This window comes from Macrosteles quadrilineatus, unplaced genomic scaffold (assembly GCF_028750875.1).
Source record: "Macrosteles quadrilineatus isolate MER2022 unplaced genomic scaffold, UCM_ALF_1.0 Scaffold_19__1_contigs__length_3004403, whole genome shotgun sequence".
Taxonomy (NCBI): domain Eukaryota; kingdom Metazoa; phylum Arthropoda; class Insecta; order Hemiptera; family Cicadellidae; genus Macrosteles; species Macrosteles quadrilineatus.
This window is the reverse complement of record NW_026542612.1, coordinates 1232929-1809644: the sequence shown is the minus strand read 5'-3', so window position 1 is coordinate 1809644 and position 576716 is coordinate 1232929. Positions and strand designations below refer to the sequence as shown.

The following is a 576716-nucleotide window of genomic DNA, read 5'->3' as shown; positions in this document are numbered from 1 at the left end:
CATATTGTGTTGACGTTGAAAGTCAACGGATCGCAGCGCTCTGTGCTTGTTTTGGTAATAGTTAGAACTACTGTTTGCACGGAAGCCCAAACGCTGTTGTATTAGATGCAGTTTATATGAGAGTTTGGACTCCTGCTGAGTCCTCGCGTACTACCTGTTGCAAAAACATGTTGTTTCCATTATCACCCATCCTAAAAGAATTGACCCTGATAGAGTTTATGTACATCACATTCAAATGTAGGTATAACGATCTTATTAATGTTTGTTTTTTTCTTCAAAATGAGATGACTCAGTTCCAGAGTCTTTATTTATGGACCAGCCGTCATGAGTAAATAGTATATTGATTACCTATAGAGATTGGAATATGCCGGTTTCTCAAAATCTAACTACTTAACAAATAGGATTCCAGCTATAAGAGCTATAAATACTGTGTGTAAGGTTTTATTCTCAAATATTTATTTAGTATGTTACAGTAAAAATATGTAGCTTTATAATGTATTTTACAGTCATAGTACAAATCAAATAAAGTATGTTTGTGAATTGTTATTTGATATTAATACATGGTGTTTTTTTTTTAACTTTGTTTCTTTATTTATTTAAAAACTGCAATAGATAGAAATATGTAGTTTGCGGGAATCGTCTATTGACGTAGGGGCCACAATTGTTGTGAATTTAATGTGAAGTTCCCATTCACCCCCTCTCTCCTACGTTACCTTACCTATATGGCCACTCAAACCTCAGTAGGTTTTTAGCCTCACAAACAACAAGTCACCACCTCTCTGTCTTCCATCCATTCTGTCTCTGCTCTTAGCTTCCCTTTGTCTCCTGGCATAGGACCTGGTCCTGCCATCTTAGCCGAGGTCGTCCTAGTGGTCGTCTTCCCTGAGGGAGATTTTCAGTCACCATTCTTAGCGTAGAATCTTCTCTTCTCTTCTCTTCACATGACCAGCCCATCTCAGTCTCCTGCTTTTTATTTGTGCTATTATGTCTGGGTCTGTATAGATTTCCCTACATTCTTTGTTTGTTCTGATCCTTCACACCCCGTTTTCATTGATCAGACTGTAGATAGTTCTTCTTAGTATTTTGTTTTCAAAAACAATTATTTTCTTTTCGTTGTTCTTTGTCAATATCCAGGTTTCAGATCCATAGAGTGCTATTGGCTGTATTATAGTTTTATAGAGCTTTTCTTTAGTTCTCCTTGACTAAAGTCTACTTTTTTTATCAGGGATTTAAGGGCCCAATAGCATTTATTCCCCAGTAATAATCTGACGTTTATCTCTAATTCTTCTTTATTTTCTTGGTCTATGGTCACTCCAAAGTACTTAAACTCTGCAGTCCTTTTGAAATGATAATATCCAACTTGCAAGGAGTGTTCCAGTGTTCCACATCAAAATCTTCTAAGTTTCGTCCAACTATTTGGGATTTTGTCTTTTCTTCGCTGATTTCCAAGCCTATTGTTCTAGTTTCTTTAATTAGAGTCTCTGTGAAGGTTTTTAGACCGTTTTCATCCTCTGCTAATAGAGTCACATCATCTGCAAAAGCTATAATATTTACCTTTTTTCCAACTTCTACACCAAGTTGTTGTTGTTTCACTCTTTTAAGAGCACTTTCTAAAGCTAGATTGAATAACAACAGAGTCTGTCTCCTTGTCGTACTCCGGTAACTACATTGAATTCAGTTGAATATTCGTTGTTTGTGTTAGTTTAACTAATTTGTTTGGGATTCCCATTTTCATGAGGTATTTCCACATTTGTTTTCTATGTATACTATTGTATGCCTTCTTAAAATCAATAAATAGTTAAAAATGTCTTGGATTTTTACGGTTTTTTGTTGAACAAGCATTTTTCAAAGGTGTGATTAACTGGCATGCTTGTTCAATAAAAAAGTTTTACAAATTTTAGAAGTAGGGCAATTTTTGAAGGTGAAGGAGTGCGATTTTTAAAGGTGAAGGAGTGAAATTTTCGGAAAACGCTTAAGAGTCTTAACGTGTTTTTTCTTAAAAAAAGGGGGTTAAACATTCAAATTTTGAACTGCCATAACTTTTGATAGGATTGACGTAGAGATCTCTAGTTTGTGCCATTCTCTTTCTTTTTTCATGCCCTCACATTTGGTATGTCAAAAGGGGTACCTTGAAATTTAAAAATTTTAACTTAAGGGTAGGGGGAGAAGGGGGTGAGTGAGAACTGCACATTAAATTCACAACAATTGTGGCCCTTACGTCAATAGACGATTCCCGCAAACTGCATATTTCTATCTATTGCAGTTTTTACATAAATAAAGAAGCAAGTAAAAAAAAAAAAACACACCCTGTAGAATGGGTAAATTCAGCAACGGCTCTAATTTGCTCTAATTGTTTTTGTTCTTTTCATACTAACCCCATAATGGAATAGTTATTTATGTAACTAGTGGGCGAAATGGCACTTTTCTGTATACGAGAGAAATGTTACGCATGAGCCGTCGGTGAGTGTGGAAAGTTTCTCAAGTGCAGCAAAGGCAATTTGCACTCGTTTTACACATAATATTTTTCCTACAGTTATTATGAAGCATAGAAATATTTTGTCTTTCAAACAATAAACAACACGTTTTAGGTTAGGTTAAATCCTAGCGTTGAACGAAATGGGAAACACTGAAACAGCTGATCGTAGTCGTTGTATCTTTAAGTGTTGCCAACCTATTTCCAAGCGTAAACGGATTATGTGCATACTAAAAGCACACTTATTCCGTTTTTTGTGTATTTGTTTGGTTGGAATACTGGTGTGTGGAAAAAAAAAGAGTGCACCAAATAAAAGCTTGCTGCAAAGTAAGTAAATGCAGCAATTAGCAGCTTTCTGTACTATAATCAGTGCAAGGAAGCCCGCTTTATCAGATGACTGTAGGAAAAATACCTTTTCTTGACCTATTATTTTTGTTACAACCTTTCTTGTAGTGTATTTCTGACACTTAAAATAAGTTAGATTAGTTTTTAACAAATTTCCCATGTAGGGAATACGCTATTACGGGCCGTAGGTCTCTTAGTAAGACCTGGACCAGAGACAAATTTACTTTTTTTGGTTTGATGTCCCCAGATGACAAAAACACCATCCGTTTAAATTCATATATGTATGTAAGTGTAAGTTAGCTCGATAACTTGAGTAAAAGTGATCCGATTTGGTACAAACATGTAAACCTATCTTTATTTGATCGAGTTTGCGAACCAGCATCATTGGACTGTGGAAACGAGGTTTTATATGGTGGAAAGTAATTTAGTACATATTTAAAAGTGTTTTTGTACTTTGTTATTGGATGCAGAGAAAATAAAAAAAATGTTAATCTTATGGGTTATGTAAACTATTGTAGTTTACTTGTTTATGGATATATTTTTATCACACTTTGAGAATGTACATATTTTTTACTAAGCTATTTAACTAAAACTACTAAGAAATTTAACTAACTCTTTTTACTACCCTCCTTTAGCAGCAAACCTAAGTATTCGTTAAACGTAAAGTTATTTAAATGGGGAATAAATTGGTATTATGTTAAAATCCAATCAGGAAAATGGAAATTTGCTCAGTCTATTGGATTGCTGCAGCGGGTTATTATCAAAATACTCTATACTTAAATTGAGTTTTGAAAAGGTTGTACAGTAGAATCTCTTTAATCCGAACCCCCGTAATCCGAACGTACACTAATCCGAATGCCGTACTCTATACACAGTACAGTAGTTCTTTATTGTATACTGTATTTATTGATATACGCACCGTAATTTTTCCTATTGTAATGTACAGTACTGTTTATTTGAGCCTACTATGATTCCTACTGTACTAAATAAACACTGTATTTAACTTTATGAAGCATTTTTCACTTTTCCCTTAATAATTACAATCCATTTTAGCCATTTTGTTATGTAAAACAACAATATGTTCTTTAATCTGAACTATTCAATAGTCCAAACTACCCCTGGTCCCAATTAGTTCTGATTAAAGAGGTTCTTCTGTATTACTGAAATTTATAAAATAGATGGCCAGGCGTATTAAAATAGTACTCATACTGTATATAGGCTTACTTTTACATATCTATACAGATATAAGTTCCGTTAGTAAGAAAAGGTGTTCACTACATTTTTGTTTTGGAGTTTTGCTTCCCTAAAATGATGTGACAAAAAAACCTCTATATTATGTAACTATAAACTCAATTAATTGTTATGTCTGCCATATTGAGATTTTTTCTGGAATTATGGAAGTCATATGATTATGATCTTATGTGTCTGGTGATCTTGTTTAGGTTGATTGGGTCCAGAAGTATAAAGATAATGCAGTTTTTTTATAAATTGTGTATAAATAAGTTTACCTAACCCGCCATGTTAAACTTCCCTATCCCAAGCGTGATGTATACAACTTCCTTACTTCTCGAGTGATGTAAAGTTGAAAAAAACTCACTCGGTGATGTAATGAAACCCATTTAAATAACATTGAGTGCTTAACTTAAAAAAATATACCTCTATGGAGGCATCGACGTTCAATGCTAGAAATCAGCTGTGCGCTTGAATGTTATTGTTATGCTTTAAAGTATTTTCCTAACCTAGCTTTTGTTTGTAAAAGAACGTTACTGTTAGACGATAAGTGAAATGGACAATGAAAAATATTGTATTTAAACCCATGTATATTGTCGGGTCAGGTAAAATATTGTACGTTACACGTTACGCAAGAGCGTGTTTACATCTCTTAGGTGAATTATGCAACTCGTTTCCGCTCGTTGCACAACATTCACCTGCGAGATGTAAAAACGCTCTTACTACACTTGTAATGTATAGCTATTACAGATATTTGTTCAGTTTGCCAATCATCATATAATTTTTTATATAAATTTTAAATTTCATCGCTTAACATTTGATTATAAATAAGTTGAGATGGGAAAACTCTTAAATTAATTGTATTGGACTTTTAAACAATTTTTTTAAAGCATTAATCTGGGATGTTGCCTCGATGAATTTTTTGCCTGTATAACTATTCTAAAATTTAATTTGGCTCACAATGACAGGGCAAAATATGTATTATTTCTGGGAGAAATGTAGATGCATTTCCAGAAAAAATAAAGATGGAAATTACATATATTGTTTCATATTTATTATTTATTACTCACAGTTTGTTAACCACGAACAATAGAAAAATACCCGTATGGATCACATAAACATAAACAAATGACCATAAATAGCATTAATTAACGTATGGGTTTGTTTACTTTCGGGCCAAAAACGTCATTTGTGTATGTTTATGGTCCATACCGGGTCTTTTATAGTATTCGAGGTATTAACTGTATTAATCATTTGAGGTTAAATCATTACTACACCCAACAACTTGAAATTGAGGCACTTGAGGTAAAGTCAAGTTTATTGTGATTATATAAAATTTTATTACTATCAAAGATATATCTGTGATACAAATTTATATCAAGTTAAAATTAATGTTACAAGAAAATTGAGATAAGAAATATTTTAATGGTAATATTAAATTTATTGACACAGCTGCACAGCTTTGTTCGAATTATAACTTAACCTTACTTGTAGAAATAAAAAAAATGTTACATCTCTGTGTTGTACCTTTATTACACTCCACATTCCCAAAAACTGTATTCATGTAAGTTCATTAATACCTTATTGTTAATTATAAAAGGTCTATTACATGAATGAACATTTATTTAAGTGTACTTAACATTTCAAAATGTGTCTTTTTGCTTGACCTTTTACAATTTTCAACATTTACAAACATTATTATTATACATTAATAATACTTTATTCTGAAATGGCAACCATAATAATGTAGGTATTTTATTAATGGAAGTATTCCTGTGGTTGAGTTTATGTTAATTGTGTAAGTATCAGAAACCTTCAGGTTTGTTTACTATACTGTGCTCACAAAATTTAGGTGGTTTTAGCAAGAGAAATCCATCCCCTCCACTTGATTCTATGTTTAAATATATAGCTCAACTGCTTACATTTTTCAGTCAGCTCCAGCAACAAATAAATTAAACAAAAGAAGTAGTGGGGGGACTTCCTCTCAACCCACCTAAATTTTGTGAACAGACTTATAGGTGGGAAGGTGGCTCTGACCAAGGCCCCACTAGAAAAACAGGCCATGCTGCAGTGCGGGCAGCGCAACACTACGTCACAGTGGTGGATACTTGAACTAAAATCTTACCGTTAAAATCTGACAAACAGCCAGCTTATTTACCTAAAACAAATGGGATATTGCAGTGAATCTACCAACAAATCTATCCACTTGTGTGACGTCATGGATCCTGCAGCATGGCCTGTTTTTCTAGTGGGGCCTTGCTCTGACACCGAGTTCAGATCAGTAACAACAGGTGTGTAGGTTTATCTAATATATAAAATTCTCGTGTCACAGTGTTTGTCTGCAAACTCCTCCGGAACGACTTCACCGATCGTTATGAAATTTGGTGTGTAAATTCTGTAGGTATGCGAATCGGACGTAAACTATTTCCCGTTTCAAAATTCTTAAAAGGGCTCCGCCCCAGTGGCTCTGGAGTTTCCCATGTTAACCTTATGAGAAATGGAATTAATGAATCTTAACAGCTGTTTCAATTAAACAAGTTGGTTCTGTTCTATGATGTTCAATAGCATTAAAGTTACAAGGATTACCAACAGGGTGCAGCACTATTATTTCTTTTACATTTATGACAACAGCTAATTTGCAACCAAAAGGTGAGTGAGCGTAGCGAACGAGCTCCAACCCAAAGGTGAGTGAGCGTAGCAAACGAACCTCAACCTGGAGGCGAGTTAGCGTAGCGAACGAGCTAACCTGAAGGCAAGTGAGCGCAGCGAACGAGCTCCAACCTAAAGGTGAGTGAGCGTAGCGAACGAGCTCCAACCCAAAGGTGAGTGAGCGTAGCGAACGAACTTCAACCAGGACGTGATTGAGCGATGCGAACGAGATCATCTTGAAAATTAAACGTAACGGTACTTTCTTTCCATCGGTCTGTCTTAGGGGAAACCTATAACTTAGGCGATACGAAGTTCGCCGGGTCAGCTAGTTTACTTGTATAAATATGGGTATTAAAATGTCTCTTGTACAACAGAAATGTGGAAACAATCCAAATATTACTTTTGTTAAAATATTAGGTTCTGGCTAATAAAAGAGTTCAGCTCAAACGTAGAAGCTCAAACACAGCATGGATTATGAACAAGCTGTACAATTACCTTCTTTTGCATAATTTTGGCATTAAAACCTAGCAAAAGTCTCAGACAAAAAAAATATTAACATTATTCTGACACTTTTGCTAGATATTAAGACCGGCAGACAGAGAGATAGATGGATTCATGAGAACAAACCCATGCTGGCAGACAGATTTTTTTTTTGTAACACACAGCCACAGGAGTCGGCAAGCAGGCGATCCCTTCCCTCCTTCACCTTGTGCTTTCACTACTTCGGTGCTGTGAAATGGTGTGTGACAACCTAGTGTTGTGAAGCCATGATTAAAAAAAATGATGCAATAACTTACCAAAGAAACTATACCACATGTGGGACAGGATGAGAATCCCTCACAAGTAAATTTAAACAAACCAGAGAGCACCTAGTGGCAGTGCGGAGAAGTAACGATTCCAAAAAAATCTGTCCACAAACTCTAGCAAGCTGACAGATTCCTGCGTGCGTTGCTACATTTGACAACATGGGGAGCAAATTTTAGTCTGTCCATCTGCATGAGTCCATCTGTCTCTGTGTGCGTCAGCCTTTAGTCATATATTTTGGTTTATTGCATCTTTAGAGAAAAGGAAAGTTATGTTTTTGGGAGGAGGAGAATGTGTGTGCAAGTAGGCCACAGGAACAGAAAAATATTTGCAAAGAAATACACACAAATACATTTTTCCCAATAGAGAAGAATCAACACCGATGCCTACACCAGACCCGGCGACACCAACAGTGGCGATGCCGGCGCCGACCAGCTTAGCTGCAGAGTCTATATCACCATCTGGCGTTGACATATGAAACTGTACACTGCCGACTGGCCACACTCCTCGAGATCTAGGAGGCAGTTTAATGCTCTTGATTGTAGAAGAGAGCAGCACTCTACCAACCGAGTTCATGTTTTCTGCAACACACTACTTTTTCATGTATTCAGGTTCCTTTTCATCTATTTATATAAAAGTTTGATGAAAAAATATACTATAGTTCGGCCGCTTAGAAAGCGACCTCCTCCAGCATTGGTTTAGCATTAGTACGCAGGTCGTTTTCTAAGCGGCCGAACTATAACTACCAAGTCTGAACATAAATCATACACTATACTACTCAGTAAACAGCTGGTTTCTGTACTCTTTTTAGACCGGAAAGTTGTTGTTTACTGAAAGGGACTGGTAAAGTGATTTGGAGTACGGTAAAGTTAGCTGGAGTACAAAATAAATAGTTTTGCAATAGGCTTTAAGCAAAGCTACCTTCCCCTCTCTCGCGCGTAATAGACTCACCCCTGCAACAGGTGCTAATATATTTTGTTAGTTTGTATTACTTCGATTGATGACCACCATTGTGAAAATATTCAAATCAATTTATTACAGAAGATGGATTACTATAGAGAATATTGGGAAATCCCACGTAAGATAAAAGTTAAGTCAAAAGTATTTGGGAGAGCGAGCTGGTCTAGTTGTTAGAGTGTGGGACTTTGGTCCCTGAGGTTCTGGGTTCAAATCGCGCCAAATCACAAGTGGATTTTATCTTGGTGATAATGTCACAAAGGCTTAACATACTCAGGGTCACATTTAGCCTGAAGTAATGTGAAAAAAATCCCGGGCTCTTGTCTAGCGTCCTAGGAAAAAAACATTCAAAAGTATTTAGCTCAAATCGGCTGCCTTTTATATCCAAAAACGGGTGAAAGTAGGTTACAGTATTCCATGTTTTCAAAAAGGCGAAATTATAGAAATATTAGTAAAGTTAAACAGTGTGTTTTGTTTGTATGGATGAGTTAAAATTTTATAATTTTTGTTGGTTGTGTGGCAAAACATATCTAACGTGAGTCTGCCGAGTAGGTATTAACAGTACTCACACATGAAATCCCGCGCTCGGCAAGCCTTGCACAGGATAAGTTCTGTATTCAAACGAGTTTGGAAATGAGCATGATCAGATTATGGAAACGGGTGTTCATGGTTAACGTCCGCACTAGTGAGTACTACGACTATCCGCAGTACTATACTGATAATTAGACCAATTCGTAAATTATAAGGAAAAAATGTGGTTCGGATTCCACTATAAACTGTAGGTCCCTTAGTTGCCATTAGCTGTATGGGCTATTAATTAACAGCTGTGTCAAAGGCAACATGTCGGCCTTAGTCACTAACAAGACTACAAGATCGTGCCACTCATCCTACACTCATCCTTCACTCATATTTGGGTTATTACTATACTATCAATTCTAGCAATTCTATACTATCAGTGCAAGGAAGCCCACCCACTCTTTGCCGGGTGACTGTAGGAAAAAAACTATTTAGTATATTGAAGAGTTATTATGTGCTTAAATGGTTAAAAATAAAAGTCTGAAAAAGCTGTAAATTTATAGTAGTTTATGCAACGGTTGCTTAAAGATAGTGTTAACGAAACAAGTAGAAAATTTAACGTACAAACCTTGGCAAGTGCCTTAAAAACTTCTAAGAGTGTCGTTAACGCTATTTACGTAAGCTGCGTACACTACTTTACCGACGACAGTGTTTTAATTACCAAAAATCACTACTCATAACTTCCAAGAGAAGTTGTTTTCGTTTAACCTCTCATTGCCACTGACAGGAACGCAACGAAACATTGTACCAAATACTAATTGCACCACCCAACAATTAAATATTGGTCTGAACGGCTGATTAGTTGAAGTTCGAATCATTACAATTTTACTTCTTCTCTCTCAATCCTTGAACCTCATTGGTCCGTTACCCGTGTTGTTATGAGTAAAACGATGCTGTTATGAAAGTAAACAATGCTGTTATGAGAAACTTTTCAATTCTAAGAACTGAACTGAAACAGCTACTTTAAAAAAACGGTCGTACGTAAAAACTTGAATGTTATTCTTATGGAAAATAAGTAAACTGTTGTAGTTTGCTTGTGTATGAATGAACATATTTTTAAAAAGCTAGGAACATTTATTTATTTTATACTGAACATCTGAACATTTTACTAAAGAAACACTTCAACCTTCCCTGTTGCAGCAAATCTATGTAAGTGTTCAACTAATTTTATTTAAATAGGGAATAAATCTAACATTTTTCAGGAGATACTGTATTTTAGTGAAATGGATAATAAGGCGAATGGAAATTTTGCTGAGTCTGCAGGTTTGCTATGGCGGGGTATTTCTCTATATTTTATACCACCATACAATACTACAAAAATTTTTAGAGGTCTATGTTAAAAGAAATATTATATTTTGTGCCATGATACAGCTGTTAAAATAACAAAATAGTTTGTTTTGTTTGTGAAGTTAAAATATTGAACAGTTTAAAATTAATATAATGGAAGTTTTTGATGACGTTGAAAAGTTATACGCATGGATAGATGCAATCCCTCTTTCTAGATGCAAAAGAAATTTAACAAGAGATTTTTCCGATGGAGGTATGAAAGTATATAGAGGAATTATCAAGGATAAGGTTAACTATTTATCATAGATATCTAGTAGAAGGTAAATCAAATCAAATCAAAATATCTTTATTCGTACAAGACAAGTACATGTTAGTACATCTGAATAGTGACAACTTAGCTATTTAAATTAACATTTGCTTAATTTATCATATACTCTTCTATGGAATATAATACTTTGCAAACCAAGTAAGTTTTTAGTTTTAGTTTAAATTTGGAACTGTTTATTTGACACTTTAATTCTTTTGGCAATTTTCTGAAATAACTTGCTCCTTTGTAAGACGGCTTCTTTGTGTAAAATTCAAGTCTATGGTGAGTGGGTATGATTTCATTCTTTTTCCGCGTGTTGTAATGGTGTGTTTCTTGTTCTAAAATTGTATCCTTCTTATTGTTTAAAAATATCATAATAGTGTCTAAAATAAACTGACCATAAACTGTTAATAGGCTATGTTTAGCATTTTAAAATGTTCCCTGCATGATGTACCTGGATGTAGGTTTTTTATTATTCTAATCACTTTCTTTTGTTCTTTAAGTATTCTTTAAGGTATTCTTTAAGTATTCTTTAAACATGATACTGTATGTTGTTCACTCATCTACGAGATCTGGGTATGGTAAAACCTGTAATGTGAGCTAAGGATTTCAAAATGATTTAATTTTTACCATTATAAAATAATCACATCAGTTACATGACTACTTTAAATCAAACATGATGATGTCAAAACACACTTAAACTTAAACTTTAAACTCACTGTCACAGTCAAAACTGTCAATTAAAATATTACATTGATAGTTAGTTTTTTAATTCAGTAAAAAAAAAAACTCACATAGGTCACATGTATAAAACTTTTTTGTGTCTGTAAATAGTAACAGTAGCCTAGGCTGTTTTTAGCTTGGACACATCGACACATCAGTTCCAGATCTTTGTCTGAGCCAATTAAATCCCAATTATCGGAAGTTAACAGAAAAATTTTAAATAAAGTGCAATTCAAAACGACACATTATGTGTTCTAAAGTAAGTTAAACTGTCTTAATACGGAACAAAACGATAACAGAATACATCAATCTATGCGTATTTAACAGGTCTAGAAAACATACAGGGTGATTGATATAAGTGTGCCAGCCGTTTTATTCGAAAACTATAAGAGATATCAAAAAAAGTTAAATGGTAAGTGCCTTGGATTTTTTATTTAAAAAATTGTAGTCAAGTCAAAAAAATTATTTTAGCCGCAATTTTTCCAATATGGCTGCCAACTTGGATTTTTCTTACGGAAAACCTTGTATTTTATGATGTATTCTGGTAGAAAAAGTAATTTTAGGACGATTTTATTCTTGTGATTTTTTTCATAAACCTAACCGTTTCAATGATAATAATGGTTAAAGTTTAGAAATTTCTGCATGAGAAAGAGTTTCGAGAAAGGCCTAAGCAAGCATGCCAGCTGTTTTGTTCGAAAACCATTCAAAACTTCACAACTTAAAACCATTATTATCTTTGAAACGGTTAGGTTTATGAAAAAAGTCACAAGAATAAAATCGTTTTAAAATTACTTTTTCTACCAGAATACATCATTAAATACAGGGTGTTCCATAAGAAAAATCAAAGTTGGCGGCCATATTGGAAAAATGGCGGCTAAAATAATTTTTTTGGCTTGACTATAATTTTTTAAATAAAAAATCCAAGGCACTTACCATTTAACTTTTTTTGATATATCTTATAGTTTTCGAATACAACGGCTGGCACACTTATATCAATCACCCTGTATAGTGACGTATTTACGTTCAAGTTATGATAGACAATATAAGGTGGCATGTGTTTGAGTCATAGGTACTCATTTGGAAATCTGGTAATCCAAAGTTGAAACCATAAGGATTTGAACAACATAAGTCTACTACTATATAACACCTTAATGTTAGGAATTTCTGTTTTTTTTTTATAGGTGCTTTATCATCATATATTCAGAAAAACACGTTGAATAGAAAGAAAATGTAGGCTAGTTCATTTATAAAAACACATTTTTTGTTATTATAATCTTTTCTCTAAACCCAAAGCTTTTTGAGTTAGTTGCAATTAAGTACCTAATATCTATTTTTTATTTAATATTCATCAAAAATAGGTAAAAACCGGTTACTTTCAAGGTTTACGACAGTTCATCCCACTCATTTAAAAAGAGTGAACAGTGTACTATCAAAATCTTAACCTTATTTAACCCTGCAGTGGTGACATGATTTTGTGTCTTCAACTGGTGACGGTCCTAGAGACCAACTTTTATAGGTATTTTTTAAATAGACTAAATATTGGAATTGTTTTGAACAAATTTGTGTAATAATACCAAAGTATTAAGAAGATTGTACATGGTAATACAAGTGAAAACACATTTTGAAGTGTAGGAAAAACATGTATTGCATTGCGTGTTGTTTTTTTGTTAATCTTAACTCAGAAAAGAATTTAGCAATTTTAACCTAAATATTAAAAAACTCAATTTCTAATAAAATTTTTTACGATAAAGGGTTAGTCAACTAAATCGTGAAAATAAAAAATCTATTAATTTTTTTTTAACGGGTTTAAAAAATTAGGGAAATGGTTATATTAGTTGTTAACATGCAAAATCCTTATTTTGGTGACATCGGTCTGTGGGCCGGTATATTATTAAATGTTCATAAAATTAGTTGTATAGTAATGTCAAGCAATGAAAAAAGGTTTTCTAAAACGTAATCAATGATATATATTGTAATTTGCCGTTCGTGGAACATACATTTGCCAGAACGCATGATGACGTCAGTGTACCAGACCGAAAATTTAAATATTCAAAACACCCATAGTGATGTCGGGTACCAGACCGCTCACACTTTCGGTGCAGGGGAGAGGGTAAAGGAATCGACCTTACACAGCTTGAGGGTAAACCTCTTTTTGAAGTAATATTGTTCGTGCATTCTGAAGAGAGAGATATTTTTGATCAAATAAAAAAAATTTTCTAGCAGCCTACCACTAATATAATTGAGATTGTGTTTATAAACAAAAATGGCTATCCACCGTCACGATTCAAATACTTATACTGTTATTTTAGTAGTTGTTTAGTAATTAAGTGTAGTTATTTCAGAAGTACAGAAGTTGGAACAAATTATTTTAGTACTCAATATAAACTCCGATCTAGAACCAGGATCAGGAATATTGTATGCATTGAGGTAACCGGTATTCAACCACATTTGTAACACGTATATTAGTCACATTTTCCCCCCTCACTTTTTTCACTTTAAAAAAGTAGTTACATATTAAGATTTTGATAGTATCACTTTATTTAACTGAATGGGATGGGTAAACCTGGAAAGTAACTGTCAATTCCGACAGGTTTCACCGACTTTTGATAAATAAATAAAAAATAACTAGGCCTATAGGCTACTTAATTGCAAATAACTCAAAAACTGCTGTGTTTAGAGAAACAATGGTAATAACCCAAAATGTGTATTTTTAAATGGGCGACATTTTCCATTTGAAAATTTTTTTCTGCATCTCTAATAATAAAGCAGCTATAACCAAAAATACAGAAATTAGCTGTCATTTTTTAAGATGGGGATTGTTACACAGCTTCAATTTTAGGGGACTTTTAATATTTTCAAAAGGAAGATACATCCAACATTACTGTACGAAATTCCTTGCTTGCTTGCTTGAATTTTTTTTAGGTTTATAAAATTGTTTACTTACTGTACGATAATACAAATATATTCAATTTCTTTAATAGCAGACCCACCACGCGTCTCCTTAAATATTTTCCTAATGAGGAAAACATAAAAACAAATTGTAAAATCAAACTGAGGATTTGCTGGTTAAGATCAGTTACAAAAACAAGTCAAAAGATAGATTTTCAACCCAACCATTCCCCAATGACGTATAAGGATAAAGTAGTCTAATCCTTTTAGCTTCTAGAAATGTAATGTCGGTAGCAGTAGGAATATCACAGAAGATATGATAACTTGTTGTTATTATAGTTTTAATGGCTGAACTCTGCAAATACCACTTCCCCAAAGTTGTTGATCTTCACAACTACCCTCCAGCAAACAGCCACGCAGCTAAAGTAATCAACTGGCAAACTCTCAACAGGAAGGTACTGTAATGTCTCTCTTGCATGTTCATTATATTATAGTAACTAGTGTTTTATTGGCATTGAAAACAGTACCATAGATGAAGTATTATATTACTTCATCTATGACAGTACTACTAATCAGACTTGTCAGTTTGAACAAAAATAAAAAAGTGTACACTATTCAAATTTTGCAAAACATGGATGATTCCAAGCGACAGAGTAGGTAATGTAAAATGTAGAGGAACAAGTTGATTGTATTCTGTACAAAAATATTTAACTTTAATATATAGATGAATTTTTAAATTGGCAAAGCAATAAATTAAAAATTAATTTATAATAAGTTCAAATGTAATTCAATATTATGGACTTTTTGTGTATCAGATGATCCAGAAAACTTGTTAAACATATTTGCTATGCAAACTTATAAAAATAAAATTATTACCACCTAAGATTACTTGATAATGCCTCATTAAACTCAGAGATACCGTATTTTAAAAATATACATTTTTAATCAGAAATTATATAGAAAAATTGGTAATTAATTATCTATATACATAAAATCCAATGTATGTTTGTTTGTATGTATGTTTGTTTGTTTGTCCTTTATGGACTCCGGAACCGCTCAACAGATTATGATGAAACTTTCAGGCATTCTTAAGCATTATTCAAAGATGGTTTGTTTGAAGTTTGGTGCAGATCCGCCAAAAGGGCTCCGCCCCAGTGGCTCTGGAGTTTCCCATGTTAACCTTATGAGTACTCATATTTATATGGAATTAAAGAATCATTATCATTAACAGCTGGTTCAACTAAACAATTTGATTCTGTGATGTTCAATAGCATTAAAAAGTTAATAGGTTTACCAACAGGGTGCAGCAATATTATTTTTTTTTAATTTATGACAATTGCTAATTTGTAACCAAAAGGTGAGTAAGCGTAGCGAGCGAACTTCAACCTGGAGGCGAGTTAGCGTAGCGAACGAGCTAACCTGAAGGCAAGTGAGCTCAGGGAACGAGCTGCAACCTAAAGGTGAGTGAGCGTAGCGAAGGAACTTTGACCAGGACGTGATTGAGCCATGCGAACCAGCTCATCTTGAAAATGAACGAGCATTTGACATAAAACCACACAGGACAGGACGACGTCTGTCGGGCCAGCTAGTTACTTATAAACTAAATCTATGTTATAAATTATTTGTTTTTCTTTTCCGAGTCGGTTCTTTTCTGCTTGATCGATTTGCACAATTTTGGTCTTAAATGAAAGGTAAGCACACTCAGATTTACCATCAAACATCATCATTCATTTATCTGATGTAGGCCTATATATCGAGTTATGCATAAAAGCAACTTCCTTGTACATTTCTTATGGGAGTTAAATTTGGTGTTTCTTTTCCGAGTTAGTTTGGGCTCTTCTACCCGAAAGATTTTCATTTTTGTCTTAAATTAAAGGTAAGCACGCATAGACTTGCCATCAAAGCATCATCATTCATTTTATCTACTGTATTACTCTACAAAAAACATACATTTGATTTTTTTTCAAATTCTTACTTAAGTTAAAGATGTATTTCGCCAGTTCTCATTACATTATCCATATGTTTTGGTATAAGAACGTTCAGTGAAATACCAGCTTTCATTTGAGCTATTGATTATTAAGATTGGACATACCTGAAGCACGCTGCTGAATCACGAATCAATAATAATTATAATTATTTTAGGACTTACACTGCAATCATTGAATAGTAACTCCAAACTCCATTTTATTTTAGCTATTTTATACGCCTCTTTTTTTAAATACTCCTAGAAATAAATGCTTTCATTTGAGATAGTTATTGTTTTAATCAGTTAAGTTCAAGAGTTGTCCTACTCAATAAAAAACACAAATTTTATTTTTCAGGATTTGGAATTTAACTTGAGAATACCTATTTACTCAATTATAATTACATTATCCATATGTTTTGATCTAAGAACCTTCAGTGAAAAACCAGCTTTCATTTGAGTATAATTGATTATTGAGCGGAGTGAGCGAAGCGAGCGTAGCTCTTTGGGATCAACTTCAATGCAACAAATAAAGCAACATCACTCAATAACGGCAGAACACATTTCAGCTAAACTTAACAAGATTACTTAGACTTAATAGTGAGATGGTTAATAAACAAACAAATTTCAATTAGATAATGCTAATGCAATTTAAAACGAACTTAAAATTTCCAAATTTTAACATTAGGGACTAAAAAGTTGCCATATGACAGTTTTTTGTCTACAAGAAAAATGTAAACAAGAGAATCATAAGGTATTTCTGAACTTTCTAGACTTTTCGTTTAAACGTTTTTAAACCATTCCTATGATTTTAATAAACAATAAAATGCCGTTAAAACATTTTTTAAGGGGTGGAATCCACTAAAAAACCGAGAAAATATACAGAACTACTTTCCCAATGCGCGGAGCATATACAAAGAGCGGAGGGATACGGACCAGTGACTACTTTCTTGGGAACCTATTTGTGTTGCCAGCTGATTAGAAACAGCAAATGTTAGAAATCAGGATTTAATAAGCGATATATCGAACCGCATCGAAATCGATATTTAATCCGATAATACATCACAGATTATATTATGTTGAATTACATCGACGGTACAGTAAGTTATTACACTTATTAATAAAACGCAGATTGAACACTGATCTAATTTAGGCATTTGGGAAAGGTAGGTCGGGGTTTATGAGTATTCGTGACTACATTAAGTGTTTTGAAGTAAGGTTAGATTAGGGAGGTAAAGTGTAGGTTATAGGCAGGTGATCGAGTTGTTTATTTGTGTTGCACCATATAATTTTTATCTTTGGGAATAGTTAATTAAACGGGGAAGCGATTTCAAAAATGTTTACATAATGGTCTTAACAAACCATCTACTGTATTCTAGCATTGACTTTATATAAAGTCCTTATTTCTAGCAAATTACTACATAAAAACCAAAAGAAAAGAACATTTGGATTTGGACCTTTGCCCATAGCAAAACTAACATATAATTTATGAAATGTGAAAAGTTGTATATCATTAAATACTATTTTGTAATATTAATAATTGTTCGGCAAATCCTCATTTTAATGGCTTGGCTGAAAATGGAATCTGCATTTTGTGAAACAGTAATTTGGTAATCAGTAATTTCAAATTTTTATAACAATAGCCTATCCTATATAAATACTGTAATTTTATTGCCAAGCCACGGACTATACACACGTCCAGTTACAACCGTAATAATAAGTAAATAATTAATTACCGGTACCTGGGCTTATAGAAGTACACTTTTAACCACGGTATGGATAATTGTCTAGACCTGTCCAGAAGTAGGCTACTAATTTCTAATTATATTATCTGCATTGTATATTTAAGGCATGTCTTCCCTTCTTATTATTATTCTGTTTTCACTTAAATCAGCTGAATGCGATTTTTACTTAAATTACTTATGTTTAGGCCTACATTTCAGCCATTTTATTTTATTTGAACAATAAAATAAAATAATAGTCATAAATTAGTCTTTTTGCAGTTTTTACGTTTTTACACATTGAAAAACATGATTGATAATTCAGTTCATTTTAGTCTTTTAAAGGTGTTTAACATTTGTGTCTTACATTAAAATAGCCCTGGAAGAGGTGTCTGAATAACAAGATGTAGTAAAAACAAATTTGAATTATTATAATTTTAATCAATAAAACAAGCATTAATACATCTATTGACTTTTTTGCATTTAGTTACTTATACAAATATGAAATCACGTTTGTTCCGCTCAACTGGCTTTCACCTCTCTGAAAGCAACCCTAGTTAAGATCGGACGTACCCCCTACCCAGGAACTGCTGCTGAATCAAAAACAATACAAAATGCTCCAGAAATGGAGTTTTCACTATCGATTGATAGTTGAATGATTTTGCTCGAAACATTAACAGTAACCTATTAAGACAGCATGACAGTATGACAAAATGAATATAGACTTCAAAATAGTATATAGTGGTAGTCAATTCTACATAGATGGATGAAAAACTAAAATAGAAATTGGTTGGCAAAGAATGTTGCTATGCTCAGTAAAATATATTGTCACCCAGTAAATGTGTTTACCCACCAGCCAATGTATGGTACGGTAACTTAATTGTGGTGAATTTCTCAATAGCAAATCAGTTGTTTGTTGGGTACTGTGTTAGGTAAGCTGACTTTCATCAGGTCCCTAATTAATGGGTCTGACTGGATAACGATGTGCTAATCTTGTGTTTACAATTTGATGATTACCAAAAAATGTAGTAAACAGGAAATCAAATTGTTGACGTCACACACTCGATGACACCTGATGTTTGGAATGATGTTAACTAATTTTGGAACAAGCTATTAATCAATAATTTTTCTCTCTTATTTTGGGGGGAATTTTTCAATTTGTGTTTTATTGTTTGATTATAATGTCAGATAATGAGCTATGATTGTGATAAGTAGTTATATTTGCTAGAAATAGTTTTAAATTAAGTTAAAAACAAGAAACAAATAATAAACAACAAAGTGACCTCAACAACAACAACAAACAAACAAACCTCAACATGAGCTGATAGAACTAACCTTGAAATTGTCTTCACTTCATGTAGCGTAATCAAAAGGTTATTGTAGAAATAATAAAGTGGACTGTATATGGGTTATTAATTTAATTTTGACAACAGAAAATATTGGACTTTTGGTATAATTTTTAATTCTGAACTATAGTTATGTTACCACTTCATGACGTTAAGGTCTTGAAAGAAGATCTGGTCGAATGTTGGCTCTAGTTGAGAAGATAATATGTTTCATTAATGTCCAAATGTTCTCACAGTAGGTACACAGAATTTAGAGTGAAATTAAAAAGGGTTTATTTAATGAACACAAAAGGAAAAGGTAAATGAAATAAGTCAAAATAAAAGGAGAGAGAAATGAATTATGTTACACAAAGAAACGATATTACAAGAGAGAAAAGTTGCACTTCTTGAACCAGAATGTTTTTCTTGGAATGTTTACATTTTTAAAATTTTATTATTATATTGTTGTTGACATGTGGGGATTATTTTAATATACTCATATGGTCAGCTGGCCTTTACTGAACACTTCACCTAATACATGTAAGGATGATCAATCTATAAGGAGAATGTTCAATCAGCTGGTTAAAGGCACGTATTATCCTTACATATAATACGTGAAGGCGATTTCTACAAAACACTACTCCTCCGTTAATAATGGACGGATTTTTACAAACCACGTTTCAAAATAAAGTATTTTTGAGTAGACGCCCCCTTTCACCAATTCCTGTAATCAAAATCCTTGGGCTTTGTCCCACAGGCCATCAAAGTTGGAGTTTCTCCCATAAGATTAACATGGGGGAATCTAAATTTTTAATTGGAAACTTTGTCCCCTCTAATTTGAGAGAACAGCTGGGCGTAGAAACTTGGTAGAGGTGTCCAAAGAAAGGTCTTGGTCTGTAGATGGGTTAGCAAAAGAAAAACTAATCAAAATCCCTTAGGACTCTGCCCCAGAAGCCTTTAAAGATCCCTCCACAGAGTCGTTTACATTTTGGCCATGTGAATAATACTTTTTAATGAAACAGCTGTTCATTTTTAAATTGTATTTCAAACAACACACATTTATTGGGAGTTACTGAATTCTACCAAATAAGTATTTGCAATGTTATTTTTTGATTTTAAAACTGATTTTCTTCTTTATCATGCCATGTTTTGCAATATAACGTTCCATTACGAAATCAGTGGAAAATCCTTTTATCACAGCAATTCTTAAATTATTTCTTATTGAACTATCTTATATCTATTGTACGGGTTGGTGTCTGCCTTTTTCACCACTTTTGCCTACATTTTATCATATTATTCTACACACATCAAATATTTATGTAGAAATATCTGCTCTTATCGTGTCTAATAAAATCCAAACAGAAACTTTGTCTAAAATGGTACCCATCTTGACAAATTATTTGCACCTACCTATATTATGGACTTTGGCGGTTTGGTAACGGTTTGGTAACATTATTGAAAATAACACGACATTTTGGCTGTAAAAGATGGTACAAAGAGAAAATACTATTTAAGCAGCTACAGTCATGACAGAAAGGTCATAATCCTTTTAAACTAGATCACATAATCCTTTATAAGATACGTTGATTAACAATATGTAAACGTCAATATATACGTAAAATCCAATTTACGGTATTTTTGCTTTTTGGAAATGTCCCATTGCTATATTATTTGTTGCCTATGAAGCCGCACTCTGTCCATATAAACGAGGAGGCCCCTAACAGTACAAGAATAAAAGCCAACTTCACTTCAAGTATTCCTCTACACCTAACATTCCGTCGAGAGATTATATTGACAACTTTATGTTATTATAGAAGGCTGTTTTGATAAGGCTGAAACAACTAACTGACATCCCCCATGTCAAGGAATTCCAGCTTTAACAGTAACCCCACAATCAATAATTTCTCAAAACTATGCTAGAGGGTTCATTCATTGGCACAGAAGTACGATATGAACTGACGCGACGTGATGAAGGAAAAAACAAACTTACGCTGTAACGGATATACCTCCCTTTGAAGTTAGAATATGTCTTCCCAAAAAAATATTTTCTTTTTAAATAAAATCATATTACACTGATGAAATCACGAAAGTGTTTAAGGCTGTGGTACACCCCTGCCACTCCGTGGAAATGCAGAGCTTTCGTTTTACACTGATTGCATACGCTGTATATAAGTTAAGAACAAACTTAAGGTCTCGTTTGAAAGCTTAACAGTTTATCTACCTTTCCCTGTTTTTAGAATTTCTTAAAATTACTAAGGGAAGTATAAAAGACGTATCAAATTGTATGGAAATTGGTACTTTTCAAAGTAGGATTAGAGGTGCAAAAAAAATTGTTGTTTAATTTTTAAAACTAGAGAAAGGTAGATTCAAGTGTGCCCTGCAATAATAAGTTTAGTTAATTTTAATAACCCAATAAATCAAAGCATTACGAGTGTAAAACCAACCGTCTGCAACCCAAAATTTTGCTGCCGTTTGGTGGTGCTCGTAGCGGCCAGACAGCGTAACTCTTGCGGCGCGCCCTACCCCTGCCTTTCCGTTTCCCCTCCACTGGTGAGGACACACGTGGTTGAATTTAAGCTTTGACATTTCGATACAGCTGTGTTTGTGAATTGTTGGAAAACATGTTTATGTTATAACTAGCAACAGAGCCCGTTGTGGTTAAATACAACGGTCTCTAGTAAAATAATGGTTGTGCAATCCATACACCACTTTACTCACTAATATTAATGGTACAGATTAAGCACATAACATTATAATCGCATACTTAACAAAAGGAACTCACTTTAAACACAAATGCAAATTGTTAACAACATTTAATCAAAGAAAAATCAATTGAATAATAATATAACAATAAGCTGTTAAATTATTAACATATGTTTTTTTCCGAGTCGGGTTAAAGGTCTTATACCCGACCGATTTTCATGATTTTGGCTTTAAACTAAAGTCATGGACGCACCACAGATTTAGTCCTACCTAAAGCACACTGCTGAATCATGAATCAACAATATTTATAATCGTTTTAGTACTTATCTGCAATCAATGATACTTAACTCAAATGTTATTTAAGTTATTTTATGTGTCTTGGACATAAAATACTTTAAAGGCTTTCACTTGAGATATTGATAGTTTTAATCAGTTAAGTTAAAGATATACTGTATCGCTCAATCAGAAAACATAAATTGAATTATATCTTGGATATGGAATTTAGTTTTAGATATATTTACTCAATTTTAATTACGTTATTCTATTTGTTTTGACCTAAGAACCTTCAGTGAAATACCAGCTTCCATTTGCATTATCGATTATTAAGATCGGATGTACCTAAAGCACACTGCTAAATCACGAACAACCCAAATTGTTTTAAAAATGGAGTTATTTATCATCGATTTATAGTTAAACGGTCTTGCTTGCAACCTCAACAGCAACTGTCATTAGACGGGTTTTACCTAGTACCCTAAATCTTTATAAAATCTAACTTTCATAATTATTTGCAAATCTACACGAATTAGGCTTTTCAATGACCTATTAATTAATAAAATCGGTTTAGTAGAACTGTATATTTAATTGTACAAAGTTGAACAACAAAATCTTTAGTTCAGTATTTTCTCACCATTATAAATTTGGAGGTTGCTTAACATTTTTTCAAATAACTTTGAAATGGTGAGGAAATCGACTAAAGTGGAAGGTGATATTCTGAAAGAGAATAAACTTTCCTTCAAATTGATACTATATACTTCTTGGAAACACTCAAGAAAGGCAACCAAAAGTCTCACTCAAATACAAAGTGTGAAAAACGCCGTTTTCAATGTATTTCTTATGTAAAACAAGTTTTTTTTAAATTTTTCACCATAAATCATAACAAAAACAAACTTTCATAATTATTTGCAAATCTACACGCATTAAGCTTTCCAACGACCCATTAATTAATAAAATCGGTCCAGCAGAACTCTAAATTTAGTTGTACAAAGATTTTTACAACTGAATTATTTAAAGAATAGATTTTTTTTTTGTAAGTTGTTACGATTCCACCAACATGCAAAAAGGAAGGACTCTCTTCAAAACGGAAGAATAATTACGGAAACGAACAATAAACACACAAACTTTCACATTTATAATATTTGTAAGATAATAATCGAGTTAAGAAAGTAGAAAAAGATCAACTATGAGCGTACCACTACACGTATAATGGTTCTAATTCGGTAACGATTCGCTCAAAACTGAAACCAAATTCAAATCAAATTTTCTTTGATGACTGACTAGGCCGAGGGCTTGCTACCTATGCACACTACCATCAGCTCCAGGACGATGGCTAGCGACAGTGACGGTACGGTAGTCCACTATGGAGCGGTGGAGCTGAATGATCAGCTGTTGCGAGACTGGGGTGGAACACCCCTCGCACCGTTGGACGCGCCCGCGAAGGCCGCACGATAGGGCTTTCTGCTGTACTAACATCCATCACCGGCACACGTGCTGTCGTACTCAGTCTCAGTCTCATTCTGTTATAATATCCTAGATTGATGTTTCACTCGTTTGTATTGTAGGTTCTATTATCTAGAAAATACACGTGCATTTAGGGGTTATTGTACATATAGGGTACATATAGGGGCTATTGACCCTACAAGCCACTAGTGAAGGTAATGTAATGTGTGATTTTTTCTAGCTGTCACCGGATATGTTTACATTAAATGTTGTTTACAAATACTGCAACCATTTTCGATCGCGGTTTTGTAAGAAAATCCAAATCCAAGTGGGACTAAAAATTGTGTGCCTCACATAAAGCGGCCTACACACTACATGTGCATTGCACGCCGTGCCATTTTTTTATTGGCACGCCGTGCTCGGCTCGGCACGTTATTGCCCACACACTTGATCTTCAGTGTAGCCTGAAACGTGCTAAATTGCATCGTCTTTTCGTACAAATTAAATGCAGAACACACTGACACGTGGCATGTTTTAAGGACATAATTAGTTGATAAAAAATAGAAACTAGACAGCACTAAGTTTGTTTGTGTTTGTAAATTGTGTAATGCCTGCCATTTTGGCTAGGGGTGAGATATCCACCTCGGGTTTGCTTCATTGTGTTTCTTTTGACAAATCCTTCAAAATGAAGGGTCACTCAATAGGGGTTGCTATTTGAGAAAAATGAGTCACCCCCTACCCTGTTAGAGGGGTTACAAAATATTTTTGATGTAAAAAATTGCGAAACCTTTGTTAACAATTATTACCACAAACAAAATATGTCTATCTATTTCTGTTTTAAAAATACAGATTTGTTTCGATACTTAATTTACACACTGTATAATAAATCGATACCGTAGTTAAGTTATACATATACAGGGTTAGTAAAAAAGTGTGGAGACCCCCTGTTATTTTTTTTACGGGCCATACTAGAAAAACGAAACTCGGCACACCTTTATGGCATGATATGAAGAATTTTTTGGGCATAACCGCCACATAGTGTACATCCCCAAAATGGGGGATTTTGAGGGAAACTCAAACATTTTAAATGATAAGCACCATCGAGTGACCCCTTATTTTGAAGGTCCTGGTAAAAGAAAACTAACAACGCAACCTAGAGGTTTCCATCTCAATCCAGTAATAAATGGAAGCTGATTGAAATCTTTAGAAATCAGAAATAACTTGCAATTTTATATTAAATTGGCTGCCATATTTTACCGTGTTAAGATAGATACCTCTAGTTTGCGTTGTTAGTTTTCTTTTATTATGACCTTAAAAATGAGGGGTCACTCGACGGGGGCTTATCTTTAAAATGTTTGAGTTCCCCCAAAATCCTCCATTTTGGGTTTGGGAACCAAGTAGCTATTATGCTTAAAAAGTACTTCATGACATGCTAAAAGGTGTGTAGAGTTTAGTTTTCCAAGTGTGAGCCGTTACAAAATTTACAGGGGGTCTCCAGACTTGGAAAGCTGTAAGTTAAATTTAAGTACTGAGAATTTCAATTGGCTACCATTTTTTACTGGATTGAGATAGAGACCTATAGTTTACATTGTTGATTTTCTTTTACCAGGAACTTCAAAATGAGGGGTCACTCGATGGGTCTTTCCATTTCAAATTTTTGAGCTTTCTACAAAATCCCCCATTTTGGGGATGTGCACCAAGTGGCGGTTATGCCCAAAAAGTACTTCATAACATGCCATAAAGGTGTGCCGAGTTTAGTTTTTCTAGTATGGGCCATTAAAAAATTACAGGGGGTCTCCACACGTTTTACTAACCCTGTACATTAAATCTTACTTGTACATCGACATTTATTTATCCATTAACTTTCAAGGGAGGGTAAATAAAATTTCTGGTAAAATCAGCAAGCTTAAAACTTAAATGGAAGATATTATGCTATAATATTTGAGTTTTCATAGGTGCTGTAAGCACAATTAATAGTCAGTGGTCAGTGTGAGTAGCCAGCGGTTGCAGTGGCAGAGTTGAGCGCAGTGATAAGCGAGCATTTGTTGTTGTGTACCGTGGCTGGCTCGAACCAGTACCAGTCCAACCCAACCACTAACTAATCCCCTCCACGGAGGCGGTGTCCCTTCCCCTCACGCGCCTGGCCGAGGAGCGCGCCAAGCGGCAGTCGGTCGAACTGTAATGCGATTTTGCCGCGAAGGTAGACCGGACCCTTAACTACAAAAGATCCATAAATACGATTTTAATACTATTTAAACGTTCTTCCAAAGGAAGATATACCATATAACATACTAATAATAATACCGATGACGTACGGTATGGGGAATATTTTATTCATTGAATGATGAACCAAATTTGGCAACTAAGCTATTAATATCATTATTGTTTTAACACTTATTACTCTTTAAACAATGCTAAATGTTCAAAATATGTATATTTCACCCAATTTATCGCAGTTAGGTGAATTAACGTAAGCCTTGAAAGTAACCGTCGATTTCGACGGGTTTCCCCTAGTCCTGTATATTAATAGGAAAGCATTTTTCTTTGAAACCTTTTTTCTCAGCTCGTGCGTATCGCAGGGAAATTTACTCATACTGTTAGAAAGATATTTTCCTGTAGATGTGCAGAATCAGAAGAATATATGTTATAACAGAAAAAATACATGTTATGCTCTCATATAGCATAGGCCATAGGTGTTCCATCTTTTATTAGTATGAAATAAAATATTATTCACTTTGTACAAAGAAATTTTGTTTATTCATCTTCGTTAGAGAGGATAAAATCCAAACAATAATTATAGATTTTCTCATTTCTATTCCAGATTAATTGTATCAAAAACATAGGTATAGGTATCAACAAATCACTTGTAAAATTATTACAAAAAACAACAGGTAGCCTATTGAAAACACCTTAGTTATATTTTGACATAGCAATAATATTTTAAGAGCAACTATTAATTTACTAAACTTATGAATCTATTGAAAGACAATATACACACCTGATCACTTTATACAGAGTAAAATTTAAAAATAACTTGGAATAATGTTGTAATAGCAAATATTCATTATAAGCAGATTGACACGGGGAAATCTTATTGATCTTGACTGGAAATGATGCAATATTTAACACATGAAAATCAGGGATTCCGCTATAGCCCTTGCCAACAGTGCAGAATAAATATTTTCAGAGAAAGTTGTAAAGGTCTGGACCCTGATTGTTGCTTTTTGCTTTAAAGGGTCTACCTATAATATGTTATAAATCATTATCTTTCTATCTCATAACATTAACAGAGTTTTACTTTTAGGCTATAGACAATAGACAATAGACAATAGACAATAGACAATAGACAATAGACAATAGACAAGTTTATTAGTCATTAATTAATTCACAAGAATTACAATAGACATCGTCAATCTAAACAATAGAAACATTATTTATAAACAACTATAAAATTTAAGTCTTTGTTTACAAATTGTATATTGAAGAAATCACTTAACTTGTACATAGGATTAGCTTTACACCAAGAGAGCAGTTTTTTGAAAATTCATTTAAGGGCAATGCACGAAAATCAACTGGAAACATGTTAAATATTTTGATCCCCAAGTGGGTATGATAGTTTTGAGATCTAGACAGTCTTACTCTACTTACATCAATAAAATTTCTATTTCTAGTTAAGTGGCTATGGACATTTCCTCTTAAAACATGTTTGTTTGAGTTCTTTTTCACAAAAATGGAGACTTCATAAATATACAGATTTACAACAGTTAATATACTAGATTCTATGAACAGAGATTTACAATGATCTAATCTTTTGGCACCAGTAACAATTCTAATGACTTTTTTCTGTATCAATAACACCTTACCAATACCTACTCCATTACCCCAAATCACAATACCAAATCTTATGATGCTCTCAAAAAATGCAAAATAGGCTAATTTCAAATAGCTATTAGTGACATGATTCCTTAAACTGCTTAATAAACATTTGACTCTGGATAACCTTGTACAGATAAAATCAATATGATGCTGCCAAGACAGCCTATTGTCAATATATATACCTAAAAGCTTAACAGAACTAAAATCACAGATGTCATGGGTTGAAACCAATAAATTGTCAGTTTTGTCAACATTTAAAAGCAAGCCATTTGCAGAGAACCACTCAGTCGATTCACCTAAGGCATTTTCTGATAGGCAGTGCAACTGCCCTAAGTCACTGTGGCTACAGAACAGTGTTGTGTCGTCTGCATAGATTGTGACATCACTACAAGAAACATTAACAGATAGATCATTCATAAGTATTAAAAATAAGATGGGGCCCAAAATTGAACCTTGCGGAACTCCAAAATTAACATGAGTGACTTGCGATGTAATACCATTGACCTCAACCATTTGCCTACGATTACTAAGATATGACACAAATAAATCTAATTCACAGCCTTGAAATCCATAATGAGCTAATTCGTCTACAAGAATGGGATGATTAACACAGTCAAACGCTTTACTCAGATCACATAAGGTGATCTGAGCAAAGCACCTATCCTCTAAAGCGTTTAAAAGATTATTTACAACATGATCCACCGCTAAAGTTGATGAAAGACCTAACCTATAAGCAAATTGACAGTTACTAAACAGATTACTATGTTCAAAAAAATTACATACTTGGTTTTTGACTATTTTTTCCATAACTTTAGCCATTGTAGAAATACATGAAATGGGTCGGTAACTGCTAGGCAAATTTTTGTCCCCTTTTTTGTACACCGGGACAACCCTTGACAATTTCATAAACGATGGAAAAACACCCTCTATGAGACAGCGATTTATACAATAAGTGAAAGGACTTAAAATAACAGAGCAAACATTTTTCAATAAATTACTCGTTAACCCATACGCATCTCTAGTATCAGAATTTTTTAACGACACAATCACATTTAAAACATCTAATTCTGATACCATTGTGAATTTAAAATCAGACACAGGTTGAGCACTTTTTGCCACCATTTGATGAGCAATGCTTTTTGACACATTCACTTTCTCACAGATTTCTTCCACCGCCGTGGAGAAATAGGAGCTGTAGTCATCAGGGGATAGCGCTGACATATTTTTCTGCGTGGACCTCCCAGCAGCTGAGTTAATTACCGACCAAGCAGTCTTGCACTTATTGGTAGACCTCTCGATGAGTTCTTCGTTTTTTCTCTTCTTTGCTTCTCGGATAGCAGTGCGATACTTGCTCTTTAGATTTTTGGATAAAAAAAGAATGTCCTCATTACCATACATTTTATACACATCTTGATAAAACAGTATTAATTTTTTCATTTTTTCCAGCTCTGGGGTGTACCAGTTAACTTTATTTTTGAGAGTTCTATTTTTAAACACCTTCTTCTTCACCAAAGGAAAACAATCATTAAAATTAGAGAAAAAGCAGTCCCAGAACAGATTGAAACTTTCTTCAGCAGATAAATTAGGGTCAAAAACCAAGTCCCAACTGACAGTGCTAAGGTTCATAATAAGGTTATCAACCATAACAGGCGTGAATCTTCTGGTCCATACTTCGCCGTCTTTCTGAAGTTGACGTTCCGCAGAAATTTGAGAATGTTCCAGTATTAACGCATCATGGTCCCCTAACAACGGGTTTACAACACTTATTTTATAGTCTGAAGAATTAACATTGGTTAGAACATTGTCAAGACACGCTGCGCCTCTAGTAGGTTTGTCATTTGCACAAAAAAGATTAAACTGTCTAAGTATATTCAAAAAGTTTGTAACACTAGGCTTTACAGTTGTGATGTCAAAGTCCGCATTGAAATCGCCACCAATCATGAGTTTACTTGTACTTCCCCTACTGACTAGGAAAGCTAGCATATCTTCCAAAGACCGCAAGAAAATGTCTACATTACCCATAGGCGATCTATATAATGACACAACAATTAGGTTAAAATGAGGTAGTTCAACCGCAGTGACTTCAAAGTCGAGTTCTAAACAAAATTGATTCAAATCAAATCAAGCTAATTGACAGGACCGAAACTGTATACAATCTGATAATCTGTATTGCCAAATACTACATAAATCCATGCCTATTTGAGATACCGGTATACAATACTTTGCAGAAAAAAGTTACAAATTTAATAAGAACCATTCAGTATGTATCAACACAATTCACAAACTAGTGTTGGGCTTTCTCGTTTTACCTAAGCAATAACCAGAACCTTTCTAGCAAAATATGTTCTGTTCAATAAACATTGTTGGTGTATTTTAGCGAATTTCCCATATTATAGGGAATAAGCTAATACCGTAGTACTCATGATAAGACGTGGAACCGGGACCGATTTACTTTTTTGTTTTGGGGTCCCTAGAGGTAAAACCACCATCCGCGTTCAAATGCATATATATGGGTCCGTTCACAATAACTCGAGCAAAAATGATCCAATTTTGATGAAATTTGGTATAAATGTGTAAACCTACATTTCAAATGAGTTATTTGTGAACCAGCATGATCTGACTATGGGAACTTTGACCCTAAAACATAACGTTTTGCAATTTCTTTTAAAACCATTTTGTTGAGCTTAAAATAAAAATAATTTAGTACATGTTGAAGTGTTATCATGCTACTAATGGTTACAAAAAAAAAAATTACAAAAATTTGAATTGTAAAAATTCCCATGTTATTTTTATGGAGAATAAACTTTTGTAGTTTGCCTCTTTATGAACATATATTTTGATCAAATTTGGATAATACATTTATTTAATACTTAACTATTAACATTTCACAAAAACACTTTATACTCTCCCTGTTGCAGCAAACCTAAGTACTTTTTAAACTAACGCTACGTAGATAGGGAATAAATGAGATATTTTATTGTAAATCCAATCAGGCAAATGGAAATTTGCTAATCTGCAGGATTGCTGCGGCTGGGGTATTTTAAATTTATTTTGTTATTTACTTTGTTATTTCAATAAACTTTACTGGTACATGCACCAGAGTACATGAAAATCATCTACTTTTAGCGAATTTCCCTGTATAGAGAAGTAGCTAATACCGTTAGGTGGCAAGGTAGGACCCGAGCCCTGGGCCGAGTTACTTTTTAATTTTGACGTCCCCGGAGACTAAAAACACTATCCATTTAAATTGTTACAAATGTATATATATATATATATATATATATATATATATATGTGTGTGTGAATGCGATAACTTGAGTAATTTTGGGCGAATTTTAATTAAATTCCGTTTAAAGGTGTAGGGCTGGATAAACTTGAATGAGTTCGCGAACTAGCAAGATCGGGTCATGGGAATGGGGTAGGGTTTTCTTATTTTTGACCCTCAAAATATAAAATTTCCCAAATTCTCTGCAAACCACTTTGAAGATCTTAAAAAAAATAAAAATAATTAGAATATTGAAGTGTTTTTGTACGGCTATTAGTTATACGGGAAATTAAAAAAATTTTAAATTAAAAATGTCCATCCATGTTTTTTTCAAGGAGAAAAGTAAACTGCTGTATTTTGCTTGTTTATGGATATATTTTGATCAAACTCAGCCAATTTATTTATTTTATGCAAGCTATTAACATATATTTTACTAAAAACACAATATATTACCTTCCTTAGTTCCTAATAGCAGCAAACCTAGTTACTTGTTAAACCTAATGTTATTTAAATAGATTTAAGTGAAAATGCAATCAGGCAAATGGAAATTCACTTAGTCTGCAGGTTTGCTGGGGCGGGGATATTTCATCATACATACAAAAGGGAAACTCATGTTAGATGGAGAAGGGATTGCGAAAAAGTCTCTATAACCCACAGCTTTACAATACTATTCATCTTAAGTTTATTCCTACAATGTTTTTTAACTTTGGCCTTTGCTTGGTTTGCTGTTACAGGTTTTCAGCAAGTTACAGATCAAAGTTACTACAGACCTGATCCACCAGATAGCAGCAGGATTACCCGGAGCTCTAGAGTCGGTACTGCTGGCAATCAAGAATAAAGTAGACTACCAGCAAAGGCAGAAGGGCGAAACTGATTCTGGACAGACTAAAACTGCCTGGGGTTAGTTGTTATTGTTGCTATATGGTTTAAAGATTGACACAATAACATGAACTTTATTTAACAATCCAATAAAACCAATTGGTTAGGGTTAAAAACAATAAAATATTTACACAACACGTTTGTTTAATGTAATTAAAACATTATCAACTTGAGAGAATTTATGGATTATATATTTTTACTTTCTCCCAATATATAATTTTAGTATATTATGGAGAAGTATTGTTTATGTCATCAACATTTCCAGATGCAAATTCACCAATCCTTTTAACGACCCAGGACAGGTATGAAAAAAGGGTCCACCAAATAATCATATCTATAGATTTTTGTATAGACCCAGCCCTTCATTATAAGGGCTGTTAACAAACTAATGGGAAAAAGTACAGTAGAACCTTGATAACAAGACCCTCATGGGGATTATTAAATAATACTTGTTTTCAAGTTTGTAATTTTCTCAAGGTTTGCAATAATAAGATGTGGTCATAGGTAAAATAAATTCTAGGGTTTTAGAAACTGACATACTTGTTATCAAGGGTCACTTTTTATCGAGGGTCTTGTTATCCAGGTTCTACTGTATGGTATGTGTCAGTTAGCTGATACAGTTTAGCATTTACTAGAGAACCCGTGCGGCTCAATGAGCCGCATAGTATGAAACATAACGCCGAGGAAAACGTTATGCTTAAATTCGAGTAATTCTAGTTACATCTTAGAGTTGTTTAAACACTTGTTAGAAACTAATTTTAAATATCTCTATTTGTGTCATAAAGGTTCACCTACATTATTTCTGATCTCAGTTTTAACTGATAACTTCTAATGAATGCTAATATGCTTCAATTCGAGCTAACATGTTGCAACAAAGTTTTTCCAGCATTGAGAATTTAAGAAAACTGTTGCCTAGACATCCCCCTAATCAAACAAATTTTCTCCGTAGAGAATCCTGAAAAGTGGAATGATATCAACCATTTAATGTGCTCCATTTTTTCCCCACAAACTCTGGGTTATCAACTGGAAAGCCATAATCTGCTTTGAATAGGCTAAAGCAGCAACACCATGAAATAGGTTGGATAACTCTCGTAGCTATAAGATTTGGATAGCAATTTTCATTTTCTCTTTTTGAACAGCGTATATTATTTGCCTCTCCTGAATCATAAAAATAAACTTGACTGTAACTAATCGATCGTTGAATACATAAACACTAATTCCTTCACTTATGTCTAATATTGCCACTAAAATTCAGTCAAAAAACTGTGTATACGTTTGTCAGAGGAACTGGCAACATGACCTAGAAGTAAACAATCCATTTGTGTTTTTCCTAAATTAAAGTAGAGCGAGTAGTACAAAAGTTTACAATAAAAAAAATAAGGTCCGCCAAGATTTGGTATAATCTTACTACTTGTACTTATCATAGTCAAGGTATTATTATTGTTTGTACTAAATTTTTTGAGATCTGTCAGTGTCAGGAGTAAACATTTCTCGCATCCATTCATTTGATCTGACATTAGGCAAGTTTATTTTACCATCGTGACAACACTATGTGCTTCGTATATATTTTCATTTACAAAGTAAGTAGCATAGCAGAACTGGCAAATATTATTCATCTCACCAAGTGAATGTGTATATGGATGTGTATCTGTTAGACCAGGCTTCTCTTTCTCTACTCTCCTTATACGCATAAGATACCTTATTATTAATTGTCTCCTCCTCCTGTTTTCAATATTTCTTCTTTGAACTTCAGGCATTTTCCGTTCTTCCAACAAAACTGATTAACTGTTTAACTTGGACTTAACCTACTGAATATTAAAACATCAATGTTTACTCCCCAAAAGCTAAAAGGTTTCTTTTTATAAACAGCTGTTTTTTGTTTTTAAATTTCTTCTATGTATTTCTTATGGGGAAAACCCGACCTTTGAGAGGGTCTCGCGCCCTTAAGAGTAGACATTTTAAAGTTCTAAAACCTTATTGCAAAACTACATATTGAGACGAATCTTTTGACACCTTAAACGTTGAAATTGGTCCACAAATAAGGGAGGAGTTGCGTTAACAAAATACGGCTTCACGTATTATATACAGGGTGTTTTTTTAAAAACTTGCATCTTTATTTATGTAAAAACCGCAATAGATAGAAATATGCAGTTTGCGGGAATCATCTATTGACGTAGGGGGGCCAATTGTTTTGAATTCAACGTTACATTCACATTCCCCCCTTTCCCCCCCTGCCCCCCAACTTATTTTTTTTAAATAGCAAGGTACCCCTTGTGACATATCAAATAAAAGAGCATAAAAAAAGAAAATGTTTGATGAAAAAAAATTGAAAATCGGTTCATAAATTTGTGAGATATTCCCCCCCTCACCCCCCCGGAACTTTTTTTTTTTAATAGCAAAGTACCCCTTGTGACATATCAAATGAAAGAGCATGAAAAAAGAAAATTTTTGGTGAAAAAAAATTTAAAATCGGCTTATGAATTTGTGAGATAATCACCCCCCTTTTCCCCTACCCATAACTTGTTTTTTTAATAGCAAGGTACCCGCCCTTGTGACATATCAAATGAAAAATAAATTTCACCAAAATTTTTCTTTTTTTATGCTCTTTCATTTGATATGTCACAAGGGGTACTTTGCTATTAAAAAAAAATTAAGTTCCGGGGGGGTAAGGTGGGGAATATCTCACAAATTTATGAACCGATTTTCAATTTTTTTTCATCAAACATTTTCTTTTTTCATGCTCTTTTATTTGATATGTCACAAGGGGTACCTTGCTATTTAAAAAAATTAAGTTGGGGGCAGGGGGGGAAAGGGGGGGAATGTGAATGTAACGTTGAATTCAAAACAATTGGTCCCCCTACGTCAATAGATGATTCCTGCAAACTGAATATTTCTATCTATTGCGGTTTTTACATAAATAAAGATGCAAGTTTTTAAAAAAAACACCCTGTATATAGATATATTAAAACGTGACAGGGTTTTTTTATTTCACGATTTTGAACCAACCACTTGACGGATTTTCATGATTTTTGTATTAAAAGAAAGATAATTTTGAGAACTAGGGAATGTCGAAGCCATAATTTTAGTTTAGGGTTTCAGTTTTATAGAAATTAAGTTTTAAATTTTAAAAAATCTAGCAGTCGACCTAACATTCTACTCTAGCTTTTGGTATAAAACCAATTGCTTAACAGCTGTAAACATTCAGTGTTTTCAACACAAATTCCAACATTTGGATGAAAATGAAATCACATGCGTAGAATTGACTTATTTATACTATGTGTAATGCTATAATCATTGATACGTTCATTTATTCGGTAAGATGATGAGATGATTGATAATTGATTGATAATTGATTATTTAAATATACCTACATAGTAAAATAATAGATGTTCTAATTTATTTTTTTGAGCAGTCATTAAAATATTTAGTTTGTTGAATTAAAAAATATTCTATAGAACTATGAGGTTAGTTTATTTACTCTGTGATTTTGTCATTGATTATAGGAAATAAGTAAGATTCTATAACCATTGCTATATATGAATCGAAGTTCACGAATATTTAAAACAAAGCTTATGAAAATTATTTTACTACTCTACTTTTTGAGGAAAGGTTGGGAAAATAATAATAATCACATGTTTTAATTAAGCTTGGCAGCTTTTTCTTTACTATAAATTTTGAACTGCTTAAACTTAGTAATAGACACACTATAAACACTATACAGTTTTAATGGACTACTCGATTCCCGTACGTAGGACGGGCCAACAGCTCGTTTTTGTTATTTCAAAAGAAGCTAATAATTTATGAATTTGTTACTGTAGGCTTGTCTATAAGAAGTTTCAATTAAAACACTAATGTTCATTGTATTAAAACTTCTTGTTCCGTCTGTTTGGTTCACCTTTAGACAGTTGGAGTCACTACACTAAGTTCTTGATCCACCTTTTACCTTTTAAGATGTTATAAAAAAGTATAAATATAATAAGTTACCTACATAATTTTGATTTATTATAAATACAATTTAATCAACCTATATTGTTTTGTGGTTGAAAATAATATCATAATATTGCTGTATCCCCAGGTGACTTTGGAGATGGTTCTGGACTAAATGATCATGAAGATATGTTTCTTGAGATTAAAAAACTAAAAAATGAAGTTCAATTGAAAAATGAAACAATATCTGTACTGAACCAAAAGGTGATTTAGTAAATTTCTAAATAGTTTTCTTTTGGATAGAGAGTATTTTTTTAAAGGTGTTAACAATTCTTTTGGTGAATTTCCTATGGAGTAAGTTATAACCGTAAGCGGCATACCTAGAAACCTAGACCTGGGACCAATTTACTTTTTCAGTTTGATGTCCCCAGACCATACACAATTTGTTCAAATTTTTATACAGTAATGTATTTTGAGGGTTACATGAATGTGTAGGGCTGGATAAACTTGAATAAGTTTGCGAACCAGCAAGGTCAGGTCATAATAATTTACAAATAAAAATACTTTTTAAAAATGCCACGTTTTTAAACGCACTAAAAAGTATAAAATAATTTATAAAATGTTTAGAGAATAAATACTTGTAAGATTTAAAACAAAAAACGTGGGGCGCATGCTGATTTACAATTAACTTCACCTATTAAACTATTATGATCTATTGCATGCGCCCCACGTTTTTCGTTTTAAATCTTATAAGTATTTATTCTCTCAACATTTTATAAATTATTTTATACTTTTCAGTGCGTTTAAAAACGTGGAATTTTTAAAAAGTATTTTTATTTGTAAATTATTTTCTAATTTTTAGTCTTTAATGTGTAAATATGTTAAACATATTTTATATGGCCTCTTAATACATAACCAAAACCCAAAACCTTATTATCTGTAATCAGATGTTTTATCTTTACTTTGAAATGATTGTTTTATATTTTTAGAATATCTCGGGAGCAGAACCTGTACCTCTTATCCTCTGCTCTTCTAACTGTCAAATTTAAATATTTACAGCTGACTTAAATTAATTTATATGTTTAAATTCTTTTAAAATGTAAACATGGAAAATTTGGAAGCCAAAGGGGCGTAGCCCAAGGGAAATATGAAAATTAAATGATATAATATTGCATTGTCATCCATTTATGAGCTATGTTTCAAATTTCAAGTCTCTAGCTCATCGGGAAGTATCAAAATTTGCAAGAATGCGATTTAATAAAAAAAAGCCCCATGGGGCGTAGCCCAAGGGAAATATAAAAATTAAATGACATAATATTGCATTGTCTTCCATTTGTGAGCTATGTTTCAAGTTTCAAGTCTCTAGCTCGTCGGGAAGTTAATATAAAATTGATATCAAAATTTGTACCGGAAAAGAAAGCGAGCTAATAAAAACGTTTTAAAAAAAAGGGATGATATGAGTTTTTGAAATTTTCAAAATATGTTTTTTTTCTAAATTTCCACCTTAATGTTTGAAAATGCCCAACTTTAATCTCACCCATAGTGTAGAGCTGAAAAAATAAATCACTTTGTACACTTTGTTTATGATTAAAGGTTACGAGAAAATTCCAAAAAACGGTCTATTTAAAATTCCTTTGTTATTCTTTTGTGGGATGATAAAAATGCTGTAGTTTACTTGTTTATGAATGTATTTAGGTGAAATTTATTTATTTCATACTATAGTACTAACATTTTCCTAAAAAAACCCCAAAATATTTTTTTTTAGTTTAAAAATCTGTATAAGTTTGTATAACTCCAAACAAACGTTCCCGATATATGAAATACGTTTATGTTTTTATAGAGGCGTCCTTCTAGTGTGTAAAAAACATTGGAATATAATGATATATCAATTTTTGAATTTTTTTATTATCCAAATCATGACTGTTATGGTCAGGGACAATGTTACGGTCGGGAAATAATTAATCGGTTGGCGATTAACAAGAATCATTATATTGTTTATTTAGATTTTCATCCCACTACTCTTATTCTTATAATATTCCACAAGACTTGATAAACCATAATTTATTTTTTAAACATTATAGTTATATATATAACTTTATTCAATATAAGCGTTACTTCATATAAGGTAATAAAAATACCTGTCAATGTAAACATAGTTCAATAGTTATTTGTGTAACTAGTGGTGAAAGTGGCACTTTGCTGCACACGAGAGCAATGTTTACGCACGAGCTGCGGGCTAGTGCGGAATGATCTCGAGTGCAGCAAAGGCCTTTTTCACTCGTGTTACACATTATATTTTTCCTACAGTCACTATAAAACATATAAATAATTATTAGTCTTTCAAACACTATACAACACGTTTTTAGGTTCAGCTGGCAAAACAAATGGTGCCCTAGAGAAAGTAGTACCCGCGGTCCGTATCCCTCCGCTATTTTTCCTCGGCAAGAAATGTGCTCCGCTTTTTAAGGACATAGTTCCGTATGTTTTTGTAATTTGAAGTAGTTTCCGCGCCTAAAAAAAATGCTTTAAAGGTATTTTCTTGTTAATTAAGATTGTAGGAATGTTTTAAAAAAATTTTAAAAGAAAAGTCCAGAAAGTTCAGAAATACCGAAACTATAAACACGAAATGACAGGTTAAATCGTAGTTATAATAGTCAATCAGCTGCTCATAGTATTATTATCTTTAAGTGTTGCCAACCTATTTCCAAGTGTACACGGATTACGTGCATAATAGAAACACGCTGTTTTGTGTTGTTTCGTTGGAATCCTGATGTGCGGCACAGTATAAACCGTGCGGCACAGTATAAACCGTACGACAAAGTATAAACCGTACGGCAAAGTATAAATATGCAGCAATTAGCTACTACTAACAGTCTGTACTATAAAAAGTACAAGGAAGCAAACTTTGTCGGGTGACTGTAGGAAAAATCTATTTTTTTACATCCTTCAATTAATTGTACTGTTATGAAAAATATTTGTCTTGCAATTAAACTAAACTGTGCAATTTACAATGATGTTTAAATTTATTTTCACGACCATAGCACAGTACAATCGATAAAGCTATTATGGTCGTGAAAAAACTTGTGATGGTCGAGATGCCCCGGTTGTGAAATCACGTATTATTTGGCTCTGTTCTGGTGCCAGCCCTACACGTCATGTTTGATGAGGCAAAGTGGATTTCTAGGTTAACTTACTCACTCACTCCCATGGCCATTTATGCCCAAGGTGGGATTTGGCCTCACCAACAACTATTCTCCATCTCTCTCGATCTTCTGCCTCTTCCACTGCTGCCCCCACTACTCCTCTGACGTCCTTGGAGACACTATCCCACCATCTCTTCTTGTGCCTTCCTAATGGTCGTTTCCCTTCTGGCTTTCCTATACTTGCTTCGTTTAATAGTGAACCCCGTTCTCTCCGTAGTGCGTGACCTGCCCACCTTACTCTTTGCTTTCCATTTTTTTCTTTTTTTTCTAGGTTAACTTAGCAATTAAAATATAATATCAAAATTAACACCATGTCTACTTCATAAATTACTATGTACAATCGTGGACACACCAAAATTACAAAAAGCACAAACTTACCTATTTGAATCTTTTACTTGATTTTTTTACTGCAAAACCACCGGTACAACAAAACTAACGCACATCCCGAACCAGTCTCTAAAACCAACTGACGCTATCGCTGCCAGGCTTGCCACTGTCGTGTTCCAAAGTTGCAAATTTTGCCATTATGGTCGGGACGTCAAATCAAGGGACAGACTTATTTTGTCATGGTAGTCTTTTCGCAATAAAAAAAATATTATATGCTCATTTTTAGTAAATTTAATAACTATTGATGACATAAAAATATGGCATTATATATTTCAGCATGAGTAAATAGTCTAAAAACAGCGTGAAAGTTGAAGAATGTACCTTAGGGACACGTGATGGTCGTGAATTTTGAGACTTTAAAAACAAAAAACCTAGAACCAATTCAAAACCAAATAAATGTTTTTAACATGTTGCCCCAAAAAATATTAAAACATAATAATATACTACAAATACAGTATCCACAAAATAAAAGGCCAGGGACATTAAAACGTACGTTTCAAAATGTTCACTCATAGGCAGGTTAAATTAAATTAAATTAGATATAACGTTTTAGGGAAAAGATTTGTTGTAGTCTGCCCACAACACTTTTCTAAGTTTTCAGCTTACTTTTACGGTTTCACAAACTAAGTGCTTGTTTTGGGAAACCCGCCACATAATTTTGACAAAGCTACGGTATTTACATTTTAGCTATTTAATTTTTTCTGATGACGAAGTCAAACTATATAGGTGTATTCAACTAAAAGGAAATACAGTTTTGACTTTAACAATTTTTAAATGTGTTTATAAAAAAAGTGACTTTTGATGAGATATAAAGTTTAGTTATATTTGATCTGAAGTACTGAACAAAAATAAAACTCAAATAAGGTCCATAAGTTCCCACTTATTATTCTTCCACTTTTGGGACTTGAGTAGTAGAGTAGTGTAGAAAGTAAAGTACAGCAGTATGGACAGAAAGTTGATGTAGGAAATCTGTTTAAATAACTTCACATTTTAAAATAGCTACCATATATAAAATAGTATTATTTAAATTCTGAATTATTGATAGGTTGTCCATCTTGAGGCATTGTTGGAAATAAAGGACAAACGGCTACGAGAGCTGACTGCCAATGTAGATCGGATGAAAGCCAGACAAGATGATTCAAAAGAGAGTTTTCATTCAATATCTGCTTAGTATCTGAAATATTCGGTATCATCAACATTTGAACAATAACTCTAAATACTCCTTGTGTTGCCAAACCTAATTATGTGATTCACTATTAGAATTACTTCAAAACACTTCAAAATTATATTGTTGTTAAATTGTTTTCTATTTTTCATTTTATTTTTTATTTATTTTAGTTTGTACATTATTCATAATGAGTGTTTAGAAGGGTATTTTTGTGCATAGTGGGGGAGCTAAAGTAAAAACCCCATAACAAAACTGCAAATTGTGATAAGAGTATGCACTTTGGTGGGAATGTAGTTTAAGGTTAGGCAATGCAAATAAGATGGGGAGGCACCACCAAAGTTGCTATAATCCAAAATGGCAGAGATTTTTCAAAATAGCTGCCCGTATTTTGGGTTTTATATATATTTTCTTTTGACATACATCATGCAAAATGGTGTTTCTTATCAGTTTTTAAGTTTTTAGGTATATGGTAAGTAAATAAGTTGAGTAATAATGTAATAAACGTAAATTTATTTACAGAAAATGTATATCCCCAAATCAAAAATACACTTTATATTTTAGAAGTTGCAGAATATTTCTACCAACACTATTTTTAGCGAATTTCCCTACAGGGAAGTAGCTATTACCGTAGGTCTCGTGGTAAGACCTAGGCCCGGGACCGATTTACTTTTTTATTTTGATGTCCCCAGAGGCCAAAAACACCATTCGTTCAAATTTGTATATATGTAGGATGTATATATTTGTGTGTGTGTCCATGAGCACGATAACTTGAGTAATTTTTATCCGAATTAGATGAAATTTGGTTTAAAGGTGTAAGGCGGGATAAACTTGAATGAGTTCACAAACCAACATTATCGGACCATGGGAACGGGGTTTTATAGGGTAAAATTTGGGTTTTCTAATTTTTGAGCCTAAAAACATAATATTTTCCAATTTCTATCCATACCTTATTAAAGAACTTAAAAATAGAAATAATTTAGTAGGCTATATCAACGTGTTTTTGTACGGTTATTGGTAAAAGAGAAAATTTAAAAAATTTTATATTTAAAATTCCCATATTATTCTTATGGAGAATATTGTAAAATGTTGTATAGTTTGGTTGTTTATGGATATATGTTGATAAAAAATGGCAAATTTTTTTTTTATTTTATACCAAGCTATTAATATTTTACTAAAAAACTAACTTTATTAGTTTCCTTGTAGCAGCAAACCTAGGTACTCGTTAAACCTAATGTTGTTTAAATAGATTTAATCAAAAATCAATTCAGACAAATGGAAATTCACTTAGTCTGCAGGTTTGCTGTGGCGGGAGTATTATTGTTCACATTCATTCTTGCATTTCCACAATAATGTGGAAGATAAACCAGCAGTTCTGCAGCTGCACTTGTGTTTTCAGAATTTGCAAACACATTTTATGAGTTCTTTGCAGGAATCAGAAATTTCTGATACTTCCGACCATTTCAACTGCCAAGATTCATTATGCAACCACCAACCCCAATCGTTTAGTAATGTTGCACACTACGCAATACTTGCTGTAGTAATGCACCTTTTATTGGTGGAAGACTTTCTATTGGGCGATTTTTGGTCATGAACAATTCTTGTCTTGCTTCATTAACACTGATGTTGTCACTAATCCAAAATTTCGTTAGGAACCGCATTTTGTGGTTGAGATATAAACGAAAATGCAGTAGTGGCTTCTTAAAGAGCATCCATGAATTCCAAGTTGATTTGTTTGACTTTCCTGTGAAATTAGGAACCTTTGCAGCCTGTGAAAGCTTGGGATCATGGTAAAGCAATAGCATTTCCCATATATAGCTTCAGCTATATAATATACTAGCTGTAACCCACGGGCTTTGCCCCGTTTAACTTCTTAATTTTCAAGATGATCTCGCAATCACGTCCTGATGGTTGGAGCTCGTTCGCTACGCTCACTCACCATTAGGTTGGAGCTCGTTCGCTGCGCTCACTTGCCTTCAGGTTAGCTCGTTCGCTACGCTAACTCGCCTCCAGGTTGAAGTTCGTTCGCTACGCTCACTCACCTTTTGGTTGCAAATTAGCTGTTGTCATAAATAAAAAAAAAAATAATAGTGCTGCACCCTGTTGGTAATCCTTGTAACTTTAATGCTATTGAACATCATAGAACAGAACCGACTTGTTTAATTGAAACAGCTGTTAAGATTCATTAATTCCATTTCTCATAAGGTTAACATGGGAAAATCCAGAGCCACTGGGGCGGAGAGCAGAGGTCGGAGGGTAAAATCCTTTCTTAGTGAGCGTCTACTACCCAAAAGGAAGATGCCTGCCAAGTTTCAGGTTCCTAGATCTTATGGTTTCTGAGATTTCGTGATGAGTGAGTGAGTGAGTGAGTGAGTGAATGAATGAGTCAGTGGTATTTGAGCTTTATATATATAGATGAACTAGAATAAATCTGTAATTTTTCCTGTTCTCAATAACTTAACACCATAGACTCTGCCGATTTAACTGTCACATTACCTTGTTTGCCTACAATTACCCTGCTATCAATGACATTAAGGGCATCATTATTTTTAGAAACATGAGATTCCTAGCTCTTTAAGGGGAGCTGAACCTAAAATTTTTAAATTTTTTTTAAAAATTTTTTTATTTAAGTTTTAGATTCTTTGTTTTATCCTGAAAAAGAAAAAATATATATATATATTAATAGGTATCACCTCCCAAAACTGGAAAAAACAAAAAAAAAAAAAACAAAGTAAAGCACCAAATTTTCTGAGCATAGTGAGTAGACCTAATAAGGCTGAACCGAAAATTTTTAAATTTAAAAATTTTTTTTTTTATTTTAGTTTTAGATTCTTTGTTTTATCCTGAAAAAGAAAATATATATATATTAATAGGTATCACCTCCCAAAACTACAAAAAAAAAGTAAAGCACCAAATTTTCTGAGCACAGTGAGTAGACCTAGTAAGGCTTTATGTCATCTTAGTTCGCGACTTTCCGAAAAACTTGTTTTTTTAATGATAAAGGTACATTTTTATCAAGAAGTAATAAAGATATCTTGATGAAATTTTTACCAAGTGTACCTTACATCACTACAAATATGTGGAACTAGAATTATCACCATAGGATCAATAGTAAAAATTACAAAAATTAAAAAAATATATTTTTTGTCTAAAAAAATTAGAATTTTTCAAAAATAAAAATAAAATGAAATTTGTTACCATAGAAACATAATTCTAGTTCAACACACTCTTAAAGCACATATATTAACTGTCTACAATTTCTAAAGCTGTAGGTTAAATAGTTTCTGAGAAAAATGTACCTAAACTTAGAGAATTTAACATGGGCTCTTATGGGTGGTTCAGCTCCCCAAATGTACTGTAAAGTGCTCGTACCTTAGCAACATATTTGACTTGAAATGATTGGTTTCTCCAGATTTCAGTTTGATGTCACTCTCAATTAAACTATTGTATTAATCGACTTATTTCTGATTTTAATTTTTCTGATTCATCATTCTGATTCATTCCATTCCATTTATATCAACATCGGCGGGAAAACCATTTATATCATCAAAGTTCTGAAAGTTTTTGAAAGCGTTACATATCCGGTGCTACGAGCGTTTACATTTTTATTATTTGCAGGGCAAAGCCAACTATCTTTATCTGTCTTTTGGCACAGTATAAAAATGGTCCAATCAACAGCTTTTGGTTTATATCCACCCAAGTCACTCGGAGGAACTGTGTAACCGCTATGCCATTTTTAGAATTTAATCTTCATTCTCTCGAATCAGAAAAAAAAATAAAACCCCCAGACCTGGCACCATGTTAGCCCCGGTGTGACGGCCAAATTTGTACATGTTTTCCTAATAAAACTACCTTCAGAACGTGAGCGACACAATAATAAACACAACAATGACCTGTAGTATCAGCTGTTTGGCAATATTTGTCTATTTAGCATTGCCAACCTGTTAGAGAAAAATAATTGAAAGTGACATAAGTTTGTTGACATTTTTATCCTCCTATATTTCATGGAAAAATATCTCAAGGAAGAAGAAGAAACTCTGTTTCCAGTTATTTTGCATTATTTTTATTTTCCTTGTGTCTCAATGGATGTAGGCAAAGGTGAAAAACACATTATAAAAAAACGTTGTAGGTGAAAAACTTAACTCTTAAAATAAACAGCTTTTTGGTGACCTTCAGAATTGGCTGAAAACTTGTACATTTTCAGCCTTAGATTATAGAGAAGATATAATTGTAATATATTACAAACTTGGTATTAAATTAAAGGCCGGAATCTCCAGATTGAGATGATACCAATATTTTATAGTGTGAATGCCATTTTCAAGCTTTTATCAGTAAATAAATAAGTTAACACAAAATACGGGCAGCCATTTTGAAAAATAGCCGCCATTTTGCATTATAACAACTTTAGGCAATGCCTCCCCATCTTATTTTAGTTGTCGGACCATAACGTTCATTCATACCAAAAGGGTTTTTCTTATCACAATTTGCAGTTTTGATATACACGTAGCTGTAGCTCCCCCACTAGCAGTCAACTAAGCAAGTATGGACATAAGTGTGGATCATGTTTTTTTTCCTACAGTTACCTAACAATGTGCATGTTCTCTCACTGATTTGAGAAAGCAAAGTGGCCAATTCGCTCATCGGTGAGACAATGTTAACATTGTCTCACTCTAATTAAAAAAAAACAATAAAAAATAACATAATTTGCAATAACTTTTGAACCGTAATTTTTACAGAAATGGGAGTTCTACCGTTTTGTTCAGAATTTAGAGGGCTACAACATTTTTGAGAAAATCCTATTTTTCCGTTATTTTATGGATTTTTATGGGAAAACTTACATTAAAAATCAAAATTTCAAAAAAATTTAAAAAACGCCTGGAGATACCATCGATTAGTACCTACATACCAAATTTCATCAAAATCGGACTACAGGTTTGGTATGTAGCTCTGTACATATCCAGACACACACACACACACACCAACACACACAGACATCACTTTGAAAACCACCAGGGGGATCCAAAACGGATATATCCACTCAAAACTCAAACTCGAAAAATTTCAAGTTCCTAGGAATCAATCCTTGGCCCATTTTTATTTTTTTAAATTTATATTAGGGCTATTGACCTTCCAATGACAATAAACACCTAAACTATTCTGTTACTATTCTGTAGATGATACAACTTTTTTAGCGAATTTCTCTAGCCTATAGGGAAGTAGCTATTACCGTAGGTTTCATGAGAAGACCTAGGCCCGGGACCGATTTACATTTTCATTTTGATGTCCCAGAGGCCAAAAACACTATTGGTTAAAATTTGTATATATACAGGGTTAGTAAAAAGTGTGGAGACTCCCTGTTATTTTTTTAACGGCCCATACTAGAAAAACTAAACTCGGCACACCTTTTAAACATGTTATGAAGTACTTTTTGGGCATAACCGTCACTTGGTGTACATCCCCAAAATGGGGGATTTTGGGGGAAACTCAAAAATTTCAAATACAAAGACCCATCGAGTGACCCCTCGTTTTGAAGGTCCTGGTAAAAGAAAACCAACAACGCAAATTAGAGGTCTTTATCTCAATCCAGTAAAAAATGGCAACCAATTGAAATTCTCAGAAGTTAAATTTAACTTACAGCTTTCCAAGTCTGGAGACCCGCTGTACATTTTGTAGCGGCTCACACTAGGATAACTAAACTCTACACACCTTTTTGGCATGTTATGAAGTACTTTTTAAGCCTAATAGCCACTTGCTTACCAAACCCAAAATGGGGAATTTTGGGGGAAACTCGAAAGTTTTAAATGATAAGCCACATCGAGTGACCCCTCATTTTGAAGATCCTGGTAAAATAAAACTAACAACGTAAACTAGAGGTTTCTATCTCAATCCAGTAAAAAATGGAAGCTGATTGAAGTCTTTAGAAATCGGAAATAACTTGCAATTTTATATTTAACTGCCATATTTTACTGTGTTAAGATAGAGACCTATAGTTTGCGTTGTTCGTTTTAGAATTTCCCATATAGGGAATAAACTATTACCGTAGTACTCATGGTAAGACCTGGACGCGGGACCGATTTTTTTTTTCGTTTTGAGGTCCCTAGAGGCCAAAAACACCATCCATTCAAATTCATATATATATATACAGGGTTTCCAAAAAATAATGGTGCGGTTTAGTTATGAAATAAAAAGATAACGAGAAGAGGTACAAAAAAACTATTTATTTTATTGGATTCCTTACATTAAAAAGATTTTATACATATCTAATAAAGCTCCACATGGCCACCATTCCTAGCCCCTTGCCTAGCCCCTAGTCCAAATGATAATCTACTTCAGCCCACACATTTTGCAACATTTCTTTTGTCACCGTTGAAACTGTATGAATGATTCTTTCCCTTAGGTGGTCCAAATTGCAAATTTTTCGAGCATATACTATGTTCTTTACATGACCCCAAAGAAAAAAATCGCATGGAGTCAGGTCCGGGCTCCTGGGGGGCCATGCTATAGGACCGCCTCTTCCAATCCACCTGTTCGGGAACTTAACATCTAAAGCATCTCGAACAATTGTTTTATAATGTGGAGGTGCTCCATCCTGCTGAAAATAAAGGCTTTTTGCATTTTCCATGTCGTCAAGTAGAGGAAAACAATAGTTTTCTAACATGTCCAAGTAAACATTTCCATTGATAGTTTTTTCAGCGAAGAAAAATGGCCCAATTACTTCTTCTCTGGACAGGCCGCACCAAATGTTTATTTTTGGTGAGTCTCTTTCCTTTTCAAAAGTTTCATGAGGATGCTGAGCTCCCCAAATTCTTACGTTGTGCCTAAACACAACCACTGATGTGAAATGTGGCTTCATCTGAAAAAACTACTTCATTCAAAAATGATTCATTTTCTGCCATTTGGTTCAACATAAATGTAGCGAATCCTGCTCTATTTTATCAAATCTGTTGTTTTTATTTTTTGGAAGATGGAGTCTTTTGTGTAAAACTTTGTGAAGAGTACTTACAGGTATTCCTAATTCAAGACTACGGCGAGGGAGGGATTTCTTTGGACTTCTAACACAAGATAGTCTGATGTCTTCAACTGTCTGGTTAGATACTGGTGGTCTACCAGGTCTACTTTGCTTTTTAACTGACCCAGTGTTTATGAATTGCTTACTCCAACGATTAATGTTGTTTTTATGAGGCGGAGCTTTATTGAATGTTCTTCGAAATGCCCGTTGCACTAAAGTCACTGACTTTAACTCACTTAATAACAATACACACTTAGCTTTTTCCTGATCTGAAAACATGTTGGTCGAAAAAACTCAACTTATTGATTAAGGAGTGTTTTGAATAGTACAACAATCAAAACAGCTGTTTTAACAAATGTGAACAAAACTGTTTGAGCTACTAGATACAGGGATACCAACAGAAGTCATTTAATTTGTCTTATAACAGTTTTACAGGATGTTAAAACCGCACCATTATTTTATGGAAACCCTGTATATATATTTATATATTTACATATATATATATATATATATATATATATATATATATATGTGTCCGTCAGCACGATAACTCGAGCAAAAATTATCCGATTTTGATGAAATTTGGTACAAACGTGTAAACGTACGTTTATTCGACCGAGTTTGCGATCCAGCATGATCGGACCATGGGAACGGGGGTTTACAGGGGGTTTTATGGGGTAAAAATAGGTTTTTCCCATTTTTGACCCAAAAAACATAAAATTTAGCAATTTCTTTCCAGTTTGATCAACATATTTTGATCAAATTTGGAAAATACATTAATTTCTTACAAAACCACAGTACCTTTTAACATTTTACATAAAAAAACTTTTTTACCCTTCCTGTTGCAGCAAACCTAGTACTCATTAAACTAATTCTGTTTAAATAGGGAATAAATGTGATATTTTTAAGGAGACATTTTAGTTTAAATCCAATCAGGCGAATGGAAATTCGCTAAGTCAGCAGGTTTGCTGCGGCGGGGGTATTATTTTATTATGACCTTCAAAATGAGGGATCACTCGATGGGGCTTATCATTTAAAATTTTTGAGTTTCCCCCAAAATCATCCATTTTGGGGTTGGGAACTTATGAGAATTGCAATTGGCTGCCATTTCGTACTGAACTGAGATAGAGACCTCTAATTTGCGTTGTTGGTTTTCTTTTACTAGGACCTTCAAAATAAGGGGTCACTCGATGGGTCTTTGTATTTGACATTTTTTAGTTTCCCCCAAATCCCCCCGTTTTGGGGATGAACACCAAGTGGTGGTCATGCCCAAAAAGTACTTCATAAGATGCCATAATGGTGTGCCGAGTTTAGTTTTTCTAGTATGGGCCGTTAAAAAAATAACAGGGGGTCTCCACACTTTTTACTAACCCTGTATATAAATGTGTGTGTGTGTGTCCGTGAAGATGATAACTTGAGTAATTTTTGTCTGATTTTGATAAAATTTGGTTTTAACCCTTAGAGTGCCAGGCGAGAAATAAAAGTAACGCTCAAAAAATGCCGATGATTTTTCCCGAAGGTCGCGCTAAAAATGCCGAGCGCGATCTGGCGATTTTTAGGTTAAAATTTCGTAAAAATCGAATTTTCGATATTTCGACCAACGAAAATCGATGTATCGCATCTAGTAACTTTCAACTCAATGTTAATATATGGGTTAAAAGAATCTGAGTATCCATTCGGTTGTTATGACAACTGTTCGATCATTACGAAACGTCCGGTCAGCCGGACGTTGGCACTTTTGGCATGTTCTAAAAACGTCCGGTCGGCCGGACGTCGGCACTTTTGGCTCGTTTTAAAAACGTCCGGTTCCCCGGACGTTGGCACTCAAAGGGTTAAGGTGTAAGGAGGGATAAACTTGAATGAGTTCGCGGACCAGCATGATCAGACCATGGGAACGGGGTTTAACGTGGGGTTTTATGGGGTAAAAATGGGGTTTCCTCATTTTTTACCCTTAAAACACAAAATTTATCAATTTTTCTCCAGACCTATTTAAAGAGCTTAACAAAAAAATCATTTAGTATATCAACGTTTTTTTGTACGCTTATTGGTTACGGAGTAAATTTAAAAAATTGTTCATTTAAAATTCCCATGTTATTCTTATGGAGAATATTGTAAAATGTTGTAGTTGGCTTGTAGATTTATTTATTCTATACTAAGCTATTATATTTTAATAAAAAACAAACTTTATTAGTTTCCCTGTAGCAGCAAACCTAGGTACTCATTAAACATAAATGTCAATTTAATGAACTTAATGTACTTGAAAATTTAGTCTATGTCACAAGACTATAACCACGTCCAATGGGTTTCTTGCCAATGAATCTTATATATATTAAAAAAATTTGGTTTTTCTTTTCCGAGTTCGTTTGGCTCTTCTACCCAATCAATTTTCATGATTGAGGTCTCAAATTGAAGGTATGCACGCACAGATTTGCCATCAAGCATCGTTATAAATGTATCTATAATCCCACTCGACATATACATAAACGAAATTTGCTCCCCATGTATTTCTTATGGGAGTTAAATTTGGTTTCTCTTTTCCGAGTTCGTTTGGCTTTTCTACCCTACCGATTTTCATGATCGAGGTCTCAAATTGAAGGTATATGCACCCACAGATTTGCCATCAAGCATCAGCATATATTTATCTTTATCCCACTCGGCTTATACGCCAAACCAAATCTGTGCTCCCTGTCAAGCTTCGGCATATATTTACTTACTGTAATACTCGACCAAATACCAATCAATGAAATACTGGCTTTCATTTATTAATTATTCAAATTGGACGAGTTTCAAGCAAACGCATGGTTAACAACCAACATAAAAATTATTTTTCATAAGGTTTTTCTATGATTAAAAATGAATAGCTCCAATATTGTTAATGTTTGTTTATATGTTTTATACTCAAAATAACCAATAAATTATAGGCTTTAATTTGAGCTATCGATCGTTTGAATCAGTTAAGTTCAAGATACTCTTATTACTCAATCAAAAATCATAAATTTGATTATATTTATTTTAACGATGTGAGCAGCATGGGTCCTCTATTAAATAACACTAAAACTCAAGAAATAAAATTTAATTTTAAATATAATTCTGTCTCAAATAATGAAAATAGTACAGTCACTAAAATATGGTTGGGTGTCTATATCGATAACTGACTCCTGGAATGAGCAAATAATTTACATATTTGTTTACTAGGCTATCTCAAGTAATTTTTCTTCTTGGTCGTCCAATGTAATTCCAAAGACCTAGTTGAGATCAGCTTATTTTGCATATTTTCAGGCTGTAATGAGATATGGGTTGATATTCTGGGGAGGGTGTAGAAGAATTGATAACAGTGCTTTTTCCAACAATCCATAATAACAAAATGTGAATTGTGAAATCAAAAGCCAACCAGTTATTGTTCCAATCGACTGCTATGGTTTAGAGGTGACATGGGTTGACCTACAGCTTTGACAAATCACTAATATATACACTCCTACAGTAATATTGATAATAAGCCCCTTGCTTCACTGGGGACAGTAAGAGTTAAACTGGCAAAGACTCTAGTATAGGTAGTAAAACCATTTTTTAAATACATTTTTATTGTACATTTTTTACGTTGATACTTTTTAGTACAGTTGAAATTGAACATATTTCACAGAAATTTGTGTATCATCATCCACTGTAAAATATATTTTCAATTCAAATCTTTTATGTTTTGTTTTAAGACATTTTAGTGTTTGTAAATTTTTCTGGTTGAAACGTGATGTTAAACACGTAAACTGTACGTGGCCACCATGTAACAAAACACTGACCTTCTTTTGATGAATTAATTTACATCAGTATTTGAATACAATACTAAGTACGCCAGATCCCTCTTTACAAACATCTTTTGTAGTTTCATTGCTCCAAGGTAGACTGATTCTCGTTGATGAATTTCCTAGTATTTAAGTTAAGTGAGCTTCATTTGTAGAATAATTTTTTTGGTAAGTTTTTTGTACAAAAGCAGTTGTGATGCATGTTTAAATAGTGTAATGAGTGTTGTTTAATTTGTTTCTACTAATGCCATAACATTAAATCTGGACATCCTAACAGTCATGCCATTACACATACTGGTCGCGTTTTGTCACCTACGAGTTTAACCAATTAATATTGTATTATTGTAAGAAACAATTTTATGTATATAAAAACGTTATACTTACACATCTGTTTATTCTTTGGTAAAAAAAAAAAATAAATAAAATCCCATTTAAAATAAATTCACTATAATAGCTAGTTATAGTTTTGCATGAAAACAACTTGTAGCCTTGTACTTACAATGTTCTGGACATTTTAGACTTTTCCATCTTTAATTTTTCAAAAATATTTATCGATTACCGGTACCAATTAAATTATTTATTGTATTCAAACCATAAATTCAGTACATTGGAAACCAGGAGTTAAGTTTATTCTTAATGTTCCCATCATTCAAAAATGGAGACCCTGATGATGTCAGATTCTATCTACACGCCTATATCATTAGTTCACGTATTATCAAAAATTCCAGAAAAAGTTTGTACAGTCAACTTTAAAATCGCCTTGAAATAATAAACTTTTGATAAAAAAACATGGAGATAACAATAAGTTTGAATTTAAAATGATTACAGAAAATGATGTTAAAGAGGCAATGAACTCAATAAAATCAAAAGCTCTAGGTGTTGATAGTGTATCGATACAAATGATAAAATCTGTTAGCCCATATGCAATTGGAGCAATAACACATTTGATAAACATGAGCCTGGCCTCTGGTGTTTTTCCTAAAAGTTGGAAGATTGCCCATGTGAAACCGTATTGCCTAAGGTTGCTGCGCCAAAAACCGTCCAGCATTTAAGACCTATCTCTGTGTTACCTGCCATGTCAAAAATAATGGAAAAGATAGTAACTAAACAAATTGCTTCATTTCTAGATAATTTTGATATATTGCCTAAGCTAAAGTAAGGGTTTAGAAAAAACCACAGTACTTGTACTGCACTGACTAATATGTTTGCGGATCTATTCGATGCCAAAGATAAGGACTCTACAGCACATTAGCTGTTCTAGATTATTCCCAAGCATTTGATTCTATTGATCATGAATTATTATTGACCAAAATGAAGTGCTATGGCTGCAGTGAAAAAGTTGTTTGTTGATTTCAGTCCTATTTGGAGTCCCGACTGCAGGTTACCAAAATTGGGAGTGAGACATCAGATCCGCTTTGCAAATTGTGTGGTGTTCCTCAATTTGTACACGTCTGACTTGTCCAGAAGTGTAGAATATTGTACAGCACACTTGTATGCTGATGACTGCCAACTACACTTGTCATACAAGCCAGACATGACATCAGAAGCAATCCGGCTCATCAATGCTGATTTGCACAGCATTTTTCAATGGTCTGTCATGAATGGCCTTGGATTTTGACAAGTGTGTAGTCATGCATACTGGACCAAACATTATGATGCAGGAATTGAGTAAATCTGCTATAGAAATCACCCTTGATGGCATGAGATTGTCTGTTTGCGACACTGTCAACACACTTCCTCTCTTTTTCTGACCATATCACATCTGCAGTTCAACGCGCAGTGGGTAGACTGAGAGGTCTTAGTAGATTTAAAACTCTACTTTCTTTTGGGTAAATTATTGTATTGGATAGAACACGAAAAAAAATCTAGGAAATCAGCCTCCACTGCAAATATGCTATGCAAATGTTGTTTGGAATCTTAGAAATTCCCAGTTAGTCCACCATTGAGGAGCAATTTCAAAAATGATTTTGGTTGATAACGCTGCTGTTTAATTTTTCACTACTAGGTAAGTTCATGTGGTATGGTAAAACAAATAACAATAACTACAAAAAATAATTTGTAGCAGGATTGTTGTGTGAAAATTCCAATTATTGTGCATATGGTTTGTTTTGCAGAAAGATGGGTCTGATATCGATGTACCTGAGTGTGGCCTTCTACAGCACTTGGCTGTGGGTGCTGTTGATGTTGGTGCTGGTCTACTGGTGGTACATGCGTATGTGGATTGGCTTTTATGACACCAGCACAATGAGAACTGATGACAAAACATTTGTGGTCACTGGAGCTGAAGCTGGTACGATTTTATTGTTTATAGTGAGCCTAATGTTATAAATTAAACTACTTAAATCACTTACTATTGATAAAACAATATCAACAAACAGTGTCTTTAGGTATCATAGGGTTGAGTGAAAACCCTTGCATTGTGCACCCACGGCGTATTAGTCAAATGATGTTCAACAGTAATAACTTTAATAAACTTACCATTGATTTATCGTATGAAGCATAGTGATTATTGTGCAAGTGAGCTCCTAGTATCTTGGAGTCTCAACAGATTAAATCCCTTGTAAATTATAAACATGTCCAAGGATTTGGATAGTTTTCTCATACAAGCTAAGTTTAGCTTTAAGGTTAGTTTCTAAAAAGAAATAATGAACATTCCTCAAAAAAGTTTTTATATAAGTAATCCTTTCATACTACATGCCACTGGCCAAAGTGTTATTTTCTTATGACTAAAACTAAGATGGTGATCAGTAGGCTACCAATTTGTATTTGGGTTTGTCCCTGCAACCTGGAGTTAAAGGTGCCGTTTCCTCCAACTTCAGTAATCGCGCTGCTTGCTACAGTTAAGCTAAAGAACGCAGCGCAGTAAGGAACAGATTGGTGTTAAAATAGTACACAGCGCAAAAGTGTTTTCCTACAAATCTGCCAACGCATTGCGTCACTAGCAAATTCACGGTTCCACAGTAACCTTTTCCTATGTATCGGAGAATGAATTGTCTTGCTTTTATGTCGATAGTTGAAGAGGAAGAAATGGACGAAGATTTAGTTTAGACATAGCCCTAGTTCTGCTGACCAAAAGTCAAAATACTGTAGCTATAAACTATAAACTGTTTAGTTAATATTCTTTTAGCGAATTTCCCATATAGGGAATAAGCTATTATCGTAGTACTCATGGTAAAACCTGGACGCGGGACCGATTTTTTTTTTCGTTTTGAGGTCCCTAGAGGCCAACAACACCATCCATTCAAATTCATATATATGTATATATATATATATATATATATATATATATACACGTGTCCGTTAGCATGATAACTCGAACAAAAATGATCCGATTTTGATGAAATTTGGTATAAACGTGTAAACCTACATTTATTCAAACGAGTTCGCGAACCAGCATGATCGGACTATGGGAACGGGGGTTTACGGGGGGTTTTATAGGGTAAAAATAGGTTTTTCCCATTGTTGACCCAAAAAAAACATAAAGTTTAGCAATTTATTTCCAAACCATGTTGTAGAGCGTAAAAAAAAATAATTTAGTATATTGAAGCGTTATTATGCGCCTAATGGTCACGGAAAAAATTCAAAAAAATTTTAAATTAAAAATTTCCATGTTATTCTTATGGAGAATAAGTAAACTGTTGGAGTTTGCTTGTTTATGAACATATTTTGATCAAATTTGGGAAATGTTTTATTTTTTACTAACTATTAACATAAAAAAAAAAAAACAGTTTTACCCTCCCTGATGCAGCAAACCTAAGTACTTGTTAAACTAATTCTATTTAAATAGGGAAGAAATGTTTTTTAAGTAGACATTTCAGTGTAAATCCAATCAGGCAAATGGAAATTCGCTTAGTCTGCAGGTTTGTTGTGGCGGGGGTATTTTACTAGTATTCTTTTTAATAGGCACCCGATAGACGATGAAGTAAAATTTAAGGAATACATGGTTACCGACTTGGTGCGTAGTGATACAACTTCGAAGCCAACAAAGAGAATGGAGCAGAACTTTAAACTCAGACACACTCAATTAATAAACTGCCCTCATCAACAGTTAACTTAGTAGCATCACTCAAACTAGGATTCTCAATATTTCTAATGTAAACAATAGACCAGTTCGGCAGCGGGGTTAACAACTGACAGCACTCGAGGCAGTGCTCCTAATTACGCTGCAGGCTTGGTGCTGCGCGGTTGGTAGTTAGTTAGCACACCGCGTTGCTAGAAAAATACTCTCATTGGTTTTAAAAGGATCGGTGGCTCCGGAAATTGCGAAGCACAAAGCACGCTGCTTAACTGGCTTAAACGCGTCACTAGGAAAACGACGCTTATGTATTTGCTTTGATTACATGCATCAACTGAATATTCAGAACTTATCTTTTCTTACATCTATTTCTAATGTACAACATGATCTAACAAAACAACTGTTACATTATTAGCATTTTGCTTTGGAAGAGATGATCTTGATATATTATATTAAACGTTTGTTGCAATTTGTTTGGATTGTTTTATAATTAGGTAGTTAAAATCAGTCCTCAATAAAAAAAAAATGAGGTGCCGGAACCTATTATGCCAATATTTTTGTCTCTCCAAAAGAGAGGTATTGGAACTCCTTTCCGCCGCGCTCCCTCGCAAATCGAGCAATAATTGATTTTTACTATTATCTAAATTACTATTATTATTACTGAATTGCAGGCGTAGGCAAGGCGTGTTGTGATCTACTAGCAGCCAGAGGTGGCAGGATCATCATGGCTTGTGCTGACACATCCTTGGGCCAAGCTGCCAGAGGTAAGTACCTCATAGAGAGAAACATTTATTACAATCAATTGACATCAGCAGCTGACTGTTTTGTTTGGGTAACTTTTAGGATTACTATATCCCTGACAATGTTAATACGTCCAATACTTATATAGTGCAGAAGTTCTACTAGATCAACAATATATATAGAGCAGAGACATAGGTTTTTGACAAAGGACAAAGGAGGGGAAAAAAGTTTGTTACTTGAACATAAAGTCTTGAAATTTTTTGCTAAAGATGACTGTAGGGCAAGGGTTTTTTCAGGATTTTTTTGTGACTAGTATTAACTTACTGGGGGCTTGCCTTACTGACAAAAGTTGATAAAAATGCACATATAAACACGTAGAATCTTCTGAGCCTTACCTTACCTACGTGGCGACTCAAGCCCCAAAAGGTTTTTTGGCCTCGCCAACAGCCACTCGCCATCCATCTCAGTCCTGCATGAGATCAGGTGTTATGTTGAGCCTCTGCATGTCCTGATGGCACCTGATCTTTCCATCACAGTCTTGGGTGCCCCAATGGTTGTCTGCCTTGTAGAAGATTTTCTGCTGCCATTTTCAGTGTGGAGTTCAGCTCTCTTCTATTTACATGGACAGCCCACCTCAATCTTCTAGTTTTGATTAAAGCTATTATGTCTGGATCTTGATACAAAGCTCTGAGTTCCATGTTGATCCTTATTCTTTACATTCCTTGATCAAAAATTGGTCCAAAAATTGATGAAAAATTTTGTTTTCAAAGACTATCAGATTCTTTCCTGATTTTTTGTTGACTGTCCAGACCTCAGATCCATATGTAACACAACAGGTAAAATCATACTCTTGTAGAGCCTTGGTTTGGTATTTTTAGATAGAATTTTACTCTTTAGTAGTTCCTAGAAGTAACTAAAGAAGGAGCTAGTAGTCCCAAAAATTCAATGTACATTTTCATCCAGCGCTCGATTCGCGGCATAATGGCAACCTGGTACCTCCCTTTCGGAAAGATAAAGTATATTGGTATTAGGAAACATAAAATAAAATGCGTCCCCATCTCAACGATTGATTGATTGATTGAAAACCTAGTGTTTTTTGTCAATGTTCACAAACAAGTTTGACTTCATTGAAATGTTTTTTTCCTAATACTTAAGACAGGGAATAGTGAAAATTTAAAAACGTACGTTTTCATGTCCCTGGCCTTTTACTTCGTATATACTGGATTTGTAGTTTATTATTATGTGTTTTAATATTTTTTGGGACGGGGGCAACATGTTACACACATTTATTTGGTTTTAAATAGGTCCTAAGTATTTTTTTCGTATTTTTAAAGTCTTGAAATTCACGACCATGACGTGTCCCTAGGGTACATTTTCCAACTTTCACGCTGTTTTTAGACTAATTATTCATGCCGAAATATATAAAGCCATTTTTTTATGTCATCAATGGTTATTAAACTTACAAAAAGGGAGCATATTATAATTTTATTGTCATTACAAACTGACTACCATGACAAAATAAGTCTGTCCCTCGATTTGGCGTCACGACCATTTGGGAAAAAATTTCAACTTTGGAGCACGACAGTGGCAAGCCTGGCGTCGATGGAGTCAGTTGGTTTTAGAGACTAGTTCGGGATGTACGTCAGGATTGTAGTGCCAGTTTTTTCGAGTTGAAAGGAGGAATTACAAGATTAATAAAGGAAAGATTGTGTTTTTTGTAATTTTGGTGTGTCCATGACCGTACGTAGTCATTCGATGAAGTAGACATGGTGTTAATTTTTGTTTATAAGATATTTCAATTGCTAGATTAACCTAGAAGTCCACTTTGTATCCTCGAACATGAGGCGCAGGGCTACCGCTAGAACAGAGCCAAATAACACGTAATTTCACGACCATCGCGGGTTTTTTCACGACCAATCCAGCCTTATGGATTATAGTGTGTTTGGTCGTGACAATAACTTTGATATAATTGTAAATTGAACAGTTTAGTTCAATTGAAACAAATATTTTTATTATAACTAACAGGATAATTGAAGGATTGTTTAGAAAGATTTAGATTATTCCAGACAATTCACGACCGTACCGCTTGTCCCTGACCATCACGTTTATGATTTCTATCATAAAAATTTCAAAAATTAAAATATCGTCATATTTCAATGTTTTATACACAAAAGAAGCACACCTCTATACAAACATAACGATTTTTCGGGTCTCAGGTAAGTTTTTTCGGAGTTATACAAACTTAAAAAGATTTTATTGGCTTTTTTTCAATTTTTTGAGTTTTTTTATTTTTTTCTAGAAAGACCAACACATTAACAACACCAACATTCTTACACACACTCAACACACAACACACACACACATTCTTACATCACACACCACACACATCCTTAACAATGTTAATTGAACAATGAACTTAAGAACTGAACACTTAAGATATTCACTTAACTTAAGAATGTTAAGTGAACATTCTTAGGTCACTGAGCTATTGTGCCAAAAGCTCAGTGACCTTTTTATTGTATAATGGTCATAAAAGTAAATTAGTTTATAGCAAAACATAGTTACAAAAATAATATTAACTATTTTTAATATTCATTTAAACGTCCGTTATGGTCGTGACAGGATTTTGTGTTTTTCCACTAAAGATGCTCTTTTAAAAAGAAACTACCAAAGATATTGCGTTACCATGGACATTTTATGAAACTTCAAATGTTAATGAAATAAAAAAAATAATAAAAATTTTGAAAAAGGGGGAAAAAAATTTGCAAAGTGCTTTTCCTGAAAACGTACGTTTTTAAATTTTCACTCGGAAACAATTTTTTGAGGGTGGATTGGAGGGGGGGGGGGTTCATAATTAATACCAGTAGGTTACAGCTCCGGCAATTTTAATCTATTTTTTTCAGTAAAGCAGTAAGGTAAGCCTGCTGTTAATCCTACAAAATCCTTAAAAAGTCTTATGGGAGTATTTGGGCCCAACAAGAGAACATGGACAATGGAGGATAAAACACAACAGACATGGTTTAAAAACTTTGTACAGACTGTTAAAATGAAAAAATGGATGATCTATACTCCGCGCCAAAGCTGGTGGCGGCTGAGGGATTAGGACCGCCAGGTAGGACTACATAGGCCGGACCTGCTCACCGACCTGGCCGTCCTAATCCCTCAGCCGCCACCAGCTTTGGCGCGGAGTATAGTATTGTTATAAAAATATATATTTTAAGAACTAAATATATTCCCAAAATTGTTTATTTTCCTTATACAGGATGTTTTTTTAACACAACCCAAATACAGTAGACTCCCTCTTATCCGGACCCCTTTTAACTGGACATCGGTTCAACTGGACTCCACTCGGCTGAAATGACATCTCTTTAACTGGATAAGTTTTATCAGCACATCGGTTTAACCAGACTAGATCGGCAGGAAGTGGGCGGTACTGAAACTATTGTTCTTGTGGCAAAGATTTGAGACCAGTGATCACATGTCTTAATACAATGCTCTCCTAAATTTATGTCAAATACTGTATAGGTACAGTATGCGTTTATTTGGGGACGTCGGTTTAACCGGAAAACCCGTTACCCGGACTGGCCTCGGTCTTGAGGAGTCTGGATAAGAGGGAGTCTACTGTAACAAGTTGTGAGACACTTTTTAACGAGAAAACAAGTTCATATTTTGGTATCCCTGTTTTCTTTACTTCAGTGTATTGTAGAAGAATATCTTATCTTACTAATATTATAAATGTGAAAGTTTGTGTGTTTGTTTGTTTGTTTTAAGTTAAATCACGCATTAACTACTGGACGGATTGGGCTGAAATTTGGCATGATGATAGCTCTTATTCCCGATTAACATATAGGCATATTCTTATCTCAAAAATCCTTTCGGGCTCTGCCCCAGTGGCTCTGCAGTTCCCCGTTTTAACCTTATGAGTATTCATATTTAACACATTCACTGCTAATGATATGTAATACTTTTATAAATGGCTAAGAAACATAAACATTAACATGATCATGTTAATTGAGTGACAATATATCTTTAATTAAATAAATTTTATACTATAAATTGTGGATTAAAATATATTATGTAATTATATACATCATGTATTATATATCTGCTAATATACTTATGACGCACAAGTGCGTCATTAGCAGTGAACGTGTTAAAGGGAATTTAGTCAGCTGTTTCAACTAAAAAGTTGGTTCTATGATATGTAAAAGCAGTAAAAAGTTATAATATTTACCAACAGGCTGCAGCACTATTATTTTTTTGCATTTATGAAAACAGCTAATTTGAACTAAGCACTAAAAAAAAAACTGTGATACGCAATGTGAACTGTCACAGTAGGATTGTTTACAGTTATGTTTTTGTTTTTAATTTCATGAATAATTTGTAATATTTTGATTATATTTAATAATTTATTTTTCTCTATTGTTTAGGAGAAGTGGTAGAACATTATGGCTATGGCAGATGTGTAATACTATAGTATACCGTAAATTTAAAGAAGCAAATTTTATCAAACTGCGTCCCCCATTGCAAAAGCTAGCTCGAGTATAACTGCAATAAGCATTTTATACTTATATGCCAACCCCAAACGAAGGACGGGTACTCTGCTAGTGTTAAATAAAAGTAAATCATTGGTTTTATAAATAAGAAGAGTTTTTAATTAATTTAATAGGTGCGATTCCAGTACCTAATAAATCAAATTTTATTGGAATGTACAATTTGTAGAACCCAGATCCGATGTAAACAAAAAAATATACCCCAACCGCAGCAAACCTGTAGATTAAGTGAATTTCCATTTTACTGATTTTATTTTCAATTAAATCTAATTCAATAACATTAGGTTTAACGAGTACCTATGTTTGCGGTTGGAGGGTAACAAAGGGTGTTTTTAGTAAAATCAATTATCAATTATCAATTATTTAAGATGGGGACGCCACTATGTGCGTATTTTAACCCAAATATGAGTGAAGGATGAGTGCAGGATGAGTGGCGCGATCTTGTAGTCTTGTTAGTGACTAAGGCCGACATGTTCCTTAGACACAGCTGTTAATTAGTAGCCCATACAGCTAATGGCAACTAAGGGACCTACAGTTTATAGTGGAATCCGAACCACATTTTTCCTTGTAATTTACGAATTGGTCTAATTATCAGGATAGTACTGCGGATAGTCGTAGTACTCACTAGTGCGGACGTTGATCCACACCAAGGAGTATCGCATCCACAGTGCATCCCTATAAATATCCTCCTAGTAGCTGGATTACAGGACGACGCCACCCGTCCCAGTCTACATTAATATAATAGTTAAATATAATAACTTAGTATAAAATAAATAAATTTGCCAAGTTTAATCAAAATATATCCATAAACAAGCAAATTACAACAGTTTACTTACTCTTTATTAGAATAACACAGGAATTAAAAAATTAAAATTTTATCTGTAACCAATAAATGTGCAGAAAAAAACTTACAATATACTTAATTATTTGTTTTTTAAGCTCTTCAAAATGGTTTAGGGAGCAGTTTCGCTAACTTTGTACGAATAAACGTAGGTTTACATGTTTGCAAATTGGCTAGAACTGTATTTTTATTCAACAAATTAAAGAACAATGTAAGTGAACAAATTATTCTAAATTGTTATTACCCATTTTCCATTCTCACCTACAATATGGTGTTCTCTTATGGGGTAACTCTGTAGGAGCCAAAACCGTTTTCAACTGGCAAAGGAAAGCAGTCAGGTGCATTAGAGGAACAATGCCAAGGGAAGATTGCAAAGCCGATTTTAAGGCCCTAAATATCCTAACCCTTCCATCTTTATACATTTTAAATTGCTTATTATACGTAAAAGAGAATATAGACCAGTATAGCATCCGATCTGACATACATGCACATTACACAAGAAATAGCCATCATCTCAACTTACCACTTACAAGACTTACACTTACACACAATAGCTACAAATATCTTAGTATACAATTTTTTAATAAATTGCCCCCTTCTGCAGTAACGATTCCAATAAAAAAATTCAAAACAGTCCTTGATTCATGGTTAAAATTAAAATGTTTTTACTCTGTAGATAAGTTCTTGTCCTTGGAGGTTTTAGATATAAGTTTTTAAATAATTTAAGATCAAGGTTCCTTTTATTTATTCTATGACTATGTTTAATGCTTTAATGATAAGATGCCATTTGACAATGTCAATTGCTTTTGTAGAGCTGAAAGACAATAAAAAGATTTGATTTGATTTGTACCAAATCAAAATCGGATCATTTTTGCTTGAGTTATTGTGCTAACGGACACATATATATTTAACGGATGGTGTTTTTGGCCTCTTGACATCAAAACAAAAAAGTAAATCGGTCCCGGGTCCAGGTCTTACGCCTTATACCTTCAAACCAAATTTCATCAAAATGGAATAAAAATACTTAAGTATATGTTCACGGAGACACAGACACACACATATATATATATATAAATTTGAACAAATAGTGTTTTTGGCCTCTGGGGACATCAAAATGAAAACGTAAATTGGTCCCAGGCTCAAGTCTTACCATGGAGACCTACGGTAATATAGCTACTTCCCTATAGGGAAATTCACTAAAAAACACACCTCGTTATCTTCTCTGTAGCAGCAAACCTAAAACTCATGTCATTAAAACTTCATGTTATTTAAAAAGGAAATAAATCTGACAACTTTAAGCGAATATTTTAGTATAAATCCAGCCAGGTAAATGAAAATTCGCCTAGTCTGCAGGTTTACTGCCGCAGAGTTATTTATTTATTTATCGGAATGGGTTAATGCATTTACCAAAATTAACATCCAATATGTGCTGAGACGTTTTATGTGGTCCACATTATATCTATAGACCTATAATTTGTATTTTATTAAATTTTCTTGTACCCTAATTGTCCTGACTTATTTATATAGGAATAGTACATACAGTAGGCCCCCTCTTACCGGACCCTAATGGGACTGGACTTATGTCGGATAACTCAAAAATTCGGTTAATGGGCAATCCCAAAATACTTAACAAAACATAGTGATGTTCATTTGGAACTATATAATCATAATTTTGAAGTCGTACTTGCATTATTTATAAAATAAGCTACACTTATCTCCTTTTTTCGTATTGATAGAAAAATCACAAATAAACACAAAACACGGATAAGCCAGTATAAATTCTTATTTTAATAACTTTAGTAGGTACCGTAATATTAATTGATGCTTTCCAAATCTATCGTAATACAGTACAAAGCTTTTTGTCTGCGTTGTTTGTTTACTGTAGCGATAAGATAATTTTAGATATATATTAAAAAATAGCGGCTGTTTTTAGAAATATAATTTTTGGGATGAATACAAAATTACTTATTCTTAGTCACATCCTGTGGAGATAGGCATAGGCCTATAGTTCTCATAGCCGAGATCAGAGGCGTCGCGTGAACCATAGATTTGGGGGGGCACATTGATATGACACCATCCGGGGGCCTGGGGGGTATGGAATAATCCAATTATCGGTTAATGCAAGGTCGGTTAAGGGGGTCTACTGTATTTATTCATATTATGCTATTAACATTGCTGGAAATATGCTTATTTTCCTCCTGACAATATGTGAAGGGGCTAAGGTAAATTTTTACTTGTAAACTTAATTAATGATTTGGGTTTTAACTTTAAACTTGGAGAAACTTCTAGAAAAAGGGAAAACTAAGTAGCACTTTGCAGGGCCAAGATGTTTTCAGTACGACTACTATGGCTAAAACTGTTATTTGAAATACATGGCTTATGGACTGCACAGAGCATAATGGATGTGTAATTGAGTAATGTATAGTATTCTGTATTAACACAATTGAAGTAATAAACTTATAGTCACATAGGGAGTACATATTTAAATGTAAAAATCAAGGAAAACGGTTTTCTTAAAGCATTGAATTTTTTTTCTTAAAACTGATTAGTCCAAGATAGAAAACATTCCTCATGGAGATAATTATTTGACAGATCAGATTGTGAAAAGGACGCTGAATGAGGAAGTGGAGGTGCACCATCTGGACATGAGCTCCCTGGCATCTGTCCGCAAGTTCTCCAAGAAGCTGCACCAGATCACTGACCATGTGGATGCTCTGATATTGTACACTGCACCAGACTGTACACCGTCCGCCACTACAACCTCTGATAATCTCAACACTATCATGCAGCTGCACCACTTCGGACCCTACCTGCTCAGCAACTTAGTGCTCGGTAGGTCGTATATAACTAGACATTCTATTTTCATGTTTAAGGTGATAGCCAGTTTTATAATAAAATAGAACGCACTTAAAATAACAGTGTGCTGATGTAATTTAATTATTTATATTGAATATGCCAACGATATAATCAAGTCAAGTCAATGATCTATTTTCACATAAATGTTTCCAACTGAACCAGAATAGCTGGGTTAACAGGTGAAATTATTGTCAAATTCAATTACCTGTAATACAGTCTAATAGGAAAAACAATTACATGACACAGCAAGTTATTGTTGTGTAACTATAGCACATATTTAATGTATATCAATTTTCAAAGTTTCGACAATTGAAAGAGAAAACAAAGTTTTGACAGTAGCACACTGCGAGTGTCTCATTCAACTACATTCTATTTTAATTAAACAATAATTTTCGACAGCTGGTCCCAATAAATGGGATGCCTACAATCAGTATCTAAAATCAATGGTCATACATACCGGTATCGACATTCAAGATTCCCTGTGTCAATTCAGTTTTGTATAGCGTTACCTGTTTTGAAAATTAGTTTAGTTCTTTGTAATTTGTTTTACCACTCAAACCAACGTTTTGTATTGAGGATACCGTCATTCGTTAATTTTCTTGGGAGGTCATCTTAAATAGAGTATGTTACCTTTAAACCTGGAGATCCAAGAATAAGTCTCTCCCCATTGTAAAGGTATGTAACCTTTACAATGTCACCTGTTCCTGTGCCATAGTTAACATTCCTGATAAAATGATTTTATAACATCTACAACTACTAATTTCGTTACAGATTTGCTGAAGAAGTCATCCTTAGGGAGAGTAGTGTTTGTTACTTCCATTGTCCATCACTTCAACAAGTTCAGTCTGGACAACTTGAACTGTGAGAAGGAGCCTCTGTCCAACTGCAGAGTGTACTGCAACGCTAGGCTGGCCAACATCCTCACCACCAAGTATCTGGCCAGGATACTGAAAGGGACAGGTAAGCAATACACCCACCTGCATGTACCTTTTTGGCTTTAACAGTGGCGGCAATTGCCTTAATAACTTCTACGAGTGTCCTAAAGACTATTAACGCGAGTTGCGTACACTACTTTACCTACGACCGTTTTTAAATTACTAACAATCTGGTTTTTAATTACTAACAATCAATACTTATAACTTCTTAGAGAGGTTATGTTTTCGTTTATTGTCATTGTCACTGAAAGTGATGCAACGACTTATTGTATAATCAGCTGATTTCATGTAATTACATGTTTGTTAAACTTTGTTAAATAATACGTTACTTTTTCAGAGAATATGTTCTGCTAGCAGCATTCTTACTACTAGGGTGGTCTGCCGTTACACTTTAGACGCATAAATGAGCGAAGCATTACTTAAAGATTGTCAATGGCTAAAGCAGCTAAAAACCTACAATATGTTCCCTTTCAACAGATTCACCGTTTGTTTGCCCGATATTATTTAAGTTCTAAAGAATGAAAAATTTATCTGATAGTTCATTTATTTAGTTAAGAATAAGAATAAGAATTGATAAAAGGTTATTAGACATGTGTATTTGACATTTTGTTTAAACGGTCAAGAGCTGGTGCGACGACCAATATTACGACGTGGCCTTTGAGGCATGCTCAAAACAAATATAGCAAAACTGTTACTTCCATTGATAAACTGTTACATTCCAACTTTAACCTAGGATGAAAGTAAACATTGAAAGGTAAACAAAACAGTTACAAACAATTAACATATGTTTATCTTATTTAAATGAAACGAGATAAACCCATATGTCGAAAACCCAATATAATTTTTCTTTCAACTTACATTAAAATAACAAGCAAAATTGCGTGACCCGTAAAATAAAATCCAGAAGGATATTTGGGAAAATATTTTTTACCATAAACATTGTGCTCAGTATTCTTTAGCTGTTGGCCAAATTTCATATCAATTGGTCAAGCCATTACATTCTGATGCTCTTACAAAGAAGTTACAAAGTGAGGGAAAGTGAGCTTCGCTCAATAAATACTGTATCAGGTACAATTAGGGAAATATTGCATATTTTTTTGACAACTGAATAATATAGAGAAACAGTAAATTTACAGTTAGATTTCAGCATCGAATATGTGGTCCACAACGAGATGGGTGAACAAGTGGTTAAGAGGTTTTCAAAATAAACCAGAAGCACATTTTCATTTATCAATTTAACCTTATTTTGTTTCGTCCATTTATTGAATTGCTGGTATGTAATTTCATACCTTTGTTTTGATTTTGGTGGCAAAAGATTAGCACAAACAGTTTGTGCTCTCATTTCCATCCCGTCAACTTCACTTTCACTAACTGACATTTTAAAATCAGTTTAATCTACCTTCCTTAACTTCGACCAACTTAGGTTGAGTATCAACAGGAACGAGTCGGATCAACAATTAAAATTGTCAACTGATCAACTGATGTTCGAAGCATTACAATTTTACTTCTTTTCTCTCAATCCTTGAACCTCATTGGTCCGTTACCCATGTTGTTATGAGTGAAACTATGCTGAGATGAATGTAAACAGCTGTTAAGTGAAACTTTTCAATTCTAAGAACTGAACTGCCTACTTTAAAAAACGGCCGTAGGTAAAATATATTTCAACACAGTTTTATATAAAGTGCTTCTTGGTTTCTGAAGACACTTGGAAAAACTAAAGATACATTCTCTGTGACCGGCAAAGCAATGCTTGACATAATTTATCTTGATGCCAAACTATAAGAGTGGGAAGCTCCACAAAAGCCTGATAGGTTTCCTAATGGCCAAATTTTTTATAAATATAAAATTTAGAATTTAAAATAGCTCTACACAAGATCTTTATCAAATTTTATAAATTTATCAAAAATAGTAACTATATTTTCATCTTATTAACATAACTATAATCTTATTATGCAATTCTATGTTTTGCAATTACCCTCATTGATCCGAAATATATGAATCTGCAAAAATCATTTGTTAAATATGGTATAACCTTTTGCAATACTTTTTTACTTTGTCAAATCAATAATTTTAATAAATTAATTCCAAACAATGATCATACCAATTTGTATCTTTTGACACATTGCATTTATTAGGTAGTTATATAAAGCACATGGTGAATTGCAGGAGTTACTGTGAACAGTGTTCACCCTGGCATGGTGAGACCCGACCCCACTACCAACCCTTCATGTGGGGGAATCATGGGGATGATTTGCAGTTTGTGGATCAACTTTTTTGGAAGGGTAATTTTATTCCCACCTTACTTTATTCCTACAAGTTTTTTTAATATTAATATGAGCTGCTATACCCTTGCTTCACTACGGCATGGATACGGAGATACACAAAAGAGAGAATACCGTTCTTAAGATCTGCTGTATGATATAGTTACACCTATTACTTACTTAAGAAACCAAACACTTATTAAGACGTTTTTATTAGCTCGCTTTCTTGTCTATTCGGTACAAATTTTGCAATTGATTTTAAACTAACTTCCCGATGAGCCAGAGACTTGAAACTTGAAACATAACTAACAAATGGATGACAATGCAATATTAAATAATTTTATTTTCATATTCTTCTTGGGCTACGCCCCATGGGCTTCCAAAGTTTCAATGTTTATACATTTTCGAAGAATTTAAATAGTCAAATAAATCAATTTAAGTCAGCTGTAAATACTTTAATTTGATAGTTTGTTCAAAGAGGAAGGTACCGGTTCTGCTTCCAAGATATTCTAAAAAGAAACATTTCAAAGTAAAAATAAAACATCTGACAACATCTGATTACAGATAAAACGGTGTTGGTTATAGGTTATGTATTAACAGGCCATATAAATTAAATAGATTTAACATATTTAAACATCAAAGACTAAAAGTAGAAAATAATTTATAAACAAAAAACCTTTTAAATTTACGGCGTTTTTAAACTCACAAAAAATGTATAAATATGTGGAGAGAATAAATACTTGTAAGATTTGAAACGAAAAACGTGGGGCGCATGCAATGGATAATTTTAAAGATGGGTTGCTAATGATAGGAAACAGACAAATTCACACAGTGGTTGTACATCCTGTTAGTATGATTTACATTTATATTTCCTAATTGAGATTAAAAATTGCTAATAATTCAATAGGTGAAGAAAATCGTAAATTAGCTATTGTATGCGCCCCACATTTTTAAAACCGTCTCCACAAATTTATAAATTATTTTCTACTTTTTAGTGCGTTTAAAAACCTGGTATATTTAAATACCCCCGCCGCAGCAAACCTGCAGACTAAGCGAATTTCCATTTGCCTGATTCGATTTACACCTAAAATGTCTCTTTAAAAATATCAAATTTATTCCCTATTTAAATAACATTAGTTTAACGAGTACTTAGGTTTGCTGCAACAGGGAGGGTAAAAAGGTGTTTTTTTTTTGTAAAATGTTAATAGCTTAGTATGAAATGAAAGCATTTTCAAAATTTGATCAAAATATGACCATAAACAAGCAAACTACAACAGTTTACTTATTCTCCATAAGAATAACATGGGAATTTTAAATTTACAGTTTTTTGGAATTTTCTCTGTAACCATTAGGCGCATAATAACGCTTCAATACACTAAATTATTTGTTTTTTTAATCTCTACAAAATGGTTTGGAAAGAAAATGCTAAATTTTTAGTTTTAGGGTAAAAAATGGGAAAAACCAATTTTTCCCCCATAAAACCCCCCATAAACACCTGTTCCCATAGTCCGATCATGCTGGTTCGCGAACTCGTTCGAATAAACGTAGGTTTACACGTTTGTGCCAAATTTCATCAAAATCGGATGATTTTTTCTCGAGTTATCTCGCTAACGGACACATATATAAATATATATATACATATATATGAATTTGAACGGATGGTGTTTTTGGTCTCTAGGGACCTCAAAACGAAAAAGTAAATTGGTCCCGGGTCCAGGTCTTACCATGAGTACTACGGTAATAGCTTATTCCCTATATGGGAAATTCGCTAAAAGATATATATTTATAAATTGTTTACCATTAATTCTTTTCTTTAAATTAATTCTCTAGGCACCCAAGTACAATACATAAGTGGCGCTGGAATGCAAAGTATACTTTGACTTTGACTCTTTGCTTCAATTTGAAAAGATTCACTTCAACTAAAAGTGAGATCTACTTACTTTGAAACCCCTACTTGCATTTGAAGTCAATAGATCCAAAAAATCTAACAACATATACTGTTCCAATAAAATCAATTACTTGATATCAATGATTACCCCTTTATTAAGTTATTTAACCTATTCTAATTTCTACATTTTTAGTCTAGCCTCTTTCAGAGGTTTATTATATAAATTACAAAGAAAACTAAGAGAAAATTTCAACAACACTTTGACTACCTTTTTTAACCAAACATAATATGGGCTATCCTGCAGTTAGACCATCATAGGGCAATCATTAACCTTGTGTACATAGACTCTAACTATCAAACCTATGTCAGTGATTGTGCCGGAGTGCCGTTTACTGACAAATATGTTAATCACATTCAGTGCTCTCAGGAATGGGCTTGCTTGTGACTCCAGAATATTTCTTAAAAAACACATCTACTACTTTTTAATCTGTATGCCAAAATCTAACAAATTTACTAATGAAATCACTCATAGAAAATTAATAGGTACCTAGTAAGTCAGCTATTGATGTTATGTGTATACCTTCAGGGTACTCAAAACCAGTGATTTATAAACTAAAGACAAAGTCTGAATCTACCTAGTTAGTCAGCTATTGATGTTGTGTATAGCTACTGATATATGTGTATAGCTTCAGGGTACTAAAAAACAGTGATTTATAAAGACTAAGTCTGAATCTGAATGCTGAGAATTTAAAGATAAGCATTAAAATACTTTCTGACCAATACTAGAATACATTGTGCAAACTTTCTAATCCTCACTTTCTACTAAACATTTTCAAATATAAAAATAATTTGAAAATATGTTTAATGGATGTTACAAAAGTGATTTTACTTACAAGATTTGTTTTATGACTTTAACTATATTTTTCAATAATTGTTGCAGATTATAAGGGAAGGTGCTATGACACCAACATATGTTGCTTCTGAACCCAAACTGGCCAATGTTACAGGAAAACATTTTGCTGAATGCAGGGTAAGATACATTTCTTATGACAAGATAAATCTTAGTCCCAATTTCATTAATGAATGTGCCTTTAATTTATTTGGTAATGATATGGCGAAATGCTATGTTAGTATCTGGTATGAGATATCCCAACTCCTTGTTTATTGTATTGGTAGGGACACCTTTTGTAGATTAGATTGCAAAGAGCAGTCATTTCATTTGTTTGTACTTTTGATTATAGCCATACGGTAGATAAAACCATAGACAAAAAGAATAAATATAGACTGTCAAAGGAAGGTTCCTGCGCCCACCGCTAGGAGTGCCATGTAGTTACGGCGCAAACTGCTGCAGGAGATGACCGCAGGAGCCGTATGCGACCAGCAGACCCTGCAGCGGTGTGCGCCGTAACTACACGGCAAACCTAGCGGTGGACGCCAGAACTTATGCTAACCGCAGCACAGCTGACGGTCTATATTTATTCTATTTCTCTATGATAAAACATAGTCCCTTAGTAGATTTCCCATCCTTATGTAACAGCTAAAGCCAATTTTATTGTTAGTTATGTCTGGTTTTCTGTAGATGTCGTGTTTTGTTTACGATTTGTTTCTTGTTATTTCAGTAATTTAAAACCTCGTTTAACCAAATAAAACTATCTAATCATAAACAATAACTCGTCCACTAGCTATATAACCAAACAGTGAGATAGAAATAATGAGAAATTAACCCTAAAATAATAGAAAAAAATTGTAAACAAAACACGAAATCTACAGAAAACCAGACAGAACTAACAATAAAATTGACTTCAGCTGTTCCATAAGGATGGGAAATCTACTAAGGGAAAATGTTTTATCCATGTTATAACTTCCACTTCATCACAACCACTTCCACATGTTTTATTTAAAAACAAAATTACCAACAAATTAATGTCCATTTCCCATGTTTTAATATGTTTCACCCATGCAAAATCCTTGATAAAAGTGGAAAATTGATTTTTGTTAGGCATAGTGGTAGCTTTTCTATTGGTATAGTATCATCAAATTTACTTATTTTTTTATTCCAGCCACTGTTGATTATCATTTGTTTGTGTTTACAGGTTTCCGGATGTGTTGCATCATTAGCTAATGACACCAAGTTACAAGACCAATTGTTTGAAAAAAGTGCACGGCTAGTGAATTTAAGGCCAGAGGAAAAACATTTTTAAATAAAACCGATTATTATTAAATAATTTAGTATTCTTTTGTTTGTGTATATTTTATTGTGGATTAAGTATACTTTATCTTTGATTTTATTACAGGTAATTTAGAATGTTATATTATCATTGCGTATTAGATACAAAAAATGGTGCCTGTAATTTATCTCATTAATCAATCAGTTAAATGAATAATATTTTGGGCGAACTCACACCAGCAGCATATGAAATTACATTGTGTAACAGAGTAGTTTCTTATGAAACTGTCCAAACTGCTGAGAATAAGTAACAGGTAGTCACACAGATACTGAGGCAGATATTCAAAAATGATCAGCAGGTAATTTTAACATATTTGTGACATCATCTATCTAGCCATTTGCACTGTTTTTATTTTCCTGACCATCAATTTTAATGGAGGGCAAAGATGCATAAGTGTTTAAATCTCATTAAATCATTATGAAAGAGTTCTTGCTAAATGGTGCAAGGTGAATACACAAAACTGCAGGGTGCGGCAAAAACCCAATCTATTTTCTGCAGCGACAGGTCGTCTGAGGGGGCTTGTTGGAAAGCCTACATGATGCCATTATCTTTAGTCATAGAGCAGTGGTCACCTAAACAACACGCATTTGTTACAGATTCGTTTAAAAAAAGTAATGATTCAGTCATTGCAACTCAGCGGCATTTCCATGCATTCTTTTAATTATGACGACATGGAGAGGTTCCGCCGCGATTAGGTTCCGTATGGATAATCAACAAAATTAAACAGATAAATACAAATTAATCTGTAGGGATAAGAAGATTGAATCTCAAAATTAGTGTAACCGAGCGGTGAGACATGTTCAAAGCAGATGCTTGTTTTCAGGCAGGCCTACGAGGACTGTTTTCCACAGCGCATGCACTCTATGGAATGTTAGTTGTCTGGTGTCCGATCTGCAGGTCATTGAAGTGGTTTCGATACTATTTAACTCAAAGATCTCAGTATGTTGAAATGAAGCAATTAAAAAATAACGTTTTTTCAACCTTCTGCTTAAAGTTATCTATTGTTCAACATGGGGTCCCACAGGGTTCGATTTTGGGACCTGTTTTATTTCTTTGTTACATCAAAGGAATGCCCGGGTCATTTCAAAACAATATATTTAATAAAATAAGTTTGTATGCAGACGATGCAAGTTTAAAAGTAATCAGTACATCTGTTTCCAGTTCGGAATTTAACTCTTTGAATTGCCTAAAAACAATAGATGCTTTCTTAAACTATCATAAATTACTTTTAAATTCCAGTAAAACCAACTTTATGGTATTTTCAACAGGTAAACAAAACAATCCAATTGATCCAGTGATTAATTTTAAAAATTCTAATCTTAATCAAGTTACTACAACTAAATTTTTAGGCTTAGTAGTTGATGAAAATCTTTCATGGAACTTCCATGTTGACCATGTTGTCAGCAAAATCTCATCTGGAATTTATGCAATTTATAGAATGTCTAAATTTTGTTCAGAAGATATTTTGAAAAAGCTTTATTTTGCTTTCATTGAATCCGCAATATCATTTGGCATAAGTGTTTATGGTGGAACATCAAAGAAAAATTTAGATAGAATTTTAATTTTGCAGAAAAGAAAGAGCAATAAGACTAATGTTAAATTTAAACTGGGATGTTTCCGTACGTGATCATTTCTTAGCCATGGGTATAATGACTGCGTACGGCATTTATGTTTTCCATACCGTTCTTTTAACTAAAAATCTTTTGTCTGAAAGTATGTTACCTAAACTAGGGGATAATCATGAATATGGCACCCGGCATAGAAACAAAATTGCTGTTGGTGCCCATAGATTGGAATTTTATAACAAAAACCGTCATAAGCTGGAAGAAAATTTTTTAAGGAAAATTGATGAAAGTAAAAAATTTAAAACCCAGCTTAAAATATACTTAACACAAAAAGTACTGTATAATTTTGATGAACTGTACAGCTGATATTATGTTGTAAGTTTAAGTAGTTTAAGAATTTTGACGCCATTCAATGTACATACTTGTATGATTTATGAATAAAGTTATTTTCAATTCAATTCAATGCTATCTAAAAGATCTCTATGAGATACAGAAGACTCCCTCTTATCCGGACAGGGGTTTAACCGGACTACACTTGGCAGAAATAACATCTCTCAACCGGACAATTTTTATCAGCACATCGGTTTAACCGGACTAGATCGGCAGGAAGTATGCGGTACTGAAACGACTGCTCTCGTGGGAAAGATTTGAGACCAGTGATCACATGTCTAAATACATGCTTTCCTTAATTTAAGTCAAATACTGTATACAGTATGCATTTAAAGAGTCTGTTTTAACGAGTTTTTGGGGACGTCGGTTTAACCCTAGCAGTGGTCAATGTTAGAAGTGGGGAATGGCCAACCCATTTTGGCGATTTTGCAGACCTTTTTTTGAAAATTCTTAAAAATTCAACCGTACAAGTAAACCTAGCCAACCTCATATTCATTTTGTTCAGAAAGAACAAGAGAATCTAGAAATAGTAATATAATAATGATTTAGATAGTGTATTTTTTCTGCAAAGTGAAAAAAATAAAAATTTTTTTTTGAAATTTCAAAAGCGGCCTCGGTATTTTTTTTTCTATGGATTTTTTATTGGAAATTCATTATATATATTTTGTAGACAATCTAATTCCCTACATAAAAAAATATAACATGTTAGGAAAATATTTTTTTTATAAATTTTTGGGGCGAAATATAATAACAAACGGAGAACCGAAAAAATTGAAAACTGTTCAGTGTTAGTTTGTGTTGTAAAAAGTTATATAATATATGTGTATACTAATAATGATATATACATGTTTGTAAAGTTAATGAAGTAAGGAATCAAAAAAAGTCATAAAGTTTATGGTAAAATATTTTTTATTTATAAATAAAATAATGTTTTTTGTATTTTAGCGATTTTGTGAAAAAAAAAATTCATAGTATTTAGTATAAAACTTTTGTACCAAATGTTTTTACTTCAAACCAACATAAACATCTTGTAGTGTATTCAATTACCTACATAAAAATGTATAACACGTTGGGTAACAATTTTTGATTTATGTGCTAGGGGCATAATAATATAAATAAACGGGAAACCGCAAAATACAACCGCAAGAAAAATACAACCTTTTATAAACACAATTTGACACTATTCATTAAATATTCATGCATAATAAAATACATGAAGGTTACTGGTATATACACATACACATTTTTTAAAAAATACGAAATAATAACGAATTTAGTAATCAATCGTGGATAAAACAAGAGCGAAAACTCACCGGCAACAACACGCAATGGCGCCGCAATGGTGAATACAAGACACTTTGTGTATAAGATCATGACAGTAGACAGTAGTGACACACTTTCGTCGTCTTAGTGAGTGAAAACGGAAATAATCCTGAGCGCAGGGCTGCCACTATCACAAGCTACATTTCTTCCTCTTCAAAATGACGTATTATATGACTAGTAATAATAAATTACACTGTATGTAATTTGTATTTTCCATACCGTCACCTGGTGATGGTTGGCCATTTGTTATAAATTTCAAAAATAGCTGTTTTCATAAAATTGTACCGGTTGTCCAATCAATATTTAGTTCTAAAATATCACTACTACAATGAAGATAAAATCAATGGCTATCCAGTGGTACCACCCGCAACATCCCAAGACGAAAATTACCCGAGCAGGGTACTGCCAAACAAGACGTGTTTTGCCAGTTCCCAAGGGTCGGCTGCTAAAGTCGTGCCGTGCCAAAAATTCATTTGATTTCTAATCGTCGTGACATTGTTATATACCTGCTAAAGGGTTTGTTTATGTAATAAAATGAAAGTTCAGAATGTGATCTTTCGAATGGTATATATATTATTCTCATCTGAGTTGATTATAAGTGTTTTTTTTGCCGTTAAAATAATTTCGGCCCATACCATCACCAGACGACGGTGGCCATTCTAAGCATCAACGTCAAACCATCACCAGACGACGGTTGGCCACTGCTAGGGTTAACCGAAAAAACCATCATCCTGACTGGCCTCGATCCCAAGGAGACAAGTACTGTATTTGTAAAAAAACTTGTTAACACACTCAAAACTCACCATTTTGCACATAAAATTGCAAAAAACTTCGGGGGGAGGACCCCGGTCCCCCCTTTTACTGTGGGGCGCGGCCCAGTACTATTCGCCAAGGGCGCCATATACTCTAGCTACGTCTCTGTTCTAAAGTTGGTAACCCACACCATGATTGTGCTACTTGACAAAATCCACGTCACCCTAATGAAAAGAATTAGGTCTGTTACTAGTTACTAGTGTACATGTTGCTCAAAATCGAGCAATTGCAAAGAAGTACAGAAGTTATTTATAAACAAATGACTTGTTTAAAAACTAATAACAGTCATAATTTCCGATGATAAAAGAGTCGACTAAAAGATTATTAACTACACAGTAATGGAAATACTCACAATTTACATAACAGTCCTATTCCAGTTTAAAGGGTTAATTTTTAACTATCAAACTGCCCATGGACGAGAAAAGGTAAGCTTACCATTTAAGTCAACGTAAAAAGGCTGTCACCTTTTATAATGTACCGTACCTAAGTTATTTAGCCAATTTGTAGACAATAAGGTGTAGGCTACTTTAAACTCTACAGAACAGTGTTAGGCAAACACTGGCAGAATTCTGAAATGGTGTTATTTATCATAGGCATACTCATATGCCAAATCCTTATAGTCCAGCAGCCAAATGAGGATTTTGTCCCTAACCTGGTTTTGTTCTATTAAGTTTTTTTAATTGTTGTTTTGAGTTATATAGGGTATGTAGACCATAAAACCACCGGGTACTTTTTTGGTACCCTTGGGCAATAGCCGCCATCTTGGAAAATGGCGGAAAACGTAATTTACAGTGTAAGCTTTTACTTAAAACTATGTTATGAAAATACCATGCTACCTACAACAGTGCAAACACTTTTAAAATACTCACAGTGAAATTCTATGCAGGAAAATATCATATTTTAACCATATATTGTGTATTTTAAAGCCAGTATCTCTTTTTAAAGTTAATTATTTAGATAAAAAATATGTTCTATCCCTACTTTTTCAACTTTGTGCTAAAATGTCTGATAAAAGGCCATGATACGTGTTACAAAAGTTGTAGATCTTAAAATTATGCATCCAATGTACCTATAGGGATCTTTGTTGGATCAATGATAACGTCACAACAATGTGTAAAAAATAATTTATTTATTTTTTCTATGACAAAGAGGGGTATCTAATAAATGAAAATAATTTATATAATTCTTCTTAAGAGTATTCTGTAGTTCTTTTCTACTGTTTTTTGGCATCAAAATGCTCAATAAACCAACGGCTTTCATTTACGCTAATTATAATTCAAATCATAGGATGTAGCTAGTTATGGACCCCCCCAAAAAGAATAATTTTAATTATAAAAAAAGTCTCATCAAAGCCCTTTAGTGATTATTATGTTATGTTTCATGTATTTATATGAAAACAGTCGGTAACGTACTTTCTTTCATGAAAATATTAATTATTGGGTTTCAAAAAATTTTAGGTATAGATCATCAATCAATAAACCAATAATTTTCCTTGAAATTTGTTGATTTGTAAATTGGGAATTGTCCGGCAACCAAACAGGGAATTTTCCTTGAACCCTGTTTTTTTCTATTACTTTTTTTTACTGATGATATTTTATTTTGGTAGTATATAGATGCAGAAAATAGCGGTTACTTACAAAGTACCTTTGGGCAACTTCTAGAATTTGAGATAATAATTGTCCATATTATTAAATAAATCGATTAATTTAAAACATGGTAATTAAGCTATACACTATGCTTTTTTAGTTCGAATATAGTGAAATTTAGTATGAAACATCGTTATAATGTTACTCATAAATTTACCAGATATTAGCCATATGAAAGCTGTTTCAAACTGGCGGCGGAAAACGTGGTTTTAATCTTTAAGAATTGCATTTTTTGCCTAATTAAAAAAAACTTGTTATACGACCTTGTTTTAGTGTAACCTATAAGCGAACAAAATATAAATTTTGCCAATTTAAACCTGAGCTTCTATAAGTTACTAGCAAGACACATTCTTTACATCATTATTATGGAATGTAATAATAATACTCGATTTTGAAGTTTACTTGAATTCCCGTAGCACTTGTGGCTATGCTTGTTAGTATTTGCGTTACATTGAAAAAAGACAATAAGTTAACAAAATTAATAAAATCGATTTCAACATAGTTGAGTTTTATTATTTTGTATTATAATATAAATATTTTATTCATGTAAAATTTTAACTTACATAATAGGCCTACATGTAGAAATAACTTTTAAATAACGTTTCAGTAACCTTAGTGACTATTAGCGATTTCTCTATAGGGAAGTAGCTATTACTGTAGGTCTCATGGTAAGACCTAGGCCCGGGACCGATTTACATCATTTTGCTGCCCCAGAGGCCAAAACACTCTTTCGCTCAAATATATATGTATATATATATAAAATTTAAAAAAATAGTTAATTTAAAATCCCATGTTATTCTTATAGAGAAAATTGTAAAATGTTTTAGTTGGCTTGTTTTTGGATATACTTATTTATTCTATACTAAGCTATTAATATTTTAATAAAAAATACACTTTATTAGTTTACCTTTAGCAGCAAACCTAGGTACTCGTTAAACATAAATGTGAATTTAATAGATTAATTGAAAATCAATCCAGGCAAATGGAAATTTGCTTATTCGTCAGGTTTCTGCAGCGGGGGTATTAACTCATTTTTCTACATTGTCGTAGTCTTCACTGACGTCTTGAGTTTATATTTTTCTATTTAAACAGGTATTATATCCACAATGACAAAATACTGTGCAAGGTAAGCCTGAGCTCACGCAACTACACATTTTTCAATTCTGTTCACTGGTGTATATCAAACGCAACAAAAAAAAAAACTTGATAGGAATAAACCAGGTTAGGTTCATATTTCAGTTTACCCACAGCTTACTCAGGTTTTCTTCACCAAAATGAATAACACAGCTTATTTAGATCTTGAGATATAGATCTTTAATAAAAGACAGTCCTTAAAAATTGAAAACCTAATGTTAGTTAGAGGTCTACAACTCATCTTAAGCTCTACATATTTAAATGAAAATTGTCTCAAATGAAAGTTCTAAGTTGACCTAGTGTTTTTAGACCAGAACGAATGACATAGTACACATAGCAGCTGAGAAATATGTCTTTAAATACAGAAGAAAGTTAAGAAAAAACAACTTTTATTCTACGTTTAAGCTTATAACTCGCCCCAAACCCGTCAGATTGCAATAAATAATAGCTGAAAAGAACCGCATCAACTCACTGAGTATTCCCATACCACAACATACAATATCACGTAAAAATAACTTGAGACACAATCATTAACTAAAGATAAATTGTAAAAAAAGAAACCAAATTTTTATTGTTTGGGGTCCCCAACTCATGTTCAACTCAGCCGATTTTAATAGTCAATGGCTTGGATTAAAGCCAGTAACTCACTGAGTATTCATAGTATATAACATTTCATATAACATAATTATAACCTGAGATAATATCTTTAATTAAAGACAAATCTTGGAAAAACTAAAATGTTATTTGGTTAAAGTACTATAAATCCCCTTAAACTCGATAGATTTAAATGACCAATGCCTCAAATGAAAGCCAGTAGTTTGCTGAGTATTTTATTATAGAAAAAAGATAACATCGCATAATCAGTACTCGAGGTAACAATCTTTTTTCAAAGAAAACTATACAACCATTAAAATCTTTGTTGGTTGAAGTCTTGTAATTCACCTCCGACTTGTTCGATTTCAGTGATCTACATGTCAAATGGATGCCAATTGTTTACTGAGTGTTTTTATTGCAATACATACAACATCTAATAATAATAATTCAATGGGTTGGTCAAAATTTAAACTTTTCTTTTTGAAAAAATATTGTTTCTTTGGAGTGAAGATGAATAGATCGGCCTTAAAGTCCTTAAATATAAACAGTTAATAGTTCAGATTAAATTTAGTAATTTTACAAACATTTCAATAGTAAAAAAAGCCAAAGAGAAGTGGCGGATGGCCTCAGGAAAGATGTTACAATTTTATTGAACGTATAAAATGTCCTTATTTTTCATTGAAAATCAATAAAAAAATTATTTTCTAACGCTTTGTTTTGGCGTTACCCTTGATCCAACAAAACATCCCATAGATGTATTCGATGCTAAATTTAAAGCTCTACAAACTTTATAATATATATTATAGTCATATTTTGAGTAATTAAGGAGCAAAATTGAAATAAAAATAAATATGTCATTACTTTTTTATAAATTATAAACTTTGAAAAGTAATACTGACCTTAAAACAAATTATATATATTTAATATATGGTATTTCTGAGTAGGGAATTTAACCATAAACAATTTAAAATAACATGCATTGTTCCATCTTAAATAGTTTTTTAATTACATTGGTTTAAGTAAAAGCTTACACTGTTATTTACGTTTCCCACCATTTTCCAAGATGGCGGCTGTTGCCCAAGGGTACCAAAAAAGTACCCGGTGGTTTTAGGGCCTACTTACCCTAGATATCACATATCAACAATAAAAAAAACTTAATAGGACAAAACCAGGTTCGGGTCAATTCTGCCGGACTATTAAAATAAAAATTCAATATAATAACTTATATCATTAAACACAAACAAACATCCAAAACTATACACATTTTTAATACAACATAAATAATTTACACATAATATTAAAACGAAACAGTGTTTTTTTATTTCACGATTCTGAATCAACCACTCGACGGATTTTCATGATTTTTGTGTTGAAAGAAAGATAATTTTGAGAACTAGGGAATATCGAAGCCACAATTTTAGTTTAGGGTCCCAGTTTTTTAGAAATTAAGTTTTAATTTTTAAAAAGTCCAGCAGCCGACGCTAAGATTCTAAACCAGCTTTTGGAATAAAATAATTTGCTTAACATAACAGCTGTAAACATTCAGCTTTTGTGTCACTAATTCAGCATTTGGATAAAAATGTAAAGACATACTTAGGGTTGACTTATTTATACTATGTGTAATGCTAATCATTGATACGTTCAATTCTTCTGTAAGAGGATGACAGATTAATTAAATATACATAGTAAAATACTAGGATGTTCAAATTATTTTTTAAAACAATCTTTGTAATCTTCGATTTGTTTTAGAGCAATATAATTTGTTTGAACTACAGCTGGTTAAATATAAACTATGGAACTGAGGTTATTTTATTTACTCTTATTTTGTCATTGATTATGGGAAATAAGTAAGATTAGTAGAGATAATTAGACCACAGTTTAAAATAGTTTAGACCAAAATTAATTAAACCACAGTACAAATCGAGGCTCTGTACACGAGTTTTAATAAAAAGGATAAATGCAAATTATTTTACTGCTCCACTTTTCAAGGAAAGGTTAGAAAAATAACAATGTTTACATGTTTTAATTCTTCATGGTAGGTTTTTGTTTACAATTAATGTTTAACTTCTTGATCAGCATTGTACGTGTTATTAAATTTACGGAAAGTAAATAAAAGTATAAGTATAAGCGTAAATATATGTTTTAAGTGTTATAAGACGTTTCTTTTATTTACTTTCCGTAATTAATGTTTGTCTGCTTTAACTTTGTTTGGATTAGGCCCGGAAATATTTATGTCATAAAAAGAAGATCAAGAATAATCAGGAATCACGATTTTAAATTACCACCACAACCTCAGCCGGGTTTTATACAAAGATAAATAGATGGATGACATAGATTGAACACAATGTCAACCTTGACCTAGGATACTGCAATTAGACGAACCATCCTTTTACGAAATCGTGTTCAGTTGTGGTTATTTATTTATTTCATACGGAAACACCATTATACAATAATATACATTGGCAGATTGCACTGTTTTGCACTGTTTGTGTTTGGGGGTGCCTAGCGCAATGGTAAATTTATTCAATGAGGGTGGGTAATTATCAAGGATGGAACTGATAACGGGATGGATAATAAACATTGACAATAACGCCATTAGCTTTACTAGCGTGTTTACTTTTTATATTCCTGCTACATTTGGCCAGTTCTTTTTTTCAAATGAATGTTATTTGAACCAAACAGCTGTTTCAAAACAAACTGTTATTGTCTTTACTTTTCTTTGTTTACACTTATTTATTTAACAATTAATGCAGTGAAATTGATATAAAGGATAGGTGTGATGATTAGTTTTGATGTTGGGACACCAAAGTTAAATTATGTGTACTGTGAATTTTATTGGATGTTTTCGTTTTATTTTAGGTCGTTTCTATTCAGACCTACTGGAAATTGTGTATAATAGTTGTATTGTGCTGATAATAATTATGGAAGAGGCAGGTATGCTATGGAAGGTGGTATCGTTGACTAGGTCTATATACACTTCTCAATTTTTTTTTTTTTTTTTTTTACGCCAGTGGCATTTCACGAGAGTTACGAGAGATAAATGTTCACTGGATGTGCCGGGGATTGAACCCGTCCCTCCCGCACCGAAGTCCGAGACGCTAACCACTAGGCTAGCAACACAACCCAATTGACTATTACTCTCTCTACTGTATGCTACTTATAATCAGTGTGCGTCTGTGCGAATTGGCTCCAAACCTCACTTCAACGCTTTTCACATCATAAAAATTGCAGAATTGCTGTTTTATTGTAAAATTATCAGATTTAAAATGCATATCGTACAGGCCTATGATGGAATAAAAACATATTTGGTCACACAACATTTGTTTACAAGATGATTTTTCACATTAAAACTGCAAGAAACTTTGTCTTTATATGTGTAAACTAGCTGATCTGAATTGAAACGGTTTCAACTGACTACTGAATTCCCGTAGGAGGGGCTAACACCTCGTAAAGTTTAAGATTAAATAAACCTAACAAATAGTTGTTTATATTTTTGGATCATCTGTCTGAAATTGTGAAATAGGCATTTGACAGTTCTGGTTGTTTACATTTAAATGTCAAAGCAAATGTAAACATTGTGAATTTTATCATGCTTCCATGGAGACCAATAGTTATTAATATTTAATTTCTGACAACAGCTGGAGTTTCAAAACAATATTTGTTTCCCATGTTAATCTTATGGAGAAATACGAAACTTTAAAGGGCCCCTCACACCTAAAAATAAAGTTTCCTGCACAACTTCACGTTACGCTCTTTCCAATGACACCAAAAACATGACAATCGGTTCAGTAGTTTCGGAGGAGTAATTGTCACAAAAATCCTGCTTGCCTATTAAATAAGTATAGATTTAGGGTTTTAATTTAAAACCTCCTTTTTAAATTTGACTCAATAACAAACGCACGTTACTCAGGTGACCACTGTTCTATGAGCGATAATGGCATCGTGTAGGCTTTCCAACGAACCTAACCCCACGACTCTCAGACGACCTGTCGCTGTTCAGCGTGATCAGTGCGCTGCATAAAATATATCAGTTTTTTGGCCTCACCCTGTATAATACAAAGTAACGGAAGTGATATTTTGTCTGCAATAATGAAACTGAAAGACAAACATAACAAGAAAAGCATGGGATGTCAGACCATACCAGCCATCTACAGAACTGTTAAACATCTACAGAAGTCAATTGCGTAATGAACTGTTACCGCAATACACAGAGTTATGAAACTACATTCCAGTCGGGAATTACCTTTTAGCAGTCAAATAAAAAGACAATATTTGATAGTAGAAATATACAGCCGTGCATACCAGTAGCTCAAGTGAACAGAATAATACAGCAGTGCATGTCAATGGTTCAAGTGAACAGAATAATACAGCAGTGCATATCAATGGTTCAAGTACACAGAATAATACAGCAGTGCATGTCAATGGTTCAAGTGAACAGAATAATACAGCAGTGCATGTCAATGGTTCAAGTACACAGAATAATACAGCAGTGCATGTCAACGGTTCAAGTGAACAGAATAATACAGCAGTGCATGTCAACGGTTCAAGTGAACAGAATAATACAGCAGTGCATGTCAACGGTTCAAGTGAACAGAATAATACAGCAGTGCATGTCAACGGTTCAACTGAACAGAATAATACAGCAGTGCATGTCAACGGTTCAAGTGAACAGAATAATACAGCAGTGCATGCCAGTAGCTCAACTGAACAGAATAATACAGTAGTGCATGTCAACGGTTCAACTGAACAGAATAATACAGCAGTGCATGCCAGTAGCTCAACTGAACAGAATAATACAGTAGTGCATGTCAACGGTTCAAGTGAACAGAATAATACAGCAGTGCATGCCAGTAGCTCAACTGAACAGAATAATACAGCAGTGCATGTCAATGGTTCAAGTGAACAGAATAATACAGCAGTGCATGTCAATGGTTCAAGTACACAGAATAATACAGCAGTGCATATCAATGGTTCAAGTACACAGAATAATACAGCAGTGCATGTCAACGGTTCAACTGAACAGAATAATACAGCAGTGCATGTCAACGGTTCAAGTGAACAGAATAATACAGCAGTGCATGTCAACGGTTCAAGTGAACAGAATAATACAGCAGTGCATGTCAACGGTTCAACTGAACAGAATAATACAGCAGTGCATGTCAACGGTTCAAGTACACAGAATAATACAGCAGTGCATGCCAGTAGCTCAACTGAACAGAATAATACAGTAGTGCATGTCAACGGTTCAACTGAACAGAATAATACAGCAGTGCATGTCAATGGTTCAAGTGAACAGAATAATACAGCAGTGCATGCCAGTAGCTCAAGTGATAGAATAATACAGCAGTGCATGTCAACGGTTCAACTGAACAGAATTCGAAATCCTAAAATTAGGAATAGCTAAATGTTAGAATGGAATGGAATATGGAACAAAATATTAGAGGATCAATTGCCTAATAATAGTATATGTGTGGTATAAGGAGCATGTGCATGAACAGAGAAATCAAGATAATGTTATACAAACATTTTTAATAATAACATTAACATCACAGGATATGAAAAAAATAATATACAATTTTTTTAAGGAGGTTAGCGGCCTCTTTAACCTTGCATTTGTCTGCCCACACAAACCTCAGGCCCGTGCATGGAACGATATCCAGCAAAACGTGATCATACGGTACAAATGTACTGATAAAAAGTAGTGGCAGGAACCAGGATCGAGCCCAAGCCATAGTTACCATTGGCTTTAAGTCCATAGTACTATCGATTAAGCTACCGACTCACAATACAAGTAGGTAGTTAAAATACCTTCTACTGCCGAGTAATTCATACTAGTCCTATCTAGCCTACCAGTTACGACTATCAGAAGGAGATTTCTTCGGGCCATAAGTGTAACTTTTCATTTACAACAGCACGTAAGTATAGTAGAACAAAGTAGGTATAAAGTAAAAGAGAGATGTGCAGAGACGTATATGGGACACCGAAATGGTCTTTTTACTTGGCGAAATATTTGTGATTACATGATTTGGCGGAGTTTGTGTATGTATTTTCGGGTGATACTGTTTGAAAAGTGACATTTTGTGGCCTGAAGAAGACTCCTTTTGATGGTCGTAATTGGTGGTCTAGAATCTATATAGAACTATAAGAATCACTCGTTAGTAAAATGTATACGTAAAAGGTATAAGGTATTTTTGTTACATTTACTATCAGTGATTCAGGGGCTAACAACATAAAAAAATATAAGTAACAGCACAACTTGATAAACTACTTACTACATCACAAGGTCTGCTTTTAAAAACTTAAAATAAAAATTACAGAAACTGGGGGATATATTATCTACTTACTAATTTTCTGGAACAATAATTTGATAACTGTTCAAAAATCAACCCTTTTTCATAAGTTATAAATAAATAAAGCAGCCTATACAGATATATTCACAATCACAAAAATGATAATAGGATATTTACTCAAATAAAATCACTATACAGTATGTACTTAGTAACAGAAGAAACAATTCACAGTACTTACAAAAACTAAACTCTTTATAAAAAAATCATTACACATGAAAAATAGTGTTACAACAATCCTATATCTGTACGAACATTATAAACTTATTATTCACATGTTTGGGTGAGAATTAAATATTGACTATATAGTCAACTCTAAATAATCTGACAGTTACAGCATTGGCTTTTAGATACTGAGGTAGATATTCATCTACAGTACATCAAGCACATGCAGAAGTTACAGATGCGTTTGGAAAACCTAAGCAAACATTTGATACGTACAGCAGTGTGATTTATTCCAATAAACATGATATTTGAACAAAAAGTTTTGAAATGCAATGAAGTGCAACTATTTTATCAAAAACAATGTTACATTGATGTTAAAAGAAAGTTTGTTGTGTACACAATAATTTTTGGTGTGATAATTAAATCGGCAACTTACAAATTAAGTGGTGATAACTCTAACCACTTAACTACTCAGCGTAATAACTATCAAAATTGTAAACATAATATCAGATTAAAGAAATCAAAGTGTTTTAGGTTTCTTTTACAAAAGACAGTGAGTTTTTTCCTTGACACTTTGACAACAATGTCAAACTATTGAGAGCTAACTGCTGTATCAACCAAGTATTGCAATAGTTGGAGTCTTCAACATTTATCACGGTTTTACAACTAGTGCAGGCATTATAAGTACTACAGTAAAAGACGAATGCCGATTTAGGGGTTTAACTTCTTCACTACCTTCTACTACCAGTACATCTAATTTGAAAAGTAAATTTGAAAAACTAAAGCTAACCTAAAGCTGCAAACTTGACAAAAAGAGCACACCAAGGAAAAGGATCTGTACACTCTTGAATTGGAAGACTGATAAAACAAAATATGGAAAATCATGGTGTGCAACTTTCTTTTGTTACAGCGAACGAATATTTAGAGTATTATTATCATATTTTAAGACACTTTCATTACACTGAACAACAGAGATTACAGTATTTTATGCTGGGGCATGGGTAAAAATATATGTGATGTGGAGAGAAAAAATTATATTGGAAGACTGATCAAACAAAATATGGAAAATCATGACCCACCCTCTTGTCGGGAATTTTTTGATTTTGAGTTATATACTTGAATTCCTTATTGAATTCCGAATCACTTGGTGCAAGTCCACTGCATCTAAGATTTTCTTTGTTAAAGTAAAGTTATAAAACTTTGAAATTTTGCTATGCAAAAAGGGTCATTAAAAAACCATTTAAAAATTTCAAATATGCATAAAAACAGTTTTTTTTAAGAAACAATTTTGGTAACAAAAGAAAGCTTACAATGTCCTCTTTGGAGGCAGTACCAATTTTTGTCTTAACTCACGGTAGTTTTAATTTAAATAATTGTTTTATCGAAGCATGTCGTAAAGATCATATTTCAGAAAAAGAGACCTCTTGTCGGTCCTAAGTTATTTCTCCATTACATAATAAAAGGTACCTCTTGTCGGGATTGCAAAAATTGTGAGATAATTTGTTTCCCTTAAACTGAACTTTGTTATAGCACACTAAATTTCCACTAGAATGCAGGACAATTCATTTTTTGGACTAAAGTCTGTTAATAAAGTGAACATTAGAAATGGGACCTCTTGTTGTTACGGCGAAATAACATTGAGCGACAAGAGGTACCTTTTCTCAGACCGTGCAGAGGCTGACAAAATGATTTATTCTTTTACATCTTCGATTCAATATTTTAACCGATAATGTCCTGTTCTGAGTTAAATGAGGTATAACAATCGATAAAAAACCCAATTTCGATATTTTCCACCTTAATTACTTATATCGGATGTACTGAAAATGTTGCATAGCCGACCAACAAGAGGTCCCTTTACGCTTTCCACATCACATATTTTAAAATTCTTTTAGGTTTGACATACTTATTGTCATTACAAAAAGTACAGGAGATTTATCTTTGTCAAGCTGTTCACAGTTATGAAAGCTTTGGAATTGTTAGCAAACAGTAATAGATTACAACTACAAGAAGCCACATGCAATATTATAAAGTGTCATAAAATGTCACAAAAGTATACTAAAAAAATCATCATCATTCAAAAGTTCATCATAAGTTGTTTATAATCAACATCAGCTCCAAACTTATTGTTGTTATCGTGGTCCCCTACATGAGTCTTATCTTTCAACGTACATTAAAAGTATTTTCATAGGCTACAAATTTAGCTAAACTATGAAGCCCAGAAACTCTTATAGTTCAACCCAATTATACAGGAAGGCCTAGTTTCATCTTAAAAAAGTAATTCATTAATAAAATTAAAATGTATTGTAATCTGTCTTACCTCCTAATGACTATTGGTATAACCGTATGTAGATGTATATTAATGAATATTTTTTCTAAAGTCTGATTTTTTTCACAGATACAACACACAGAGTATGAGTATATAAATGTTGAAATTAAAGTTGCTCTCAGGTAATTAACAAACATTTTTTGGCACAAATGCTTAGTTTACTTCAGTTAATTGCTCAGTACTGCCACTTAACAACAAGATAAAAACACATTTAACATAATTAAAATACCTGGTTACACAGGGCGTTTTCAACAAATCTAACACCTCTGGGTGTTTAGTGTTTCCCCTTGGATCATCTGGCTGGTTCTTTCTTTACAGTTTTCACCTTTGCTAGGTTGGCAGTGCTAGATTTTTTCTCCTCGCTACACAAGCACCATGGAGTCACGGTTCTGTTACACCGTAGGGCCACATTGACCACTGTGACTGCAGCATTGTCAATCATCAATGTGCGGCGTGCTTGTATGCTGAAACATTGGTATTGTTACGTAACATATTAATTAGCTTTATTAATTCGTAAATCAAAGGACTTTTTCAACTGAAAATAAATTATAGGAATTATATTATAAGCATAATTATGTTAAGGTCATGTGAGGTAAGTAAGTGGATGCCCCAAATCAGGAAATCACATAGTACAACTCAGGCCACAGATTAAATAAAGGTATCAGCAATCTGACACATACTTTCTCCCATTAGCTTGTCAACAACCTTTATCATTGGTAAGCGATGAGAGTAACTCACTATGATATTTAATAGGTAAAAGCACAAAAGTTGCATTAACTTTTGAACCGTAGTTTTTACAGGAATAGGGGGCTGCACTACATTGTTTAGAATTAAAAGGACCATAACAGACAAATTTCAATCAGAATAGTTTTTTTTAAATCATTTTTTTTGTTTTTTTCATGGGTTTTTATGGGAAAATAAAAATATAATAGGTTACAGAAGAGAATCGAAAATCCGAACGTCAAAATTCCGAGGGTTCTAAAATATTGAATTAGCACAGAGACAACAGATGTTTTACAATTTCGCGGGCCAAACAGTCAGCGCCTGGCAGGGAAATGAGTGAACGCGCCGAGCCAGTCTGTGTTTTGTTTGTTTCCAATGTATAAACTCTGTATGCCTAATTATGTGTCTATTAGGCATTTCTAGGCTATGTTTGAAAATCCGAACAAATCGTTAATCTGAACTACACCTATAATTGGTTTGGATTTTTGACTCTCTACTGTACAATAACTTTTGAACCTAAATTTTTACGGGAATGGGATTTGTACAGTTTTGTTCAGAATTTAAAGGACAATAACATACTAAGCTAATTTTCAACAAAAGCGGTTTTTTTTTTAATTCTGATTTTTTAATATTGTATGGTTTTTTTATGGGAAAAAAACATAATTTACAATAACTTTTGAGTCGTAACTTTTATGGAAATGGGATTAATACCATTTTGTTCAGAATTACTCTAAAATGTTGACGAAAACATTAACAATACTTTCTCCATATGGAGAAGGTAAAAATACTTGTAGGTGCTACAAAATATCAAATTTCCTGAGCTTATTCTTTGGAATGTTTGTATATGTGTTTTTTTATTTTTTTATATTAATTTTGTGTTTTTGAGAATTTTTTTAAAAATTATGTTTAGGTTGTACACTTCCCCTTGATCTGCCCCCCCCCTTAATGTAGCATTGCACTGTATATTTCTTAATGTTGGGGCAAGTGGATTGTAGAGGGAAAAATTAGCTTACTTTTGATTTTTATTTATCAACAAAATATCTCAAACGGTTCAGGAGTTGTGAACTTTTTTGTTAACTTCTACAAGGGAAAAGGGGAAAACCAGTTTTATTAGAAATTTTAGAGTAAAAAAAAAACCTTATGATTCCACTATTTCATTGAATTACCAATTACTAAGTCTCAAAGAGCAGAAAATGAGCTTAAGTTTTGTATTTTAATATAATTAAAATAGCAAACTATACGGTAACGACAGTTAGGAGTTTTTTTTAAACCTCCGCTCGGTGAAGTAACTTAAAACCACAATATTTTAAATTGTAATTGACGTAGGCCCTGAATGTTCCTATATTAACCCTAGAGTGGTGTCTTGATTTTTATCACAGGTTTGGTTTCTTTGATCTGTGAGACCGTTTTCAAATTTTTTTGATATTTTTTGTATATAGCTTTAACCAAATAAATTACAGTCTAACCTTGATATAACAAATTCCTTGATATAATGAATTTTTTTAAATCCACTAGAACTCTCCATGACACACAATGGATATTTTACATCTACATAACAAACAAACCATATCAACAACCTTGATTTAACAAATTTTTGACGATCCTGACATTCCAGTGTGAATCGTACATAATTTTGTATACAAAAATTCACAATCCAGTGGCCAACCATCATGAAATTTATCATTACATTGTCAGAACCTCTAAATAGTGAATTTAACCTCTACTTAACGAATTGTCTACATCTTTCCCTCGATATAACAACCCCCCCCCACATTATTGTTTTTTGAAAAATCACAGTTTCTTGATGAAAATGAAATGGAAAGGTGACGTCAACGCTTGCGCTAACATTCATCTGATCTTTTTTACACATCTGTCTGCTGTGCGCTATGTCCCAACCCAACAGATTTTTTGATTTCATTCACTGAGAACTGATTTCTTCGTAATGCTTAGTAAATTGGGATTGGGTGATAAGTAACTATGGCGACTTTTTGAATTTTTTGATGAAGAGAAACCTAAGAAAGAACAGAAGAGCAATGAGAAGGAATAGCAACATCGTTACCTTTATTCCTTTTACGAGTGTTTTTATTATCTTTTAATGATTATACACTTTTATGATGATGTTTTATTGTTTTCAATACAATTTGTTTCAACTAAGGCAACACCAATGTTATAGTTGATTATTATTATTGACATTTCTCTGTTGTGATGAAGTAGTACACTACTAGCCCTATGGCCTATCACGAGCAGTAGCTTACAAAACTCTCTACTGTTTTGTTTTGTTCTTTACGTGATTGTGATTTATTGCTATACAGTCATGATTGCGCAATATTAATGACTAGTGGCCTGTAGGTGCCATAGCCTCTAATTTAGACACAATTGTGCATATGAAGGCAACTCCCCATTTCACGGTAGTAAGTCAGAAATATATCTATGAATTTGTCCCGGAATTTCAAAACAGTAAGACCCATTTCCTGGAATCTCTTTTTGTGTAGTGAAAAGCGACGCAAAAGCCATTGCACTGTTGTATTGCCTTATGTTTTTTTATGAAGTTAGAATCATGTAAAAAATTTTTTTTAGTTTGTCATTTAATTGTGGTTGTGGCATGTTAATGAGTCCATTGTGGCAGTGGTGTAGATAGATTCTTGTCAATGGGGGATACCGGGGGTCCCCCCCCCGGAAAATTTGAAAAAAATAACTTCTCTAAACACTATTTTTAAGCGTTTAGGAAGTTAAATCTGGTGTTAATACTTAAAAAAATTGTATCCAATTTTGTACTTATGAAATTTAACTTTTTGCTTTAATTGCAGGTGGACTAGTTTTTTAGCAGTGTTCTGTGATCTGTCCAAGGCGTTCGATTGTGTGAACCATGATGTATTAAGTAATAAACTTAAATATTATAACTTCTCTGATCTGGCACTGTCTTGGATACAATCTTATTTAAAAAAAACAGGCAACAGAGAACTGTCATTAAGAAAAATGGCAAACATTTCATTTCAAAATGGCAAACCATCAATTGTGGTGTACCCCAAGGATCAATTTTAGGTCCCTTGTTATTTTTAATATTCATCAATGATGTTCCTAACAATGTATCATCAAACCTAATATTATATGCTGATGACACTACAGCAATAGTAAAAGCAAATGATGTACATACTCTTAGATTAGAGCTTGATCGTTCCATTGTAGACTTAACTAACTGGTTTGCGGCAAATGGTTTAAAACTTAATAATTCTAAAACACATATTATGCAATTCCAAACACTACAGAATAAGCAAAACATAATTTTTGAATTACCATATGAAAACGATATTTTAGCTTTTGTCGAACAAACAAAATTTTTAGGCTTAAATATTGATAAAAATTTGACATGGAAACATCACATTGAAATATTAGCTAAAAAATTACATTCAGCTTGTTTCCAGATGTATGTTTTAAGAAACATAATAGATTCTAAAACAAAGGTCATAGTTTATTATGCCATATTTTTTTCCATTATGCAATATGGTATTGAGTTATGGGGCTCAACATCATATCCTTACAACGTTTAAATTAAAATACTTTTGATTATTTTTGTTTGTCTTTGTTGCTGAAGTACAACTATGGAGTAAAGTGTGTGATAAACAGTAAATGTGGTCCATTCATAGATGCATTCAAAATTCAAAAGTGGTACGTGATATGCTTTTTTACCATGTATGGCAAAAACTCCAAGAACTAGGTTTTGGTCTTATTTTTAAATTGAAGACTTAAAAAAATTTTAAGAATAGGCCTTTAAATTTTATGGTAGCTGTAGAGGTGACTATAAATACGAGCAAATTTTATATCAAATTTAAATTGATTGATACCTTGGAATTAAATTTATAAATACAAAGATTTTAATTTATGGAAATTTAGCAATAATTATTTTAATCAAAATTATCAAAAACTTTTAATCATTTAAAACCACATTAGGCCCCTTTTATGAACCTGCGGCATGCAGCAAACATATATGCTAACTAATTGTTGCCGTGAGAGCACCCCATGGTCCTCGTTTTATTTCTGACTGGGGGCCTCAAATCAACATCTAGCCGAGGGCCTCCAATGGAGCCAGACCGGGCCTGCTTACCCATTATAGGTTCAAGGGGGGGGATATATCCAACTGATCCCCCCTCCCCCCCATATCAACACCACTGCATTGTGGCAACATGCGTTGAAATGGCCATTTGTGCCCTCGTCTGCAAAGTTAAATACGCCACAATACATGCAAGTGCTGTTAAGAGGACGTAGATTGTCAGAAACAACACTCAACTCATTTTCCAGCGTTCTTCTGAAGGCAGGTTGTAAACCAGCTTGTGGATTTCTTTCATAGTTAGGCCTTATGATGTTCTCTTTCAGCATTTCTTGTGTCAGTTGAATTCCTCGATACTCTTCCACGTCTTGCAGGTCTTCCCCTACCCTGTCTAGTTACTTCACTCATTATAAAAACGGAAAACAAAAAGTTTGCGCAACTGAAAATCTATGATGTCACCACAATCGTAATCATGATGTTGCAGCAATCTTGTCAAGGGATGATGACAATTTCACTTGATCACAAGAGATTTTCAAGGTTTTTTCAGCAATCGTGCAGGAGTTAATTGTGGTGTTACCAATTACCTTAAAAAAGTGAGAAAAATTAAACCTAGAGTGTGTCTTTACGACACATTCATTATACGCAAAAAATTGATTTGAAAAATGGTTAGCTGAAGTTTTTTCCTATAAGTTTGGCTAGACAACAAAATCTTATCTAGAGGATTCCACACCTCTAGTTTGTTCTACAAAAATAGCAATAAAAAACAAATTTCATAGTTCTTACTGTTAAATGAAAAATAAAAGAGGCAGAACTAAAAGTAAGGAACAACTTATGGATCCTAAAATATATGGAAGTTGTGCATACCTGTAGGATACGTCACGCAGCCCTGTCTGTCTGTCTCGCCGTCGGGTCACCTCACGCTGATTGAAACATTTGGTCATGTCACGCTTACGAACCACACGGTCATGCATGTGTCTGGAAACATACAAAACTACTCAATAACTGGTTAATTTGTTAATTCAATACCCTGAGGCGTGACCTATATTGGAAGCGGAGTTTATACTGATCAACCAACCTGACCAGACCAGACCCGACTCTTCAGACCAGAAGCCGGGTGGACGCTCCTACACTGCAGTCAGTCCACGGTATTTACTCACACACTCCATAGTCACAAGCACACAGCAAGCAGAGTTGATAGCCAAGCATTTTTGTTGTTATTAAACTTTTTTTTGTCATACTGCAGCAAAAACAGTAGTTTTAGCAAATTTCCCATTTAGGGAATAAGCTATTACCGTAGTACTCATGGTAAGACCTGGACCCGGGACCGATTTCATTTTTCATTTTGAGGTCCCTAGAGGCCAAAAAGACCATCCGTTCAAATTCATATATATATATATATATTGTGACGCAAAATTCTAGGGGAGGAATAAACTAGTATTCACCTAAGTCAGGCTAGGCCTACCCCTAGAACCGGCCACACTCAAATTTCTTCCCCGGAGTGCTCAGAAGGAGCCGAGAAAAATCCAGGGGTCGATACGAAGTTGTCACGGCTTTGACTGATCAATATATTAAAATTTAATTGAAGGCTCAGAGCTCTAGAAGCACTCAGGAAATCCTGCAGACGCTCAGTGGGAGCTATGTCATCCTCACCTTCGTGAACGTGTTTTGTTAAATTTTGCCTAACTTTTAGAATGACTCTGTAGGGCCGACGAGTATTCAATCTTAAGCCAATGTGATATAAATACTCACATTAAACTGTAAACTATCTGGCTATGGACGTTGGTAAATAATATAATATCGAATAAAAGGTAAAAACAATTCCTACAGAGTCGTCTGGGCCTAATTCATATAATTGGACAGAGAATTTATCGTGATATGATTGAAAACGATGTTAATATTAATATTCGTGGCTGATTGTTCAAACCAGCCTACTCCCAAGACTAGGTTCTCTCGCCCGCCACAGACGGGGTTTAGAACTCAGACGGGTGTTAAAACGGTGAATTAATTAGGATAAAAGTACGTAATAATCATTCGTAGAAATCGCAATTTTGAAACTAATTGATTTAAATCTAAACTGATGGTTTGGCTTGCTGACCACCCTTTTTACAGTTTAGATGAATTTTTTGCAGAATACAATTGTAATGGTAAAATTGTTATCTAGTTCTTACTTAGTCCCTAGTCAACTGTTACCTAGTCTTTCAAACACTTGTTTAAGTAGGTACCTCACTTTTGTTTCATATATATAGTTCTGTGTTTTTCAAATGATTTTAGCTTTATTTTCTTGTTGTCTTTGTTATATTTAAGTTTAGTGAAGATTCCATGTTATAGACCATGTTATACTATCTAGAATCTATGGCCCTTTTTTTTGTTAACGAGGTCTATTGTAACATATGTTATTTAATGACCAATAAAGATTTATGATTTATAACCAAACGAAAATCACCGCTAGTTACTGGCGGGTCAAGACTCAAGTCGGCGGAAAATAAGTTATTAAAATTTAGTTATTTAAAATCGAATTTTGGAACGAAAATAGTCGTAAAACGAAAATGCGCGTGGGAAACGAAAATAAAATAAAACGTAAAAAAGGCCTAACTAGTATATCTAACCTTCAGTAAACGAATTGTCGATTGTCGTGCAAGCGTAGATGTAACGACGAAGTTACTTTGAAGACGGCGTACGAACGAATAAACCTGTCCTGGAGTAAAATCCTTCGTTCCTGCCCGCTTGAGGCTTACGCGCTCAAGCGGCGAACTCAAGTACTACTAGACAACAGCTGATCGCAAATTCACTTGTTGAGCTCTTGAGCTAGTCTAGTTCTCGTCTGTCGTCTGTCAACAAATAAACACCAGTTTGGGGTTATGTCGTCGTCGGCATTAAATACCTGTAAAATCGACCGGTTTAACTTTATTATGTGAAACTAAGTGCTATTATGAATAAATATGTGGTTGTGGATGTGTTTGTGTACTTCACTGTGAATAAAAATAGGCCTACGTTCTTTGGCCCGTAGCCCAAGCTATGGCCAACACATAGACCTAGGAGTAGGCTATTGTGGTTAAACATCGGGTAAGTTCTGGTGTTCATTTATTCGTTGTACGTTTTTACCCCCCTTAAAATTTGGTATTATGTGTCCGTTAGCGCGATAACTCGAGCAAAAATGATCCGATTTTTATGAAATTTGGTATATACATGTAAACCTACGTTTATTCGAACGAGTTCGCGATCCAGCTTAATCGGACCATGGGAACGGGGGTTTATGGGGTTTTTATGGGGTAAAAATGGGTTTTTCCCATTCTTGACCCTAAAAACAAAAAATTTTGCAATTTCTTTCTAAACCGTTTTGTAGAGCTTAAAAAAATAAATAATTTAGTATATTGAAGCGCTGTTGTATGTCTAACGGTCACGGAGAAAATTTAAAGATAGTGTAATTTAAAATTCCCATGTTATTCTTATGGAGAAAATGAAAATTGTTGTAGTTTACTTGTTTATGGATATATATTGATAAAATGTAGCAAATTTATTTATTTCATTCTATACTATTGACGTATGGTCAAAAAACACTTTTTATTTACCTTCCCCATAGCAGCAAACCTAAGCACTCGTTAAATCTAATTTAATTTAAATAAGGGAATAAATATGTGTTATTTATGGAAATATTTTAGTAAAAATGTAATCAGACAAGTTGGAATTAGCTTAGTCTGCAGGTTTGCTGCAGCGGGGGTATTTAATGCATGCGTTGTGGGTCTAAAGTAGCATTTTTACTATCTAGGGAATAAATAAATCTGCTGTTGTATTCGTAATTATTTATCGATTGATTTATTAGGTAAGGTTTTAGCCTAGTGTTGTCGATCGCTTGACATATCGAGGGTATAATGTATTGTAACACAATCGTAATAGATGAAATGATTGAATCACTTACTAAACAGCTCCTTATTTGCATTAGCAGAATTGAAATCAAGCTGGAAGTAGTTTTGAGTGGTTATCTTTACATAACAATTATTTCGTTTTCTGGCTTAGTTTGTTAATTAATCATGCAATATGACAAAAAATATAGTTCACCACACGGGCAAAGAGTATCTTTTTTACCCTCGCTCATTTTCCGGACCTCAGGTCAAAAAGAGTCACTTTAGGCTCTAGCAATGAAATATACTATTGTTGATTATGTTTGTTTGTAATTTTGCATTTTTAGGCAACTTTAACCTAGTTTTTGTAAATGTTGTTTAGTTTTTTGTTATTGTTTTCGGTTTGAAAAATGGATGAGGAACTTTTTTATTTAATGTTATTGGACAGCAATTTAGGTTGTGGTAGTATTTGTCTTTCTGGTTTCACAAAGCCACTTTCTCACGCACTAATTCCATAAACTTTCCTTTGCCAACCATTTTAGCACAATCTCACAAACAGACAAAATAAATAACCTCAACTATGCACCAAACTCGGTCAAAGTTTTGAAATTTGAAGCGACTGGGTCTCTGGGTCTGGTCTGACCGGGTGAAAAAACAAACTATTTTGATTTGTTTCCGACAAGCTCAGACCCGTTCCTTCTTCCCGACACTACAATCAGTGCAAGTGTATGAGGGGAGACAGCGCTACATGTGTTTGTTTCCGGCAGACTCGGTCAGACCCCCCCAGACCGTAAAATTCCGCTTCCAATGTAGGTTGCGCATGAGACTCATTATCAGACGTTTAAACCCCCTGTTGTTGCAGGTGTCAAAAACAGAAAAATCCGAATTTTTCTTTTTCTAAAGGGTAAAAGATCTAAGGAGACAATTTAGTTTTTAAAATGTAGAAAAGCCAGGAGATTTACTAAGAGATATATAGGCCAGGAGTTGGTTGTTTGACATTTTATCTGACCTGTACTTACATACTTATGAAGTACTTATGATTGTAGCCTACAGTCTGATGACCTGCTTGTTGATTTTAAACCTAAAATTATTTTTGGCTCATAGTGATATTCTTACTTGAGATAAAACTAAGTTGAGATGTTAAAGTTATAATTTTAAAGTCAGTAAGTTTAACACTAACCTGAAGGTGTTTTCAATACCAGTGGTGATATTTACTGGACGAGATACATTTATGGCTGCTTCCTTCAGTCTCACATAGAACTCATCATCTTCCAAACCCCAACCCCAGTATTTGTTGCTCATCCCATTGACAGCTTCAAAGTCCTCTCTGAAACCACAAGATACTCTCCATAGACAGGGCCGGTTTAACCCATACGCGAACTACGCGGCCGCATATGGCGCCACGAAAAAGTGGCGCCGTGGCGCCAACGGAACAATTTTTTTTTTACGTGAACAACGTAATTTTGTTTATTTTTGCTCAGAGTTCAAGTATACCACAATAAAGGCATTTATTCTGTTTGTACCAACAGCACTTAAAAAATGTGTATATTTGTACAGCACTACAACTCAAGGACTCAATGAAATTTTCAGTTTCGACTTTGTAGTGAGCTGACACTCGGCAGCATACGGCGCGGCGCCTGTGGGTTTCATTTCACGATTCACTCATGCTCGAGATGAGATAAGCAAGCGCGCAGCGCCAATTGTCACAACAAGAAACTCCCCTCCCTTCTGATTCTTATCCTAGAGCAGAGCACTACGTTGTATTGCTCTCTTTTAGTGTATTAGCGTATTAGCGTGTATCGGTATCGTAATGGCGTTGTTTTGATGATTCAAGATTGTTGATAAGTGAATGATTACGAGTGTTTTAAGTTTAATTTATAATTAGCGCATTAAATAAGAAGAAAGTATAAACTGAATAAATGAGTAAAACATCTAGCGAGCCGATACTAAGAAAACAATGGCAGAAAAAAAGAAAACGTCTGGCACTTATTATAAAAAGGGTAAGGCGAATTTGGAAGAGGCTGATAAAAAACAAGCCAAATTAATGAGTAGATTTCTGTTTAAATCATCTGATGGCGAGTCCAGTCAGCCCAAAGAAGTCACGATTGAAGACGGCAATGACGTAGGTATTTATTTATTTATTTTCCAAGGAAAGATTAAAACAAGCAGCTGATCACAAACGGTAAACACTACGTCACTGCCGTCTTCTATCGTGACGTCATGCTTGACGATCATTACGGATTACGGCCTGTTTTTTTTTAGTGTGGCCTTGGTTTTGCTAAAGTTTATATGATGAGTAAAAGTGTAAAAATGTTAAATTTCTGCGAATAATGAACAGTTTTTTATTGCAAGTATTCTTCTAACCTAAACTTGTGTTTCCCAAAATTATTGGGAAAAAATTCACAAATACGGTTATGTTATGTTATTGGTTTGTGGGGGGGGGGGGGATTCCTAAGTGGCGCTTCGGGTGTTCGCTTAACTCTGAAAAATTCCTAGAACCGGCCCTGTCCATAGACAAAGATCATGAGATTGAGCTATCAGTATCTACCATGTATCTACGTCAGTTACTAGTCACAAATAGATCGGACTCATTTTAGTGATATAGACAATCGACAAGGCTATAAGGATGATAAGTGGAACTTAGGACTTAGATGTTTTTTTTTTTTTTTTTAGGACACAGAGAAACACTAAGGGCGGGTTTCCGAGCTCGGGAATACGTAATCCTGGAGTTACTTAATCAGTGAATAAAGTTAGTCATCAAATAAAAAATCGGGTTTCAGAGCTCGCGAACTAACTCCCTAGTCCGCGGACTAGTCTATTCGGAGACTAACTTTATTCGTCAACTTCTGGACTACTTATTCTAGGACTAAGGTAGAAATCACGGGGAATTTTAGTTTTTGAGTATTGGTAGTAGCAGCGGACAGACGAATTTGAGACTATTGTGTCTAAATTAAACAAACTTTTAAACATTTGAGAAATATATTTGAACATTGTAAAATGTACAAACACTGAAAACAAAACATTAAATTGTACAACTGACTCACAACAGAAAACAATAAATAATTAACCAGTCAGCTGGTATTAAAATATAGGAAAATAGAATATTATTAATTGACACTAGATTGAATATATATCAACTCTCCCCTCTTAATTCTGAGGGAGGATCTGGTCAGTGTGTCTGGTCCATATCAATCCATTGTCCATTTTTATTCTGTACATGACATTGCCCACTCGACTGATGATCTCTCCTAATCTCCACTTTTCTTTGGATGCATAGTTCCTTGCTTGCACCTTTTGTCCCACACTGAACTGTCTTCCCATCTTCCTTTGTTCAACTCTAAACCATTCTGTTTTATCTGACATGACGTTTAGTTTAGTTCTGATGTCTCTGCCAAACATCATCTTGTATGCAGACATTCCAGTTGTAGAGCTTGGTGCCTTCCTCAGCTGTGTGACTAATGCATCAATCTTTGTTTGTATGTCACCTCTCTCCCCCACCATTGAATTTAGCCCCTTCTTCACGGTTTGTACGAATCTTTCTGCTTGTCCATTGCTAGAAGGGTGAAATGGTGCGCATGTTCTGTGACAAATTCCATTTTCTTTCAAATAGTTTTGAAAAGCCGTGCTGGTGAATTGTGTCCCGTTGTCTGTAACAACTGTCACTGGAAGACCAAACGTTGTAAATAGATGTTGTAGCTTTTTGATACACCATTCTGCTGTAGTAGATTTTGTATGTAATATTTCTAGCCATTTAGTATGGGCATCAATGATGACTAGGAAGTAACTTCCATTCATGGGCCCAAGGAAATCTAAGTGTATTCTCTCCCATGGTCCAGATGGTTCTTCCCATGGGTGATTCCTGTCTTTTGGAGGTTCATTTCTCTTCTGGGAACATATCTTACAGTTTCTGACCAACTCTTCAATGTCTCTGTCGACATTCTTCCAGTACAAATAGCTTCTTGCCATTGCTTTCATTTTTGTCATCCCAAGGTGGCCCACGTGTAGTTCTTTGAGTACTTCTTTCTGAAGAGATGAAGGTATCACAACCCTTATACCTCGAAAAACACATCCTTTGTGTAATGTGTACTCGTTGTTGTTTAATCCCATTGTCTCAAGATCATCTCCATTTTCAAGGGCTATCTTGACTTTAGATAAAAAAGTATCCTTCTTCGTATGTTCTGCAATTGTCTCTTTGGTAAGTGGTAGCATAGATATTTGATTCATCTGAAATTTTGAATAGAGATCTTCACCTTCTTCTAACTTTTCTACTGGGAATCTTGAAAGAAAATCTGCATTGGAGTGGTCTGAAGTTTTTCTGTATTCTATTTTATAGTCAAAACCAGCAAGGAAAAGAGCGTAATTTAACAAACGTGTGGCTGACATTGCAGGTAGGGATTTTGAAGGATGAAAAATAGATACAAGAGGTTTGTGGTCTGTGACAAGAATGAATTTCCTACCATAGCAGTATGGAAAGAACTTTTTCACACCCCAATAAATGGCAGTCGCTTCTTTGTCAATTTGACTGTATTGATTCTCACTTTTACTCAGTGATCTAGATGCAAAGGCAATTGGCTTTTCTGTTCCATCATTTAGCCTGTGTGAAATTACAGCTCCTAAGCCAGTTGGTGATGCATCTGTTGACAGTATCAAAGGTAATGATGGATTGTAGTGGATTAGAGTTTTGTCTTTGGCAATGTCCATTTTAACAGATTCAAAACTTCTTTCACATTCATCGGTCCATTCGAATTTCTTGCCCTTCTGTAAGAGTTTGTTCAATGGGTTTAGTTTCTCTGCCAGTTTAGGTATGAACTTATTGTAGTAGTTTGCCAAACCTATAAAAGAACGTAATTGGTTGACATCACGAGGTCGCTTTGCTTCAACAATAGCTTTTACCTTTTCAGACCCTTTTTGAAGTCCATTTTCATCAATTGTATGACCTAAGTAAGCAATCCTTTTCTGAAAGAATTTACACTTTTCAAAATTCAATCTAAGGTCATGTTCCCTCATTTTATCTAGGACTAGCTTCAATCTTTGCACAGTTTCTTCATAATTTGATCCTTGTATGATAATGTCGTCAAAGAAGCATTTAACACCGCTAATTCCTTGTAGTATTCTGTCCATGAACCTTTGCCATACTGATGGTGCTACCTTAACCCCAAACATCATTCTGTTGACTTTGTAAAGACCTTTTTCAGTACTTATAGTTTGCATATTTGAACTTTCCTCGTCCATTTGCATGTGCAGGTAAGCATTGCTTATGTCCAAGGTACAAAATAGCTTGCCTCCATTCATTTCCGCGAAAATGTCCTCTATCCTAGGTATTGGATGTTTGTCGTCTTGTATCACTTTATTCAGTGTAGTTTTATAGTCTGCACATATTCTTACAGATCCATTGGGTTTAACCACTGGGACAATTGGCGTTCCCCACTGAGCATTGTTCACCTTAGTGATTATACCGGCATTCTCTAGTCGATTGAGTTCGTCCTCTACTTTTCCTTTAAGTGAGTATGGAACTTGTCTGGGTTTGATGAAAATGGGCTTGCAACCTTCTTGAAGGGATAAATGAACCTTCTCATTTGGAATACAACCAATTTCCTTTTTGAAAACATCAGAGAATTCTGTAAGGAGTTTAGAAAGATCACACGAGTTTTCTTGAATAGTTCGGATATCCCCAATTTTTAAGTTAATCTCCCTAAGCCACTCTCTTCCGAAAATAGGTTCAACATTTTGTCCAATAACATACAGCTTACCAAAGTATGCTTTGTCTTTGAAGTTAAACTCGACATACACTACCCCCTTTGGTTTGATGAGTTCGCCCGTGTAAGTTCTTAGTTGTACATGAGTTTGAAATAGCTTTTTACTCAAATTTAGTTGCTTATAATCCTTGTATGATATCGACGATAAAGCTGCTCCTGTGTCCAATTCCATTTGAATTGGCTTTCCTTCTAGTGTAACTTCAACCATGAACTTGTCAGAACCATTCATTTGTATCTTATATGTGTCGTACGTTGCGTGGTCAATATCATTTACATTTTCACTGTCCTCAATCTGGTTGATATGTCTAGCTTTGTTCTTTGCCATGCAGACCCTTGCTAAGTGACCAACCTTATTACAAGAATTGCAGAATTCATCCTTATACCTGCAACTGTCAGCTTTATGGAATTTATCCCCGCATCGATAGCACCGTCCACGTAGTTGGTCAAATGTAGAGCGAACTGTATGATATCTTTCGGTCTTCTTGGTTGGGCCTTTGCTTGCATATTGTTGTTGTTCCGGCATCTTTCTTTCAGTACTTCCTGTTAGCTTAAGAAAAGCAGCTGTTGTAGGATTTGATATAATGCTGCTCTCAAGTCTTGAGGATTCGAAGGAAATTGCAGCTTGCACTGATTCTTTGAAAGTACTTGTTTCTTTCTGTAGTAACTGCCCTCTTACATCATTATCTTTAAGTCCTCTAACAAACTGCATTCTTAGTAACATGTCTGATACCGATTTCCCACATTCACATTGAAAACGACAATCCTTTGCTAGTCTCTTCAGTTCCATTGAAAAATCCATCGTTGATTCGTCTTGCTGAACATGGCACAAAAATTTGTGTTGAAGAGATATAACACTAGGTAACGGTTCCAAATAATCCTTCAACACTGTTACCACATTTTTGTAATTCATCTTGTATGGATCATCTGGAGAAACAAGGTCTTGAAGCTGTTCATGTAGTTTTGGTGGAAGCACTGCAAGTAATGTGCAAAGTTTGGTTTTATCATCAGAAATTTCCTTCAAGGAAATAAAGTTTTCAAATCTTTTAACGAAGTTTGTAAATGATTCTCCTTCATCGAACGGAGCAAAAGCAATATTTGATGTAACAGAAGGGTGTAGACCTACTGAAGACTGATTCGTAACTGTGGTTGGGGATTGCAGTTTGTTTCTTAACACCACTTCGGTTGTAATGTACAGCTCTTCAATTTCACTTCTGCTAGTTGCTAATTGCTCAATATCTTCTTCATCAACTAAAGATTCGAGTTCAGATTGAGCATTTTCGAATCTGTTCCAATGTGTCCTTAATGAAGACAACCGCACTGTGACTTCATCACTACTCATGTCTTCTCTAACTGTTTTATTTTGTACAATTGCATTGTAAGCTTTCCTAATTTGAATTTTGACTGCAGTTAATACCTTTTTAAGCTTAAGTATTTCACTCATCCTCGTCGCCAATATTGTGTCTAAATTAAACAAACTTTAAACATTTGAGAAATATATTTGAACATTGTAAAATGTACAAACACTGAAAACAAAACATTAAATTGTACAACTGACTCACAACAGAAAACAATAAATAATTAACCAGTCAGCTGGTATTAAAATATAGGAAAATAGAATATTATTAATTGACACTAGATTGAATATATATCAGAGACGATACCTGCAAAGTTGTTCACGGACAGCGCTCATAGCGACACTAGCGTCTACTGTCTAGTCTGGTTCTAATCACTTATCAGTTGGGATAATGATTCCTTGAGTTTCACTGAAGAAGGTAACTAAAAGAAGAGATCGTGTTCAAAAACGAATGTCGAAATAAAAACCCTGTTATGGGAACCATCATAAAAAAATAAATATAAAAAAACTGAAGGTTTATTTATTGCTGTTAAGTTTGATAACAAAAAAAAAACCTTCCCGATTGAAGAATAAGGTGTCAAATGTATTAGTATATGCCTTTACTTTGTCCAAGTTATTTTTTATGAGAATCTAAAAACTGTAGGCATTTGAGATATTAGAGATTTGTTGTGACTTTTGTAATCCTAATGCAAACCCCAATAATTGTCTATTTAAGATCTTACAATTATTTTAAAATGAATACTGTAGGATGATAAAAAATAAAGGGAAATATTTTATTATTCTTTGTATGAAAATCAACCGTAAAAAATTATCATTATTACAACAATTTAAGAGTAGGCCTAGTTATAATTTATCTGCTTAGAATGTATTTGTGTTCTCTGATTGTTTTGTATTTTAACAATTCCTCTGGATTCTGGAAGTACAATGTGTAGTAGAGAATAAGTAGTATAGGTGTCCAAGCAACTTCAGTTAACTTCCAATCATCTGAGCTCCGGTTATCTGAGAATCCAGGTTGTCCGAGTTAGCTCACGGCTGAAATATTTTTTTTTTTAACCAAATTCCAAATTATTATACTAGGTATGAGTTTCAATTGAAAATAATACTAATACATAAGTCTTGTTTTGTTATGCATACTGTTAGTTTTGGTTAAAAGTATTCTTTAGTAAAATATTGTATTACAGTAGACTATCCGGACTCCTCTGGACCGAGGCCAGTCCGGATACTGTAACGGGTTTTTCGGTAAAACCGACGTCCCCAAAAACTCGTTAAATGGACCATTTAAATGCATGTAGCCCTATGTAACATTATGTACCAAGCGTATTAAATACGTATTTAGATTTTATAGGCCCTACATTAATTTTTTCATACAGTTAAGTTTTTTTTTCTTTCATCGTTATATTGTTATTTTAAATTCTACGTTTAGTACCTTATAATATTAATTTCAGGGACCGTTTGGCCTATTATAGTCTTAAGCATAAATTGTTGATAAACGGGGTTTTTGTTCAAAGATGGGTTTGCTTATACTTAAGAGAAAAATAAAATTTTATGAAAAAATATCAAGAGGTATGAAATTGCAAGTAAATTTTATGCCGATTAAGAATTTGGCATTTATATAGATACAACTTCACAAATTGAGTAATTGCACCAAAAGTTAAGTTAGTCCGCCCCTTAATCCTGCCCTTCGCCTGGACTAAATATTGCCCATATTTATTCCTCGAGTTAGTCTTTGTTGCCCAGTTGTGGATTAAATATTTGGCTCCGAAACCCGATCGAATAACATTTAATTCGAGGATTAAGTAACCTGTGACTCCGAAAACCACGAGAGTAAGTCAGGGACTAGTTAACTCTCGGAATAGACTTAGTCGTTGACTAGCGTAATCCTCGAGCTCTGAAACCCGATTTTTTAGTCCTAGAATAAAAACTGGTTTGAACTGGATTTTAGTCCAGGAATAGCGTTAGTCCCGAGCTCCGAAACCGGCCCTAAGTATAAAAGAAGTTCAATATCTTACCAAGACCTGAGGCACTCTATAATCCTCAGTTAGGTTAATCATTCAAGATTAAGTGCGAGCATCTCAAAAGTACGAGAGTTGGTAAACTGAATTACAAAACATTCATTAAATGTTAATTTAGAGTACAAGACGTATCATGTCTGCAATGAAATGTATGTAAAATTAACATCATTCCAGTGCTGATCGTCTACAAAGCTCAATTGGGCACTCGCGTTTACCGCAGTTCGTTGCTTTTGTGAATTCCAATACGGCTGTCAAAACTGTCAGATTATGCCAGATAGCCTGGTCGGCGCTGGGGAGACCGGTCGGTTTGGGAGACTCGGTGCTCGGGAGAAGGAATCGGCTCAAGTTAGGGTGGTGAGGACTATAGCACCATTTATCTTCTTTAGAGAGAACTAGGCGAAACCCGTCGAAATCAACGGTTACTTTCAAGGCTTACGCTAACCCATCTAACTGCAATAGAGTGAAATTTTGAATATTTAGCTTTGTTTTATGAGTAATGTAAAACAATAATAACTATTGCTTATGTTACAAAATATGGTTGATTATTCAATGAATAAAATGTTTCCAGTACGTCATCTGAGTTATTATAACTATGTTAATTGGTTTCATTTCCTTTTTGAAGAACCTTTAGTTAGTATTAAAATCATATCAGTGGATATTTTATGGTAAACACTTCTGCGATTTCATATGAGCGAGGAAGATTAAATATATGTTTATATTTGAGAAAAAATATCTGTTTTTTGAGAAGTCACGTTCTCACTTCAAAGGGAGATCTACCCGTTTGTTGATCTAGATCTTTCCTTCTTCACGTTGGTCATCATACCGTGCTTCTGTGCCAATAAATTAAATAATGAATAATGAATTTAAAAATAATGAAACAAATAATCAAATGAAAATGACATTGTAATGCTACATTTCTAAAAAACAAATATTGTAAATTGGCTGTTACATAAATGGCGACGATTATATGCATTGTTGTTAATAAAATCAAATCAAATCTTTTTATTGTCTTTCAGCTCTACAAAAGCAATTGACATTGTCAAATGGCATCTTATCATTAAAGCATTAAACATAGTCATAGAATAAATAACAGGAACCTTGATCTTAAATTATTTAAAAACTTATATAAACCTCTACAGAGTAAAAACATTTTAATTTTAACCATGAATCAAGGACTGTTTTGATTTTTTTTAATTGGAATCGTTACTGCAGAAGGGGGCAATTTATTAAAAAATTGTATACTAAGATATTTGTAGCTATTGTGTGTAAGTGTAAGTCTTGTAAGTGGTAAGTTGAGATGATGGCTATTTCTTGTGTAATGTGCATGTATATCAGATCGGATGCTATACTGGTCTATATTCTCTTTTACGTATAATAAGCAATTTAAAATGTATAAAGATGGAAGGGTTAGGATATTTAAGGCCTTAAAATCTGCTTTGCAATCTTCCCTGGGCATTGTTCCTCTAATGCACCTGACTGCTTTCCTTTGCCATTTGAAAACGGTTTTGGCTCCTACAGAGTTACCCCATAAGAGAACACCATATATTGTAGGTGAGAATGGAAAAATGCGTAATAACAATTTAGAATAATTTGTTCACTTACATTGTTCTTTAATTTGTTAAATAAAAATTCAGTTCCAGCCAATTTACTACATAAAAAGTTTGTATGCTCAATCCAATTCAGCTTCTGGTCAATATGGATTCCAAGCAATTTTACTGATTTATTGTCATTAGAATTTATTTTAAGGTTAAAATGAATTTCTTCTGTTTTTGAGTTGTTAATCCTTAATTCATTTCCCCGAAACCACTCTTCAGCTAACTTTAACACCCCATCCCGTTCTTCAAGTGCTTTGTTCAGATTTTGACCACTTGTGAGGAATGTAGTATCATCAGCATAAAGAGTGGTTTTACAGGGAACAAAACAAGGCAAATCATTAATAAAAAGTAGAGGCCCAAGGACTGATCCTTGAGGTATGCCAATTTTGATTTTTAACATATTAGATCTTGAATTATTTACCTGCACCAGCTGGAAACGGTTCACTAAATATGAGCTTAACAGATTTAATGATTTTTCAACTACTCCGTAAAAAGCCAATTTTTTAATAAGAATTTCATGAGAGACTAAGTCAAAAGCTTTAGCCAAATCAATTAATGTTGCAGACATATTAATTTTACCATCACAACCGTTAAAAATATCCGTGATTATGTTTTCCAAGGCCTTGATTGCAGACAAATTTGATCTAAAACCAAACTGACTATCACAGAACAAGTTATTTTTTTCAAAATATGAATAAATTTGTTGGTGTAGACAGTGTTCTAATATTTTAGAAAGAATTGGGATTAGAGATATCGGTCTGTAATTATTTGGATCAGTTTTTTCCCCTTTTTTGAAGATTGGTATTGTAACTGATATTTTAAGACATTCTGGAAAAAATTCTTGTTCAATCATCATATTATATAGAATGGTAAGTGGATATATCAGAAGAGGGCCTATCTTTTTGATTACATAATTGGAGAAGCCATAATAGTCTTCAGCCTTAGAACTACTTAGTCTATTAATGGACTCTATAATATTTAATTGGGAGATAGGTGACCATTGGAATTTTGTATCAACCTTTCTTGAAGCTGAGAGTAGAGCAATAGGGTCCCTTGCACTTTGTCTGTTAAGAACATATCTTATAAAGGATGATGAGATCTAGTTTAAAAGGAAAATGACCTACCCGTCATGACAGCAGCTCCTTAAATGGTAATAACTCTTTGTGCCAATTTTTTTTACAGTCGAAGTACAGTGTTATTTCCAAAAATCTAACTTAAAGCAAGTGGGCCACAGTCAAGATTCAAGATTCAAGATTCAAGATCTTTATTTGTCATTAAGCAATACAAGTATTACAATAGACATCGTCAAAGTTTTTTCTTTTCTTTTTTTCTAATAATACATACAGTTAATTTCCTGTTAGAGTAGGCCTAACAGCAAGAATGCACCAAGTGAGTAGCAATCACTCTTTAAAAAATAACAGTTAAACATAATTAACTCTAAAATAAATAAATTAACAATTTACATGTCAATGATCAAAAATAAAATCTGTAAATATAATAACAATAAAATCTTTAAATATAATAACAATTAAATATTTAAATATAATAATATTAACATTGATGTTCTAAAAACATAGGGAACTAATATCACAGGCCAGATAATCGTCTATGGAATAAAAAACATTTTCCTTAAGCCATTGTTTTATAATAGAAACAAATTGTTTAAAGGGTACAATCCATTCCTTTTTTGGCAATTTATTGAATAGTTGTATCTTCATACATATGTGGCTGCTCTTTGTTTTTTCCAATCTTACAAAAGCTAAATCTAATTGATAGTTGTTCCTAGTATAGTACTGATGAGTTTCGTTTCTAGTTGTAAAATTTTTCAAAGACTCCTTAACATCTATTAGACAACAGTAAATATATAGATTAGGCAAAGTCATTATTTGTAATTCCTTGAATATTGGTTTACAAGACTGTCTTTGTGGTATATTCTTGATTGCTCTCAGTGCCTTTTTTTGCCATCCAAGAGCAGTCTGTGCACTGCAAGAGTTGCCCCATAAGGTTATACCATATCGTAGATGGGAATGAAAAAAAGCATAGTATGCAGTAATCAGCATATCTGCAGTAACACAGTGTCTTAGTTTTCTGAGAAGACAAACCACTCTGGCCCGTTTCTTACACAATTGCTCTAAGTGACTATCCCAACTTAGTCTGCTGTCTAAATATATGCCTAGCAACTTCACAGATTTAATATCCTTATAAATAGAGTAGTTAAGAGTAAAAATTATATTTTCAGTTTTCTGGTTATTTACAATTAAATGATTGGATTGGAACCATTCTTGTGCAACTTATAAAGCCTGACTCTCAATTTTTTTAAGTTCCTTTAAATCTTTATGGCTGTTTAGGAGTGTTGTATCATCTGCATAAAGAACAGAGGTACAAGGAATATTGAAAGAGAAATCATTAACTGCAATGATAAATAGTAGTGGCCCAAGCACTGACCCCTGGGGTACGCCATTTTCAATTTTCTTAAAGCTAGATTTGTCTTTGCCCTGGATTACCATTTGCTCTCTGTCACTTAAATAAGAAGCTAACAAATTCAACTCTCGGTCCCTTATACCATAGCTGTAGGTACAGTTTCTTAATAAGAAGCTCATGTTGCATACAGTCAAAAGCTTTTGTTAAATCAATTAGTAATGCGGACGAAAGAAGTTTATTTTCAAAGTTCATTAAAAGTTTACTGACAATACTTTCTACTGCTTTGCATGTACTTCTACCTTGCATAAAACCAAACTGTTCATCACAAAATAGATCATTATTGATAAAATATGTATTGAGCTGTGCTTTAATGCAGGTTTCAAAGATCTTACTTAGTATGGGTACAAGAGAAATTGGCCGGTAACTGGATGGGTTTTGTTTCTCACCTTTTTTATAAATTGGCATTACCTTACAAAGTTTAAGTGTTTTAGGGTATATACCCTGATCCATCATTTTATTGAAGAGAAATGTTAATGGCTCTACTATTTCATTAATAATTTCTTTGATAACCCTATTAGAAAAACCATAATAATCTTCACTTCGTGAGGAACTTAAGCTAGTTACACACCTTATTACATCAACAGTATTGATTTTTCGCCACTTGAAAAACTCATTGCCTAAGTTTCTATTTGAGACAAAATTATTAACTAATTCTACTGCACGACTACTAGACATATCACTAACATTGCATTTATTTAATTCATTGACTACATTAACAAAATAAGAATTTAAAGTATTTGAGTCTAAAACTACATCTTGGTTATTTTTTCTGCAATTTGATTCAGCTTTTATCAAACTCCATGCTGCCTTACATTTGTTTGAAGAATTTTCAATATACCTATCATTTGCAATTTTCTTAAAATAACTAATTCTTTTTTTATACATTTTCTTTAATTTCAAATAATCTAGTTTATGGACTCCTTCGTTTGTTGTACCCATAGAACTTCTATACCTGTCATAAAAAGTTGTGACATATATCTTAAACCTCTGTAACTCTGGTGTATACCACTTCAACTTGGGCTTGCCATGATTGTTTATTTTAACTTCCTTAAACCTACAGCTTTCATTAAAAGAATTTGTCAATAATAAATTAAAATGATTAAACGCTTCATCTACATTGTTAAACTGTGTTAATTGCATCCAATTAATTTGTGACAGTTCATTCCTTAAGTTAGAGAGTGCTCTAGGAGTTGTATCCCTTATTGTTTTAGTTGTGATATTATTGGACTTTGTCCTGTTGACATTCATTTCAATAAATTTTGCAAACACTCCTGCATGATCTGATAAGTGTGGTTCAATTACAGAACAATTTACTTTCTTTCTATCAATGTTGGTTATTATATTATCTAAACACTTATCATCCCTAGTTGGATTTTCATTTATCCAGTAAATGTTATGGGATCGTAATACATTTTGGAAGAAATCTCTTTCTTTTGATTTGATTAATATATTAATGTTAAAATCTGCAGTTATAATATATCTTGAACCAACATATTTTGTATTTAAGTGTAATAAAAAAGTGTCTAGTATTTTATGAAACTGGTTGATATTTGAATCTGGAGTTCTGTACAAGGTGGATATAATGACATTAATTCCTGGCAAATTAATTGCAGTTACCTCAAAAATATTGTCCTGGTAAAACTGTGTTACATCTAACGCTTGAGCCTCAATGCCTCTCTTATAATATATAGCACTTCCACCACCTCTTGTATGAGAATTATTTCTACCACAAATACTACCTAAGTTATACCCGTAAGGAATGTAAAAAGCAAATTCTTCTTTGAACATCCAATGTTCATTAATAGTTAAAATATCACAGTTAAGATTTGTCAAAAAGGCATCAATTAAGTTTAACTTATTTCTAATAGATTGAACATTACAATGATAAATACTAAGACATTCATTAGATAGACCTAGGGTACGTTCCCTTGCGTTGGTGGAGAGACGTTTCCCGATTGAGACTCAGTGCCTGGTGGGGGAGGTTGTTCAACGTGTGTAGGCCTACTCACTGGACGGTCGTACTCCTTAGCAGCAACCGCCTCAGCTATCCTATCCGCAAGCCATTTCTTTCCCTTGTTGTTGAGATGGAGACCTTGGCGTGTATGCAAATGTCTTTCCGCTTTGCTAGCTTCCACAAAAAATACATTGTTGTGTTTTTGACAAAGTTCTTTGAGTCGTAGGTTGGTTTTTCGTAATTCATTATTCACGCATGACCAATTTGGCAAGTCATATCTCATTGGCAAATCCACAATACACACAGTTTGTTGTTTCCATTTGTCCAAGAAAGTCGATATACCCTCAACACATTCATCTGCTTCATTTCTAGCCACATCGTTTGTACCACAAATGATCACTAGAGCATCTTCTTTTCTAAGATTTTCACCCTCAATATTATTTGTATTTAAAATTTGATTTGTTCGACCACCTGGTCTAATAAATCCTAGTGTTTCATACAGCTTTTGGGATTTTTTTAAGTGCCATGCTAAATCTCTCCCATGGCTGTCAGAAAGAGTCTGAAGCCTATACCTATAGGAAAGAGTCTATACCAATTACAGAAGAGTCTGTAATTGGTCACAGCAAATTATCTGTCAAGAAACCATTTTAGGCAAGGTTTCTGTGTTCGGATGTTATTAGACACGATAAGAGAACAATGAACTTCTTTTGCAGATGAATAATCTGTTGGTTAAGAGAAATAAACAAAATTATGAATGTCCCAATCCAAGCGCATTCAAACGGCTCTGCCCTGAACTTTTTTGCAACTATCTGGGTAAGTTACATAGTATTTTTAGGCTGCTGATCCGTGCACTTTGAGAATTGTTTTTTAGAGATGAATTAAATGGTTTTTGTTGCTGAGTAGCGCTAGTAAACATGCACAACCCTTTTAGTTAGTCTAATAACATTCAAAGGGTTCTTTAAAAGTTTTAGGTATAATTTGTATATCCATATCATGTTTTCACTAAGCTGAATGAATACATCGAAGTAACATTTCTGAAAAGTCTGCAGTAAATTGCAATTTTCCTGCTTGATGACTTTCCAAATCATGCACACATTTCTACCCAAAATTAATAAAAATTCAATCCAGTAGCTGGAAACTAATATTAATTTACAGCAACGTGCCCTTCTGCACTTGTATTATTTTGCAAGCTATTTCACTGTCGAAAATTGTTCCAATGTTCAAAAACATGTATGACAATAATCTTATGAACTTATGATGATCTGCAGTGGTGGCGATAAGAACCCGCGGGCCCCCCCGCAAGTTTGTTTGCCGGGCCCCCCTCTCCCAATGATCTTTAAAAACATTTTTCCATGTATTACCGCATAAACTTGCAATTTTGCAATAAACTTGACAAGGCTTCTCCAGAGGCGTCATTATCGTCTTCCATGATCGCGGCAAAATCGTAAATACTTCCCGTAGTCATAAGTCATGGAAGAAACATTATCATAGTTTACCGTGATTGCAAATGCAACCAAACCTATGACATCATTAGATAGCAGCATCACCGTCTCCCGCTTTCACGGCCCAATCTAATATCACGGCCTAATATATCCCCGCGACCTGTCATCAAATCGTTTATCCGTAATCGCGGCTAAATCCTAGATATATCTCTCGCTAAAAAAGAAACGTCATTATCGTCTTCCGCAATCGCGATAAAATATTGAACATCTGCGGCCGCGGAGACATCGTCATCGTCACAGAAATGTTCTCGTCGATATCCGCGATCGCGGCAAAAGCGTAGGCCTAATCTTTCAATTTCGTGAGCGTGATCCTCACGGATATTAAAGCTTTTACTTTTAATTGTGCATTATTGTATTGAATACTGAGAAAATTGGCTCGAGATTGATTTTCTGACTTTTGCTTGATCTCTCAAGCTTGTAGTCCAGGCTCTGCTCGGCTCGAAAATCGACATTATAGGCCTATTATAAAAATCAACCGTTTCCAAAGCAACCCGATCTTGAACGCACTAAAAATGTTACTAAGGGCCTCAGGCCAAATCAGATCGGTTCAAAACCGGGTTGTTTTGGAAACGGTTGATTTTTATAATAGGCCTATAATGTCGATTTTCGAGCCGAGCAGAGCCTGGACTACAAGCTTGAGAGATCAAGCACAAAGTCAGAAAATCAAGCTCGAGCCGATTTTCTCAGTATTCAATACAATAATGCACAATTATTAAAAGTAAAAGCTTTTATATCCGTGAGGATCACGCTCACAAAATTGAAAGATTAGGCCTACGCTTTTGCTACGATCGTGGATATCGACGAGAACATTTCCCCGCGGGTGACGATGACAGAGGCCACATTGGTCTTTACGCAATTCAAAACTCTATGTGTTTCCCTTTAAAAGATTGTCCACGATCATTAAATGATATTTAAAAAAAGTGATGGATAAATTAATTTAAAACTTATTAAACCGGGACTTGAAAGGTGTGATATGTCGTCTGTTCCAATACTACTTCAATTCTGAAGCTAGATCCGTTAACCACCATTGGATCCAGTTGGACTATATACATCGATGGCTACATCCACTCATATCAGTGCAAAAGTGATAAAGCTACAAGTTTAATGGCTGCAAAAAAAGGTTCATACTATTTTTCCTGACGGTTGTTTAGACCAGGGGTCACCAACCTTTTTTACTCGAGGACCACATTGAAAATTTTTTGAGGAAAGGCAAAACGAAGGAAATAGTTTTTGATGATACAAGTTTAAATGACAAACTACAATAAAAAAATAAAATAAATAAAAAAATAAACTACAATGGAAAAAGTTATATCATCATTAAAAAATAAAAATTCCAGTGGCTATGATGAAGTGCCTGTTACACTTCTTAAGAGTATAAAATATGAGATAAGCCAAATTATAGCTCACTTAATTAACTCCTCTTTCGTTACAGGTATATTTCCAGATCAATTAAAGAAGGCAAAAGTCATTCCAGTACATAAAAAGGATGACACAAAAAATATTATTAATTATCGACCTGTTTCGTTGTTACCAGCCATTTCCAAAATTTATGAAAAAATAGTAAATAGTCAGCTTACATCATACCTTGAAAAATTTAATCTGATGGATAGTAATCAACATGGGTTCAGGTCTGGGAGATCGGTTGTTACTGCTGCTGTTTCATTTATAGAATCAGTAATTGACCGTGTTGATAAAGGTGAAAATACAATTGGCATATTCATGGACCTATCTAAAGCTTTTGATAGTGTCAAGCATTCTTTACTTTTGAAAAAATTACAAACTATTGGAGTATCAAATAATTCATTGCAATGGTTTCATTCATATCTAACAAATAGAACTCAATATGTAGAAATCACACATCAAAAAAACGATAAAATCATTAAGACAGCATCAGATTTAAAGACAATAAAATATGGCGTTCCGCAAGGGTCTATTCTTGGTCCATTGCTTTTCCTGTGCTATGTCAAGGACATGGACAAATCACTTTCATGTAAGCCTATCAGTGAACTATGCCTGTATGCTGATGATTCTAATTTACTCATTTCAACACCTAAAATAGAACAAACGGAAATGGCGGCTTTCATAGAACTTGGAAACCTTGGAGATTACTTAACGTATCAAAATTTAACATTAAATCATGATAAAACAAATTTTATTACATTTAAAACTCCACAAAGTAAAAGTCAAATAGAACCAATGATTGTGTCTGATTCCCACATAATTGATCCAAAGTCAAGTACAAATTTCCTTGGCCTGACTATCGATAAACACCTTAATTGGAATGAACACGTGAACAAGATCTTGACAAAAATGAACTCTGGCATTCACGCGCTTTCAAAAATGTCTTTTTATTGTAATGTAACAACATTGAAAAATATTTATTTTGCTTACATACATTCTCATATTTCTTTTGGTATTTGTTTATTTGGAGCAACAAAAAAAGCAAATTTGGATGGTATGTTAAGACTCCAAAAGAGGTCTATAAGAGTAATGCTGAAATTGAATCAAGATGATTCGGCCAGAGAACATTTCAAACAGTTAAAAATACTGACGGTTTATGGCCAATATGTTCTTGACGTCATTTTGTGTGCAAAGAACAAAATTCCTAATGATGTCCCTCACGAACCCACACATCATTATAACACTAGAAAAAAGAACTCTATAAGGCAAAATCAGCACAGACTGAAGCTCTATGGAAAAAAACCAACATACGTTGGTGAACAGTTTTTAAAATTAATCCCAGAAAATATTAATAAAGAAAAAAGTTCAATTAAATTTAAAAGACAACTGAAAGCTTATTTAATTAACGAGGTAATTTACTCGCTGGATGAATTTCTAAACCTCCCTCTTAAATAAATAAACTAAATATGAATGTATCAACAAAGCTTCCTTAGATGAGTTGTAGGAAATAATGTTAATTTAAGCATTGATAATTTTAAGAAACCTTTGATTATGCTTTTTCATACCTGTATTTTGACACTATTTATGTATGTTATATTAACAAAACAATCTGCATAGACCCACTGCAGATTGGCACACTACGATAATACAACTAAATGTCTTCAGTTTAAGATTTTAAAAACTTCAAGTGCTTTCCTTTAAAACACCAAAACCAGCTCTGTACCTTGATTCATAAAATTTGTATGAGTTTTCGAAGTGGTTATGTCCCTTTTGAAACACCCTGTACTTTCAATGCGTGTACTTTGGTGTCAAGGATGTTTGTAGGTAATGTTTTCCGAGTTCATATATTGAACACAGATCTTAAAAAGTGAAAACACACCTTATGTTAATTAAAATTATGTGCATGATATTTTTCAAAGTAACTTATATCGTCGTAGTGTGACCAAAGAAGAAAACAGTAAAAATTTCCGTTTCAAACCTCGGCATTTGTAAGAAGCTAGACAAAAATATTTTGTTTATTTACGTTTTCAAACAATTACAAAAAAATTGTTGAATGTGGACTGTTAATTAGTTTAGTTACAGTTGTATTATTACTCAAAAGGTTGTTAATTTGATCTACTTTGATTCTTTCACATTGTGTTTGTGCATTGTAACACATGGCATGCATGCAATACAGTGAATGTATTGCAAAAATGTAACAGTTAAGTTTATATAGCATATTTAAAGTCAACGGATGGACCATTTGAACCAAAATAACTTAATAAAGTGATCCATAGTAATACATATACAGTACAAGAAAATATTTGGTTTTAGCGCAATGTCTACAAGCAAAACTAATTTTAAAAGCGTTCTGGGTCATTAAATGATTGTTGCAATGCTACTCCAATGCTGAGGGCCCCTCCGTTGACCACCAGTGGTGCAAGAAGTCCACTGAGGGCCAGTTTGTTTTCAATGTCATATTCTCGTGACAGGGTACGATCCAGTTAGACTTTATATTTATAAGTTACATCAATGGATATAACTAGACCTACTGACTTTTTCCAGAATTGAACCGGCATCCTTCTCAGATAAGCATTAGATAACCACCACTTATTTTGAGTGTGACGAAGCTATTGTACTTATTGTATTTAAGGGTAAATAAAGACTTATGACTTATGATCAAAGGACCTTTAGCTTTGCTTACCAGAAAGAAAAACTTACTTTTTAACCAGCAAAATTCCCCCAACAAATGTAGGGTAATGGTAGCGGGGGTGTAGTTCTGGTGAAGCAATGTGGAACAGGCCGACACTAGGGTAGTTGTATGACAGGCTAGGGTTGAGTGGCAGAAGGTCTACATCATGCATGGCTATGTAGTCGCAACCTTCCGCTACTGCCACTAGAAACCCAACATTGATGAGGGAGGCCCTGTTAAACCTGTACTGGTCCACCTACAACAACGAATACGTTAGTTATTTGTGTAACTAGTGTATGAAGTGGCATTTTTCTGCACAGAGAAATGTTTACTCATGAACCGCAGGCGAGTGTGGAAAGTTTCTTGAGCGCAGCAAAGGCACTTTGCTCTTGCGTTACACATTATATTTTTCCTACAGTTACTATAAAGTATATAAATAATTAGTCTTTCAAACACTATACAACACGTTTTTAGGATAGGTTAAATCCAAGCGTTGAACAAAATGGGAGACGCTGCACCAACTGATCGAAGTCGTAGTATCTTTAAGTGTACGCGTAGGTATTACGTGCCTGACAAAAGCCCACTGTTTTGTGTTGTTTGGTTGAAGTACTGGAGTGCGGTAACAAAAATGAGTGCGGCAAAAGTAATTAAATGCAGCAATTAGCTACTTTGCGTACTATAATCAGTGCAAGGAAGCCGGCTTTGTCAGGTAACTGTAGGAAAAAAAAATATTGACTTACTAATATATTTGTAAAATATATGAGCCCGACGATTCCATAGGTACTTTAAAGAAAAATATAACATTTAAAGATATTGAAGTAATTGGTTTATTTATTGGATCAAGAGCAACTTTATAGCAACTTGCTTGTGATAGAGCAAGAAGAATGTAATTTATTTAATAAATTATCTTTATATAGCCTATAGACAGGCCTACTTAGTTAATTATCTCATTCAACAATCAACAGTATAGAACCGTAACCAGTTGGTCACTGGCCATGGCTTCCTGAAACTGCACCTGCATTGCTTGAGGAATGTGGGCATTCAGAGGAGACAGCAAATCACCTACTCTACGACTGTAAAGCTCTGAACGAGATAAGGAACAGTACTCTTGGAGCAATGACAAGGGGCAGACACCTTCCTCAGGAGGAGCTCATAGATAGGATGCTGAAGTTCATTAAGCAACTAAGGTTTGACAGACTACCATGTGGGGAGTACAAAAAGCCCATCAGTGGCTGACATGCAACAGGACAAGGTCCGCCCCAACAGAATCAATCAATCAATCAATGCTGTTAAGAATGTTAAGGACCATCACATACTAATTTCAACCAAAACCGTTTTTTTTCCAAAATAATATTTTCTCTTACTTTATGGGTTTTTAGATGGGAAAATTGCATAATTTACAACAACTTTTGAACCATAATTTTTACAGAAATGGGATTTGTACCATTTTGTCCAGAATTTAAAGGACTATAACATACAAAAATTGTATCAAAATCGTTCGGGCCATTTTCAAGAAAATCCAATATTCCTGTTATTTTATGGGTTTTATGTGAAAATTACCATTAAAAATAAAAATTTCAAAAAAATTAAAAATAAAACGCTCGGAGATAGGCCTACTATGGATTAGTACCTACATACCAAGTTTCATCAAAAGAAGACTACAGGTGCGGTCTGTAACTCTGTCAGATCCACACATACAGACACACACACACACAAACATCATTTCAAACACCAGTTTTTTTGGGTTCAGAGGGACCCAAAATGGACATATCGACTCAAAACTCAAACTCGGAAAATGTTGACGAAAACAATAGGCCTACTTTCTCCATATACTCTGTAAAGGGGGAGGAAGTAAAAATCTAGTAAAGTTAGTTGTTACAGATGTTTACTAAAAAGTATTAAAAATAAAAACAGATAAGTTAGACCTATAACTAAAGTATGCAAAACTTATAAATTGAGAGTGCATACTGCCTGAAACAGAAATGTAATTTAGATCCTAATTACAATCACAATTTTCTGGCCTAATAATCTCTAGTACTGTACTATATTTCCCAAAGTTTGTAACGGTACGTCACTGATATGAAGAAACGGCATTTGGCTTTTTAGTCGTAATAAAAAATCCTAGTGAAATTACCTGATTGATGATATAAATCTTGTGATTAATTCCTTGTTTAGATATAAAATCATGAATGTGAGGAGCAAATTCAAGCAGTTCTTCAAATCTTTCTCGGAAAGGCACAATGACTCCAAGTTTATGTTTAGGATTAAACTTTGATTTGCTCCCAGGAATATCTCGTTTGCAATTGCATTCTTCTGAAAAATCAAACATTTACAAAATTTATCAATTAGCACATGGATAACAAGCACACTAACAGACTTGAAAAAACACAAAAAGGTAATTTTTAAAGATGGTTAAATAGCCTACTTTTGTTCTTTTATATGGGATGGTCTTTGGGGAAAACCAACTCATATTTAACAGTTATCTGTTCACGGGCACATTTGCTTTGGTGCAGACGACCATCTCCAGAGCAGTAACGGAGCATTACAAGACCTAGTAAGCATTACTAAAGGGGCCCACTACCTAGGCGTAACATATTAAAGGAACATTTTTAAATAAGCTTTGTGCCCACTAGTCAAAAAAATTGTAGATTTTTAGTGACATTTGACTGTAAGAATTTCTTACAATATGTGCAGTTTGTCCATAAGTTAGTAAAAGAAGGGCATTCTTCAAATACACAGTTGACTGTGAAATTGGTCAGACAGTGGTTTAAACAGTCCAGTTGTAGTAATAAGGCTTAGTTAAATTATTGGGCCTTTCCACACTGCACAGCACTAGCAACACTATTTATTGTGGCACGGCCACATTTAACTCGAGGCTGCGGCCTGGTAGAATGGGCAACGTCGCAAGTTAGTGTTGTTCAGCGCCAGACGCCCCATAAGATAACATGGCAGACAGATGACGCCAGCTCATTAATACAGGTATTATTCATTTAAATTTAATGTAAATAAATGTGTATTAAAAAATTGAAAATAAAACATAGAGTACACTTCCATATCTGTTGGCACAAACAACCGAATGAGTAATAATGATTATTCGATTGTTTAATTCGATATATCGTTTGGTTAGTTAGGTTTAGTTAACCTTACCCAACTAACCAAACGATATATCGATCGATATTTTCATTCGGTTGTTAGTGCCAACAGATATGGAAGTGTACCCAAAACATACAAGTTAAGCAATAAATTAAAAACCAAAACAATATCATTTGATATTTTATATTTCTGTACATTTAAAATAGTCAATATTTTCATAGCCCAGTAACCAAGCTTTCGTATTCTTAAAAAATACACAAATCCCATTCGCTGCCTCCAAACAAAACAGCTGTAACAACACTCCTTGCGGCGTGCCACTTCGAAGGCCGCGGCCTACAGTTAAAGGTTAATGGTGGCCATGCCTGGGGCCTGTTCATAATTAAAAAAAACTACAAGTTACAAATTGTAATAATTACAATTAACTTATAGTAAGTTAACTTTTAATTTCCATTAGATCTGCATTGGGTGATTAGCTGATTTACTAATAATATTAGTTTGTAGTTTAGGCCTATTAGGCCTATGAAACAGGCCCCTGATCATGAGGACCCGTGTAGTATAGAAACAACTGTCGTCAGTGGTCATGCTTTTGTTGTGGTGCAGTCAAGTGTGAAACTCCCAAATGGTACAATTTTATTATTCCAGCAGATCAGGGGTTCATGCCCTCATCTACATACTTGGCTTAAATTACCTACTTTTGTATGGCCCCATTTCAAAGTTAAGAATTTAAGTATTAAAAGAATAAAATTAAGTATAAATTTACTTGTTCCCTAGGCCCTATCACTGCACCAGGCAACATAAATGTTTAGGCTCCAGGACAATATTATGTTAATTGCTAGGCCTACCAAAGGCCTATGTAAAACATAAGTTACACATAGCCCAAGTTAGGCCTGTCTTTGTTTACCTGAGGGCAAAGATGAAATCGCTATAAAACAGCCAATAAGAAATATAATTGTTATACAAAATAAAATAAACTTTACTTTGTACATTCCACTACTTCTATATCCGGATAATAGCATGACTCTTTATAACATATTTGTACTCAAACATATCTCATATTATTGAATAAGAGTAAAAATACTTCACGTCTAGTTTTTCGTTTTCAAACATAATCTCAAGTCATAAATTTTGAATCATAAATCTTAAAATTACGCTGTAATTTTAAATCTTATGCCCTAATGTTAATAACAGAACACGATGCACACTGCACAGAGCCCCACACCAGCACAAATCTGTGTCAAAACAAAACAAACCTGCTGCTGCTGTTGTTGTTATTTAGCAGAAGACAAAGCTTTTTTGACAGACCCAGTTTTTCTAGAAGCTATAGGCAGTCGTGATTTCATAGCATCAGGCGTAGCAATGATTTCGAAAGTAACTATTATCATAGATAAAACATACATTTGTTTCCCGTTATTACAGCCATTTAAAACCTCGTTTAACCAAATAATACGATCTAATCATAAACAATAACTTGTCCCCTAGTTATATAACCAAACAGTAAAGCACAAATCAAGAAATTAACCCTAAAATAATAGAAACAAAGTTTTGTCGACACTAGCGCCCATGTGTCACGTACATGAACTAGACACGAAAAACATGCTTCAAAATTTACAATGGGATGAGAAGTCTACTTGTGTTGGTTAGTCTATGCTATTATCATAGATCTATTATCAATGAGATCTACAAAATTAAATACAGTATTTAAGGAGGATTGAGTGAGTAATGTAAAGTATATCCAGTTTAATATATATTTTTTATTTGTTTACCTTACAATCTGTTCTATAATATGTCAAACAATAATTAAATGCCATGCAATACAACAAAGTAACTTTTGAGCACTAAAAATAGATGTTAAGCGGTTTCATTAATAAAGCAAACATTTAGATACGGTATATGAACTACTGCTATAGTATAGTTGTTAGTCTCTGGTACTGTCCATATTTTTATATTTTCACTCTCATGAAATAAAAAAATGATTATTTTATTTTGAATATCACACCTTGAAGAGGGGGATATTTAAATTAACATTGATTATAGAATATGAGTTTGACTACTGTAATTAGCTTTCCAAAAGTCTATTTGAACTAATGTATGTTTTATATTTGCTAATATTCACGCTTTTACCTCGGTGTTCACTTTCACAACTTTTCATGTTAAGCAGCGTAAGTGGTTAACCTTAAACTTAATGGTAGAGATTCGAAGTCATGATCGATGCTCCTAGCATGTGGACACCCTTTTATAAATTTTTTATATGACTCTTCGTATACTCTGAATTTTCTGTTTAGTGTTGACTTTTAACGAATTTTCCATATAGGGAATAAGCTATTACCGTAATACTCATGGTGAGACCTGGACGCGGGACCGATTTTTTTTTCGTTTTGAGGTCCCTAGAGGGTGTACCTTATCCAGCAGGTGTTCACCTTTGAGATTTAAGTTAAATTTAACAAGCTGGCCTTTCTCTCTATGAAAAATTAGAACTATGAGTTTTAAATAAGAAAGTGCAATGGTAAGATATGAGACCTGATTAATGGTTGTATTTCTATGGGAGCACGTTAAGGTGCCACCACGACACACAAGGATAAAAACGTCGATACATCGTCTATTTATGGTAATACAGAGAGCCAGAATACATATTATAATAATTATCGTATCCTACCTTAAAATATCTGTTTTTAAGTATGACTGACTGAAGCGAGCAGCTGATACCGTTCCCACAATGCAACATTCTCAATTATAAGCTATGCCCCAAAATCAGAATTATAAGGTATCACAAAAAATCAGGATTATAAGCTATAGAACAGAATCGGGACTATAAGCTGCGCCACTATTTGACCATTATAAGTTGTGAAACTTAAAACGTTTCATACCTTATAACGTATTAGAGGAAGTGTGGCATAGCTTATAATTTTTCGTGAATATGTGGCATAGCTTATTTTTAAAACTGATTATAAGCTATGCCTCATTTTCAACATTATAAGCTATGGAACAAATTCACGATTATAAGCTATGAAATTATAAAGTAAAGACCCCACGCCCCCTAGAGTCCAAAAACACCATCAGTTCAAATTCATTATATAATTCATTAAATAAATATATATATATGTTTAAATATATATATATATTATGTATATCATATATTATATATATATATGTGTCCGATAGCACGATAACTCGAGCAAAAATGATCCGATTTTGATTCAATTTAGTATAAATGTGTAAACCTACATTTTTTCGAACGAGTTTACGAACCAGCATGAACTATGGGAACTGGGGTTTACGGGGGTTTTATGCGGTTAAAATAGGGGTTTCCCATTTTTGAGCAAAAAAACATAAAATTTTGCAATTTCTTTCCAAACCATTTTGTAGAGCTTAAAAAAACAAATAATTTAGTATATCGAAGAGTTATTATGCGCCTAATGGTTACAGAGAGAATTCCAAAAAAAATTTAATTTATAATTCCCATGTTATTCTTATGGAGAATAAGAAAACTGTTGTACAACTTCCTTACTTCTCGAGTGATGTAAAGTTGAAAAAAAACTCACTCGATGAGGTAATGAAACCCATTTAAATAACATAGAGTAGAGTGCTTAAAATATACGTCTATGGAGCCAACGACGTTCAATGAATGTTATTGTTAGGGTCTGACAAGGGAGGTACACATGAGGCAACAATGACACCATAGTTTAGTTCAAAATTCCTCCGTTAACAGCGTTGTAGTAGAGAGCACAGCGCGTAATTTTTACTTCACTATTATTAGGCCTAGTCTTCTATATATATAAAATTCAATGTATGTTTGTATGTTTGTATATTTGTATGTTTGTATATTTGTATGTTTGTATATTTGTATGTTTGTCCTTTATGGACTCCGAAACCGCTCGACAGATTGTAATGAAACTTTCAGGCATTATTAAGCATTATTCAAGGATGGTTTGTGTGAAGTTTGGTGCAGATCCGTCAAAAGGGCTCCGCCCCAGTGGCTCTGGAGTTTCCCATGTTAACCTTATGAGTACTCATATTTAAATGTAATTAAAGAATCTTAACAGCTGGTTCAACTAAACTATCTGATTCTGTGATGTTCAATAGCATTAAAAGTTAATAGGTTTACCAACAGGGTGCAGCACTATATATATTTTTTTAATTTATGATAACAGCTAACTTGCAACCTGGAGGCGAGTTAGCGTAGCGAACGAGCTAACCTAAAGGCAAGTGAGCGCAGCGAACGAGCTCCAACCTAAAGGTGAGTGAGCGTAGCTAACGAACTTCAACAGCTAATTAGCAACCAAATGCTGAGTGAGCGTAGCGAAGGAACTTTAACCAGGACATGATTGAGCCATGCGAACGAACTCATCTAAATCCACACTAGGACAGGACGACGTCTGTCGGGCCAGCTAGTTAATTATAAAATTAAGAAAAATTATAAAATATAATCTTAAAATTTTTCAATTATTAAACAAAACTGTCATAACCTAATCAAACGTGCTGATAATGAAAATATCGAATGAAGGTTTACTAATATAAATATAGTTTTGTTTATAATATAAAATTATAAATGCCAAAAAATTCAACTTTATAATTTTTTAATTATAAAATTAAACTGTCATAACCTAACCAGACCTTCCAAACTTGCTGATATGAAAAAAGTTGTTAACTAAAAGTTAGTGCTGCCAGCGGGATTTGAACCCGGCACCTTCGGATTATTAGCCGGCACGCTATCCACTATACCACCGAGGCCGATGGCTAACCTCCGTATCGTTGCGGTAATGGTGTTCCCTCAAGAGGAGATCTGACAGCTGACGTCATCGAAGGCTCTTCTGTACCTCTCTTGAGTAAATACCGTGAAAGCATATTCCTTGTTGAAGGCATCGTGGGCATCTTCCGAGATCGTAATGGAATCAAGAACGTACGATCTACGCCCATGGTGAAATAATGAACATCCTGCACCATTGCAAATAAGACAACACCGTATTTTACGATAATCGTAAACATCTTTCGTGGTTGCGAGATCTGATTATTGTCATCCGCGATCGCTGGGAGTCGTGATTTTTGATCGCGCAATCTTTGCAGAGACTTTAGGTGATCGTGAAAATATAAGTTCGACCCACAAGTTGTACACCCTAATTCTAACAGAGTATTGGCGAGATTTATTTTCCAAGATAAAAAATATTCGTTTGTGATCCCAAGTGAGGCCCCTTCCCAGGCCGAGGTCCTTGGCAATCGCCGTGTTCGCCGTTAGAGGAATGCGGCACTGATTCCGTGATTCGGGGGCCTATGTTGGTGTGGGGTCTGGGGCGGACCACCCTCCCCCCTCCATCCAAAGGTACACGCTACTGCGATGTAATGGTGGAAGGAAAAAACAGGTGTTTTTCGTTATACCATGTTCCATGTTATTTCCATGTTGTTACCATACCATGTTTCCTTCCATACCATGTTGCAATGTAGTCTATTTTTTTACTGTATGATCAAGCCAGTCGGATTTTTAACTTTTTTAATATATGTCCTTTTATTGATACTAATAATGCTTAAAGTTAACATGTTATTAATACTTACATAATGGTATGTATACAAATACATGTTAAACAAGAAACGCTATAAAGATTTAATATTATTGTGTTGTTGGACAACCTGCTCCGGCAACCATTTCGGATTCGGATATCGTCAATCGTCATCCTCCGTTTGCCGTTCTTTCTGTGTGCAAGAAACCAAGCACGTGTGTTGATACTTTAGTGCATACCTTATTCATAAATGTGTTGTTTATTATATGTTATTCGTTCTTAGTTCTTACTTTCTGTAAAAGTAGAGTTTTCGTTTTTCCTTACCAAACCTAAACAAATCGCCATGAATCAAGAAAAGTTGAAGAAACTTCAGGCCCAAGTGAGGATCGGAGGGAAAGGTACACCGAGAAGAAAGAAGAAGGTTGTACATGCTACTGCTGCAACAGACGATAAGAAACTTCAGAGCTCTTTAAAGAAGCTTTCAGTAAATACTATTCCAGGTATTGAAGAGGTTAATATGATTAAAGAAGACGGAAGTGTTATTCACTTCAACAATCCCAAGGCCCAAGCCTCATTGGCCGCCAACACATTTGCCATTACAGGACATGGAGAAAACAAGCAAATCACAGAAATGTTACCAGGAATTCTTAGTCAGTTGGGTCCTGAAGGATTGACACAGCTAAAGCGATTGGCTACAAGTGTTGCAAGCAGTGGCGCTGGTGGTAAAACTGCCATCGAAGAGGATGACGAAGTTCCTGAGCTGGTTGAAAATTTTGATGAAGCCAGCAAAGAGGAAGTACCCGTCAATGTCGCTGCAGAAAAAGATGCAAATTCCGCTGAAGGAAAAGAAAACAAAGACCCGGTGAAAGCAGAATCGGAATCGAAGGACGATAAAGCTGCTTAAACTCCAAAATAAGAACTATCTTCTTTGCTTCTAAACCAACAGAGGTAAAGCCTACAGTAACATTAATAGAAGGCCTAGGGCCTTTAAGTTAAGGGTAAAAACGCAGAGCAGAGCTAGGCCTAGTTAATGAGTTAGCCTAGGCCTACTTAGCTGGTAGCTTATCTGGTCGTTTACTTCCTATGTTCTAGGCTAGAATTGAAGTCCTTAGAACCGCTGCTAGCTGCTAAGTTACATATACTCCGCTAAGTATACAACGTGCTACGACAGCAGTTATGTTAGGTTGGGTTGACATTTAAATGCCTATGTTTGTAGTAGAACTTACCTCATTTTGTTATTAATCAATTTTTTTTTTTTTTTTTTTTTAAAAAAAAAAGGTTGGCGGCCTCTTTTAACCTTGCATTTGCCCGTCCACATAGACTAAGCGCCCGTGCGTGGATCGTTAACAGCAAAGCAAGGAGTGAGCCGGTACAGTACAAAGGTGAACTGTACTGATAAAATGTTATCGGCAGTGACCAGGATCCGAACCCACGACATCGCTGCCTTGGGCCCGAAGTCCGCGACGCTACCGACTGAGCCACCGACTCACTATACTAAACCTGGTTCTCAACCTGGTTGTTGTGATGTTCATGTTCATGTTTCTTTCTGGTATTAATTATACCAGATGAGTAATCACTGAGGACACTGACCCAGGTACAGGCGTATAAGTGAGCCCTCTCCGTTCAACGACCTGACCTTGGCCTACTTGGAGGGAATTTGGTGGGCGAAAGTATGACTCAACTGGTATCGTTCGATTAAAAACGAAACGAGGAAAGTCCTACAAACATATTCATGATAACCCAATCTAACATAGCCTAGAAGTTAACTGCCGCAGCGTGCTGTCCATATTAGGTGGGCCTCCGTATAATACGAAAGTACTGTTTAAACATTAGGCTAATGGAGATTTAAAATAAAAACTATGTCTTATAAGTTTACACTTGAAACATACATTGACACTTAACTTAATAATACTTAAATATACTTTTTTAATAATTTTCAATGAAATGGCGACCATACAAAGTAGGTAGGCCTATTTTAAGTCAAGTATGGATGGAGATGAGTGTGTAGGATGAGTGGCGCGATCTTCTTGTTAGTGACTAAGGCCGACAAATCCTTAGAAACACCTGTTAGGCCTAATTAAGAGTGGGTCCCAGTAAAACAAAATCCCGAAATGGCCGAAATTGGCACACTAGCGCGCGTGGAGTGGAGCGGACATTTGTTGAACTACGTGCGTGGCAGTCTCCTCGACGTCACAGGCATGTATCGATCGATAAGTGACTCACGGCGCGGGCGCGGTGTTGCCGAACCCTCGCCAGGCGCTAAGCAATGTAAGGCAACGCCGTATTAGCACTGGCGATGAACGAACTGCGTCAGTGGACTCGACGGCGATTCCACCCTGCTCCTGCTCGGAGTGACGTAGTGCACTAAAGTCACTTCCATCGCTTATTTACTTAGAACACTCGATTTTGCTCACTGCTCTTCGTTGTTAGTGGGTTTATCTAGGGTGGTTATTTAGCCTGTTACAATTTTATATCATAGAGAATGCTATGGGAAAATAATCAGTTTTGAAACAAAAGTTTTGAAGTGGAACAAGGATCATACAAAATTTTCTAAAGCAATAATTGAAATTTCTTATTAAAACCCTATAGTTTATCATGTTTTCGGATAGAACATGCAATGTAAAAACTTTTTTATTCGTGATATTTATTCCATAAACCCACAAGTTTAGGAGATACGGCCTATGAAAAAATGACTTCCGGTCTACTTTTTGTATCATGCAGCTCCTAAACGAGAGAGTTTAGCGCAAAAATGCGAAGAGTAAAAAAGTGTTGTACGAAAGAAAAATAGTGGAGCAATGCTCATGAAAAATAAGCAAAAACAGGGTGAATAATATTTAATTAAATTGATCTGTTATATGTACATGGTGTAACATGATCAATTCTGAGATTACTCAAAAATGAAACAAGTTAAGTAATTACATTAATGAATGGTAAATCGGATCCAACACATGTTGGAAACATTAGTTGAAGATCAAGTTTTCTAAATAACTTACCAACGTAAATACTGTTCAACTTTACAATCATGGTGGATGGCATAGGCCTAACCAAAACAACACTTGACAAACATACAATTTGTGAAACATTTACACTAGGCTTGTAGAACATCACAAAATGAAGTTATTTGCAATCTGTTTAATGCATAAGTTACAGATTTTTGTGATAATTTACCGATTACGTTAATTGTGATAGCCTAGTTGTGATACTAGATACAGTTATGGAACATCTGCTTAGCATATAATAATAATGCAAATATTTTTTTGAACAATTTAAGGGGGGAAGATGAATTAATCTTAATAATTATAATAACATCAGCAATGTTAATTAATTCATCTACATTCAAATACCGGTATCCTCCTCAACTCCCAGAAAATCAATTCAACAACTTGAGGCCTAAACATAATCATAGTATCAAAAGTATTTATTGCAACCATTGCAACTGTCCGCTCCTCTTTGACCGATTGAAAACATAAATTATCAACAACCACAGATAGTTCAGTGCTAAGGTAAGGAATTCACAGTCTGGAGGTCCCGGGTTCAAGACTCGCTGGGGAAAATAATTTTGACTCTAGTTTTTTCTCAAAATTTGTTTTTATGAACTATTTAATCAAAATGCTCAACTGATATATATGCATTTCACACAAAATCTTTATCATTTCGTGTTTAGGATATGCCCATGGGATGGCTGGTCCTATGTGAAAACAATTTTCAACTTGTTGCAAAGTCAATTTTAAAATTGTTGTCAAAACAGTTTTTAAATTGTTGTAAAACTGTTGCAATATAGTTGTAAAACAATTTTTAAAATATTTTAAATTTTGCCGGTTGTCAACAACTATACTCATATGAATAACAGTTTTAATATAAGTTTAAAATTGATATTAAAACAATTTTTTTCTCGTTTTTCTGCTACTTGGGACATCAACATTTCTTATAATACTTAAAATTTCTTATAAAACTTATCTTCTATTTCATTTTAATTTCAACCCCCACACTCCATTGTCAGTCCTTTTATTATAACGTTAAGCCTTTTAAATTTCATTGCATCTTTGTTCATTTGTTTCAATAAAACACCTTTTGTAATTCGTATATATATTTTTTAACTTATTAACTTATTTTTATTTAACTTTGTTAACTTATTAACTTTAAACATTTATAGAATAGGCCTAGCCTAAATGAATATTGTGAGGTGAGTTTACAAGTTCGGGAAGTAAACATTTCATATAAAAGGTTTCAAGTTTTTCTTTCATGTTTACTTCATGTTTACTTCATGTTTACAGTCATCGTCCCGATCAATTTTTACAGTTTTTGGACCTTTTGGTGTCCAAATGGCAAGTTTCCTCCCAACCTTTCGAAATTAGTTCTTCATGTTTGTCATACGTTTTCCGGTTCATGGCACGAACATTCATTGCAGACAGCAGCCGTTCTAAGGCGACAAATCCTCCACCATTGGTAATAGAACCGGCTACTGCTGCACTGTTTATGTCCATTGTCATTGCATTTCCCCGAGGTTCAGGCTCACTCCATATTGTCTGTTTGATGTGGCACATGTTGCAATCAAACACAAACCCACTCCTAAGCCCTCTTTTTATTTCACTAACTAATTTCAGGTTTCTGAGGGAACAGCCGAATTGAGGCGCATGTTTAGTTGGACAAATTGATCAACTAAATAACAAAAATATCAACTATTCTACGACCGGTAGTATCACAGTTGCCCAAACAGTCAGTAGGATCAGATGATAGCGTGGAATTGTCTACAAAGCCCAGGCGCATATTGTATTGAGCTGTGTGGCACGATACTGGCAGTGCAGCACAGCACAGGGCGGAATTGGGCAAAAAGTCTGTGTTGCACAGTTGACATCGCAAATTGGGAAGCAGTGTCGTGCAGTTCTCGTATAGGAGTAATACCGTTTATTGTGTATTGTTGTATGTTGTTAAATATTAGGATTTGAGTTTTGAGTCAGATTCAGGTGCTGATCTAGATTTATTGTTACTTCTTCACAAGAGAACAAGAAAGAAAGGGCGGAAAAATGTGCAATGTTTAGTGTTTTTCGTATTTTCTCCCAGATTTCATTCTTGTAATTACTATTTATACACTTACTATGACTGGTAACGTAAAAACTGGATAAAAATGCACAATTTCTATTAATTATCCTCTAGATCCGTCACAAAACTCTAGTAAAGCGTACCCGGCGCAGGTGAGCAATGCAGCACAGACACTTGAGAGTCGACCACAAGTGCGCGCAGTCCACGTGCGGGACTGCACTGCCCTGCCCTGCGCTGCGCCATAATATGCGCGTTTCCTAGGGAAACATGTGGTTTACAAAACACTGCCCTGCGCGGCACTACGCTGCGCTGCTCCGACTGCGTCTCAATATGCGCCGGGCCTTTGGAGGTAACAAATTTCCATCCTCTTCCCCACAGCTCATCGCCTCATCAGCAATCAGCTCCTAACATCACTACTTAGTTTTCTTTTTCTACTTCCCACAACACCAAAATCTCTCAATACTCTCCACTCAGCCAACCTTTCACCACCTCTGTTTTTCGCCTTTCTTCGCAACGGTCGTTTTTTATTTCCTATAATACCACACCCGTAAATAAAAAGAAGCACACGAAATGACTTTCTACATTTGTAAGTAAGTAGCACTACGAATTATTACTAGGGAACTCTAAACGTCACTGGACTTGTGGACACAGCAGACCAAATAGGTTGCTAGCCTAGAACATAACCTCACAGTTCACAATAACGTCTGGGATGGAATTGGCACGTTTTTTCAACATTATCACGTGACTTGCGAAAATAAGAAATATAAGGTGTAGGGGTGGGGCGAGTGCAACGTGTCTCGTGGTTACAGCTGTGATCGACCTAGAGGTTTTGGAGATTTCCTTCCCTACTGATAACATCTTGTCTCGGTGGTGTAGTGGTTAGCGCACCGGAGAAACGGTCTAAAGGTTACCGGTTCGAAACCTCCGGAGGCACAAACTTTTTGATTCGATTTCCTCATTATCGTTATAGTTTATAGTTTGGATAGGTTATGACAGTTTGATTTTATAATTATAAATTATGTAATTGAATTTTAGGCATTTAAAATTTTATTTTATAAACAGAACAATTTTTTATACCAGCAGACTAATTTGTTCAAAAATACATCTGTAAATATTAGTTAAATTATGAAATTTGCCCGTTATCACATGAAACGAATATAATTTAATGCCTTAAATGTATGTATTAAAAGATTTTATATTTCTACTAAACTGTATCTAGTTTCCAATCATTGCGTGGGACAGGAAGGCTCTGGCATATCATTTATATTGATTGTACACATGTTGGTTTTGTACTTATATCAGTATAGAACTAAGAAATAGTATTTGATAAATTTACAACATATTTTATACTTGTATTCAAATTTAAAATGTATTCAAAACCACACCATTTCTTACTGTCCCCAGTTCATTTCCTTTCTTTCAATAACTATAACTATGACAACAATAATCATAACAATAATTTCGTAACAATATTTGTTCCACATTAAATAAAAAAGCTATAAAATTAGCAGCGCATGATGAATGTAGAACCATAATAACCTGATTTGAACTCCCGCCAAATGCGCGAGGGTGCTGCTATCTCACGGAGAACTGCCAGACTACTACGCCGAATTACCGCCGCGATGGGCAGCAAAAACATGCATTTTCTTAAACCATATCACGTGCACAGTTTACGTAGGATCTTCTTGAAACAAACTTTATTCGATAGATAATTAAATTTTGTAGGGGGTTTGCTTTTTCGAATTTCAAATATTCCTTTAGAAAATCCTCCACAAATTTGTAAACTTAAACAAGCGTATTTTTGCTATAATTATTTTAATATTTCTTTAATCAAAAAAATAAAAAGCAAACCCCCTGTAGAATTGTATTCTCTTTCCAATGACACATCAAACGTAGTTCTATGTTAAAAAATAACGGCGCTATATGGTTCAAAAGATTACATTGTTCTTATGGGGCATCAATCCAATATGGCCGACTGCTACTGCCCACTCTTAATAGCTCATACAGCTAATGGCAACTAAGGGACCTACAGTTTATAGTGGAATCCAAACCACATTTCTGCCTTGGTATAAGTTATATGAATTGGTCTAACTATCAGGATAGTACTGCGGATAGTCGTAGTACTCACTCGTGCGGACGTTAATCCACACCAGGGAGTATCACATCCACAGTGCATGCCTATAAATATCCACAATTCGCAATCTCTTAGTAGCTGGATTACAGGATGACGCCAAGTTGTAGTTATTTACAAAAAAATTGTAGAAATTAATGACTATACCTACTACAGCTTGTTAAACTAACCAATTCAGTTCAGATTTTAGAATTTAATAAAATTCACTTAACAGCATTGTTTACTAAGAGCATTGTTTACTAAGGCCTACTTATCAGCATGGTTGTTTTATTTTACAACACGAGTAACGGACCCAATGAGGTTCAAGGATTCAAAGTTATAGAAAGTAAAATTGTAATACTTTAAATGTTAACTTATCACCTGTTAAGATGAGACCAATTTAATTTATGAAACAATGAGTGAGTGGTTGGGACAATAACGTCTTTGCAACACAGTCAGTGGCTATGAGATGTTAAATGATTTTTATTAATATTAAGAAACGGTCTAAGGTAAATTAGTGTACAGTGTACCTACGCAATTCCTGTAATTTGCTTTAACGACACTCTAAGAAGTTTTAAAGGCACTCGCCATAGGCTCGTACCTTTTGGCTCTCATTTTAGGGCACCGCCCCCATGCCCTAGGTTTCACCAGGGACGTATTTAAGTATCTGCCGCCTCTACGCAACGAAGTGTAGGTCGAGTAGGTGAAGTGTGGTCGAAAACTCAACCAAAAATATGTATTGTGCAAACTTCTCTTCACACTACGCTGTAAATAAAGCATGTGATTGTTTTATTTTGATTTTCTGACTATATTCCGTTGTTATATCACCAGCATGCCAACCCATAAGGCCCGGATGTTAATTTCTTTTAATTTTAAATTGTTTTTTGTGTGGTTTTTTAGCCTTTTTTAATTTACAAAGGGAATGCACATCTACAGGCAAATATCTTTCCAACAGTATGCATAGATTTTACCTGCGATGCACACGAGCTGAGAAAAAAGTTTTCAAAAAACATTCTTGCCTCTTAATATATTAGGTTAGCCTACCTTAAATGAGTTAAAAATTGACCTTATTGATTATAAAGGGCTATTATGGATCAGTTGCTGAAGGTCTAGTTTCCCGGGAGGTCTAATTAGACATTCGACACACATTTTGCAGTTTGTACTTGTTGCTGAGGGTCTAATCTGGTAGTATGTCGAAGGTCTAAGTCCCGGAAGGTCTAAGAGTACAGTCATTGCAAAAAACTCATCCACTGATACTGTTTTAGACCTTGCGGGATTAGACCTTGGGCACACAATGTAACTTTTTTAAATAAATGTTTATAAAATGAGAGTTGCTGAAGGTCTAATTCCCGGAAGGTCTAAGATTCGAGTCCCGGAAGGTCTAAGATTCGATTCCCGGAAGGTCTAAGATTCGAGTCCCGGAAGGTCTAAAGATTCGATTCCCGGAAGGTCTAAGATTTGTGTCCCGGAAGGTCTAAGATTCGATTCCCGGAAGGTCTAAGATTCGAGTCCCGGAAGGTCTAAGATGCAGGCGGGCATTGCGTCGCCATAGATGAAATTTGAGGAGAGCCTGCAACTGTTTAGGGCCTCTGAGGGTTATGAGTATCACAATAACACATCATACAAGGTGAATAAGTAACTTAAATTTGTATATATCTTTTCAATAAAGTTATGGTGGAACTGATTGTACTATTAAAAAATAGGTTTAAACGTGTAAACCTAAGTTATGGGAAATAGAATTATAGCAACAAACATGATTTTAAGATATTTTTAGAGTGAGCAGTCCGAAGCTCTTGATGGTTAATTCTCCCTAACTTGAACTTCAGCACTTTAGTAATCGTCCGTCACACATTAATAACCAATTTTGTTGAATAAATATTAATATATTTAATACATCATTGGCCTGTGAGGACAGGGCTTAGGTTTCACTATAGTATCTACGGTAATAGCTTATCTAGAGTTATTATTTGCTTGAAATTAATTATTGCGATGAACAACTACAGTACACTAACGATAACCAGACAGTAGAATAAAATAACAAACAGTAATAGAGCTCAATAGTATATTTCTAACCTTTATATCACGGCGGATTCAGATTGGACTTACGAATTAGCTTGAGACGCATAAATAAAACAGGGAGCTAAAATTTTCCGTTCTTTCTGTGAGCTGCCACCCTGACAGCTGTCTACCTGGCTCGCAGACGTGGCTTACGTCCCCAGGATTAAAACCTTTTCGACCCTTTACTAATTGTTGTGGTTTTCGTCCCCCAGCTTTAGCCATAAACATTCGTGGCTTTCGGGACGCAGCCGAACTACCCCTTAACGAGTTGTCCGGCGTAGGTGCATCCGGCGGTAACTCGCGTTCGGCGAATTCGCAGTCAGTCAGGCCGCAGGCGCGCGATGGACATTGTGTGAAAAAACTTATATAAAAACTCCCATAGACCAACGTCGCATGACAGTGTGAAAGAGGTCTTAGATTTTTTATTCAAACAGTTATAGGAATAAAGTAAAAAAAAAAACAATTTATCAGCCATTTTTCCAATATGGCCCCCAACTTTGATTTATATTATGGAAGACCCTATATTTTATGCTGAGAGTAAATAGGTATTAAAATTGCTTCCACTTTCTAAAAATGCAAAAAACCTAGTTTTCTTATTTTAAAATGTTTTGCCATGGGATCATTATTTTTTATGTTTTTTAATTTAAGGTCTTTTTAGACTGTATATGAAATTTTCAGACTTTTTTACCCTTAGCATTTTATCTCTAAACTTACTCATTTAAGAGATACATGGCGTCGAATGTAGGCCCCTACACGGCACGTAATTCTTTCTTAGCTTTAACACACTGTAACTCCTAAAATACAAAGCCTTAGAGCTTGAATAGCTTTAGAGAAGGAATTCAAAGAATAAACACTTTTTCAATGGCCCCTAAATAAACCTAAATACACTTTTTTGGACTTTCTAAATAAATCATCAACTATAGAGTCTTATATTAGGATCTTATGAACCCTAACCAGTCGCAATAATAGTTAGTAATCAGAATTTGATTGGACATTTTCCTTATAGAATATGTAAAGTCAATTCCACCTTAGGAGGATTACCACCACATATATTTACACTAGGCTAATAGTAGTTTTTGTAATGTCGAACAGAATCAAATTTAGGGTTATGTTATGTCAGTGGGATGCCTTTACTTTACACTAATTTTGTCAAACCTTTACAAACTGAGCGTAGTCCTAAACATAGAAATAATAACTGTGTCGAGATGCTAATTTAGAGGTTTTCACAAAGAACTATAGTCCGTCCGTTTGGCTATGATACCCAGCGGATTAGGAACCTTTTCAGAACTCGACTCGCCCTTCAGACTCCCTTGCCAGGCTGGTCGTTGATAAAAAGTTTACCTACCTACTGTCCCAGTCCTACGATCAGAAAGTTTGACAAAGCTGGTGACGATACAGAGTACCTAATTGTAATGCTTTCCGATTATATATATTCAATTATCCACTTCGTGGTTGGGCTCATTATTTTTGGAATTTTTTGTAGAACTAAAATTTATAAAGAACAATTTATTTTAACTTCAAACAAAACAAGTTACAGATCTGTGCGACTGTGCCAGTGGGTGAGTCATTGTTTGTCTCCGGCCAGCCCGACTATCGGGTCGAGAGGGTGAGTTGAGTTCTGAAAAGGTTCCTAATCCGCTGGGTATCATGACCAAACGGACGGACTATAAGCTTATCTCAACAAACCTTTATTCACCTTTTCATATTTTGACGATAACAAGTTCCAATATTTCAATCAGGGAAGCCTTTTTATTATCATTATTTTTATCATAAAGAAAAAAAAACAATAAACTGTAAACAGATTATGTACTGAGATATCTGAATAAAATTTGATTCTGAGGTTATTTAAACAATACAATAATTTGTTTTACATTGGAGCTTTTTAGGGACTTATGTCCCTACAAGCCACTAGTGTTATTTAATACTGAAATTATTTTTTTATATTTTGTATCGGAATAATTTGCTTAAGTAACAATGGTATGAATAACACTGTTTATCTAATAAAAAACTCATGTTTACATGTTATGTTAATGTGTAGTACGTTCCAAAAATGCATAAACATTCATAGGCCCACGTGAGTACTAATAATTATGGTTATGAGGTAGGCCTATAATAGAACCAAGATACTTGTTCTTTAATTTTACTACTGTTATTCGCCTAGGAACAAACGAGCACAGCTTGGAAACAACGTTCTCGTGAGGTGTTGAATAGCAACTGTTCCCATTCCATTCGGACTGCCGACTGCCGTTAGTGATATGATATCTGAAATACGATGTCATCTTGGAGAGAGGTGGAGGTGGGAGTTAAAGGGGAGCCTCTGCTTCCAGTTGAAGGATGTATCAGAGGGTGTATCGTGTATACATTATATGTGAGGGAAACGGACACGGACATCAGTTCCCGCGGAGTATTTCATTTTATGTCACATGCCACATTGTGTACAAGTAAAAACTATCGCTACGTTCCTATCGGAAATTCCATGAAGAAGTTTTAAGCTTTCCATTAGGGTTCCAAGGTCTCGCTCAAAATCACTTAATATTGATATTAAAATTATTCTCTGGCATCGAACACGTTTTAGGTTGTATTTGGATCCGAGGTCCCGCACCAGGACCTCGAAACAAGCAGGGACCTCGGACCACAGAAAACAGTAATATGTTTTCTGTGCTCGGACCCACGGTGGAAAATCACATCGATCGCCTCGGAACCGGCCTTATACGTACGCACGCAAAAATTCACAAACTTTTAGATTTATAATATTAGTAAGATGAAACATTGACTATATATGTGGTATAAAGTCAATGGATGAAACTATTTATTGTCTAAGTTAAGCTGAAATAAACAAAACAGAATCCTGAACACCGAGGAAACTAACGATGTTATTTTAACACCAACATTAACTTATTTCTGCCGATTGCACAATGGTTTTTAATTACCAATGTAAACTGATGTAATGATTTATTCTGAGCTATAGCAACTGTTATGGCCCAGCAACTATGCCAGTAACAAAAATTAAAATATCCAATATTCAATGGTATAATATAAATAAGGATTTTTTATATCTCCATCGTACTTGTAATAACGATCTAGCAAAAAAAGACGTGAGAGTTATTAAAACTATCACTAAGATTATTACAACTCTAAAAGTTGTTGGGTTATTGCCTGCCTGTATAGCCTTCATCTCTGGCGACGCAATGCCCGCCCACATCTTAGACCTTCCGGGACTCGAATCTTAGACCTTCCGGGACTTGAATCGTAGACCTTCCGGGACTCGAATCTTAGACCTTCCAGGAATTAGATCTTCAGCAACTCTCATTTTATAATAATTTATTTACAAAATATACATTGTTTGCCCAAGGTCTAATCCCGCAAGGTCTAAAACAGTATCAGTGGATGAGTTTTTTGCATTGACTGTACTCTTAGACCTTCCGGGACTTAGACATTTGACATACTGCCAGATTAGACCCTCAGCAACAAGTACAAACTGCAAAACGTGTGTCGAAGGTCTAATTAGACCTTCCGGGACTTAGACCTTCAGCAACACTCCCGCTATTATGAGGGGGGGGGGGATTATGAAGGCCTGGCACCTAGATTATACACCTACTCAAAATTTAAAAGATATGACTTTTCATGGATCATAAAAAGATTTTTTTCTAGCACCGAACTACGATAACTTGAGTAGCCTAATATCTATAGGCTACAAAAGTTACAGATATAGGCTAACTTAGGCCTATACATCTAGGCCCACGCAAAAGTATTTGGTGGACGAATATATCCATCTGTCGCCCATAGCGATAGTTTATTTTCGTATTATCACTGAGTATACAAGGGGTCATGCTAATAGTTGATGCCGACTGATGCTAATAGTTGTTGGCGACATAGTTTGGGACGCTGACGCTTGTGTCACGGTAGTCAATCGTTAATGCAGTGCGCCTTTGAGCACCTTAATTTAGTATTTAAAAAAATATTATAAAACAACAAAACTTACTTATTGTGCCAGCAACATTTCCCACGCGTCAATTATGCCCAGTGTCAAAAGTGACATTCCCAAGGTGGTGTAGTTTGGGCCACTGAACCCTACTCTGCAATAGCGCTGTTCAGGTATAGTTGGCTCCAAACGTAGAGAGACACCCTCTCAGGTGCATTGTAGAATGGGCCATCTAATCCCCTGTTGACATACCCCGAGCCTTTATTAGTGACATCCACTCTGGACTGTCGGAATTCCACAAAAATTGGGGTCACAATATATAATTATTACCGGTAATCAATTGATACCTTAGAGCTAGTACATAAACGAATGACGGGTCATTTTTTTGTCTTACGGTACTTCAAAGACGATAAAAAATCAATTTTAATAACAGTTCTACAATGTACCGTTGCCAACATATCGCAGTTGTCGTTTAACCTACTATAAATATTGCCCAGTGCTACTGGAAAACCTGTAATCTATGAGTCATGTTGTTGGTATTGATAGCCTCTATTCAAGGTCAGTATCACATTTTGTTACCATCTGCTATTCATTTACCTAGTTAACACCTTTTCTGCTTTGTTTCAGAGAGCCTAGAGTGCTAGCCAACATCATCCAGCCATCCTGTTGGTCTCTTTAAATCTTCTTCATCCTGTTAAAACGTACGTGTACAGGCTACTGTAGCTCTACTCTGTAGTAAAATTGAATTGTTTTGTTTTTTATTAACAAATAAATCTGTTTAATTTCATATTCTGTGTTGGTCAGTACTCTATAAAAAATAAACATGTACTATATTACTGGAATGGTTTTTGTAAAAATTCCTTGTTGGTTTTTATCTTCCAAAATTCAATCATTCATCATAATTCATCAATCAATCACCAAAGTGGAAGATTTACTTTTTTAGTGTTCTAAAGGTATTAAAATTCTTCAAATAAAAGATGTAATCGTAAACATTTTGAATCTACCAGAATATACTTATGCTTTTATTCTTACATCATTGAAAATAGGGTGGTCTTACTTTTTCTATTAGAGTGATAGGTATCTATTTTAGTGCATAGGCACCTGTATACTCCTAGAAGTAGTTGATAGGACTGGACTTAAAAATTGCTCTGACTGAATTCATTGCAACATTTTGGGTTTTTGCTGGAATATAATCCAAAATTTTGGCAGTATAAAGTAATTGAGTTAAAAGTGGTAACACAACACATTTCTTAGGCTTTAGACATGTTGTTAACCCGGCAGAGGTCCCGGAATTGAAAACGTGAGGTGACGCACACGGTGTTTCGACCGGGTACGATTAAAAAACCATATTTCAGTAAGCATTAAACTTCAATTGTGCAAAATCATAAAAATGCTTTAATAGTATACTAGTGTACCTGTTGCTCGAATTCGAGCAATTGCGAAGCATTACAGGCGACTCACGAAGATTATGGAAATACGATCTACACAACAGTTAGATATAATCAAAATCTTTTGTAAATATCTTATCTTTTCTCAAAAAGCTGATCTTGTTTAGTGTTTCTACAATTTTTTCCCTCTCATAGCCGTATTAGGTTGTCTAAAATAACGATTATAAATGAAAAAAAAAAACATTATTTCTTTTCTTCTACTTGGTTGTGTTATATGACTTTTTCTATGTTTCCATTGTTTGCAAATCGGTTATTTCAATGATTGCTCAAGAAATGTAGCATATTGTTAATTGAGTTTTATTTTTAGCCAATATCAAATTGTTCAGGATTTCTAGCTTTTTTCCATTGTAATAATTTCACCAACCCAAGTTTTGTCTACAGATGCAATACGCCAAAGAATATCACCTACGTACAATCTCCAAGAAGTGGTAAAAAAGGCAGAAACCAAGCCATACAATAGATATAATTTAACTCCATAAGAAATAATTTTAAGAGTTACTGTGATATTAGGATTTTCCACTGATTTGTTAATAGAACATTATATTTCAAAACATGACACGATACAGAATAAAATTGATTTTAAAATCAGAAAAACCCATTGCAAATACTACTTCTTTTTGAAAAATTCAATAAATCACAATTTAAATATTAACAGCTGTTTCATTAAAAAGTAGTGTAGAATTATGCATATGGTAAACAAATTTGAAGAGGCAACTTTAAAGGCTTCTGGGGCAGAGCCCCAAGGGAATTTACCTCGTTCTCCTTTTGATGGCTCATCTATAGACCTTTCTTTAGAGACCCCTACCAAGTTTCTACGCCCAGCAGTTCTCTCAAATTAGCTGGGACAAACACCCAGTTTTTCCTCCATAAGAATAACACAAGAGGTTCTACCCGCGAACTCACAGGTGTACAGAAGCCACAATTGAATTAATTTAATCAACTTTGACTTTATATTTCATTTAAAGGGCCCAAGTTCGAGAAATTGTCATCTGAAAGGATGTTAAAAGCAGTGGAACCTTCATACCTTACGTCCTAAGGTGGGCTGAGGAGGGTATGGTTGTACCTGAACACGCCACTCTCTTTCACGACGTCTAATACTTTTCAATGAAATAGCGACCTGTCAAAGATCGGTGACAACCTCTTAGAACGAACAACATACATGGTTTGTTAGACTCATATTCATCGTGTTTCGAACACCTTTAATCACTCACTTGTATCAAACATCTTGAAATAGCTTCACTGTCCATTCACCGCACCTCTTTTAAGAAAATAAAAGTAAATAATAAAAGAAGTAAACAAAAATGTAAACAAACAATCTATAATATTGTCTATTGCATTGACCAGCTGTTGTTCACTAAAAAATCAAATAACGTTACCTTCCAAAAACATGCAAGGCGTAGCCCTTTGGAAATCAGCCTGAGGGGAAGAGCATCTTAGACAGTTCGTCCATACTCCATATCAATACTTTTCGGCAAATCTACACACTCTAAGCTTCATTTTGATATGCCATATGCCCATATTTTTATTTGGTAAATGGCCTTAACCCTTTCAGTGCTATGAAACGATATATCGTTGTTTTAAAAAATCTCTAAGGGATATAGAGAGGAGGGTTATTTTAACGAAAAATAGCAAAACGGCCATTGGTGACCTGCATGTTCATAGGATACACTATCAACCACTTAGCTAAAAGATTCGCCCAATCCGATGATTTCGAGGTGTATGTCTAAACCAAGGATTATGAACACCTCACTATGCCCCAGTGGTTGTAGTATATCGCTACAAACACACAGGTCACCAATTATTTGCCACACAGGACGGGATTCGAACCCGAGCAGACGAATGCCACTGGCCAAGTGACACACGCCCTAGCCTTCTCGGCTATCTGTGCTTGAAGACTGGGGAGTAAAACCCCGGTATTTAAGCTGTCGCCACCGATTGCGAACAGATGGCGCTGGAGATGGTTGTTCAATGCGTTACTAGGTAGCAGCACCAGTTAGTCACGGACTATTTAGATGCAATCTTTTAGTTTAAACACAACAGTGATCATAAATGTGTTCCTGAGACTTTGCTGCAAAACATTAGTTTCCCTAAAATGGCTATATTACGATAACCTCGTCCAACTAAATCAAGGTTAAATTCAATATTACATTGTAAACTATATGTCTTTTGATTTTATGAGATTTTGGTTTCAAAACAACATAAAAATTTATAGGAAAACCAGGAAAATTACAACAAAAACTAAGTTTTATTTAATGTTTACTACAAATAGTGGGATTTATCTTTCTTATATATTTTCTTATTGTGTTATTATTCAAAATTAGCCTAATTAATAAAATAGTGACAACATGACAATTAAAATTCAACAACAGGTAATGAAATTAAAAGGCAAACAAAAAAGTCTTACAAAATATGAATTATTGGCCTAGCACTGAAAGGGTTAACCGTTTACATAAAATTTGATTGTATCACTTTAATAATGTAATAGATGGGATCGGAAATCAAAGGCCACTGGGGCAGAGCCCCATGGGAATTTACCACGTTTCTCTTTTGATGGCTCATCTACAGACCAAGACCTTTCTTTAGACACCTCTACCGAGTTTCTACGCCCAGCCGTTCTCTCAATTTAGCTATGACAAAGAAAAACAGTTTCAAATTAATATATAGATTTTGTACCTAGGGCCGAAAATGGTGGTACGAACCAAGGCCACACTAAAAAAACAGGCCGTAATGCTCATCAAGCATGACGTCACGATAGAAGACGGCTATGACGTAACATAGCTCACAAAAGGAAGACAATGCAATATTATATCATTTAATTTTCATATTTCCCTTGGGCTACGCCCCATGGGCTTGTTTTTATTAACTCGCTTTCTTGCAAATTTTGATACTTCCCAATGAGCTAGAGACTTGAAACTTGAAACATGGCTCACAAATGGATGACAATGCAATATTATATAATTTAATTTTCATATTTCCCTTGGGCTACGCCCCATGGGCTTGTTTTTATTAGCTCGCTTTCCTACAAATTTCCCTTGGGCTACGCCCCATGGGCTTCCAGATTTTCCAAGTTTACATTTTGAAAGAATGTAAACATATCAAATAATGAAGAACTAGGAGTGGAGTCTATCTCGGCCTTTATTGAAAAAACCACCTCAAAATTTCTAAAATCTTTAAACAATGTTCCATGGTGCATTAACTTTTCATCTTGGTGAAGCAACTGAGAACAGGAGGCTACGTCGAAGGCTCCCTCAAGATCTATTGGATGGATGAAGCCTAAAGACGATTAAATTATTCCCTAAATTAATTATGTTACAGGGTGTCTCAGGTTTGGGCAAACCCACAATGTTATTATAGTTAATTTCTTATTAATTTTGTTAACACTTCTGTGTATAATGTCTACATTGAACCAGAAATAAATGCTGTAAAAAAAATAAATTTAAGTCAGCTGAAAATACTTAAATTTGACAGTTCGAAGAGCAGAGGTTAAGAGGTACAGGTTATTCTCACAAGAGATTCTTTACACAAACAAACATTTCAAAATAAAGATAAACAATCTGATTGCAGATATAAAGGTGTTTGTTAATAATGTCAATGGTTATTTATATAATATTCTATAAAGTATAAAGTTCTATAAAGTTCTATAAACAATAAATTAAATAGATTGATATATTTATAGTTAGTAGGTAGGCCATACATTCAATCTAATACATAATTATATGAAAATAAACTCAAATAAACCATAAACCTTAGATTTCCCACATGCCTCTGTCTTAATCTGATATGGATGCTTGAAATAGATTTAACATCCACACACATTAAACACTAAAAAGTAGAAAATAATTTATAATAAAAAAACTTTTTTTAAAACAAAACTTTTTAAACACACTAAAAAGTAGAAAATAGTTTATAAATATGTGGAGTATAAATACTTGTAAGATTTAAAACGAAAAACGTGGGGTGCATGCAATTTATAATAATACATTAGTTCAATAGGTGAAAGTAATTGTAAATTATCTATTGCATGCACCCGACGTTTTTCGTTTTAAATCTTACAAGTATTTATACTCTCCACATATTTATAAATTATTTTCTACTTTTTAGTGTGTTTAAAAACGTTTTGTTTTAAAAAAGTTTTTTACTTATAAATTATTTGTAATGATCCGGTCAGACAAATGGAAATTTATTTTTCGACATATAAATAATAGTTTTCCCTTATTAGTATTAAAGTTTAAAGCCCCCTCACTATCTTTTCACTAATATGTAACTACTTACATGGTAGGCCTACTTATTACTCCCGGTAGAATTATTTTGTTGGTGAATATTAAGAAATTCAACCTTAAAATCCGAACTAAATGCGGCTGAGGCACAGCCGGAATTTGTGGGGACTTTTGCCATTTTCATCAACTAGGCTTAAGTTACTGTGCTTAACTGTGCAAAATTTCAATTTAGTCCGGATTTAAAGGTTTAATTTCCTAATATTTACCAACAAAAATATTATACCGGGAGTAATAACGTACCATATAAGTTTTGAGTAGTTACATAGTAGTTAAAAAAAAGTCCCTCGATCTAAAACCCTCAAAAAATTAAATTAATTATTGTAACGGGAATATGCCAGGAATGTCCCAGGGATATTCCTATATCCCATGGGATATTGGAATATCCCAGGGATGTTCCTATATATCTCATGGGCTATTGGGACGTTTTGGGAACTCTGTGGGATATCCTGAGGATATTCTGTGCTAGTGGGGCGCAGCGCGTAGTGCCGTGGCGGCTCAGCACCGCGGCCGACCTACAACAATCAATCTGCTAACCACTGCCAAATTCACAGTCAAATATGTGAAATTCGTTGGTTGATGTGAAATTTTATACAACGATGCATTTTAATAAGAACGAAAATATTTGATCACAAGCACTAATACTTCTTAATACGATTAATGCTAAGTTAATTGGTTTTTGATAAGTAGGAAACAATAATTATTATTTTATGGTTTTTAAAAGACTCTTATTGTTAGTGATAGCAATTTTACCTTAAATCTTGGAATTTTACAGACATTTACCATTACTTATTCTTTACTAATCGGTTTTGGCAAATGTCTGCAAACATCCTACTATAATAATAAATTAAGGGTGATAAGATATTTTATATTAACCTGTAATTGTTGACATGATATATTTTTGACAAAGAATTGAGATTTTATTTACATATTGACAATTAAACAGGGCAATTTTGTTTTATCTTTTCATTGTTACACTGTGTCTTGCCTTAAAAATAATATGTGTCACTTTGAGTCCAATTAATTGTCCTAAAATCCTGCAATAATAACGGTACCAATCCATTAGGCTGAGGATAAACTGTTGCTTTACTTTCAAATTTTGTTGAATTTTGGATTAATAAAAAAATCAATTCAATAATGTAAATGTGAATTTATCATAAAATTACATGAGTTGTGTAAATATTAGTATATTCTATGTTAAATCTATTGACCTTTGATACAATACCTACTTACTTTATGACGAATAATGTGAATTTTATACAACAATGCGTTTAAAAAGAGTATATACCATAGATCATATTACCAGACAGAGACGCAGAACTGGCTGTGTATTTTAACCGGAATATGAATGAAAGATGAGTGTGGTATTGATGATGAGATATGTTATTGTTGTAATACATGTATTAATACGACAACTGCGTTGATTTGTAAGTTTTCAATTTATAGGATACTAGCTGTTACCCACGGCCCACCAACCAAAAATATATCATGTCAACAATTACAGGTTAATATAAGGTTAATATAAAGGTTAATATAAAATATCTTATTAGCCCTTAATTTACAGTATTAGGTATTATAGTAGGATGTTTGTAGACATTTGCCAAAACCGATTAGTAAAGACAAAGTTACCTAACTAAGTTAGTTTGTATATGTAAATTTCTGCAAAATTCCAAGATTTAAGGTAAAATTGCCATCACTAACAATTAAAGTCTTTTAAAAACCATAGAATAATAATTGTTATTGTTTCCTACTTATCAAAAACAAATAAACTTAGCATTACTCGTATTAAGAATTATTAGTGATTGTGATAAAATATTTCGTCCTTAGTCAAATATATTGTTGTATAAAATTACACATCAACATTGCAATATATTTAAACATATACTATTAAATACTAATGAATATGGTATGTTCATGAAGTACACTTTCTTTAGAGTAGTTTCAGCTTCATACGACTGTTATAAGTCAAATAAATTTTAAGTTATAGCATTTTCTGTAAAACCTTGCAGGTTTAATTTGTTTCGCCGCCATTTTCCAAGATGGAGGATTTTGCTGAAGCAAGATTTTTTGGGAATTCTCAGGAAATGTTAAGGAGTGTGTCCCAAACACATTCCAGAAGAGTTTACCTTTGAACTAATTTGTTCTAGGTTAATCACTATCTGTCCGGTACTATATATGCCAAATAGAAAATCAGCCCCTTGATGAGGGGGTTTTTCCTGATAAGCTTAATTTTGCTGAGATTAAACCCTTGTTCAATGTGGGCGATGTCAACGATCCCTCTAACTACCGCCCCCATCCCCCTTCTGCCTTGTTTTTCAAAGATTTTTGAAAAAAATGTAAAGATTCAACAAATAGAATATTTAGAAAGCAATAATTGAATAAATCCTTCACAGTTTGGTTTCCGTCCAGAACTTGGTACAGTACTGAAAAATCCATAACAAAAATGATTATCTGCATTGCGGAAGCCTTGGACGGATCGCAGAAGACTGTGGGTGTGCTATGTGACCTATCCAAGGCTTTTGACTGTGTAGATCATGAGATACCCATAGAAAAATTAAGAATGCATGGAAAAAAATACTGAATTAAAATGGTTTATATCATATTTAAAAACCCGAAAATAAAAACTTATTGTACAAAAAATGCAGAGAAATAAATCAGAGTGGAACATTAAACCACAGTGGAGTTCCTCAGGGCTCGCTTCTTGGCCCTTTGTTTATTTATTATTTATGTTAATGATCAATGCTACTAAGATGTCCACCTTTCAACAATATGCAGATGGTTAAATTTCTTACAAAATTTTATAGCATGTACTTTATAAAAGTTTGTGAACATCCTATAGGGATATTCGGAAAGGATTAATTTTACTCAAAATACAAAACTCTTCCTTGTGAACTCATTCCAGATCATTCTTTTTTAAATGACATAGTCTTAGACGATGTATTATTTAGGCGGTGGTGGATGTATGAAACGCACACATCACTGTGATTTCACACGCAATCATCCATGGAATCAAGTCTGAAGTTTTGCGGAGGCTAAAAAACCCTGAGGAAGCAGAACGTTTTTCGGGTCCTGCAAAATTACAGCTTAGATTCCAAGGACGATTGTGCTGATGTATGTGTTTTATGACGAGTCCTAGATATCACTAGTTAAAAATAAAGGTGAGTGAAGCCCACAAACAATTTTTCCAAATCCATACTGCAGTTGTAAATTATTAGCTGACTGATGATGTTTATTGATGTTTATTCCAATGAAGTAAGTACTGTTTAGTTGTGATTGTAGAGGTTGATTTTTAGTTCTCTTGAGAGGAGAAGAGAATGTTTTTTTGTGATTTTCAAAATATTAATAGCTAGGTTGTATTAAGGCACTGAAGGGTTATATTTTTTACACAGCCCTTGGACTCATTTTCAAAATGAAAAATAGGCAATCTTACCTTCACCTTCATTCCAAAAGGTGCTGTCTAGTTTTGTTGAAAGAGCAACATTGTCTAAGTGGGCCAAACATAAAAATATATTTAACAAAAATGTGTATCTATGCAGTATATATCTACACTACAGAGCATCTATTTTACATTATTTGATATGTTTGGGAAGTATGAAATATACAAAATGAATCAAGAAGAATAATCCTTAAGTCTGATTCAATCAACGTGAAGGGATGAATAAATAATAAAACAAAATGTAGACTTAAATTTAAATATTTATTAAAAATAAACTGTTTGAACCTAATACTACATCATATGTACAATACTGATGAATGATGAATGATCGGTGGTACCAGTAATTGATTTTCTTTTCTTTTCAATTGCAGTAAACTGATCGTTACTAACATAATAGCTTCTAATCGCCCATTACACCAAAATTAATTGATTTTGATTAAGGTTTTGTCTTGCATTGTTGCAATCCTTTCTATTAAGCCTTTTACTCCTCTTACATAAAGGTTTTGAGTGTGAAATTTAACTTGAACATAAAAAAAATTTTGTTTAAAAATTTTGAAGAATTACATTGTGATCTAGTACAAGGTTTGATGATCAAAGATGAATATCTGCGGGAGCCTTATCAAGCTGTCGCCGCATGCTCGGAGTTCTTCTCTTGCGCAGAGTTCCTAACACGTTGATCATCTCCTGGACAACCGGAGGCTGCTCATCAACTTTGGCTGGCTTTGGCTTTGGCTGATAAAAAAATAACATATAAATTTATGTTGCTTGATATTACCATGTGTATTAGGATTATTTTGTAGTAAAGAAACTCACTTGAAGCCATTAGTGTAAAGAACACTGGTAGAAGTCAAAAGGTCGCTGGTTTGATCCTAAGAAAAGTGATTAGCTTTTTGATGGTTCAAAACTGGACCCAGCTGTCCTTGATAGTTGGACTTTTAATGGTCCTGGCTAGTAGCAACCAGCAGGGGAGTAGTGTTGGTTAGAGGGTTTCTAGTTTTGTGTACAAAGCTATACTAGGCACCTCACTTCATTCGACAGTACCTCCTTCACTCATAATTGGGTTAAAATACAGAACTAGGTGGGGTATCCCTATCTAAATTGGTAATCTCAACAATGGTAATAATCACAGAGTAAGGATAAGCAAAGAGTACTTATTAGAAGAGGTGCAATAGCAGTTGTCAAGTATTTAACGTGATTAATTTTTAATGTTCAAGCATGTGTTTAATATTTTGAAGACTTCAATATGAGCGAAGCCTGCATTCTTGACAATTAGGGATCTGAAGAGTGACACAGTAACTGAATCAATATTGTCACCCACTCGTAGAGGAGGCTACAGAATCAACGTGAAATAACCTTAAAAGGATTCTAGACTACAGTACACAAAAATTAAGTTTGAAATATTACCATCCTTACCTCAGTTGATCTTAAACTGAAGCGCCCACCTTTAATCTGGTTGATTATGTCGTCGATGGCCCCTAAACATACATAATTTGAATGATTATGAAAGTAAATAAATCAGACCTCAATACTACTTCTATTCCAAGCATAGCTGAAGTCTGAGGGTGGAAAGTGATTCATATCAAGTCAAGGATTTTGTGATGGAAAAAGCTACACTCTTAACCTTGCAATCTCCAAACCGATATCAATTTTTCACAGCCATATATCACTACCACTGTAGTGAGCTTCCCGACAAACATATCCATTAGACTGAGTTTTCCCCCCTCATTCTTTACTGATTTGATGGATACATGAAAATTTTACATTTATACCCTTTCTAAGGGGTTGCTTGGCCTAAGACAGGCAACAATTAATTTGTAAAAAAATTTAATTTTTGGCATTGCAACACAGTATTTTGCTGATTTAACTTTTTTGGAAAACTAGAATTGCCATGAAGCAGGAGAGTTGTCTTCTCATCCTCGTACAGCAGTGTGAACCACATAAAGTTAAGTTACTACGTTAAGAAATTGCTGCTGTTCCAAATGACACCATAAAGAAATTAATTAACTTCGAAGAAAGATATTTTTATAATATACACAAAGAAGGACGTCATCTGTTGGAAACTATCTTTGAGTCCAACATTAAGTTTAATTCCTAACCTAGATAAATTACATATTATATTGATGTGAACTCATAAGTGAGACCAAAATAAAGCCAAAAGAACAGTTTGAAATGTGTGTGTGTTATTTTTTACGCCACATTTTTATAAGCTTCTGCAATAATCATTTTCAAAGGAAAGTAATATTTTAAACCTAAATATGAAAATGAAATGGTTTTATTATACAAGTTTAATTATCACAAATCCGTCATGGATGTTGTGTAGTTTCTTGACCTATGAAAATAAGTCTTTAAGTTGTCAATAATTATGTCTTTATTTGGTTTGATGGTTAAATATTTTAATCCCAGCATTGGAGTAAGTCATAGCTCAACATACTTTACATAGATTATAAAATGTAAGCTCATTATTAGAGATATCCTTGGTGATTACTCCCTTTGACCCATGAAGCTCTTCGAATGAGTTCCTTACTTACCAGGTACTGGAGGAGTGTTTGTGTTCTTCCTTGATATCCCCAGCAAATTGGCCATTTCCAGGACCGCACTGCTAGGGACGGGGGCCTCAGCTCCGTCACAGCTGGGACGTCGCCTCAAGGTCACAGTGGCTGGTGTCAGCAGTGGCATGGGCGGAGGTGGCGGTGGCAGTGGCGGAGGGGGAGGAGGTGGAGGGGCCTTGCTGGTCTTCTCTAGCTTCTCCTCCAGATTGGATACTTAGAAAAAAATAATCCTGGTAATACTACATTTCATAACAAGGAGTAGGAAGTGAGTAATTTCATATTTTATTTTTTTTCATGTTTGAAGTGCGAGATTTATGGAGCATTTTAAATGGTCGAGAATATGTATCAACCCACTCTTACTCGTGTTTTGATTGTTACTTTTCGCTACACTACAAAGAATAGTTATTTTCTTGAACATTACAAAACTCATGGCATTTTTCAGGTTATAACTTACAGTTCATATATACTTTGGTTGTACAGTTTTGGTTGTTGGAAATTAAAACATTTGACCAAACAATAACAAATCTTTGTTTGTTTACGTTGGCGAAAAAAAAAAAAAAAATAGTTAACGTTACTTCGCATAGTAAACATTCTTTTGCCATATATTCATATTCATATTCAAACATCTTTATTCATCATAAGTCATGTACATTGGTGGTACAGTGAATAGTGTCAGAATACTTAAAATAAAAATACTATATCTATGTATGGGAGGTGGAAAACTCCTCAAAAGAATATAATGCTAAATTTATTAAATAATCTTTTAGAATTTTCTTGAATTTAGATAGGTTTGTTTCTTTTTTTACCAATTCAGGGACAAATTTTAGAAACTCGTTACCAGCGTATGAGGGTTTTTTTTTTAAAAAATTTTAATTTGTGAGGCTGGACAAACTCTCTTCTTTTCCTGAAATTATAAGAATGTACTGAATTTATTACTTGCTCACATTCATTTTTTTTTTGCAATAAGAATTGTTTCATAAATATATTGCCCATAAACTGTAAACATTTGTAATTTCTTAAAATGTTCTTTTGCCGAATCATCTCGTTTAAGCTTAAGCATAATTCTGATAGCCTCTTTTTGCCGCTTCAGAATGCTATCCATATTAAATTTTTTTGTTGACCCATTTAATGCTAAACCGAATGAAAGATGAGAGTGGATGTGAGCAAAATATATACTTTTTAGGGTTTTCAAATTACAATAAAAGGACATATTTGACAATGCATAAATTCCGGTTCTGTGTGTGTTTATCCCAATTCAAATTTTCATCTATTGTTAAACCCAGAAAGTTGATCAGATTTTCCTTTTTAATGTTATTTGAGTTGTAAATTATTCTTGGCTCTTTTGTAATTTTGTTCTGAACTGTTCTGAAATTAATAAATTTTGTTTTTTGTGAATTTAATAATAAGTTATGATTGTAGAAATAGTTTCCAATATTCTCTAATTCTACATATGTAAACATTTCAGTTTCTTCTGGAGATTTAGATGATACAATCAAATTAGAATCATCAGCGTAAAGACATAATATAGAATTTTGCTTGTAGGTTAAATTATCTTCCATGCCCTTAAGGTAACACAAAAAAAAAGCAAAGGCCCCAAAATTGAACCTTGTGGGACCCCAAATTTAATTGGTTGATAAGTTGATGATGATTTAATAATTCTATTATGATTTGTCAAATGAGTAATTTCCACAAATTGAGATCTATTTGTCAAATAGGAAGAAAACCAGTTAAGAGCTCTTTTAGATATTCCAATTATTTTTAGTTTTTCTAGTAATTTACTATGTTTTACACTATCAAATGCTTTAGAAAGGTCCATAAATATGCCAATTGTATAATGTCCTTTGTCTACTGAATCAATGACTGATTCGATAAAAGAAACAGCTGCACTCACAACTGATCTTCCATTCCGGAATCCATGCTGATTATCATCCAAAATATTAAATTTCTCCAAAAACTCTGATAATTGTAAGTAGACTGCTTTTTCATACACTTTAGAAATTGAGGGAAGAACAGATACTGGGCGATAATTGGATATATTTTCAGGGTCATTTTTTTGTACAAAGGAATTATTTTTGCCTGCTTTAATTTGCTAGGAAAAATGCCTGATACAAACGAAGAATTGATCAGATGACATACAATTTTGGTGATATAGGTTTTTGCAGCCTTTATTATTGTTACAGGAATTTCATCATGCCCACTGGAATGTTTATTTTTTAAGGATTGAATGATTTTTTCCACCTCCCTTTCAGTGATAGGTTTAAGCTCAAATGTTGGTTTTACAAACAAGCCATCGATAAAATCAGCTTTCACATCAGCCGGCACATTCTGATTGTTGCGATTTAAATTTAAATCTGTAACCATGTTGCTAAAATAACCATTAAACATATTTGCAATTTTACTAGGGTCTAAAATTTTTTCTGAATTTTGTTTTAAAATTATATTTTTTAATGGTTTTTTGTCATTTTCCCCAACTTCAGAGTTGATTATATTCCAGACAGTTTTCTGAATGTTTTGGGAATTACCAATTTTTTTTCGAAATATCTGTGTTTAGCCTTATTTAATTCTCTTTTATAAGTAATCTTTTCCTGATGTAAACAATCTTTTAAACTAATACTTTTTTTACTACGATATTCCTTAGTCAGTTGAATAATATGCTGTTGTTTAATCTTTAATTCTTTAGTTATCCATGTACGTTTTTTATTTCTCTTTAAGATTCTCTTTAAGCCTGATCAAAATAAAAAGAAAAAATTTTATAAAAGACATCATACTTTGTTTCTATGCTGGAATTATAGACATCGAACCAAGATTCATTGGAAAGCAATTAATTGTGTAAAAAGATGTTTTCTGGTGAAAATTTTCTCAACTCTTGTTTAATTGGCAAATTTACAGTTTTCATAGAATTTTGGCATTTTAATTTTAATAGCTGTCCATCATGGTCAGACAAGAAAGTAACCAGACCTTCTACCTTTAAGTTAGATAATTTAATATTTTTTTATCAAAAAGTTATCTATTGCTGTCTCTGAATTATCTGTAACTCTTGTTAGGAAAACGACAAGGTACCTCATATTTTTTCTTTCTAACATCTGTTGTAACAATCTATGTCTGTTATCCGATAGTAGACACATAGTAAACAATGTGAATGTAATGATGAATTTTCACAGGTGATAATTAATATATAGTTGTTAGCACCATAATAAATCTTCTAAGCTTATAAATATTGCTATGTAATTTTCTGCAAATATCATTACAACCTTGTGCTAGTAAACTTTTTTCTGGCTGAAAATAATATTACCTTTTTCAGATTTGAAGAGAAGCATAGGCCTACTCAATAAAACAATTGAGATCCAGGGCCGTCCGAAGGGGGGGGGGGGGGCACCGGGGCAAGCTACCCTGGGCACCGTGGCTGAGGGGGCGCCGCGCAGCGGCTCTTTGTATTAACATAGTATTAAAATATGCGAATGTGACTATTATTAGTGGGGAGGGGCGCGCGCCACAACCACGTTTGCTCCGGGCGCTGCCAGCCTTAGGGACGGCCCTGTTGAGATCTTATTGATTCATTTCCACCAAACAATTACAAGTTTTCCATTATTCACCTTTGTCAGATAGCTGTTCAGTCATGTTTTCTGCTCTCTCTGCTCTCTGCAAGGCACACTGCAGTTCAGCTTCAGCTAGCTTAAGTTTTTCTTCTAAAAGTTCAAGCTGAGCTTCTCCATCCCTTTCATCTAATTTTTCCTAAAACAACATAATGCTTGGGTAGAGGAAACCCAACTATCATAGTTGTAATCTGCTATACTAGATAGATAATATGATCAATAAGTTTTGAAAATCCTTGGATATAACCCTAGGGGAAAAGTTGTGCTATGACAAAGGAGTTCTGGGTGTAACCAGTTCAACTGTGGTTGGTCTCTTGCATAGCCCTGGCTCTTATCAATATACAGGACCGCAGGTACCTATTTTTCTGGGGGGGGGGGGGGGCAAGTCCTAAATTTTCCGCCCTTTCGCCACGCAACTGTGGATTTTTTATTAGTACCAATGACATTTTACTTTCAGTACAATTTTTATAAAAACAAATGAAACAAATTCTTTAATATTTGGTTATTAAATTACCGTGAACATATATAAAGTTCCTCAATAGGCCTACGTTTGAAAAAATAATTAAATTAGATTTTTACTTGATTTTTAGCAGCAAACAACTTGATGATGTCAGAAAATGGAACTTTTTCCGATCTTACATGGTTAATTGAGATGATACTTGCTGAGTCTTTGATTGTCTTGTCTAATGATCAGTGGCGGATCCAGCCAAGAGTTGCAGGGGGAAAAGAAATGCAAAAGAATTGCTTGCGATTGCGGCAGAATTGTGAACACCTCCCGCTATTACGGGGAGATCGTTATTGCCACCTGTGATCGCGGCTGAATGGTGATTCGTGAACATCTCCCGCTATCATCTGGACATGATTAACGTCACTCGCAATTGCGGCAAAATCGCCAACTTCTTTCGCCATTACGGGGACATCATAAACAGAAAATAACGTTGACATCTCCCGCTCTCACGGGGACATCGTTATCATTACTCGCAAGAGTTACGAATCATTCATTTATGAAACTTTTTTTTGTTTAGAAAATGCGTTTTTTTATACAAAACGCTGCAGCCCTAGGCCAAAACTTGTTGAGGTCACCCGCGACCACGTCAAAATTATTGCTTGTTAACCAATAAACAAAAAGCAACATTTTTTACCAATCCTTAATCTCTTGGTTTATTTTTAAAACAGTAAACTGAACCCCAGCCTAAAAAATAGGGTTAATTTGAACCCTTCATTACTATTTTGTCAATATATATTGAATCGAGTAAAGAAAAATTGTAAGAGCGATGCGCCCCTTTCTCGACAAATTCTTGGATCCGCTTCTGCTATGATCGTTTAGAAACCACGACGATTTCAGATATAAATAAAAGCAATTTAAGAAAAATATATGTTAAAACAAAATATAGGTGCCAATAAGGAGCGGAGAGGGGATCAGGGGAAGAATGGCGCGGGTGGCGGCACTCCACTCTACACACGCCTGTAAATACAAGAAACAAATTTTAACCTTGAGCAGTCATGTCCGCCGTTTCCATCCCTGAACCTCACCACCGTGTTCATATAAATATTTCCTTAAAAGCCCTTTTCATTGTATTAGCTAGACCACTTTAGTATGCAAAATAAAAATTTTTGTATCGTAAGGCTTAAAACAAATTACACTGCAGCTTAAATTTTCCTGCCCAGGGCAAACGACCCCCCCCTGCCCCCCCCTCCTAGCTGCGGCCCTGTCAATATAGGTTTTAAGGATGTTTGTAAGATAGCAGGCTTACCAAATTGAGAAAGAGTTCACTCCAGCATTGCCCAAATCAAAACCGTCCTTTGTTGCAAATGCTGTCAGTGACAGTGAAATCTTATTTTTGCACATATTTTTAAGTTCTTTGTGTCTTGTGCCAGAGTAGACACTTTATTCAGATAAACCTGCTATTATAGACTTCGGATCAACTAATAGCAATGTTAAATAATATTTTGGAGTTAGATAAAGATATGTTGATTAATAACATTAATCCAAGGCATCTTAACATGTTGATTTCATATATTCATCATGCAAATTTGAATTACATTTTGTATCATGTAGCTCCAAAACGAGTAAGTTTAGAGTGAAAATGCTAAAAGTAAATAAGTCTTAAAATTGCATCTACGTTCAGACGTTCCAAAATGACTCATTTTGGAAAATGGTGGAAATTTTTGAAATAATGGAATCAATATTTTTGAAACTTACTCTTTTAGGAGCCACATGATGCAAAATGTTCACCGGATGTAATTTTTTCTAGGCTGCATTTCCTAAACAAATAGCTTCATAAAAAAAGTGTTTGGAATAAACAAGTTTTTATATTGCATGTTCTATCCGAAAACATGATAAAATATATAGGGTGTTCAATAAGAAATTTCAAAGTTGGCCGCCATGTTGGAAAATGGCAGCTGAATTAAAAAAAACTGAATTCAAATTTTTACTGCTACAAAAAAAGGAATGTCTCCCACTTAAAGTTTTCTCTAATTCTTACCGTTTCCGATACCCCAATGGTGGCCTCCTTGAGTTGATTACACTGTATATAGAATTCTGCATTTATAACTTTAACAATTTTCTGTCAAACAATTGTTCATATCCTTTTACAATTAAATGTTTCTAATTAGACTAAGAGTGTGTCATACTTGTAACGCTTGGATTTCCGCTGCATGTCTCTGCTGCTCCTCCTCTAGTGACCGTTTGAGGTTCTCCACCTCCAAGACGACCTGCATGAGACGCTGGTCAGCAGCCACGTCGCACATCAACAGCTGACTCTGGTGTGCTAACACATTGCGCTCCTTTTTGGCCTATCAAATACAGGTGTGTAATATCACTAGTCTAACTGTCTATTTAGGAAATTGCACAAACATTTTTTTTATTCCTGTGCATTTTTAACATTGACAACTGACAATATTTTTTATTTCTGATTTCTTGACGAAATACAAGGGTGTCCCGAGATTATAGGGAGTTCTTGCTTTACGGGAAAAAATAGTTAATACTGATTGAAAAAGTCTCCAGTAAACGGGTCATATTCTATCACATTATCAAATTTGTGTACCAGTATGTGAAGAGGTATAATATGAGATTTTTAAAACTTGCTGAGATGTACTTAGTTGTTTTACCATAACTGCAAACATTAAGGTATAAAATGCACTTATATAACTTTTTGTTTTTAATTTTAACTCAACCTATGCATTTGACCTTGAAATATGCAACTCACTTTGTCCGCATCCTGTCTCATTCTCTGTGCAGTCTCCTTCTCTCTTTCACACTGCTCCCTGAGAGATGTCACCTCCGCTGCCACTAGTCTGCTCACCTGTCCGAGGTTGTCCCGCATCGTTCGCAACTCCTACAACAACCTTGCTATCTCACTGTGTCCAACATTATGTGATTATGTAAATTTTTTCTTAAGAAATATTATGACTTCCCATTTGTAAGCCAGTAGTTTGAAAACCAGCCAATAAAAATGGGAAATAATTTAGATTATGGCATTTTCCTCAATCCAAGAGAGATCGATTCTGGATCTATATTCCATTTGCCATGGGGGTGCCGGTTAATGATGCTATCTAACAAAAGGATGATGTTAAATAGTATCAGTAACAAGGCCATAGTTTGGACTGTTTTCCCTTACAAAAACCTAAAAATGCAATGGGCTTAGATAAGCACAAAATAAACTCAATAGCAAATGCCGTAAAGTTAGATTTCATCGCTTGGTCTAAGGGACAATTTCCACCCTAGACTTGTGCCGTAGCATACCTTGAGCTCACCCTCCAGGTTTGATCTTGACCTTCGTTCCTCGTCCAACTGAGCCGTGAGATCCATGATAGTCTCTTGAGCCTCAAACTCCTGCAATCTTGCGGCATTCACCTCCGCCTGCAGTCTAGCTACATCTTGGTTCAGGTCTGCAAATTGTACAAGTTTTAAATGTTATACAGGGTGTCCCACGTAAGGTGTCTCAAATTGATTACAGAAAAACTCCTTGTACGGCTTAACGTACAAGGATAAAATAAAATTATTTCCCGCTAAATCGACCACAAGGAATAACATAAAAATATTATGTTGCCCTTTTTTCCGATACAGGGTGTGCCAAAATCTGAGGGTCACTAGATCGAATCTCGTAATTTCCAAGTGTAAACATAATGTCATGTTATACATGATTTTAAAGGTATTTATTAATCAAACTTTTTGGCGAAAACAGAAGTTAATTATCTTTATCCGTTTCAAAATGACGGCAGTTTTTATGGGAAAAATCAATATGTTTTTAATACTCTGTGTTTCCTATGCCAATGTACTTAGCCCTTCTCTGTTTGAATTTTCTTACTCGTTATGAAACTGTGATTGCTACAAGTAAAAGTTTTTTGAAAAAAAAAAATTTAAAAAAAATATTTTTAAGTTGTTAGGAATTAAAAAAAAAACTAAAAAAATATGTGCCATCTTGACATATGTTGCTATTTGAAAATTTTGTACAATTGGCATTTGCAATGTTCAAAAATTATTTTTTTTTAATTTTTATTATAAAAAAAAAACATTACTTGTAGCATATCACAGTAAAGCTAATTTCATAATGAGTAAGAAAATTCAACAGGAGTAGGACCAAGTGCATTGGTATAGGAAACACAGACTATTAATAACATATTGATTTTTTTCCAAATAAACTGCCGCCATTTTGAAACAGGAAAAGATAATTCATTTCTGTTTTCGCCAAAATGTTTGTCTATTAAATACCTTTAAAATTATGTATAACATGACATATGTTTACATTTGAAAATTCCAAGATTCGAACTAGTGACCCTCGGTTTTTGGCACAGCCTGTATCGGAAAATATATTATAAAAATATTTTTACATTATTATTATATTACTAGGAGAAACCCGTTGAAATCAACGGTTAGGGGCCTCTTCGTTTTTACTCTTTGTGCCATTTTTACAGCCAAAATGTCATGTTATTTTCAATAATGTTACCAACCTAGTGGGCCTTGGTCCGTATATAGGCCACTGCAAATAATTTGTCAAAGATAGGTACCGGCACCATTCTAGGCAAGGTTTCTCTGTTTGGATGTTATTAGACACGATAAGAGCTCAAATTAACTTCTTCTACAGATAATAAATCTGTTGGGGAAATATAAGCCGAATTATAAATGTGAGTTGGGGCATTTTGTAACTGTATAAGTAAGTTACATAGTAATTTTAGGCTGCTGCTCAGTTCAGTTAAGAATATATTTTTTATAGATAAATTAAATGGTTTTTGTTGCTGAGTAGCGATAGTTAACATGCAGAACCCTCTTCGTTAGTCTAATAACATTCAAATGCTCTCTAAAAGTTGAAATTCTTATTTGTATACATATATACCCTTATTATGTTTTTACTAAGCGGAATGAATACATCGAAGTAACCTCTCTAAAAAGTCTGCGGTAAATTGCAGTTTTCCAGTTTAATGACTTTTTAAATCATGCACATATTTCTACATAAATATTGTAAAATGTTTTATCCAGTTGCTGTATACTAATATTAATTTAACAAAATATGGACATGGCTCATATGGACACGTGCCCTTCTGCACTTGTATTATTTTGTATTGTATTACACAATCAAAGACTTTTCCAATGATTGAAAACATCTATGACAATAATCTCATGAACCTAAGATGATCTGTCTAGAATAATATAATAAAATATAGGCAAAAGTGGTAATAAAGGTAGACACCAACCCGTAAAATAGATATAAGATAGTTCAATAAGAAATAATTGTATAAATGAGGGAGGAGTTCTGTTCACAAAAATCGGCTTAGCGTATTATATATATATAGATTAGATATATATAGATTAGATATATCCCCCCCATGGAATATTTTATATTTTATTAGCTAACATAAATACTGTTAACTTGAGCATATTTTAGAGCTAAAATATGTATAAAAATACATTTTTAGTCTTTAAATTCCACATTTTGTCTGGGGGGGGGGGGGGGGGATATTCCATACCCCCAGCCACCGGTGGTTGTCCCCCCCCCCCTTCGAAATGAAATTCTGGGACCGCCACTGAAATATTGTGAACGAAGAATAAAAGATAGGTTCCATTGAATATATGGTATGTTTAATTGAATGAATAAGTCCTAGCTCCAAAAGAACTATCCCAAATAATGAGAAATACCTTCTTACTGCCTGAGAGAGTTTGTAGGCATGATGTGACACGCATCATATTTTAATGCATGTGTGATGAATCTAAAAGCATTAAAGGAATCGTCAATTTTAATTGTTATTAATTATAAAAAACTCAAGAATGTCTTTTTTTAACAAAAACTTCAAAATATTTTGTACGTAACTGGTAGATATTGAAATACTGTATCTCCAGTTAAATAATCGAATGACTATAGTTATAATCATAGTATCAGGACCATTAGGTAGTTCTTGTAGGCTTACCTTGTACAGTTTTCCTGAGCTCCTCAAAGTCGTCGGTGTCAGTGCCATGGCCAGAGTCCGTGTCATCTGCTGGTAAGTCTGCCACACCTTCAGGAGCAAACTGCATCATCCTCTGCATCAGGAATGTGCTGCGTCGCTTCAGCTCTCGGTTCTCCTTGTACCACTGTACAGACCACACAATATCAGTAAATAAAAATAACCTATAAAAAATTATGGTAATGATTTATAGCATTTGTTGTATTTTGTGGATATAAAAGATAAAGCAACCACAATGGAGGAAATCAAGTGCTTTTAAATCTATCACTGAATGAGCATAAATAATCAATTAAACACAATGCATTGCTTGTTTGAAGGACAGCATGGACAATTTATTTTCAATTATATAGTGTATTCACAAATTTCTAAACAAACACTAATGTTGCATATTGTTTGTTGAATTTTTTTGTGCTTGAAGGAAAAAATCGTGCAAGGGAATTAAATGAAAAATGGAAGACCTAGAGGTCAACCTGGCTCATGGTCGGAGTCAGTTCTAGTACCTCAAAATCAAGAAAGCAAGCACTGCTTGATATATTTTAACCATTCAAAACACACCACATTTAGTTTATTACAGTGTGTAAATTAAGTATTGAAACAAATCTGTATTTTTTAGGTTTTGCAATTTTATACATCAAAAATATTTTTTACCCCCCCCCCCTAACAGAGTGTGGGGTAGGGGGAGACTTAGTTTGTTCAAATAGCAACCCCTATTGCGTGACCCCTCATTTTGAAGGGTTTGTCAAAAGAAACACAATGATGCAAATCTGAGGTGAATATCTCACCCCTAGCTAAAATGGCGGGTATTCCAAAATTGGTGCTTTTTCACATAAATTAAATTTTGGAATAGGCCTACCCATAATTTAGGCTAGGGGTGAAATATCTACCTCGGGTTTGCGTCATTGTGTTTCTTTTAACAAACACCATTCAAAATGAGGGGTCACTCAATAGGGGTTGTTATTAAAAAAATAAGTCACCCCCTACCCAACACTCTGTTAGAGAGGTTGAAAAAATATTGTTTATGTAAAAAATTGCGGAACCTATGTTAATAATCAATTTTAGAAACAGAATATTTCTATCTATTTCGGTTTTAAAAATACAGATTTGTTGTAATACTTAATTTACACAATGTATTTAGTTAGATCTGTAACATCTTAGCGAATTACAGGGATTAAGCTATTACCGTAGATCTCATGGTAAGACCTGGACCCGGGATGGATTTACTTTTTATTTGTTATGAGGTCCCCAGGGGCCAAAAACACCATTTGTTCAATTTCACGTGTCCGTTAGCACGATAACTCGAGCAAAAAAGATCTGATGTTTTAACAAATAATTTGGTAGGCTATATTGAAGCATTGTGATTAAACTATATTGAACTATGAGATTAAAGCAAAAGAAACAGTAAAAATTCTCAGACGGAAGAAAAGAGAATGGATAAATAGATTGCTGGAAAAGACGGAAGAGGACCAAACAGCTAACAACTCTAGAGAATTCTATCGAAGAATTAGATGGTTCAAAAAAGGATTCAAACCTAATGCATATGGCATAAAAAACAAAGCAGGGCAAGTAATTATACAGAAAGCCGAGGGTCTAGAAGTATGGAGAGAATATTTCTGCGACCTATTAAATGGTGAAGAGGATACAAATCACACAGAACGAGCTACATTTCAGAATGTATAACCTTTTGTACCAAATCCGTCCATAGAAGAAGTAAAGGGTGCAATAAACGACCTCAAAAACAATAAGGCACCCGGAGAAGATGGGGTGACAGCAGAGATGCTGAAAGCAGGAGGCCAGATAATAATAGACAAAGTACATAGGTTAATTAATGAGATATGGGATAAAGAGACTATTCCTACAGAGTGGCAAGAAGCTTTAATAGTGCCCATCCATAAAAAAGGGGATAAACAAGAATGTAATAACTATAGAGGAATATCTATTTTAAATGTTACATATAGAAAGACTTGAAGTATATATGGATTCCTTTGTCGGTGAACAGCAGGCTGGATTCACCAAAGGCAGGTCCACTGTGGATCAGATTTTTATACTTAAGGAATGCTTAGCAAAGTACTGGGAGTTCAACAAGGAATGCTATTGTTTATTTATAGACTTCAAAAAAGCGTATGATAGCCTATTCAGAGCAAAGATATGGGAGAAAATGGAAAAATTCGGAATACCAGATAAGCTTATTAAATTAGTAACCACATGTGTCTCAAACTCTCGTTGTAAATTGAAGATAGATGGAGAAACCACAACTAAATTTAATGTGAATACGGGGGTGAGACAGGGGGATGGACTCTCCCCCCTCCTATTCAACATTGCTCTAGAGGAAGCCCTACAAACAATAAAAGATGCACACATAGGACTAAAACTAGGAACGAATATTAATATATTAGCTTTTGCAGATGACGTAGTACTGATGGCTGAAAGAAAAGAAGATCTTAGGGTTTTAACGGAGATACTAATAAATGAAACTGAGTATGTAGGGCTAAAAATAAATGATGCAAAAGCCAAATTCATGATAGTAACAAGAGGAGAAGCTGGAAATAATGAAGAGTTTTTTCAAGTCAACAACCATGAATTCCAAAGAGTAAATAATTTCACCTATCTAGGCGTTCTACTATCTGACAAAAATACGGAAGACATGGAAATTCAGAATAGGATAAATTTAGCAAATAAGAGTTGGTACGCATGCAGTAAACTAATGAAATCAAAACTTTTAACGAGAAAGACAAAAATTAGAATCTACAAAACTATAGTAAGACCTGTACTTTTATATGGAGGGGAAAATTGGATCCTGAGCAAGAATTCAGAAAAGAAAATAATAACTTTTGAGAACAAAGTTTTGAGAACTATATATGGGCCAGTATGTGAAGATGGAGTATGGAGAATCCGCCACAACCGGGAGCTAAGAGAATTATTTCAAGACCCTGATATCATTGGAGAAGTTAAGAGTAGAAGATTAAGGTGGGTTGGCCATATCCTAAGGAGAAAGGAGGAGAGTCTACTGAAGATAGCACTCAGAGGAAATCCGAGGGGAAGAAGACCAATAGGTAGACCGAAAGCCTAGTAGTTGAAGTAGGTGGGGTCAAGTACGAAAAGATTTGGAAAGGATGAGGCTTGTAGAGGAAGATGCATGGGACCGAGACTATTGGCGACAGCGTGTTGGCGAGGCCAAGTACCAGCTAGGGTACAAGTGGCCATGGCAGTAAGTAAGTAAGTAAGTATATTGAAGCATTGTCATGCGCTTAATTTTTACGAAGAAAATTCCAAATAAACTGTGAATTTAAAACTCCCATGTTATTCTTATGAAGATGTAGTTATAACTGTTGTAGTTTGCTTGTATAAATAATATAAGAATTAAATATAGACCAACAGCAGTGCTGTAGTTAGCATAAGTTCTGGCATCCACCGCTAGGATACAGTGCCACAGTACACAAGACGAAACTCTCACTCGGCGGGACATGAGGATGCAGATCTTTTGACTGGGATTGGAGTGAATGATTCTCGTAATTTTTTAGAAGAACGTCACAGGAAGAAGACGAAATTGAAGAGTCCCAACAATATCAGAACGAGCTTTGGAAATTCAACAGCAATGGGAACAAGAACTTAACTATATTTCATCAAAATACTGACCGAATAGCAAATAAAGTCGACCGGCTAAATCATTTGCTCAATAAAACCAGTCCTAATTTGGTCATAGTGACTGAGCATGGTCAAAGTACGAGCACTATATCTAACACTAAATTGATGAACTATAGTCTGGTGTCTGCTTTTTGTAGAGACCATACTATTAAAGGAGGAGTGGCAATATACAAGCAAGACAACCTAGAAAATGAAATCTCCTCATTGAATGTTGAGCATTTAAGCACACCCATGATATGTGAAGTATCAGCTGTTGCAATAAACTTAGATAGGAAATCAAGCCTTTACGTTCTGGGTATATACCGCCCACCTAAACATGACAAGGAATCCTTCCTCTTAGCCCTACAGACTCTATCAACCATCCTAGATCATTGGATAAATACCAGGAACATAGTCATCTTAATCATTGGAGATTTTAATGTTAACTCCCTCCAACCTTCTACAGAAAGATCCCAACTTAAAGAACTACTGGCAGCCTACAACATTGAAAGGATTAATCTCCCTCCAACTCGCATTACGCATGACACAATTTCTTCCATTGATATGATCTGTATTTCTTCTGGATGCAAGGACAAATTGAGAGTGCATGTGGAACAAACTGGTATTTCAGATCACACAGGTCAGTTCTGCGAATTAAATCTCGCAGTGAGAGAAAACTCCTTTATCTCAACTACTTGCAGGCATATGAATCCCAATAGTCTAGGAGATCTAAAGAAACTACTCGCTAATGAGTCATGGGCTGAAGTCTTAGAATGTGACAATATTGAGGAAAGTTACAACAATTTCCTCACCTTGATTACACAGGCTCTGAATAGTTCATATTCTTTGAAAAGAACCCGAAGAAGGGCGAATGGGCCAGTCAAGAATGTGTTGCGGAGGCTTCCAATTTGAGGGAACGATTTCTGAAAGCTCATGACAAATATGTTCTAAGTGGTAGTAGAGCAGACAAGGAAATTGCTAATAATCTTAAAAAGTCATATGATTTGAAGCTGCGTGCACTTAGAATAGAAGCAAGTATTACTTTGATCTCTGAATCAAATAACAAAGGAAAAGCCATTTGGAAGATCATTAATAGTGAACGGAAGCAAAAACAAGAAACTTCTTACATTCAAAGACTCAACCTAGGGGACACAAGAGTTGACGATCCTATGGTAATCTCCAATGAGTTTAACAAGTACTTCACATCAATAGCTGAAGAAACACTAAAGAAGAATGGACTTCAAGATACTGAGTACACGCAATCTAGGGTATGGGAAATTGAGGCCCCTGTTTTCATTCTAAACCCCATTACAAAGGAAGAGCTTCACAAGATAATTTTGGATATGAAGAACAAAACATCATCGGGTCTTGATGAGTTTTCTTCGCTGATGGTGAAGTATTGCAAGGACGAGCTTATAACACCTTTGCTCCATATTTTCAATTTGAGCTTTAAGAATGGCCATGTCCCTAGCAAAATGAAAATGTCGAAAGTGATCCCCCTTCATAAAGCAGGCAGCAAGGATGAAGTGGAAAACTATAGGCCGATTTCACTGATCTCAACCTTTTCCAAAATTATTGAAAAGGCAGTAATGCACAGGATAATGGAACATCTTAAACTGAATGACATTAATCTTAGGGAACAGCATGGTTTCACACCAAAGAGGTCAACATCTACAGCGCTTGTGTGTCTTATTGAGTACATCGTAGACAAACTTGAAGATGGTGATACTGTTGTGAGTGTTTTTCTGGACTTGAGCAAGGCTTTCGACTGCCTCAGCCATGAACTAATATTAAAGAAACTTTGTGCTCTTGGCTTTCAGGAAAAAGCTATTTTGTGGTTTGGGAGTTACCTGAAAGAAAGAGAACAGGTGGTGGAGATTAAGAAAAATTTGAATGGATCAATTTCTTCGGTCCGATCAAATAGGCTTCCAACTATAATAGAGGTGTTCCACAAGGTTCTGTTTTGGGCCCTATTCTTTTTACACTTTTTACATCAGACTTGCCTTCTTACACTGGTCCTTACTGCAATGCAATTATGTATGCAGACGACACAGTTCTCGTCACAGCCCATAAAAATAAGGAAGATCTAGAAATCCAGTCCTTCATTGCTGTTAACATGGCTATGGAGTATTGTAATAAGAATGGCCTCGTCTTCAATGAAGCAAAGACAAAACAGCTTACTCTGGGCAGATTGAAAGCGGATGTGTCACAGCTTCCTAATATCGATCGGGTGGACGCTACAAAACACCTAGGCCTAGTAATTGACGAAACCTTGTTATGGACTGATCATGTTGATGAATTATGCAACAAGTTAAATAGCGCAAAATTCGCCATCAGAAGAGTGAAGCACATCAGCTCTGATGAGGCCATCAAGATAGCTTACACCTCTCTGTTCGAGTGCCACTTGCGGTATGGAATTGTTCTTTGGGGTGCTGCATCATTTAACAACTTAAAGCGCGTCCTTGTGGTCCAAAAGAGTGCTGTCCGAGTGCTGGCTAATCTCAAAAATGAAGAAAGCTGCAGAAGATCCTTTAAAGAATTAAGGCTTCAAACTGTGATCAATATCTATCTGCTGGAAGTGATCTGCTTTGCCGTCTCCAAGAACCTGCAACGAAATTTCAACAACCACGATCACAATACGACAAATGCTCAGGACTTCAACTTACCAGTACATCACACGCTGCGATTCCAACTGAAGCCATCTTATACTGGAGCTAAACTTTTTAACGCACTGCCTACAGAATTGAAGAGAACCTCCCCTAATATGTTCAAGAGAAGACTCTCCAAATGGCTACTCCTGCATCCATTTTACAAAATGAGTGAATTCATGGACTGGCAGAACTTTGAAACGTAAATTAAGAGGTTTCATTTTATTATTTGTATTCTGACTCTATTGTTAATCTTGAAGATTGTACAATAAAGATTCTCTCTCTCTCTCTCCCCCTCTCTCTCTCTCTCTCTCTCTCTCTCTCTCTAGGAGCGCTGTGTAGTTATGTAGTGTGTGCGCCTTAACTACACTGAGCTCCCAGCAGTGGATGCCAGAACTTATGCTAACCGCAGCACTGCTGTCAGTCCATATTTAATTATATTTGTCAATAATAATATATATTTTGATCAAATTATGAAATTTATTTATTTCATATTAATCTATTAACATTTAACTATGAAAACATTTTATACCTTCCCTGTAGTAGCAGCAAACCTATAGGTACTCGTTAAACTAATGTTATTCACATCTATATAAATAAAATTAGATTTTTGTCTGTACATTGCTCAGAACTATATATTTTTACGTTTTATACATTAAAGAAGCCGAAACAAATCTTATCTCTATTTCTGTCTGTCTGTCTGTCTGTCTATCTGTCTGTCACGGCGCAAGAAACATTTTACACGGCCTTCTCCTGAAAAACGAGAGTACCTATCAAGATCCAAATAATTTTAATGTATTCACTGGATTGGCGAGAGTGTCTTTAGCCATTAAAATATGGCCTCACTACTTTGTAAATAAAACTACGGATGTTCAAAAACGCAGTTTTATGCGATTTTTGTCAAGTTTTCTCCCAATGTTTATCACATAATCATCTATGAAGTAGGCCTAATGAACATGATTATTATAGGTTCGGATCATGATTATTTTTCTAGCTGTCACTGATATGTTTCCATTAAATGTTGATTACAAATACCGCAACCATTTCCAATCACTTTTTGAAAGCAAATCCAAACCAAGTGAGATTGAAAACTATTTTCTTACATGGATTTAAATTATCGCAAGTGCAATAATGTATAACCAATCATCTAGGTCAGGAATCAGAGATTCTTTGTGTATAAGAAGTGTTCTTGAGTTTTAATAACCGGGAAGAAGACCTGGAATCAGTGTTGTATAGGGCTGGGAAACTTACATTTTTATTAAATCATCGTTGCCAATAGCTTACAAACAAGGTTTACACTCATTGGCGGCGCTTCAATGGCGGTTGTGTAAAAGTGTAAAGTAAAAAATCACAATTGCAGTGGGTGATTGTAACAGAGGTTTACGGATGATGCCAAACTCGCTTTTCCAATGTGTCACTTTCTGTTTTCTACTCGCCGCTATGTGATGCAATCACTGGACCATACAGCCAATAGGCCCATAGCCCATCTCTTGTTGTTAAATGGTGAGGTTGAGGTAGTATTTTAACTAATTTTAACCATTGTGGAAAGTAACTTTCAATTATAGGCCTACCTTAGTAGTCCAGTCAATGAATGATCCAAAAGTAGGTGTAGAGTGCGTGAGTTGGTAACTAAGCGATTCCTTCAGAAACTTGTTCAGGGGGCTTAGGGTGTTAACATACCAAAAGTCCTGACTCCTAGGTGGTGAGCCAGGGGGTGGAGGGGGGAAAAAGGGGGGGAGAAAGGTACGCATTTTGGGTTTTTTGATTATATCTCAAAAACTATCAACTTTTTGTATACTATAGTAAATTATAAAATTGAAGAAGATTAAATTTTTTACAAGAAAAGTATATAATGTGTTTATTTTGGTTCAACAGATTACGAGTTATAACTTATTTAATTAATATCTTATCAAAATATTCCTTCCATAAGAAATACATGTAAATTAGTATGCGAAATGGAGCGAATCCTATCCGCCTAAAGGAAATATAACTGATATTCTGGAAATCTTGACAAAATTTCCAGTAATTTGACACTTTAATCATGAAATTTTGTCAAAGATTAAAGCGAGGGTGAGCGTTTAAAAACGGGATGATTTGAGGTTTTTTTTATATTTCCAATAAAAAAACACCAAAACTCGACATTTTGTTACCTCGCCCTCGCCTTAATTTTGGATCAATTTTAATGATTAAAGTGTCAAATTACTGGAAATTTTGTCAAGATTTCCAGAATATCAGTTATATTTCCTTTGGGCGGATAGGATTCGCCCCATTTCACATACTAATTTACATGTATTTCTTATGGAAGGAGTATTTTGATAAGATATTAATTAAATAAGTTATAACTCGTAATCTGTTGAACCAAAATAAACACATTCTTTACTTTTCTTGTAGAATATTTAATCTTCTTCAATTTTATAATTTACTATAGTATACAAAAAGTTGATAGTTTTTGAGATATAATCAAAAAACCCAAAATGCGTACCTTTCTCCCCCCCTTTTCCCCCCCTCCACCCACTGGCTCACCACCTAGGAGTCAGGACTTTTGGTATGTTAACACCCTAAGCCCCCTGAACAAGTTTCTGAAGGAATCGCTTAGTTACCAACTCACGCACTCTACACCTCATTCCTTGACTGGAGGACTATGCTTCATAGATCTATAAATCATTTTTTTAGTTTGATCATAGGATATAACATATGGACCAAAATGATCCGGGTGACATTTAATTGTGAAGCATTTGTTTTGGCTTGAAACTTTCAGATACCGTATTTGCGAAGGTTCACCAGCATATCTGAAAATATGCAAAAAGGAGATATTTTAGTTAAAGTTAAAGTCCTATAAGGCAAATGGAATTTTGCTTAGCCTGCAAGTTTGCTGCGGCGGAAGTATTTTTTAATTAGTACGTACTCTAAGGGTTATTGTCATTGGTGTATTGGGGCGGGAACGGCGTTCCCACTCTACTTTTCCCAAAGAACCTGTATCAGTAAGTAATCCGTATTTTTCCCTGATAATGATAGGCGTTCCCACACTGGAAAATTTACGACTACACCATTCGTATTATTACACTCAATATTTTTTGAAAGCAATGTCCCAATAAAGTTATAGCAAGTAGCAAATTGAAACAATGTCAAGCTAGAAATGTTTTGGCAAGTTGCCAGCCAGACAGTCACAGACCCAATACTGAATGAATCTTGCTAAATGCAGGAGTGGGTTTGACGTCAACCCACCGGAAGTTGGTAAATTTGTCCACCACTTGATCACTCATGATCATTTTTGTAAATTGGGACTGACTAATGGTTCTTTCATTTTACGGTCAGTGCCCCCGTTAATCCTCAGTGATTTAAAGAAAAGATTGGTCTGTTTTGTGATGTAAAGTTTTAGTTTATTCAGTTCATGGTACAAATATGTGAAGCCATCCAAACTATTTCCTGATTTGAGAACTAGACAACCTAAAGACCCCTGTTAGCATGATCTATTATTTCCAATAATATATAGGTAATTACTGTACCAAACTATACTAAATGCAACAAAACTACAAACTTCTTTGCTCTAATACGAGCAAAGTCTGTTTATCCAAAAAAATATTATTATTATTTTTCTCTGCTTTGTGAGAATGCATGCATGCATAGGCGTTTCACAGTGAGTGAGAGGTTATGTTCGTTCAAACCAAATGACTTAAGTTTCAGGGTTTTTTTCTTCTTTTTTTCCAGTGAGCTCAGCTTGGCCGGCACTGCCAGTCTTCTGTGCAAACAAACAGTTCAAACATGGTCTACGGACCATGAAAACAAAGAGGACCAAATATGAGCAATCCAAAAAGAATTCCATAGATTATAAAGCAATACTTATGTCATTACATTTTAGATTTTTTAGTGTGCTGCCAACTACTTTGTTTTAAGTTAAAGTGCCTGCCACAAACCGCCGTAGAAGTATAGTATATTAAGAAAACTTTGTTAAAAAAAAGAGAAAAAAAATGTAAACTATTTGTTTGTTAGCCTTATATTGTATCAATTGGACCTCGCCGACAAGTTTTTTTAAACTTGGTGAGGCCAAGCTGTTGTAATTTCCATAACAAATATATTTGAATTTGAATCCGTCTGTCTGTCTGTAATATATCTCAAAATCCAGTGCAAGTATTTTAAATAAATTTTGGAATTAAGGACTTGAAGCATTAAAAGTGTGATTAAAACCCGCCACTACCTCACAAAAATTTGTATTTCGCTACAGAATTCATTTGAAAATTTTAAAATTTAACATTGGCTGTATGGGTTACCGAGTAACTATGTTGGTTAAACAAAATAACGAGTTAAAAGTAAACAAGAGTTGTAAGATGTGTTAAATAAGACATCCACAGTACTAGTAAATTATTATAAAATACAGTACACAGAAATAAACCTCAGTTGTAACTATTGAGCAAAGATTACTCTTTATAGGGGAAAATAGAGCAAGTGTTAATGAATGTTATGTGTTGGTGACATTTGAGTGCACTGGCGTCAACTGAATGTTTTATTCTTATTCAAGGGTAGATTTTAAAATCTATACACACTCTTTTTTATAGTTTACATAATTTGGACAGCTGTATTAATAATAAATTGAAATTCCACTGGAACTTAAATAATAAAAGCCAAAATTAGTTGTAAAAATTGTGAGTTTCCTTTATATTGCTTTTACAATTAAAATAAACTATATTAACCCCGGTACTTTGCCACTTAAACTACCTAGATTTAAACAGGTTTAGTAGAACGAAAATGTATCCTTACATACTTACTATTCTAATGTAATAATTTGTATTTTTTTTTTATAAGTTGGTACCTATGTAAAATAACATTTATTAATTTTACTTTAAAAACGGCGCTTTCTCAACCCTTCTAAAGAAAACGTTAACTAACTACAGACATGAACACTAAAGTGATTTACTGATTGTTTGCACGGTTGATTTGAAAAAGGACAAGGTATAGAAAAAAATATATACTGTCAAAGTAATTACAGTAAATGTTCAATATGGTTAGGGAATTTATAGGCTATATAGATATAAAAGAGGAAATAAGTATGTATGTATGTATGTTGCGAATGGACTCTAAAACCGCACAACAGAATTTAATTAAACTTTCGAGGATGAAGAATGTTTCAAGGATGGTGCATGTAAAGTTTGGGGCAGATCCGCCAAAGGGCTCCGCCACTTATGGGGTTTTAAGGAATTCAATGTTAGACTTTTTGAACTACAATGCTTTCAAAGCGATGATATTTACTTTCACCATGTGTTTTGTAGGTTTGAATAGTTACAACATTCAGTGTTGTAAGTTACAATGCTATTCAGCGAATTTCAAATCAATATTTTAATGTTTTTCTCATGATCAAAGATGAATATAAAAAATATCAATTACCGTTATTTTATATTTCAACAATATTGTTGACTAAACTTAAGATGTTGGTCCACCCTTAGTAACATATTTTCATGTAAACTATGAACCCCTGCAGACAAGCTTAACGCATGCCTAAAAGCTTAATTTGTTAATAATTAATTAGCTTTGATTGTTAAAAGCTTAAAAATTTTCTATTTTGTTTTTGGTATATTTTTTATTATTTATTGTTTACAACAAATTACCCCACCATTTAAAATAATATTCGTTAAGTGCAGCAACGGACGTCAGGGAACAATATTGTTGACTAAACTTAAGATGTTGGTCTAACTTTAGTAACATATTTTCATCAACTATGAACCCCTGCTATAATATACTATATAATAATACTAATATGGGAAACTTAAATCTACCCAAGCTTTGCAACGGAACCAGACTGACGATTAAAAAATATTACACCAAACTTGATCGAGGCAACAATTAGCAGTGGTAAGTTCAAAGGAGAAATAGTCTTAATCCTAAAAATAACAATCATTTAATCCGAAATACACTTTGAATTCAAGCGAAACTACAATTTCCTTTGTGTCTTGCTTTTGCAATCATCATTAATAAGGCACAAGGGCAGTCGCCGATTTAAATTTAATGCATGCTTTACACAATAAGTAATAAGAAAGTTGCATGCTCACGTGTTGGTACGCCTAAAAAAAGTATATATTTATACACCTAATGAAAAAACAATAGTTATTTGTGTAACTAGTGCAAAGTGGCACTTTGCTGCACTTGGGAGAAATGCTCACGCACAACCCGTAGGCGAATGTAGAATGTTTCTCGGGTGCAGCAAAGGCAATTTGCACTCGTGTTACACATTATGATTATATTTTTCCTACAGTTATTACAGAGGATAGAAATAATTAGTCTTTCAAACACTAAACAACACAAAATAACAACACGTTTTAGGTTATGTTAAATCCAAACTTTGAACGAACTGGGAAACACAGCAACAGCTGATCGTAGTCATAGTATCTTTTAAGTGTTGCCAACTTATTTTCAAGCATACAATACACGGATTACATGCACGCTGTTTTGTGTTGTTACTTTGGAATACTGGAGTGCGGCAAAAAAAGAGTGTGGCAAAAGTAAGTAAATGCAGCAATTAGCAACTTTCTGTACTATAATCACTGCAAGGAAGCCCACTTAGTCAGGTGACTGTAGGAAAAAACATTGATTATATCCACTTTCAATAAAGTAAAATACATATTATATTTTGTTCTTGGTATTTTTTTTATCGTAAACAACAAATTACCATTTAAAATAATAGTTGTTAAGCGCAGCAACACACGCCAGGGAACACAAGTATTACAATAAAAATGTATGTATTTTAAGGAAAAACTATTTCAGTGATTCTGTAGAATATTATTTAAAGTTGAATGGCAAACAGAAGTTTTGTTATAGATGAATAATGCAACATGTCTGAAGGTCAGTTGATCCATCAAGACATTTAAGACAGGCAGGCAGTGAACAGTAAGGATCTGTTGGCCTTGTGAAGTATAAGGCCATCACATGGTGTGTCCGAAGGTGACATGATATTATATACAGAGTTTGTATTGAAGGAAACGATTTTGGTAAAATTCCTAATAATCCATACTTGATTATAAAAATTATAATGTTGTAGGCTACTAATTTTGATTGTCTAGGCTTCTAGCATTTAGAGATTGCTTTCTTTGATCAAAAATACAATGAAAAGGGGTCTACTGTATTTAAAAATTGGAAAGTCTCACATGTGAGACACCGTGCCATAAGGTAGCATTTCATTCACTTAATAAAAAGTTAAATCAAGAACAAAAATAACTTGTTTCAGTTGAGCTACAAAACATTGTTTGCTACTGAACAATTGCAGTTCTTTCCAAAATACCAATACCAATTGTTTTATTCATGCCAAACTTATTCTTGTTAGTTACTACAGAATCTTTGTCTCCCTATCAGCTATAATAGAATAGAAAAAGCGGAAATAAAAAATAATACTCCAATAATAGCACACTTTATTAAAGGCTCTTTGAACAATCGCATCTCGTAAAAGACGGATGGCTACAACTATTCTCTATATGGTTGGGATTTCTACTTCTGATGATTGATGACATGTTGTTTAGTCATGATTGTTTTTTTACCCAATTATTTGACTTGTAACAGTATTTTTTTTGACTCACCATAGATGCCCTTTGCATCGCCTTCTGCATCGTTCCTGTCTCCAACTCAAACTGATTCTTCAATTGGTCGTACTCTTTGTACACAGCCTCTGATACTGTAACATTATTGAAGTTTTAAGTAAATTTCAATAAATTTCTGATCAATGACTGTCATGTATCCCTTTTATGTACCCCTTTATACCCCTTACTTATTAGGGGTTTTTGTACCCTTTTATTTTATGTTTTTATGTACCCCTTTTATAGTTGTATTTTTTCATTTAGCGGAGCGAGTAAAGCTCTTATACGTTGACTCTTATGTATTTCTTCATACGCAAACTCCTCTTAGATGGCTAATAGCCCAGGCAAATTAGACATATGCTCCCCAAAAAATCGTCTAAAGCTGGAAAGTGTTTTAATACCTTTTGGGGGTCCCAAATAAGACTCCTGTGAGTTTGCGACGGATTCTGACGTCTGCTTAAGTTTTGGGAGTCGAAAAACTATGAAAATTTTGCACTTTTTTCAGTTTTTCGCGTATAACTCCTAAATAACGAATCCTAAGGAAAGTGTTGTTCAAAGGTGTCTTTTAGTGCATTAAATTCCGCGTCGATTGATGTTAAATACGTCAAAATCGGCCAAGCCGTTTAGCCGCTGTAGTTTTTCAAAGTTGGGATATTTTCATCAACATGGCCAAAAGGTTGATTATTTGACCAGTTTTCGACTTACAACTCCTAAACGACACATGCTATACAAAAATGCGCCTGTAGTTAGTTTGGAAAACACAAAATTTGGCGTAGAATTATGATTATGAATGACTAGATAGTGGTTTATTTCATGGTTATCATCCAGAGGTTTATCCGAGAATGTGTGAAGGGAAGGGTAGCAAGACCCCCTATGCAATTTTAAATCTAATATTGTTGAGGGGGTTACAAAAATTGTAGGATTCGTCCTAAGCTCCCATTTATACGATCCCATCTCTGGACACTCCGGAATGATGTTAAGCGATTCTAATATATAATAAGATATTACAACGAGAAAGATTTTATTAAATATAGCAAAAATGTTATTTTTTTAGCTTAATAAACCAAAGATGATAATGGGACGGATGTACATAGTTTTACTAGGTATGTATTTAGCCTATTAAAAAAACGATTGGGATTTTTCGTAGATTTTACCATATAACTTTTCTACTTCTCATCATTGGAATTTTAAGAATAAGGATTCATTCTTTGCTCTTATTGGTCTTGCCACAAATGGTGACATTCGGTACCATCTTTTTCGTCAGATATCGAATTGAGATAATCGTGCCCCTTGCAAGTCTTTCAGACAGTAGTGCATTATATCCCTGCATTTCATATGGAGCGAGAAAATGTAAACCTTTTTAACATGTACACGATGGTCGAGATAGGTAGACGGAGTTGAGAAGTTCTTGTCGAACCGGTGGATTAGCCGTAGTGATGGGAGTTAATTTCTTAATTTTTTTAATTAATTACTTTTTTTTAGTGACCCATTGACGTTAATTTTCCATACCTATCTCTCTGAATTAAGTACATTTTTAAATGAGCTCTAAAGGATTGGTGGATCAGCAGCCCCTTTTGTTAGAATCAAAGTCAAAATTAGTTGAAAGTGTCCTCTAGAAGAGACCAACGGACCAACCCTCACTTGATTTTGATATGTTCTGCTCCCAACCATGTATAGGGCCAACCTGCTTCTGCAACTTCGCCAAGCGTTGTAACCCGTCAGAACACAGTGAGATCCACATTGATTGGAGTAAACAGCATGAGTAGTTTTATGCTACATAAATAGTTAGATTTTTGACTCTTTTACATCACGCTTTCTTCATCAAACTGCGCTAGTAGGTACGAACCGATTTTTAATCCAAAGTATGATTCAAATTGAGGCTTGGATTTAATGTGGAATATCACGTGTTGACTGAGGGGGCAGATTCTTCTTTAACCTTTGCTGTTGCCATCACAGCTCGCGAGTAATGTCACCACTTCTGCACAGTTTATGGTCATTATAGGCTTGCCTATTTACGATTTTCTTGCAAGCTGTGCCTTTCCATTATGCTTTATACATATCTCGCGTTGATGCTATTATATGGGATAACTGCTGAGCTGATTGACATGAGCGAACTATTTTCAGTAAATGGGTCGTGACACTGGAACCATTTGATGAATTTCTTTTTGATCACACCGTATCCGTAGAGTTTATATTGTCAACTTGCTGATAATATGTTGAAGAGGTGATCCCACAATATACCTTAACTTGATGGGTAGCATTCACTGCGATGGGCCTGCCAGCGAACCATCGGGCTAGGTCCACATCATTGATTCCCCTATCTCGGAAAAAGCTCTCCACAGTAGATGTTGCTCTCATGAGCACTTACTTGTTCATAGGCCATGCTGCACGATCCATGACGTCACACTAGTGGATAGATTCACTGCCATATCCCCTATGTTTTTGGTAATTAGGCCGGTTGTTTGCCAGATTTCAATGGTAAGATTTTAAACTTGACAAGCATCTGATCTAGTGTTAACAATCAATAGCGGTTAAATGGTGAAGCCGATCTTAATGAATTGGAAAACATTCTACGCAGACGTTTATGCTCTTCAAACTAACTACAGGAACATTTTTTCTATAGCATGCGTTAGAAGATGTAAGCCAAAAACTGAAAGATGAATACAGGGATAGATCGTATATAATGGATGGTTGGGATGAATCCTAGAATTTTTGGAACCTCAGACAACAATATTTAGACTTAAAATTACATAGGGGGTCTTACTCTCATCACACCTTATTAGATAAACCTCTAGATGACTATCATGGAATAAACCACTATCTAATAATTCATAATCCATTTAAGGACAGGATCTATGTTGTTACCAATTTTATTAAAATTTCCCAACTTTAACTTTAATCCTTTTTTTTCAATGAAATGGCGTCCATACAAAGTAGGTAACAATCAATTGTCGTTGTTGATTAATAAAAAAAACATTATACGCAGAATTTTGTCTTTTCCAAACTAACTACAGGTGCATTTTTGTATAGCATGCGTCGTTTAGGAGTTTTAAGCCGAAAACTGGTCAAATAATCAACCTTTTGGCCATGTTGATGAAAATATCCCAACTTTGAAAAGCTACAGCGGCTAAAGCGGTGGATTGAGCTTGGGGGGGGGTTTGATTGGCTGATTTTGACGTATTTAACATCAATCGACGCGGAATTCAATGCACTAAAAGACACCTTTGAACAACATTTTCCTTAGGATTCGCTATTTAGGAGTTATAAGCGAAAAACTGAAAAAAGTGCAAAATTTTCATAGTTTTTCGACTCCCAAAACTTAAGCAGACGTCAGAATCCGTCGCAAACTCACAGGAGTCTTATTTGAGACCCCCAAAAGGTATTAAAACACTTTCCAGCTTTAGACGATTTTTTGGGGAGCACACCCTATATTTGATCTAATTTGCCTGGAGTATAAAGCAATCCTTTATTTTTACATTTTGCATGGTGATAAGACAATATCAGTGAGTGCCAACATCTATGTGGCATTAACAAATACTCCCAGAAATCCACCCCAGGGGTCTTAATGTTTCACTGCAATCCTTATGGAAGCAGTAATTGACACATAAACAAAGGCAAAATATCAGCTAGACTTAAATGCAGTATATTAGTAAACAGCTGGTAATAGTATATTTCGTACCTAGGGCCGAAAATGAGGTTTTGCCGGCTCGAGATAGTTTTTAAGTTCGAGACGAAGTCGAGAACTTAAATCGATCGAGAGCTGCAAAACCATTTCGGTCCATGGTACGAACGCTATTTTTCACCACACTATACCCTATTACCACTATTCACCACTATAATAATGCACACTGATAGTCAACACAACTACAACTTTAAGGTTATGTGAAGAAATAATTTGAGGAATCAGCAAAAATAAAATAAATAGTTGCTAGGCAACGGTGACAATAACACAATTCTATTGCAATGCTATGGATTTTGATTGTGTATTTAAAATGCATTCATGTTTTAAGTAAGTAAGCGGACAGCTGATTTTGCGGCCCCGGCCTGTAAAAACCTGCTCGGTCCCCAAATTACGATGACAGCTGGCATGGCCAGCAAAACGTAACTTTCAGCCACCAATTAACGTATGTAATACACCCAAAAACATCATAGTGTGGTGAAAAATTATTTTAACTGTCAATCAGGGACATTAGAATGGAAACAGTATTGGTCATACACATAAACAAATTACAAACCATATAAAAATATTGATTTTTCGAGCCAGTGACTCATCTATTTATTATCAATATTGCTTCTGTTCTAATAATCGTACCATTAATCATCTTCTTATTTATTATTTTTAGTACATGATTAAATCTTGGTTTTAGTAAATATATTATCTATTTGTCAAAATATAATATCCATATATCATATACACCATTTCTTTTGTGTAAAAACAGTTTGTTGTTTGTCTTTGTTTGCTTTTGTCGATGTTATTTTCAATAAATAATTTAAATATAACTCCAAACTCTGCTAAAGGCAGCAAACATATAATTGTTTGCGAATAAATACTGGTTTAAATATATAATAATAATAATACTGAAAATAGTAATACTGAAATAATACTGATAATAGTGAATAATACTGGTTTACTGATATAAATAGCTTTGGTTTTTTGATTAATGGTGATAAAAAAAGGCTTCCCTGATTGGAATTTTGGAAATTATCTTCGTCGAATATGAAAAGCAAATAAAGGTGTGTTGAGGTAAGCTTAGTTCTTGGCCAAAACCGTTAAATTAGCATCCCTTCCCAGTTAATATTTCTTCTAAGTGTAAACTCCTTTTGTTAAGGTTTAACAAAATTAGTGTAAGGTAAAGGCATACCATTGACCAAACTTAACCCTAGATTTTTTTTCTGATCAACATAAAAAAACTACAATTAGTGTAAGTTTGTGTGGTGGTATTAATCTTAAAGGGGCAATTGACTTTACATAGTCTATCGAACAAAATATACCTAATCATCGGCTGATTCCTAACTCTTTTACGACTGGTTAGGGTTCCAGTACCCAGTTATCGAAACCAATCACGAAATTACTTTTCATCAGCATTGGCATGCATATTTTTGGTTTGTTTAAGACACGTAAAGACGTTTCTTTACGTGTCATCACTGAAGTAATGTTGATTATTTTCATATTACAGTATAATGTACAGTTTGCACACTGGTGGTATTTGAAGGAACTTACACTTGCGCAGCTGGTTGAGCTGAGTCTCCCTGTCTGATAGCTCCTTGCGTGTGAGGTCCATCTCCCTCTGTAGCTGAGACTGCTTACGTAGCATCTCCTCATGATCTCTGGACACTGAATGAGTCACAGGTTAAACTTTGTGTCACTTATCATATATATAGTACAACAATTTGGTTGTTTGTAAAGAAAAGATAAAAGATAAAGTCTTTTTATATAAGAAGACTTTTATACAGGGTGACACAAAGAAACCGGACGTTTTTTAAATAAGTAGTACACAGTAGTTAAAAGGAATAAAATGGTTTTAATACTGTACATAGTGACGTAAACATTTGCCATTTGTTACAAAACAGTCATTTTTTTTAAATGACGTCATGCATATGGCGGCCATATACTTATCTACAAATGTTCATTCTGATCTGAAAATCATCTGAAACTCGGGTCAGGAGGTCTTGTTCAATGCCATTGATATCTTCTGTGATTGCAAACTTCAAATCCTCTAGAGTGCGTGGTTTGTGAGCATGAACACGCTCCTTAAGAAACCCCCAAAGGATATAATCACGAGTGGACATGGACAAACCATGTGATCTTGGTGGCCACGGTATGTCACCAAAGCGAGATCACCTTGTTAGGAAACATTCATTCAATGCTGCTCTCACTCTGGCGATGTTTTTGGGTGTTCTCGAAGTTCTAACAAGGCCTGGTGGTTTCTTTCTTGTTATATTCCCAGTTGTTCGGAACCCTGAAACCCATCTTAATAGCGTGTTCCGGCTTGGAACCGTTCCATGGCGTTCAATATTAAAATGTCGACTAAATTCCCGCTGGAGTTGATGACGGATTCACCTTTTCGGACCAAAGTATCGTATTCGAAAACGCAATGGTCTAGGGTCCACTGAGCCATTTCAACAAAAATGGCAAGCCTCACTGAAGCAAATGACATAACTTCAATCTTCCTACCACGTGCGACAACAATGGAACAGCTGTTTAAAAAACGTCCGGTTCCTTTGTGTCACCCTGTATAATAGATAGGTAGAGAAGGTGAATAAGAATATTCTGTTTAACTTACAAGTTTATATGGACAGTACATGTTTTATTAAGAGATAAGTGCGGTAGTAAAGTCCAGATTGAGGACACCCTAGTTGAAGCCCCAAGAATAAATTTCCACCTGCTTACACAGGGTGGGAGCCTATTTTCATCTTGCATTTGCCAGCGTCCACATGAGCCCCAATGGCATGTGTCTACGTGTGGTGGAACCACAGTTAGGAGAATTTCTATTCCCTTGTTAGTAATGGAGTTTCACACAAAGCAGGGGGTGAGTAGAATAATGAAGAAGTTAAGAGTACAAGAATGAACTTTACTTTTAAATTATAATTGGTAATTATGAGGAATTTTTCACTATACAGACTGAGCCACCGACTCACCAAACACAAAACACCTGTAACAACTAACTCGTATAATGTGTACTTACACAGAGAAGTAATGTACAGAGGAAACACACTAATGGGACAACCGTGCGATTTCAGCTTTGGTATTTTTGGGGCAGAAATACTTGTGACGAGCAAGGAAAATTCTGAACGGCGAGCACTGTGCGGAAATTCCTATTGCACAGGTGGCATGGTGAGGCATTTGTACGTTATGGCAAGGGGGAGGGCGGTGCGGGACTTTGTCCTAGACACCATTACTAGTGCTAGACACCACTTTGTTGTATCATGGAGTGCATCCTCGGTTTGTTACTTCTCTGTGGTACTCAATACAAATGTGATTCATTATATTGTTAAATACATTGCTTCAAAAAAGTAAATAAGAAGAAGCTTAAATTACTGAATCACTACTCTTCATTATTTACCTTCATAGGCAAAGAAACTATATCATTCATCACTTTAGCATTTCCGTTTACGATTAAGGTACTATACCGCGAATACTTAGCAGAACTGGTATGGATCATAAACATAAATAAATTATGTTTCTGGCCCGAAAATAAACATTATTTAACATTGCTTGAATAGTACTGTCTAAACCATATGTTAATGCTATTATTAGTACCTAGGATTCGAGCTAGCAATGTAATTTGTTTATTTTTATGATCAATACCAGTTCTGTTCAAGTATTCAAACCTACCGTACTGAGAAGATTACTTTTATTTTATTAGCTTTAATGTTAACCTTATTGTTTTGAAATTCACTCAAAGCTCACTGAAGAAGACTATCAGTGGAAACAAAACTGAGTTTACAGAGAAAATGTTGTAACATAAATTGTTTTCAACTATAAAAAATACAAAAATTAAAAATTACTAAGTGTAGGCTTGCAAATAAATACATAAAATAAATACATAAGGATGTCAAAATAGTGCAATTATTGTAGCTGGAATTGTTGTGCTTGGAAACTCCTAAATACCAACCTAAAATCTAGCTCAATGTGATGGAGAAGTACTGATACAGATAACAGATAGATAAGGAAGGAATGTGGAGAATGTGTAAGCATGTTTACATGAGTGTTGTCTCAATGATGTTCAGTGTGTCAAGAAGCTCAATCGCAGGTAGAACAAGTTTGTACTGTCTTAAATAGATTGGCGTAAATGTTCTAAGCATTAAATTAACTAAAACATTTCTTAAGATATTTAGATTGAATGATATCTTAAAATTTAAAAGAAATCTATTATCATCATACTGGGGAAGCGAGCCGGCCTAGTGGTTAGAGCACGGCACTTCGGTCCCTGAGGTTCCGGGTTCCAATTCCGCCAAATCACCAAAATGGATTTTATCCAAGTGATAATGCCGCAACCCCTATGTATGTCTAGCCTGAAGTAATGAGAAAATCAATCCCGGGCTTGTGCCTAGCTTCCTAGGACAAAACAATTATCATCATAGTCTGTGTGTTTGTATGAGCTAAGCTTAAAAACTACTGAACCGACTGGGCTCAAATTGCTCAAAAATGAAGCTACAGCTCCGAGGATGCATATAGAACTATTCCCGCCTTGATATTGACCTAGGACTCTGCCTCACGGGCTTTCACAGTTCTGAGGTGAGTGTTTTGAAAGTAAATATTAATTGGTCTCCATGGTAACAAAAAACAAACTACATTTACATACAAATGTAAAATTTATGGTATTGACTTTTAATTAAAATTGTATTCAAAATTGTGTAAGTAGGCAACAATAATTCAACAATGCATAAAAAAAAACATGGATACCAAACTTATAGGCTAGGCATATTAGGAATATAAGTGACAGTTAGCGGAAAGTTTAGGTACAGTCCTAATCATCACTTTTCTTTATGTTTTTTTGGGTCGCTGAACATGAATATGAGGTTTGCTGACAGATATTTTGCCCGGAACATTGGTTATTTTGTGAAAAACCTTAAAATTTGGGCACTTTTTTGGTTTTTCAGGCAAATCTCGGTAAGTAAGGGTTTTTTAGAAAATCCTGCTTTGTAAAATTAAAGATGACAAAATTTACTACAAGTATCCTGTATAATGTTTGTTTCTACGACGAACCGTTTCGCCACTAGAGCACACTAAAAAAGGCCAGAAGTACAAAAAATTAAAAACATTGCTAAATGCTGCCGTTTTACATTACGTTTCCATGGGAACAACCCATGTTACGATATTTGAGCGGAGCGAGCGAAGCGAGCGAAGCTCTTATACGTCGACTTTTATGCATTTCGTAATACGCAAACTCCTCCTAGACGGCTGAATCAATCGTTTTCAAATTTTGCATGGTGATAAAGACAATATCGGTGAGTGCCAACATCTATATGGCGTTAAAAAAGTCTCTCAGGAATCCGTAGAAAAATGAAACTGAAAATCACATTTTCTTAACATTAGTCTTATGGGTTGCTAGGTAACCATGTTGGCTGAATTAAATAACAAGTAAAAAGTAAACAAAAGATTTGAAGTTTTAGCATGTGTTCATAATAAGCCAACTACCCACAGTATACTAGGAAATTACAAATACAGTACAAAAGGAAAAACATCACTTGTTAATATTGAGCAAAGATTATACTTAAGATTACTCGATACATTGTAGTCAAGGGTAGCAGTGCGAAGTCTAGGATCTGTTTATGACGAATACATTAAGGTATCTGCAATCCTAAAATGCTATGGGAAGGGAAGGAAACAGGTCCGTGACGTAGGAAGTAGTGAAGGAAGTAGTAAAGGCAATCATAAAATGCTATGGGAATAGAGGGAAACAGGTCCGTGACGTAGGAAGTGATATGAAGGAAGTAGTAAATGCGAGCAGTCCGGAGTGTGGGGACTGTTTATGACGATAAGATTAGGGTATCTGCAATCCTAAAATGCTATGGGAAGGGAGGAAAACAGGTCCGCGACGTAGGAAGTGGTGAAGGAAGTAGTCAAGGCGAGTAGTCCGGAGTGCGGGAACTGTTTGTGACGATTAGATTAAGGTATCTGCAATCTTTAAGTGCAATGGGAAGGGAGGGAAACAGGTCCGCGACGTAGGAAGTGGTGAAGGAAGTAGTCAAGGCGAGCTGTCCGGAGTGTTGGAACTATTATGACGATTAGATAAGGGTATGGGCAATCAAAAATGCTATGGGAAGGGAGGGAAAGAGGTCCGCGACGTAAGAAGTGGTGAAGGAAGTAGTCAAGGCGAGCTGTCAGGAGTGAGGGAACTGTTTATGGCGATTAGATAAGGGTATGGGCAATCCTAAAATGCTATGGGAAGGGAGGGAAACAGGTCCGTGACGTAAGAAGTGGTGAAGGAAGTAGTCAAGGCGAGCTGTCTGGAGCGTGGGAACTGTTTATGATGATTAGATTAAGGTATTTGCAATCCTAAAATGCTATGGAAAGGGAGGAAAATAGGTCCGCGACGTAGGAAGTGCTGAAGGAAGTAGTCTAGGCGAGTTGTCCGGAGTGTTGGAAATGTTTATGACAGTTAGATTAAGGTATCAGCAAACCTAAAATGCTACGGGAAGGGAGGAAAACAGGTCCGCGACGTAGGAAGTGATGAAGGAAGTAGTCAAGGTGAGCTGTCCGGAGTGTGGGAACTGTTTATGACGATTAGATTAAGGTATTTGCAATTCTAAAATGCTATGGAAAGGGAGGAAAATAGGTCCGCGACGTAGGAAGTGGTGAAGGAAGTAGTCTAGGCGAGTTGTCCGGAGTGTTGGAAATGTTTATGACTATTAGATTATGGTATCAGCAAACCTAAAATGCTACGGGAAGGGAGGAAAACAGGTCCGCAACGTAGGAAGTGATGAAGGAAGTAGTCAAGGTGAGCTGTCCGGAGTGTGGGAACTGTTTATGACGATTAGATAAAGGTATTTGCAATCCTAAAATGCTATGGGAAGGGAGGGAAACAGGTCCGCGACGTAGGAAGTGGTGAAGGAAGTAGTCAAGGCGAGTAGTCCGGAGTGTGGGAACTGTTTATGACGATTAGATTAAGGTATCTGCAATCTTTAAATGCAATGGAATGGAGGGAAACAGGTCCATGACGTAGGAAATTGTGTAGGATGTAGATGTGTGGATTTATGTATCTCCAATACTACGGTGCTTTCAGAGTGAACTAATGATTTTCCCCGAGCAAAGATCGGTCCCCAGGTACTATAATCAAATGACGACACTAGCTTGAGGTTCGTGACGTATGAAGAGGTCAAGGAAGTAGTAAAGGTGAACAGTCTGGAGTGTGGAAACTGTTTATGACGATTAGATTAGGGTATCTGAAATCCTAAAATGCTATGGGAAGGGAGGAAAACAGGTCCGCGACGTAGGAAGTGGTGAAGGAAGTAGTCAAGGCGAGTAGTCCGGAGTGCGGGAACTGTTTATGACTATTAGATTAAGGTATATGCATTCCTAAAATTCTATGGGAAGGGAGGAAAACAGGTCCACGATGTAGGAAGTGGTGAAGGAAGTAGTCAAGGCGAGCTGTCCGGAGTGTGGGAACTGTTTATGACGATTAGATTAAGGTATCTGCAATCCTAAAATGCTATTGGAAGGAAAGGAAACAGACCCGTGGCGTAGAAAGTGGTGAAGTTAGTAGTAAGGTGAGCTGTTCGGAGTATGGGATCTGTTTATGACCATTAGATTAAGGTATCTACACTCTTAAAATTATATGAAAAGAGAGGGAAACAGGTCCGCGACATAAGAAGAGATGAAGTAATCAGTAAGGTGAGCAGTGTGGAGTGTGGGAACTGGAAACCGTTCGTAGCAGTTAGATCAATGCACCTGCAATGCTGAAATGCTATGAGAAGGGATGGAAACATGTCCACGACATAGAAAATGGTGAAAGAAGTAGTAAAGGCTAGCAGTGCGGAGTGTGGGCAATGTTTGTGGCCTATTAATTCTGAATTTTGTTGCGATCTTTTTGTTAGAAGTTTTCTTAATGATCAATACCGTTTCTGTTCTATAATTTCAATTTGCCGTGCTGTTAAACGTCTTGTTGTGTATTATTTAAGTGTGCGATTAATTGTAGGCCTACACTGTATGTCTACTCCTTTAATCTAAGATCTCAGTTTAAACATGATTGGATATTTATCACCGACAGAAAAAGTTATATCCAACGTGTATTTTGTTCAGTGTTTCATTATTTTTATTTTGCTAACATTTGTAAACATCGTTGTGGCTGTAGACAACAGCCTATTTGTTTATTAAAAGAGCCCAAAGTAGGCCTACGCCATTGCGGCTCGAGAACTGTAGACGGCCACACGAAGCTTTAGTTATATGGATCATAAACATAAACAAATGACGTAACTAGCCAAGGCCCCCCTATAAAAACAGGCCATGCTGCAGCACGGACAGCGCAACAATACAGTGGTGGATAGTTGTACTAAAATCTTACCATTAAAATCTGACAGCCAGCTTATTTACCTAAAACTAAAACATATGAGATATGGTAATGAATTTGTCAATGAATCTATCCACTAGTGTGACGTCATGGATCCTGCAGCATCTACCCCGAATCCTGTATTAATGAAACTAACATGTTTTGAACGTTTTTGACAGTTCCATAAAAATAATAACACGAACTACTTTGGGGATAGTGATGTAATTTGTTTATGTTTATGATCCACAACGTTTATATTCTAATGTTCGTCTAAAAACCATATGCTAACACTAACAGTTAAGTGGGGTTTCAATACAACGAAACCACGTGTTTTAATAGTGACGTAATTTGTTTATGTTTATGATCCACAACGTTTATATTCTAATGTTTGTCTAAAAACCTTATGCTAACACTAACAGTTAAGTGGGGTTTCAATACAACGAAACCACGTGTTTTAATAGTGACGTCATTTGTTTATGTTTATAATCCACACCATTATTGTTTTAATGTACGTGTGAAAAACATATGTTAACAATAATTAAGTTCGGTTTCAATTGAACAAAAAACGTGTTTTAATGTAAACAAAGTTGTCTTGTTTACAAATGATAGTTTCACTTAAATATTAGTGTTTTAGTTTATATTGTGTTCTATTGAATTTGTAGATTGTGGAAGTTTATCAGGATGAAGGGTGATGAGGATTGTTCAGAATTATGTGAAAGTGTTATATTCCCATAATATGTCGCATGCAGAACTACCACATAAGATTTGTTTTTGATATGAGAAACAGTGACTGTTCTTGTTCTTTTTTTAATTAAAACGTTAATGTGACCTTAGAACAATAAAAATAATTTTACTTAGGTACTTATTCTATATTGAAAAAAAAAACTTTAAAAATATTTTGCAAACAACCTATAAGGTTGTCGCAGAAGGAAATGCTAGGATTTCACGTTCTGCTTAATTTACTTAATGTAGGCCTATACCTCTTCATAGAACCGCAGTATAGTATACGACAGAGCGTTTGTTGTTGCTGCTTGTCGTGTTTGGAATTACCTCTGGCCAGTGTTGCATACGTAGATTTCTTTGGACAATATCGGGTTAGTTTATATAACGTACTTGAAATGCCGCGATTTTCAAAAGGTTCAAACTTGTCAAGATCAACACGGACGACTAGGCAGCACAACAGTGGTAGCCATCAGACTGCTTCATCTTCTGATCTCACCGCCAGGAACATTAATAGAAATTTGGTATTAGCAAACAAATTTGATCATTCCCTTCAGTCTCTGGATATGTAACCTGCACAAATTGTAAAGCAAAAACGTTGCAAGAATTTAAAGAAGACTTTATGTGTGCAATTTGCAGAAGAAACCCAAATGTTCTTACAGATCTTAACAACATGGATCCAGGAGATGTGCCACCCCAGCTACAAGACTTAACTCCAGCAGAGCAAATGCTCATTGCCAAAGTTCAGCCAGTTATTCGGCTGTATCAGTATCGTTCTTGTGGACAGATATTTTATAACGGCCATGTAATAAATATTGCGCAAGATTTGTCTGAAATAACACACTTTCTACCCCGAGCACCAAATACTCTGAACGTTGTTATTGTTCGAAGACCAACATCACAAGGATTTTTGGAATTCAGAGTCCGCAGACAAAAAATACTTGATGCTTTGATATTTTTGAAACACAACAACGACTTTTACAATGACATAAATATCGATATGGACACATTAAATGATTTACCAATAGATGGCACTATTGAGGAACAAGTTCCAACGATAGAAATCGACAGTGAATTAAATGATTCATTAGACGACGGTTTGGTAACTGAATCGGCTGTAAGCAGTACAGCTTTCCAAAATCAAAAAGAATCAATAAAACGAGTTTTGGAATGGCCACCTGGACATCCCAATCCAATAGACGAGTACTCCTGGATATATCGTCATGGCTTTTCCTCATCTATTTCCACGTGGGAAAGCATATTTTAATGATCATACAAGACAAGTAAAACTGACTTTCAAACAGTGGTGCAATTATTTGATGCACTTCAGGGACTCCCGTTTTGCAACTGACAAAAGATTCCGATATTTCTGTCTAAACACAATTCAAAGACACGAGGCACTCAATGTCGGAGCGATTATGGCAAAGAAATCAGATCTCAAGGAGATGACAATAGATCAACTTCGTATTGAATTTGAAAGAAATCCGAGCATTTTAAATAAGCTGTTATCATATGGTGCCCATATCCGAGGAACAAACGCATATTGGTTTAAACGCCGGAATGAACTTCAATCTATGTGTGAAAGTCTTGGTGCACCCACCCTATTCCTAACATTAAGTTCTGCTGATCTATGGTGGCCATGCTTGCAAAAGTACTTCAAGATTCCTCAAGAAATCACAAGTAATGAAAGCCAAATGTCTAGATTCATGCAAAAATCTTTAAATGACAATCCACTAATTGCAGACGAGTATTTCGAGGCGCGAGTGCAAATACTCATGGAAATTTTAAATATAAAATTCAAAGTGAAAGATTTTTGGTATCGAACTGAGTATCAACATCGTGGTAGTCCACATGTACATAGCTTGATTTGGATTGAGAACGCTCCCGATATACGTCTATTTGATCAAGCAACTTTGAATGAGATATCATCATACAAACAATTCTACGATGAACTTGTATCTGCGGTCAATCCTAATCAAAATGAACCTCCTGCTGTAATCCATCCTTCGAGATTATATGGTTCAACAATTGAGTTTTGTGACGTGGAGAAAAAGGCACAATTATTAAATCGTGTTCAACGTCACACACAGCATTCTATTTATTGTCAGAAAAAGAATGGTGGTGGCTTTACCTGTCGATTTGGTTACCCAAAAAGTATAGAAGAAGAGTCTCATCTTGAGAAAAACGAGAATGGTGATTGGGTGTACACTCCAAAGAGAAATGACGAATTAATCAATGATTACAATCCATTTGTGGCACATGTCTGGCGCGCCAATACTGACTGTAAGGTGGTTACTTCACTTCAGATGGTAGTCAACTACTTGGCTAAATACGCTTCCAAAAGTGAGCCGACTTCCCAATCTTTCCGTGATATTTTCTCTGAATTATTGCAGACATCTGAGCCTACAAACTACGCGACCATTGCTCTTCAACGTACATTAATGAAATTAATTGGCCAAAGAGATATATCTGCTTGTGAGGTTATGCGATTGTTGACAGGAAAAGCATTGTATCATTCTTCACGCCAGTTTATCACATTGTACATATCAAAAGAAGAATTTGTAGTCCTGAATGAAAATGGTGATCACGGATCGTCAACTTTTTCAAAATATCAGAATCGACCTCGTCTTGCTGAAAATATGACACTATATCAGTTCACTAGCTCATGTAACACGAATAGTAGGGTGGAAAGACTAACTTACTACCGACAGCCACGCATTGTTCAAGTCCTACCCAAAGTCACGCTTGGAATTTCTGAAGAACATGATGAATTGTACTATATGCAAAAAGTGCTAGTTGTGTCTGCGTTCAGAGAAATTATCGAAGCAAAAACTCACAGTACTTGGAAAGAAACGTATGAACATCTTGATGTAGAATTGTGGGATTTCGATGGTGTTGCTGATGACGATGATGAAGTCGAGGTGGTTAATCCAGAAATTGATCGAATTCCTTGGATGGAAGCAGCTGCAGTTCCTCATAATGTGGTAGCCGAACACGTCCATCCAGGTGAAAGAGAAGTTGATCGGGACTATGATTGGTTTGAGCGTATTTCTGCATATGACAATATACATGACAATTTAAATTTTGTTAAACATGTAAGTAAAGCTACTCAGCTAGGAAGAGTACGGGCTAATAGTTCTGAAGTTTTGTTGAATCAAGAACAACAACAAATAATTGATCAATTGAAACAGCAACTGAATGGCCAAACAAATATAAAAAGAAGCTTGATTATAGGACCCGCTGGTGTTGGGAAGTCTGTAGTTATAAATGAGATTATCAAAACAACGGAATCGACCTATGGTGACGGTAGTGTTCTCATATTAGCACCAACTGGTTGTGCTGCTTCAAATGTTAATGGCCAAACAATTCACTCAGCACTAAGACTAAATATCCGAAATTTTAATGAGCTACAGGGTGAAAATGAACGAAATCTTCAAATTTTGTTCGAAAACGTCCGTGTCGTAGTTTGCGATGAAATATCTATGTGTGGGCAGAAGCTACTAGCAATGATCGACAAACGCTTACGTCAAGCCAAACCTGAAGACCAAGATGAAGTGTTTGGTGGTCTTATTGTGTATCTATGTGGTGATATGGCGCAGTTACTACCGGTGCAAGATCGAGCTCTATTCATGCCAGCTGATCTTTCAAACCAGTGGTATACACATGGACGTTTTGTATACGAGCACATCCAATAAGTTTTTCAACTAAAAACTATCATGCGTCAAGCTGGTGAAGAACAAAGTCATTTTCGTGATGTTCTTAATAACATTGCTCATGGAAAAATTACAGAGGAAGATTACAAGTTCTTTTCTTCAAGATTCATATCGAAAAACACCGAAAAGATCGCTGACTTTTGCAACGCTGTTCGTATCATGGCAAGAAAAGAAGATGTGGCTACTTACAACCTTAAGGAATTGGCTAAGCTACAAAGTCCTGTGGCATTCATTCGTGCCATAAACAAACCTTTAATAGCCGCAACAGCGAGTTCTGATGAATGTCAAGCTCTTGAAAACACCCTCAGATTAGCCAAAGGTTGTAAAGTAATGTTACGCCACAACTTATGGACTGATGCAGGCTTAGTAAATGGTGCTGTTGGCACTGTTCAAGATATTGTATACGAACGTGAAGATGGCCTATCACATTTGGAAATGCAGCCTTTATGTGTATTAGTTGAGTTTAGTAATTATAGAGGACCCACATTATACAATAATGTGGTACCGATTGTCCCTGTTGTAACCAAGTTTGTAAAACGAGGCATAAAATGTACCCGAAAACAATTTCCTTTGACACTTGCCTATTCTCTCACAATCCACAAATCTCAAGGCATGACCCTGGACCAAGCAGTTATTGATATTGGGCCAAGGGAATTTAGTGCTGGGTTAACATACGTTGCAGTGAGCCGCGTCCGAACGATTGATGGGCTACTTTTCGACCCAGGATTTACCAAAGAACGGCTTATGAGCATTAACAAAAGCTCGGTCTGGATAAAGAAACAAGTCGAAGATCAACGTTTAGAATCACTTTTATAAAAAAATTTTAGTATTGCTGTATTTTGAAATGTTCACTTTATTGAAATTAGCTTTCCAATCAATCAAATTCATATTATATTTAATCCATGTTCAATTGTTTCACAAAATATATTCATCTAATTGGCTGGTTATTGTTGTTTTTTTTCTGAAGGTTTTTAAAAGAATGCTGTTTATTTTGTGTTTTCATTGATACTTATCATCACATTAAGTTAAACTGTTATGTAGTTATCAGTTAGCAAAATGGTAGAAGCCAAAACGTTTTGGGTTAAATTCTGTTATCACTAGCTAGCTGGAACTGTACTACCCTGTTTGAGAAAAAGTAAATAAACTAGAGGTTTTACTAAGATCTATTTTTTTAAACTATTTTAATCACTCTAAAATGTATCTCTACAACAATTATTGTTTTTTATTTGAAATTGTTGGTAAAAATAATGTTGAAGCCTAAAATAATGGAGAGGGACTTTGGCAATATGCACTGATGACTCCGCTCAATTTTGTGGAAGCGTCTGCGAACGCCACCTAGTTTTAACTATTTATTCATGATAACAAACTGAAACACACTTTAAAATACCCCCTCCGCAGCAAACCTGCAGACTAAGCGAATTTCCATTTCCCTGATTGGATTTACACTAAAATGTCTCCTTAGAAATATCACATTTATTCCCTATTTAAATAAAAGTTTAACGAGTACTTAGGTTTACTGCAACAGGGAGGGTAAAAAGGTGTTTTTGTAAAATGTAATAATTTAGTATGAAATTAATGCATTTTCCAAATTTGATCAAAATATGTTCATAAACAAGCAAACTACAACAGTTTACTTAGTCTCCATAAGAATAACAAGAGCATTTTAAATTTACAGATTTTTGGAATTTTCTCCATAAGAAGGACAAGAAGTGTTTTAGTTCTTCATCAGAATTCTTAGCGATGCTGATACGTTGAAACAATGTGTTGGGGTTTACGGGTAAGAATTCTCTACTTTCATCGCGTTATTTATTATGGCAAGTGGCTGGACACGGTCTACTCGTCTGAATTTGACGTTACCAAAGTTAAAAGTTATCTACAACTCTTTTAATGTATTTCATCCTTTTTTTCTCAACCACTATAGCAGTCAATCCTGTGGCCAGCAACATCCCTGTTCTGAGAAAATAAATGGGGGTTTTGTGGGAACGGGAAATGTTCCAGCAGTCAGTCATACATCTTGGCATAGATTTATCAAGTGTGTTTCAGTTCATTATCATGAATAAATAGTTCAAATTATCGAACCATGGGTTGTTTCCATGGAAACCCAATGTAAAACCTTTGTAAAACGGTTAGGGTTTATTTTCATTTTTGGTTTTGCCCAGCATGATTGGACTATGGGAACAGGGATTTATGGGGGGTTTTATGGGGTAAAAGTTGGTTTTTCCTACTTTTGACCATATAAACTTAAAATTTAGCAATTTCTTTTCATACCATTTTGTAGAGCTTAAAAAGCAAAAAGTTTAAGCGTTTAAGTTAAAGCGTTGTTATGCGCCTAATGGTTACGGAGAAAATTCCAAAAATCTGTAAATTGAAAATGCCAATGTTATTCTTATGGAGACTAAGTCAACTGTTGTAGTTTGCTTGTTTATGAACATATTTTGATCAAATTTGGAAAATGCATTCATTTCATACTAAATTATTACATTTTACAAAAAACACCTTTTTACCCTCCCTGTTGCAGTAAACCTAAGTACTCGTTAAACTTTTATTTAAGTAGGGAATAAATGTGAAATTTCTAAGGAGACATTTTAGTGTAAATCCAATCAGGGAAATGGAAATTCGCTTAGTCTGCAGGTTTGCTGCGGCGGGGGTATTTTTAAGTGTGATTGAGTTTGTTATCATGAATAAATAGTTAAAATTATCGTAACATGGGTTGTTTCCATGGAAACGTAATGTAAAACGGCAGCATTTAGCAATGTTTTTAATTTTTAGTACTTCTGGCCTTTTTTAGTGTGCTCTAGTGGCGAAACGGTTCGTCGTAGAAACAAACATTATACAGTAAACTTGTTGTAAATTTTGTCATCTTTAATTTTACAAAGCAGGATTTTCTCAAAAACCCATACTTACTGAGATTTGCCCGAAAAACCAAAAAAAGTGCCCAAATTTTAAGGTTTTTCACAAAATAACCAATGTTCCGGGCAAAATATCTGTCAGCAAACCTCATATTCGTGTTCAGCGACCCAAAAAACATAAAGAAAAGTGATGAGTAGGACTGTACCTAAACTTTCCGCTAACTTTTCCAATATGCCTAGACTATTATGAGTTAGTTTATTTAATATTTAAACAACCCTCGGTTGTAATTTGGGTTGCGTAAAAAAAATACACCTTGCATGAACATAATAGTTTTTTTCTAAAGCCGATGGATAGAGGTTACGTTAAATGCCCAAGGCGGATTACGGAGGCGTGATAACCAGCCTATGACGTAATGTCATTACCTCCAATCACCCGCGCTACCACAACCAGCTGAGATGTAATGCACCAGGAGAGTACGATGATTAACTTATTTGTCTTTCCACCTATTGTCCAGTAGGCTATACAAACCACTCATACAAGACGATGTCAGCTTTGCGGTAATGAGTTTCGTTACATGGTGGAGGGGAAGTGAATATGGCCAAAATTCATGATACGGATGGTTTCCTCGAAGAAACAAGAGAATATCGTCGGGGTGCGACGTAACGCGAGCCGAGAGATTCAACAGATAAGAGTAAGATTACAATGTGTTTGTCTCGGTCGCGTCCTCAGTTTCAGCCAAGGTCTCGGCACAAACAGTTCACGTTGAGACTACAAAATATATTAAGAAGACACAGTTAAATTAATAAAAACACGTTTTATATGAACATAAGTCAGACATGTTCACGTAGAAGCCAGTTTAATTTAGGCTTAAAATGTTCAGAGGTAAATTGTAAAACAAAATAATTCCTCGAAGGAACAGAAGAATAGGCAAAAGTTGGAGTTACACTTTTTGAATTAAAAACTCCAGAAGTCATAATTATTGTTGAAAGAATAGATCAAAACTATGCACAATCCTTAGGGGGAAAATATTAACTAATATGCGTAATACATGACTGTTTTAGCTAATGGTTTAAGGCTTTGTTGGTTCTAGGGGAAGCGGCCTGGGTCTCCCAAGTTGTTGTCCGTTCACGGTTATCGTTAACCGAGGCCAAGGTTGGACACACTACTATCGTGTTTGAGATACCGAACACTCATACTCGACACTCATGTGAGTCATGAATGAAGCTGCGGTCAGTATTTTGGCAGTTCTCGTGTGACTAGCAAATGAGCATATTAGTCATCAAAGAGCACAACCGGTACATTAACCTTCACCTTCGGCTTTTACGATGAGTCATCACGCGGTATAGTCACTATTTTTATGGTAGCTATGAGAAGAAATAGTGGCTACGGTTTTTGTTGTATACATACTTGTATAGTTTCAGTACAAGCAAAAAATGAATATGAATCTAAAGGAGAATTATTGCTACCGGTACGTATTTTTATAAGGGCTTGGTTTCATGTGTAACACAGAGACAGAGTTTAACTGAAGGAGAAAGTCAAAGACGAGAAGAGTAGAACGTACCAGAGGTTCAGAAACAGATTAGGTAAGAGAAAATAAACAACTGGTAAGAAGATGGCAAAAGCTGACAAGAAAAATTAGTTGTAATGACGTACGAAGAACAGATCAAACGAACTCTTCGAGGATCCTTCTAACGAAACAAACCATTCAGCCTATACGTTACTGCATATAAAATCTAGAATGAGTTGGACATTTTGCCAGTAAATTTGGCGGGATAACACAAAGCAGTCGGCGAGTGTCGTGTATCGCCCACGACCTGCTAGGCTAGACGAGCTGTTGAGCAATAGTCTACAAGCCGCTGGTGTAGGCTTATTAAACATAACGGTCTTGGAACAATACTGGACCTGGACCCTACAGTAATGAGGGATCTGACCATAGATCAAATGCTAGCTTCGGATTTATATTTTATAAAAAAATGGAGATTTAATTTATTATACTGTACATCCTCTATCTGGACTTTGTACATAATCCATAATGATAAAATTTAAGAATAATTATGGAATAAGAACTATGATGGTGGTAAAATTAAATCTGCAGTTTAGTTAGTTATATTTGGGTTGGAAACATTTGTAATTATTTTAACAATTAATTTAACCAATCTGCTGAGCCCAGAAGAGTCATGATTATATTCAAGAAGGAGGACATGTTCAATCTTCACCTCACATGGTTGTCATAAAATAATAATTTCCTTTCAAAATAAAATGTACGGTATTGAGATCGTCCATAAGAAACCCAATAACAATAGTTTTTTTAACACCAAAAATTTTGAAAAAAAACACAAAAATAAATAAACAGTATCACCAAACTTTAACATTATTTCTTCCTTTAGCCTGACATTAAACTTGAAATTCATAGTTATTTGTTAGTAAGTAAGCGGCGGCGGGAGTAACTGATGGGAAAAAAACATAAATTTGAAAAACTCGAAAATCTTTACAAAAGCAATACTTTCTCCATACTATGTATGAAAGAAAGTAGAATGCGTGACAATAGCACTGCATGCTGTTATCTTAACACTTTTTTAACTTCGATAGTCTTCAAGATAATCTATTTTTACAATTTGGACAACTTGTGTAATTAGAAAGATAAATAAATTTCTTTGGAAAGTAAAAAGTAATAAAATATAAATTCTAAAATCGATTATTTAGACCTAGACTATATAAAAAAGTGATAAAATTAACAAGCAACAACAATACCTATGAGGTGGATGGGAGACATAATCACACGACCTTTCACTGCTAACAGCTGAGCTGGTGATAAGGCACGACCGCTTACTAGTTATTGGTAATGGTAACATTACTTTGAGATTTCTTTGGAAGGAGGTGAATCACGGTAACTATAATTTACAAAGTAAACACGTAGATAGCGCAGTAAAAAATCGTACTTGAGGCATAATAGTTATGTGGATCTAGTAAACTAATATGGCTTTCATAACAGTTGAGCGGCAATCAGCAATCATACGTTTCATGGTTTTTAATAAAGCAATAAATTAAAACAACGTTTATAGGTATAATATAACTATTTCATCAATTTAACTTATCAGATTGTCTCAGAAATATCAACATCTATAACAAGTTTCATAGGTAAAGATGAGGACATTACTTGCATATACTTTGTATCGGTATTGTTTCTATGTTTGCTTGCCAATCTCATCTGGTGAACCCACAAGTCGGGTTGAATCCAACTAATCGAAATTTTCTCAATCTTTGCCAGATTTTTGGCAATGCATAGAGAAATTGTCCTGCATTTATCTATAAATGATTATATATGGTTATTTTGTAACCATTTTGTCATGGCAACGCATACAGCCAATGTTAACATTTAAAAATTTTGAGCAACTTTTAAATCATCTAGGCATTATCAAAAATTGAAGTTGTTTCGTCTTAAACCTTCCAAACATTTGTCGAAACAACCTTGGAAGGTTTGGCTAGAATATGTTCAGCCGTTATTGAGTGATAGTGTCAAGAAAGTTTGCATTGAAGCCGATCCCAAAGAGCTTTGCTTCGCTCCGCTCAATTAGATGTCAGCATTTTAGTTATATTTTTCGTTGCCACGTAGACTAATCAGTATGTTCTTCCCAGTGCCCCATAACTCTGCTAGTCTATCCTAACATTAAAAGACTGGAAAAAAACCTTAACGGCAAAATGCAAGTGACACTCCTTATCGACACGGTAGCTTCGTGTGAAATTGCAGCATAATCTGTTTGGTTATTATGTGATGGAAAGACAGGCAGGCTCCTTGTTTAGATAGTATCCTTGGCTGGTAATATGCTTGTCACCAGAGCCTATTGCCGCATTCTACTCGTTAAATGAACACAGGCGTGAATGTCTTGTGGTACGTAATGTCTCCTCCCCAGCTAGACGATAATAGAATAGAACCACATCAATCAATGGACGTACAGAGACTGAGCTATGCACAGTGTGCAGTTTACACCCACGACTACACCTGCAGTGAATAACGATGCGTTAGAGAAACTCATTAATTATCAATACCGACCTTCGGATTTCCATTTGTTTGGTGTACACGCGAGATCGCTGGTGGGTGTGAGCGAGGAACTCTATACAGATACAGTGTACACGATCAATGGCGAATGCAAGTGCGATGGTTCTGTTTATGAAAATAATATAGGCCTACCTAATAAAATGGAACATATTAGGTTTGGGAAGTTACGTTAACAATAATTATATTTGATCAAGTTACATTACGCGTAATGATTTCTTGAAAGATTTTGATGGATAATTTTGATATAGCCTACATAATCTTTATAAGAAAAATTTGGTTTCAAGAAATACTGTTCTTTTTGGTTTTCGAGATTATACCTGATCCTCGTAATTGTGAAGTTGTACCAAACAAGCTAAAATAACAAGCCTATAATACTGATTACCGATACACCCTTTACATTCTTACCCATTGCGAAAGTGTTTGCCACAAAAGATGTACCAATACGATTTTAGTACTATATAAAGGTTCTTCCAATAGAAGAAAAACCACTTAACATAGTAATAATAACACCGAACGTAGCCTACGGCATGGGTAATATTTTATTCTTGAATGATCAACCATATTTTGTAACTAACACAATAGGGTCAATAGTCATTATAGTTTTTGCATTTATTACCCATTAAACAATGCTAAATGCTCAAAATTGGTATAATTTCACTCTGTTTATCGCAGTTAGATGAAGCCTTGAAAGTAACCGTCTATTTCGACGGGTTTCACCTAGTATCTAATAAAATCACATTGAATGTATCAGGTATTATTCTAGGTAGTTTCTCTACGTCGGATCGTTGAAAATAATAGAGCATGAGTGTGTTATCCCCTAGTTCTGCATGGTGTCATTGTCAATCCCATTTATGTAAGATAAGCCGGAAACGGACCGAGTTCACTGACCAAATCTCTGACCCTCCTGGGTCCTGAACGCTAGCTCAACGGAGTAAGATGTACAATCCCAGTAAGTTCAGCATTTAGTATTTCCAACATACCTACACTTTTTTAAGTCTTTATACTCACGTTTCTGGTTCTGAGAGAGCAGTGTCTTCCGCCTCTTCTCGGCCTCCTCATACTTGAGCCTCCATCGGTCCGGCGTCGGCGTTGGCGACAGTTGTGTCGTGTAGTTGCCATTGCTGGTAGGTGACGTCACAGAGTGACCATTGGTCAGCAGGTCGCTGCCATGAGGGGAGGTCGGAGGCCGTTGTCCGAACCTAGCCACTGGTATCTGTGTCCTCGCCACAGCAGGAATAGGTCGCGACTCGGGGTTGCTGAATTGTAGCCTGAGGGCCTCCACAGAGCTCGGCCGCGCGTCCTGGCTGTTGAAGTGACGTTTGAGGTTCTGTACGTTCATCTTGTCAGTTCATCGTCGCTCTTCACCTGAAACAGGAGTGAAAGCATTTAAAATAATCTCACCCCAAGTCCAGTTAAATCATAATTAAAAATATAATACATATGCTTTCGCTACCTCTACATATAAAAAAAGGCAAGATACACAATGTATAGTTTAGTTTAAGATTGTTTTATTCGACTTAGCTTGTTGTTTTATACTTGAAAACCCGATGATAGAAAATTGTTTTGTCGTCAACCTTTTCAACATTAATTCTTTTCAGAACAACAACAACAGAACAACAATATTCAGTGAGAACAAAAAATGTAATTTTGCATATCCTTGGTGGATGTAAGCAAAATGTCGTTTACATCACTTATTCCAAATAAATTCGCCTAGTTTTACCCTACGGAAGCTAATCAATCTCTCACTACGTCAACTATATCTCGGGACCACCAACAAGTCCCTCTTACTCTTTTGGAATAGAACTTTGAATAGAACTTTTCTGTGGGCTAGTTCCTCCAAAGTAGTGTTGGAAACGAACAAGTTGCTTTGGGCTGCAAAACACAGTAAGCAGTAAGCCTCTTAGAAACTACTCAACTACTCTTTATAGGGGATTTACAACTATCATGGTATTATGGTAAACAGTCAATCCTACTATACCTATTATGAGTACTGCTCATAAAACTATCACTTTATCGGCCGGAACTGCAGTTACCTATATGATGCACGAAAAGCGGTAAAATGCTCATAGTTAGCGAGACATTGGCCATAAGAGTACTGTGTTCTGGTCGTCAGTCTGAAACTAATAACACTTAATCTATGCTAACAACTTCTAATTAAAACACCAGAGCAAGCAGTAATCGAGACTAATTTAAGCAGCTTGGCCATCTCCATTCCGTTATTCAAGATGGATTATAATTTAAGGTGAGAGTTATTCATCGACCTCTGTAACTAAGAGAGTTGTAACGTCTGTCCGTGTCATGATTCCTACCAACAATGTTAAATGATTGTCATGAAACTTCATAAAGATTGTTTGCCTTCTGTTTTTCTATATCAATCGGCAATCAAGTAATTCAACTCATTGTTATCAAGGTGATCTGAACAAAGATGTTATGAGGTAAACTATACATAATAATGGTTACATAATATGGTTTATGAGGTTTATTCGACTGGTGATTTTTTTTCAATTAGACTGGCTAAAGATGAATGTCTGTAAGCATTGACTATTTAGTTATTGAATGACAATGAGCACCTACGCTACTGGTATGAATCAGTTTCGCTGCTGAGTTGAATAATGTGAGTCACATGTTAACAGATGAGTAACCCGCCTCGACATCTGCGTACACCGACCATCAACTACTCTTTCATATTCATGAATATCATTGTCTATTGGGCCTAGAACGTGCCAGACCTCTTACGCAAAACTGATGGATAGGTTACGACTCCATAATTTCCACTTTTTCTGCTGAAGAGAATAGAGTAAACCGTCCACAGCGTGAGAGGTGTTAGGGATGAACATAAATGTGTTTATCGTGTTGTTGTCTCTGACACTGACCAATTAATTCTCCCCAGTGGGAACGGAACTAGATTAGTCTGTAGGACGTAGCTCGATCTGCTTATTCTCGAGAAAATAGTTCGCAGACAATTTTTGTTATTAGTTAATTAACTTACGTTTAGGATGTCATTAGCAGTTTTCGGAAAGTCATTTGATGAACGAAATTAGTGATTTACATGCCTGGCAGAAAATTGCAAGTGTTGATCCTTTGAATACGTCAAGGACGTTTTTGTGAACCTATTGTTAAACAAGGATGTGCGATAGACTATAGACTACTTGACTTCCAAACGATGAGTAAAAAACATCTCTTTCCGCGTTCAAACTATTCCTACAGCAAAGTGAATTATTTAAAAAACATTTATTTTGTGATTACATATAAAGTTTAATGACCAAAAGATAAAGATGAGATTGTTATCTCAAAATCCACGCAACCGGTAGGTGCCCCTAAAAATACGAGCAAGTCATCAAGGTCATGGTGCTGTCATTCTCAGTTTTCCAATTATGTTTACAAACAAATAATTATATTCTGAAACTGGAATTTATAACAGTGATAACTTGAAGAATACCTTTATCAAACCGCATGACACATTCGTTTGATGAATCATGATGGTGGGAGTAGTCAAGTGGGTGATAGTGATAGTGATATGATACAGGTGCATCAATCATTATAAATACAGCAGAACAGCAACAAGAGAGCATGGAGGCTGCGATTGGTTCTATAGTCTGTGGTTGTAGTTGTTAGAATGACTACTTTATGATAAGAGTCGAGAGAACAAAACATAAACTTAGTACCTTATAATACTCTTATTCTATGAAATAAGAGTATTATACGTTATTATTACGAGTAACTCTGTACGGCATGTATATCATTTTACATTACCTCTCAATCAAGTTCAGTTATAAGAAATACATACTGTGTAGACTGTACTTACAATAATTTTAATCCATATTTGATTTTTCTCATTGAGCTTTTTTGTTTTGCCATACCTTTTCAAAGCAAATTCCAAATTTGCAGTAATTTAGTTTTAATAGAAATTTATACATCACTCGTTCTCTTTTTTAATTGTATTTTTATGTTTAAAAAGAGATAACAAGGCCAGTCAATCTCAGCATTAGTGCCAATAATTATACCTATACCTATAATGTTGGAGGTTTAAAGCGATAATTGTAATGAACGATGTTTGTAACTCCCTGAAGGGCTTTATACCCCAAACCCTCCCAACCATGCATTGTCATACGCGTTTCTGCATTGCAGGGGTTTAGCTTATAGTTATAAATGCTAAATTGTTGTATTTGAAATCCAGTTCTTGCGAAGCACGTAAAAAGACGTGTGCTAATTCATGACAAATTAAACAAAAGGGAGGGATATAGAAAAGAGGTTGTTTTAGTTTTAACATAAACGGTTTCCATCACATTTAACGTTAATTGTACCAGAAAACATTGCAACAAGACAATAACATTTATGTTGTCTTCGGGCAAAATATTGTTTTAATATCTATTTGACTAAAACTTCAAATATGGTTTCATTGGGCGGAGCAAGCGAAGCTCTTAACGTCGTCTCGTGGTCGACTCACGCATTTCGTCACGCAAACTAGTCCTAGACGTTTGAAGCAATATATTTAAATTTTGCATGGCGTTTAAGAAGATATCGGTGAGTGCCAACAACAATGGGGTTAAACCGTTCTCTTAGGAATCTATACCATGGGTCTTAATTTTCATGTTATCCTTATCGAAGCAGTATTTGATACACAAATAAAGGCATAAGATCGGCCGTTGACTTTTAAATGCAGTAGATCAGGAAGTAGCTCATACAGTAGCATTATTCCACGGATATTATAAGAACAAAAACAGTATGGATCATAAACACAAACAAATATCGTTAATGGACCGAATTTTAGCGAATTTTCCATATAGGGATATATAGCTATTACCGTAGGTCTCATGGTAAGACCTGGACACGGGACCGATTTACTTTTTCGATTGGATGTCCCCAGAGGCCAAAAACACCATCCAATCGAATACATATATACAAATATATGTCTGTTAGCACGTTAACTCGAGCAAAAATAATCCGAGAACCAGCGTGATCGGATCATGGAAACTGGGTTTTATGGGGTAACAATTGGGGGTTTTATTTTTGACCCTCAAAACAAAAAAATTCTAAAATTTTCTCCAAACCATTTTGAAGAGCTTAAAAACAAATAATTTAGTATCTTGAAATGTTTTTGTACGGCTATTAATTACGGAGAAATTAAAAAAAAAAATTAATTTAAAATTCCCATGATATTCTTACGGAGAACTAAACTGTTATAGGTTGCTTGTTTATGAATATATTTTGAGCTTGGCGAATTCATTTATTTTACACTAAACCATAAAAATACGAAGTTTCAAGATGAATTGTTTTCTAGCATGGGTCTCTATTACCTTAACATACACATATATATCAAGTTTCATAATGATCGGTTGAAAAATTTAAAAGATAAAAATGTAATGTGAAAAAACAAAATGGCGAATATCTGGTTAACGAAGCGGTTTTGGGAAAGAAATTCTTGATTTTCTCTTTATTTTGACCCATAGAACCATTTCCCGGAGTTTCAGACTGTTTACTTACGGGACACCCTATATATATACATACCGTCCGTCAACATAACTCGAGTAATTTTGGTCAGAATTTGATGTAATTCGGTATGAACGTGTAGGGTGGCATAAACTTGAACGAGTTCCAGCAAAATCGGGTCATGTGGGTTATGAAATTTTAATTTTCTTTTTTATTTTACTCTTAAAATATGAAAATTTCCAAATTTTATCACAGCCATCGTGTAAAGATAAACAACTGTTAATTGAGTTAATTAACAGTGAAAATCCGACTTTTCCGTTATTTTATGGGTTTTATATGTAAAATGCACCAATAAAAATCGAAATTTCAAAAAAAGTGAAAAGAAACCCCTGAAGATCCCATGAATACCTATATACCAAATTTCATAAAAACCAGACTACAGGTGTGGTATGTAGCTCTGTACACATCCACACCTACGCTCACACACGGACAGTTACAACTTCAAAAACCTCTCTTTTGGGTTCAGGGCCATAAAAACGGAAATATCTACTCAAAACTCGAAAATGTTGACGAAAACAATACTTTCTCCATGTATAGGGGGCGAAGGTAATTAAAAAAAAACATGCTTCCTTACTTTAAGCAGGCGGTCCGCGAGAAAGGAGACAGGGTTTGTCTCGTCAGGGGGGATCCCCGCCTATTAATACCCGGAAACAGACAAAAATACGAAGAATATGGAGAGGGGAGCCGCTAGCACTTGACACAGAGGCTCTCAAGAAAACGTGAACTCTAATTTGATCTCACCTTCAAGTATACAACCTCACCGGGGTGTCTAACACTGACTGTAGATTCTCGTATAGGTATACAAATACAAAGAACTGAGGAGCTAGCAGCACTTGACACAGAGGCTCTCCAGAACACGTGAACTCTAATTTGATCTCACCTTCAAGTATACAACCTCACCGGGGTGTCTAACACTGACTGTAGACTCTCGTATAAGTATACAAATACAAAGAACTGAGGAGCTAGCAGCACTTGACACAGAGGCTCTCCAGAACACGTGAACTCTAATTTGATCTCACCTTCAAGTATACAACCTCACCGGGGTGTCTAACACTGACTGTAGACTCTCGTATAAGTATACAAATACAAAGAACTGAGGAGCTAGCAGCACTTGACACAGAGGCTCTCCAGAACACGTGAACTCTAATTTGATCTCACCTTCAAGTATACAACCTCACCGGGGTGTCTAACACTGACTGTAGATTCTCGTATAGGTATACAAATACAAAGAACTGAGGAGCTAGCAGCACTTGACACAGAGGCTCTCCAGAACACGTGAACTCTAATTTGATCTCACCTTCAAGTATACAACCTCACCGGGGTGTCTAACACTGACTGTAGACTCTCGTATAAGTATACAAATACAAAGAACTGAGGAGCTAGCAGCACTTGACACAGAGGCTCTCCAGAACACGTGAACTCTAATTTGATCTCACCTTCAAGTATACAACCTCACCGGGGTGTCTGACACTGACTGTAGACTCTCGTATAAGTATACAAATACAAAGAACTGAGAAGCCGCTAGCACTTGACACAGAGGCTCTCCAGAAAACGTGAACTCTAATTTGATCTCACCTTCAAGTATACAACCTCACCGGGGTGTCTGACACTGACTGTAGACTCTCGTATAAGTATACAAATACAAAGAACTGAGGAGCTAGCAGCACTTGACACAGAGGCTCTCCAGAACACGTGAACTCTAATTTGATCTCACCTTCAAGTATACAACCTCACCGGGGTGTCTAACACTGACTGTAGACTCTCGTATAAGTATACAAATACAAAGAACTGAGGAGCTAGCAGCACTTGACACAGAGGCTCTCCAGAACACGTGAACTCTAATTTGATCTCACCTTCAAGTATACAACCTCACCGGGGTGTCTAACACTGACTGTAGACTCTCGTATAAGTATACAAATACAAAGAACTGAGGAGCTAGCAGCACTTGACACAGAGGCTCTCCAGAACACGTGAACTCTAATTTGATCTCACCTTCAAGTATACAACCTCACCGGGGTGTCTAACACTGACTGTAGACTCTCGTATAAGTATACAAATACAAAGAACTGAGGAGCTAGCAGCACTTGACACAGAGGCTCTCCAGAACACGTGAACTCTAATTTGATCTCACCTTCAAGTATACAACCTCACCGGGGTGTCTGACACTGACTGTAGACTCTCGTATAAGTATACAAATACAAAGAACTGAGGAGCTAGCAGCACTTGACACAGAGGCTCTCCAGAACACGTGAACTCTAATTTGATCTCACCTTCAAGTATACAACCTCACCGGGGTGTCTAACACTGACTGTAGACTCTCGTATAAGTATACAAATACAAAGAACTGAGGAGCTAGCAGCACTTGACACAGAGGCTCTCCAGAACACGTGAACTCTAATTTGATCTCACCTTCAAGTATACAACCTCACCGGGGTGTCTAACACTGACTGTAGACTCTCGTATAAGTATACAAATACAAAGAACTGAGGAGCCGCTAGCACTTGACACAGAGGCTCTCCAGAACACGTGAACTCTAATTTGATCTCACCTTCAAGTATACAACCTCACCGGGGTGTCTAACACTGACTGTAGACTCTCGTATAAGTATACAAATACAAAGAACTGAGGAGCTAGCAGCACTTGACACAGAGGCTCTCCAGAACACGTGAACTCTAATTTGATCTCACCTTCAAGTATACAACCTCACCGGGGTGTCTAACACTGACTGTAGACTCTCGTATAAGTATACAAATACAAAGAACTGAGGAGCTAGCAGCACTTGACACAGAGGCTCTCCAGAACACGTGAACTCTAATTTGATCACACCTTCAAGTATACAACCTCACCGGAGTGTCTGACACTGACTCGGCACATATTTACAACAGAAGAAATTGCTCTTTTTCATCAAAGTTACAACTTTGCCCCAGCCCCCAAAATGGGGTATTTTGGCTGCAGCCCCAAATTTTCAAATTGAAACACCTATCATTTAGGCCACATACAGATTGGCCAATGGTTCGAGGGTCTTTTCTAACATACAGATTGACCAAAGGTCCTAATGAGCAGGGACAAAAAATGGGGGAGGAGCTTACAGCAGCGATGACCCGTGTGGGAGAGGAGCTTGTCTATTTAAGTCAAGTGTTTGTTAACTTTTTCTAATCTTACCAGTCACAGAGGTGGCCAAACTCAAGAGACGAATTTTACTTTTTAAAACACAAAGTTTTATGTAAGCTGTTAAGTAAACAAATAAGGTTCTTACATTCAACTGTAGCTTAAACAAAACAGTGCGGTATTCTAATGCAAATAATAAGCTATAAAATCTAACTAATTGCTTATAAACTCACTATAAATTTCTTGTAAAGTACACAAAGTACATTTTTTGGAAGGTCGAGTTGGTTACGAAATTGTTAGTTTGTTTGACCTAGTTATAGCAATTAAGATAATGTTACCATTTAAAAGTCCTGAAGTGTTCTTTCAAGATTCAAAGCATAAGCATTCTCGTTTTTATGTGTATACACATGGTTTGAAAATTACCTTGAATATCTGTCTTAGCATTTCGCACACAATGTTCATTTTTAAGTTCACAAAACCAATCTAGCAATATTCGTTATAAGAGTAGTATTTTAACAAAAGTTAAAAAAAAGAAAAATATGTTCCATTGGAAGTTAAATAACCCGAATAAAATGTTCTACCACAGAGTATCAAAATCTACTCACTTATTCAACATTCACCTAAACCAAAAATTAAAATTCTAAACTTCAAATAATTCTTAACATTTTGCCTTAAAATCCTCAACAAAATAATGATTTGTTATTAAATTACTTATTCGGTCAGCAACATTTCCAGTTGCCGTTAAAAGAAAATAATAACTCTATATTGCATTTATTTAAGTTATGTATTTGTTAATAATTAAGGATTTTTGTGTACAGCAAATCGATACCTAAATATTTATTTTTGTAGGCATATTGGATCTAATTTAAAGCTCTTATCCTCTAGATGTGCCTTTTGCGCGTTTGGAGGATATCCCGTGAAAGCATACAAGCTCGTTATAATAGCTTTTAAAATTGCATAGTTTGTGCTGAATTCTGTTGTCAATCATCTGAACTTTTTTAAGTTTACAACAAAATTTTGTTTACATGGTACACGGGTCATCGCTGCTGTAAGCTCCTCCCCCATTTTTTGTCCCTGCTCATTAAGACCTTTGGTCAATCTGTATGTTAGAAAAGACCCTCGAACCATTGGCCAATCTGTACGCGCGCAACCAAAACTGTCCCGCCACCTCCGAATTCTTGAGTGACCCTTATAATCCCGTCACTGCCTGCGTTGTTAGCTGTCATTGCATCCACGGCTGCGAAGCCCCGTGGATGGAAGATTTAATGAAAATTTAACCCGTGGGCTAGGTTAGGTTAGGTCAGGTTAGGTTAGGTTAGGTTAGGTTATTAAGTTAGGTTAGGTTAGGTTTGGACGGAAAGTCTTAACGCAGGAAGTAACCGAGGATTATAGGGGTCACTCTGAAATTCGGAGGTAGCGGTACACGGAGGTGGCGGGACGCGGAGATAGCGGGAGGTAACCGCGATATTGACCTCTAGTTTGCGCCATTTAATTTGTTCTTGAGAAACACTTTAAAATGAGGGGTCACATGATAGGTGTTTAAATTTGACAATTTGGGGCTGTCCCCAAAATACCCCATTTTGGGGACCGAGTACAAGCTCTACCTTTAATGACAAAGTGCATTTTTTTTTTTTTTTTTTTTTTTGTAAACAGGTGCAGAGTTTGGTTTACCTACTGCAACGCGTTAAAAAGTTAACTGGGGGTTCTAAACTTTTGCCTAACCCTGTAGTACTGATTGTGTTTTTCCTATATCTCAATAAGTATACCGTATACTGCAGGAATGAAAAAACACGTCATATGCGTGCGTCACTTCCGTCACCATTCAGACAGTGTTATTAAGACTAACAATTGAATCGGAATCGAGTCAACTAAGCCAGATAAATTATTTATATCAACACAAATGAGATTATCTAAAGAAATTAACACCTTTCCTCGCCAAATATCGAATTACTCTACTGTGCATTCCGTCTGTCGCACGTAATATTGTGGTCTGTGGAGTGCATGCACTTACTGCACACTACAAGGAAAGGAAGCTCTGACCAGGAAATGCGGCGGAGTTGGCGACCTTCACTTTCCCTCAGCAGAGTCGGAGTTAACATACGACTTGACTGTGTCCCTGTGTCGGGTATTGGTACGAGAAAGCTCGAGTTAATTGTTCGACACGTCTAATCAATATTCAACATTCACTGTCTAGTATGATTTCGTTTAAAGTGCCGCTAAACCCCTAACCTTGTAACCTTACACTTGTGATGGTACACATATCTTTGATGGTCTAGTTTTCACTGGTTACAGGAACGACTGAATGAATTTGGGTTTCTTCGGGTTAACCTGTAAAACTTAAGTTTCCGGTGATAGGTTGAAGAAAGATTGGACCAGACCAGAGGTCGGTGGACAACTCTGTGTTGTGGAGGCAGCCGACGACCTTGGGAGGTTTCCCTTGATCAAGGACCTTACTTGGAGTCCTGACTCACAGACAACACACACTTACAGTACTTTGAGAAAACGATAAGGAGATAAGCAATAGCTACATGAAAAGGGATCCTTGATTATTAAATTAAACGGTCATTGATTTATATAACAACATTGTTCGGCAAGATAAAAAAGAGCTAATCATTAAACAACCACAGGCTCAATATCTTTAAACATCAATATCTCAAAGAGAGATTTCAATATCCTGAAGAGTCCCAAAAATGTTTGCCCCACATAAATTTTACTTACTGTATTACTTAATTATTTTTTGTGGCCTTTCGGACTACGTCAAATTAATTTCTAAAAAAGTTAAGTTAGTTACCTTTTTCTGATCAAGTAATCCTCTAGTCGTTTATAAGGCGACCTTTTTCGACGCCGCATATGCGTCTTAAGAACTACTATAGGATTACTTACTTGGACAAAAAAGGTAACTTAACCCCTTGTAGAAATTATCGTATCACGCGGTATTCAACATAATTGACTAACCCAAGATGCCACCTTTTCTTAAAAAATTAGATACAATTTTGTTTTCAAATTAGATACAAAGACACCTAAAAATTACACAATATTAAATTTTCATAAAAATCGTTCGATCCGATTTGGTGAAAACCCGATTATTCCGTCATTTTAAGGGGTTTTATGATTAATCCACCATTAAAAATAAAAAATAAAAATGATAACGCATGTAGGTGGACGAATAAGTACAAAATTTCATGAAAATCGGACCACATTTGTAATTTGTAGCTCTGTACCACAACTACGCACACTCACGCACGCATGTACACACCGAGGGGGTGAACATGGATTATTAGTTTTGGTAAATTCTTAATAGTATAGTATGAAATAAATAAATTGACTTATTTGATGCAAATATAAAATCGATCTAGGAAATGCCGACGAAAACAGTACGTTCTTCGTATAATATGACGTTCTTCACGTTATGTACGTTCTTCGTTTTTGTTTATAGTGGGAGTAAAGTAGTAACATAAGCTTCTTGAAATAATCAATGGCAAATAAAAATTGCGTCATGGATAATTCGGTATATTAAAGTTTTATCTACAACGTTTAATTATTGGAAAATTCGAATAACAGACCATCGATTGCAAGCTTTTCAATAATATAGAGTTTAAGATTTACGTATAAACTCTTGATGTGGCCATTACCAAATAGTGCAGATAAAATGAAAATTGTACAAAGTATAACAGGAGCAAACCCGTGTAAGAGATCTCGTGGTGGCTGCGGCAGTGAGAGATCGGGATACAAACCAGTTGTGGTACAAACAATAAAATATTGATGGCTACGCTGACCTGACCTGACTGTAAACAGCAGACCGACCAGACCCATACCAGACGTGGCTCTGGACAAAGAAAGAGCGACCACGGCATCAGCAAACTGTGTGAAGTGATCAAATAAAGAGGCAATTTGATAAAATCACGGTGAAGTTGAACGTGACGTCAGCAGCATCCTACAGACGTTCATTGCTGGGGTGTCACACATGTCGCCAATACCGGAGCAGTGACGACAACAGGCACGGGAGAGCCTCACACCATGTCGGGTATCGCTTACACCAGGCTAAGTGAGAGTTAATCGCCTGGTGTAGAGTTCCACCCACACCACAACTCGCCAGGCTCACCATCGCCGAGTGCTGAGATTGTCTGGGTCATCAATGGAAACCGTTGCAACTCAGAGCTCGACCGATTGCATGTACAAATACAACTGTCGAAGCACCAACAACTGATAAGCGACAAAGGCAGTTAGAATGACAATGACGAGTGTAATAGAACTCACGTACAACATTCAACAGTCCTTGTTCTAGATCGCGACAGCAAACAAAGTGAGGTAATAGTGGAGTCAGCTGTTCCTATGATAACACCTAGCCCATTGTTGGCTTAGTCAGCTGATATCGGAACTGGCGGCTCAGCTGTTTGTTCTCTAAGGTCAAAACAACAGATGTATCCAAAATCCTAATAAAAAATACAATCATCGATCCGCTATACTTGCATTAAATAGTGTTGTGTACCTAAGTGCAATCAACAAAATATCACGTTTTGTTAAAGTGTCATATTTTTTAAATAAAAAAATATCACGATTAAAATGGATTAAGTGATAGTGTTATGAATTAACTTTTTATGTATCGACGTGTAAACAAAAGATTCAGTCTATGCTACAGTAATTCAAAACCATTCCCACTCACTCTCTACATTTTTTCGACTACGCTACGGAATGTAGGTCTTCGAATATAATCGCCAACATGGTGCAAATGACGTCAATAGAGAAAGCAAAACGAGCGGAGACAGTGGCTAAATGACTTGTGGGTCCCTGCCTCAATATAACAGGAACAGGCGGAATAATTCATTCAGTTTTCAATGAGTGGAAGATCCACAGGAAATATGTATTTAATTGTCAGGGTAGCCGAGTGGTTATAGAGCTCACTGGTTCGATTCCAAGAGACCGTTTCTGGGCCCAGATTACGTGTGTCAGTGAGCTATCAATTAATAATGCTTTTGGTAGTTTACATATTGCTGGCTTGACTAGATAGTAACAAGAGCTGGGTTTGGACCTCTCCTTACATTTGTGTGGTTTAAAACGGCATCAACAATTTGACACATACTTTCTCCCATTAGCTGGTCAACAACTCTTTATCATGGGAGCAGCAAAAGTTACAATGACTTTTGAACCTTAATTTGTACAGGAACTTGGGCTGTAACAATTTGTTTGGATTTAAAAGGACTACAGTATAAAAAATTAAAATTTAATCAAAACCGGCCGAGCTGTTTTATGGGAAAATTCCAATCAAATAATTAAAATTGCAAAAAAACGCTAGGAGATAACATTCGAATGGATACGTAATGCATAGACCTCTACCATACAAATTTCCTCCATATGCCATAGGGGGAGAAAGTCAACGAAACCATTTTGATAGCTAATTTACAATGTAGACCATATTTAAAATTCACGTTTTGTCAATTATTTGGCTTATGCAGTAGGTATAACGAAAAATTTCAGTAAACGCACCATAAATTCATTTTGGACCCTCGCTCGTATTCCAGCTAGAAATCACTTTAGGCCCTGGTGATGACTAAACATACCATATTTCTTTATTTTTTGTTCACGGATGTCTCTTCTTAACAGGGAAAATAAAATACTTCCATATTACAACTAAATAGTTCAGTACATAAGTAGTGAAAAAATGACAAGAACAAAGACATAAAGATAACCTCAGAATAATGATTCACTATAAATAACTAGTAGAACAAATAACAATATAATCAATTTTGACCAACAAGAACAAAATAACAACAGAGAACAAGAAAAATAGCAACACAATAAATACCCTGCAACGGGATTAAATGCTACAGGAAAAGCAATGTTGATCAAAAACATCGTTTGTAGGTAGTTGTTAACTAACTGGTATGGAGAAAAAAATAATGAAAAAACGAGTGCCAAAAAGAGTAAATAAAGATAACATCAAAATACTATAGTTTACATTTAATTAGATACGAGCTGTTAGCCCGTCCTACGTACGGGAATTCAGTAGTCAGTTAAAACCGTGTACAATTCAGATCAGCTAGTTTACACATATATAAAGACAAAGTTTCTTGCAGTTTTAATGTGAAAAATCATCTTGTAAACAAATGTTGTGTGACCAAATATGTTTTTATTCCATCATAGGCCTATACGATATGCATTTTAAATCCGATAAAGTTACAACAAAACAACAATTCTGCAATTTTTACGATGTGAAAATCGTTGAAGTGAGATTTGCAGCCGATTCGCACAGACGCACGCTGATAATAAGTAGCCTACAGTAGTAGAGAGAGTAATAGTCAATCGAGAAGTGTATAGACTTAGTAACCGATACCACCTACCATTAGCATACCTGCCTCTTCCATAATTATTATCACCACAATACAACTACTATACACAATTTCCAGTAGGTCTGAATAGAAACGACCTAAAATAAAACGATAATATCCAATAAAATTCACAGTACACATAAATTGTCACACCTATCCTTTATATCAATTTCACTGCATTAATTGCTAAATAAATAAGTGTAAACAAAGAAAAGTAAAAACAATAACAGTTTGTTTTGAAACAGCTGTTTGGTTCAAATAACATTCATTTTAAAAAAATAACTCACGATTACTAAAAGAACTGGTCACATGTAGCAGGAATATAAATAATAAGTAAACACGCTAGTAAAGCTACTGACGTAATTATTGTCAATGTTTACCATCCATACCGTTATCAGTTATATCCTTAATAATTACCCACTCTCATTGAATAAGTGTACATCGTAATTTCCCATATTAGTTAATTTAAACTACAATATATTCATAATTGAAATAAAAGTGATATTTTCTCGTTTGGGGGCGCTGATAGGCACCCCCAAACGTAACCTCACTGAACACGATTTCATAAAAGGATGGTTTGTCTAATTGCAGTATCCTAGGTCAATGTTGACGTTGTGTTCAATCTTTGTATAAAACTCGGCTGAGGTTGTGGTGGTAATTTAAAATCGTGATTCCTGATTATTCTTGATCTTCTTTTTGTTTTTATGACATCAATGTTTCCAGGTTTAATCCAAACAAAGTTAAAGCAGACAATCATTAATTGTAAACAAAAAGCTACCATGAAGAATTAAAACATGTAAACATTGTTATTTTTCTATTCTTTCCTCGAAAAGTGGAATAGTAAAATAATTTGCGTTTATCCTTTGTTATTAAGACTCGTGTACAGAGCCTCGATTTGTACTGTGGTTTAATTAATTTTGGTCTAAACTATTTTAAACTGTGATATAATTATCTCTATTAATCTTACTTATTTCCTATAATCAATGACAAAATAAGAGTAAATAAAATAACCTCATAGTTCCATAGTTTATATTTAACCAGCTGTTAGTTAAAACAAATTATATTGCTCTAAAACAAATCGAAGATTACAAAGATTGCTTTAAAAAAATAATTTTGAACATCCTAGTATTTTACTTTGTATAATTTAATTAATCTATCATCCTCTTACAGAATAATTGAACGCATCAATGATTTGCATTACACATAGTATAAATAAGTCAACCCTAAGTAGCATATGTCTTTACATTTTTATCCAAATGCTGAATTAGTGACACAAAAGCTGAATGTTTACAGCTGTTATGTTAAGCAAATTATTTTATGCCAAAAGCTAGTTTAGAATCTTAGCGTCGGCTGCTAGACTTTTTAAAAATTAAAACTTAATTTCTAAAAAAACTGGGACCCTAAACTAAATTTATGGCTTCGACATTCCCTAGTTCTCAAAATTATTTTTCTTTCAACACAAAAATCATGAAAATCCGTCGAGTGGTTGATTCAGAATCGTGAAATAAAAAACACTGTTTCGTTTTAATATTATAGATTATTATTACTGTAGACTTTTTGCTGTATCTTCAGTGTCACACTAAAGGTACGTTTTGCCTGAAGCGACAGGTGCGACGGTCGCGCGCGACCGTCGCTGAGCGGCAGTCGCGGGACACTGATCAAAGGGGTTTTGCATAGTCCTGTTTTGCTTGGAGCTACTGTCGCTAGAGCCGCGAGCTGCAGTCGCTGGGTACTGCTCCTAGACCAGTCAGGAGCGACAGTCGCTTAGCGACAGTTACATTTCTGATTGTTTTTATAGTGTACACCATTCTGACAAGTTCGGTAACCTTTTATTTTCGCTATATGGCGTCGGCCAACGTCTGTGATTAAGTTAAATTTTAGTGGTGAAAAAGACGACAGTTTATTAGAAGAAGTGGCAAAATACCCCGCGCTTTATGATTTGAAACATATCTCCTACAAAGACCAAAGAATTAAGGACAACGTCAGGTTAGTTTAAACCTGACGTTGTCCTTTATTCTCTGGTCTTATTATTTTACAAGTTATTTTAATATATTAGTAAGTTAGGTTATTTAGATTGTCGACTTAAAAGACTTCTAATTAAATTTTCGTTTAGGTGATTCAAAAAAATATTGCTCTGTATAATGGTTATTGATCAAATTGGCTTAAAAGTCAGGCGTGTCATATTTAAATATATAAAATGCCAATTATTAAAGTAATGTGGTTATTCAAATATTAATGTAGTATATAATGTAATTGGTATTTTTTTTCATTTACAATACAATCAATAAAATATAATTTTCACTCTGTGAGGAGGTTGTTTATAACACTGATTTCCAATTAAAGTTATGCTTGTGTACTGCAATTTACGGAGAAATTGAGTAATTTTATTACATTTTGGCTTGTGACATGGCAGTTTTGGAATGTTTCTTATAACAAATAACTAGGCCTATAAGGAATACTTTATTTGTTAAGTTTTACCTGTTTTACTAAGTGAATTTATCGATTTTATTTAGTGACTTTATACTTAGTGCGCACTTTTGAGGTTAGGTGCACTGACGGTACCACGTCTCGTGACGCCAAAGAAGTTGTCGCTCCAAGCAAAACAGTCTACCATCCCGCGACTGCCGCTCGGCGACAGTCGCTGCGCGACCGTCGCACCTGTCGCTCCAAGCAAAACGTACCTTAACAATTTAGGAGCTAACATAATCTCCATTGAGGCTCTAAGCTGCATTGAATTGAATATGATATAATTAATACCAACCATGTAATATGTAAAGAAATGTTATTTATACTAACGTAATAGTTTTCCTATCTTTGTAAAATCAACCAATATTTAATATTTGCTATGTAGCATGTAACAGGCCTAATTGTTACAGTTTAATACCGGGATAACTATTTTACCGACAAGTAGCGTAACAACGAAATGGCAAACAAATCAAATTTAGTTGACTCCATGCATGGGAGAGAATGCGCCTTTCGAATCAGCTGTTCAACGATGAAAAACAGCTGAGATGTCGCACTTCCGAGAGGCGTGGTTCAATCAGCTCGATTGCTGTAATTATTATTAGCTGATGCCTCATCGAGCAACTAGATTGTTAAGTTAATATATGTGCAGTCGACGTCATGATTGGAGGACATGAATATTATCGTAGCCCCAATCACGATAAAATAAACTTAACGCACCAATCTTTCTGGGTATGATATGATAGCTTCTGATTCTATACGATTTTGAAAAAGTCCATTGGGCTCTGCCCCAGGGGCTTTTAAATTTCCCATGTTACCCTTATGAACAACATATTTGTTTACATTACGATCAGCTGGATAATTAAATTGCTGTCAATATTTTATTTTCCAATTCAAGAAAACGCATGGGATACATTTACCGATTTGATTTAAATTAACCACGAATACTGGAAAAAACCTACTAATCAATTACTATTCGAATTTATGGGTTTGCGTACATACAGTATTTACAATAGAAACAACCGAGAAACCCTGGGCAATTTGATATACTTCAACAAATAAGACAAGCATGAATTGAGTACTGTATTTCTTGAGCTATCATTGAAATAGCCGATTTTTAAACTATGGAAACATGGGAAAGTCATAGAATACCACCAAGTAGACGAAATAGAGATGGTAATGTTTTTTTTTTCAGGAATAGTTTACATATAATGAAGAACACTTACAATATGAAGATTCCTACAAACAATGAACAAGGGTGTTAGCCGAAGACAAGTGCCACCATTTTTAGTAGGGAACATGGACTTAATTATTATAATTGCAGAAAAAAACCCCTCTATGGCAATATGTTTATGCTATTCAGTATATGTAGATATTGTTATAATTAGTTTGGTAAAAATTAAATTGTCAGGAAAATCTTATATAGACTAAAGTTATGCATTTGACGTACATAATTATACATTACTGTGTGCAAGTGCAAAGTAAGATTTGAGAGATTTAAAATAACCACCAATTTTGGCTTATAAATATAGCGTTTAATAAAAAAGTATTGAAATTGCACACATTTATGAAGTGTTTCAAATATTTTAAATTGTAGCCTAAAAGTGGCTCTAGAATTGTCAACTTAATATTCATCATGATCAATGGATACATTTCAAAACGAAAATCAAAGTTTAAGCCAAAGAAAGAAACATTGTAGAATAAAATCCCTTAAAACACAAAAAATATTTGGCCTACATACAATTTCAGACTGTTACAAAGTATGTAAACACAAATCTCAACAATACCTTTAATATATTAGTCCAAAATGTGTATTCATTGTTAGAATGGAACTGATTTGTTATGCATACTCAACAGCAATTTATAAACTAAAACACCTAATAATTAATTAGAGTACTTACAAAATCAAAAGAACAAGTTTATTGCTATGTTGTATACGAGCGTCACTGACCATATGGGACGCACCAATCTCTCACTTCCCACAACACTACTACTGATTACTAACTAACTAAAGTCAGTCGGTCTCTACAGACGCGCGCTCAACAGCTGTTGGTTACAGACCGCGCATGCGCAGACAGCACTATGACGTCACAATAATGCAACGCATCAAGTATCAGATGCACTGTATTTAAGATATTATGCAGATTACAGGGTTATTTAGTTTAAAATGGCAAGGTCGTACTGAAACGTTAAAATTATGACATTACGAAGACGAACAACAGGCATTCCTTAAGTTTTCCAAATGTAATTTATCTATATAATAATTTTTAAGTCAGTATGCCATAACTTCCTTAAATCTTCACTAATATTCATAAAATGAGTTAATCCTTTTAAAGCTTTTTTAACCCACTTCACCGACAAAATATAGCCTATATCTCTCACTTTACGTATTTTTTTCGTAAAAAAGATCTATTATGATTCTGCATGTAATTTAGACTTGAAATGTACTTTACCAATGCCAACCAACATACTTAGTGTGATTTCTACGATAATTAAACAAGAACAACTCCTAAGTCCCACATTGGTTCTATAGCTTTTATATTTCTTTATTTAGGAAATGGATATAGCCTTAAATTTAACATACCTACCAACGATTCTAGGTACATTTAAGACTTCCATCTTCAAACATCACCTCTCATTGTTAAAGGTTTCAAATGAATGATTATGTTGTGTCTAATTTGTTACCAACAGGAAACGTTTTATACCAGTTAATATTCGGTTCTTTACCAAGGGACATAGAACGCTCTGTGTAACCTTTACTTTTTTTAACTCATTAAGCCCTTTAGGTTCGTTACCTCATAAACCCATGCTAACAAAACTATTATCATGTTGATGAGAAACTGAAGCATATGGTCCAAGATTGGTTGTAGCGTTGTTGCTCACTTGGGCACCTACACAATCAAAGCAAAGTTGGCTGACTCCACTCAAACTGTCAGTAATCCTTTCAAACAGACTAAGAAGGAATTTCCCATGAAAGTTACTTTTGCCATGACTTAAAATAAGGCATGTGAACAGATGCTGACAAAGGAAGGATTGTAGTTGCCAGGCCCCATATTTTTTTGCTTTGTCAAGGGTGGTATTTTTGCTGAATGGTTTCTTCATACTAGAAACTGTAATTTCAATATTTTACTAGAATACCCCAACTTATCCATCTTAACAACAAAACATTTCTACTGTGACTACAAAATCCTCATTTAAATTTAAAGCTTCCAAATTAACTCACTATCAACCAATCTTATTCAAGAGCCATATTGTGCAAAAACATTTACGACTATACAACAATGATGTTTCATTACCTACAGGAAACAGTTTATCTCAATTTAGATTTGGTTCTTTGCCAAGGGATGTAAAATGCTTTATTGAATCACTAGCAGTTACTCGCTTGCGCTAACAACTATTATTTTAAATGGTGGTACTGTTCTTTATGATAAATAATAAAATGTATACCAAAAACAAAAATAGAATATTTATTTTACTTAATTACCAGTGGATAAACGATGTTTTTTGTTTTTCATTAGGTGTATAAATATACGTTTTTAAGGCGTACCTACCACCCATGTGAGCACGCAACATACAGCTGTGCGTGTGAAAAGCATGCATTTTCTCAATCATAATCGGCGATAGTCAGGGACTTCCCTTGTGGCTTATAATGATGAATGCAAAAGCAATATGCAAAGGAAATTTTTAAACTGTTTCAACATATTGTTTATCCACTGGCAATTAAGTAAAATAAATAGGTATTCTATTTTTGTTTTTGGTATACAATTCTATAATTTATCATAAAGAACAAATTACCATTTAAAATAATAGTTGTTAGACGGGTAACTGCTAGTTAATTACTAAAAATTTAAACATCTGGTTAAAAATAATTCGTTAAAAAAGTTGTAGGTTCAGAGGAAAAATTTGTTGCTTCTAGTTGATTCTTTGAGATGCTCAGAGGTGTAAATGTATATACCTCATAGCATTTAACTAAACATGGCAACTAAACATTCTTAAGTATTGTTTTGTTTTTCAGTAAGTTAATGCTTGTAAGTTGATTAACAGATTATTTCAATTAATTTGTAAATAGCTTTAAGACCTTTGGTGTTATTTACTATACGGCATCTAAATTTTTTAACCTTATTTTGTGACACCATTATTTTATGTATGTATATATGAGATAGATAAAGAAATTTGGCTTTGACTGGCACTCCAGCAGTTGTATTCCAGCTTGTGAAACTTGTGTGTACTAGGGATAGAAATGGAATCAGAACAACAATTGCAATGTTACTTTTGTATAGATGGTTGAAATGAATAAGAAGGAAGTAGGGATGGACGGGATTGAATTTTTAGTTCGGGACGGGACGGGATTTTTATTTCCTTCCCGATTTTCGGGACGGGACGGGACGGGATTTTTTTCTGTTCATAAAAAGAAAGTAGAGTTCGTGCGTTTCCTGATGAAGCCTGGGGGTAGGGTTGAAGCCCATACAAAACCGGTTTAGAGCCACTCTAACCACCCACCCTCCAGGCTTCACCAGGAAACGCACGAACTCTACTGTATTGCAGTTACCAAAAAAGACATACAAAATCAATTTTTACCATTTGTGGCACTGATCTATAAAAACCAAAAAAATGGGTAACAATTTACAGGTACCTATAGAAACTTGTGACTCGCGGGTCACGGCGCGATCGTCGGTAGGACTCCGCGGTCACGGCGCGATCAAGGCGCGATCGTCGGTATGACTCGCGGTCACGGCGTGATCGTCGGTATGACTCGTGGTCACAGCGCGATCGCCGGTATGACTCGCGGTCACGGCGCGATCGTCGGTATGACTCGCGGTCAAGGCGCGATCGTCGGTAGGACTCCGCGGTCACGGCGCGATCGTCGGTAGGACTCCGTGGTCACGGCGTGATCGTCGAAACGACTTCGTCTCTTGCGTTCGCGGACCTATCGCTCGCAATAACGGCGTTATCGGCACTCGCGAAGCGGAAAAATCGCCGACGATCGGACCAAATTCCGTCCCGAAAAATTCCCGAGTCAAATGTAATCCCGTCCCGATAATCGGGAATATTTTTTCCCCGAAAAATTCCCGAAATTTCGGGACCCGTCCATCCCTAGAAGGAAGTACTCTTCCTTGTAATCTTCTGCTGCCTTGTCCCATAAGACTGGCTGTTTTTGAGCTAAACTAATAAGTAGTTCAAGGTCTATTTCTGACATAATCAAAACTTTGCGCACAAATAACTAATACACTCACAAATAATAAATAAATAATGAACTAAAAACAGCTAGACTAAAAGTACACGATCAGTCACATTGGGTCAGGTAGTGCTACACCCACTACTCCAGCCAACACCGGCAGCCGCCTTTCGCCGAGGGGGCACCTGGCATCCCTCGAGGAGTACACGGCAGCCGGGTAAGTGATCAACCGACCACAACACATGTCGTGCATATATGAACGGGCAATGGTCCCATATACTTCTTCACCCAATTGCCAGTTAAATGACACCTGACTGCCGGGTATATGTGAAACAGGCCTTATCAAGCAAAGCTAACGGACACATTTACAAAATACTGCAGGCCTATTTATGAATTTGAACGGATGGTATTTTTGGCCTCTGGAGACATCAAAGTAAAAAATAGTTAATAGGTCCTGGGTCCAGGTCTTACCATGAGACTTGCGGTAATAGCTTATTCTTTATATGGCAAATCTGCTAAAACGAAATGAAAAATGGTAATTAATTGAATCACATAATCTGAAAAGGATTTATTAAGACCTAATACAAAATATACTTTTCTCTTCCTAAATGTACAAACACTCCATTGTAATGTTTTGTTAGGATACCAGGATTATATACTTGTACTTTGAAAAAAAAGCCAAAACCAATCAATAATTAATTAATTGTAATCATAGAAAGAGATTTTCATATAGTATATCCAAGTATTAAGAGCACAAATCACCTACAGATTAAGATGTTAACAGGTCACAACAACGTTGTTGTTTGGCTTTAATATTAATATTTTTCTTTTAAATACTAATTTACAATCTAAAACAAAATAGGTAGAAGTGTGCGAATTCATTTACAATATCTTATAAGTCATTATGTTGTTGATAATTTTGTGGCATATAAATGACACAACTACTTGAATGAAACTTCTTGAATTGAACTTCTTGAACAACTACTTGAATGAAATGAAATAACAGATACTTGAACAACTTTATTCATAATCACCCTGTAAGTTTTTGTTTATGATTCTCATGTATCATTATCAGAACTTAATGCCAAACAACGGCCAATTTAGCCGGTTTTCATTGGAGCTTTTAAACATAAGAATGTAATCTATTTTTAGAAGAATGAAATCTAGATTCAGAGACAAAAGTACTGCAATATACAAATTATATTTCCAAGTAGTTTTTTATTTTTAGTGTTATAAGATACCAATTACACTCGCACACCAATTCAAAAAAGAAACAGAAACATTAAATAAAATTACTACAAACCTCAAACAAATAAATATTTTAAGTGGAGATCATACAGAGGCCTAATAAGATATTTTAAGAAATATATGTATATTACATTTAGGCACTTTATGAAAAATATTTTACAGTAAAAATAAAATAATAGATAAATAATAATATAATATAAAACTATAAAACAACAAAAAGAAAATAAACAGCTTGAGACGGACTGCCAAGAAGAAAATACTGAATACAGACCTTGTGAGAAGCAGTAAAGCTAATTCATTACATTTATTTGATTATAAATCCCTGCTGGTAATTTTGTGGTGACTTTAATACAATACCCTCGATAAACCTATCAAAATAACAATCAACTTAAGAAAGATGGTGTAAAAAACCAACAAACAAAAGCACTACACACCTTACCAGTAAACATGACAACTTAAAAATGAACTGAACTTATTGCTGGGATTTAGCGAAAGTTGTAGATTTTTTATATGAAAGTTAATTTAAATTATATAAGTTAGTAACTATTTACTCTTGGTGTTGATCGCTGCTACTGCTGTTGTCGCGGCGTCGGTTTCGAGATCTGGCCCCTGTAAACATGATGTGAATGTGTTGTTACTAGGTAAGTCTAGGCTCATGCACAGAGGTTGTCCACAGAGTGAAACATGTTTTGAATTTCAAAATGAACTAAATAGCCTTCCTAATCTCTGTCTGTAGGGTTTGTCAAAAAAATGGTTCTGACTGTGTATTTCAAGCACAGTATTGAAACAGTCAAAGAAACTGTCAAGAACAGTTTTGTTAAAAAATTATCTAAAGACGGAATAAACAAATCGTATTTTGTTATACAAAGAATTCAGAGGTTAAAAAAGATTAACTGTTGTTAAAATAAACATTAAATAGATAGTAAAAAAAAAAAAAAATAAATATACCTATTCAATATTAAAATAAAACTTGATTTAATATAACAATATAACTGGAGACTAAATAGGTTCCCAGTTCCCAGGATTATCTTCGCGGCAAAATTCTGAATATCTCATGTGGCCATCGTCATCGGCTCCTCCGATCTCGGAAATGTTGTCATTGTCATCCGCGATCGTGAAAGAATCCTGAATATCTCTCTCCGTTGTGTGGTCATCACCACCGTCTACCACGATTACGGAAATGTTATCCACATTATCTGTGTTCGCGGCGTGAATATATCGACTATGTGAACTTCCTAAACAACATAAGGACATAATTTGATGAGGAAAAATCCCGTACAGTTAATGGCCAAGCCAAAATTAAGTACAACTCCCGGTTGGTAGACACCCTGATGTTGAATTGAAATTTAAAGATCATCGGTGTGGATATAGCTATAGCCTTGCTAGGATAAAACATCTGTTACTTTCTAAGTCACTATGTTTTACTTAATTTTCATCTTAATAAAAATTATAAAAAATATGTTAAATATATTGTCTTATGAATTTAAGATTATCAGTAAACCTGTATTTTGTTTTAGATTAGGCCCCTGAGCTGATTTTTTATTTCATACAACAAAATAAGCAAAGAGAACTATCAAAAGGAGGGTTTAGTGCGAGTTCTCAGGTTTTAGGGGGACTCCTGAGTTTAAGAAACTACAGACATTTTTTCTCACTCCAGAGTGAATACGTTTGGTGTAATAAATCTTTAATCAGCTTTAAAAATTATTTCTCAAAACAGACTATTTTGCGAAGCAGAGGGAGCCAGTCTCTCAGAAAAATCAGGATTTTCTTCTTCAGGTCTAAGAAGATATATTCAAAAGATACCTGTTAATTGAAAAACTTATAATTATTGTTGGATTAAGTCTCCCCTTACCTCTCCTGATCTGATTGAGGCAGGCTAACATTCTGATCATGAATGACGCGGGGACTGTTATAGTGTCTTTGGTTTCTTCTAGCATCACTTCATTGCGTTTTACTAGCTGAAATGGAAATACAAATGTATAACCTGAATGATGATTGTTAAAATAACAAAATCACAAATAATTGCTTCAACGAATTACCACAGGAAGATCAAAGATACCATCATAGTAGGATTGAGACCCATAGTCATTACATATACATTTCCTGGTACTGAAAGTTTATACCACTTAAACTTCTAAATTTTGTCTAAAATATGTGTTTTTGCGAATTTTCAACGATGATTCAAAGCACATCTTGTAGTCTTGGTTTTTGAACACAAAATGATGTTGAAGTTTTACATAAATCATCTAGAATATTAAAGTTACACCAACTGTAAAATAAGCTTTTTACTAGTTCTGTTAAAAAACTGTTGGATGCCCAAACAGGTTTTACATTATATATAGCATAAAACCGTAAGATCTGTTTGTTGAAAACTCATTGTAAAATAAGACAACTTAAGGTCTACTGAGGGGAAAAGTAAGGTAGGCAGGGCTTTAAAAATTGACACAGTGGAATCTCGATAACAATACCTTCAATAACAAGTGTCAACCGATGACAACAATTCAACTCCCTTTGAATTCATTTTACCCCCAATCACATGTTGTTGCAAACCTCGATAAGAAGTTTACCTTGATAATTGTTATTTTATAATCCCCATGCATGATAGTCTTGTTATCGGGGTTCTAATGTACATTGCTAAATTGAATTTCAACCAGCATATTAGAAAGATAAAAAAATCAATAGATAAAAACATTACTTTTGAAAGAGTTTTGATACGAAATAAACAGGTGATATAACATTAACATGATGAAAAGGTGTATAATACTCGACACGATGTTTCAGTACAAACAACTACTTCTATCTTTACTACCTTCATATTGAGAAATATTACATACTTGCGATAGTAAACGTAATGACCAATCTGGGCCAAGTAATGGTTCCTACGCCGCTATGGGAAAATGAAACTTCTTTAGAGTTGAACAAGTATACTGTGAATAGAACAATGCACACATCTTTATTGCTGTAAATTTGCACAATGTTGACAGTAAAACGTTAGGTGGTGCCATTGATCTTGAATAGTAGACTCCACATCCTATTGTAAAATTTCAAGCCCTTTTGTTATGTGCATTTCATGTAGTTCAAGTTTTTCACAGTTGTACATTAATTTATAGACTTATAGACAATGATGATGATAACTTATTGTTTCTCTTTTATTTTAGGGTAGATTTTAATATTTGTGCAATCCTCTTTGGTTATCATACTATATCATATCATAGATGACAAGCAACTGTTTACACTTATAACTTTTTGGTTTTAAAATCATAGAAAACAAATAGCTAACAAAAACGCTCTGTAAACAAACCGGATAAAACTGACCTTAAAATAGGGTTCAGCTGATCTGTAAGGATGATATATAAAATTGTTTTCATCTGATACATAAGGATGATAAGTGTGTGATGTTTACCTCCTCGGCCATCTCCAGGTTGAAGTTAGGCTCAGGCTGCAGTGGCGCCCACAGCTTGACGTCGTAGTCTATACCACTTGTGGCCAGCAGAGGGAGGTAGGGGTGAGGTTGTAGACAGTTGACTACGTGATGGTCTGCTTCCAGTAACATGACCAGACGTGCTGTCTCTCTCTCCCACACAAACACATGGCCACAGTCTGAGCCACTCATCACGTAGTCATCACCCCAGAATGTGGCTTCCTTGATCATGGTCCTGCAAAAGAACCTAGGGTAGGGACACGCCACGCCATGCACACACCATGCCACGTTACTGCTCTGACACTGACTGCAGACATCAAGCTTCCAGCCATACATCCACCTCACAACTAAGACATCCCATCTATACGGAACATAGCCTATCACAGAGTGTGATAGTTAATATTGCTTCTTGATCTTTTATGCTGCTGATACTAGGTAAAACTTAAAACATGTTAGGCCTAAAGTTAAGATAAGTTCTTTCTAATCTGACAAGATTACAAAAATGGTGTTCAGACAGCAACGTATGCTAACATTGCCACAACTTAGTGAAATTTTCTTTTTAATTCCACTGGTAACTTGTGAAAAAGTAGTGCTATATCAATAGTGAACAACAGGCCAATGTTAGATGATAAATAACGTTGAAACATTAAAATACCTTTCTACTACTTTAATCTGGTACGGTAATGGATGTCTACTTCATGGTACCAGTAGTCAAAAATAAAACCTGCGCAAGTGTTATATTTGTATGATTTGAGGACTTGTAAATTCAGAAAAAAAACATTTGTCGAGACACAGATAGGGCCTGTTGTGTTAATACTTTTAAATCAAGAAGTTGGAAACAAGAAAAAAAGCTTAGGTATTTTATACTGAATAATTAAATGTCTTGCATTGAAAAGAACATTTGTACAAAAGTAAACCTAGGAAATGAGCCCAAGAAATCCGACTGATCTCACATCCAGGTTGAGCATGTCAGAAGCAAAAGCAAAACAGGACTGAAGGATTAATTAGTTTATTACCTTACCTAGTTATATTTACTTTAGCTTAGCACATTACATTTAGTACATGTACACATCATAGCTAAACTTTATGGCATACGAGCAGTTTTAATTGTATTTTAAGGATTGCATTTTATAAGATCCAAAGATAAAATACAGATGATAGAAATACTTTTACTACACAGAATAAAAATGATAAGAAGAGATTTGTTATGAATGTATGACTGAAAGCGTGAAAGTGCTGAGTGAATGTTATTAGGGGTTAAAGGTTATGTCACAAAAAAGTTATTCGTTGTCCAAAAAACTGTTTTGAAAGAGTGAAATCTAAACTACTAAACAAAGTAAAATGTCAAAACTGTCTTAGAAATAAACTATTGGACATGAAACAAATCTCAAATTTTTATGTAAAATGCCAATGGTGTTGAGTATAAAAAAACAATATGGTACTATTTTTCCGGATTTTTAATGTTCCATACTGAAATGAAAAAACTTTTGATAGTTTACAATGTTACAATGTGTTGAGTGCAATAGATAATTAATTATGGAAAATGTATTATAATGAAAAAATATATAAAGATGGTAGGCCTATGTGATACTACACAGATGGTTAAGGCAGAGGAATCCTCCAGGAAGTGTGTGATATATTAGATGTATATTTTTAACACCACTACTGAAAAGCTGATTAACAACAAAGTGATCATGTAGATTTATGGTGGACACAGTGGCAAGTTTGAGTACATAACTTACATTTACTGTAACAGGGCTATCTTTAAAAATGTATGATCAAGACAATTTTGGAAATTTCTGGTAATAATAATCATGATTGTGATTAGAAGCAAAACAAACCTGATAACACAAATAACCTCATTCTAGGCATGTTCTTGAAAAACAGAAAATTATGCTGTAAAATGAAGCTGAATACACTCGACCACCAAAAATAAACTGTTTGAAACAGCTATTAAACACAAACTTATATACAATGGCATTGGTTTACAATGAGTGAAACGAGCAAACTGTTAGATGAACTAACACTGTAAGTTACTAATTGTGCAGTACACACCTTGCGTTTCGATGACCTGTGTACTTTTGTTTGACGGAGGGCTTGCGCACTTTCACTCTGTCGTCGATTGAGTTCTGCAATGTTCCTCTAAAGGCGTTCCTAACTGCTCTCTCCATTTCTTCCTCGATTGGGTGAGTTTTTCTTTGACTAGAGCTCCTTCTTGGTGTGCTAAATAAGAAACTTTAGCTGACTAATCCAAATATTTATGACACTTTTCTTACTTTGATACACAAAACTTAATAACTTAATTAGGCCTAGACTAATATTTTTCTCTGGAGAATTATATGCTTATCTGACTAATGACAACTGTGTGACGGCTCAAGCGCCGCCAGCCCCCAATTTAGAATTGAAAAATCACTACTTGTCCATCCCTAAAACAATGAGTTTGAAGGCGTCAGCAAATGTGTATTAGTTGCGTAAAACAGTAACTAGATAAGCTCATTCTTATATCATGATCTATTTTGTAAGAGAAAGCCATTGAGTATGCCATTTGAATGCACGACTTATCGTTTTATTTTGCTTCCAAAGTTACCCTTCAGTACGTATAAATAGCTTGAGCTCAATTTATAAAGGTTTTGCACGTAAAAGTCTAATTGAAATGGTTGAGACGTTAAATCATTATCACCAACATTTTGGATTCTCGAATTTTTGATATAGCACCTTCATAATTCAAACCCCGCCTACTTGAAAACTTGACAAGTCAAATTTTGATCATACCACCTTCAGATTTGAGATACCAGGTCCTACTGTACTGAAAGTTAGTAAAATCCAGAAGTATAAATCTCGTTTCCACCAGTGTTGCTCACCTTGGTGTTGGGAGTGGTTCATCAGAGTCCATCTGCATTGGGCAGTCTGTGTCAGAAGGCTCTAAAAATATTATTGTAATTACTAGATAAATGTAGACCTTGACTAGAACTATGTAGTATACTCATCACTAACATTGGAGGTGAAACAATCAATGGTAAAAGTAAATGCATATTTATTAACTATAATTAGAGTAGTGCCCCAAAACAATTTTCATAAGTGATATTAAAAGTGGACACATGCCATTATTGCAAGTATAATTTTTAATTTTCCAGCAAGTTGCAGGTTTTTAATGGGTCGCCGGAATTCTACCCCCGGAAATTTACTCCCATGAAAAAACACCTACATCATTTTGACGTCGCAGGTCTGGGGGTAGATTTACGGAATTGAGCTTTTAGGACGGATAAATAATTATTTCGATCAACTCACATTTCACTGATTACTTAACAGTTGTAGTTAATCAAAGTCCAAAAAAACCTGACAACGTAAATTCACCACCAGAAATCTACCCCCAGTGGTCAGATCAGAAATGTCCAACCCCGGGATCTACCCCCTGAAATTTACCCCCAGAAATCTAACCCCTGTGGTCAAATGAGACAATTCCAACATCAGAATTCTACCCCCTGTGGTCGGTGATATGTTGTATATCCCTATATATACCCCCCTCGTATCTAACTTTATCGTATATAACTATGTGAATAATGTGTTTAAAAACAATGGTTCAGTAATAATAACCTACGATGCAACACTTACAGGGGTCCCGTGCGCAAAGTGCCTAGGACCCCTGTGAAAAAGGCTTTTTTCATCTCTTGTTTACAGTTGCAGACGATCTACTTATGTTTTCAACCTGACTTAAAAATTGGAAATAACGTGCTAAAATTAGTACTTTTTAAGCTATTTTGAGGACCTAGTTTAATGTGTTCAAGCTTCCCAGTTTATTTTTTAAAGGTCAAGAAATGTTAAAAAATAAACTTGTACTCGTATAATGTCATGTTTTTTTTGGTTTTTTTTTATTGAGACTTGTGGTTTTAATATCAAAGGAATACCGCAACATTACAACACATTCAAGCATGTTTGATTTACAAAAACACCCTGGTGCCAATGTGCATGCTAAACAGAAATTGTCCAAAATCAGACCATGATTTTGAACCAGAGAACTTATTTTATCTAAGAAGTGTTTAAGAACTAGCACCCAACACTACTGCATTATACCTGCCCAGCAAGCAACAGCTCATGTCAACCACGCTTAAAACAAGTAAACTTTTCTTTCAACTTTTCTGAAAATACACATTTTCTTTTCGGCATTAGGGTAGGCCCTAGGGACGATCAGCACGGACAAATTAAAAAGTAAGATAATTACTTTTTAAGTAGGCATGTAACATGTAACGTAAAGTAAGCAAGTAAGCAGACGAAGAGATAGTCACTGGTCGACGGTCGACGGTCGCTAGTATGCTACTGGCCTGGCAAACTGGCTACTAGTGAGCAGAGTTATCCAGTTTCGTCTTCCGTTCTGTTTTGTTCTACAGTATTTCCAATGGATTCTAGCGTACGTTATACACGAAATTTGACCTAAAGAAAGAGAAAATGACACTTTTATACGTAAGATATTATTAAAGTGTAGTATTTTAACTTAGTTTAATGTTATGATGACGATTAATTATAAAAGCTGATTGCTAATATTAATACTTGCAGAAATATTTTTTTATTTTCTCACAAAGTCAAAATCCCGGACATTTGAAAGTATTGCCAAAAATCCCTCCGGACGTTTTTTTTTGTACCCAAAAAGAGGACGTGTCTGGGAAAAAGAGGACGTCTGGGATCCCTACTAGGAATAAATAAAAAGCTTAGGGGTCAACCTTTTGAAGCCCTAATCAAAATATCGTTAATTACCATTTTGCGCTCCGCTAGATCTTAAGCTTTAAAATAACACATCAATTGTAAAAATCGGTGAAGTAGTTTGGGTGAAAAAGGGCTAATTGAATTAGGAAGATAGATAATGTTAAACAACAAACAAGACAACGACATATCGCATGCTTGCCTAATGATTATCCGAAGAGACGTTGATTTACATAAACCAAATTAATAGGGGTCTGCAGTACAGAAAATTTAAGGTCGGTACGGTACAATATTTTGTATATCGGTTCTCGGTACAAAATCGGTACGGTACGCGGCTACCTGTATTTTTGCGGTTTTCTTCTCAGAACTGTATTCATACCATTATTTTTAACTTAAATACATTGATATTGCTATGAAAATGAATAGTATCCTACATTCATGGTTTTCTAACAATAACTACTGTACCACACATTATTAAAACAAAACCTTTTACTACCACGAGGATTGTATCACAGTTAAGATAAAGGCTTTGGTACCTATTTTACTCCGAGATACTTTGAATAGCCATGATAAAGTGGTTTTAAAATTAGGATAAGAGTTTTTAGGATTAAACATGTTTGAAACATTTATTGATAAGATCATTTCACACAACTGGTAAATTATTTCCAACCAACACAATGTCTAGTTGTTTTTTAAAATTTTTAAAAACATATAAAAGCATTTAGTACGAAGACAGTGTAATTGCCAGCTGTTCACAGCAGACGACAATGAAAAACTAGAGGTTATGATGAAGTAATGGCAAAGAGCATCTTTTTTTATCAGCTTTAAAACTAATTATAAGATGGATACAACTCTTGCAAAGTTTTTTTCTGAAAATAAAATTTGGATTATCACAGAGTAAGATTATTGTCTTTTCATTTACAAAGTTAACATCCACACATATCAATCATTAGTTTATCTCAGGCTCAATCCAATTTTCTTAGTATATTTTAAAGCTCTTCCAAAGAATCAAAAGACCCAGGCCTAGACCTAATAATTTAGGAGGGCCTATATATAAATTGGTTAGGTTACAATGAGGGTAGCAAAATCACTATCTAGTTCATAAGATTTATTAGGATTGCATAAAGTACCTTCAACACAACAAAAAATACAGGAAACTAAAAACCATTTAGGCCTTAAACAGCCACATCTAACAATATAAGACAAGATACAGAACATGCAATGACATAATTTGAGACCAAGTAGGCTTGCATAACGCAAAAAAATGATGCAAACAACAACAACTATGCTTGTGGTTTCGTCAATAGAAAGATAAATATCTATAACAAATATTTTAACTTATAAAATGAGATTGTAGATTAGTTACAAGTTAAATATGTAGCCATAAACAGTTTTATGGCAGTAGACAATGGCCAGCGGCAAATTGAATTCACAAAAATACTGACTGAGTTAGAGATAACATTTAACAGTCATCATAAAACTATTATTTTTATGATAAAATAGAATTGGGGAAAGCCGTAAAGAAATAAAAGTGATAAAACTCAACAGTTGACTATGATAGTAAACTGAAAGTAATTTATTATTATAATAGGCTGTACCGAACCGAATTTGTACCGTGTAAAATGCTGTACCGAACCGATGACGGTAATTAAGCTTGTACCGTACCGTACCGACTTTTTCGGTGCACCGCAGACCCCTACAAATTAATAAAACCAACTACAACAATGAATCTTGGCCGACAGGTAACGTAGCCAACCACGGGGGGGGGGGGGGGGGGGGTAATTTCCAGGGGGCGAGCATTTCTGATTTGACCACTGGACTGGAGGTAGATTTCTAGGTTTAGATTTCTGGGGGTAGATTTTCGGGGTAAATTTCCGGGGGTCAAATTCCGTGGTACGGCAAATCACTTTATAAGCAAACAATTACATGCTAAATATTTTCTAAAATATTGGGGGTAAATTTCCAGTCGCGGGCTGTTTCTCGACCGTGTATAGGCCCTGCCCTTCGTGACGTCAAATTGACGTAGACGTTTCTTCATGGGGATAAATCCAGATTTTTACATGATATAGCATGCAGATATTTGCATGATGTATAAGTTTAGGTATCCTAAAACCTTGTACACTAATTGTTTACTATTACTATTAGTTGAAAATTGATCTTTAGTACCTATCTACAAAGTTATACCTTATTGGCCTACGGTAATAGCTACTTCCCTATAGGAAAATTCGTAAAAAGGAATATAGAACCCTGTGTCGGCACCTTATATCCGGCGTTGCCCTATAATGACCTGTGTGTTTACAGCAGATGTCTGACCTACCTGGATGAGGCAGAGGAGGTGAGGCTGTAGAGTCAGTCGGGCTTGGCATAGAACTGGGCCCAGGTAAGTCTATAAAATAAAACCCCACATCACATAAAGTAGCACACTGTTTGAGTAATTTATTAGATTCTATGAGCAAATAAGATTCGGTACCGGTAGACACAATTGCAGCATAAGGGAATTCTTATGATGAGCTCAGTAGTTCTCCAAGTCACAGCGTATTCCGCAGAAGGCGATAAAAAAAAAATAAAGATACAAACCTACCAACGAGTAAAAATCGTTGCAACCTTTGGAAAATTTCATATAAAAAAACTAAAATTTTGTTGAAACTATTTTAAGTTTTATTTCAAACTGACAAGTTTATAATAACTTTTATATTTCGGGATGAAATTAAGATCATCCTCATAATTAGCATAATTAGTCAAATAGGTATATAATTAATTACAAATTTTCACTTTCCTCAGGCCTGTGGTTCAGCCTGTAGGTTGTACCAACATTTGACAAAATGATCACTTTTAAGCCCCATAAACCTACATTATTCTTCAGAATCATACATTTTAATTTCTTTAATACTTAATCCAACAAAAATAACATTTTTTAAATAAATTCTTTACCAAAAACTCTTAATTTAACTTTATTGTGCTTAACCAAAGTTATTTTAGGAATCTAGAGACTTTTGTTTCCATCTTTAAGGCAGTAATAAAATAGAATATTTTCCATGCAGGTTGTTTTTTTTTATAGATTACAATATAATACAGTAAATAAACAATATCCCCGCTGTAGAAAACCAACAAACCAAGCAAATTAACTTGGTTGGGTTTTCATCAAAATATTTCCTTAAAGCTGTCAGGCTAAATTCCTTTTTAAATAGCATTAATTTTATTTTAATGCGTACTTAGGTTTCCTGCTACAGGGAGGGTAATAAAGTGGGGGTTTTTTTTTTTTATTAAAATGGCAATGGCTTAGTACAAAATAAACAAATTTGATCAAAATAAAAACAAGCAAACTACAACAGTTCATTTAGAAGAAGCTTCCTTTGAGTGTTAAAAGATCAAGTAAAATGTTTTCTAGTATTGTGAAATTGTTAGGTGCTATTAACTTCTAGCAACTTGCTTGTGGATTGGTTCCACAGTTTGTCCACTGACCTATCACAGTTTCACGGTTTACTTCGTCAGCCACAGAGAGAGAGATTCTAGATGCGTCCATCCCTTTGTCTGAGTACATCAGGTTCACTACAGGCTCCGTCCCATGCCTTGATATGTAAACACATTGTCACAATAAGTCAGGGTGTCGAGGACAACTCAAGGCTTTCCAGGTTCAAAATTTAAAATTTTCTGGACAAAATTTTCCGCTTATAATAAGCATAACTTACTTTTTTATACCAGCTTGGACTTATTCATGAAGAAGTATACATTTAAAAAATAAAAAGTTTAGATAACTGAACTATACCAAACAAATAAAAATAACAATAAATACCCCCGCCGCAGCAAACCTGCCGTCTAAGCGAATTTCCATTTGGCCGAATTGATTTTCAATTGATCTATTTAAATAACATTATTAGGTTTAACGAGTACCTAGGTTTGCTGCTACAAGGAAACTAATAAAGTAGTGTGTTTTTAGTAAAATATTGATAGCTTACTATAAAATAAATAAATTTGCCAAGTTTGATCAAAATATATCCATAAACAAGCAAACTACAACATTTTACAATATTCTCCATAAGAATAACATGGGAATTTCAAATTTACCATTTTTTTAGTTTTCTCCGTAACCAATAACCGTACAAAAACACTTTGATATACTGAATTGTTTGTTTTTTTAAGCTCTTTAAGAAGGTTTAGAGAAAAATTGGGAAATATTGTGTTTTGAGGGTAAAAAGTGAGAAAAACCAATTTTTACCCCATAAAACCCCCCATAAAACCCTGTTCCCATGGTCCGATCATGCTGGATCGCGAACTCATTCAAGTTTATCCCGCTTTACACCTTCAAACCAAATTTCATCAAAATCGGATAAAAATTACTCAAGTTATCGTGTTCACGGACACATATATATATATATAAATCTATATATATACCTATATATATATATATATATACATATATAAAAATTTGAACGAATGGTGTTTTTGGCCTCTGGGGACATTAAAATGAAAAAGTAAATCGGTCCCGGGCCTAAGTCTTACCATGAGACCTACGGTAATAGCTACTTCCCTATAGGGAAATTCGCTAAAACCAATAAACATGTATCCTTTAATTGGATACTGGCGCCAAAAATTACCAAAAATATAAAAATAAAATGAGAGTACTGAGATTGGGGTCCCTGGTGCCACTGGTACTAGCGTCACCACCACTACCAGCAGCAGACGTGGACGGTTGACTGTCTGGGGGACTGATGGTGGTGACATCAAGTATAGGAATTAAACCTATTAAGGATAATGACAAAAATATACATGTTTCACCTTGTACAATGCCATTGTTCTTCAATGTTTGCATTCTTATACATGTAATAATTCAGATTTCATCTTGGTCTCATGCAATCGCGGCAAAATCCGTGATATTCTCGCGATCACGACTAAACACGTGGAGGTTTCTTAGGATCACGGAAAAGCCAGTATTCATATCTTTTGATCGCGGAAACATCAGTAATCATATCTTTTGATCGCAGCATTGAAATTCATAATTCACCGTGGCAAAATCAAAGTAATCTTCCCGGCATATCATTCCGACGTTTGCTGTGATCATTCGTGTTGTTGCATGAACATACTCTATTATTTATTCGTAAAAATGTTTGTTAGTATCTTGTGTGTATGTTTTAAAGACTTCCTGATGACCTTCTAGGAGCGACAACACGTCTCAGGGCTTGACAATGACACCTTGAGTGTTGAAACCGGTTGCTATCCAGTCGCTATCGGTAATTAAAAGGTATTTAACCTCTAGTATCATATCATTTCTTATGATTGTGGCAACATCCATTATTTTTAAGTTCCTGCCATAGCAATTATCAATGACGCAAAACGAGAAAAATCTGGGATTTCGGGCGGTTTTTGGCGAATTATCGAAAATTCAAACTTCTTGGTTCCTTACATCACGTACAATTCAGGGATCCTATTCCGGTCATAAAATGTATTGCGTATAAATACATATATCTTGACGTAAATATATTTTATGGCTAAGCAATGTCTTTCTGTATTTTGATATTGAAATATATTGTATAGTTAGGCATTGTCTCACTATATTTTTGTAAATAGTTTGTATATCTAGGCTATGTCTCAGTGAATGCCTTATCAGCCCTTTTCTACATAAATAGTTATTTTGATTGCCATAGAATCGATTCAAGATTGGATGCATTGAGCCGAATTGGAATTATGATTCATTATCGATTAATCACACATACCTATCAATCATATTTAGTTTGTTGTAGGATAATTACTTTTCAATTTGAAGCAATAAAATAAAATTAAAGGTAAAGATTCTGGAAATTTTTTGGAAAATATACTCCTGATCATACGGACAGGTTTACATTTGATTTGAGATTTTCTCGGTACAGGATTCATTTTGATCGTCAGCGTTAAAGCTGCGTCACGAATGACGATAATGACGTCCCCACGATCGCGGGAGATGTCACCGGTATGGCAGGGGATGGTGATGATGAAACAATTCTGGGATAGAGAGAGATGTACACCACAGTTCCGGTGAACTTAGGAAACCTAGTACATATGTTGATTGTTGTTGGCTGCCTTTACTGTGAAACATGATGACGATGGCGCCTTGACTGTAGTACATGAGGATAATGATTCCGTGACCGTGGGACATGTTTACTGTGGTTTCGCAACAGCCAGACATGTTGGTAATGCCACTGTAAGAAATGTTGACGATGGCACCGCGAGCTTGGTACATTTTGACATTGAGTGCTGCAACCGCAAGACATGTTGAAGATGGCGCCGTGAACGCGAGACATGTTCACGATGGTGTTGTGACCGCAAAGACACATTGTCAGAATTTTAGTACACCATGGCACCATGGTCGTGGGAGATGGTTATGGTCATGATGACATTGTGATAGGTACACATTACACAATTTATGATTACTAAAGAATAAAGAAAGATTGTACTGCTTTTCTCTGGGTAACCATATCAGGCCTTAAAACCTTACTCAGTTTTTGAAAATGTAGTTATAGTCAGTTTGATAATACCCGTTTGTGGTTAGCCAGCAGTGTTTTATAATTATATTGACATTTCACTGTAATTACACAAAAAATGAAATGTTTTTAATTAACCAATTTTGTTATTTGTATATTATTTACCATTATTGCTTTTAGAACCAATAATTTTTTTTTCGTTACTGCTATCTGCAAGAATATTTAATTAAGATCTTTAAAACAACCCATTATTTCCTGGAAAAAAATCCCAGCCCGTCCTGTTCTGAATCATAAATGTATTGTCCATCGCTATAATCTAGAAAAGACCCAGGCTGAATATATTACCAGGCTATATTTTACAAAGAATGTTTGCGCATTGGCATTGTTGAATGTAAAGTCGAGATCGATCGGTTGACGAGCAACAATAACCGGTGTTTTTAAAAGAAGTACAGTAATCCAGCACCACCAAAAGTCTGAACAAGTCTTTACTGTATATGAAGAATTCCAAAAACATAATTTGTTAGCAAAAATTTGTAACATTATTTGTAATATATAATGGAAAATTTGTAATGTATGTTACATTTTGCAAATACACAGAAATTATACCTTTAGGTAGGTCTTACCTCTCAATGAAGCCGTGCCGCATGGTGGACAGCTGGTCAGTGAGAGTACTGAGGTTGGGGTCCCTGGTGCCACTGGTACTGGCGTCACCACCACTACCAGCAGCAGACGTGGACGGTTGACTGTCTGGGGGACTGATGGTTGGGGGAGTAGGAGGGGTGAAGGACGATTCAAAGGATGGTAGAGAGACAGAGTCCTCAGCAGCTGTAGGGGTAGGAGAGGCGAGGGGAGGAGACCATCTCACCTGTGATGACTCTGTGGTCACATCAGCCGTCTCTGCATCCTGATACAACACAGGGAAACACTACTGAGATATGTGCACTCTCTACTATAACATATTGCCTCATGTGACAGTATAACAAAAGCAGGTTTTAAACATTTATTGCACTTGATGCTGCAAAGTGAAAAGAAAAGGAAAAACGCACCATTTAGAAATGTACCCTCCTCTATAAGCTATTTTGTGATAGTTATTTACAGTTCAAATTTCATGATCATGAAATTTATTATATTTATTTATATAATGAATATGGTTATTCGTTAAATTTATTTATTTATAATTCATAAACCTTTTCCATGCCCTACAAATTCAAGTACAATCCCTATTTCCTAGTCAGCAGGTCATCCTGGCTAACAATACTGTAACTTTATTTCATTTACAATATTACAAACTGCATTACTTGCAAACAATTTTAGCTGCCATTATATCTTACTTATATTATAATGATCAACTGCTGCAAAGTTCTTCATTTAACCAGGTTTTGAATGTGTTAATAAACTTAAAACCTAAAATTGCCTGCATTGCACCTCAAATAAACCCATAAATCACAAAAATACACCTATTTGTGAGTAAGCAAGCAACATATATTTACAATATGAGTGTCATGTAAGCAAATGCCAACTGAGCCAAATTTGTAACTTACTTTACAAAAATAAGCTCTATGTATTAGGTACCGATAAGAAATTATCAATGATGATAATGACCAATAGGTGATGTCAAGAATCTACATAACCAAGTACCGGTAGGCGTACCAACTAAAAAAGTACCAACGGCGACACATTACATCTACTAAATTATCATACCGGTTGTGAACTTGATTCTGAGTATATTCTTTCAATGGATACTGCTACTGGTACATCGTTTCCAGTAAGTGATGGGCTTCTGACACCAGAGCTCTCTTCTGGCCGATCACTGAAACACAATGATGAGAATAAAAATTAAGTTTGTGTAAAACAAAACAAATGAGTTATTGATATTTAAAAAAAATGTAATACTGTAACACTATTTACTTTTTAACCTTTTGAGGTCCGTAGGCGAACTCAGTCCGACATAGCAAAATGGCCGTTCCGGTCCGTAGGCGAACTGAGTCCGACATAGCAATATGGCTGTTCCAGTCCGTTGTCGGATTCAGTCCGACAAAATGTTACGTCACTTTATTTTCGGTTTTGACCATCTGACGTCTGTTTATTGTATGGACTGTGATCTTCGAACTACTGACAATAATGCCGAGAGTAATTTAGAAGCAAAGTATTGCGTTTAAAGCGTGTTTTACTCTATGCAAATAGCTGACTGTTTGTTCGACGCTGTTTCACTTTCACTGCCTAGCAACACAACAGTGTCTGTCGTCGTAACCAAAAAGTAGTGTTGATGTTTTGGTTCATGTTTACGAAGTTTTTAGTTACTGTTTTTTAGTTTATTGAAGAACTCTTTTTTAACTGTTTTACATAAAAACTGGTCTAAATGGCGTCAACAAGTGGTGGTGGTGGAGACTATCTTGATGAAGAGGAAATTGATGGCTTGTTAGATAGTTATAGTGAAGTGGACGACGACGACATTGATCCGGATTTTATATTGTCCGACGATGATAACAATAGTGAGGTGGAAAGTGGTAATGAGAATAGTGACCACGAAGAAAGTGAGTTTGAAGAGGAAATAGTGGAAGACGATCTAGATCCAGGTAGGCCTGAACCTATACGTAGACGTGGCCGTAGGCCCCAATCACCTCTGGTTGCAACACCCGACGATGTGTGGGATGTTTGGGACGATGATACCCCAGATTTTCAAATCAATGATTTTTCCAACGAAAATTGTGGTTTCATTCCTCCTCAAAATCAGCCTAGGCCTACCACACCTTTACAATTTTTTATGTTGTTTTTTACTCTAGAATTGTTTGAGGAAATTGCTAATGAGACGAATCGTTACATCAAGGAAAAGATAGCCAAAATTACACCTCTCAGAAAAAATAGTATTTGGTGGGATTGGAAAGATGTAACGGCAAATGAAATTATGGTTTTTCATGGTGTGTTGCTGAACATGGGTAGACAAGCCAAGACAACCCTGAAAGATTTTTTTTCAGATAATTGGGTGGATTCCAGCTCTTTTTTCAAAGACGTTTTTTCACGTAAAAGATACCTACAGATATTTTGGGCACTACATGTATCACCCCCTTCTCCTAATGTTCGAGGAATGCACTCAAGGGCTAGTAAGCTTAGAAATGTGTTGGATTATGTTGGTTCCAAGTTTTTAGAATTATATAGGCCATATCAGTTCCTATCTGCTGATGAATCTACGGTTAGTTTTAAGGGTAGAGTTGCTTTCAAGATGTATAACCCTAAGAAACCAGTGAAATGGGGCCTGAGACTGTATGTTTTAGCTGATTCTTTGAATGGATACGTATGCAGTCTGATACCTTACTATGGATCATTGACAACAAATAGTCTAATTAGACCAGATCTGCCATTCACTACAAGAATTATCTACCAATTGGTTGTCAATTTACAAAATTCTACTCAACGAACTGGTTACGTCTTATATACCGATCGGTTGTACACAAGCCTAGACCTTGCCTTAGAACTAAAAGCTTTAGGCATTTACTTGACTGGAACTTTAGACTTAAAAAGAAAACTCCTTCCAAAGTGTATGAAGAAAAAGGCTTTGAAACGACTTGCTAAACACGCTGTTATTGCGTTCAAACATTAAGAAGAAGATGTTCTAGCCCTTGCATGGAAGGATAAGCGGGATGTGTGTCTAATGAGTACGAATCACAACCCTAAAACTCAACTAATAAGAAGAGTTGTCAAAACAAATGTTGTGGAAACCATCCCTAAGCCTATAGCAATATGTGACTATACAGCCAAGATGGGGGGCGTCGACCGGAATGATCATTATTGCACCAGCTACGGCTTTGCCAAAAAAAGTTTGAAGTGGTGGAGAAAATTGTATTTTTGGATTCTAGAAGTGTCAATAGTAAATAGTTTCATTTTGTACAATATTGAAAGAGAAAAAAACAATTTGAGACCAGTTATCCATTCAACGTACAGAAAAGAACTTATAAAAGAACTGGTTGGTGATGTCCGAAACCTAAGCCGCAAACGGGGTCGTCGCCACTCTGCAGAAGGAGATGATGGTGTTAGATTGAATGGGATGTACCATTCCCTGAAAGTACAAGAAGGGGAAAAAACTAAAGACTGTGCAGTTTGTTCCAACAGAAAGGTTCCAGGAGGGCGAAAGGAGACCAGTTTTTACTGTGCTACGTGTCCTAGCAAACCCGGACTTCATCCGAACAACTGTTTTGACAAATATCATACAAACAAAAAGTTCAAAAATTGAAGTTAGGCCCCTTACACAAGACAATAGGCCTAAACTAGATTCAAAATAAACTACAAAACAATAATAGGCCTTTTAGTTATTAGAACAATTCTTTTAGGAGAAAAAACTTAATTTTTTCAATTTTTTTATTTGTTTTCTTTGTGAATTTTACTATGTATATAATTATTATTTTAGCATCCCATAAACTGTTGTGGAATTTTATGTCAATAAGGAAGTGAGACAATGAATCAAGCCTAACCAACACCAGTAATTTAGTTCAACTTAATTTCTGACTGGTAAGTTTGTTAGATTAGCTTTTATTTGCGAATAGTATTTGCCGTCTATTTACATTTATTTACTGCTATGTACAACTAATAAATTGAATACATAGGTTCAATTTATAACTTTTATAATAGTTCTTTCAATTAGGCACCTATTTAGAGTAATTTGAACCCAAAATACATGGACATATGGAAAAAAAACACTGTATAAATTATAAATTATCGTTTTATTTGTTTATTTCAATAGGATATATATATACATACATACATGTAAAATTTTTTTCAATGTATATCTTTATTTTTTCTAGATTCTATATCTTGTTTAGAACAAGAAAAATATAATTTCCATGACAATTGGCTGCATACAAGATTAGATATTTGAATATCAGTAAAAAACATGCTATTTGGCTGAAAATCAAATAAGACCTCTTGAGCAGGCTGGCAGTAGATTAAAGAGGCCTAACGGGGCTAACTAGTAATGAATTAAAAAGACCCCAAAAGGTTAAAGTGGAATATCTCCACGGAACGTATGTTGAATATTTATTTATTTCCAGGAACTGCCAGATGAAATTCACTGCTATACATTTTGCCTTTGATGTGAAGCGACATCCTTAGTTACTATAATTTATATATAGGCCTAATATAATATTATAAATTATATATATATAATTTATATATAAAATTTATTATATATTGGCCTTGTTGAACTTTTAAATTTAATTATACATTTCACTTAGTTACTATGTTAAAACTTATTATATATTGCATGTCCAGTATGCAGATAAGATTAGAATGCCATCAGCCTTGTCTGAGGATCCCACTTCACAGCAATAACCAAACATCTGACGGTGAATTATACCTTACAAAGTAATTGACAGCTAGAGGGATCATATCACTAAGTTTTGATGTAAAGAATATTTTAATTCCATGTTAGTTCAATACCATAGGCCTACTCACTTACAAATAAAATAGTCGATTTAGGCCTACATTGATTTTACTCAAAACGCAAGCCAAAGACATGACATGACGTACCTTCTGTTATTATCTACAATGAACTCTGTGTTATCATCGTCCCCTCCATGACTGAGAGCAGCCCTGGTTGCCGGATCATTCAACATCCGAGATAATACATCAGTCATTCGCTGCATCAGTGTGGCGTGCAGTGTTGGTCGGGCTTGTGCAGCATCTACACAACCAGAATACTAATGGTTATTGATGAACAGCACTACTGAACAAGCAGCAGAACCAGATGTCCAAGTAAGTGGAGCTGAAAAGGAGACAAAACGACTCGTTGTCTACACCACTACATTTGGTTGCTGATTTAGAAAATAGTGCTAAGTGCAAAGGCCTGTCCAGTGAAAGTAATAGTGCTCAGTGAGCACAATATGAAAAAAATCTCTCATTGAAAGATTAAATGTTCAAGGTTTTTACATAAGTAATTACTATGCCCAGAGTTCCACAAAAGGTGGTGGCAAGCTTACATTAGCTAAACATTCAGTTAAAACAAAAAAGATAATTTTGCTTATATTTGCTTTCATTGAAAAGTACAAAGTTGATTGGGTATGATGAGGTTCCAGTAACTGTGTTGAAGGAAGTGAAAAGGGATATCAGTAAAATTCTTAGTCACCTGATCAATTCTTCATTTATCACTGGTTCATATTCAACTAAATTTAAAAAAATCTAAAACTATCCCGGTACCAAAAAAAGGTGATGCTTCAGATGTAAACAACTATCGTCCAATATCTCTGCTTCCATCTTTATCTTAAGCCGGGTTTACACGATGCCAGTTGGTGAGACAATTGTCTTTGCCAATTGGCATCACGTGGTTTTGGAATTGTCGTAGGCCAGGCAAGTTGAACGAGAACCTGTTCACACGTGGCCAACACTTGCCCAGGCATTTTACAGTGAACCAGGGTACTACTGTCAAAAGACAAGTCAGTGCTATTGGCCTCTACACCGTTTACACGGTGCCAATTGTCACGACAACTGGGTTTTCGAGGGGTGGGGGCCTCACTGGGCCCAGCTCATTGTCCTCAGTCTACTCCCGGAGACAACTGAATTTCGGGACAATTGGCGGGTTTACACGAAGCCAGTAATTCCAAGCCAGTCAGTTGTCTCCTGACAATTGTCTCGCCAACTGGCATCGTGTAAACCCAGCTTTAAGTTTTTGAGAAAATAGAATGGATGAATGAATGAATGAATGAATTATCTCTTTATTCCAACAAATTATTTACATAATATGTACACAAATATTTAAAGGAAGAAAAAAACATAAGTGAATTCAAAAGAATAAAATAAAATTAACCTTTACATTACATCTATGTTAAAAAAAAAGCGTACATGTTAATAAGGAATAAGCCGACATGGGCAGCGAGCCTGTGCGTCGACTGTAGTTGTGTCCAAACATAACATTATTTATCAAATGCAATAAATAAATAAATAAATGACAGGAGATATGATGAGGATTTGTTCCAATTTGTTCTGTGATCGATAGAGGTGGTGTGCTGATAGTTACTGTACCTGTAGACCTGCCTGTATCCCGCTCTGGCCGTGCGTCAGGTCCAGTGTCAGACCAATCACCTCGCAGTCTTAGTCTCCTCACAGGGGGAAGTCCACTCATAGGCTTAGAAGCCTCTTCTTCCTCCTCATCTCCACTGGCTTCAACAGAATACTCCGTGGAACATTCGTCCTGTAACACCGAGCAACGAGAGTAGAATATACAAACAAATCTGACAGTCGTTGAGGACGTAGTTTTACAAGGACCCAACAGATAGCAGCACTAAACATAGAAAGCATCTATAGAAAGCATCCATAGAAATCAGCAATAAAGCAGCAGGCTCTCTGTACTGCCAAATGGAGGGAAAAAACAGGATAAACAAAAATATATGAAGCGTAATTTTGAGTTTAGGGTTTTCCACAATGCTTCAATGCAGTAATTATTATCATTATTCCATTCCATTTCACTAAATCCAAGACCAAACCCCACACTACACTTAATTTGGAACAATCCCTTCAACCGATTTCAAAGTCGTATCCAAAAACTAATTATACTGGATTGAAGTATAAAACTGGCACAATAAGCTGCAATCGGAAACAACGTTCCCTGTACGAGGCTGAGCTCACATTAAAGCAAGGTTGTTGTTGTGCGGAGGACGATATTTCCTGCCCCCTGCCAGTGGTGCCAGTACAGCGGGACGAGAATTCCCGCCCCTCGCACTCAATGAATTAATAGTAGGAGCAAGAAACAATATAACAAATTAATCGTATATAACTACAAATTCTAAAAAAACCTTTTTTTTTATACAAATACCTAATAACATATTGAGCAATCAAGGAAAAAACTAATTTGGTCAGTTAGTATAACTTCCATGTATTGTTCATTTATGAATGTTAAAGACCAGAACATTTAACTGTTAGTACCTCAATTAATTATAGATGAGTAATGTGTGATTAAAATAGGCCTACCTTGATGCTGAACAGGTAGAGGTGTTCTGAGGAGTAACTGACCAATACATCCTCCCCCTGTGGTGAGAAGCCAAGGGATGTAATGCGGTAACTGCGGTCCTCCATGCCTGGGGCTGTGAAAGATACAAACGGCCTTGGACTGCGACCTCCAGCCCTTCCTGTCATACATCCCACACATATATCGGACAATTGATCAAAGTTTAAAGCTATTCGGATGGATGGTTCGGTAATCCTACAGGGTGTCTAGTTTATTTCCATTTTAAAATTCAAGACTAATTCCAGACTTTTCAAGACTAATTCTAGATTTTTCAAGACTAGTTTTTTCAACAATTAGTAATGTATTGATACCAAAATGTATCAATTCTCGATTCTTGATACCGATACCAATTTTTATAGCTTAGCCAAATTTTCAGAATAATTTGGTTGTACAGTAGACCCCCTCTTAACCGACCTCGTATTAACCGATAATCGGATTATCCGCCTTTGATCGTAAAATAATACAGTTTGTTTTAACCGACCTTGCTTTGAGAGCAGCTCGGTTTGACCGCCGCTTTCTAGGAATCTCGGCATTTCCGCTCCCACGCTGGGCGATGAGAACTGAACCATACGCTTATCTCCACAGGATATGACTAACAATAAGTTATTTTGTGTTGATCACAAAAAATATAGCATAGCCTATTGTCAGTTTGTCATCATTGTTCGTAGCTCGAGCACATCTGATCAGATATGTTATCTGTGCGGCAAATTTATAACATCATAAAGTGCGTTACGATTTTGAGAACTGATTATCTTATCTCTGGAGTAAACAAACAATGCAACTTGTAGGGAGGGCAGGGAACAACTCCAAGGTCAAGATAGTTTTTGTGCCTCGAACCTCCCAGTGAGTGGCCATAAATAAACGTCCTGTCTTGTAACAAAATTGTCGCTTGTATCTTTAATGACGACAAAAGGTTCTGTACTGTATTACGATGTATTTGGAAAGCATTAATTAATACACTACAGTAGTAATGTTATTAAAATAGGAATTTTATTGACTCTTGCCTAGTATTATAATATATTCACTGAAAGTAGGCCTATTTGACTTAACCGTGTTTTGTGTTTATTTGTGACATTTCTATCAAAATGAAAAAGGAGATAAGAGTAGTTTATTTTATAAATAATGCAAGTATGACTTCAAAATAATGATTATATCATTCTAAATGAATAGCACTTCATTATGTTATGATTTTAGGGATTGCCCGTTTTATCCTACCTTTTGAATTATCCGACCTAGGTCCGGTCCCATTAGGGTCGGTTAAGAGGGGGTCTACTGTACTACACCAACCCCTGTCTTAATGTCATAAACATGATCATTTCCCACAGTCGTGTAGACAACATCATTGACTCCTGCGGTCACGGCAATGTCATTATCGTGGTCCGCGATTGGGGAAATAATCATGAACATTTCCCGCGGCTGTGTAGACATCATCATTGAATGCCTCAGTCACGGAAACGTCTTCGTTGTCGTCCGTGATTGTGGCAAAATCATGAAAATTTTTCACGGCCGTGTAGACATCATTGTCGTCTCCCGCGGTCACGGAAATGTCATCAACATCTCCTGCGGTCTCTGAAACGTCACCGTCGTCGTCCATGATTGCGGCAAAACTATGAACATTTCCTATGGCCATGTGGACATCATCATTGACTCCTGCGGTCACTGTGTCATCTTTTTGTCCACGATAGCAGCAAACTCATGGACACCTTCCACGGGTGTGTAGACATCATCGTTTTGCGCAATCGCGGGAAAATCATGATAATTTTTCCTGCGTTCACAAAAACGTGATCGTCGTCTAGCACGATCTTAATCATGAACATCGTGCTATCACCCCATCGTGGGGAGCGAGCTGGCGTAGTGGTTAGAGCGCGGGACTTCAGTCCCTGAGGTCCCGGGTTCGATCCCCGCCAAGTCACCAATGGATTTTATCCAAGTGATAATGCCGCAACCCCTAGGTCTAGCCTGAAGTAATGTGAAAAACAATCCCAGGTTCGTGCCTAGCGTCTTAGGAAAAAAAAAAAAAAAAAAAAAAAAAAAAATCATGAACATCTCTTGCGGTCACGAAAACATGATTGTGGTATTGCGCGGTCACAGAAACGTGATTGTCGTCTAGCGCAATCATGGCAAAATCATGAGAATTCTTGACCTTGATATCAAACTAAAGACCAAATCCCGACTTTACAGGACCATTTTGATATTCAATACTAATTCCCGACTTTCCCGTTTTTCTTGACTACTGACACCCTGAATCCACCAAAGTAAAAAATATAATATAAATACAATATAGTTGATAATATCGTGATACAGTGATTTTATATAAATATATAGAAAAATAATTTTTAATGGACAGCTAATTTTTACAAACACACCAAACCACTTCCTTACACAGATAAAAATGTTCTGTATTTTTGGAAAATAAAAGTCAATTTTAATCCAAATTTAATTTTTGAGATAAAAGTGGGTAAAAATAAAGTCACGTTGATGGTAATATGTTTCCATTGTACATGTTTGTATGAGCGTGTTTTTGTATATTAAGACTATTTAAATATAGTGTGGCAAATAACCGCATTTTCTGCAGCGACAGGTTGTCTGAAGGTGTTGGGGGTAGGCTCGTTGGAAAGCCTTCATGATGTCATTATCTGTAGTCACAGAGCAGTGGTCACCTGAGCAACACGAGTTTGTCATCGAGTCGTTAAAAAAAAGTAATGATTCAGTCATTGCAACTCGGCAGCATTTCCAAGCATTCTTTAAATTAGGTCGACATAGAGAGGTTTCGTCGCGATTAGGTTTCGTATGGATAACCAACAACACTACAACAGATACAAATTACTCAGTAGAGATAATAATTTAGAGCGAACTCAAAATTAGTGTAACCGAGTGATGAGACATGTTCAAAGCTGATGCTTATTTTCGGGCGAGCCTACGAGGACCCTTTTCCACAGCTGCACGAACTCTATCGAATGTTATTTGTCTTGCTTCCTAACTGCTTTGGACGGCTGCCAGCATCTTTTTAAAACGCAGAAGCCCTTGTTCTAAATCTGGTAATCCACCACATGATTGTGCTACTTGACGGAATTCACGTCGCCCTAATTAAAAAAATGCACGGAACTGCCGCTAAGTTGCAATAACTGAATTATTACTTTTTAAATTTGACTCGATAACAAACGCACGTTGCTCAGGAACAGAGGGCTGCATAAAATAGATCTCTTTTTTTGCCGCACCCTCTCCAACATATATAAAATACACAGACTAACCAGAAGACTTGGTGCCAATCATCCTGCGGTCAAATATCCTGACAGTGCTGTCAGAACATCCGATGGCCATCTGGTAGGGACGGATGTTGTTGATGGCTAGAGCAGTTACGGCTCTCTGACACGATATCAGTACGTCCTGGAATAAACCATCAATCACATGATGAATAAACCTTGGGTACGCTTTAGATTCATATATGATTGGGGACTGCGGTGTATCAAAGAAATTGATACGGTTTTGTTTTAGCATAATTATTGCCTAATGTTGTATTGGTACAGCATTTTACTTTGTGCAAATGCGGTTTGGTACAGCCTACAATAATTAATAACTTTCAAACCACTATCATAGTCAAAAAGTGGTTCTCTCAAGTCAACTGGTAAAACAGGTCAAAACAATAAATACAAAGAGAATTAAAAGTGTATGCAGATTTGGATAGCTACAGGACAAAATATACAAACATTACTCAATATTTAAAGGTCTAGGAAGTTCTAGAAAATCGTTTAGGTTGTAGAACGGCTTGTTTATAGCCAACCACTGCTCAGTAAAGTGAAGTGAAGTTGAGTGAGTGACTAAGCGAATAGTGAATTCTCTCCTTCACTTAACTCGAACTGACTTGTTTTGTTTGATTACTTCGACTTGGCTCGGTCGTCCGGTTGGTAGTCTATATTGTTATAGTATTACACAATACACTGTTACTCTACTGTAATCCATTAGAGTCGGGACTAGAGATGGAGAGGTTTATGCTAAAAGAGTAAGTTTTTGTCTTCGTTGAAAATTTTAACTTTTACGATGAAACTTAAGTAAAATCTCATTCAATACCACAATGTTTATGTATTATTATTATTGTAAATCTTGTGAGGATTTAAAATATTAACCTTTATTTTTACAATAGATATCTTTCTCACATAGTAATATAATTTTTTTCATAAAAACCACCATAATTTAAAAAAATCTTAATTCTCTTTTTTTCTTACGGTACCGTTTGAGTTGGGAACCTCAAATAGGCGTCATTGAATCACCTTTATGATGTACCGGACACCCAGTATATGTAGCCTATATATATTTAATTTTAAATGTCATATACATGTCACACTTTAAAAGAATGTGTTAACTGTATAAATAAATAAACATCCTGATTCTTCTTAATGGATCATTATGAATTAGGTTGATTTTTTTGTCTTGATTCATTAATGCAATTTAAAAAATGGCCAATCCAACAAATTTGAATCTTCATGGTGTCTACTAAACCTGGTTTGAAAAATTCAAGGAGTTTTCCAGGAGAATTCAAGACAAATTCCTGAATTTTAAGAGCTACTATTGGAAACCGTTTAACTAATTGCGACCCGCTAATAATAATTTATTATTACTATTAATGACTATTTTAATTTAAAACAAAACTTTTCCAAAGAAAAATATTTTATACAACATAATAAAACAGTATAACTAATAGGTAAGGCAACACCAGCTATCATCTCCTGCGATCGTGGAAATACCGGTGAGCATATCTTGCAGTCTCGTCAACACAGGCAACCGATCGCGGCAAAACAGGTTTGTATATTTTATTATTTCAGCGACACCGATAATCGTCTCCCGCGATCGCAGCAATACCCGTGAGCATATCCTGCGGTTTCGGCAACACCGATAATCGTCTCCCGCAATCGCGGCAATACCCGTGAGCATATCCTGCGGTTTCAGCAACACCGATAATCGTCTCTCGCGATCGAGGCAATACCCGTGAGCATATCCTGCGGTTTCGGCGACACCGATAATCGTCTCCCGCGATCGCGGCAATACCCGTGACCATATCCTGCAGTTTCGGCAACACCGATAATCGTCTCCCGCGATCACGGCAATACCCGTGAGCATATCCTGCGGTTTCAGCAACACCGATAATCGTCTCTCGCGATCGCGGCAATACCCGTGAGCATATCCTGCGGTTTCGGCAACACCGATAATCGTCTCCCGCGATCGCGGCAATACCCGTGAGCATATCCTGCAGTTTCGGCAGCACCGAAAATCGTCTCCCGCGATCGCGGCAATACCCGTGAGCATATCCTGCGGTTTCGGCGACACCGATAATCGTCTCCCACGATCGCGGCAATACCCGTGAGCATATCCTGCGGTTTCGGCGACACCGATAATCGTCTCCCGCCAACGTGGCAATACCCGTGACCATATATCGCGGTTTCGGCAACACCGATAATCGTCTACCGGGATCGCCTCAATACCCGTGAGCATATCCTGCGGTTTCGGCGACACCGATAATCGTCTCCCGCGATCGCGGCAATACCCGTGAGGATATTTTGCCGTTTCGGCGACACCGATAATCGTCTCCCGCGATCGCGGCAATACCCGTGAGGATATCTTGCCGTTTCGGCGACACCGATAATCGTCTCCCGCGATTTCGGCAACAAAAGCAATAGTGTTTGGTTAGCCGACGATTCCGATGACCGGGCTGTGGATTCCCGGAGGTTCGGGTGGATTCCTGGAGTTTTCCAGGACATTTCAAGGTAAGATAAAATTCCCGGAGTTTTCCCGGTTTTCCCGAATTTCCCGGAGAGTAGACACCATGATCTTTAATCCGGATCCTTGAATTTAAATCTGAAACTGAGCAAAAAGTTTACGAAATACAATCTAGAACCTGGGAACTAATCTGATCATATCCGATCTAATCTGCACAACCGACCTTGACGTCTCAACTGGCCCTGCATCCAGTACCCCAAAGGTAGACAAGGTGTGTTCTACAAGCCACAGGTCTCCTATTGTAAATAGTGTTTTAGTTGTAAATCATGTAAATAGTAATGAATCTCTGTCCAATGCCAAAGATAACCCTGTTCTCTCAAAAAACGAAACCGTAAACAAGACTATACAGACCACTTAAATGTAGACAATTTTTGTTTATTTTGCAACCAATTTCACAGTCTTACAAATGTAAATAGAGTATGGCCTGTATGTAAAGAAATCAAAATAGATAAGAAATATAATTGGCTATTACAGTTGAATATTCAAGGTGGTCTGATTGATAAGAAAATAGATTTAGAGGTGATTTTAGATAGCTCAAACATACTTGTTATTTGCCTAAATGAACATTGGTTAAGTAGAGGAAATATTGATATTTTAAATAGTTTTGAAAATTATAATTTGGCACATTTTTATTGTAGAGATAACTGTGGTTATGGTGGTTCGTGTATACTTTTAAATAATAAATTAGAATATAAAATTAGGGAAGATTTATGTATTTTTAATGAAAATGTTTAATGTGTTTTTTTTTAATGTTTTTGAAATGTCTTGTGTAGAGGTTATTGATTTAAAAATAATTGTCATATCTATTTACAGAGTACCGGATGATTCTAACTTTAAATTATTTTTAAATAAGTTTGAAGATTTATTAAGGATTCTTAACAAAGACAACCAAATAAATAATGTTTACATTGCAGCGGATTTCAATATTGATGTTTTGGAATACACAAATAAACCACAGCAAAGATTTGAGTTTCTTTCTTTAGTAGAGACATACGGTTTCATTGCAAACTTAACTTCTCCCACAAGGATAACCAACAATAAAGCTTCTTGTATTGATAACATACTATCACTAAAGTTAAAAACGTGTGAAGTAACTCCATCAATGAACCTAGAACTAGGTATATCAGATCATAGGGCAATCTTTGTGGATATTTCTAGAAATATTTCATCTCAGCACAAAACTGATTTACCTAGGGTTAAAAGACGATTTTTTTCAAATAAAAACATTAATTCGTTCATTAAAAAAATCAGTATTACTAATTGGCAAATTTCACTAGATAAAACGTTTAAGGAAAACTGTTCAAACTTTTTTGGATGTTTTCAAGGAATTTTTGATGAATGCTTTCCTTTGAAATTTTTTTGTAACAAAGTTAAACCTTCAAACAACAAAAAATGGATAACAAATGGTATTAAGATATCGAGCATTAAAAAGAGAGAGCTAAGTAGACTAGCAAAGCAGTCAAACGATATACATTTTATTAATTATGTTAAAAATTATAAAAAGATCTTCAGTAACGTTTGTAAATTGTCAAAGAAAATGTATAATTCTAGTCTTATAAAAAATGCAGAAAATAAGAGTAAAGCTGCTTGGAAAGTTGTAAAATCTGAGCTCGGTTGTAATAAACCTTGTCTTAATTTTCCTGATATTGTAATAGATAACAGTATGCCTATAAAAAATGGATATGATATAGCTAGTTTTTTCAACAAAAAATTTATTGAACTGAGCAATGATATAAGTATTCAACCATGTGAGCAGGAAGCATTAATCTTAACTCAGACTGACTTTGATTTAAATCAAGTAAAATTTAGTTTCACAAATGTGACTCCAGATGATGTGATTAAAACAATAAAGTCATTAAAAAATAAAAAATCAGCAGGATGGGATGAAATACCATTGGATATTATGAAAAAAGTAATGCACTCTATTGCTGTTCCTGTATCGATTTTAATAAATCAATCTTTTAAATTTTCAGTTTTTCCTCAAAATTTAAAGTTTGCAGAAGTAAAACCTCTTTTTAAGAAAGGACAAAAAGAAAATCCTAATAATTATCGTCCTATTTCAGTTCTTCCTTCTTTTTCAAAAATCTTTGAAAAGATAGCACTAAATCAAGTTTTTACATTTTTAGACGCACACTCAGTTTTGGTCGCTGAGCAATTTGGATTTCGAAAAGGTCACAGTACAGTAGGGGCTCTAAACGAACTTGTTAACGAAGTATCTTGGGCTCTGGATGGGTCACAGAGTACCATGGGGGTCTTCTGTGACCTTTCCAAGGCCTTTGATTGTGTTAACCATAGCATACTTTTAAAAAAGCTTGATGTGTACAAATTCTCAAAGCAATCAATTACATGGATTAAATCATACCTGGAAAACCGGTTCCAAAGAACTGTAATTTTTAAAAATTATTTAGTATCTAAGTCTCCTTGGGAGAACATTAAAATGGGTGTCCCACAAGGGTCTATCTTAGGACCTTTGCTCTTTTTACTATATATAAATGATTTACCTAGGAATGTTTCAACAAAAATCATTCTATATGCAGATGACACAACAGCAATTATTAAAGCTAGGTCCCATTTTGAATTGGAGCATAAAATTAATCAAACTTTCTATGAATTGGCAAGCTGGTTTGAAGTTAATGGACTAAAACTTAATCAAGATAAAACCCAACTATTAAATTTTCGTACCGCACAGTCAAAAGAAGGTTACAGTTCAGAAATTATCTTTCAGGACCAGTTGATACCACTCAGTGGCAGCGCAAATTTCCTTGGTTTGGAACTGGATATTAATTTTTCTTGGAGTAATTGTATTGATAATATTATTAGTAAATTAAATTCAGCCTGTTATCAAATGCTAGTACTACGTAATTATATTGACCTCAAAACTAGAATTGATATCTACTATGCTTTCTTTTTTTCAATTATTAACTATGGGATTGAGTTCTGGGGATTATCATGTGATTCAGTTAAAGTTTTTAAAGTACAGAAAAGGTTTTTAAGAATAATGACTTTCTCATATTTTAGGAAATCTTGTAAATCGCTGTTCAGGGAATTAAATATCTTAACTGTTCCAAATTTATACATATTCAAAACCTTAGTAATGGTACAATCAAACTATGAAAATTTATTAAATGATAATTTTGACTACAGATACAACACAAGGTTTAAAAATAATTTTCAATTACCGATCCATCGTCTGCGTCTCATTGAAAAGACACCAACATACATGGGGAAAAAACTGTACAATAAGTTACCACTAGGTTTAAAAAATATAGCCAATACAATGTCATTTAAAAAGAATCTATCAAAATTTTTAATAGAAAAAAACTACTACCATATTAGTGAGTATTTGTTGTAAACTATTTTTAAATCAAAGTCAGTATTTTTATTTTTATTGTATTTAATTTTTTAACTATAGAATGTAAGATGATCAACAATGTATTTATTATAATTTTGACAATGTCACCTGTTCTGTAGCTAAGCAATGTATAAACGTTTTGTGACAATAAAGTTTGATTTGATTTGATTTAACTAACTGTACTGCTACAATTTTTAAACTTATCAAGGCACGGAAAAGTTACTCAAAATTTTTCCATCGATCACCAAGTTATCGATTAAACAGCGAAGAATCCACTTGCCTTGATAATGATATAGGCACAAATCAATCCTCACTATTATATTGTAATTTATAATTTGTATAAAATCACTCCAATATAATCATCATCTCCCGAGATGATGGCGACATCCGTGATTACAACAATATCATGATAATTTCCACAAATTACGATTTTCTTAAATGACACGGTGTGATAAAAATAGAACTAACGGAATATGTACTTCCCGCAATAAAATACTTCCATCAAGTTGGTATGCTCCAACTTGGAAGAGTCCATTTGTACAAGAATCTAAGTGGAGGCTATATAAAATATTTCTCAAAAGGTCGTACACCAAGATTCTGTTACCTCGTCACAGTTTTCCTTGTAGCACTTCTCCTTGACTCTCAGGTCGTAGTATCTAACTGTGTAGTCCTCTCCACAGCTGAGGAAAGTGTGAGGCTCATTAGGAACTGTCGCTATCTCGTAAGTCGTACCTTTGTGGCAATTGAACTGGTTGTTACAGGTCTCTGTAGATCTGAACAAGTCTGAAAATGAAATAAAGTAGAGATATCTATTATAATATAATGATAAACTATGAAATAATAAGCCGGTAACAATCAGACAGATCTAAGAACTAAGATGCCACCAATGCGCTGGGCAGTATAGGGAGATGTGGATAATGGCGGTGTTATGACTTTTTCCCCTTGACCTGTATTTAACATATGTGTATATTTATCATATTTTATTATTTTATTCTGTTTACTTTTTCAATATATTGTTTTTCTTGCTCATGTAAACATTATGTCTTTTTTATAATTTAAATATTTTTTACATTTCCCAATGCAACAGGCGGGGAAAAAGCCTTACCTCCGAATCGCCAGCTACCCGAGACTTACCCTCCTCAACCTTGAGACTTGATCAGCGTTTCATCTGACTTGCAACGTGCCTTCTTGGACCTGTCAGACTGTATAATTGAATTTGTTGATAGATGTTACAAACTAATGAGATACACGACTATAAATGTAGGCTTTGGAGATAGGTTACTTAATGTTAAAATAGGTAACAAATTTTACCGATGCAGTTTTATCTAGGGATTTTATCCATGCCCCCATGTGTGAAAAAAGAACCACATAACTAGAAAATGTTGATGGAAAAAACAAATCAAATACATTCTGTGGAGGTTTTTAACAAAAATAGTTGTTTTAAAGGATACTAGCTGTAACCCGCGGGCTTTGCCCCGTTTAACTTCTTAATTTTCAAGATTATCTCGTTCGCATGGCTCAATCACGTCCTGGTTGAAGTTTGTTCGCTACGCTCACTCACCTTTAGGTTGGAGCTCGTTCGCTACGCTCACTCACCTTTAGCTTGGAGCTCGTTCGCTGCGCTCACTTGCCTTCAGGTTAGCTCGTTCGCTACGCTAACTCGCCTCCAGGTTGAAGTTCGTTCGCTACGCTCACTCACCTTTTGGTTGCAAATTAGCTGTTGTCATAAATGTAAAAGAAATAATAGTGCTGCACCCTGTTGGTAATCCTTGTAACTTTAATGCTATTGAACATCATAGAACAGAACCAACTTGTTTAATTGAAACAGCTGTTAAGATTCAATAATTCCATTTCTCATAAGGTTAACATGGGAAACTCCAGAGCCACTGGGGCGGAGCCCGAAAGGATTTTTGAAATAAGAATATGCCTATATGTTAATCGGGAATGTGAGCTATCATCATGCCAAATTTCAGCCCAATCCGACCAGTATTTTTTGAGTTTACTTTTCCCATACACACATACACACATACAGCAACCACCTCTTTTTTATGAATGAATGAATGAATGAATTATATCTTTATTCCAACAAATTATTTACAGAAATTTGTACACAAATCATATTTAAAGGAGAAAAACATAAGTGAATTTAAAGAATAACATAAAATTAACCTTTGCATTACATATATGTTTACAAAGCGTACATGTTTATAAAGAATAGCCGACATGGGCAGCGAGCCTGTGCGTCGACTGCAGTTGCATCCAAACATTACATTATTTATCAAAACAAAATCTAAATAAATAAATAAATAACAGAAGATATGATGAGGTGAAGATATGGTCTAAATGGAGTTACAAGAGCAAACCATGTGAAAAAAAACTAGTGGCATAATTAAGTTTAAATAAAAAATAATATAACTACGGTACTACGGTTTTCAAAGTGTGTCTAGAGGGGGGTGGGGCGGGCGGTGGAGAACGAGTCGTCAGAGTACAATGGTCAGGTCGCATGTCGTGTCAGGAGCGTCTGTGTCTGTAATCAGCTGTGATGATAAGCTCAGCCTCGTCCCTGCCTAGACCAAGTAACCACTCATTGACACGGCGTTTGAATATGTTTAAAGTGGGGGAGTCAAAGAGATTAACGCTTTGAAAATTGTTTTGCAAGTTACGAAATAGAACGTGTGCAATATAAAATGAGTTGGTCGATGAAAATGATTTGTATAGTTGTAGTGATGAAATTCCAATTCGGGTAGAATATCTAGTATTATGTGTATGGGAAATTATGGAGAAAATGTTGTTATAATTTTTAAAAATATGACTTAGAACATTTTTTAAGGAAAGTTGTCTGATCGTTAAAACTGACACATCCTTAAAGAGAGTGTCAGATGGGTAACGCTTGCACTTCCCAAAACCAATTTTTAATATTAACTTTTGTGTTATGTTTAATGGCTCTAAAATACTTTTAGAACAACCCCCCCAGCTTATGATTCCGAAGGATAAAAGTGATTGAACAAAAGCATAGTACATTAATTTCATTTCACTTTCATTTAGAATCTGATTCAGCTGACCGATAGCATAGATATATTTTCTAATTTTGCTGTTTAAATATTGAATATGACTAGACCACTTAAGACGGTAATCAAAGACCACTCCTAAATATTTGAATGACTCTACTTTTTCAATAGATTCGCATGTACAGTTGGCGTCGAGGTAATCACCACAGGTGTGAATGACGAGATTTTCTAGATTGTAATCAGATTTTAAACTTAAAGAAATTGGCATAAACTTAGTTTTTGATGAATTTAAAGAGAGTATATTCTGGTTTAACCATAACTTGGTTTCTATTAGGTCGTGCAAAGCTTTGTTGCGGGCCTCAAGCCAAGTTTTCCCCTGTTCAAAATTAAAGTGTCATCAGCAAATAAGAAAAGTTTACCAAAAATATTAAGTTTTGAAATATTATTTATATATATTAAAAATAAAACAGGCCCAAGTGTACTGCCTTGAACCACACCATAGTTAACATGTTCAATATTACTGTTGGTGTTAAGAATTGATACAAGTTGAGATCTTTGAGACAGATAACTTTTAAACCATTGAAGAGCGTTACCCCTTACGCCAACTGCTTCTAATTTGGAAAAAAGCTTAGATCGATCAACTGAATCAAATACCTTTTTAAGATCTAAAAATATTAATATTGGATGTTCATTATCTGAAATTGCCGAATTTAAGACCCTATTAATGTCAAAAAGTGCATCTGAAATGTTTTTGTCCAAGCGAAACCCATACTGACAATCACTCAAAATGTTGTTTGCTTGAAGAAATGTAACTAATTGATCTTTTACTATTCTCTCAATTAACTTAGCAAATACACTCAAAATAGATATTGGTCTGTAATTATTCATATTGGCAAATTCATTTGATTTATAAAGAGGAAATGAATTTGCCATTTCAAACATTCAGGAAATCTACCGGATGAAATGCTTAAATTTACTATATGTAAGAGTGGTTTTTTAAACAAATGGAAATTGGCTTTCAGGACTTCGGCTGAGATACCATCGTAGCCAGGTGCTGACCCACCGCGTAGACTGTAAATGTATCGTTTCAGTTCGGATTCAGTGATTGTGTGAAGTGTAAATGTGCAATCATGGGCAAAGTCAATGTCATTCACAACTGGGTCCCCACTTGAGTCGATAGAGGTTGCTAAATTAGAGCCTACAGAGGAGAAAAAATCGTTGAAGTCATTTGCAACTCTTTGACATTGGGCTGGAGATATCTGGTCCGCTGGAACAAACTTATCAATAGGAAAGGAATCTTTTTTACATTTTCTGCCAGATATTTCATTAATTATGCCCCAGAACATTTTAGGGTTGTTACCAGTCAAGTGTAGTTTATTTCTATAATAATTTCTTTTTGTCAGCTTCAAAGAAAAGCTTAAACTATTTTTGATTTCTCGGTATCGAGTAATAAGTTCGTTATTAAAAGGCTGCTTTTTGACTTGTTTACTTAATTTATCTCTTACTCTTATTTGATGTATTAAGTCTGACGTTATCCACGGTTTTAACTTTTTGAAACGAGATTTCTTGTTATAAGCCAACTTACTAGCCGCAGCAACAGAATTAGAGATGATTCTGGTAAAATGTTCGGAACAGAAATCAACATTGTCATGACAAGAGGTTATGGGATCCCAGTTGGAATGCGTGAGGAAGTGTGTGAGTAGTGCGTGGTCCAGGTGTGTGCGTGGCGGTGGGTCATAGTGACAGTTCGGTGTCCCCAATGTGATAGTGATCCCGGTGCTGTAGTGGTCGGTAACATTAGTCTGTAACACAGCCGACTGTACACTCTCCAAGTCTTTGTATTTGATAAATATGTGGTCTAGGCATGTTGCTGTGTTTTGAGTCACTCGTGTAGGTTTGTCAATGCATTGTGTAAATCCAGATCCAGTTAAAATATTTAAGTACCTATGTGAGAGAACATTCATGTTTAGTATGTCAATGTTAGCGTCTCCAAGATAAATAACCATGTGATCTTTATTGATATTAAATAAGTAAACTTCAAGGTCATGTAGGAACATTTCAACATTACAATCAAAGGTTTTGTAAATTGCTAATAGATTGAAGTGTTTGTTGAATAGAGAAAATTGTAATGAAATGCCGTAAACGTCCCCAATGGTAATTTCAGTAGCCGTAGCAGACAAATGTTTGTTTATGTAAACAATAACCCCATCGTTCTGATTGCGATAAGTAGAAGTGTGATAAAGGTCAAAGCCCTCCAAGGTAGCCACCCCCTCCCCTCCAGACAGCCAGCATTCTGTAAAAACAATTATGTCAATTCCTGAAATACAATTATTGAGATATAAACACATTTCATCAAAGTTTTTCCTGTAACTCCTGATATTTGAGTGAAATATACTAATAGAGCTATCACCAACATTACGCTTGTAAAATGCAGAATATTCATCAGTAGAATTAAGGTTTAAACAGTTTAGTTTTTCATGAAATAAATTGTTATCATCGCCATCTGCGTGCATGACAACTGTCACAGTGCCCGCTGCCAGTCCCGACCTATGACTATTGTTGTGTGCTATTGTTAACATTGGAGAGAAAAATAAATAAAGAATGCATAATTTACATAAACATAAAATTACAATCAATGGCTAATAAGTAAATGATTGTTTATCTTAACTAGCAGAATTTTATAAATACATAAATGAAAAGGTAGCCTATATGAGTAATAAATATATCTTTAAATAAAATATAAAATATTTAGGTTAGCATCAACTAGCAAATTTTATTATATCTCTAGTAAAAATACGAATACTGTATTTTCATTTATATTTCATTTATAATAGTATAGATTAAATTAAATGAAATAATAAAACTAAATGGTACTAATTTATTTACTATATGGTAAAAATTTAATAGATATTGTGAAAATGAGTTCATGCAAGTTGCTAGCAAAGTTTAAATTACATACAATTATTCATGCTTACATTTTTGAGCTTATATACAACAATATTTAAATACAGGTAGCTAGCTTACTTAAAACATATTGAAGTGAAGTTATGTTAAAATAGATAAGTAATCCTATAAATAACGGACAGAATGGAACTAAAACAACAAATAAAACCACAGGCCCTAATCAATTTTAAGTCACTAAGGTTAAGTTTAAAGTTCATTTGGCGGAATGATCTCGAGTGCAGCAAAGACCTTTTGCACTTGTGTTCCACATTATATTTTTCCTACAGTCACTATAAAGCATTTAAAACTAATTAGTCTTTCAAACACTATACAACACGTTTTTAGGTTCAGCTGGCAACACAAATAGGCGCCCTAGAGAAAGTAGTCACCGGCCCGTATCACTCCGCTATTTTTTTCTCAGCAAGCAATATGCTCCGCGACTTGAGAAAATAGTTCCTTATGTTTTTGTAATTTGAAGGGGTTTCCGCGTCTAAAAAAATGCTTTAAAGGTATTTTCTTGTTTATTAAGATCGTAGGAATGTTTTAAAAACGTTTAAAAGAAAAGTCCAGAAAGTTCAGAAATACTGAAACTATAAGCACGAAATGACAGGTTAAATAGTAACAGCTTAAATGGTCAATCAGCTGCTCTGTAGGTAGTATTATTATCTTTTTAGTGTTGCCAACCTATTTCCAAGCGTACACGGATTAAGTGCATAATAGAACCACGCTGTTTTGTGTTGTTTCGTTGGAATCCTGATGTGCGCCAAAGTATAAACCGTACGACAAAGTATAAACATGCAGCAATTAGCAGCTTTCTGTACTATAAACAGTACAAGGAAGCCAACTTTGTCAGGTGACTGTAGGAAAAATATATTTGAGTGGTAATTGGTGATTAACCAGAATAATGTGCAGCTTTGCTAAATATGTAGTAAAAAAGCACTAAAATTAGATTTAGTAAAGAATGAAATGGTTGAATAGCTGCCATCAACACAAGAGTGTGAAGTTAGTACTTACCCTTTGTTTAAAAAAAGTAGGTCTACGTAGGTTATCTATATATTAATTGTTTTCTTTATTTTGTAGATTTAATCAAATCTAATCCAATTATTTTACAAAAATCCGAGTTTAGCCTACCTAAATACACTGTATTTTTGTAGATAGCTAATTAACATTACCTGTAAACAATATCATGCCGTCTCCAGAACAAGAAACTATATTTTTATCTCCACTACATGGTAGAAACTTGGCACTGAATATATTTGCTCTATGGCTAGTTTTGTAATCTGTTAACATCTGGAACACAAATAAAAAATTTGATCAATGTACATTTTAGATGTTTGGAATTCAAGTTTGATCAGGTAAATCATCATAAAACACTAATAAGAATAAAATTTTGATCTAATGAACCATTCCCATATTGTGAAGTAAGACACAAAAAAAACTTTATGAAAACCCAAACTATAGTTTAGTTTCGTTTCACCATGGGCCATATTATCAGTACCACTACATAAAAGTTTACGTACAGTAAAGAATGTAAATGATTTCAAAGAGAAACTCTGCAAAATTTATAGAATCTTGTCCATATGATAGAGATTAATTTTTATATTCCTAACTGCAATAGCTAGTTTTCATAAATTAGGCTACTAGCAGAAACACCCGGTACACCCGGCGTTGCTTGTGTCAAAATAAAGTTCACAATAATGGTAATAAAATATGTTTTTTGATTGAGTAATAAAGCATCTTGAACTTGACTGACTTAAACTATCAATATCTCAAATGAAAGCCGTTATTTTTAGGAGTATTTTATGACTAAGACATATAAAATAACTCAAATAAAAATGGAGTTCCGTATCATTGATTGCAGATAAGTCCTAAAATAATTATAATTATTGATGATTCGTGATTCAGCAGCGTGCTTCAGGTACGTCCGATCTTAATAATCAATAGATCAAATGAAAGCTGGTATTTCACTGAAGGTTCTTAGGTCAAAACATACAGGGTTGGACAAATGTGTGGATACCCCTAGTTAACTTTTTAATGTTTGACACCAGGAAATCTAAACTCCACATACCTTCATAAAAAATAAAACTGCACTTTTTGGACGGTATCCCAGTTTTCCCCGGGACCCCAAAATGGGGTATTTTGGGGGTAGCTCCAAAATTTTAAATGTAAAGCCCCATAGAGTGACACCTCATTTTAAAGGCCTTTATTAAAGAAGAATATCAGCGAAAACCAGAGGTCTCTATCTCAACCCAGTACGACATGGCGGTCATTTGGAAATTCATCGTACAATTTAACCTCATTAAAAGTTTCTCTTAGGCTGATGAAAATTTAAAATGACCGCCATGTCGTACTGGGTTAATCTATGGGGCTTTACATTTAAAATTTTGGAGCTACCCCCAAAAATACCCCATTTTGGGGTCCCGGGAAAAATTGGGATACCGTCCAAAAAGTGCAGTTTTATTTTATATGAAGGTATGTAGAGTTTAGATTTCCTGGTGTCACCCATTAAAAGTTTACTAGGGGTATCCACACATTTGCCCAACCCTGTATAGGATAATGTAGTTAGAACTGGTGAAATACATCTTTAAATAAAGTAAGAATTTTAAAAAATTCAAATTTATATTTTTTTGGTTGAGAAATACAGTAGATAAATGAATGATGATGCTTGATGGAAAATCTGGACGTGCATACCTTTAATTATGGCCAAAATTATGAAAATTGGTTGGGTAGAAGAGCCAAACGAACTTGGAAAAGAAAAAACCCAAACTTAATTCCCATAATAAATGTACAGGGAGGAAGTTTCTTTTCTGCATAACTCGAACTATACTTTAGAGAAATGAATGTCGATGCTTCATGGCAAATCTGTATGTGCATACCTTTAATTTAAGACCAAAATTATGAAAATCGGTCGGGTAGAAAAACCTTAACGGCTCAGAAAACAAAAACTAATAATTTTTAATATTTATATTTTATGTAAAATATATGACATAAGCAGTATTATTGGTATACTGAGTTATGAACTGTATTGATCGGTCTCACATTCGTAGATATTCCTGTGAATGAAGGATCTTTTGATAATAAGTTAATTTAAAAAAATCATTTAAAAGCTTTTTGTAGGTTCTTTAGCAACATTAAATTGAGAAAAAGGCTGTCTCAATAATGTGTTCTTACTTTTTCATGACAATGATTTAAAAGTACATGATTGAGAACACATTTCCCATGATTAATGTAGATCACAAAGTAAACCTATAAAGTAAATACTAAAAAACTTAATTAGCAATCTGGACTATTGTAAAAATTAATTTAAAACCTCAAATTTGGATTTTTAATTTGATCTATTTGTGTGTGTTTAATCTCTTCCACAAATACTTAAGTAAATTTGTGAAGGTTGTAAGAATTGAGAAAAAAAATCACCAAAAGACAAGACAGGTAGTTTAACTAACTGTTGATGTTTCAGATTGAAGCGTGCAGTACTGGGCCAAGGCAGCAGCAGCCTTCCGCAAAGTTTATAAATATCCCAACCCCAAATTTCTGTTGAGTGTATAATACTGTCAACAGTTCTGTTTACTTGATTGATCAAACATCCACAGCCAAATGATTGTGTTAAAGCTATACAGATAATGTGTAACAGTGAAACTAGAAATATACATGCTAACTAACTCTCACAGGCTATCACCTAAAAAATATAGCCTATCTAATCGGTAAACCTGTACATTTACATCCATCCAGAATTCAAGGGATAGTATGTTTTATTAACTTTTGTCAATGTCTCAATATTGAAGCACAAACAAATCAAACATGTTGATGTTACACTTATTTCTATTTATACAAAATAATTAAGTTAATAAATAAGATTTTAATAAATTTATACAATTGCTGCACTAAATTAATCAAATGTATACAATAATGATAAATAAAAATAAGGATCCACTATGGGAATTTTGGCTCCTCGATTTTAACAAATACTGTATACAATCCTCTGGTTTCTATCTTAACTATGCAGTCATTGTGTTGCCCTAAGGCAAAATCACACAGAAATCTTCGACAGTTTTTATAAAAGTAGGGGATGTATCATTAAAAGTAGGCTTGCGTTATCATCAATTTGTGAAATCTTAGAGGAAAGGACTACAAAAAGATTTTACAAAAAATATTAATAATTAGAACCGATTTTAAAGCATACCTATTATTGTCTAATTTCTAATAAGCATGGTAAGTAATAAATTGTTGAAAATTTAATTATTTAGGCTTCCTTACCTAAGTCTGTGGTGCAAAATGTAGTAAACAAAATGGTGCTGACTATTTTTTTACAAGTACAATATTATTAAAGCTTGCAAAAGACTTAATGTCATAGGCTTACAAAAAAAAAAAAACAACATAATTAACAGAGCTTAACAAACGTAACACAAACAAAGATATTTGATTTCGTACTATCAGCGGCATTATACTAAGATAAATTGTCACTTCAGAAGGACGTCTGTAGGACTAAGGAAGCGAGCTTTTGTCATAAAGGAGTCTCGGGACTAAGTTTGGATTAAGTTAAGTATAAATATTTCAACTGAAAAGTAAATAGGTACCTACTACCTTAGTAAGTAAATTCCTTTTTATGTTAGTATCGTCGAGATTACCTACTCACCTTGTGTAAGAACAATGATAAAATTAAAAGTACAGGGTGGGGCAGGGAATTATCCCTACTTTTAAGATTGCACTGTGAGTAGTGGGGGTGTGTTGAAGGAATGGGATTAGGCTCAAATTACGCTGTTGCTCTGGGATTTTTTTTTAGAATATCACTTTTAGTTGTAGACATGGCTTGTTCGAGTGAGCAAAGTGCTTTTGCACTCAAAATGTATTTTTTTCAAAAATCAGTCTATTTCTATTGTTGCTGTGCAGCTAGCGTGCGCTGTGAACTTGTTATCGGATGGCCTGCAGCAAATCTGTTACATTTTAGTGTGGGCGAAGGACTTCTGTGTAAGTGGTGGTGTATTGCGAAGGATATTTGGAGCTCAAAGAACTGTCTGAACTGAAAACATTGACCTTGTCAGAAGATCGATTTTGCAGTCTCCTCAACGTTCTGCTTGTAAGCATGCATCCGCGCTGGCATTGTCTAATCGTACTGTGCCTCGTATTCTCCATGAGGACCTACACCTCCATCCATACAAGATGGTAGTTACTCATGATCTCACACAACCGGACTGCCTCATTTTTCTCGGGTTTTGTTTAGTGGCGAGGCACACTTCCATTTTCTAGAGCGGTAAATAATCAGAATATGCTCTTTTGGAATGATGCTAAGCTTAGGGTAGGCCTAGTTCACGAGGGGACCCTAGATGCGTTGAAGGATGCAATTCTCCTTGAAGTTGGCCACATTCCCCAACAAATGCTTTACAGAGTTATGATGAACTCCAGAACCAGAATACAGCATTTACGATTAGGGACACCACTCGCAGGATATGCTGTTTAAAACCAAGTAAAGTTATATTAAAATAAAATCCCAGATGTCCCCTTTAAATCCCAATATAAAGTTTGGTTCTAACATTTTTGGTTTGTCTTTTAATGTACCTTCAAAATTAATGATACTTCCCTGCCCCACCCTGTATATCTATAGCACTCATGAATTAGGCCTGCAGAGCTACACCGTGCACCCATTGACTTTGACTATTAGTCAATGACCGTGGACTAGAAATTTTTTGAGTCAGGCCTACTGGTTCTGGTTTGCTGTTGTAGTATGGAGATGAGAGGTCTACTTAAAACAATAGTCAAAGAATGTAAATACCTTATAACTGTAGGCGTGAGATATGACCAGATGTTGATCATCGGAACCAGACAGCAGGTATTCCCCAGTGTCGTTCCAGCAGATACAGTTGACACAACCATTGTGGACGGGGAGTGATTGTCGCAAGGCTAGCCGCTGTATGAAGTTCAGGTTTCCTACACCACAAATAAGCTGTGAACCACCACCACCGTCGTTGCTTAGTCACATTTCATTCAATAAACTGTTGTACCTAACTTCAACAAAGACCATAGCAACAGAAAATTTTGATTAAGCCTATAAAAGATTTGTATTTCCAAGCTATACTTACCACTACCACTTGGGCAGTAACTTACTATATCAGCCATTCCATGCAAAAGTAAGGCTGTAAGATGATAAATACAATTTTTGTATACTCACAGTTCATAGGCTATGTTACGACAAAGAGAAAGGTCAGGAATAAGAAATTCATTATAATTTATTAATAAATTTTGTGTTTTAATGTTTTTTTTATACGGTTAATTAAATCTCGACTAGATATATTAGGTTTTTAACAGTTTAACCCATCGATGTATAATAACTCCCTGGATTGCGCACTCAGGTTGAAGTAGGTCTCGAAAAACGGTCCGCCGCTGCCTCGCTCTGTCCGCGAGGAGTGGGGATAAAGGCATGAGTAACCCTAGTGGCGAGCGTCGCGCCCGCTCTTGCCGTGTATTGCTATGTTAGTTTTGTGGAAATAATTGATAGTAACGAACTTAAGGAGGTTTTATAGGCAGATATAATTAATCTACGTACTTGCTCACACTTTATAGAGTATGTGTCAAAAGTAAATCTCATAAGAAATTTAGTGATGTTATGAAAGAGTTAGATTAATAATATTTGAACATTAAACAGAGCAAAATATATCACAACTAGCTGTAACCCGCGGGCTTTGCCCCATTTAACTTCTTAATTTTCAAGATGATCTCGTTCGCATGGCTCAATCACGTCCTGGTTGAAGTTCGTTCGCTACGCTCACTCACCTTTACGTTGGAGCTCGTTCGCTACGCTCACTCACCTTTAGGTTGGAGCTCGTTCGCTGCGCTCACTCACCTTTAGGTTGGAGCTCGTTCGCTGCGCTCACTCACCTTTAGGTTGGAGCTCGTTCGCTGCGCTCACTTGCCTTCGGGTTAGCTCGTTCGCTACGCTCACTTGCCTCAGGTTAGCTCGTTCACTACGCTAACTCGCCTCCAGGTTGAAGTTCGTTCGCTATGCTCACTCACCTTTTGGTTACAAATTAGCTGTTGTCATAAATGTAAAAGAAATAATAGTGCTGCACCCTGTTGGTAATCCTTGTAACTTTAATGCTATTGAACATCATAGAACAGAACCAACTTGTTTAATTGAAACAGCTGTTAAGATTCATTAATTCCTTTTAAATATGAAAAATCATAAGGTTAACATGGGAAACTCCAGAGCCACTGGGGCGGAGCCCGAAAGCCCGATCAGAATAAAAACTACTTAGTTTTCCTATTTAATGCCCAAAGAATCGGTGTACTGAATTTCAGCCTCCTAGGTTTATGGGAAGTGAGAGAATTAGTGATGAGTGAGTGAGTGAGTGAGTGAGTGAGTCAGTCAGTGAGGGCTTTGCCTTTTATATATTTAGATAATTATTTTATCAAAAAGCATGTCATCATTTGCTGCTGTGAGGCCCAATTATTATTGAGATACTTTGCAACATTTAAGAATATATATTTTGTTTATAGTGTATGTTTATTTGTCATGCTGTGATTAACATGTTTGGAAAACATATTATGTTGCTAAATAAAATGAGTATGATATTAAATACCAATATATCAAATGTATTGGTTATTCTCACTGAAGTAAAATAATAACAAAATATTTTCTCGGGTATAAAATACTACTGTGGAATCCAACGTTTATTCTTTGATTCAAAGAATTTTGTTAAAACTATAGACTATCGGTAAGCATTAAAATGCATAAACATACGCTTGTAAATTTAGTTACCATTCTTCGTAATGTAATGACTTTTTTGATGTAATAAAATGATAATTAAATGCTAGAAACGCAGTATCTAGATCCCGTAAACTGATGCTGAGCCGGCCGAGCTCCTAGCGCCAATGCCGCGCCAAGTGATTTTAAGCCTATTTTTAATCGCTTAAAAATTATACAAGCAGACTCCGTATAAAAAAAAGCTTCAAATAAAAAATAAAATTCATACTTTGATCTAAAAGTTTGCTGCAGGAATTTTTTTCCTGACCAAAAAATAAAAAAAATTCCTCGCTTACTACATTTTTCATGTTTTTAATGGTGTTAAAAAACAATCATCAGTTTTAATTTGCCTAAATAAATTATAAAAAATATGTTAAGGTAAAAACTAACTACATAGTAATAAGCAGTGGGTTTTCCAGAAAAATAATATATCAATTTGAAATTTTTATGTTAACAAATAAGTGTAGCAGAGCAGGTTGAGTGAATGTATGTTTGTGTAAAACAGAGGGGTTCTAAATCAATAAATAAGGTTATCTTCGTCAATCAGCTCATAGAAGTTGAAACATTGTTACGGCCGTTTCAGCATATCCATGCCATCATCAGACGTTCAGCCTTAGTGGCATCGTTAATATACAAAAACACAAACTGTCACACGCGACGTACACATACATAAACATAAACGGGGTTTTTTGACTAAACAGGCCTGTTGATTAGACATATCCGCACAAGAGCAAGTAGCTGACTGGAGTCATTCTTGCGGTGTCGTGTCAATGGCGGCATTATCATTTGTACTTTGCCCTCTTGGTCTGACTTAAAATACTATTGAAAATTACATGTGATTTGAATTGTAGTTTGTCATTTAAAATAAGTTCGCTATTGTCATTTTTTGTATGTGCTTTGTAAATTTCAAATTCTTCCAGGGTGTCCAATTTATTGCTTTTTGTACATGTGTGAAGGATTTCCAAGCCAGTGTTGAGGTCATTTAGGTCGTGATTATTGTCCATTAGATGTTGGGCAAATGTAGACTTTTGTTTGTCAGCTTTTGGTTTCGGATGATGCTCCTTATATCTAGTTTTAAAAGTGCGCCCCGTTTTTCCTACATAAACACTAGGACAACAAGCACATTTAATTCTGTATACCCCTGACCTGTCACCCTTATCAATAACCTTTCTCGTAACATTAAGTTTGTTCATAGTCTTGTTATTTGTCCTAAAAGTTAACTCTACACCTTGTCTTTTTAATTCTTTGGCCAATACATTCTGTAACGAATGGGAATATTCCACACATACATACTTCTTATCATGCTGAACTTCATTATTTTTATTCCTATTTTTACACTTCTGTTTGTTAATTAATCTTCTAATTCCGAAGAGGGGTTCATTCGGCCTGTCCGCCTTGGTACCGGTATCCCACCAATTCGACTGGTGGGCACGGACCGTTTTTCCACCACCACAGCGCGCTATCCAGTAGAATTATTATACATCGATGGTTTAACCTAATCAAAGACACTTTGACAGCAATACAGTAGAATCTTGATGAATTACTTGATATCTCGCTTAATCATAATGTTGGGGCATTGACTTAGCCACAGCTGTGCCTTTGGTCTATAGGCCTACTTTGTTCAAAATAGTTAGTTTTGACTACGTTATGATTTAGTACACTTCTTTATTCGTTTGTAAATAAATCATTATCAAATATTCGTTCATATAGTGGTAAAATTAATTCATACAGATAAAACATCGCTATAATGTATCCCCTTGAGGTCACCATAATTTTAAAAGTACCTCTATAAGTCGAAGGTACATTTCAGCCTAATAAGTTGAATTTCAATGCTTTTTGATCAGTCACTAAATCTCAATGACTCCAATTTTCCCGTTATCGAGTCTCAATAACACACAGTTTACCTTTATAAGTCAAAATTGCACGATATGCCTCAATTTACTTTAAGTTTTGCCTTACAGTGCAAGTCAGCTGTGTTTTTATTCCTACAAGACATGAAAATCCAAATTCCTTTTTTTGTTTGGCTCAACTTACTGTTAGTCTGCTAGTAATTGAGATTATATTGTGCCCGTCGGACGTCATGTCGTCAGTTAACCATAGGTGTAAAACGTTGACATGTAACGATCCGGTATATATTAAGAATAACTTACATTTTTAATATTTTGAAAACCAGCCTAAAACAGAGTTTTTGTTAATTTCAGCCATTGCCACTAATTTCGGCAAATGGGCAATGGGCACGTATGTTGAAACTTCACTAGCCAGCATAATCTTGTAATTTAATTGGGTTTTTGTTGAGTGTTACAAAGTATTGGATACATTGTTGGGTAGTACATTGTGTTCGATGGTTTGGTTGTGGCATGGAATGTGTGGCCTAATTGTTCTGCTGACAAGAGGTGTCATAATTTCATGTGACGTGTAGGACCACTGAACCATGGTACGCGGGTAGTGAGTCGGGTTAGAAGAGTTTGCGAGTCATGGTTCTGAGCTATCCTTGGCCTTTATCGTGGTTGTCCACGAGGTGGACATGTTTCCACTTCAAATCCTTTTTTGTATAAATAATTAACAGATTAGTATCAATATACCATAACTAAGTTTAGATAAGTTATGGATTTACTTTGTTAGGCTATTTAAAATATAAAAAACCAAGCATTAAAACTCAACCCGGCCTTCAATCGTTGAGATTACCGCCACTCCCTTGAGTAGTTGTCACAGACACACGACAAAAAAATAAAAGTGATTAAAAGGCAGTTGACAATGGGTTTAAGTAAATACCCCCACCGCAGCAAACCTGCAGACTAAGCGAATTTCCATTTGCCTGATTTTATATACACTTAAATATAGGCTATTTAAATAACATTAGGTTAAACGAGTAATTAGGTTTGCTGCTACAAGTAGACTAATAATGTGTGTTTTTTTGTAAAATATTAATAGCTTAGTATAAAATAAATAAATTTGCCAAGTTACAATATTCTCCATAAGAATAACATGGGAATTTAAATTTACAATTTTTAAATTTTCTCCGTAACCAATAATTGCTCAAAAACACTTTAATATACTGAATTATTTGTCTTTTTAAGCTCATTAAAATAGTCCAGAGAGAAATTGGGAAATTTTGTGTTTTGATGGTGGAAAATGATAAAACCAATTTTTACCCCATAATACCCCCGTTCCCATCGTCCGATCGTGCTGGTTCACGAACTCTTTCAAGTTTATCCCGCCTTACACTTTCAAACCAAATTTCATCAAACAAAAATTACTCAATTTATCGCAATCACGGACACATATATATATATATATATAATATAACGTATATATATATAACATATAATATAACTTGGTGTACAGTATTTAGCGAAGTTCCCATATGGGAAATAAGCTATTACCGTAGTACTCATGGTAAGACCTGGACCCCGGACCGATTTACTTTATCGTTTTGAGGTCCCTAGAGGCCAAAAGCACCATCCGTTCAAATTCATATTTATGTGTGTCTGTTAGCACGATAACTCGAGCAAAAATGATCCAATTTTTATAAAATTTGGTACAAACGTGTAAACCTGTAAATTTATTCGAACGAGTTCCCGAACCAGCATGATCGGGCTATGGGAATGGGGTTTTATGGGGTAAAAATAGGGTTTTCCCATTTTTTACCCTAATACCCCCGCCTCAGCAAACCTGCAGACTAAGCGAATTTCAATTTGCCTGATTGGATTTACACTAAAATGTTTACTTAAAAATATAACATTTATTTCCTATTTATCAATTATCAATTATTTAAGATAGGGACGCCACTATGTGCGTATTTTAACCCAAATATGAGTGAAGGATGAGTGTAGGATGAGTGGCGCGATCTTGTAGTCTTGTTAGTGACTAAGGCCAACATGTTCCTTAGACACAGCTGTTAATTAATAGCCCATACAGCTAAATATAAATAGAACTAGTTTAACAAGTACTTAGGTTTGCTGCATCAGGGAGGGTAAAACTGTTTTTTTTTTTTTATAAAATGTTAATACTTAGTTAGTAAGAAATAAAAATATTTTCCAAATTTCATCAAAATATGTTCATAAACAAGCAAACTACAAAAGTTACTTGTTCTCCATAAGAATATCATGGGAATTTTAAATTTACATTTTTTTGGAATTTTCTCTGAAACCATTAAGCGCATAATAACGGTTCAATATACTAAATTATTAGTATAATATTCGTATAATTATTGTATATTAAATCGTAAATATATTTGTATAATTATTGTTTTGGAGAATTTAAGTCAATTGCTGCAGTTTAGACCAGATTTAAGTTCAAGATTTAAGATTTAAGATTTCAAGTTAAAAAAGTCTATTTATAAACATGATGCAAAATTGCTTCAAACTCCGGATTGGGGATTAAATAAGTTAAAAGGCCTAGGCCTATAAAAAGTTAGGTAAGTAGGCTACTTTGATACCTACAGCAGAATAAAGATAGCCTATTATCACAACTAGGCTAAAACCCTAGTTCTCCGGTCTCTCTAGGACTGATTTGAAAATTCATAAGTCACAAGTTCTTTTAGAGAAAACAATTTTTTTCAGTTAAGTTAGGCCTTACATTGTCTCAAAGCAAGATAATTGATAGGCCTATATAAAGTCCAGTTGCATATTTGGCAATACCTTAGTTGAAGTCTTCTTGATTTATGAATTGTGATAATGTCATAGTAGGTAAATTGGTTTGTTTGGACCGTTGGTAGTAAATAAATAAATATAAGTAGGGTACAATAACATCAACAGTAGGGTTAATAGTAGTAGGTTAACTTAAAAGCAAAGCAGCAGTCCATGTAAGTTAAGTTACATTTCACATGGAATAAAGCATTACTGTAAGAGATAAGTTAAGACTAGGCCTAGTGAAAGGTACGGTTGAATGACGGATTAGTCTATTGAGACTGTCTTTGTCTATCTTGACAGAGGCCTTAAGGAACTAAAGATCGGAAAAGGCTCCATGATAAACCTCCCACATAAGTTAATCCTTTTGGATAACTGACTGACTCCTGGATAGTCTAACTTATATCCAGCCATTAAGACCAATCCTCTTGCCCACCAGGTTAATTATGTACCTGCTTATTTATTTATTCTGGAACTGTTGAAAGTTATTGTGATCATTCTGCCTTGCTTAACTGTCGATTCCAAATGCATACAAGTTACTATTGTCAAAAGGAAAATATTCTTATTCTCAATTACCTAGGTTTAACGCTTTCCAACAAACAAAGTCTTGACATGAAATATTCTACCGTAGTTGTAAGTTAAACGTCTAACCCCTACCTATGTAGCCTAAGTGTAATCGGGTTAAGTTTAGATTAATAGGTCTATTAAGTTAAGACTATAAGCCTACTGACGTACCGTACTTGTATTTTGCCATGTGACTAGTGCCATCACTGGCAGCCTTAGGTCTATTAACTTAAGGTGCTTCATCTCACGAGTTGCATTTTTGAAGCACATTCTCTTGCCCTTATCAGCCTACATAAGTTAATTAGGCCTAGACCGAAATAGGTAAGTTAGGCCTAAGTTAAGCCTAGTTAGTAGGCCTAAGTAGCCTATATTAGGGATTCTATGGTAGGTAGCTATCTAGGCCTAATTGGTTTTAAGAACCCACATAAACTTAGTCAATCACACAGCTTAAGTTAGATCTTATAACTTAGGCTCAAGATTCAAGATTTATTTCGGCCATTAAGTTAAGCTGTTTACAATAGGCTTTGTCTAACATAACATATTGAACTAAAAATTAATATTTCAGTCTTTTCCTGAAAAAATAAAAACTTAGCAAGAGTGTTGTGTAAACAACCGAGCGCGCCGATTATAGGAACTAAAACAGACTCTCTTAAGATACGAGCTGTTGAATAGAAGAGCTGGATATTTGTTTCCAGACTCTGCACGGATGTGAGTAGGGATGATGTTGTGAGTTATGCTTAGGACGCTAGCATAGATGTTGAATGCGTTGAATTAAAAACCAAACACAACTCCTACAAATCGTTTAAATTTGGTGTAAAACCCTCTGAAACAACACTAATTTTGAGTGACACTTTCTGGCCAGTCGGAACATTGGTTAGGGAATTTGTAGAGACCCCCAAAAGAAGTGCCATAGTCAAATCTCAGACTTTTTTACCGAGAACCCATCAAAACTCAGCTCGACCCTGACCCTAGATTCATCTACCGACCATCTGCACCTGTGCTCCATTAATGTGCAATGCTTGAGAAATAAACTGAATGAACTTGAACTGTTATGTGACCTAAACAAAATAGAAGTATTGTGTGTGGCTGAACACTGGCTAGTTTTGGACGAGGTACAATACTATAACAACATCTTTAACCTTGATCTCGCCACATATTTCTGTAGAAAAGCACCGGTTTACCTTGCTCATACGGTTTCAATCACTGGTGGGGTGGCTATATACGTCAAATCCGATATGAGGTATACCTGTTTGGACCTAAGTGACTTCTGTGAAGAGTATGAAGGTGAGTTTGCTGCGGTTTTAATGCATGAGTTTGACCTTGTAGTTGTAGCCATGTATCGGTCTCCTAATGGATCTGTTGAACGTTTTCTTTTGTTACTCAAACTCTGTTTGACATATTTGATTTCTCTGAATCTGTCAGTTGTGGTAGGTACAGATCATAACATTGATTTACTGAAGTCAAATGGTGATGCCGCTGACTTCCTGAACACATTGCGTAGTTTTGGTTTCTATAGTAGTGTTATTGAACCAACCAGAATGAATGCCTCTTTAGACTCTTTCATCACTAACTTAGATTCGTGGAACTATGAAGTAACTGTCAGTAACGACCAAATTGCAGATCACAAGCACATTTTCTTAAAGTTAAAGCTCTGTAATGGACAAAAAGACTGTGAAAGCCCTAAGCTGATATCTGTAAAGTTTAGATTGTTCAACGATGTTCGCTTGGGTTTATTTTGTGATGACATTGCTAACCATATGGATCTGTGGTTTAATGAAGTTTGTGCGCTCCCACCAAACACTGCATTTTCAAATTTCTTTTCTAAATTTAAGGACAAATTTGATTTTTACTTCCCATTAAAGCAAAAAACAGTTAAGTCAACTGATAGAGTATCTGACGGTGCCAAAGGAAAGATCAAGAATTGGTATTCTGAGGAGCTTGCTGGTTTAAAAAGGTACATTTTGCTAGTGCTTGACATGTCTAAGGATAGGCCTGATCTTATCCCATATCTTCGGAATTGAGGAGAGAGTATCGACTCCAACTCCGCGAGGCAAAGCAGCGTGCAGCGGCTGACATGATCTCCACTGCTGCAAACCCATGCAAGGCAGCTTGGGACCTGATCAACCAGAGCAGGCCCAGTACCAGAGTTGCCGCTGACCTTGACTTCGCCACGGCGGATGACTTTAACAGCTACTTCTTGGACTCAGTGGATAGTATTGTTGATGGTATTCCTGTAAATAATACTGATTATCTTGATAACATACCTGTTGTAGATGTAAATTATGAATGGAGTATGGTCAATGCTGTTGATATTGACAAAATCGTAAACCGTTTCAAATCCTCAAAAAGTAAGGATATCTTTGACATTTCGACTGAGTTTTTGAAAAAAATTGTAAATGTGATTGCACCTTTGTTGGCTCATTTGATTAACTGTTGTTTGTTGCAAGGTGTTAACCATGATGTGCTAAAAACATCCAGAACTGTTCCCGTATATAAAAAGGGCCCCAAAAAAGATCTTTCTAGTTATAGACCAGTGTCTTTGATACCTGTTTTGGGTAAAGTGTTTGAGGCTGTGATGTTGCAGCAGCTGAGTAACCACTTTGAGGAGCACTATCTCCTTGTTCCTGCCCAGCATGGCTTTCGGAGGGGTTTGTCGACTGTTTCGGCAGTTGACTCCCTTGTGAGGGCCATACTGGAGGCATTTGAAAGCAAATCTTCTGTTTCTGTTTTGCTGTGTGATTTGTCTCGAGCATTTGATTGTATACCACATGATATTTTACTTTAAAAAATACAAAAATATGGGTTTGGCGAGAGTGCCCTCAAGGTGGTCAAATCATATCTTGCAGATAGATTTCAAATTGTAAGTTGGTCAGGTGTTCATTCAGGCGCCCTGCCAGTCAAACACGGGGTGCCCCAGGGCTCAGTACTGGGGCCTTTTTTGTTCATTATAGCAATACTCAATCGTGGCGTCGTCCTGTAATCCAGCTACTAGGAGGTCACGAATTGTGGATATTTATAGGCATGCACTGTGGATGCGATACTCCCTGGTGTGGATTAACGTCCGCACGAGTGAGTAATACGACTATCCGCAGTACTATCCTGATAATTAGACCAATTCGTATATACCATGGCAAAAACGTGGTTCGGATTCCACTATAAACTGTAGGTCCCTTAGTTGCCATTAGCTGTATGGGCTATTAATTAACAGCTGTGTCTAAGGATTATGTCGGCCTTAGTCACTAACAAGACTACAAGATCGCGCCACTCATCCCACACTCATCTCCATTCATACTTGGCTTAAAATACCTACATTTGTATGGTCGCCATTTCAAAGAAAAGTATAAAGTATAAAGTATAATGAATGACCTCTGTTTTTCTGTTTCAAACGATGTACTGCTCTATGCTGATGACACAACCTTGTTTGCAAAGCACATTGATCCTGTAATTGCCAGTAACTCCGCAAAAAGATTGTTTAACATAGCTTCTGAATGGTTTTCAGGGAACAAACTGGCTCTTAATGACAAGAAAACCCAAGAAATAATGTTTAGCTTAAGTAAAACTAATTCTGTTTGTGACTCTGTCAAACTCTTGGGCTTTACTTTGGACTCTGAGCTTGTGTGGGATGAACATGTCTGAGCTTGTGTGGGATGAACATGTCAACGACCTATGTACTAAACTTAACCGAGTAATTTGTTTTTTGAGGAAATTAACATCTGAATTGCCTCCTGACTTTGTGAGACTAGCATAACTTATTTCTCTTTTTTTCAGTCACACGTTGTGTATGGAACCAGGCTTTGGGGTCACTCCCCACAGGTTCAGAAGGTCCTTGTGCTACAAAAATGATGTGTAATTTGCCTTTTAGAGCACATTGTAGAACATTTTTTGTTGATACGCAGATCATGAGTGTCATCAATGTATATATTTACCAGTGCTTAGAAGCTATCAAATCGATGGAAAATGATCTTATTTTCAATAGAGACATCCATCCGTATAGCACTAGAACTTGTAATGATGTACATACTCCTAGCAATAGGCTAAGTAAAAGTCAAAAGTGTTTCCCTGTTTCAGGTTTCAAATTTTTCAATGCTCTGCCTGTTACCATTAGAAACTTGCCAAAATTGAAGTTTATGAAAGTGTTAAAGAATTGGCTAATAACAAATCCTTCCTATGTGACGATTATTTTGAGGCTTTAAAAGGTTGAAATATCATGTAGTGCATGGACCCTGGATGATAAAAAAGGTATGCCTAATTTTTATTTACCTTTGCATGGTTTGCTGTTTGGATTTGCAGTTTTGTTTGGTTTGTTTTCCTTTTTATATTTAGTTTTATTGAATTTTTATTGTACTTTGACGTAGCCTATTGTACAAACTTAAAGGCCTAATAAAATCTTTGAATCTTTGTGTAGGCTATAGGCTAGGTCTACTTATAGGCTAAGTTAAGAGTGATAATGTTCCAGACAATAAATTATTTAAAAATAATATCCTGCAAGCCTTACTGAGTTGATCAACAACCATCAACATTTTACCTAGGTAGCCTATATCTATTGAACCAAATTGGCCAAACTTTGGGTCTGATGTTGATCGAGTTCAACCAAAAAAATTGACTAACTTAAACTTAATAGGCCCACAGAGCATTGCTCTGTGAATAGACCTAATCCAATAACTCAACACCAGTCTTCTCAAATTGCTTATTACCCACCCTATGCTTTGTTCTTAGTAAGGTCTATACAAGTTAGGCCTGGTATGTCTAAGTAGCCATAAGTTAGGTGCTGGGTTTAGGCGTTTAGGGTTTATCAATGACCCTAAATTAATTAAGATATACTGTATTGCATTAAAGCTTACCTTTAGCGCTGTTGTAAAGCTTCAACCTTGTCCGTTCATTGTAAGGTTGTTCACAAATGTGTCTAAAAATGTTATTTTTATATTTACTTGATACTTTCATTATGAAAGGAAAGTGTTCCAAAAACTAACAGTAACAGCTTAACTTTTGTTGGTATCCAACTCAATCTATTATCTATTCAAAACTAACTGAAAAACTGAGTAGGCCCTACTGTACTGACAGTAAATCGTAATTCGTAAGTTGTGAGTGACTAGTGACTTGTCACTGTCAAACTGCACTCGCTCGCACTGCAAACTATACTTACTTAAATACTTGACTTGTGCAAAGCAAATAAAGTGCAAAGCAAACAAGAATAACAACAACAAGATGAATGTAGCATGTAGCATGTAGCCTTAGCCTCAGCCTGTGAGCCGTGAGCCTGTACGGTAAGGGATGTTGCGATACTATCGATACCAGCAGGTATCGATACTTTTAATGCGATACTGCTGGTATCGTATCGTTATCGGCTGTTCCGATTCCGATATTTACGTGGTATCGATCGATACCAAGAGGCCAGTATCGTATTCGTATTGTAAGTATCGGAAGGAAATATTATCTGAGTCAATAGTCAAACGGAAACGGCCCAGCTCGTGCCCTCTAAGCGGTTAGGTTATTTTCCAAGGTTGGAGCAACAGTGACTCAAAAAAGAAACAAGACTTTCCACCCAAATATACTTTTATATAGTACTTTTACTTCAATAAATTGTTATCAACTTTATTGGCTGTAATGTACTGGAGCGAGTGAACTTTAATCAAAGATCAGAATATGACGTCACTGGTATCGAACGGGTGGTACGATACTGACGGTATCGATACTTTAGTTCCGATACTGTTTTGCGGTATGGTATCGATACCAAATATCGGAAAGATAGTGTTATCGCACACGGCCACCTCCCCGCGGCCTCCGAAGTGGCAACATCGCAAGTAGGGTTGTAACAGCTGTTTTGCTTTGGATGCAGCCATCGATGTATGAATGCAGCTAATGGTTTGTGTACTTTTTTAGAATAAGAAAGCTTGGTTACTGGGCTACGAAAATATTGACTTCACTTTAAATATACAAAAAAAAACAGATTTTTAATTTAAATATTGTTTTGGTTTTCAATTCTATTTGTTTTATTTTAAATCTTTTAATACATTTGTGTTCATAAATTTAAATTAATAATCCACGAATTTACGACTGGTGCACCTGTCTGCCATGTTATCTTATGGGACGTCTGGTGCTAGACAACATCACTTGTAACGTTGCCAATTAATTCTCAGGCCGCGGCCTGGAGATAAGGCGGCCGTGTATCGCAACATCCCTAAGCATATGAAGGCAATAACAAACCAAACAACTGGTGAGAGGTGAGATGTGAGTTTGAGAATGAGATTAGGATTAGGATTAGAGGTGGCTGCGGATGTACAAAAACAAAATTACCAATTAAATTATATCACACTAAACACTTAACGAACATCGCACCTCCGCGAGCGATCCCTAATTGGGTTTTGTTTTGGTAATCAAAGTCAAAGTCTTTTATTAAGCGAGATTAACAATACATTGCATTGGCCAAGTCAATAGACAAAGTGATAAGGCAAAGGTCAAGTTTGGGTTTTTTAGCATAAACTTCCCCGTTCCTAGTCCCGATCCCGACTCTCTAAACTAAATAAACTGGTCCTTAAAACCGAGGCATAGTCGTCAATCCAACACTGTGACCTTTAACTCCAGGCCGCGGCCTTCGCGTTCGCAGTGGCAATATCGCAAGTAGTGTTAATTGTAACAGCTCTTTTGTTTGAAAGCAGCTAATGGCATTTGTGTATTTTTTTTAGAATACAAAGCTTAATTGGTTACTGAGCTATGAAAAATTGACTCCACTTTAAATGTACAAAAATATATTTTCAATTTAAATATTGTTTAGGTTTTTAATTCTATGTGTTTTATATTTAATCTTTTAATAAATTTATGTTCATACATTTCAATTGAAACTAATAGTACCTAGGCGAATTAATGAGCTGGCGTCACCTGTCTCCCATGTTATCTTATGTTATGGCCAAAAAAGTTATGGGACGTCTTGCACTACAAGACAACTCTACTTTCAACGTTACCAATTCTACCAGGCCTCCCCTGAAGTTAACATTTCATTAAATATTTTAATACAATAAGTAAAAGTACAATTTGAACATGGAAAAACAATAAACATTTGCTATTTAAGTTAATGAAAAGCTGGTACTCCAGCCCCATCTTCAAACTCTCTAAGGGCCCTCCACTTCTTTTTTGTCCTCCTTTCCTTAGGCACATGCTGCTGGCCCTTAAGCTGGGTTTTCCAAAGTGCGGAAGCGGAGAGCGGAGAGAGGAACGCGGAGAGCGGAAAAGAGATTAACATGGTGTTCCCCTCCGCTTCTAGGAAAACAGTATCATTAAATTACCTAAGACAAGTGGAGTCCGCTCTCCGCGTTCCTCTCTCCGCTCTCCACTTCCGCGCCTAGGAAAACCCGGCTTTAATGTCACACAGATGGTTTTTACCCTTTTCCAGTTCATCACTAAACTTCTTCCATTTTTCTGTTATGTGTTCTGCCATTGCTGTGAGTAAGGTCTGAAACTCTTTGCCTAGCATTCCGTCCACAGACGTGACTAGTGGGGTGAAAGAAGCATTTCTTGTTGCTGTTATTGTTTAGTATTTTCTCTTTTTCTGCATTCTCCAAAACTTTTTCTTATGGGAGGTTCAAGTACGAGGAAGCATCAGTGTCAATGACACGTACATCGAGTAATGCTTCCATCTGAACCTCCCATACACCCCTACAAGCCAAGTCTGCTTTCAGTGCTCGCAGCATCCAATGTCCCTTGCTCAGAGATCATTTGGTTCTCAAACACAGTTTCCCCATGCTAGCTCCATCAAGCTTCTAATTGTATCCCTTACCTCATTATGTCTTCTTATTATCAACCCACCTGTGCGACAGTTAAGGGCAGAGAGAGAGGGAGAGAGAGAGAGAGAGAGAGAGAGAGAGAGAGAGAGAGAGGGAGAGAGAGAGAGAGAGAGAGAGAGAGAGAGAGAGAGAGAGATACACTTTATTAAGCAATCGTCAAGATTGAAAATGGCGTCATAAACAATAGATCAGTAAGTATTTACAAATACAAAAATGTGTACAAAATCAAATGAGTCCATGTTTTTACACTTGAAAATTGGGCCAGTCCAAAAATTCTGCAACAGAAAAAAATGGTCGTTCAATCAGCCACTTGTGCAACGTCTTCTTGAAAGAACCAAGGTGAGACCTCTTCACTTCCATTGGTAGGATATTGTACAGCTTGGCTCCGGCGTATGTGGGCTTTCGCTGAAACCTCGTTGTGCGGTGTACTGTCAGGTTGAAGTCCTGGGCGTTCCTCGTGCTGTATGCGTGAAGGCTTTGGTTTCTCTTCAAATTTGCAGAGTTTGCAAGGTTGATCACTTCCAGAAGGTAAATGTTGACCACAGTTAAGATGTTAAGGTCGATGAAAGCTCTTCTACAGTTGTCTCTTGTATCAAGTCCCACCAGAGTACGAATTGCTTTATTCTGAAGTATGAGCACCCGCTTCAAATTCACCTGACTTGCAGCGCCCCAAAGAACAATGCCATAACGTAAATGGCTCTCAAAAAGAGAACTGTATGCAATCCCGACAGCGTCCATGGTGCTAACACTCTTCACTCTTCTGAGGGCGAAGATGGCAGTGTTGAGCCTTCTGCAGAGCTCGTCAAGATGGTCTGACCATGACAGCGAGCTGTCAAGTACCACACCTAAATACTTCGTGGCCTCAACACTTTCAATGTCAGGGAAAACGGACACCTCCTCCTTCCTATGACCAAAATTGAGCTGATTTGTCTTCTTTACATTGAATACGAGATCGTTCATATTACAGTACTCTACTGCCATATTCATAGCAATGTAAGATCGGACTTCCTTCCAGGTCATCTCTGTTTTTGCATGACATAAGGAGTACCGTATCATCGGCATACATTATTGACTTGCAAAAAGGCTTCGTGTAAGCGGGAAAGTCTGCTGTGAAGAGGACGAAAAGCAGAGGGCCCAGGACTGATCCCTGAGGGACCCCTCGACTTACTGGCAGTCTGTCCGATCTGATGGCGTTTTGGGTTCCATTGATGTTTTGTTTTATCTCAACCACTTGTTCCCTCCCGACTAAGTAGCTCTGAAGCCACCTCAACGCAGCACCTCTGAATCCCAGAGTATTGAGTTTTTTTAATATCAATTCGTGGCTAAGGCAGTCAAAGACCTTAGTTAAGTCTAGGAAAATGCCCATGACATTATCACCTGCTTCGAGTTTATCTATTATGTGCTCAAAAAGAGACACAAGAGCTGTAGAAGTGGATTTGTTCCAGGTGAATCCATGTTGCTCCTCGAGGACGATGTTGTTTCTCTCCAGATGCTTGACAATTCACTGGAAGACAATTTTTTCCATCAGCTTCGAGAAAGTTGAGACCATTGAGATGGGTCTGTAGTTTCCCATTTCCGTCTTGCTTCCTGACTTGTAAAGGGGAATGACCTTGGAAAGCTTCATTTTGCTAGGTACATGTCCTTCCTGAAAACTTAAATTGATAATATGTAGCATAGGTCCTACAAGTTCATCCTGGCACCGCTTCAGCATCAGCGAGGATACCTCGTCAAAGCCCGACGATGTTTTATTCTTCAATCCACCTATGACGCGGAGGAGCTCATCCTTAGAAGTAGGAGTGAACTCAGTCATGTGATGGGCAATCTCCCAATCACATGACTGCACATGGTTCGTCTTTTGGTTCTTAATTTTCTGAAGTGTGACTTCAGCAATCGAGGTAAAGTAGTTATTAAATTCATATGTTCACTGGGTCACTCATTACTACTCCATCTAATTTAAGCTTGACCGAGTTAGAGGGTTCTTTCTTCTGTTTTCTCTCGCTGTTGATGACTCTCCACACAGCCTTACTTTTGTTGCTTGATTCTGCTATGTAGGTGGCGTTTGCTTCTTTTCTCAGTGACCTAAGTTTCATATCATACGATCTCTTCAGTTCGTTAGCTGTATCCCTGTCTTCACTTCTTCCAGTCAGAATAAACGTGTCAAGGGCATCTAGAAACTTTGCCTTCAGCTGGCCAGCTTCTACATCAAAAACTTGCTTGATGGGATTATAAGGCCTAACCCGAGCTTTCATCAGAGGACAGGATGAATTCAGAGAAAGAGTCAAATTCGTAATGAAACTGTTGTATGCCTCCTCAGAGTTATCACACTCGTACACTGTCTCCCAACCTTGCGCTAAAAGATGGTCCTTCAGATCCCTAATGCTATTGTTGTTTATTTGTCTGCGAGTTGTCGTGATGGTAGCGTTTATCCTTGATTTGGTCGATATCCTAAACCATTGTCCAGTGTGATCTGAAATACCAGTTGAGGCAACTTGGAAATCCACCTCATTTAAGCTATCAGAAGAAATACAAAACATGTCAATCGACGATGAGGTCTCCTTGGTGACACGGGTAGGTGGAAGATTTAATCTTGAAATGTTGTAAGACATCAACATTTCTTCAAGTTGGGTTCTTTCAGTTGACGGTTTAAGGGAATCAACATTGAAATCTCCCACTATCACAATAGTATTTTTGGGTGAAACCCAACCATCCAACAGTGCTGATACTGTCTCCAGAGCCGCAGCGAAGGAGTCTTTGTCTTTTCTCGGAGGTCGATAGATTCCTAATATGTATAAATTTGATCTCTTGTCAATAGTGACAGAGACGGCCGTTATTTCACATACAAAAGGGGTGCTCAAGTGTTCAATATCTAGTGTAGCTATTTCTGTGTTGAAACCTTCTTGTATGTAGATTGCAACTCCTCCCTTAATGGCATTATCCCTACTATAAGCAGAAACCAGATTATAATTCAAAAGTCTCGTATTGACAATGTTACTTTTGTTTTGGCCATGTTCAGAAACCACTAAAATTTCAGGCTGGATGAGGTGAAGTAGATGGTTCATCCTCTCAATTTTATTGCTTATACGATCAACATTTTGATGGAATATTGTTAAACTATTTGCTGTGCTCTGTTTGACATTCTGTTTGAATTTATGAAAAATCTTGTGCATCCCTTTGTTCTCTTCCGTTTCGTTTTTGTTTTGTGGCCCTCTTCTAAAAAATCATCATCTTCTTCAGTGTTTGTTGTCATTTGTTCAGGAAGTTTTGTATTGTTAAGAAATTCGTTTGTTTTAGTAGATTTTATTGATTCATTACTTTGTAATTTTTCAACCTGTAGAGAAAGCACGCAAGATTTAGAGGCTTTCAAGTATTCATCTATATTTTTGTTGAAGAAATCCTCAAACGTGTAATTATCGGGAAGGAGCTTTGCACTCACTGGAGGATTCTTGCTTATGGTTTTTTTAGAATCTTTATCCTTAGGGGTTTCTGAGGTGGACAGTAGCTGATTTGACTCTGGTAGAGATTTTTCCATGATTTTAACATCAATTGAAGTCAGACACCCAGAATCCTCTGAAAAACCATCGCTTAACGAAGATTTTGAATTTATTTCCAAGTAAGCCAATCTTTTTTCCATGATCGAGTAGTTGCTTTGAAGCTTGTTAATATCTAGAATCAATTTATTGATAAGATTATTATCCTCATTTATCAATTCTTCAGACTCCTTTAGTATGGGGTTTAAGCTTTTGACAGTGTCATTTTCTTTTCTACTATTCAACTTTTCAATTATTCTCTGCAGACGTTGCAACTGTCCTTCTTGCTCTCTTATAGTTGTTAACTGATCGACGTCATGCTCTTCGTAAATCCTGCGTGTCTTCACATTAACTTCTTTTAGATTTTCTATCTGTTTTTCCTTCTCATCCAAAAACTCAAAAAGCTCTCCCTGTCTTCTTAACAAACTGTCATTTACAGATTGGAGATCTTTGACTTTCATTGAAAGGGCCAAAATGTTGCTGCCCTTTTGCAGATTATCAGCTTTTAAGTGTTCAATCTCTTCAAGTAAAGCGTTACCAATTTCTCCAGCCATTCTCAAAGCGTCTCCGTCAGGAATAGAGTTATCTGACACTCTTGTACAGTTCAATTTATTTTTAAGTTCATCAAGGATTTTACGTGAAGGAGTTTGTTGTATGGATATTTCATGGACATCGACATTGTCACAAAAAGGGCAAAACCATATTTCATACCCCTTTTCATTTTTCGCAATCTTTTGAAAATGATCCTTCATCATGCCCATGCAGATTCTGTGATACCACGTTTGGCATGAACCATCGCAGAGAACACATTCGTCATTTTCGCTAACTTCCGTATTGCAAATTGGGCAGACTACGTTTTCAATTTCACTAATGCTTTCATCCTTTGAATTATATTTGCTATTACAGTGCATCGTAAATAATTCATATATATAATTCGTAAATAATTAATTGTTCCATATTGATGTTTTTGCCACAGCCATCACAAGAAGAGGGTAGATGGTAGATGTATAGGAGTTTTCCCATATCTTAGCGCAAGAGGATCTCTGAACTCCAGTGGAAAAAGATCTAAGTTAAGTTTTTTTATGGATCACATGACAGTCATCCACTGTGTTTCGCGTTATTATTTGCTCCTCGCAAGATAATTCTTTGTTGTTTTAGAGAAAGGTTTTGAATAGCCGATTTCAAAATGTTTTCTTCTTCTATAATCTTCTCTCCTCTTGCAAGTCCTTTTTTGTGATAACTAAGTGTTCTTCATGGTCTTGAATACTTATTTTCCTCTTAGTTTTTAGGGAGTCTATAATAAATTTACAACATTTCTTTGAAGCTCGGAACAATGCTTTTCCCTGAGCGGTAGGATCAATTAAACCAATTCCTCAATTTTTTACTTGCAGATGTAATATTTTTTGTTCATGTTAGATGAGAGCCAAATAAAGCAGGAATTAGGTTTTGTTCTATTGAGTTTTTTTAACGGATGAAAATTAATGTCTTCACTTTCAACAACTCTTTGAAAAAATGCCATTCATTCTAATAAATAAATGAATTTTATTTATATCATCCCTGAAGTTAAAGGTGGTCGTGACCGTTACACACACGACTACACTGACTAATAACTAGTGGGTTGACTAAAGAAAAGTAAAGTAACAGTAACAGTGTAGTGTATAGATGTGGGACGTGGTATAGACTCAGACTGACTACCGACTGGCAAATACCGAGTACCAACTTCCGACACCACAGTGACTGACCGACCGTCCGACCGAGCCAAGTCGAAGTCAAAGAGTAATCGTAATCAAACAAGTCATCAGTGAAGGAGAGAATTTAGTACGGTATTTCCTTATTCACTAAGTTAAGTTACTCACTGAACTTCACTTCACTTCAGTGGACAGCGGTGGCTTGCTGTATAAACAACCTGTTCTAAAACCTACACGATTTTCTAGAACTTCCTAGACCTTTAAATATTTTTAAATATGTTTGTGTTTATGTATTTTTTTACAAACAGCTCTTGCTACAGCTCTTGTAGTTATCCTCGTCCTCATCTGCATGTACTTTTTATTCTCTTTGTATTTATTGTTTTTACCTGTATTCTTCCTTGACAATGTGAACCAATAACAATACCTTTTTTGGCTTTTTTGACTTTTCCACATTCAGTTTCAATAATTGTATTATTGTCTCAACTGGAAATAAAGCTTTTGATTCTTAGCTAGTCCCGGTGGCTAGGTAGGATACGCAGTAGGAGGACGTTGGGTCAGGGAGGGAGAAGAGAAACACTGCATTAGTTTAAAGATTTTTCGGCATGGATATACACTTTACAGCACAGTACTAAGGATACTAAGGAGTACTAAGTACAGTACGAAGGAGGCACACTGATCCAGCATTTTACCTGAAGCAAAATGTTGCACAACGATTTGCTTGAAGCGTTTTGCTTATTTGCTTCTCCAGTGTGCGGTAGGTTCAAGCATGATTTAGCCAAGCAAAATCAAGAAAAATAAATATTATGTTTACTGATCCTATACTACAGTATTGCTTTAACATAAATGTGACGAGGAAGTCAACCTAGCTATTGCCGTATGTCAGTTTTTGCAAAATGCTGGACTAAATAGAAAGACAACATTGGGTTCACTCAATCAATCTAATAGATAGCTTTCCTCTCAGAAATTAAATTTGACCCAGAGAATAATTGCTATACTATTTTATAGGAAGGGTTTTAAATACCTTACCGTAGGACATGATTATTAGATAATGTCGTGATGGTTATATAAATAATGTTTAATGAACTGAGTAGCCTTGACTTCAAAACTCATTTTTCAAAGAATATTTATTTCTAAACAACAAACGGTCAATTTAATTTTAAAAGCCACTAAGCTTTACTAGCTAAAAGGGATTTGGCGCATGCGCAGAATGTTTTGCTCCTTGAATCATCAAACATCGTGCTGTATGGGTTCCATTCGTCGAGCAACTGCTCAAATGTTTCAAGGTTTGCTTGATCAGTGTGCGGCGTCCCATTGAAATACATAGAAAGCTCGTACCCAGCAAAACATTTTGCCTCGCAACACTTGCTTCAGGTGAAATGCTGCATCAAAAAAAGTCGGGTGAAATGCTGCAGGTGAAATGCTGGCCGGCCTTACAAGCAGTCAGTCAGCTGTTGTGATGTGATATTACAAGTACCAAGTACCACTGATGCTGTGGAATGTGAACGCTATGTAAGTAAGGTACGGTCGACCAACCAAATTAGATAAGTACGAACTACCAGTCATCGCTACGTCAAACAAAAATCAAATTGTTTAGAATCGATACTAAGTTATTTGTATCGGTTTCTTTTCTTCATCAAAACCACTGAGCTAGTAGACCTGCACCCAGGGGCGGCTCCAGCACGGATTCTTGGTGGGAGCCATTGCTTGGATCTTGGGTTGTAGGCTGCTTACCCCCAAACACCGGGTGGTCTGTGGGATATGGAATATTCCCCAGTGAAAGGGGGGTCCGAGGGACCCTTCCCCGGGAAACTTTTGAAAATTAGACCTACCAACTCGCGTTTTTAGGCTATTTAGAGACATATAAAAGAGATTTTTTAATTGGAAAAAATATTTACCTAATTTAAAAAAATCAAGTTTTAAGGTCAGTGGGGGTTCAAAACCGTGAAACAATAAATGAATAAATTGTGCATATATCTCCAGCAGTCAAGGAGACATCATTGTCGTTTTTTTTGCGATCAAGGGGACATCATCGTCGTCAACCGCGATCGCGGAGAAATCAGAAACATCTCCCACGATCAAGGGTGCATCATTGTCGTTACCCGGTATCGTGGGGAAATCTTGAACAAGAGAACATCATCATCGCCACAAGCAATTACGGCGTTTTTGTACAATACCCCTGAGGTCCTAAAAACCGCGGCATAGTCGTCAATCCAACACTGAGTCCCACCTCCAACCACTCATAATTCAGTAATATTTCAGTAATATTGACTGAAGGATTGAAGACTTTGAGTATTAAATTGTTTGTAATATAAGTCAATAGCAAATTGACATTATTAAGCTTTGTGCCATCACATTTTTAAGGTCAGTATCAGTAACTGATCCTTATCAGAATCAGATCTCGGTATCAGCATAGACTAACCAACACAAGTAAACTTCTTATCCCATTGTAAATTTTGAAGCTCGTTTTTTGTGTCTAGTACTTGTCTGGTGACGTCGACCACCAGTGTCGACAAAATTGTGTTATAATATTAGGGTTAATTTAATGATTTTGCTTTACTGTTTGGTTAACCTATATGACTACAGGACGAGCTATTGTTTAAGATTAGAGCTATTGTTTGAGATTAGATCGTTATATTTGGTTAAACGAGGTTTTGAATGACTGAAATAACAAGAAACAAATTTTAAACAAAACACAACCTGTACAGTGCATTGGACAAAGCTAACAATGAAATTGGCTTCAGCTGTTCTGTAAGGATGAGAAATCTACTCAGGGACAATGTTTTATCTATGGTATCAGTAACCTCACTATAGTTCGGCCGCTTAGAAAACGACCTGCACGCTAATCCTAGCCAATGCTTGAGGAGGTCGCTATCTAAGCGGCCGAACTATACCTATACAGTCATGCGTCGGTTACCTAAAGCCCGGTTATCCGAAACGTGGCCGACAGAGCAGATTACTGTACCGGCGTTGACGCGATAGCGAGAGACGACCAGCGGCGGTGGCGTAAATAAGGGAGTTGATCAGGGTGATCAATCACCCCCCCCCCCCCAAAGACAAATAATATATATATCTATTTTTTTTTAAATAAATTATTTAGAAAAAATACAAACTAAAAAAATAATATGTAAATACTGCTTTTTTTGCGAATTTCCCATATAGGGAATAAGCTATTACCGTAGGTCTCATGGTAAGACCTGGACCCGGGACCGATTTACTTTTTTGTTTTAAGGTCCCCAGAGGCCAAAAACACCATCCGTTCAAATTCATATGTATATATATATTAAATATCTATCTATCTATCTATCTATATATTAATAGGCAAGCATGTTTCTTTAAAACCTTTTTTCTCAGCTCGTGTGTATCGTAGGGAAAATCTACGCATACCGTTAGAAAGCTATTTTCCTGTAGGTGTGCAGAATACCTTTATAAATTAAAATAGGCTCAAAAATAAGCACAAAAAATGAATTTGAAATTTTAAAAAATTAACATGGGTCTTATGGGTTGCTATGGTGATGACGAAATAACAACAAAATATAAACAGAAAATCAAAACAAATGGAAGACATTCCAATCACATGTTTTATTTACAGTGTGGGGTGAAAATAGAGAAGTTTGCACAAAACATACTTTTGGTCGATTTTTCGACCACGGGGCGTGCTCTCGTCTATATATTAATAGGCAAGCATGTTTCTTTAAAACCTTTTTTCTCAGCTCGTGTGCATCGTAGGGAAAATCTACGCATACCGTTAGAAAGCTATTTTCCTGTAGGTGTGCAGAATCCCTTTATAAATTTAAATAGGCTCAAAGATAAGCACAAAAAATGAGTTTAAAGATTTGAAAAAATTAACATGGATTTTATGCGTTGCCATGCTGGTGACAAAATAACAACGAAATATAAACAGGAAATCAAAACAAATGGAAGAAACTCCAATCACATGTTTTATTTACAGTGTGGGGTGAAAATAGAGAAGTGAGTACATTACATATTTTTGGTCGAGTTTCGACCACTGGACGACCTCTCGTTTAAGTAAATAAGTACAACTGAGCACCCTGAATATTATATTTTACTTATGTCCGAAACATGTCACTTCTTTAAAAAAAATATAATATTCAGGGTGCTTAGTTGTACTTTATTTACTTAAATATTTAATATATCAGCAGCCCTATTACGTGAACACCTAAATTAAAATATATATATATATATATTTATATGTTTATATCTATACTATTATAAAAAAGAGGTGGTTGCTGTATGTGTGTATGTGTGTATGGGAAAAGTAAACTCGAAAAATACTGGTCGGATTGGGCTGAAATTTGGCATGATGATAGCTCACATTCCCGATTAACATATAGGCATATTCTTATTTCAAAAATCCTTTCGGGCTCCGCCCCAGTGGCTCTGGAGTTTCCCATGTTAACCTTATGAGAAATGGAATTATTGAATCTTAACAGCTGTTTCAATTAAACAAGTTGGTTCTGTTCTATGATGTTCAATAGCATTAAAGTTACAAGGATTACCAACAGGGTGCAGCACTATTATTTCTTTTACATTTATGACAACAGCTAATTTGCAACCAAAAGGTGAGTGAGCGTAGCGAACGAACTTCAACCTGGAGGCGAGTTAGCGTAGCGAACGAGCTAACCTGAAGGCAAGTGAGCGCAGCGAACGAGCTCCAACCTAAAGGTGAGTGAGCGTAGCGAACGAGCTCCAACCTAAAGGTGAGTGAGCGTAGCGAACGAGCTCCAACCTAAAGGTGAGTGAGCGTAGCGAACAAACTTCAACCAGGACGTGATTGAGCCATGCGAACGATATAATCTTGAAAATTAAGAAGTTAAACGGGGCAAAGCCCGCGGGTTACAGCTAGTATATATATATATATATATGTCCGTTAGCACCATAACTCAAACAAAAATTATCCGATTTTGATGAAATTTGGTATTAACAAGTAAACCTACATTTATTCAAACGAGTTCGTGAACCAGCATGATCGGACCATGGGAACGGGGGTTTATGGGGGGTTTTATGGGGTAAAAATGGGTTTTTCCCTTTTTTGACCCTAAAAAGGTAAAATTTTTGAATTTCTTTCCCAACCATTTTGTAGAGCTTAAAAAAATAAATAATTTAGTATATTGAAGCATTGTTGTATGCCTAAGGGTTTCGGAGAAAATTCAAAAAAAGGCAAATTTAAAATTCCCATGTTATTCTTATGGAGAAAATGAAAACTGTTGTAGTTGACTTGTTTATGGATATATTTTGATCAAATTTGGCAAATTTATTTATTTCATCCTATACTATTGACGTTTGGTCAAAAAACACTGTTTACCTTCCCCGTAGCAGCAAACCCAAGCACTCGTTAAATCTAATGTTATTTAAATTGGGAATAAATATGTCTTACTTATAGAAATATTTTAGTAAAAATGTAATCAGACAAGCTGAAATTCGCTTAGTCTGCAGGTTTGCTGCGGCGGGGTTTTTTACATATACTGTTAAGTGTGTATGGGTTAAGAAAAGCATACACTAAAACCTTTAGTATCTAATAGTCAATGATAAAACTTAGGAATTTTAAATTTAAATTAGCAAAAGGAAGCAGCAATATATCTGCAAGCCACAAGTTGAGACAATTTGCGAGCTTGCCTATGCTGTTGGACACACACTACCAGCTGGGAAAGTCGCTAAAATCACGCTCTTAAGAGTGTACATTTTAAAACTGTTTAAGTGAATCAATTAGCCTATGTATATTTGGTTTAATGTTGCTGAACAATATATCGGTCAAAAGAAAGGGCCAGTGATCGGACTTGTTCAAAACCAGGAAATTGAATAACTGTTCTCCTTCTGTACCTGATGCAAATGAACCTGTTATTTCTGTTCAACTACCTTCAGTAAGTTCATGAACCTCAGAAGAGACAGTTGATTTTTGAAGTACTTTTGAACGTGATGGTTACACCTCTGGAATGCCTCAAAATGTATTGCAATATAAGTAAATATTTGTTTTGATTTGATTGTTATTGTTTTTATAATTTTTTTCTAAATGGTGAAATGGCATGATGGAAGGAAAATACATTGGTGTGCTATTACCGTCATATGCTGACGTCACCCAGGTTGCAAACAAAAAATCAGCTGATTGTATTGTGGTGAGTCGGTGGCTCAGTTGGTAGCGTCACGGACTTTGGGCCCAAGGCAGAAGTGTCGTGGGTTCGGATCCTGGTCACTGCCACAAACTTTTATCAGTACAGTTCACCTTTGTACTGTACCGGCTCACCCCTTGCTTTGCTGGATACGTTCCACGCACAGATCTGTAGTCTATGTGGACGGGCAAATGCAAGGTTAAAAGAGGCCACCAACCTCTTTTTTAGTAAAAAAAAAAAAAAAATATAAGAATACATTTGTTTTGATTTGATTGTTATATTTTTTAATTTTTCTAAATGGTGTTAAATGGTGTGCAATCTGAGTGACGTCAGCATATGACGGGAATAGCACGCCTGTTTTTTTCTTCCACCATGAGGTGAATCTACAGGGTGTTTTTTTTAAAAAACTTGCATCTTTATTTATGTAAAAACCGCAATAGATAGAAATATGCAGTTTGCGGAAATCATCTATTGACGTAGAGGATCCCAATTGTTTTGAATTCTACGTTACATTCACATTCCCCCCCTGCCCCCAACTTAATTTTTTTAAATAGCAAGGTACCCCTTGTGACATATTAAATAAAAGAGCATAAAAAAAGAAAATATTTGATGAAAAAAAATTGAAAATCGGTTCATAAATTTGCAAGACATTCCCCCCCCCCTCCCCGGAACTTAATTTTTTTTAATAGCAAGGTATCCCTTGTGACATATCAAATGAAAGAGCATGAAAAAAGAAAGTGTTTGGTGAACTTTATTTTTCATTTGATATGTCACAAGGGCGGGTACCTTGCTATTAAAAAACAAGTTATGGGTAGGGGAAAAGGGGGGGATTATCTCACAAATTCATGAGCCGATTTTCAATTTTTTTTTCATCAAACATTTTCTTTTTTCATGCTCTTTTATTTGATACGTCACAAGGGGCACCTTGCTATTTAAAAAAATTAAGTTGGGGCAGGGGGGGGAAAGGGGGGGGGAATGTGAATGTAACGTTGAATTAAGAAAAATTGTGCCCCCTACGTCAATAGATGATTCCCGCCAACTGCATACTTCTATCTATTGCGGTTTTTACATAAATAAAGATGCAAGTTTAAAAAAAAAACACCCTGTATATACAAATCCCAAAGTACCCAAGAACTTTTGAGAAAACTAAAAGTCACACCCCCATAAACCATATATTTAAAATTTTTGTCATGAAATTGCCCTTTGAGGTGTGATGTTCCAGTCCAGTGAGCTGAAACCCTACTGGACTGATGCTGTTTTAGGGCTTAGTTCTCTTCAGGCCAGTTATTTTTTTAACATTTGCTTAATTTATTTACAACGTAAGAAGCGTGTAAGATAAAAATGAATGAATGTGTTGCATTGCCAAGTTAAAAATTCCATTAAAATAAATTGAAATTTCACTGAAACCTTAGATGACATGGGTTTCCTCTGTATTGCTTTTACAATCCAAATAAACATACCGAGCCAAGGCACAGTCCCCCAGTACTACGTGATATAAATACAAATAATACCCAGCATACATTGGGACATGTGTTGTGATAAACAAACAGGAGAAAATAAATGCAAGGATAATCAATATCAATACATCTTTATTATGGTTCTATTGCTTCACTATGTCGGTTCGATGTATAATAAATATTGGGTTACTGAGGATTCCTGTTGCAAATAAAAAGAGCCAGGAACAAAACATGGACATTGCTGTTTACGAACGGTACAACAAATGAACAGAAGTCAGAGGTCGTCTATAATACAGGAAGATTGACAACACTAAGTATGGCTAGAATGTTCTTTTCCATAATATAGATTTATACATAAAAAGATAATGAATTAGACAAGACTTACAGTAAATTTCATTCCTAAATGTAAATAACAAAAACACCAACAAAATGGCTGACTGTAATTACACACGGGTACAGTCAATTCTATTACAACTGTCAACTATAAAGCCTAAATTGTATAAAAATTTATTTAAATAATTTGTAAAATAAACGAATCTCACTTTTAACACAGGTATTAAACAAATAAATTTTATAAATACACCAGCTTAGAATAAAGCTTTTAGCAATTGGTTTTCCAGTCTGATTTCCAAAGAGATCTATTTACACTATAGAAACATATTAACAAATAAGTACATTGATACATAATCGATAGATAAAATTTAATTTCTTTTGCTAGACGACTCGACTTGAACGATCGCCGAGAAGACGGGTTCTGAGGAACCACGATCTCCGATACAAACTACAAAACCAATGCTTCATCGTAGATAAATACACAAATATACACTATAAAAATATAAAGAACACGCCAAATGACATTCGGTGGAAATCTTACAAGGGGAATCGTCTTGATGGTAAAGTATCACAAATTAAGTAGATCGACTAAATGAAAAGCTGCGTACTGTACTCCTTTTCGGCCGATACAAAATGAGTCTATCGCTAACAGAACATCTTGGCACTTCGTTTTAAAACACATTTAAAAAATTAATCCTATACATTTCTACATTAATTACATAATATATTTGGGAAAAATACAAAAATAATGATGACACCTATAGCACGACTTGAAGAGCATCTGACATAGAGTATAAAAAAGTAACAATGGCTTACGTCGATATTATTTAGTGAGCATAACACAACTGAGTCAAAACTTGACATAAATCACATGGCTTAAATGATAGCAACAACATTTTAAGTTAGGATTAATAAATGGTTTACTTAATATAGTAACAAAAACAACAAAACAACATATTTTTGATTAGCTAGAATATGTTCTATGTGTTCCTGTGTTTATTGATTGTTGGACTGAATTTTAATGTTTAACATAACATAATTATTTTTTTTTAATTACAGTATACACAAATGGATTGAAAAAATAATAACCAGAAAAATTGAGGTTTGGTATGTTTATTACTGAAGCAAAAACTAACAAACAAATATTGCACAATAACAGGTGAGATTTTATTATAAACGAGAAATGTGTATTTATTATAAATTATACAATCACATGAACATACTCTAATCCATTTTGTACATAGGTAAAATTATACAACTAATTATTACACAATTCCCCAAAAAACATATCAAAACTTGTTTGCTAGATTAGAAATAATTTGAGTTTACATTGATTCACATCAGGCCTCACATTCCATAGGGTTCTTGCTAGTTCAAAGTTTTTACAAAATTTGAAGTTCAATTATAATAATTTATGATTCTTGTTAATTGCTAGTAAAATTCAAAGAATACAATAATAATAAAGACTAAAAATACACATGGATTTTTATAGACATAAAGAGATTTTTAAAAAGTCAATGGGTTTTTTAAAGAAATCAGTTGCCATACCAGTTTTTTTGTCGGTATATCATTAAGTGCATTGTGACAGATTATGTACTATAAAATACAAATTATAGAACAAAATATATATTTTTAAATATATCAATAAAATATTTAAATTCCTATGATCATTTAAGAAAACATCAGGATGAAAGGCTTGGTTGTGAGGCCCAGATATGGTGGGAGATCAAAATTGATAATAACTGCCAAATCAAAAATAAATGGGTTCCAGTATAGTAACTATAAAATGAAGACCTATTCATGACATTTTTATATCAAAACCTGGAAATACTCAATTGTCTTTTAGTATAAATCTTTTAATGCATACATTTTGGATTGATTTGAATTCAATTCCTTGTTAATAACTTGTATCAATGTGAAATTGTTTTCTTACACAGCATCTTATTATTTACTTCACCATAAATATGAATGTGATGTTGAACATGTGATTAGATTACATCTCCCATAGAATTAACATTGGTAATCCAATAGATTAGTCTTCATATGTTATTCTTCATAAGTTTTATGAATTCAGCAAGCTAATATTTTCGGATACTAATCACAAAACAGTAATTGTTTGGTAAGAAAGGATCCTTAAGGGTTTAAAAGCTATCAATAAGACTACAGTAAGCAGTGAATTGCTTATGAGTAACAATAAATGTTTAATACTCCCAGGATTTGATATTAAATCCTTGTCATACGTTTTTATAAATATTTTGACTATTTGTATCTATTATAGACAAATTATGTTAACTTACAGGAACTTAAATACTCGTCGAGAGATCTCTAGGATGAGCACAGAAACTAGGATGGTATACACATAAAACACAATAATTTTGCATAAAATTAGAAAACATTAATTAATATATAATCCTGAGTATTCTTGTAGGTTGGATCTCAATAAGGTCAATCAGTTAAAGTAAAAAAAGGTAATTTTTAGGTTTAAAAGTGTTTAACTATACTGAAACACTCAACACTTTTTAACACCGATAAAACTACACCACTTCCATTCGTACTATCACACAGTTTGTATTTTACAATGAGCTTATGCAGCGACAAGCCACATCTATGTCCGAGAATCATGTGTTAGATTGAGACGGTTGAATTACATTTTAAATGTTATTTCAATTAACTAACTCTAAGTTAGTAGTCACTCATTGAATTTACCGCCTTGATTGTAAACCCAACAGGTGTACAAAAATATTTTAAGGTTAATTTAAAAGTTTTGAGGGCTTTCAATACTATATTTTTAAATATAGTTACGGCCGTGAAATTTTTTTAATGTTAAAGGATTTTACTTGATATGATTCACCATACACCAAAATTTAAACTTAATAGTAAAATAGGTATTTTCTAATGGAAAAATAATTACTTATAGGATTAATGATTGTTCTTCCCCAAAACAAATGATTCCTGGACAGAAGAAGGGCATCGATACATCAGTACTCAAATTAGGTACAGTACTGACTCAGAACCGGCGACTGCGAATTTTTTAAAGGAATGTTAAATTATATGTCTGACGACAAAACTCTTCGAAGTAACAAAGCGTAAGATTGTCGTCAATCAACAGCTGAAAAAACTGTTTCTGTCGTTAGCGGAGGGAACATGATTCTTCTCCGACTAGATGTTCTCACTTCTCCGCCAACTAGAAATTCGCAGCTCCGGTTCGACTACGCTACTCGCTTTTCAGTTTATTCGAGAACGGGTCGCCGATAGGATTACCGTTCTTTTTCCGAACGCTACGTGACACTAATGACGGCTCTGCTTGAACCCGAGTCCTTGCTCGACGGAGCAGATGACGTCGAAGGAGAGTTCTTTATACACTTGCCTGTGAGCTGGTTAACACTGAGCGGGTTGTTGATGTCATGGGGGTTGGTCCCGACAGGGTTGCGGGGGGGTGGTGCAAGATGGTTGATGAGTAGCGGCAGACAAGGGGCAGGTGAGTCCAGCTGATGAGGTGTGAGAGGTGATTGCAGACTTAGGCCGCAGGGGGAGGCCAGAGATACGCTGGGGGACGCTAGACTAGCCGAAGGGGAAGGTAGGATCATGGAGGGAGAGGTGAGACTGCTGAGGCCGCTCAGGCCGCCAGGCGAGCTCACACTCTGTTGGAAGCTCTCTGTGTCATCGTCAGGAGGCGTCGTTGCTTCGCCCACACTCCCGCAGCTCCCCAGGTTGTCCTCCGACTGGTTACCATCGTCACCACACTCCATGTACCGGATGCACTTCTTCTTACGTCTGTAAACCCATTATTAGAGTTATTAAACGAGATTAATAGTATGTTAGAGAAACAGTCCAACACCATGAAAGCAGATAAAAACTTTAAAATATTTAAACTTTCTTTTATAGCTTAAGAAAAGACAAATTAGAACTAAATTCAAAAGGGAGACTGTAAGACAGTTGCATAGTGACACATAAGAAATAAATCCAATCAACAGGATTAATTTAATAGCTATAACAATTTAAATAGGTGAGTTTAACAGTAGGTACATATTTTCTTATGAGACCCAGTTAGAAAATTGTTTCTTATATAATGGGGAAAAAAAACTCTTAATGATACTCGTTCCTCCTGATGCTAAGAAAACAGCCATCATCAGTATTAATTCATTGGGGGAAAAAGTGTTAAAGATTCCACAACAATCGTACTTAATTCAAGAAGGAAGAACACTAGATCCGATATAGAGATTGTCAGGAACATATGAACGATGCCTAAATGAGCAATAATAGTACACATAGAGTACTTTGGGTATACTCATTATTTTCCTTCCAATCTGCTTGTTCATGATTAAGATTGGTATTTTACTGCACTTAATTGATGAATGAACAAATAGCATGCTGAATGATAAAATGCATGTGAAATAAATTAATGACAGATCAATATAATAAATACTGTCTCTTACATAAAAAGTTTTGTTCAAAGTTGTTTTTAAAGTGAATCATATAATTTCTTATGGTGTGTAGATATTTCTATTGTTGACAAACCATCTTAATGTTTTTAAATTGTAGTTATTTTGCTGTGAGAAAATTTAAATAAAAATTTTACAATAATAACTATTTAACTTTTAACTTCAGACCAAGCAAAATAATGATAGGCCGATAAAATTTCAACACACAATTAGTTAAAAACAAGACTTATTTAATTTCAAAGCATAAATCCCAGAAATTACACTTGGTGAAGTGCAATGCATTGTGAACAGTTAGAAAAGACAGAGGTCACTTTAAATATAGGCTTATGGGTGCTTACATGCAGGGAGCATTGGGTCATGCAAAAACAATAAAATTGATTCCTACGACATGTTAAAGAAACGGCCATTCAAATGTTAAAACATTGAAGTCTGCTGTTAAATATTACAATGTTCACATTATAATCAAAACAATGAGATAAGAAAACTAATACTAATATAAAACGTAGTATTATTGGAAAACACAACAAAAAGGACGTAAATACGGCGATAAAAACGAAGACTGCAAAACAAACTCCTACAACCATGCAAATCAGTAGTAATATAAGGTGTCAAATCGAAATCCTAATCTACAAAAGACAACGAATAAAACCAAAAAAAGAGAAACAAAACAGATAATATTAATTCATGAACTCTAACTGATGAACAGTCAATCAAACACACAACAAATAGACTGAATGTAAACAACGACAAGGAAAAGGACTCACGAAATCCTAGAGATTAACATAGGTCGGTTCTTGAGGGGAGGCGGCATTGCTAGGCCCATGATGGACCAGACTATGGACCAATCCTTGCGAACTAAGCTCGGGGCTGTTCACAACAGAACCACCAGTCACAACCACACAGTAATCACTAATTACCCACACCCAATACCTCTCATATCCCCATTACAATCCTATCACCACCAGTCTTCAATCTTTTCTCTGTGGGAAGACACTCTAATTTACCATGGGCCCCTTTCTCATTGGTACAGCTTTTAAATCACAACAAATGCTTGGTAAAGAACCTATTGAACTAATAAAAATTGGTTCTAATACTCTTATGGCGTAGGCCTGTCTTTCCACACAGATAAGATAAACACAGATTTGTTGTTTAAATAGAACCAGGGGCCACTCTTTAAGATCTTGGAACGTTGGACTGAATGTAAATGGCCAACAACCACGAATCACACGTAACTCTCTACTCTGATCTAGCAACTACTGGTGAAGGTGTTCTAAGTCTACAGTAGATCTACTTTGAGTGACCCCTGTCATCACGCACACACATGGTTCTACTTCTGATCAAAGGCCGCTAGAAATCATTTTTCATTTTCTGTACTTTGTTAAAGCAGGGATAGGTTTATATGCCTTCTATACATGTCACCACAAAATTGAACTACATAACATCGACAAGTCCCAAAAAAGGTAAATATACTAAAATTGAAAATTGTTAGGGGAAACTATTCATATACAATTTGTCCCTTATTTTAATAGATACTAACAACAGAAGTGACTCATGGTTAAATGTATAACCCTCATTTACGAGGCAAAATAAGTCAAAACTCCCAGCCACCCGGTCTGATAATCAGGATCTACTTTGAGCGTTAAGCAAAATTATCTTTAAATGAAATCCAATGATTGAGCTATCCAAACTACATCCATTACTGGGAAAAAACAGCGCAAATTAGGAATTTTGAATTTTTAGTTTAGGAAAATACTTAATTCCTACTGATAAGGAGAATAAATATGTAGTTAATACGTGACTTTTTTATTCCTCAATTTGGTTGTTAGAAAAATAACTTCTAGCGGCCGATCTGACCATGCGGCCACCGAGTACAGTCTGGTGATTTAACAAGCGACCTACCTGCACGGCTTACACCACTGGCTCTGCTGGTCCAGACCATACCTCGCTCTGCATTTCTTCATTGAGTTACCTGTCAAATATGAATCAGTTAGTATCAATCAGTCATAGAACAGCTGTAGTCTAAACTGTTTGTCTCATTGTTAAATAAGAAAAATATTTTAGATGGGACAATTTAAAAAGTTTTGATTATAATTGGCTGTCACCTATTCCTCAATTTTATATTAAGATACAAATATTTTGTGTCTAATATTAAATTTGTCGTCTTAGATATTAAAAATCTTATGTTCTTTCCTAGCCAAACTAGTTCAATGTTAATATACTAACAAGAAATGTCAGCTATTACATGCCGAATCTAAATCATCAACATTATAGAAGAGCCACAACATACAATACATTTTTGCTATTAAAGAAATTATAAGATTCTATGTAATTAAATATTTTCTAAAGATTAATTCGCAAAAATTTGGTTCAGCTTTCTTAAGAGTAAGGTTAATGGCCTTTTGAATTAAATATGAATACATTAGTGACAGGAATGACATTTAATCAAATTTGATGGAGATAGAGAATGGCCATTTAAAACCACAGAATGTAACTTAATGATTCTGGTTTGTTTATTCAATAAATTTGAAGGAAGGCAAGTGAAGTGGAGCCCAGTGAAGGGCTCTTGGCTCTCCTCTTATCAGCTGTTGTGTAATGGCAGTGACTGACTAACATTTCTAATGATGCGATTGCACTCATGTTCTTATTTCTTAGACTTTATTTTGGTTAACTTTTTAAAAGTATAGGTACTTTAGTAGTTAAATATATTGCGTTTAATTCATTGCCTGAGATATTATAAAATAAATGTTGTTGAAAATGCACTGACATAAGGGTAGTTTAAGACAAATCGTAAATTAATACTTTTATTTTCAATAAATGAATTCATTTTAACTTTAGTTAATTCATTATTTACTACAATTATTTAAAATTTATGGCCTGTGGCTTCATTTAATATGACAAAACTTATATCATGTTATCAATATATTATTTTCCATTTTTTAGCTCGCAGATTGTTTACTCTATTTAAAAACTTTGAGTTAAATTTTGCGATTTATAAATTAGGCCACATTACAAAAGAGTAATTTAAGGGTGATTTCAACTGATCTCTGCAATATTTTATAATTTTCATGGGATGCTTAATACATTCTTAAGCAAATAGTATGTCACTACAACAGCTACAACTAATATTCCCAGCTACAGTTTATTTTCAATGCCACAAATAATACCTTAGTGTATACTTAAACTAAAAAATACAAACATGCAACAAGCAAAACAAGCAATCAACGTAAAAATATGAGCCTAAAATAAAATATGTCCTTCATCAGAAAGGCCAACCAACCACCGCAGATAACGTTCCATGAAAACAAAACAATCTGATATACCAGCAAAATATATTGTAAATATAAAATATGAAATCGAATACGTTGAAGATATTATAATAATTTAAATTAAAGTCAAAATATGTAGAAGACGACGAACAAAATTTAAAACATGCAACAGCCAACAAACACCCCTTAAAAGAAGCAAAAAAATTGTAAAATGGGACACATACTGACACTGTTCCATAGACAGTTCATTTTCTGTAATAAACATGTATAACAATAGATCTTAAAATGTTAAAATTAAACCTTTAATGAATCTGATGAGCTGATCAACACTGAATGAATGGAACAGTATCACGGATACGTGCGTCGATAGGGATAAGGAGAGGACCACGAGGTTTAAAAAAGAAAAATCAAAGAGAAAGAGAAAAAGAAGTAAAAAACCGACCAGTAAAACAAGCCAAGTAGAATAAATAAATGAATAAAATATAGAATAAAAGAAATTGGAAGGAAAGGAGGTTTTGATAGACGAAGGGTTGCGGGTACCTCCTTCATTGGTTTCTTGCTTCCGTTTCCTCTTCTTGGCTCGGTTGGTGTTTGCACGCGAAGACCAATCCGGATAGAGCTGCATGTGCAGCTGTCTCTCACGTCTGGCCAGTTCATAATATTTGGCCTGTTCGTCCCGGCCTAAAGCGTGCCACTACGCATGACACATACAACAACAATTAATGACCTGTTGTTAAAATTTTGAAACAATAGAGTTGTGATTCAATAAAGAAGCGGAAGAAAGATCGAACAGTATCATCTTGGAACTATTCCCCTCGTCCAGTCAGTGCCGTCGTAAAATCTTAGATTGTAAAGACCGAATGTCAGAGAGGGTAGGACTCAGAGAGGGTTTGGGAGTTGGTTATTCCTTTAAGGGATGCGTTTGTGGCTAAACATCTTATCGTTTTTGTATCAGGCGATTGGTTGGTCGGTTTTCCGAATTGTCAGACAAAATAGCTGCTGACACACCCCAAGCCTTGCGCGGTAAACTTTGACAAAACTCAAGACAAATACAGCAAAACTCCACTACATCTAACTCAAAATCTATAGAAATCGCTCAGATTGTCTGTACTAAATCTACATTCTAGATCTTTAGTACTACAACAAGAATTTTACAAAACGAAACTTGGGGTATATCTAAGCTGCTAGCACTGAGTCCGAAGCTACCTCCTGAATCCGAGATGGGAACTCGCTCTTTCTTTCGCTTCTTCTTCTTCGCTCCATAGCCGTAATTGTCGCGGGCGCTCCAGCCCGGATACAATTCCATGTGCAGTTGTCTCTCCTGCCGCGCCTTCTCGTAATACTTGGCCTGCTCCTCACGCGTTAACGAATGCCACTTCACAGACACACAAAACAATCATCTTCTCAATAGTTACAATATTTTTATTTTAATAATTTCAGGTTAATATTTTGTATTGCAAAATATTATTTATGTAAATTGTGTATACATACTGAAGTTAAAAAATTAAATTCAAAACACCTCAGCCCAAAACAATTCAACAAACAAGATATTTCAAGCTTGATTTCTTTTTCTGTTTTAAGTTTCACAATCAGAGATTTTTTGGGAATAATTTCATTGGCTCTACTCTAGTGTATTTTGAAGAAATACACCTTGAAAATCAGCGAATCAACTGCTAAGTCTGTGGATGTAAAACTATTGATTAAAAACATCGATGTTTTTCTATACATTGACTAGAAACATTATATTATAGAGAGATGCAACACTTACTCTTCTACCGAGGATCTGGTTGATAGCTGCACTCTCCTTGAGTGTACACTCCGCCACCACCTTCGCTCTCATCTCCTTCATGTACAACATGAACGCATTCAGAGGCTTCTTAATGTGAGGCTTCTTTTTGTCTAAACATAGCAATTCAATAATTTGGTAAAAATGTTGTAACATAGCTCGGTTGCTGAGTGGTTATAGTGTTCAGCTTATAAGAAGGATTTTATTTAAAGAAAGGCTTAAAGAAAGACTTAGCTGTCCTTGATCATTGAGTTTTTTAAATGGTTCTGGCTAAAAAAAACCTGGTCTTGTTCAGTAGAAAAGCTAAAGAAGGTATCTCCGGTATACACACATCTTTCACTAATATTTACTTTAAAATAATCAACATTGTATACTCTGACTTAATATGATGGTAATGATGATCCAATAATACAGGGTATTTATAAAAAAAAACTTGTCATCATTACACAGTAAAAATAGCTTTTAATGCATGCCTTGAGGGTCTACAGTAGTATTATTACTCTCTAGGGAGTAAAAACCGGTTTTAGCCCCCAGGGAGTAACTATCAGCTGTTATTGTCAACTCAGTTGCAAATTTTGATTGTAAACAATCGTATGTATCAAAAGTATGTATAGATTGATTAATCGGTTATAGCTTAGCGATTCAATCATTTACTTATCAGCTAGTTGCTTGTTTCCATTAGCAAACTAAATTAAAAACAAGTTAGAAGCAGTTTTCAGAGGTTATCATCAAATGAAAACTATTTTAGTTTTGTAAAATAGTTTGTTTAAATAATGGTGCAATATGACAAAAAATATAGTTCATCACTCGGGCAAAAAGTGTCTTTACAACCTTCGATAATTTTCCGACTGAAACTTGAGCTCGGGTCGAAAAGAGTCACTTTTGGCCCTAATGATGAAATATACAACTTCACCATTCTCCCATTCTCTTTCCATGTGACATAAAAGTTTTCTAAAAACACCACATAAAAAAGTGTGTAAACAAGTTTTAATAAGTAGCAGTGTTATTAGGTGATGGACTTGTTTTGCTACTTGGTAAACATTATTATATAATTTATGGGTCTTGTTGGAAGCTCGTATTTAAGATCATATTAATTGGCCTCCTTGGTCACCAGATATTACCCCGTTTGACTTATTTGTGTGTTTACATTTTGTTGTTTACAATTTGCATTTGTGGTTTAAGTGAGTTCCTTATGTTATGTGCATGTTTATAAAGTTATGTGCTTAATATGTACCATTAACTAGGATTGCAGGTAAATGTAGTATTTACTATTTACAATAATGTAAACTTGAAACAGTTCAGATGATTGACAACAGAATTCCGCACAAACTCTGAAATTTTAAACCCCTGTAGGACGAAGAAGGGCTTTCACGAGATATCATCCAAGCCCGCAAAAGGCATATAAAACAATGAGCAAAAGGATGAGCTTTAAATTAATACCCAATATGCCTATAAAAATAAATATTTAGGGGTTGATTTGCTGCACACAAAAATCAAACAAACTCTTTTAATAATATAGATAACGGATTAATTTAGTACACAAATAAAACCTAGAACTGAAACTGGTTGGTCAGTAGAAGCTATTGTTTTTACTTTCTCCCCCTGTACAGTACATGGAGAAAGTGTTGTTTTCGTCAAAATTTTCATGTTTGAGTTTTGAGGGGACCAAAAAAGTGGTTTTCGAAGTGATGTCTGTGTCTGTATGTGTGGATGTGTACAGAGCTACAGACTACACCTGTGGTCCGATTTTGATGAAATTTTGTATATAGGTACTAATCCATGGTATCTCCAGGCGTTTTTTTTCATTTTTTTGAAATTTTGATTTTTAATGTGGATTTTCCCATAAAATAACGGAAAAATTTGACTGTCTCGAAAATTACTTGTGGAAAATGGTTGTCTTGAAAACGATTTTGATTACAACTTTAACAACATAGTGCAACCCCCCCATTCCTGTAAAAATTACGGTTCATAAGTTATTTAACTTGTGTTATTTTCCCATAAAAACCCATATGAAAAAACTGAAATAATGGATAAACAAAAACTAATTTTGATTGAAATTTCTCTGTAATGGTCCTTATATTTCGAAACAAAATAGTGATAACCCCCATTCCTGTAAAAATTAGGGTTCTAAATTTAATGCAACTTTTGTGATTTTAACTATTAAATACCACGGTTACTCTCATCGCTTACCCATGACATTGGTTGTTGACAAGCTAATAGGAGAAAGTATGTGTCAGATTGCTGATACCTTTTATTTTTTTGTTATTTTTTATTTAATTTTAAATGTATTTTAACTGTAGGGGGGACCTATAACAATTGATTTATTAGAGGATCAGGTTTGAGCAATTGTAACCAAGTGTGTAATAGTAGGAAATGAGCACGTCATTATACCTTAAATAATCATAATTAACAAAATTAGAAACAGATTCAGAAAAAAAAATATTTTGAAATTAGAAATGTTCAGTTTATTTTTTATGCTAATCAAGCACATAAATACTGCATAGGTTAGTGTATACATTTTGTATTTAAGGATTTAACGACTAATTACTAAATTGTTGATATAAAATGTGTCATTTTTATATTTAGGGAAAACGAAATTTGTAATTAAATAATAAAACACTCAAAAGATATAGCTGAGATTAACCGAAGTATTTAAAAAACCAGCAAAAATAATATGATGTTCTACCTTTGCCTGTTAATTTAAAACTGAATTTACCTAGAAGATTTTTGTTTAGTTATATTAAATAAATGACTCCTACTTTGTTTGTAACTGATTGATAACTTAGTACCTAATGATAGTAATGAGCATAGTAATAGTATTGATAAACATATTCCATCATTATAGATTATATTAGTTGTTAAAAATTGTATTACTGTACTCAAACTAAAAACAATACCACATTTTAGACCACATAAAATACCATAAACCCCTTTTGAAGCAGACATGTAATAAACAAGGTGATAAAATATAACTACAGAGACGTATTTGAACAAATCAGTCTCTTTCAATTAGGCTACTTTTTTTAGAAACTCAACACTTTTAAAAATTAAATTTATAGTATGTTATTCTGAGACAGGTAAAATAACATTTTAAGGTATTGTTGTGGTAATTCATTTACCTTTCTTGAATTGGTTGTTCAGTTTGGTGGGATTTAAACAGTTTGAATAAATGACTGTTGGAACAGTGGGATGTTTTACACTACAAGATACATATTTTTATGTGCGAAAATTAAAAAAAAATAGTCAACTACTTAAAAATGTTACCAGAATAATTAGTATTCTTCAAACGTTACTAAATTGTATTGCATATTTATTACATTTACTGTAGAAAACTTAAATGTATTCCAAGTACAAATAAGCTGTTTTAGCAACTTCAAAGCAAGTTACGTGTATGGTTCACAAATAAAAAAATCCATTTGGAATTTGTATGGACCGACCAATAAAATATTATAAAAGATATTTTTATTCAAAACACGTGTTAAAACAAGACCTTGATTCTACACACAGTTAAAATGCCACACTAATAAACAATGAAAGTTGTGATTAGCCTACCTTGGTTATTACTTGTGTGGCCTGAGTCCTGAGATTTGCCATCATTGAGTGAGTTCTTGTGGTCCATGGAAGAAGACCTAAAACAGAAGATTCACTGTAAAATTGGTAACATAATTAGCTACTTTAGATCGTACTGTGTGATGTGTGGTGATGGGGATTACCGTTTCTGCTTGGTCCTCTTGACGGGCATCTTCTCGTCAGTAGAGGTGGAGGTGGAGGTGGGTGACGCCGGTGTAGGTGCCGTGGCGGGCCGAGGGACGGTGATACTGAGGCTGTCTGTAGTAGCGGAGGTCTGAGTCTGGGTCTGCACCATCTGCCAGAACCTCTGCTGCGCCCACATAGGCGAGAACTGCGTGTCCGGGTACTGCGGGTATACCGGGTACCCCGGGTACGGCGGCAACACTCCCGACGACACTAAACTCCTCATGTACAGCGCCGTCAGAAAGTTCGACTCTATCATCGGATACCCTCTCTCGCCCGTCCGTCGGTATCCCATCCCGGCCTTGTCCCAATAGTTTTTATTCAAGTCTTCTACGAGCTTTCCTTCACCTTCCTCCTTGTTGTCCACTCCCTCGTCACGCGACTTTTTGCCGACACTGAGGTCCTCCACTTCCACCTTGATCTCATCGTCCTCGGACTCCGCCCCCTTTCCATCCCCGTCCCCGGGATCTACCACTGACGACGGTGCGACTACTGCCACCGGTTTAGGCTTTTTCTTAACTAAATTCAAAGGTTCGCAGTCATAATATTCTTCCATTTTAAAATTAATTTAATCACATTGTTTTTAACGTTTTAAATATAAATCGTTTACTAACAAAAAATAATTATTTAAATCGAGTTTACGAATGAGAATATTTTATAGTAAAATATTTATAGTAAAAATATATCGTAACAGTAATTAAAAACTAAAATCAATTTTAATAGCACCGAAATGGCCGCAATAGGCGGTTTTAATCCACTCGGTATGACCGAACGAGGAGATGTGAGTTCAGTAGCAATATAATCTTATCAGCACACTTACACCAGTGTCGACTACAGTACTTATCTAGCACATAGCACATGTACGACACTCCGTTATCACTGTTATTGTCGATCTTATAAAACGGCTAAATATAAAAATAACGCTATCACCAGAAATCACTCGCATTAAGGCGGCTATCAGATCAGATCAGCCTCCATTCTCGGCAATATCACTTGTTACATCGCGACGATTCACATTTCACTTCCAACAAACACTTTAAACTCCGCAATTTACTGCTCGAACAGGTGTCCGACAAAAACACGCCCGTCTGAGCTTATCCCGCTGGACCCACGGTGGTGTAGAGGATCGGCCGATTAGCTGGGTCATTATAAATAAATTTACGACTCGTTTATGAAGCATTCAACAGGGGGTACCAAAACAAAGGATATGTCATCGTCGCGACGTAATGACGTAAATAACGCGCAAAGACTATCGATGTTCCCCGCTCGAGATGGGAAACATAACCTCAAAACAGCGGTAAACTCAAATGTATCACACACTTACCGCGAGGTGGCGCCGGGGAAACGTAAACAAAACTAGCTCTTAGAGTCGCTTTCTCGAAATAAAGTTAATTTTTCAACTAGAAAATCACCATACAAATAAAGACGAACTAAGCACTTATATCGAATTGCAATTCTACGATTCGAGTAGTTATATTTGATTGTCCGGGAGAGACGGACGGAGGGGGGAATTTTTTTGAGGAGGGTCAGGAATTGGCGTCAATAATGATAAACCAGTGTCATCAGTTAGAAGCGACAACTGCAATAATCATAAATGTGCTGTGCGTCGCGTGTGGTGACTGAGGTGAAGGGAGGATTGTCGAATGAGACCGCGACTAGAGACACGGCGAGACACGGCCGAGGCAGCGGTGACGTCGAGGTACGCGCGGCTGCCACTTCCAGTAAGAAATGAATTTAAAAGACAAATTGAGGAGTCGTTTTGGGCTGAGATGTTATCAGAGTGTTTATCGATCCCCGACCCTCCCTCGGTGACGAAGAATGCGAGCACACGCGCAGGCGCGCGGACGGAGCCCACTTCGCCGTGTGGTGCTGCCCCTAGCGGTGGAGACGCGAACCTCTAACAATACTGGACATCCACAGAACAGGGCATTGTTGCTTTCGGGTAGAGAACAGATACGTTTAAAATTTCACCCTGACATACAGATGATAAAAAAAAACTCATAATAAACAGTACACATAAGTTAAACAATCCTGGATGCAATGATAAATAAACAATAAACATAAGTTAAGTAAAGTGTTGAATACAAGTCACTTTTTGTTTTGTTTTTAAACTCAAGTCGCAACATTCTAAATTGACTATTAATCTACTATACTGTATTATATATTAGTAAAAAAATAGTCAATGAGCGCGTTCTGGGAACATGTACCGGTGCAGCAAAAAATGTGTCGTTCTGGGAGACCGGTGAGTTAACCTAGCAGACAGCTATTTCCTCTTTTTCCTCCTCCGGTGCAAGATTTATGCACCGGAGAAATTGTACAGTATACACCGGTGTATACACCGGCGGCCTCTGATTGGTCAGTTTCTTTGACAACAGCTTGCAGCTACGGCAAGATGGCGGATCCACCGAATAATGTTAATTAGTTTTATAGGTTATGTTACGTAATGAGTGAAAATTTGTTCAATGAGAGGGTTATATTACGTAATAAATAATAAACAATAATTTTCAAACAATTTATTCCGTGATGGCAAGTCTGTTTGTTTGATTTAAATATTATTAAGCAAATAGTAGGTGAATGTATAACTTATAATCCGATGAACTTCTGGGATACCAAGACTCTTGCCCCGGGGCGGCACCGGTGAGCAAGTCACCGGTTAATCTGCACCGGTACACCGGTACATGTTCCCAGAACGCGCCCATTGTTTTTTTAACATGCACAATGCTAATGTTAGAGTGTAAAGTATAGAAGGATACGATTCGATTTTTAATCGAAAAAGAAAGTGTTTACATAATTAAACCTGTGTGACCATGTCAGTTGTATTCCTTCATAGAACATCAACCGTGTAGTTACTGTATGTTGGATAATGGAGTTTATATTGGAATCTTCTCATAAGCTTCCTCTCATCGATGTGCAAAAAGTCCAAAAAAGCATTCACATTTTATTAAAATATGCTAAAAACAGGTATCAAGTTTGAGGCAAAAACGGTGCCAAAATATTTTACTGTTATTTTTTACATCAGTGCATAAACTAACTAATCCCAATGGCATTTTTTAATACTTAGTTTTACAGCGATTTCACTTTTATAGGATAATTTGTGACATTTCTTACTGTAACTAGTGGTATATCTCGCTTACAGTGGTATTTAATATCTATGCAGGCTTTAAATACTTTCCACCCCTTGGAAGATTAACTGAATTCGGTTAAAGTTTAGTTTTGTGTCTAGATTAACCGGTCCCTCCACAAAGAGATAACACATACATGTGTTTTAAGGTACATTTAATTTTATTTGCATAACAAGACGAGCCGTGACAGGTCGTATGCTAAATAACATTGTGACATATCCTTTACTAACTAACACCACGAAGACACATTCTCCGAATGGAAACAGAATATAAAGCAAGGTTGTTCGTTCTAGCCAATGCCTTGGATGACGGTTTGTTTTGGCTAGTTACTGTCCACACTCACACACAAGACATTGCTTTTCCTGGAGATGCATCACTTGGATGACATCGGAGGGTTATTGTTATTGTTATTGTTATTGATGGAGGTAGTTCAATGTGAATAATAGGTGATGATCAAAGACGATGCAAGCTTACTGAGCGACTAATGCATACAACAATTACATTTTCACAAATAATAGTGTGTTAAAGGAAAAACTCAAAATGGTCATGTTCAACAAATCAAGTTGTTTTAATCCTGTATTTAATCGTTTAATCTGAAATAAAACTTTTCGTACCGAATAGTTTAACAAGCGTGATGAGAATTAACATTGTTTGGATAAAAATAAGCTATTCCGGTATTTGGAAATCTTAATATAAATAGTTAATATATTATAGTTTTAATTAATTTGTATCAAATTAGCTCAATTAATTATTATATCATTAAGATAAAACAATACATTTAATATCAAACTGATACATATCAATTAACATAATAAAGTGTTCCATTTAATTACATTCGAGCCCAAGTACTGTACAACCAAATTGATCTATAAGATTGTCAAGTATAATACTTTTGCAAAGAACAATTTATTCCTGAACGCATTACATTTTTCTTTGTATTTTTTGATCAAATAACGTGAGTTAATACCAATAAATATGTAAAAATTTTCTGAGTCTCTACACTAAAAACTATATAATTTAGACACAGGACAGTTAAGAAATGGTTTAATAACTGCAGCAACGTTAAACTGAAATATTTAAAGAATTGTTAATAAATGTTAGTCATTAGAGTTTCATATTTTAACAACACCATCTATATATTAAATACCCTAGGCATATATCATAAATCTAATTAAACCAAATGGTGAATAGAGAGTCAATGCAAATTTAAAATATATTCATATTGAAGATATCGAGGATATAAAATAAGTGAAATTAAATACTACGTTTAAAATTACCAAGTTCTTATATTATTTAGGTAGGACTAATGAGAATGACGGATGGCTGTGATTTGATCTAAGAAATAACGCAATTAACAATTTTTGCTTCAGTTATTTGAAGATTTATGTTAAAGAAGCCTATGTGCATGCCTAAAAAAACAACTAACTACTGCCTAAAAAAACTGTCTAACAGAAACTATCCAAAATTGAACATCCCATTTACGTAAATTGCACATAACAGCAAACTAATTTGATAGCAGCTGTCACTTCGTTAGGATTGTATTTCTATCAACAGTCGACCTCTTTGTCGAATCAGCTGATTATCAGCTGATAAGACTGGATCCGTCTCCTAAAACAGGGAGACGAAGGCTCATTTGTCTCGCTCGGAGGGTTGGCCACACTGCTTCATTACCGTTGAATGGGAGATTGTTTTCATATCGCCAACTGCTCATGTTGGTAGGCCTGGCACAGTCTCAACAGCTGATTGTAACATAGCAATTAAACATATCTCTGTATTACCGAGACAACACGTCATCATTAAAATGTCCGGGTGCCGTGCCGCTAAGTTTAGGAATATACGTTCCGGACTCCGGTGCAAAAGTAACTCTGTCTTCATTTTCACTTTTTGTTACTGCCCTGGTTAATTTACGAAACTCGAAAAGAACTTATGTAATAATTGTGTTACTCATCACTGTGTAAACAAATGTTTATACACTGAACTTACTCAATCGCGTTCCTCTTTCAGATATGATTAAATTCCAAAAATATGTTCACCCGTACGTGCGCGATTCTGATACGACTTTTAACGTGGTCATCTTTGTCATATAACTAAATAAGCCAAACCGTACGCCATCCGTCCCTGTATTAAATAAATACAAACTTTCAAATAGACAAACAATAATTTTAGTCGCCTACTTTACATGGTGTGAAGTTGTTTTCACAAAAGCAATCATACCGTTTAGACGGGTTCGATGTAAAGTATAATATGGGAACATTTATGAAACTATCAGATTAAATTAGTTACAGGGTAAAACAACAAGTTGCTTTTTAAATCACAGCTATAGAAACCCCCTCTAGTCCCAAATATTAACAAACTAATGACAACTTAAAAGCCATAGAAGCAACTCGACCTGTTCCAGAGAGAGCTGTGGACATTCTCTCTTGCTTCTAGAAAATGTACCCAATAAGAAGAGTCTGTAATTATCTATTTGAGATGCGCTTATATTGTTGTTCAGGTTTAACGTTTAGTTCAAGGTCGTTTATACTTTATTGATATATTTGCTAACTAGTAAATTTACATGAGTTTAATTCATGCCGATATAATACAATATACATGAACTACAAGAACATACTTATGACTTGTAACATTTTGAAATCTATAAAACAACTCCAGTATGTTAATTACATCATAAAAAACAAACGTTAAAGTATGTTTCGTAATGTTTTGGAAAATAAATCAGTACACATTTAGCATACAAGGTTTGCTACACTATAGAAGAATTAACTCCAATCATTAGGCATACCATACAGCATCACACTAAATAAAAAAAAAACTATTTATCAAAAGATAAAAGTTGTTCCCAGTTTTGTTGCTGTTCATATAAATTTTTCGACGTATTTTCGAATAAAATCTTGCGAGTAAAATATAATATTTGTATAAGCCTTACAGTGATTGTTTACGTTAACAGTATCGTTATAAAATCGAAAAACAATGGAAATGTCCTTGATAGAGAAATGCATATCGATTGACAATCCCTTACAAACAGTTGTTAAACATTGCAATGGTTACGTGTGTAGATTTTAATTATGAAACACATGTTTATTTGAAAATTGTTTAACATGGAAATATACTTTTTGTGTAAATTTCTAGTGTTTATTTCCCCAAATCATTGGCCCGGAATTTTTTGTAACATTTCCGTATAGTCGTGCAAAGTTATAGACACTATAGAAATCATCCTAACTGTTAACTTCAAAAAGAGCTTTATAATTATTAACTCTAATGCCTTCTTTTTATTTCCCGTATTGAAATTTCTAACTTGCACGATGGCGCACATCGAGAGAACGATTTGATTTATAATACTTATTAAGTTTTAGTCAAATGAACCGCTTACTTACTAACATGGACTACATTTTATTCCCTATTGATTTTGATACGCTGTTTTTGTGAAAATAACCGATATAAACAGAGATCTTGACTCATTCTCGCACTTACACGAAACACGATATAACGGTATAGACCCGAGGGTGGATATATACAGTACTATTGTCGCTGACTGTCCAGTGTCCAGCCTCACTGTCCAGTGTCCAGACTTACTGTCGGGGTTGTATTTATCTGAGTCCAGTAGTAACTTCAGGTCACAAGTGTCTAAGGCAGTCAGAATTGAGTTTGTATTTTACGAACAGGACATTAAAGTACGTCTCTTCACTGAACACCTAATGTAGTCTATACGGGGTTGAGACTTTTTATGTATAATTTATTGATTAGATCAGATCTAGAGTTAGCTTTGTTTAAATATTCTACCAATTGGGAATGAGCGAAACCATGCTGAGGATGTAATCACCTAATACAAGGATTCGTAGAAGCCGTCGTATTATGTTATTAATACATTGCATTGGCTTTGTTATGTGCATTAAATTATTATGACTTTTTACGATAAATTACATTCTTATAAAACAACTTATCGTTGCAGAATCATTTCCCCAACTTACTAAATTGAAACAGCAACTTAATTTATTTTGTTCTCTGCATATTGCTGCAAATTTCTGCTTCCTGGCCGAGAAACTTACACAATCTATTGTATTCTACTCGGACTTCCCGAATAACATCTCGAGATGTTACAAACAAAATGTTACGTTATTCTGGGGTTGGGGGGAGTGGTATAATAGGATTCCTGGCCCAATCCGTTGCCGTGCAAGGGACGTTTTTCCGATACCAATATGGAGGTTGAGAATGAAGTAGAGTCGTGTTCGATTAGGCTCAGACGCTCCCCCTGTCCGGCACAGCTTCCCCGTTGCTAGGATACAACCTGACCAATCAGAAGCGGTCTCCCACCCCCTCTCTCCCTGCCATCCCCTAGCGAGGCAAGAAAAGGTAAACACGTTTTTTTGAGTTTGTTGACGTAATAATTAGAAGACGCAGGAATCCACGGATGTTGCAGTGTAATTGTGTTGTAATTATTGGCGAGTATCACGGGGAGAGTTGTTACCTCTTACACTTGTACGAGTACAACGCCTCTAGGGGTTGGCTGCCGTTTGTAACGAAATACCAAACGGAAAATACATGTATCTTCCATCAGTGCATTCCCTCACTCATTGTTTCATTCAGATGCCAAATTAGTTACCGATCGGGAGCTGTCATTGTTACAGCGGATGCAATGCACTGATAGTTAACATTTCTGACAGTCGGTTAGTGTAGGTTTCTTTTATAGTAGTTAGATTCGTCGATGATCATATCTCTAGTTATATATATATATATATATATATATATATATATTTGTTTAACATATTTTATACAACAAGGCTAAAGAGACGTCAATTCCTATTATATTTTTAGTGATGATTCGACGCAAAAACTCCTTGATGGTTTAAACGACTTTTCTAATTCATTAATTAAAACTTATAAAACACTGCTCACGTAAATTGTAAATGAAAAAAGCAAATAGTTTATAGTTTTATCTTTTCAGTTATTCAAAGAAAATAATTCATTTGTCTATTTATGTTTGGTTTTAACCAACGCAATTCATTTTTTTCAAACTTGGGTTAGATATTGTAATACCCTTATAATAGATAGTACCAGAGGACCGAGCATTGCTCGTGGTGTTTAATTTGTAGGGGACGTTAAAAATAAACATAGGCAAAAAACTAAACAAATTATAAAATTACATCTTATCATGCCCACGCATTGACACGGTAAAAATAATCAAAATACAAACTTTGTATTTAAAATTTTTTTCATTACAGTATTGTTAATTTTTTAAGCTGAGCCATTGTGTAAGACTTGATATTATAATAGTTAATCTCAAATTTTCTAGTTTCATTGTGCTTCCCCTATCAATTACTTTACTTTAATTAACACACTGTTTCAAAAGTGGTGACCCTCTTCGAAAAAAGACCCAATGGATTAATTAACTAATCAATGCCGTTAGACACATCGTACAGTTTTGTGCTAGGACTAAGAAAATGTTATTTTCTGCCAAAACTAATTAATTCTACTGGTGAATCTACTCTTAGAAATAAGTTAAAGTGTAAACATAAAAACGGCAAAATAGTAGTAAAAACTGCAAAGAAACACTCCAAATACTCTAAGATGAGGTTTTCTGTTGTCATAATGTAGTTTCAAAGGCTGAATTTAAGGGTTTGTGAGACAAAATATGCCATAGCCTTTACTTTATGCTCTCAAGTCTAGAGCACATTTATACGAGTGTGAAGAGGTTAGATTTTATACTAAGTCACATTTGAAATATGTCTAAATAAAACAATCATGTTAAAATTAAACTAAATTAATTTGGATCTGGATGGAATCTAATACTAATAATCTCTACACGTTTTAGAGGTTTTTTGACAGTTGCATTGAAATAATAATACAAACATGTTTATTTCGGGCAATTTGTTTGTTTATGACCCTTATCGATTCTATTTTATAATCCGTGGGATTATCAAACAACGCACCCCTTCCAGAGGCGCATCGTCAACAACTATATATACAGGTAATGCTAAATGGTATTTATGGAAATGCCCTTTTCTTCTGTACTGTATTTAGTAATTTGCCACTGTACTGAAGTGATTTGTTATAAGCATATGTTACAGTTAATTTATTTACATTTACGTAGCTTTCCATAAGACCAATGTTAAAAATATTAAAATTTCAATTTGAGTTTTTAACGAAAAACTAATTTTCTAAGATCAGTGGCTAGCATGGATATTGTTTTTTTTTTGCCTGAAACTAAGATATTCCTAATAAGTTATAGGAAATCATAGGAGCCGTTTTTGCAATCATTGTGCGCTAACGTTACTCATATAAAATAAGAATAGACTATAGGGGTTATAGAAATATTACATTAGAAATATTTTATTAGACATTATAGTATGATATTATAATATCCTTCCTTGATATAGGAAACCAAATCCCCTCGTAATGTTGTTCATTTTCAAAATCATCGTGCTGTGAAACGCCATTCTCATTTTTTTGAAGTATAGTCAAGTAAACTCGACAATATAACTGGAATTTTAGTCATCCGCTTACACTCAGTTTTCAAGTTAGCTTGTTGTTTCGTCCCAACCCAAATAATATAACCTATTAAGTTATATATAAGAGTTTAATGGATGTTAATTACTATTCACTAGGATTTGCAGACATAAAGAGAAATTGAAAATTCGTAGAAGTGCAAAATCAAACCCTGACAAGAGTTGAGTCGTAGCGCTGCGAAGTTAAGTGTTATACGGTAGTCGAGAATGTTTCGCAAATAATTTGTACAACATAATATTTTTTTCAAGAATTGGATACCAAACAATTACATGCTTCTCAATAACTTTTCTTTTAATTTATATTTATTATGATAGAATTTTACAATGTTTTCAAAACAGCATTTACTTGACTCTTAAGGGCAGTATAGTTAGTAAATTATTGAACCATGGGATAAGGCTTGAAGTTGACGTTGTAGATAAGATTTTTTTATTATTTAAGGTTGTTTGTTGTATGCATTTTACTAGTATAACTATAACAAACTCAAAACTTACGTCTAAATTTGAATGTTAAAGAACTATGCGGGATTTGAAAGGATGAGAAATATCAAACTGTTCAAACTGAAGGACGATAACTTGAATTCTCCAAATTGATGGCGATTAAGATGAGAATAGCCGTAAAATCTAAAGAGAGGTCTATGAAATCATATATGTGTCTCCTTTATAAGCCACGTGGTAAGTATATAAACGTTAAAACGTTTATCTTTTGGTCAACTAGGATATTTAAAACCCATTAAGATGCCAGTAAATGTAATTTAAAATATTTAATTAGTCTAGAATGTATCATAGAACCAACAATAAAAGTAGGTTGTCCCGCCGCACTCATGACTTATAACAAGCTCTATGATGGAGGAGACTTTACACGACAAGATGTGGGGGAAGGTGTTATAATAAACAATAGGGCAAGACAAGTGCAATGTTGCAGTTGCAGTGGTGCAGTGGGGCTGCAGTTCGCACGTTATCAGCCCAGACAATGGCCCAGTGGCTCGGGTGCTCGAGAAGTCCGCCCCGGCAGCCATCTTGGAACTGCACTCACACTCACACACACGGATAATTAGCAGGGTGCGAACCCTTCATCGCACTTGTCACGCCGTCCTCCATATTTTATATGCACTGCAAGTGTTTTGGCACATATCAGGCCATTTTGAATCTCTAGCCAGGTCTATTAAACTTCAATGTTGGACTTCAACCATAAAACGATAAGTTCACAATCAAGTCATTCAGCTGACGACAAATTATCTGAGAACCAGAGCTGTGTGCATTGTCAAAATGATATACAAATTTTTAGTATTGTATTACGTTGCTTACTGATACGATGAAAAGTTGAGAATCCTTTTTACATATTATAAGTCTGTTTTAGTTATGGTCTGATTAAACAAAAATTGCTAATCTTTAATTGATGTTCTCTAGTTTACTCAGGCTCAGGATAAGTCTGTTTTAATTATGGTCTGATTAAACTAAATTTGCTAATCTTCAATTGATGTTCTCTAGTTTACTTAGGCTAGGTTGTGGGTTCCTAATGTCTGTGGCAGTAAAGCAACAAACAGATAACTAGCCCCCTGTTTGGATGCTGTGTTGTGTAAGGTGGGTGGTACATACCGATGATGGTGGTTGTGGTCGGACTGGAGCTCCTGTTTGGGTCCAGGGGTGACTATGGCGGGGTGAGAGGTGAGCGAGGGATGCGAGTGAGGACTGAGGCCGGGGTGCGAGGCCATCAGACCGCTCGGCGAGAACCTGTACAAGTCGCTGCAACACAACAAACAAACACAGGTCAGAATAGCTGCAACGAGAGTAAACCCTTACCTTGGTAAGCTTGAGCTGGTGATGGTTAATGGCATAGGTACGGACTTCTGAAGCAGAACACAAGGTATACCAACACATCAGCATTCCTAGATAATGTATTGGTTCGCTTCGCTACAACGAGAGTGACACTGTACCTTGGTAAGCTTGAACTGGTGATGTTTAATGGCATAGGTACGGACTTCTGAACCAGAACACGAGGTATACCAACACATCAGCATTCCTAGATAATGTGTTGGTTCGCTACAACGAGAGTGACACTGTACCTTGGTAAGCTTGAACTGGTGATGTTTAATGGCATAGGTACGGACTTCTGAACCAGAACACGAGGTATACCAACACATCAGCATTCCTAGATAATGTGTTGGTTCGCTACAACGAGAGTGACACTGTACCTTGGTAAGCTTGAACTGGTGATGTTTAATGGCATAGGTACGGACTTCTGAACCAGAACACGAGGTATACCAACACATCAGCATTCCTAGATAATGTGTTGGTTCGCTACAACGAGAGTGACACTGTACCTTGGTAAGATTGAACTGGTGATGTTTAATGGCATAGGTACGGACTTCTGAACCAGAACACGAGGTATACCAACACATCAGCATTCCTAGATAATGTGTTGGTTCGCTACAACGAGAGTGACACTGTACCTTGGTAAGATTGAACTGGTGATGTTTAATGGCATAGGTACGGACTTCTGAAGCAGAACACGAGGTATACCAACACATCAGCATTCCTAGATAATGTGTTGGTTCGCTACAACGAGAGTGACACTGTACCTTGGTAAGATTGAACTGGTGATGTTTAATGGCATAGGTACGGACTTCTGAACCAGAACACGAGGTATACCAACACATCAGCATTCCTAGATAATGTGTTGGTTCGCTACAACGAGAGTGACACTGTACCTTGGTAAGATTGAACTGGTGATGTTTAATGGCATAGGTACGGACTTCTGAACCAGAACACGAGGTATACCAACACATCAGCATTCCTAGATAATGTGTTGGTTCGCTACAAAAACTAGGCTACAACGAGAGTGACACTGTACCTTGGTAAGCTTGAACTGGTGATGTTTAATGGCATAGGTACGGACTTCTGAACCAGAACACGAGGTATACCAACACATCAGCATTCCTAGATAATGTGTTGGTTCGCTACAACGAGAGTGACACTGTACCTTGGTAAGATTGAACTGGTGATGTTTAATGGCATAGGTACGGACTTCTGAACCAGAACACGAGGTATACCAACACATCAGCATTCCTAGATAATGTGTTGGTTCGCTACAAAAACTAGGCTACAACGAGAGTGACACTGTACCTTGGTAAGCTTGAACTGGTGATGTTTAATGGCATAGGTACGGACTTCTGAACCAGAACACGAGGTATACCAACACATCAGCATTCCTAGATAATGTGTTGGTTCGCTACAACGAGAGTGACACTGTACCTTGGTAAGATTGAACTGGTGATGTTTAATGGCATAGGTACGGACTTCTGAACCAGAACACGAGGTATACCAACACATCAGCATTCCTAGATTATGTGTTGGTTCGCTACAACGAGAGTGACACTGTACCTTGGTAAGATTGAACTGGTGATGTTTAATGGCATAGGTACGGACTTCTGAACCAGAACACGAGGTATACCAACACATCAGCATTCCTAGATAATGTGTTGGTTCGCTACAACAACTAGGCTACAACGAGAGTGACACTGTACCTTGGTAAGCTTGAGCTGGTGATGGGTAACGGGCTGGGGTACGGACTTCTGAACCCGGCACTCGCCGTTGAGATCGGGTACATGCTTGGCGTATGCCTGCAACAAAGCACACACCATTTTTATGTAGCTCATCACCGCAAATGTCACTTGTATTATATTCGATTTCAGTGATGAACTAATGTCAAACATATCCGGTACACTTTATCCCTCACACTTGCGTTGTGCAAAGAATAAGTAAACCTTTTGTAGATTAAGTACACACTAAACATTAATTGCTGTAAGAACTTGTGGGAATTTAACACTAATCTTTGTATTGACTAGTATGAAACTTGAAGACGTTGTTATCGGTATTTCCCGTGACAACACCCAAGTAATAAACCTTCAAAAATCCTCAACGGGGCTTTTTTTACCGTCGCGTGATGAAATAAAGTCAAAATGAAGCTCAGCGCGAATGTAGCCAGTAATTTTTCAATAAAGCGACAGCGTAAGATCAGCACGGTGGAATTATATTAAAATGATCGAGGCACGACGAACAATACAACGGGGAGATTGGGAGTTTAATACAGCGGAGTGCCTTGGGCGAGGGGGGGGGGGCGGGGGCATGATTATCTTAGGGGAGCGACCGACGACAATCCGAGATAAATCGACTCTGAAATCCGCCAACTCGACAAAACTGCGTGAAAAACGAATCCAACGGCAAATCCGGCTAAAGAAAAGCCGTTGTAAGAAGATTGGAGTGCAAAGAAATGGGGTGAGCGGGCAAACAAGGGTGGACGGATCTTCCCGTAATGTCCACCAATCATTTGGACAATTTCCCCAGGATGTGGTGTAATAGTCGCTAAGCGGTTCCGGCCCATTCACTTAGCCGATTGTTTGGGGTAATCTCGGCCGATTTTCTACCCCGGTTTTGTTATATTGCATTACAATCGGACACGGAAATCTACCAATACCTCTTAAATGGCTACAATCATTGTCTTCGATCGTTGTTCAAACGGATGCTGAAATTCGATATTATGACTCGAAAAATACGGTTATAAAACATATAGGTATCTGAGTGCTGACTGAATTACGATTACATTAAAATGTGTCGGTGTAATGTAATGTATCTCAGATTGTTTTATTATTGATTATGCAATTTTTATTTGTAAAACTATAGGACATAGCAAATTAACATGCCAACTAGGAATGTGGCTTACAAGTGGCAATATAAATGTAGACATGTTGTACATAGGCAGAAATTAATTACTCAATTTGTCAACGCGGAGTCGCGAGACGTAAAGCCAAGAGGTTAAGAGGTGTATCAAATGTCTAAGACGTTGGCATCGCCTCAGCCTTGCACAATGCATATTGTCATTACACACACTTGCACCGCTGCACAGGGCCTGGTTTGGTTCCATACATGTCCATACTTACACGACAATAAACAGGACTACTACAGGAAAACAAACAGTAGAACTCAATAGTCAAAGATATTACTTAAAGTGGCTGGCACATAACGTTTGGTTAATTAACATGTAGGCCTAGGTGTGGTTTCAGGTGCAATACATGATGAGAAACAGACTAGTGGCTTGTAGGGGCAATAGCCCCTATTACATATATATTCCTGATATATATATTCTTGTAATTATTTTGTACAAATTATTAGTCTAATGGGTTACCCTTCCTTGAATTATCGTTTAAAATTTGTGTATATTATAATATGTATAATAGGTATTGCATACCTGCATAATGCATTTTGATGTCTGCTCTGTTTAAAATAAAAATTCCAAAGGACTATTCATGCGGTGTGTTTATAATATAAACTTTATAATCATACTACAACTAAGGAACAATTTCAATAATAATCTTCAGGATTATTAGGCCTAGTTAAATTAAATTTCTTTGAATATATAAATTCACTTAGATAAAACACATAGAGATAATGTCATCCTCCTAATTGTAAATTGCTAATTCAATAACAAAATCTCTCTGAAAACAACATTTGTTGTATAGCATCCATTTTGGTCGATTCCTTGGTCTTTATTTTAATATTTTAACATCATCTGGTCGCTTTACCCGGCTAAAAGTAACATAAAGTTAACCATGGGTAAACACTGTTTTTCTTTTTTTCAAATAAATGCCAACTTTTGTTAAGGTTTGGCCTTGCGCTTTATTTATAGTTATAGCGAAAGCTAATCGCAATGGGAATTGGACCCTTGTAAACTTAGGGAATATTAGGATCTGTAGATATTAGTTTTATTTTTGGAATGAAAAATATGCCCTTTGCCTACTCCAGTAATTACTTCTAACCTTACCCTTTTTTAGACATACCTAACACAACCAGTTACTCCATTTTAAAATTGGGAAAAAGTCTATTTCAGCTTTATAATAGTATACATATTGCGTAGCATATGTAATCTTTGATATTACATATTACAGTATATTACAGTACAATATGTTTTAAATAAAGTTAAACCACATGTTTTAAAGTAAACAAAGCAGACATGACATATATTCCCATGCTATTTAAATGTAAATTATTTTATTCCATAACAACCTTTTGGTGCATAATTAAGAAAAATGAATAATTTTCCCCAAAATTTCACGCCCAGACCTTTAAAATGAGACCTCTTCCAGCTTTTTACGGCCTCCCGTTCGCTCACAATTTCATTGTAAAATTTTGGGCTTACGGAATTAGATATATAGATAGGATGATTTCGTTCGATCTTTCTAAATAGCAGGGATTTTATGTATCTATTGTTGTATATAAATTGGTGTGTACATTTATCTGTAAAATTTATTGGATTCTTTTAAAAAGTTGGTTTGTTTACCCAGCACGAGTAATCAATGCCAAAAATTATGTTATAGAGTATACTGACCATGAGGCGGCGACTTGCGTCATTTCCGGACTCAGCATGGGGTAAGGGTATTGTCCCGTGGTGAACGGGTAGATAGGCGGCCTCGTCAGCCCTGGAACATACATCAAACATTGTCAATACATACGTCAACATACGAATATTGTTGGGAAAACAATATGGTATTGTATAAATCCAAACTAAGTAAACCGTCTACTAGTGCAGATCCGTTCAAGGACTGCTCCATTCCAAGTAAAATGTAGGGGCCCAATAATGATCTGACTGGGTCATACACTAGCTTCATTTTTACATTGTTCATACATTACTCTAATATTCATAATTAATTGTTATAATTTAAGCTAATAATTCTGGAGACACTTCACGTTCAGTAGCGTCGTAAGAAAGTTACAAAAACTAAAGTACTACATGGCCCTGCAAAAATATGAATCAATGTAAGCACACACATTTAAGTTCTAATACTTTCATAAGGCCTGGAATAATACTGGTTGCAAATTCAGGTGGTATTTTTTAAAAATAAGATATATGAATGTTGTGTCTCGATGCGGAAAATATAATCATTACGCGGTTTAAAACTACATTATAAAAGGCGTCGTATTACTATTTGCTAATAATTGGCACGATGAATACACCCAGGTTGTTTGTGCCGACCCACAACACAATAAACCTTTAAGGTAAAACTTGGAAAGAGTTGGGTTTCAGAAGAGCGAATGCAATATCCAGCCGCGCCGCTGACACTTGCGAAAAGAACAAAACAAAACACATCGCGGGAAATAACTTCCTCCACTTTTCAGTGGCGGACACGAAAAACCTCATTAGGCAGAGAGAACGAGAGACAAAGCCTGAGAGGGCGCAATATCGGGCGAAACAGCTGAGTGAGAGATGAGAAGAGCATCGGTGGTGACAGCACATTGTCGGAGGTGCCTCCACTAACCTCTAGATTAAATTGAGGCCCTGGGGACACGAGGAAATTTGAACAACAAACCCACAACACCCAGTGTAGAGTGGTGCACTGCAGATGTAAAACCGGACACTTGCAATGAGTGTGAGCAGGGTTGGGAACACGCTGAAGATGCTGAGGCTTAAAACATTTATGATTCACAAAATACTTTATGACGATTTTCAAAACATATCAAATTAATAGACTGTCAGCTTGTTGTGAAACAAATTTCGACTCATTCTGATGAACATTAAATTAGCGTATCTCAAGGGTTCATAAGAATTATAAATAGTAAATATATTATTTCATAAATCCAATTGAGAGATTCATATTTAATCAAACAAAATAAAATCAAAACATTGGATGACTTGATTTGAAAATAATTTGAAATTAATCCAACCCAAATATTATAAACGAAATTAGTTGCAAGCAAAAACACTGTTACCATCAAACTGTAAACAGATTCCGTTATGTGAGATTTTAAGACATTTTTTACGTTTTCCCAAAACCCCAATATGCTTAAATTACATGTGCTGTTGACTTTGCTCAGCTGCGACGCGCCACTTCCCACTTCCTTTGTTAAAATTAACTCGATTGACACCCGCCATGATTACACCCCTGTTTGAGCTTATTCGGAGGAATCGGGGCGTTAAATGTTAGAAACAACTGACAAAAAGGAGTGAGAAGCGAGAGGTAGGCTGTTTATGAGACAATGCCGTTAATTAGTGAGAACTAGGCCTATCCATAATGCATGCGGACCTAATTATTGTGCTCTCTGCACTCTGGATTGCCTCTTTATATCCGACTCTTCGCTAATTTAATTATTAAATTACCTCCCAGTGCAGCGCCTCTTATGACGCTCCACTATAGCATTCCCTATGACGATGTCGCTGTCACGTGGCCACCTTCCGGTAATTAGTCAACTTGCAGCGAGATAATATTTTGTGTTTAGATTTTAAACATTTCGAAATAGATTTGTTAAAATTAACAAGCAGGGAAAACATTTTATCAAATGAGGATTGCGGAGTGTTACTGTATGTATAAGATTTTGTTTTTAACATGTTATAATAAACTAGCTGTACCCGCGGGCTTTGCCCCGCTTAACTTCATAAGTATTCGCATGGCTCAATCACGTCCTGGTTGAAGTTCGTTCGCTACGCTCACTCACCTTCAAGTTAGAAATCGTTCGCTGCGCTCACTTGTTTTCAGGTTGGCTCGTTCGCTACGCTTACTCGCCTCCAGGTTTATGTTCGTTCGCTACGCTCACTCACCTTTTGGTTGCAAATTAGCTGTTGTCATACATTTTAAAAAGTCATCCCTTTTATTGTTTATAATACAGTAATTTTATAAAGGTTTTTATGTTTTAATATTTAACATTGGAGAATTTAAACGTTGTTAAGTGCACAGGTGTGCTGTGATTGGGGTTTAATACATTTGGACTTATTCAAAAGTAAAATAGTTTTCTGTGCTGCAATCTGTAGAAACACTGTGGCACTATTTCAAATCATGACTAATGCTAATATAGAATGTTGTAGTTATTCAAACGTACAAAACAGTTGGTGAAATAAACATCTGCTTTTAAATTATATTTATTTGTAAACATTCTAGATCAAAAAATCTGACATTGGCCCGCTTAAAACCCTCTGGGGCAGAGCCCTTTTGACGGATCTGCACCAAACTTCACTCGAACCATCCTTGAAAGATGCTTAATAATGCCTGAAAGTTTCATTACAATCTGTCGAGCGGTTTTGGAGTCCATAACGTATATACACATATATATACATACATACATAGTTCTTCTTTTATAGATATAGATTAAATCTCTCAATGATTTTTATTTTGCTATATGTTTTTCATGTATCTACGTGTAATACGATCTTCAACGTAGAAATAGTCAAAGTATTGTGTAAATAAATTTAAACCACACCAACATTTTATCGTTCTGAAACGAAATAGACAACCTGTTAAAATGTTACTTCGTGGACATAAAATATAAATTTGAGGTTTGCTAAACAATGGCCTCTCCGTATCTGGAGTACTCTCGAGCCTGTACCAACAAAATGTCTCATCGTAGGGGTCGTAGTTGTGAGGGACCTTATTACGGACGAGATAGGCCCAGTTAGCGACGGTAGGGTTTAATAAGACGCTATTCACGCGGTGAATGGACCACCAGCCTTCGGTAATTGGGCGCCATATCTTCCGCTCAAATTTCCCGCAAGATGGCGTCTTCCCCCCTACAAGGCTACATCGCAATATGATATGGCACGGTGTCAACCCGATTGAGAATATGCGGAGCGAGTCGACCCTAACTGGCCATGCCACATTGTGTGGTGACAACTTGATAAAGGGATCGGCAGTTATATACTATTAGCCCATTCACAACTAGAGTGGTAGCATTGACTATATATAACACTAGGTGATAGGCAATGAAGGTTAGTTACTGTGCGATTTGTACCGACTCAGCTGGCAGTCATCAGGCATGTATATGTATATACATACACATAGTAGAAAGCTCATGAAAGTAATATATACCACGAGAAGTCAATGCGACATATGCGTGTCCACATGACTTGTGTGTCTCTTAGTGGATATATATATATATACAATATATTGTTGAGTATGAACAAGAACTTAATTAAAGTCTCTAAAATCAATGACAAATTGCCCGTAGATAGAACTTGCATATTGCGTTACGCCATACATAAAGGTTTCAATAATTATGAATGATCTGGGAGATTGTGGGAAAATAAGAACCTAGCCCCGGCAAAGCATACTTATTAGCGCTAGTAGTGCGGTTTCCCGCTACAAATTGCAATAATGGATGCTAATATTCCCCGCTAGCGTATCAATGATGACGTAGGGTCGGTGTCGCCTAATTGAGGAGATTTATTCAGGGCCTTGTGTCGGCGCCCTTAAACCCACTAACGAGCGAAACCGACGTCGAAATGCCCAAAATTGGCTTCATCGGTAGGAGAGCTGGCGGGGTGTGCTCGCCTTTGTCGAGTGATTAGCGCCTGGTAGACCCCTGCACAACGCGCAACGCGCCTGCGGTGTCTCGGGTACGAACAATGTAGGCGAAAACGTTTAGCAGCATAATAAAGTCCAACAATGAGTTTATTACTTCCCCAAAAAAGACATCTAAAACTTATCAAGTGAGCTTGGGTATACAATTGCTGAAGCTGCTGAGTGACGCTAAAAAGAAATAAGAACGACCAATTCCCATTACGCCCACCATTTTAATTGGTAAACAATTAATTTAGTATGGATCGATATTGATTGTAGTGATGAAACAAACCGTAGAACAACGTTTGCATTTCTTGCAAAAAACAATGGGAGGAAACATGTGGTGAGAGGGGGGCTCTTTTATTTATGGGGGGATTATTGTTGTTTTTAGCGAATTACCCTATAGGGAAGCTATTACCGTAGGTGGCATGGTAAGACCTAGGCCCGGGATCGATTTACTTTTTTCATTTTGGTGTCCCAAAGGCCAAAAACACCATTCGTTCAAATTGTTCTATGTATATATATATATATATATATAGTAATGTATGTGTCCGTGAACGCGATACCTCGAGTAATTTTCGTTCGATTTTGATTAAATTTGGTGTAGACGGGATAAATTTGAACGAGTTCGCGAACCAGCGTGATCGGAACTTGAGAAAGGGGTTTTACGGGAGGTTTTATAGGGTAAAATTTAGTTTTTCTAATTTTGACCCTCAAAAAACAAAAATTCCCAATTTCTCCCTACTTCTTTAAAAATCTTAAAAAACAAATCATTTTGTTTATCAAAGTGTTTGTACAATATTATTGGTGACAGAGAAAATTAAAAACAATTTAAAATTTTGATCATAATTGGCAAATTTATTTATTTTATACCAAGCTGCTGTTAATATTTTACTAAAAACCACACATTATTGCATGGTAAGACCTAGGCCCGGGATCGATTTACTTTTTTCATTTTGGTGTCCCAAAGGCCAAAAACACCATTCGTTCAAATTGTTCTATATATATATATATATATATATATATATATATAGTAATGTATGTGTCCGTGAACGCGATACCTCGAGTAATTTTCGTTCGATTTTGATTAAATTTGGTGTAGACGGGATAAATTTGAACGAGTTCGCGAACCAGCGTGATCGGAACTTGAGAAAGGGGTTTTACGGGAGGTTTTATAGGGTAAAATTTAGTTTTTCTAATTTTGACCCTCAAAACACAAAAATTCCCAATTTCTCTCTACTTCTTTAAAAATCTTAAAAAAACAAATCATTTTGTTTATCAAAGTGTTTGTACAATATTATTGGTGACGGAGAAAATTAAAAACAATTTCAAATTTTGATCATAATTGGCAAATTTATTTATTTTATACCAAGCTGCTGTTAATATTTTACTAAAAACCACACATTATTGGTTTCCTTGTAGTAGCAAACCTAGGTACTCGTTATTCTTATTTCCCTATTGACTTTAAATATGGGTAAGTTTTCGTTATTAAATAAACTTTTCAGCAAGCGTATAATTTAAAAATGAAATTACTATAAATAAATACGTAATTTTAGTCCAGGCATCAGAGCCTTATATAATTCGTAGGCTAGTAGGTAGCCTTTTAAGTCAGCCTAGCTTTAAAGTAAGTTTTTTTTATCAAACGGAGAGCACCAGTGAATAAAGTTTCTAAAGCCAAAGGCGGATGTGTAGGCCAACACATATACAACAGATTTAGGACGAATCTTTCGCTTTAGCGTCCTCTCCATTGCGAATCATGTTTACGTTATCTAGTTTTATTATGTGTTCAACTCCAATATTAGGAGAAATAACAATAAAATAAAATGTTTTTCTCGACTTGTAGGCATCTGTTTACATCACTCGAACGAAGTTTGTAGATTTCGCTCAAAACACAAACTGTTTGAAGCAATTAGTTAACAAGATAGTTGCAATTGTCGGATTTCAGCCATATGTTTGATCTAGCGTTTCGGATTAACTCCTTTATCGCAAACGTCTAATGCTACTTTGTATAGATTTTTTTACGCAACAAAGTACTGTACATATTACATGGATGGAGCATGTAATAAACATCTAATAAACAAAAATATACTGTAGCTGAAATAAAAAGCAACTACATTTAGTCATTAATTACAAACACAAAAAGTATTGTGAAGATGTTTTAATAAATAAATTCTAAAAGAATATCGCTTAAAAATTAATACTAGAGTGTAATTTAGGAGGAAAAATATCTATAAACCAACGTTAATTAAAATAATATTTAACTAGGTGAAAATTTATATTGGTTTAAAAAGTGTTATCTACAAGATACTAGCTCTACAATTAATAGCGAAACAAGCCAGTAATTCTGAAACTCCAGTTGTATAGACGAGCTCATCACCGAGCGACTGTCATCACGAAATTGCAACGTGAATTGAAGCCTATCTGCATGTGCATCTCGTCCCATGCTTCAATGGATTGAAAACGCTTTTGAATTCGTCTCAAACCGACAGTTTGAGAGACATTTAAAGAGCATTTAGCTCAAATTACCCTCATTGAACAGGTTTGGCCCTCTGTAATCAGCGGACTTGCGCAAAATTTTGGTACATTGACGGCGGTGAAATGACGTTACGTCTACACAACATATTTAATGTAGTTGCTACGAATTAAAATGTATTATCCAATTATCAATGCACCGAGGTACTGTATAGGCCTTATGTTTTACGTACAACAGTCTGCTATAGCTCCTCAACATGTACCACGACACGGCTGTATTGTTGCACGTACAACAGTCTGCTATAGCTCCTCAACATGTACCACGACACGGCTGTATTGTTGCACGTGCATAAGTCTGCTATAGCTCCTCAACATGTACCACGACAGGGCTGTATTGTTGCACGTACATCAGTCTGCTATAGCTCCTCAACATGTACCACGACACGGCTGTATTGTTGCACGTACATAAGTCTGCTATAGCTCCTCAACATGTACCACGACACGGCTGTATTGTTGCACGTACATAAGTCTGCTATAGCTCCTCAACATGTACCACGACAGGGCTGTATTGTTGCACGTACATCAGTCTGCTATAGCTCCTCAACATGTACCACGACAGGGCTGTATTGTTGCACGTACATAAGTCTGCTATAGCTCCTCAACATGTACCACGACAGGGCTGTATTGCTGCACGTACATCAGTCTGCTATAGCTCCTCAACATGTATCACGACACGGCTGTTCTGTTGCACGTACATCAGTCTGCTATAGCTCCTCAACATGTACCACGACACGGCTGTATTGTTGCACGTACATAAGTCTGCTATAGCTCCTCAACATGTACCACGACAGGGCTGTATTGTTGCACGTACATCAGTCTGCTATAGCTCCTCAACATGTACCACGACAGGGCTGTATTGTTGCACGTACATAAGTCTGCTATAGCTCCTCAACATGTACCACGACAGGGCTGTATTGCTGCACGTACATCAGTCTGCTATAGCTCCACAACATGTACCACGACACGGCTGTTCTGTTGCACGTACATCAGTCTGCTATAGCTCCTCAACATGTACCACGACAGGGCTGTATTGTTGTACGTACAGAAGTTTGCTGCAGCTCCGTCTACCACGACACGGCTATATTGTTGCACATACAGAAGTTTGCTACAGCTCCTCTACCACGACACGGCTATATTGTTGCACGTACAGAAGTTTGCTACAGCTTCTCAACATGTACCACGACACGGCTGTATTGTTGCACGTACATCAGTCTGCTATAGCTCCTCAACATGTACCACGACACGGCTATATTGTTTCACTTACAGAAGTTTGCTACAACTCCTCTACCACGACACGGCTGTATTGTTGCACGTACATCAGTCTGCTATAGCTCCTCAACATGTACCACGACACGGTTGTTTTGTTGCACGTACACCAGTCTGCTATAGCTCCTCAACATGTACCACGACACGGCTGTTTTGTTTCACGTACAGCAGTCCGCTACTACAGCTGCTCTACTCTATTGTATTGTTGTTGCGGAATTGTCAACATGTCGTATAATGACGACCGCTGAAAGGGTTGTATCGCTGGACACGCGCATGTTACACCCCCTTCCCTATGTAACCCTCCTCCCCAATCAATTCCCCACACTTTATTGAATTCGCCCACCGGCCTCGGAGTCCAATCACTCCTCTTTTAATTACGACACGACTCAAAGACACTCGCCTCGGCCACGCACTCCGCCTCGTCGCCGTAGCGCTTGCTGCTAATGCGTTTTATTTTCACGACAGAGGAAAAATCCGATAAAGTAAGAGAAAGTGGCTTTTATGTGGACAGAGATAAAACTACGTAAAGTTTAAAAAATTCGTGTGGAGAAAATTCTGTTGTGAGTCCAGAGGGAAGGTTGATTTACACCACCTTTGTTGGTTGCAACTTAATGTAGAGTTTTTTATCAAATTTAGAGAGTTTAGATTGAAATATTTGTTTAACCGTTAAATTAACAGATTTTAACTATGTTTCTCATTGTTCTTAAAGTATTTCCATTCATCTTTTATTCGCATGATTAAACTGTGGGCATATTTAAAATAAATTGTACAATAAAACGTTAACCACAGGGCTATACATTAACTTGTTAAACTCTATTCTCTCATACTTTGTCAATAATAACAGGCTGAATTATGGGACCTCAAAGATACTTCTTAAGGGGGTTGCGATAACATTCATTACATTATTAGGACTATTTTGAGTTTCTTTACATTTATACATACAATAGACATCCTCTTATCCAGTTCGGATAGTGGGTTTTGTTTAAGGACCCAAAATGTGTTGAATTAGGAACGTCTAATGCATAGGCTATATAATTATAGTATTTAACTAACAAAAATATTTTTCATAAATGTATAGAGCATTAAATTTAAACATGTGATCACTGGTCTAATATATCTTCCCTACGAGAAAAATCGTTTCAGTACCGCTCACTTCCTGCCGATCCAGTCCGGTTAAACCGACGTGCTCGTAAAACGTGTCTGGTTTAAAGGTAACTGGAAGGAGGGAGTCTACTGTATTTAAGTTTCGGTTTTATAGGGATAAATGAATGAAACACGATCTTGCAACCTTTACACTCTTAACACAGCCTTTCTACCTGAGATGCGCAGTGCTCACCCTGCTATGAGAGATATGAGTTACGGTCGACAGCGCCACAATGACGACCAGCGGCGCATCCGAGATCACATTTTCATATAAATATTTCGAGTGTTCTCCCCGACGAACACAATGGAAGGGAAATGTAGCAAATCCAATATCCAACCTGTTGACCGCCCTTGAGCGGGTCTCAATGCTAACAGGATGACGGGGTTAAGCGGTCCGATCATGCGAGTATCACTGGCGGACTGCTCATCTTCCCTGCTTAGTGCTCACATCACACATATACTACAAAACATAAATACGCCGTGCGAAGGGAAAGAGATTCTCTTAATCGGACTTTGTATTCAATCATACGATAGTTTAACTTAAAACTTACAATGGGTTTCTGGGCTTTGGGCTGATGTAAAATTTAAATACATGTAAAATATGATGAGGCAATTCTGTTTTATGGCTCTTGTTCATATTTGCAAATGTGTAAATCTTGAAATTTTCAACTATACTCCTGACGGATTAGGACACCCCGTGTAAACCCTTGGGGCCTCCTAATCCCTCAGGTGCCACGACTGTTTCAACGCACTATAATTAATATTCTATTCAGTATTAGTAACACAATTGGTTAATCATATAAAAATACAGTGTTCTAAAGTGGTACTTACAAATTCAAACTCTGATAATAGCAAGGTGTGTTCGATTAACTGGTTTTTATGAAATCTCTTATGGATATAATAATTAGATTATTTATTCTTTTTTTATGCTTTACAAGCTTAAATAAATCTTAAGTCAAATAACCAAAAAATGTAATTTAATTTCATATTGTTAGGAACTGTAGCATATCAAAAAACGTTTGTTGAGGCAAATAATTTAAAACAATAATTAAATAAACTGTTACATAGTTCAATATCCTTGATTCTTCTTATGACGACCGGTTTCATGGCGACAGTCACATCAGGTCAATCTTCGTAGAACGATTTGTTACAGTACTTTGTAAATCTAATGTGTTTTGTGTTCGGTAAAAACTGTATGTGTCCTTAACGAATCTGTCTACGAGAATTTACCTGATGATGTGACTTTCGACACAAAACCGGTCGTCATAAGAAGAATCAAAGGATATTGAACAAGGTAACGGTTTATTTATTTATTTAAATCTTCAATATCCACTAGTAGGGAAATGAACTCTAATTTAATACAAACTGCTAAATGAAAACAGATTAAATAAATCGGTTTACAGCCTATACTAAGATATAACTGAAATAAACACATATGTTGTCTTCTTAATATTTGTCTCTTTGAATGTTACCATCAACTACGTAAAACAATTAGTTACAAACCAAATTTATTTTTATAATAGAATATTTCTCCATCAATTTCCAATGCCCTGAACACTCCGCATTCGCTGTCATCGGTGCAATCTAAGCATTGAACAGATTAACTCGACCGTTTCCAAAACCTAAAAACCGGAGAACCCCTGTCTCATTACGACTAGAGGGGGCGATTCTAAACCAATTCGATCTTTGGAAATCCGGCGGAATTAAAATTCCGCTTAAAGAGAGGGCGGCCTCATTACTCCCGCATAAAGGGGGAATAATTCTCTGGTTAAATTTGTCTTCAATTTCAATTAGAGGGCGAACTCAAGTGGAGCGCGTTGCGGAAAGACATTAGTTCACATGGTAGCGCGGGCTGATGAGAGCTCGCATCTGGCGGCCCAGTCTGCAGTGGTGACATGGTGGTCATATTTGATAATATGAATAATGATCTCCTCCACTGAAATATACATCCTGGTCTTCATTCTACATGGGAGGGTTGTCTCGGAGCCATGGGGTCCAGGCATTATCATAGCTCCGGCACTCTTCCACAATTAACCGATACGTGATTCCATCTTACGGATTTTATTTTGTTTAGATGGTTTAATAATGCGAGGATTGTTGAAAAACTGTAGCATCAAAAACAAGCAATCACATTTATTTACTAGATAAAACCGCAAGTAATGTGTGAAAATATCTCGGATTTGAAGTATAAAATGTGTGCGTGCATACAATCATGTTTTGAGGAATGGTAAAAAGTTGCACGAGATCCTATAATCTCTTAGGTCATGGAATTTTTGTTTATATTGATGGACAGTGAAAGGTAACAGTCACGACAAAAGTAATATTTTAGTTGTAAGATAACACATCTGACTATTAATAGTCAATGATAAAACCTATAAATAAGAGCAAACAATAAAGTATTTAAATGCAAGTTTTCCTATTGCGATGTTTTCAGTGAACGATAAAATGTTTTCTTGCTGAATAAGATCACTTACAATTACGGAATATATTATAAAGGGTTGTGTGCGGAAGAAACACCACCCCTCGCATAATAACAGGTTTGCACGCGGGTGCGCGAAAAGCTTGACATAATGGAGTCAGTGTTGTACTGTATAAACATCGGCATCCCTCGCGGCGCTGAAAGAAACTGTTTAACACCTAATTACCTTAAAAGGGGAGGGAGAGTTGGGTAATAATTATAATAAATTTGATGATCGGGGCGGGCACTATAGAGAAGCGGAGGTTCAGATACATTTACATAACCAATTAATATTCAAAGCTGCGGGATATTTACAACAAAACATAACCGCGGAGGTCCAAACAAACGCGCCTATAGCCAGTAGGGAACTGGGGCTGGCATTGTGTCCGATACATACAATGCACGTTTGTAAACGGAATCGAAAACATTTATCATATAATTAAGGAACGACGTTTTAGCGCAGCCGATGCAATGTTTGTTTGTATTATTCGCTAACTAATGGAAAATTAATTAATTGACGCGACTTAGTTAGCAGTCATTACTGTAAACTAACCGGTTTTCATTATAAGTAATTTATGTAGTTTTCGATTACATTAACGTTTTACTTACCACACACGATTGATAGTAATAGGCTGTATGTTTATGAAATTACTTGCTTTTTACTGTCAAGAGTAAATTTATGAAAAATAATTAATTCAGAAAAAAAATTAAAATTATTGTATAGTTGAAATGATCTGAGAAAACGATCAATTTAATCAATTTAAATCAACGTAACCTACTGCATTGATAATGTATACATAATTTCAGTATGTTTGTAGGCTATAAGATGTTGTGTAAGATGACCGTATAGCAAGTTAATTTTTATATAATAATATTGTAGATTAAACAACTAGGTACTTGCACTATGCTCTCGAACAATAAACTGTCAACAGGCCATATGTTGATGACCAACATGGCATCGACTACCGACAAGTTAAGGAGTTTGTAATGACGTAAACAATGAAAACTGCTGTTCACTTAAACATTAGAGCAAAACAGGTTAAATAATGGTTTATGATTTAGAACGAGTTATGTAACCCATATAATGAATTTAAAATCCGTCAACAATTTATTTTAGAAAATAGGCAAAAATTAGTAAAGTGTCTGTTTATTTTGAAACGCTTATGTAGTTCGTCGTAGTCCAATATTTAGTTAGGTATCAAACAGGTAAATTCAAGGTTCCGCGGCAAAACAAACCTCCCTCATACTATTTCGTGTGCTCCCACTATCTCCGCGTTCCGATATCTCCGAACCCAAATCTGTCCCGCTATCTCCGAATTCTTGAGTGACCCTTATAATCCAGTCACTGACTGCGTTGTTAGCTGTCATTGCATCCACGGCTGCGAAGCCCCGTGGATGGAAGATTTGATGAAAATTTAACCCGTGGGTTAGGTTAGGTTAGGTCAGGTTAGGTTAGGTTAGGTTAGGTTAGGTTAGGTTAAGTTAAGTTAAGTTAGGTTTGGAAAGTCTAAAAGCAGGAAGTAACCGAGGATTATAGGGGTCACTCTGAAATTCGGAGATAGCGGTACACGGAGATATGGGGACGCGGAGATAGCGGGAGGTAACCATACTATTTACCCCCACACTACAAACGGAGTAGACTATACCCCAGCTAGATAAAGCAAGGGATATGCATTGTGACTGTGTTTGTGAATAGTCTGTAGATATCGCCTCGGCTACTTACCCGGTAATTGATAAACCTTTTCAAAACATAATTAGACCGGTCGGTCGTCTCTATTTCTCATTTTAATTAACGAAATGCGGCAATTAAAGGGCGGCATTGAAGCGACAGAGCGTGTAAATGAAACAAAATGTATTTTCCAAGCCGTTATTGTAAATTAACCTTCTATTTACCACGATATTGGCCATTATTATTTTACTAAACTACCCCTTCACCCTCCCCCGCTACAGTTACTGTCACAGACCTCTCTACTCCCTCGCCGATCTTTCCTTCCGTCGCTCCCATTCAGACTTAATTAATTAGCGGTGCATTTTTATTTACATATTTTCCAATTAAGCGAGTCAACGTTTTGTATCCGAGAAGACCTTTGCGAGAGCTCTTCTGCAACAAAGGACAGTTGATTTATCTCTCCGTCGCTTTTCGATAAAAATATTAATTTGAATCTCCCCAAACAAGGTTGCCGATTCCCCCGACAATCGCGGGAGCGACCCGACTAGAATGTTACAACCATACAGCGCTCCTGAAACTGTAGATGTCGTTCTTTCACTAATGTTAAAAAATATCATACCCCTTAATAGAGTTATCATTCGTCCTATACTGTATATATGTACATATGTATATATACAAATAAAAATTACCTTTTTATGCATTCTACTATACATAGAGTTGCAAAAATACACTCTTTCTCTCATTAAAAACATGTTGTATTGAAAATTGATTACGGGAGACAGCAGTAGCGCTTTTTCCAGCGTTGATTTAGTCATTCAAAGATTTGTATTACAAATGTATCGTTGGTTTTCCGCCTTCGGTTTAGTACTGTATTAAAATCGTGTACAAGAACTATGTTTTACATCAACGCACTCGTTCGTTGGCTCAATTAATAGAAGTTTCAAAATGAAATAAATGCTTTTATTTAGTAGCTAAACTGAAACCCTTTATTTAATTTCAACATACAGCAAAGTTCTTCATTCAAGTAAATTCATTGTATTGGCCATGACATAGCCAACAAAATGATGTATAGCAAAATGTATTAACAACATAAACTCATACGTCCTCCTACATAAGACCTATAATTGTTTGACGGGAGAATTAGAGAGACAAGTCAAAATTCAGGGTTGAATATGAAGGGTAAATCAACGGTCAATTGTTAAGAAACAGAGCTGAACAAAGGTAGGCCTAATAGAAGTTTGCACGTCTCTAAAAGGTGTTTTAAGGTCCATATAGTATTACGTCTAAAACAGTTCAAAGCAACTACTGTAGGTAATGGTAGTACAAGAAACGCAGATCAAAGTTGCCAATACCTGATACCTCAGATTCGCATATAAATAACACGTTGAAGTAACATAAAGCCACAAAGCTGAGTAGCAATTATCAGACAACACTAGGTACTCGGATCACAAGCTAGAGGCTAGCGCTCTCCACTGTCAGACGGTGAAATATCAGATAAACAATAAACATTGTAGTATAGCGATAGTGATACAAAGTATGGTCAATGGCTACCCTCCGGCTCCGGCTGTGATACACAATTGCACCGAGTTATCTGTGTACAAGGAGATGGCCCGAGGCCACAGCACCACTGAAACTCTATCGACGACTACCGCATTGATACATGTGACGAAAAATTCACCAAGGATACACGGTTTTTATTTGATCAAGTCCTCTATCTTTCACTTATTGATTCATAAGGGTAAGTGGAAATTACGAACAAATCGGATTTGTTCAACGGTAACCCCAAAGAATACAGGAACATCAAACATACTACATACTAGTACAAATACAAAAAAAGGTAAATAGCAGTTTGAGACAAAAAACCTCACCAAAGATAACTACCAAAGATAATCTGCTAAAATGTACTTTATTTTGTAAGAAACTAATGAAACTGATTCTCGTTTCCACGTTTTTTACCAGACCGTACGGGGAATACTTTTCGGCACATTTGGCACATACTACACTACAATGTTACTGTTAAACTGATATTTCAGAGCCCAAAGCGCTAACCTGTAGAAGTGTGATTTGTATCTCTCAATTTGCCTTAAACTTTCTGAAAGAGTAGACAGCATTTTACTTTGGGGCTACATACATAAACACGAATGCTTAAAAGAAACTACATGTTTAACTTATTATACCCAACAAGTTTTAAGGATGACACGATTACAAGAATAAATAAATACAGTAAAACATCCAAATTCTCATTTCTACAGATAATGGGATTTTAAATAAAAATGCTACTAAGATAAAAGTGGAATTCTTTAACGGGGAGACGTCACCTCGTCTCTTTGTCCACGGCAAAGCTGCAGCCAGTAATTAACAACAATACAATTACCAACCAAGTGGGCTTAATTAATTGTGAACCACCAACGACACGGCAGCGAAAAATGTGATGTAAGACGATTCATTAGACTGAGGGACTTTCTGTTGGAGGCTAAATACTTATATGACCTCACTCTGCCTCACTGAATACCTCACGTTGTTACTACCTACTTACCTAACTGACGTTTAAACTATTTGTTTTTAAGATGGTTTGGTAAGGATCACATTCTATTCATTAAAAGTGATGCTAAGCTCGTCCGTATTAGTCAGGGATTGATTTTAATATAACTCTTAATTCAGCGTCGGGGAGTAAGTCATTAAGTACTGATTATTATACAACAAAACAGATTAAACTCAATCGTAGCAATCATATTTCCGAGGCCAAAGGATGTAGCTAACAACACAAAAGGGATTTCCTTGCAAAACGAATACTTTTAAAATCAACTATCAGTAAATTGGTATAAAAAGTAAAACAAAATCGACGGAATACTATTACAACAATATGACACACGATTTATACTACATTAAAAACACACATAGCGTTTGATCACCGTCTCCCCACATATTTATAAATACCCATTGCAGCCAACCTACTGCCGTTAAATTATAAATAACCGATGTTTTCTCAGAACTAGCGTCGTCTAAACAGCGGTAAACAGGCGTAAATATACGGGTTAATAGTACAATATGGCTACAGACCGCGAGCAGCTGTTGATCTGTCTACAGTGAGAATACACAAATACTAACTACTAGCTTTACTAAGGTCATAGATGCGCAATATACGCAAGCAATTGAAAGTTACAAATTAACACTCACTAACATTTATTCCCTTGTCTGTGAAGCATTGTGAATTTCTAAAACATTACTGGAACGTTTCAATGTTTTGCAAACGACTATCTAATAAGATGAAACCCAAAGAAATGGTTTTTAAATTCTTTTCGGGTGCCAATTAATGTTTAAGCAAGCGATATTTTTATATTGGTTTATTTCTATACTAAAATACTTATCAAATGTGGTATATGATGCTATCTCCTATAGAAACTTAAAAGAACGATTTATTTTACTTTGTGAATGTAGCCTTTACGGAGCCAGGGTAAAGCTACAGGTAACAAATAACCCTTAACCTTCGCCTTAACTGGCTTTGCAATCAGAAAATATTCTAAACTCTAAATCCACCAAGAGTAGCCATTTAAAATTAATTGTTTGGGTATGTTCAATAACTACAAATTCTATGAACTCATTACATGAAAAAAATGGAAATGGATTTTCCTTTACATCTGGGTTAACGATTTTGCTAATGTCAATATTTAACGCAATAATCATGTTTCCTGAGAGACCTAAAAGTATTTACAAGAATGTTATAATGTCCCGTTTAGTCTGTGATCAAACCAAGTTATTTTTACTCTGATAAAGTGACATCAGACACATGTTCCTTAACACACATGTATAATGTTCCTAAACATGGGAATTGAAAGTATACTTCACAAAACCACTACCCTAAAATACTTTCTATTCACAAACATGATTTCGAAAAGTTTCATAAACTGATTCACGTCTATAAAAACTTGCATTGTTTAACTGCCAAGATTTTAATTGAATTTATCAATTATGTAATGATATTGACTGTTTGAATTTATAGAAAAATAAAATAAAACTTGTCTGACCGTACCACAACATACGCGAAAAACCACCTTGACTATCTTAAAAAAAAGTTTACTGTACAGTTAATTCATGTTTTATTTTATTTCAACAATAAACAAAAAAATTCTATTCGATGACATTATTTGCTTAACAAACTGATTCGACCGTTAGGATAAACCCCCAAACCCACAGAACCCTGCGTTACGACCAAATGGGATGATTCTGTACCAACTCAATCTTACAATCATCAACACGAAATTCTAACCTTTCCGATGGACAGAAATTGAAGAGAAACACTGATATTAGTTTTCCAAAGGTCACCAACAAGGGTAGTAACAGTAACAGTAAGGGTCGGTGGTTAAGTATTGTAGGGGTTTGACACTTTGACACTGCTGCACCTCCACCACACGGACCCCGAGTACTCGCTAACCTGGAAGTCTAGAGTGTCTCCAGTACTCACCCGCCCCCTTGGGGTCCAGCTGGTAGGGCGGGATGCCCATGTGGGCGGGGGGCGGCTGCGTCAGGTGGTCGCCGTTGTGGCAGAAGAAAGGAAGTCCAGCTCCCGGGTGTGTCGCGCCCAGGCCCATCTTGCTCGCCTGCAAAACACAAACACAAACACGTTACTTTAATGGACACACAATTTACTGATTCACATTAATGTTATACTTGGCTAGGAAATCCATGTAACCTCATAGTAGCCTACATTAAATGAACATTGTATACCTACTTTAATTGTAATAAGAGGTTAGAATCGTTGGAATAGGACAAATAATTTGCTTTATCTACATTTAAGTATTGCTTTGAAATTTCATTTACCATACTATCATCATAATAAATATACCGGGTGGTCATAATCTATGGGACACATTTTAAGATTTAACAAATAAATAACCAATTAACTTAGAAACATTGAAATTTTGTATTAAAAAGCAAATTTAAAAAAAATAGTATTCAACATAGCAATAAAAAATATATTACAGTTACATAACTACAACTAATCTAACTAAACTATTTCTACGTGCTCTCCATGGTTTGCGCGCAAAGTTTGTAGTCTGATATTAATCAACAATCTTTGCAAACACTCTCTCCATGACATAGCAATATAGAAAGGTCTAAGGGTGTATGTCTCGAGAACGTGGAGGCCAAGGAATTGGACCATCCCGTCCAATCCGAAGACCAGGACAGTTGGCATTTAGGTAGTCGCGTACTATCTTACAAAGTTTAATGTTTGATAGTCAAATGTCATACACAGCTGGTGTAGCAAGGTCCATTGTTGGCCAGCTGATTATGCCACAGCAAAAGTCATTGACATTACAACATAACTTAGGCTACACTCACAGATCAGGTGATTTAGACTTTTAAAAACAACTTTTTATAATCACCAACAATTTCGTAATTATTGTTTTGCAGTTACTCCATAAAACCTTTAAATTTGCTATTTAACGAAACGGTTCTCTTGTTTTTAAGTTGCTTGGTTATTTATTTGTTTAACTTAAAAATTACAACAACATATTGATAGAATCTAAACAGAAAATTCTATTCTATAGAATATTCTACATAAAAATATAGAATATGACTTTAACAGTGTTTTTATTATTTATTTTAAGGGATATGGTGCTCGATTTACATCGAGGAAATGTCCAAGTTATTTAGTAAGAATGTTATGTTCAGTTAAAGAAAGGTAATAAAGGGGTTGTAGATTTTTTCTCATAGTTTTACTTTGTAATTTAGAATATGATAAGCTACAGGTAAAGAGGGTTGACTTAAGTTGAAGAGTTATAATAGTGTAATTACTGTTTATGTACATATCAACAATATCAAGTAATTGATTTCATTGCTACGATACACTGTTAGTTTTTTATCCATTGGCTTCAAATATACGAGGGGATTTTAAAGTAAGTGTATGTACGTTCTTAAGTTCTACTTTTCAAACCAAATCAAGTTAAATAAGAGTTAAATTTTAAAACTTGCATCAGCGTCACTTAATGTACTTGCTTAAAGAATTTGAACCCATTATCTAAATTTAAAGAAACAAATTTTACTACATAAGTGTTTTGTGTCTAAAGCATACAGATTGTATAGATGTGTTTTACATAAAACGGCAGGTCTAGAACAGCATAATCTCTTTCGCGTACTCCAGTACCACCCCCGTTGCGAAGCATCGTTGGTTGCGAAGCATGGGTATAGCAGCTTTGTTTTACTCAATTATCAACCTATACACTTGTCAACACGAAACAGCCTCTTCTTAATCTTCTCGTAGTTGAGACAAATAAAGTAGTTTAGCTTTGCTTGACTACCTTGTAAACACTATTTTTACTCATCAACTTCATCAAACAGAATTAAAAAAAAAAAAAAAAAAAAATACTGTTTTAAAGGCTGATATTTTTGGTTGCAAAATCGATGCAGAGGGCCTTCTATTAAGAACCACGGGGAGATTGTCAGACGGATGCATATATAACATTGCACATATTGTAGCATACTCAGTAGTTTGCAACAAAATGCTGTCCGACACGCCCGTAAATAAACGACCGTGAAAAGTTGGAAGGATGAAATAAATTGAAGTAGGCCTAGATAAAACAGCAATGGCCACGGTCATAACAGGTAGTGCAAAATAAATATATGAGTGGAGTCCGAACATGGAACACATGTTGAACAGCTGATGGAGTGGTAGTAACTATCAAAGTGACTCTCTTATCTTATCAAGAACACACGATGAAAGAATAATAGGTTGTCGGAGAATAAACAGCTCGCCTTTGATGAATAATGAAAACAACTTCAAAGCAACACGCTGCCGAACAGCCACCACTCCACCCCCCACTCCTCGACTCCCGGCCCGAAATTAGACATTAAAATTTGTTACCATCATGCTCTAATTGAATCTCTTTTAGGCCGGCTGGAGAAAAATTGAAGGGTTGTGCACGAAAGCTGTTGTCAGCCTTTGTTGTCGATCAGGACACTAGGCGTGGTTTACACTAACGAATCTATTTGCATGAGATATTTAGTTTCTTCGTAAAAGGAAAGTGAGTAAATTATGAAAAAAATATAAGAGAAAACACCATATAATACAGAAAAAAATGTATTTAATCTTTAAATTAACTATATTGATTGATTGGATATTAAATGATTGCCTACATACTAGTAAATCTTTTTTTTTTATTAAAACAACTTAGCTATGTTATTGCATAACTTACTCTCTTTTTGCCAAGAAATATATATTTATAAAAGGAAATATTATTCTTTTACTGTAATGGAGAAAGGTAAAACATGAACAATTGTAAAATGTGGGTAAAGGCTTCATTGAGTTAAAATGGCGAATGAAGTAATGTGTTTTAAATAAATAATTCTTCCAAATATTAAACCAGTACAATTCGTCATAGTTGAAGATTGAACAAGTATAGTTGTTCATGTATTCAATGTCGTATTACACAACAGAAATAATCCATACATCGACAAGTGACGCCGGCCTAGAGACGTAAGTCACACAGTGGTAAGTTCTGTCAGGAGATCATAATCAATAGTTTCTATTAATTGATCTATTTTCGAGAAACTAACAGTCGGAATATACGTTTATTCAAATAAAACGAGTTACTCCAAATGCACTAAAGTGAAAAAAATCAGCAAACCCTCGAAACGAGAGAAGATCGAGCCGGATCGAATTATGATAATTGGCGTGAAACATTGATAATATATTCCGGGCGGGCGGCCCAGCGACGATGCGATAATTGTACAGATCTCGAGAAAGAAAGGAGCCGTGTGATTAATCTGACCGCCCCATACCTCACGACCGGTTTCCCGTATAAATATTTGTACTTAGGAGGTAGTTGTTAGCCGATGAGTGGTGGGGGACCGCGTCAGACGAAACGAACCGGTTTTTAAACAAACAACTCCAATGTCTTATTCACCACCACCGGTTACAATTACCTGCTTGGCCATCGTCATGATGTCCCTAACAACCATCAGAAGGTTGGGTTCGATAGGTTCGGACTCCATCCATGCCAGGACACTTTGTAGGTGAGTGGCGGCCTCGGCAGCAGTAGGAACCGAGGCGGATTCTTCAGTTTCCTCTTCAGGTTCTGGCTTTACAACAGGGACATCAGTTGGTTCTGGGAGTGTTCCCACCCAATGTGCGAGATCTTCGTCGGTCACCTCCAGTCCTAGATCGTGAGCCAACCACTGAAGCTCGAGCAGCAACATTCGGTCTTCTTCTACTTGTAGTGGTGTTGACGTAGACTTACCGAAGGATAGAGAAACTCCGACCGAGGGGTCTGTGGGGACTGGGTTTGCCCAGCAACGACTGAACGTTTCTGGTCTGATATTCAACCAAGCGCGATGTAACATAGGGAATGCGTCTTTTAGGGTAAAGTTTGCCAAAAATTGGGAGACCGATAGCCATCTTTGCTGTTCTAAAGAAATATCGTGGAGAAGTAGCATAGCGTAACGTGTTCGCAACTCGGAGGCGACTAGAGTTTGATCGGGGAAAACAGAGTAGGGATTATCAGGTTTTTGGTAGATGATAAGCTTGACTTTGCCGTCGCTCGCTATGCAGTCTGCGACAGGAGGAAGAAAATCCGCATGCTCAATGACTAGAATCGCCCCTCTTTCGTTGAGAGAGAGCGCCGCAGGGGCAAATTCTCTGTGGAACCACCAAGTAAATAGGTCGGGAGTCAACTTCCCAATGCCACCACCTGCATAGACGACTGGTTGACTCAGCATATTTACGTTCCTAAGACATTTTGGTCTCCATTCTCTTCCTGTAATCAGCATCCTCGTTCTGTGGCGACCAGAACGGTTCCCAGCCATCAGGACCCAGACTCTGTCATCGCAAGTTACGTCCAAAGTCTTGTCTGGGAGACTCGTCCAATCCAGCTGGAACGCGAACGCACTGTATATCTGGTCATCAGAGTACTCTCCACTACTGACCACGGCCAAGGGGTCTTCTGCGTCCGCTTCAATCTTAATCGACGCGGAGGTCGCTTCTGCGGATGCCGTTGTAGAGTTGCCGGTTGAGGTCGTCGCCGAGCTCTCAGCAACTCCATACTTGGCTTGCCAAACCTTGAGCCATTCCTTATCCAGACCCCTGACAAAGTCTTCACTAGCACCGAGTCTTCTAGAGAGAATCGCCGCTTTTTTGAGGACGTCGGGTGGTCCGAACTCAGCTTCTGGGTCGATCTGTCTCCTCTCGTACCATCTAAACAAAATCCTCTCCAGATTCGCCTCTCGAAAAGTCTTCGCTTTTGGAGATCTGCGCTGATCCGCCAAACACGTGTCAGTAGGCTCTTCTTTAATAACATCATCATCTTCATTATGTTGGTTATATTCTAGGAGTTTTCTTTTCTTAGGAACGACTACGGTGATGGGGGTGTCACCGGATTTCGGTTTTTTCTTGACTTTACTCTGAGATTTTACGTCCTGTCCATCGGGCGACATTTGATAATGTTTTAATGCACTATATTTTTATCTACATCGTATTTAACGGTTTTATAACGCACTGATTTTATTAACGGAGTAGTTTTTTATATGCAGTACTACAGTATTGATCTATCGCTTTTACGTAAGATTAATAGAAGAACCGTTCATAAAGCTATACAAGACAACCCAGAATGGCTCGTTGTTGTATTCAGTTAGCACAGTAAGATGAATAGGTAATAAATTATCGAGCGGAGCCTGACACTAGCGCCGCCGTGGCGAACACGCGCACTTCCGCACTCGCACCTCACTGTGTGGCGGCGTCGGCGTTGGCGTTGGGCGTTGGTCGCTGCCTCGTCCTCGCACATCCAGCACCGGCACTCCACGGTGTCCACGGGCCCGGACGAGGATCCGATGCACACGACGGCAGTACAGACGCCGAACTGAGCTGAAATATAAACTAGTCGGTGACGCGGAGAGGGAGAGAGGAGAGGTTTTATAATGTTCGCTTTGATGTGAGCGCTCAAAGGACTTCAAAGAGCGGCCCGACACAGAGATAGCAGCGGTCGTCTCTGAGAGGGGGGGGGCACGTGATCAAAGCTACCCTCCCCTCTCGCCCCCGCGTAACCTTAAACCTACAACAAAGAGACAGTTAAAAGTTAGACCCGCCCATTGTACAAACAAATGTCGCAAATTTGACAAACGAAATGAGTTTACGGCACAGTCGCTAGTGATGGACTGTGCCGCGTTAACCCGGTTACGCGCGCATTCTTTAAATGTTTGTCGACTGCTGAGCATCGATCGACTGATTGGACCTGCGACTGATGCTGTAATCCTGTTATATAACTCTGTCACATGATGAACTCTTAACGCCTGACAATAAACTACTTTGCAAAACATTCGCTGCGCTGAGGAGGTCACGTGACCCGCATATTGTAGAACATACGTTAAAATTAACAGTCGCTAATTATAACATTACAAGTGCAGTCAAACTCATTACCTCTAATTTACGTTCGCGCTAAAACACAGCTCATGTTAGCGCCAGTAAATAATATCGTTAAAAATAATTATGCGCCGTTCTGCAATTAACACCCATGTCACAATATTTTAATGGGTCCATTATTGGAGTGAAAACGGCAATTAAACAAATGGAAGGCAGGAAATGACATGTAAATATTCATATTTGCATTTAGAATAATTGATTACATTAAAATTTAACCCTACGTATCAATTCACTAAAAGGTTATACCGTAGAATCAGTGGTTGCTATCGAACACAAAGTTCTAGAGAAAATGGAAATTGGAATGCCATTATGAATACAATGTTAACATAAAAAACTCATAAGTTACACACTTGATCAATGATTTCCACTTGTCCAATTTTCCTATAGTGTTAGCAAAACGGGACCGGTGGAAAATGGAGACCGGTGGGAGTGCGTGCATTTGAAGGGACTTGACCTGGTATCCATCGGCACTCCCGTTTTGCTAACACTGTGTATGAATAATCCGTGTATATTTAAAAAAACCTTGAAAATTAAATTTTTACATTAACACTGACTTTTATAATCACACGAAAATATAGTACAGAAATCTTGGTTCAGCCATCAACAATTTTAAATCAAATAGTAAGTTAAAGTTCGATCATCTATATCCTGGGACAAGGCTGGTTCTATTAGCATATGCATCAAGAGTATTTTCTTACAAAACCCTGGAAAGTGGATTCCACTTCCAGCTAGAAAGTAGGCTTACAACGACCTAAATATGGATACATCTAATTACTCAGGAAAGGATATACAGTAGCTTATGGCATCAGGACAACGGTTATATTATTATATCTCCTAGTAAACATGCTTGCCTAATACAACCGGGACAATGCTTGATCCAACCTCAGAACAAGAGGTGTACTCTACAACTCAGCAAGAGATTTATTCTACCTCCCAACAAGAGATTTACTCTACCTCCCACCAAGATATTTACTTTACCTACCTCCCAACAAGAGATTTACTCTACCTCCCAACAAGAGATTTACTCTACCCCCCCAACAAGAGATTTACTCTACCTCCCATCAAGAGATTTACTCTACCTCCCAACAAGAGATTGACTCTACCTCCCAACAAGAGATTTACTCTACCCCCCAATAAGAGATTTACTCTACCTCCCACCGAGAGATTTACTCTACCTCCCAAAGATTACATATGTTTATTATTATTCATAAGGAATGCATGGGGATTGAGAAACATCAGCAGTAGGTACTTTTTACTCTACCTCCCAACAAGACTTTAATGGGTTTGGACCGATTTCCCTTAATAGTGTTTGACATCATTACAAAAATGCCACTGGCGTAGACACGAGCAAAAAATAAAAGAGGTTTACTCTACCTCCCAACAAGATATTGACTCTACCTCCCAACAAGAGATTTACTCTACCTCCCAACAAGAGATTGACTCTACCCCCCAACAAGAGATTGACTCTACCTCCCAACAAGAGATTGACTCTACCTCCCAACAAGAGATTGACTCTACCCCCCAACAAGAGATTGACTCTACCTCCCAACAAGAGATTTACTCTACCTCCCAACAAGAGATTTACTCTTCCTTTCAACAAGATATTTACTCTACCTCTCGACAAGAGATTGACTCTACCGCTCAACAAGGGATTTACTCCACCTCCCACCAAGAGATTACTCTACCTCCCAACAAGAGATTTACTCTACCTCCCAACAAGAGATTTACTCTACCTCCCAACAAGATATTTACTCTACCTCTCGACAAGTAAGGTCAACCTTGGACAATATCTTACCCTACCTCTGATCAAGATATTTACTCTACCTAACAAGTGACTTAAGCTAAAGTCAGCCTAAACAAAAGATTTACTATATATACTCAACCTTTGAGAACATGCAATACTAACGAGGAGTTTGAACGTGTAGACGAGTGACCGATTAATCGGGCAAACATTTTGTAAACATTGTTTACAATTAGTCGGAAAATGCCGTCAAAAGACATACAGCACTGATGAATTACTCATAAAAGTATGAATACTAGTTTTTTTACGTTTGATATGTTCTATTTTTATGAAGATAAATAAAAATGTACAGAAAAGAAAATCAAACATACGTTTATTATTATTCATAAGGAATGCTTGGGGATTGAGAAACATAAACAGTACTTTTTACATTTAAACAAGGAAGATCATCCACCTGCATTCAAATTAGCCTATATCGTTCAGTTTCAGATTAAGTTTGCAACAAAATTGATATAAAACTTTTATATGATAAATCAATTAATTATTTTATACAAAATCACATAATTTGTTTTAATAATAATGGAAACAATTTCAAACTGATTTCGGAACATCATCGATAACTGTTATAAAGCTTACATTGAGACAAGAGTTGAAAATGAGTAAACAGTTGTTCAAACTAAAATAACAACTAATATCAATACAATTGTTATAACTTGTATAAAACATGTTTAAAAAAAAATTAAAATTGACTTTCAAACCTCAACAATTAAAGTTGTTAATCTTTCTTTGACTTCAATACCTCTTAATTGTAGTTCTTTTAGCACAAATAGCAATTAATTACAGTCACTAACAACAATTGTTTTTCTTCCGTAGTTGAGCATGAACGGACAACTAAGTTGAATAGTGTCAACTGTCAATCCTGTCCAAAAACTGCTAGGATTGACCAAAACTGCCAATTCCGTCTTATTTCTTAATCCTGGGGTATAATGCTAACTTACGATAAGTTTGCATGTGTATACCAGCCTAGAGTGCAAAGTTGGAAACTAACATTCCAAATAATCTTAATTGACTGAAACGATTTTAAATTGGAGTTTGGAACGATTTCATTGTATTAAAGTGCGCATTTTTGTTGAGTGCGCATTTTTAATATTAAAAAAAATATATTTCGGTATTAATGAATTATATTCAAACACCTGGACTCAGGATAAAAAAATATTTACAACACTTTTTCAACCAGAATAATACACTACATTCGTATAACTATAGTTTTTAATGTTCTACCTCTTAGGTTCTACTTAATCAATCAGGAGTAGTGATTTCAATATTGTTTTTTGCACTTTTCCAACTAGTAAAAAGACACAATTAAATAGTGTAAATTTTTCAAGCTTTGACGTGACCCTATTATAAATTTAAATCTTGAATCCTTTTTTTAATTAACTTTAGTGGAATACAATGTAAAACAATCTGGAACGTGTACTTGTAATTTAGCTTTGAAATCACAAAAGGAAGGCGGTAAAGGTGAAGTTGCAAAGGAAATTCTAAAAGGTTGCTAAACATACGGCTCTTACGAGTTTCCAAACATAAGTGCTGCACAAGCTTTACCTCCGCTATTTGTATTATAATCAAAGGGATGTTCGCACCTTTAAAAAATGGACACTGGGTAAAAAGAAGCGCTTCAAGGCGATAAAGACACTAATTACAGTCAGCTGGGCACGACACTAATGTTGAACAAACTTGGCGGGCTGTGAGAGTAGACTGCTGGGAGTGGGAACTCACTATGTGAGAGTAGACTGCTGGGAGTGGGAACTCACTATGTGAGAGTAGACTGCTGGGAGTGGGAACTCACTATGTGAGACTGCAGCTGTGTCAGGTGGTCAACTAATACATGGTTCTATACTGTGTATCGGTTGACGTCTTTGAAAGAAAGGAGGGACAAGCGTAATAAACAAAACGGCAAGATTCTATATTTTAACATTCCATAATAATTTATCTTAATAATACGATAAAGTAATTCAACTGTGATAGGCCTACGCTCAAAGTAAATCAAAAGTTTCTCATGGATGCCCTACATTTTGTATTAACTATATTATCTATATTATTATTTTGTATTGTAAATTTTGATAGGGACTCAGTTTGGGTTTTCAAAGTATACATTAAAAAAATACTATCTGTAGACGGAGTTTGAAAATCGCTAATAAGTCAAATATAGATTGTAAAACTATGATTATTTTGCTTTACACAGCAGTTCCCAAACTGTAGGTCCCGGGAAGAGATCAAACATTACTAAAAATGTATTTTTCAAACCGGACACTCAGTTGAATTGATAATTTGAGAAATACAACATATCCACTTAAAGGAAACTTGTCGAAAAACTACAAAACGGTGTAACTTTTATGATTATTTTTCATTAAATAATTAATGATGTTTGGAACAAGTTTAGTGAATAGGTTTATTATGAAAGCCTAACGATTATACCAAAATATAATCATTAAAAAATTGAGCCTGTCGATATACGATCTTTTTAATGACAGAGGCAAAAAGGGATAAACATTACGAAATGTCTATGAACAATTTAAAAACTGAAGTTTGATTTTTATAATACTATGGAATAGTCATTGGAATTAACTTTAACATAGAATCAACCATTTTATTTAGTCGAGAATTGCAGGTTCTTCATTTTCTTTTGTAGGCAACGAAAGGACCGTCCTCCTAGCCTATCCGTTTTCTGGCGAATCTTTACTTATAATGAAACATGGTTTTAAACCCTATTACACTTTTAAAATATTTTTTTTGTAGACCTAACAATACCAAACAACACAACAATACCTACAATACAACAACAATACCTAACAGTAACAAGGTAGGCTCAGTAAAATGTATAACTACTTACTTACTTTTAAAACAAACAGTTTGAAATTGCAATAAAAAAAACTATTTATATCCCTAAGTTTGCAAGAAGGCTATTATGAAAAATTCATAATCTACTCCTTTTCAAACAGTCCTCTATTGCAAACCCACCCTAGATATTAAATATTGTTAATTTTAAGTGCAACCTGAAGTAGGCTACATTTATTTTTAACGAATTTCCCATATAGGGAATAAGCTATTACCGTAGTACTCATGGTAAGACCTGGACGTGGGACCGATTTTTTTTTCATTTTGAGGTCCCTAGAGGCCAAAAACACCATCCGTTCAAATTCACACATATATATATATATATATATATATGTGTGTGTGTGTGTGTGTGTGTGTGTGTGTCCGTTAGCACGATAACTCGAGCAAAAATGGTCCGATTTTGATGAAATTTGGTACAAACGTGTAAACCTACGTTTATTCGAACGAGTTCGCGATCCAGCATGATCGGACCATGGGAACGGGGGTTTACAGGGGTTTTTATGGGGTAAAAATAGGTTTTTCCCATTTTTGACCCAAAAAACATAAAATTTAGCAATTTCTTTCCAAACCATTTTGTAGAGCTTAAAAAAACAAATCATTTAGTATATTGAAGCGTTATTATGCGCCTAATGGTTACGGGGAAAATTCCAAAAGATTGTACTGTAAATTTAAAATTCCCATGTTATTCTTATGGAGAATAAGTAAATTGTTGTAGTTTGCTTGTTTATGAACATATTTTGATCAAATTTGGAAAATGTTTTTATTTCTTACTAACTATTAACGTTTTACAAAAATAACAGTTTTACTCTCCCTGATGCAGCAAACCTAAGTACTAGTTAAACTAATTATATTTAAATAGAGAATAAATGTTATATTTTTAAGTAGACATTTCAGTGTAAATCCAATCAGTCAAATGGAAATTCGCTTAGTCTGCAGGTTTGCTGCGGCGGGGGTATTATTTATTTAGCACTGGATCCAAAAATATTCCAAGACTACAGTTTACTGAAATCGAAAGAAAATTGATCGTATAACATGACTGATCTTTTGACTTCTAACGACTAAAATTCAAAAATAGCTTTTCTATTAATTGTAACTACATGGAGGTGTGCACAATGTTGTGGTGATTTATGTTCAATACACGTAAAATGGTATCAAATCATTAGTATCTTAAAGCTGTTATTGGGTTTACAACGTATTTGTGTGAGGAGGCATCATCCCGTTGGTGTATTTCAGAATTAAACATATAAATATGCTATGCATGGGTAATGTACAGTGCCTACAGTACTGATCAACATTCATATATTGTAGTTATCAAGTCCTATCCAGATATAGCCTCTTGTAAAATAGCATAGTCAACACTAATTCTCAAATATTTTAACTTTCTGAAATAATAATGTTTTGGCCTAAATGTTGTATTTTAAATTACACCATCTATAAAATGTTTCTTTAGATATGAGATTTTAAGAACACATTTTAGACGATAATTTTAATAAAACAAATAATAACACGATATTGGTAAATAATGTATAATAATGGGCTCACAAAACTACTTCCATTTTGTTCCAATTTTTTATAATTTTACAATAATTTTAAATTTTCCGTTACCCTTTTTAAATATGAGGATCTACCTAAACTAAATCAAATGTCAATATCAAATTTAAAGTTATTTCATACTTATATTTTATAATTTAAGGAATCTATTCACGAATATGAAGCTTTGAGAAGTGTAAGGGCTAATTACAATAATTATAACATAATCCATTACACCGTGTGACCGTTTAGCCGACGTAAAGAGCGTAGTAAATTAAAGGGCAGTTTGGCAATGGCAAATAATTGGGCGAGATGCAGGATAATTTGAAGTATGGTGGACAAAAACCGGCACATTGTGGGCCTAATTATGCGAGCAAACGGGCCCAAACAGCGGAAATAACTCGGAAATGTCCAGCAGCGGTGGTGGCGCGCCCGTATACTGTACAACACTCACACAGCAGTGACTGATGCTGGGTGGCCAGTAGCCACCATGTTACATGTTACACATACATACATACACGTCACTGCTTTATTTCTCTACACCAACACCGACACACCAATGCATCCGCGTGTGTGATAAACATGCATAGCCAGGCTAAAATGAACTTAAATTACGGTTCAAACAATATATAAACCGTCAGTGATACTTTGTCAATGGTTGGCTGTTGTTGGTTGTCTCGTGTCACTTGTATCCTAGCCACACTTCACAGATGTATACAAAATACATGTAGTGTATGTATTGGGTCGGTCGTAGTTGGCTGCCTAGCGTCCCTAGTATATTTACCCCTCGCCACGACCATACCCACAATGGTTGGCTATTGTTGGTTGTCTCGTGTCACTTGTATCCTAGCCACACTTAACAGCTGTATACATGTAGTGTAGTTGGCTGCCTAGCGTCCCTAGTATATTTACCCCTCGCCACGACCATACCCACAATGGTTGGCTATTGTTGGTTGTCTCGTGTCACTTGTATCCTAGCCACACTTAACAGCTGTATACATGTAGTGTAGTTGGCTGCATAGCGTCCCTAGTATATTTACCCCTCGACACGACCACACACAATGGCTGGCTATTGTTGGCTGTCTCGTGTCACTTGTATCCTAGCCACACTTCACAGATGTATACAAAATACATGTAGTGTATGTATTGGGTCGGTCGTAGTTGGCTGCCTAGCGTCCCTAGTATATTTACCCCTCGCCACGACCATACCCACAATGGTTGGCTATTGTTGGTTGTCTCGTGTCACTTGTATCCTAGCCACACTTAACAGCTGTATACATGTAGTGTAGTTGGCTGCCTAGCGTCCCTAGTATATTTACCCCTCGCCACGACCATACCCACAATGGTTGGCTATTGTTGGTTGTCTCGTGTCACTTGTATCCTAGCCACACTTAACAGCTGTATACATGTAGTGTAGTTGGCTGCATAGCGTCCCTAGTATATTTACCCCTCGACACGACCACACACAATGGCTGGCTATTGTTGGTTGTCTCGTGTCACTTGTATCCTAGCCACACTTCACAGCTGTATACATGTAGTGTAGTTGGCTGCATAGCGTCCCTAGTATATTTACCCCTCGACACGACCACACACAATGGCTGGCTATTGTTGGTTGTCTCGTGTCACTTGTATCCTAGCCACACTTAACAGCTGTATACATGTAGTGTAGTTGGCTGCATAGCGTCCCTAGTATTTTTACCCATCGACACGACCACACACAATGGCTGGCTATTGTTGGTTGTCTCGTGTCACTTGTATCCTAGCCACACTTCACAGATGTATACATGTAGTGTATGTATTAGGTCGGTCGTAGTTGGCTGCCTAGCGTCCCATGTATATTTACCCATCGCCACGACCATACCCACAATGGTTGGCTATTGTTGGTTTTCTCGTGTCACTTGTATCCTAGCCACACTTCACAGATGTATACATGTAGTGTAGTTGGCTGCCTAGCGTCCCTAGTATATTTACCCCTCGCCACGACCATACCCACAATGGTTGGCTATTGTTGGTTGTCTCGTGTCACTTGTATCCTAGCCACACTTAACAGCTGTATACATGTAGTGTAGTTGGCTGCATAGCGTCCCTAGTATATTTACCCCTCGACACGACCACACACAATGGCTGGCTATTGTTGGTTGTCTCGTGTCACTTGTATCCTAGCCACACTTCAAAGATGTATACATGTAGTGTAGTTGGCTGCATAGCGTCCCTAGTATATTTACCCCTCGACACGACCACACACAATGGCTGGCTATTGTTGGCTGTCTCGTGTCACTTGTATCCTAGCCACACTTCACAGATGTATACATGTAGTGTATGTATTAGGTCGGTCGTAGTTGGCTGCCTAGCGTCCCATGTATATTTACCCATCGCCACGACCATACCCACAATGGTTGGCTATTGTTGGTTTTCTCGTGTCACTTGTATCCTAGCCACACTTCACAGATGTATACATGTAGTGGATGTATTGGTATTGGGTCGGTCGTAGTTGGCTGCCTAGCGTCCCTTGTATATTCATCCCTCGACACGACTACACACAATGGTTGCTATTGTTGGTTTTCTCGTGTCACTTGTATCCTAGCCACACTTAACAGCTGTATACATGTAGTGTATGTATTGGGTCGGTCGTAGTTGGCTGCATAGCGTCCCTTGTATATTCATCCCTCGCCACGACCACACACAATGGTTGGCTATTGTTGGTTTTCTCGTGTCACTTGTATCCTAGCCACACTTAACAGCTGTATACATGAAGTGTATGTATTAGGTCGGTCGTAGTTGGCTGCCTAGCGTCCCATGTATATTTACCCATCGCCACGACCATACCCACAATGGTTGGCTATTGTTGTTTGTCTCGTGTCACTTGTATCCTAGCCACACTTCACGGATGTATACATGTAGTGTATGTATTGGGTCGGTCGTAGTTGGCTGCCTAGCGTCCCTTGTATATTCATCCCTCGCCACGACCACACACAATGGTTGGCTATTGTTGTTTGTCTCGTATCACTTGTATCCTAGCCACACTTAACAGCTGTATACATGTAGTGTATGTATTGGGTCGGTCTTAGTTGGCTGCCTAGCGTCCCTTGTATATTCATCCCTCGACACGACCACACACAATGGTTAGCTATTGTTGGTTTTCTCGTGTCACTTGTATCCTAGCCACACTTAACAGCTGTATACATGTAGTGTAGGTATTAGGTCGGTCGTAGTTGGCTGCCTAGCGTCCCATGTATATTTACCTATCGCCACGACCATACCCACAATGGTTGGCTATTGTTGTTTGTCTCGTGTCACTTGTATCCTAGCCACACTTCACAGATGTATACATGTAGTGTATGTATTGGGTCGGTCGTAGTTGGCTGCCTAGCGTCCCTTGTATATTCATCCCTCGCCACGACCACACACAATGGTTGGCTATTGTTGGTTTTCTCGTGTCACTTGTATCCTAGCCACACTTAACAGCTGTATACATGTAGTGTATGTATTAGGTCGTTCGTTGTTGGCTGCCTAGCGTCTCTAGTATATTCACCCCCTGCCCCGACCACACACAATGGTTGGCTATTGTTGGTTTTCTCGTGTCACTTGTATCCTAGCCACACTTAACAGCTGTATACATGTAGTGTATGTATTGGGTCGGTCGTAGTTGGCTGCCTAGCGTCCCTTATATATTCATCCCCTGCCACGACCACACACAATGGTTGGCTATTGTTGGTTTTCTCGTGTCACTTGTATCCTAGCCACACTTAACAGCTGTATACATGTAGTGTATGTATTGGGTCGGTCGTAGTTGGCTGCCTAGCGTCCCTTGTATATTCATCCCTCGACACGACCACACACAATGGTTGGCTATTGTTGGTTTTCTCGTGTCACTTTTATCCTAGCCACACTTAACAGCTGTATACATGTAGTGTATGTATTGGGTCGGTCGTAGTTGGCTGCATAGCGTCCCTTGTATATTCATCCCTCGCCACGACCACACACAATGGTTGGCTATTGTTGGTTTTCTCGTGTCACTTGTATCCTAGCCACACTTAACAGCTGTATACATGTAGTGTATGTATTAGGTCGGTCGTAGTTGGCTGCCTAGCGTCCCATGTATATTTACCCATCGCCACGACCATACCCACAATGGTTGGCTATTGTTGTTTGTCTCGTGTCACTTGTATCCTAGCCACACTTCACAGATGTATACAAAATACATGTAGTGTATGTATTGGGTCGGTCGTAGTTGGCTGCCTAGCGTCCCTAGTATATTTACCCCTCGCTTCGACCATACCCACAATGGTTGGCTATTGTTGGTTTTCTCGTGTCACTTGTATCCTAGCCACACTTCACAGATGTATACATGTAGTGTATGTATTAGGTCGGTCGTAGTTGGCTGCCTAGCGTCCCATGTATATTTACCCATCGCCACGATCATACCCACAATGGTTGGCTATTGTTGTTTGTCTCGTGTCACTTGTATCCTAGCCACACTTCACAGATGTATAGATGTAGTGTACGTATTGGGTCGGTCGTAGTTGGCTGCCTAGCGTCCCTTGTATATTCATCCCTCGCCACGACCACACACAATGGTTGGCTATTGTTGTTTGTCTCGTGTCACTTGTATCCTAGCCACACTTCACAGATGTATACATGTAGTGTATGTATTGGGTCGGTTGTAGTTGGCTGCCTAGCGTCCCTTGTATATTCATCCCTCGTTCGCTTTTTGATAATCTAATCTCATCTCTAATGAGAAGCCTGGTTGGATGCGGGTCCACTCTCCACCCACTCACTCTCTCTCTCTCTCCCTTGCCGTCTTCCGCCATTTCAAGTCACCCTTTGCGCCCCGGGCCGACCCGTTGTCATGGTGAAATTGCCGATATAATTTGTTCCCCGCTATTGGTTTTGTTAATTCGAGGGTTAAGCGCTTTTATCATAATTTCAGAATGAACTAAACATTTTGAGTTAAGTCAAAACTTTGTGGCAAAATATTGTAGTACACGATAAACTGTTAACTTTATAAGTTAATATATAGGTTTACCACGATACTACTTTTTAATTATTCCAACTATACCTGTGTAAATTTATAAGAAAACCAGTGCAAAAAAAAACGTTTGCAACGAAGAAGACATTGCCCAAATGTACACAGAGTATATTACGATGGTATAAATATTCGAATCTGAACGGCTTTGAAACTAAATCGTCGCTCTTGTAGTTCCTCAACAGTGAGCTCATTAGCCCAGCCGAGTTTGATAATCGATTACACAGTTATCAAACCAAAATGGCGGTGGCGATTGCAGATGCAGGGTAGGTAAGTCGAGATAAGAGCATGCGCCTACAACCTTCAACTTGCAACTGACTGAGGAGTGTTGAGAGCTCTCGTAGCAGAAGACTCACACCACTTGCCGGTAACTGTATATTAACTGTACACATCAGCTATAATTATGCCGGTAACTGTACACATCAGCAACACAACAACATAACTCACTTGAATTATGGGTAGACAAATAAGATGAATACATACAGCAGTACATGCAATATGAAATACAGATTACATGCATTCCAATAGAGGGTCTGAGTAACAGAAGAAAATATCTTGTAGTGAGTTTCAATTAAAATACATAGCTTATCAAGAATCAAAATGCTCTTGCCTTCTATCACTTTCCGATATGATTACTCTTCAAATTCAGATACATTCAATAAGTTATACATAGATATGTGTCATGTGGGTGAAAGGTAATTTTAAATAGGCCTACCATAGAAATGCCAATACCTCGTGTGCCTAATCTACTATGCAGTATTATTAATTTACATAGATCACTAGCTAGTTGAAGTAATTAACACAATACACACATTCCATACTTTTTACGATAAAATAAATACGTATAGTGAATATCGTTACGTATTGAACACCTTAGCATCTTTGAAGCATTTGTAACTTAATATGATAAAAATTGTTGATTACTGAGAGTGTAGAAAAACTTAACTGTTCGGCTCGTTTCAAAGCTGTAAAGTCTTTTTAGTGTCACTTTACCGCATCCATAGATCATGTCATATACATTTACCTACTAGGTTTTAGAAACTAAAAAATACAATCATACACTTACCATCGACTTAAAAAACAAAAACATTTTGATTGAGCAAATAAGCAGCTGTTTAGTAAGTGATTCAATCAATTTGTCTATTACGATTGTGTTACAGTACATTATACCATCGATATGTCGAACGATCGACAACAATAGGCTAAAAACCTTACCTAATAAAAATCAATCGATGAATAATTTCCATCGCTACGATTACCACAATCGAAATTTACAACAGCTGATTTTACTCCCCCTAGGGAGTAAAAATCAGCTGTTGTAATCATATATGTACAACAGCTATCGAAGTGGGAATAGTCTTACTTTGGAGTGCACACCAGTAGCAATCTACTACTACTACCATGTGTGTGGCAGTGCGTGGTCATGGAGAAAACGTGGTACATACCCACACACACTCTCCTTTTATATATATACATAAACAACATTCAAGTAGTTCAGTTTTGTTCAAACCGAACACCGGATTCGCAAATCCCTGAGCGGTGTAATTCGGTAAGAGGGACAATATTTGAGAGGAAGTTGTACGGATTCAATAAATCGGGAAGACCTGTGGATCCCTAGGTGAGGTGATGTTGGGCGAGGGGAGGGCAGGGGATCAAACAGAGGGAGGACGTGCTCTCGGCACTCGGAATATTGGAAATGCGGACAATCTGACGAATGCACACTCACACTGCGTGGCATTACCTGACAATGAGTGACAAAGGCTTGATACAGTTTGTAAGACAAAAGGGTCAGATACAAGGCCATGCTGCGAACATCATGATGGAAGAGTTCCGCGCTTTGTGCGACGCATGGGTGATGGCGTTCTTTGATTTCACATTTCGTCAAAATACTGCCGCTTTTACGTTCGTTTATTTACTTGTTTGTCGAATGCAGTTTTCCTTTCTTTTACGGGAGTTGAAAATATCAATCATTGAAAATGCCTGCAGTGCGCGTCTTTTGCAATAATTACAAAATGGAATACTCTGTGATGAAACAAATGAGTGTGGAATCGTTGGAAAACCTTTACCGAGCAAAGACCGATAGAAACGTTGCAGCCAGCATCAGTGACGTAGAGCTTAATAATGCATTAATAAATACCCCCGCCGCAGCAAACCTGCAGACTAAGCGAATTTCCATTTGACTGATTGGATTTACACTGAACTGTCTACTTAAAAATATAGCATTTATTCCCGATTTAAATAGAATTAGTTTAACAAGTACTTAGGTTTGCTGCATCAGGGAGGGTAAAACCGTTTTTTTTTTTGTAAAATGTTAATAGTTAGTAAGAAATAAAAACATATTTTCCAAATTTGATCAAAATATGTTCATAAACAAGCAAACTACAACAGTTTACTTATTCTCCATAAGAATAACATGGGAATTTTAAATTTAAAATTTTTTAGAATTTTCTCCGTAACCATTAGGCGCATAATAACGCTTCAATATACTAAATTATTTGTTTTTTTAAGCTCTACAAAATGGTTTGGAAATAAATTGCTAAATTTTGTGTTTTTTGGGTCAAAAATGGGAAAAACCTATTTTTACCCCATAAAACCCCCCGTAAACACCCGTTCCCATGGTCCGATCATGCTGGATCGCGAACTCGTTCGAATAAACGTAGGTTTACACGTTTGTACCAAATTTCATCAAAATCGGATCATTTTTGCTCGAGTTATCGTGCTGACGGACACATATATATATATATATATAAATATATATATATATATATATATATGAATTTGAACGGATGGTGTTTTTGGCCTCTAGGGACCTCAAAACGAAAAAAAAAATCGGTCCCGCGTCCAGGTCTTAGCATGAGTACTACGGTAATAGCTTATTCCCTATATGGGAAATTCGCTAAAAAAAAACGAAAATGGAGTTTGGGGTAATGCAAGATTTAATTGCATTTAAATTGTAACTGTTATTGACTGGTTCTTACTTTTCATTTTTAGTAGGCCAATTCAAAATGAAAAAGAAACAGGTCATCTGTGTTGTCCTGATTGTTACGTAGTTGCTTTGTACAATTTATAAATATGTTTTTATATTTATATATTGTGCTATATGGAAGATAAAAAATAATAGTATGTTGGTTTGAAACCCGATAAAGTTGACGGTGAGTAAAATTACAGAAAATTACTATCATCTGCATTTAATAGTAATATTACTAACTTATTAATGAATTAATTAAGGAAAATTAGCTCAAAAACTAAATTAGAGGTGTTTGAAATGAAAATGAAAAATAGCGAAAACAATGGACGTAGTCTATTAAAAGATTATGGATGTAAATTATTTATAGGAAATTATTCTAGCGTTAGCATTTAAGTATTAGTTGTAAAAAGTATTCTGCTATGACGTCATGGTTGTATTGCTTAGAACGCCCAAGCGAGCAACTACGACTATACAACGCATGGCTAATTCTGCAGTCATAAAGCTCCCATTAGTCTAGTAACCCTGTATAATCAACAACGAACAATACATCTAATGTCCAATCAAGTTTTAATAGTAAAATAACTGCTGCATCGCCGCAAATCAAGCTTGTTGTAAAAGGTTTCTGTCGCCATCAAACGGTACATGCAGGGGTAAATCTAATATTGTTATAGAGAACGATGTTATTTGTCTGTATGATATTGAAGCTGTAATATATCCTGTACTTTATACATATTCAGTAAATGTATCCCAAATTAGTACATCTTATTAGTATTTATCTACGCCATTGGCATTTTTAGGTTTTTTAAATTTTCTTTTGTGAAGAAACGGTCCAGACCCTGGTATTTTTACCATCCAAAGTCGACCTTTCGTAGATAGATAGCATCAACAGCCCAATGATAAATGGCACCACGTCCAAAGCCGATATAGCTTAAGAATATTTTGTGTAATTGGACCTAAAAACCAACAATTCATCATTTAAGTTTGAGGATGTTTCGATAAAATAGTAAATTGGTGATTCAATTATACTAACTACTTAAGTGATTTTAACTGAAACTGCTAAAACAAGTAATTGAAATACTGAATTTTACGAGAGCTTTTGGAGATTAGATTTATTTAAGAACAATATTGCTTTAGTTTGATAACTAGGCGATGATGATTAAATGTTTTAAGTAGTACTGAACTTAATTTTGATATGGCAAATGATGGCTATAAACAGATTTAAAATCAACGTGTGACCAAGTCCACGAATATCTTGTTTGTGAGTATTTACCTACTAGCATAAACAAAATTAGTTAGTATTTGACGCTGCTTTTATTGTTTGGATATAAAATACTCTCTTGTACATAAATATAATCTTACCTTTCAACTAACTACAGAAATAGCATAAAAACTTAAGTCATTAATATAAGATTAAGAATAAGAATATATTTATTTTCTTCAAAGCAATATTACAAAACGTTACAAAAGCTAAAATTATAAACATAATATTGTTGTATTTTCATTCGTAATAGAAATCAAATAGATTAACTTCCTACAAAGTAATTGAACTTAAAATCATTTCAAGCTATTACATGTAAACTAAGAACAGTATAAAATCAATTAAAATCCTCATCTTAGACATTATACAACAGTTCTTTCAAGAAAATGTAGGGCCTCCAAAGGCATAGCCTGTGTGTATTATTACTCTTTCCATTATTAAATTAATGTTCGTTATGTTTTGCCCATATTTAAATCAAAATATTCATACCATGAAATAAGAAATGTACATTCAGTGATTAAAAGATGCATTAACCATTAACATTCTAAGAGAAAACAAAAAAGTGTACACATTCGTGTAACATTGACTTGTAAAAAGAAATTAATGAAAGAGTGAATGTTAAAATGCGATTCAAAGGAGTTTGGTTCATTTTAATTTCCACTCGCTGTACCTTTTGGAAGGCAAAGAAAATATTTTATGCAAAAAGCCCATACACAATTAAGTGACATTTCACCACCAAAGTACCACTCGTTCGCAGCCACCAATAGAAACCGGACTCAAAAGGTCCAGCTAAGCCAAAATTACAAGGGAACAAAATTCTTTGCAGCGTTAATTCGTTAGGCGGGACAAATGCAGCAAATCCACGCGGTTTCCAAAAGGTGTAAATTATTATTCATAGTAGCTTCAAACGGAGTTTTTAAATTATTCCCGCCACTGAAAAGGGCCGAGTGGTCTAAAAATGCCCTTTAAGCCGGAGTAAAAAGACACAAGGAAATTCGAAATGCGAGGTCATGAAATGGGCTGAATTAAACGCAAATAATACCACAAACGAACGACCGAACTGGTGCTTACCGGACCTTTGTATAAAATATAACGAGAGAGCTGCGTTATTTATCGAGACACAAAGGTTTAAAGGAAACCTATACCTTTGCTATTGAGAAAGCGGTATCGATGTATAAAAAATATTTGTCAGCGAGTGGACGCTACGTATCAATAATGCAGGCTTAGCGACACAAAGAGGGGCTTTGCACGGGGTATATTGTGTGTGCTGGACGACGCGACGTACATACACCATGGGGAGAGCTAAGACCACGGCCAACTGAAGAAACATGGCAAATCTGCATCGACAAAGTTGAATGCCGTTAAAGCTTTCTTTTGTTGAAACCTTGTACTAGTCTTTAATAGTCCAAGTGGTTTCTAATATCTGTTGTTAGTTGCTATAGCTGCTTTGCTAGAGATATGTAAAGGTAGTTAACATATATTATTACATGCATTATAAGGTTTCTTTGGATCAGACATTATGTATTGCATTATATGGCTTGACACGAAAGTTGTTTTTGCACATCGAGTACAAAACACAACTTGAGTTTTACTCAATAAAAATAACATGTTATACAGCTGTATTGTTTTCGCTTCACTTCTCTTGCACCAATCGCATTAGTCACAGGTGTTCTACAAAGGGTGCGGTTACATTACCTCTACCTGGTAACACATACATATTGTAACTGTAACGCCGGAGCGGCCAGACCACGCAATAACGAGCGTTCTTGACGGTTACATTTTGTTGTATTCTCAGCCAAGTGAGGCGAAAATCTGATTTACGCCTGAGTCAAAGAGCCCCTGGCCGTCTCGTGTTGTTTCTGCCTTTGATCCCCCCCCCTCCCCCACCCCGCGAGTGTCTTTCCCCAAATTGCGTCAACGCCTGGCCCACACTTCAACGACTGAAAAAGACATTTTCATTCTGGACAACACTGGAAAACAACACTGGTAGTTATAATTAATGCGATTGTATTTATGCCAATTGTCTTAAACATTTCGCTGAAACAATTATGAAATTATCTGTTTGCCGTTGAAGAGACAGGAGTCTGCATGAGTGACTCGATAGCAGTTAGTTTCTAAATGGATTACTTTTACAGGAGAAATAAAATAAACCAATTTTTGTAGAAGGACCAAAGTTGAACATAAACTAATAAACGAAAGGTATATTCGAGTGACAAAGCCATTCGATATCATATTTCCCTTTGACAAATTCGGTTTGTTTCTCGAGCCATTGTGAAGGCGAGGCGGTGCGGTCAAAGTGGCCGGTCAAAGCGATCGAATCTTGACACTGATTAAATTCCACACGATAAAGGTCGCAAGACCGGAGAAAAAGGAAAAATCGGAAACGGAAACAAGTCAATTAACGGGAGAGGGCCGGGCGGAACAACGCCGATTAAAGGGGTGGTTTTTGCGAGTTCCGTTCGTTCAGAATTTAGATTGGGTCGTAGCGTCGGGGAAGAGAACGAGTAAGGGGTGGAATGGGGAGTCAAAATGGCGGCTGGACTCTCTCCGATCATTATTTTATGTGATGTATATATAACGAGTGAGGACGGGGGGTAGGGAAAGACTAAAGCCAATTCCATTTCGGCTCTTTTGAAGTCTGCAGCCTTGATTGCATATGGATAGGGCCGTCTCCCAGCTAAAATATACATTATGAAGGGACGAACTCACCCCTCTGTTTGTTTATTGATATTTCTCCATAGTCTTGTCAAGCACAGGTAATCCACTGTCGGAACAGCTGACTTGACCACTCTACAGTACAGTAGTTGTTATCAGCGGGTGGTTGTGAACTGTTCAACTTGGCGGGGGAAGTTGCAGAGAACTGCACAAACTGTAGAGAACAGCTAAAGAGAAAGGACGAAAACTTATGTTGCTAAACCAGGTGGAGATAAGATGATGGGTTTATACCTTATACACGGGGTTATTTTTGAAAGTTATCAAACGTCTGATACGAATGCTAAATGCGTTTGAAATACCTAAGCAAGATGTTTAAGTAAATAATAAACATATATTGAATTCAAATCCTCTGCAATAATGCAGTTCTCTCGTTTTCGGTCGTGTATAAAAAGTTTCATGTAAACTACTAATTTGAATTAAATTAACATGACCTATAAAACAATCTCAATTTGATAATTGCGTTTAGGGATACCAAGATTGTTAACTTAATTAGTAAATACACTACTTATAAAGGATTCTTCTTAAGAACAATTTTTCAATAAAAACTGTGAGCTAAGATATACAATTTGTTCAGTTCAAATTTACCTACTTCCATACTTTCGTATGCTCTCTACAAACACAGTCATGTCACACGATTATCTTGCCATTAGAAGTCAAAAATCCCGTTTATATCACACTCTATGAACAGTCAAAACATCGTTTTTACGACAAATAATGACTATGAAAAGTAAAACCTAACTATTTTGTTATCAAGAAAGATTTATGATATCATAGACACAATAAGAATAACAAAGACAGTACTAACATTAACGTATATTTATAGGTAGGTAAAACGTTACAGTAAATGTTGATAAAGGCAATTAAATGGAGTAAATCATCGTAACTTTCGTAGGACAGAATAATTCTTTTTAGTTTCATCTTTGTCCAAAAGAGCGAAGATGAGGTTTAGTTGTGATACATCAAACACACGCAACACTGTAACGCATTCACACACTCACAGATTCATATTTGGATTTGGCATTTAAGAATTCATATCAACGAAGGAGTGAATGATCCTAGAATTATATAATTTTTTTCTTTCCTAGTACCCAACTAGGGACCAGTTGATTATTGATTTTGTCGATTAACAAAGTGATTTCACAACGTAATATGAAAAGAAATGTAAAGTTAATTAAGGAGTTTAAATTCGATTTATCAAAATGTTTTCAAAATCATGAAAATTAATAGGATGAAACCAGTCATCTTAAATACTCGATGAGCTAATATATATATATATATATATATATATATATATATATATATATATATATCTATATACACAAGTTAGAGGATGAAATTTGTATTATTTGCTCGTATCATCAAATGTTTCCACGTTTTGCAATCAAATTAGCTAGAAAAAGAAACTACGAATTGCACTTTTCTATTGAAGATTCATATATGAACATTTAGTAAAAGAGACGTTTTATACTTATAACGTTAAACTTTAAATTATATATAAAGTACTACTTTATGTCGTGAAAATAAACTAGATTTTTTGCGAAAATTCCAAATGTTATTGCAAACGTTTTGCTACGTACCTTACTTTAAGTTTTATTAATTTTGTAGTCGCATAACTAAAGGAACTTCTTAAGTACGTTATGTGGAAAACAATGTTGAGCCTTATGCTACTTGTATTGTACTGTAACAACCTGTGCACTCTGCCTAAAACCTTATTTTGTAATTGAGTCACATGTAATGTAGCATTTCGTTGTAGCCCAAGTAGGCCCTACCACATTGGATACAGCTCAAAATAAAATACACAATCCTACGTTAACTATAGTTATCTTAACCATAGTCTATAATTCCTACAGTACTTATACATAATGTAAGACACTAAATCCAAATGACCGCACGAGAAGTGAACAAACTGAGATTCTACGATCGGTCTTTGATATAAATTACCACTTTAACATTTATATCTCCGATGGCGTTCTTTTACTCGTTAAACCGTTTGTAACTGGCAATAAATCGCCGATTAAAAAAAGATTTGAACACACGATCCAATAATCCGCGTTCCCAGTATGATAACCTTACAAAGGTGGCTGCTACGGCGTTATAGTGATAAACGAAGAGCGCGCCTCCCAACCCCCGGCCGTAGTAATGATGTAAATGCCGAGCTTAGAAGGGAGATTGGACTGCCAGGAATTCAAATATCCACCCTCGGACACCGATACATTCAATACATTCTTACCGACCCCCCCCCCCCTCCCACGATGCCCTGCTACAACCCTTACATTCCGACACGAGCGCGGCGCGGCACAGCTACATGGCAACATGGAAAATACCAATAGTGCATAACATGGACGACGCGACTAAATGCCTTGTGGCATTCCGATAGTACGGAGCATCACCGATATCGACGCTCAAAGTGGTAATCGGGCGGCCGATATTTTAAACGCCGCATTCCGCCGATATTGGCGCAGCGGCAACGGAATTTCCGGCACTGCTGCACGTTGCAAATAATTTCATTATTTAATCAGCCGGGATAACTGAATGGAGGAAATAGAGAACGTATTTTAGCTACGATGTAATGTACGGCAGCCTGAGAAGGGTTAACCGAAGTGTTCCAAAGTTTCTATCAATACTCTCTAGGCAACGATCAACGAGTTACTCGATATAATACATTATTTACAATTCTATTAAATCTAGTTTTAAGATAACTGTTAGTATTACAATCCAAATATTATTCAGTAAGATTTCTTTCTAAACACCTTAAACGCCCTTTTAGCGAATTTCCCTATAGGGAAGTAGCTATTACCGTAGGTCTCATGGTAAGACTTAGGCCCGGGACCGATTTACTTTTTCATTTTGATGTCCCCAGAGGCCAAAAACACCACTCGTTCAAATTTTTATATATGTATATATATATATATATATATATATATATATATATGTGTGTGTGTGTGTGTGTGTGTGTGTGTGTGTGTCCGTGAACACGATAACTTGAGTAATTTTTATCCAATTTTGATGAAATTTGGTTTGAAGGTGTAAGGCGGGATAAACTTGAATGAGTTCGCGATCCAGCATGATCGGACCATGGGAACAGGATTTTATGGGGGGTTTTATGGGGTAAAAATTGGGTTTTCTCACTTTTGACCCTCAAAAAACAAAATTTTCCAATTTTTCTCTAAACCTTCTTAAAGAGCTTAAAAAAACAAACAATTCAGTATATCAAAGTGTTTTTGTACGGTTATTGGTTACGGAGAAAACAAAAAAAAATTTAAATTTAAAATTCCCATGTTATTCTTATGGAGAATATTGTAAAATGTTGTAGTTTGCTTGTTTATGGATATCTTTTGATCAAACTTGGCAAATATATTCATTTTATACTAAGCAATAATTATTTTACTTAAAACACACTATTTATTAGTTTCCTTGTAGCAGCAAACCTAGGTACTCGTTAAACCTAATGTTATTTAAATAGACCAATTGAAAATCAATTCAGCCAAATGGAAATTCGCTTAGACGGCAGGTTTGCTGCGGCGGGGGTATTTTCATTTCCAATCCTCGGTACAAACATAGATCAGTGTTTGTATTTATTTAATTACAATACTATTTGCATTAGAATTTCTTACAAACGTATTTTTTTATTCCAATAGGCCTATAATATATCAGAGTTTCATTTGACATGTATATTGAATATTTTTAAATAAAGTTTAAACACTAATGCTCGCAGAACACGAGTGCGGTTTCAAGTCTCAAGTCTTTCACCATAGTCCTGTAATGTTAAGGCTGCGCTCTCCCAGTCTGACGCGCGCAAATTCAAGGGCTTTGGTTCTTACTGTTTGTAGCCCCTATTTTGAACCGATTTAAAAGACCTTAGTGACATATTTTTCGTTAAATATTATTGTGGGTCCGTCGCTTTTTAAAATTTGGATATTTTTTTTATGTTCGTAAAAATGTTAAAATACGTGTTTTTTGTCATAAGTTTTAAAGCATACACATAATTATTAAAGAAAAATAACAAACGGGGGAGATGCAATAGATTCTTAAAAACAATCTGCAGTTTACTAAAAGGTTTAAGTATAACGATGTAATCACCCAGAATCAAAGCAGGTTTAAGTATAACGATGTAATCACCCAGAATCAAAGCTTGCAAGCGCTCTTCATGACGCTGTTCAATGCAATGGTATAGGAACATCGTACTGAGAAATCCGAGCTGAGGTAGAGCGCACCCTTAATACTGAACCAACGGTACGGAGCACAACGGATTTGTATACAATATATTATTGCATTTCCTAAATAACGTTGAAATTTCAAAATCTCCAAACCTTACAAACAACCCTTTGACAAACACGACACATTTAATTAATAACATGCCTGAAATGCTTTCATCTAAAGATCCACACTCGAAAAGAAGAAAATCACGACTAAGGGTGGCCATAATAATTAGAAGTAACATAAAACCGGGGAAACAAGAGTAAAAGAATTCGGAACAACGCGAAATTTGGGAAATAGGGAAGCGTGGACAAAGGCGAATAATGAACGTAGGTGCGATAGATTAGGGCGAATAATTGTGTGAGGATAGAGTTACCGACAGAATATAATGAATCTGAAACTGGAGGTGCTTTGAAGTCCAAGAGGCGGCTCTTACAGTGGACACGAGTAGTCCAAGCACAACAAGCGAGATACGGTTGCTGCGTTTGTAGTGGCGATCTGGACCAATAGTTGGGCAAATAATGTACTTCACATCAATCACATCTGACATAGTCCATGATTACGTTCTATATTACTATCAAAAGTACTAAATAATTAATAAATTGTTAAGGGGAAATGTCCAACACGGCCGTAACGACTAAATCATAATTTTACATCTGAAGCTCCTTCAAGGTGCGGTTTTAATACATTACTAAATAATATTGCCTATTACAAAATAGGTTTAAGTTCGCTATGATATTCCATCAAAAATTAAGAAAATTTGTTTATATATTAATGTAGAAAATGCAAAGCAATAAGATTCAGTAATACGACTACTTGCTGAACGTAACTAGCAAGCCCGCAGCAGCCTCAATCACCAGAGAGGCTCAATACAGAACACAGCGCATTGTCTTACTAATGGATAAACTCCCTTAAGACTCAACCGACACCGTTTATGAATTTGTTTTCAACGCGCTTCTATTTAGGAGATAATTTTTACCTCAGCCCCCCCGCACCTATAAACCCTCTCACTTAACGACTACCATCCCTTTGCTGCCGTTAAAAAACACACTTTCAATGCGGAATTTCCATTTAAAAGGGGGTTTTCATTCGGCGCGCCGGGAATGAGTTCTTTCTCATTTTGTGGAAATACCGGAGGGACGCGGATGGGGGAGCGCTTTAAAGATGCAAATTTTGTCATCACGCTCGAGTCGCGTGAGTTTTGCCGAGGCTCCTTTGCTTTACGAGTGACTGACTATCAAATTTATTGCCTCTTTTAAATGTCTTTGAGCCCCTGATTTAGTCGCCTTATCACGACGCTGCCGATCGCTGCTAACCGGATTGCCTTCGTTACGCCAAATTTCAGTTCTTTTTTCTTGTCGCGTTTCCTTCTGGGGTGAGAGTAATTAAATCAAGGTCAGTCTGAAGTAAACAAGAACTATTGATACATTTCCGAATGTCATGTGTCTAATTATTAATATGAACGTTATTCACAAATACTCCAAAATTTAGTTCTTTTAATATATGTTTTCGGGAATCTCGAGTGTGTTCACGGTAGTAGACAACCGTTTATAAATAGTGTTCGCGCAGTATAACGGCTCTGTACTAGAAACTACACAAATTACACCGAGGATTACAAAACACCAAACACCAGAATCACCGAAACAGACAATGAGAGAGAGAACATTTAACGTAAATACAACACAGTGCATGAATGGTGGAAGTTATACAGTTAAAACCACCGCAAAATAAGCTTAAATAATTTTCGCCCGAAAATCATCCCTGAGGGAGAAAAAGGAGTTATGAAAAGACAAACAGTGTTTGCAAGGGTGGGAGGCGGAGAGGGACGGGGATTTTAGTGAAGAGTGAGGTTGTTAATAACAAGAGCTCTCACCGTGAATTAAAGAATTATTGTTCAAATAAACCATCCATCTGGGGGAAGAAATTATAAGAAAATACGAGCTGAGAATATCCGACTTTCATTTCTCAGCGACGGTCTAGGATTGTTGCTTCAGCACTTCGGCATTAATAATGTTTTGTAATTTCTTATTAAAATAGGCGTTTTTCTTATAATTTGTTAAGTGAAATACTTTTGGACGAATTAGTTACCTATTAAAAAAGGAAACTGTATGTTGTATTTATTACCTCGTTGTAATCCGATAAGAAACTCTTACAATCCTACCTGGTCGTCGCCGAGTCTTGACGTAATCCATAACCTTGCAGCATCTACGAAGCATTTCAAACACATTTCACCATTTCACTATGCCACATAGAAACACAAGCAGATTCTATAACCAAGCACAATTTCACAGCTACATCAAAACATCAATTTTCAACCGTAAAGTAAAAATACACAAGAACCTATCCTATTCCCTTTTTTATATTTTGAATTAAACCCTTCAAACGAAACATTTTTACAAATAAACGATCAGAATATGATTTGAAAACTGTCATAGTTTAGGACAGAACACGCGGATTCCTCCCTTAGCGAGTGACGGAGAGCAACTGGTTCTGGTCTGTGGTCCTAGGATGTTTAAGAAAGCCGCCAACGGTTCGACCCACCTGGGCCCTACCCCACCCTTTGGGCTTCCTTTGAGAAAAAATCCGCCGACAATGCAACCTCCCTATTGAAAAAGAGAATGGGGCTATAGAGGCAATTACGATAGGTAAACTACCCCGCGCCTTCACAAACTGGGGCTGGGGCTTACCACTCAAAACCTAGTCGGCAATCGGCATCGCTTCGAGTACTAACAGAAAAACGCACAAATACTACATATATTTATACTGTATAAAACTGTATCTTAAGCTATCATTTCTGAGAAAAATAAATTCTTTAATTCAACTGATTTGTAAATTGAACCCTTTTCCAAACTAATAATAGCAATAGCCTAGGAATAAAAGCTTTAATAATTTCTAAAAAGCAATCACACACGAACTTTCTTAACACTCGGTACTCCAGAACTAATCCCTAGTCACTAGTCACTGTTTCACAGCCACAGTTGTACTGGTTGCCTGGTTAGGGTTGCTGTGTGCTGAGTCTATGGGAAGAGACAGAGAAGGCGCCACTGATAAGCGACGCTGAGGCTGGTACATGCGGCACAGCTGGATAAGACGTGCTCTTGATAAGCTCAAGATGTGGATCACAGTGTTTACAGCCAATGTGTGAATGCTGACCGGTAGAACAATCAGTGACACATGTGTAGTTTGGGGGATCAGAGACCTTCTTGACATTTCCTGTCATGGAGTCTTACAGTTTAGAGACTATCTGGGATATTTATCTGGAGATTGTCTATTGTATTAAACGGTTTTCTGAACACACATAGTGTGGTTTTTATGTTCCCTGTAATTTTTATCTTAGTTTCGAACTATGCTATGAAACTAGTCTTTTGACAACGTTACAAAAACAAAACAAGTATTTTGTTAAGTAAAGTAGAGAGGAACATGAAGCGGTATTGTAACATGTTGTTTATTGTACCTCATAGTAATTCAACAAGAAATAGCGATTTATAAATTGAAAACTGAGCTGGCCAGAACTAAGGCTCATAGTGACGGTCTAAAAGCATTTCTATAACAATTTGTGATTCATTATGGTAATCACATAAAGAAACCCTTCTGAACTATTACCAATACCGCTACTAAACTATTACTCTGATACAATTAAACTATAAGTGGTACATACAGGTTTACAGGAGTGCTGCTGTAATATAATTTTTTCTACTTATGAAAAAAAAAACAATTTGCAGACACTTAACCATGACGAATGGAAAGAAATGACTCATATAACTACCATGGTGAGTTAGTTCCATGAGTTCAATGGCATTAAATCAGGGGTAGAATTATGTATCCGTTTAGAAACTCTAAATCAATTTTAGTAATCGGTTCTCGGAAATTGTTTAAAGAATTCCCGGTGGAAACCCCGCCTTCGACCCATCTAGAGCCTCGTTATCAAAGCGGCTGGATAATAACAGGGTCCGTGACGAAGAGCAAACACACAACCCGACACCGACCACGGAACTCGGACCACAGAGTGCACCAACACTCAAGTGTATACTCCGTTGCGAAAATATGGTTCAAATACATTCAAGACATGACTTTCGAAATGTCATCAACTTAGTTTCTATATCTCTGGACGGATAGAGAACGATTGTAAAAAACCTAATGCAATTTACATACGACATCATGCACTGCTGCCTATTTATGTGTTTGTAACAAAAGTTATATTTCAAATATTGTTATAATTTAACAAATTATTCGGAATAATTACTTAAGTACTCGTACTATTTTAGAACAAGTATGTCGGTTTGGTTGGCGATACGAAAGTGCAATCCCTTCTTGATAAAAAATATTACCTATTGAAGCATTCAGTTGAGATGAAGTTGAACGTTATCGCTAACACCACGAGGTCAGGAAACAGTAAACAGTTGTATACACTCGGTGTTTTCAAGTGAAGGTTTCCTTACCCTGTTGACCTGTGGTGTGTGGACGGTGGAGTTTGTCAATTTGCGTATTCTTTAATCTCCCCTCAGTGGCGGGGACGATGTACATTGTACAATGCTGAATGCTGCTTTGTGGAACCTCATCGTCTAATGGACAGTCCAGAGTCCACGTCTGTGATGCTATTAGGGATATTGGAGTCCGATCACTGGAAGGACGCACGGAAATGGTCAAGACTCAATGTTCGCTGTTCGCTCTTCGGCAGCACATTTACTGACTTTTGCATGCTTTGTCAAAATCCAGGCGATATACATATATTACAACGCCGTTTATTTAACGTATATACACAATATTTATAATAATTCTAATTCTTCATGGCCAGTGTGTTTAAAAACGTCTCAAGAATAACGATCCTGACTTAGTATATTTCACGCCCAGTTAAATCTAAAACTAGTTAATAATTTTTCCATTTATGGACGATTCTATTTTACGTATTTCATGCCCGGAAACGCGTTGGTACATGTATATCAACCAAATTAATGGTGATACTAAAGAAGAACAATATTTTTAAGCATGTGCAACTAAAGAGTTTTTTCGTTGAAATAGTTTTTAAGTTGGTGAAACGACTAGACATAGGGCCTAGGCCTACTAGGTGAAGAATTTTTAAACAACATTTTTACTTCTATGATTAGAAACCTTTTGTACGTCAACGCTAGTCACATACTGCTATGTTTAAAATGATTATCAGAAAAGCACAAACACGACGTAATAAAAACGTGCATATTAAAAACAGCTAAATGGCATGTTTGGATTAGTTTATTTGGGTTAGAATCATAAGCTTCTATCTCGCGACGTGCCTTGGATACTTAGATACCAAGCACTCGCTAACCAAACACACTACCGCCGTCGAATACATTCCGATTCATAAGCCCGCCTCTCATAAATAATTAATAAATTAAATAATTGGTTTACCAACAAGTTGTAGCCAATTTAGCTCCTAATCACACCATTCGTTATTGAAATCACAACGCGAGTCGCACTAATTAGTCCTCCAAGCGGTCGGATACGTTCAAATCAGCCAAATGACCTTATCAGAGGCGTAATCACGGATTTGTAAAGTGACTTGAGCGGATTACGGTACGTATCAATCGTTGACGGGCAAATTACAACCCTTAACCTCCCACTTATGATTGTCCGTCGGCGGCCATTAGCTAATAACTAGCGGGGAAGCTTTGTGTACGGCGTACGAGTGATATAGATAACATTGAGGCCGGGGAGGTTCTTTGTGAGGCTGTCATCGACATTGCCGGGCCGGGGAGTGAGCCACTGAACAGTGTGTGTGCTCCAGGAAACGTACACTTGCACGTCGTACAGTTAAAGTGTACCGATAGTTCAAACTAACATAACTATTACTAGACGAGAGGACGAGTAGGCAAATTTCGCATTTTGCTAGGTTTCGATTCAAAGACAAAACGAATGATGCAATAATCTTTCACTTCCCATAGGTTATGTTTTTTGTGACAGTTATTAGGTGAATAAAACTACTAATTTACAAGAAATAAAATTTGCTGATTTAGATCTACAACATTAAAAGTGATTTACCTACCTATCACTTAACCTATCACCTATCACTATAATTTATGCAAACGTTATAAAGAAGTAGTCTGTTAAAAATCATTTTCACTAACGGGTTTGTTTCTTTTTTACAATCTGACTGTGGTTAATAAACTTTTTAAAAAGCATTCGTCACTCCGTTAGATCATGAGTTGACAGCTCAATCGTAAAAATCCGTTAAAGTTGGACGGCCAAAAAAGGGATGTTACAGAGAAACCCATAACTGTATTAAGTATATACAGTATATAAATGTTCTCGTATGGAGTTAGAACGTATAATTTAAAGGTATCGTTGCTATCTGAAATTCCCGTGGTTAAAATATAAATTTTAGAATGGCATCTGAAGTTAAAGTTGTATCCTGCAGAACCATTTCACCAACTTATTCAATTGCATTGATTTAAGAGGAAAGTGTTAATTTGTTGTTTGAGAACATTGAGGGTTTTTAATTGTCCATAAAATGGATTGTATCTGAAGGGCGAACACAAGTCTGAATATTTCTTAGAATTATTCTTTATTATAGTGTTTTACAGATCTTTACATTTATCTAATATTAATAACATACCTTACGTTTAGATTTTCGTAGCTAGGTAAACCTACCACGCAAAAGAATTTCTCCCAAAGGTGTGTAAGTGTGTTGGAGGCTTTTACAGGTCGTCGCAGTTTGAATGAATGAATAGATGATATTTATTGGCACATAACGCACAAGGTTTACAATATGTATATAACAAATGACGAGCTGTATGTAGGATAAGTTTTTCTTTCCTCTTATGTTTGAATGTTTGTCTAATGTTAAACTCAAATCGCCAATATTTGATGTCCTCTTGAACCTACAAACTTTAAAGTACGCACTACATACATAAAATAACTATCTGTAATCAAAATATCTAAAAAAAAATGTTTTATCGTAAATCGCCAACTAGGGCTGCTGCCCCCAGTGAGAGGACATTTCCCACATGGGTTTTATCGTAGGATCTGATACGGGGCGGGGTAGCATCTGCTCCAAGTACCGGCTTATCTGTTGGACATATCTCTCCCCCTGCATCTGCTAATACCCTCCCCCACCCCCACTGTGACCAAATTAATACGACATTTAGAGCTGCTGATAGCCGACTCATATCGCCGCTCTTTTGTCCTCATATGATGTCATCTGTTCTCAATGTCGACGTATGGCCGTCCTCCGGTTCATTTCTTCCTTGGGGATGCAATTTAGTCGAATAAAATGTCCTTGATGAAGAATATGAAAAACCTCTTTACTTTAAAATGTTGAGTGACTGGCACTTGGCTCGTACTTAATGAGTGACTAATTAAAGTATGTATATTTTTCTTAGTATTAGGTAGATAAGTTAAGTTAAGTAGGTTATACTCCGCGCCAAAGCTGGTGGCGGCTGAGTGATAAGGACGGCCAGGTAGGACTATATAGGTTGGACCTGCTCACCGACCTGGCCGTCCTAATCCCTCAGCCGCCACCAGCTTTGGCGCGGAGTTTAAGTTAAACTGAAAGCTCAGTTAAAGCTGACAAGAAAAAACACAGTTGACATTCAATTACAGTAGTACACGATAGTAGTTGTACGTTAATTTTACTTTAGAAACATTGAAGGAGAACCAATGTCTTTAATACATAATAATACCTTTTCTATGATTAAATAGTTATGTAATATATATTTGATTTTTGTGTAAGTCGCAGCCAACAAGTGGTCTGAATCAAGCACTCCAACGACAAGAGCAGTATTTATTTCTACACAAACAAACAGATCTGCATCAAACATCTGTATCTGAACCGAGCCCTCTGCGGTAAGCCTACCGGAACGATAATCAACCGGTAAAGATCGGCGCTTTACTTCGGGTCAACCGAGCACTTTGTAGGACTGATGGGAACCGACGCCGCAATGACTGGGATCGCCTTTGACAGATAAACACAACACAACAACGGATTGATCGTTTGGTAATTTGTGGCAGGAAATCGCCACCCGAGGTCCTACACAAACGCACACGCACGACCACACGCGCAGGGACAGGATGTGCTGATCTGGCGTGCGCATTCCCTGCGGCGCGGCTCCGGACTGCTAAACAAGTGATTCAGTAACACAAACTCAACTCCGGCCATGTAACATATCCTGCCAGCTCATCTCCACAGTCCTCATCTATCTAGCAGATTGTACCGTATGGAATTATAAAGCAAACAACGTTTTGGTTGAAATCATACAACAAAAAAGTGCAAAAAAAAAACGGAAACTATATTATTTATCATACAATTTACGGGAGCACCGATGTGAAAGTTTGAGTCCAATAAAATATTACAAGATTTTCTGAAGTAAAACGTTAAATCCACACTGAAGTAGCGCACTACATTTTTTAGAGATACAGGTGTCAAGTCAACAGTAGTAGGTATACTATAATTTTGATTAGCCTTCTGAGAGTAATGTATTTTTCGCCGTTCTCCAATTCGTCACTAGTACAAACTATGTGTGCAAACAATGTACTGATAAAATGTTAGCAAGGCTAAACTAGTGGACTCAATAACTAGTAGGGGTTTCAATAGCAGGTAGGAAAATAACCCCCACCAGTTTTCACCAAGATGGTATAATTAAAAAACAACTATTAAAAAGTGTCTAACTACTTTTTTTTAGTTTGCAGTATAATGTCAACGCGAAACAATACAGCATCAAGACAATATGCAGAGATAAATCGAGGTACAAACAGACATTGGTTTAACAGGTGGTAAATTGCCGCTCGCGCGAGCAACACGCGTCAAACAAGTCTGACAATAATTGGGCAACTTGTCAGATGATAAACAAACAGGAGTTGGCCTCAGAAAGTGATTAGGTCGGTCAACAGGTAGTTGATGTGAAATATATGCGATCGGGCGGTAAAGCATGTTTGAAGAGGACAGAGATCAAAGAACGGCCAGCGAGAAGGGCGTGTAATAACACAATAAAATATGAGTTAAGTATAGTGAGTGACACGAGGGCAGCAGTAATAACAGAGTAGCGACCGCGGTACACTCGCGGCCGAACACTGTAGACCGCTTGTTTCTGCGGTACACTCACACTCACACTTGTCGACCGAGACCTCGCCAGAGTTATCCTTTAGACATAGGACGGATATTTTAATAATACAGGGTTTTAACAAACTCCTCTTAAATTCAGGTGCAAAACGGATGGTTCAATTCATAATATATTAAATCTATATTTGGTTCATTCAAATTTGAAATTGGAGTATTAGAACACAAATGTAGAGCCTAACCAAACTTTGAAAAATATGTGTATCACGCCTCGGAACAAATATTGAACAAACAATAGCATATTGTTGTGCTCAACTACTCGACGTGTTAGAGCAGGGCAGTAATTAATTGCTTATACAGCTACAGCACCACACTACTGTATGTCTGAATGCACGGCTCGCCTCGACCACAGTAATTACATACTTAGGCGTCTCGCGCTTTTCTAATTAATAAGACCCGGGCTGCCAGCACCAGCACCCAGCGCTTGTCGAGTGTCGAGGGCTCGAGGAAATGAAAGAATTGCGCGGAGAAGGCGGAGACCGATGACATTAATTTGGTCGCCACTCAGAGTTGTCCAAGTATGACGTCACGGCAGTCCAGTGGTGTGGAGCAATATCTAGGCGAGATGGCGAGATGCACGGGTTGACGGGTGTTGTCAGGCGTTACTGAGAGTCATTTGTCGCCCTCGAGTCCAGGCGAACATTTAACACCTCAGTAACTTATATTCCAGTTTTTGAACATTGGAGCGTCATAATGACGAGTTTTAACGCACGACAGGAGAGCATCTCCTTAAGTAATCAAGTAAAAAATGCAAACTGCACACACACTACAAATAAAAAATAACACTAAATGTGCATCATGTGTAATTAGTTTTAAAATAAACTAAATCGAAGTACTGAACTATGTTTATTTTTACTGACGTAGTTCCAGAGGTTCGCAATAATTGTGTACATTAGCAACAATTGCTTTTTGAAGCTTTCAGATATTTTGAACACCGTTGTGTAACAATGTCCCACGTTGTTGTTAGGTGATAATAGTTACATAACGTGTCTATTTCCGATCAAGAAAATATGTATGTAGAATATGTTTATTCCCTGTACAGAAATGTATTATTAATGTAAAATTCTAATTGACTAATTTAATACTTAATCATAACAGCGTCAACATACTTTCTACATAAATTATCCCAAATAATCTAAGCGAAATGCCATCATTCGGCACACATACTGTTACCATTATCAGAATCACGCAGTCCACGTCTTGTACGACATGTAAGGCCCCTCGCCCACTATACGATTTCGGTCGTACGACACTGTGTCGGAACGACAACATTTCAACAGTGAACCATTGGATCTTATGAGAGCTCGCCCACTGTACGATAATCTCACGACTACGATAAACTGTCGTGAAGCAGTCGTCCACTGCCACTGTGATACACGACTGTCGTACGACTGTGTAACTCGCAGTGGCGTGTATGATCAAATGGGCGCTCGCCCACTATACGATTTTTATCGTATGTCGTGCGTTCTCTCCAAGTCCTCCTAGTCCTAGTTCGCGCTGAGCCTTCTCGCTGTTCACTTCGCATGACTTTCGCTAATTTAAGTTTTGTCATTTATAATGGCGTTTTCGTCTTTTTAAATCGTTTTTTGCATAATTTTGATCATGCGTATATTTTTTACAATTAATTCATATTTGTTTATTATAATGTTTGATATCGCTTAGTTTTTGTCTTTTTCAGCCAACATTTTGCGTTATTTTGATCTTGTCTGTATTCTTGGCAGTTCGTTCATATTTTTCTTCATACTATTTTAATGTACTGCATTACTTATAAGTAAATATAAAAAAAATTAATAAAACAATGCGACTTTTATTATTCTTTAATTTTTGTATAACCATTGTTATTAATATATCGTGTTAAATAGTTTGTCTAAAATACCTAAGAATTACTTTTAGCAGATTATATTTTTAAACAAATAGTATTAATATTTAAAAACAATACAAAACATGTACGAACATACAAACCTTTGACCAAGACCATCCCAAAACCTATGAAAGTTATATAACAAACATTAGTAAATTTAAAAGCTTGTTAAATTAATGGCACGGACTCGTATAATTTTAAAATGTCTTTAAATAGGAACATTAACTTAACTTTAACCTACATTAACTTAAGAAATAATCTAAACATAAAAAATAATTACTTTTTAATGATGCAGCCCATTGACCACTTCCAACAAAACGTATTAAATATATAATCTTACTAACCTCAACGTAATAGCTAGAGTTTCTTGTAATGCAGTTCCTCAGTTTAGTATTTCGGTAAGCAATTGTAGCTTTTATTTTCTGGTGTAATTCATCAAAGTAAGCAGCAGACATTCTGAAGTAGTTGAAAAACTTGTTACATCACGCCGAAGTTCATCAAAAAGAGTTTGAAATGATCCTGTGTGTTCCCTACTTTAATTAATAGGGTGAATCCAATACTTCCGCTTAATCCTACGACGCTTAATTCTGTGCCATAGCAGCCACATAGCAAAAACACGTAACGGATCCATTGTTTGACTAAAAAAACATTGTTAAGATATTGCGCAACACACTCACTCCTCCACGGCTACCGAACAACTGATCATTTATCCGATAAAGTGTCGTATAGTGGGCGAGGACCACACATATGATAAGAATATCGTACGACACAGTGTCGTACGACTGAAATCGTATAGTGGGCGAGAGGCCTAACGGTTCACAACGTTTATGTAGTACGAAGCCCGGGACGGGATAGATTATTTTCAACGTTCCTTTATCAAGAGCGATATTTTCAATAAGGTAGGCTGCTGTCAATAGCACAACACCTCCGCCTTTACCGAGCCATTGTCTACGTTGGTTTTTAAAGCTGTCAGAACAAAAGATGGCGGCGCCCCGTGGAGTTTCTGTGGCGGACAGCTTCTCAGAGCCGTAATTAACAAAATGTGCAGTTAGCCCTTAATGCGGCGCGATACTTAGGCTTCTTACCCCCCACCCCTTCCACAACCTCACACCGCCACGCCGCTACTACTTTTAAATACTCATTTACACTTCTCGTGTCACTTACTTAATTACTGACGTCGACTAATATTTTCATCTAAGGGAAACAATTGTTAATTTTAGTGTACCAGTGTACAGTATAATAATTTCTAACTAAACTCTCTAAAATTTACTTTACAAGTCTAAACATGTTTGGAATGAGACTTTTTTAAATTTATAGTTAAATTTGTAATCAAAAAAATAATTATGATTTGAAGAAATTCCATGACTTAGCAAATATAATTTATTGACATTTAAATTCCTCGAATTACACGATTTTATAGAAATATTCATGGTTTAGAATAACTTGTATTTACTTCATAAAATATCTCAATAGTCCATTAGTAGTTCATATTTGTAGACTAGTAATGGTACTAAGTATTTTGGTAGGCTGAATGATGCCAAACCAGTTTTTAGTTATTAGTAGTTTTATAAATCGCCAAATCGACAGTTATTAGAAGGTAATCCAATGATCCTAGGCAATAAAATAACTTATAATACGATTGAGCGTTCTCTCGGAAAAACAGTTGTCTGAGATTTAAATACATTTTATTTAAAATGTAACATGGGTTATCGAATAACCAAAATTAAAAAAATATTCGCATCGATCGATGCAAAGTCGATGATAAAGATTACTCTCTGTTGTCAGAGGTAGAAAGACCTGGTCCAATTATACAAGTTTCAACCCTTACTGCAGTGAAGATCGCCAGCGCCACGACAACGGAGGGCGAACTGACAAACCCATTGTGATCCGCGGAAAGGAAGCGGTTCCTTATTTTAATTTGCAAAAGGAACGGTGACTGGCATATCCGTGGAGGGTGGAGTACGTATTATGTTTAGGCGAATAACTCAACCCGGCAAGTGAACAGCTCGCGTAATTGGACATGGAACAGTGCACCACAATAATCATGTTTAGACTCAACCGCCGCCGCCGCGCCGCGCCGTTCACTGACGTCACCATTTATTATTTGAGGAGGATCCTGCAGGATAATGGTAAGTAGCAGGAGCAGGACACAAACACACAACACACTCGTCATAATGGCGGTGCATTACAATGCCTTCAGCTCTGGCGCATTGTGCATTGACCATGTCTTAGTAGTACGTGCGGTACAAATGAGTACGAACATAAATCCTGTACTCTTGTAAAATCGGGTTCTACATTTGGACAATGGATGAATGTTGATTATTTGTTTAAAAAAATCCCTGAATCGTTATAAGAAAAGTTTTTACTTAATTAAAATGCCTATTGAAGTCATTCAGATTAGTGGTAAAGGAAATTCGAATTGTTAAAAAAGCTTCCTTTAGGCCCCATGGCAACTATTTAGGATATTATAAGCATAACTACTGTCGGGGGAAAAGGTTTAGACACACGAGTTTGGAGCTCTACAGAAATGTAACCAAACTACTTATAAAAACAAGGAATATATCAACATTTTTGTTGTTTTATTCACTGTATTAATGTGAAAACTTTAAAACGCAAAATATTTTCAAAGTCATAAGATAATTTTTGAAACTCTAAAAACATGGTTTTGTTGTACCTTCCAACTGCCATAAAAGTTTTGTAAACAGGCTAACAAATATTTGTTTTCACAGGAATGCGTAGTATAAAACAACGACGATTTTGATATATTCCGCGTTTTCCTAAGAAGTTTATATACATTTCTGTAGTGATCCAAACTCGTGTGTCTAAACTTTTTTCCCGGACAGTAATCAGACTTTTAGTGATTTATTGAGAATATAAACTAACATGGTTTAGGCGACAGTTTAAACAATTATTTAGTTTTTTTATTAGAAAAATATTTATATAAAATGTAAAACAATACAACTTTATCATAATTTCACACTAACTACTTCCACATACGGAAATATTTTTTAAATGCCTACAATCAGCCTTTTCCCATAATGAAGCTATCAAATTTGCCTCTCTTCTCTTCAATCATATAATGAAATACAATTTAGCATGTAGGCCTACTTGTGACAGTTAGCTGTGCATCTGAGAAGCACTCGACTGTGGTTTAAGGTGGAAGTGTGATGTGTGTATTTGCCAACCAGTGTCCAGTGTCCAGTGTCCATGTACAGGTCCACCGCGTCTGACCGTCCTTTGATGGTCCTCTAATGTTATTATTTCTCCGTCACCTCGGGGACACCTCGTCCTTTCATTTGGCTATCAATTCAATAACCTTCCTCGCAGCCTCTATGTCCTCTGCTTATTGTGTTAGTGTCACACGTTGGCGAATGTAAAGTACTGTACAACAATCTAATGACGACTATTTAAGTCTAAGTAATATGGCTGAGGAAATAACATAACTATCTGATATGACTTTTTGTTTGTTTGTGTACACTAATAGGGAATAAATAGTATGTTTTTCTTTATCTATGTTTAAAATACTCAGTGTGTGACAACGTTTTAACATAACTTTTTGATTTTTGATATGTCAATAGTTAGGTAAGATATGTTGTCATGGTCAAACAAAGGTGTGAACCCTTTATAATGTTACACTTTTAGTCCCTTCGAAGCTACAACCCCTATTCGTTTAAGTTTACACTTAAAAAAATCTATTATTACTCAATTAAGATTTTTATTTACATATTGTGTACGTTTCAAATGTATTGTTCACAGAGGAAAGCAGTTTAAATAGACAAAGAATTTAGTTTTATGTGGCTGAATCGATTTATATTTTAAATATTGAATGTAAACTCTTTACTGGTGTAAAAGGTACAATTGGTGGTGTAAAAAGTACCTTATCATTGCCTTAAGATTGATGAAACTACAAACTAGACTTACTGATCGACTGCATGACCAACGTTCGATATTTACCTGTAAAAGAAAAAGAATTTAGAATACACTAGCTGTTGTACCCGTACTTTGCAACGGGAAGAGGACACAAAATAGAAACATTTTAATCTTTACATCTGTTGCTATAATAGTTACACATCCCCCAACGCTTTTAGAAACAAAATTCAACTTTTATGGCCAGCTAATAGAAATGTTTAAGTTATGACTTTAATCTGGTAAGCAGTGGATACCACCATTTCATCTCCCTTAGTAACATATCTTTTTATTTATTATTGACATTTTAAATTTCAATTTTGAAGTTACTACTAATTATTAAATTTATATGAAAATTTTTTTAAATGTCACTCTTCTTTACTCTATATTAAATCACAAATCCTTCCATCTTCAGTTTCTTCACTCACAATAAATCATTAGCACAAACTAAGTCAGCTGTTATAAACTTTAGAAATATTGCTATGCCTTTTCAATACAGTCTTTTAAATATTAAAGAAACTATATCTATAGGCACTATAAAAAATGTTAAACAAATAATTTAGCATTAAAGACAGCAGACAAAACTAATATGATTATCAAAGCATCAATGCCTAAACAATTTAACAGCAAATACAGTGTATATGTTTCATACAAAAATATCAACAAACAACTTAATATACAAACCAGTTCTTTTATGTAATCAGTTCCATCGTCCATTGGCTTTACATTTTCACACTTACCATAAAGTAAACATAGTAACAGATATTTCATTGATTTTAGAAACAAAAGAACACTTTGTACTGCTTAGTTTTATGATATTTTCCTTGGTTTAATTTAATCAGTGGTGTGGCAAAACACAAATAATAAATGTATCAAATAAAGTAAATGTGAACTGAAAGCTATGTTAAGATAAAATAAGAGTATTTTGTATTACCATTTGATAATTAATAATTATAGTTACATACAACAGATTTAAAAAAAAATCAACACAGTACAATTTAGTTATTGATGATATTCTTAAGTTTAATTTATGCATAGGTTTAGCAAAACACAATAACTTAATTTACCTAAATATACATATAAAAAACAATGTGATGTGCAAGTTATGTTAAGTTAATCTAACACATGTCAAGGAGTTGGAGTTAGAATTTATTTAAAGTAGCCTCCAAATTCATATAAAATATCTATACATTGTAATTTTCATACTGTTTCCATCAAATCACATTAATAACATTATTTTCATAACTTAGACGCTTAAAAAAAATCCAAAGCAGAGCCGGAGTTGATACAGCAACGGTTATAGAATCTTTTTTTTATATAATCATTGACATAGTTTTAGAATAAATAATCCATGATAAAAGGTTAGATTAAAATAAACCTACCTCATAGTTATAGAAAATATTATATTTAATTTCTTTGTATCAGCTGTCTGAAATTGTGAAATATGCAGTTTAGCAGTTCTTCTTGTTTACATTTAAATGACAAAGCAAATGTAAACAAACATTGTTAAGTGTTCTCATCTGCAGCCATGGAGACTAATCAATATTTACTTTTAAAATCTTCACCTCACAACCTTTAAAGCCAAAGGGGCAAAGCCTGCGGTCAGTATCGAAATGTGAATAGTCCTATAATGGTCCTCGGTATGGTAACTATATTTTTGTAAAAATTTTAGTCCAGTTTGTACAGTAGCTTTTGCACCTATTAGTAATACACATACAGACAGACACCATTAGATTTTTATATAATAGTATAGATTACACATTTTAGAATAAACACATTAAAATTACCTACGATACAAATAAGGGGTACAGGTAGTTTGCTCGTGTATCAAAAGTAGCAACAATAGGTCCAAATAAGCATTGGGAGACTTGAACATCAGCATGTTTGTGTTTGTTTGAAGCATCATTCGTCTGAGAAAGCAAAGGAGCGCGAATCCCTCGTCAGACAATATGAAAATACAAGTTCACGTCGACATGAGGGCAAGGGCTGGGCAGCGATGCGTTTTTTGGATAATCCCCCTCAGTTATTATCCCTGCGGGGGCCTCGGGGCTAATGGGACTACTTGCGTTTCAGCCTTTCTTCTGGCTCCAATAATCCAATCCGTGCGGCTTTTTGCGATGATGGGATTACAGCGGCCAAATGGTTGACGAGGACGTCTCCTGAACCAAGGTGTTGCTTGGCCGGTGTTGCTTTGTGGTTAAGTGGCTTACTGGCTGTGTTGTGGGGTGATAAATAATAGAGCCTTCCGATATGTGCTTGAAGAGGGTGTGCATTTTGGAGTATAACCAACGTACGTTTAGTCCAATACAGTCATGTTTCAAATCAACATTCACAAATCACAAATCAATATTAACCTTTTTTTCTTAAATAGGAATAATGTTATGTGTGGTGTGATATATACAGCTTTACCTCTTGATGAAATATATAATAAGAAATGTATAAATTTTCTAAACAGTAGTCATGTTTCTTACCCATAGACGTGTAATGTCATATATTTTTTATTGGCGTTTCTAAATGTTATCAACCAGAACGTACGATATGCTTCAATGGTATTTCATTTCAAACTTCATCGAGATTGTGACGTTTGTGTTAGGTTTTTTCACGTAATTTAAAGTATTTAGGAAATCTACTAATCAACTTTACTTTAAATTAGCTTTTTGACGTGTCTTTGGATGCATTTTACCTAATTATATAACTTACTCGATCAAAGATGTTCTGTTAAGGTCGTATCGTAAAACACATCGAAATAGTGGCCCAAACAAGGTTTTAGAGTATATTTAAAGATTATGCTTATGTGACCAGCCCTGGGTGGAGGTGGTGGAGGGTGTCGGGTAGGACCGTGTAGGACACGGGCCTGATGACGTCACATCACACACCACAACCATAGTAAAGTACAGTATGGGACAAGAGCTACATTCACGTCCACGTGGCTGGGGACGTCACATCATACACCACAACCATAGTAAAGTACAGTATGGGACAAGAGCTACATTCACGTCCACGTGGCTGGGGAAGATTAGCTTTTCAGGACCGAGGTTGCTCTACAATACATTTCTGGAAATTTGGACAACTCTCAACGTGCAACAAATATATCCCTCACTGAAGACATTTTCTTAACTGTATATTATCACCTAGAACGTTTGTTATGAGTCCCAGTTAATAGACGAAATTAAGCGTGTTTACCAAACTAGACAATTTCAAGACAAGTTTACTTGCAGATACTAAGTTATATCAAAAGCGATCAAACTTTTAATATTTCAATGACACCCATACCACACGTGTAAAGTTGCTAATAAAGTACGAATACAAACACCACAGGTGAGGTAGTAAACACAGGTCTTTCTTGCTGAACATTTTCGCGCTGTGGTTGCACAAAATCCGCTAGATCAAAAGCACACTTTCTGGCTGCAAGCCAAACGAAATTTCGACTGAAAAAGCGGCGCCAAATAGTGGGTTCGGTGAACCGCTTATTGGATTATAAATGATAATTGATAGAAGGGCCCGGTTGGGGTCGGGGGGCTCACAATAACAGATGTATCCGTGTTCTCGGCATTGTTGCTAATGGAGAGGGCGGCCGGCTCAAGTAGCGTGAAATATGAATTATTATATCCACCACTCGAGGGGAGGGGGAGGGGAAGGGTAAAGGGATTATCCGCTATGTCGATATGTGGCGACTGCGACTGTCGTGGGAAACCCAAACAATCGAACACCCTTTGTGTGCGGACCGCGTGTTGTAAACATTGTGGACCTACGTCGTGTGCGAGCTGTTCTGGACACTCATCTCTAGACGAGGGTGGAGATACCGCGGCCCTTTAAACTGACAACTTGTTTGCCAGTGATATACTCGAATATTAAACTTAAACACAATATCTTAGCTTAAGTTATGCAGAAAACACTTTCACGTCGTTTGATCTACACCTGTCTTACATTCATCTTTCTCAGCTTACACATTTTATGTATGTCAGTGACGTAGTAATATAACAACAACCAGAAACTGTGTCATGCTGACATACAGCTGCTAGAGGTCAAGGTACGGAATTCTTCGGAATTTTTCCATATTTAAAATAACTCGTACTAATGCATGGTCCAAATGTAGCCTCTGACTATAATATACTAAATCCGCAAAGTGGTGTACTAAATAATGAGCTGACTTAATGTGTTCACATGCTTTCTGAGTTGAGATGTTCATCATGTCATTCAAGGCGAAGTGGATGCAAGACAGAGCGAGAGAGTAAGAGAGTAGGAGAGAAGGGAGAAGGAGCCGTGTAAACTTACCCGCACTGTCAACACCGACAAATGTACTTCGTCATATTTAATTTCCCGTTGATAAACTGGCTTTTCTTCTTCTTTCATTGGCTGCTTTAGTTTTTTGTGAGACGTATCACAGTGAACACAATTAAAACATTTACAATGTAATTACTTAATAAATAAGAACGAAAATTCAAGAGCGTAAAAAATATTTGGTTTTTACATAATGATCATTGCATGACTTATTAGTTATTGTTAAACTAAAGTCGGAACAAATATTTTTGTCGGGGTTTCTTCGATCAAATTTAAAATCATACATTTTACAAAACCCATGCGTCTAGTGTCCCCGATGTATTTGTAGTACAACCTGTATTCTATTCACTTCATAAAGTACTGCATTTCCATCAAAGTTTTAAGTTCCAAGTTTACAAAGTTCCCAACTAATTATAACTTGCTGAAGGTTTTGACACGGCGGTCTAATTGCTAAAGACTGAAATAATCCTACGACATTACTTTGTTGTAAATTTCGTGTTTAGAACTGGTAGACCGGTATCGCTTACTAGGCCCGGTTCACACGAACGACATACCTAGCAGACTAGGCTTGGACTAGGTAAGCACTAGATAAGCACGACTGGGTAGCGGACCACAGGATCACACCGGTTCACACGAGCGACATGTCTACGGACTAGGTGAAAATATAGATATCAAAACCACTCGGTTCCATCACTGGTGCACAATGAGAACAAACGTAAGAATGCGAGCTGCAGCTCGACTACCCGATCGCTCGTGTGAACGCTCCCATAAGGCCCGGTTCACACGAACGACATACCTAGCAGACTAGGCTTGGACTAGGTAAGCACTAGATAAGCACGACTGGGTAGTGGACCACAGGATCACACCGGTTCACACGAGCGACATGTCCACGGACTAGGAGAAAATATCTATATCAAAACCACTCGGTTCCATCACTGGTGCACAATGAGAACAAACGTAAGAATGCGAGCTGCAGCTCGACTACCCGATCGCTCGTGTGAACGCTCCCATAAGGCTACATGTACTGCTACGCAGTTCGACTGGGCGACTGGGTAGTTGCCACGACGGACTGGGAAGCGGGGCCCGACTAGGTTTTGGGACATCAAGCTCGAACACGACTAGCTAGTCGGCGTCCTAGGCTCGTGTGAACGGCTCCATTTGATCCTGTGGTCCGCTACCCAGCCGTGCTTACCTAGTGCTTACCTAGTCCAAGCCTAGTCTGCTAGGTTTGTCGTTCGTGTGAACCGGGCCTAAGGATGAGGTTGTTTAGCACGGGATTGAATCACTTCTAGCAGTGGTCCGGATAGCATTTTAATACGCTATGTGAACATGACAAGCAAATCAAACAGTTTAGTGGTTCCACCCCCTGGTTATGATAATACATATTTGCCGGTGCTTGACTCTGGTCGGGGATGGATGGAGCATTGTACTCCAGCAGGGAGGGTCAAGTGATACAGCTGCCGAGCCTCCCCTCGACATGTGTAATCCGGGGACTACACTCTAAACTCCACAAGCCACTGTGACGTTTACTTTACCTGCAAACTTGATGCCTACATGCTTATTTGCAGTTTTAAAACACTTATTTTTTAACAAATGATTTCACGTAAGATCGCCGTAACGTAGACGGTGTCACCTTTGACGAGATGTAACTTCAGTGAGAATCGCCTTATTTAGAGCACTGAGAATTTAAAATTATAGCGAATTTATTGGTTAAGTATTTTTAGTCAATCCGAAATTTATTTATAAATCATTTTATTTATCCATCTTCTAATTTCTAGTGAGTAAAAGAAGCTTTAACATATCACTTTTAATTACAATGATGTTAAAGAAAACACTGGCATATTTACAAATTGGGCTATTAGTTGTAATTCACGCAAAAACCTACTAAACATGTAATTTTGAAACTTGGTTTTAACTATTTATCCTTTCCATTAACTTCATTACATAACTATTACAAGTAAAGGAGTAAATTACGCAACCTAAACGTGTATTCATCGGTCCAAATAGTTAGTAACAGTTTTAAACTGTTATATTCACATAAGTGTGTAGTTGTGCGTGTCTTGAGACTTCAACCGAAGACTTTGGATTACGATGTTTTCCCCGGAAAAACCAATAAACAAGGATGAATCTGAATGTTTAATTTGTTCCAACGTTGTAAAGTCTGACAGTCCTGAGCACATCAAAGGCTCGGGTATAGACAGTGATGCACCTACGGCTACTACTGCCCCTCTCACTGTACAGTATATAGTATACAGTATAGGTCTACTGTACTTGCAGTACTAACAGCTTCCATTACTGAGCCCCACTTGATAGTCACTATGCAGTAATCTGGTTATTTAGCTACTAGCAAATTGATACCCTCTAGCAAGAGGCAGAGGATCAAGTGGGATTGGATAGTGTCGAATCTGCATTAGAACTACCACATGTTGCAAAGATACAACACGAATTTACACGGCATTTTAAAAGGAAATAAACTAAAAACGATAAAACAAGTTCTGCAAGATGTTTGAAATATTTTTTTGCATAAAATTCGTGCCTTCTTGCATGTCGAACAACTTACATTTCCTAACCTCACCATTAGATAATGGATGAGTTATCAAATGAATACCTACCAAGTTTGAAGACTGCTAAGGCCTCGAACCCCATTGAATGTTCTTTCCAAGCATATTCAAGCATTGAGAACCAATGGTTGCTGCATAGCTACAGATCAAATTCAACAAAAAGATGTCATACCTAACATCAAGCACAGGAGGACATCTTGAATTTTATTTTGGAGGGGGAAGGTTGCGAGAATCCGTTAATTTATTTCGTGTTTGCTCTGTATAGTGTACAAATTAAAACAAAGCTAGGTAGTAAAATAAATAGATTTCGGTATCCATTAACTATCTGTTCATTGGATTCGCAATGTATTGGTTCCTGGATATGTTAGGTAAAAACAAACATGGGAGATTCGTAGAATAACGTAATTATAATGAAATACCAATTTGCAAAGAGATATTTTGAACATTACTGAAATTAAAAACATCCTCTACCAAACTTGTGAAAACAAAATATATATTATAAAGCCTGTTTATTTTTAACTAATATGAAATTTACTGTTCCACTTGCGCGGTGTTTAGACACTACAGTATCTTTGACTCACAATGTAGAACACAAAAGAACGAAACACACAATATCTTGCTATTGTAATTACAAGCCTCACGTTCGTTAGTTGAGATGTCACCGACAGCCGACAGCCGCTCCCGCTCGGTCTACAAGAGCCAGTATCGTTGTCGGAACATCGCTAATTTGCCGTCCTCCTATTGACATTTTAAACTGGGGTTCGACAAAGGGTTGCCCCTCGCAATATGTCCTCGGATTAAATAAATAATGGACTGGATTCAATCGGAGCGGGTTCATCAGTTGGGGTGCCCGGGGGAGGGTGTCGTTGTCTGGGAACAGTCGGCTGTGGGCTCACTGCACTAAAACGTTGTATGTGTGTGTGACAATGCAATAATACGGGAAACACGAGTAAAGCTAAGAAAACCTCTTGCAATCTCGACACATTGTTATGACTCGTGTGACAGGAACTTCATACTCAGGACATCTCCACCCTTCGACTGGGCCTGCCTTTATAGTCTTTCTCTATGCATTTACAAATGGACTTAATATTGAACTGAAATATCGCCTAATTTGAAGTAGTATGTTTAGTATTTAAGTTCATTCACTTAAATTTGCATAGTTATCGCATAATTTGGAAATACATATCTTGGCATATTTTTACTTACATTTAACGATAACGAAAGGAATTTAAAATTATTAATCACTTTCATTCTAAAAATAAATCATGGCAACTATTGCTCCTCTTGCGATAAGGCATCAAGAGGGAAATAGTTACAAGTTCTAAATAGTCGAAAAATCATTTTAAGATATTTGAATTATGCCAACGTTTTCATTAGTTTTGTAACATACAAGTTACATATACTCCCCCTCTAATAATACAGTATTTCAAATCGTTCATAGTATAATTTGCAGCCAGTATGTTTAAAAATAATCTTCATCATTTTTTGTAAAATGTAATGATAGGTTATTCTTAGTTGTAAAAAATATCAAACATGGCACATAGATAGTAAGAGTGACAAATAACTATCGAGGAAACGGGTGTTAAAAGGAGATCACCAACTCAAGATTATTTCAAACTATAAACGCAATGCAAGTTTTTCTTGATTTCGTTTACTCTTGATTTTTTATGAATGTTTAATCGTCTAGTTTATTCAGCTAGTTAAAATTATACAAATGGCGTTTAAGTCTTTAGAAGCGAGCGAAATTAGAAATTTCTACGATTGTTTGAAACTTTTGACAGGCTAAAATAAAAATCGATTCAGTCAATTTACTTTGTAAAGATCACGTCCGACGAAGTAGCCTACAATAACTGGTCAAGCGAGGCAGATACATTAAAAATAATTACATTAGACACTCGCTGATAAGTTTTTTAAATCGCCTTTGAGCCATTGGACACAGCAAACAATTCACTATTCAGAGCATTATAATTCAGGCAAATCAGCGAGTAAAGATAAGTTTAGTGAATGGCCAAATTAGCCGATATGTCGAGGGGTTTATGGGCTAACACAGCTGTGGTCGCATTATAAGGTTTCAGGAACTTGTCATTACTGTGCATTATAGGCGGCTCAATACTGCGACTGATGCCATAAGACGATTACATAGTCAAGATAATCCTTAGCAGCCTACAGCCTACAGCGTACAGCGTACAGCGTACAGCGTATAGCGTACAGCGAGCAGGATAGTTATCATACAGTGTGTGATGCAACCCCTACACGAACAATTACCATAGCACTTAAATTGTATAATCCAATCGCACTTACTCTATTGTTATATGGTTAAGTTATTCAACAAATTAAATTTTGTTTATTGTAGCAGACTAAATATTGTTAACACTGTATATTACACATCGAGAATCTAAACTGAGATAAACTTGAAAAAAGAACGAAAGTTTATCACATACATTCCCTTGTCTTACGCTGACTGTTTACCGAAAATATAACAAATTAACAAGGCCTTGTTAAACCACGGTGAAATAAAGAAAAGACTATGCCCATAAATGCAAAGATTATAATACAGTTTAAAGAGTTTTAAGGTTTGTTTCTTAAACAACAGCAATTTGACGTTGAAACATATTTATAATTAAAGTCTTTGTTAATTGTAATGCTGAATCCTGAAATATTATGTACATGTATCAATGCCGTAGTGTATAAGCGTGTCTAAATAGTGAATGTAGTATATAACGTATAGAGATCTGACTGTATCACGGTTAAACGGTTCTGGTTCTATTCATACCAAGGGCCGAGTCCCATGGTATATATCTATTACTTAATGGATATAACAGACCCTCATTATGTAGCTAATAGAATATGGTACATGATTGCTTAGGTACGTATTCACCTCATCTATTAACATCATATACCATTAAGTAACCTATGATGCTACTAACAACAATAATCAAAATTTGATAGAAATGCCATTTTTTTACTTGTCAATAATCATAATAGGCTCTGCTGAAGTTTTCAAAATCTACTTTAGTATTCTCATTCTTAAACGTAAATTAGCAACATGATTTTAAATTAAACTTAAGAACTTAAACTTATATTGAGCTAGCACAATTTTTCTTACTGTGACTAGTGATACTAAAGAACAATCGTATTATAAAAAATCATCGTTAATAGTTTTTGAAGATAATCCAATGCAGAAACCAATGTTTGTAAATGGCTAAAACGAATGTAGGATGTAAAATAGAAAACTTTGGAGATTAGTAACGAAATTAAGATGATGCTTAATTAGTTTACGCAACGATTGCGTTAAGATTGTATTAACAACACGAGTAGAAAATTTACTTAAGAAATTCTACGAGTGTCGTTTACACTATTTACGCGAGTTGCGTACACTACTTTACCTACGACAGTGTTATAAAAAATCACTACTTATAACTTCTAAGAATGGTTATGTTTTCCATTATCACATTGCCACTGACAGTGATGCATCGAAACATTCTTACCAAACACTAATTGCATCACTCAACAATTAAATTGACCTGACCAGCTGATTAGTTTAAGTTCGAATCGTTAGAATTTTACTTCTTATCTCTCAATCCTTAAACCTCGTTGGTTGTTACCCGTGTTGTTATGAGTAAAACTATGCATTAAGGGCTGTTATGTGAAACTTTTCAATTCTAAGAACTGAACTGAAACGGCTACTTTAAAAAAACGGTCGAAGGTAAATATTTTTAAGTATAACTAAATTATGATGACAAAATGTCGTTAAGGGAAAGAGTACGGTAGAGTATTATGTCCCTGGGAGTAGAGTATTATGTGTGGCTGGCAGCGGAGTGCGCCGTGGTATCTGAGCGATGCAACCCGCCTGACACGGCTGTAGCTATATCACGTCTGCTGCGCCGTGCTATATTTAGTGTTCATAGGCAAGTGTTGAACTGTAGCTATGTGTAGCAGTGTGGCTGGCAGCGGAGTGCGCCGTGGTATCTGAGCGATGCAACCCGCCTGACACGGCTGTAGCTATATCACGTCTGCTGCGCCGTGCTAATTTACTGTTCATAGGCAAGTGTTGACCTGTAGCTCTGTGTAGCAGTGTGGCTGGCAGCGGAGTGCGCCGTGGTATCTGAGCGATGCAACCCGCCTGACACGGCTGTAGCTATATCACGTCTGCTGCGCCGTGCTATATTTACTGTTCATAGGCAAGTATTGAACTGTAGCTATGTGTAGCAGTGTGGCTGGCAGCGGAGTGCGCCGTGGTATCTGAGCGATGCAACCCGCCTGACACGGCTGTAGCTATATCACGTCTGCTGCGCCGTGCTATATTTAGTGTTCATAGGCAAGTGTTGAACTGTAGCTCTGTGTAGCAGTGTGGCTGGCAGCGGAGTGCGCCGTGGTATCTGAGCGATGCAACCCGCCTGACACGGCTGTAGCTATATCACGTCTGCTGCGCCGTGCTAATTTACTGTTCATAGGCAAGTGTTGACCTGTAGCTCTGTGTAGCAGTGTGGCTGGCAGCGGAGTGCGCCGTGGTATCTGAGCGATGCAACCCGCCTGACACGGCTGTAGCTATATCACGTCTGCTGCGCCGTGCTATATTTACTGTTCATAGGCAAGTATTGAACTGTAGCTATGTGTAGCAGTGTGGCTGGCAGCGGAGTGCGCCGTGGTATCTGAGCGATGCAACCCGCCTGACACGGCTGTAGCTATATCACGTCTGCTGCGCCGTGCTATATTTACTGTTTTGAATTTTAATAGGCGTGTTATTTTTTTTACTGGTCAAACAATTATCCAACTTTTGATCATTGAATATTGACAGATATAATTTTGTTAAGTGGTCTGAACTGCATTAACAAAACTGTCATTGAAATGTATGCATCTACCTTGACTATTGAACTAGTTGGGTTATTTACTGAGTAACCTAAGCATTATTTTAAAATTACACAACTTTTTAATGTGTAAAATACAATATTATATAGGTGTTTAGAGATGCATATACAGTTTACTTATAGAAAAACAGCAATATACGTACAATTTTAATAAAATTGTTAATTTTAGCATTAAAATACATATTGTTAACAATAACGAATAACATAAAACTCTCCATTAACGTAGAGAGTACTGCCTGAACATACAGTTTTAGTGCCAATACAGGCAAAATTAAACGAGAGTCATCACGGTATTTTATTCATTGATGCGTTAGGCCTATAATTTTAAATCATATCGTTGACTTAATTTTCCAATACTTCGACCTCCGTGTAAATGGTCCTAATAGGGATCTCGACGTCTTGCAAACGAGCTTCCGATTTTCGCCCGGAAACGCATTACACAAAACATTACCATTGCACTTGTTAACCAGGTGCTGGGGAAATTGGGTTCGGGTCGGCGTGAAATCCAAAATATAACGAGCCCTCCTTATCCCGCGCGGAATTCCGGGACGAATATCCCCGACGTAAATTTAGCATTAATTTAGTCGGATAGGATACGAAGGAGCGGTCCACTGGGCAGAAATTGATGGGATGAATCCTCGAGGCGGAATTGGCTGCGCTGGACCGGAAGGCTGGGAGGGGTAGAGGGTGAACCCCCACTTCCGTCGTCGGGCCTGCGCCCAGCTAGGGGGAGGTACTCCGTATTGAACACTGGTCTTCGGGTAATCCTCCGACTTGGGCCTTCTTCGTAAACAACGTTATCAACTGCTTTAACTATGTTGACAAGAGCTGGCAAGGGGGTGCAAGGGGGAGGGGAGGCTGCGCCGTGGTACAACAGCTACTGTACTGTGTGGCCTGCATGTACGTACAGTGTACAGTAGACACCGACCACCACTGACAATGACCAGGGATAATCTGCTGTCAGTCGGCAACAATAATGAAACTCTCCGCAATATGTTCATTATTGGAAGGTATATTACAATTTTAATAATGCAGTTGTGTTCTTGAGATACACAACAAGAATTTGATTACATTCTTAGAGTTTTATATCCTAACAAGGCTTTAAACTTTAATAGCTATTTTGAGTACCGGTAACGTTGATGATGGTGAATAAATACTTTTTGGCCAAAATTATATTATTCTCTCACTGAAATAAAGCGGATAAACAAGTCACTTCCAAGGCAAGCGAATTTCTTAACGAAATAGACAGTTTTCATCCAACAAAAAGATGCCTGTAATCCACCTATCTCCTTTAATTAATTAACAGTTTGGTAAGCTAATAATCGACTATTGTGGTAGGAAATTACTAAATTAAATAACACGAAAAATGTCAAAGCTTATGTGCGCGGAGCCCTGAAAAACACTATTCTAACTCAGAAAGAACAAAGCCAGGTAGTAGGAATTGTCATTCGTTACAAAATGTAGAAAAGTTATTACAAAAACAGCCGAAAAGGAGTTAAAAAGAACCAATAGTTAAATGTTTTAACTACCATAATTGACACAAAGTAACCAAATCCTAAGTCAAAATGTAAGAAATTAAAACTAATAATTAAATTGAACAGCAAAAAAATATTGGTATCTGAAGGTTGTCGTGAGTAAAATGTAGTTTAAAGTTAGCTGGGAACATCTCTAAACCTTGTATGCCGTAAGAAAATTATTTTCAGCTCTACTGAGTAAGTAATTGTATACTATTTGTCAATTATGTTGTGCGTTCCATTGCATATTTTAATGAAAAAAGTGTTATAACTTAAAATATTTTTGATGATACTGTCCACTACAGGATTGAAAACAAACGCAAAATGTTAGGCAAGTTACAAGTCGAGCTGGATAGCCAGAGTTGCCCGTCAGCGTCAGAGTAATCATCAGGATCTGAGGAGGGAAGAGTTGAGCCCGCCACCTCGTTGTCGGATGACAGGTAGAGCGAGAGAGAGAGAGTGAGAGAGAGCGAGGGAGGGGCGGGAAACGTCTCTCCCCCCTCACGATCGGCCCTCGGCCACAATTACCAGCCCATCAAAACACTTGTTCATCTTTATTTACAGCTGTCTTTGTCCGCCCTCAAGGACACGGAGCCATCCCGGCGCTGCGAGACTGCGGACCAGCGGAACAGGACTGTGAACTGTCAAACTAGAGGTCCTAGCCATATTATAGGGAGATGTTGGAATTGTAACTACTTTATCATACATCGGAAAATAGAAGGAATTTGAACCGTCCATCACGTAGCCTAGTACTGAACGAGGAATATGAGGACTGTGGGTGACAATCCAGTGATACTGAGCTAGGAAGAGTTAAACTTTCGACTTATGAACTATGTGAATAATGGAACTTGTCCTGCTACCTTGGGATAAGGTGGAAGTGGACGGCTAAATCTGAGGCAATGAATAGGCCAACATATTGAACTCTCTGATTAGAAGTACGAGTTGGGGATAAGGCGGAACATAAGCTCCGACAACTGTCTACTTCATGGAAGTAATTAATGAACAGGTAAGATATAAACCAACAGGCGTCAGGTTTAGCCGTTAGGGACGAGTTTAATGTTTAATAGTTTACAGAAAACAATGTTAATCTTCGCACATACAACAAACTGCATCAAAAACATCCCGAAACTGTTAAAGATTTCAAAACAAAGCTTTACAAAATTACAAACAATGTTTAAAAGAGAGCAGTGAATTTTGCGTACAAACCTAATGAGCTAAATATGGGTTATTCAACGTTCTAAGTTGGCAAAAGTCCTCTAAGCTGTCCAGTCTAATCATCAACAATTAGCAACGATGCAAGTTCTCTACAAGCCTCTACACCGAGTACCTATACCATTATAGGCAAAACAATGACCTAATCACACGTTGCACGGTTTATGAGTCACGTGATCAGATATGTAACATGATCAATGTCGCGGGTGAATCATTGGTCTAACCGTTTTCAACGAGTTCTAAATGAATGAAATTAATTGTTTGATCTTCAGAAGTAACGTAAGCAGTGCACCATCACAAACGTTACACACTTTAAAATAGCAAGTTGTGTTCTTAAACATATACATCGTTGTACCTAATTTATATCATGGGCTACAACCAAAACAAGACTTGGCTGGGCAGAGCCAGTGTCAAAAAGGAGATATGAATCTACAAGCGCGCCCAAATATTATGCGGATGGTATCTTACAAACAAATTGGACAATCTTGTCCTTGCAACACGCAGACCACATTACCGGCCACAATCTCACTCAGGGTGACTTATAACAATGCAGAACTTGACTATTCGCTTAGCAAAATAATGTAAACATAATGAATCGTCCCGCGAAAAGTTATACATATCTTACAAAGAAAATATTTGATTACGATATCACTTACAAAGTAGAAAACAAAAGGTAAGACGACCAAATAAATTGTTTGTACTAGTTAAAAATCCGACAGTAAACTTGCTAGTTTAAAGGGTGCAATAACGCTCAAAGAGCAACTGCATAAGAGATAAATTGCATAATTTGTGTTTCATATTTTCAATCAATATTGAAAGTGGAAATTGCATTGAACTCAGAGAGAACAAAATGGTAAAGATTTTGGATCTCGGAATTAATACGTCCAAATTGATCAAGACGAAATTTTGAGTAATGGAAAAGATAAAAGGGTGGGCTGGACGGTTCGGTATCAGGGGGGAGTTAATGATCAGTTATAAGGAATCAAATAAAATCGTGTACTAAAATTAAAACACCCAATAGTTTGTAGTATCTCATTGTTATGGGTTTAGATGATAGACTACTGAATTTAAATTATACTCCGCTTGTACAAATGCTTTTAAATGCTATAACATAATACATAATACATAGGAAAGCTATAATACATTCCATTCCATTCAAGTTCATTCAGTTTCGTTACATTTATAGCTTTCCGTGGTCTACAATGCCGTTTCTTATAATCCTATTTCATCTCAATCCATGACATTGGTCAATCGATGATAAATTGTCAAATCAACCTCAAACTTACAAAACCAAAGAGAAACGTAACTGAGTGGATAAACGAATGAAGTACGCAATTATTTGCTCAGTTCCTTGGTCTTGACGAGGGGGGGAGGAAGGTTTGTAATCAGTCCGAGATTGCCGTGTTACATGGTGTAGGGGTGGCCGCCCCTATCCTATATTAGGTCCATATACTTCTAACTGTTGCTCTCTTATTTCACCTTTCACAACCATCCATTACTGTCTGGCACTGTATTACATCAGCCTATTAGAACGATATGTTTCACTTGTTATTGATATTTTAGAATCGTCGTAAATACAATCAATTTTCCTAACGCAAACAATTTACATTATTGTACGCGAATCCATGTAAAACGTCTTTAAATTAGTTGATTGAGAAAAACCCATTTACATAAGTTGCCCGCAAACACATGAACAACTAAAAAGTCAAAATTCCAAGACCTTTAATCTACTAAACCGAAAATTGTGTTCACTGACTTTAAAAAGCCTTTTGTGTTATGTTATGTGTTGTAAAAAGTCGACAAGAACCAGAATGTTCGCTTATTTATTATGATTTGACCTCTAAGAAAGTGCTGAAGATGGCTAGATTAAGCCGAAACAGCTGTACACTGAGTACAAAACTGGATTACTTTAAGACGGTAAGTCTTATATATTATTACATTTAAAAAGCAAATCCTGGTCAGCCAACCACAAAGTATCTAAAAAGCCTACAAACTACTCCAATACCTATTTAAATCCTACTACTTTCAGTTCAAAAATTTACAAAGAGCTATATTCCTGTTTTAAAAGCTCCGAAAGTAATTATTATTAGAATTTAACGACAAATTACATCTAAGTCACCCTAAGAGATACCGTATGAGGATTAGGATTGCCGCTAAAACCAGCGACAAAAAATGTAACCGAAACGTTTTTTTGTGAAATGTTTACGATAACGGCTGCGTACAGACTACTCTGTTAAGGCGGGGACACACTTGTCATACACCCTTCCGATCCGACTCCGATCATACTGTGGTACGACTGTCGGAGAGGGGAATGGTACTTAACTTTGAACGCGGTTGTTCACACCTCTCCGACACGCGTCATGTCATACTCCGATCCTACTCCGATTTTGGTTCCGATCACGCACCGACACTGCAGTCTATTCGTTTGTCGGATGCAGGATGGGTTGTTTCTTAAAAATCACCTTTATTCTTAAAATTTAAGAATAATGGTTTAAGATAAATATATGCCGATGCTTGATGTGAAATCTGTGCGTGCATACCTTCAATTTGAGATCTCGATCATGAAAATCGGACGGGTAGAAGAGCCAAACGAACTCGAGAGAGAAAACCCAATGTGCTTAATATACATTTATAATATATATATATTATAATGCTTAATAATCGGATGTATAAGATGGACACTTAAGTAAACCACCTAACTTTCTTTCCATACAGAATGAACCCAAATTCTTCGTTTTCCACTGCCCTTCAGAGATGTCTGACTTTCTTCCTCTTCATCTAGACAAACCGCCATCATGGCTGAATCCCGAAGTCCAAAGTTTTTGAACATGTTTACCACCTTCTGCTGCACGTAGTTTACAAATCAGACAGGCAAGTGTTGATCGACCGGTGGAGGAAATCGGGCATGGGTCGGAAGCGTGTATGACATGTGTGTTCACCCTCTCCGATCCCGCACCGATCCTTCTGGAATCCCGCAAATCGGATCGTAGTAGGATCGGAAGAGTGTATGACAAGTGTGTCCCCGCCTTTATGATAGTGGGTGCTGCTGTGGAAGACACGAACACCTCGAGATAGTCGCACGGCGAGGTAGGGCTGCATGTCTGTTCACTAATAAAATGTCACGCCAGAATAAATTTGTTTGTAGAAGGCCAAACCATCTCCAAACACGCAAACGTTGCAGCATCTGTGCGCCTGGCCACTGGTAACACTTCAGCATCACTAACTAGGTAATGCAACCCATGGCGTATTTCTGGATATCTTGCATAATTAGGTCTTCTTTTGTGTACATTATTTTTACATCGTTCATCAAAGTACCTAACACTAGAGTGGCACTCGCCATTACGTCAAATCGGATTACACGCTTGGTGTAAGTCTCTATAGATGTGTTCAATACTTAAATAAACTATATTTGGAACTAAAATAGCATAATATTATATCGGGTATCTGTAATGCATACAGAAATAAATAGACTTGGGGTTTAATTTGCACGTTTTGTCAACGCTTAATATTATGGGGTTTTTAAAAACCTTTGGGATTGTTGTTATCTAATTTCAACCATTTGGTAAATAGAATCTTTAATATGGTAAAATTAATGATTATTAACTTGTTAGCATTATTAATTGGTATTATTTGGTCCAGACAAATTCTATCTGGAACCAGAATCGATCCCACTTAATATCTTAAAACAGGATAGGATAAGATAGCTTTAAACTCAATTACAAAGTATTAGGAACAATAAAAGTCGACAGTAAAAAATAAAATGGAGAAAATTAACTACTGCGCACCTAAAGGAAACCAACTTTACAAAATCTTCCATTTTTTATATATTCTTGGCAAACCATTTGGTTAACATGTTATTTTAAACAATAATATGGCGACTTTGACATGAACCAAGGTCTGCACGTTCAATTGACGTGGGGGTGTTCAACAGTAAAAGTAACCTCTTCAATATACAAGTCATGGTTGTAAAAGATACATCACTTGTCTAGGGCCGCTTGGCGTGTGACGAGTGACACAGACCCGGGTATCAGGGTACAGTAACCATAACAGGGCTGTGGTTTATGGTTCAGGTTGTCACTCCTACAAGGCTACCAGGCAACGTACGTTACCTTAGCTTACACACGTCAGCGCTCCAAGCTGGGCTAAGATATTTACAGTGCGCAAACCCGTTTTGTATCAAGTTATTTTGGTAACAAGCATTACAAATAATCAAACAGTTCACACATTGGTAATGGATACACTGGCTTGAATTAGACATCACTTTATTACGGTCTAAGTTTTAGTCAGCTTTTACTTAGACTGGACTTACACTTCTGCGAAATATTTCATTGCTATTTTATTCAAATTTGCCGATAGTGTCCGAATGGGACAAACATTTAACACTGTAGTTTTTGCGATGGATACGAAGATACTAGTGTAATTTACAACCTATATTTTCGACAGAAGAATTAATTTAATCGTTACAGTAGAGAGCGTCTCATTTAACTTTTCAATCCTAATAATGAAGTTTTCTCAGTGCTAAAATCCGTTCCCCACACCAAGACACACATTAGGCTGCGTTTACATTGGAGGCACGCTTGGGCAAGTAAAATGGTGGCGCACGCTTGGCCAAGCTTGCCCTTTGAAACAAAATTGTAGCAGATTACTGGAAACCGGTGGCGACTTGACCAGTGGTGGTTACAGTGCTCGCCACTAGCAAGCGCACGCTGGGACAAGCTTGCGCTTCTCAAATCACGAAACAAAAATATTTGTTTCTACAAGCAAGCGTGCCTCAGTTTGTTGTGGTTCATAGACACAGTAGCATCGGTTGTGTCTGTTGGTAAAGTGTTTATAGTTGTTCAGCATGGATACGGAGGTGTTGATTGATGCTGTTCGCGCAAGAAGACCAATTATATAGGATAAATTAGTTTCAGGCTACAACCAGGGGTTCCCATTGCCTAATTAATGATTGTAATCCATGTATTTTTCCACCAGATTTTAGTGATTAATTTGATTTCTTGAACAGTGGAAAATAACACAGTTATAATTTGTTTTTATTCACAACATAATGTAATAACACACACCCTGGTTTTAATCATAAAGAAAAATAATTTCAATTACTTTATGACTTGTAATGCAATTATCTGTCAAAATTAAATTGTTTTCTCCTAAACTTAATTGCCTTCATTATGTACTACAATATACCCTACCAATAAGGTAAATAATTCATTAACAATAATGGTAGCACGAGTGTAAATATATTTGATTCAATTACGCAAGTCGTAGGCTTATTTGAATTGTTAGCAATAACTACTACAATACAACTGTACATATAATGCTTTTCAATATTTGGTGTTATTCTCTCTAAAATGTAGTAAAATGTTTCTAGCATCATTCTAAAATATTCATAAAACTTATCTGGCTGTTGCAGAAGATCAACAAAAATCCGGGCATACTCCCTTCCTTCTTCTTGATCCATAAAAAAATCATTTACCCATTCCCCCCTTACTCGTTCAGAGTCTAATAATAAAAACTTTAAAACTCCATTCTCTAGCACAATATCCTCATCGTCTGACATGTCAATTTTGACTGTACTGTCCTGCTGAGACTAGTGGCACTTGCGCTTGGTTGCTCGTAGTATAACCACAACTTCGGGCACGGCACGCTTGCGCAAGCGTGCGCTACCAGTTTACTTGCCCAAGCGTGCTTCCAATGTAAACGCAGCCTTACCCGTCCAACAGCCTCCTCTGCCACCGAGCCACCATGGCCTGGCGGGTCTTTCCACTGGCCAGGACATATTACTCCACACTACACGGTTATTATTGACGAGTACAAACCTCGGTCGGATTAATAGCCTCAAACACCACTTAATTATAATCAAATCGCAATCAAGGTTGGCGCTCGGGCTAATCTTTCTCCAAATTAATTAGCTATTAAACTTCGGGGAACAAGAGTGGATCAAAATAATGAGGGTACGGTGGCGTGTTAAATGGGCAGTGCCGGGCGCGGGCACAACTCAAAATTATATAAGGTTAGCCCACAGGAGGAGGAGGAGGGTACAGTCACGGGAGAAACGGGTCGTGAGAGGGGCTTATCTGAGTGTACACAAGCTGTATGTAAGGGATCGACGATATCGACAGGTGGCAGGGGAATGTCGATACTTTCGCCCGCATTATCAACCGCGTGTTGTGGTCAGTTGATTTGCAGCTACAGTTTATACGCTGCACTCGTAGCTTTACAGTTCATGTGCTCCTAACCATTTGAACTTGGAAATTGTTTTAGTAACGGCTATTGCGATTTTAATCACGATTCACCTTAAAATCCTTGGACGTTAGGCTTCGACAGAAATTGTTTTGCACGTTACTTAATAGCGCTAGACCAGCTCGCTCCCTGGCCCTTATGCTTAGACCGAAATGTACATTGTTGTAGTAAACCTTAACGCTTATTCTTGATGTGATGTAATATTATAGTTTAGTCAAACAATTGCATCTTTCATTACTGAGTAAATGTAATACAACATTGGCAGTCACTTTTAACGCAATTCATGTGGCAACGCATCTCGGATACACTACCGTATGACCAGATCAGGTATCATGTATCATGTTGATGATATCAACATTTAGATTGACCGGCTGTAGCTTGATATACTAAAAGAGAACATAGATTATTTGGAATCTGTATTACCTTGGAAATATAATAATTATTGTAGACAGTTTTTTGAGTAAGCTTAGGCCAGGAACGTAGATGAATTTATTCATCAAAAGAGTGCACTGTATTTGATTGCCGGTTTCTCCAATAACGCCAATTTTTTTAACAAGCCTAAAAATAAAACATTTAAAACACGACATTTAGAAATAAGGTCGGCCACACTTAAAATCGGAAGCAGGTACGGTGGACATGATGCGACTTCTTAACCAAGACCATCACCAAGACATAACTCAAAGGCCTACTTATTGTAAACTACAGTATCTATTTTATGTCATATTGAACAATCTTATTCAAAATATACCGATATGACAGTTTAGAACTCCGTTCTAGTTTCACACAATGTTTTATTTTAATAAACAGTCTACAGATAGCTGGTCTAAATAGATGAGATAGTATACTGAGGTAATCTAAAGTAAATACGTGTGCGTGTGGTTGGTTCTCCTCATACACACAAGTGTAGCCTAGCCTGGCGGACCGGACTGTACCGACACCGGTAGGGCGGCAATAAACGTCTTGCCCAAACAATATCACGATATTTAATATCGGTTCTGCCAATAAAATCTGAGGTCAACGCGCTCAAATTTGGCTCACTCACGTCGCACCGTGCGCCGTGCCGCGCCGAATGTTTGTTGACTCTCGTATCCTTCTGGAGGAAATTATTTGAAAGGTTCGGACTTTACGGTCTCGTGTTATATCGGTTTAGAGTTTGGTTTATTTTATGACTGGTCAGGCATTCTGGTTTCTAAATTTATCGCTTTTTGTCTTTCGAAGCAGTTAGAATTTTTATGCATCGACAAAACCCTAGTAGATTTTTGGTCTTTGTGCAAACTAGTTGAAAACAATATGTTATTAACATATTAAAATATTTTATGAAAATCAAAACAAAACTTTACGATAATAATTTGGTTAAAGGTCAACGTCGTGGTTTCGTATCATGGGATCAGAAATATGTTATTTTAGTTTTAGACTGCTACTACTGATACAATTAGCAAAATAAAATCCAGCATTGTTGGATTAAACGGTGAATTCTTTGTCAAAACGGCTATTCCACAATTATTGAACTACTAGACCTAAATAGTATCAAGTGTCAAATTAGCTTGAGGTGTGAAATGAGAAATGTTCATGTCTAGCAGCAGTGCTGCAATGTAAACAAGATGATAGAGATAACAACGAGTAGCTAGTTATCAGCGACAGGAAAGCTTCAGAGAGCGCGCCGTCAGCGTCGGTCACGCCATCAGTACAGTACGAGGACTGATGGTCGTTTGATTGAGTACGTCATTGATTAAGTTCTGGTACCTAGTTGTACGGGTTTGCATATAGAAAAAAATGGACATATTTTTCTCGTCACCAACATCGATTACTATAATTATGGTTTGATAGCTTGTTCCAAAATCACTTACTGTAGGTTTAAAACATACATCTTCAACTGTAGGTTTAAAACACAAATCTTCAACTGGCCAAAAGCCTTCTTAGGTTTGAGTGGCCAAGAAGGTAAGGTAAGGTTTAAAACATATAATCATGGCAAAATATATAACAAAGAAGCAACTACATGATTAATTGCTACAATAAACGGATACAAAACCCCTACAATAAAATTTAGTGTAGACAATTTTACAATTTTTAAACTCTCAAATGTTAGCTGCGAGGACGACGTAACAATTCAAGTAAAGATGCACTCTTGGTGAAGGTATTTTATTTTCTCTATAATGGTGATTTACTACACACCACATTTACTGGGTGAGTATTATCACATCTTATAGGATGAAAAGACAGCGTTACTGTACAGTGTGTCGCTGGGTATTGTCCGGTGCACGGGAGATGGTCGACAGTAAAGGCTAAGCTAAGGTACGGTGAGATATGCCTCCCGTCGTCGTCGTATACCAGACTAATTGACAATAACTATTAACACCCGGGCCGTAAATACAGTCCTAATTAACAAGGTGAGGGGTGAGGCAAGACCAGTGGCGACGTGACTGGCTGGCTAATAGGTGTCGCATCCGCTACGTGGGTGGCGACCGTGGCACGGTACACGGTACACGGTGCATGGTGCATGGTGCACGGCACACATAGTGCGGGATAAATTAGAATATCCACGTGTAAGTAAGAGATAGTTCGCTCTAATCGACTTTTAGAATCAAACCGGCGAGCCTTTTGGTACTCAGGTTCTCCACTCAGCTACCCAGCCATCTATAACAGTGTTAGCAAAACGGGAGTGCCGATGGAGACCAGGTCAAGTCCCTTCAAAAGCACGCGCCCCCTTTAATAGCTAGAGATTAAAGATTACTTAGGGTGAATGTAATAGTATACGAAAAATCTACGTTGGTAATGGTTACACGATAAAACGAATAATTTCGTGATAACTTGCGATCATAAAGGAAATATATTTAGAGATTTAATTACTTCTGATACCTCACAGTAATGGTTAGAAAATTCAGCTAATGTAAAACATATAAAATGAAAAAAGTAGATTTTAATTATGTACGCTATAATATAAGAGCTCAAAGATAAATAAACCATGTACAATAAAATCACGTACTTTGCAAGAGAGGTTTAGTTTTAATTTCACACGATACAAGTCAATTTGAACCATAACGTATTTAAGGGTTTATTACTGGAACCACACATTCTGGTCAACTTCTTTGCAATAAACAATCCAAAGCAACACAGCAAAAGAGATAGTTACCGGTATTCAAAGATTTCTACCACAAATAAGGACAATCAATCAATTATTGTGTGACGAACATGCAGAATTGACGAGTGGGAGTGGGAGAGATCAGGTGATGGGACGATGTCGTGACAGAGCGGGCCGGCCCCTGGACACGGTCAGTGTGGTCAGTAGTTATCACGGATCTTATCACTACTTCGCCAGCGAACTCACACCTCACACCCCACATCACGTCAAACAGGCAAAATATGTCTATGCGATAGCTTGTTACTAGCTTTAAACACACAATTATGCAACAACCTCTCTATACCCTACCAAAATAAAAGGGTCTCTAACCAAGGTATTGTAAACTACAGCATCAGACATTGATATAATGTACCAAGATTTTTATAGAATTAATTAATTTGGGTACTAAGCGAGTTACTTGTGGCATCAAAAATGTCGACTATGATCTCTTTTTTATGCGGAATTCGCTGCAGCATGGGATGTCAGTTGGCTACAACAGTATCCAAACCCCAATGCTAATATCCAGATTTTGTAGTAGTCAAACTAGTCACGTGGTTGTGCGGATTCCAATCAAGTGCAAGAAGGTCGATATTGAAATTCTCACGACTGATGAACTTGTCCATTCATCACCCGCCCACTGGGCGGCGGACTACGGACTGCGGACTGCAGGCGCTATCATCAATCATGGACAAACGCCCTGGGCGGCCCTGTACTGGGAAACGATTTGAATCTGAATGATCAACAACTGACGGATTCAGTTGAGAAATAACTCGCATGTTCAATACAAGTAGTACATGCAGAAGTGATGTAAGAGTGTAGAGTGTAGAGTAGCAGATGAATGGGATGTCGTGCTGTTGTACAGTGTACAGTGGCGAGATGCCTTGACCCGGGCTGACCACGCATGTCGGAGGCGGCAGCGCCATTATACGCCAATTATTGTTAACCGACTATGAGATCATGGCAGTGCTAATGTGAGAACAAGACTCGCCCCACTGCAACACTATCACACTGAACAAGGCAAAAGCCGACCGCGCCACGGGCTTACTGGTACAAAACCCTCTCTTGACTACCTCATTTTGATAACAAATCAATGTTACGGCACTCTCACAATAATTTTAGAAGCACTTAAACAGTTTTTCAAGCTTAAAAAAATGTTTCCTACCACATTCTACGCCCGCTCAAACTACCTATTTCACAATCTTCGTTCAAACTAATGTCAACAAGACAAAGGGTTCAAATAGTGTGGTGTGAGACTGATGGGGCAGTAAAAGCCACTTAATATTAAGGAGTCCGTGCGTGAGGGGAAGGGGGGGGTGGTCACGCGAGGTAGAGGTACCCCCTCGTGAGGTGTTTACCCAAGCCTCAGGCCTCACGACCTGGCCTCGGCCTGCTTAGCACCTGACTCACCCTGCCATTACGTACATCGAAACTTGGGCTTAATTAATTACAGATTTAATCTCTTTTGAACATTATAAAACAAAGAATGTGGCATCATCTTGGGAGTTTTGAAAAACTGAGCTGATATCCCTTTATAGTATATCGACAACGGTTATTTCCACTGCAGGAATATTTTTATCCAGTTTTTCCCAGTTTTTTAATCTTTGGAATTCTACATTTAACAGAAATGAAGAAAAGAAATTATAGAAACGATTATTCAAATTTGCTTGTGCCATGACAGCTACGTTGATTGTGAAACATACTCCAGCCCAACATATGTGTTATAAGTAAAGGTTATACCAGGCTTTATTTTAAGTATTTCTTGATTAACTTAAGATTTAAAACTAAAATATGACATAATAGTATTCAAACAAAACAACTCCACTCACTACAGTAAATTAAGATAAAGCTAACGAACTCACAACTTTAGCGAACAGTTGGTGCAACTACAACACTCACCTACAGCAGAAAGTTTCAAATTACCCTAGCTAGGAATCGTAAAAACCTCAAAACCAAAGGGAAACACACAAAAGCGGCAACACGAGTCCCCTCAATCAAACCAGATAATGGCGCGCCAAAGTTTTATAATAAAGATTATTACAAGTTTTAAAAAATAATCCAGAGTCGAGCAAAGCGGGCGCTCGCGAGCCAGTCACTAATCAGAGTATCTCGAGTTGGAAAAGTTTTAAAAAGCCGAAACCAAGTTCACACAATGGACGGAGAAAAGTTGCGGCGATAAGCCAATAAAGTAGACAAGCTGCGTAGTTAATTAAATATCGAGTTTCGACAAATCGAACGAATTTATCAGCTTCTTTCTCTTTATGTGATTTGATCGGTTCCGATTGGTCGACCCCCCTACAGACTACACCCCGAGCAACAGTACAACGTCGCCCTACACCGTAGAGTGGACTGGGGAGTTTGGAGATATAAATGCCATATATTTTTTCCTTCAGCTTATAACCTTAATATCAAATTCAGGATAAACGCCGTTTTCTAATTTATCTCAACAGAAACCATATATATCTGTCTATTGAAATAACGTTCCCTAAAACGTATTGAAATTTCTATTTATCATAGTTTGGAAATCACAGTATTTTAAAGTACAACAACGCGTTACTTTGAAAATCGTATCAGCAAAAAATATTAAAATTTTCATCCATAATAGGCTTGCAATAGTTGTACGAGATAGCATACCCTGAATCCTGTTCTTCTATAAATAAGCCAATCGAGCTTTTTAGTGTCAGATATATAGCTCCAAATATAAACAATTACCTACCAGGATCAGGTAAAAAGGTGATTTTTCTTCATCTCTATCAATTAGCACACAGAGCCAGAGAACTCCTTGTCGGGTGAGGTGAGAAAGTTATGTTTTGCGAGGTCTGGTTTTTGCCCGGGAAGGCACATCGGCGATATTTATTACAAAATCAGCTCGCGGAGACTAACAAGGCGGTGCGTTTGAAAGTTGCTTGGTCGTCCGTACACGTATTGTTTATGTACAGGTGTCCGTGTGGCTCACTCTCGCTACTGTAGTGTACATAGCATATGTGCACAGTACACGTATTGTTTATGTACAGGTGTCCGTGTGGCTCACTCTCGCTACTGTAGTGTACATAGCATATGTGCACAGTACACGTATTGTTTATGTACAGGTGTCCGTGTGGCTCACTCTCGCTACTGCAGTGTACATAGCATATGTGCACAGTACACGTATTGTTTATGTACAGGTGTCCGTGTGGCTCACTCTCGCTACTGTAGTGTACATAGCATATATGTGCACAGTACACGTATTGTTTATGTACAGGTGTCCGTGTGGTTCACTCTCGCTACTGTAGTGTACATGGCATATATGTGCACAGTACACGTATTGTTTATGTACAGGTGTCCGTGTGGCTCACTCTCGCTACTGTAGTGTACATAGCATATGTGCACAGTACACGTATTGTTTATGTACAGGTGTCCGTGTGGCTCACTCTCGCTACTGTAGTGTACATAGCATATGTGCACAGTACACGTATTGTTTATGTACAGGTGTCCGTGTGGCTCACTCTCGCTACTGTAGTGGACAGTACACTTTAAAGTGTACGAGAGAGCCTTCTGGACCACCAGCTTGTTTGAACTGACTAAAGATTGAACGTAAGATGTGTTCAAAAATCAATAGTTTTTATAATAAATAAAATATGTTATCCCTAGTTATAACCCAAAGGCTAGTAAATTAATTACTAACCTTAACAACTTAAAAATGCAAAACTTAACATGTACTTAACTGTTAAACCATGAAAAAGTGTCATTTCCTCGCGATTAAGACAACTCCAATTGAGGTTGCCAAGCGTACTTGACGGATTAAAACAGAAATATACCGCGGTTGGGATAAAAGGGCCGGAATTGCGCCTTTGAAACGCGCTCTTTCTCTCGGGCCGACACTGTGAACCAATTAACACATGATTCCAAAAGATGTTTCTAAGAGAAAGACGCTGCACGAGAATCAGACATTTTCCTACCACTTTGAGACAAATATCAAGTGAGGGGAGAACGGGTGTGATGCCACACACAATTGACGACAGACACGCTTCACACGCAACGGAGCACTCGCACTCTTTTCTCAAACACTGCATTCGTTTAAAAGTGCAGCCGCCTAGCGATTTCACAAATTCACATCCCCTTTTCCTCTCTTTCGGTAAAATAAAATTCAACCGCTCGAGTCAAACCTGAATTTGTTTATGGATGAAGACTCGACCAAATACTATTACTTAACGAAAAGATAGGTACTTAGATTGTTATCTGTCTAAAACTGAAGGTTTTACATTGTTAACAGTTAGTCGTGCCAATGTAACCTCTAGTCCATTTGAAATTATTAGGGAATTTAAAGTGGAGAGAATAGTTTTATGCTTGATGTAATGGAACTGAATAGAGATTACCATGAATAAGTAATTATATCTTACCAATCTTGAATTTAGTCTTGAGGTTAATATTGTCGAAGAATGAGAAAGTCCTTTATATAACTTTAAAATACAATTACATAATCTATAGAGAAAATCACCAACAAATAAATGCAAAATGAATTAGGAAAAAACTGTGATGTATTTCTTGACCATTTCTAACAACATTGATATTATCAAAACAATAATCACATGTAGTAAAATTGAAAACCCCCAAAACATGTGTTGAAGCCAGACTGAAATAAAATAAACCATAGAATACTAAACACCATTCATATTCAGCGCCTGCAAAGAACGTCAGGCAAAGTGCTTACCTTCGGGTGCTGCGGGGTAGGACTGGGATTGCTTGTAAGGCACAAACTAAATCCCGCTTACACATATCTACCAACGATAAGAAAAAAAAGCTTTGATTAAAAAATGATTTGGAAACTATTGTAGAGTACGTAATAAATCCATATATCACATTAATACAAGATAAATAACAATTTACCAGTACACGAGTAATGATCGACTTTGTGCTTGTCAGAGAAGATGCATTTAAAAGGACCCATGTTATCATGTATTGAAAGAGTTTCGATCCTACTTAATAAACAATTATATCTATTTAATAAACTATATAATCATGTTACTTATGAAAAATTCCGATTTGCACAGTTTCAATATTGCTATTTAAATTAATAAAAACATTAAGTACAACCATTGACTATTAGATACTGAAGTTGTATTAATGGTCAAAGGTACAACTAATCAAAAACAATACTTCAGAATTAAATGAATCGACAAACGTGTCTCTGTGACCACAAATGCATACAGAAGCTTTCCTAATTAATTAGACTATGTCGACATGTTTGTGATAAGAATGCACTAATGTATTTATGTATGATCTAGTCCGAGTCGACTGCGGGGCCGATCACGTTCATAATCACATAATGAGCTGTGTAGTTAGGTACAATTAATTATACAACCATCCCGAGGCGGTCCGGATACGACCGCTTATTGGCTGGCCATCATCCGGCGTGGACCGCTGCAACGCTATTATCACTGTTAACACGTCGCTGTCGCCGCGAAGCAACGCGTTAGCCAAGAACCTTGGTCCAAATACACAGTTTGCATTGAAAACAGCAAATAGAACGTTTAAAATGTGTTTAATAAGGTGCCATGTAAACAAACAATCAGATTTGATCATTGTTATTGAGCGGAGCGAGCGAAGCGAGCGAAGCTCTTATACTACACTCCTGCTTTTTTATTACAAATACTCCTCCTGAACGGCTGAAGCGATCTGCATGAAATTTAACATAGTCATAGTAACCAACCATGGGAAGGTATAAATCTGAAACGGTACAAATCGGACCATAGGACTTTTCCCTACATGAATGCAAACTTTTGGAAATTTAACATGGGCCTTATGGGTTAATTGGTCGCCATGTCATTATTTGCGAGTAAACACTAAAAAGTAAACAAGAGCCTCAACATTAGTCAACAAATCTACCACATGATAAATACAGTACAAAAGACAAAAATTGGATAATACTAAAGAGCATATTATAGTATATTGTATGTAATACGAAATGATTAACAATCAGTTCTATATTGAGTGATTAAACTCCATGCCGTTTATATTTAATTGTAAAATGGTTCTGTTCTTTTTAACAACAATAAATAGTTAACTAATTAGGCCTAAGTTTATGTTGCTTGGAGAAGGAGAAGATAAAACGAGGTCATTAAAAAAACACTACAACATAATTATACCAACAAAAATCACACCGCCCTTGATTTGCAAGAAACTTTGTAAAAAAATGTTCTTGTAGCTAAAAATACAAAATCGTTTTACGAAATGAAATCACAACCACGTGGTTTACAGGTAAGGTTTAAGACTAAATGGTGTAACTTAGACAATAAAATAGTTGTATTGATAAATTTTATTGCACAATAGGGAAATTTTGAAAGTGGTTGACGACAATTTCTTACTTTTAACTGCTAAAATAAAACTAGACCTAAGTTATAGGCCTATACTAAGTGAGGCTAACCCCTCACAACAATAATACTGGTAAACAGTTATTGAGGTAATTGAATTGGTGAGTTTTATGAATGTTCAATGCAAATAAGTCTTCTGTACAAATAAATGATTCTTTTTTTAATAATGAAGAAAGAAGACATTGAAAAAAAAATAAAGAAAAGCAAATTCTACATACAATGGGTAATAATAATATAATAATAATCGTTATTGCCTTTTAATAATACAGGTATTGCTTAGGCCTACCATGATTCATTTGCAGTATCGAAATTATTGAGCGGAGTGAAGCGAAGCTCTTATACTACACTCACTGCCTTTGTTTTACAAATACAGGTCAGGCTCCACCTGACAGGCTTAAGCGATCTGCAGGAAATTTGGCACAGTCATGTAACCAACCATATGGGAAGGTATAAATCTGAAATGGTAATATTCGGACCACAGGACTTAAACCAATAATAAGGGTTGCCGGAATTAGGCTGATGCACCATATTGCGTTTGGAATCTGTAAATAACTTACAGCATTTTATGTGAGCAAGACGTGCAATTAATGTAGACTTTGAATATCTATCTGATTGGAACATGTTCAATTCCTATTTGCAGTCTACAAATAGGAATTCCACTAATGTGAACCAAATATAACACAATTCGTTGACTTGAACCCGACGTATCATTGACTTTGAATACTGCACATAGACATCCCATATAAGTGAAGCAGAAGTAGGCCTAAGCCTACCATTGACTTCGGATACTGCAATTAGGCATTTTATTTATGTGAACAAAATAAATGGACCATTGATTTATTGAGGATACTGCAAGTAGACTATTCATTTACATGTACCATTGGGTTTGGATACTACAAGTAAACAATCCGTCTACGTGAACCATATGTACTATTGACTTTAGAATCTGTAAATAGGCATTCCATTTATGCGAACCAAATATATCATTGGCATTGGATACTGCAAGTAGACATTTAATTTATGAGAACCAGATGAAACATAGAATACGGTTCCTGCAAGTAGACGATTCATTCACTTAATCCTGACTTATGATTGACTTTGGATATCTCTGCAAATAGGCATTCTATTTAAAATGCAAAAAAATCATTGATATTGAATATGCTGGCTCCGCTCAATATTGCAAGCAGACAACTGCATTGTACACCTAGTTATTTCTGTTTGCGTTCGTAACATTGGTAATGGTGGAAGTAAGGTTTAAGTAAAACAATCTCCTATGACCAAGTGTATTCGTGTTGGATTACATAATGGTGTAATATGTGTGTATTCTACGGTTGTAGCCTAATCACAGTAAGTGATGGTACTTAATTACTATTCCAAACACGCTAGACCGGCGAAATTTCAACCAGCGTTTCTAGAGTAGAAGTCTCATTTTACAATAATGATTGTCCAAGTTTCTTACAACGACAAAAATAACTGAATGTATTTTAATCATACGGTAGTTCATGGTATAAGTAGTTCATATTCAGTAAGCTCCTGGAAAGTATGATCTTACTCCCAGCGTTTCAGTAAGGTCAAATCGTTTATAAATAGACTGTTTATACAGTGTCGAACAAATATATATGCGCATTTATTGACATCCATTGCAGATACTTCCGTAGTGTAACTGCCTGTATCTACTGTAGGCGGTCCAGCTGTGCAGCGGTGCAACGCTTAAGAGGTTTATGTGCCATTGTGATATCCATTAGCGATACACCACCACAGGCTCTTTACTTAACTAATCTGCTGCTGCTCACAGTGCTGAGTCCTTGCGTGGATTATCTCAAGTAGGTAAATGCACGTACCTGTTTGATTGCGGCTAGTGGCTAGTGTAAAATTACGTTAAGACCGTAATACTGACAATAACATGTATTTCCTAAGGTAAATCTAATTTTTTTCCAAAAGTTATTGGAGGTACTGTATTTTATAGCAAGTATTGAATGCAGTTAGACGAAAGGGCCAGGACGCTTTACCTGCTGTTAGTTTAGTAATTGACAACAATGTCTTATAACTACGTAAATGATAAGTCAGTAAATTGCACTGTTTCAACACTGTAAACCTGTGTAAAACCATAGATGAAGTAAAACACTGGGTTAAGGAGAACTGATAATTTAGGGTTATTTTTCAACTCGTTATAGGTAAAGCAAAATAAGTAAAAACAGGTAAAAATTCAAAAAATACTGTGAAAGCAGTAAAATACAGAAGCACAGAATAATTTTTCTCGAACAAAAAGGCCTACACGAAGTATCAAAAAATAAATAATATTTTTGACAATAAACTGTTTTACAAATATATTTGTTTTAATGTGGATAGCGGATATAACATACAAATTATCACAATACAAGGAAGGCCTAACTAAAAATGAAAATACATAAAAATATTAAGTCAACCTCATTTAAATGTGATAGAGGTGAATAGTTGATTGTCGTGGGAGGTGGCCATTAATTTAAGCGTGTTGAGGTGAATATACAAGTATTTGAGTAGAAGCATCGGTCGCAATACCACTAAACCTAAACCACATGCAACAGGTAATTGAAAACTCTGGTGAGCACGCGACGCTCTCTACACATGTACGTGTACATAACATCACGTATTCTTGTGTTATACAGGGTGTCCATAAAAAACGTTTCAGGACTTTGGGAAATGAATCCCCATACTAAAAGGAAGAAAAAAGTTTATGGGAAGGTATGTCCGAAAATGCATATTAACCCAGATATCCGCCATTTTGTTTTTTATACAAAAATATTTTTAACTGTGAAGTTTTTTATCCGATGATTATGAAATTTGGTAAACATGTTAACATACACAAGACCTATAATAGAAAAATTTTTAAAGTTGTTCCGATTGTAAATTTCAAAATGGCGGCCGTTTGAACTTTTATAACTTAAATAACTCAAAAACGGCTAATTCTACGAATAAATGTCAAGAATACTTTTTTTTAGCATTTTTAATTTCCTATCAAACGATACCAAGATCAAAAAGATCGGACAAAAGATAACTGAAATATAAGGTTTTTTGTGTAAAAATAAGGCAAAGTTAGTCGGGGAACCCTTATTTTTTGCCTTGGTATCTTGGTATCGTTTGATAGGAAATTAAAAATGCTAAAAAAAAGTATTCTTGACATTTTTTTGTAGAATTAGCCGTTTTTGAGTTATTTAAGTTATAAAAATTCAAACGGCCACCATTTTGAAATTTACAATCGGAACAACTTTAAAATTTTTTCTATTATAGGTCTTGTGTATGTTAACATGTTTACTAAATTTCATAATCATCGGATAAAAAACTTCACAGTTAAAAATATTTTTGTATAAAAAACAAAATGGCGGATATCTGGGTTAATATGCATTTTCGGACATACCTTCCCATAAACTTTTTTCTTCCTTTTAGTATGGGGATTCATTTCCCAAAGTCCTGAAACGTTTTTTATGGACACCCTGTATACACTAACATGTCCCAGTACCAAATTGAGTCAATGATTAAACACAGTACTGTACTTGAGTCTATTAGCTAACTGTGTACGATTACTACCACTAAAACAGTTGTTTGATGTATAAAATGTCTCCCGAGTCGTGTTGAGTTTGTATGAGCGCACATAAATCTGTGGTATGGGTGATAGATACGATAACAAATGCATAATTATTTATAAACCTTATACAAATCTAATACCAGAATTGTATAGTTTTAGTAACGGATAGGTAAGAGCTAATAATAGTATTAGGGCTACAGAATAACTTCCAAAATAACAGTAGGAAGTGTAAATAGTCATCTGAATCGTATACATGCATGTATCGTTCTCGCAAAAAGGTATACAGTGGCTGTTATAAGGAGCAAGCAGGGGCCGTAATATATCTGCCACAACGTGAAATAATGTGAATAAAATCACTTAGATATAATATGACTAAACAAACTATACATTTTTATTTTTACGATTGTTCACTGTTATTTAGTTTTTCTTAAATGATTTTTGATGTCCAAAGAAATATTTTTTTACAGTTAGTTCTTATAGATAAGTCTTGCGGTCTGTTGTTAGTTAAGGAAGATGTTTATAGATTGTTAAGTAATTTTTGGAGGTTAACATGTTCGCCTCAACAAAGAAGGATTTTTTATTTCGGCCTAATTTCATTTTAAAATACTGTAAAACTCACACTAAAATGCAACATGTAACATGCACAGTTGCTCGGCTAACCGAGAAGAACTTGTAGAAATCAACTTTTTAGTTACGTTAGACTAATATGTAGTGTAAATTTCATGGTAAATACGATATCTGATAGAGATTTTAAACTATTTTTTCATAGTTGTTTTAAAATATTTTAAGTTGCGCAACAAAAAATAGTAAAACTAATTTTATATCTTAGGAAAGAACCTATTGGTACTTTTATAAGGGTTTACAAAGGACAAGAACATTTATATGCGACAGAGGAACGTATATTTAAAATTAGGTAACCATAAAATGTTTGAAGCAGGTGAGATTGCGTCCGATTCCTTCAGATAGTTTTGCCGTAAGTTGTTCTGAGGATGGTTTAACTGGAGAGATACTGTTACATTTTTGTTAGTGAAGTGACAGTGATGCAGTGCGGACTCCACGGCTAGGCTGGACCGAATATTTTAAGATACATTGTAGTACACAGTGGCTTAATTGAATCGATGAAAACGTGCAGTAATTATGTGTCAATATTATCCAGCGGGATATTGTCAGATTACCTGGCCAGACAATTGGGGGGGGTAATTGTTAACGCCCCCAGCCCCCCCCCCCCAACACGCCTCTCTCAGTACTATATGCACACATACGTTATTTTATTATTTTACGGACTAAAGTAATGAAAACCCTCCACGTAATAATTGACAAGTACTAAATACACGTTACTACTGCGCATGTCATTTGTATTTAGCGTGACTTAAATAGAAGTACATAGCATAAAGTTTTAGGAGGTAGATGCGTACCAAAATATTTTGATACTGAGCATTACAAATATTTATTTGGTTTCGGTTTATGTACTTTACTATTTTAACTTATGCTAAATTTTAAGTTTTTTGACCCTCTACAGTACTGATTTCCAACGCCTTTAACCAGACCTTTACTGTACAGTGGTTTTATTGTAACCAATGTACAATATTATGTTGAATTGGAATGAAACAGAGTAGGTAAATAAGTACATATATTTTTATTTCGGCAAATTGTTCCTAATTTATGTTTGATTGTATTGTAATCCTGATGAAAACAGCAGTTTGACTATTCATTTTGTAGCCTCCAGCATTGCCGGATTATAATTAAGGTTACACACTTTCAAACTAAGCAATTCATATTTAGTATAATGACTATGTATAATACCACCATCAGGTACTTTCAAACCAAGCAATTACTTCTTTAGTACAATGACTGCATACATTTCGAGATCATAACACACAAAAAATTAAATATATAAAATAAAAAACAAGAAACGTAATGCGTCAACAAACACGTGTTACACTCTTCGGATTGGCTTCAGAAATGTATATTTTTTTTTATCAGTTTAAATTAATGTGTAAATGTTTTTTATGTATGTGTTGTGTACCCCCACATGAAAAATCTGCAAAGATAATTTCGGATTGGCTTCAGAAATGTATATTTTTTTTTATCAGTTTAAATTAATGTGTAAATGTTTTTTATGTATGTGTTGTGTACCCCCACATGAAAAATCTGCAAAGATAATGTTTCGTGTTTTTTAAGAACCAATGGTGGATTTAAAATCGTGAAATATGTATATATAATTACAAATACAATTTATAATTGCTTGTACTGAACGGATATTACCTTGATTATTTTTCCGTTTTATAATTTTATATATTGTAGTCCTAAAAGTACATGTGCGGTTTTAAATATCATTTGTTTTCTTCAGTTGTTTTTTTACGAATGTGTAAAATGTTTAATGTGTGAAATTTAGAGTAGTAACTACTGTATTAGTTTTTCTTCTAACTTTAAGACTATGCTTAGAACTGTTTTAAATGTAGAATTATATGTAATGTTATACAATGCTATTGAGTATACACGGTAGTCAATGATAGTAGTTTAATTTAAGAATTTTGAAAACATTATTTGAAAGTCAACTTTTTAATATGCAGTAGGCCTATTTTACCACTAGGGCCTAAAGTGACTTTTTACCGAGCCCAAGTCTTACGATCGAGGCGAAGCCGTGGTATGACGAAAGAATAATTTAACTCCAAGCATATAGTTTTGATTACAGTTTGTATTGCTTACGGGATCGTAAACTTAAAGTTTGTTACACACCAGTATAAATATTAACAATGTAAAATCAGCCAATACATCCAAGATGATAAAACAACACATGAACATGAGCGGGTCTATTAACCCGAGAGGCTAATAGAACCACCTGACCGGCGACCGCACTCACTACTCAACTACAGAAACAAAACACAAGGAAACAAATGACAAAAACCAACACAAGCGGGAAACCGCAGAAACCCAACAAGACACGAGTCCAATTAACGATAACATTAACGGAATCAAAGCAAAGATGGCGGCAAACAGCGCGACAGACAATGGCGGAGTAAATCAACGGCTAATTGATTTATGCCCCAATTGTGACGCCAATTTATTATTAATTATTGAGGCGTAATTGGCACGGCGGAGGTGTCATTTACCATCGGGATCTGTTATTACCAGCTACTCTGTTATTGAGTTAATTGTGGCCACTTGCTGCTCGCTGCTGGCCACAAGACAAATACTGTAGTAGCCCTATAATAGTGATACGTCGGCTGTTTACTGCTACACTCCGCTGTGTTGTGTAGCAACTATGCAACTATTCATACATCAGTGGTGACGCACGAGTGTTCTTTGAATGGATTCATGTACTAGTAACCAAGAATGAATATTGTTAAGTGTTATGAAGGCGTTTAGCGTATAACATACAAGTTTTCATGTATGTATCTGAACAACGCCCAAGAGCTCAGTAGGCGTCACTACAGAACAATCCTTTTACGTTGAGTAGTACAGTAGTAGTAAGTAATTGTGCCAGGTGGTATGGTGTACTGTGTAGTGTGTATGGTACTGTCTTCAGTAGGTGACACAGATATATAGATGACCGGTGTGCGAAATGCATTATCCGCGCCTGTCAGACCGGCTCTAGCCACGCTTCAACCTCTATAAGCAATAAAACAATCATCAACCTGGGATACTGAAGTAAACACCCCAACCATATCGCATAAAGTTACAAACTGTAAGACAGAGCCATCGCCGTTGACTACTTGGTATGGCTAACGATATAAGTATTCCAATCTCCCACAGAATGCTGGTTGACGATTAGCGTAGTGGGTTTCTATCGCCAATCAACAATCTGATATACAAGTGTTAGCGCTGAACATTTAAACACCACCTCGACACGAGAACTTCCAACACTGATAAAACGACAACACGTTTGGCATTTCCCGATGCTGCCAAAAACGTTCCCAACTCTAATTTATACTGTTTTGGAATGGTTGGGATCGTATCAGACATTCTGTGACATTCGACATTCAACATTCCGCAGCAGCCGCGACCGCGCATCTGATTACAGAACGATCTTTGGGCCAGTTAGTTTGGTAGCCATAGCTAATGTTGTTTCATGTTTGGCTATTTTGTATCTTGTAGTCAAAATGTTTGATAACTTAATCGCACCGACTTGAATATTTACTATCAAAAGGACAATGAAATATAAACTAAGAAGTGAATATCTATACGATTGCCGGTATTTCTGTGTAACTGAAATAGCAATGGCTCATTCGAGATTGTTAGGTTACATTACATACTGAGCAGAGAGTCAACAAATATAGGCCTACTCTTTCTACGAGTGCTTCACGTATCATGAATTATCGTTCATTTACTAATCAATAATCCGGTGTTTTTATGATGTCACCTTCCCAAGTTTTGATCATTATACCATTTTTGATGGAGTTTAAACAGATTTTTGTTTTAAAATATTTTCATTTGAAATGTATCATTAATTTTGCTTTAATTCTACCATTATATATGTGTTCAAACAGAACTAAGCTATTGTGTGTGTAGTAGCGTTTATTTAAAAAACTTGGCATTCAAGTTTGTTTTCCAGAAAGCTTGCACTGAAGTAGTTTAAGTGACATTGTTAGTTGCAGTTTGTCTCATCACCATGCCATACCGCCGCGACGGTGGGTTTACGAGCGAGGTCCGTGGCCCACGTTCTACGCGATAATGAGGAGACATTCGCACGTTTAGTGAGGCTCTAACTGCATGACAAACCAGTAACCTCTCATTCGTCTGAGCATTCGACAATCTGCATTGAGGACACAATTATCATCAAATAGCTTCACACACTAATCGCTTGGCTTAGTATCTCATATCAAAACATATCACAACCCCGTATCCAATAACAATCCGATTGCCGGAACCGATTACTCGATAACAATCGATAGTGGTCGAGTAGGTGGCGAGGAACGCCCTTTCGTGTCTCCGCGTGGTTTGTACTCTTGTAATTGTGCAGTGGGTGGGGGTTCACGAATGTGTGGGCGCTGTACAAGCTCCTACTGTACGTGGTGACCGATGACCGGTGACCGGTGACCGCAGGACCTTATCACCAGAGTTACGGCGCGGAGGATATGCTAAGGAGCTGCAGAGCACAGAGCGATCGTGCAATGCGGGGGCACACATAAGCAAATGAGTAAAAACTGTTAACATGCATCGTAAGAATAATTGTTGTTATCAAGTAAATAATATCAGGCGGCAGTAACAGAATACTTGCCAATGTCAAGTAAATGAGAAGTCCGGACCAACGTGTCTGTATTTGGGTAACCTGACATGTATATGAAAAACTACAGAGATATTAAGCGTATTGACACTACTAATCATTGAGTATTAGTTGTCATGTTTTGTTTTAAGATTTCAGACGAAATAAGAAGAGAAATGTAACTAAAATTATATTTGAGTAAGAGTTGACGAAATAAAATTGAGTTTTGCGCAATTAATTAACGCAAACACTAAATAATATTAAAACGTACACTCGATTATTATTAAAACAATTGTGAGTTGTAACAGATTGAGTGTTAGTTGTAGCTACTATTGTTAACAATTTGATTGAGCTATCCCTTACCTAACGTATTGAAAAGTTTTTAATAGCATGAAATATTCACGATTCTTTTCATTCAGGATGTACAAAAGGGTATAATTTATTTCGCCTATTCACCCCAAGTTATATCAAACAACAAACGAATAAATACTCGGCTCCTCCTCAAAATTTATTAGAGGAGTTATAACTCGAATGTGCAATCTAGCGGCTAACTGCGAGAATCTCCAGATTTACAACACTACATGTTGGCAGACGTTCAACGTTCAGCGGCGCGGCGCAGCGTCTAGCAGCGGCGACACCTGGGGGGGGGGGGGAGGTGAAGACAACTTTAGTGACATACCTAGAGTCTGGTGTTACATATTCCAAAATCGTATAGCATAAATAAATTCATTATAAAAGGACTTGCGAAGGAGGGGTTTTAACCCTGAGTACTACGCAATGTAACTTTGACAGAGCTAAACTTTGCAAAACTGAATTAAATGTTTTATTCGTCTTGCATAACACCTGACACGCAGAGTATTTTTTTTTTTTTTTTTTTAATTAATCATAAACTTGCAAACAATCATGCACACATCGCCTAGCTTTAAATTAAAAGATAAAATCCAGTCATGTTTAACTACGGTGTTTAACTAAATGTTTTTTCTTTGTAGTTATTTTGTATATTATATTTCTGTATATATTAGGTTAGTTTAGTTTTAGTTTGGCTTGAGTAAGTTTGAAAAACATTTATATGAAACTCGCTCTCAAATAAAGGCTTTTTATTTATTATTATTTATTTATTTACGGTAATAATCACAATTAAGTAAGTAAAATTTATGGCCATTGGGTAGCCTATGTAAAATCGGGCAATGTAAATACTCTAGGTTTGGCTACCACGGCATTTGCGCTATTTTAGAAGGCAAACTACTTAGTACAGTACTGTATAAGGTGAAAAGTAAGTAAAATACTGTATTCCCTATATGGGAAATTCCATATAAAACAAAAGAACATTCCACAATTTTTTTTGTCTCTACGCTATTCATATTTTTGCTAATTTTGTGTAAGGGACAATCCAAGCCCTGATCTTTCTAGTAGCACAATGAAAATAATATCTTGAATGTTTACAACACATGATGGCCGCAAACCTTGCACTCAGCCGCAATTAATAAAAGGCGATCCATTGAAGGGCTTTGTGTAGACAGACTTTGGCGCTGTTTAAAAATCCACAAGACTTGACAGAGAGACTAGCTAATGTCCTGTACAGTCAAGGCTATTGCCTACATACAGTATGCATGACGTCACTCACAGTGCGTCTTGAGCGTTACACGTCACGCATCACGCACCAATATTAATGTAAAATACTACGTTTTAAAGTTCAAGTTATTTGTTACTACCGTATAACTTTAAGTTAGTTTCAGTTAGTCTTAAACAAGAATAACGTAGGGAATAATAATGGTCAACAGTTTGTGAGTCTTGATACACAAATATGATTTATTATTAAAATAGCTTATAGAGTTGCATATTCATTAGTAATATCAGGAAAACATTGCTTTACAGAGTTTCTTACATATTTGGTTTGGATCATGTTTCTTATTCAACTGAATAATTAATTGGTTTTTAAGCAATCCAAATACACCGACAATTCAGTTTATACATTATGTAAGTAGACTGCTACTCTCCTAACATGCATTGCTAAGAACAAAAGTAAATTACGTGCTCAAAGAACTTTTAAGCATAGCTATAAATTTCGCATATTTAACATTGAATTATTTTTACTCTTCTTATATATCTTTTTTTTAGATTTAACTTAATGCAATCATTAGGTTTAGGTCGGTGTATCAATTAATTCTTCTGTACTCTCATTAAACTCTTATTATATCAGAATACAGTCACTTATGAGATTTTTGAGATTTATGATTAATGAAGTACAATTTACAGCATACAATGATGTTTTTTAAGCAATGACAAATAAAGTAATCACTTAGAGAATATAAGAAAAAAAAATACTAGTGGTCTACTAATAAATTCCAAACGATTGCATTTCAAATACAGAAGTCCAAAAACGTAAACAAACTATCGTGTTGCTTAGACAAAGGCCTAGTATATACGTACCTCACTAAGGTTGTTTTAAAAATCTTTACAAAACCAGAAAACACACACCTTTAAAAAATACAAGTACTAGAGAGAAGACAATGGCAGGTAATAGGTGATTAGGTGATTGGTTGACACGGTTCCCTACTGAGGCAGTATCAAAGATGCAGACGAGGGTGCATAAGTCAAGACACGGGCTGAGTGCTTAGTCTTGTAAACACAACCAGAGGAACATGCACATTAGCCCAACAGAGACAATATAAACTATTTCACTGTCAAAAGATATATTAGGAATAATATCCTGGAACTGGGAAATATGTTTCCAGAGTGAAGGATTATTGTTCAGTAAACTAATTGGCACTATCACTAGCAAACGTGGACGAATACAAACAAATCAATGTATGAAACTCGTTTCAACATAATTATAATGCCTTAAATGAAGCTATAAGAACGTAATTATTTTTATAACAACTTTGAAGATGTTTACCCCATACACTAGCTTTGAACTATCTTTAAAAGTCCTATTATTTCTAGGATCGGAAAAGAGAAACAGTCCAGGTTTGAATCTCTATAATAACTCGAAACGGTTCAACAATAGAATTGCTCCAGTGACTAGTGACCAAAGACCAGTAGAATGAATGGTGTCGGAGTTATCAGACGGCTTCCTGTCGAGCATTCCTGCCTATCTGGCGAGTGGCGACTGATAACAATACCGAGAAATCCGTACATCACAGCTACAGACAGTGTGGAGTGTGGAGTGTGGGCCGACCGCCAGCTTGTACCTGCTGATGCAGCGTCTAGGAGCTGTTTGTAACACTCAATCCCCTTCAATTAGACGGTATAAAACACGCATAGTCTTCCACAGCAAGTCGACTACTATTGTTTGGCTCATGTGATCATTCCATTCATATCCATGAAACTTATCATTAGTACCAACCTTTAGAAATTACTAGACATTCCATTTTCATAAGTTTTTTTCCGGCTTTAGAATAAAAAAGGAACATAGATCAATTGAGCGATATATTGGATGTCTACTTCAATATTCAAACTGGCACGGCTCAAATATGTGAAATATTGTTGATTTATATTGCGTGATAATAGAGGCCAAATCTTCATGCATAGTCTTCAATCCTAATTTAGATCAATGTAGAAGGACAATCCAACTCATGACTTACAACTTTCCCTACAAGAAGAGTAGGTACAGAGAAAGAGATATGAGCAGTCATCCTTCTCTTCAGCGATTCCCGTCGCCAGTGGTCTGATCCTTTAAATGAACAAGACTTGAAAGAAATTGAGGAAGATAATAATTGGCGTGGAAAATATTGGCACTGAATAAGAGGGAGTTGAATGGGACAGCAACCCTTGGATCAAATTATCCGAGGGCGACAGACTCGGGGCATATCCAAATAAAAGATTTTTTGCGAATTATAAGATCCCTCTCGGATCCGATGCTGTTTTGACGTTTCTTCAAAGCCCCGACTATGGGGGAGGTTTTGGTAGTTTCCAACATTTTTTCACCCCTATTCCTGGTCTTTGAGAGGCTGCTCACTCGAATTATCCCGTTGATCCCATGAAACCCTCGAGGGTCGAATTAAAATTACACCTTTAACACAATATTTTGACCTAACCAATCTTGTCACATTAAACTTCCCGGCGTCACTTTACACTACACCTGAGCAACACCACTACTACTACACAGTAGTAAACGATAACCTCGACATTAACTAAAATTGTATAGACGAGTATTTGGATTTTATAGTTATCAATGTGTCATGATCAGATGCGACCGTTTACTGAAAATTCTGCTTTCAAACAAAGCTTGCATCATATCATAGATTTAACTTACCTTCAGCGATAATTTTCAAGAACTATATACATTACATTTCAGGAGGGAGGATATTCCTCTTTCTCATGTAAAAAGTAAATGTTGAGTCGACGTTGTTCCACACAAAACGCTTAAACTAATAGAATTCTGAATGCGGAATACTGTATTCGAACGGTTTCTATGATAAGATAATTTAAAAAGTTGTATATTTTTGTCAATATAATTTATATTTCATATAATTTATATTGAAATATACTAGCTGTCAGTCCTAAATATCTGCACAGATCTAAAAGCGTTTACAATTAGAAAGTTAACTTTAACAAGGACTAAACCAACTGATTTTATATCACGAAACCTGTTAATTTTTAATACCAAAACACACAATTTAAACTCTTTGACAAAATGATGGATTTTTAATTAAAAACTTATGCTTAAGCGGAGATACGCGTAATTGAAACAAAGACAAACAAAAGCTAAATTAAAACTATCACTAACAACACTACTAATTAATAACTAAATGAAGCTTGGCAATGATTTAAAATAGCGAAAAATAATTACAAATCATTAAAATTGTGTTTGACATTAAACAGAGTGATAAAAAATCGCATGACAAGCCAAAGCGAGCTCTCTGTCGTGCGACTAATTGACAACGCTGAAACTATTGAAGTAAACAAACATAAAGGATAGACATTTTTAAATCGGAATAGCAATTTTTGTAAACCACCTTCAAAAGCAAACGAAATCATTAAAACTATTTATGAGTAGATAGGGTTGCCTGATTTTTTCTCCGGCGAATAAAAGTGACAGCGATGTTGGGAATGAGTATACGAGTGTGGGCAGGGGACGATTTGTCCTCGAGCGAGCGACGACGACTTGTGCAGGTTAAAACTGTATGTTAGTTTGTGTAGACTGTAGGCACTAAGCACTGTATATATAAGAAGTGTGTAAGTATTGGTTAGCAGACAAGTAGAGGTTACAGCAGAGCTGTAATTACCAGCCCGCTGTTGCGAGTATAAGTGCGAGGTGAATGTCATGGCTGGCTGTACAAGTGATTGCAGTAGAAAGTGAATTCACTTTCAATTCGGCGCACTAGGTCATGAATGCAACTCAGCGCAACCTGTCTGACCTAGAGAGCTGACACTAAGTTAAGTAACGCTTGCGTAAAATACACATGTCTACATCTACATATAGTACTTAAGACTAAAAAAGGACTGAATAAACTAAATACGTATTCAGTGAGCAAATATCAAACATTTATTGTTTCCAAATTTTTATATTCGGAGAGTTCCCGCTCATCCCCAAGTATTGAACCCGATATGCCTTGCTCTCAGCGATTTCCTTCAGTTCATCTGAACTCAACGCCTCGCTGAACCGCTTCGGTAAGAATATACAGAAGTCGGCACTCTTTTCTGGCACATGGATGTCTAGGACGATGGACGCTCCGTATTTGGTGTTTACTGCCCTCCCTGCCACAATGGAGTAGCCCTCTTTGTTAGTAAGCGCCGAAACGTCGATCTTAGGGAGGTATGGTCCTTTCTCCAGGGTGTTGAGTTTTGCTGCTAGGGCCATGATTATGATCTATAAAAAAAATATCCTGTTTTAAAAGTCGTACTAATAGTATGCCATATTATAGGCCGAGTACTGATATAATGAAAATTTATCGAGTTAACTAGCTTAGCATTAATAGACAATGCATAAACAACTGGAGCACTACAGCATAAATAGTACAATTGAAGATTGCTGCGTGAAACAAGTATGTCACAGCATATAACGCAAGGTGTAATATCATAGAAATATTAGCGCAACGGAGGGCAACTAGATACATATAAAACGTTTAACAGCTTAGTAATAACAGCTAAATGTATAGAAAACCCGTTGCACTTATAATATACAAATATAACAAGTAAGGTTTGCAGATTGTAACAAGTATATCGCTGCATATATCGATTAGTAGAGCGTAATACCATACACATAGCAGTCTATCGTAGCGCAACTATATACATATTACAAATAGCTCTAAATAGCTAAATGTGTAGCAAAACTGTTACACTACAACATATGGATATATTGTAATCAATGTTATCTTGTATCATGTGTCAGGAATACCGTTTCATATAACAAGTAGTAGAAATATTAGTCAGTATAACATGTAGGCAGTACCAAGACAGTATAGCAAACGCAGCAGTGTAGAGAAAAACACATATTGGGACAGACAAAGGGGGGAAACCTTGAGTAAGTGGAGGGTATGAGAGTAATGCATCATTATGCATTAACGCAAAACAAATATCAGCACAGCAACAAATAAGAATATACAACTAGCACTCTTAGAAAATACAATTATGGAGCTATAGTAGTAGTAGAAAAGTGTAAGCTAAATAAGCATATACAAACTAAAAGATCATACAAGTAAGATTATTCTCACAGTTAATGCATAAGCACACGAGACATACCTGTTCGGTTGCGTGCAGAGAACTGTGCAGCCATGTACGCTTATGCCGCTTATAAGCAATCCTGGCTCCCCACAATCACTGACCTCACACAAACTGTATAAAAGCAGCCCATTGGCACTGCAAAGTTGTATTCGACTCCAGCTTGCATTGTGAGTAACTCGTGCACCTCGGTCAGTTTGTGCGTCCGGGGCAGTACGTGCATCAGTCGAAGTCGTCTACGCTTGTGTGATGCCAGAACATCTTCTCCATAGTTGTAAGTACAAACATATCGTAGTTTGCAATATAGTTGCTAGGATTTTAAAAAGACCATAAGATTTAAGCTTTTCCTATAACTCCTTGCTCTCCTTACCATAAGAGCAACGTTAAATAGCTAGACTCAAAACTTACAAAATTATTTACAATTATTTAATGTCAAATCTGAGTGTTGTAAAACGTGGTAATGCTCGTTAAATTAGAAATCTGAAGTGAAGTATGTAGCTAGAATATTAAATGATGTCTAAAAATCTGTTTGATTAGAAATACGTTGATCTTTAAAAACCAATTATATATTCAATAAATAAATATGACTAAATAAACTTCTAATAATACGATTAATATAGATTAATTATACAATCTCTGGCTATCGCATGATTATATGTTGAATATACACTTAATCAATACTATATACAATTTGAAATATTCTTCACTCTCAAATCAATACAAACATTCTATTTCAAATGTCACCAAGAACTAGTTTGTGTAAAAAGAAATAAATAATCCGCTAGTGTGTGTTTGCATTTAATATTGTTCTTAATGGACAAATCATGACGCTAGCCAAGGGTTAAGGGTTCTTCCTTGTTCAAATAACTAGCTATTAAATATAAAGTACCCTAGTGACTAGGGATGTAGCTACATAAATAAAAGTCAATAAATATTTCTTTTAACTATATATCTATTAAAATATATATGTTCACTGTTTAGTCTTTATTACTTAATAAATGATTTTTAACCTATATACCCTATAGAAAAAATTAAGAACACTTCTATACTACAATGTTTTGAAAGAAAACGTACTAAAAAAAAAAACGAATTAATATCTATCAGAAAGAAAAATCATTAGGTATTATGAACTTAGCAAGTATGTAGGATTATTTTAGAAAAACTTGCATATACGCATTTTTTGTCATAAGTTAAGCTAGCAAAATTCGAAAAATAAATAAATAAATCATGCTTAGAAATGAGTGTAGATTTTGTCTTTAGAGCTGTAGCTTAGTATATGCATAGATTAAGCAACTTTAAAGCTCGTTCTTTGTGTCTAACTCTTGAGTGCTGTCCCTGTTTGCTAGTGCAGACACAACCATCTCTCTACCATGTGTAATTCTATGATTTCCGCATTATTGTTAGGCTAGATAACTAGTGAATGCATTATTGGCTATGAAAAAATCACTTTATTCGCATTAACAAAGTTTAAAATTATTAAATTGGCAAGAAAAAAAATTGTAAAGAAAAACACGAATGCTTAAAACTAAACTTTGTAACTTAAGTTTTGTTCGGTATTTCGATATTGTTAATATAAATTTTGTGTGATTATATTTTAAGCTTATATCACAAACGTTTTAAATATAACATATTGACACTAATCAAGTATGGATGATGAATAAAGATATTTTGATTTTGATTTGACGATCTATGCAGTGGATAGAACTAACTAGCTTCAGTTGTTATATAATGATGAAAAATCTACTTAGGAAGGAGTATGCTTTATTTTTGGTATTGACGAAACTACTATATATGACAACTGACACTTTATTTTTACATTCACAGCGCTAGAAGTGAGCAGTCATTCCCCACGTGCCGTCTTGCAAAGTTCCACTTAGATGTTGAGCAGTCTAGCTGTGAAAACTTCTACAACAATGTAAGTAGAAAGCCCTGTCAGTTTTATATCTTCTTGGTACTACGTTTAGTAAACTATTATTTGAGAGCTTACAACTTAATATAGTCGAATGTAAAGAGCCCCTTAATACCTCATATTGTCCTAGCAAAAACTACACTAAACCATGCAGCTATATAAGCAAATTTTCATTGTTGCAAGAAATCCACACAACTAAAGACAAAATGCGTGTAATATGAGCTTAAAGAATCTGAATTGTAAAATCTCATGCTGAACATGATAACATAGGCAATAAAACTTAAATTAAAATAATAAAATAGGTAAGTGCTAAAAATTAATGTATTTTTTCTAAAACTTAACGTAACAATCTCAAACCAAATATAATAGAACTATAGCAGACCATGAGCAATGTACTTAATGTTTGAAATTAATGTTTTAGATGTATCTACAATGTGCCATCTGTCGAGAAGCCTACTTCCTTAGTGCATCCGCAAGGAGCCGTCACCAGCAAATGTGTTTGGCGTTGAACGACTACTTCACATCAGCAGTAGCGAGCAACAATGACAACAGACGAGAGACACACGAGGCAGCAATTCAGACACCTCCACAGCAAATTAAAGCAGTACCCAGTGGCAGTGGCTTGAAAAGAAAACTACCACCTCCAAAGGTGACTAAGCGTCCTGTGACTAGTGTATTGCCAAGTCCATCATCACATACAAGTTCAACAACAAGGCTGACGTGGTATTTAAAAAAAGGTCTTCAATCGGCCAAAGACTATGTCATAGAAAATAATGAAAACCTCTACAAGGACCTACCGCCATTTATTGAAGCTGCTAACGAAGTGGTGCTCGATATACTACAAGATGAGCTGCGTGTCACCAAATCCCTCAAGTACAACGTCGTACTGGAGGCCGTCTACTGCCATCCTGAAGGACATTGCGAACTTATGAACTTCAAGACCACGTCGAGGCTTATACACAGCGCCTGTGATGAGCTACAAGAGCTGCTGAAGAAGGACGCCAGCAAACTGCTTCGTGAGGAGTCTGAAGCGCAGGCGAAAGGCAGTGGATGGACTTTGCATGAGGTAAAGAGCCTCACACTTAGACTAAGCAAATTTTCATATGCATTGCCTGCTGGAAGTGGCTATCTGCCACTGCCCCCAAAAATTGCTAAAAGGAAATGCATTTTAAATGTAAAAAACAGCAATGATTGTTGTTTCATGTATTGTATATTAGCCAAAAGTCTACCTAATATACGTTATGACTCAGTGCTTACTGAGCATAGCTTTAGGGAGTGTGAAACACATTACAACTTTGATGGTATTTCATTTCCAACGCCCATTTCACAAATGAAAAAATTTGAAAAACAAAACATCAACACTAGCGTAAACATCTTCGAACTGGACGAAAATGCCCATATTACACCACTCAGGATAGTTGATGAGCAGCAAGACCATTTTGATCTCCTTCTCGTTAGAAATGATGAAGGAGAGGCTCATTTTACGTTAATATTGAATTTCACAAAGCTTATGCAGCCACAAATTACAAAAGGCAGCAACAAAATTACAATCTGTAAAAGGTGTAGCACCTTTAAAGAAAACAGGCGCTGTGTTCCGACACCTCAGCACTGGTTGAGTGAACATTTAATGCTCTGTGGAAAATCAAAACCAAGTGAAGTGATTTTGCCGGAGCAGCATAAAAGCAAACTTAGATTTGTTAGCTACGAGATGCAAATTGAAGTACCAATTGTAGTCACAGCTGACTTCGAATCAACACTATATCCAGTTCCCTCGACAGACAATGCCTATCAACGGCACGAGGCGAACTCGTTTGCTTATATCGTAGCAAGTAACCTTCCCAAAGAGCTGTTAGAGGAAGCTGAGATAAACACCTCACCCTACATACACAGATCGGAATCGGCTGCAAAAGAATTCCTTTTACAAATGCAGGAGCTAGCTGTAAAAGTGGAAAAGCTGTACACTAAAAATGTGAGTATGATTGCATTAAATGATGAACAACAGAAACAGCATGATGAAGCGACAAACTGCGAGCTGTGTGAAATAGCATTTGATGAGACATTGGTTCAGTCAAGGAAATGCCGGGACCACGACCATATAACAGGTCAGTTTCGTTATACCTTGTGCTCGTTGTGTAACACCCGCTGTCAACTTCCAAACTTCATACCAATATACTTTCACAACCTTTCTTCATACGACGAAGCATTCATTATTAAGAACTTGGCAGTATTACCCAACAGCGAAATAAAAGTGATCCCTAGTAATTCAGAAAGATTCATCAGTATATCGATAAAGATTGGGAGGATGTGGCTTAGGTTTTTGGATTCATTTCGCCTAATGGCGGACAGCCTTGCGAATCTCGCTTCGTATCTCACACCGACGGAACTCGTAGAGTCGTCCAAACTTGTGCCAGAACAGCATGTGGAGTTGATTCAAAGAAAAGGGATTTATCCCTATGATTATGTAAAAGACTTTGCTGTATTCAGTGAGGAAGCACTGCCACCACGTGAAAGCTTTTACAATGCCCTCAATGACTCGGAAGTTACGGATGCAGAATATCAACATGCCCAACACACTTGGAATACAATGAAAATGAAAAATTTTGGACAATACCATGATTTTTATCTGTTATTGGATGTTTGTCTTTTAATGGACATAATTCAATGCTTTCGCAAAAACTGTGTAGCCACCTATAACATTGACTGTTGTCATTCATTTACAGCGCCAGGTCTAGCATGGCAGAGTATGCTACGTATGACTGGTGTAACTTTGGAATTGTTGACGAACTATGACCATTTCTTAATGTTTGAAAGTGCGATTAGAGGCGGTTTGGTACAATGCTGCCACCGCTATGAAAAAGCCAACAACCCACTTTTAGAGAACAGCGAAGACTATGATCCAAACAAAGAAACCAAATATATGTTGTATTTGGACTGCATAAACTTGTATGGAAGCCAAATGAAAAAACACCTTCCAACTGGAAATTTTGAGTTTGTAAATGATGTTGATGATCTTAATTGGTCAAACTTACCTGAAGATTCGCCGTATGGACTTTTACTAGAATGTGATGTCACAGTGCCAGAGCACTTGCACGATCTAATGAACGACTTCCCCATTCTACCAGAACAAAAAGATGTGGATAATCAGGGAAAACTACTTGCTACGCTTGAAGATAAAAAACACTATATCGCTCACTATACAGTGTTCCAGCAGGCAGTCAAATTAGGCTTGAAAATTACAAAAGTTCACAGAGCGTTGCGATTCTCCCAGTCGCCGTGGATGGAAAAGTTCATCGACAAAAACACCACGTTAAGAGCTGAATCTACGAATGAGTTTTCCAAAAATTTCTACAAGTTTATGAATAATAGCGTGTTTGGAAAGACGTTAGAAAACGTGCGCAATCGTGTAGATATTAGAATAGTAACTTCTGATGAAGCGTTCCAGAAGCTGTCACGTCAAGCAAGATTTGTTGACAGAAGCATTATCGCTGATGGTGTGATCGCGGTACATTTAAGAAGACAAAAGGTAGTATTAAACAAGCCAGTCTATGTTGGTTCAGTAGTTCTCGACAAAGCAAAAGTTCATATGAACTGGTTTCATTATATGGTTATGAAGAAAAAACTAGCTCCGCCAGACTTTGAAGTGTATGTTAACTATTCTGATACTGATTCTCTATTATATACCATAATTACCAAGTTAAACCTAAATAATGAATTGAAGGAAAGATTGGGAGATGTACTGGATAGGTCATGCTATCCCAAGGAGCATGAGCTGTGGCTGGAAGGAGCGATTCCTCAAATAGGCACATTTAAGGATGAATGCAAAGGAAGACAGCTATTTGAGTACGTAGGATTGCGTTGTAAAATGTACTGCTACAGGTTCAACTCCAGCCAACAGACAACGGCAAAGAAAAAGTGTAAGGGAATAAGCAAACGCTATGTCGAAAACAAAATTTCATTTGATCACTACAAGAAGGCACTGTTTGAAGATAAACAGTACAGAGCGACATTTAACCAGATAAGAAGCAAGACATTTCAACTCACCTCTAGAACAGTTGATAAACTCTCTCTGTCAGCCAATGATAACAAACGCATAGTGTTGCAGGACAAAATTAGAACTTTGGCGTATGGGCATTATCGAGCTCGTCAAAATGACGATGGAGGATCGTCAGAATATGATTCTAGTCAGTCTTAGCTCGATGGTTGATCAGCACTTCTTAGGAGTAGTCAGAATGTTGTATTCATTGAGTATGGATGCCGTTGCCCGTACTATTCCATATGAAAAAGAATACGAAAGAATCGAGGATATCGAAATGTTTTCGATACTCCCTTCCCTCATGCACACAGAGTTGAGAAGCTCTATTAAACGGACTTGGATAAAAACTACAACAGTCAACAGAGATTTAATAAAAAGTTATGAGTTTAGAGATATCGACTTTATGCAAATTGATAGTTATCAGTTTGTCATGCTCATGAACCATCCTCTGGAGGAACCAGAGTTTTGGAGTCGAAATTACTATGGTAATAATTGTCATATAAATGTGGACTACTATGAAACAATACAAACAGAACGTCCTATGAAGTATTGTCGAGGCTGCTTTTTTAACCTTTTTACACTAAAAGACGATAATGATATTGACTATCAAAGTTATTGGCACGAAAAGGGGTTGGCATTTGTACATGTTGTACAGCATTTTGAAGTTAACTCTAACAGGCTAATTGATGCAGTGGTTAAACAAGAAAATAACTGGTGTGACTACTGTGTATTTCGACCATTGTTTACATTTCTAAACTACTTTGACTGTAGAGACAATAACAACATGTTACATGATAGTGATGAAGACAGCCCCGCATCTCCAGTGACAATGTTTAACCGTACAGAACTTTATGATCCGTATAGAGAGTGACATACGCTAGTCCAGCATATTTGAACAATGAGGCTGTTGGTCAAGTTTTGTTTTTTTAACCATACAATTTCACGTTTACTGTGTTTGTTTTTTGCGTTTCTGTTTATATATTATGTTTTATTGTAAACCCTAGCTAATGTAAAATAATTTGATGAACTCATGCCTTTTTGTTGTCTATACTCTATAAGAGTTGTTTATCTACTTGAGAACTGAATTCTAGTAGTATATAGCTAAAATATAACTTAATAACATGATATAACAAAGTAAGATAATGCTTAGCATTATGATATTTAACACATGTATATTATTGTGCACATTTCATGAATATTTTGTAATGTACTAACAACCTTTTTCTACCTGTATTTGTTTTACTATTACATGTTTACTAATCTTAACACATTTATGTAACGCTAGAGTTGTATATAATAAACACATCTAAAATGTTTATGGTTACCTGTTATGTTGGTGTTATCTATATAGCATTTATCTTTCAAATAAACTTATGTTAAACTTGACTACTTTGTTTGTTGCTAAACCCATTATTTAAAAGTTTTCCAAACACCCTCTGAAAAATTACTTTAAAAAGTATTATTGCTATGGATGCTAAGAAAAGTAAAGTCAATCCTCTACTGTGTTGTTGCTAGCTTAGCTGAAGGAAAGGGTAAACAAATAAAGAAAATCAAAGTTTGTAATACAAATATATTACCATAAGATACATTGAATACAGCAATTTTCTCTTTACCATTTTGACAAGTATTTTAAGTTCTCCATCACAGCTTCGGTAATGTTTGCTGCACAAAAGCGGCGTACCTCACTGTCTATCCACGGCATCATTGATGTCCTGAGTGCAGTCCGTTCATACCAAAAATCTTGAGTCTCTGCAGGCAACCTCCTTTCATTCAAGTCAGAAAGTAAACGTGGCAAATCACTTGTAATGTGTCGAACGAGTTGTTTATCCAAAGTCATTGAAGTCAAGTCATTTGTAGTGTTTGAAGAAAGCAAGGCCATTACCTTATAGTGTTTGGTAAAATATCGTGTGTAACGAGAGATCAGAAACTGCACAGTTGGGTTTATTTCAAGTAGGATATTAAAGTAGCTTTCAAGGGATGGGAACAAGCGTTTTAAAGAAATCCATCCATCATTTTGTAGAACCACTCTGGGAGTCTGTCGAATAATATCAGATTCACTAGAAGCTCTCGAAAGCGTAACAGAATTCAAATTGTGATTAACTGGCTTATTTCTCAGACGATAGTTACAAAATGATACTAATCCATTTGGTCTGGGTTCCAATATGACTGTATGTAGATAGAATGGATTGAATGGAGTTTCATTGGAGTAAAAGTTGTTGACAGAGTGGTGAACTGTAGAGCTTTGCAGACTTAAAAGATCTTCAAATGTCAATTCAATTGAGGTTTCATTATTCACTAAACAAATAGAAGGAGAAAAGTCTTTAATAGAATCAAGACCAACAACCGCATGAGCCTGGCTTGCAACTTTGTAAATCTGTCTGAGTAAAAGACGTGGTTCCCATGAGTTAGACTGCTGGTTAGAACGCACAGCTGCTTTGTGTGAACTATGAGAGTGACTCACCACAGATGTTGTCATCACAGGTGTTGAAGTAGACGTCGAAGAAGAACACACGTATGACACTGGAGGTGAAGTCGATAGTGTGGTCGGCGACGTAGATAGCTTAAGTGCTGATGTATTTGATAATAGTTGTTGCGAACGTTGAGGTGGTGGTGGTGGTGGCGGCGGCGGTGGTGGCAGTTGTGATGACAGTGATGGCAAAATCGAGGCATGAAGTTTTTCTTGATGACCTTTCTGACGAAAAACCTGGCTCGACCTGGCGCGTGTGCCAGATTTTGCCGAATTGGAGTGGGCTGGTATTTTCTGTTGTACGATTGACGGCTGTTCCGGTCGATACTCTTCCACTTCCTTTGAATCGTAATCCTCATCCTCTTCCACTGCATTACCATTTTCACTGCAAACTGTTGAACACTCGCGGGTATAGTAATTCGCTTGGATCGCACTTGCACCTGCTGTTGTGTGTACAGAATCAGATACGTCTTGTAGAGTCTCACCAGTTAGAGATGCAAGAAGCTGGTCAATGTCCATAGTATTTACATCGGAGTATATTACGTTATGCACTGGGGGTATAGGGGGAGCTTTAGTACGTTTGCGTTTCACTCGCGATAGATCTTTACGTGGAACTGGTGCCGACCGCTTCACTGACGCGTTCATACTGACTGAACCAGCAAACCAGTTCTAGGTTTTATATGCAGTGTATTTGCAGGTCTGGACAGGTCTTAGTACGATCATTGACCTTACGAGGCGGATGCTGAGCGCCAAGGACAAATCCATTGAACCTCTTGGATCTCTTTCTTTTTTGCGATTACATAACGTTGTTGTATAAAGAAGGCTTTGACAACAAGTCTAGACAGGTTTCCATTTATTTATACATGCTAGAAATTTTAAGAGATAGATAATCCTGTTGTCGTAAGTAATGCAGTGAGCTTTCTATCAATAGTTGCAAAAAATTTTAAAGTTTCGGCATCTGATTTATCCAACGTGTTTAGCCTTTCATCAATGGTCCTTAATAATTTTGATGTTTTCTCATCTGATTCTTGCAGCTTCTTTACCTCTCCATCTAAGGATACTAGCGATTTAGATTGTTTCCCGTCTGAATCATGTAGCTTCTTGAATCTTTTATCCAAAGACATCAAAGATGTAGAAACTTTCTCATCCGAGTCTTGTAGCTTATTGAGCTTATCACCCAAAGATACTAAAGATGCAGACGTTTTCTCATCTGATTCAAACAGCTTTTTGACATTTCTATCCAAAGATAACAAATGTGTAGACGTTTTCTCATCCGAGTCTTTCAGCTTCTTGAGCTTATCATCCAAAGATAATAAAGATGCAGACGTTTTCTCGTCTGATTCAACTAGCTTTATTAGTTTGTTATCCAAGGAAGCAATTAATTGTGATGATTTCCCATCTGATTCTTCTAAGTTGTTTAGTCTATCGTGATAGGATAACTGATTCTCCTTTATGTCTTTTAGCTCGGTCTTGATAGAACCCTCTATGGAGACTATTGATTGTTTTACATCCTTAACTGCTTGCTGGGCCTCTTTGAGGCTAACAACAAAGGTCTTTAACTTTCCTTCCACCTCATTCAAATCGTCTTTGTTCACATAGAAACGATTTAAATAGCCTTTAGACACCTTTTGTCGTGATACGTCAGGTTCCACTGCAGCTCTAAACCTCTTTGATCCATCTTCACTTATCACATATGCATCATCTTCGTCATCAGATAAGTGATGCTTCTGTTCTTGATACAAAGCATGTCCAAACTTATCTATAATGTGTCTTCTAATCATAGCTTGTACAATATATGTTTACAATAACAAGATCTAATCCAGAATGATGGGAGAAACAGGTTAATATACTATTTAAGCCCACGAGTTGTAGCGTGAGGGAAACCCAAGCCATTTGACATAAATCTTGTTTCCTTTGCGCTTTATAACCTTTTCAACCAAATACGTATCTGGGTAATTTGTCTTTTGTAATTCTGGTTCGTAAAATGCCCCTTTGATAATGTCCCCTTCTTCATCTTGCAGGTAGTACACTGGTGGGACAGATTTTCGCACTCGTATGATTTTAAATAATTCAGTACTCCAGTTTGGGGTGTAACCTTTTTCAAACAAAGTTTTATACTTAGAAACCCTGACTTTATCATTGACTCTTAGCTTTGGAATCCCTTGTACCTTGTTTTGATTTAATTTCCTCACCAATGCCCTCTCGTGAAACGATGTAACATCTCGTGGTCTCATGCCTGTTGTCCGATGTAGCCTTGAATTGTACATGGAAATTAAACGAGGAAGCATGTCTAGCCACCTATAATCTCCCTGTACAGCAAATTCCTTATACATCCAATTTTTAATCGTTTTATTCAGCCTTTCTACCACAGAGGCCTTCAAATGGGTGAATGTACTGAAATGATTTATCGCAAAACGTTGCATTAAGGATTTAAATTCTTTATTATAAAAATCTGTACCAAGATCACTTTGAATGTTTTGTGGTATTCTTCCGCTATTTTTCAAAACATTTTCCATAGCTGAGGCCACTGTCTTCCCTTTTTTGTTGTCTAAAGGAACCGCCCATGCATACTTTGAAAGAACATCAATTATCATTAGGATATACTTTTTCCCTTTATTCGCTTTTGAGTAAGGTATCATTTCTATCAAGTCGACTTGCCACAAATCGTCAATACCTCGAACAAAAACCTTTCTTCTGACAAAGTTTTTCCTAGCTGGTTTGTGTAACTCATTAACAATACCTCTCTTGCCAGCATCTGCTTGACTTGACATTGTCTTCTTTCTTTTATTCATAATGCCTTTATTACCTATGAACACTTAAGCGATAATACCGTTTAGTTGAAGCAACTCTATAATATAGTCTATTTCTTCGCTATGAGCGTTGTGACCGGCTTCTTGTGACAAAACCAAGGTTTTAAGTCGCTTCACCAGTAAATTCACATCAGATGTGTACCTGTCCACGTTGTCAACAGTTATACCACTTCCACTAGCGTGTTCCGGTGTTGTAACGGTCATGCCTTGCTTTGGTGGAAAAAGTACCGATATTACGCTTAAGTACTTTTTGCCCCTATTTGCATTTACCGGTTTTTCAGCAGAATACATCTGTCGGTGTGCATTGGTGTCTTGAAGGATCTTTTTATACACTTTCAAATCCTGCCTTTCTACTATATCCTTATCGGGAACCTGCATGAATAGTAATTCAAGGAGTCCTGGAGTTGTTTCAAAGCTGTGATTCCTTACCTGTATCTTTGAATTTGTAATTTTTATTCTAGAATCACCAATTGTCATGTTACCCCTTCCATCAAGTCGAACACCATAAGTCGTGTCCATTTTATCTTTCGTTTGAGGATTAGAAAGCTTTTTTAAATACATATCCAGCTGATTGGGTTTAATGGTTTGAGTAGACACATCTAAGGACTTATTGAAGTCATCCTCCTTTTCTTCGTCTTGTACAAAAGTTCTATCCATAGTTGTACTCTGATCATCTTTTTTAACCACAAAGTCTAGTTCTTCTTTTTTAACAGGTTTATAATAGTACTGCTGTTCCTTCAAACGTCTCTCTACTGTCTCTTGCAGGGGTTTGACTATGGGTTTAGCTTGCACTTCTAACAACCTCTCAACATAATCAGCATTATGCTTCAATTGTTGAAACTTTTTACGCACAGCATTTGTTAGTCTAAGTAGTTCATTTTTTACTATATGTTCGTGCTTGTTAGCACTGTCTTGGTTCCACTCCTTCAAGTTTGCTATTGGATATTTCTTCACTATACGTCGGATTACTCGTTTTGCTCTTAGCTTTCTTTTCTTGGGAGCTCTAAGAGCCATCGGAGCACTGCCATACTTCTCCATCCTCTCACTGTCACTCTGATTAACGTTTAGTGTATTGATGCTGAAAGGAGCCCTTTATATATCGACAATAAAGGTATCAAGACCTAAACGGTAACGACCTTTGTTTATTTCAGAATCTTTATCTATGGTTACAAATCCGTACTTGTGTTTGTTCCAACAGGTGTGACACAAAGACTTAAATTGATCAAAAGTCATATCGCTATTAACATGATCATTGTATACATGTCTTAGATTTAAGTCATCCTGCTTGAAAAGAATTATTAAATTGGCGTTATCTCTAAGGAGATGTTTAGGGAGCCGCGTGTACGTCTGGATCAAGTAGAACGTATCTACATCTCTATGTCTTCCCATGCTGAAGTATGCTTTCATATTGTCTTGTTTATCACAGGCCACATCATCAAATATCATTATTGAGTCCTTTTTAGCTTCATCAGGATTGGGAACATCTTCACTGTTGGTAAATGAAAAATAACCAATACATGACAGGTTTTGCATTATTTGTTCAAGCATCTTGTATTTAGGTTGCAGCAATGATTTACTAAACACATATACATTAGCATACTTTAATCCCTTTGGTTCAGTCAAAAGGCTAAACATCAAATTTGTTTTTCCACAGTTAGATGGACCACAAATGATGCCTCGAATGGATTGAGGAAGGAGTTCACTATGTTTTTTCACTTCTTTGGATTTAATTCCATCCGAAGTGGATTGAATGAGTTTTTCCACAGCATTGTCCACAACAAAAGTGTCACGGTGCTTTTTAAATTTCATCTTCACACACTGGGGGACAAAAGTGAAATGAAGAATCGTATATAAGGTGTTCATATTTGTAAGACCTGCTCAGTATGCGTAGGATCACTAGAGGATGTGGTCTGCTTAATCGTGCTATAAACTCTCTTCCGCTAGAACTTCACCTGCCTGGAGGATACCAATTTTGTGGACCTGGTACAAGATTGAAGGAAAGGTTGGAAAAGAAGGATCAAGGAATCAACCTATTGGATCAAGCTTGTAAACAACACGATATTGCCTACAGTAAGAGCAAAGATCTTTCATCTCGACACACTGCTGACAGAGTATTAGCAAACGAGGCGTGGGCAAGGTTCAAAACAAAAGGTGTTCCTATTGGTGAGAGGCTCGCTTCCTGGGCTGTTGCAAGCGCAATGAATGCGAAATTGAAGCTTGGTGCCGGAACAACCGAAGGCAGGAGGAGGAGGAGACGGCAGACTAGGCGAAGAAATCGAGGGAGGTTAGGTAGGGGATCGTTAGCCAAAGGGGGCACAGCAAGAGGTGGAAGTGCGCTAAAACGAAAAAGAAAAGGCACCACTAGAAAGTGCAGCAGAAGACCTAAACCTTTTACTTTTTCCGATGTATTACGACAAGCAAGGACGGCTGTGCGGGGATCAGGAATGCATCTTGTTGGCAGAGGTGGAATATTAAACAGAGGGAGTAGAAAACACATAACAAAGGCAGCATCATCAGCGTTGAACGCCATCAGATCTATGAAGAGAGGGAGGCGTAGTGCGTTCAGTCATTTACGACGTAGATCACGGATTCTATCACTTCCCAAGTCAGGAGGTGTGCTACCATTGCTGCCAATCTTTGCAGGGCTTAGTGCATTGGGAAGTCTGACAGGTGGGGCTGCTGGTGTGGCCAAAGCAGTGCTTGAAGCTAGAGATGCCAAGAAACGGCTGAGCGAGATGCAAAGACATAACGAAACTATGGAGGCAGTAGCTTTGCGACATGGCAAGGGCCTGTACTTTAGACCATATAAGAAAGGACTTGGTATTTACATGGCACCTTATCAGAAGCAGCCAAAAAACTTATAGATATTTTGCCCAGAAGGGCAATGTATGATTTTGAGTTAACACATTGGGCCAGGAAGCTTAAAATCCCCCATTTTAGAGGAGTGTTTATGCGTGACAACCTTCCTAAAAGTCCATGGAGGAACGAGTCTGCAATAGTCAACTTGGACAATACCAATGGTAGTGGTACTCATTGGGTATGCTACAAGAAGAGTGGAGACTACGTGAGGTACTTTGACAGCTACGGGGATTTGATACCTCCACTGGAACTTCAGAAGTATTTAAATGGGAAATACGTATCTTACAACCGAACCGCTTATCAGGATGTCAACACTCACTCTGAGATCTGTGGGCATCTGTGTTTGTATTTTTTAACCTCAATTTAAATGATATTACAGTGTACACATATATATATTTGTTGTTATCATTTCCACCCTTTAGTCATGTCTCAGACGTTCATGCTTTCAGGTAGAACTTCTACTCTTTCAGTAGACTACTTTCCTCCCATCGAACTTGAAGGTGGTTATGATTATGAAGTTGGTTTGCTTAGCTTCGAGTCTTATAACTCCATACCAAATGTCGACGAAACAAACAACCAGTTTCATTTTGATAATGGAAAGATTATTAAAATACCTACTGGTACATATGAAGTAATGGATATTGAACGTTTCATACAGGATAAGCTAAAGATGTTGGCTACACAGGAAAAGAAGTACTTTTTTCGCTTAGGAACAAACAACAATACATTGCAAACTACTCTGAAATGTAACGCTCAGGTGGATTTCTCTCAACCCAACTCTATTGGCAGCCTCCTGGGTTTCGATTCTGAGGTCATAGGACCTGGAAATGAGCACTACTCGAAGAATGTTGTGGATATTTTTAAGACAAACACGATTAGAGTTGAATGCAGCATAGCGGGCGGGTCTTTCGTTAATAATAAGCAAAGTCATACAATCCATCAGTTTTTCCCAGCAGTACCACCAGGATATAAGCTTGTTGAAATACCCAGTACAATCATTTACCTTCCAATCACCACGAGGGCAATAAGTAACATAACACTACGGATTGTAGACCAGGACGATAGGTTGGTGAATTTTAGAGGAGAACGTATTACAGTGTGTTTACACTTGAGGAAGGTCCCTAGTTGAACAGGTAGTAGGAGATGGGTTACTTATATTTTTCAAACTGTTTATCAAGACCAAGAATATCAAAGGGTCATATAGACAGAGTCAAGAAAACCCATAACTCCGACGACTATTTATTGGGTGCACACTCAACAGTACCAAGCAGTGTTTGTTTGTCACCCAAGCGACTAACACACACAAACCGAAGGTTTTTACGCTCCTTGGGCTATAAAATACTTCAATAATGGATGTACTGGATATTTTTAGTAGTGTCCCATTTGATGACACTATTTCTCACATGGAATTTCACACTCATTTCCCTTACTCTTCTACCACACTAGACAACAATGACGAGATAAGAATACCAATTCAACAACAAGATATATGCATTGTGCCTTCTATGAGTTATTTGTATGTTGAGGGAAAGCTATTGAAGTCAGACAATACAGCAACTAGAAAAACAAAGTTCACTCCAAACGCATTTGCATTTTTGTTTGACGAGATACGGTATGAAATAAATGGAGTTGAAATAGATCGCATTAGGAACCCAGGTATAACTTCTACAATGAAAGGATTTGCTTCTATTGGAGAGAACTCTTTAAGAAGTTTAGGGAACTCTGGCTGGCCAACCGAGGTGGATAAGTTGTCTTCCACTTTGGAAAGTCATGTGACTGACACTGATGGAAATTTTAGTTTTTGCATACCGCTAAGTAGGCTTCTGGGGTTCGCAGAAGATTATAGAAAGGTTATTGTCAACTGCCGTCATGAGCTTGTTCTACTGAGATCCGCCGGGGACAAAAATGCAGTTTTGTGGACCTCAAGTGGTGCTACTGACACAACTCCTGAAGATATTAAAGTTAAACTAGAGAAACTATGCTGGAGGGTTCCCTACGTTTCTTTGAGTGATAGACAAAGAATTGCATTGCTTAGACATTTGGAAAGGGGAACGAGTGTTCCTGTAGAGTATCGAAGCTGGGAACTCTATGAGTATCCCTCTTTGCCACAATCAAACAAACAATCTTGGTCAGTAAAGACAGCATCACAGCTAGAGAAGCCAAGATACGTCATAGTGGCTTTCCAGGAGAATCGCAAAAACAACATGAAAAAGTCTGCCGCATGCTTTGATCACTGCAAGATATCAAACATAAAACTTCATTTAAACTCTATTAACTATCCTTATGATGATTTAAAACTAGACATTGCAAAGAACCACTACGCTATACTCTACGACATGTATACCCGTTTTCAGGAGTCGTATTACAATGTTCCATCACAACCACTTTTGGACGTTAAAAATTTCATTTCTTATGCACCACTAATCGTAATTGACTGTTCTAAGCAAAACGAATCCCTTAGGTCAGCCCCTGTTGATATTCGTTTAGAATTTGAGGCCAGCGAAGCTTTCCCTCCAGGGACTGCTGCTTATTGTTTGATAATTCACGACAAGTCATTCAGCTATGAGCCAGCCACTAACCTGGTTCATCGGATAATGTGATTCATGCAGAAAGTGTTGGAATTTGGGGTGGGGATAGGCTATAAAGCCCGCTCTTGTCGGTTTGGTTTCTCAGTCTCAACTTGAATTTCGTTGGAGTTAGAACTTTCAGTCATGATTAAACAGGCCATCATAGATTTTAGTGCTTTTATCGGAGAGGATAAGACAGTGGTTATCAAGGAATTGAGCATATTGGACTTGGATTCAAGATGTGTACAACATTGGATTTTCTCAGCACCTAAGGATGGATCCAGATCTACTTTTCCAAGCACACAACATGATTGCGGAGGGTGGCACAGTTCACAGTTTGACAATCATAACAGATGGTTGAGTAAACACTATCACGGCCTCGGATTCGGAACAGGAAACGTTGAATATAGCTCTCTCACGTCATCTCTGAGAGACATTTGCTGCAATGTAAACCTATTGTATGCTGCTTCAACTGAAAAGGCAAAGGTTTTGGAAAAGTTGCTAGAGAACAGAAGAGTTGTGTTCAGTCTTGAGCTACTTGGAGGCCCCCCTCTATCGAGCGATTTTCTACTACTTCCTCCCGTTGAAGAACTATCCAAACAGAAGAATCAGTGTTTGTTTCATCATTTACATGCTCCAGGATTTTATTGTTCACAAACCAATGTACACAAACTAGCTGATTGGTGTTTGAAAAACCCAGCTATGCTAGACATGAACAACCCTGAAGTGAGAGTAAAGACCTTTGACGAATGGAAACTTAAAACTCCTTCTGCTAAGCAGCTTGCCGATGAAGGCTTTGTCAAAATGGCTGCTATGAAGGACACCACTAAATGCGTTTATTGTGGAGTTAATCTTTTCAAGTGGGAAGAAGGTGATGACGCAATAGAAGATCATCGCTACAACTCACCGTTTTGCTCCTATCTTCGCTTCAAGGAACAGACAACAGACAAGGGCAGCACCAAGAATATAGTCTACTGCGAGGACGGATCAGATGCATTGGGCCAGGATGTCACTGGGAGATATACATTGTCTCTGGAAGTCACTCATGATGATCTTCTAAATATGTGTAAGGCTTGAAATGTATTCAACTTCATATTTTGAATAAACAAATCTTTATTATTTACCAATGTTGTTTTTTACTAAGCTTAACCTATATATAAACTTACCATCTTTCATTATCATCCAGATACACAGCTACTCTTATTGACTTAAGTCATAACAAGTTGCTCATGTCTCAGTTTTACAAATGTGAAAAGGTAGTTACCTTTTCTAATCCCATGAAGACAACTTTTTACTTTGCTGATAATGAAGACAGGCGCTGTACCGGCTCCATCGACAAGGAACGGTTTAAACTAAGAATTCTTCAGGTTGGAACAATTTTGCAAGACTCACTTTTATCCAAAGTATTACACATTAACACATGCCAGTTTAGTGATCACTCCAATTGTTTTATAAAATTAAATAAACTTACTACTTAATTTAACAAAGACTCATAATTTCATATCCTAGCTTTCATACACCATAAGTCTTTACCAGCAAGCACTCTGCTGGAACTAACATACAGTTTTAACCTGCACAAGTCGTCGTCGCTCGCTCGAGGACAAATCGTCCCCTGCCCACACTCGTATACTCATTCCCAACATCGCTGTCACTTTTATTCGCCGGAGAAAAAATCAGGCAACCCTATCTACTTTTATGCTGTGTAAGTCGCGCGATAAAAATGAAGCTACTTTGCCCTGACAAAGCATCGATTTCGGGCCTCAGGCGCCGTCATTAAAAAGCCGACAGAACTCTAACCCTCTTTATTCATATATTAATTTAACCCCTACACGAACCAGCTCAGGGCGAAAAAAACTTACAACGCAAATAATTAATAATTCCGTTTTTACTACATTCATTTCCCCCTTTTTCTATTTAATTGGCGTATCATGAACCGGTAGTAATTTTTAATCGTCTGTTTTCGTAGCTGCGCCGCATAGACTGAATGATTACATATGACAAAACAAATTGAAAACAAACACGCAATGAGCGTTTGCGAGATCGTGTGTGTTTTTAACTTTTCCTCCACGAGACCCGTCGGCAGTTCGTTTAGCATATTTATTTTGCAAAAATTTGAATTGGTTTCTGCAGTTAATTACTGGTAAAACGCAAAAACTAACATTTTCGCAGCGTTCCGCGGCAGTTGTTGTACTACTGGTCTACGATTACAATTAAATATATGTTTAATTTCGTACGTGTATACCAACCTATACAAAAACAAGTATTACTATGAAATCCAATTAAATCAGCAAATCACTAACTTCTGTACCGTGTATATATCAAGAGAAGAAAATAAACCAAGATCAGCAGACTCGATGGACAGGTTTTGATCAATCAAACCCCAATGTATTTTAAAGTCAATGATGGCACAATGGAGCACATTCTATACTATTGTTGCAGTCTGAATGTCCAACAAACCTCAGAGTTCGGTAATGGACTACTTTGAAACGCCTCACCTTTAAGTCAACCATTAAGGGCAAATGGGATTTTTTAACTTGATGCCCTTAGAGATAAAGTTGAAATTCTCTTAGCGGGGCGTCTTAACCTTTGTTTGAAAGTTTGTGTACGACAAAAGAAATGTGAAAGTTTTGGACAGACGTGTGACGTGTCTAAGGTCGGACGTGAGGGCAGGGATGGCACGACCAATGTAATACTGTAATACACGGCTACCGACACATCACGCGTACAGTATCACCCATCGTCCCATCAGCAATTTGATTGTACAGATTATTGTGACTTTTAGGTTATGATACGGACTATAAAGAACAGTTACATATTACTGTATAGCACATGCTCGAGAGCAAAGGTAAAATGAGTGGTTACGATCATGATATATGCTGCAATCGGCAAGCACAGAACAGAAATTATCACCCTTTAGTTGGCGATTGGGCATTGAATAAAAACTAAGTAAAGTTTTCTGTCAAACGAGCGAATGAACAATATTTGTCTTCCAGTGTTTCTGATTCTTCGTACGAGATATAACAAAATAAAATAAAAATTGTCACAGAGTCAAAAGTCGGATAACTTTTATCCGTTACTGGTAGTGACAAACCCGGCGTTTTTGCTAAATACCGAGCGCTCCACAATCGACAAAGAATCGGCATCAAACAATGGTAAAATACACAACGACCGGTCTTTTTGTAAGATTTTAACAGGTGGTTCTGGCGCGCGAGTGATACAGCGACTTGCTAAACAGTGGGTATTGACTTTCGAGACAGAATTTCACCAATTCGGTGTCGGTCGCCATTGTAGAGGGAGGGGGTCGACAAAGTTTGATTGCATCCCTATCTCACTGTTTACGCGTGTTTCACCCTTTGATCCCGACCCCGTGTTTGTTAAAGGGTGAACGCCATAGAAAAAGCTAATTTGCAAGAGGCAACTTTATTCTCTCCCGTGTTCCTCATTTTTGTTTCTTACGCCAGAGAAGTAGCGAACACGGTCGTTCGATCAGAACTATCGATACATCGCATCGCATCACGTGCTCGCCGCGATATTGCATTGGCACGGAGTAAATTCAATTGAGCCCCGACCGCAGTGTCGCCGAATTGTTCGTTCGTGTAAACGCGGTTATTCTAAATATTTTTCCAGCGGAGGAGGAACTATTACGTCGGTCCGTCGGTGAATTTAACGGTACATTCTATACTGTACGTCCATCTCGTTGTTCAATTTGTGCAATTTGTTCGATACAAGATTAAAATATCTTGCAGGATAATGCACTTTTTTATATTTTACATAAAAGTAGTAAAATTGTTACAAAAATTCCTGATTAATGAAGCCAAGTGAGATAAAGCTATAATACAAACCAAATCACCTAACAAAAAAGTATCTACCGGTACTATGACTGTTTGTGTATCAAACCAGAAAATGTGATAAAGATGTATGTATTGCTCTATGTTGTCAATATAATTTGCTCAAAACTACAGGGACGCACAATCCCTAGGGGACGGAGAAATAAATAATGTTGGCTTATTTTGGAATGATCCACTATATGAACCAGGATTAGATGTGAGGTTGTCCAAATTCCAAAATACATGTACAGTGTGCTGAACAGTTCTTTTCACCACCCAGTAGGCGAATCACCCAAGTAGAGGTACAATTATCACTACTCGCCTCCTGGTTGGTCTGGCAGTCCATCAACGCTGCTGTCGGGAATGTTTCAATCTAATTGGGCCATTTTGGCGTCATGCAACGTAAATAAAACACGGTGTCTCTGTGACGATCCCACATCTGGACGTCTGGAGGCTGTTTATATCGCAGCCACCTCCGTCGCGACGCTGACAACGCCGCGCCGCTAGGACAGACAATCCGGCCACTTGCACCACAGAAAACGTACTATTCTGTGCTTGCACTGAGCTACATGTTACATGCATCGTAGTTGAACACTGAAGTGACATTGTATGTCAAAAACCGTTAATATCACAGCCACCTCCGTCTCGACCCCGCTGGGACAAACAATCCGGCCAATTATAGTTGAACACTGTAGTGACTTTGTATGTCAAGAACTGATTATATCACAGCCACCTCCGTCGCGACGCCGACAACGCCGAGCCGCTGGGACAGACAATCCGGCCACTTGCACTGTGCTTCATGCTACATGCATCGTAGTTGAACACTGTAGTTAATTTGTATGTAAAGAACTGATTATATCACAGCCACCTCCGTCGCGACACCGCTGGGACAGACAATCCGGCCAATTGTAGTTGAGTACTGTAGTGACTTTGTGTGTCAAGAACTGTTAATATCACAGCCACCTCCGTCTCGACACCGCTGGGACAGACAATCCGGTCACTTGTAGTTGAACAATGTAGTGACTTTGTATGTCAAGAACTGTTAATATCACAGCCACCTCCGTCGCGACACCGCTGGGACAGACAATCCGGCCACTTGTAGTTGAACACTGTAGTGACTTTGTATGTCAAGAACTGTTAATATCACAGCCACCTCCGTCGCGACACCGCTGGGGCAGACAATCCGGTCACTTGTAGTTGAACACTGTAGTGACTTTGTATGTCAAGAACTGTTAATATCACAGCCACCTCCGTCGCGACACCGCTGGGGCAGACAATCCGGCCACTTGTAGTTGAACACTGTAGTGACTTTGTATGTCAAGAACTGTTAATATCACAGCCACCTCCGTCGCGACACCGCTGGGGCAGACAATCCGGTCACTTGTAGTTGAACACTGTAGTGACTTTGTATGTCAAGAACTGTTAATATCACAGCCACCTCCGTCGCGACACCGCTGAGACAGACAATCCGGTCACTTGTAGTTGAACACTGTAGTGACTTTGTATGTCAAGAACTGTTAATATCACAGCCACCTCCGTCGCGACACCGCTGAGACAGACAATCCGGTCACTTGTAGTTGAACACTGTAGTGACTTTGTATGTCAAGAACTGTTAATATCACAGCCACCTCCGTCGCGACACCGCTGAGACAGACAATCCGGTCACTTGTAGTTGAACACTGTAGTGACTTTGTATGTCAAGAACTGTTAATATCACAGCCACCTCCGTCGCGACACCGCTGGGACAGACAATCCGGTCACTTGTAGTTGAACACTGTAGTGACTTTGTATGTCAAGAACTGTTAATATCACAGCCACCTCCGTCGCGACACCGCTGGGGCAGACAATCCGGTCACTTGTAGTTGAACACTGAAGTGACTTTGTTTGTCAAGAACTGTTAATATCACAGCCACCTCCGTCGCGACACCGCTGGGACAGACAATCCGGCCACTTTGCAGTTGAACACTGAAGTGACTTTGTTTGCCAAGAACTGTTAATATCACAGCCACCTCCGTCGCGACACCGCTGGGACAGACAATCCGGCCACTTGCAGTTGTACAATGTAGTGACTTTGTTTGTCAAGAACTATTTATATCACCGCCACCTCCGTCGCGACGCCGCTGGGACAGACAATCCGGCCTTTTGCAGTTGAACAATGTAGTGACTTTGTTTGTCAAGAACTGTTTATATCACAGCCACCTCCGTCGCGACACCGCTGGGACAGACAATCCGGCCAATTGTAGTTGAGTACTGTAGTGACTTTGTTTGTCAAGAACTGTTTATATCACAATCTCCTCCGTCGCGACGCCGCTGGGACAGACAATCCGGCCACTTGCAGTTGAACAATGTAGTGACTTTGTTTGTCAAGAACTGTTTATATCACAGCCACCCCCGTCGCGACACCGCTGGGACAGACAATCCGGCCACTTGCAGTTGAACAATGTAGTGACTTTGTATGTCAAGAACTGTTTATATCACAGCCACCTCCGTCGCGACACCGCTGGGACAGACAATCCGGTCACTTGTAGTTGAACACTGAAGAGACTTTATTTGTCAAGAACTGTTAATATCACAGCCACCTCCGTCGCGACACCGCTGGGACAGACAATCCGGCCACTTTGCAGTTGAACACTGAAGTCACTTTGTTTGTCAAGAACTGTTAATATCACAGCCACCTCCGTCGCGACACCGCTGGGACAGACAATCCGGCCACTTGCAGTTGAACACTGAAGTGACTTTGTTTGTCAAGAACTGTTAATATCACAGCCACCTCCGTCGCGACACCGCTGGGACAGACAATCCGGCCACTTGCAGTTGAACAATGTAGTGACTTTGTTTGTCAAGAACTGTTAATATCACATCCACTTCAATTATACATTATTACAAATTTTTCTGTAACTAAATATTAAAGATAATTAATACTTTAGGGTTTTGTTTATCTATATAATAATAATAATACTAATAGGGGATACTAATATAATTATAAATAGATAATAAATATTTTTTTTCTTTATTGTATTGGTGTAATGTTTTATTTGTATTAAATACAACCTTGTTTGGCAAAATAACACCACAGACTTTAAATATTGAGCTCTTGTTTAAAATTAATACAGCTAAGATGCACTAAATTGTAGCTAACGCGGCCAAAGTCAGTATTTACCAAATAATAAATGCATAAAAACTAACAAAAATAACAAATAAATATCTCTATAATAATAAACCGCTGTATGTATAATTGGCGAGCGAACCTAGCGCCGTGTTCAGCTCTACCGGCAACTTTAGCAATTACAACATCTCACACCACTAACAGAACGGACAAATTACTTGTCCATCATTTCCGTCTGGCCTTAATTGGACTCTGCTTCTTAGCACATCAAAAGCACTGGATAAAATGGTGTTTGTAATGCTTTAATCATCATTGTGACGTGTTGGGTAGTTAAATCAAACAAATTTTGAAAGTTAGACATAGAGAATAGTATTACAGTAACTAATTATAATAAACACATGTTTAAGAACTTTAAATCTAGAATAAAAGTTATTTTATTTGTAGTAAAATTAATGTCGAATGAATCCACCTATAGATTTATATCAACTGGTTTGAAAAAGTACGTTGCATACCTAGGAGGATTGCATACTCGCAATCACAATAGTCAATCCATTGTGACGTTTGTACGATTAAAGATCTTACAACAGAGCACATGCAATAACATAATGGCTATGAAACGTTCACCAAATATAAAAAATGTATGTAACAAAAAAGGAAAAAACTTGTAATCTCATCCACAGAGTAATCACTTAGGTCAACGGTTTAAGATAAGTCGTCGCTATAAAAACTAACCGTTTAGACGGGTCAGCAGGCTTAGGTGATAAACGAGCTATACCCTGCTGTGGCCACCCACCTTCGGCACTCAAAATCTGCGTCACAAGCGTAAATTATCATGGCTTTGTAGCGATCTGTCCACTGTCCAGGCGCGGGGTGGTCAGGGTATCCTCAGCACAACTTTAGCATCGCTACACCGGCATACAGAACAAACACATGTTGTGTATACTTCTGTACTGCCATGGAAATGTAAAAACACTACAAACTCGTGCTTACAGACGTATAAAGTGATTATTCGTTGATATGTGGTAAAGGAGAAGGGATGTGTTTACTAGACGTTTCGTGGTCAGCTCGAAGGGTTTTGGTCCAAAATTAATTATTGCAATTCATACAGGGAAGATTAACTTAACTATCTGTTACTGTTACCCACGGGCTTCACTCCGTTTGACTATAATTATTAATGAAACTATTGGTTGGTTAAGTCAAGCTGAAATAAATCAAATAGAATACAGTAATACAAACAAATAATCACACTTGATTTTAATAAGGTAATAAATTGAAAGATTAACAAACAATAATAAGTGTGGCTGGAGTATTTTTACCATTAGGTATATGGAAAGTTCCCTTTAGAAAGGAATAACGACCTTAAAGGGCAATTTATGAAATAATGGATAGTTTTGCGAAAGGTTTCTCGTCATTACGAACATTTTAAGAATATGGTTTATGGGGGTGTGACTTCATGGGTACTTTGGGATTTATTTATGGATTCTAGGAAAATGTTTAACTTAACATAAGAGACATTTAAAAATATATATTTTAATATGTATAGGTTGGAAAATTACCTTACTGAGAAAATTTATTTCATATAGGCCTACAAAAAAAGAGTAGCCTATAATATTTTCATTCTTGCAAGTATTTGTTGTGTGAGAGAAAACAATGACCGGGGAAGTGCGAGTGCGGTAATTGGAGTAATCACAACACTGTGAGTAAGTGAAGTGGCGATGAAAAACTGAGCTCGAACATGAGGTCGGTCACGCGAACAGAGGTCTGGACAACTGCGTGTATAGTGTACAGAAGTGTGGACAACTGCGTGTATAGTGAGTGTATAATGTGTACAGACGTGTGGACAACTGCGTGTATAGTGTATAGTGTGTACAGAAGTGTGGACAACTGCGTGTATAGTGTATAGTGTGTACAGACGTGTGGACAACTGCGTGTATAGTGTATAGTGTGTACAGAAGTGTGGACAACTGCGTGTATAGTGTATAGTGTGTACAGAAGTGTGGACAACTGCGTGTATAGTGTATAGTGTGTACAGACGTGTGGACAACTGCGTGTATAGTGTATAGTGTGTACAGAAGTGTGGACAACTGCGTGTATAGTGTATAGTGTGTACAGAGGTCTGGACAACTGCGTGTATAGTGTATAGTGTGTACAGACGTGTGGACAACTGCGTGTATAGTGTATAGTGTGTACAGAAGTGTGGACAACTGCGTGTATAGTGTATAGTGTGTACAGAAGTGTGGACAACTGCGTGTATAGTGTATAGTGTGTACAGACGTGTGGACAACTGCGTGTATAGTGTATAGTGTGTACAGAAGTGTGGACAACTGCGTGTATAGTGTATAGTGTGTACAGAAGTGTGGACAACTGCGTGTATAGTGTATAGTGTGTACAGAGGTCTGGACAACTGCGTGTATAGTGTACAGAAGTGTGGACAACTGCGTGTATAGTGAGTGTATAATGTGTACAGACGTGTGGACAACTGCATGTATAGTGTATCAGAAGTGTGGAGAACTGAGAATATAGTGTATACAGAGGCGTGGAGAACTGCTAGTATACTGTATACAGAGGTATAGTTGAATACACAAGTCATATAACAAACTTCTTGTGCATTGTGTTTAGTCTTCTAAGCTCCCTGCATGGTGTATAAAATAATCACCTGCAAAACGTTGTACAACGCATTTAGTCAGTCCTGCAGCTACATACATTACGAGTTGGCTATATAAGAGGTTTGTGTAACTGTGATGAAACTGTTAATGAACTTGGTCAGTAGGTTGTGTACTGATGTTATTAATGTAGTAGAAAAATACCTATAGGGAGCTGAGGACTAGACTAAGACAGGAATTGTAATTTTCTGTTAGATAACACGACATCTTGTCATTGGCATTGGACCTTTTAAAGTTTAAAGTCTTGAGAGATGGGTTGTAAATTGGTTTTTTATGGACAAGTTTGTTGCGCCATAGAGTGGTGGATTGAGTTGTATATTGTTGATGATCATAGCTCTTATAACTAGTTGAAAGACGGTGTATATCACGTCAAGAGTGTTGTATACAACTTCCAGACTTAAACACAAACAAAACATCTACGTTGAAACAACCGTCATCAGTCAACAACCTTCGGGAGGAGAAGAAACCAAAAGAAAATGTTGTTAAAACACTTGAGTAATGATTTTATATAGTTTGATTTATTTCATCGGTTATATAATTGATTGATTACTATTTACACCAGAGCCCTAACGGTGTATAATGTAAATACAATCGGGAAGTGATTGGATATTTCTAAATATGTTCCCGGATAATTTAACCACACCATTTAGCCGCTACCAATACCTACTACTATTTAGGCTCGGAATCGCAGCCAGCGCCAATGAAAACGTTATCAAAAGTGGCACGAGCGGCACCGATAAGACATTTGGCGGCGGGGTAAAAATTATCAGATCGCATGTGGCGGAGGAATAAAAGGGTGCAATGTTTAGTAAAATATCGCCGGCCTAGGTGCCAGGCACGCCGCTACGGCGGTCTGATTTAAAGTGAACATTACACCCACTGTACAGGGCCTACGTGGATCTTGGCTGTAGTGTCGTTGTCGCACGACACGGACCACAGACCGTACCATCAACTATAGGCTACCTTCCTGCGAGAACAAACCGCCTACCGTCACAGTAACTCCTGTAATATTGTCTATGTGCACATTATTATTACTAGTTTCAAACGTATAAACAATAGCAACGTACTAGACGTTTCGTGGTCAGCTCGAAGGGTTTTGGTCCAAAATTAATTATTGCAATTTATACAGGGAAGATTAACTTAACTAGCTGTTACTGTTACCCAATGTTACCCTGTTACCCTGTAAAAATGAGTGAATTTATAAGAGCGATAATAAAAAACAATTTGTTTGTATCCAGTAAACAATTTAGGAGAGTCTAGTTGACACTCTTATTACAGTGAATAAGGAACGTATTGTTGTCAGGAAGACGTAAAGAAGACATAGGTAGGATATTTTCCAACAAAGTATTTCACTCTATTATGATCTTGTCAGACAAATCGATAAATATACAGAAGATGTGTCGATGGGTCCTATCGGTTCAAAGTTAAACGATCACAACATATGTACAATGATTGTTAAACTGATAGTGATTTTCCAAACCCACAAGTAAATAGGAAATTACTAGCCTACAATGGAACCATCGGCAAGTATATCTGTGGGTAGGGAGTAGTGTACAGTATTTATAGTCTGAGCCGCCAAGCATGTTGCTATTTCACGGGCCATTGCTAGGCGGGATAGACGCGACGCTCCGCTTATGACAAATACCTTCCTCACCTCAATATATCCCACAGTCTCAGCCCAGCGTCCCTGCCCTCGCATACTGCATATCTCAGCACCACACGAGTATGGGTAACAACCAAACAGATACATCTGACCGACCAAATACCTTCCTCACCTCAATATATCCCACAGTCTCAGCCCAGCGTCCCTGCCCTCGCATACTGCATATCTCAGCACCACACGAGTATGGGTAACAACCAAACAGATACATCTGACCGACCAAATACCTTACTCACCTCAATATATCCCACAGTCTCAGCCCAGCGTCCCTGCCCTCGCATACTGCATATCTCAGCACCACACGAGTATGGATAACAACCAAACAGATACATATGACCAACCAAATACCTTACTCACCTCAATATATCCCACAGTCTCAGCCCAGCGTCCCTGCCCTCGCATTCTGCATATCTCAGGACCACACGAGTATGGGTAACAACCAAATAGATACATCTGACCGACCAAATACCTTCCTCACCTCAATATATCCCACAGTCTCGGCTCAGCGTCCCTGCCCTCGCATTCTGCATATCTCAGCACCACGCGAGTATGGGTAGCAACCAAATAGATACATCTGACCGACCAAATATCTTCCTCACCTCAATACATCCCACAGTCTCGGCCCAGCGTCCCTGCCCTCGCATATTGCGTATCTCAGCACCACACGAGCATGGGTAACAACCAAACAGATACATCTGACCGACCAAATACCTTCCTCGCCTCAATATATCCCACAGTCTCGGCCCAGCGTCCCTGCCCTCGCATACTGCACATCTCAGCACCACACGAGCATGGGTAACAACCAAACAGATACATCTGACCGACCAAATACCTTCCTCGCCTCAATATATCCCACAGTCTCAGCCCAGCGTCCCTGCCCTCGCATACTGCATATCTCAGCACCACACGAGTATGGATAACAACCAAACATATACATATGACCAACCAAATACCTTACTCACCTCAATATATCCCACAGTCTCAGCCCAGCGTCCCTGCCCTCGCATACTGCATATCTCAGCACCACACGAGTATGGGTAACAACCAAACAGATACATATGACCAACCAAATACCTTACTCACCTCAATATATCCCACAGTCTCAGCCCAGCGTCCCTGCCCTCGCATTCTGCATATCTCAGCACCACACGAGTATGGATAACAACCAAACAGATACATATGACCAACCAAATACCTTACTCACCTCAATATATCCCACAGTCTCAGCCCAGCGTCCCTGCCCTCGCATACTGCATATCTCAGCACCACACGAGTATGGATAACAACCAAACAGATACATATGACCAACCAAATACCTTACTCACCTCAATATATCCCACAGTCTCAGCCCAGCGTCCCTGCCCTCGCATTCTGCATATCTCAGGACGACACGAGTATGGATAACAACCAAATAGATACATCTGACCGACCAAATACCTTCCTCACCTCAATATATCCCACAGTCTCGGCTCAGCGTCCCTGCCCTCGCATTCTGCATATCTCAGCACCACACGAGTATGGGTAGCAACCAAATAGATACATCTGACCGACCAAATACCTTCCTCACCTCAATATATCCCACAGTCTCGGCCCAGCGTCCCTGCCCTCGCATATTGCGTATCTCAGCACCACACGAGCATGGGTAACAACCAAACAGATACATCTGACCGACCAAATACCTTCCTCGCCACAATATATCCCACAGTCTCGGCCCAGCGTCCCTGCCCTCGCATACTGCACATCTCAGCACCACACGAGCATGGGTAACAACCAAACAGATACATCTGACCGACCAAATACCTTCCTCACCTCAATATATCCCACAGTCTCAGCCCAGCGTCCCTGCCCTCGCATACTGCATATCTCAGCACCACACGAGTATGGGTAACAACCAAACAGATACATCTGACCGACCAAATACCTTCCTCACCTCAATATATCCCACAGTCTCAGCCCAGCGTCCCTGCCCTCGCATACTGCATATCTCAGCACCACACGAGTATGGGTAACAACCAAACAGATACATATGACCAACCAAATACCTTACTCACCTCAATATATCCCACAGTCTCAGCCCAGCGTCCCTGCCCTCGCATTCTGCATATCTCAGCACCACACGAGTATGGGTAACAACCAAATAGATACATCTGACCTACCAAATACCTTCCTCACCTCAATATATCCCACAGTCTCGGCCCAGCGTCCCTGCCCTCGCATTCTGCATATCTCAGCACCACACGAGTATGGGTAACAACCAAATAGATACATCTGACCGACCAAATACCTTCCTCACCTCAATATATCCCACAGTCTCAGCCCAGCGTCCCTGCCCTCACATACTGTATATCTCAGCACCACACGAGTATGGGTAGCAACCAAACAGATACATCTGACCGACCAAATACCTTCCTCACCTCAATATATCCCACAGTCTCGGCCCGGCGTCCCTGCCCTCGCATATTGCGTATCTCAGCACCACACGAGCATGGGTAACAACCAAACAGATACATCTGACCGACCAAATACCTTCCTCGCCTCAATATATCCCACAGTCTCGGCCCAGCGTCCCTGCCCTCGCATACTGCACATCTCAGCACCACACGAGCATGGGTAACAACCAAACAGATACATCTGACCGACCAAATACCTTCCTCACCTCAATATATCCCACAGTCTCAGCCCAGCGTCCCTGCCCTCGCATACTGTATATCTCAGCACCACACGAGCATGGGTAACGACCAAACAGATACATCTGACCGACCAAATACCTTCCTCACCTCAATATATCCCACAGTCTCAGCCCAGCGTCCCTGCCCTCGCATACTGTATATCTCAGCACCACACGAGCATGGGTAACACCACATAAGTGCGTATTTAAATCCAAAATATAAATGAAAGATTAGTTTAGAATAAAGTAAGATTTTTTATGTAGCTTTGGAACTGACTCAGGCCAGTGGGGCTCTTTTACGAACCATCAAAGAACTATTCGCTTGTCTCAGGATCAAATGGGCGACCATGTAATTGCTAGGCTATCAATATGACTACTCAGCCACCCAGGTATTTTAGAACTATACAAATCGTCAAACATTAGGTCCACTAAACAGAACTAGGATGGTAGGCCCTCTGAGCGGGAGCGGCCAACCAGCACTAGCAGTGTGATGATACGGTATTGTGTATTGTGTATTGTGTCGTGTGTAATGCAGTAGTAAGTGGCCGGTGTCAGTGTACATTACACCCAACTAGGCTACTGGAACCAACAACCGTGGAATGCGGACCACACAGCACCAACAATGGCTTTAATTTAATTTGCCAAGCATCGTTGTTATTGAAATACTGTAATAGGTACTCGTGTCGATGTAAAGCCAACCAATAAACAATCGTATCATGTAATGAGACATAGATAACTTTAATTGAGAAATGTTCGTGTTTTATTCAAGTTGTAATCATATCCTTAGTTCTATTAACAATACCTATACTGATACGCAAGGAATAATAATCGACAGTGTTTATTTTTATTTTCCTTCTACAATCCATTTTTAATATACTTACACTATACCTTGTTGTAAAACGTATATAGCTATTTAGTTATTTTTAGGCCTGATTATTAACTTACGGCAATTTATATCAACTATATTGTGCAAATATGCAACGAAACAATATTTATCGTAATAAGAATAAATTGTCAATGAAGAATTGCGCAATAAATGGATTTTCTTGGTTAGTGAAAAACGATATAGAAATGGTGATAAATAATAATTTGGAAACGCATTCGTGACAACATAAATACATGGCCACAGTCAGTGAGACCACGTTGGGTATCTGCAGTCAGCGAGTGACTGACCTTACTCGCTATTTGTGGACTCAAAGAAGCAGCCGCCGATTGGGAAGTGGTTATCAATATGCTCCTAAGCAGTAAGCACTGCCAACAGATAACGCATACTGCTGATTTATGCTCCTTCAATGCGATTTGTACCTCACTGTTTCATTAGAGTCATAACATAGTAATAGAATGGAGGAATATTTTATAGAGATTTATAGACGCTAATAATGTTATTGTACTATTTTTTTTAACTAAACACATTTAGAAATTATTATTTAAATGTTACGATGACAAGACGGGTTATATGTGTGATGAGTGTGTTGTGTTGTAGTGTGTGTGTGCAGTGTAGTGTGACGTCACAGTGTACGGTCCAGATGTGATCAGAGACACGGACTATTGGGAACAGACTCGGGATACACAACACACAGACCACCGACACACTACATACTACAGCTGGACGACCATGTGACATGTAGGAAGTACAAGTTGAAAATGAACAACAGTCTATTCTAGTGAGACATTTGAGAAGATATTGATGAATATTTATTTTGTAATAATTGCATCGGTAACGATAGGAGAAAAAGCCCGTCTATATATTTTTTACATAATTGCCTCAAAAGGTTTTTAAATTTTTAATTAATTATTTTACAAAATTACAATATCACAATGTAAACAATGAAAAATAAAATGTTACACTACTTATTTTAATTCATACATTCTTTGCACTATTATTTCAAAAAAGGTCGGCGTAAAAAGGTTATTATTTCACCACTGGCGTTAGGTGGAAGCTTATTACTTGGATCCAAAACAACAATGCGTATCAAGTAGGCTATGCGTTGTGCATACTGTAAGTGGTAAGTGGCTGCATCGTAAACCTCTACTTAATTCTACAACAGTAGCCGACGTTAAACTCCTAGTCTCACTAAAAGTCTCAACCGTAGACTACTAATGTCATTCTAGACTGTCTTCGGTGAATACTATGGTGGGATGTGTCACGTTCAATCACCATCAGACTGCAGCACACTGCGGTGCACGATGGACCTTCCTCCTGCTGGGTGCAGGGTGGGAAATGCATGATACTAGATGCAAGATGCACTATTGACCGCGCCAAGTGTGTCAAGTGACTTCGCGAACCTCGACATATCACAATAGCTTGGCTCCCACACTTCACACTCTATACTCTACACTACAGTCACATTGTACACTCCACAATATACAAATCAGTCAGCAGAACATACCGGCAGCGTTTTGGAATGTTAAATATAATTTGTGTACATAGCAAATAAATGTCCATTATAATGTTAATCTATTTAACCCTGTATTATAATGTTGTAAAATATTGTTGTTAAAGTCATGTAAAACTATAAAACAGCAATCAGAACATCATAAGAAACATAGATGTAACAATGCAACATCATTGTTGTTAATTAAAGTCTAAGATGGTACTGTACCATTAAAATTCAAAAATGGATCCTATCATAGGAACTACCTTTCCCAAATTCTATAAATGACTTAGGGGTCTGATGTTAAACAGTTTTACACTATGGAATATCAATGACACTCTCATGTTAGCACCTAAACAATAATAAGGTTCGATATTAGCGAACGTGTGTCGGCTTGTCCATCAGGCGACGTGTTGTCTGGCAAGTCCCCCTACAGCGACATAATTAGCCCGACAGGAAGTGGAGGAAGAGGCGAGATTCTTGAGGGATGTTTACGACTGTACCGGTTGTTAATTGCTACTACAGCAGCCACGCATCCCGCATTCCCTAGACCATGTACATGCGCTTGTCACTCATACGGCAAAAACGAGACGTCATTATTGCTACAATTAAACTGCGGGTTTGCGATCGCCATCCCGACGACGAGCGCCGATTACCTCCACTAACAGTCTCTATCGTTGCTGCGCTCATACCGAGTCGATAGCTCCTTTTAATTACACTTTTTATCGGTTTTCACTTAAATAGCAATTATTATCGGTAAACATTCCAATTTGTTAACGCTCGATTAAAAAGTACAGTAAATACTAGTCGAGTAGTAGGACTAACGTCATTCTATTAGATAAAATGCGTACCGTAACATGAAAATTGTATTAAAACAAAATTATCCACATTACAGTGAAGTGGTAATGGATGGGTGATTTAGCTGATTGGCAGTTTGTTTTTGAACTGTTTGTCTATATTATTTCACCTTGTAAGCCGGGTAACAATACAATGTAATATATAGCAGCGTACCACATCGGTTAAAGTGTATAGTCTGACTGTCGATTGGAATTGGAATAAACAAGATGCATTCATATAAAACTGTAGCGTTCATAAAGGTTAGTGTTAAAAAAGATGGTATAATTGACCATATCAAATTATTAATACCAACCTGACTAGTCTTTGAAGATTGTTATTTTCGGATTGACCCAACTGATATTCCAATGATAAAGAAAAACTGTATGTGTCACAATTATGATAAAACTAGAAGGACAATTCCATGTTCAGGAAATATAAAAATACAGTTCACGGGCCAGTTTAGCACAACACTCGATTCTCCAGATATAGTGTAAAGTATACAGGAACAGTAGCAGAAACGCGGCGCTGTTGATTTAAAACTTGTGCATACACTAGACAAAGTTGCTGCTATAGATTGCAAATCTAAGTTGTACGTGGAGGAGGCGGGGGATTTAAATTAGTGACCACGACTCTCGTTAGCCCGTCCGCCGAGATATCCGCGTAATTTTTATTTAATATGATAAAAGAGTTTCGAATATGGTTTTTAATTGGTTCCTTTGAGGAGCAGTTCTGGTAATTATGTAGCCGGACTGCTGTAGACTGTAGAGGGAGGTGGTGAGAGTGGTGAGGGGGGTCCGTTCAAAGGTAACTTTACTTCTCTCACGTCTCGCCGTCCTGATTAAACCGGCCACGGAGCCACGGAACGCCGGTGTCCACTTGGACTGATAACAGTTGATAAGTGGCGACTTTGAGAATTCCTCCTTCCTACAGGTCAAAGATAAAGATAAGTCACAACCCTTGCGGTAACCGACGGCGATAATGCAGCGGTCAAACTCTCATTTGAACAAACTTAAGTGACAGCTAATCAATCTTCCAGGGAAGGGAAATATAATATTATCAGACGTATTTACATGAAAAATGTAAATAAATGTCAGGCATTGTATCGAGTTTGAAACTAAAAACGGGCCGTTAAATCTTAACCTACAACTTTTAAATTCACGACAATGCATTATGGTTGTTTATTAAAAAGACATTGGCAGCAGGTAGGTCGAAGCAGTTAGTATGCACTTGGAACACGGGAAGCTATGATGCATGAGGTCGGTGCATACTGCAGCTGCATAGCAAACTGAGTATCCTGCACATGCACATGCACAATGCAACTACGCCTCGGTACAGCCACAGCGATAATACAGCATACACTTGCTCTATTTGGAGCACTGGAAGCTATGATGCATGAGGTCGGTGCATACTGCAGCTGCATAGCAAACTGAGTATCCTGCACATGCACATGCACAATGCAACTACGCCTCGGTACAGCCACAGCGATAATACAGCATACACTTGCTCTATTTGGAGCACTGGAAGCTATGATGCATGAGGTCGGTGCATACTGCAGCTGCATAGCAAACTGAGTATCCTGCACATGCACATGCACAATGCAACTACGCCTCCGTACAGCCACAGCGATAATACAGCATACACTTGCTCTATTTGGAGCACTGGAAGCTATGATGCATGAGGTCGGTGCATACTGCAGCTGCATAGCAAACTGAGTATCCTGCACATGCACATGCACAATGCAACTACGCCTCGGTACAGCCACAGCGATAATACAGCATACACTTGCTCTATTTGGAGCACTGGAAGCTATGATGCATGAGGTCGGTGCATACTGCAGCTGCATAGCAAACTGAGTATCCTGCACATGCACATGCACAATGCATCTACGCCTCCGTACAGCCACAGCGATAATACAGCTAAACTATTGCATGTCTTCTGGTAGTACATTTACAATTTAGAGCCCAAATCTTAAATATACCCAACAATTTGATTGAAACTTCAGTGCACTAAAATGTCGCCATCACGATACACTCATCAAACAGGCTACCTATTGCACTTCCTTCTCATCTTAACTAATAAGTCGTTCCCCATTGTAAACTAAACATAAGTAAATGCATAAATTTTAAGTGGTATACATATTTTATTTGTGTTTCTGTTAGTTAAATTCTTTAGTAAATCTCAGTACACTAAATGTTTGATGGTTTGAAAGCTTATCACAAACTCAAGTTTAAATTTTTTAATTCAAGAATTAACGATTTTGCTAAGAAAATAAGAAACCTAAAAACTCTTAAGATTTGTCTATGCAAAAATTATGTAAAATTTAAAAAAATGTAAATTTTGGATTCATCGTGTGAATGGGTGGCTGCGGTAGAAATCCCAGTACATGGATAATGGATGGCCACCAATAAATACCGAACCACTAACTCTACGTAATTAATCAAAACGCACTTGTCTGTGGTGCAGATAACTGCTTTATTGCTACTCATACTCCACTTGGTTAACGTTGGAATTCAAACTACGGTCGAGCCACTCTCTACGTCAAGTTGGAATATGTTAGAAATACACGTGGAACAGTTTAAATGATTATAAAGGCGAAATTCACTACAGTATTTAAACTGTAAATATATGACCAACTTCGATGGAAAAGATTCCGATAGAGGATCAGAGGTTGAATTATTATAAGAAAGGTAATTTTGTATTGAATTTGCGAGATTTCCAAATTACAATATACTGTAATCCAAATTATATTTCCACGTTATAATTTAGTTGCAATTCTTAAAACCTCTAAATTCAAAAATATATACTTTCAGTGGGATAAAAAAAAACAGTAATATGTGGTAGAAGTAAACAATTTTTACCTGCCCAGTTGCTAATTTCTCAAGCAATATTTTAGCAACTATTTACTATTATTTACTATTTATAATATTATTTACTATTATATTGGGGTTATTTTGTTAAGTATTTAATATAGTTTACAGTGACTTAAGCGATCATTGCCTTGTTTTATATTAGTTCTTGATATAAACAAAATGATTATTCAACCTTCGTTCTAAACAATTGCCATTAATAACGTATCCAACTTCGAAAGCAATATTCGAATAGTTTTAAAAAGAAAAATATTACATTAATATGTAGATTTTTACAACCAACTTGAGGGATTTTATAGTTTTGTACAAAATCAGTGTTTTACTCGTAAAACACTTAAAATGCTAGTTTACAACATACTCCTTCAACAAATTTTTACTTAAGGAATATGTTAGACACTTCAAATGACCAACTAAATGTTATTAAACGGGATCAGCCGCCGCTAAAGGCGATTTGTAAACGTGGGCGCTGAGCGAATGGCAAGGAATTTACGAGCTGCAGCGCCGCGTAATTTTATTCATTAATGAAGACTAATACCGGTGATGGGACAATTTACATGCGCGCTGTATAAATATTCATGCAGGGCTCAATTCATCCTATCGCAATAAGTCATCGAGCGTTGGACATGCTGTGAACATTACTCACGTGTAATTAGACCACTGCGTACGTATACGTACACGTACACGTACAGAGAGTACGTAGACTACTCACCTGCGGACAAACAGAAAACAGGTGATTAGATGAGAGAACCACAAGTCATGCATAATGTACAGTTGCTGAAAGTCAATTACAAACTACAGTTAGTAGTGTATGGAACCTAGGGTTTGTTTGACAACATAAAGTAATCACCAGTTCCAGAAACCACTGATATAGAACCCCCAATTACAAAAAGTGGGCGTTGAGGCTGCTTATACAAATTTCACGCTGCGAGATCTCACGCCTCTGGCACTATAGCCCCGGTGCACACCTGTACTCTCAGTCTCACAATGAGCATTTTATAATTGGACCAATTCCGTCGACTAACTTACGACGACGACGGGAGAATGGGTAATCATGACGGAGGACGCTGCTATTCAAGAAATGCCCAAAGCTCCCGATTCAAATGTCCATTAATTTGTGTCCCCGACCCTTGAGATTTTCGTCTTTCAGCGAGAACCCTCCGGATGTGGAGAGGGGTGGGGAGAGGCGGGAGATATGAATTATTAGAGAGCCTCATTCACACATACGCTCGCAGGCGTACATCTATAATACATGGTTAATAATGGCGGGTGGTGGGACAAAAGCGCGGGAATGATTGCCACGCCACAATGCGGACGTCTTATTAGCGGCGTCTTCACCACCACTGCACAGTGCACACTGCACACTGCACATACACACTTTGCTATTGCACACTCACACTACCACTACATAACGGCACACTTTCTGTACAAGCTGGCATTATATACGCTAGACCTACAATAATAAAGAAAACAATAATCTTTCTCACTAACATTTCATAAACTAAATATACAATATATGTACCATCTCTACTTCGTATACTCATCTGAGGCTTTTTCTACATGCATTTACATAAAAGATACACCAAAAAACTTCGTACAAAAAACAGACCCTTCGCCCCATCGTCGCATATAACTACAGTACTTGTACCACGCGGCACACTTCATGCGTACGTAGGTTCTTCATGCACATGGCAAAACATTTTAAACTAGTTTTACAGAGAAAAAACATGTTAGACGATACCGTGGTAATATATAGTGTAAACAGAGGTTAAAGAGGGAGTGAGGACTGAGGAGTTGGATGACAGGGGTCAGGATCAACGCAGGAAATGAAGGGAACAGAGAGCTTCCGCCGCGGCCGCGACTCAAGTCTTCGCACCGACACCATTCAACGACCAGCTCCCAGACAAATATTTCCTTACTTTTGTGTGATTCATGTGCAATTTGAATACAGCAGAGTGCACATGCATAAAATTCAGTAAGCAAAGTATTGCCTTTAATGCCACTGTACCAAGCTTTTATCTATACACATTTAAAAAATCATAAATGAAGAAATCTGTTATCGATAGTTATGAGTTTAATTATGTTGGATCTTGTGCCGATATCACGGGAAATAATGAAAATTTTGATAAATTGACTCCGTTACGAAAGGAAACTTTAAGAAATGCAGAGAAAACAAGAAGGTGAGCTTTACCATTAGTTACAATACAAAAAAGGTCTATTATGCAGACCTTGATGAAAGAGGGAATACAATTTAAGCAAACTGCAATCATATAAGTTTTACATTTGATACATTTTTTGACCTTAAGGTCACAAAATGACCAGCACTCTCTATAGGTACAAATGCGATAGGTGTTTCTACTAAATAGTTTCAAGGTTCCAAATCCAAGGTTCCATGTTAGGAAGTGATTTTAGTGAATGATATTGCTACAAACAGTGCAACGGAAGTAGCTCTGAGCTTAATCTATAAGAAATGCAAATGCCAAACAACTAGAAATCAGCTGCTGTATGGGGAACAGAGACTACAGTATAGATTTGGAGCGGTGACTCGGCTGGAACAAGTTCCAACACCCCAGTAGCGACTAGCGACCAGCTACTCTGCCAATTACCATAATTAATGATCGCTCCTTTATCGTCAAACAATCAACTGCAGGCTGCCGATGGAGCTCAGACTGGTGTGTTATATACTCTCTCAAGCAACGTTAACGGACAGGTAAACAAGTTGATGGACGTCAATATATCCATCCTTCTATACTGGATATTCCGTTATCATTAGGTACAAACTATTGACTGTCCCCACTTAGTTTAAAACAAATCTAGCCTTCTAGGATCATCAATAAATCTTATACACTAAACTACAGTATTGCAGTATTTCCCGGGAGCCAAGAGTGTCACATTTCAACAGTTTTATTCACAGATGTATGTGAATGAGTAGCTGGACGAGGATGAATGAAACACTCGGCCTAGGTGGCGGTGGCGGTGTTGTTGTGAGTCGAATGCATGTATAATCCGCCGGATGATGGGTAAAACATGAGACGCAGCAAGTGGCAACATCCTGTGTCTATGTCACGGCCAAGGTGCTTCCCTGTATACCGTGGTAACTCTGTCAGAAACTGTATACACCATCAAGCTACTTCCTTTCATTGTGACAGTTATAATACGTGGTAATGGTTACTGTAACACATTATCAATTTAGATGAGGCCTCCACCAAGTGCGTATTCCATCCTAAATATCAGTGGAGAATAAGTGTAGACTAACGTAGAATGGTGTGAGATGAACTGTGTTGTTTCGTTGCTGAATTAAGTTTCATTAGACGGTATAATTTATTTAAAACCCTATGATCAGGGACATCTGGGTCCAGTTTCGAACCATAAAAAGTTACTGACTTTTCTCAAGATCGACCCAGCAACCTTTTTGATTGTTAGGCGAGCATATTACCACTTAGCTACCCAACCAGGTTTGTGTTTTTCGGCAAAGTGGTAGGGCTACACAGTTTTTAGTGTGCGGTACAAAAAATTACAAACATAAGTACAACATATGGAGTAGACCTAGTTGAATTCGACAAATATCGATGTCGGGTGCAAGTGTCCACCGTTTCCTCGAGATTTGTTTGGTGTTCCAGGACTAACCAAAGTTTGTGTAACAAAATAGTAGGAAAATATTATATAAACCTAGTGAATTTCGAACTACTCTACTTGTTGCTCGGACACCCCAGTCCCGGGGGTTCTGAGAAGTCCGAACACATAAGAAGCAATGTCAAGAAATCAGTGTGATTCCCTGGGGTGGGTGGTCCGACCATTTATCTCGAGACCTTGTGTCAACAAATCCAGTGTCTTTGTTGGGGTGGTCAGGTCAGGGGAGCAACAGGCTACAGTAGATCCGCTTACCGCCCACCCCGAGGTGACACTAACTGGCGCCTTACACTTGCAGAGATACCTCTTTCAGGAGTAATCTATTTTGTAAGACTGTTTGATTCGCAATTTCCACGCTGATTGTGGGACTCGCAGCGTGTGTTCCACTGTTCCACTCGTACAGATGAAGAGATCCACATGACAGCGGCACGGCGGACACTGGACCGTGAGAACGGGACGGACCAAACCCGCGGGACGTGACATACAGAAACAGCTACAATGCCGCTGTAGGACCTCTGGTAACTGCATTGTCCACTGTTGTTGTGTTCATAAAACCACAGATAATATGCTCCTGTGTGAAAACACGAAATTCCATTTGCTTTATGGATAGTAAAGTCAAATTATACATTGTCTATATAAATTTTTATTGCGTCGACGATGTTATGCTATATAATAATATTGTTAGTGACAATATCACTATGTAAAAAATGCTGACATTTATATTTCTTTAATTTTAATTCCAAGCGACATGTTGAAATTAACACCAACTCTATTGATGCGCAGTTCCAAAAATACTATAATAATGTTACCCCATTGATCCCGGATCATATATTTTTAAAAACTTATTATGAATTATTCGAATGTCTTTTATAAAATACGTATTTCAACACGATATATCTATATTTAACAACAACAAAATACACCCTCCTCCTATAAGCTTGTGTAAAGCAAGACAGGTGTTGTTTGCAATCCCTGTTAAACTGGACACCGTTTACTTGAGGTGGGTCCTCCACACAAACTATATAAGCCACACGCCAAGCTTAATATGGATTGCACATATTCTCCGATTTATAACTAAGCTACCTACTGATTGTACCAATACACTGAGCTACAAAGTTCAGATTCAATGTAAGTATATACTAGTATATTGTTGCCGCAATACACTGGCCAGGTGACGCTGACATTCCTGGCCGCCGGCGGTGTAGCTGTAGCAGTGCCATGTAATGTGATGCAGACCGCATATATTTGGCTATCCAGTCCGCATTGTCCTTTGTGTGGAAGGACGCAGGACGCAGGACGTGCGCCAGCGAAACCACTCCACTACACACACTACACACTGACGACGTAGTACGAGTACAGTAAAATGTAACATACACTACACGAATGACCAGGGAAGACATCATCTGCTTGTGTTGGTACAGAGGAGCGAAGCAATGAAGGCCTATTTACAGTAAATTGTATGGAAGACAATGTAATATGAAACACGATAGAAAAGGCATCGCCTTAAAATTAATAGTCATTAGTGCACTATTGATTACCAAGAATTCTATAACATTTTGTTTGTTGTTTTAGGCTCGTCTGTTACATTGTCTATTTGGCAGCAATGGCGACCTAAGTTGAGAGGATCAAAAGTAAGCCGGCAATAATAGCACAACATCATTTGTCTGGCCACAATAAGCTAATATTTATATAGCTGGGGCGCTAACCCTCTCGTGTGGATATATTCATAACCGAGGTAAACAGGGGCGTGAGAAGGCCATTGTCTGGCCGAGGGTTGTACATTGTACATCACCACTAACCACTACCACTATCACTAGTATCACTGCATATCCTGCACCAGGTAAACAGGGGCGTGAGAAGGCCATTGTCTGGCCGAGGGTTGTACATTGTACATCACCACTACCACTATCACTAGTATCACTGCATACCCTACACGTGGTGAATAAGGCAAACGTGACGTTTTCTTATATTGGAATATTAAATGCACTTTGAAAATCCTAGATGTATATCCTGGAGTCATTGATTTATAACTGAACCGTAACCGTGAGTTTAAACCTCGAGTTTTAACCAAATAAACAGCTATTCCTCAAACGAGAAACTCTAGGGGATCGTTTTCGTTTTCCTCCTAATTTATATTGTATCCAAAAAGAGTCGGATTACGGGCGACGCGTCGCGTCGTGGAGTGTCGAAACCCGCATACATTTAGGACCTTGTGGTCTGAGGTTTGTTGAGTTCGGGTCGGGCTGAAGGACTCAGAAACTACCCAGCGACACAACACACTACGGAGGCGGTGGCGGTGCAGTTGTGATATTGGAATTCTCTAGATCGCGTCATATTGAGAAAGACGACAGTAACGTGCCTGAAATGTTGGACGGGTCCCAAGTCGTATTGGCATCGCGCCGCCGACAATCACTCACTACTCGGCACAACGTCCTCACTTTCTAGCTTTAGTGGCTCTTTGAAATGCATCCGCTGTGGCATAAGAATCACGCTATATCAGCGATATCCGATGTTTATATATGCGCAGTACTCTCCCATCTCTTCCCACGTTAATCTAACGACAAAGAGGTCCGGCGACCTTTTCGACTACCACAAATCCTGCGTAAGCCGACAATTAAAAACACTTAAACTCGAACCTCAAAAATATAACAGCTGTAGGGCGAGCATTATCGGTACCCGAAACTAGATGGGATCAGATAACGTGTCGTAAATAGAGGAAACTGCTGCATCGGCGGCGATAATCACGCCGAGTGAGACAATCGGTTCATAAACAAGCCGGTACCTACAATGGGATATCTATTAGAGGGTATTTGCCATGAGCCTAATGTCCGGACCGGTTCTCCCCACTCTCCCTCTTCCGAATAATTCGTAGCTAATGCGATGCCAAGATAAATACACGAGTCCCCTCCCTCACCACCTAGACATGTTTTTCATCAAATTATGTTTAGGTTATGAGTAGTGATGGCTAGTTTTTATTCTGTCCCCAAGCGTGAGTCCGACAGACGTGTGTGTGTTAACAGGTCTCAAGTGATCCTGTTTGTTTTTCCAATTTTTGATTTCCGTCTGGTGATGGGGTTGCCCGCATTGTTTAGGATAATGAATGAGATCGAATTCCAACCAGTTTTTTTTCGAATTCCGAGAACCAGCTCCGGCGGCGATGTTGGGATGTTAAACCGACGGACCTCGTAATTCTACATAAACCTTGATTTCGATAATGGGTCGTTTTTAGTGTATGTGGCTTGTTCCGTAGCATGAGCTGTACGTATTAGCATTAGACAGATATTTAGCAACAGATTACTGCGGTCCATAGATACCGCATTTCGAACAATGCAGGTAGACTGAACATCCGAATGCTTTTGCTTGGAATTAAAAACGCAGATTCTAAAGTAAGATGAATCAATTGAGTAAAACACTAAAATAACATCTTTCAAAGTAAGCTACTGTATTCGAAAGAAAAGCTGCATTCTGACATATTAGGCTCGATAATTGATGCGCAGCGCGAGGCAAAGCGTTGCTCACAACATATTTTTTGATAAGAACGATGTCGCGTGTCCTGGAAATGTCACTATAGAAGGATTCAAAATGCTCAGAACATGTGTTATGATTAGAACGACGTCGGTTGTCCTGGAAATGTTACTATAGAAGGATGCTAGGCTAGATGCTCGATGGTTGATGTTTGATGCTCAGCACGGGACGAGGCGTTTCTATAAACATGTGGCGTTTCTATTATAATAACATGTGTTATGATTAGAACGATGTCGGTTGTCCTGAAGATGTTAACTATAGAAGGGTGCTAGACTAGATGCTCGATGGTTGATGTTTGATGCTCAGCACGGGACGAGGCGTTTCTATAAACATGTGGCGTTTCTATTATAATAACATGTGTTATGATTAGAACGATGTCGGTTGTCCTGGAGGTGTTACTATAGAAGGATGCTAGGCTAGATGCTCGATGGTTGATGTTTGATGCTCAGCACGGGACGATGCGTTGCTCAGAACATGTGTTATGATTAGAACGATGTCGGTTGTCCTGGAGATGTTACTATAGAAGGACATACTAGATGCTCGATGGTTGATGTTTGATGCTCAGCACGGGACGAGGCGTTTCTCATAACATGTGGTTATGATTAGAACGATGTCGGTTGTCCTGGAAATGTTACTATAGAAGGATGCTAGGCTAGATGCTCGATGGTTGATGTTTGATGCTCAGCACGGGACGAGGCGTTTATATAAACATGTGGCGTTTCTATTATAATAACATGTGTTATGATTAGAACGATGTCGGTTGTCCTGGAGATGTTACTATAGAAGGATGCTAGGCTAGATGCTCGATGGTTGATGTTTGATGCTCAGCACGGGACGAGGCGTTGCTCAGAACATGTGTTATGATTAGAACGATGTCGGTTGTCCTGGAGATGTTACTATAGAAGGATGCTAGGCTAGATGCTCGATGGTTGATGTTTGATGCTCAGCACGGGACGAGGCGTTTATATAAACATGTGGCGTTTCTATTATAATAACATGTGTTATGATTAGAACGATGTCGGTTGTCCTGGAGGTGTTACTATAGAAGGATGCTAGGCTAGATGCTCGATGGTTGATGTTTGATGCTCAGCACGGGACGATGCGTTGCTCAGAACATGTGTTATGATTAGAACGATGTCGGTTGTCCTGGAGATGTTACTATAGAAGGACATACTAGATGCTCGATGGTTGATGTTTGATGCTCAGCACGGGACGAGGCGTTTCTCATAACATGTGGTTATGATTAGAACGATGTCGGTTGTCCTGGAAATGTTACTATAGAAGGATGCTAGGCTAGATGCTCGATGGTTGATGTTTGATGCTCAGCACGGGACGAGGCGTTTATATAAACATGTGGCGTTTCTATTATAATAACATGTGTTATGATTAGAACGATGTCGGTTGTCCTGGAGATGTTACTATAGAAGGATGCTAGGCTAGATGCTCGATGGTTGATGTTTGATGCTCAGCACGGGACGGGGCGTTGCTCATAACATGTGGTTGTGATTAGAACGATGTCGGTTGTCCTGGAGATGTTACTATAGAAGGATGTTAGGCTAGATGCTCGATGGTTGATGTTTGATGCTCAGCACGGGACGAGGCGTTGCTCAGAACATGTGTTATGATTAGAACGATGTCGGTTGTCCTGGAGATGTTACTATAGAAGGATGCAAGGCTAGATGCTCGATGGTTGATGTTTGATGCTCAGCACGGGACGAGGCGTTGCTCAGAACATGTGTTATGATTAGAACGATGTCGGTTGTCCTGGAGATGTTACGAGCGGCCATTAGCCGATTGTTTATTATGCTATTAGAGGGGCAGGCTGCCATGAGATATAGGTACATGCTTGCGGTACACCTGCTATTTCACACTTGAATCTACCTTCTACCCTACTTAGTCAAGTCAGGAGGTATACCAATTTACTGGTTGAAAATCTGGTAGGACCTCATTACTAAAATGTTTCAATGGTCTCAATCTATTGTAAACCTCGATTATGTTGTTGAGCTATTCTTTGTTGTTGATTAAACTCGATTATAGATTTGTGTCTAAGTTTAATTATACGTTCAACCTTGTAAAGTTACGTATTCTTATAGTTTATAAAATATCGTTTCGAAAATATAAAATACCTTTCTAAAGCCTACTTGAAAATCCAGTCGTAGACAGAAAACATGAGTAATAAACATTGCACGGCAACTAAATGCTTTGATTGACAACAAGAATCCCACGACTGCACTAATTGCAGCGTCTGGTCCACTTTTTATGTCAGTTCCAGGATAAATTAACTGCACTTTGAAAACTCGATGAATTAAGGCTCTATTCTGTCTACATATGGTCTTGTTTTCTGTAAATTTGTCTAAGAAAACTGAAAAAAATATTTGACTAGGTGAAAACGAAAAATACCCAAAGGATTAAAAGCAAAATAAAATGTTTCTATTAGTTATCACTACAAATTATTATAGTTTAACTGCTAACGGATTTTTAAACATTCAATGTGTGTAGCCTATCTATCTTCTTCTTATAGTGTTTGATATTAACATTCTGGTTAGATGATAACTATTTGATTTTTTTTAATGTGGTATGAATATGTATAATAAACACTACGATCTCGAGTACAGCTAAAGCTTTTAATTTCTCTTAAGAATATAAATTTTTAATGTGTACAAACCAAAAATACACGCAATCTGCATCGTACAGAGGGCGGCCGTCAAGATTGACGTTGATCGACGGTGACGGCACCCCGAGCTACGATTGATTAGCTTTGACGCTTTTCATCTCAAATTGACTGGCTGACCCGTCATTACGTGTTCACACATCCGCCATTTTATTTCCCTTTTCAACGGACTCGTCCATGTGAGAGATGCGCTGTAATTATAAAAATGTTTACCGCTTGTGACCTCACGCCCCCCCCCCCCCAAACACAACGTAAACACAACGTTTGGTGTCATCCATCTGTAAAAACACAATCATATTTAGTTGTTCAAACGTCATCCGCTTCCTCCAAGCTGCCCGGATAATCTGTTAATGCCATTAACAAACCTCACTGTATGTACTGTATTTTCTCATATTGATTGATTTTTACATGTAACAGTATTATGATTCAAATTCATATTCTTTATTGATCATTCAGTACAATAGATCATGATAATCATATACAACGCAAAACGTTGCATTCAAGCCAAGGTATGCAGATGCAGATTAATGTTAAGTTATTTAATGAAAAGTAGAAAACAGCCTATATAAAACAACTAAACATATCAAAATCAACATCTGTGTTATTCACAAAAATTATCAATTTATAGACAACATTAAAAATGCGAAAATTCCCGCGTAGTCCATGTAGGACCTATGCGCGGGACGATTTCTATATACAAACTTTAAAATTAATCTATACTATTATATAACAATCTAATGGCGTCTGTCTGTATGTGGGTTACTCAATATCGTAAAAACTACTAGACCGACTGGGATTAAATTTGACAAAAATATCGCTACCAAATTAAGAATGGTAATAGGCCTATTCACACTTCGATACTGAACGTGTGCTTTGTCCCTTTGGCTTTTAAAGTTCTGAGGTGAGGATTTTAAAAGTAAATATTTATTGGTCTCCAACTCTATGTCATCACAATATAAACAGTAGAACTTTCAAAGTAAATATAATATTTTTCACAAATATATGATAGGTTGGTTTTATTTTCTTTTTCTATTTTGCGTCATTGATAATAGAATTAAGTAAGAATAGATAAACGTTGCTGTATGAACCTAGGCTTTCTCCTTGAGTTTTTAAAGTGTAGTCTTATGACATGTAAATTTTAACAGTAGGAAAACTTTAAGGTTTACATATCTAAATTTTTTGAAATTTTTTTTAGTACCTAACAATTAACAACGAAAAACTCAATTATGTTTCGACTAGGCTTTAAAATACGTCTGTTTTTTTACTAGATGAATGTACTAATGTACAATGTATAAAAATCCAAGATAACTAATTTTACACTATTAATTGATTTTTTACCAGTACTGTGTACAGTTAGGTAATAATATTTTTTATCACTACCACATAATTTATTCAAAGGCAGCTACTACTTCTATTTTTGTCCAGCAATTGACTAATGCTATGTTATTAGTTAATCTGTTTGTAGTGCAGAATAAGTTATGTAATGAAACATACATTTACCATTAAAGTTTTTTTTAAGTTTTTAGTACTTGATGTTTTGCTAATCATATTTGTTTTGTTTGTCGTCTTTAATGTTCAATTTTATTTGTAAATTATTTATAGGTAAGTGGGCAATACACGTGACAAGAGGATCAGTAAATACACTTGTGCCCTGGTAATATTGTAATACATAGTTAACTTAATTAATGTTGATGGGAAATTTTACTTCCAAGCGATACTCAAAATGGGAACACAATAAAGTCCGACAACCAAAAACTCGGAAAACACCAACCAAGACAGAACAAATGTCCAATATGTCGCCTTGGACAAATGTCCATATGTACAATAGGTTTGTAGTTTGCGTACGGCGACAAACTGGGAGACTTTTAAAAAGTGGATGTCGTGTCATGCACATCAACTCAACTCCGGACACCTTTTAAAAGTGTACGGGTTTGTCGTTGTCTGCTTTTGTCGTTGTCAAATTTGAGCGGTGTCTGAGACTTTAACATTGTCCGAGTTTGCCATCGCCCCTTAAAATACATTAAATATATGCACTTTCTGATGGGAGGGAAAGCTATTACGGCTGAAATGCACGAGGTCATGAGCTGGCAACAATTTGGAGTTGAATGTCATTTACGCCCACAGAATAGGTGAATCACTTGCAGAGGTAGCCTACTGTACTTTCCATTCTCAGAATCTACCACTACTCATCCTCGTGACCGCAGGATCAGCAATACTTGACGGTAACACGGCGTCTAATTGTCGTGTACATGAAGTCATAATCTACAACTATCTGGTTATCAAAACTGCGAGAGCTTGCGAACAAGCACAACAGAAACAATGCGAAATCACCACCTCTTGGGATAAAGATTGTCTAAATTATGACTTGATTTGAATCAGATGAGTATTTATACATTATTCATTATCAACACGAGAGCGATAGGTTATTTACTTGAGACAATGTGTTAGCCTACAGTTTACCAGTGTACGGGTACGCTCAACGCTGGCGCTGCGAGGCGGAGCGCGGCCGGTATTTTATTACATAACAAATCATAGCCGGGTGTTATCAACAATGTTATGTTGGGCCGCGTGGCCGCGCCTCGTTGGGTTGATTCATGGTCCCAACTTATCTGTCGCATACCCCGATGTCCAGACTCCAGATGCTCATTTTACTAATTAAATCTGGCCTCGCTACTCACGCCTGATTTATTTATTAACCGGACCAGAGTGTTTCCCGTTTTGGAAGATATACGAGATTCCTCCACCTCGTTTGATTGGATTGAATCTGCTGATGCTTGTAACACGAACGTCAGACTTTAGATCGCTTTTATACTTTGAAAATGGACTTTGTTACTGAGTAAAATTGACACATTGTTGATTATTGTGCAAAGATTTTTAGGGCAGAAAAATGACGATCGCAGATAACCAGGGGTAAATATAAGATTACAATTTGTCATTATTACAATGTATCACCTCAAAACCGTCAGAGATAACATCGGTAATAGAGTCTTGACAAAAAAGTTAAGTTGTTATAGGCTACGCACTAATTGAATATAACTGAGTAAAACAAACACAGACAATCATAAATTGCAACGGGAGAGGAACAATTATCATTAATTAGACTTCCATTAAAGTAACAACTGTAAAATATAAGAAAGAGTTAATGTACAGTGCATGTGCAAGGAACATGCATGATGAAATAAACATGAGAGCATCAGCCGGCAAACCCGTAAATAACAGAATAACGCAGTACAAATAATATTAGCATAGCATGGCCATCCCAGCGGAACATGTGATAGGCGGCGGACACGGGAAAGAAGGATGCTAGTTTACAGTTGAAATGAATAAGTGATTTGCTGGAAATAGAGTATTTCACAAGATAATTTTAATAACATAATATTTTACCATAGTACTCTGCCTGATCTTCATTTTAAATAGTTCGGAAGTTATGTGAATTTCAATTACTATTTACCTTTGACAGCTAAATAAAAGTCCTACTACTCAGCAAATTGAGTTACCAGGTCTAAAAGTTATTTAGGCGGGGGTGCGATCTTTTTAAAACTCTTTGTCAAATTATAGATTTTTCTAACGTCAAATCCCCATGAGAAAGATGCAAAGGAGAGATGCAAAGGGGCCCCCGGAGATACACGGGCCAAAGCCTCCAGCAAGAGATTTCTGTCAACAAGACGTACGATAGGAAGTGATAAACATAGCAAGGCGATGGTTAGGCTGAAATACAAGCGCACATTAGCAGAAACAGAACGGACTGTAAATAACCGAAATAAGTGAGGACAACGCCCGTCATAACTTGACAACAAACGGACAACAGCTAGACAATAGTGAGTGGTGGGCCGAGAGTACAAGGCACAGGCAACACACTTGTGGGCAGCCGAAATGTGGTGTATATAGCCTGTGGAACACCTCAACTGTGTGAGCATTATTTATATCTGGATTGTGTAGCTAAGGACACATTCACACGAGGCTCGTGGCTCGTGGGCTGCCGAAATGTGGTGAAGTTGATGACTCTTTGTCCACTAGGTGATATTGGGTTGGCAACCGTGTGATGGCGTGTTTATAACTACTGGTAAAAGACTCAACCCGGAATAATATTGCTTAAAAATGACACTGTACATAAAAACTAGTTGAGATTCACTTTTGACCTGATCATTACTTCGGTGTCCCATCAGTGAAGGAGTAGGGATCTTGAGTGAGCGTAAAATGAGAATGAGGGGTGCAAAGTGTGCGAAATATGTTGACAGTATTTTATAGTACAATATTGTATAGTGTGACGTATACTATATGATTTGAACAAATCTGTGGATCCTGACACTAGAACCAATAGCTACTGGAACTCTTACAATACAATATGTTGGTTTTCATATTGTTTGGTTTAACTGTAGTGTGTGTATAGTTAGTTGTCCTACTGCTCTGCCGCCAGAGTGTGTGTTGGTCCGGCGCTAGCTGACCACTGCTCGCTGCCGCGCGATAATTTATATCAACGAACGAGCGGTCCAGCGGCTCGGCGGCCAGTTTAACATTTTTTCGGCGAGGGCCAAACCAAAACCGGTCGGACGAGTGTTTGTTTAGCGTCTTGTTGGTTAGACCGGGGAAAACTCCCACCTACCATCTCGCTGCCTGCTCCCTGGACCTATATAGGCCACTCGTCACCCGTCACTGCGATTCAGCTACGTTCGTGATCGGTCTGGACAATTACTTCCGTCCGTAGTATTTGATATAAGTTTTTCCCCACATGTCCGTATTTAATTTCTCTGCATTAACATTAAACCTTTAGACGATATTAGGTCAGTTGCTTTTAGATGCTGAATAAGTAAAACTAGGGATGTAAATGAGAGGACTGGACTTAAGAACCAGCTGAGACTATACACGAGGTAAAACCTCACCAGAGACATATACAAAAATATAATAATGGGTTAGCAAAGTACTCCTCTAACGTATAAGCAATTTCTCAAACCACATAATCATAAGTATTACAAACTAAGTCTAGCAGACATAAACAAACTAATTCTCAACACCACAAAGAATTAGAAAGAAACAACAAACAGTAAGCGCGCGGGAGTCAAAGGAAACAATAACAGCCGTCACCTGAGATAACGAGTAGACCGAGAGCAACCCGAGTATTGGAGGTGGCGGGAGAGCGGCTGCCACAGTGTGTTTATACAGTATTAAATAGTGAGAGGTAGTGACGCAGCCCGCGCCGGTCCTGTCCAATAAATAACCAGAGATGAGACAGAGGGCTGGCCAAGTCACGAGGTAGTAGGTCCACTAGGTCCACTGGATAGTAAGTCCACTGGAAGACCACTGCCGGAGCTGCATTGTTGTGGATGTGGCATCGGATGAGGAATGTTTGTACGGATATGTGATCTACTTGGCATGGTTGTCACAGATGACACGGGGACACGAGGTACAACGTCTTATCTTGATGATGGACCACTGCCGGAGCTGCATTGTTGTGGCTGTGGCATCGGATGAGGAATGTTTGTACGGATATGTGATCTACTTGGCATGGTTGACACAGATGACACGGGGACACGAGGTACAACGTCTTATCTTGATGATGGACCACTGCCGGAGCTGCATTGTTGTGGCTGTGGCATCGGATGAGGAATGTTTGTACGGATATGTGATCTACTTGGCATGGTTGTCACAGATGACACGGGGACACGAGGTACAACGTCTATCTTGAGGATGGACCACTGCCGGAGCTGCTTTGTTGTGGATTGTGTCATCGGATGAGGAATGCTTGTACGGATATGTGATCTACTTGGCATGGTTGCCACAGATGACACGGGGACACGAGGTACAACGTCTATCTTGAGGATGGACCAATGTCGGAGCTGCTTTGTTGTGGATTGTGTAATCGGATGAGGAATGTTTGTACGGATATGTGATCTACTTGGCATGGCTGTCACAGATGACACGGAGACACGAGGTACAACGTCTATCTTGAGGATGGACCACTGCCGGAGCTGCATTGTTGTGGATGTGGCATCGGATGAGGAATGTTTGTACGGATATGTGATCTACTTGGCATGGTTGTCACAGATGACACGGGGACACGAGGTACAACGTCTATCTTGAGGATGGACCACTGCCGGAGCTGCTTTGTTGTGGATTGTGTCATCGGATGAGGAATGCTTGTACGGATATGTGATCTACTTGGCATGGTTGCCACAGATGACACGGGGACACGAGGTACAACGTCTATCTTGAGGATGGACCAATGTCGGAGCTGCTTTGTTGTGGATTGTGTAATCGGATGAGGAATGTTTGTACGGATATGTGATCTACTTGGCATGGCTGTCACAGATGACACGGAGACACGAGGTACAACGTGTATCTTGAGGATGGACCACGGCCAGATCTGCTTTGTTGTGGATTGTCTAATCGGATGAGGAATGTTTGTACGGATATGTGATCTACTTGGCATGGCTGTCACAGATGACACGGAGACACGAGGTACAAAGTATATTTGGATGTTTTGTACAAATAATTGCAGCTCATATGAGTGATCTTAATATTTAAAGCCATTCTTAAAATATAATTTGTTAACTCTAATGAGCATTAAAGTAGTACATCTTCTGGGTAGGACCACATAAGAACTAATGAAGACTATATATGAATGGGATCGAGAGTTCCCATGGGCGACCTTTGTAAATGCTAGTGATAGTTTTGCAGTAAATATTTTAACAACGTTTAAGACGGAGATCATTCAACTCTCGTAAGTTTTGAGATCAACTGTTTAGTAATCAACTGAGGCATTACATTGACATTTTCTTTGGTTCAACAACAACTGGCCTCAGAAAGGTGTACGAGGAGGGCGTCGATGGAGGGAATTAGAGCAAGATTTGTCACGACGTCAGTGTCTAATAACAACATTAGTCCGCGGAGTGTTGACAAACAGTGGCGAGGTAAGTGACAGGTGACAAATGCACGCGGGATAAACTATAAATACTGGAGGGCAAACCGGCGCTATTTGTAGGGATGATTGACACCGGCGGCGCCTCACAGACGGCGACTGCAGACTTACGAACAACGGTACGAGATGTCAACAGCACTTTCGACAACGACCGCGGCCTATCATAAACTGGCAAATTATAGTATCACGTGAGATTAGTATAGAAATTCACAACCCCAAAAGTAAGAGTGGACCTCCTAAGTGTACAAAATATTAACTTGTAAGAATAGCGAAGACCAGTAACAATAAATAAATATTTAACTGATTCATTAGTGACGGGCGCGTATTTCACTACGTATTCACAGCGTGCATACATATAGTACTGAGTTGATATTAGTACTATATATATTTACATACTTGTCTTGTGCGTACTGCTAAGTGTCCACGTTAGTTTGGTTTATGTTGTCAAGAACGTCGGTTGCGGCCATACACTGCTATAATACGATTGTTGTGTTAAAGGGAGGAAGGAAAAGACCAGCCCTTCCCGCATATTATATTCTACTAGTAAATAACAAGGATTATATTTACAACGTTTGTTAGATCTATCAATGTCATGGCACCTGTCTGAAACCCAGACCTAGGCCCGGGTGACGAGGGAGTCCCAGGCGCCTTGGTCATTAGGCGCTATTAGCACCACATTTAGATCCCAGATAGAACCGCAACATCTCGGATTATTAGGACCGCTAGGAGATTAAATCTCAGTTTTTCTAACGTCAAAATAATGTGAATTCTTACAAACTATTGATCATGTTCCCTTCGCAGGCTCAAAGGTTTTATCATTAGGCTAACTATGTCGAGCTTTATCGGTTATCGTACATAGTATTGTGGTGGTTCTCAGAATTAAACGTAAATACTCCATTTATACTATATATGCATATCAAACAACAGTAAAAATGCAGTCGCAGTCTCTAATGAACGGATTTATTTAACCGTGTAATCTCAAAGATAACTAAGGCTTACGTAAATTGGGTGCGTCTGATAACGTATCAGAAGCGCCTGTCGTCTATCGGCCAACATCTCTGGGAGTCTCTGCCTTCTCAGGGACAGCCACCGTTCAACGACGTGCTAACGTACAAAATATTTGTTACCTTGAGCAAATTTGGTCCAAATATGAAACACGGAAGAATGATTAAGCTGCCATCTTCGAAGGGCAGAAGTAAACTGACAACAGTTGCAGTAGTTCGTGTGGTTGTCATTTCCAGTTGCTCGCTACCGCACACTTGATAGTCCTCCACCTTCCTATTACTAGCGCCGCCGCCGCACACTGGATGGTGCGTAGTGCGTACTGTGTACTGTGTCTGTGTGCGCGATGTGCGACGTTGTAATGTAATGACTATTTCTATCTCTACTGTCTCTCTCGCACCCACGGTATCCGCCGCCTCCAGTCCTCCACTTCCCTCTCACTAGCGCCACGGCCACACCATAGTTCTGTCAACGATATACCACGTTTTGTGAAACCTCGTAAAGGCCAAGATGAGAATTTAGAATCCATCTAATTAAATGTGGAAACTCATAAACAGCGCTCTACAGGCGAGTATAGAAAGCTAAGTCTTATTACATTAAAAATAAATAATAATTACAATTTCTATAAAATCGCTATGCTTTGTGGATGTTGGATGAATGCAAACAAGCTCACAAAGAACCAATTCTATTTCCGATAGCAGAATTGCCTGCTAATTATCGGCGGCTGCAGAGAGGTGTGAAGCCAATCAATTATTGTTCTTGTACTCTCCGCACATGTGGCTGAATTAGAGCTGAGGTAGATTGGATGATTATCCATGCTTTGAGCTGCAAGTCTCACCTCGTTTCTTCGCATCTGCCTCGGCCCGACCGACTCTTTGAACCCAAGGTAATGCTGGCAAAATGAGAAGATTTGTGAGGTATTAGACACGTAGAACTGTGCGATAAAATAAGCTACGAGGATTACGAGCCATGCATGCAGTTTTAAAGATATTTGATGAAGTAAGTTGCAGTAATTATATTAGGAGTAACTAGCTACTATGTTTTAATGCCCGACTTCTAACAATACACCTTCCTCGGTCAGCCGGCTAGACCAGTTACCGTATCGGGCGGTGGAGCGCGGGGTTCAACCTTGAGCACCGCAGCTTTACGACGTTTTTCGCAGCTCTTTATGCAAATTTAGATTGATTGATCCGTGATGCGAATTGATTGGCAAATTATACGGGGGATAATGAGGCTGAACCGGCTTCTGTCACACGGTTTCGTCCATCATGCAAACAACCTCTCTCAGACATCGGCTAGCCAAACAACCTCCCTCTCCTTCTTACTCCAGACATCGGCTAGCCAAATAACCTCCCTCACCTCCTTGCTCCAGACACAACCTAGCAAAACAACCTAACTCTCCTCCTTACTCCAGACACCACCTAGCAAAACGACCTACCTCTCCTCCTTCCTCCAGACATCGGCTAGCCAAACAATCTCCCTCACCTCCTTGCTCCAGACACAACCTAGCAAAACAACCTCCCTCTCCTCCTTACTCCAGACACCACCTAGCAAAACAACCTCCCTCTCCTCCTTACTCCAGAAACCACCTAGCAACACAACCTCCCTCTCCTCCTTACTCCAGAAACCACCTAGCAAAACAACCTCCCTCTCCTCCTTACTCCAGACACCACCTAGCAAAACAACCTCCCTCTCCTCCTTACTCCAGACATCGGCTAGCAAAACAACCTCCCTCTCCTCCTTACTCCAGAAACCACCTAGCAAAACAACCTCCCTCTCCTCATTACTCCAGACACCACCTAGCAAAACAACCTCCCTCTCCTCCTTACTCCAGACATCGGCTAGCCAAACAACCTCCCTCTCCTCCTTACTCCAGACATCGGCTAGCCAAACAACCTCCCTCTCCTCCTTACTCCAGACACCATCTAGCAAAACAACCTCTCTCTCCTCCTTACTCCAGACACCACCTAGCAAAACAACCTCCCTCTCCTCATTACTCCAGACACCACCTAGAAAAACAACCTCCCTCTCCTCCTTACTCCAGACATCGGCTAGCCAAACAACCTCCCTCTCCTCCTTACTCCAGACACCACCTAGCAAAACAACCTCCCTCTCCTCCTTACTCCAGACATCGGCTAGCAAAACAACCTCTCTCTCCTCCTTACTCCCTACACCACCTAGCAAAACAACCTCCCTCTCCTCCTTACTCCAGATACCACCTAGCAAAACCACCTCCTTCTGAACAATATTCCAGACATCATTCGATAGCCAAATCAACATTTCCCTCTTCCTTACTCCAGACACCAGCTAGCAAAACAACCTGCTTCTCCTCCTTACACCAGCCACCACCTAGCTAAAATAAGCAATATTGAAATGTGTGTCTCTAATCAACAATTCACCCAATTCCCACGTGGTGCATGGTAACATATTTTGCGTATAGTAGATGTGATCGACTTCACAGTCCCGGTCAGTTTTTACTTGTGAGCCTCGACGACCACCGGACTACGCGAGGCGCGGGTGACAATGGTCTATTTTAAACAACAAAGCCTCATGCACTATTAGTCGAGCTGTAATTGTTATGTGGTCGTAAAGCTCGTGTGTGTGGAGTTCTTTGATCGCACACATAAACCACGTGGAATGACACGCGCAATGACCCGCGGTGTCGGGGCTTCGCACACCATTTGGCGCAATCAGAGCTTAATGAGGGCTCGGTGATCGATGGCGCCTTGTATACCTTGGCGGCGCGCTGCTGTACCCATGTGGCCAAACAGCACAAATCTGACAGATCTTCCTCAAAACTGTGAATATGCCTAAAGTAGCTTTGCCGCAGTCAGAGGTTTCGGTGCTGACGTATACTTGGTGGGGTTGGTGCTCAGTGTAACTATGTCAGTTTGCATATCTCAGCTATCAAAGAATGTGTTACCGTCGCTACCAGATGCGGTTGTTACTTCCTTCTCTCATTAATAATTCTGCCTAGTCTTAGTATTGTGGAGCCGCTGGCACGGTGTACCGTCACTCCTACTAGTGTCTTTGCTTATACGAGATCCTACACCACAAAAAAGGTATAAATACGGTAAATTAAGATAAGAACTTAAAAAATCTTTACTTATCGCTATGAATAAAGGGGAGGGTTCCGAACTGGTAATGAAATTAGTCAAACGTATAAACAGGTCTTACAACAAACGAATTAATTCCCACAGGTGTCAAATGTAGGCAGATGATATGGTTCTCAGTAATATAATAAGGATTAGTTATTAAATCTAAAAAGCGAATCAAGTTTACAGTTTTACGTATTATATTTTGTTGTACATTATTGTATTTTGTGTTACATTATTGAGTTACCGAGTCACGGGAATAAACCAGCAATTAGTTATTGGAGGGCATTACTTATTTTAGTTACTTTTAAATGAGCAACTAAAACTAAAAAATGTATTTAAAATCCAGCAAATTTACCTATTTTAAAAGGAAGACCACTAACTATGCAAACACAACTTTTAGTAAACATATCGTGTTAATCGCCGAGCCTACTACGTACTCTACCTTCAAGTTATTCAATCACAAAACACAAAAATAGAGCTAAATCCTAGAACAATATAAAGAATGGACTTGGAGTGCAGCCGTTATTTTGTTGCCTGAGCTCGAGCAGTCTTGAGGGTCCTTCCTCTTCTCTTAATGATCTCCTCTCGAGAGGTCGTTTTCTTAATTTTGCTCTTTTCCCAAAAACAATACGAATTGTAGCGGAAAGAAGTACTCGCGGTCTACGTTCCATCTCTCGGTTCGCCAGCCGCGGTGTAAAGCCGCTGTCTTCGCCATTCACATCGTCGTGTAGGCCTAATTGGATACCTACAACCCTGATGATTTCTTAAAAAACATCGAAGTACGACAAAATATAAATCACAAAATAGAAGTAAATTTCGGTAACGATTTATGCATAGCAAATATTGTTCTAACTTATAAATACCGAATCAATGAATCGATATAGATTCAATTCAATAGGCGATTCTAAGCTTTGCTGATTTGGTAGGTGGGTGTCAGTTCACAAACTGCTCGAGGTGTCGAAGTAAAATTGTTGGCAAATTGCTGTTGAACTGCACAGCACAATAACAAACACTTCTACTTAAAATACAGAAGATGGAACATGAACGGTAATTCATACTTTGGATATCACAGTAGAATTTACTTGTAAGTAATGGTTGATTTTTTTACCCGGCCAGCTAGATTACTAGGAAAAGTAGTCGCTCAGTAGGCTTTACTAAAATCTGATATAGTATAGTTTACAATGGGTTGTAAAGCGAAATTCGACCTTATAATAAAGTCACTTGAGAAGATTTTAAATCATTTATGAAAGCATGGCGTTTTTTGAAGATCCTTTGAGTTAATCATATAGGTTATTCAGACGAGATTTGTGCTTTGATGGATCTCTTCCTTGCTTTGCACTTACGTCTATTAGGGCAGCAGTAGCCGAGCGATGGTAAGGTGGTAAGGGGAAACTGCCGGAAATACGTTTATAAACACCGGGTGTTCAACAAAAACAGGCCTACACCTACACAAATAGCGCAACTCGGGCAGACCATAGACCAAGCCAAGCAAGGCACCGCGTACTCAGCATACAGCACAGTAACAGTGTACAAAGAGGTTGATCAATTACCTCACTGGGACCGACTGTTTTTATTATAAGGACACCAATAACAACAAAAAATTTTTCTTCCCCTGTTAAGTTTGTTAATTCTATCCAAATTTACCATTCAAAATATAAGCAATTTACATCTGCATTGCTCCCTCCTCTAAATCGGCCCCAACAATAATTCAATGATGTAATAACAAAGCCTAAGAACCCTTTTAATACTGTATTTTACAATTAAAAGTTATGTTATGGTAGAAACCTCAAATCGTTATCATTCCAACATTTGCATGGAATTATTTTAATATTCCATTACTTCACTCAGGTGCATGTTGTCATGATTCCTGATTAGAATTCGTGCTGTAGTACAACTGCTGTATAACTACTATAACAGGCAGTTATAGTAGTTGATTATAACTGAACATTCGCTGAACACTATTTTATTCACTATACTGGCAAAACAATGCAATGTCAACGCAGTATAGACGTGTTGTAGCCGTTGACTCGTAGGTAGAGAGAAGACTAAAGACGTGATCAGAAAAGGAATATCGGGAGTCGAGGACCACGCATGGCGGAAACGTAAATTAAATATATAGCGGAAACGAGTGGCAGGGAATTATGGTCCAGGGCTGGATGATCAAACGTAAACTACACGCGTCTCTATGTGATAGGTGATCTGTTCTCTCCATACAACACGACTAGACTATGCATATATTTCATCCATTCTCCCTAATAAAATTATTAACTATTTCAAAACCTTAGGTCTACTTTCTATTGTAACTTACAGTTGAAACCGATTATTAGGAAAGTTTGGTCTGCAAATCTTACCTGAAACAAGACAATCGTATTAAATATAAATTTTGAGAAGGTTTTTAAAAATCAATAAAATACAATCTTAAACATAAATTGGTATACCAACATCTTTACACAAATGTATGAAATATATAAAGTATATTCTCAATTGTATGAGAAAAGCTCAATAACTCATTCAACCCAGGAAAATCATGACAAACTTATGGATTCGGGACTGTTGCCAGTCGATATTAACTAATCCAATAGCAATAGCCAAGATAAGGGACAGGCGCATAATAATTACTGTCCTTTTGTGGACTAGCTATTGTTATTGGTCACCAAACGATCTGTCTATATAAATAATAGCTACTTCCCGATAGAAAAATTCGTTAAAACTGGTCTGTAAGCTGTACGCAACGATGTAAAGAACTGCGTGAGTTGTTTATATCGTTGGCTGTTGCTTGGTGCATCAACCAACATGGTGAATTTTCATTACCACTACCTGAAAACAGCATTATTTTAATTGCAGTCTATTTGGGAAACTCTTGCAATTATTTTGGTTGTGTACTCAATTTTTATCCAAACCGAGTAAAATTCCGCAAAAATAACGGAACAAATTGATTCCACTTTAAACAACAAATGTTCTTAGGCTAGTTTCTGTAGATTTACTGTAGCAGCTATTTGACGTCTGAGTTGTACGGATTGGTCCTGCCAGTGTCCCGGAATGCCCCCCGCAGCAGCACAGCCCCGTGGCTTTGGCGCCCTGTCGTGCCGTACTCGCTCCGTGGCTTTCCCAGAAACACTCAAAATACTTAACTACACCTTGTTCACACACCGATGGTCACGATCCCCGCCCCCACCTCCAAATCACCATTGAGCAGATCAGCAGATCTGTCTGGAGGAATGTAACGACCTGTCAGAGGAATGTGACCTCTCGCCTTGCTTTGCTTATCACTCAGGCTCAGGCAGTAGATGTAATTGAAAATGTAGCGAATATTGGTAAGATGAGTATTAACAATATTTAGCGTTTGATTTTGTAAAATAATTAGCATTTTACTTTTCAGTGGGTGTGAAAGTGAATTTATTTTAATCTCTGCAAGTAATTAATTCTTAATTATCTAAGCAGAATGGAATATTGAATTACAAATAACTTTTTTAACCAGTTGGTTGAAAGATGATATATCCAACTCTGTTAATTTAAATGTATTATAACAGAAGGATAAAGATGCTAGTAAAAGATAATTCACTTTTGTTGGTCGAATTACATTTCGGTTGACAATTATTGTCATTACGACCTGCAAAACGAAATGTTACGTTGCTTACTCACAAGTACAAAAACAAAACTATAGAAAATTACAAGTCTAAGCTCACTTGAAGTCCGACCGTTTCGTCACCTAATAAAATTCGCACCAGACTCGAGGAAACAAAAACAATAATGAGGGACTTACACCAAGGAACATTCAATTACAAACACTGACGTGAACGGCCACAGGTCTGTGGACCGTGAAAACCCGGGCAAGAAACGCGCCACAAAAAGACGACGCCCCAAGAAGGGCTGTATAATTGTGAAAGCAAACAAAGCTACTGGCCGGCCGAGTTCCGAGAACACCATTGTGGTTGTGGAAGCCTAAGCCCACGGACTGGAGGTTTCTATTTTTCTTAAAGGGTGTTTCGACAATTCAATTTGTACGCGTTGGTTACTTTGTGTAGGGCGGCTGAGCGGCTGAGCGGCTGGGCGGTACAATGTCACAATGTCACAATGGTGTTGACTCTGGTCACCTTTGGCTTTGGTGGATCGCGCCTCTCACCTTCACGGCTAAGGCGTTTGAAATTGAGAGTGTGTAAATATTTGACATTTTGGACAGCCAAGAGTGGTCGAATGCAAAGGAAAAACATTTCAGCGGTAAACGAGTACGTCCTGCAACAAATAGAGCACAGTTTTGATTTGTCTTAAAAGTTCCTTGACGTGGAAGCAAAATTGACTAAGCTCGAATCCAGTTCACACATCATCATTTTACTTTTCTATAATTAAATTTCACCATACAAATTCATAACAATTGTGGCATACCTTATGATACTTACACGATGTCACTTGATCCGACGCCAGAGATTGTACAAGACAGGGTTGTGTTAACGCGGGGAGAGGGGGTGGTCCCGTCAAATTGGGCTGTTGATAGCCTCTCAGCCAAAGTGGACCTCTAAGACGAAAGCTTTTAGATGCGAGTGCTGCTCTCAATGACCGTTATTTATACGTGGCTCTCAGCTCTCATAATCACAGCTAGAGCTGGCACTGGCGCTACAATCCACCACCTCTCAGCAAAATCACCACACATTCAAAATAAACAAAATATTTATTTTATTTCAAGAGAGATTTTTTTTAACTAACGGCTAAATTAAAAAAAAATCCTTTAATTTAGATTTAACAGACCTACTATACTAGTTACATCAGTAATACACAGAAGAGACCTTTACATTTCATGGACAAGGTTTTTGTTTTGACAAATATATACTGTACAAGGGAAAATTAGTTTAACTTTAATGCTGTATAGAAACTTGTCAATAATTCATTCCTTTATCCATGACTTACATGTGTGTGTGAGTGTGTGTAGGACATACACATATAGTAGGCTACCATTATTACAATTACAGAACAATTAGTGTCTCACTATTTATTCTGTGGTGCTACACAAATAATTTGACAGCATCGTCAAAACTAATCTCTGTGCCACTCAGCCAGTAGCCACTCACTGCACCATAGTATAGTAAGAAATACATCTTGATTTTGACTTACAAATAATTCTACAAGTAAAATATTTTTTAAAGAAATTTGGCAACGATTGCACTGAACAGAAATTTCCCATAATACCATTTTTGTTGAGCTAATATTTCGCGTAGCCATCCATGAGCTTTTAACCCACAGAAGCTATGTAGTCTGGACATTGTGTTAATGGTATAAAAAGAATGTATCATAGACGTTGGTAAATGAATTTGAGAATGCCTTCGATACCTATATAAGATACTTCTGCAGTTTCTAATTTGTAATCGCATGGCTGATGGCTGACGTATTTTGATTGTCAGACGACGTCCCGTATCTAATGCAGATCACAGGGCCATAGTCGGGAAACGGACAGAGGAGCGCAAGTCGTAAAACTGTCAACCCCTCGGCCGAAGAATTCGTCGGGGTAGGACCAAGGAGCGCAGAGGTGCTTGCGCTCCTTGGTCCTACCCGTGCAAGGAACTAATCCCCTACTTACGAGGGTTGAACAAGACAATGCTTGAGTCGACCCTGTGAGTAAATCCCATTAGTCGCACCTCACTGACTACACCATTGATTCAGGTATATTTTTCTAGTGCAACTTATTACCAAACTAATGTATCAACAAATTACCTAAAAGCTGATCCTTCAGTTGAATGTTAAACCACATTTAGATTTTTTTTATTTTATAAAAATGGATTTTAAATAGGCTACTTTTTAATAATTGCGACTTGATTAAGGTAGGTGACTTTAGTCTTTATGGTGTGGATCTAAAAACAATGAATGGAAATTATTGTAATTAGTAAGTTTATTCACTTTTAATAACTACTTTAAACAAACATAATCTTTGAAAAGAAAGGGGTATAGCACCGTTAGTTTTACCTTAGAAAAGGTGTTGAACTCTATTAAAATGTGCAAATTTGCAATGGGACCCCTCGCTATGAAATATACTAATTTTTATGCAGGAATGGTTTGTAAAATCCTTAGCTAATTTAAATCCATGAATACAATTAAATGCTTTCAACGTGTACCCACCATTGATAAAAACAACCTGAATTTTTCATCTTAGTTTTATAGGTAAATTCAACAGACAGAAACCATCTCTTCTTTATGATATGTAAAATGCGCATATCCATTGAAGTACTTTATTTTTCCATTGATTGATAAAAAGAAAAGGTAATACAAAACATACGTACCAATACAGTATATAGTTGATATACTTTGCAGTTTCTCAGACTCGAGAGCAAGGATCGGAGTCAGAATTTCACTATGTATATTGTATTTGTGTCAAAATGATGACTTTTTATGCGGAAAATTTTGTACTATTTTGAATCCCATATATTTTTTCCAAAAATACAATACGGGCCATTCTCAATTCATTTCACGTTTCTTAGGAGGTAAGCTTTACTTTTTAATGCCAACAGTGATAACATAATATTACAAAAACAAGATTTTACAAAGGAACAATTTTTTAAAGTTACTTAGCCAACACTTTATATGGTAGCATGAATCAAATTCCATATAATTTTAAAGTTATTGCAATTCCAAATCATCTTCCTAATTTAAACTCAATTTGTATTACAGTACTTTCTTTTAGTTTTCGAATTATCATCTATATTTGGCGTTTATGTTGTCACCATGTAAAACGTTTGTTAAATGACACAAATGATGTATAATATAACATTGTCATCACAATGTCTAAATAGCAACATGTCACAACGTCAAACAACATAATTCATTGTTACTACCTAATGTTTGTATAGGCCTAAAAAATGTTTAAACTGTAGGCCTACGGTTTGATGTTTTTCAAAAATAACTTTGTTCTCGCTGGATAAATAAGTTTGATTATTTTGCCCTGAAATAATCAGTTAGCCTTATTTAGATGAAACAGTTATTGTTAATTTAAAGAAAAATCACAGCATATTACATTGTGGGTGCTGACTAATGGTGCACTCTGATTAGGATTTATTTGCCCCAATGAAGTATTTTTACCCACGAATCTGTGACATTAGTTAGAAAATGTACCAATTGCACCGTTAACATTAACCGAGAATAGAACTTTCTTTAGGAATCTGCACCGGTAACGAATTTGTAAAATTGGTCACCTTATTAGATGTACAGCAAGAAATTAAAAAAACCCCACGTCACTGATTGTAAGTTACTCATTACTTATTATCTCTTATTTGATTCTAGACTCAAAAGTTTATTTTTTTATAATAGATAATTTACTTTGTAACTGGTAACACTACTTGAATAAAGACAAGTTTTAATTTTTGTAGTTTACTCTTTTTTTAGAATTCCTTTTAGAGTATGTGCCGGTTATTGTTATTTGAATTTAGCATTAAAATAGAGTAATTATGTTTATATTTATTGGTAATCCGGAGGCTATAAAATCTACTTAAACGATGCTTAAACCATTACTTTGGAAATAGCCAAGTAAATTCTGATTAAACAAATTTGTGCTTGTCTAAACAGTTGGGAATAATTATAGGATCTTGAGGAGTAAATGTTTTCATTAGATACACTTTTTTGTCGGCAATACAACAGTTAAAAAAGTAAACGAAACAAAATAATCGATTTATTTTCAGATATTTCTAACTATATACTTTCAGAAAAACCTAAGTAATTCTTATTCAAAAAGTAGGACAAAGCCTATGTAAACAACACTACTTTTTGAAGTAAATTTAGCCCAGGCACATTGTCATTTGGCAAATATCACTTTCAGCAGTAGGCTCACCCACCTAATCCGGAAATGCACAACATAATATAATGTTGTTCTTAAGAATTAGTTTCAAGAATGGTATGCGTTGCTCCTAAATAGCTATTTCAAAATTGTATAAACTATACCTGCAAAACAAAATAATGTAAACATTTGATAGTTCTGAAACGCAGAGAGAAAGTTTAGCTGTCTCGAATAATCTAATATGATTTTAATTATAATATAATAATGCAAATTTAGTTCCGTACTATTTAGTGATAAATATTTAATTTTTATTAAACTGCACTTAGAAAAATATGCAGTTTGTCTGCATTGAAAATGGGCTTATTAACGTAGGACAAAAACCAACTGTTTTTAAGATAACTACTTCGAATGCATAATACAGTATCTTGCATTGTCTCTGTTAAAATATTTATAGTTTCAAAATTACTCCTTACATTTTCATTTTAAAGTAGTGTATTCAATGAGGCACGACTAATGGGATTTACTTGCAGGGCTGACCCAGCCATTGTCTCTTTTAATCCGTATAATTAGGGGATTAGTTCCTTGCATGGGTAGGACCGAGGCGCGCAAGGTGCCTCTGCGCTCCTTGGTCCTACCTCTACGGATTTTATTTATGACCTCCCATTAGAGCAAGTATTGTGCGCTCCTCGGTCCGCGAATCGGCCATAGTCACCTGTAGCGGCTGCGGTTGCCGGACCGTGTGTGGTGGGGTACTATTTGTCCTGCGGCTGGGGATCAGGGCTGATCAAACAGATAAGCCCGTCTTATCACCCTCCCTCACACTCATGGGAATCAACAAATGTTTGTAAACTTGAAGGGCGTCTTGGAGAGGGATCTTTTAATTCATGCGTAACGTCCGTCAGACTTGGACAGATTTGTTTAGCTTTGTGAGTCGTCCTACATCGGTTCAACTGGCAATTCATCTTTGTGTACCGTTATTTTTAACAGAGAAAATACACCAAATACATACTTTGGCAAAATTAAAACTTTTTTTTAAATTTAGATGTAATAGACCTACTATACAAGTTTCCTCAGTAATATCATTGACTATTATTAATAGTCAAAGGTAATACACAGAAGAGACCTTTTTACATTGCATGGACTTAAGGGCTTTTATTATCAGGGCGTTTATTATCAGGACCCCGTTTCGGTTTGGAAGTACTGTCGTACACCAAACCCCCTTAAATGGTTTGTAGGTGTACAGCTAATAATTCATAACATTAAAATACTTAATTTTTACGGAGTCTTTTAGTGTTCTTGAAGCTTAAAAACACATCGCATTCACCTCGACCTTTGAATTTGATAATTGATTTTCCTTTACATTTATTTACAGCATACATAAGAAAAGCCGTATGCTATATTTTTCAAGGCATCAATTTGCCCATACACTATCGTGATTTAAACGCAAATATTGTCGATCCTAAAAACATCAAGTCGACCGTTCAAGTCAAAACATTTGACGGCGTTGGAGGGCTTGCTGGTTTCCGGTGTATTGTTGGTTTCAAAACTTGTTTTCAGGGTTTTGTGAGCCACACAACTGAATCCCGCGTCTTTGGACATTCCCACGTACAGCCGGCTTGGGGAAAATTTCAGAATAAATATTTTCGAATCATAGGAAAGTCACCTAGATTAATAATAAACTGTATCTCGTATTAAAATACTCGCATACTTGTACAGGGAAGTGACGATACATGTCTAAGAATCTATACAGTTGCCTTCCTACATTAAAAAAAATTTGAAAAACACAAAATAATTCCAATCACGCTTTAAAGTTACTTAGAATAAAAAGACTAAATAATTTGTAAAGTATGAACGCTTCACATCACACGTTATTTGAAATAGCAGCTATTCCACTGGAGAGAAAACCACAAGGCGTACAAACAGAAAAACACTCCATTTAGTAGTCTTTACCTAAATTTGCGAAACAAGCTTTTTTAGACATTGTGGGATTAATGAATATCTCTATATATAAATCCTGATCACCTGGAAAAGTCACGATACGACATGAAGCCAGAGATAGCTTCCATCCCCAGTAGGTGCGGGGATCGATGTGTCGTGGATAGGGGACGTAATCTGTTCTGGCTCCGGCCGTAAAGAAAGAATACGAAACCAAGTTGGACTGATTAGCATTTTGAGAACGGCCCCGTAAATATCCGCGATGTATACAAGTGCCTGGTGTAGTGGTATAGTGTACCGCAGGCCCTGGCACGATCAACAAACAGCAACAGACACCGTGTCCGACACGTCAGACATCACACGCGAAAACAACGTCATAGAGGTGACATACGGCTTTGGGCACGTGGCCACAGATTACACGTGTTCCAAATATACCAGGGGAGTGATCTTGGTACCCGAGGTATAGGGTTCGAATCCCGCCAGTCAACAATGAATTTTAGCATCTCTGCCAAGCCTGAGGTAATGTGTTAAAATGTTCCGGGCTAGAGCCAAGCACCATAGGATGTTAAGGTAGAACACGCAGAAAATAAGAAAAATACCTCACATGAGTTTTGATACATCTGTAAAATCAGTCTGCGTGTATAATGTAATATTGTATACAATGTTGAGATGAGTTACAAGGCAATGATGTAGCTAAAACCTTCAAAGGCCAGAAGTATAAAATATGTTACTCCAGGTAATATAAAAGCTCGTATATATTTAAACATTTCACAATGACTGTACATCTATATCGAAGTGATTTTCGTTTTTTTTTCAAATGCTGTATACAATTTTTGAGAGCTTGGCAAGAAAATCACAACGTAAGAAATCTAGTTGCTCACCAGCCTTGAGAAAAAGTTTTTTGAGAAAAAGTCTTTAACCCCTTTTTTAAATAATTCTTTAGTTTTGTATGATTGTGTAGCAAAACTGTACGAAAGGGTAAGTGTAGAGTGTGTAAGGTAATAAGTGACAAATGACTTAAATAATACTCAGACAATGCTACATATAATAATTAGATTCGAATTAATTTAAATCTCAAATTGAATTTTTAATTCAAGTTTAACTATATTATAAACATGTGTTGTTTTAAAACATTTGTTCAAATTTTGCAAGTTTGATTTGAAATTTAGATATGAATAAATTAAAAAAATATATATACAGTATAGTTTATAATAAAATCCCAACTAACGTGAGACAAGACTGCAAGAAGAGCGAGTACCGTACAACGGCACAACAAGGGGCCGCTGTCGAAGCCGCACAGATTACCCATTTCATTTCCGAGGAAGGCTTTGTTTAAAGGCGTATAATTAGCCCGCCTCAAGTGCATGTACTGTATGGGGTTGGTGAGGGTCCATGTGACCGAAATCAATATGGCTTCCCGTCACACGTCATGCATCGGTCCGACGACTTGATGAATATGATCACATTATGTGCCCGTATACTACTTTGTAGTTGCGTTCATATACACAAGTTTGCACAAAATTATGAGTAGTATATTGAATGACATTGTAAAAATTTGACTACAAAAATGACGTATTATATAACTCTAATATTAAAGTATTCCAACTCTAAGTTTAGCAAGTTACATTATATTTGCTTAGTGAGATCATCAGAAGTGTCGACAATTAGAATGATTTAGGTGATAAGGATTCGTGTCTATTGTTATAAATGTAAGTGTAAAATGTTATATTTAGTTTCAAAATCTTAAAACTTTATAAACAGTTAAAACTTTAAAAGTAATCAAACTTAAAAAGTAAACAGTTAGATCGTTAACAGTTGAAACATAATCCAAAATTTGATAACTTAAAAAAATACAGTCTACTAAAAATAATTTCCACGAAATTTGAATAGAAAATAAAAACTAACGCACACATTTTTTAAGTTATAAATTAGTCAAAAGCATTTCATTAGCAGTCCTGCTAAAACAGAAATAAAGCAATCAGAAATTAAAATAACATCCCGATTGGCCACACAGAGCAATATGGAGGATCAGCGAGCATAATCAATAAATTGACACGCGGATATCAGTGTAGCATTGTTATTTGAGTTGTAACAATATTGACATAGTTCTACTACGGTCAGGTGTGGTGTGGGGGGGGAGGGTGGTGGACATTTATTTGATAGCGTCGCTGCCTCGACTTATTTATCCGCGCGATTACAGCACGAGCCAGACACGAGTGTCACTGTTTCTGTTTACCTCTATATTTGGTTTATTTTCACTATTTTCCCTTTCCCGATTTCACGACAGATTAACTCTTTAGAAAAATGTTTGGGTCCCAATTTTGTTTTAACATTTGGTTTCACGTGGTTATTGACTGCGTTAATATTTGTTGTCGGAAAGTTATTGGTTTAATGACAACGCATTTTTCACAATAATTACGTTTGGTTAACGTCTCAATATGTACAAATTGGTAGATATCTTCTTATACTAGGGTAATATCTCTGAAATTTATTACCGTGATTCTTGTAAAATGGAATAAAACCAGATACCGGTATTTTACATGTTTTACTATTATATAGGTAGGCTACATACTGATACTGTAGTTTGCTTTTTATTTTTCAGCTTAACGTATATGTTTTGTTTGTTCGGAAGACATTGCCAGTTTAGATGGACAAACTTATGAGCCGCTTGGGGCTAGTGCAGAGTGTCTACATTCCCCAAGCCACTGTATATGTGTAGCAGGTGGGGTTTATAAGCGATACTCATAAAGTAACTGAGAAAAACATCAATATAAATTATCCTTGCTATATTAGTTTAACTGTGTTAATTTTAATCTATTTAACAGCAAGTATATGAAGTCTCCAGTACAGCAGATCTGCTACATTTGCCACGCCATGTGAATTTACAACAATTTAACAGCAAGTATATGCAGTGTCCAGTACAGCAGATCTGCTACATTTGCCAAGGCCGTGTTAATTTACAGCTATTTAACAGCGTGTATATGCAGTCTCCAATACAGCAGCGCTGCTACATTGGACCCGCCGTGTTAATTTACAGCTATTTAATAGCGAGTATATGCAGTATCCAGTACAACAGCTCTGCTACATTGGACCCGCCGTGTTAATTTACAGCTATTTAACAGCAAGTATATGCAGTCTCCAGTACAGCAGCGTTGCTACATTGGCCTCGTCGTGTTAATTTACAGCTATTTAACAAAGAGTATATGCAGTATCCAGTACAGCAGCGTTGCTACATTGGCCACGCCGTGTTAATTTACAGCTATTTAACAAAGAGTATATGCAGTCTCCAGTACAGCAGCGTTGCTACATTGGCCTCGTCGTGTTAATTTACAGCTATTTAACAAAGAGTATATGCAGTATCCAGTACAGCAGCGCTGCTACATTGGACCCGCCGTGTTAATTTAGGGGAGAGTTGTCTAAAATGGGGACGCTAGGCAATATGGGGACATTCCGGTACTGCTAAACTAGTGCTGCTATCAGCTGATCTTTGACGAACTATTGCGAACTAACCATTTCACTCTACTTTGAGCTAGTTACCGTTGATATACTGACTATAAGTTTCATGTTGCACACTTTTATATATTTGACGATTTATTCTTTGGATTTTTGTTCGTGTCTCAACTGTTTTTTTACGTACCCAACATAGAGAGTTAAAAAAAGTAAGTGTTTGATCACTATCTTCAGTTATTAGGCTACAATTTGTCGTTTCTTCTATCCAAAAATCTCAAAGTGGAGGCTAGGTACGCCATGTTTGTTTTATTAATACAGTGGCGGGTCAAACGGGGACGTACATGGTAGGACAAAATGGGGACGTCCCCGTTTTATAAGAATGTCCCCATTTTGGACAGACTGTAGGATAATAACGTATACACATTAAACACTTTTGGCATGAACCAGTGTTTTACTACTTTATATGTTTTATAAATTTCTAACTGATATGCTTAAGGATATAAATATGGTAAAGTTTAATTAAAAAAACTTGAACTCCATAAATATGTTAAAATATCTATTAAGTTGAGATATTCTTAGTTTTTATTTTCTATAACAATCTTTCTAACATGTTTAGTCACTTTAAGAGGTAATATGATGAGTTTGATGTGTTTTGTATTCAATAAAAATGCTTTTTCATTTACACAACTCAATTTTGCATGTGCTCTTAAAAATCAAATCAAAAGCTACCAGTTTCTGTCAACACATTAGTGTAGTCTTGTTCTGTCTAAATTTCAAAAGTTTAGCAATATTTTTAAGCAAAATATAATGTGGAAACCACTAGAGTCCCCATTTTAGCCGACCTTCCCCTACAGCTATTTAACAGAGAGTATATGCAGTCTCCAGTACAGCAGCGTTGCTACATTGGCCACGTCGTGTTAATTTACAGCTATTTAACAAAGAGTATATGCAGTCTCCAGTACAGCAGCGCTGCTACATTGGCCACGTCGTGTTAATTTACAGCTATTTAACAGAGAGTATATGCAGTCTCCAGTACAGCAGCGCTGCTACATTGGACCCGCCCATTTTTGACGACCGGCCCACAGCAGGTAATGAGACGTATCTATTTATGACGTCGTCTACCCTTTGTTGTCTGAGCGTAGCGAGCTTAATTACACACCGTACCGAGACACAATGGCTCGATAGATTTATTTTACGTGTCGGTGGTTTGCGACGCAGCGCACCGTTTTAGTGGTCGATGGAATGGAGTTGCAGAAGATTCACATGTGTTACACACGTGTCACCTGACCTGCAGACTTGTGGATTTCCGCGACGAAGCTAACACCCCACACTCTCACACAGTCTCTTCTACACTAGGCTGGTTTGTGAAAGTAACAAAATAGAAACTGTGATAGGCATACTGCAAAGAGCATTGAAGTATAGGTAGTTTAAATTTTAGAACACAGTGTGTTGAGTAAAATATGTCCTTGATCTGCTATACAGTCTCATCAGGAGTTAATACATATTTGATCCAATATGTGTTTAGTTGACAATGATAAAAAAGGATAAATCCATTATTCATATCAATATGAGCTTAACAATTTCTTCTTCACTAAATATGCGTACAAATCTATTTTTCTTTTTTAAGTTTTTTTTTTTAATTTCAGATAGGTATTAAAACATTTATCATTTTTGAGCTATATGTAGGCCTAGCCAACAAATATCATAAACGACATATACACCTCATGTATAAGGAATACTTGAATAGTTTACTTAAATACTTTTAACTGAAATGGTGACAATAATATTTTAAGCCAAGAATGAATGGAGATGAGTGTAGGATAAGTGGAGCGATCTTGTAGTCATGTTAAGATTAAGGCCGACATATTCCTACACATGACTGTTAATTAATCGCCCACACAGCCAAAGGCAACTAAGAGACCTACAGTTAATAGTGGATTACAAACCAAATTTTTGCCTTGTAATTTACGAATTTGTCTAATTATCACGATAGTATTGCGGATAGTCGTAGATAGTCAATTGAAAAAATGTAATTCTAATTCCAAACGTCGTTAGCCAATTTACGGCCAGAGTACTATGACTGATAGATTATCAATTCGCAAAATGCATTAACGACTCTCTTAATTAGTATAGTATCTAAGATTGGTTCTGAGGTAAGCCATAAACAGGTTGATAAAAGCCTAATCTAGACAAGGCTCAACCGGCTCGTACAGCACTGCAAGCTGCAGGGCTAACTATCACTGAAGGGGGCAAAGGTTAAATGACCAGTATGACCATGACGGGCTTATCTTGTTGATAGGCTACAACTGACCACCAACTTGTTCATGTATGTACACCAACATCTTCTATAGCGTGGTGAAGCATAAGCAGGTGTAGTCCTAAATACTTTACAGTACATGAACACAATGTACGAACAGTAAAGTAGTACTGCTGTGACGGTCATCAGAGTTTGAATATTATATTTACATAAGCAACGGAATCTGAATTGTATTGGTCAAAATCGGTTGTTTGAGCAGTGAAATATAAAAAGTCTATTTGTTAGAACTTTTGTCAAAGTTTAAGTTTATACAACCTGGTAAAGAGATAAAGCGGAAGAGCTGTCTTCTTTTATATTTAAAAGCTATATAGTCATACTCTCAGCACAATTGTCCAAGGAAAACGTAGCCTTTTGCCTACTTGAGGGGGAAATTATGAAATGGGAAATCATACATTAAATAACTTGATAACAATTAAATAATATCATTGACTATTAATATGTTGTAGGTAAATAAATGTTATAACAGTTTATTAAACCAGTATCTATTGACCTGGCAATAATAAATCCGATAATTTGCTACAATGTAATCCGGTTTTGTCAAGAGGTAACCGCCATATGGCAAACAGGCAATAAACCGTTCTGTACACAAACAAAAAATCTGGTTTACAGTAAGCGGGAATGAACCACCCTCGGGAATTATCCCTTAAACCGTTCCAGCGATCAGGAAAATGATCGGACCGATCACCTCGTTAGCAATAAAATTATAATTCAATGGACAGAAGGGGCCACATAACAAGGCAAAAAGTCGAAAAAATGCTGACGGCCGACCACCAAACCCGAAACACTAACAATGGAGGCGTTTGGTGGCGCGTTAAGTTGGCGAGGTGTGAAGTTAAAACCCCCAGTAGAGCGGCGGAAATCTGACAACAGCGCGGCGCGACTACCTGTCTTGGGCTAACTAGCTGAGAGCGAGAGCCCGCCACCGCCACCGCTATAGTCACCGTCGCTGGGGAGAATAATGTAAATCCATCAAGAGTTATCTGTCGAAATTTAAATTCCTACCTATTCAATCTACAAACCATACATAATGGACCTACAACAAACTACATACTACATACTAGGACTACACAAGGGAAAATTCTAGCAAATCCGCATACACGAGCTGAACTGCAATGGCTTATTTATTATACATTTGCAGCTAATAAGATACCAAGTTTCATTTTCTAACATTTCGGGATTTAGTTTGTTTTACTTGTAGTCTACAACTCCAATAGTGTATCCTGCCAATACTGTATGTTACTTTTGCAACGAATGGGCTTTGAGCTTTGACCTATACAGTTTGCTGCACCAACGGTGCATAACGAAAGTATAGGCATCCTAATGTGTAGCAAACAAATATTTTTATCGTTTGGAAAAATCATAGTTTTTAATTTGGAAGCCTTACAACAATAAACCTACAACGTTTACAAGTAATCAATATATCAATCCTGAAATTGAGCTGTTGGTCGTATGTTGGATGTACAGTATTTTTAACTATTCAGTGGTGAACCATGTCCCAAATAATACTTTAAACATTTAAATATTTTTAATTAAAAATAAACATAAAGAATGACAAGGAGTAAAAACAAATATACATGTAATTTTATTGTTTAAACATTTTCATTTATAAACTTATTGTTTATTGTTTGCGACTAAGAAAATTGTGGAACGATTTCACGAAGTTCACTCACAAAAACAGCAAAAATCAATAAACAAAGAATTGAACACAAAGAGGGGAACGACGGGAGGCTGAGGAGTCCATTCCAATCACAGCAAATGTTGAGCGTGTGTCGAACATTTTGTGATCAGTAGAAGAAGAATGGACTCGGCGCTCTTTGTTCATAAGCCTAATTGATTACGGTTTAATTGGTTGATCAGTACGGCCCGGGGCACAACATTAATTAATGATAACACTATCAGACTCGCTGGACTTAGTTTGTGTTGATAATCGTAATACAAGTTCTTATGGGCAGATATGTCATTAAAATATGTAGATTTTACATAAATGCAAATGTTTGGATTGTATAAAATAAATATATAACAATTTTTGTTTTATCTTTGAACTATTCGGTTGTTACGCACAGAAACAACAATGAAACAACGTAGATGCTACGGTTGACTTTTGCTAATAATAACATACGTCCATCGATGTATGAAATATGCATCTTATGAAATCTTATGTATGATCTTATGTATCTTATGAAATATGGTATCTTGATCGCCGCTTAGTCAGGCCCCAAACATTGACACTGTATACTGCAGTGCAAAATAGCCTAGTGCCATGGATTTAATCTATTTGGAATATTGACTGGACTGTTTTCATCCAATTGCATATTTTCGAAAAACGTTTTTTGCGTTTTTTGTTAGATTTTTGTAGCCAGAATGATGTTGTTCACCCTAAAATAGAATGAAAAACCTCACGTTATTATTTTCTTTAATCCACGTGCTATCAATGTCTGTATGTAAATACGCATTTTTGTTGAATTACAATGTTATCAGTTATGGATTAAAGATCATCACTTCTAGTATTCTGCTAGACCAACTGTACCGTAACAGCACGAGCCACATCGCTGACATCAATCCTAATTAAAGTTTATTGCAAGCTCGAGCCCGCGTCTCATCGTCTCGTCGTCTCGTCCGCCACAAATCACTAGTTTATGTCTGTTTTAAATGCGACGCTGGTCTTATGAGCGGTGAAATACTTCCGTATAAACCGTTCCAATTAGGCATCTCTCGATGAAACATTTATAGCAAAGGTAAGTCCGGGGCTCGAGTGCGACTCGATGGCCAAGAAATACTAATTGAACAACCCCGGTTCACTGCTCGCTAACCTTTAATTCCGTTTCGTTTCCTTTAAGGATATTTTATTCCGTTGCGACCTCTTTAACTTACTGATCGTTTAGGTCGATTCATTTCTTTGAATGCCACACAGTTGTAAAATGTATTTTTATGTTTTAGCTAAGTACTTTAGTAAGTTGAATTCGTTTCAGTAAGGATATGCTTTAATAGGATCTGTCAATTGTTTTGAATTTGATGAGTTCCACGTTGTGTTGAATCCTGGTTGAACCCAACTTCTGCCGTTGCATTTTTGTCGTTATAAGTTTTTGGATTTATTCGGCTCATTTATGAAGTATACCTACTATAGATAAGCCAAACTTGAACACAGCACGGAATAAATCTCAACATTTTAAATCTCTCTTCTCTCAACTTACAGTATTTAAATTGCATTTCCGTATTCTTGTTAACTTTGTAACCCGCGTTTATCCACTCTTTGAGATCAAACACAGCTCGGTGAAATGTGTGCGTAGTGTTGAGATGAGATGGTTTGGGGGAAAATCAATGTTGAATTGGACCTTGAAAATACATAATGTATGAGTAGGGGGAGAGATGTATGCAAACGGGACGACCCGACTAGAGACCGTCGTGCGACGTGCACCAACACCAACTGACATGTGGGATCGCTTCTCACCGGTACTGTATGTGCAAATGCGCCTACTCTTTGGACTTAGATTTGCAAGCATAACTCAAGTAGAGGATGTGTTTATTATGCTTACGTTTAATATTGTAACGATCTCCAATTACTAAAAACCAATTGCAGTAAAAATAAAAAAATAATCGGTGGTCGGTTAATTAATCACACTCACCTGGAATCCATTACATCGGAACGACGGTTAATTGTTAATTCTACCTTAGGAAGGAATTTGTGTAAGCTTCGTCGTAAATAGTATACGAGTATGGGTAATACTTCTGCAGTAGTTGATAATTTCAGATCCACTTTATCGCTAAAACAAGGAACCTATCCTGTTCAAGTATATCCTTACTTAAATTAATTCAACTCTAGTACTCGTCTACAATATTGAAATACATTTTACGACCGTGTGGCATTCGAATAAATTAATCCACCATATACGACCAACAAGTGGATATGAAAGAACATGGCACTTGGAGTAAAGTAGTGACCTCAAGCTGGAACATAATCAACAACCACTAAAACATTGGTTAGATCATCTGCGCGTATATGGACTATTTTTGCTCAGCTTCACCGATCCATACGTAACTGGCAACTATTTGTAGTACTGTAAATCTATAATAGCGATCGCAATGACAACTGATAACTCGTTGACAGTTGTTAAACCAAAGTTATTCTCTTCAGCGCAGTTGCCTAATGTGAAGGTTGGAAACACCGTCCTGATCGTAGAATGATGAGACATGATGTGGCTGCGCAGTTTTTGTTTGCGGTTGTGGGTCTATTTGTCTTTAACCTCGGCGCCGGCGCCTCCAGTCCTCTCCAATACTGGGTCTTATCCCCTATTTGTACCCTTGTTTGTCAGCGGACTTCCTGTCTTCAAGATAATCGACTCCACCTATTTTGGCCAGATTTAATGCCTTATTCTTTTACCTGGAAACTTCGCTTTCAAGGGTCTGCCCCAACACATTCCTTTACCTTGGTTCACATAATTATTTACTCGTGCATTAGTTTTCATACCATAAACGTTTAATAATTTAGCCTTCACCTTTGTTTATTGTCTAAGCGTTTTCGATTAATATCTTAAACTTTTGTTAACTGTTGCATTACCTAAATGATATTAGGTCTATACGTTTCTATAGCTCTAGGTGACGTTATTATTTCATCCCCTTCATTCGGAATATATTAATAATTCCACTACTCACAAGTTGGCAAGCACAGTTAAACCAGATGTAAATGGCATATTTGTATCCACCGATGTGCAAAGTTGGACGTATAAGGGTAACAATTAACAAGGACTTTCCCGAGGTGCCGGTGGGTCGAGGTATGTAGGCCTAGCGCATAATCTACCCGGGGATTTACATAGAGAGTGCGGCAACAATGCTCGAGCCTCACCCAGCGAGCTCCACTCTTATTGTCACCAGAGTCGCTCGGATTGATTGCCTTGTAAATAACGCCCTACTTTGAAAATATAGCCATAGCTGCGGTTGTATATGATGTTGGCGTTGTGGGAGGCGGAGACGGAGATGGTGCTGTGGGGAATATCGCACAAACGCTGGGACACATGAACCTGTGGATCGTCAATTACCGGGGTAATAGCCTCTGGGTCGGTTATGTCGCCGTGTTGTGGCGGAGTCGACATATATTGATATTATTATTGGTCTTGTTATCTAAAGCGGCGGATACTCCTCGCCCTACACTTCGCCATTGATAGTGCTGTTAGCTGTATCTAGAATAAGAACTATTCCACACCATACCTCCCAAGTTAGAGAGTAATACCCTTCGTTAGGATACAAAATAACAGACGTTTCAGGACATATGAAATAATTGTAAAGGGAGAAATTTGTAAAGAGAAACCCTACTATTTTTCTGACGACGACTGAATGAACAATTACAGCAGTTCTAAAGTCCGGACTTCTTGATAGGTAATATAGTAGATAAGTATTAATTTCACAGCATCCCACAAGTAAGCCGAAGTCAAATATAGACGACCGTCATCTACGTCAAGACCCTTCGAGCGTAGCCTCTGGACCACTCCAGAACTATCACGTCAGGAGAGAACTAGTGCGGATTAATTTGTAAACAGCCACTTTATATGTACATGGACTCAAAACACTGTAATCTGAGGAATATTAATGCAAGGCCTGTGTGTGCAGAGCCTGAGCCTCGGCCTAGGCCTATTTTCAACACCTCTAGCTGGGCGTGCCGGTGTGGGTCGGTGGTAGTAATTTGAAAAGATTGCCCATTGTTGGCCGCCTACAGGCGCTGGTAGTTGGGGCCTAATCAACAGACGATGACCATTGTTAGGCCACCTGCGAGTCGGACTACGAAAACATAACGCACAATGTCACCAACACCGCATGTAACATACGTCAATGGCTTCCTTTTGAACCAGTTTGGAAATACAGTATTATTTGTAAATGACAAATGTCAATGTCCACATTCCAAAATCCCCCTAAATAAACGTTAATCGCAAATTTACAATCTGCGCGTTTCATACAATAATAAATAGAAGGCCTTTTTGTAATAGCAACCCAGGAGGTTTTAAGATAATATACTTCTTATAAGTTGCCTATAAATCTGACTTTGTTGGAAACTATTTACTAACTACTGTATCACTCACCATTGAGACGGGGATGGGACCCGTGCCGTTGTGGTAGGGGTAGGGTGACACGAGGTACCCCATGTTGAATGAGGAGGTGTGAGGCGTTGGCTCCACTTTCCCTACAAAACAACGTAAGCATTAGTTAAAAATCTGCTGAAAACTACACTATAACTGAGTTTCAATAAGAACTGCCTGGTCAGACAATTATTTTACAGAGAGAATGTTGAGTAGGCCTATAATGTAGGCCTACACATTGCAAAAAAGAAATGTTAGAGGATGTTGCTGTTTGTCAAATTAGGACGTCAATTTGTGCCTGTTTGCTTGATTCAAAAGAATTGACAAGTGTAGACTGCTGTTTTTGTAATATTCTGGTTACCACACCAAGCCCCTCTACATTCAATCATTGAGACGTTTGTCCCGGTTCCGCTGAACACAAAGGCGCGTGAGCTGGTGAACTGTTAATTAGCAGGAAGCAATATTACAGCCCATTTTCGGAGATATTCCCCAGGTAAGTGCTAAGTGGCAATAAGTAGAAGATCAGTTTCAATTACGACCGTCACGCGGGGCTGCACGCACGCTCACTGCTCACTGCTCAGCCACTCCACTGTATATACTTACCTCAGCTCACCACACTCACACACACCATGTACATGCACTCATATTGTATGATCAGTTTTAATTACAGCAGTTTTATTGCTTTTATCACTTCCAGTTTTAGCTGGGGCAATCCAACAAACGTTAAGGTTATTTGTGTTCTTTAAGCAAATTTATTTACAAGGAAGAAGCTATTACCGTAGACGGTACAAAAATACCTCTGAGACCCTGGACCGATATCTATTTTGACTTTTTCGTTTTGATGAAATTTAAAAAATCTTTAATCGGCTTCCGTTTATGACTCAGGTTTTTAGGTGTTAACATTTACGGAATTGCATTTTACCAACAAATACCTTCAATTTTGATGCGCGTATCAATATGCTTACTTTTAAGATTTTCATCTGACTCCTAGTGGGCCGTTCCCCTGAGGAGGTAGTGTGTCACTGAATAACATGATAAAATTATTACTATACCCAATACCCAGTAACTTTGTCACAAGTTTTTTTTTTACCTCTATATGTATTGTTTTTTATTTAATATCCAACCGTCCTGGGATTTTTTTCTTACCCCGTATTTGTGTGTGTGAGTCCGTGAACACGATAACTTGTATAACTTTGGTCCGATTTTGATTAAATTTGGCATGAATATATTTGGCAGCTGGATAAACTTGAATGAGTTACCAAACCAGAGTTATCATCAGCAGGGTCATGGTAACGAAGTGTTAAATTAAAACATTGGTGATTTATCATAATTACCCTGAAAACCTGGAAACCCCATATTGTTATTAAAGCTTCATGCAAAACTTTAAAAAATGTTTTATTTTTATTTTGAAGCTTTGCTACTTATGCTTCTGTGCAATTAAAGTTTACGGAGAAAATTCCAATCAAATGTGCAACTCCTATGTTATTCTCATGGAGAAAAAGACAACTGTTGTCATTTGCTTGTCTAAATATGCATATTGATTTATATATATATATATATATATATATATATATATATATATACACGGCCGCGCCCGGGAAGCCAGTCACATAAAATATACACTGGAAGTCAGTCAGTTGCACCCCCCAATATATTTCAAGACTATGATATATATATAATATATGTTGGTAAATATCTTAAGCCTAGACATATCTGAACGTATATATCTCTTTTTTTCTTAAAAATACTAAAATATAATTACGTAAAAAATGCTATGCTAATGCAGTCACCACCGCATTTGCATGGGAAAGCCAGTCACGTAAAATTTGTGCTGCTAAGCCAGTCACTATATATTTTACCGCATACCACTGGAATCCAGTCACTGAAAATACACCCGGGTATCCCGTCACTTCAGTCACTTTCACCCCTGCCCTTCTACTTTGTGATATTTATTTGTTCTACAAGCTTGAAAATCCGCACCTCAAACAAATGGATTATGCTTCAGGCATTGAGCACTCTCATAACCCATCTTTCGCACTTCATTTTAATTAGTTGTCTTCCAGATTACTTAACAATTACTATTCTACAGATTAAATACCTAAATGTCAATGTAATCTTTGGTCGTCTTAATAGTCGTCCTGGCAACTGTGGATACAAATATGTACCGTACTAATTCGCAAGCGTAAGGTGGGAAGTTATTCCTTTATAGTCGCACAATTAGGCCTATTGTTGAGTCCTTGGAGGCAAGCGGCCATCTTGGATGATTTCAAAAAGCTGTAAAATTTACCGTCCAAAAATATTTTTCAAGTGTTTATAATTTAAATAGCTAGTATACTGTGGGATTAGAAATGTTCTTTGTAGTTTTGAATTATTCTCCAAGGGAGTCCATAAAATAAGTTAACGGTCACGGTCATCTTGGAGAAAAGGCCAACTAATACGAAAACAATATCCTGTGTTGCGCGGGCCGTAGCACACAAATAGTTTTCCCGCCTCAAACAATCAAAGGCGTGTGGAACAAGGCAAAATTCTTGTCTCTTTTGTGGCGAGAGGTAGGGGCGAGCCTAACGGGTTCCATTGATGGGCTACCCGGCTACCGACCGACCTGGGGTAGCGACTAGCGAGCCAGTGGATGGTTAAAGGTTCTGCCGGTTATTTCCATCTTATTGCTGGTTCTCGAGCTTTTTGAGCTCGTTGTACAGTGAAATATTACTTCCCTATTTTATATAGCCACAATCAAAGCAATTTTTACAAGAAAGAATGAAGATATAGACTCAGTGATGTGTGGTTACTTAATTAAATCATGTTCCTTGATTGTTTACCCTTTTGTTAGAACCAATAATCAATCAACTTATATTTCTTTATTTTTCGATTTATTATCTATATCAATTCAAGAGGTAGCCCTGTACCTGGTTAACAAATATACCGATTACATTTAACGTGTTTTCTTTGAGTTACGCCCCATGGGATTCCAAAGTTTCACAATGTTACTTGAATGTTATAGATTTGGAGCTTATGAAATTTGGAGGTTATGAACCGCTCTGTTTATTTAATATTTAAACGTTGGAGTTTGTGAAACTTGGACATTGTGAACTAGTGATTATTTGAATGTTATAGTTTTGGAGCTTATGAAATTTGGACATTATGAAACGCGCTGTTCATTTAATATTTTAAGCGTTGGAGTTTGTGAAATTTGGAGTTTATGAAACGCTCCCGTTTTGTCTGTACATTGCTCAGAATCATCAACTTTTAGATTATTTTTACGTTTTAAACATTCAAGAATCCGAAAAAAGTTTCATCTCAATTCCGTTATTATCTCAATCATCAATTATTATCTCAATTCCGTTGTTGTCTATCTTCCGTCTGTCACGGTCCAAAGGCCATTTTACGCGGCCTTCTCCTGAAAACGAGAGTACCTATCAAGATCCTCGAATCATTTTAATGTATCCACTGAATTGGCGAAAGTGTCTTTAGCTATTAAAATATGGCCTCGCTACTTTGTAAAAAAAACTTACGGACGTTTAAAACCCAATTTTGTGCGATTTTTGTCAAGTTTTCTCACAATGTTTATCACATAATCATCATATGAAATAGCGAACAGCTGTTCGGATCAAGATTATTTTTCTCTAGCTGTCACTGATATGTTTACATTGAATATTGTTTACAAATACCGCAATCATTTCAGATCAAGTTTCAAAAGCAAATCCAAACCAAGTTGGATTAAAACCGTTTTTCCTTACATGACGGATTTAATTAATCGCAAGTGCAATAATGTGTAGGGTAACCGTAAATGAAAATAGAGCTTCTTTGTGTATAGAATTTCTATCGAGTTTTGGGTTTATAACCGGGGAAAAGACTTTGACTCAGTGTTCTATATGCCTGGGAAACTTACATTTTTTACATAAGCGTTACCAATAGCTTACATATAAGGTTTCAACTCGTTGACGGCACTTCAATGGTGGTTGTGTAAAGTGTTTAGAGACAACTACAGTGGGTGATTGTTACGGATTATGCTCAAATCGTATTTCTAATGTGTCTTCTCAACGCTATGTGCTGCTCGCTGGACCATACGTCCAACAGACCAATTATCAATCTCTTGGGTTCGTAGGCTTAAACAATTATTCATAAGTTGGTAGCGCATATAACTCAGTGTTCCGTACGGACAGGCCAAGAGCACCTTTGATAGTGAAATTTCCAACCTGAATGTTTAATGGCGAGGTTGAGGTATAGTATTTTAACTATATATCGTTTGGTAAGTTAGGTAAGGTTAACCTAACCTAACTAACCAAACGATATATGGAATTAAACAATCGAATAATCAATATTACTAATTTAGTTGTTTGTGCCAACAGATATGGAAGTGTACCCCTCATAGATCTATTACGCATTTTTTTTTACTTGAAACTGTCAGATACTGTATTTGTTTGTATATAATAGTTTGGCTAGCATATCTGAAAATATGCAAACCAATAGTTTTTCTTTATTTAGGAAGGTTTCAACTGACCACTAGAGGATCCCCGTGCGTAGAACGGGCACACAATAGTAATTAATATTTAATTAATACATTTTATCTTACTAATATTATAAATGTGAAAGTTTGTATGTTTGTTTGTTTGTTTGAAGTTCAATCACGCATTAACTACTGGCACAAAAGATATACTGTTTTTAATTTATAAATAACTAGTGTACCTGTTGCTCGAATTCGAGCAATTGCGAAGCATTACAGGCAACTCAAAGATTATGGAAATACTCACGATCTACAACAACAGTTAGATATAATCAACATCTTTTGTAAATATCTTTTCTTTTTTCAAAAAGCTTATCTTGTTTTTTTAGTGTTTTCTACAAATTTTTCCCTCTCATAGCCGCATTAGGTTGTCTATGACAACGTTTATAAATAAAAAAAATATATTTCTATTTCTTCTACTTAGTTGTGTTCTATGACTTTTTCTATGTTTCCATTGTTTGCAAATTGATTATTTCAATGATTGCTCAAGAAATGTAGAAAATTGTTAATTCAGTTTTATATTTAACCTATATCTAATTGTCCAGCATTTTTTGCTCTTTTCCATTGTAATAATTACACCAACCCAAGTTTCGTCCACAGATGCAATATGCCAACAAATATCACCTACGTACAATCTCCAAGAAGTGTTGAAAAAGGCAGAAACCAACCCATACAATAGAAATAAGTTAACTCCAAAAGAAATAATTTTAAGAGTTACTGTGATATTAGGATTTTCCACTGATTTGGTAATTGGACATTATATTGCAAAACATGACACGATGCAGAAGAAAATCCAATTTAAAATCAGAAAACCCCATTGCAATTACTGTACTTCACTTTGACAAATTTAGTAAATCACAATTTAAATATTAACAGCTGTTTCATTCAAAAGTAGTGCAAATGTATGCATAAGGTCGTAATGTAAACAAATCTGAAGAGGCAACTTTAAAGGCTTCTGGGGCAGAGCCCCAAGGGAATTTACCTCGTTCCTCTTTTGATGGCTCATCTACAGACCAAGACCTTTCTTTAGAGACCCCTACCAAGTTTCTACGCCCAGCCGTTCTCTCAAATTAGCTATGACAAAACCCCGTTTTCCTCCATAAGAATAACAAGGGATGGGAATTTAAAGGCCACTGGGGCAGAGCCCCAAGGGAATTCACCATGTTTTTCTTTTGATGGCTCATCTACAGACCAAGACCTTTCTTTAGACACCTCTACCGAGTTTCTACACCCAGCCGTTCTCTCAAAATAGCTATGACAAAGAAAAACAGTTTCAAATTAATATATAGATTTGTCATATTGTGCGAATCTTGGTGATTTCAATTTGGTGATTTGCTTTTTTCTGCTGTTTAGGTGCAGTGGTAGAACATTATTATGGATATGGTAGATGTTTTATACTATATTATACCGTAAATTAAAGAAACGACACGACGAGTGTCGTTGTCAATAATGTCGTCTGATTCTGACTGATGTCAGATGTTACACTGAATCGGTCACAGGGATAATAATTAGTTGTAACCTACCACTAGCTTACCTAACTAAGTTTGAGTGTTGCTATTTGCAGTGTGGGATGATTGCACTGGACAGTTTAGCTATCTATTTCAGAAAAATAAAGTTTAAAATAAATCAAATTCTAGGATCTGTTCTTAAGTTGTGGCCGTTTTGAGATGGATGCTTTCACAGTTCAGTTTAGCCTAGCCTGAACAACTGGATTAGTAGCTTGACTTAGTGGTTCATCCATGTTTAGTTTATAAACACTAATCAATGCCTAATCTAGATTATAGGTGCCTTATTCTAGGCCTACTCTGTTTTAAAACTAATATACATAGGCATAAGCTTTATTTTTTGTATTAAATACTGGGTGCATCATTAAGGTAACTCCGTTAGGTTGCTTTTTATAAATAAATAATTTCATAAATCACTGATACCCTATATCATCTAAGTGTGCTCAGTACATAATGACACTCTCTCAAAAAAGTACTAATCCTAACCCAAAAAAATATAGATAGGTAGCTTTAGGCCTACAGAGGATGAGTGTTTATATTTATATCACTTATATTTATATATCTGTGGTTAGGTTTTGGTTATGTTTGCCTTAAGATGGCTATAAGCTTAGGACTAGATATCAAATAAACTCCCAATTAACTTATAGTGCAGCCTAGCCCTAATTTGTCAGTGTCAATGAAATAGTGCAATATCAAGGACAACCAAACTTGGATATACAACCATGTTTATACCTAAGGTTCCTTTTTGGTACTCACCAACAAGGATCAACCGTAATTATTTTCAGTCAGAAAGTGTCCTGAGTTTCCAGAAAATTGTAACTTATTACATTTTAAAAATTGAGGGTAAATTAAACGTTTCGGTTCTGGTTTTGGAGCGAGTCCAAGTTCTTGCAGTGACTAATACTTCAAAGGAAGGAAGGTGGGAAGATTTTCATACTACTAATAGCCTTCTTTGAATTCAGCGTGAAAAATACTGGGTAATTTCTATAGTTTCGGCCATTTTGGGGAACCAAACAAATTTTTAAAAACTCTTCTATCTCATCATTTCAGTACACTATGATATTATTATTTGAATAGAAGTTAAATGTCAAGAAAAAAAATACCGCAAATTATTATTTTTGGGATAGCATTACATTGACCAAGGAATACTCTCAAAGTGTAAAGTTTCCCGAACAAAGCTCGGTCCCCAGCTACTTGTCAAACAAAGCAATAATGTACGTTATTTCATAAAATTTGTACCTGAGAAATGTACAAATGGAAAATGCATTTCTCGTAAGTGTAAGCGAATCTTAAAATGATAGAATTTGTAATAATACGATCTTAAAACGAGCAATTCAGTATTCTTATTCAAAACACCAAACACCCGCCACTGGATCAAAATATGCCCGCACGGCGCAATCCGGCACGGTGGGAAGCCCCTCTCGTACAATTTAAATTACGTACATATACCAAAAATAAAAAATATGATTTAGAACATTTCGCTTTTTGTATACAGAATCCACTGTTTTTAAACTAACCTGACCAAAAAATTAAATAAAGTAGTAGCCGACAAAAAAAGTTCCGTGGAAATTTGCTATGTCACGTTTCATAAAACATGAAAATTAATCGACTTTATTTGAATATTTAAAATGAAAAGTACCGGGGGACCGAGCCGTGGCTCAGTATGTATATTTCGATTGTAAAAGCAATATAAAGGAAACTCGTGTTTTCTGTATAACTAATTTCGGCTTTTATTGTTTAAGTTTGAGTGGAATTTTAATTTACTATGATGTAACTTTAAATGGACAATGCAAAACATTAATTTATTTTAATCTTACACATTTCTGTTATTGTAAATAAATCATAGAAATAAAAAAAAATAAAAGTAGTATTTTTTTAAATACGTTCCTAATGAATGAATTAATATGCGATCACAGGTTAATACAGTAGCAATCAACTACACAGGATTAAAACAGCACAGTGTATGTAAGGGGTGTGATTTATTTCTTGGTACTAAATTAAGTCATTCTTCAAGTATAAGTAAAACTTCAGCATGGGCCTACTCTCTAACGTACTATCATATGATTGATTAGCTGAAGGCAGATAAGTCCAATTCAAGCTTATATTGCTTACTATAAAGATTGTTGTAATACAATTAACTTTAACTAGTGGTCGTCCAGTGGTCGAAAACTCGACCAAAAAAAATTTAATGTACAGGTTTCAAATGATTTAGGCCTAAAACTTTTTTTCCCCGTGTGAGTAACTAAGGACTTCTGGATAATTTAAATATGATATTTATATGTTTCTTACTCAGGAACAATGCCGTTCCGGGACACTATATAAATGGACGTTAACGTGATTATAAATTTGCATTTTACATAGTCAAAATACAATAGGTATTGCGCAACCGTGATATGTTAAGTCATTAACCTTGGTTTACTAATAAAAACTACACCGTATGCTTACTCAAACAAAACAAAACTTGCTTACTGTACAGTAGTAAATCACGTAAAGAACAAAACAAAATGAAAATGTAGACTAGAAGACTACTGATACCGTAGTCATCCTAGGCTACTACTACATGATGTTTCAGAACAGAAGTATGGGGATAAAAATATTAAATAACTCATAAAACACCATAAAATCATAGTACTGTACTTAAGTCTTTCTGGTAATAATAACAATGATAAAAATAAGATAAAGATAAAAACGATGTAAAACACCTCTTATTATTTCTCTTTGTTCTATTCTTTCATTGGTTTCTCTACATCCACAAGTTGTCATGGTTACTAATCACCCAACGACCCAACCACAAAATATTGTAGTGTTGTGACAGCAGACAGAAGCAGACGATTGTCAGTATGTCAGTGTCAGTGCACGATTGTCAGTCTGTAGGTGCGAGCGTATAGGTTGACCTTGACGATACTGATCGATATTTCTCCGTTTTGCTTCCATCTTATTTTTGTTAAATGAACTGTAATATTTCAATAATTGGGAACCTACTGCACATAAAAATTACCGTAAATAGTAAAATATATCGTTCATATCGAAATATTAGACTGAAAAACGTTAAAGTTACAAATAGATAACCCATTATGGTTTTTATTCAATGACCGATGTATTATACAAAATAAATTATAACTTTTTTTGATATTAATCAACAGCATTTATTACAGCTTGCAGCACTTATTGGTATATATAAATATCCCAGTTACTATTAGTAAAAAAAAATAAAACACAAAATTGTGTGGCCATTCAATTTTTATAAACACAGTGTTAAACATTTGACTCTGCAGAATACCGGATGGTAAAGAGTGTTTGGTTTCAAGAAAATAAAATAAAAAATAGTTTAACCTGCTTTACTATTTATTTTGAAAAATAATAGATAGGAAACCATAAGGATAGGTATGGGATTGAACTGAAATAATTGCAGGAAAACTTAAATCGTAAATTCCACAATCTGTACATTGTTAGAGAGCGAGAGAGAGAGAGAGAGAGAGAGAGAGAGAGAGAGAGAGAGAGAGATTTGATAAGGAATCTGAAAAGTAAACAAATAATCGTTTCTGGCGTTCGTGATATTGTACCCCCCTCCCCCCACCGTATTTGCACTCTTGACCACTTTTTGTTGCTTCCTTATCATTCATCCGTCCCAAAATATAATTCCTGTAATAGTTTGTTTGTAAAATTGAAATTATTATAAAAATATTTTATCTTTCGAGTGTAGTTTCATGGTTATTCTTATCAGATAGAATAATATCGTTGTCATATGTAATAGTTACTCCTTCGCGTTACGCAATTGCGTAAAAAACAGTTCCAGTATCTCGGACAAGATTCACGTATATTTCTCGAGATAAAGAAAATCCGTATAGTTCCCGGTCCGTGGAAACACTGTAAATACTAGGATAAAAAATATTGTATAAAGGAGAAGTTGACTCAAATTTCAACTGAAGGTAAAAAAAATCAAAATAACTTAAAATATGAGATGATGAACGGGTAGGATCAAGATTCAACCAATTATAATTAATTAATATTCGACGATCCTTATTAGAGGTGCATCATATTTATTTGGAGTATGAACATGTTTAAACATTAACACGTAGTTAATCACTATCCCAACACAAATAGTAACAAGGAGTAAACGAAGGTTACAGACCGCTGGGTTTTACCGCTACAAAGTAGGGTAGGGTGCCGTACTGGCTACACTACTCCACGATAGAACACACGATGAGACAGTCTCCGCATTGGTATTGCAGTTACGCTTATCGACACAGGCAGCAGCACCGGTTTGCTGTTTTCATACGTATAAAGTGCACGGGAAGCCATACCTGACTGGCTTATGGGAGAGCTGACTGGCTTTCGGGCGGGTGACTGCCACACCGAGTAAATTACCAGCGCACTGACTGCCAAACCGGGTGGGCACAAAAGTATATATATATATATATATATATATATATATATATATGTGTGTATAGTTACTGATCAAATTTGGTATAATTATTTATTTCGTCATATTATACTATCATCATTTGATCAAAAATCGCCTTTCCCCTTCCTTCTAGCAGGAAATCTAAATGTTAATTACATGGGGCATAAATATGACTTGTTTATGAAAATATATGAGTTAAAAATCCCATCAGACAAATTGAAAGATGGGGGTATTTATTTTTATTGTCACACTGGGTAATGGATTTAATGATGGATAGAGTTAATGAAGGAGGATTTTCGATTTATTGTAAGATTAGTGTTTTAGCTAGTAGGGGGATACAAGACAGTGGGAGTTATTGTCGGCTCGTGCCACTCCAGACGGTCACTTTTAATTAGGTAGGCAATATTGCGTGCAGCTCGGTATTGGGCAAAGGTAGCAATCGTGGCACATTTACTCGCCCTCGCCCTCACCTACCTAGTCGTTATGTATTAAATCCTACAAGCATGCGGTGTATTGTTAGTGATTACGTAATTTACACTTGGTAGAAACAATTATATTAAAACCATATTATCAATACAGTAGCTAGTAAATATAAAAGGACATTATTAATAGACAAATATATCTTTTTAACATTTGCAAGAATCGTAACATTAACAAGGACATTTAAGCTCGTGTCTACTTAATTAATCTCGATATTTCCAATTTGTACAGGTCCATCCATACAACCCGTTATTTTACGGACGAAACAAAACCGCCCGGGGAACGAGTTATCCGGGACTTTCTGCAAAGCGGAAAATTTATAACGACACCAAAAAGCGCCAAAACAGGCTGGCTAAATCACACACATTAGCCGCCAGAGTGGCCGGTTATAAATGTTACCTGTTGGCAGTGAATCTCTATAGCCAGTAAGGAGCCCCGGGCACACAACGCAGGTGTCGAAACAAATGAACGCGGTCGCTCATCTGTTTATTATAATGACGCTCAGCTGATGTACAGTAACGAACCATGACCAGTCACACACATCACACCTTGACGTAGTTTGGATGTGGGAGGCTCAGACCCAGTGGTCACTGGTCAGTACTGCAGACGCAGCCTCCGCACAGACTGTACCGCGGACTGTACCTCCAATATGTAATTATAACAAGCTATTCTATCAACCGGACACACAACTAGAGGTTGTAAACCACGGCTTATTTTATGACCGCCATTCTTTTCCACCTTTTTACGGCTCGCGCTCCTTCCACTTTTGGATTCTATTATTTGTTTTTTTCCGTTACCAGCCGACAGCCGAGCCGAATTGATAAGGGTATACTTTTGGACCGTACGGCGTATAACGATACAGTATTTCATTACAGTTCCAGGGAGCGCGGGTTAGCTAAGCCTTGATTGTCCGGGCGGGTCAAAGCAATCAGCTGATTACATTTATCACTTAACAGCTGTTAATCGGGTTTAGATTTTCATTGTTGATTATTGTTGGAATCAAATATGTCGATTGTTTATTTTCGTAAATGCGATAAAGTATTTTGTCCGTTGATTTACTTTGTTATCGTGTCACGTGTTTGTATAAAGAGCTGTTTCATTTTAAACGTGAAATCAGATAACATGATTATTCATGTATCTTTTAAAAGTAAACAGTAGCCTAGTTAGTAACAACAAATTTGTTTTTATTATGTAAATGTTATTAAAACAAAATCAAGGTAGGTACATATAGATCACCAATGTTAATAAAGTAACGGGAAACGTATATATTATACCGTCTATATTATAGACGTAACATTAATGTAAGCATTAAGTGGTTACATATAAATAGACAATTACAAAAAAAAAAAAAAAAAAAAAAAAACAATTAATGTGACGCAAGCAGTGACAGCCATGTTGGACAGTCCCTGATAACTCTGGCTCTGGCAGATAATGTATCAGGAATGTTAATGCTAATAGTGGTGATAATGAGAGAGATCACTTCGTGGCGGCTGACTATAGACTAGGTAGGCACAGTTGATAATGCATTTAAACAAGCAGGTCGAGTAGTAAAAACCCCCGCCGCAGTAAACCTGCAGACTAAGCGAATTTCCATTTACCAGTATAAATAGCATTATGTTTAACAAGTACCTACGTTTGCTGCTACAGGGAGGGTAAAAAAGTGTGCTTTTAGTAAAACATGAATAGCTTAGTAGAAAATAAATAAATTTACCAAGTTTGATCAAAATATATGCATAAACAAGCAAACTACAACAGTTTTCTTATTCTCCATTTAAGAATAACATGGGAATTTTAAATTTACAATGTATTCAATTTTCTCCCTAACCAATACCCGTACGGAAATACTCCAATATACTTTATTTTTTGTTTAAGTCCTTTGAAATGGTGTAGAGAGAAATTGGAAAATTTTTATGTTTTTACGGTCAAAAATTAGAAAAACCAATTTTTACTCCAAAAAGCCCCCCCCCCCTCCCCGTAAAACCCCATTCCCATTGTCCGATTATGCTGGTTCGCGAACTTAATCAAGTTTATCCCGCCTTACACCTTCAAGGCCTCTAGGAACATCAAAATGAACAAGTATATCGGTCCCGGGCCTAGGTGTTACCGTGCCACCTACGGCAATAGCTACTTCCCTGTAGGAAAATTCGCTAAAACAGATCATATCAAACTAAACTGTGTCTTCGTGGTTGGTTTACATTAAATATAATGTTCAGTATGCAACTGACCTAGTACTGTACTGTAGAATTAAGACTTTCAGGCTCGGTCCGGACAGGTAACTTGCCTCAATTTAACTTGAATCAGGGAATCCAAATAATTCAAATATTAATGTAAGCATTAAGTGGTTACATATAAATAGACAATTACAAAAAAAAAAAAAAAAAAAAAAAAACAATTAATGTGACGCAAGCAGTGACAGCCATGTTGGACAGTCCCTGATAACTCTGGCTCTGGCAGATAATGTATCAGGAATGTTAATGCTAATAGTGGTGATAATGAGAGAGATCACTTCGTGGCGGCTGACTATAGACTAGGTAGGCACAGTTGATAATGCATTTAAACAAGCAGGTCGAGTAGTAAAAACCCCCGCCGCAGTAAACCTGCAGACTAAGCGAATTTCCATTTACCAGTATAAATAGCATTATGTTTAACAAGTACCTACGTTTGCTGCTACAGGGAGGGTAAAAAAGTGTGCTTTTAGTAAAACATGAATAGCTTAGTAGAAAATAAATAAATTTACCAAGTTTGATCAAAATATATGCATAAACAAGCAAACTACAACAGTTTTCTTATTCTCCATTTAAGAATAACATGGGAATTTTAAATTTACAATGTATTCAATTTTCTCCCTAACCAATACCCGTACGGAAATACTCCAATATACTTTATTTTTTGTTTAAGTCCTTTGAAATGGTGTAGAGAGAAATTGGAAAATTTTTATGTTTTTACGGTCAAAAATTAGAAAAACCAATTTTTACTCCAAAAAGCCCCCCCCCCCCCTCCCCGTAAAACCCCATTCCCATTGTCCGATTATGCTGGTTCGCGAACTTAATCAAGTTTATCCCGCCTTACACCTTCAAGGCCTCTAGGAACATCAAAATGAACAAGTATATCGGTCCCGGGCCTAGGTGTTACCGTGCCACCTACGGCAATAGCTACTTCCCTGTAGGAAAATTCGCTAAAACAGATCATATCAAACTAAACTGTGTCTTCGTGGTTGGTTTACATTAAATATAATGTTCAGTATGCAACTGACCTAGTACTGTACTGTAGAATTAAGACTTTCAGGCTCGGTCCGGATAGGTAACTTGCCTCAATTTAACTTGAATCAGGGAATCCAAATAATTCAAATAATTCATTGGAAGTGAAGTTAAAGTAAACTTTAGCTTCACTGAGTAGGATTCTACGGTATTGTAGCAGGAATTCATCAAAATATTAAAAATATTGCCATTTGCTGAAACCTAGCCGATAGGTTACCTCTCCAAGAAGTTCCCCCATTTCTAAACTTGGTCATTGGTTTTGTTTTATTTTTCCCGGAGGGTTCCCTACATGGGTCTCACAGAATTCCATTCACCACAGCTAATCAATGGAGTGTCTACAACATACAGTTTGTATAGTTGAGATACACTCAAGGCGTGAGGCTGTGCGGTGCGCCAACCGCCAACCTGTATTTGCTCAGGCCGCTGAACGTGTGATTATATAGAAGAATAAAACCCGGCCAAATAGTAGAGGAGGACCTACACAAACAAACACCACTATAACTATCGGCCGCTAGAATGGCGTGACTAAATTATGAGTGACAAGGGTGTAGGTCAGATTTATGGGGGTGGGACTTGCATAACTCAAATATTGGGGGAGGAGGGACTGGCATTCTTCTGGCGCAGGGTCTCTACCTACTCAGTAAAAAATCCTAACTGTTCCCCCCTGTCTGCTAAGACTGCACATTAATAGGAACTGATGGTGTGCACGTTTGTGTAAAATAAAAGTGAAAGTATACAATAAAGCTCTTTGCATTTGTAACCTCTACATCCACATTTGTTGTAGGCGTCCAAAATAAATAGGCCAACCATTCATCCAAAGTTGTGGATAAGGTGGAAAGCGATTAACTAAGGTCTGTTTCCCCAATAATAAAAGGAAACATGGGGATCCATTTCTGTACCAGTGTTATTCTTAGGGCTCAAAAAGTGGATACAGACAATAATTTGTTACCCGGGAGATTTCCAGGGTATTTAACAATTAGTAAATTGTGTTACAACTACACAATAAGTTGCAGGACATTCTTAAGTATTATAGGAATTTAATTTGAATTCATAACATATTTGTCAAAGAGAAATTTGCTTTATTTGGCATAGTTATTTATTTATACCTATGCTATTTGCAAATAAAACTGACAAAAATAATTTTTGTGAATGAAACCTTATGTGAATTAATAAACCCGTTAGTTCCAACGGTTCCAACATGGAATTAATGGTATGTTTAGTAATTATGACGTAATAGGAATTAGGAACGTATTAGGAGCATAATCCATTTAGAAAAAAAACTCTTGCTATTTACAAACGGTGTACAGTACTGTATTTGCTAGTAATCTAAAACGAAAAATCCTAGGGTGTCTTACACTCCGTTAAATTTCATAAGTCGTACTGTATGTAGCTAAAATCCAACCTGCAGGCTTCAGTATCCAATAGTCAATGCTGCAGGCTTTAACGGCGTGAAAGCTTGAGAGTTAAGAGCCGTAAATGAAATTTAGATAAACACAAGCGATGTAAGTACAGTAAATGCGAGAAACTATTTACAACATGTTGTTACATAAGCACCATAAGTCGACAACAGCGGTGGAGACAGCAAGTCATCCGACGTGTTACACCCCTGATAGGGAGAGGTGTGGGCCGAGTTTTTGTGACACTGCCTTCATCTATCAGCTTCTACAATCGTCTCGTCCCTCCACATCAGCAGCAACACCCCCGCAGTGTGCGGTACTAGGAAAATCTCCCTAACCTCCACTACACCTGCATCTGCCTAGCAGTTGATGGCAAAAGAGTAGAGTTCCGTCAAAAGTGTGTTATAGAAGGTTTTGAAAAATTGTATTAAATGGAATATCAGTATTTTTACAGAATTAGCAAAGCAAATCAATCAATCAGAAACGCTATAAACGAGGAAACCACAAATGGATTTCCCGTAACATGAAATTTGAAAAATTCGAGATAGGCTACAGTAAACTTAATTTCAAACCCACAACTTCGCAATATAAGGTTGTAGTTCGAACACGTATCATGACGGCTGGTCAGCGCAAATTGAATCATAAGATGACAACACGTAGGCAATGCAGGGTGCCAGAGATACAGGGGGAGGGGGGCACGTCTTGGACACGGCGGTAATCAAATAACTGACGGAATGTGGCGTCATTAAATGCATCGGTCACGGCTGGTTGTGGCCACCCGGGGGATAACCACCCCTCAAACTGCTTCCGGAGGAGGAACTAGCAACAAATACATCACCATCACTAGTGGAGTGTCTAACAGGTGGCGATCACCAACAAACAGTCACTAGGACTGGTAGGCCTATACTTTCTAAACTGGTGAAAAATTGTCTGAAATAGCACGCGGCCCTTCCTAGATCAGAAATTAACAAACCTACCTGCGTCAAAATTACTCACGTTGTGCAGATTCACTCAAACGTGAATATACAAAAACGCCAAACATATTCCATCCGAATTAGATTGAAACACCAAACTCGACTCAAACTCCTCTAAAGCAAACATTTAAATTCCAACAGCAATATTAACGAATGAGACATCCAGACAGATTAGGTGATCCTAAATTGGCGTTTCGAAATAATTTACAAACAGGCGGCGCGGCACGCTTGATGTTTTTGGTGTGAGTATTACTCCGGCGCGCAACCGACAATCGGAATCGTCTTGACAGCCGACTAAGCAATTTTCAACCTTATTACAACAGTGATTAGGGGCGAAACTCGTCTGTCAGCTCGTTCCATTATAAACACATGCTTAGCTCGCCTCGGAACGAATCGGGGAAAATATACACTCGCGTTCATTAACATAATTTCATCTTAATTTATTCCGTTAGCAATTTACTAAACGGCTTGTCACCGACCACATCGTGAAATTGGTATAAGCCCAAATTTGACGGATGGGTAATGACAATGACCGGGCGCAGCTGACTATTACCATTACCACCACCCCCTTGTCTGAGTATTTATTACAAGACTTTAATGTAATTTATAACATGATATCTGTAATGTTTTTTACCAATAGCCTAGGCCTGCTTAAACACATAACATTTACATTTACAAAACCTAACCCTTTGACGAGTATGTTATCATTTGACCACGTCTGGTTGTGCCAACGAAATTTCGTGGAGCTTATCAATATATAAACAGACGAGCCGAAACTATGCCTACACGATTGCACAGTATTGATAAGATATAAGCAAAAAGGCACTGGACATATTTACGTAATAGTAATTTATGATAAGAACTGGGCACGCCTAATAGCATAGATAAAAGGAGTATATAGATATGTCTACTTCTTTTAATCTATGCTAATAGTGACAGTACAAAAACTCGATCTAAATTTAGATGCATTTTTTCTAACGAAAATTGCTTCCGATTAAGATATTGATTACACAGTTGCAATAAGAATTTTTCTACTGCTCGACGCTTCCAATGGCACTCGGACCAGCGGAAGCGATAAAAATAACAGCTGCTTTGTCTAATTAGAAGCAGAAGCAGCTTTGCATGCGTCGCGAGTATCACTGTTTGGCGGGTACAATTTGCGGCAGTTAGTCTGTTTTTGTGGTGGCTGACTCCTAATGGGGCTTGAAGCTACCATTGTTTACAAGTAAGGCCGAGCTTCCGGTACAGTAGACCATAGACCAGCAGAAGCAGCATGTCGCTCTGTATTTCTGTTGTTTATCGGTCTACAAAGATAGGTTGAGACAAATAACTGGGTCGCTGTAAGACCCCTTTATACCCACAGTTAAATTAAAATAAATTACGTTTAGAATGACAAGTATGAGTACTCAAAAAATTTACTGAGAGCTTAACAATTGGGGTTACATTTAGAGGTCATTTCCGTTCTCAGATCTCACGTCCTCTAACAAAATTTAGTTTATTAACCTATACCAAGAAGAACCTATTTTAATTTATTGCCAAAGACAAAAATATTAGATTAATTTATGCTTGGAGTGAAGAACAATATGGATTACATCAAACATTGTTTTTTTTTTATGTGTTGGGATTTTTTTTTATATATTCAGTTAACCATGATAATTTATAATACTAAATATTTAATTCATTAGTGTTGTGAATTTTGCAAGTAAAAGGTTGAACTAGTACGCACTTGTACAAAATGTCATTTAAATGTTTGGAACGTAAATCAATGGGCCTGCTTCAAATTTGAAATATGTGACATAAAAATAAAGAGAATCTTTCGCCAGGTGTGTGAGGTGGGGGGTGGGGGCGAGGGCAGAGTGGCGGTGGAGCGTATTTCTCGTACTACGCATATCACCGACTAATTGGAAGATATTCTTGAATGAAGCAAAGTGCCGCCAGCCGCCAGCCCGGCCCCGGTAGCGGATTCCTGCGGGACGATGTTCTCAGCACTGCTAGTACACGCTTTCTCCGATGCTTAGACGACCTTCAAAACCTCTAAGCAGCCGGAGCCCGGAGTGGCCCAACGAGCCTAACCTCCAGCTCATTCCAAACTCGACATGCTTCTTTTTCTTCTTGTCCCCTCCCTCCATCACTCCGTCTCTCTCTCGCTCACCAAACTAGTTTCTGTCTTCGTCTCTCGCCGGTGCCCGGTGCTCGGTGCCCGACGCCCGCGCCGCTGACCCTTTGTTCCTCCGCATTTGGACAATACTAACTAGAGACGCCACTTCTCTCATTCACCTCGCCTTATTATAATTATTCCGCGTTACCCGCGCTCTATAATTTGGCCTCGGCTCTTTGTTTAGTGGCGCCCCCGATGTTGACGTTTTTACGCCGCGGTCGAGCGAGGAAGCGGCCGATATCCTCAATTACCTGTGGAGGCTCTGATTAATTTACCTGATGGGTAATGGGTGATAATTGGCCGTGAGAGGGAGGGAGGGTGTAAGAGATGAGTATGAATATGTAATGGCTTAGCCTACACGCTCACACGCACTTGCAGTAGTAGGGTAGCCTGGACGCCTAGTTTACGTGTAACGTAATTTGAATTTTGTTCAAATGATATTTTTGCCATCGTGGAGTAAATTCTATATAAAAATTAAATAAATTCTACGTAGAAAGTAAATTTAGGAGAATTTGCTTTTTCTGATACTGGCTGTTGTAGTCCAATATGCTGATGATGCTAAACGGCCGTTAAATACTCTTCTGCCTATTATAATTAAATTACGAGCCATCAAACAGCGTTATACTGTAATATTCCATAAGACGAACAACTGGCCTCGTATACATTACTAGATCAACACTAAAATCTATTCCGCGTGCTACTCTTGCAGTACTACAAGTATGTAGGCTATATTATATTGCATATGTCTATAATATAACATAAAGGACTACTTACCAAACACGGGACTAAGCTCCGACCTCGAAGCATTTTTACTAGTAGAATAAGGTTGACCAGAGACGACTTTTTCCTGCAAAAAAGAAAGTGTATCACCAAATTATAAGGGCAATCAATAAAAAAACCGCATAAGTGTATATCAGTATAAATTGAGAAATGTTAGTTTTATAATAATCCAAACAGCACGGGAAAAGACTTGTCTAGACGTACCTATAAAGGTTACGCAAGTACATATATTTAAAAGTAATTACATAGGAATAGGGAACACATGTATGAGTGTCTCTCGTAGAAGTGTAGGAAGACTAAATGTCACATACACAAACACAATAGTGTGGTGCTTGTAACCCATTCGTTACCACGCAAAAGAGGCCGTGAGTCTTCAAGACTTTACTGAATAACTAAAAATGTCAACGGATTTAACGAAATAACTCTAAATAACCTCACATTATCCTATATTGAGGGGAAGCTATATTAGCTATTACCTCCATTACTCAAAGGTTTCCCGCCGTAATTCTTGCGACTGTTTCGCAGACATCAATTAGCAAAGGGTGGAGCGGGTGGAAGGAATTCACACATCAAGTCAATTAATGGAAACGATAAGATAGTGATAGCCGTTATCACGTTATCAGGGGGGTCTCCGTCGCCACTACACAGCCAAGGCCACGGAACAGTGACCACAGCTGAGTAACAAGGCAATTAACAGCTGTGAGTACAACGCCAGCCTAGCCGCTGTATGAGTAATACTAACTAACTATGAGTGCGATTCAACTGATTACGTAGGTAAAATATTGTTATATGTATTCAGGACGAACAGCTCTGTTGTTTGTTTAATGCAAAATACAACTACCATGCTACAGAGTTGAGTAAAAAACAATGAACAGTCATTGGTAAAAATTATTAGCCTACCTAAATAATTGGTAATGATCGAAGAATGCATTACTTCTTTTAACAATAGCATATATTACGACGTTGCATATAAATTGCCTCAGAATTAAACTGTAATCAATTGGATTAACAATATTCAAAATTGAATTTGATGGAAAGTTCCTCAAAAGATATTTAATTTCAGTACTACTGAGACTCGCTCATTACATACGTTACGGAGAATACAAAAGACAGGTGTTCAAAAAACAATTAGCATCATTGCTACAAGCTGCCACTCTACAAGCTGGCGAAACCAACACTATATACCGGTGTCGGGCAGAGGCATGAAGCATGACGAAAGACGGTTAATGAAAGCAACAAGACACGCCCACAGCAAGCTTGTTAATCAGCAGTAAGTGACGGCTAATTCGTACAAGTCGTCCGGTAAATCACGGCGAGACATCCGGGGAAGCTGTGGGGACTGGGGAGGTGTGATCTGAGGTGCGAGTGGCGAGTGGCGCGGCGTGGAGGTGAAGGTCATGAACACAACGATCTGGTGATTGGTGGCTGGGACCGTGTGGGCCTACAGTGCAGTGTGTGTACAAAAACAAGAGCCCATCATAATTATTGAAACTATTTGTATGATCAGCTGAAATTACACGAGTAGTTAAAATAGTTTTCCTAGCTATTCCCAGGTTGCTGGTGAGATTCCAAGTGGAACCAATTGTCATTTGTACTTCAGCCATCAACTAATGACGTAACAACTGTTGACGTTGGATGGCCAAGACCAGAGTTTCGACGTCCTCTGCTGATAATATACAAATCTCCAATGATGTACAAATACACAAAATCAATACAAATCTGAATAAGGGAACTATTGATTTGGGAAAGACAGTGCACCGCACGGACACTTTATTGGATATTTATAGTGAGTAATATTTGTTCACACGATAATGTTTTTAAAGTTTTTTTGTTCACGCGGCCTAATTGACAGGATCATTAAAAAGGAAGCTCCTAACAAATTATGAATTATCGACAATTGACTCTCTAAGGAATAACTTGGGTAGCGAATTTATATTGATATGTTAAGGACCGTGCTGATTGTTTGATTTGTGGTGCTAGACCGCTTCACCGCTACCCAGCAGCACACTATGGACGAGAGCAAGAGAGCGACGTCGGCGAGGACGAGCGGCAGGTTCAAGGCCGGCTGATTCATGCCACTTGTACTGACTGAACTGACAAGTGGGCTCTCACACTGACACACACAAACACACACATACTAGCCTTTACATAGCGTTATGGGAGATCATCTTAGAACACAAACCCCACAGTCACTTTAAGACGCATTTTTAGTCAAGGGGTATGACTTGGGATGAGAAAATCAGTGTATCTTAAAAGATCTTGTAAAGTAAATACTGTAAAACGAAATTTAAAATTTTTATCTTTTAACTTTTTTGCTGAAATTTGACTGTAGGCCTACATGGACAACATGTATTGCACCATAACAATTTGAGCTCGTTAAATAATTGAGTTGAACCAAAGAAGACACCTGTAGTAAACCTTTGCTAAAACTAAAATCGTCAGATGGTTCTTAGAAAACTCAACAATGAGATCTTATAGTTGTTAGTCTCGTTTACACCTTGTTCACATGAAGACGATAGACGCCGCGTTTAGCGCGCGTTAGCAAAATGTGGAACCGAACACATGACAGCGGTTACTTAACGAAAGAATTTTTCCAATTAACCAAGCCGCTTGTGGGATTTAATAGACAAGAATCGATCAAACGAAAACTCTTTTTCTTTCAGAGGAAAAGACAGAAAACTAGTGCAGTGAACCAAACACGACTAGGGTCATATTGTTTTTCGTTTCGTTTTTTAGAGCAAAAAATTTAACATTCATAGACTCTAGATTGACTTGAACGTCAACGCTTCTAAACACCATGTCATAACACACCACAGCTGACAAAGACAACTAAAATAACTGACAAGTTGTAGTCGGGGCAGGGGGCGGCTCGCACGTGTCGGCCCGTTAACAACTATCGTATACACAACACGATTTATACAGGGGGAGATGAACTAAAATTACCCGCGCTAACGCCGTGCACGGCCGCAGCGCAGCGCTAGTGTCTCACCTCTGCTGTGGCTGTACAAACAACTAATTTCTCTCATTTATTTTCCGTCTCGGTCCGACCCCAACAAACTGTCTTCAACGAATCAACTAAACTTTAACACTTACAGAAAAAATGACCGTTGGCATGACAAGATAGCACATTGATTGACCATTGGCCAGACTCGGACTGTGTTGTTGACTGCGTTCCAATCGTTATGGGAACCTCGCACCTAACAGAAACGTATTTAGTTAATGTCTTCCAATGAGCTACTGTATCAAAGCTTGAAGATTTTTTAACCTTGGGGTTTTAGATATCATGACTTCAACCTTTCACTAACAGATGCTAGAAGTGAGCCACCGGTCCTTTGGTAAATTGAAAAACCAATGGAAAGTGAATTAAAAAGATGTAATTGTACGCATCACCACAGACAAGGGATTCCCTTGACTCTGGTAGCATTTTATCATTCTTTTAGTATTGTTTTGACATTAACTTGCTATTTTTATCTATGAGGTGGTAAATGATTCAAATAGTTACGTACAATAGAAACTAAAATATTTCATCCTGAAATAAACGATTAAACAAAGTTGACGTCAAAAGAGATGTGTGTAGTTGATGTGCCCATGGAACAATAATTGGGTTCAGGGTTATTGGATAGTCTGGGAATTTTAATACTGTAAGTTCTTTAATAAGTCTTTAGAAATTATCATTAATAGAAATAAAACTGATATTACCGATTTATCTTTAAAACTTAACTTATTATAGTTTCAAAATACATAATATATTTAAATTAATATCTGCTAAGAAAGTCTATTGGAAACACATTAATTTTTGGCTTAATGAAATATCACGTAAAACAACTACTTGCATATCCATAGTTGGTCCCACAAATGAATTAATAAATCAATAAAAGGGAGAGGAGATAATTATATAAGCGATAGAAGTTTAATATAATAGCGCTAATTATTCACCAACATCTACATAATAAATAATCACAAATAGATTACTATTTGCACTTATTATCAACAAATATTGTCGGAAAGCTAAATAATTATCTCTCGTAAAACGCATTTAATGAGTTCAACTCGTAATTACCAACATTACGGACGATTTCACTTAACTATCGGTTTATTTGAATTTACCATTTCCACTACTATAAATAATGCCTGTATGTGCAACGATTAGTAATGTAAATGTATTAATTCCATGGAGTAGGTGACGCCGGCTTTGAGGTAACGTGAGATAATATTGAAAACATAATCTCTCTTGATACTGTAACTCTTTAACTTCGTTACAGCTAATACCTTTTAAACTACCTGTTGAGGAAATTTAATAATAATAATAGATTGCCTGTGCATACTAAATATGATTAAATATTATATAAGCTAGGGCTGTACTGTATCTGTAATGTAGCTAGGACAATACGGACAGTTTGTCTGAGTCTTATACTGGACCAAATGCATACGTAGCTGGTGGTAAGTTAGTTTTGCCTCTATAACTGCAGATATTGATTGATGGAGAGTTAAAAAAAATTATCAACGCAAATTCAGTTATCTAGAGTTTCTTAAAAAGACTACAAACACCTGTATTAGATGGGGATTATACTAAACTTTAGATACAATACAGCTTTAGGAACTTTAGGTTTTGTTCCAAGCTTAAATCAAATATGGAATTTCTTCAGAGGGAATTAACATGGGTGGTACTTTGATTCTCAATCTGAGCACCAAAATTAGAAAAATGGGATACAAAAGTTACAACTCGTATTCGCTATGAAATCATACAAATTATTTAATAAATTTGTTCGCTATGAGTAAAATGTACAAGAAGTTTAATATATTAAACGTGATTTATTTTAAAATTAAAGCACTTTTGGTTTGAAAGACATTTTTTTTGTTATTTAAATTGACTATGACTAAAAAAAATTATATTTATAATATATTTTTTTTTTTATTTAATTTATATTTTATATTTATATGACTAGTTAAATAAATTATTTAGACTGTATAAAAAGTACTTACATAAATTAATTTCCAACATTAGAAGTGTTATTTAACGACTTTTATTTTGGAAACTCACTTACGGCACTCAGTTAAAAAGATACACAAACGTAAAGAACCCAAAGATAATTAGATAAGACAGGCAATAAAGAACTGACAGTAACTATTCAGATCCTCTAACGTAAAGAATGTAATAAATAAACTAATCACGGTAATGACAGAACAAGATGAGAGAGAGTTAAGGAATGAGAAGAGGAGGGGGTGATGATGGCAATAAAGACGGAGTGCGGAGGAAATGACTGTAGATGCAGTCTTGCAAAAATGTAAATGGAAACGCTAATAAGGCAAATGAGCGTCAGGCGAGTCTCGTGCCGGGCTGTACGCTGCAACATAGCAACTCTGTACAGCTGTACGATGCAACATAGCAACTCTGTACAGCTGTACGATGCAACATAGCAACTCTGTACAGCTGTACGCTGCAACATAGCAACTCTGTACAGCTGTACGCTGCAACATAGCAACTCTGTACAGCTGTACGCTGCAACATAGCAACTCTGTACAGCTGTACGCTGCAACATAGCAACTCTGTACAGCTGCACCATGCAACATAGCAACTCTGTACAGCTGTACGATGCAACATAGCAACTCTGTACAGCTGTACGCTGCAACATAGCAACTCTGTACAGCTGTACGCTGCAACATAGCAACTCTGTACAGCTGTGCTATGCATCATAGCAACTCTGTTCAGCTGTACGATACAACTTAGCAACTCTGTACAGCTGTACGCTGCAACATAGCAACTCTGTACAGCTGTACGCTGCAACATAGCAACTCTGTACAGCTGTACGATGCAACATAGCAACTCTGTACAGCTGTACGATGCAACATAGCAACTCTGTACAGCTGTACGCTGCAACATAGCAACTCTGTACAGCTGTACGCTGCAACATAGCAACACTGTACAGCTTTACGATGCAACATAGCAACTCTGTACAGCTGTACGATGCAACATAGCAACTCTGTACAGCTGTACGATGCAACATAGCAACTCTGTACAGCTGTACGATGCAACATAGCAACTCTGTACAGCTGTGCGATGCAACATAGCAACTCTGTACAGCTGTACGATGCAACATAGCAACTCTGTACAGCTGTACGATGCAACATAGCAACTCTGTACAGCTGTACGATGCAACATAGCAACTCTGTTCAGCTGTACGCTGCAACATAGCAACTCTGTACAGCTGTACGATGCAACATAGCAACACTGTACAGCTTTACGATGCAACATAGCAACTCTGTACAGCTGTGCGATGCAACATAGCAACTCTGTACAGCTGTGCTATGCATCATAGCAACTCTGTACAGCTGTACGCTGCAACATAGCAACTCTGTACAGCTGTACGATGCAACATAGCAACTCTGTACAGCTGTACGATGCAACATAGCAACTCTGTACAGCTGTACGCTGCAACATAGCAACTCTGTACAGCTGTACGATGCAACATAGCAACTCTGTTCAGCTGTACGCTGCAACATAGCAACTCTGTACAGCTGTACGATGCAACATAGCAACACTGTACAGCTTTACGATGCAACATAGCAACTCTGTACAGCTGTGCGATGCAACATAGCAACTCTGTACAGCTGTGCTATGCAACATAGCAACTCTGTACAGCTGTGCGATGCAACATAGCAACTCTGTACAGCTGTACGCTGCAACATAGCAACTCTGTACAGCTGTACGCTGCAACATAGCAACTCTGTACAGCTGTGCTATGCATCATAGCAACTCTGTACAGCTGTGCGATGCAACATAGCAACTCTGTACAGCTGTGCGATGCAACATAGCAACTCTGTACAGCTGTGCGATGCAACATAGCAACTCTGTACAGCTGTACGCTGCAACATAGCAACTCTGTACAGCTGTACGCTGCAACATAGCAACTCTGTACAGCTGTACGCTGCAACATAGCAACTCTGTACAGCTGTGCGATGCAACATAGCAACTCTGTACAGCTGTACGCTGCAACATAGCAACTCTGTACAGCTGTACGATGCAACATAGCAACTCTGTTCAGCTGTACGCTGCAACATAGCAACTCTGTACAGCTGTACGATGCAACATAGCAACACTGTACAGCTTTACGATGCAACATAGCAACTCTGTACAGCTGTACGATGCAACATAGCAACTCTGTACAGCTGTACGATGCAACATAGCAACTCTGTACAGCTGTGCGATGCAACATAGCAACTCTGTACAGCTGTACGATGCAACATAGCAACTCTGTACAGCTGTACGATGCAACATAGCAACTCTGTACAGCTGTACGATGCAACATAGCAACTCTGTTCAGCTGTACGCTGCAACATAGCAACTCTGTACAGCTGTACGATGCAACATAGCAACACTGTACAGCTTTACGATGCAACATAGCAACTCTGTACAGCTGTGCGATGCAACATAGCAACTCTGTACAGCTGTGCTATGCATCATAGCAACTCTGTACAGCTGTACGCTGCAACATAGCAACTCTGTACAGCTGTACGATGCAACATAGCAACTCTGTACAGCTGTACGATGCAACATAGCAACTCTGTACAGCTGTACGATGCAACATAGCAACTCTGTACAGCTGTACGATGCAACATAGCAACTCTGTTCAGCTGTACGCTGCAACATAGCAACTCTGTACAGCTGTACGATGCAACATAGCAACACTGTACAGCTTTACGATGCAACATAGCAACTCTGTACAGCTGTGCGATGCAACATAGCAACTCTGTACAGCTGTGCTATGCAACATAGCAACTCTGTACAGCTGTGCGATGCAACATAGCAACACTGTTCAGCTGTACGATGCAACATAGCCACTCCGTACAGCTGTACGATGCAAACCTATTTTTTGCTATTTCCTATAGTTCCTATAGTTTCCTATTTCTTGCTAGGTTTCATTTGTAATCGTGAGGAACCTCGATTTCACAAACATACCAGTTTACCTCGAGAGACACCAAAGTACACTACAAAATATGTGATGTTATTTTTAAATTGTTCTTAACAATGATCATGATTAAATGAGTAAATTTCGGTACCAGTGTTTAATGTTTTTTTTCTGAGCTTCCAATTTTGTTTACACTACCAACAGTTAAAATATCGAACTCTTTCCCTTGATTCGCTGTAACATTCTATGTAGCAAGTCTCTACGTTAAGTCTGTTTCGTAAGCTAGAGAATCGTTTACAAAGTAAAGATAGACTTCGAGCCGCGTATAAACTGTTGAGAAACAACACAGATGTAAAACACCAACCGGACCGTGAAAGTCGAAAATAGCCGAGTAAAAAATCGCCATAAAACGGGCGGAGAAAATTTAAAACAATTTTATTGAGCAGTCGCGAAGCATTATACGGCCGAGGCGGACACACAATTTCACACGAGGAGGTATAATATGCAAAATGAGCGGGGGAAGAGCAGCCAGCGATTACGGCGCACTTAACGGCTAATTTGGTTAACTATACTAATACCGGGCCCAGGACTAGGACCCCCAGACTGTGAGGTGATCGCATGATGGTAATGGTAATGGTATAATGACAGTCGTCAATACGGTGTCATCGGACACGGACACAGTTTACTTTACACTCCCTCCACTGATTGATTGTATTTCTTGTTAATTCTCCGAGACACGAACATGTCAAGTGCCTCGTTTCTTCAGATTCTCTACCGTTACAGTTTGGTTGACTGGTTTCTATTACAAGGATATACATATTTACAGAACATGTTGGGAATTAATTATATAGCAACAAAAAATATTCAAAATGTAAACATTGTAAATTGTTTAAAGATGTACAAACCAGTTCAACGATTTTGGTTTTGTACTGTAGAACTGTTGGAGAGGGTTCGTGGCTTTTTCAATAACATTTTTTCAATTTTTTCCTGAGTTAAAATATAATTTAATAATCGGATGAAAATAAACTAATTCTGATAAGAGTATAGAGCTGTTCGTCTAAGTCAAAATGTAAATTACTTTTCCGAATGATGATTATTAACACCGAAGCTCACAGAAACACTATGACCTACAACATCAATACGCAGCATTTACATATATTTAACATTCAATAAGTCGCCAGCGACAGACCTGGTATAAGTTATAAGCACTATAAACCGTGTCACAAACCCAGACATAAACATTTCTAGCACACAGCCTAATTACCTTATTGCAAATCAAGACTAAGTCAATGTGTATGCACATACGCTGTACGTTTAGGACACAATGGCTGACTGTCCACTATAGTTGAAGACTAATTGTTTGTTAAAGTACCGACCCTCGCCAGCCACAGCAAATGCCTCAGCAAACAACAACCAAACGACCCACCTACTCCACCTTGTATATCGGTATATACTCTACCATGTGTATGCACATACGGTGTTCATATGTCTCGGACACAATGACTAACTCTCTACTATAGTTAAGACTAATTGTTTGTTTGAGTGCCGACCCTCGCCAGCCACAGCAAACGTCTGAGCAAACAACGACCAAACGACCCACCTACTCCACCTTGTATATTGGTATATACTCTACCATGTGTATGCACATACGGTGTACATATGTCTCGGACACAATGACTAACTCTCTACTATAGTTAAGACTAATTGTTTGTTAAAGTACCGACCCTCGCCAGCCTCAGCAAACGTCTGAGCAAGCAACGACCAAACGACCCACCTACTCCACCTTGTATATCGGTATATACTCTACCATGTGTATGCACTTACGGTGTACATATGTCTCGGACACAATGGGTAACTCTCTACTATAGTTAAGACTAATTGTTTGTTAAAGTACCGACCCTCGCCAGCCACAGCAAACGTCTGAGCAAACAACGACCAAACGACCCACCTACTCCACCTTGTATATTGGTATATACTCTACCATGTGTATGCACATACGCTGTACATATGTCTCGGACACAATGGCTAACTCTCTACTATAGTTAAGACTAATTGTTTGTTAAAGTACCGACCCTCGCCAGCCTCAGCAAACGTCTGAGCAAGCAACGACCAAACGACCCACCTACTCCACCTTGTATATCGGTATATACTCTACCATGTGTATGCACATACGCTGTACATATGTCTCGGACACAATGGCTAACTCTCTACTATAGTTGAGACTAATTGTTTGTTTGAGTGCCGGCCCTCGCCAGCCACAGCTAACGTCTGAGCAAACAACAACCAAACGACCCACCTACCTTGTATACTCTACCATAAGGTAAGTATACGTATAATCCGAGGAACTGTAGGTAATACTCGATATCAGCGACCGATCGCCAACCACTGAACGACCGATATCAGTCATACTGTATCATCAGGCATCAGGCGTAAACCTTTAAACTAATTTGCTAAGAGGTAAATTAAATTACTTACTGTCATTTAACCAATTTAAACAAATGTTTTTGTCCAGATAAAGTATTCTCTAATTCAAATATTCAGTCTTGTTTGTTTTTATTTCGTTGATATTTTCCTTTCTCAAAACTTCACGTAACTACATCTACAAATACACTATAACAAAATTCATTACTCTTATTATAGACTATGTATTATATAATGTAGATGTAAGAAAGTTAATAAAAGTATGTATTTAATTCGACCGAACGGATAACCGCAAGTAATTTTGACGAAATGGTTAAATTACATAGATTCTTTTAGTGTGTTATAAACAAAATGTCACTCTCTATTTTGAAAGTTAAGATTGAAAAAAATGATGTCAATCTAAACTACACCATTATACATATTACAACATTCTTCATCGTCGTCAATCTTACATTCAGATTTTTTATACATGACAATATATATATATATATATATATATATAATGTATAACTTAAGTCTACAGGACAATTAAAATGGGTTTGATTATCTTTTTATTTTATCATTATACTTAAAAATATTCAGATTTTTCTTAACGATATTCAGTAGAACATATAAATTATACATAAATATACCTTAAGTAAGTTGTTATAATAATGACTAATCAATAAATATTATCTATAAATAAATTAAAGACAAAATTCACTGGAGAAATAAATCCTCTAAAAGGAAAAATACATCCACACTTATTATTAATTGTTACCAAAGTAATCTAAAAAAAGACAAAACAAAGTAGAGTTTTGGAAATGAGCAGAAGAAAGTCTGAGTCACGCAGTGTGTAGTGTACATGAGTTGTGACACGACCGCGGTACATAGGAAGTATTAAGAGTGGTTTATTGTTTAAGGGTGGCAGTGGAGTTGATATACCCGCGATACGCTGCTATCTGATGTCTGCCACACGCACACCACCAATGACTCTATCCCTTCACGTCGGCCGACAACAATTTGGTTTAAAGTGTGGTTTTAACAGATAGTTGTCAAAACTAGATTTTATAGCTAAAAAAGCGAAATACGCATCCGTCCACAACATAATCAGATAACACCAGTTGCATACGGCCGAGATGTAGTTATAGTAAAATTGTCATACAAACCATGCGAACACTTGAGGCATTGTACAGATCATGCGTTGTACAAATTCGATTATCATCACTTAAAGAAAGATTGGGTAATAGAATAGTACGGCATATTTGTATTTATTGCTGTACGAGGTTTAAAAAATACCCGATTTAAAAATTTCATCAAAATTCAGGAAAGTAGTTAAATAAAATATAAAATTTAAAAATCATACCTAATTAACATAGTAAGAAAAATCATACCTAGTGAGAGTGAGTCCGTTTGGCTTTGTATTTTATTAATAAAATCCATGTTTCATCCATTGAGCTGTTTAAAATCTAAAAATAGGCTTTACCTTCGTCAATCCAGCTCAAATGGTGTGGTAAAGCCTATTTTTAGTTTGTATTTTAGCATAGACTAAGGAAGCAATTCGAGTTATTAGCTCTTGTAGTTATCATTCTTGAGATAGTTGGTGTCATCAATAGTCAATATAGTCAATGGTAGTACTGTATGTATGCGTTTCGCCACACTGTGTTGTGAAACGTAAACTGCCAAGTGCCACAGGAAAACTGCTCTTTATTCGATGGATGCTCTTGTAAATATCATTATCGTTTTAAAAATTAAGCATACAAATTTAAGTTTTTACTGTACTGACACTTAAAAAAGGTAAACCACTTTAGCCTTTTATAATGACTAACTAAACTAGTGTTTTACATATTACAGTTGAAGCTATTTTGTTTAGGACAGTTAGATAGTTGTTATCATCATATTGTTATCAACAGCTGCTATCACTCGTGTCCGTGTCCGTCACAACAGAGGCTTCGGGCGAGGTTCTGGTTAACAAAATTTTGTTTAACGAAACTAACAATTTTACTGTAACTGCGGGTAAACATTATTATTTTTGGAATGTTTTATTCAACTATCCAAAACGTTTTTTACATTGCATTTCTTGGCTGTCTAGTGTGTATTGCATTGATCTACGGCTTCCCACATCTCCATTCAAGGCAAACGTCTTTGCTACTTCCGGTAGACTGCACTTCCGGTGGCCGCTGATCTCATTCACCACCACACCACTTCCCGCGGGAGCTAGAGCATTGTCTTCTGTCTCAACTGTCGTATGAGTAGTAATCTACATCGGCAAACAGTTGGAGGATAAGAAATGGTGAAAAATATTATAGACATTCGCCTTGTTGTAACCACCTCTATCGGCCGAAGAACTAAGTAGGCTACTTGTATAGATGCAGACTCATTTCATAAATCAGTCTACTGTAAGAACAACCTACTGTACAAACTCATGTGATACACAGCAATGCCTACTTTACTCAAATAAATACAATAATTTATTTAAACTATTTAAACAATAATTTATTTTAACTACTAATTTTAATTTTAAGTTAATTTTATTAATTGCAGTAGTTTATTTATTAGCAAAATCTTAAATGGATATTATTTGTCAGGAGTTGTTGTCTGCTGTTAAATGTAATGTTTTTGTCACAGCGTCCGTGCAATGTCAAGCTAGGCGCCCACCGGGCAACTCAGCGGGTGACGCGGCGCGGCGCGGCACGGCGCGACGCGGAGAAAAACTTCCGTCCGCTTCTCCAGGATTCGCGCCCACCAAGCAACTCTAGCGGAAGCGCGGGGCAGCGCTGAGAATTATTCTTTTGGAGGGGATGCACAGTGCACTTCGATTCGGACCCGAACACTCCCGAAGGGCTCACGATACTTTCCGAAAACACCCGAATGAGCGACAGACGAGGGGCAGACGCCGTTTCCGTGCCTCTACCCCGCGCCCACCAGGCAACTCAACGGAGGCGCCGCAACACGAGAGGAAGAAATTCTCCACCGAATTCTCACTGCCGGATTCGAGAAGAAGTTTTTTTTCCGCGCCGCGTTGCGCCACCCGCTGGATTGCTAGGTGGGCGTCAGTCCATAAGATAACATGGCACGGATACGTGGCAACTTTTTTCCACGGCGTCGCGCCGCGCCGCGCCGCGCCGCGTCACCCGCTGAGTTGCCCGGTGGGCGCCTAGCTTCAGGCGGGTTACACACCGGTATCGCGGATACGATGTCGCCGATATTTCTGATGTCGCGGACATGATGTCTGCGACATGTAATAAAATACAACCATGGAAGAGGCACGTGCTGGCGACATGAGAGTGAAGGAATCACACCATTCATCACTTTAAATAATGCCATCGTCATAAGAAGATGATGTGTTGTTGCTGTTGTTCTTTCTACAAAAACATTTAAGATAACTTCATGGTAATCTTTCCAAAATACATCGTAATTAATTGTATTACAGTACTTACGTAATTTCCTTATGGTGTAAATTGAAGTATTTAATATCACAATACTACATTTCACACCATAAGGCAATAAATTAAGTAATAAAACGCGAAAACCTACTAGAAACGTGTTCTGCGCATGCGCGGGCCCAAGAGACACGAGACATGTCCGTCCAAACACCGACCGGTTGGTTCGCTCGAGACACGCGTCTGCGACACGAGTCGCGGACAACGTGTCTGCGACACTGGTGTGTAAAGCTCCATAAGATAACATAGGTTGGTTTTCGAGGGGCATGTCGCGGACACGAAAAATATCGGCGACATCATATCCGCGACACCGGTGTGTAACCCGCCTGAAGTTCCCACGCCATTATGCTTTTGTGTCAACTGTCAATGTAGTTCCAAATATAAACATGATGTGGATGTACAGACCACAGACTGGAGAGGAGGCTGAGAGGGTCGATTGATGGGGATCTTCACCTCTCTTATCACACACTAACGTTTGACTGATAACACGCCATCGTCTGGCCGTTTTCTTTACTCATCTTAAAGACTTGGGGGTTCTTGGCGGGAGTAGTTTATGATACTGTAATTCTACACACTCGGCAAACTAGTTTCAACTTTTAAACACGTTTTTGAGATGTACCGCGGTCGTGTCACAACTCATGTTCACCAGTTTCACTTCCTTCTGCTGATTAAAAACATTGTACCTACTATAGTTTTGCAATGTTTTTTACGTAGAATACGTTTTTAACAATTAGGTGTGAATGTATGTTTTTGTTTTTTTTTTTCATTCAGGAGATTTGAGATATTTTTTTGAATAATACCAAGTATATTAAACAATATAGGCAGGAGATGTTTCTAGCTTTTTAAAACTTGATCAAATGTTATACAGTCATTAAATTTCATTCTTAAATAAAAAGGAAGAAAAGAGTTAATTCGAACAAATAGTATCGTACGTTAATGGCGGGTTAGATTAGATTCAATAATCTCCAATAATCTATTATTATTTTAACATTTCCATATAGTTCCGTTCCGTGCATATTCGATAACTCTTGTATATCTCCAATCTTGATTAGCTTGGGATTAAAAGTGTAGAATTCAACCGAATTAGTTGGCTAGCCATCTGCTCCATGGGACGGTTTGTTGGAAGAGAAGGATTTTTACAACAATTTTTTCACCTTGTTAAGACAGTCTGAAAAACGTATTAAATAAGTATGATCCAATTAAAAAATTCTTATTTACAGCTACGATACGGTTTCTTAGAATACAATCGCGTTGGTAGTAAACAAAAAGCCCATGATAAGATGGAAGGCGAAGGCGCCACTTTGCGATGTGTTGCAAATTTGGCGTTTATACTAATGAATAACCGGGTCAGGCGATAACCCTTGATAACCAGCTGGCAGTGAAGCATACTGTATACAACACGGCCATCATTGGCAGCGGCAGCGGACCTACGTCAAGTTGTAACAACAATGTGATATAACTTTAAATAAGTAAATTGGATGAGAATGTCAAATAGTCCCCTACTATTGTATAGCTTGAACTCTTCAAGCCTTACTAGATATACAAAAACTGGATTCATTTTCTCTTGATGGTAAGGGTTTTATTGAATAATCCTAGCTTAACTAGTTTGCCTCAGTAACAATTCTAGAAAGATGTAACTGCTATTGCATCACTAGTAATTTGGTAAAATGGCTACAGAAAGATGAGTTCAGTAGTAAACCGGACGATTGGTATCTAGCAAGCTCCGTTGTACTGTACTGTGGTTGTAGGAGGGATGGGCGAGTCAGTCCCAGGACTATAAATGAGTACGCAGGACCTACGGCCCAGGATCACGATTACACTTTTACAGCTGCTGCCATAAAACAATAAACAACCAGTCTGAGTCTGACATTCCTGTGCTGCTTCTCGCACCTCGTCATTCTATAGTTCCACCGCACGCCACTATAGGTCTTCACCATCAGCACTGGGCACTGGACGGACAGTATCGTACACAATAGTAGCTGTACCACTACACAGTCGCCACTACACCATCCACACCTCACGCGACCCTCACTAAAGTCGATGTATCACGAATACTCAATGTTCAATCTACTGAGAGCAGACATAAACACATTCCGTCGTCTAAAATAGGAGGCCATAAAGCGGCAACCTCATAAAACAGGAGCTAAGGAGAAAGTCAGCAACTACGGACAACGACGCCCGGCATCAACAGCCAGTCTGTCGGGTTAACACGGTAATTAAATAATTACCGTCGGCAAAAAGTGCGATCAATAATAATAAAATAATGGGAAAATAAGTCATTGGCGGTAAGTCACTGTCCAAACGAGGCAAAAAGGGTCGGTGGAATATGTTAGGCTCAATCGTTACGTCGGAATGCGGGAATGATGTCGGTTACAGTGTAAAAACGCGGCGCGGACATGACAAAAACGCTAACAACTCGCGCTGACCGTGTATTGTCCCATGTTGGCCGTGCCATGCCTGTGCTGTACTCTGGAGCTGCCTTTGGCTAGCTGCGTGACACATTTCAGCCCAACGGCGATAAATAAAAGTGACATTTTCACCATTCAGTATAATAACAATAACAAATCAACCGCAAGGCTCTAAACTGGCGGTTTTAATTATTTTGCAAACAGAGCGAAGTTTCTAGGAGCAACCTGTACAACCTAGTTAAAATGTTGGTCTGTCAAAAAGAAAACAACGCACACTATAGATATAGGCTAAACCTATCTATTCCCTGTGTACTATAATATTTGGCAACCGTCAGAACTTATTAAATCAACTACTCAGTTCCTATAGACCTACCCACCCATCATACAACCCAGTCACAAAGTAGACTACAATAAAGCGAGGCTCTAACCAGAAACAAGATTGGGCCCGGCCGCGTCGTTCCAGTGATAAATTAGTATTGAACGTAATCCAATACATTAGGCGTAACGTACGTACGGCTTGGCCGATTAATATTCATTAGTATTTTGATAAACGCGCCTGACCTGGACTGCTCGAAATCGATTCCTTCCCACATTGGTATCTGATCTGATAAGTGTTGCGTACACTGCAAACTACCGCGGACCGTTTAACTTTAACGTAGGCCTATTGTTAATGTTTAGTCAATGTTTCTGTATATACAATAATAGGACTTTCTTGGTCGGTCTTACAACCCCTTTTTAAAATTTTCAAAATCATGTTATTTGATAAAAACTTTAGTAGTAAGTAAACAGAAATTCGTTGATAATTTCGTGAAAATCTACATCATACTATACTGCTACGAAGAATAAAAAAAACTGTGCTTCACATTCCTATCTGTCATTCTTTCGAATTAAGAATAGAAACCATCAGAACCAGTTTGAAAATACCTACGGCCGGGATAATTCGAGACAAAAACACCGACATATGCGATGCACGACATAGGGATGGTGGAGATGGCGGAACGCAATTAGAGATAGCCTGTCAAACCTGATGTCCTTAGTCGTAAACAAGGGACTGGCGGTGAAAAATAACTGTCACTGCTCATAGCTCACTCTGAGACGGAACACACTACTGGAACTGTCGCAATCGCAGAACCAGATGATACATATCCAAAGAGCAACTAACTTGTTAACGTATGAGCCAAGTATGGACACTATTTCAGTAACCTGTATACAGTGGTACGTATAACTTCGGCTAAAGTACAGTATAGTGACAAGGAGGTACCGGGGAAGGGGATCAGGAATACCCAAGAGCCAAGAGCAACCTGCCCTGATGCAGCTGCATTTCTTTCAGTATCCATTGGCAACTATTTCAGTGACCTGTTTAGTTACCGTACCTTTATTATTGCTGAAGATACTTTTGTAGGGAGGTTCGAGTAATTCGGATAAGGAATATACAGGATTTTCTAGTTGCAAAGAGTTTAACCTAGAGACTAGAGAGCTCATCAATAACTCTTTTAATAACAAGCTACTGTAGTTGGATAATATTACAGCGAGTGAGAAGGCACATTTAAGCATCGATGTATATTTAATACGACCTGTTGCAAACAATCCCATCAAGGAAACTATTTCAGTAGCGGAATCCCCTGGTACTTTTATTAACTACAGTTGTAAATAATAACTTCTAGTTTACATAGCAAATGTTAGAGTATGCCTATATTCATCGCCTCCTGAATTAGGCTAATAGTTGCAGGTAGAGTTGTCTTTACGCAAGTTTTTGAGGCGATCTATTTCAAATGAGCCAACAGTGAAGGTCCATCTCAAATCAGGGTAAACGCGTAGACTGCACAGAAAGCTTACAACTCAGATAGACATGATATAACTATGTACTGAGTTGTTTTTGCCTAGTTATAGCGATAAAAATAAAACTGCAATACTGTATGAGAGTAGTATGTGTATTCTGTAAATAAAAAGATTGTTGCCATTGCGTAGTGGAGTGCTAGAGAAGAAATCAGTGACATCGAGAAACAACCATAAATTTAAATTGCACCCTATTGAATTATTCATATTTTTTTTTTTTCAAAACATTATAGGACTATTACTATTTAACATTTTGGAAAGAATATCCATTATGAATGGCTGTTTTCTATAAGAAACCTGGACGCATTTTAGGATTTTAAGCTTCAATAACCATCGATTAAATCAAATAATTTACACAATAATGTTATTTGGTTGGACTGTTTCCCTCTGATAATGAATAATTGAAGAACGGTGTTGGAACCAGACTTGTCGTAATTTACAGATAGATAGTAACTAACTAGTCACTGATAACAGGTAAAAATAACAGATTGAGATAAACCTGATCCAGCAATAAAACAGTTAACAGAGACCAGTGATAAAACTAAATTGTCTGCAACGTTTGCTACGGTACAAACGGTCTATTACAAATACTAACAACTTTGTGTACAATTATTTAGTTTAGTCTTCAGGCATAGTTCTACGTGAACAATGGACATAACTGTCAGCCTACATCAAAATCATACTGTCATTTAAATTTTTAAAGCTGCTATTTTAAATACTAAACAATATCCGACTCGAAAAAACAATTAGTTGTTGTGTTATCCGTTGTGGCAAAAGTGCATTGCGTTCAACGGTTCAACACAAAAATATTAACATTATATAGTATTATCATTTGTCCTATAAACAGTGCGAAATACGGTAGAGGTCCTATTACAAAGGGCCTGGCCAGGAAACATATTTTATAAAATGTTTTTACTGATGCCAATATACGAATACCCGGGATCACCCAAATAATTTCGCATTGAAAACTGTGTTAAACACTTAACTATTTACTTGTGTGTGTGTGTTTCCTTCTGTCATATATGCTTGGTATTCAAAATTATTAATTTTCACGAATATTTGCTTGTGAAAATTATTAATTTTGAGAAAGTCTACTACCGTACCTATTAATCCTTAGACAATCTTAAGCAAAAAATTAACACCGATACATTGGATTGAATGCAGAAACTGAATATTTTTAACCGGTCACTACTGGTTTGGCTCCAGAAACACAGGAGGAGCCTCTCAGTACGGTAACCTCTCTTCTTGGCAAACCTAATAATAACAATATACATTACCTATTCTCCAATTACAGTACCTTCATTTGTATGGAGGTATATAAATTGTGATATCCATTGCCAGGTTTTTCACCTTGGAAAAAAATTTTGCCAAGATTTATAAAATAATTTTGGTGACTTGCCGTCACAATAAACTCAATCGGGTCGCTGGAATTTTATCCCACAACACAGTGAACAGAGCTGACGTCACGACGTATAGTAAGTAACCTCAGTGCTCTCAAGTTTGTTCGCGGGCGGAATTTTAACCCAACGATATAAACACAACTCATAGTAGTTCTTTACATCGTTGTTTTAACTCCGTTGATTTGGGAGTCTAATGAAAATAATAGACAGAGCGTATAAATTCGATTAGCAATAAAGCCTGAGTTTTCGGAGTTTTACTCCCTGAGCATATAACCTGGGTTTTAGGTTTTAGATAAGTGTAGATCTACGACCCGGAATTTTAACCTCATAATTTCACCCACGGAATTTTACCCTTGGTTCGGATATAGAAATTGGTAAGAATATTACAATAATTTATACAACAATTCGTAGAAAGTAGCTTACTGAATTATCTTGAAAATCCACAACCGTGATACGTTTAATTCCACCTTTAGTTCATTCAACTAATCATGTGCAACTCGAAGGTTCGCGCCGGAATTTTACTCCCTAGGTTGTAACGTCAGTTTTGCTCAGGGGGTAAAATTCCAGGGGGAAAGAATTCCGCTACCCCAATTTAACATGTTAATATTGTACTACCAAACTGATGTCCCCTCATAGTGAAAAGCTAATAAAAGGCCTACATGTAATACATATTTTTTAAAGTATATTTATTATAAAGAAACACGTCCAAGACACAACGGGGTCTTGAGTCACTCAATTACTTTAGGAGATTAGAAGAGCCGAGAGCAGCCGTTTCAGTAAGAGCCCTTGCTAGACTTTCTTATAAAACTTTCAACCGACAGCTCTTGCGAGAGAGCGCTTTGAATCATTTACTATATAAGAATAGGAAAACTGCTACGTTATGATGAAGAGCTTTACTATACTTATACTATGCTAGATATAACAATGCATAGTATCTACTGTTAGTGTTAGTATATTTTTATCCGACTTAAGCTTACCATGGGAACGGGTATTTGTGGTAAAAATTTGCTTTTCTCATTTAACCCCCAAGACATGAAATACCAATTTCTCGTTAAACCATTTCAATGGCCCTACAAAAACAAAAAAAGGAAATTTGGAGTGTTTTTTACGGTTATTGGTAACGGAGAAAATTTATAATTCCCATGTTATTATTATGGGGAATAAGTAAACTGTTGTTGTTTGCTTGCTTATGGATATATTTTATACTATTTATTTATTTATTTTAAAGGCTACTAAGCTTTTTATATTTTACTAAAAAACACACTTTATTACACTCCAATTAGCAGCAAACCTAGCTACCTGTCAAAGCTAATGTTATTTAAATAGATATAATTAAAAATCCAAACAGGCAAATTGGATATTCGCTTCGTCTGCAGGTTTCCTGCAGCGGGGGTATTTTATTTTACTAGATAAGGTTTAAAATTAAAATAAATTTGTACCGTACCTAAACCAATGTCCAACATAAATGAACTAGGCGCAATTGGTATAGGCCCCTAATAGGTTTTCTGTTATAAAAGGCACAGAAATGTGTATTAGTAATTTCAATTTAAATCTTATTAATTCATCTTATTTTCCATGAATCCAGGAAGATGCCATGCATGTGGGCAAACGTTTTGTATTATGCTAAGATGATTCCTTATCTTTTGTATAAAACTCAAGACACAGATTGTTGATAAGTATAAACCCCTTAAAACCCCAATACCCTCTATCCAATGGTTTCTGTTTCACGAACTTTAGTCATGTACATGTTTGTAAAGTAGTTTGAGTGAACAATATTTTTTTATTTCTAAGGGCCCTAAATGCGAAAGTACTGTGGTTTCGGAACTGTTGGCGTTACCCTAATATAAAGGCTACAGTAATAACTATCATCGTTATGTAGCGAAAATTATTTTTTAGGTACTCTATGAAATTTGTCTCGATCTAACGGCTGCAATCTCATCGAAGTAAAACCAATTTTACGTTTTGTAGAGAAATGGATGCTGAAATTCTGTATGTTATGCCTAATGCTTCAAAACATTAGGACTTTTATAACTTAAATGCTAACCTGCTGCCTACATACAACCCAAAAAAAAACAAACAAAAAAAACACGTAGACTACTGTACCTTGTACGTACATGTACACGTATCTAATTAATAGTATATTTCAGCGCAATGAAAATACAAGGATAGTTTTGACAAGGTTACAACTTACAACCCAAGTTATGGTAAGCGCATAGAGGGCTATCGGCAATTAAATTTGCTGATACTGTAACAATTGCAGATTGAAAACGAGCGATAAATTCAAGGGGGAACAGAGATGACTTTACTTTAACAGCGACATAAACTATGTTGGCATCCCCAGCCCCTCTGATACATTGGCGACATAAAGTAAGCATAAAATCATTTCTCTCACTTTATTGGCCACAAAATAAAGTGATTTAAAGTACTTTAGTCTGTGAGACATCATAAATCGACATTAATTCTCGTGTTTTAAAACTGCGGTCTGTGAGCGCTTGAAAACCACATAAGAACACATAAGAACAACTTAAGTTTGTTTTATAGGCAACTTCAAATGTAAACTTAGCCTGGTCGTATTTAAACAAATTTAAATACTTACTATCGACTTTTGTAGATACACATTCGTTGAAGCCGACACATTTAGAATTACGATAATTGTTTCGTTAAATTATTTAAATAATGATTAAAAATAAATTATTAAGGATTATAAATTTGGGACATTCGTCCTGGAGTGTGAAGACCCGGGCATTGCACATTACTACCAAAGCTACAGTAATGTGATATATATTTATTAATTATTATTTTGTATACCTGAAAGGTTGCTAATATTTTTTTCTTGTGTGTAAAGAAACACGTCACGATCTCCAATTAAGGAGGTGTAGGTAACGTAAAAAGTTCGCTTCCACACCAAGGATTTGTACAATGTCTAACTTAAGTTAATGGTTTAATAACACTTTCTTTTTACAATTATAGTAGGCAATTCTCTGATAGCAAATGAAAGTCAATTTCTGATAACAGCTCAATCTTAAAACTGATATAGGCTAAGTAATTTTAATAGTAGGCCTAATTGATAGTTTTATGAAGAGCAAACCGTAAATGCCTAATAAACGATTTATTATAATAATTTAATGCTGTGGGAAAACGGATTTATGTACGTATTTATGGCAATGTAGGGTCAAATTTGATTTAACTTACTGCTAAATAATACAACTAGAGGCATCTATTTTTTTTTTACAGCAACCGAAGAAAAAATAAAAGGCCATAATATGCAGACAAGATTTTAAATTTGTTACACTCTAATTTTTAGTTATAAACTTATTTTCTCACAATAGTACCGCAGCTTTAGTCGGATCATTTAAGGACGTTAAAACAAGAAAATGAGATAAGATTCTATCAGAAGGGGAAGTCGGTGTTATAGATAAATTCATCTGGGGAGGGGCGGTTGGAAACTCCTACTGTAGGGTGTGTTTATCCCTTCCCCTACCCCTCATCTCATCTTGGTAACAAGTCTTATGATAATGTTCATACTATAATGATATGGTTACAGTCTTCTGTTTTATACTTTAACACATTGAACAGCCACACTTATGGCACAAGCTTAGACCCCCAATAACAATCTCTTTCACGTTTAAAAAATCCAATACGCCTACTAACTTATACCATTCTAGTACCTATTAGGCCTATATGAACACATTAGGCCTACACACAAATATTAGCAGTAAAATGTTGACAATGTTATGTCTTGGGCAATTTTAATAGTAAATACTACCTAACTATCTATTCCAAAAGAAGAACTTTTGCTACGTGTAGGCTTTGCATAGTATGGTAAACTGTCACATGCCTCACAGGAAAATTAGTTTTCGCATTTAGTATCACAATAACTTATTATGCTAGGCTATATTTCACTTAGACCTTGTGGTAACGATATAATTCCAGCAGAGTGTGGTAATTCGAAGACTGTACATAGCTACCTGTACTGTGTTCACACGGTTAACGAGATGATTTACTTCGTCATTTTATTATGGTCAATAAATTAAACAAGTAATCACACTTGTATGATTATGTTTCAATTACCTACTTCGGCTCGTTTGTAAATAGTAATCAGTAAATGGCATTTATATTACATCAGTTAGCTTGTAATTCAAAACAGTGTTTTACTGAAAACAATAAGCCATAACAAGTGATTGGTTAGCTGTAAATAAATCACCATTTGGATTCCCAGACATTACACGTCCCTTTTTGTCAAACGTCAATGTCCCAGGCGTTCCTAGCTTAACGGAAAGTCCTAACAGCCCAACCCTCAGGGTTACCGAGAATCGATGAGAATCTGTCCGTCAGTAAATAGCCGAGCTTTAGCCTCATTGAGCACTCCTACCCTCCCCACAGATATGTGGGACAAACACAGAGAGGAAGAAAAGGGCCGGGACAAGACAGGTAAAAGGCCTTTGTCCTGACCAAGGTGAGCGACCGGGGCTAGGAACAAGTGCAAGGGCTGATGTCCGCCCTTGTTAGAGGCAGGTTGTTAGACCAGGTAGAATCTCGCCCGTCACACCTCCGCTTTGATTTATCACTCGGGCTAGATTACACTGGTTAAACCTCCGTGTTAATCATCGCCATTGCCTCAGCCACACAACTGCTACGATGCACTCTAAATCTCCACTAATCCTACCTTACTGCAACTGCAAGCTAGCCTAGTTCGAGTTAAGGCTGGAATTTACCATAACGATCATCATGTGTGTTTCATTGGGCACACAAGCAATATCTACAAATAATCACCAGCAAGACTAATGCATTGCATATTTTACATTTACTTAAAGTATAATGGCCGAAATAAATCTTGAATCTATGAATATTTATTTCGTAATAAATAGGCGTACATTGAGTTTGCTGTTATACTTAAGTTACTGTACTTTTGTTTCAGCCTAATCCAAACTACATCTAAATTAAGTTAGGTTGATTTGACATGTGTTTAAAAAAATGTTAGGGGTAGCCTAAGTTAAACCTACCTAGGATCTTGAGTGCCTTTTGATTTGCATTGCTATTGCTTTGCTAATGATTTCATAACTTAGGCCTAACTAAATTAGGCAAAACAGCATTTTAAACATTCAAAGGTTTATGGACTAGGTAATTTAATAAAATTTTTAAATGACCTAAATCCCTTTGAAAAATAATGCCAAGTTTGCTAACAATAGGCCCATTAAACTTATTTTAGGTTACTTACTTTGGTTACCTAACAAAAGTTTCTAAGAAAGTAAGTTAGGGTACCATACATAAAAAAGAAAATTATCAATGTGTCATCGACCTGTTTTAAGTTAAATTAAACAATATTGGGTAGGTTTATTAATTAAATTTGTGAACTAGGCCTATAGCATGATTAAACATGAAAAAGTTAATTAAAGTTGAATAACTTGATTATATTTTAATGAGCGTTCTCATACAAAGTACCTCTACAATGTTAACTAACCACATACTCCGTTATGAATCAATATAAAATCCCATTATTAAAAATATAGTAAGAAACTACGAGGGAAGAGCAATCCGAATCCGAAACACAAATCAGCCAGTCACTACATGACATACAGAACCAAACAAAGGCGGCTGGGCTCCTACAGAAGCATGTAGCTTCTCAGCTCATCACATAAATAAACAAAGGGCATCAGCATCAGCTGATTATAAAAACCAGCCCACCAGACTGTGTTACATTTCAGAGAGATCGACTGCTTCTTATCTCCTGGCTAGACACAAACACACATTAGCGATAAGCCTGCCGGTCGTCTATGCCAGTTGTTTTTGGCTCGACTAAACGTGATCCCTAGCCGACTGGTTTAAAAATAGGTCCGCGCTGTTTAACGCTCACTCACATGCAGGCCTAACCATAAAACACACACTGTCCTTACCTCCGATTCTGTGAGATCAATCAGACTCGTTTTCTCTTCCGTTAAATTTTCCGACGATCTTTTTTCATCGTCTCCTTCTTCTTTGAACACTTTCACTTCATCTGTACTTCCTAAATCATCACCACCGCCGCCACTGCTCACATGCGGCATTGTTTGCCACTTCACAACACTTAAATTCACTACTAACCCGTTAAAGTGAGGTTAGAATCGAGCTCCGTCGTCTACCGACACATGCCCGCACGACACGCGGTTCCATTGTAACAAAAACATCACTCAGTCTGTACGTTCGGATCGACTTTAGTTCACTGCGATGACGATTACCCGCGGCGGTCGGTTAAATTACGAAGAAGAAGAAACAGTTTTGTACACAAAGAGTCAACAATCGAACTGACACGACCTCCGCTGGCAGCCATCCTAGTGAATACTGATTCTCAAAAGTCGCCGGCGCGTTTGCCTCGCCGTATCTACACACCGACCAATGAGAGCGCCTCTTTGATCTCTTCCCCCCTCTGAGACGAGGGGTCCACTGCCGGCAATGGCCACCCGAACACCGACGGAGAAGCCCGAACATTTCGCCGCCGCTTTTAGTTTCGTGCGTGACCGCCGCGAGAAAAAGAGGCGCTAGACTCACTGCATTCATCTCCCACGACTCGTTGCTTTGCTAAAGGAGGAGTATCAACAAGGTCGTTAAGGACGCCCCGTTCCGTTCCACCTTACTATCAAATCACTAAAATTTATAAAATTGTCCAACCATTTTTGTAACTTATAACTTGGTATATTAGTACTGCACCATACATTCTTCAATAAAATACATCAATTAAACTACGTTTTTCTTTTAAAAAATCTTAAAAAATAATTAACCTAATTTTGATTTTTATGGAGAATAAATAAACCGTTGTAGTTTGCTTGTTTATGGATATATTTTAACCTACTAAGCACAGTATCAACATTGCAATAAAAAAAAACACACCTCAATATGTTCCATATAGCAGCAAACCTAAGTACTCACAAAAATTAATGTTATTTAAATGGAACACCATGTCGAGTCTTATTTACAACTAGCAGAGTAGAGTACCCGTCCTTCGTCTGGGGTTGATGTATGTTTAAATGGTGCTTTTTGAGATCTGAAATGAAAAACAGTGTAAAATAAGATTCTATTTCAATAAATGTACCTATCAAAAACTTTTAACATACTAATTACATAAAAAAACATTTTCAAACAACAAAACAAATAAAAAACTCAAAGCCTTTACTTACTTTTAAATGATAAAAATCAAACATATACAAACAATAATTTACAACATCTGGTTAATATTACGGTTTGAATGAAAAGAAACATGTAATCTTGCTTCTAAAAAGCATTGCTCACTTAGCATTGATTATAAAAATATCTCATTATATAGATAGGCAGTAGCTACCGCTGGATTAAAAAACATCATTACTAATCGATGGGTAGTAATATGAAATTATGATTTAAAAGTTTGTGAAAAGGCGAATGGTGTGAACAGTATTTCTCTCAAAATGGTAAGAATATACAATTTATTATCTCCTTGAGAAAAAAGTTTCAATTTTTAAGGCGTGTGCCCTACACTAAACACATGTTAATTGTTCAAAAATGTTAAAATGATTCAAGTAAATGTGAACTTTATAATTTCACTATTTCTTACACCAAAATATTTCAATTCAATTATTCACATTAGAGAAATTTTAAATAATTAATTAGGGTTGAATACAGCAACAGATATACAATCTCACTTATTCCATAGAATCAATAATCAATGAACCATCGAATATAAGAATAAATAAACATGTCACAAGATTGTAGAGAATATTATATGCCTATTTATAAACCAGCTGTGGAATTGTGAATTAATGTGGTTTGACAGTTCAGCTTGTTAACATTTGGGTGGCATAGCAAATTGCAAACATTGTATGTGTTCTCGTGGCAGCCATGGAGACCAATCAATATTTACTTTTAAAATCCTCACCTCAGAACTTTTAAAGCCAAAGGGTCCCTTTGGCTTTAAAAGTAAAGGGACAAAGCCCACGGCCAGTATCGAAGTGTGAATAGTCCTATAAAGATCCTTGGTATGGTAGCTATATTTTTGTAAAATTTAAGCCCAGTCAGTTCAGTAGCTTATGCGCCTATTAGTAACAAACATACAGACAGACACCACTTGATTTTTATATAATAGAATAGATATATAATAGTATAGATAAGTCAGCAAATAGTATATCTGGTGACGGGGAGAACTTGAAGAATTTAAGCAATTCGAAATAAAAAGGCAAACAAAGAACCGAAAACCATCGATGTCAAGTGTTTTACATCACTATCAATTGTTATGAGTTATCTTTTTATTAACACGTTTTTATTAGGTCGCTTTCTTGTCCGCTACAAATTTTGCAACCAATTTTATACTAACTTCCCGATGAGCTAGGGACTTGAAACTTGAAACATATCTCACAAATGGAAGACAATGCAATATTATACAATTTAATTTTCATATTTCCCTTGGGCTACGCCCCATGGGCTTGTTTTTATTAAATCGATTTCTTGCAAATTTTGATACTTCCCGATGAGCTAGAGACTTGAAATTTGAAACATAGCTCACAAATGAATGACATTGCAATATTATATCATTTAATTTTCATATTTCCTTTCGGGCTACGCCCCATGGGCTTGTTTTTATTAGCTTGCTTTCCTACAAATTTTGATATCAATTTTAAACGATGTAACCGATAAGCTAGAGACTTGAAATTTGAAACATAGCTCACAAATGCATGACAATGCGATATTATATCATTTAATTTTCATATTTCCCTTAGGCTACGCCCCATGGGCTTCCAAATTTTTCATGTTTACATTTTGAAAGGATGTAAATATATCAACTAATTTAAGTCAGCTGTAAATACTTAAATTTGACAGTTCAAAAAGCAGAGGTTAAGAGGTACAGGTTCTGCTCCCAAGAGATTCTTTATACAAACAAACATTTCAAAATAAAGATAAACAATCTGATTGCAGATATAAAGGAGTTTGTTAATAATGTCATTTGTTATTTATTTAGAATTCTATAAAGTAAACAATAATATAGTTAGTAGGTAGGCCATACATGCAATCTAATACATAATTATATGAAAAGAAACTCAAATAAACCTTAGATTTCCCACATGCCTCTGTCTTAATCTGATATAGACGCTTGAAATAGATTTAACATGCACACACATTAAAACTAAAAAGTATAAAATAATTTATAAATAAAAAACTTTTTTAAACAAAACGTTTTTAAACGCCCTAAAAAGTAGAAAATAATTTACAAATAATTTATAAATATGTTGAAAGAGTATAAATACTTGTACGATTTAAAACGAAAAACGTGGGGTGCATGCAATAGATAGTTTACAATTACCTTCACCTACTGAACTAATGTATTATTATCAATTAATTGCATGCACCCAACGTTTTCCGTTTTAAATCGTACAAGTATTTATACTCTCTCAAAATATTTATAAATTATTTGTAAATTATTTTCTACTTTTTAGGGCGTTTAAAAACGTTTTGTTTAAAAAAGTTTTTTATTTATAAATTATTTATTCCAATGTTAAAAACAAAATACCATTTTTAAATATGTTTTAAATCTAAATATATTATAGATAAATAATTTATTTTTGTAAAAAAAAAAAACAACCTACTTCAAACGCTCTAAATACAATAACAATTTTCAACCATCTTCCCTCTCACCTCAAAGCAGTATCAAACCATCTGAAATTTAAAAAAAACCTAAAATCTTTTCTTTTAAAAGAAGCTTATTACAGCGTCCGAATGTTCCTGGCTGACGGCTAAAAAACTATCAAACTGTTTGATCATAGGTATTCTTAGTGTAAGTTAAAAAAAGACAGTTATTATTTCTTATTGAAATCAAGAAACTGTATGTTTTGTAAATGACATGACCAATGCATGTATATGTTATTTTGGATAAATAAATGACTTATTGACTTATCTAAAAAGAATTAAATAATTTTAATAAAGTAAACTTTTGTAATATTCAAGCTCACGCATTTCATTTTGGCGCGGCTCTATGATGATTTTTGACACAACTTACTGAAAATTTAAAAAGGATGTCCATATTGCAGGCGATTATCTATAACTAAAGATATTAATCTTAGGTTTTTTTTTAATTATGCGTTGGGTGTTATTTTACCATTGTAACTCATCATCGGCAGTACCTTCATAAAGTTTTTTTTATAAATTATTTTTAATTTTATAGTGGTATTAACAAGTACCTTTAAAAAAATGATAATGCATATTTTTTTACATATATATATATATATTTTAAGTACATGTAACATAATTTTAACCATAATGAAACAAAGAGATTTGTATACGAAGCCTTTTTCTAAATACAGTAACTATACTGTATCTTGAATGAAACATGAGATGTATGTCCTTAGCCAAGTGAATTTAATCTCGATGGTAAATGATAATAAGTATTGTAAACAATATTATCATGATGTGCTGTAATTTTATCATAAGGCATATATGCTGTTTTATACACGGTAACATTACCTTTATCATAACGGAGACAGGGTACAATGTTATCTTCCTTGGAGTTAAAACAATAAATACAACGATAAATGTAATGTAATTACGAATATTCATCTCTATGTTCAAACAAAGTTTGCATCAATAGTTAGTTGTGTTAATATTGGGAACTACAATGTGATATAGGAATTTCTATCAGTGGCATATTAGTGCAGATAAGGAAAAGGAGATTTTATCAGTTATCTGTACTTTTAGGTACAAGTTTTGGTTAACGTTTAATTTCTCATGGTGCGGATATCAAATTATTAATACAACTCACTGTACTAGTTGATAGTCTGGTTGTATAGTTCATGGTTATATAAAACCATGGATAGACACAGATACCCCACGAGATATATTGAGTACGAGCAGTCGCTGTTCCTCCTTTTATCTATGATGAAACATAAATACCCTTTGCCACAGCAAACCTGCCGACTTAGAGAATTTCCATTTGTCTGATTGGATTTTCAATTATTAAATAACTTATGTGTATCGAGTATGCTTCCTAGGTTTGCTGCTACAAGGAAACTAATAAAGTGTGTTTTTTTTTCAAAATATTAATAGCTTAGTATAAAATAAATAAATTTGCCAAATTTTATCAAAATATTTGCATAAACAAGCAAACTACAACATTTTACAATATTCTCCATAAGAATAACATGGAAATTTTCAATTAGGCATAACAATTTTTTTTAATTTTCTCGGTTACCAATAACCGTACAAAAACACGCTGATATGCTAAATTATTTGTTTTTTAAGCTCTTTAAAAAGGTCTACAGATAAATTGGGAAATTTTATGTTTTGAGGGTAAACAATGAGAAAACCCAATTTTTATCCCATAAAAACCCCCGTAAAACCCCGTTCCCATGGTCCGATCATGCTGGTTTGCGAACTTTTTAAAGCCTTACACCTTCAAAACAAATTTCATCAAAATCGGACAAAAATTACTCAAGCCGTACACGGACATATTATATCTTACTAATATTATAAATGTGAAAGTTTGTGTGTTTGTTTGTTTGTTTGTTTGTTTGTTGTTTGTTTGTTTGAAGTTCAATCACGCATAAACCACTGGACGGATTGGGCTGAAATTTGGCATGATGATAGCTTACATTCCCGATTAACATATAGGCATATTCTTATCTCAAAAATCCTTTCGGGCTCCGCCCCAGTGGCTCTGTAATTCCCCATGTTAACCTTATGAGTCATTCATATTTAAAGGGAATTAAAGAATTTAGTCAGCTGTTTCAACTAAAAAAGTTGGTTCTATGATATGGAAAAGCATTAAAAAGTTATAAGATTTACCAACAGGGTGCAGCACTATATTTTTTGCATTTATGAAAACAGCTAATTTGAACTAAGCAGCAACAAAAAACTGTGATTCGCAATGAGAACTGTCAAAGTAGGATTGTTTACAGTTATGTTTATGTTTTTCATTTCATGAATAATTTGTGATATTTTGCGAATTGTTGATAATTTATTTTTCTCTATTGTTTAGGTGAAGTGGTAGAACATTATGGCTATGGTAGATGTGTAATACTATAGAATACTGTAAATGTAAAAAAGCAAATTTTATCAAACTGTGTCCTCCCTTATTGCAAACTCAAAGCTTAAGTATAACTGCAATAAGCATTTTATACTTCTATTCTAACCCCGTACGAAGGACGGGTACTCTGCTAGTATATTTATAAATTTGAACGAATGGTGTTTTTGGCCTCTGGGGACATCTAAACGAAAAAGTTAATCGGTCCCGGCCCGTTATAGCTACTTCCTTAAAAAAAACTCGCTAAAATCAGTTTTATCAACATTTTAAGCTGTAATTTACGAGTAATTTCAACAATCTAATTAAAACCCGGTAACAATAATATGTATCATCTACAGAAATTGAAAAGGATAGAATATGTTTATTGGATTTAATAGTCTACTAGACGCTACACCCGTCCAAACTACAAGGTGATTATGTGAAAGAGAACATTTTGGTACAGTACTTTAAAAATGTCGTATTCAATTGTTAAACACCCACCATTTAATTGAGAAATAAAATTGAACTGCACCAGTTTGATATAAGTATTTGTATCTGTTAACTCAAGGCACGACATAAAAACGGTGCTGATGTACCTATGAAAATACTGTATATATATGATTTAATGTTGGAAATGTATGTTTATTTATAAGTGTACAGTATTAATTCTAAAAATTTTAACTTGAAGTCCATTAAAAGGTCAAACAAATATTACAGCATAGGACCACAGACTATATAATAGGATACTGTAGTCTAGAAAAAATCAATTAATGACCATTAATGTCACATACAAGATATATTCTGCTTTGATTTCAGAAGGCCTCTTTAACCTAACACTCATGAAGCCTTCACAGTGAGCAAAAAGATAATTATCATAATATTTACTACCTATCGTATGCAAAAAATCCCTATTGTTAATTACTACAAATATTTCATTAAAATATTTCATCGACAAATAACATACAACAAACTGGTTTAATAGAGTAACTCTTATAATTATAATCACTTTACTCATTCCATCGTTAAAGGAATTTACATTTACACTATTCTGATTACAGGAAAAATTGTAACACAAATGATTGATTATAAAATCAAAGGTCCACTGCAAACAACTTATTTTTAAAATAAAACATTTCGTTTGATTTGAGAGCTTGGGTAGCAAAACACGACCGCTAAATAAATAGCAACCTACTAAATTTTAGTATTTTTACAGATAATCTAAGGTGTATGTTAATTGAAATAAGAGTAAGTATTTGGCCAACATCAGAGCACACTAATAAAAGGTAATAAAAGGCTTTAGACTTAGCAATTAGCAGTAGCATGCGAATTATAGACTCGTTTTTGTTGCAGTGTCCAAAATTAATGATAGATTTTTAGGGCGCAATCGAAAGACTTGTTAATCTGTTTAAACTGTAAACGAAAATTATCAATATAGTTTTAACCCCGTCAACATTGTAATTGTATTTCTGTTGACATAAATATATATACGGCGTATTAAAAATATTTCCCATAAGCTAAGGTTTAAAATTCAGGAACAGAGCCGTACGGTTATAGAATTTTACTCTTTTCCTATATGAATGACTTTTTTCCTTTGTGCAATATTTTTATTTATTTTGTTTTAACCAGCTGCGTGGAATTGTGAAATCAAGTTCATTTGATTGTTAAGCATGTTTACTTTTGAATGTGAATGCAAATCCATAAAATATATAACGATGCGCTCTGTTGTCGAACGATTACTTTGAACATCGTAGAACCCAACTTATTTCTTTAGTTGAAATAGCTGTCAAAATTCTTTGATTCTTTTAAAATATAACTGCTGCTAAGGGGAACATGGGAATTTCAGAGCCATGGGGCGGAGCACAAAAGGATTTAAAAAAATAAGAATGGACCTATATGTCGATAGAGAATATCAGCTATCATCATGCCAAATTTCAGCCCAATCCGACCAGTAGTTAATGTGTGATTGAGCTACAAACACACATGACACAAACGTACACATTATTATAATATCGCATCTCAAAGTAGTAAGTATAAGAAGCAAAGATAAATTTGGTGTTTCTTATCTAGGATATCAGCTACCTGATAATGTCCTTATCTTTGCAGGAATATACACTGTTTCAAATTCCTGAGGTAACGTAAATGGACATTCTTTACTGGCAGTTTCAAATACTGATAGCATTGTAGAGATATACTGTATTATGAACTAGAGATATAACGATGCTGGTGTTAAAACAAAATAATAGTTAACATGATAGTGTCTACGCTAACCAATAAAAACCTTGTTTTCCTTTTTTATTTAAATAGTCAAATTACTCAGTCCTAAATAATATTACTCCAAGTCCAAAAAACTATAACAAGCACAATCGTCCTAAATTGTTTAACTAGCCTAGTTTCTATAATACTTAGTAAAAGTAAACTAGTCAATTAATACATCTTGCTATAAATAGTCAATAATTTTATTACACTGTATCAAAATAGATTACTGTTTTTGGTTTGATTTAATAATATGTTGATATTTGAATATTCAAGCATATTGTGATTTAGAAAAATATCTCTTGAATAAAATATAAAATATTATCAAACTTATTACAACAACGCTTCCTGGAAAACTGTTTAAGGGTAGTAGGCCTATATATGATAATTCATTACCAGTACCAAAAGTGGCATTTTCTGGTCTGCGCTCAGGTTTCATGTGTGAGGCACACACGAACACAAAATTCCACTTGCGAGGCGAAGTCGATCATTTTTTGTGATAGCAAGAATAATTGGAACAAGAGCCTAAAATCACATTTTCCTACCGTCGCCCGACAAAGTTGGCTTCCTTGTACTGATTATAATACAGAAAGCTGCATAATTGCTGCATTTACTTACTTTGTCGCACGTGTATACTTTGGCGCACACCAGTATTCCAACCAAACAACACAAAACAGCGTGGTCTTATTATGCACGTAATCCGTGTACACTTGGGAATAGGTTGGCAACACTTAAAGATACTGCTACTATGATCAGCTGATTGACTATTGATACTACGATTTAACCCTCCAAGTGTCCATAGTTTAGGCCTTAATGTCCACCTATTTTTGGCGCATTTGCAAGGTTTTATTAAAACGGATCTGAGAAGCTTAAAACAATGTTAATTCTAATGTTCTATATACCATTTTGTTTGGAAAATCATGGGCTTCAATATTATATATAAAACATAAGGAACATTTTTTCAAAAAAAAAAAAAAAATTTAGGTAAAAAAAATATAATTTCAAAAATTTTCAAAAAAAAAATAAGTTTGTGCTCAATGAAATTGTATAAATTATAGGCCTATAAATATTTGAAAATAGCCACTTTGTTCTAAATTTTATGAGGATTACAAATATATAATAATATAAGGAAGTAGATTTGCAAATAAATAAGTTATGGGCAAAAAACTGATTTCAGTACATAGCGTTTAGCTAAGAATGCATAGCCTAACCATAGCTAGGAATCTGGCTGATAATTTACATCAATATCACTACCTACTTCTTCAGGATCATCAACCAGCACTTCAAAACCACTTAAATCTTCTTATAATGCACCACGTTTAACCAGTCATTTCGTGTTTATATTCTATTTTCGTTCATCACTTGGTTTGAAAATAACATAGTGTAGTATTTGAAAGAATGATTATAAGTGGGCCTAACTTGTTTGAGAATAATGAACTGAATGGTTGTGAATATATATATATATATATATATATATATATATATATTTATTTATTTATTTATTTATTTGTACACCAGCAGAAATATGTATGATAAACTGCAAAACCTTTTTACTGAAAAATTAAGAAAGAAGGGGTATGAGCGAGCATACGAAGAAAGTTACAAAATTACTTGTTTATTCTGTGTATGCATGTACTCTTGAAAATAAGTACTGTAACACCTATAAAGATACTACGACAACTATCAGCTGATGCAGTGTTTCCCATTCCGTTCAACGCTTGGGTTTAACCTAAAAATGTGTTTGAAAGACTAATTATTTATATGCTTTATTGTGACTGTAGGAAAAGTATAATGAGCACGAGCGTAAATGGACTTTGCTTCACTCGTGGAACATTGTGTGTAGCAAAGTGCACTCGTGTCACACATTATATTTTTCCTAGAAGATTGACGATTTGGGAAGATGAAGATGGTTTATTCTAAATAGAGTTAAAATGTTACAATGATTTTGTTTATCTAGTTACTTGACAGGAGGTGAAGTTGGTAAATCAAGTTTGGAGGGCAAAGCTGGCTCCGTCCGTGGCAGCACAGCTAATGTTGATTACCCTAGCTGGACACATCCAGCACCTTTAATCTATACCTAGTTTATTAGTTTACGTGGCAAGTGGCAAGGCGGATGTACAGATGTCATGCTAGCTTCGTCCACAGATTTCGTGAGTAGTGAGTAGGGGGACTAGAGAGCAGCAAACAGGTACTTAGTAAGCGCTTAGCGCGGCCACATCTAGTTGAGATCCTCTCTTGAGGCTCGGTTTGAAGACAAAGAACAAATGCGAATACAAAACAAAATGCCCCCGCCGCAGCAAAACTTCAGAAGAAGCGAATTTAAATTTGTCAGATTGGATTGAAATTAAAACATTTCCACAAAGAAGTAATATTTATTCCCTATTTAAATATCATTAGATTTAAAGAATACTTAGATTACTACTAAGAGGAAAGGAAAAAGTTTCTGTATAGCTATCTCTGAGTTTTAGTGTTATTGGAAATTTATTGTAAATAAGACTCGACATGGTGTTTCCACAAGCTCAAATATAGTATATATTGTAGGTCTACGTTTATTGTGTACTACGGATCCGGTGTCCTTAAATTTGCGTATGTCAATAATGTTTGATTTTGGTACTGAAATCACACTCAAAAATCCTTATTCCCTAAATGCGAAATTGCGAAACATACTAAAACTGTATCCAAAGATAACAACTCTATGAGTTAGTTGCTACGTCAAATGCAATTTTACGTAGGCATACATCCAATTTTTTCCCCTGTGTAGAATGAGTATTAGTTTCCTATTACCATTGACTATTAGATTACAAAACAACAACAAAAATAATTAAAACAGTGTTAAACCTTTAAGCGTTAGTTATTAATAATCATTGCTCAAGATGTGACAAATGAAATCAAGATGTGATCAAGAAGTTATTTAAAGAAATATAACAACACTATAAGCAAATCATAATATTTACAGACAAAAACTCATCGGGCCGGAGACATCGAGGTGATGAAACATTGAGAGATAAGCCGTAGGTAGCGCCAGTACTCGACACACTCATTAGACCTGATATAGTGACGTCACGAAAAGTACAAACTCAACTGACACCGTCGATAAGATGGAAGGAACAGAGATAGCGAGGAGAGGAGTGATGGGAGAGTAAACACCGCTACAAGTTTGGTTAGGTCTGATAGAACTGCCAACTGTCCCTGCTGTGTTGGCGTGGCTTATCTGATATGGATAGTATAGGCAAAAGGTGGTGTTTAGATGTTTAATACTATTGCAGCAGAAATTATTTTCCAAAAGATATAATACCCATAGAGGACCCTGTGCTGCTCCGCACCCGCAGCGTTGAAATATTTTTTGATTGAGTAATACAGTATCTTGAACTTAACTGATTCAAAGGACCATATATCTCAATTGAAAGCATATATTTATAGGAACATTTTAAGACCAAGACATGTAAAATAACTAAAATAAAAATGGAGTTACGTACTTACTTAACATTGATTGCAGACAAGTCCTAATATATAATTTTTGTTGTTTCGTGATTCAGCAGCTTGCTTCAGGTAAGACCAATTAGTAATCAATACTGTAGCTAAAATGAAAGCTAACATTTCACAAAGCTGGAAAAAACATTTAGGATAATGCAATTAGACCTGGTAAAATACATCTTTAATTCATGTAAGAATTCGAAAAAATCTAATTTATGTTTTTAGGTCGATGATGCATGAAGGAAAAATCTGTGCGTGCATACCTTAAGTTAAAATCCAAAGTTATGAAAATCGGTCGGGCAGAAGGGCCAAATGAACTCGGATAAGTAAAACCAAATTTAACTACCGCAAGAAAATGTTGTATGAATAACAGCAATACTGAAGTATGTTATAGTATACTTCGTACCTAGGGCCGAAAATGAGGTTTTGCCGGCTCGAGATAGTTTTTAGATTAAATCTATCGAGAGCTGCAAAACCATTTTGGTCCGTGGTACGAACGCTATTTTTCACCACACTATACCTATTACCACTATTCACCACTATAATAATGCACACTGATACTCAACACAACTACAACTTTAAGGTTATGTGAAGAAATGATTTGAGGAATCAGCAAAAATAAAAATAAATAGTTGCTAGGCAACGGTGACAATAACACAATTCTATTGCAATGGTGAAAAAATATTTCCTTGTATTTCGTTTTACTACATATTTTAGATAGTATTTTACAGTATTTTACAATATTATTGTTTTTAATTAAACCCAAAACCTGTTGGAAATAATTTATATGTGTGCTTTATATTGATAACCTCCTAAACAAATCAAACACCATCGAGAAATGTTCGGTCCCCTAATATTGTTATTTAAATAGGAAATTTAATATACTGTTCAATGAAATGGCGACCATACATAGTAGGTATTTTAAGCCAAATATGAATGGAGTAACAAGTGTAAAGAAATATTTTAATAAATTCATTAAGACAAATGGAAGTTCTCTTACTGTATTCTGAAAGTTTGCTGCGGTAGTGGTATTTTGTATTTCATTTGGTAATTGACAATGCTATTTTCATACTCGCTCAAATATTACAGTCGTCAGAAAAATAGTAAAAAGGTTTTTGTGAACAGTTCCAGAAAAGCCCCATAGCAGTTTTAAGGCCCTTAGTGGTCTTGATGACTGAGGTTGCTGTATATGTTTGGCCAAATAAAGCCCAAGACAGCTCCAAGTCACTTCATTTGCATGGCCAGAATAATCCCATAACTGCTCTAAAACCACACTAGTGGTCTAGATGACTGAGTTTGCTGCATTCGCATGACCAGAATAGCACGATGAAACTTAAACCTCTCTCTGACTTAAAAGGCCCCTATTGGTTCAGATGGCTGAGTATGCTGCATTCGCATGACCAGAATAGTACAATGAAAGTTCTGACTTAAGAGGTCCCTATTGGTCTAGATGACTGAGTTTGCTGCATTCGCATTGCCAGAATCTTAGGCACATCGCATTACCAATTTGCGGCATTCGCATTGCCAGTAGAGGTACAAAAGAACGCATGGCAGCTCCAAGATCTCAGGGGATGTTGATGGCATTCCAAGGTCTTGGTTGTTTTATCGCTTGAGTTTGCAGCATTTGAATTACCAGGATAGCTCCTCGACCGTTCCAGGGTGCCTGGCGGCTGGGTATGCCACAGGTCCTGGACCATGACAGCTCCATGTCAGTTCCAAGGTTCTCGGCGGCTGGGTATGCCGCAGGACCTGGACCGGGACAGCTCCATGTTAGTTCCAAGGTTCTCGGTGGCTGGGTATGCCGCAGGTCCTGGACCGGGACAGCTCCATGTCAGTTCCAAGGTTCTCGGTGGCTGGGTATGCCACAGGTCCTGGACCATGACAGCTCCATGTTAGTTCCAAGGTTCTCGGTGGCTGGGTATGCCGCAGGTCCTGGACCGGGACAGCTCCATGTCAGTTCCAAGGTTCTCGGCGGCTGGGTATGCCGCAGGACCTGGACCGGGACAGCTCCATGTTAGTTCCAAGGTTCTCGGTGGCTGGGTATGCCACAGGTCCTGGACCATGACAGCTCCATGTCAGTTCCAAGGTTCTCGGCGGCTGGGTATGCCGCAGGACCTGGACCGGGACAGCTCCATGTCAGTTCCAAGGTTCTCGGGAGCTGGACATGCCGCAGGTCCTGGACCGGGACAGCTCCATGTCAGTTCCAAAGTTCTCGGCGGCTGGGTATGCCGCAGGTCCTGGACCGGGACAGCTCCATGTCAGTTCCAAAGTTCTCGGCGGCTGGGTATGCCGCAGGTCCTGGACCGGGACAGCTCCATGTCAGTTCCAAGGTTCTCGGGAGCTGGACATGCCGCAGGTCCTGGACCGGGACAGCTCCATGTCAGTTCCAAAGTTCTCGGCGGCTGGGTATGCCGCAGGTCCTGGACCGGGACAGCTCCATGTCAGTTCCAAAGTTCTCGGCGGCTGGGTATGCCGCAGGTCCTGGACCGGGACAGATCCATGTCAGTTCCAAGGTTCTCGGCGGCTGGGTATGCCGCAGGACCTGGACCGGGACAGCTCCATGTCAGTTCCTAGGTTCTCGGTGGCTGGGTATGCTGCAGGACCTGGACCGGGACAGATCCATGTCAGTTCCAAGGTTCTCGGCGGCTGGGTATGCCGCAGGACCTGGACCGGGACAGCTCCATGTCAGTTCCAAGGTCGTCAGTCGTCAGTCTGTTACTTGGTCGTCCATCAAGGTAAGAATGTCACCAGTTTGGTCAAACCGACGTAAATCCTCGTCGCCAATTAACACGTAGCAATGCCTCGCAATGTTAATGCCTTCCATCTACAGCCCCGGCCATTCATGCCTATATCACGTATCGACGTCACATTTTCTAATGAGCTTTATTGCCTAAGCGGCTGTTTATTTCTTATTGTGCGATCTGTTCAGGTTGTGCCCGTATTGCACACGCCTTTTATGGGTCATATGGGGGTCCTGAAGATTATCTTGTTGTCCATTGATTGTAAGTCTTGTGTATGTATGGATACATTCTTTTATATCCTACCTACAATATAACACCCTTTTCCGGCCAATAAATTAGATCGTAAAATATCCCCAAAACAGCAAACCTGCAGTTGATAGAATTTTAATTCGTCCGATTTTATTTTTACTAAAGTGTTCCCACACACAATTTTTTAAAAATTCCCTATTTAAGTAGCATAATATCTAACAATTATTATGTTATGGTTATGTTTGCTGCTACAGGGAGGGGTAAACAAGTTTATGAAAAATGTAATTATATTAGGATGAAGTGAAATAATTTTCCAAATTTGATCTAAATATATCCTTAAACAAGCATACTACGACAGTTTTTCCTCAATAAAATAACTCAAAAAATTATAGTTAAAAATTTTGTTTTTATATTTTCTCCATAGGCTTTAATCGTGAATCACAATGATTCAATATACAAATATCAAATATCAATAATTATCAATCATAATTTTTTTTCTCTACATGATAGCTTTTACAAAAATTGGACATTCTCATATAAAGAGAATTTGGTATAACATATTTATGAAAAATATCAAAACGTCATAAAATCTTACCACATTACCCGATCTTTTTGGTTCGCAAATTATTCGAGTTTATGCTGGCCTAAGTTCATGCAAAATTTGATTATTATCGGCCAAAATGACTCGAGTTAATCGTGATATAACGACTAACGATGTATAGGGTGTATTACAACATAACAATTTGAACTTATAGTGTTTATGGCCTCTGGAGACATCAAAATAAAAATGTAAATTGGTCCTGAGTCTAGGTCTTGGGGAATAGGGAAATTGAGAAATAGTATTTTATTATTCTTCAATAATATATAATATACTTAGTAAAAATGGTATTAGGTTGGTTCGGTTAGGGCAAGATACAAGGTTGAGGATACCAAACTCAGCTTATTTTAACTAGGTTTAATGTATTCAAACCAAACCAACACAGACGGTATGTTTACACCAGTTTACACTTAAATGTACATCGCCTCTATTGTAGGTATAATCTTATCGCCACTCCAGAGTACTTGGTGGTCAGTAGTCAGTAAACCACGCCAAAGTTCAAGGTCACTCGCCACCAAGTACAGTACAGTACAGTACTTGTTCTGGTTTAATTTTCCCTCCCTTATACGCCTTCACAGCTCCACACGTTGCTGTCCTTGCTTCCTGTTTGCACCTTGTATGAGCCAAGGTTTTCTCTACAACTCCAACTGTCATTTAAATTACATAAAATGATTACCAGTAAGTCAAATTGAATTATATATCTGTATACCCATATTATTTTGAGATTATTGTGACAACCAATGGCATACAACTCTAATGATAACCAGTATATAAGTTGGATTGGAGTCAGTATCCTGTCTTGAGACCCTCCCAATTCAGTAGTGTGTTGCTGGGCTAGTGTTCAGCTTCTCTAACATGGGCGTTAGATTCCTGGCACATCTACCACAGCTTTCCTGCCAAGTTTGTGTACCACCTCCATCCCTCCTTGACATATGCCACAGGCGTGGATAATGACAAGAAAATTAGGCCTTCTGTTTATTAACTATGTATTGAATTACATCAACATTTCAGCCGAACATCAATAAGATGATTTTTAAATAATTTATTTTTTATGGTTGCTTTAATACATAAACTATAATTAGAGTTTAATATAAGCTAATGCATTATTTTTCAATCCTAACAACAGCTGTAGTCGTTGGTCCTAAAAGACTAGTTGTATCCGAGCTACTCGTCGATTAACCTGGTAATGTATTATGCTTTGATACATTAAGCTTATTTTATTTTTGCGAAAAGATTTTTTATAGAGACTAACGAATAAATACACATTTTCATTTTTTTAATGACATGGTAATGAAAAATAATAAAATAATAATGATACTAACAATATTTTACAAATATTAAAATGACACCTCTGAATAATAGTAAATTTAATTTAATTAGTTACTAATAATTTCATATAAATTGTTTAATCAAACGTTTTCTCCTTTAATAATTTTTTTCTCAGTTAAAAAATCACCTAGCCTCATGATAACGTAAAGCAGTTAATTATCTTATTATAAACACTTGAGAGGGATTTTTATCCACATATTCTGAATCTCTACTAGACGGAATTCTTGATTCTGGTGTTAAACGGAAAATAATTTTGAAAGGAAGCGAATGTTAGGAAACTATAATTTAAATTTTGATTTTAGTATCTTAAAACTTAAGTTTGAACACTGCCAGAATACGTCTTTATGCATGTAAACTAGCTGTTCTAAATTACAGGTTAAAGAGTGGGTATACTTCTTTAATTTTGTATTGTATACTGTGCTGTTTTAAGTGTCTACTCAATTCCAGTACGTAGGACGGGCCCTCAGCTCATTTGAATTATATCTTTGCTTTTGAGATGAATATCGAATATAAAAAAAAAACTTTAACTAGTTAAACGATTGTTTGTGATTATTTTGTGCATTGGGTCATAAATTAAACCTACAGATTGTAATGTATTTTAGTATCAGCTTATCATGCTTGATTTTGAACCACAAGTTTTATTGTAGCTTTTGTCTAGATACGTTTAAATTACCAACATCATTTTACCATTTTACGTTGTTTTTAAGTCAGATAGACTGTTCGATCCAGGTGGTCTAGAATATCCTGTTCACGGGTTTACTTAGCTTACATTTAGGATTACATAGCTTTCAATGTAATCTTGACCTCGCTTGGATCAAAGTAAAATTGGGTTGTGTTTTTTTCTTATTTTGTCCAAATCATAATATATTTTTGATGTTTGGCGGGATACATTACTTAAAAGATATTATTGTGCATCTGAAAATACAACTCATTTACCAGATGTATTGGGATAAGTTAAAAAAATCATGCATCAATCTAAATCACCCTCAATGTTAATGAAAATATCCCTTGTTTATACTTGATCAGTTTTAGGTACAACATTTATTCTTTTTCGTTAAGTTTGCCATACACCTGTCGACCCCCGAGTTCCAAGAACTAACATGCGAGTGTGAGTGTGTGTGCGGGTGTGTGTGTGCTTGGAGAGAGATCCAATTCCGATCAATGTTTTAACATGAGCCCCCTCTATCAACAACGTAAGGGTTGTTCTGCAATTTAAATAACCCCCTCCCCGGCGGCGGCTCTTTGAAGTTTCGCTGGACGAGTTGGTCGGCCTTATATGGAGGTTATCTTGTCTCTTTCTCTCTCTTGCTCATGTATACAGTGGCATTCTTGCAAAAACATGGCTCTGATATCCCTCGCGACCACCGCGCTCTTCCGCACGCGAACGCGCGGGCACGAGCGCACAGCCTCTTCCTGAGAGGCTCATGCTGTAGACAGGATTTATGACAAGACAATTATATGCATATTGAGCCACTAAAAATCTTGTTTTTGGGGTAATAAGTTTAGCCACGCAATGTTTACCACGTTTCATATTTCAAAACATAAAATCTAAAGAGATATTTATATCGTTACGTTACATTCCTAGGCATTGGATTTTGGACATCAGCCATGGGAGGTATTTTAATAATATTTTAAATATTCTTTTAAAAACATTAATATTACCAGTAACTAAGCCTACAGTGTCCCAGTTAAACCCCTTAATGATGAATCAGAAATGTTTTGTAACAAGATTGTCAAGATTCATAAATTGCATTTATCCTGATCGAAATTCTGGACAATAACTTCTGAGTGGGCTGATTGTGTTTCAAGATCTCAGTTAGTGACCAAACCCGCGAGAATTAATAACACCTCATACACTCATATACTCTTAATTGAAGAAACTTGTTGTCTGTACAACGCGTGATGTGATCGGCTCGTCATCTACTTACGATAGTGGAGGAGTTTAGCTATCAGGCCACATACCTATTTATCGTGACGATCTCAGTCAGTACAGCGAAAACCTTAAGAAAACTGACTCAATTTGTTGCGACAGAGACGATAACCAATTTCAGGGTCATTAAAATTATTGAGTGCGCTGTCAATGTTCATTGTCATTCAGTAAACAATATGATACCAATGACATCATAGATAAGCCATGACATTGTAGATATGACTGACAAAAACGCCCCTCTTTAAAAAAATACTGTTTGAAGATCGTTAAACCTGACAAAAGGAATAGAATGTTTAAAGAACATTGATTACTGAATGATTACGAGCAAAAACGCCTGTAATGCTAAGCGAAAACGCCTTATATCGTTCTACAGTTTCAGACAAGCTCAAGAAAATTATCAGGATGAATCTTCTTTTTTTTTAACATAGTTTTATTTACAATCTGTTTTGTATTAAACAATAAGTAAATATGATGGCATTTTTAACAATAAAATAAAAATTGGAATGCATGAGTTAGCAGCTAAACAGCTTTAGCACTAACAAAAAAATAAATAAATAAATAAATAAATTTCAGAGCTGCTGTACAAATCGAGTCGGAAGGTCTAAAACGTTTTCTCTTTTTAGTCTGTAGACATGTTGACTGTTGTCTAGGAGGTTGAGGGCCAAATGGTTTGGATGATACTCAAGCTTTGAGATGTATTTCTTTACTGCAGCTCGTAACTTCTTCAGTAACAAATGGAATTTTGCAATCATTGTGAATGGTGACGTTGGATACATACCAAGGAGCTTTCAGGATGGCTCTTAGTAATTTTGATTGAAATATTTGTAATATATCCAAGTTTGATTTTGAAGCTGTTCCCCACAAAGAAATGCCATCTGTCCAAATTGGTTTGAGGACAACCTTGTAAAGCAATAATTTATTTTCTATTGACAGTTTTGAATTTTTTATTCATGAGCCAGGCCAATTGTCGAAACTTTGAATTTAGGTGTTGCAATTATGGCTTCGCCAGGTAAGTTTTCTGTCGAGGTGGTAGCCCAAATATTTTACTTCATTGTGGTGAGGCAGAAGTACGTTGTTTAAGTGGACTGGGGGACAGTTAGCTGTTCTGGTGGTGAATGTTATGTGTGCAGACTTGCTTTCGTTCACTTTGATTCTCCATTTTTGTAGCCACGTGGAAAGACTGTTTAGGACAATTTGTAGTGTTTGAGAAGCTAAAAATGGGTCTTCATGGGATGTTAGAAGTGCTGTGTCGTCTGCAAATCAGGATGAATGAACTCAAAGGACTTGGACCAAAATTTAAAAAAGGATGGTCGTGATTAAAATATTTTTCACTACACTATGATGTTTTTAGCGGTTTTGTATATGTCAATTGGTGGCTGAAAGTCACGTTTTACTGGCCATGCCAGCTGTCATCGTCATTTGTGGATCGAGCAGGTTTTTACATCCCTAGGGCCGCAAAATCAGCTGCCCGCTTACTTACTTATAACATGAATGCATGTTAAATACACAATCAGTATCCATAGCATTGCAATAGAATTGTCTTATTGTCACCGTTGCCTAACAACTATTTATTTTTATTTTTGCTGAATCCTCAAATCATTTCTTCACATAACCTTAAAGTTGCAGTTGTGTCGACTATATATCAGTGTGCATTATTATAGTGGTGAATAGTGGTAATAGGGTATAGTGTGGTGAAAAATAGCGTTCGTACCACGGACCGAAATGGTTTTGCAGCTTTCAATCGATATAAGTTCTCGACTTCGTCTTGAACTTAAAAACTATCTCGAGCCGGCAAAACCTCATTTTCGGCCCTAAGTACGAAATGTACTATTACGAAGTTACACGATTTCTCAATGCAAGTTTATGGACAATTAATATTTTGTAGCAATAATTTATAAATACTCAGCCATCGTTTTACACAACCTAAAATGCATCCCACTGCTTGATTTTTACACAAAACTTTGTCCCCAACAGCCGTTGGTGTATCTATAATGGGCTCTTGCAGGTTCCGTCCTAAAATTATACCAAGGATACGCTCCAGCTTTCACGAGAGGAACATGACGTATTTTTCTACTTGGAAAATACTTGTTAGGATTCTCTTAGTCTTGGTTTACCCTCTTTGCTGTTCTCATGGAGAAAGGCTAGAATGAATTAGAGTCATACTGTTGATGCCGAGATGCACTTAGGACGAAATTCTTGAGAAAACCCGAGTAATTTTAAATCTCAAATAGGACTTAGATACCACTTATGTTTGGAAATTAATTCCTTACACCTAACTTAACAAAAGTAAATCATTCATATGCCTTTGAGAATTGCTTCGCTATTCTCTAAACGTTCCCCTTGGAAGTTATACACGTTTATCCCTGTAGAAAGCTCATAAAATTTGCTTAATAAGTTAATTACTATATCAACAAAAATTACGTAACATGTTTTAGTTTAACCTAACTCAGTAGAGAGAGAGAGTTTGTGCCTTTTGTAATAAAAGTATATTGGCTCCCTAGAATAGCTTTGTAATGTCCACCATAACAATAAAATATTCAAAGCCTCCTAACCATTAGTTCGTCATATGTTTTTATTGCAAAAAAATTTAAATCAACAAAATGTTAAGTCCGATTTCGCTGAAAAGCCATCGGTCTCCAACCCTGGTCCTATAGCCCACCACGCTGTAAATCAAAAGGCCATTAGCACTTAAACTGTTCGCCGTTTCGCCAATCTTTGTTTCCAGCATTCGTCGTGGTCAGGTTTGGAGGTCGTACGTGATTTTTTCCGTCTCGTTTTTAAAACAGTTTTTAGACATGGTAATTTGTTTCTTTTCAAACTCGCTCCATTCCAAACATAAAACTTTGTAAATGGTTTAATGCAGCTCTAATGGGAAACCTCAAAAACATATTCTTCAAGCTTGAACATATTCACATTTATACAGTGTTATGCATTTAAACTTAAAGTATTTCTATCTCCGAGATACAACAGCAGAGTTTCAACATGAACTACTTTATATATTCTGCATTTATTGTATACGCCAATATGCTGACTAAATATAACGTGCATGTTACAGAAAAGTTGACTTGATAAACATTAAGAACCAAACACCGAGGAAAACTTGAACTACAACAGATTTTAATCTGAAATTAATTGGATTTAATTGCGACATATGGTTAGTACGGGTCAATATAACAAGAAATCCATTTTGCAATGACGCAACTACATATCATAAATACTTTACCAGGCGAAGAACTTCATCAAGCCAGCAACGCTTAATAAGATGTTTCATTGTTCATTTGCTGGAAGATGGTTTTTGTAGGAATGCCTACTGTACTTTTATTTAAAATTGGTCTTACCGTCACATCATTGACTATAAATCCTTAAAAGACAACGCATCTAGTACTAAAAAGCGTAGCCAGCAAAATATCCTAGCGGAGATTAGCAGAACTAGTTCAGTACCTCTATGCGGTGTCGTTCCTAGCGGCAATGGCTGGAAACTCGTGTTGTAAGTGCTGCGCGCGCACGCGTGCATCCCCGCTCCGCTGCCGACACTCCAGCCAGGTCGCGGTCCTCTTTGATCTCCCTACCGTCCGACTCACCGGCGCCACCGCATGGTTCGCCTCGCATAGGCCCTGCGCGGTGATCGATCCCTTCACAATATTTTCTATGCAAACGCGTTGTCGTTTTTATATATTATATTACTTATATATAAATTAATGTATTTATTATACGCATTATTATTTATTTATATTATTTACTATTATTGTTTATTTATTATTATTATCACGTACACAGATTTATGCTATATTCGAACCTTTGTAAAAATAGATCCAACTGCCATTACTGCTATAAATATGGCCGTTACAAATGCTGGTAGATTGGTCATGTGTACAGCAACAAAAAGCTGTAATAAACATTGAGAACTGTCAAAGTAGGATTGTTTTCAGTTATGTTTATGTTCTAATAAGAAATATGTGATATTGTGCATGTAGAAATTGGTGTAGAAATGTGTGGGGTGGAAATTGGTTTTTCCCATTTTGTCCCAAAAAAACATATGATTCCATTTCCAAACCATTTGTTTCCAAACCATTTTGTAGAGCTTAAAAACCCAAATAATTTAGTATATTGAAGTGTTATTATGCATCTAATGGTTACGGAGAAATAGTTATTTGTGCAACTAGCCCTTATGAAAAAGTTTATATATGGCCATATAAAATTTTTTTTATCCGGTTATATTTGGTTTTGGACCAAATACAACCAGATATGATCATATATGGAATCCCCCATATATGATCATATATGGAATCCTCCATATATGATCATATATGGAATCCTCCATATATGGAATTTTTTAATAAAAAATATATAAATAAATAAAAAAATAACAATTAAACATATTTTTACCTTAAACTATAAATTACAACTATAATAAAAATTTTAAATTCAAAAATTTCAAAACAAAATTTATAAGCATCTGACTGGGAATTGAACCCGGGACTCCGGCGTGAGAGTCTGCCCCCTTAGCCACTACACCACGATTGCTTCATATCATGTGGATGATCAAAACCCATTACGAATAAGAGAAGCTGTATTTGGTCTCGTAAAACAAGATTTTTCTTAGACATTTTATGTCATTTGAAGAATGTTATTATTAATATAGCCTAACTACGTGACATTGATATTTGCGGCTGTTTGATAGCAAAGGTACAATTAATTAATTATTAATATAATATTCTCCTTATTTAGGCCTACTACACTTACAATTTTAAAATTATACGTCAGTTTTAAGATTTTGTTGCGTTATAATAAAATTGTACAATAGATGTATGTACAGGATTTTGTCATCAGGGTTCAAATCTGGATTTTATTTCTTTACTAATAATTACTTTAAAGGAGAATTGCCTATATTATCTGCCCCCTTACTGTACCACATATCAACTCAATCAGTTAAGTAGTTTGTGCTTGGAGAGCAACAAGAAAATACACAAACTGATAAACTTTAGATTTTTAATATTATAAGAAGTGTTTGGAAATTTGAGAGTTACATAATCCTAAAGTGGCAACAATCCCTTATAATAATTCCAGTTATTGTCAAAAACTCATTTATAGATGAGCATAAATGGAAAATTATTATTCCATATATGAGTAATTTAATTTCATACCTGGGAGTCATATATGACCATATATAGACCATAATTCCATATATGGAGGATATTTATGGCCATATATGGGCAATATTTTCATATATAAAAAACATGTATGGCCATATATGAACAATAATTTCATATGTAGAAAACATGTATGGCCATATATGGGCAATAATTTCATATATAGAAAACATGTATGGACATTTATGAACAATTATTTCATATATAGAAAACATGTATGGCCATATATGAACAATTATTTCATATATAGAAAACATGTATGGCCATATAAGAACAATTATTTCATATATCGAAAACATGTATGGCCATATATGAACAATAATTCCATATATATACTACATATATGGCCATATATGGACACCACCATATATGGATACAACCACATCTGGCCATATATGCTTCCATATATGCTCATCAAAACCCATATATGGCTTTATAAAACCATATATGGAATTTTGATATGGCCATATATGGTCAGAAATTACTTTTTTATAGGGGAGTGAGCAAAGGGAGCAATTGACTCACTCGAGAGAAATACTTAGGCCTACTCATGAGCCGTAGGCGAGTGAGGAATGGTTTCCCGAGTGAGCAGTGAGGCAATTGCACTTTGCACTCGAGTTGTACATTATATTTTTCATTTTTCCTACAGTTACCATAAAACAAATACATTGGTAAAGATAGTGACATAT

At 36.3% G+C, this 576716-nt stretch overlaps 9 protein-coding genes across 18 annotated transcripts; 4 read left to right on the top strand and 5 right to left on the bottom strand.

Annotated features, from left to right (window-relative positions):
• Window positions 1-7994: 7994 nt before the first annotated feature.
• Window positions 7995-121438, bottom strand: LOC129005281 (beta-1,4-galactosyltransferase 7-like). Of its 4 annotated transcripts, none has more exons than XR_008491812.1 (7): window positions 121125-121438; window positions 119265-119443; window positions 117160-117386; window positions 97585-97731; window positions 93430-93540; window positions 88027-88261; window positions 7995-8082 (listed from the first exon to the last, which is right to left on the bottom strand). XR_008491812.1 is itself a non-coding variant. In XM_054434123.1 (6 exons), the coding sequence occupies exons 1-6, from the start codon at window positions 121237-121239 to the stop codon at window positions 88090-88092; spliced, it is 951 nt and encodes a 316-aa protein (XP_054290098.1). In that variant the 5' UTR covers window positions 121240-121438; the 3' UTR covers window positions 87272-88089. The 4 variants fall into 4 exon arrangements, 2 of the variants coding, with proteins under 2 accessions (XP_054290098.1, XP_054290099.1); XR_008491811.1 differs by lacking the exon at window positions 7995-8082 and adding an exon at window positions 67821-67887; XM_054434123.1 differs by lacking the exon at window positions 7995-8082 and having other exon boundaries at window positions 87272-88261.
• LOC129005315 (uncharacterized) lies at window positions 23555-40519 on the top strand. The gene is made up of 5 exons (XM_054434171.1): window positions 23555-23649; window positions 25744-25846; window positions 31544-31709; window positions 35764-35879; window positions 40251-40519. Exons 1-5 carry the CDS (start codon window positions 23555-23557, stop codon window positions 40374-40376), a joined length of 606 nt encoding a protein of 201 aa, XP_054290146.1. The 3' UTR covers window positions 40377-40519.
• LOC129005280 (retinol dehydrogenase 12-like) lies at window positions 51227-71491 on the top strand. Its single transcript, XM_054434122.1, has 8 exons — window positions 51227-51344; window positions 53291-53466; window positions 55863-55955; window positions 63919-64158; window positions 64954-65142; window positions 67284-67399; window positions 70207-70296; window positions 71360-71491. Exons 2-8 carry the CDS (start codon window positions 53295-53297, stop codon window positions 71465-71467), a joined length of 1008 nt encoding a protein of 335 aa, XP_054290097.1. The 5' UTR covers window positions 51227-51344; window positions 53291-53294; the 3' UTR covers window positions 71468-71491.
• On the top strand, window positions 82894-84363 carry LOC129005314 (uncharacterized). The gene is made up of 2 exons (XM_054434170.1): window positions 82894-82967; window positions 83391-84363. The coding sequence occupies exons 1-2, from the start codon at window positions 82894-82896 to the stop codon at window positions 84361-84363; spliced, it is 1047 nt and encodes a 348-aa protein (XP_054290145.1).
• A 4431-nt stretch (window positions 121439-125869) lies between the features above and the next one.
• LOC129005294 (transcription factor BTF3 homolog 4-like) lies at window positions 125870-139678 on the top strand. Its single transcript, XM_054434148.1, has 2 exons — window positions 125870-126660; window positions 139470-139678. The coding sequence occupies exon 1, from the start codon at window positions 126056-126058 to the stop codon at window positions 126614-126616; it is 561 nt and encodes a 186-aa protein (XP_054290123.1). The 5' UTR covers window positions 125870-126055; the 3' UTR covers window positions 126617-126660; window positions 139470-139678.
• An 8564-nt stretch (window positions 139679-148242) lies between these two features.
• Window positions 148243-217131, bottom strand: LOC129005327 (shootin-1-like). 2 transcript variants are annotated; one of them, XM_054434186.1, is made up of 12 exons: window positions 217030-217131; window positions 198750-199106; window positions 179630-179743; window positions 174412-174506; window positions 160548-160710; window positions 157888-158033; window positions 157352-157480; window positions 156777-156938; window positions 154143-154281; window positions 150529-150762; window positions 149414-149475; window positions 148243-148732 (listed from the first exon to the last, which is right to left on the bottom strand). In XM_054434186.1, the coding sequence occupies exons 2-12, from the start codon at window positions 199078-199080 to the stop codon at window positions 148592-148594; spliced, it is 1716 nt and encodes a 571-aa protein (XP_054290161.1). In that variant the 5' UTR covers window positions 199081-199106; window positions 217030-217131; the 3' UTR covers window positions 148243-148591. The 2 variants fall into 2 exon arrangements, with proteins under 2 accessions (XP_054290161.1, XP_054290162.1); XM_054434187.1 differs by lacking the exons at window positions 198750-199106; window positions 217030-217131 and adding an exon at window positions 196436-196492.
• A 3731-nt stretch (window positions 217132-220862) lies between these two features.
• On the bottom strand, window positions 220863-277214 carry LOC129005284 (DDB1- and CUL4-associated factor 6-like). 3 transcript variants are annotated; one of them, XM_054434129.1, is made up of 17 exons: window positions 276957-277214; window positions 264956-265110; window positions 260361-260478; window positions 253842-254020; window positions 247365-247500; window positions 244077-244234; window positions 243132-243300; window positions 241644-241797; window positions 237825-237933; window positions 236747-237027; window positions 233131-233237; window positions 231986-232054; window positions 227835-227895; window positions 227029-227196; window positions 224956-225220; window positions 223405-223510; window positions 220863-222161 (listed from the first exon to the last, which is right to left on the bottom strand). In XM_054434129.1, the coding sequence occupies exons 1-17, from the start codon at window positions 277054-277056 to the stop codon at window positions 222100-222102; spliced, it is 2397 nt and encodes a 798-aa protein (XP_054290104.1). In that variant the 5' UTR covers window positions 277057-277214; the 3' UTR covers window positions 220863-222099. The 3 variants fall into 3 exon arrangements, with proteins under 3 accessions (XP_054290104.1, XP_054290105.1, XP_054290106.1); XM_054434130.1 differs by having other exon boundaries at window positions 224956-225208; XM_054434131.1 differs by having other exon boundaries at window positions 264956-265126; window positions 276957-277071.
• Window positions 277215-292804: 15590 nt separating this feature from the next.
• LOC129005330 (protein pangolin, isoforms A/H/I/S) lies at window positions 292805-552802 on the bottom strand. Of its 4 annotated transcripts, XM_054434194.1 has the most exons (13): window positions 552206-552802; window positions 526912-526984; window positions 507461-507561; window positions 339715-339880; window positions 322278-322368; window positions 319420-319515; window positions 317496-317638; window positions 306231-306801; window positions 306070-306146; window positions 302500-302630; window positions 301272-301425; window positions 299365-299434; window positions 292805-296797 (listed from the first exon to the last, which is right to left on the bottom strand). In XM_054434194.1, exons 1-13 carry the CDS (start codon window positions 552353-552355, stop codon window positions 296302-296304), a joined length of 2319 nt encoding a protein of 772 aa, XP_054290169.1. In that variant the 5' UTR covers window positions 552356-552802; the 3' UTR covers window positions 292805-296301. The 4 variants fall into 4 exon arrangements, with proteins under 4 accessions (XP_054290169.1, XP_054290165.1, XP_054290168.1 ...); XM_054434190.1 differs by lacking the exons at window positions 301272-301425; window positions 306231-306801 and adding an exon at window positions 301938-302106 and having other exon boundaries at window positions 317492-317638; window positions 552206-552798; XM_054434193.1 differs by lacking the exons at window positions 301272-301425; window positions 306231-306801 and adding an exon at window positions 301938-302106 and having other exon boundaries at window positions 317492-317638; window positions 339745-339880; window positions 552206-552798.
• LOC129005331 (uncharacterized) lies at window positions 427263-431331 on the bottom strand. The gene is made up of 2 exons (XM_054434195.1): window positions 431157-431331; window positions 427263-427599 (listed from the first exon to the last, which is right to left on the bottom strand). The coding sequence occupies exons 1-2, from the start codon at window positions 431160-431162 to the stop codon at window positions 427276-427278; spliced, it is 330 nt and encodes a 109-aa protein (XP_054290170.1). The 5' UTR covers window positions 431163-431331; the 3' UTR covers window positions 427263-427275.
• Window positions 552803-576716: the final 23914 nt, after the last annotated feature.

What these genes read in the sequence shown, in the direction of transcription:
- LOC129005327 (XM_054434186.1), bottom strand. Translation starts at nt 199,080, where the DNA reads ATGAACGTACAGAACCTCAAACGTCACTTCAACAGCCAGGACGCGCGG. An exon ending in GCTCAACCAGCTGCGCAAGT is followed by an intron (nt 174,507 to 179,629) that starts GTAAGTTCCTTC and finishes ATAATGTTACAG; the next exon opens with TATCAGAGGCTGTGTACAAA. An exon ending in GCTCAGGAAAACTGTACAAG is followed by an intron (nt 158,034 to 160,547) that starts GTAAGCCTACAA and finishes TACAATTTGCAG; the next exon opens with ACCTGAACCAAGATGTAGCT.
- LOC129005314 (XM_054434170.1), top strand. Translation starts at nt 82,894, where the DNA reads ATGGCATCGTGTAGGCTTTCCAACGAACCTAACCCCACGACTCTCAGA. An exon ending in GTCGCTGTTCAGCGTGATCA is followed by an intron (nt 82,968 to 83,390) that starts GTGCGCTGCATA and finishes CAATGGTTCAAG; the next exon opens with TGAACAGAATAATACAGCAG.
- LOC129005280 (XM_054434122.1), top strand. Translation starts at nt 53,295, where the DNA reads ATGGGTCTGATATCGATGTACCTGAGTGTGGCCTTCTACAGCACTTGG. An exon ending in CTTGGGCCAAGCTGCCAGAG is followed by an intron (nt 55,956 to 63,918) that starts GTAAGTACCTCA and finishes ATTATTTGACAG; the next exon opens with ATCAGATTGTGAAAAGGACG. An exon ending in GGATCAACTTTTTTGGAAGG is followed by an intron (nt 67,400 to 70,206) that starts GTAATTTTATTC and finishes TAATTGTTGCAG; the next exon opens with ATTATAAGGGAAGGTGCTAT.
- LOC129005294 (XM_054434148.1), top strand. Translation starts at nt 126,056, where the DNA reads ATGAATCAAGAAAAGTTGAAGAAACTTCAGGCCCAAGTGAGGATCGGA.
- LOC129005284 (XM_054434129.1), bottom strand. Translation starts at nt 277,056, where the DNA reads ATGAAAGTATCAAGTAAATATAAAAATAACATTTTTAGACACATTTGT. An exon ending in ACAAGGAAAACTGTGACGAG is followed by an intron (nt 247,501 to 253,841) that starts GTAACAGAATCT and finishes GGTTTATTCCAG; the next exon opens with GACGTACTGATATCGTGTCA. An exon ending in CAGAATCAAGTTCACAACCG is followed by an intron (nt 237,028 to 237,824) that starts GTATGATAATTT and finishes GTGTTGTATCAG; the next exon opens with GATGCAGAGACGGCTGATGT.
- LOC129005315 (XM_054434171.1), top strand. Translation starts at nt 23,555, where the DNA reads ATGGCTAGCGACAGTGACGGTACGGTAGTCCACTATGGAGCGGTGGAG. An exon ending in AAGCGGCAGTCGGTCGAACT is followed by an intron (nt 25,847 to 31,543) that starts GTAATGCGATTT and finishes TTGCTGTTACAG; the next exon opens with GTTTTCAGCAAGTTACAGAT. An exon ending in TATCTGTACTGAACCAAAAG is followed by an intron (nt 35,880 to 40,250) that starts GTGATTTAGTAA and finishes AATTATTGATAG; the next exon opens with GTTGTCCATCTTGAGGCATT.
- LOC129005281 (XM_054434123.1), bottom strand. Translation starts at nt 121,239, where the DNA reads ATGCTATTATCCGGATATAGAAGTAGTGGAATGTACAAAGTAAAGTTT. An exon ending in GATTTCATCTTTGCCCTCAG is followed by an intron (nt 119,444 to 121,124) that starts GTAAACAAAGAC and finishes TTGATTTTTCAG; the next exon opens with AAGAATGCAATTGCAAACGA. An exon ending in AGATTTATATCATCAATCAG is followed by an intron (nt 117,387 to 119,264) that starts GTAATTTCACTA and finishes TCGTTGTTGTAG; the next exon opens with GTGGACCAGTACAGGTTTAA.
- LOC129005330 (XM_054434194.1), bottom strand. Translation starts at nt 552,355, where the DNA reads ATGCCGCATGTGAGCAGTGGCGGCGGTGGTGATGATTTAGGAAGTACA. An exon ending in TTGATCTCACAGAATCGGAG is followed by an intron (nt 526,985 to 552,205) that starts GTAAGGACAGTG and finishes TCTTTTTTGCAG; the next exon opens with GAAAAAGTCGTCTCTGGTCA. An exon ending in GCAAGAAACCAATGAAGGAG is followed by an intron (nt 299,435 to 301,271) that starts GTACCCGCAACC and finishes CATATTTGACAG; the next exon opens with GTAACTCAATGAAGAAATGC.